The sequence below is a fragment of the Phyllobates terribilis genome, unplaced genomic scaffold, assembly GCF_046119375.1.
Source record: "Phyllobates terribilis strain yellow unplaced genomic scaffold, ASM4611937v1 Scaffold_217__1_contigs__length_3308461, whole genome shotgun sequence".
NCBI lineage: Eukaryota > Metazoa > Chordata > Amphibia > Anura > Dendrobatidae > Phyllobates > Phyllobates terribilis.
Window position 1 is genome coordinate 2,190,937 of NW_027362977.1, and position 556,594 is coordinate 2,747,530.

General features: G+C 45.6%; 208 non-coding genes and 32 pseudogenes across 208 annotated transcripts; 157 read left to right on the top strand and 83 right to left on the bottom strand.

Annotated features, from left to right (window-relative positions):
* Positions 1-128,478: 128,478 nt before the first annotated feature.
* LOC141214343 (U2 spliceosomal RNA) lies at positions 128,479-128,663 on the bottom strand. The gene has a single exon (XR_012283609.1). It is a non-coding gene; the product is annotated as a U2 spliceosomal RNA (small nuclear RNA).
* A 524-nt stretch (positions 128,664-129,187) lies between these two features.
* On the bottom strand, positions 129,188-129,303 carry LOC141214395 (U2 spliceosomal RNA; annotated as a pseudogene).
* Positions 129,304-130,418: 1,115 nt separating this feature from the next.
* On the bottom strand, positions 130,419-130,609 carry LOC141214272 (U2 spliceosomal RNA). Its single transcript, XR_012283539.1, has one exon. It is a non-coding gene; the product is annotated as a U2 spliceosomal RNA (small nuclear RNA).
* A 1,115-nt stretch (positions 130,610-131,724) lies between these two features.
* Positions 131,725-131,905, bottom strand: LOC141214371 (U2 spliceosomal RNA; annotated as a pseudogene).
* Positions 131,906-132,714: 809 nt separating this feature from the next.
* Positions 132,715-132,790, bottom strand: LOC141214411 (U2 spliceosomal RNA; annotated as a pseudogene).
* A 1,115-nt stretch (positions 132,791-133,905) lies between these two features.
* On the bottom strand, positions 133,906-134,096 carry LOC141214284 (U2 spliceosomal RNA). The gene has a single exon (XR_012283550.1). It is a non-coding gene; the product is annotated as a U2 spliceosomal RNA (small nuclear RNA).
* A 1,115-nt stretch (positions 134,097-135,211) lies between these two features.
* Positions 135,212-135,402, bottom strand: LOC141214295 (U2 spliceosomal RNA). Its single transcript, XR_012283561.1, has one exon. It is a non-coding gene; the product is annotated as a U2 spliceosomal RNA (small nuclear RNA).
* A 1,115-nt stretch (positions 135,403-136,517) lies between these two features.
* Positions 136,518-136,708, bottom strand: LOC141214306 (U2 spliceosomal RNA). Its single transcript, XR_012283572.1, has one exon. It is a non-coding gene; the product is annotated as a U2 spliceosomal RNA (small nuclear RNA).
* A 1,115-nt stretch (positions 136,709-137,823) lies between these two features.
* LOC141214418 (U2 spliceosomal RNA) lies at positions 137,824-138,014 on the bottom strand. Its single transcript, XR_012283647.1, has one exon. It is a non-coding gene; the product is annotated as a U2 spliceosomal RNA (small nuclear RNA).
* Positions 138,015-139,129: 1,115 nt separating this feature from the next.
* Positions 139,130-139,320, bottom strand: LOC141214318 (U2 spliceosomal RNA). The gene has a single exon (XR_012283584.1). It is a non-coding gene; the product is annotated as a U2 spliceosomal RNA (small nuclear RNA).
* Positions 139,321-140,435: 1,115 nt separating this feature from the next.
* LOC141214329 (U2 spliceosomal RNA) lies at positions 140,436-140,626 on the bottom strand. Its single transcript, XR_012283595.1, has one exon. It is a non-coding gene; the product is annotated as a U2 spliceosomal RNA (small nuclear RNA).
* A 1,118-nt stretch (positions 140,627-141,744) lies between these two features.
* Positions 141,745-141,935, bottom strand: LOC141214340 (U2 spliceosomal RNA). The gene has a single exon (XR_012283606.1). It is a non-coding gene; the product is annotated as a U2 spliceosomal RNA (small nuclear RNA).
* Positions 141,936-143,050: 1,115 nt separating this feature from the next.
* On the bottom strand, positions 143,051-143,243 carry LOC141214346 (U2 spliceosomal RNA). Its single transcript, XR_012283612.1, has one exon. It is a non-coding gene; the product is annotated as a U2 spliceosomal RNA (small nuclear RNA).
* A 5,562-nt stretch (positions 143,244-148,805) lies between these two features.
* On the bottom strand, positions 148,806-148,885 carry LOC141214390 (U2 spliceosomal RNA; annotated as a pseudogene).
* A 2,767-nt stretch (positions 148,886-151,652) lies between these two features.
* On the bottom strand, positions 151,653-151,843 carry LOC141214351 (U2 spliceosomal RNA). The gene has a single exon (XR_012283617.1). It is a non-coding gene; the product is annotated as a U2 spliceosomal RNA (small nuclear RNA).
* Positions 151,844-152,958: 1,115 nt separating this feature from the next.
* On the bottom strand, positions 152,959-153,149 carry LOC141214363 (U2 spliceosomal RNA). The gene has a single exon (XR_012283628.1). It is a non-coding gene; the product is annotated as a U2 spliceosomal RNA (small nuclear RNA).
* Positions 153,150-154,264: 1,115 nt separating this feature from the next.
* LOC141214296 (U2 spliceosomal RNA) lies at positions 154,265-154,455 on the bottom strand. The gene has a single exon (XR_012283562.1). It is a non-coding gene; the product is annotated as a U2 spliceosomal RNA (small nuclear RNA).
* A 1,115-nt stretch (positions 154,456-155,570) lies between these two features.
* LOC141214374 (U2 spliceosomal RNA) lies at positions 155,571-155,761 on the bottom strand. The gene has a single exon (XR_012283634.1). It is a non-coding gene; the product is annotated as a U2 spliceosomal RNA (small nuclear RNA).
* A 1,115-nt stretch (positions 155,762-156,876) lies between these two features.
* Positions 156,877-157,056, bottom strand: LOC141214379 (U2 spliceosomal RNA; annotated as a pseudogene).
* Positions 157,057-163,173: 6,117 nt separating this feature from the next.
* On the bottom strand, positions 163,174-163,364 carry LOC141214385 (U2 spliceosomal RNA). Its single transcript, XR_012283642.1, has one exon. It is a non-coding gene; the product is annotated as a U2 spliceosomal RNA (small nuclear RNA).
* A 1,115-nt stretch (positions 163,365-164,479) lies between these two features.
* Positions 164,480-164,670, bottom strand: LOC141214397 (U2 spliceosomal RNA). Its single transcript, XR_012283644.1, has one exon. It is a non-coding gene; the product is annotated as a U2 spliceosomal RNA (small nuclear RNA).
* Positions 164,671-165,785: 1,115 nt separating this feature from the next.
* LOC141214321 (U2 spliceosomal RNA) lies at positions 165,786-165,976 on the bottom strand. Its single transcript, XR_012283587.1, has one exon. It is a non-coding gene; the product is annotated as a U2 spliceosomal RNA (small nuclear RNA).
* A 1,115-nt stretch (positions 165,977-167,091) lies between these two features.
* LOC141214410 (U2 spliceosomal RNA) lies at positions 167,092-167,282 on the bottom strand. Its single transcript, XR_012283645.1, has one exon. It is a non-coding gene; the product is annotated as a U2 spliceosomal RNA (small nuclear RNA).
* Positions 167,283-168,397: 1,115 nt separating this feature from the next.
* LOC141214335 (U2 spliceosomal RNA) lies at positions 168,398-168,579 on the bottom strand. The gene has a single exon (XR_012283601.1). It is a non-coding gene; the product is annotated as a U2 spliceosomal RNA (small nuclear RNA).
* Positions 168,580-169,103: 524 nt separating this feature from the next.
* Positions 169,104-169,219, bottom strand: LOC141214405 (U2 spliceosomal RNA; annotated as a pseudogene).
* A 1,112-nt stretch (positions 169,220-170,331) lies between these two features.
* On the bottom strand, positions 170,332-170,522 carry LOC141214320 (U2 spliceosomal RNA). The gene has a single exon (XR_012283586.1). It is a non-coding gene; the product is annotated as a U2 spliceosomal RNA (small nuclear RNA).
* A 1,112-nt stretch (positions 170,523-171,634) lies between these two features.
* On the bottom strand, positions 171,635-171,811 carry LOC141214375 (U2 spliceosomal RNA; annotated as a pseudogene).
* A 795-nt stretch (positions 171,812-172,606) lies between these two features.
* On the bottom strand, positions 172,607-172,698 carry LOC141214414 (U2 spliceosomal RNA; annotated as a pseudogene).
* Positions 172,699-173,813: 1,115 nt separating this feature from the next.
* LOC141214417 (U2 spliceosomal RNA) lies at positions 173,814-174,004 on the bottom strand. The gene has a single exon (XR_012283646.1). It is a non-coding gene; the product is annotated as a U2 spliceosomal RNA (small nuclear RNA).
* A 1,115-nt stretch (positions 174,005-175,119) lies between these two features.
* On the bottom strand, positions 175,120-175,306 carry LOC141214381 (U2 spliceosomal RNA). Its single transcript, XR_012283638.1, has one exon. It is a non-coding gene; the product is annotated as a U2 spliceosomal RNA (small nuclear RNA).
* Positions 175,307-176,100: 794 nt separating this feature from the next.
* Positions 176,101-176,192, bottom strand: LOC141214415 (U2 spliceosomal RNA; annotated as a pseudogene).
* A 1,115-nt stretch (positions 176,193-177,307) lies between these two features.
* LOC141214419 (U2 spliceosomal RNA) lies at positions 177,308-177,498 on the bottom strand. The gene has a single exon (XR_012283648.1). It is a non-coding gene; the product is annotated as a U2 spliceosomal RNA (small nuclear RNA).
* Positions 177,499-178,613: 1,115 nt separating this feature from the next.
* LOC141214382 (U2 spliceosomal RNA) lies at positions 178,614-178,800 on the bottom strand. The gene has a single exon (XR_012283639.1). It is a non-coding gene; the product is annotated as a U2 spliceosomal RNA (small nuclear RNA).
* Positions 178,801-179,594: 794 nt separating this feature from the next.
* LOC141214416 (U2 spliceosomal RNA) lies at positions 179,595-179,686 on the bottom strand (annotated as a pseudogene).
* A 1,115-nt stretch (positions 179,687-180,801) lies between these two features.
* Positions 180,802-180,992, bottom strand: LOC141214421 (U2 spliceosomal RNA). The gene has a single exon (XR_012283649.1). It is a non-coding gene; the product is annotated as a U2 spliceosomal RNA (small nuclear RNA).
* Positions 180,993-182,104: 1,112 nt separating this feature from the next.
* LOC141214422 (U2 spliceosomal RNA) lies at positions 182,105-182,295 on the bottom strand. The gene has a single exon (XR_012283650.1). It is a non-coding gene; the product is annotated as a U2 spliceosomal RNA (small nuclear RNA).
* A 1,109-nt stretch (positions 182,296-183,404) lies between these two features.
* LOC141214357 (U2 spliceosomal RNA) lies at positions 183,405-183,600 on the bottom strand. Its single transcript, XR_012283623.1, has one exon. It is a non-coding gene; the product is annotated as a U2 spliceosomal RNA (small nuclear RNA).
* Positions 183,601-185,759: 2,159 nt separating this feature from the next.
* On the bottom strand, positions 185,760-185,950 carry LOC141214423 (U2 spliceosomal RNA). Its single transcript, XR_012283651.1, has one exon. It is a non-coding gene; the product is annotated as a U2 spliceosomal RNA (small nuclear RNA).
* Positions 185,951-187,065: 1,115 nt separating this feature from the next.
* On the bottom strand, positions 187,066-187,256 carry LOC141214424 (U2 spliceosomal RNA). Its single transcript, XR_012283652.1, has one exon. It is a non-coding gene; the product is annotated as a U2 spliceosomal RNA (small nuclear RNA).
* Positions 187,257-188,371: 1,115 nt separating this feature from the next.
* LOC141214425 (U2 spliceosomal RNA) lies at positions 188,372-188,562 on the bottom strand. The gene has a single exon (XR_012283653.1). It is a non-coding gene; the product is annotated as a U2 spliceosomal RNA (small nuclear RNA).
* A 1,115-nt stretch (positions 188,563-189,677) lies between these two features.
* LOC141214426 (U2 spliceosomal RNA) lies at positions 189,678-189,868 on the bottom strand. Its single transcript, XR_012283654.1, has one exon. It is a non-coding gene; the product is annotated as a U2 spliceosomal RNA (small nuclear RNA).
* A 1,115-nt stretch (positions 189,869-190,983) lies between these two features.
* On the bottom strand, positions 190,984-191,174 carry LOC141214427 (U2 spliceosomal RNA). The gene has a single exon (XR_012283655.1). It is a non-coding gene; the product is annotated as a U2 spliceosomal RNA (small nuclear RNA).
* Positions 191,175-192,289: 1,115 nt separating this feature from the next.
* LOC141214336 (U2 spliceosomal RNA) lies at positions 192,290-192,471 on the bottom strand. The gene has a single exon (XR_012283602.1). It is a non-coding gene; the product is annotated as a U2 spliceosomal RNA (small nuclear RNA).
* A 524-nt stretch (positions 192,472-192,995) lies between these two features.
* Positions 192,996-193,111, bottom strand: LOC141214396 (U2 spliceosomal RNA; annotated as a pseudogene).
* Positions 193,112-197,970: 4,859 nt separating this feature from the next.
* LOC141214301 (U2 spliceosomal RNA) lies at positions 197,971-198,161 on the bottom strand. Its single transcript, XR_012283567.1, has one exon. It is a non-coding gene; the product is annotated as a U2 spliceosomal RNA (small nuclear RNA).
* Positions 198,162-199,276: 1,115 nt separating this feature from the next.
* Positions 199,277-199,467, bottom strand: LOC141214428 (U2 spliceosomal RNA). Its single transcript, XR_012283656.1, has one exon. It is a non-coding gene; the product is annotated as a U2 spliceosomal RNA (small nuclear RNA).
* Positions 199,468-200,582: 1,115 nt separating this feature from the next.
* LOC141214429 (U2 spliceosomal RNA) lies at positions 200,583-200,773 on the bottom strand. The gene has a single exon (XR_012283657.1). It is a non-coding gene; the product is annotated as a U2 spliceosomal RNA (small nuclear RNA).
* A 1,115-nt stretch (positions 200,774-201,888) lies between these two features.
* Positions 201,889-202,079, bottom strand: LOC141214431 (U2 spliceosomal RNA). The gene has a single exon (XR_012283659.1). It is a non-coding gene; the product is annotated as a U2 spliceosomal RNA (small nuclear RNA).
* Positions 202,080-203,194: 1,115 nt separating this feature from the next.
* Positions 203,195-203,385, bottom strand: LOC141214432 (U2 spliceosomal RNA). Its single transcript, XR_012283660.1, has one exon. It is a non-coding gene; the product is annotated as a U2 spliceosomal RNA (small nuclear RNA).
* Positions 203,386-204,500: 1,115 nt separating this feature from the next.
* Positions 204,501-204,691, bottom strand: LOC141214433 (U2 spliceosomal RNA). The gene has a single exon (XR_012283661.1). It is a non-coding gene; the product is annotated as a U2 spliceosomal RNA (small nuclear RNA).
* A 1,115-nt stretch (positions 204,692-205,806) lies between these two features.
* LOC141214434 (U2 spliceosomal RNA) lies at positions 205,807-205,997 on the bottom strand. The gene has a single exon (XR_012283662.1). It is a non-coding gene; the product is annotated as a U2 spliceosomal RNA (small nuclear RNA).
* Positions 205,998-207,112: 1,115 nt separating this feature from the next.
* Positions 207,113-207,303, bottom strand: LOC141214435 (U2 spliceosomal RNA). The gene has a single exon (XR_012283663.1). It is a non-coding gene; the product is annotated as a U2 spliceosomal RNA (small nuclear RNA).
* A 1,115-nt stretch (positions 207,304-208,418) lies between these two features.
* LOC141214355 (U2 spliceosomal RNA) lies at positions 208,419-208,607 on the bottom strand. Its single transcript, XR_012283621.1, has one exon. It is a non-coding gene; the product is annotated as a U2 spliceosomal RNA (small nuclear RNA).
* Positions 208,608-214,997: 6,390 nt separating this feature from the next.
* Positions 214,998-215,188, bottom strand: LOC141214436 (U2 spliceosomal RNA). Its single transcript, XR_012283664.1, has one exon. It is a non-coding gene; the product is annotated as a U2 spliceosomal RNA (small nuclear RNA).
* A 1,112-nt stretch (positions 215,189-216,300) lies between these two features.
* Positions 216,301-216,491, bottom strand: LOC141214314 (U2 spliceosomal RNA). The gene has a single exon (XR_012283580.1). It is a non-coding gene; the product is annotated as a U2 spliceosomal RNA (small nuclear RNA).
* Positions 216,492-217,606: 1,115 nt separating this feature from the next.
* On the bottom strand, positions 217,607-217,797 carry LOC141214315 (U2 spliceosomal RNA). Its single transcript, XR_012283581.1, has one exon. It is a non-coding gene; the product is annotated as a U2 spliceosomal RNA (small nuclear RNA).
* A 1,115-nt stretch (positions 217,798-218,912) lies between these two features.
* On the bottom strand, positions 218,913-219,103 carry LOC141214437 (U2 spliceosomal RNA). The gene has a single exon (XR_012283665.1). It is a non-coding gene; the product is annotated as a U2 spliceosomal RNA (small nuclear RNA).
* Positions 219,104-220,218: 1,115 nt separating this feature from the next.
* LOC141214367 (U2 spliceosomal RNA) lies at positions 220,219-220,427 on the bottom strand (annotated as a pseudogene).
* Positions 220,428-226,534: 6,107 nt separating this feature from the next.
* On the bottom strand, positions 226,535-226,725 carry LOC141214438 (U2 spliceosomal RNA). The gene has a single exon (XR_012283666.1). It is a non-coding gene; the product is annotated as a U2 spliceosomal RNA (small nuclear RNA).
* A 1,115-nt stretch (positions 226,726-227,840) lies between these two features.
* Positions 227,841-228,031, bottom strand: LOC141214439 (U2 spliceosomal RNA). The gene has a single exon (XR_012283667.1). It is a non-coding gene; the product is annotated as a U2 spliceosomal RNA (small nuclear RNA).
* A 1,115-nt stretch (positions 228,032-229,146) lies between these two features.
* Positions 229,147-229,337, bottom strand: LOC141214440 (U2 spliceosomal RNA). The gene has a single exon (XR_012283668.1). It is a non-coding gene; the product is annotated as a U2 spliceosomal RNA (small nuclear RNA).
* A 1,115-nt stretch (positions 229,338-230,452) lies between these two features.
* On the bottom strand, positions 230,453-230,643 carry LOC141214197 (U2 spliceosomal RNA). The gene has a single exon (XR_012283466.1). It is a non-coding gene; the product is annotated as a U2 spliceosomal RNA (small nuclear RNA).
* Positions 230,644-231,755: 1,112 nt separating this feature from the next.
* Positions 231,756-231,946, bottom strand: LOC141214442 (U2 spliceosomal RNA). Its single transcript, XR_012283670.1, has one exon. It is a non-coding gene; the product is annotated as a U2 spliceosomal RNA (small nuclear RNA).
* Positions 231,947-233,058: 1,112 nt separating this feature from the next.
* On the bottom strand, positions 233,059-233,249 carry LOC141214443 (U2 spliceosomal RNA). The gene has a single exon (XR_012283671.1). It is a non-coding gene; the product is annotated as a U2 spliceosomal RNA (small nuclear RNA).
* Positions 233,250-234,364: 1,115 nt separating this feature from the next.
* Positions 234,365-234,547, bottom strand: LOC141214384 (U2 spliceosomal RNA). The gene has a single exon (XR_012283641.1). It is a non-coding gene; the product is annotated as a U2 spliceosomal RNA (small nuclear RNA).
* Positions 234,548-237,500: 2,953 nt separating this feature from the next.
* On the bottom strand, positions 237,501-237,691 carry LOC141214317 (U2 spliceosomal RNA). The gene has a single exon (XR_012283583.1). It is a non-coding gene; the product is annotated as a U2 spliceosomal RNA (small nuclear RNA).
* A 1,112-nt stretch (positions 237,692-238,803) lies between these two features.
* Positions 238,804-238,996, bottom strand: LOC141214347 (U2 spliceosomal RNA). The gene has a single exon (XR_012283613.1). It is a non-coding gene; the product is annotated as a U2 spliceosomal RNA (small nuclear RNA).
* Positions 238,997-244,560: 5,564 nt separating this feature from the next.
* Positions 244,561-244,638, bottom strand: LOC141214392 (U2 spliceosomal RNA; annotated as a pseudogene).
* A 1,115-nt stretch (positions 244,639-245,753) lies between these two features.
* LOC141214299 (U2 spliceosomal RNA) lies at positions 245,754-245,944 on the bottom strand. Its single transcript, XR_012283565.1, has one exon. It is a non-coding gene; the product is annotated as a U2 spliceosomal RNA (small nuclear RNA).
* Positions 245,945-247,059: 1,115 nt separating this feature from the next.
* LOC141214319 (U2 spliceosomal RNA) lies at positions 247,060-247,250 on the bottom strand. The gene has a single exon (XR_012283585.1). It is a non-coding gene; the product is annotated as a U2 spliceosomal RNA (small nuclear RNA).
* A 1,115-nt stretch (positions 247,251-248,365) lies between these two features.
* Positions 248,366-248,542, bottom strand: LOC141214366 (U2 spliceosomal RNA; annotated as a pseudogene).
* Positions 248,543-254,651: 6,109 nt separating this feature from the next.
* LOC141214444 (U2 spliceosomal RNA) lies at positions 254,652-254,842 on the bottom strand. Its single transcript, XR_012283672.1, has one exon. It is a non-coding gene; the product is annotated as a U2 spliceosomal RNA (small nuclear RNA).
* Positions 254,843-255,957: 1,115 nt separating this feature from the next.
* On the bottom strand, positions 255,958-256,148 carry LOC141214445 (U2 spliceosomal RNA). The gene has a single exon (XR_012283673.1). It is a non-coding gene; the product is annotated as a U2 spliceosomal RNA (small nuclear RNA).
* A 1,115-nt stretch (positions 256,149-257,263) lies between these two features.
* On the bottom strand, positions 257,264-257,455 carry LOC141214383 (U2 spliceosomal RNA). The gene has a single exon (XR_012283640.1). It is a non-coding gene; the product is annotated as a U2 spliceosomal RNA (small nuclear RNA).
* A 6,132-nt stretch (positions 257,456-263,587) lies between these two features.
* Positions 263,588-263,778, bottom strand: LOC141214447 (U2 spliceosomal RNA). Its single transcript, XR_012283674.1, has one exon. It is a non-coding gene; the product is annotated as a U2 spliceosomal RNA (small nuclear RNA).
* Positions 263,779-264,893: 1,115 nt separating this feature from the next.
* On the bottom strand, positions 264,894-265,084 carry LOC141214297 (U2 spliceosomal RNA). Its single transcript, XR_012283563.1, has one exon. It is a non-coding gene; the product is annotated as a U2 spliceosomal RNA (small nuclear RNA).
* Positions 265,085-266,202: 1,118 nt separating this feature from the next.
* LOC141214198 (U2 spliceosomal RNA) lies at positions 266,203-266,393 on the bottom strand. The gene has a single exon (XR_012283467.1). It is a non-coding gene; the product is annotated as a U2 spliceosomal RNA (small nuclear RNA).
* A 1,115-nt stretch (positions 266,394-267,508) lies between these two features.
* On the bottom strand, positions 267,509-267,699 carry LOC141214298 (U2 spliceosomal RNA). Its single transcript, XR_012283564.1, has one exon. It is a non-coding gene; the product is annotated as a U2 spliceosomal RNA (small nuclear RNA).
* A 1,115-nt stretch (positions 267,700-268,814) lies between these two features.
* Positions 268,815-269,005, bottom strand: LOC141214199 (U2 spliceosomal RNA). The gene has a single exon (XR_012283468.1). It is a non-coding gene; the product is annotated as a U2 spliceosomal RNA (small nuclear RNA).
* Positions 269,006-270,123: 1,118 nt separating this feature from the next.
* LOC141214200 (U2 spliceosomal RNA) lies at positions 270,124-270,314 on the bottom strand. Its single transcript, XR_012283469.1, has one exon. It is a non-coding gene; the product is annotated as a U2 spliceosomal RNA (small nuclear RNA).
* Positions 270,315-271,432: 1,118 nt separating this feature from the next.
* Positions 271,433-271,623, bottom strand: LOC141214201 (U2 spliceosomal RNA). The gene has a single exon (XR_012283470.1). It is a non-coding gene; the product is annotated as a U2 spliceosomal RNA (small nuclear RNA).
* A 1,115-nt stretch (positions 271,624-272,738) lies between these two features.
* On the bottom strand, positions 272,739-272,929 carry LOC141214202 (U2 spliceosomal RNA). Its single transcript, XR_012283471.1, has one exon. It is a non-coding gene; the product is annotated as a U2 spliceosomal RNA (small nuclear RNA).
* Positions 272,930-274,044: 1,115 nt separating this feature from the next.
* LOC141214204 (U2 spliceosomal RNA) lies at positions 274,045-274,235 on the bottom strand. Its single transcript, XR_012283473.1, has one exon. It is a non-coding gene; the product is annotated as a U2 spliceosomal RNA (small nuclear RNA).
* Positions 274,236-305,074: 30,839 nt separating this feature from the next.
* On the top strand, positions 305,075-305,265 carry LOC141214205 (U2 spliceosomal RNA). The gene has a single exon (XR_012283474.1). It is a non-coding gene; the product is annotated as a U2 spliceosomal RNA (small nuclear RNA).
* A 1,115-nt stretch (positions 305,266-306,380) lies between these two features.
* On the top strand, positions 306,381-306,571 carry LOC141214206 (U2 spliceosomal RNA). Its single transcript, XR_012283475.1, has one exon. It is a non-coding gene; the product is annotated as a U2 spliceosomal RNA (small nuclear RNA).
* Positions 306,572-312,775: 6,204 nt separating this feature from the next.
* Positions 312,776-312,958, top strand: LOC141214354 (U2 spliceosomal RNA). The gene has a single exon (XR_012283620.1). It is a non-coding gene; the product is annotated as a U2 spliceosomal RNA (small nuclear RNA).
* Positions 312,959-314,073: 1,115 nt separating this feature from the next.
* LOC141214207 (U2 spliceosomal RNA) lies at positions 314,074-314,264 on the top strand. The gene has a single exon (XR_012283476.1). It is a non-coding gene; the product is annotated as a U2 spliceosomal RNA (small nuclear RNA).
* A 1,115-nt stretch (positions 314,265-315,379) lies between these two features.
* Positions 315,380-315,532, top strand: LOC141214388 (U2 spliceosomal RNA; annotated as a pseudogene).
* Positions 315,533-316,057: 525 nt separating this feature from the next.
* On the top strand, positions 316,058-316,239 carry LOC141214337 (U2 spliceosomal RNA). The gene has a single exon (XR_012283603.1). It is a non-coding gene; the product is annotated as a U2 spliceosomal RNA (small nuclear RNA).
* Positions 316,240-317,354: 1,115 nt separating this feature from the next.
* LOC141214208 (U2 spliceosomal RNA) lies at positions 317,355-317,545 on the top strand. Its single transcript, XR_012283477.1, has one exon. It is a non-coding gene; the product is annotated as a U2 spliceosomal RNA (small nuclear RNA).
* Positions 317,546-318,660: 1,115 nt separating this feature from the next.
* On the top strand, positions 318,661-318,851 carry LOC141214209 (U2 spliceosomal RNA). The gene has a single exon (XR_012283478.1). It is a non-coding gene; the product is annotated as a U2 spliceosomal RNA (small nuclear RNA).
* A 1,115-nt stretch (positions 318,852-319,966) lies between these two features.
* Positions 319,967-320,157, top strand: LOC141214330 (U2 spliceosomal RNA). Its single transcript, XR_012283596.1, has one exon. It is a non-coding gene; the product is annotated as a U2 spliceosomal RNA (small nuclear RNA).
* A 1,115-nt stretch (positions 320,158-321,272) lies between these two features.
* Positions 321,273-321,463, top strand: LOC141214210 (U2 spliceosomal RNA). The gene has a single exon (XR_012283479.1). It is a non-coding gene; the product is annotated as a U2 spliceosomal RNA (small nuclear RNA).
* Positions 321,464-322,578: 1,115 nt separating this feature from the next.
* Positions 322,579-322,769, top strand: LOC141214309 (U2 spliceosomal RNA). The gene has a single exon (XR_012283575.1). It is a non-coding gene; the product is annotated as a U2 spliceosomal RNA (small nuclear RNA).
* Positions 322,770-323,884: 1,115 nt separating this feature from the next.
* Positions 323,885-324,075, top strand: LOC141214331 (U2 spliceosomal RNA). Its single transcript, XR_012283597.1, has one exon. It is a non-coding gene; the product is annotated as a U2 spliceosomal RNA (small nuclear RNA).
* Positions 324,076-325,190: 1,115 nt separating this feature from the next.
* Positions 325,191-325,381, top strand: LOC141214211 (U2 spliceosomal RNA). Its single transcript, XR_012283480.1, has one exon. It is a non-coding gene; the product is annotated as a U2 spliceosomal RNA (small nuclear RNA).
* A 1,115-nt stretch (positions 325,382-326,496) lies between these two features.
* On the top strand, positions 326,497-326,687 carry LOC141214213 (U2 spliceosomal RNA). Its single transcript, XR_012283481.1, has one exon. It is a non-coding gene; the product is annotated as a U2 spliceosomal RNA (small nuclear RNA).
* A 1,115-nt stretch (positions 326,688-327,802) lies between these two features.
* LOC141214214 (U2 spliceosomal RNA) lies at positions 327,803-327,993 on the top strand. The gene has a single exon (XR_012283482.1). It is a non-coding gene; the product is annotated as a U2 spliceosomal RNA (small nuclear RNA).
* Positions 327,994-329,108: 1,115 nt separating this feature from the next.
* On the top strand, positions 329,109-329,261 carry LOC141214389 (U2 spliceosomal RNA; annotated as a pseudogene).
* Positions 329,262-329,786: 525 nt separating this feature from the next.
* LOC141214338 (U2 spliceosomal RNA) lies at positions 329,787-329,968 on the top strand. Its single transcript, XR_012283604.1, has one exon. It is a non-coding gene; the product is annotated as a U2 spliceosomal RNA (small nuclear RNA).
* A 1,115-nt stretch (positions 329,969-331,083) lies between these two features.
* On the top strand, positions 331,084-331,274 carry LOC141214216 (U2 spliceosomal RNA). The gene has a single exon (XR_012283484.1). It is a non-coding gene; the product is annotated as a U2 spliceosomal RNA (small nuclear RNA).
* Positions 331,275-332,389: 1,115 nt separating this feature from the next.
* LOC141214332 (U2 spliceosomal RNA) lies at positions 332,390-332,580 on the top strand. The gene has a single exon (XR_012283598.1). It is a non-coding gene; the product is annotated as a U2 spliceosomal RNA (small nuclear RNA).
* Positions 332,581-333,695: 1,115 nt separating this feature from the next.
* Positions 333,696-333,886, top strand: LOC141214217 (U2 spliceosomal RNA). The gene has a single exon (XR_012283485.1). It is a non-coding gene; the product is annotated as a U2 spliceosomal RNA (small nuclear RNA).
* Positions 333,887-335,001: 1,115 nt separating this feature from the next.
* LOC141214218 (U2 spliceosomal RNA) lies at positions 335,002-335,192 on the top strand. Its single transcript, XR_012283486.1, has one exon. It is a non-coding gene; the product is annotated as a U2 spliceosomal RNA (small nuclear RNA).
* Positions 335,193-336,307: 1,115 nt separating this feature from the next.
* Positions 336,308-336,498, top strand: LOC141214219 (U2 spliceosomal RNA). Its single transcript, XR_012283487.1, has one exon. It is a non-coding gene; the product is annotated as a U2 spliceosomal RNA (small nuclear RNA).
* Positions 336,499-337,613: 1,115 nt separating this feature from the next.
* On the top strand, positions 337,614-337,804 carry LOC141214327 (U2 spliceosomal RNA). Its single transcript, XR_012283593.1, has one exon. It is a non-coding gene; the product is annotated as a U2 spliceosomal RNA (small nuclear RNA).
* Positions 337,805-338,919: 1,115 nt separating this feature from the next.
* LOC141214220 (U2 spliceosomal RNA) lies at positions 338,920-339,110 on the top strand. Its single transcript, XR_012283488.1, has one exon. It is a non-coding gene; the product is annotated as a U2 spliceosomal RNA (small nuclear RNA).
* A 1,115-nt stretch (positions 339,111-340,225) lies between these two features.
* LOC141214221 (U2 spliceosomal RNA) lies at positions 340,226-340,416 on the top strand. The gene has a single exon (XR_012283489.1). It is a non-coding gene; the product is annotated as a U2 spliceosomal RNA (small nuclear RNA).
* Positions 340,417-341,531: 1,115 nt separating this feature from the next.
* LOC141214222 (U2 spliceosomal RNA) lies at positions 341,532-341,722 on the top strand. The gene has a single exon (XR_012283490.1). It is a non-coding gene; the product is annotated as a U2 spliceosomal RNA (small nuclear RNA).
* Positions 341,723-342,837: 1,115 nt separating this feature from the next.
* Positions 342,838-343,028, top strand: LOC141214223 (U2 spliceosomal RNA). Its single transcript, XR_012283491.1, has one exon. It is a non-coding gene; the product is annotated as a U2 spliceosomal RNA (small nuclear RNA).
* Positions 343,029-344,143: 1,115 nt separating this feature from the next.
* Positions 344,144-344,334, top strand: LOC141214224 (U2 spliceosomal RNA). The gene has a single exon (XR_012283492.1). It is a non-coding gene; the product is annotated as a U2 spliceosomal RNA (small nuclear RNA).
* Positions 344,335-345,449: 1,115 nt separating this feature from the next.
* LOC141214225 (U2 spliceosomal RNA) lies at positions 345,450-345,640 on the top strand. The gene has a single exon (XR_012283493.1). It is a non-coding gene; the product is annotated as a U2 spliceosomal RNA (small nuclear RNA).
* Positions 345,641-346,755: 1,115 nt separating this feature from the next.
* On the top strand, positions 346,756-346,946 carry LOC141214302 (U2 spliceosomal RNA). Its single transcript, XR_012283568.1, has one exon. It is a non-coding gene; the product is annotated as a U2 spliceosomal RNA (small nuclear RNA).
* A 1,112-nt stretch (positions 346,947-348,058) lies between these two features.
* LOC141214300 (U2 spliceosomal RNA) lies at positions 348,059-348,249 on the top strand. The gene has a single exon (XR_012283566.1). It is a non-coding gene; the product is annotated as a U2 spliceosomal RNA (small nuclear RNA).
* A 1,115-nt stretch (positions 348,250-349,364) lies between these two features.
* On the top strand, positions 349,365-349,555 carry LOC141214294 (U2 spliceosomal RNA). Its single transcript, XR_012283560.1, has one exon. It is a non-coding gene; the product is annotated as a U2 spliceosomal RNA (small nuclear RNA).
* A 1,996-nt stretch (positions 349,556-351,551) lies between these two features.
* LOC141214348 (U2 spliceosomal RNA) lies at positions 351,552-351,735 on the top strand. Its single transcript, XR_012283614.1, has one exon. It is a non-coding gene; the product is annotated as a U2 spliceosomal RNA (small nuclear RNA).
* A 1,112-nt stretch (positions 351,736-352,847) lies between these two features.
* On the top strand, positions 352,848-353,038 carry LOC141214227 (U2 spliceosomal RNA). The gene has a single exon (XR_012283495.1). It is a non-coding gene; the product is annotated as a U2 spliceosomal RNA (small nuclear RNA).
* A 1,114-nt stretch (positions 353,039-354,152) lies between these two features.
* On the top strand, positions 354,153-354,343 carry LOC141214228 (U2 spliceosomal RNA). Its single transcript, XR_012283496.1, has one exon. It is a non-coding gene; the product is annotated as a U2 spliceosomal RNA (small nuclear RNA).
* A 1,115-nt stretch (positions 354,344-355,458) lies between these two features.
* LOC141214229 (U2 spliceosomal RNA) lies at positions 355,459-355,649 on the top strand. Its single transcript, XR_012283497.1, has one exon. It is a non-coding gene; the product is annotated as a U2 spliceosomal RNA (small nuclear RNA).
* Positions 355,650-356,764: 1,115 nt separating this feature from the next.
* On the top strand, positions 356,765-356,955 carry LOC141214230 (U2 spliceosomal RNA). The gene has a single exon (XR_012283498.1). It is a non-coding gene; the product is annotated as a U2 spliceosomal RNA (small nuclear RNA).
* A 1,115-nt stretch (positions 356,956-358,070) lies between these two features.
* LOC141214231 (U2 spliceosomal RNA) lies at positions 358,071-358,261 on the top strand. The gene has a single exon (XR_012283499.1). It is a non-coding gene; the product is annotated as a U2 spliceosomal RNA (small nuclear RNA).
* Positions 358,262-359,376: 1,115 nt separating this feature from the next.
* On the top strand, positions 359,377-359,466 carry LOC141214391 (U2 spliceosomal RNA; annotated as a pseudogene).
* A 5,554-nt stretch (positions 359,467-365,020) lies between these two features.
* On the top strand, positions 365,021-365,217 carry LOC141214345 (U2 spliceosomal RNA). The gene has a single exon (XR_012283611.1). It is a non-coding gene; the product is annotated as a U2 spliceosomal RNA (small nuclear RNA).
* Positions 365,218-366,332: 1,115 nt separating this feature from the next.
* Positions 366,333-366,523, top strand: LOC141214324 (U2 spliceosomal RNA). Its single transcript, XR_012283590.1, has one exon. It is a non-coding gene; the product is annotated as a U2 spliceosomal RNA (small nuclear RNA).
* A 1,115-nt stretch (positions 366,524-367,638) lies between these two features.
* Positions 367,639-367,829, top strand: LOC141214232 (U2 spliceosomal RNA). The gene has a single exon (XR_012283500.1). It is a non-coding gene; the product is annotated as a U2 spliceosomal RNA (small nuclear RNA).
* Positions 367,830-368,944: 1,115 nt separating this feature from the next.
* Positions 368,945-369,135, top strand: LOC141214233 (U2 spliceosomal RNA). The gene has a single exon (XR_012283501.1). It is a non-coding gene; the product is annotated as a U2 spliceosomal RNA (small nuclear RNA).
* Positions 369,136-370,250: 1,115 nt separating this feature from the next.
* Positions 370,251-370,441, top strand: LOC141214234 (U2 spliceosomal RNA). Its single transcript, XR_012283502.1, has one exon. It is a non-coding gene; the product is annotated as a U2 spliceosomal RNA (small nuclear RNA).
* Positions 370,442-371,556: 1,115 nt separating this feature from the next.
* LOC141214235 (U2 spliceosomal RNA) lies at positions 371,557-371,747 on the top strand. Its single transcript, XR_012283503.1, has one exon. It is a non-coding gene; the product is annotated as a U2 spliceosomal RNA (small nuclear RNA).
* A 1,115-nt stretch (positions 371,748-372,862) lies between these two features.
* LOC141214236 (U2 spliceosomal RNA) lies at positions 372,863-373,053 on the top strand. The gene has a single exon (XR_012283504.1). It is a non-coding gene; the product is annotated as a U2 spliceosomal RNA (small nuclear RNA).
* A 1,115-nt stretch (positions 373,054-374,168) lies between these two features.
* On the top strand, positions 374,169-374,359 carry LOC141214293 (U2 spliceosomal RNA). Its single transcript, XR_012283559.1, has one exon. It is a non-coding gene; the product is annotated as a U2 spliceosomal RNA (small nuclear RNA).
* Positions 374,360-375,474: 1,115 nt separating this feature from the next.
* Positions 375,475-375,665, top strand: LOC141214333 (U2 spliceosomal RNA). Its single transcript, XR_012283599.1, has one exon. It is a non-coding gene; the product is annotated as a U2 spliceosomal RNA (small nuclear RNA).
* A 1,115-nt stretch (positions 375,666-376,780) lies between these two features.
* LOC141214238 (U2 spliceosomal RNA) lies at positions 376,781-376,971 on the top strand. The gene has a single exon (XR_012283506.1). It is a non-coding gene; the product is annotated as a U2 spliceosomal RNA (small nuclear RNA).
* Positions 376,972-378,089: 1,118 nt separating this feature from the next.
* LOC141214310 (U2 spliceosomal RNA) lies at positions 378,090-378,280 on the top strand. The gene has a single exon (XR_012283576.1). It is a non-coding gene; the product is annotated as a U2 spliceosomal RNA (small nuclear RNA).
* Positions 378,281-379,396: 1,116 nt separating this feature from the next.
* LOC141214312 (U2 spliceosomal RNA) lies at positions 379,397-379,587 on the top strand. Its single transcript, XR_012283578.1, has one exon. It is a non-coding gene; the product is annotated as a U2 spliceosomal RNA (small nuclear RNA).
* Positions 379,588-380,702: 1,115 nt separating this feature from the next.
* On the top strand, positions 380,703-380,893 carry LOC141214239 (U2 spliceosomal RNA). The gene has a single exon (XR_012283507.1). It is a non-coding gene; the product is annotated as a U2 spliceosomal RNA (small nuclear RNA).
* Positions 380,894-382,007: 1,114 nt separating this feature from the next.
* On the top strand, positions 382,008-382,198 carry LOC141214240 (U2 spliceosomal RNA). The gene has a single exon (XR_012283508.1). It is a non-coding gene; the product is annotated as a U2 spliceosomal RNA (small nuclear RNA).
* A 2,853-nt stretch (positions 382,199-385,051) lies between these two features.
* On the top strand, positions 385,052-385,245 carry LOC141214359 (U2 spliceosomal RNA). The gene has a single exon (XR_012283625.1). It is a non-coding gene; the product is annotated as a U2 spliceosomal RNA (small nuclear RNA).
* A 1,115-nt stretch (positions 385,246-386,360) lies between these two features.
* LOC141214430 (U2 spliceosomal RNA) lies at positions 386,361-386,551 on the top strand. Its single transcript, XR_012283658.1, has one exon. It is a non-coding gene; the product is annotated as a U2 spliceosomal RNA (small nuclear RNA).
* Positions 386,552-387,666: 1,115 nt separating this feature from the next.
* On the top strand, positions 387,667-387,857 carry LOC141214441 (U2 spliceosomal RNA). The gene has a single exon (XR_012283669.1). It is a non-coding gene; the product is annotated as a U2 spliceosomal RNA (small nuclear RNA).
* A 1,115-nt stretch (positions 387,858-388,972) lies between these two features.
* On the top strand, positions 388,973-389,088 carry LOC141214399 (U2 spliceosomal RNA; annotated as a pseudogene).
* Positions 389,089-389,612: 524 nt separating this feature from the next.
* Positions 389,613-389,794, top strand: LOC141214349 (U2 spliceosomal RNA). The gene has a single exon (XR_012283615.1). It is a non-coding gene; the product is annotated as a U2 spliceosomal RNA (small nuclear RNA).
* A 1,115-nt stretch (positions 389,795-390,909) lies between these two features.
* On the top strand, positions 390,910-391,100 carry LOC141214241 (U2 spliceosomal RNA). Its single transcript, XR_012283509.1, has one exon. It is a non-coding gene; the product is annotated as a U2 spliceosomal RNA (small nuclear RNA).
* A 1,115-nt stretch (positions 391,101-392,215) lies between these two features.
* Positions 392,216-392,406, top strand: LOC141214242 (U2 spliceosomal RNA). Its single transcript, XR_012283510.1, has one exon. It is a non-coding gene; the product is annotated as a U2 spliceosomal RNA (small nuclear RNA).
* A 2,853-nt stretch (positions 392,407-395,259) lies between these two features.
* LOC141214362 (U2 spliceosomal RNA) lies at positions 395,260-395,454 on the top strand. The gene has a single exon (XR_012283627.1). It is a non-coding gene; the product is annotated as a U2 spliceosomal RNA (small nuclear RNA).
* Positions 395,455-396,569: 1,115 nt separating this feature from the next.
* On the top strand, positions 396,570-396,760 carry LOC141214203 (U2 spliceosomal RNA). Its single transcript, XR_012283472.1, has one exon. It is a non-coding gene; the product is annotated as a U2 spliceosomal RNA (small nuclear RNA).
* A 1,114-nt stretch (positions 396,761-397,874) lies between these two features.
* On the top strand, positions 397,875-398,065 carry LOC141214215 (U2 spliceosomal RNA). The gene has a single exon (XR_012283483.1). It is a non-coding gene; the product is annotated as a U2 spliceosomal RNA (small nuclear RNA).
* Positions 398,066-399,180: 1,115 nt separating this feature from the next.
* On the top strand, positions 399,181-399,296 carry LOC141214400 (U2 spliceosomal RNA; annotated as a pseudogene).
* A 524-nt stretch (positions 399,297-399,820) lies between these two features.
* On the top strand, positions 399,821-400,002 carry LOC141214350 (U2 spliceosomal RNA). Its single transcript, XR_012283616.1, has one exon. It is a non-coding gene; the product is annotated as a U2 spliceosomal RNA (small nuclear RNA).
* Positions 400,003-401,117: 1,115 nt separating this feature from the next.
* Positions 401,118-401,308, top strand: LOC141214243 (U2 spliceosomal RNA). The gene has a single exon (XR_012283511.1). It is a non-coding gene; the product is annotated as a U2 spliceosomal RNA (small nuclear RNA).
* Positions 401,309-402,422: 1,114 nt separating this feature from the next.
* LOC141214244 (U2 spliceosomal RNA) lies at positions 402,423-402,613 on the top strand. The gene has a single exon (XR_012283512.1). It is a non-coding gene; the product is annotated as a U2 spliceosomal RNA (small nuclear RNA).
* A 2,853-nt stretch (positions 402,614-405,466) lies between these two features.
* Positions 405,467-405,652, top strand: LOC141214356 (U2 spliceosomal RNA). The gene has a single exon (XR_012283622.1). It is a non-coding gene; the product is annotated as a U2 spliceosomal RNA (small nuclear RNA).
* Positions 405,653-406,767: 1,115 nt separating this feature from the next.
* LOC141214226 (U2 spliceosomal RNA) lies at positions 406,768-406,958 on the top strand. The gene has a single exon (XR_012283494.1). It is a non-coding gene; the product is annotated as a U2 spliceosomal RNA (small nuclear RNA).
* Positions 406,959-408,072: 1,114 nt separating this feature from the next.
* On the top strand, positions 408,073-408,263 carry LOC141214237 (U2 spliceosomal RNA). The gene has a single exon (XR_012283505.1). It is a non-coding gene; the product is annotated as a U2 spliceosomal RNA (small nuclear RNA).
* Positions 408,264-409,378: 1,115 nt separating this feature from the next.
* LOC141214401 (U2 spliceosomal RNA) lies at positions 409,379-409,494 on the top strand (annotated as a pseudogene).
* A 524-nt stretch (positions 409,495-410,018) lies between these two features.
* Positions 410,019-410,200, top strand: LOC141214352 (U2 spliceosomal RNA). Its single transcript, XR_012283618.1, has one exon. It is a non-coding gene; the product is annotated as a U2 spliceosomal RNA (small nuclear RNA).
* A 1,115-nt stretch (positions 410,201-411,315) lies between these two features.
* LOC141214245 (U2 spliceosomal RNA) lies at positions 411,316-411,506 on the top strand. The gene has a single exon (XR_012283513.1). It is a non-coding gene; the product is annotated as a U2 spliceosomal RNA (small nuclear RNA).
* A 1,115-nt stretch (positions 411,507-412,621) lies between these two features.
* Positions 412,622-412,812, top strand: LOC141214303 (U2 spliceosomal RNA). The gene has a single exon (XR_012283569.1). It is a non-coding gene; the product is annotated as a U2 spliceosomal RNA (small nuclear RNA).
* Positions 412,813-413,927: 1,115 nt separating this feature from the next.
* LOC141214304 (U2 spliceosomal RNA) lies at positions 413,928-414,118 on the top strand. The gene has a single exon (XR_012283570.1). It is a non-coding gene; the product is annotated as a U2 spliceosomal RNA (small nuclear RNA).
* Positions 414,119-415,233: 1,115 nt separating this feature from the next.
* On the top strand, positions 415,234-415,424 carry LOC141214305 (U2 spliceosomal RNA). Its single transcript, XR_012283571.1, has one exon. It is a non-coding gene; the product is annotated as a U2 spliceosomal RNA (small nuclear RNA).
* A 1,115-nt stretch (positions 415,425-416,539) lies between these two features.
* Positions 416,540-416,655, top strand: LOC141214394 (U2 spliceosomal RNA; annotated as a pseudogene).
* Positions 416,656-417,179: 524 nt separating this feature from the next.
* LOC141214342 (U2 spliceosomal RNA) lies at positions 417,180-417,362 on the top strand. Its single transcript, XR_012283608.1, has one exon. It is a non-coding gene; the product is annotated as a U2 spliceosomal RNA (small nuclear RNA).
* Positions 417,363-418,477: 1,115 nt separating this feature from the next.
* On the top strand, positions 418,478-418,668 carry LOC141214307 (U2 spliceosomal RNA). The gene has a single exon (XR_012283573.1). It is a non-coding gene; the product is annotated as a U2 spliceosomal RNA (small nuclear RNA).
* Positions 418,669-419,786: 1,118 nt separating this feature from the next.
* On the top strand, positions 419,787-419,977 carry LOC141214308 (U2 spliceosomal RNA). The gene has a single exon (XR_012283574.1). It is a non-coding gene; the product is annotated as a U2 spliceosomal RNA (small nuclear RNA).
* A 1,115-nt stretch (positions 419,978-421,092) lies between these two features.
* Positions 421,093-421,283, top strand: LOC141214246 (U2 spliceosomal RNA). Its single transcript, XR_012283514.1, has one exon. It is a non-coding gene; the product is annotated as a U2 spliceosomal RNA (small nuclear RNA).
* A 1,115-nt stretch (positions 421,284-422,398) lies between these two features.
* LOC141214325 (U2 spliceosomal RNA) lies at positions 422,399-422,589 on the top strand. Its single transcript, XR_012283591.1, has one exon. It is a non-coding gene; the product is annotated as a U2 spliceosomal RNA (small nuclear RNA).
* A 1,115-nt stretch (positions 422,590-423,704) lies between these two features.
* LOC141214247 (U2 spliceosomal RNA) lies at positions 423,705-423,895 on the top strand. Its single transcript, XR_012283515.1, has one exon. It is a non-coding gene; the product is annotated as a U2 spliceosomal RNA (small nuclear RNA).
* A 1,115-nt stretch (positions 423,896-425,010) lies between these two features.
* On the top strand, positions 425,011-425,201 carry LOC141214250 (U2 spliceosomal RNA). Its single transcript, XR_012283517.1, has one exon. It is a non-coding gene; the product is annotated as a U2 spliceosomal RNA (small nuclear RNA).
* Positions 425,202-426,313: 1,112 nt separating this feature from the next.
* LOC141214311 (U2 spliceosomal RNA) lies at positions 426,314-426,504 on the top strand. Its single transcript, XR_012283577.1, has one exon. It is a non-coding gene; the product is annotated as a U2 spliceosomal RNA (small nuclear RNA).
* Positions 426,505-427,619: 1,115 nt separating this feature from the next.
* LOC141214251 (U2 spliceosomal RNA) lies at positions 427,620-427,810 on the top strand. Its single transcript, XR_012283518.1, has one exon. It is a non-coding gene; the product is annotated as a U2 spliceosomal RNA (small nuclear RNA).
* A 1,115-nt stretch (positions 427,811-428,925) lies between these two features.
* LOC141214313 (U2 spliceosomal RNA) lies at positions 428,926-429,116 on the top strand. Its single transcript, XR_012283579.1, has one exon. It is a non-coding gene; the product is annotated as a U2 spliceosomal RNA (small nuclear RNA).
* Positions 429,117-430,231: 1,115 nt separating this feature from the next.
* Positions 430,232-430,422, top strand: LOC141214252 (U2 spliceosomal RNA). Its single transcript, XR_012283519.1, has one exon. It is a non-coding gene; the product is annotated as a U2 spliceosomal RNA (small nuclear RNA).
* Positions 430,423-431,534: 1,112 nt separating this feature from the next.
* On the top strand, positions 431,535-431,725 carry LOC141214253 (U2 spliceosomal RNA). The gene has a single exon (XR_012283520.1). It is a non-coding gene; the product is annotated as a U2 spliceosomal RNA (small nuclear RNA).
* Positions 431,726-432,840: 1,115 nt separating this feature from the next.
* Positions 432,841-433,031, top strand: LOC141214254 (U2 spliceosomal RNA). The gene has a single exon (XR_012283522.1). It is a non-coding gene; the product is annotated as a U2 spliceosomal RNA (small nuclear RNA).
* Positions 433,032-434,140: 1,109 nt separating this feature from the next.
* LOC141214255 (U2 spliceosomal RNA) lies at positions 434,141-434,331 on the top strand. The gene has a single exon (XR_012283523.1). It is a non-coding gene; the product is annotated as a U2 spliceosomal RNA (small nuclear RNA).
* Positions 434,332-435,446: 1,115 nt separating this feature from the next.
* LOC141214256 (U2 spliceosomal RNA) lies at positions 435,447-435,637 on the top strand. The gene has a single exon (XR_012283524.1). It is a non-coding gene; the product is annotated as a U2 spliceosomal RNA (small nuclear RNA).
* Positions 435,638-441,811: 6,174 nt separating this feature from the next.
* LOC141214364 (U2 spliceosomal RNA) lies at positions 441,812-442,001 on the top strand. Its single transcript, XR_012283629.1, has one exon. It is a non-coding gene; the product is annotated as a U2 spliceosomal RNA (small nuclear RNA).
* A 6,384-nt stretch (positions 442,002-448,385) lies between these two features.
* LOC141214373 (U2 spliceosomal RNA) lies at positions 448,386-448,608 on the top strand (annotated as a pseudogene).
* A 1,113-nt stretch (positions 448,609-449,721) lies between these two features.
* LOC141214257 (U2 spliceosomal RNA) lies at positions 449,722-449,912 on the top strand. Its single transcript, XR_012283525.1, has one exon. It is a non-coding gene; the product is annotated as a U2 spliceosomal RNA (small nuclear RNA).
* A 1,118-nt stretch (positions 449,913-451,030) lies between these two features.
* On the top strand, positions 451,031-451,221 carry LOC141214258 (U2 spliceosomal RNA). Its single transcript, XR_012283526.1, has one exon. It is a non-coding gene; the product is annotated as a U2 spliceosomal RNA (small nuclear RNA).
* A 1,115-nt stretch (positions 451,222-452,336) lies between these two features.
* On the top strand, positions 452,337-452,527 carry LOC141214260 (U2 spliceosomal RNA). The gene has a single exon (XR_012283527.1). It is a non-coding gene; the product is annotated as a U2 spliceosomal RNA (small nuclear RNA).
* A 1,115-nt stretch (positions 452,528-453,642) lies between these two features.
* On the top strand, positions 453,643-453,833 carry LOC141214262 (U2 spliceosomal RNA). The gene has a single exon (XR_012283529.1). It is a non-coding gene; the product is annotated as a U2 spliceosomal RNA (small nuclear RNA).
* A 1,118-nt stretch (positions 453,834-454,951) lies between these two features.
* On the top strand, positions 454,952-455,142 carry LOC141214263 (U2 spliceosomal RNA). The gene has a single exon (XR_012283530.1). It is a non-coding gene; the product is annotated as a U2 spliceosomal RNA (small nuclear RNA).
* Positions 455,143-461,342: 6,200 nt separating this feature from the next.
* LOC141214264 (U2 spliceosomal RNA) lies at positions 461,343-461,533 on the top strand. The gene has a single exon (XR_012283531.1). It is a non-coding gene; the product is annotated as a U2 spliceosomal RNA (small nuclear RNA).
* A 1,115-nt stretch (positions 461,534-462,648) lies between these two features.
* LOC141214265 (U2 spliceosomal RNA) lies at positions 462,649-462,839 on the top strand. The gene has a single exon (XR_012283532.1). It is a non-coding gene; the product is annotated as a U2 spliceosomal RNA (small nuclear RNA).
* A 1,115-nt stretch (positions 462,840-463,954) lies between these two features.
* Positions 463,955-464,145, top strand: LOC141214266 (U2 spliceosomal RNA). Its single transcript, XR_012283533.1, has one exon. It is a non-coding gene; the product is annotated as a U2 spliceosomal RNA (small nuclear RNA).
* A 1,118-nt stretch (positions 464,146-465,263) lies between these two features.
* On the top strand, positions 465,264-465,450 carry LOC141214386 (U2 spliceosomal RNA). Its single transcript, XR_012283643.1, has one exon. It is a non-coding gene; the product is annotated as a U2 spliceosomal RNA (small nuclear RNA).
* A 524-nt stretch (positions 465,451-465,974) lies between these two features.
* Positions 465,975-466,159, top strand: LOC141214344 (U2 spliceosomal RNA). The gene has a single exon (XR_012283610.1). It is a non-coding gene; the product is annotated as a U2 spliceosomal RNA (small nuclear RNA).
* Positions 466,160-467,274: 1,115 nt separating this feature from the next.
* Positions 467,275-467,465, top strand: LOC141214267 (U2 spliceosomal RNA). The gene has a single exon (XR_012283534.1). It is a non-coding gene; the product is annotated as a U2 spliceosomal RNA (small nuclear RNA).
* Positions 467,466-468,580: 1,115 nt separating this feature from the next.
* On the top strand, positions 468,581-468,771 carry LOC141214334 (U2 spliceosomal RNA). The gene has a single exon (XR_012283600.1). It is a non-coding gene; the product is annotated as a U2 spliceosomal RNA (small nuclear RNA).
* Positions 468,772-471,273: 2,502 nt separating this feature from the next.
* On the top strand, positions 471,274-471,471 carry LOC141214369 (U2 spliceosomal RNA). The gene has a single exon (XR_012283632.1). It is a non-coding gene; the product is annotated as a U2 spliceosomal RNA (small nuclear RNA).
* A 2,502-nt stretch (positions 471,472-473,973) lies between these two features.
* Positions 473,974-474,171, top strand: LOC141214370 (U2 spliceosomal RNA). The gene has a single exon (XR_012283633.1). It is a non-coding gene; the product is annotated as a U2 spliceosomal RNA (small nuclear RNA).
* Positions 474,172-480,271: 6,100 nt separating this feature from the next.
* Positions 480,272-480,461, top strand: LOC141214358 (U2 spliceosomal RNA). The gene has a single exon (XR_012283624.1). It is a non-coding gene; the product is annotated as a U2 spliceosomal RNA (small nuclear RNA).
* Positions 480,462-481,576: 1,115 nt separating this feature from the next.
* On the top strand, positions 481,577-481,767 carry LOC141214322 (U2 spliceosomal RNA). Its single transcript, XR_012283588.1, has one exon. It is a non-coding gene; the product is annotated as a U2 spliceosomal RNA (small nuclear RNA).
* A 1,115-nt stretch (positions 481,768-482,882) lies between these two features.
* On the top strand, positions 482,883-483,073 carry LOC141214268 (U2 spliceosomal RNA). The gene has a single exon (XR_012283535.1). It is a non-coding gene; the product is annotated as a U2 spliceosomal RNA (small nuclear RNA).
* A 1,115-nt stretch (positions 483,074-484,188) lies between these two features.
* Positions 484,189-484,379, top strand: LOC141214326 (U2 spliceosomal RNA). The gene has a single exon (XR_012283592.1). It is a non-coding gene; the product is annotated as a U2 spliceosomal RNA (small nuclear RNA).
* A 1,115-nt stretch (positions 484,380-485,494) lies between these two features.
* Positions 485,495-485,685, top strand: LOC141214269 (U2 spliceosomal RNA). The gene has a single exon (XR_012283536.1). It is a non-coding gene; the product is annotated as a U2 spliceosomal RNA (small nuclear RNA).
* A 1,115-nt stretch (positions 485,686-486,800) lies between these two features.
* Positions 486,801-486,991, top strand: LOC141214316 (U2 spliceosomal RNA). The gene has a single exon (XR_012283582.1). It is a non-coding gene; the product is annotated as a U2 spliceosomal RNA (small nuclear RNA).
* A 1,115-nt stretch (positions 486,992-488,106) lies between these two features.
* Positions 488,107-488,297, top strand: LOC141214270 (U2 spliceosomal RNA). Its single transcript, XR_012283537.1, has one exon. It is a non-coding gene; the product is annotated as a U2 spliceosomal RNA (small nuclear RNA).
* Positions 488,298-489,412: 1,115 nt separating this feature from the next.
* LOC141214271 (U2 spliceosomal RNA) lies at positions 489,413-489,603 on the top strand. Its single transcript, XR_012283538.1, has one exon. It is a non-coding gene; the product is annotated as a U2 spliceosomal RNA (small nuclear RNA).
* Positions 489,604-490,718: 1,115 nt separating this feature from the next.
* LOC141214273 (U2 spliceosomal RNA) lies at positions 490,719-490,909 on the top strand. Its single transcript, XR_012283540.1, has one exon. It is a non-coding gene; the product is annotated as a U2 spliceosomal RNA (small nuclear RNA).
* A 1,115-nt stretch (positions 490,910-492,024) lies between these two features.
* LOC141214274 (U2 spliceosomal RNA) lies at positions 492,025-492,215 on the top strand. Its single transcript, XR_012283541.1, has one exon. It is a non-coding gene; the product is annotated as a U2 spliceosomal RNA (small nuclear RNA).
* A 1,115-nt stretch (positions 492,216-493,330) lies between these two features.
* Positions 493,331-493,521, top strand: LOC141214276 (U2 spliceosomal RNA). The gene has a single exon (XR_012283542.1). It is a non-coding gene; the product is annotated as a U2 spliceosomal RNA (small nuclear RNA).
* A 1,115-nt stretch (positions 493,522-494,636) lies between these two features.
* LOC141214277 (U2 spliceosomal RNA) lies at positions 494,637-494,827 on the top strand. Its single transcript, XR_012283543.1, has one exon. It is a non-coding gene; the product is annotated as a U2 spliceosomal RNA (small nuclear RNA).
* Positions 494,828-495,942: 1,115 nt separating this feature from the next.
* On the top strand, positions 495,943-496,133 carry LOC141214278 (U2 spliceosomal RNA). The gene has a single exon (XR_012283544.1). It is a non-coding gene; the product is annotated as a U2 spliceosomal RNA (small nuclear RNA).
* Positions 496,134-497,248: 1,115 nt separating this feature from the next.
* LOC141214279 (U2 spliceosomal RNA) lies at positions 497,249-497,439 on the top strand. The gene has a single exon (XR_012283545.1). It is a non-coding gene; the product is annotated as a U2 spliceosomal RNA (small nuclear RNA).
* Positions 497,440-498,554: 1,115 nt separating this feature from the next.
* LOC141214280 (U2 spliceosomal RNA) lies at positions 498,555-498,745 on the top strand. Its single transcript, XR_012283546.1, has one exon. It is a non-coding gene; the product is annotated as a U2 spliceosomal RNA (small nuclear RNA).
* A 1,112-nt stretch (positions 498,746-499,857) lies between these two features.
* Positions 499,858-500,048, top strand: LOC141214281 (U2 spliceosomal RNA). Its single transcript, XR_012283547.1, has one exon. It is a non-coding gene; the product is annotated as a U2 spliceosomal RNA (small nuclear RNA).
* A 1,112-nt stretch (positions 500,049-501,160) lies between these two features.
* On the top strand, positions 501,161-501,252 carry LOC141214406 (U2 spliceosomal RNA; annotated as a pseudogene).
* Positions 501,253-502,046: 794 nt separating this feature from the next.
* Positions 502,047-502,227, top strand: LOC141214372 (U2 spliceosomal RNA; annotated as a pseudogene).
* A 1,115-nt stretch (positions 502,228-503,342) lies between these two features.
* Positions 503,343-503,533, top strand: LOC141214249 (U2 spliceosomal RNA). Its single transcript, XR_012283516.1, has one exon. It is a non-coding gene; the product is annotated as a U2 spliceosomal RNA (small nuclear RNA).
* Positions 503,534-504,645: 1,112 nt separating this feature from the next.
* On the top strand, positions 504,646-504,836 carry LOC141214261 (U2 spliceosomal RNA). Its single transcript, XR_012283528.1, has one exon. It is a non-coding gene; the product is annotated as a U2 spliceosomal RNA (small nuclear RNA).
* Positions 504,837-505,951: 1,115 nt separating this feature from the next.
* LOC141214282 (U2 spliceosomal RNA) lies at positions 505,952-506,142 on the top strand. The gene has a single exon (XR_012283548.1). It is a non-coding gene; the product is annotated as a U2 spliceosomal RNA (small nuclear RNA).
* Positions 506,143-507,257: 1,115 nt separating this feature from the next.
* On the top strand, positions 507,258-507,373 carry LOC141214402 (U2 spliceosomal RNA; annotated as a pseudogene).
* Positions 507,374-507,897: 524 nt separating this feature from the next.
* Positions 507,898-508,079, top strand: LOC141214339 (U2 spliceosomal RNA). The gene has a single exon (XR_012283605.1). It is a non-coding gene; the product is annotated as a U2 spliceosomal RNA (small nuclear RNA).
* A 1,115-nt stretch (positions 508,080-509,194) lies between these two features.
* LOC141214283 (U2 spliceosomal RNA) lies at positions 509,195-509,385 on the top strand. Its single transcript, XR_012283549.1, has one exon. It is a non-coding gene; the product is annotated as a U2 spliceosomal RNA (small nuclear RNA).
* Positions 509,386-510,500: 1,115 nt separating this feature from the next.
* Positions 510,501-510,691, top strand: LOC141214285 (U2 spliceosomal RNA). Its single transcript, XR_012283551.1, has one exon. It is a non-coding gene; the product is annotated as a U2 spliceosomal RNA (small nuclear RNA).
* Positions 510,692-511,806: 1,115 nt separating this feature from the next.
* Positions 511,807-511,922, top strand: LOC141214403 (U2 spliceosomal RNA; annotated as a pseudogene).
* A 524-nt stretch (positions 511,923-512,446) lies between these two features.
* LOC141214341 (U2 spliceosomal RNA) lies at positions 512,447-512,628 on the top strand. The gene has a single exon (XR_012283607.1). It is a non-coding gene; the product is annotated as a U2 spliceosomal RNA (small nuclear RNA).
* Positions 512,629-513,743: 1,115 nt separating this feature from the next.
* On the top strand, positions 513,744-513,934 carry LOC141214286 (U2 spliceosomal RNA). The gene has a single exon (XR_012283552.1). It is a non-coding gene; the product is annotated as a U2 spliceosomal RNA (small nuclear RNA).
* Positions 513,935-515,049: 1,115 nt separating this feature from the next.
* LOC141214407 (U2 spliceosomal RNA) lies at positions 515,050-515,141 on the top strand (annotated as a pseudogene).
* A 789-nt stretch (positions 515,142-515,930) lies between these two features.
* On the top strand, positions 515,931-516,115 carry LOC141214360 (U2 spliceosomal RNA). Its single transcript, XR_012283626.1, has one exon. It is a non-coding gene; the product is annotated as a U2 spliceosomal RNA (small nuclear RNA).
* Positions 516,116-517,230: 1,115 nt separating this feature from the next.
* On the top strand, positions 517,231-517,421 carry LOC141214287 (U2 spliceosomal RNA). The gene has a single exon (XR_012283553.1). It is a non-coding gene; the product is annotated as a U2 spliceosomal RNA (small nuclear RNA).
* Positions 517,422-518,536: 1,115 nt separating this feature from the next.
* On the top strand, positions 518,537-518,727 carry LOC141214288 (U2 spliceosomal RNA). The gene has a single exon (XR_012283554.1). It is a non-coding gene; the product is annotated as a U2 spliceosomal RNA (small nuclear RNA).
* Positions 518,728-519,842: 1,115 nt separating this feature from the next.
* Positions 519,843-519,934, top strand: LOC141214408 (U2 spliceosomal RNA; annotated as a pseudogene).
* A 789-nt stretch (positions 519,935-520,723) lies between these two features.
* LOC141214353 (U2 spliceosomal RNA) lies at positions 520,724-520,905 on the top strand. The gene has a single exon (XR_012283619.1). It is a non-coding gene; the product is annotated as a U2 spliceosomal RNA (small nuclear RNA).
* A 1,115-nt stretch (positions 520,906-522,020) lies between these two features.
* On the top strand, positions 522,021-522,211 carry LOC141214323 (U2 spliceosomal RNA). The gene has a single exon (XR_012283589.1). It is a non-coding gene; the product is annotated as a U2 spliceosomal RNA (small nuclear RNA).
* A 6,103-nt stretch (positions 522,212-528,314) lies between these two features.
* On the top strand, positions 528,315-528,506 carry LOC141214376 (U2 spliceosomal RNA). The gene has a single exon (XR_012283635.1). It is a non-coding gene; the product is annotated as a U2 spliceosomal RNA (small nuclear RNA).
* Positions 528,507-529,621: 1,115 nt separating this feature from the next.
* LOC141214412 (U2 spliceosomal RNA) lies at positions 529,622-529,713 on the top strand (annotated as a pseudogene).
* A 797-nt stretch (positions 529,714-530,510) lies between these two features.
* On the top strand, positions 530,511-530,707 carry LOC141214380 (U2 spliceosomal RNA). The gene has a single exon (XR_012283637.1). It is a non-coding gene; the product is annotated as a U2 spliceosomal RNA (small nuclear RNA).
* A 1,115-nt stretch (positions 530,708-531,822) lies between these two features.
* LOC141214289 (U2 spliceosomal RNA) lies at positions 531,823-532,013 on the top strand. Its single transcript, XR_012283555.1, has one exon. It is a non-coding gene; the product is annotated as a U2 spliceosomal RNA (small nuclear RNA).
* A 1,115-nt stretch (positions 532,014-533,128) lies between these two features.
* Positions 533,129-533,220, top strand: LOC141214413 (U2 spliceosomal RNA; annotated as a pseudogene).
* Positions 533,221-534,017: 797 nt separating this feature from the next.
* LOC141214378 (U2 spliceosomal RNA) lies at positions 534,018-534,207 on the top strand. The gene has a single exon (XR_012283636.1). It is a non-coding gene; the product is annotated as a U2 spliceosomal RNA (small nuclear RNA).
* A 1,115-nt stretch (positions 534,208-535,322) lies between these two features.
* On the top strand, positions 535,323-535,513 carry LOC141214290 (U2 spliceosomal RNA). Its single transcript, XR_012283556.1, has one exon. It is a non-coding gene; the product is annotated as a U2 spliceosomal RNA (small nuclear RNA).
* Positions 535,514-536,628: 1,115 nt separating this feature from the next.
* Positions 536,629-536,819, top strand: LOC141214291 (U2 spliceosomal RNA). Its single transcript, XR_012283557.1, has one exon. It is a non-coding gene; the product is annotated as a U2 spliceosomal RNA (small nuclear RNA).
* Positions 536,820-537,934: 1,115 nt separating this feature from the next.
* Positions 537,935-538,125, top strand: LOC141214292 (U2 spliceosomal RNA). The gene has a single exon (XR_012283558.1). It is a non-coding gene; the product is annotated as a U2 spliceosomal RNA (small nuclear RNA).
* Positions 538,126-544,339: 6,214 nt separating this feature from the next.
* Positions 544,340-544,534, top strand: LOC141214365 (U2 spliceosomal RNA). The gene has a single exon (XR_012283630.1). It is a non-coding gene; the product is annotated as a U2 spliceosomal RNA (small nuclear RNA).
* A 1,115-nt stretch (positions 544,535-545,649) lies between these two features.
* LOC141214328 (U2 spliceosomal RNA) lies at positions 545,650-545,840 on the top strand. Its single transcript, XR_012283594.1, has one exon. It is a non-coding gene; the product is annotated as a U2 spliceosomal RNA (small nuclear RNA).
* A 1,115-nt stretch (positions 545,841-546,955) lies between these two features.
* Positions 546,956-547,047, top strand: LOC141214409 (U2 spliceosomal RNA; annotated as a pseudogene).
* Positions 547,048-547,807: 760 nt separating this feature from the next.
* Positions 547,808-548,036, top strand: LOC141214377 (U2 spliceosomal RNA; annotated as a pseudogene).
* A 1,115-nt stretch (positions 548,037-549,151) lies between these two features.
* Positions 549,152-549,343, top strand: LOC141214368 (U2 spliceosomal RNA). Its single transcript, XR_012283631.1, has one exon. It is a non-coding gene; the product is annotated as a U2 spliceosomal RNA (small nuclear RNA).
* The last annotated feature ends 7,251 nt before the right edge of the window (positions 549,344-556,594 follow it).

Here is a 556,594-nt window from a genome sequence, read left to right on the forward strand (position 1 = left end):
ATGTGGATGGTTGCCTCCGTATCCGCCATTACCTGGACTGCTAGCTTTACCTGGACACTCTGGATCAGCTCCTCCGTCTTGTCGAGACCTCTAAGGGCCTGTTCACACAAGCAGATAAAATATCATTCAGAGTTTCATCCAGAAAAGTGGGAGAATTCTTTCCTCACTTGTCGTCCATGTGCAGTCCAGATCTAATCTGGCTTTTTAACCATTTACAGTTTCCAGGGCTACAGGATTGCAATGTATCTGTAAAAAGCAGATTTTTTTCTGTACCCATAGACTTGAATGGGTGAATCTTGTCTGACGGATGAAACGAGGACATGCTGCCATTTTCTTTCTTTATTTTTTGCTCACACACAGATTCGATCAGTGACAAAAAAGAAAAATGACTCCTCTGCACTTTCCCATTGAATCCCATTGGTCTGAGTGCCGTCCATTTGTTCCACAGACAACTTTCCTACTGAAAATACATTTGTGTGAACGAGTCCTAAGAAAGACATTGGAATTGCTTATTAGATGTTCACTGAAGTTTGGCTCTGAAAATGCAGGGCTCTTAAAGACGTTCTCTAATACTTTAATGCAGATGATTTATGCATAAAATAGGTGGTCTATATCAGATCGTTGTAGGTCCGACTCTTGGCTCCCCACCAATAAGCTGTTTATAGCTCTGGCAACGGCCGGATGTAACTTGTGAACAGAGCGCACCCCAGTGGCCACTGCCTGGTGCTGCAGATCACCTCCGGTACTCCTCAATAGCTGGTCTGCACCCGGCAGCGGCCGCAGTGTACGGAGCGGTTTTGTTCCACTTTGAACATTGCCTGCATCTTGCCAGAGGTGATGACAGCTGATCATCGGGGGGCCGATGGTTGGACCCCCACCTATCTTATATTAATGACCTATCCAGTGGAGTATAAAAGTGTTTGATAACTCCTTTTAAAATCTTGTTTCCATCCCATTGTCTTATACAGCGTGTATCTGTGTTCTTTCTGTAACCAGATGGGCCTGACCTCTGATGGTTCTTCTAGGCTTCTATTACAGCTCTTACAGCCCCAGCATACATCATTTGTGCTGGAGAGGAATATGAAGACGCAGGAGCAAATAGAAGAACAATTAGGAAAGCTTGGATTATTAGAAGAGCAAAAAATGCTCATAGTGGAGGTGAGACTATTATTATTTTTTTGTAACTTTCATTTTTATATTTTTGAATTTTTAGGACATTTGCTTCCTCTCCTCAGAAAATAACAGTAGATAAGATTGATTAAAGCTTCTGGAAAGGTGTTCAATAACGTCTGATCAGGTGGCTGGTTTGTAATGGTTGTCCCATCTTACCAATCCCTCTCTTCTACCATGAATGTGACATTGTGGGATGAATATATATATATACAGGGGCGTACATAGGAATCAGGGGGCCCCATAGCAGAAGCTCTGATTGGGCCCTCCCCCCCCAAAAAAAAAATAAATAAAATAATTGTCGGGGTCACCAAAGATCAGATCTCACAACTTTCCATCTTTTACATAGTAATTTTCCTCCTGCTGACGTCCTAGATCTCTTTCATTGCCCCATAAAGTGTGATGCCAATAAAAGGGCCCCCCAAACAGTATGATACCCCCATGGTGAATTCCTCCATATGCGCAGCATAATGACCCTACTGTACCCCACCTCAACTCCCAGGGTAAAGTATGCTGACCCCAACACAGTATGATCCCCCAACTGTGAGCCCCTAGAGCTAGAGATGATGGTACATAATAAGGGAGGGTGTTATACATAATAAAAGAGGAAACTATATAACTAAGGATGGCGCTATACATAATAAGTGAGTACACCATATACTAAGGGACTGTGCTATACATAATAAGGCTACATTCCTGCATCTGTGTGCAGTGTCGGTGTGCTGCCCTGCATTGAGCATGTCCTATTCTAATCCTCAATATCGGATCAGAACAGGACATTCTCTGACCCTCTTAGATCTCATTCTCAGATCCGTGATTTTCATGGATGTGTGAATGGATCTATAAAACTCTACGAGTCCGTGGACCATCCGACAAAAAGATCTGGCAGCACACGGACATTTCACACAAATGTGAGAATGCAGCCTAAGGGATTTTACAGATAACATTATCCCTCCAAGTCACACAGTGCAGATACAGAATAATATTTACATCCAGGCACTTACCGCTGACGTCTCATCTGATCAGAGTCGGTTTCTGCTGCTTCTTCTCCATCTGGTCAGACCTTCATGTCGACATCTCCCAGCCACGACTCGTCTTGTCACGATGATCTCCAGCCTAGAAAATAACAAGGTCACATATTGTATGTATACATGTGTCTCCCCCGCTCTGCATCCTCGAATACAGATATGTAACCCCCCCATTAATATACTATTAACCACCTAGTAATCAAAATATAAAGTGATAAGCAGCACTGTGCCCCCCACTAACTATAATCTGCACCGGCCAATAATATAAATTATTCAGTCTCTGTGACTCTCCCCAATTAACTGTAAGGCTATGTGCACACAGAAAATATGCAAGGCTTCACAGTACAAGCAAAGAGACCCACATCATTGCTCTCTCCTAGCACCCCCATCATTGCTCTCTCCCAGCACCCCAATCATTGCTCTCTCCCAGCACCCTCATCATTGCTCTCTCCCAGCACCCTCATCATTGCTCTCTCCCAGCACCCCGATCATTGCTCTCTCCCAGCACCCTCATCATTGCTCTCTCCCAGCACCCTCATCATTGCTCTCTCCCAGCACCCCAATCATTGCTCTCTCCCAGCACCCTCATCATTGCTCTCTCCCAGCACCCTCATCATTGCTCTCTCCCAGCACCCCGATCATTGCTCTCTCCCAGCACCCCCATCATTGCTCTCTCCCAGCACCCCCGTCATTGCTCTCTCCCAGTACCCCCGTCATTGCTCTGTCCCAGCACCCCCGTCATTGCTCTGTCGCAGCACCCCCGTCATTGCTCTGTCCCAGCACCCCCGTCATTGCTCTGTCCCAGCACCCCCGTCATTGCTCTCTCCCAGCACCCTCATCATTGCTCTCTCCCAGCACCCCAATCATTGCTCTCTCCCAGCACCCTCATCATTGCTCTCTCCCAGCACCCTCATCATTGCTCTCTCCCAGCACCCCGATCATTGCTCTCTCCCAGCACCCCCATCATTGCTCTCTCCCAGCACCCCCGTCATTGCTCTCTCCCAGTACCCCCGTCATTGCTCTGTCCCAGCACCCCCGTCATTGCTCTGTCGCAGCACCCCCGTCATTGCTCTGTCCCAGCACCCCCGTCATTGCTCTGTCCCAGCACCCCCGTCATTGCTCTGTCCCAGCACCCCCGTCATTGCTCTGTCCCAGCACCCCCGTCATTGCTCTGTCCCAGCGCCTCCATATTGCTCTGACCCAGCGCCCCCGTCATTGCTCTGTCCCAGCGCCTCCATATTGCTCTGTCCCAGCGCCTCCATATTGCTCTGTCCCAGCGCCACCATATTGCTCTCTCCCAGCACCACCATATTGCTCTGTCCCAGCGCCTCCATATTGCTCTGTCCCAGCGCCTCCATATTGCTCTCTCCTAGCGCCTCCATATTGCTCTGTCCCAGCGCCTCCATATTGCTCTGTCCCAGCGCCTCCATATTGCTCTGTCCCAGCGCCTCCATATTGCTCTGTCCCAGCGCCTCCATATTGCTCTGTCCCAGCGCCTCCATATTGCTCTGTCCCAGCGCCACCATATTGCTCTCTCCCAGCACCACCATATTGCTCTCTCCCAGCACCACCATATTGCTCTGTCCCAGCGCCTCCATATTGCTCTGTCCCAGCGCCTCCATATTGCTCTCTCCTAGCGCCTCCATATTGCTCTGTCCCAGCGCCTCCATATTGCTCTGTCCCAGCGCCTCCATATTGCTCTGTCCCAGCGCCTCCATATTGCTCTGTCCCAGCGCCTCCATATTGCTCTCTCCTAGCGCCTCCATATTGCTCTGTCCCAGCGCCTCCATATTGCTCTGTCCCAGCGCCTCCATATTGCTCTGTCCCAGCGTCTCCATATTGCTCTGTCCCAGCGCCTCCATATTGCTCTGTCCCAGCACCTCCATATTGCTCTGTCCCAGCGCCACCATATTGCTCTGTCCCAGCGCCACCATATTGCTCTGTCCCAGCGCCTCCATATTGCTCTGCCCCAGCGCCTCCATATTGCTCTGCCCCAGCGCCTCCATATTGCTCTGTCCCAGCGCCTCCATATTGCTCTGCCCCAGCGCCTCCATATTGCTCTGTCCCAGCGCCTCCATATTGCTCTGTCCCAGCGCCTCCATATTGCTCTGTCCCAGCGCCTCCATATTGCTCTGTCCCAGCGCCACCATATTGCTCTGTCCCAGCGCCTCCATATTGCTCTGTCTCAGCGCCTCCATATTGCCCTGTCCCAGCGCCTCCATATTGCTCTCTCCCAGCACCACCATATTGCTCTGTCCCAGCGCCTCCATATTGCTCTGTCCCAGCGCCTCCATATTGCTCTCTCCTAGTGCCTCCATATTGCTCTGTCCCAGCGCCTCCATATTGCTCTGTCCCAGCGCCTCCATATTGCTCTCTCCTAGCGACTCCATATTGCTCTGTCCCAGCGCCTCCATATTGCTCTGTCCCAGCGCCTCCCCTCCCCAGCGTTTCAGTAAAAAAAATAAATAAAATAAAAACTTACCTGAGCAGCTCAACTCGCTCCCCTGCAGCATTCCCCTGGTTGCCGGCAGCTTTCTTCCTGACCCCAGGCACGCGCTGGATGATGACGTCATGAAGCTGCGCGCGCCTGGGTCAGGGAGGAAGCAGAGGACGATCCCTGCAACTCCGCTGCTATTCTTCTCCTGACAGCAGTGGAGCTGCAGGGATCGCTCCCTGCGCGCTGCGTGCAGGGAGCAGCTGCACCTTGCGGGCCTCTTGGTGCAGCTCCATGGTGGGGACACGGCACAGCTGCACCGGCGTCGGTATGTCCGCCCTTGGACTGCTATGGGGCCCTCTCGGCTCACGGGCCCCATAGCAGTCGCGTGGTCTGCCGCCATTGTCGGTACGCCACTGTATATATATGTATATGTATATGTTAGAAAAGTTGTTTGACCCTTCCTGATTTCTCATTCTTTTGCATGTTTGTCATACTTAAATATTTCAGATCTCAAAACAAATTTTAATATTAGACAAAGATAACACAAGTAAACACAAAATGCAGTTTTTAAATGAAGATCCTAATTATTAAGGGAAAAAGAAATCCAAACCTACAGGGCCCTGTGTGAAAAAGTGATTGCCCTCTAAACCTAATAACTGGTTGAAGCACCCTCAGCAACAACAACTACAATCAAGTGTTTGGGATAATTGGCAATGAGTCTTTTACAACACTCTGGAGGAATTTTTGCCCACTCATCTTTGCAAAATTGTTGTAATTTAGCCACATTGGAGGGTTTCCGAGCATGAACCGCTTTCTTAAGGTCAGGACTTTGACTAAGCCACTGCAAAGTCTTAATTTTGTTTTCCTTAAGCCATTCAGAGGTGGACTTAATGGTGTGTTTTGGATCATTGTCCTGCTGCATAACCCAAGTGCACTTCAGCTTGAGGTCATGAACAGATGGCTGGACATTCTCTTTCAGGATTTTTTGGTTAACCAGCAGAATTCATGGTTCCATTTACCACAGCAAGTCTTCCAGGTCCTGAAGCAGCATAACAGTCCCAGACCATCACGCTACCGCCACCATATTTTACTGTTGGTATGATGTTCCTTTTTTGAAATGCAGTGTTACTTCTACGCCAGATGTAATGGGACATACACCTTCCAAAAAGTTCAACTTTTGTCTTGTCAGTCCACAGAGTATTCTCCCAAAAGTCTTTGGCGATCATCAAGATGTTTTCTGCCAAAACTGAGATGAGCCTTTGTTCTTATTGCTCAGCAGTGGTTTTTGTCTTGGAACTCTGCTATGCGTGTCATTTTTGCCCAGTCTCTTTCTTATGGTGTAGTCATGAACACTGTCCTTAACTGAGGCAAGTGAGACCTGCAGTTCTCTGGATGTTGTTGTGGGGTCTTTTCTGACCTCTTGGATGAGTCGTTGCTGCGCTCTTGGGGTAATTTTGATCAGCCGGCCACGCCTAGGAAAGTTCACCATTGTTCCATATTTTCGCCTATTGTGGATAATGACTCCCACTGTGGTTCGCTGGAGTCCCAAATCTTTAGAAATGGCTTTAGAACTTTTTCCAGACTGATAGATCTCAATTACTTTGTTTCTCATTTGGTCCTGAATTTCTTTGGATCGCAGCATGATGTCTAGCTTTAGAGGATCTTTTGTTCTAGGGTTAAGATAATTGTGTAAATTCGCGCTAATGGTAGTGGGTTTGGAGAAAGAAAACCAGAGGTGGATAACTTAATTTGCTTGAAGCTTTTATTAAGAAGATATAAAATATAAAATATATGGGGGTGGGGAAAAAAAATGTTTTAAAAGGGTGATATGTATCACCAGGATTAGTGTACAAATTTCTTTAAAAATGCTCCAGGCTAATATGATAAAAACATAAAACATAGAAAGAAATTTGATGATTGAAATTAATCTTCCTTCTCAGGTGCGACGGGTAGGTTAGATCGGCTGGGCCTGTTGTTGAGTACTTGTAGAATGTGGATAGGGACTCTCGTAGGAGAGGATTAGATACACAGCTCAGCAGACAGTATCACACAGGAGAGGATTAGATACACAGTTCATCAGACAGTATCACACAGGAGAGGATTAGATACACTGCTCAGCAGACAGTATCACACAGGAGAGGATTAGATACACAGCTCAGCAGACAGTATCACACTGGAGAGGATTAGATACACAGCTCAGCAAACAGTATCACACTGGAGAGGATTAGATACACGGCTCAGCAGACAGTATCACACAGGAGAGGATTAGATACACGGCTCAGCAGACAGTATCACACAGGAGAGGATTAGATACACAGCTCAGCAGACAGTATCACACAGGAGAGGATTAGATACACGGCTCAGCAGACAGTATCACACAGGAGAGGATTAGATACACGGCTCAGCAGACAGTATCACACAGGAGAGGATTAGATACACAGCTCAGCAGACAGTATCACACAGGAGAGGATTAGATACACGGCTCAGCAGACAGTATCACACAGGAGAGGATTAGATACACAGCTCAGCAGACAGTATCACACTGGAGAGGATTAGATACACGGCTCAGCAGACAGTATCACACAGGAGAGGATTAGATACACAGCACAGCAGACAGTATCACACAGGATAGGATTAGATACACGGCTCAGCAGACAGTATCACACAGGAGAGGATTAGATACACGGCTCAGCAGAGAGTATCACACAGGAGAGGATTAGATACACAGCTCAGCAGACAGTATCACACTGGAGAGGATTAGATACACGGCTCAGCAGACAGTATCACACAGGAGAGGATTAGATACACAGCACAGCAGACAGTATCACACAGGATAGGATTAGATACACAGCTCAGCAGACAGTATCACACAGGAAAGGATTAGATACACGGCTCAGCAGAGAGTATCACACAGGAGAGGATTAGATACACGGCTCAGCAGAGAGTATCACACAGGAGAGGATTAGATACACAGTTCATCAGACAGTATCACATAGGAGAGGATTAGATACACGGCTCAGCAGACAGTATCACACAGCATAGGATTAGATACACAGCTCAGCAGACAGTATCACACAGCATAGGATTAGATACACAGCTCAGCAGACAGTATCACACAGGAGTGGATTAGATACACAGCTCAGCAGACAGTATCACACAGGAGTGGATTAGATACACAGCTCAGCAGACAGTATCACACAGGAGAGGATTAGATACACAACTCAGCAGATGGTATCACACAGGATAGGATTAGATACACGGCTCAGTAGGCAGTATCACACAGGATAGGATTAGATACACCCCTCAGCAGACAGTATCACACAGGATAGGATTAGATACACAGCTCAGCAGATGGTATCACACAGGATAGGATTAGATACACTGCTCAGCAGATGGTATCACACAGGATAGGATTAGATACATAGCTCAGCAGACAGTACCACACAGGAGAGGATTAGATACACAGCTCAGCAGACAGTATCACACAGGAGACGATTAAATACACAGCTCAGCAGATAGTATCACACAGGAGAGGATTAGATACACGGCTCAGTAGACAGTATCACACAGGAGAGGATTAGATACACAGCTCAGCAGACAGTATCACACAGGATATGATTAGATACACAGCTCAGCAGACAGTATCACACAGGATATGATTAGATACACAGCTCAGCAGACAGTGTCACACAGGAGTGGATTAGATACACAGCTCAGCAGACAGTATCACACAGGAGAGGATTAGATACACAACTCAGCAGATGGTATCACACAGGATAGGATTAGATACACTGCTCAGCAGATGGTATCACACAGGATAGGATTAGATACACGGCTCAGTAGGCAGTATCACACAGGATAGGATTAGATACACAGCTCAGCAGATGGTATCACACAGGATAGGATTATATACACTGCTCAGCAGATGGTATCACACAGGATAGGATTAGATACACAGCTCAGCAGACAGTATCACACAGGAGAGGATTAGATACACAGCTCAGCAGACTATCACACAGGAGAGGATTAAATACACAGCTCAGCAGATGGTATCACACAGGATAGGATTAGATACACGGCTCAGCAGATGGTATCACACAGGAGAGGATTAGATACACGGCTCAGCAGACAGTATCACACAGGAGAGGATTAGATACACAGCTCAGCAGACAGTATCACACAGGAGAGGATTAGATACACAGCTCAGCAGATAGTATCACACAGGAGAGGATTAGATACATGGCTCAGTAGACAGTATCACACAGGAGAGGATTAGATACACAGCTCAGCAGACAGTATAACACGGGATAGGTTTAGATACACTGCTCAGCAGATGGTATCACACAGGATAGGATTAGATACACTGCTCAGCAGACAGTATCACACAGGATAGGATTAGATACACAGCTCAGTAGACAGTATCACACAGGAGAGGATTAGATACACAGCTCAGCAGACAGTATCACACAGAACAGGATTAGATACACTGCTCAGCAGACAGTATCACACAGGATAGGATTAGATACACAGCTCAGTAGACAGTATCACACAGGAGAGGATTAGATACACGGCTCAGCAGACATTATCACACAGGAGAGGATTAGATACACAGCATAGGATTAGATACACAGCTCAGCAGACAGTATCACACAGCATAGGATTAGATACACGGCTCAGCAGACAGTATCACACAGGAGGTGATTAGATACACAGCTCAGCAGACAGTATCACACAGGAGAGGATTAGATGCACAGCTCAGCAGACAGTATCACACAGGACAGGATTAGATACACAGCTCAGCAAACAGTATCACACAGGAGAGGATTAGATACACAGCTCAGGAGACAGTATCACACAGGAGAGGATTAGATACACAGCTCAGCAGAAGGTGTCACACAGGAGAGGATTAGATACGCAGCTCAGAAGACAGTATCACACAGGAGAGGATTAGATACACAGCTCAGCACACAGTATCTCACAGGAGAGGATTAGATACACAGCTCAGCAGACAGTATCACACAGGATAGGATTAGATACAAGGTTCAGCAGACAGTATCACACAGGAGGGGATTAGATACACAGCTCAGCAGACAGTTTCTCACAGGAGAGGATTAGATACACAGCTCAGCAGACAGTATCACACAGGAGGTGATTAGATACACAGCTCAGCAGACAGTATCACACAGGAGAGGATTAGATACACAGCTCAGGAGACAGTATCACACAGGAGAGGATTAGATACACAGCTCAGCAGAAGGTGTCACACAGGAGAGGATTAGATACGCAGCTCAGAAGACAGTATCACACAGGAGAGGATTAGATACACAGCTCAGCACACAGTATCTCACAGGAGAGGATTAGATACACAGCTCAGCAGACAGTATCACACAGGATAGGATTAGATACAAGGTTCAGCAGACAGTATCACACAGGAGGGGATTAGATACACAGCTCAGCAGACAGTTTCTCACAGGAGAGGATTAGATACACAGCTCAGCAGACAGTATCACACAGGAGAGGATTAGATACACAGCTCAGCAGACAGTATCACACAGGAGAGTATTAGATACAAGGCTCAACAGACAGTATCACACAGCAGAGGATTAGATACACAGCTCAGCAGACAGTATCACACAGGACAGGATTAGATACACTGCTCAGCAGACAGTATCACACAGGACAGGATTAGATACAAGGCTCAGCAGACAGTATCACACAGGATAGGATTAGATACACGGCTCAGCACACAGTTTCTCACAGGAGAGGATTAGATACACGGCTCAGCAGACAGTATCATACAGGAGAGGATTAGATACACAGCTCAGCAGACAGTATCACACAGGAGAGGATTAGATACACAGCTCAGCTGACAGTATCACACAGGAGGGGATTAGATACACAGCTCAGCAGACAGTATCACGCAGGAGAGGATTAGATACACAGCTCAGCAGACAGTACCACAAAGGAGAGGATTAGCTACACGGCTCAGCAGACAGTATCACACAGGAGAGGATTAAATAAACGGCTCAGCAGACAGTATCACACAGGAGAGGATTAGATACATAGTTCAGCAGACAGTATCACACAGGAGAGGATTAGATACACAGCTCAGCAGACAGTATCACACAGGAGAGGATTAGATACACAGCTCAGCAGACAGTGTCACAGGGTAGGATTAGAGATACAGCTCAGCAGACAGTATCACACAGCATAGGATTAGATACACGGCTCAGCACACAGTATCACACAGGAGAGGATTAGATACACGGCTCAGCAGACAGTATCACACAGGAGGATTAGATACACAGCTCAGCAGACAGTGTCACAGGGTAGGATTAGAGATACAGCTCAGCAGACAGTATCACACAGCATAGGATTAGATACATAGCTCAGCAGACAGTATCACACAGGAGGATTAGATACACAGCTCAGCTGACAGTATCACATAGGAGAGGATTAGATACACAGCTCAGCAGACAGTATCACACAGGAGATGAATAGATACACGGCTGAGCAGACAGTATCACACAGGAGAGGATTAGATACACAGCTCTGCAGAGAGTATCACACAGGAGATGATTAGATACACAGTTCATCAGACAGTATCACACAGGAGAGGATTAGATACACAGCTCAGCAGACAGTATCACACAGCATAGGATTAGATACATAGCTCAGCAGACAGGATCACACAGGAGTGGATTAGATACACGGCTCAGCAGACAGTATCGCACAGGACGGGATTAGATACACGGGTCAGCAGACAGTATCACACAGGAGAGGATTAGATACACAGTTCATCAGACAGTATCACACAGGAGAGGATTAGATACACAGCTCAGCAGACAGTATCACACAGGAGAGGATTAGATACACAGCTCATCAGACAGTATCACACAGGAGAGGATTAGATGCACAGCTCAGTAGACAGTATCACACAGGAAAGGATTAGATACACAGCTCAGCAGACAGTATCGCACAGGATAGGATTAGATACACAGCTCAGCAGCCGGTATGACACAGGAGAGGATTAGATACACTGCTCAGCAGACAGTATCACATAGCATAGAATTAGATACACAGCATAGGATTAGATACACCGCACAGCAGTCAGTATCACACAGGAGAGGAATAGATACACTGCTCAGCAGACGGTATCACACAGCAGAGGATTAGATACACAGCTCAGCAGACAGTATCACACAGGGTAGGATTAGATACACAGCTCAGCAGACAGTATCACACAGGAAAAGATTAGATACACGGCTCAGCAGACAGTATCACACAGGAGAGGATTAGATACACGGCTCAGCAGACAGTATCACACAGGAGAGGATTAGATACACAGCTCAGCAGACAGTATCACACAGGATAGGATTAGATACACGGCTCAGCAGACAGTATCACACAGGAGAGTATTAGATACACAGCTCAGTAGACAGTATCGCACAGAACAGGATTAGATACACTGCTCAGCAGACAGTATCACACAGGAGAGTATTAGATACAAGGCTCAGCAGACAGTTTCTCACAGGAGAGGATTAGATACACGGCTCAGCAGACAGTACCACACAGGAGAGGATTAGATACACAGCTCAGCAGACAGTATCACACAGGAGAGTATTAGATACAAGGCTCAAAAGACAGTATCACACAGCAGAGGATTAGATACACAGCTCAGCAGACAGTATCACACAGAACAGGATTAGATACACTGCTCAGCAGACAGTATCACACAGGAGAGTATTAGATACAAGGCTCAGCAGACAGTATCACACAGGAGAGGATTAGATACACGGCTCAGCACACAGTTTCTCACAGGAGAGGATTAGATACACGGCTCAGCAGACAGTACCACACAGGAGAGGATTAGATACACAGCTCAGCTGACAGTATCACACAGGAGAGGATTAGATACACGGCTCAGCACACAGTTTCTCACAGGAGAGGATTAGATACACAGCTCAGCAGACAGTATCACACAGGAGAGTATTAGATACAAGGCTCAACAGACAGTATCACACAGCAGAGGATTAGATACACAGCTCAGCAGACAGTATCACACAGAACAGGATTAGATACACTGCTCAGCAGACAGTATCACACAGCAGAGGATTAGATACACGGCTCAGCAGACAGTACCACACAGGAGAGGATTAGATACACAGCTCAGCAGACAGTACCACACAGGAGAGGATTAGATACACAGCTCAGCAGACAGTATCACACAGGAGAGGATTAGATACACAGCTCAGCTGACAGTATCACACAGGAGAGGATTAGATACACAGCTCAGCAGACAGTATCACACAGGAGAGGATTAGATACACAGCTCAGCAGACAGTACCACAAAGGAGAGGATTAGATACACGGATCATCAGACAGTATCACACAGGAGAGGATTAGATACACAGCTCAGCAGACAGTATCACACAGGAGAGGATTAGATACACAGCTCAGCAGACAGTATCACACAGGAGAGGATTAGATACACAGCTCAGCAGACAGTATCACACAGGAGAGGATTAGATACATACACAGCTCAGCAGACAGTATCACACAGGAGAGGATTAGATACACAGCTCAGCAGACAGTATCACACAGGAGAGGATTAGATACATACACAGCTCAGCAGACAGTATCACACAGGATAGTATTACATACACAGCTCAGTAGACAGTATCACACAGGAGAGGATTAGATACACAGCTCAGCAGACAGTATCACACAGAACAGGATTAGATACACTGCTCAGCAGACAGTATCACACAGGATAGGATTAGATACACAGCTCAGTAGACAGTATCACACAGGAGAGGATTAGATACACAGCTCAGCAGACATTATCACACAGGAGAGGATTAGATACACAGCATAGGATTAGATACACAGCTCAGCAGACAGTATCACACAGCATAGGATTAGATACACGGCTCAGCAGACAGTATCACACAGGAGGGGATTAGATACACAGCTCAGCAGACAGTATCACACAGGAGGTGATTAGATACACAGCTCAGCAGACAGTATTACACAGTATAAGATTAGATACACTGCTCTGCAGACAGTATCACATAGGAGAGGATTAGATGCACAGCTCAGCAGACAGTATCACACAGGACAGGATTAGATACATAGCTCAGCAGAAGGTGTCACACAGGAGAGGATTAGATACACAGCTCAGAAGACAGTATCACACAGGAGAGGATTAGATACACAGCTCAGCACACAGTATCTCACAGGAGAGGATTAGATACACTGCTCAGCACACAGTATCTCACAGGAGAGGATTAGATACACTGCTCAGCACACAGTATCTCACAGGAGAGGATTAGACACACAGCTCAGCAGACGGTATCACACAGGGAAGGATTAAAGATACAGCTCAGCAGACAGTATCACATAGGAGAGTATTAGATACACTGCTCAGCAGACAGTATCACACAGGATAGGATTAGATACAAGGTTCAGCAGACAGTATCACACAGGAGAGGATTAGATACACTGCTCAGCAGACACTATCACACAGGAGAGGATTAGATACATGGCTCAGCAGACAGTTTCTCACAGGAGAGGATTAGATACAAGGATCAGCAGACAGTATCACACAGGAGAGGATTAGATACACTGCTCAGCAGACACTATCACACAGGAGAGGATTAGATACATGGCTCAGCAGACAGTTTCTCACAGGAGAGGATTAGATACAAGGATCAGCAGACAGTATCACACAGGAGAGGATTAGATACACTGCTCAGCAGACACTATCACACAGGAGAGGATTAGATACATGGCTCAGCAGACAGTTTCTCACAGGAGAGGATTAGATACAAGGATCAGCAGACAGTATCACACAGGAGAGGATTAGATACATGGCTCAGCAGACAGTATCACACAGGAGAGTATTAGATACAAGGATCAGCAGACAGTATCACACAGGAGAGGATTAGATACACGGCTCAGCAGACAGTATGACACAGGAGAGGATTAGATACACGGCTCAGCAGACAGTATCACACAGCAGAGGATTAGATACACAGCTCAGCAGACAGTATCACACAGGAGAGGATTAGATACACAGCTCAGCAGACAGTATCACACAGGAGAGGATTAGATACAAGGCTCAGCAGACAGTATCACACAGCAGAGGATTAGATACACAGCTCAGCAGACAGTATCACACAGGAGAGGATTAGATACAAGGCTCAGCAGACAGTATCACACAGCAGAGGATTAGATACACAGCTCAGCAGACAGTATCACACAGGAGAGTATTAGATACAAGGCTCAGCAGACAGTATCACACAGGATAGGATTAGATAAACAGCTCAGCAGACAGTATCACACAGGAGAGGATTAGATACACGGCTCAGCACACAGTTTCTCACAGGAGAGGATTAGATACACGGCTCAGCAGACAGTATCATACAGGAGAGGATTAGATACACAGCTCAGCAGACAGTATCACACAGGAGAGGATTAGATACACAGCTCAGCTGACAGTATCACACAGGAGAGGATTAGATACACAGCTCAGCAGACAGTATCACAAAGGAGAGGATTAGATACACAGCTCAGCAGACAGTACCACAAAGGAGAGGATTAGATACACGGCTCAGCAGACAGTATCACACAGGAGAGGATTAGATACACTGCTCAGCAGACAGTATCACACAGGAGAGGATTAGATACACAGCTCAGCAGACAGTATCACACAGGATAGGATTAGATACACAGCTCAGTAGACAGTATCACACAGGAGAGGATTAGATACACAGCTCAGCAGACAGTATCACACAGGAGAGGATTAGATACACTGCTCAGCAGACAGTATCACACAGGATAGGATTAGATACACAGCTCAGTAGACAGTATCACACAGGATAGGATTAGATACACAGCTCAGCAGACAGTATCACACAGGAGAGGATTAGATACACGGCTCAGCACACAGTTTCTCACAGGAGAGGATTAGATACACGGCTCAGCAGACAGTATCATACAGGAGTGGATTAGATACACAGCTCAGCAGACAGTATCACACAGGAGAGGATTAGATACACAGCTCAGCTGACAGTATCACACAGGAGAGGATTAGATACACAGTTCAGCAGACAGTATCACATGGTAGGATTAGAGATACAGCTCAGCAGACAGTATCACACAGGAGAGGATTAGATACACAGCTCAGCTGACAGTATCACATAGGAGAGGATTAGATACACAGCTCAGCTGACAGTATCACACAGGAGATGATTAGATACACAGCTCAGCAGACAGTATCACACAGGAGAGGAGCAGATACACAGCTCTGCAGAGAGTATCACACAGGAGATGATTAGATACACAGTTCATCAGACAGTATCACACAGGAGAGGATTAGATACACAGCTCAGCAGACAGTATCACACAGCATAGGATTAGATACATAGCTCAGCAGACAGGATCACACAGGAGTGGATTAGATACACGGCTCAGCAGACAGTATCGCACAGGGCGGGATTAGATACACGGCTCAGCAGACAGTATCACACAGAATAGGATTAGATACACAGTTCATCAGACAGTATCACACAGGAGAGGATTAGATACACAGCTCAGCAGACAGTATCACACAGGAGAGGATTAGATACACAGCTCATCAGACAGTATCACACAGGAGAGGATTAGATGCACAGCTCAGCAGACAGTATCGCACAGGATAGGATTAGATACACAGCTCAGCAGCCGGTATGACACAGGAGAGGATTAGATACACTGCTCAGCAGACAGTATTACATAGCATAGAATTAGATACACAGCATAGGATTAGATACATAACACAGCAGTCAGTATCACACAGGAGAGGAATAGATACACAGCTCATCAGACAGTATCACACAGGAGAGTATTAGATACAAGGCTCAGCAGACAGTATCACACAGGAGAGGATTAGATACACAGCTCAGCAGACAGTATCACACAGGAGAGTATTAGATACAAGGCTCAACAGACAGTATCACACAGCAGAGGATTAGATACACAGCTCAGCAGACAGTATCACACAGAACAGGATTAGATACACAGCTCAGCAGACAGTATCACACAGGATAGGATTAGATACACAGCTCAGCAGACATTATCACACAGGAGAGGATTAGATACACGGCTCAGCAGACAGTATCACACAGGAGAGGATTAGATACACGGCTCAGCACACAGTTTCTCACAGGAGAGGATTAGATACACAGCTCAGCAGACAGTATCACACAGGAGAGTATTAGATACAAGGCTCAACAGACAGTATCACACAGCAGAGGATTAGATACACAGCTCAGCAGACAGTATCACACAGAACAGGATTAGATACACTGCTCAGCAGACAGTATCACACAGGAGAGGATTAGATACACGGCTCAGCAGACAATACCACACAGGAGAGGATTAGATACACAGCTCAGCAGACAGTACCACACAGGAGAGGATTAGATACACTGCTCAGCAGACAGTATCACACAGGATAGGATTACATACACAGCTCAGTAGACAGTATCACACAGGAGAGGATTAGATACACAGCTCAGCAGACAGTATCACACAGAACAGGATTAGATACACTGCTCAGCAGACAGTATCACACAGGATAGGATTAGATACACAGCTCAGTAGACAGTATCACACAGGAGAGGATTAGATACACAGCTCAGCAGACATTATCACACAGGAGAGGATTAGATACACAGCATAGGATTAGATACACAGCTCAGCAGACAGTATCACACAGCATAGGATTAGATACACGGCTCAGCAGACAGTATCACACAGGAGGGGATTAGATACACAGCTCAGCAGACAGTATCACACAGGAGGTGATTAGATACACAGCTCAGCAGACAGTATTACACAGTATAAGATTAGATACACTGCTCTGCAGACAGTATCACATAGGAGAGGATTAGATACACGGCGCAGAAGACAGTATCACACAGGAGAGTATTAGATACACAGCTCAGCAGACAGTATCACACAGGACAGGATTAGATACATAGCTCAGCAGAAGGTGTCACACAGGAGAGGATTAGATACACAGCTCAGCAGACAGTATCACACAGGAGAGGATTAGATCCATAGCTCAACAGACAGTATCACACAGGAGAGGATTAGATACACAGCTCAGCAGACAGTATCACATAGGAGAGTATTAGATACACTGCTCAGCAGACAGTATCACACAGGATAGGATTAGATACAAGGTTCAGCAGACAGTATCACACAGGAGAGGATTAGATACACAGCTCAGCAGACAGTATCACACAGGAGAGGATTAGATACACTGCTCAGCAGACAGTATTACACAGGATAGGATTAGATACACAGCTTAGTAGACAGTATCACACAGGATAGGATTAGATACACAGCTCAGCAGACAGTATCACACAGGAGAGGATTAGATACACGGCTCAGCACACAGTTTCTCACAGGAGAGGATTAGATACACGGCTCAGCAGACAGTATCATACAGGAGAGGATTAGATACACAGCTCAGCAGACAGTATCACACAGGGGAGGATTAGATACACAGCTCAGCTGACAGTATCACACAGGAGAGGATTAGATACACAGCTCAGCTGACAGTATCACACAGGAGAGGATTAGATACACAGCTCAGCAGACAGTATCACACAGGAGAGGATTAGATACATACACAGCTCAGCAGATAGTATCGCACAGGAGAGGATTAGATACACAGCTCAGCAGACAGTATCACACAGGAGACGATTAGATACACAGCTCAGCAGACAGTATCACACAGGAGAGGATTAGATACACAGCTCAGCAGACAGTATCACACAGGAGAGGATTAGATACACAGCTCAGCAGACAGTATCACACAGGAGAGGATTAGATACACAGCTCAGCAGACAGTATCACACAGGAGAGGATTAGATACACTGCTCAGCAGACAGTATCACACAGCATAGGATTAGATACACGGCTCAGCAGACAGTATCACACAGTATAAGATTACATACACAGCTCAGCAGACAGTATCACACAGGAGAGGATTAGATACACTGCTCAGCAGACAGTATCACACAGGATAGGATTACATACACAGCTCAGTAGACAGTATCACACAGGAGAGGATTAGATACACAGCTCAGCAGACAGTATCACACAGAACAGGATTAGATACACTGCTCAGCAGACAGTATCACACAGGATAGGATTAGATACACAGCTCAGTAGACAGTATCACACAGGAGAGGATTAGATACACAGCTCAGCAGACATTATCACACAGGAGAGGATTAGATACACAGCATAGGATTAGATACACAGCTCAGCAGACAGTATCACACAGCATAGGATTAGATACACGGCTCAGCAGACAGTATCACACAGGAGGGGATTAGATACACAGCTCAGCAGACAGTATCACACAGGAGGTGATTAGATACACAGCTCAGCAGACAGTATTACACAGTATAAGATTAGATACACTGCTCTGCAGACAGTATCACACAGGAGAGGATTAGATACACGGCGCAGAAGACAGTATCACACAGGAGAGTATTAGATACACAGCTCAGCAGACAGTATCACACAGGACAGGATTAGATACATAGCTCAGCAGAAGGTGTCACACAGGAGAGGATTAGATACACAGCTCAGAAGACAGTATCACACAGGAGAGGATTAGATACACAGCTCAGCACACAGTATCTCACAGGAGAGGATTAGATACACGGCTCAGCAGACAGTATCTCACAGGAGAGGATTAGATACATGGCTCAGCAGACAGTTTCACACAGGAGAGGATTAGATCCATAGCTCAACAGACAGTATCACACAGGAGAGGATTAGATACACAGCTCAGCAGACGGTATCACACAGGGAAGGATTAAAGATACAGCTCAGCAGACAGTATCACATAGGAGAGTATTAGATACACTGCTCAGCAGACAGTATCACACAGGATAGGATTAGATACAAGGTTCAGCAGACAGTATCACACAGGAGAGGATTAGATACACAGCTCAGCAGACAGTATCACACAGGAGAGGATTAGATACACTGCTCAGCAGACAGTATTACACAGGATAGGATTAGATACACAGCTCAGTAGACAGTATCACACAGGAGAGGATTAGATACACGGCTCAGCAGATGGTATCACACAGGAGAGGATTAGATACACAGCTCAGCAGACAGTATCACACAGGAGAGGATTAGATACACGGCTCAGCACACAGTTTCTCACAGGAGAGGATTAGATACACGGCTCAGTAGACAGTATCATACAGGAGAGGATTAGATACACAGCTCAGCAGACAGTATCACACAGGGGAGGATTAGATACACAGCTCAGCTGACAGTATCACACAGGAGAGGATTAGATACACAGCTCAGGAGACAGTATCACACAGGAGAGGATTAGATACACAGCTCAGCTGACAGTATCACACAGGAGAGGATTAGATACACAGCTCAGCAGACAGTATCACACAGGAGAGGATTAGATACATACACAGCTCAGCAGACAGTATCACACAGTATAAGATTACATACACAGCTCAGCAGACAGTATCACACAGAACAGGATTAGATACACTGCTCAGCAGACAGTATCACACAGGATAGGATTAGATACACAGCTCAGTAGACAGTATCACACAGGAGAGGATTAGATACACAGCTCAGCAGACATTATCACACAGGAGAGGATTAGATACACAGCATAGGATTAGATACACAGCTCAGCAGACAGTATCACACAGCATAGGATTAGATACACGGCTCAGCAGACAGTATCACACAGGAGGGGATTAGATACACAGCTCAGCAGACAGTATCACACAGGAGGTGATTAGATACACAGCTCAGCAGACAGTATTACACAGTATAAGATCAGATACACTGCTCTGCAGACAGTATCACATAGGAGAGGATTAGATACACGGAGCAGAAGACAGTATCACACAGGAGAGTATTAGATACACAGCTCAGCAGACAGTATCACACAGGAGAGGATTAGATACATAGCTCAGCAGAAGGTGTCACACAGGGGAGGATTAGATACACAGCTCAGAAGACAGTATCACACAGGAGAGGATTAGATACACAGCTCAGCACACAGTATCTCACAGGAGAGGATTAGATACACGGCTCAGCAGACAGTATCTCACAGGAGAGGATTAGATACATGGCTCAGCAGACAGTTTCACACAGGAGAGGATTAGATCCATAGCTCAACAGACAGTATCGCACAGGAGAGGATTAGATACACAGCTCAGCAGACGGTATCACACAGGAGAGTATTAGATATACTGCTCAGCAGACAGTATCACACAGGATAGGATTAGATACACTGCTCAGCAGAGAGTATCACACAGGAGAGGATTAGATACACAGCTCAGCAGACAGTATCACACAGGAGAGGATTAGATACACTGCTCAGCAGACAGTATCACACAGGATAGGATTAGATACACAGCTCAGTAGACAGTATCACACAGGATAGGATTAGATACACAGCTCAGCAGACAGTATCACACAGGAGAGGATTAGATACACGGCTCAGCACACAGTTTCTCACAGGAGAGGATTAGATACACGGCTCAGCAGACAGTATCACACAGGAGAGGATTAGATACACAGCTCAGCAGACAGTATCACACAGGAGAGGATTAGATACACTGCTCAGCAGACGGTATCATACAGGAGAGGATTAAATACACAGCTCAGCAGACAGTATCACACAGGAGAGGATTAGATACACAGCTCAGCTGACAGTATCACACAGGAGAGGATTAGATACACAGCTCAGCAGACAGTATCACACAGGAGAGGATTAGATACACTGCTCAGCAGACGGTATCACACAGGAGAGGATTAGATACACGGCTCAGCAGACAGTATCACAGGGTAGGATTAGAGATACAGCTCAGCAGACAGTATCACACAGGAGAGGATTAGATACACAGCTCAGCAGACAGTATCACACAGCATAGGATTAGATACACGGCTCAGCACACAGTATCACACAGGAGAGGATTAGATACACGGCTCATCAGACAGTATCACACAGGAGGATTAGATACACAGCTCAGCAGACAGTATCACACAGGAGATGATTAGATACACAGCTCAGCAGACAGTATCACACAGGAGAGGATTAGATACACAGCTCAGCAGACAGTATCACACAGGAGAGGAGCAGATACACAGCTCAGCAGACAGTATCACACAGGAGAGGACTAGATACACAGCTCAGCAGACAGTATCACACAGGAGAGGATTAGATACACAGCTCAGCAGACAGTATCACACAGGAGAGGATTAGATACATACACTGCTCAGCAGACAGTATCACACAGGAGAGGATTAGATAAACAGCTCAGCAGACAGTATCACACAGGAGAGGATTAGATACACAGCTCAGTAGACAGTATCACACAGGAGAGGATTAGATACACAGCTCAGCAGACAGTATCACACAGAACAGGATTAGATACACGGCTCAGCAGACAGTATCACACAGGAGAGGATTAGATACACAGCTCAGCAGACAGTATCACACAGGATAGGATTAGATACACAGCTCAGTAGACAGTATCACACAGGAGAGGATTAGATACACAGCTCAGCAGACATTATCACACAGGAGAGGATTAGATACACAGCATAGGATTAGATACACAGCTCAGCAGACAGTATCACACAGCATAGGATTAGATACACGGCTCAGCAGACAGTATCACACAGGAGGGGATTAGATACACAGCTCAGCAGACAGTATCACACAGGAGGTGATTAGATACACAGCTCAGCAGACAGTATTACACAGTATAAGATTAGATACACTGCTCTGCAGACAGTATCACATAGGAGAGGATTAGATACACGGCGCAGAAGACAGTATCACACAGGAGAGTATTAGATACACAGCTCAGCAGACAGTATCACACAGGACAGGATTAGATACATAGCTCAGCAGAAGGTGTCACACAGGAGAGGATTAGATACACAGCTCAAAAGACAGTATCACACAGGAGAGGATTAGATACACAGCTCAGCACACAGTATCTCACAGGAGAGGATTAGATACACGGCTCAGCAGACAGTATCTCACAGGAGAGGATTAGATACATGGCTCAGCAGACAGTTTCACACAGGAGAGGATTAGATACACAGCTCAGCAGACAGTATCACACAGGAGAGGATTAGATACACAGCTCAGCAGACAGTATCACACAGGAGAGGATTAGATACATACACAGCTCAGCAGATAGTATCGCACAGGAGAGGATTAGATACACAGCTCAGCAGACAGTATCACACAGGAGAGGATTAGATACACAGCTCAGCAGACAGTATCACACAGGAGGTGATTAGATACACAGCTCAGCAGACAGTATTACACAGTATAAGATTAGATACACTGCTCTGCAGACAGTATCACATAGGAGAGGATTAGATACACGGAGCAGAAGACAGTATCACACAGGAGAGTATTAGATACACAGCTCAGCAGACAGTATCACACAGGAGAGGATTAGATACATAGCTCAGCAGAAGGTGTCACACAGGGGAGGATTAGATACACAGCTCAGAAGACAGTATCACACAGGAGAGGATTAGATACACAGCTCAGCACACAGTATCTCACAGGAGAGGATTAGATACACGGCTCAGCAGACGGTATCACACAGGGAAGGATTAAAGATACAGCTCAGCAGACAGTATCACATAGGAGAGTATTAGATACACTGCTCAGCAGACAGTATCACACAGGATAGGATTAGATACACAGCTCAGCAGACAGTATTACACAGGAGAGGATTAGATACACAGCTCAGCAGACAGTGTCACACAGGAGAGGATTAGATACACTGCTCAGCAGACAGTATCACACAAGATAGGATTAGATACACAGCTCAGTAGACAGTATCACACAGGATAGGATTAGATACACAGCTCAGCAGACAGTATCACACAGGAGAGGATTAGATACATGGCTCAGCACACAGTTTCTCACAGGAGAGGATTAGATACACGGCTCAGCAGACAGTATCATACAGGAGAGGATTAGATACACAGCTCAGCAGACAGTATCACACAGGAGAGGATTAGATACACAGCTCAGCTGACAGTATCACACAGGAGAGGATTAGATACACGGCTCAGCAGACAGTATCACACAGGAGAGGATGAGATACACTGCTCAGCAGACAGTATCACACAGGAGAGGATTAGATACACGGCTCAGCAGACAGTATCACAGGGTAGGATTAGAGATACAGCTCAGCAGACAGCATCACACAGCATAGGATTAGATACACGGCTCAGCACACAGTATCACACAGGAGAGGATTAGATACACGGCTCAGCAGACAGTATCACACAGGAGGATTAGATACACAGCTCAGCAGACAGTTTCACACAGGAGAGGATTAGATACACAGCTCAGCAGACAGTATCACACAGGAGAGGATTAGATACACAGCTCAGCTGACAGTATCACATAGGAGAGGATTAGATACACAGCTCAGCTGACAGTATCACAAAGGAGATGATTAGATACACAGCTCAGCAGACAGTATCACACAGGAGAGGAGCAGATACACAGCTCAGCAGACAGTATCACACAGGAGAGGACTACATACACAGCTCAGCAGACAGTATCACACAGGAGAGGACTAGATACACAGCTCAGCAGACAGTATCACACAGGAGAGAATTAGATACACAGCTCAGCAGACAGTATCACACAGGAGAGGACTAGATACACAGCTCAGCAGACAGTATCACACAGGAGAGGATTAGATACACAGCTCAGCAGACAGTATCACACAGGAGAGGATTAGATACACAGCTCAGCAGACAGTATCACACAGGAGAGGATTAGATACACAGCTCAGCAGATAGTATCGCACAGGAGAGGATTAGATACACAGCTCAGCAGACAGTATCACACAGGAGAGGATTAGATAAACAGCTCAGCAGACAGTATCACACAGGAGAGGATTAGATACACAGCTCAGCAGACAGTATCACACAGGAGAGGATTAGATACATACACAGCTCAGCAGACAGTATCACACAGGAGAGGATTAGATACACTGCTCAGCAGACAGTATCACACAGGATAGGATTACATACACAGCTCAGTAGACAGTATCACACAGGAGAGGATTAGATACACAGCTCAGCAGACAGTATCACACAGAACAGGATTAGATACACGGCTCAGCAGACAGTATCACACAGGAGAGGATTAGATACACAGCTCAGCAGACCGTATCACACAGGATAGGATTAGATACACAGCTCAGTAGACAGTATCACACAGGAGAGGATTAGATACACAGCTCAGCAGACATTATCACACAGGAGAGGATTAGATACACAGCATAGGATTAGATACACAGCTCAGCAGACAGTATCACACAGCATAGGATTAGATACACGGCTCAGCAGACAGTATCACACAGGAGGTGATTAGATACACAGCTCAGCAGACAGTATTACACAGTATAAGATTAGATACACTGCTCTGCAGACAGTATCACATAGGAGAGGATTAGATACACGGCGCAGAAGACAGTATCACACAGGAGAGTATTAGATACACAGCTCAGCAGACAGTATCACACAGGACAGGATTAGATACATAGCTCAGCAGAAGGTGTCACACAGGAGAGGATTAGATACACAGCTCAAAAGACAGTATCACACAGGAGAGGATTAGATACACAGCTCAGCACACAGTATCTCACAGGAGAGGATTAGATACACGGCTCAGCAGACAGTATCTCACAGGAGAGGATTAGATACATGGCTCAGCAGACAGTATCTCACAGGAGAGTATTAGATACACGGCTCAGCAGACAGTTTCACACAGGAGAGGATTAGATACACAGCTCAGCAGACAGTTTCACACAGGAGAGGATTAGATACACAGCTCAGCAGACAGTATCACACAGGAGAGGATTAGATACACAGCTCAGCAGACAGTATCACACAGGAGAGGATTAGATACACGGCTCAGCAGACAGTATCTCACAGGAGAGTATTAGATACACGGCTCAGCAGACAGTTTCACACAGGAGAGGATTAGATACACAGCTCAGCAGACAGTTTCACACAGGAGAGGATTAGATACACAGCTCAGCAGACAGTATCACACAGGAGAGGATTAGATACACAGCTCAGCAGACAGTATCACACAGGAGAGGATTAGATACACGGCTCAGCAGACAGTATCACACAGGAGAGGATTAGATACACGGCTCAGCAGACAGTATCACACAGGAGGATTAGATACACAGCTCAGCAGACAGTATCACACAGGAGAGGATTAGATACACTGCTCAGCAGACAGTATCACACAGGAGAGGATTAGATACACAGCTCAGCTGACAGTATCACATAGGAGAGGATTAGATACACAGCTCAGCTGACAGTATCACACAGGAGATGATTAGATACACAGCTCAGCAGACAGTATCACACAGGAGAGGAGCAGATACACAGCTCTGCAGAGAGTATCACACAGGATAGGATTAGATACACAGCTCAGCAGACAGTATCACACAGGAGAGGATTAGATACACAGCTCAGCAGACAGTACCACAAAGGAGAGGATTAGATACACGGATCAGCAGACAGTATCACACAGGACAGGATTAGATACACGGCTCAGCAGACAGTATCACACAGGAGAGGATTAGATACACAGCTCAGCAGACAGTATCACACAGGAGAGGATTAGATAAACGGCTCAGCAGACAGTATCACACAGGAGAGGATTAGATACACAGCTCAGCAGACAGTATCACACAGGAGAGGATTAGATACACAGCTCAGCAGACAGTATCACACAGGAGAGGATTAGATACACAGCTCAGCAGACAGTATCACACAGGAGAGGATTAGATACACTGCTCAGCAGACAGTATCACACAGGATAGGATTAGAAACAAGGTTCAGCAGACAGTATCACACAGGAGAGGATTAGATACACAGCTCAGCAGACAGTATCACACAGGAGAGGATTAGATACACAGCTCAGCAGAGAGTATCACACAGGAGAGGATTAGATACACAGCTCAGCAGACAGTATCACACAGGAGAGGATTAGATACACTGCTCAGCAGACAGTATCACACAGGATAGGATTAGATACACAGCTCAGTAGACAGTATCACACAGGAGAGGATTAGATACACAGCTCAGCAGACAGTATCACACAGGATAGGATTAGATACACAGTTCAGCAGACAGTATCACACAGGAGAGGATTAGATACACGGCTCAGCAGACAGTATCACACAGGAGAGGATTAGATACACAGCTCAGCAGACAGTATCACACAGGAGAGGATTAGATACACAGCTCAGCAGACAGTATCACACAGGAGAGGATTAGATACACAGCTCAGCAGACAGTATCACACAGGAGAGGATTAGATACATACACAGCTCAGCAGACAGTATCACACAGGAGAGGATTAGATACACAGCTCAGCAGACAGTATCACACAGAACAGGATTAGATACACTGCTCAGCAGACAGTATCACACAGGGTAGGATTAGATACACAGCTCAGTAGACAGTATCACACAGGAGAGGATTAGATACACAGCTCAGCAGACATTATCACACAGGAGAGGATTAGATACACAGCATAGGATTAGATACACAGCTCAGCAGACAGTATCACACAGCATAGGATTAGATACACGGTTCAGCAGACAGTATCACACAGGAGGGGATTAGATACACAGCTCAGCAGACAGTATCACACAGGAGGTGATTGGATACACAGCTCAGCAGACAGTATTACACAGTATAAGATTAGATACACTGCTCTGCAGACAGTATCACATAGGAGAGGATTAGATACACGGCGCAGAAGACAGTATCACACAGGAGAGTATTAGATACACAGCTCAGCAGACAGTATCACACAGGACAGGATTAGATACATAGCTCAGCAGAAGGTGTCACACAGGAGAGGATTAGATACACAGCTCAGAAGACAGTATCACACAGGAGAGGATTAGATACACAGCTCAGAAGACAGTATCACACAGGAGAGGATTAGATACACAGCTCAGCACACAGTATCTCACAGGAGAGGATTAGATACACAGCTCAGCACACAGTATCTCACAGGAGAGGATTAGATACACGGCTCAGCAGACAGTATCTCACAGGAGAGGATTAGATACATGGCTCAGCAGACAGTTTCACACAGGAGAGGATTAGATACACAGCTCAGAAGACAGTATCACACAGGAGAGGATTAGATACACAGCTCAGAAGACAGTATCACACAGGAGAGGATTAGATACACAGCTCAGCATACAGTATCTCACAGGAGAGGATTAGATACACGGCTCAGCAGACAGTATCACACAGGAGAGGATTAGATACACGGCTCAGCAGACAGTATCTCACAGGAGAGGATTAGATACACAGCTCAACAGACAGTATCGCACAGGAGAGGATTAGATACATGGCTCAGCAGACAGTATCACATAGGAGAGTATTAGATACACTGTTCAGCAGACAGTATCACACAGGATAGGATTAGATACAAGGTTCAGCAGACAGTATCACACAGGAGAGGATTAGATACACAGCTCAGCAGACAGTATCACACAGGAGAGGATTAGATACACTGCTCAGCAGACAGTATCACACAGGATAGGATTAGATACACAGCTCAGTAGACAGTATCACACAGGATAGGATTAGATACACAGCGCAGCAGACAGTATCACACAGGAGAGGATTAGATACACAGCTCAGCAGACAGTATCACACAGGAGAGGATTAGATACACAGCTCAGCTGACAGTATCACACAGGAGAGGATTAGATACACAGCTCAGCAGACAGTATCACACAGGAGAGGATTAGATACACTGCTCAGCAGACGGTATCACACAGGAGAGGATTAGATACACGGCTCAGCAGACAGTATCATACAGGAGAGGATTAGATACACAGCTCAGCAGACAGTATCACACAGGAGAGGATTAGATACACAGCTCAGCTGACAGTATCACACAGGAGAGGATTAGATACACAGCTCAGCAGACAGTATCACACAGGAGAGGATTAGATACACTGCTCAGCAGACAGTATCACACAGGAGAGGATTAGATACACAGCTCAGCTGACAGTATCACACAGGAGAGGATTAGATACACAGCTCAGCAGACAGTATCACACAGGAGAGGATTAGATACACTGCTCAGCAGACGGTATCACACAGGAGAGGATTAGATACACGGCTCAGCAGACAGTATCACAGGGTAGGATTAGAGATACAGCTCAGCAGACAGCATCACACAGGAGAGGATTAGATACACGGCTCAGCACACAGTATCACACAGGAGAGGATTAGATACACGGCTCAGCAGACAGTATCACACAGGAGAGGATTAGATACACGGCTCAGCACACAGTATCACACAGGAGAGGATTAGATACACGGCTCAGCAGACAGTATCACACAGGAGGATTAGATACACAGCTCAGCAGACAGTATCACACAGGAGAGGATTAGATACACTGCTCAGCAGACAGTATCACACAGGAGAGGATTAGATACACAGCTCAGCTGACAGTATCACATAGGAGAGGATTAGATACACAGCTCAGCTGACAGTATCACACAGGAGATGATTAGATACACAGCTCAGCAGACAGTATCACACAGGAGAGGAGCAGATACACAGCTCTGCAGAGAGTATCACACAGGATAGGATTAGATACACAGCTCAGCAGACAGTATCACACAGGAGAGGATTAGATACACAGCTCAGCAGACAGTACCACAAAGGAGAGGATTAGATACACAGCTCAGCAGACAGTATCACATAGGAGAGGATTAGATACACAGCTCAGCAGACAGTATCACACAGGAGAGGATTAGATACACAGCTCAGCAGACAGTATCACACAGGAGAGGATTAGATACACAGCTCAGCAGACAGTATCACACAGGAGAGGATTAGATACACAGCTCAGCAGACAGTATCACACAGGATAGGATTAGATACACAGTTCATCAGACAGTATCACACCGGATAGGATTAGATACATGGCTCAGCAGACAGTTTCACACAGGAGAGGATTAGATACACTGCTCAACAGACAGTATCGCACAGGAGAGGATTAGATACACAGCTCAGCAGACGGTATCACACAGGGAAGGATTAAAGATACAGCTCAGCAGACAGTATCACATAGGAGATTATTAGATACACTGCTCAGCAGACAGTATCACACAGGAGAGGACTAGATACACAGCTCAGCAGACAGTATCACACAGGAGAGGACTAGATACACAGCTCAGCAGACAGTATCACACAGGAGAGGATTAGATACACAGCTCAGCAGACAGTATCACACAGGATAGGATTAGATACACAGTTCATCAGACAGTATCACACCGGATAGGATTAGATACATGGCTCAGCAGACAGTTTCACACAGGAGAGGATTAGATACACAGCTCAACAGACAGTATCGCACAGGAGAGGATTAGATACACAGCTCAGCAGACGGTATCACACAGGGAAGGATTAAAGATACAGCTCAGCAGACAGTATCACATAGGAGATTATTAGATACACTGCTCAGCAGACAGTATCACACAGGAGAGGATTAGATACACAGCTCAGCAGACAGTATCACACAGGAGAGGATTAGATACACAGCTCAGCAGAGAGTATCACACAGGAGAGGATTAGATACACAGCTCAGCAGACAGTATCACACAGGAGAGGATTAGATACACTGGTCAGCAGACAGTATCACACAGGATAGGATTAGATACACAGCTCAGTAGACAGTATCACACAGGAGAGGATTAGATACACAGCTCAGCAGACAGTATCACACAGGATAGGATTAGATACACAGTTCAGCAGACAGTATCACACAGGAGAGGATTAGATACACGGCTCAGCACACAGTTTCTCACAGGAGAGGATTAGATACACGGCTCAGCAGACAGTATCATACAGGAGAGGATTAGATACACAGCTCAGCAGACAGTATCACACAGGAGAGGATTAGATACACAGCTCAGCTGACAGTATCACACAGGAGAGGATTAGATACACTGCTCAGCAGACGGTATCACACAGGAGAGGATTAGATACACGGCTCAGCAGACAGTATCACAGGATAGGATTAGATACACAGCTCAGTAGACAGTATCACACAGGATAGGATTAGATACACAGCTCAGCAGACAGTATCACATAGGAGATTATTAGATACACTGCTCAGCAGACAGTATCACACAGGATAGGATTAGAAACAAGGTTCAGCAGACAGTATCACACAGGAGAGGATTAGATACACAGCTCAGCAGACAGTATCACACAGGAGAGGATTAGATACACAGCTCAGCAGAGAGTATCACACAGGAGAGGATTAGATACACAGCTCAGCAGACAGTATCACACAGGAGAGGATTAGATACACTGCTCAGCAGACAGTATCACACAGGATAGGATTAGATACACAGCTCAGTAGACAGTATCACACAGGAGAGGATTAGATACACAGCTCAGCAGACAGTATCACACAGGAGAGGATTAGATACACTGCTCAGCAGACAGTATCACACAGGATAGGATTAGATACACAGCTCAGTAGACAGTATCACACAGGAGAGGATTAGATACACAGCTCCGCAGACAGTATCACACAGGATAGGATTAGATACACAGTTCAGCAGACAGTATCACACAGGAGAGGATTAGATACACGGCTCAGCACACAGTTTCTCACAGGAGAGGATTAGATACACGGCTCAGCAGACAGTATCATACAGGAGAGGATTAGATACACAGCTCAGCAGACAGTATCACACAGGAGAGGATTAGATACACAGCTCAGCTGACAGTATCACACAGGAGAGGATTAGATACACTGCTCAGCAGACGGTATCACACAGGAGAGGATTAGATACACGGCTCAGCAGACAGTATCACAGGATAGGATTAGATACACAGCTCAGCAGACAGTATCACACAGGAGGATTAGATACACAGCTCAGCAGACAGTATCACACAGGAGAGGATTAGATACACAGCTCAGCAGACAGTATCACACAGGAGAGGATTAGATACATAGCTCAGCAGACATTATCACACAGGAGAGGATTAGATACACAGCATAGGATTAGATACACAGCTCAGCAGACAGTATCACACAGCATAGGATTAGATACACAGCTCAGCAGACAGTATCACACAGGAGAGGATTAGATACACGGATCAGCAGACAGTATCACACAGGAGAGGATTAGATAAACGGCTCAGCAGACAGTATCACACAGGATAGGATTAGATACACAGCTCAGCAGACATTATCACACAGGAGAGGATTAGATACACAGCATAGGATTAGATACACAGCTCAGCAGACAGTATCACACAGCATAGGATTAGATACACGGCTCAGCAGACAGTATCACACAGGAGGGGATTAGATGCACAGCTCAGCAGACAGCATCACACAGGAGAGGATTAGATACACAGCATAGGATTAGATACACAGCTCAGCAGACAGTATCACACAGCATAGGATTAGATACACGGCTCAGCACACAGTATCACACAGGAGGTGATTAGATACACAGCATAGGATTAGATACACAGCTCAGCAGACAGTATCACACAGCATAGGATTAGATGCACAGCTCAGCAGACAGTATCACACAGGAGGGGATTAGATGCACAGCTCAGCAGACATTATCACACAGGAGAGGATTAGATACACAGCATAGGATTAGATACACAGCTCAGCAGACAGTATCACACAGCATAGGATTAGATACACGGCTCAGCACACAGTATCACACAGGAGGTGATTAGATACACAGCTCAGCAGACAGTATTACACAGTATAAGATTAGATACACTGCTCTGCAGACAGTATCACATAGGAGAGGATTAGATACACTGCTCAGCAGACAATATCACACAGGAGAAGATTAGATACACAGCTCAGCAGACAGTATCACACAGGACAGGATTAGATACATAGCTCAGCAGAAGGTGTCACACAGGAGAGGATTAGATACACAGCTCAGAAGACAGTATCACACAGGAGAGGATTAGATACACAGCTCAGCACACAGTATCTCACAGGAGAGGATTAGATACACGGCTCAGCAGACAGTATCACACAGGATAGGATTAGAAACAAGGTTCAGCAGACAGTATCACACAGGAGAGGATTAGATACACAGCTCAGCAGACAGTATCACACAGGAGAGGATTAGATACACAGCTCAGCAGAGAGTATCACACAGGAGAGGATTAGATACACAGCTCAGCAGACAGTATCACACAGGAGAGGATTAGATACACTGCTCAGCAGACAGTATCACACAGGATAGGATTAGATACACAGCTCAGTAGACAGTATCACACAGGAGAGGATTAGATACACAGCTCAGCAGACAGTATCACACAGGATAGGATTAGATACACAGTTCAGCAGACAGTATCACACAGGAGAGGATAAGATACACGGCTCAGCACACAGTTTCTCACAGGAGAGGATTAGATACACGGCTCAGCAGACAGTATCATACAGGAGAGGATTAGATACACAGCTCAGCAGACAGTATCACACAGGAGAGGATTAGATACACAGCTCAGCTGACAGTATCACACAGGAGAGGATTAGATACACTGCTCAGCAGACGGTATCACACAGGAGAGGATTAGATACACGGCTCAGCAGACAGTATCACAGGATAGGATTAGATACACAGCTCAGCAGACAGTATCACACAGGAGGATTAGATACACAGCTCAGCAGACAGTATCACACAGGAGAGGATTAGATACATAGCTCAGCAGACATTATCACACAGGAGAGGATTAGATACACAGCATAGGATTAGATACACAGCTCAGCAGACAGTATCACACAGCATAGGATTAGATACACAGCTCAGCAGACAGTATCACACAGGAGAGGATTAGATACACGGCTCAGCACACAGTTTCTCACAGGAGATGATTAGATACACGGCTCAGCAGACAGTACCACACAGGAGAGGATTAGATACACAGCTCAGCTGACAGTTTCTCACAGGAGAGGATTAGATACACAGCATAGGATTAGATACACGGCTCAGCAGACAGTATCACACAGGAGAGGATTAGATACACGGCTCAGCAGACAGTTTCTCACAGGAGAGGATTAGATACACAGCTCAGCAGACAGTATCACACAGGAGAGGATTAGATACACGGCTCAGCAGACAGTTTCTCACAGGAGAGGATTAGAAACAAGGTTCAGCAGACAGTATCACACAGGAGAGGATTAGATACACAGCTCAGCAGACAGTATCACACAGGAGAGGATTAGATACACAGCTCAGCAGAGAGTATCACACAGGAGAGGATTAGATACACAGCTCAGCAGACAGTATCACACAGGAGAGGATTAGATACACTGCTCAGCAGACAGTATCACACAGGATAGGATTAGATACACAGCTCAGTAGACAGTATCACACAGGATAGGATTAGATACACAGCTCAGCAGACAGTATCACACAGGAGAGGATTAGATACACGGCTCAGCACACAGTTTCTCACAGGAGAGGATTAGATACACGGCTCAGCAGACAGTATCATACAGGAGAGGATTAGATACACAGCTCAGCAGACAGTATCACACAGGAGAGGATTAGATACACAGCTCAGCTGACAGTATCACACAGGAGAGGATTAGATACACTGCTCAGCAGACGGTATCACACAGGAGAGGATTAGATACACGGCTCAGCAGACAGTATCACAGGATAGGATTAGATACACAGCTCAGTAGACAGTATCACACAGGATAGGATTAGATACACAGCTCAGCAGACAGTATCACACAGGAGAGGATTAGATACACGGCTCAGCACACAGTTTCTCACAGGAGAGGATTAGATACACGGCTCAGCAGACAGTATCATACAGGAGAGGATTAGATACACAGCTCAGCAGACAGTATCACACAGGAGAGGATTAGATACACAGCTCAGCAGACAGCATCACACAGCATAGGATTAGATACACGGCTCAGCACACAGTATCACACAGGAGAGGATTAGATACACGGCTCAGCAGACAGTATCACACAGGAGGATTAGATACACAGCTCAGCAGACAGTATCACACAGGAGAGGATTAGATACACAGCTCAGCAGACAGTATCACACAGGAGAGGATTAGATACATAGCTCAGCAGACATTATCACACAGGAGAGGATTAGATACACAGCATAGGATTAGATACACAGCTCAGCAGACAGTATCACACAGCATAGGATTAGATACACAGCTCAGCAGACAGTATCACACAGGAGAGGATTAGATACACGGCTCAGCACACAGTTTCTCACAGGAGATGATTAGATACACGGCTCAGCAGACAGTACCACACAGGAGAGGATTAGATACACAGCTCAGCTGACAGTTTCTCACAGGAGAGGATTAGATACACAGCATAGGATTAGATACACGGCTCAGCAGACAGTATCACACAGGAGAGGATTAGATACACGGCTCAGCAGACAGTTTCTCACAGGAGAGGATTAGATACACAGCTCAGCAGACAGTATCACACAGGAGAGTATTAGATACAAGGCTCAACAGACAGTATCACACAGCAGAGGATTAGATACACAGCTCAGCAGACAGTATCACACAGAACAGGATTAGATACACTGCTCAGCAGACAGTATCACACAGGAGAGGATTAGATACACGGCTCAGCAGACAGTACCACACAGGAGAGGATTAGATACACAGCTCAGCAGGCAGTACCACACAGGAGAGGATTAGATACACAGCTCAGCAGACAGTATCACACAGGAGAGGATTAGATACACAGCTCAGCTGACAGTATCACACAGGAGAGGATTAGATACACAGCTCAGCAGACAGTATCACACAGGAGAGGATTAGATACACAGCTCAGCAGACAGTATCACACAGGAGAGGATTAGATACATACACAGCTCAGCAGATAGTATCGCACAGGAGAGGATTAGATACACAGCTCAGCAGACAGTATCACACAGGAGAGGATTAGATACACAGCTCAGCAGACAGTATCACACAGAAGAGGATTAGATACATACACAGCTCAGCAGACAGTATCACACAGGAGAGGATTAGATACACAGCTCAGCAGACAGTGTCACACAGAACAGGATTAGATACACTGCTCAGCAGACAGTATCACACAGGAGAGGATTAGATACACTGCTCAGCAGACAGTATCACACAGGATAGGATTACATACACAGCTCAGTAGACAGTATCACACAGGAGAGGATTAGATACACAGCTCAGCAGACAGTATCACACAGAACAGGATTAGATACACTGCTCAGCAGACAGTATCACACAGGATAGGATTAGATACACAGCTCAGTAGACAGTATCACACAGGAGAGGATTAGATACACAGCTCAGCAGTCATTATCACACAGGAGAGGATTAGATACACAGCATAGGATTAGATACACAGCTCAGCAGACAGTATCACACAGCATAGGATTAGATACACGGCTCAGCAGACAGTATCACACAGGAGGGGATTAGATGCACAGCTCAGCAGACAGCATCACACAGGAGAGGATTAGATACACAGCTCAGCAGACATTATCACACAGGAGAGGATTAGATACACAGCATAGGATTAGATACACAGCTCAGCAGACAGTATCACACAGCATAGGATTAGATACACGGCTCAGCAGACAGTATCACACAGGAGGGGATTAGATGCACAGCTCAGCAGACAGCATCACACAGGAGAGGATTAGATACACAGCATAGGATTAGATACACAGCTCAGCAGACAGTATCACACAGCATAGGATTAGATACACGGCTCAGCACACAGTATCACACAGGAGGTGATTAGATACACAGCATAGGATTAGATACACAGCTCAGCAGACAGTATCACACAGCATAGGATTAGATGCACAGCTCAGCAGACAGTATCACACAGGAGGGGATTAGATGCACAGCTCAGCAGACATTATCACACAGGAGAGGATTAGATACACAGCATAGGATTAGATACACAGCTCAGCAGACAGTATCACACAGCATAGGATTAGATACACGGCTCAGCACACAGTATCACACAGGAGGTGATTAGATACACAGCTCTGCAGACAGTATCACATAGGAGAGGATTAGATACACTGCTCAGCAGACAATATCACACAGGAGAAGATTAGATACACAGCTCAGCAGACAGTATCACACAGGACAGGATTAGATACATAGCTCAGCAGAAGGTGTCACACAGGAGAGGATTAGATACACAGCTCAGAAGACAGTATCACACAGGAGAGGATTAGATACACAGCTCAGCACACAGTATCTCACAGGAGAGGATTAGATACACGGCTCAGCAGACAGTATCTCACAGGAGAGGATTAGATACATGGCTCAGCAGACAGTATCGCACAGGAGAGGATTAGATACATGGCTCAGCAGACAGTATCACACAGGAGAGGATTAGATACACGGCTCAGCAGACAGTATCACACAGGAGAGGATTAGATACACAGCTCAGCAGACAGTATCACACAGGAGAGGATTAGATACACAGCTCAGCAGACAGTATCACACAGGGAAGGATTAAAGATACAGCTCAGCAGACAGTATCACACAGGATAGGATTAGATACAAGGTTCAGCAGACAGTATCACACAGTATAAGATTACATACACTGCTCAGCAGAAAGTATCACACAGGAGAGGATTAGATACACAGCTCAGCAGACAGTATCACACAGGAGAGGATTAGATACACTGCTCAGCAGCCGGTATCACACAGGAGAGGAATAGATACATACACAGCTCAGCAGACAGTATCACACAGGATAGGATTAGATACACAGCTCAGTAGACCGTATCACACAGGATAGGATTAGATACACAGCTCAGCAGACAGTATCACACAGGAGAGGATTAGATACACGGCTCAGCACACAGTTTCTCACAGGAGAGGATTAGATACACGGCTCAGCAGACAGTATCATACAGGAGAGGATTAGATACACAGCTCAGCAGACAGTATCACACAGGAGAGGATTAGATACACAGCTCAGCTGACAGTATCACACAGGAGAGGATTAGATACACAGCTCAGCAGACAGTATCACACAGGAGAGGATTAGATACACTGCTCAGCAGACGGTATCATACAGGAGAGGATTAGATACACAGCTCAGCAGACAGCATCACACAGCATAGGATTAGATACACGGCTCAGCACACAGTATCACACAGGAGAGGATTAGATACACGGCTCAGCAGACAGTATCACACAGGAGGATTAGATACACAGCTCAGCAGACAGTATCACACAGGATAGGATTAGATACACAGCTCAGCAGACAGTATCACACAGGAGAGGATTAGATACACAGCACAGCAGACAGTATCACACAGGAGAGGATTAGATACACAGCTCAGCAGACAGTATCACACAGGAGAGGATTAGATACACAGCTCAGCTGACAGTATCACATAGGAGAGGATTAGATACACAGCTCAGCTGACAGTATCACACAGGAGATGATTAGATACACAGCTCAGCAGACAGTATCACACAGGAGAGGAGCAGATACACAGCTCTGCAGAGAGTATCACACAGGAGATGATTAGATACACAGTTCATCAGACAGTATCACACAGGAGAGGATTAGATACACAGCTCAGCAGACAGTATCACACAGCATAGGATTAGATACATAGCTCAGCAGACAGGATCACACAGGAGTGGATTAGATACACGGCTCAGCAGACAGTATCGCACAGGGCGGGATTAGATACACGGCTCAGCAGACAGTATCACACAGAATAGGATTAGATACACAGTTCATCAGACAGTATCACACAGGAGAGGATTAGATACACAGCTCAGCAGACAGTATCACACAGGAGAGGATTAGATACACAGCTCATCAGACAGTATCACACAGGAGAGGATTAGATGCACAGCTCAGCAGACAGTATCACACAGGAAAGGATTACATACACAGCTCAGCAGACAGTATCACACAGGATAGGATTAGATACACAGCTCAGCAGCCGGTATGACACAGGAGAGGATTAGATACACTGCTCAGCAGACAGTATCGCATAGCATAGAATTAGATACACAGCATAGGATTAGATACACAGCACAGCAGTCAGTATCACACAGGAGAGGATTAGATACACGGCTCAGCAGACAGTATCACACAGGAAAAGATTAGATATACGGCTCAGCAGACAGTATCACACAGCAGAGGATTAGATACACAGCTCAGCAGACAGTATCACACAGGAGAGTATTAGATACACGGCTCAGCAGACAGTATCACACAGGAAAAGATTAGATATACGGCTCAGCAGACAGTATCACACAGCAGAGGATTAGATACACAGCTCAGCAGACAGTATCACACAGAACAGGATTAGATACACTGCTCAGCAGACAGTATCACACAGGAGAGTATTAGATACAAGGCTCAGCAGACAGTATCACACAGGATAGGATTAGATACACGGCTCAGCAGACAGTACCACACAGGAGAGGATTAGATACACAGCTCAGCAGACAGTACCACACAGGAGAGGATTAGATACAAGGCTCAACAGACAGTATCACACAGCAGAGGATTAGATACACAGCTCAGCAGACAGTATCACACAGAACAGGATTAGATACACTGCTCAGCAGACAGTATCACACAGGAGAGGATTAGATACACGGCTCAGCAGACAGTACCACACAGGAGAGGATTAGATACACAGCTCAGCAGACAGTACCACAAAGGAGAGGATTAGATACACGGATCAGCAGACAGTATCACACAGGAGAGGATTAGATAAACGGCTCAGCAGACAGTATCACACAGGAGAGGATTAGATACACAGCTCAGCAGACAGTATCACACAGGAGAGGATTAGATACACAGCTCAGCAGACAGTATCACACAGGAGAGGATTAGATACACAGCTCAGCAGACAGTATCACACAGGAGAGGATTAGATACATACACAGCTCAGCAGACAGTATCACACAGGAGAGGATTAGATACACAGCTCAGCAGACAGTATCACACAGGAGAGGATTAGATACATACAAAGCTCAGCAGACAGTATCACACAGTATAAGATTACATACACAGCTCAGCAGACAGTATCACACAGGAGAGGATTAGATACACAGCTCAGCAGACAGTATCACACAGAACAGGATTAGATACACTGCTCAGCAGACAGTATCACACAGGATAGGATTAGATACACAGCTCAGTAGACAGTATCACACAGGAGAGGATTAGATACACAGCTCAGCAGACAGTATCACACAGCATAGGATTAGATACACGGCTCAGCAGACAGTATCACACAGGAGGGGATTAGATACACAGCTCAGCAGACAGTATCACACAGGAGGTGATTAGATACACAGCTCAGCAGACAGTATTACACAGTATAAGATTAGATACACTGCTCTGCAGACAGTATCACATAGGAGAGGATTAGATACACGGCGCAGAAGACAGTATCACACAGGAGAGTATTAGATACACAGCTCAGCAGACAGTATCACACAGGACAGGATTAGATACATAGCTCAGCAGAAGGTGTCACACAGGAGAGGATTAGATACACAGCTCAGAAGACAGTATCACACAGGAGAGGATTAGATACACAGCTCAGCACACAGTATCTCACAGGAGAGGATTAGATACACGGCTCAGCAGACAGTATCTCACAGGAGAGGATTAGATACACGGCTCAGCAGACAGTTTCACACAGGAGAGGATTAGATCCATAGCTCAACAGACAGTATCGCACAGGAGAGGATTAGATACACAGCTCAGCAGACAGTATCACATAGGAGAGTATTAGATACACTGCTCAGCAGACAGTATCACACAGGATAGGATTAGATACAAGGTTCAGCAGACAGTATCACACAGGAGAGGATTAGATACACAGCTCAGCAGACACTATCACACAGGAGAGGATTAGATACACGGCTCAGCAGACAGTTTCTCACAGGAGAGGATTAGATACACAGCTCAGCAGACAGTATCACACAGGAGAGTATTAGATACAAGGATCAGCAGACGGTATCACACAGGATAGGATTAGATACACGGCTCAGCAGACAGTATCACACAGGAGAGGATTAGATACAAGGCTCAACAGACAGTATCACACAGCAGAGGATTAGATACACAGCTCAGCAGACAGTATCACACAGAACAGGATTAGATACACTGCTCAGCAGACAGTATCACACAGGAGAGTATTAGATACACAGCTCAGCAGACAGTATCACACAGGAGAGGATTAGATACACAGCTCAGCAGACAGTATCATACAGGAGAGGATTAGATACACAGCTCAGCAGACAGTATCACACAGGAGAGGATTAGATACACAGCTCAGCAGACATTATCACACAGGAGATGATTAGATACACGGCTCAGCAGACAGTATCACACAGGAGAGGATTAGATACACTGCTCAGCAGACAGTATCACACAGGATAGGATTAGATACACAGCTCAGCAGACAGTATCACACAGGAGAGGATTAGATACACGGCTCAGCAGACAGTATCATACAGGAGAGGATTAGATACACAGCTCAGCAGACAGTATCACACAGGAGAGGATTAGATACACAGCTCAGCTGACAGTATCACACAGGAGAGGATTAGATACACAGCTCAGCAGACAGTATCACACAGGAGAGGATTAGATACACAGCTCAGCAGACAGTACCACAAAGGAGAGGATTAGATACACAGCTCAGCAGACAGTATCACACAGGACAGGATTAGATACACAGCTCAGCAGACAGTATCAAACAGGAGAGGATTAGATAAACGGCTCAGCAGACAGTATCACACAGGAGAGGATTAGATACACAGCTCAGCAGACAGTATCACACAGGAGAGGATTAGATACACTGCTCAGCAGACAGTATCAAACAGGATAGGATTAGATACACAGCTCAGTAGACAGTATCACACAGGAGAGGATTAGATACACAGCTCAGCAGACAGTATCACACAGAACAGGATTAGATACACTGCTCAGCTGACAGTATCACACAGGAGAGGATTAGATACACAGCTCAGCAGACAGTATCTCACAGGAGAGGATTAGATACATGGCGCAGCAGACAGTATCACACAGGAGAGGATTAGATACACAGCTCAGCAGACAGTATCACACAGGACAGGATTAGATACATAGCTCAGCAGAAGGTGTCACACAGGAGAGGATTAGATACACAGCTCAGCAGACATTATCTCACAGGAGAGGATTAGATACATGGCTCAGTAGACAGTTTCACACAGGAGAGGATTAGATACATAGCTCAAAAGACAGTATCGCACAGGATAGGATTAGATACATGGCTCAGCAGACAGTATCACACAGGAGAGGATTAGATACACGGCTCAGCAGACAGTTTCTCACAGGAGAGGATTAGATACACAGCTCAGCAGACAGCATCACACAGGAGAGTATTAGATACACAGCTCATCAGACAGTATCACACAGGAGAGTATTAGATACAAGGCTGAGCAGACAGTATCACACAGGAAAAGATTAGATATACGGCTCAGCAGACAGTATCACACAGGAGAGGATTAGAAACACAGCTCAGCTGACAGTATCACACAGGAGAGGATTAGATACACAGCTCAGCAGACAGTATCACACAGGATAGGATTAGATACACAGCTCAGCAGACAGTACCACAAAGGAGAGGATTAGATACACGGCTCAGCAGACAGTATCACACAGGATAGGATTAGATACACGGCTCAGCACACAGTTTCTCACAGGAGAGGATTAGATACACAGCTCAGCAGACAATATCACACAGGAGAGTATTAGATACACGGCTCAGCAGACAGTATCACACAGGAGAGGATTAGATACACAGCTCAGCACACAGTTTCTCACAGGAGAGGATTAGATACACGGCTCAGCAGACAGTATCACACAGGAGAGGATTAGATACACAGCTCAGCTGACAGTATCACACAGGAGAGGATTAGATACACAGCTCAGCAGACAGTATCACACAGGAGAGGATTAGATACACAGCTCAGCAGACAGTACCACAAAGGAGAGGATTAGATACACGGCTCAGCAGACAGTATCACACAGGAGAGGATTAGATACACAGCTCAGCAGACAGTATCACACAGGAGAGGATTAGATACACAGCTCAGCAGACAGTACCACAAAGGAGAGGATTAGATACACGGCTCAGCAGACAGTATCACACAGGAGAGGATTAGATAAACGGCTCAGCAGACAGTATCACACAGGAGAGGATTAGATACACAGCTCAGCAGACAGTATCACACAGGAGAGGATTAGATACACAGCTCAGCAGACAGTATCACACAGGAGACGATTAGATACACAGCTCAGCAGACAGTATCACACAGGAGAGGATTAGATACACTGCTCAGCAGACGGTATCACACAGGAGAGGATTAGATACACGGCTCAGCAGACAGTATCATAGGGTAGGATTAGAGATACAGCTCAGCAGACAGCATCACACAGCATAGGATTAGATACACGGCTCAGCACACAGTATCACACAGGAGAGGATTAGATACACGGCTCAGCAGACAGTATCACACAGGAGGATTAGATACACAGCTCAGCAGACAGTATCACACAGGAGAGGATTAGATACACAGCTCAGCAGACAGTATCACACAGGAGAGGATTAGATACACAGCTCAGCTGACAGTATCACATAGGAGAGGATTAGATACACAGCTCAGCAGACAGTATCACACAGGAGAGGATTAGATACACAGCTCAGCAGACAGTATCACACAGGAGAGGATTAGATACACGGCTCAGCAGACAGTATCACACAGGAGAGGATTAGATACACAGCTCAGCAGACAGTATCACACAGCATAGGATTAGATACACAGCTCAGCAGACAGTATCACACAGGAGTGGATTAGATACACGGCTCAGCAGACAGTATCGCACAGGGCGGGATTAGATACACGGCTCAGCAGACAGTATCACACAGAATAGGATTAGATACACAGTTCATCAGACAGTATCACACAGGAGAGGATTAGATACACAGCTCAGCAGACAGTATCACACAGGAGAGGATTAGATACACAGCTCATCAGACAGTATCACACAGGAGAGGATTAGATGCACAGCTCAGTAGACAGTATCACACAGGAAAGGATTAGATACACAGCTCAGCAGACAGTATCGCACAGGATAGGATTAGATACACAACTCAGCAGCCGGTATCACACAGCATAGAATTAGATACACAGCATAGGATTAGATACACAGCACAGCAGTCAGTATCACACAGGAGAGGAATAGATAGACTGCTCAGCAGACGGTATCACACAGCAGAGGATTAGATACACAGCTCAGCAGACAGTATCACACAGGAGAGTATTAGATACACAGCTCAGCAGACAGTATCATACAGGAGAGGATTAGATACACAGCTCAGCAGACATTATCACACAGGAGATGATTAGATACACGGCTCAGCAGACAGTATCACACAGGAGAGGATTAGATACACTGCTCAGCAGACAGTATCACACAGGATAGGATTAGATACACAGCTCAGCAGACAGTATCACACAGGAGAGGATTAGATACACGGCTCAGCAGACAGTATCATACAGGAGAGGATTAGATACACAGCTCAGCAGACAGTATCACACAGGAGAGGATTAGATACACAGCTCAGCTGACAGTATCACACAGGAGAGGATTAGATACACAGCTCAGCAGACAGTATCACACAGGAGAGGATTAGATACACAGCTCAGCAGACAGTACCACAAAGGAGAGGATTAGATACACAGCTCAGCAGACAGTATCACACAGGACAGGATTAGATACACAGCTCAGCAGACAGTATCAAACAGGAGAGGATTAGATAAACGGCTCAGCAGACAGTATCACACAGGAGAGGATTAGATACACAGCTCAGCAGAGAGTATCACACAGGAGAGGATTAGATACACAGCTCAGCAGACAGTATCACACAGGAGAGGATTAGATACACTGCTCAGCAGACAGTATCAAACAGGATAGGATTAGATACACAGCTCAGTAGACAGTATCACACAGGAGAGGATTAGATACACAGCTCAGCAGACAGTATCACACAGAACAGGATTAGATACACTGCTCAGCTGACAGTATCACACAGGAGAGGATTAGATACACAGCTCAGCAGACAGTATCTCACAGGAGAGGATTAGATACATGGCTCAGCAGACAGTATCACACAGGAGAGGATTAGATACACAGCTCAGCAGACAGTATCACACAGGACAGGATTAGATACATAGCTCAGCAGAAGGTGTCACACAGGAGAGGATTAGATACACAGCTCAGCAGACATTATCTCACAGGAGAGGATTAGATACATGGCTCAGCAGACAGTTTCACACAGGAGAGGATTAGATACATAGCTCAAAAGACAGTATCGCACAGGATAGGATTAGATACAAGGTTCAGCAGACAGTATCACACAGGAGAGTATTAGATACACTGCTCAGCAGACAGTATCACACAGGAGAGGATTAGATACACGGCTCAGCAGACAGTTTCTCACAGGAGAGGATTAGATACACAGCTCAGCAGACAGCATCACACAGGAGAGTATTAGATACACAGCTCATCAGACAGTATCACACAGGAGAGTATTAGATACACAGCTCAGCAGACAGTATCACACAGGAGAGGATTAGAAACACAGCTCAGCTGACAGTATCACACAGGAGAGGATTAGATACACAGCTCAGCAGACAGTATCACACAGGATAGGATTAGATACACAGCTCAGCAGACAGTACCACAAAGGAGAGGATTAGATACACGGCTCAGCAGACAGTATCACACAGGATAGGATTAGATACACGGCTCAGCACACAGTTTCTCACAGGAGAGGATTAGATACACAGCTCAGCAGACAGTATCACACAGGATAGGATTAGATGCACAGCTCAGCAGACAGTATCACACAGGAGAGGATTAGATACACAGCTCAGCTTACAGTATCACATAGGACAGGATTAGATACACAGTTCATCAGACAGTATCACACAGGAGACGATTAGATACACGGCTCAGCAGACAGTATCACACAGGAGAGGATTAGATACACAGCTCAGCAGACAGTATCACACAGGATGGGATTAGATACACGGCTCAGCAGACAGTATCACACAGGAGAGGATTAGATACACAGCTCAGCAGACAGTAACGCACAGGAGAGGATTAGATACACAGCTCAGCACACAGTATCACACAGGAGAGGATTAGATACACGGCTCAGCAGACAGTATCACACAGGAGAGGATTAGATACACAGCTCAGCAGACAGTATCACACAGGAGGGGATTAGATACACAGCTCAGGAGACAGTATCACACAGTATAAGATTAGATACACTGCTCAGCAGACAGTATCACACAGGAGAGGATTAGATACACGGCTCAGCAGACAGTATCACACCGGATAGGATTAGATACACAGCTCAGCAGACAGTATCACACCGGATAGGATTAGATACACAGCTCAGCAGACAGTATCACACCGGATAGGATTAGATACACAGCTCAGCAGACAGTATCACACCGGATAGGATTAGATACACAGCTCAGCAGACAGTATCACACCGGATAGGATTAGATACACAGCTCAGCAGACAGTATCACACCGAATAGGATTAGATACACAGCTCAGCAGACAGTATCACACCGAATAGGATTAGATACACAGCTCAGCAGACAGTATCACACATGAGAAGATTAGATACACAGCTCAGCAGACAGTATCACACCGGATAGGATTAGATACACAGCTCAGCAGACAGTATCACACCGGATAGGATTAGATACACAGCTCAGCAGACAGTATCACACCGGATAGGATTAGATACACAGCTCAGCAGTCAGTATCACACAGGAGAAGATTAGATACACAGCTCAGCAGACAGTATCACACAGGAGAGGATTAGATACACGGCTCAGCAGACAGTATCACACAGGGTAGGATTAGAGATACAGCTCAGCAGACAGTATCACACAGGACAGGATTAGATACACAGCTCAGAAGACAGTATCACACCGGATAGGATTAGATACACAGCTCAGCAGACAGTATCACACAGGAGAGGATTACATACACAGCTCAGCAGACAGTATCACACAGGAGAGGATTAGATACATAGCTCAGCAGACAGTATCACACAGGAGAGGATTAGATACACGGCTCAGCAGACAGTATGACACAGGAGAGGATTAGATACACGGCTCAGCAGACAGTATCATACAGGGTAGGATTAGATACACAACTCAGCAGACAGTATCACACAGGAGAGGATTAGATACACGGCTCAGCAGATAGTATCACACAGGATAGGATTAGATACACAGCTCAGCAGACAGTATCACACAGGAGAGGATTAGATACACAGCTCAGCAGACATTATCACACAGGAGGGGATTAGATACATACACAGCTCAGCAGACAGTATCACACAGGACAGGATTAGATACATAGCTCAGCAGACGGTATCACACAGGAGAGGATTAGATACACGGCTCAGCAGACAGTATCACACAGGAGGGGATTAGATACACAGCTCAGCAGACAGTACCACACAGTATAAGACTAGATACACTGCTCAGCAGACAGTATCACACAGGAGAGGATTAGATACACAGCTCAGCAGACAGTATCAAACAGGAGGGGATTAGATACACAGCTCAGAAGACAGTATCACACAGTATAAGATTAGATACACTGCTCAGCAGATTATCACAGCATAGGATTAGATACACGGCTCAGCAGACAGTATCACACAGGAGAGGATTAGATACACAGCTCAGCAGACAGTATCACACAGGAGAGGATTAGATACACAGCTCAGCAGACAGTATCACACAGGAGTGGATTAGATACACAGCTCAGCAGACAGTATCGCAGAGGAGAGGATTAGATACACAGCTCAGCAGACGGTATCGCACAGGAGAGGATTAGATACACGGCTCCACAGACAGTATCACACAGGAGAGGATTAGATACACAGCTCAGGAGATGGTATCACACAGGAAAGGATTAGATACATAGCTCAGCAGATGGTATCACACAGGAAAGGATTAGATACACGTCTCAGCAGACAGTATCACACAGGATAGGATTAGATGCACAGCTCAGCAGACAGTATCACACAGGAGAGGATTAGATACACAGCTCAGCTTACAGTATCACATAGGACAGGATTAGATACACAGTTCATCAGACAGTATCACACAGGAGACGATTAGATACACGGCTCAGCAGACAGTATCACACAGGAGAGGATTAGATACACAGCTCAGCAGACAGTATCACACAGGATGGGATTAGATACACAGCTCAGCAGACAGTATCACACAGGGTAGGATTAGATACACGGCTCAGCAGACAGTATCACACAGGAGAGGATTAGATACACAGCTCAGCAGACAGTATCACACAGGGTAGGATTAGATACACGGCTCAGCAGACAGTATCACACAGGAGAGGATTAGATACACAGCTCAGCAGACAGTAACGCACAGGAGAGGATTAGATACACAGCTCAGCACACAGTATCACACAGGAGAGGATTAGATACACGGCTCAGCAGACAGTATCACACAGGAGAGGATTAGATACACAGCTCAGCAGACAGTATCACACAGGAGGGGATTAGATACACAGCTCAGGAGACAGTATCACACAGTATAAGATTAGATACACTGCTCAGCAGACAGTATCACACAGGAGAGGATTAGATACACGGCTCAGCAGACAGTATCACACCGGATAGGATTAGATACACAGCTCAGCAGACAGTATCACACCGGATAGGATTAGATACACAGCTCAGCAGACAGTATCACACCGGATAGGATTAGATACACAGCTCAGCAGACAGTATCACACCGGATAGGATTAGATACACAGCTCAGCAGACAGTATCACACCGGATAGGATTAGATACACAGCTCAGCAGACAGTATCACACCGAATAGGATTAGATACACAGCTCAGCAGACAGTATCACACCGAATAGGATTAGATACACAGCTCAGCAGACAGTATCACACATGAGAAGATTAGATACACAGCTCAGCAGACAGTATCACACCGGATAGGATTAGATACACAGCTCAGCAGACAGTATCACACCGGATAGGATTAGATACACAGCTCAGCAGACAGTATCACACCGGATAGGATTAGATACACAGCTCAGCAGTCAGTATCACACAGGAGAAGATTAGATACACAGCTCAGCAGACAGTATCACACAGGAGAGGATTAGATACACGGCTCAGCAGACAGTATCACACAGGGTAGGATTAGAGATACAGCTCAGCAGACAGTATCACACAGGACAGGATTAGATACACAGCTCAGAAGACAGTATCACACCGGATAGGATTAGATACACAGCTCAGCAGACAGTATCACACAGGAGAGGATTAGATACACAGCTCAGCAGACAGTATCACACAGGAGAGGATTAGATACACAGCTCAGCAGACAGTATCACACAGCGTAGGATTAGATACACAGCTCAGCAGACAGTATTACACAGGAGAGGATTAGATACACAGCTCAGCAGACAGTATCACACCGGATAGGATTAGATAAACAGCTCAGCAGACAGTATCACACCGGATAGGATTAGATACACAGCTCAGCAGACAGTATCACACCGGAGAAGATTAGATACACAGCTCAGCAGACAGTATCACACAGGAGAAGATTAGAGATACAGCTCAGCAGACAGTATGACACAGGAGAGGATTAGATACACGGCTCAGCAGATGGTATCACACAGGAGAGGATTAGAGATACAGCTCAGCAGACTGTATGACACAGGAGAGGATTAGATACACGGCTCAGCAGACAGTATGACACAGGAGAGGATTAGATACACGGCTCAGCAGACAGTATCACACAGGAGAGGATTAGATACATAGCTCAGCAGACAGTATCACACAGGAGAGGATTAGATACACGGCTCAGCAGACAGTATGACACAGGAGAGGATTAGATACACGGCTCAGCAGACAGTATCATACAGGGTAGGATTAGATACACAACTCAGCAGACAGTATCACACAGGAGAGGATTAGATACACGGCTCAGCAGATAGTATCACACAGGATAGGATTAGATACACAGCTCAGCAGACAGTATCACACAGGACAGGATTAGATACACAGCTCAGCAGACATTATCACACAGGAGAGGATTAGATACACAGCTCAGCAGACATTATCACACAGGAGGGGATTAGATACATACACAGCTCAGCAGACAGTATCACACAGGACAGGATTAGATACATAGCTCAGCAGACGGTATCACACAGGAGAGGATTAGATACACGGCTCAGCAGACAGTATCACACAGGAGGGGATTAGATACACAGCTCAGCAGACAGTACCACACAGTATAAGATTAGATACACTGCTCAGCAGACAGTATCACACAGGAGAGGATTAGATACACAGCTCAGCAGACAGTATCAAACAGGAGGGGATTAGATACACAGCTCAGAAGACAGTATCACACAGTATAAGATTAGATACACTGCTCAGCAGATTATCACAGCATAGGATTAGATACACGGCTCAGCAGACAGTATCACACAGGAGAGGATTAGATACACAGCTCAGCAGACAGTATCACACAGGAGAGGATTACATACACAGCTCAGCAGACAGTATCACACATTGTAAGATTAGATACACTGCTCAGCAGACAGTATCGCAGAGGAGAGGATTAGATACACGGCTCCACAGACAGTATCACACAGGAGAGGATTAGATACACAGCTCAGCAGATGGTATCACACAGGAAAGGATTAGATACATAGCTCAGCAGATGGTATCACACAGGAAAGGATTAGATACACGTCTCAGCAGACAGTATCACACAGGATAGGATTAGATGCACAGCTCAGCAGACAGTATCACACAGGAGAGGATTAGATACACAGCTCAGCTTACAGTATCACATAGGACAGGATTAGATACACAGTTCATCAGACAGTATCACACAGGAGTGGATTAGATACACGGCTCAGCAGACAGTATCACGAAAGATAGGATTAGATACACAGTTCATCAGACAGTATCACACAGGAGACGATTAGATACACGGCTCAGCAGACAGTATCACACAGGAGAGGATTAGATACACAGCTCAGCAGACAGTATCACACAGGAGAGGATTAGATACACGGCTCAGCAGACAGTATCACACATTACATGATTAGATACACAGCTCAGCAGACAGTATCACACAGGATGGGATTAGATACACGGCTCAGCAGACAGTATCACACAGGAGAGGATTAGATACACAGCTCAGCAGACAGTAACGCACAGGAGAGGATTAGATACACAGCTCAGCACACAGTATCACACAGGAGAGGATTAGATACACGGCTCAGCAGACAGTATCACACAGGAGAGGATTAGATACACAGCTCAGCAGACAGTATCACACAGGAGGGGATTAGATACACAGCTCAGGAGACAGTATCACACAGTATAAGATTAGATACACTGCTCAGCAGACAGTATCACACAGGAGAGGATTAGATACACAGCTCAGCAGACAGTATCACACAGGAGGGGATTAGATACACAGCTCAGGAGACAGTATCACACAGTATAAGATTAGATACACAGCTCAGCAGACAGTATCTCACAGGATAGGATTAGATACACAGCTCAGCAGACAGTATCACACCGGATAGGATTAGATACACAGCTCAGCAGACAGTATCACACCGGATAGGATTAGATACACAGCTCAGCAGACAGTATCACACCGGATAGGATTAGATACACAGCTCAGCAGACAGTATCACACCGGATAGGATTAGATACACAGCTCAGCAGACAGTATCACACAGTATAAGATTAGATACACTGCTCAGCAGATTATCACAGCATAGGATTAGATACACGGCTCAGCAGACAGTATCACACAGGAGAGGATTAGATACACAGCTCAGCAGACAGTATCACACAGGATAGGATTAGATGCACAGCTCAGCAGACAGTATCACACAGGAGAGGATTAGATACACAGCTCAGCTTACAGTATCACATAGGACAGGATTAGATACACAGTTCATCAGACAGTATCACACAGGAGACGATTAGATACACGGCTCAGCAGACAGTATCACACAGGAGAGGATTAGATACACAGCTCAGCAGACAGTATCACACAGGATGGGATTAGATACACGGCTCAGCAGACAGTATCACACAGGAGAGGATTAGATACACAGCTCAGCAGACAGTAACGCACAGGAGAGGATTAGATACACAGCTCAGCACACAGTATCACACAGGAGAGGATTAGATACACGGCTCAGCAGACAGTATCACACAGGAGAGGATTAGATACACAGCTCAGCAGACAGTATCACACAGGAGGGGATTAGATACACAGCTCAGGAGACAGTATCACACAGTATAAGATTAGATACACTGCTCAGCAGACAGTATCACACAGGAGAGGATTAGATACACGGCTCAGCAGACAGTATCACACCGGATAGGATTAGATACACAGCTCAGCAGACAGTATCACACCGGATAGGATTAGATACACAGCTCAGCAGACAGTATCACACCGGATAGGATTAGATACACAGCTCAGCAGACAGTATCACACCGGATAGGATTAGATACACAGCTCAGCAGACAGTATCACACCGGATAGGATTAGATACACAGCTCAGCAGACAGTATCACACCGAATAGGATTAGATACACATCTCAGCAGACAGTATCACACCGAATAGGATTAGATACACAGCTCAGCAGACAGTATCACACATGAGAAGATTAGATACACAGCTCAGCAGACAGTATCACACCGGATAGGATTAGATACACAGCTCAGCAGACAGTATCACACCGGATAGGATTAGATACACAGCTCAGCAGACAGTATCACACCGGATAGGATTAGATACACAGCTCAGCAGTCAGTATCACACAGGAGAAGATTAGATACACAGCTCAGCAGACAGTATCACACAGGAGAGGATTAGATACACGGCTCAGCAGACAGTATCACACAGGGTAGGATTAGAGATACAGCTCAGCAGACAGTATCACACAGGACAGGATTAGATACACAGCTCAGAAGACAGTATCACACCGGATAGGATTAGATACACAGCTCAGCAGACAGTATCACACAGGAGAGGATTACATACACAGCTCAGCAGACAGTATCACACAGGAGAGGATTAGATACATAGCTCAGCAGACAGTATCACACAGGAGAGGATTAGATACACGGCTCAGCAGACAGTATGACACAGGAGAGGATTAGATACACGGCTCAGCAGACAGTATCACACAGGAGAGGATTAGATACACAGCTCAGCAGACAGTATCACACAGGAGAGGATTAGATACACGGCTCAGCAGATAGTATCACACAGGATAGGATTAGATACACAGCTCAGCAGACAGTATCACACAGGAGAGGATTAGATACACAGCTCAGCAGACATTATCACACAGGAGGGGATTAGATACATACACAGCTCAGCAGACAGTATCACACAGGACAGGATTAGATACATAGCTCAGCAGACGGTATCACACAGGAGAGGATTAGATACACGGCTCAGCAGACAGTATCACACAGGAGGGGATTAGATACACAGCTCAGCAGACAGTACCACACAGTATAAGATTAGATACACTGCTCAGCAGACAGTATCACACAGGAGAGGATTAGATACACAGCTCAGCAGACAGTATCAAACAGGAGGGGATTAGATACACAGCTCAGAAGACAGTATCACACAGTATAAGATTAGATACACTGCTCAGCAGATTATCACAGCATAGGATTAGATACACGGCTCAGCAGACAGTATCACACAGGAGAGGATTAGATACACAGCTCAGCAGACAGTATCACACAGGAGAGGATTACATACACAGCTCAGCAGACAGTATCACACAGGAGTGGATTAGATACACAGCTCAGCAGACAGTATCGCAGAGGAGAGGATTAGATACACAGCTCAGCAGACGGTATCGCACAGGAGAGGATTAGATACACGGCTCCACAGACAGTATCACACAGGAGAGGATTAGATACACAGCTCAGGAGATGGTATCACACAGGAAAGGATTAGATACATAGCTCAGCAGATGGTATCACACAGGAAAGGATTAGATACACGTCTCAGCAGACAGTATCACACAGGATAGGATTAGATGCACAGCTCAGCAGACAGTATCACACAGGAGAGGATTAGATACACAGCTCAGCTTACAGTATCACATAGGACAGGATTAGATACACAGTTCATCAGACAGTATCACACAGGAGACGATTAGATACACGGCTCAGCAGACAGTATCACACAGGAGAGGATTAGATACACAGCTCAGCAGACAGTATCACACAGGATGGGATTAGATACACGGCTCAGCAGACAGTATCACACAGGAGAGGATTAGATACACAGCTCAGCAGACAGTAACGCACAGGAGAGGATTAGATACACAGCTCAGCACACAGTGTCACACAGGAGAGGATTAGATACACGGCTCAGCAGACAGTATCACACAGGAGAGGATTAGATACACAGCTCAGCAGACAGTATCACACAGGAGGGGATTAGATACACAGCTCAGGAGACAGTATCACACAGTATAAGATTAGATACACTGCTCAGCAGACAGTATCACACAGGAGAGGATTAGATACACGGCTCAGCAGACAGTATCACACCGGATAGGATTAGATACACAGCTCAGCAGACAGTATCACACCGGATAGGATTAGATACACAGCTCAGCAGACAGTATCACACCGGATAGGATTAGATACACAGCTCAGCAGACAGTATCACACCGGATAGGATTAGATACACAGCTCAGCAGACAGTATCACACCGGATAGGATTAGATACACAGCTCAGCAGACAGTATCACACCGAATAGGATTAGATACACAGCTCAGCAGACAGTATCACACCGAATAGGATTAGATACACAGCTCAGCAGACAGTATCACACATGAGAAGATTAGATACACAGCTCAGCAGACAGTATCACACCGGATAGGATTAGATACACAGCTCAGCAGACAGTATCACACCGGATAGGATTAGATACACAGCTCAGCAGACAGTATCACACCGGATAGGATTAGATACACAGCTCAGCAGTCAGTATCACACAGGAGAAGATTAGATACACAGCTCAGCAGACAGTATCACACAGGAGAGGATTAGATACACGGCTCAGCAGACAGTATCACACAGGGTAGGATTAGAGATACAGCTCAGCAGACAGTATCACACAGGACAGGATTAGATACACAGCTCAGAAGACAGTATCACACCGGATAGGATTAGATACACAGCTCAGCAGACAGTATCACACAGGAGAGGATTAGATACACAGCTCAGCAGACAGTATCACACAGGAGAGGATTAGATACACAGCTCAGCAGACAGTATCACACAGCGTAGGATTAGATACACAGCTCAGCAGACAGTATTACACAGGAGAGGATTAGATACACAGCTCAGCAGACAGTATCACACCGGATAGGATTAGATAAACAGCTCAGCAGACAGTATCACACCGGATAGGATTAGATACACAGCTCAGCAGACAGTATCACACCGGAGAAGATTAGATACACAGCTCAGCAGACAGTATCACACAGGAGAAGATTAGAGATACAGCTCAGCAGACAGTATGACACAGGAGAGGATTAGATACACGGCTCAGCAGATGGTATCACACAGGAGAGGATTAGAGATACAGCTCAGCAGACTGTATGACACAGGAGAGGATTAGATACACGGCTCAGCAGACAGTATGACACAGGAGAGGATTAGATACACGGCTCAGCAGACAGTATCACACAGGAGAGGATTAGATACATAGCTCAGCAGACAGTATCACACAGGAGAGGATTAGATACACGGCTCAGCAGACAGTATGACACAGGAGAGGATTAGATACACGGCTCAGCAGACAGTATCATACAGGGTAGGATTAGATACACAACTCAGCAGACAGTATCACACAGGAGAGGATTAGATACACGGCTCAGCAGATAGTATCACACAGGATAGGATTAGATACACAGCTCAGCAGACAGTATCACACAGGACAGGATTAGATACACAGCTCAGCAGACATTATCACACAGGAGAGGATTAGATACACAGCTCAGCAGACATTATCACACAGGAGGGGATTAGATACATACACAGCTCAGCAGACAGTATCACACAGGACAGGATTAGATACATAGCTCAGCAGACGGTATCACACAGGAGAGGATTAGATACACGGCTCAGCAGACAGTATCACACAGGAGGGGATTAGATACACAGCTCAGCAGACAGTACCACACAGTATAAGATTAGATACACTGCTCAGCAGACAGTATCACACAGGAGAGGATTAGATACACAGCTCAGCAGACAGTATCAAACAGGAGGGGATTAGATACACAGCTCAGAAGACAGTATCACACAGTATAAGATTAGATACACTGCTCAGCAGATTATCACAGCATAGGATTAGATACACGGCTCAGCAGACAGTATCACACAGGAGAGGATTAGATACACAGCTCAGCAGACAGTATCACACAGGAGAGGATTACATACACAGCTCAGCAGACAGTATCACACATTGTAAGATTAGATACACTGCTCAGCAGACAGTATCGCAGAGGAGAGGATTAGATACACGGCTCCACAGACAGTATCACACAGGAGAGGATTAGATACACAGCTCAGCAGATGGTATCACACAGGAAAGGATTAGATACATAGCTCAGCAGATGGTATCACACAGGAAAGGATTAGATACACGTCTCAGCAGACAGTATCACACAGGATAGGATTAGATGCACAGCTCAGCAGACAGTATCACACAGGAGAGGATTAGATACACAGCTCAGCTTACAGTATCACATAGGACAGGATTAGATACACAGTTCATCAGACAGTATCACACAGGAGTGGATTAGATACACGGCTCAGCAGACAGTATCACGAAAGATAGGATTAGATACACAGTTCATCAGACAGTATCACACAGGAGACGATTAGATACACGGCTCAGCAGACAGTATCACACAGGAGAGGATTAGATACACAGCTCAGCAGACAGTATCACACAGGAGAGGATTAGATACACGGCTCAGCAGACAGTATCACACATTACATGATTAGATACACAGCTCAGCAGACAGTATCACACAGGATGGGATTAGATACACGGCTCAGCAGACAGTATCACACAGGAGAGGATTAGATACACAGCTCAGCAGACAGTAACGCACAGGAGAGGATTAGATACACAGCTCAGCACACAGTATCACACAGGAGAGGATTAGATACACGGCTCAGCAGACAGTATCACACAGGAGAGGATTAGATACACAGCTCAGCAGACAGTATCACACAGGAGGGGATTAGATACACAGCTCAGGAGACAGTATCACACAGTATAAGATTAGATACACTGCTCAGCAGACAGTATCACACAGGAGAGGATTAGATACACAGCTCAGCAGACAGTATCACACAGGAGGGGATTAGATACACAGCTCAGGAGACAGTATCACACAGTATAAGATTAGATACACAGCTCAGCAGACAGTATCTCACAGGATAGGATTAGATACACAGCTCAGCAGACAGTATCACACCGGATAGGATTAGATACACAGCTCAGCAGACAGTATCACACCGGATAGGATTAGATACACAGCTCAGCAGACAGTATCACACCGGATAGGATTAGATACACAGCTCAGCAGACAGTATCACACCGGATAGGATTAGATACACAGCTCAGCAGACAGTATCACACCGGATAGGATTAGATACACAGCTCAGCAGACAGTATCACACCAAATAGGATTAGATACACAGCTCAGCAGACAGTATCACACCGAATAGGATTAGATACACAGCTCAGCAGACAGTATCACACAGGAGAAGATTAGATACACAGCTCAGCAGACAGTATCACACCGGATAGGATTAGATACACAGCTCAGCAGACAGTATCACACAGGAGAGGATTAGTTACAAGGCTCAGCAGATGGTATCACACAGGAGAGGATTAGATACACGGCTCAGCAGACAGTATCACACAGGAGAGGATTAGATACACGGCTCAGCAGATGGTATCACACAGGAGAGGATTAAAGGTACAGCTCAGCAGACAGTATCACACAGGAGAGGATTAGATACACGGCTCAGCAGACAGTATGACACAGGAGAAGATTAGATACACGGCTCAGCAGACAGTATCACACAGGAGAGGATTAGATACACAGCTCAGCAGACAGTATCACACAGGAGAGGATTAGATACACGGCTCAGCAGACAGTATCACACAGGAGAGGATTAGATACACAGCTCAGCAGACAGTATCACACAGGAGAGGATTAGATACACGGCTCAGCAGACAGTATCACACAGGAGAGGATTAGATACACGGCTCAGCAGACAGTATCATACAGGGTAGAATTAGATACACAGCTCAGCAGACAGTATCACACCGGATAGGATTAGATACACAGCTCAGCAGACAGTATCACACTGGATAGGATTAGATACACAGCTCAGCAGACAGTATCACACGGAATAGGATTAGATACACAGCTCAGCAGACAGTATCACACCGAATAGGATTAGATACACAGCTCAGCAGACAGTATCACACAGGAGAAGATTAGATACACGGCTCAGCAGACAGTATCACACAGGAGAGGATTAGATACACAGCTCAGCAGACAGTATCACACAGGAGAGGATTAGATACAGGGCTCAGCAGACAGTATGACACAGGAGAGGATTAGATACACGGCTCAGCAGACAGTATCATACAGGGTAGGATTAGATACACAGCTCAGCAGACAGTATCACACAGGAGTGGATTAGATACACGGCTCAGCAGATAGTATCACACCGGATAGGATTAGATACACAGCTCAGCAGACAGTATCACACCGGATAGGATTAGATACACAGCTCAGCAGACAGTATCACACCGAATAGGATTAGATACACAGCTCAGCAGACAGTATCACACCGAATAGGATTAGATACACAGCTCAGCAGACAGTATCACACAGGAGAAGATTAGATACACAGCTCAGCAGACAGTATCACACAGGAGAAGATTAGATACACAGCTCAGCAGACAGTATCACACAGGAGAGGATTAGATACACGGCTCAGCACACAGTATCACACAGGAGGGGATTAGATACACAGCTCAGCAGACAGTATCACACCGAATAGGATTAGATACACAGCTCAGCAGACAGTATCACACAGGAGAAGATTAGATACACAGCTCAGCAGACAGTATCACACAGGAGAAGATTAGATACACAGCTCAGCAGACAGTATCACACAGGAGAGGATTAGATACACGGCTCAGCACACAGTATCACACAGGAGGGGATTAGATACACAGCTCAGCACACAGTATCACACAGGAGAGGATTAGATACACGGCTCAGCACACAGTATCACACAGGATAGGATTAGAAACACTGCTCAGCAGACAGTATCACACAGGAGAGGATTAGATACAATGCTCAGTAGACAGTATCACACAGGAGAGGATTAGATACACGGCTCAGCAGACAGTATCACACAGGAGAGGATTAGATACACGGCTCAGCAGACAGTATCACACAGGAGAGGATTAGATACACGGCTCAGCAGATGGTATCACACAGGAGAGGATTAGAGACACAGCTCAGCAGACAGTATCACACAGGAGAGGATTAGATACACAGCTCAGCAGACAGTATCACACAGGAGAAGATTAGATACACAGCTCAGCAGACAGTATCACACAGGAGAAGATTAGATACACAGCTCAGCAGACAGTATCACACAGGAGAAGATTAGATACACAGCTCAGCAGACAGTATCACACAGGAGAGGATTAGATACACGGCTCAGCACACAGTATCACACAGGAGGGGATTAGATACACAGCTCAGCAGACAGTATCACACCGAATAGGATTAGATACACAGCTCAGCAGACAGTATCACACAGGAGAAGATTAGATACACAGCTCAGCAGACAGTATCACACAGGAGAAGATTAGATACACAGCTCAGCAGACAGTATCACACAGGAGAGGATTAGATACACGGCTCAGCACACAGTATCACACAGGAGGGGATTAGATACACAGCTCAGCACACAGTATCACACAGGAGAGGATTAGATACACGGCTCAGCACACAGTATCACACAGGATAGGATTAGAAACACTGCTCAGCAGACAGTATCACACAGGAGAGGATTAGATACAATGCTCAGTAGACAGTATCACACAGGAGAGGATTAGATACACGGCTCAGCAGACAGTATCACACAGGAGAGGATTAGATACACGGCTCAGCAGACAGTATCACACAGGAGAGGATTAGATACACGGCTCAGCAGACAGTATCACACAGGAGAGGATTAGATACACAGCTCAGCACACAGTTTCTCACAGGAGAGGATTAGATACACGGCTCAGCAGACAGTATCACACAGGAGAGGATTAGATACACAGCTCAGCTGACAGTATCACACAGGAGAGGATTAGATACACAGCTCAGCAGACAGTATCACACAGGAGAGGATTAGATACACAGCTCAGCAGACAGTACCACAAAGGAGAGGATTAGATACACGGCTCAGCAGACAGTATCACACAGGAGAGGATTAGATACACAGCTCAGCAGACAGTATCACACAGGAGAGGATTAGATACACAGCTCAGCAGACAGTACCACAAAGGAGAGGATTAGATACACGGCTCAGCAGACAGTATCACACAGGAGAGGATTAGATAAACGGCTCAGCAGACAGTATCACACAGGAGAGGATTAGATACACAGCTCAGCAGACAGTATCACACAGGAGAGGATTAGATACACAGCTCAGCAGACAGTATCACACAGGAGACGATTAGATACACAGCTCAGCAGACAGTATCACACAGGAGAGGATTAGATACACTGCTCAGCAGACGGTATCACACAGGAGAGGATTAGATACACGGCTCAGCAGACAGTATCATAGGGTAGGATTAGAGATACAGCTCAGCAGACAGTATCACACAGGAGAGGATTAGATACACAGCTCAGCAGACAGTATCACACAGGAGAGGATTAGATACACGGCTCAGCAGACAGTATCACACAGGAGAGGATTAGATACACGGCTCAGCAGACAGTATCACACAGGAGGATTAGATACACAGCTCAGCAGACAGTATCACACAGGAGAGGATTAGATACACAGCTCAGCAGACAGTATCACACAGGAGAGGATTAGATACACAGCTCAGCTGACAGTATCACATAGGAGAGGATTAGATACACAGCTCAGCAGACAGTATCACACAGGAGAGGATTAGATACACAGCTCAGCAGACAGTATCACACAGGAGAGGATTAGATACACGGCTCAGCAGACAGTATCACACAGGAGAGGATTAGATACACAGCTCAGCAGACAGTATCACACAGCATAGGATTAGATACACAGCTCAGCAGACAGTATCACACAGGAGTGGATTAGATACACGGCTCAGCAGACAGTATCGCACAGGGCGGGATTAGATACACGGCTCAGCAGACAGTATCACACAGAATAGGATTAGATACACAGTTCATCAGACAGTATCACACAGGAGAGGATTAGATACACAGCTCAGCAGACAGTATCACACAGGAGAGGATTAGATACACAGCTCATCAGACAGTATCACACAGGAGAGGATTAGATGCACAGCTCAGTAGACAGTATCACACAGGAAAGGATTAGATACACAGCTCAGCAGACAGTATCGCACAGGATAGGATTAGATACACAACTCAGCAGCCGGTATCACACAGCATAGAATTAGATACACAGCATAGGATTAGATACACAGCACAGCAGTCAGTATCACACAGGAGAGGAATAGATAGACTGCTCAGCAGACGGTATCACACAGCAGAGGATTAGATACACAGCTCAGCAGACAGTATCACACAGGAGAGTATTAGATACAAGGCTCAGCAGACAGTATCACACAGGAGAGGATTAGATACAAGGCTCAACAGACAGTATCACACAGCAGAGGATTAGATACACAGCTCAGCAGACAGTATCACACAGGACAGGATTAGATACACTGCTCAGCAGACAGTATCACACAGGAGAGTATTAGATACACAGCTCAGCAGACAGTATCACACAGGAGAGGATTAGATACACGGCTCAGCACACAGTTTCTCACAGGAGAGGATTAGATACACGGCTCAGCAGACAGTATCACACAGGAGAGGATTAGATACACAGCTCAGCAGACAGTATCACACAGGAGAGGATTAGATACACAGCTCAGCAGACAGTATCACACAGGAGAGGATTAGATACACAGCTCAGCAGACAGTATCACACAGGAGAGGATTAGATACACAGCTCAGCAGACAGTATCACACAGGAGAGGATTAGATACACAGCTCAGCAGACAGTACCACAAAGGAGAGTATGAGATACACGGCTCAGCAGACAGTATCACACAGGAGAGGATTAGATACACAGCTCAGCTGACAGTATCACACAGGAGAGGATTAGATACACAGCTCAGCAGACAGTATCACACAGGAGAGGATTAGATACACAGCTCAGCAGACATTATCTCACAGGAGAGGATTAGATACATGGCTCAGCAGACAGTTTCACACAGGAGAGGATTAGATACATAGCTCAAAAGACAGTATCGCACAGGATAGGATTAGATACAAGGTTCAGCAGACAGTATCACACAGGAGAGTATTAGATACACTGCTCAGCAGACAGTATCACACAGGAGAGGATTAGATACACGGCTCAGCAGACAGTTTCTCACAGGAGAGGATTAGATACACGGCTCAGCAGACAGCATCACACAGGAGAGTATTAGATACACAGCTCATCAGACAGTATCACACAGGAGAGTATTAGATACAAGGCTGAGCAGACAGTATCACACAGGAAAAGATTAGATATACGGCTCAGCAGACAGTATCACACAGGAGAGGATTAGATACACAGCTCAGCACACAGTATCACACCGGATAGGATTAGATACACAGCTCAACAGACAGTATCACACAGGATAGGATTAGATACACAGCTCAGCAGACAGTACCACAAAGGAGAGGATTAGATACACGGCTCAGCAGACAGTATCACACAGGATAGGATTAGATACACAGCTCAGCAGACAGTACCACAAAGGAGAGGATTAGATACACGGCTCAGCAGACAGTATCACACAGGATAGGATTAGATACACGGCTCAGCACACAGTTTCTCACAGGAGAGGATTAGATACACAGCTCAGCAGACAATATCACACAGGAGAGTATTAGATACACGGCTCAGCAGACAGTATCACACAGGATAGGATTAGATACACAGCTCAGCACACAGTTTCTCACAGGAGAGGATTAGATACACGGCTCAGCAGACAGTATCACACAGGAGAGGATTAGATACACAGCTCAGCTGACAGTATCACACAGGAGAGGATTAGATACACAGCTCAGCAGACAGTATCACACAGGATAGGATTAGATACACGGCTCAGCACACAGTTTCTCACAGGAGAGGATTAGATACACAGCTCAGCAGACAGTATCACACAGGAAAAGATTAGATATACGGCTCAGCAGACAGTATCACACAGGGTAGGATTAGATACACAGCTCAGCAGACAGTATCACACAGGAGAGGATTAGATACACAGCTCAGCAGACAGTATCACACAGGATAGGATTAGATACACAGCTCAGCAGACAGTACCACAAAGGAGAGGATTAGATACACGGCTCAGCAGACAGTATCACACAGGATAGGATTAGATACACGGCTCAGCAGATAGTATGACACAGGATAGGATTAGATACACAGCTCAGCACACAGTTTCTCACAGGAGAGGATTAGATACACGGCTCAGCAGACAGTATCACACAGGAGAGGATTAGATACACAGCTCAGCTGACAGTATCACACAGGAGAGGATTAGATACACAGCTCAGCAGACAATATCACACAGGAGAGTATTAGATACACGGCTCAGCAGACAGTATCACACAGGATAGGATTAGATACACAGCTCAGCACACAGTTTCTCACAGGAGAGGATTAGATACACGGCTCAGCAGACAGTATCACACAGGAGAGGATTAGATACACAGCTCAGCTGACAGTATCACACAGGAGAGGATTAGATACACAGCTCAGCAGACAGTATCACACAGGAGAGGATTAGATACACAGCTCAGCAGACAGTACCACAAAGGAGAGGATTAGATACACGGCTCAGCAGACAGTATCACACAGGAGAGGATTAGATACACAGCTCAGCAGACAGTATCACACAGGAGAGGATTAGATACACAGCTCAGCAGACAGTACCACAAAGGAGAGGATTAGATACACGGCTCAGCAGACAGTATCACACAGGAGAGGATTAGATAAACGGCTCAGCAGACAGTATCACACAGGAGAGGATTAGATACACAGCTCAGCAGACAGTATCACACAGGAGAGGATTAGATACACAGCTCAGCAGACAGTATCACACAGGAGACGATTAGATACACAGCTCAGCAGACAGTATCACACAGGAGAGGATTAGATACACTGCTCAGCAGACGGTATCACACAGGAGAGGATTAGATACACGGCTCAGCAGACAGTATCATAGGGTAGGATTAGAGATACAGCTCAGCAGACAGCATCACACAGCATAGGATTAGATACACGGCTCAGCACACAGTATCACACAGGAGAGGATTAGATACACGGCTCAGCAGACAGTATCACACAGGAGGATTAGATACACAGCTCAGCAGACAGTATCACACAGGAGAGGATTAGATACACAGCTCAGCAGACAGTATCACACAGGAGAGGATTAGATACACAGCTCAGCTGACAGTATCACATAGGAGAGGATTAGATACACAGTTCATCAGACAGTATCACACAGGAGAGGATTAGATACACAGCTCAGCAGACAGTATCACACAGGAGTGGATTAGATACACGGCTCAGCAGACAGTATCGCACAGGGCGGGATTAGATACACGGCTCAGCAGACAGTATCACACAGAATAGGATTAGATACACAGTTCATCAGACAGTATCACACAGGAGAGGATTAGATACACAGATCAGCAGACAGTATCACACAGGAGAGGATTAGATACACAGCTCAGTAGACAGTATCACACAGGAAAGGATTAGATACACAGCTCAGCAGACAGTATCGCACAGGATAGGATTAGATACACAACTCAGCAGCCGGTATCACACAGCATAGAATTAGATACACAGCATAGGATTAGATACACAGCACAGCAGTCAGTATCACACAGGAGAGGAATAGATAGACTGCTCAGCAGACGGTATCACACAGCAGAGGATTAGATACACAGCTCAGCAGACAGTATCACACAGGAGAGTATTAGATACAAGGCTCAGCAGACAGTATCACACAGGAGAGGATTAGATACAAGGCTCAACAGACAGTATCACACAGGACAGGATTAGATACACTGCTCAGCAGACAGTATCACACAGGAGAGTATTAGATACACAGCTCAGCAGACAGTATCACACAGGAGAGGATTAGATACACGGCTCAGCACACAGTTTCTCACAGGAGAGGATTAGATACACGGCTCAGCAGACAGTATCACACAGGAGAGGATTAGATACACAGCTCAGCAGACAGTATCACACAGGAGAGGATTAGATACACAGCTCAGCAGACAGTATCACACAGGAGAGGATTAGATACACAGCTCAGCAGACAGTATCACACAGGAGAGGATTAGATACACAGCTCAGCAGACAGTATCACACAGGAGAGGATTAGATACACAGCTCAGCAGACAGTACCACAAAGGAGAGTATGAGATACACGGCTCAGCAGACAGTATCACACAGGAGAGGATTAGATACACAGCTCAGCTGACAGTATCACACAGGAGAGGATTAGATACACAGCTCAGCAGACAGTATCACACAGGAGAGGATTAGATACACAGCTCAGCAGACAGTACCACAAAGGAGAGGATTAGATACACAGCTCAGCAGACAGTACCACAAAGGAGAGGATTCGATACACGGCTCAGCAGACAGTATCACACAGGAGAGGATTAGATACACAGCTCAGCAGACAGTATCACACCGGATAGGATTAGATAAACGGCTCAGCAGACAGGATCACACAGGAGAGGATTAGATACACAGCTCAGCAGACAGTATCACACAGGAGAGGATTAGATACACAGCTCAGCAGACAGTATCACACAGGAGAGGATTAGATACACAGCTCAGCAGACAGTATCACACAGGAGAGGATTAGATACACAGCTCAGCAGACAGTATCACACAGGAGAGGATTAGATACAAGGTTCAGCAGACAGTATCACACAGGAGAGGATTAGATACACAGCTCAGCTGACAGTATCACACAGGAGAGGATTAGATACACAGCTCAGCAGACAGTATCACACAGGAGAGGATTAGATACACAGCTCAGCAGACAGTACCACAAAGGAGAGGATTAGATACACGGCTCAGCAGACAGTATCACACAGGAGAGGATTAGATACACAGCTCAGCAGACAGTATCACACAGGAGAGGATTAGATACACAGCTCAGCAGACAGTATCACACAGGAGAGGATTAGATACATACACTGCTCAGCAGAGAGTATCACACAGGAGAGGATTAGATACACAGCTCAGCAGACAGTATCACACAGGAGAGGATTAGATACACTGCTCAGCAGACGGTATCACACAGGAGAGGATTAGATACACGGCTCAACAGACAGTATCACACAGGAGAGGATTAGATACACGGCTCAGCAGACAGTATCACACAGGAGGATTAGATACACAGCTCAGCAGACAGTATCACACATGAGAGGATTAGATACACAGCTCAGCAGACAGTATCACACATGAGAGGATTAGATACACAGCTCAGCACACAGTATCACACAGGAGAGGATTAGATACACGGCTCAGCACACAGTATCACACAGGAGAGGATTAGATACACGGCTCAGCAGACAGTATCACACAGGAGGATTAGATACACAGCTCAGCAGACAGTATCACACAGGAGAGGATTAGATACACAGCTCAGTAGACAGTATCAGACAGGAGAGGATTAGATACACGGCTCAGCAGACAGTATCACACAGGAGAGGATTAGATACACGGCTCAGCAGACAGTATCACACAAGAGAGGATTAGATACACAGTTCATCAGACAGTATCACACAGGGCAGGATTAGATACACTGCTCAGCAGACAGTCCCACACAGGAGAGGATTAGATACACAGCTCAGCAGACAGTATCATACAGGGTAGGATTAGATACACAGCTCAGCAGACAGTATCATACAGGAGAGGATTAGATACATGGCTCAGCAGACAGTATCAGACAGGAGAGGATTAGATACACGGCTCAGCAGACAGTATCACACAGGATAGGATTAGATACACGGTTCAGCAGAGATTATCACACAGGAGAGGATTAGATACACAGTTCATCAGACAGTATCACATAGGAGAGGATTAGATACACGGCTCAGCAGACAGTATCACACAGCATAGGATTAGATACACAGCTCAGCAGACAGTATCACACAGCATAGGATTAGATACACAGCTCAGCAGACAGTATCACACAGGAGTGGATTAGATACACAGCTCAGCAGACAGTATCACACAGGAGAGGATTAGATACACAACTCAGCAGATGGTATCACACAGGATAGGATTAGATACACTGCTCAGCAGACAGTATCACACAGGAGAGGATTAGAGATACAGCTCAGCAGACAGTATCACACAGGAGAGGATTAGATACAAGGTTCAGCAGACAGTATCACACAGGAGAGTATTAGATACACTGCTCAGCAGACAGTATCACACAGGATAGGATTAGATACAAGGTTCAGCAGACAGTATCACACAGGAGAGGATTAGATACACGGCTCAGCAGACAGTTTCTCACAGGAGAGGATTAGATACACAGCTCAGCAGACAGTATCACACAGGAGAGGATTAGATACAAGGCTCAGCAGACAGTATCACACAGGAAAAGATTAGATATACGGCTCAGCAGACAGTATCACACAGGAGAGGATTAGATACAGAGCTCAGCAGACGGTATCACACAGGAGAGTATTAGATACAAGGCTCAACAGACAGTATCACACAGCAGAGGATTAGATACACGGCTCAGCAGACAGTATCACACAGAACAGGATTAGATACACTGCTCAGCAGACAGTATCACACAGGAGAGTATTAGATACAAGGCTCAGCAGACAGTATCACACAGGATAGGATTAGATACACAGCTCAGCAGACAGTATCACACAGGAGAGGATTAGATACACGGCTCAGCACACAGTTTCTCACAGGAGAGGATTAGATACACGGCTCAGCAGACAGTACCACACAGGAGAGGATTAGATACACAGCTCAGCAGACAGTACCACACAGGAGAGGATTAGATACACGGCTCAGCAGACAGTACCACACAGGAGAGGATTAGATACACAGCTCAGCAGACAGTACCACACAGGAGAGGATTAGATACACAGCTCAGCAGACAGTATCACACAGGAGAGGATTAGATACACAGCTCAGCTGACAGTATCACACAGGAGAGGATTAGATACAAGGTTCAGCAGACAGTATCACACAGGAGAGTATTAGATACACTGCTCAGCAGACAGTATCACACAGGATAGGATTAGATACAAGGTTCAGCAGACAGCATCACACAGCAGAGGATTAGATACACGGCTCAGCAGACAGTTTCTCACAGGAGAGGATTAGATACACAGCTCAGCAGACAGTATCACACAGGAGAGGATTAGATACACAGCTCAGCAGACAGTATCACACAGGAGAGGATTAGATACAGAGCTCAGCAGACGGTATCACACAGGAGAGTATTAGATACAAGGCTCAACAGACAGTATCACACAGCAGAGGATTAGATACACAGCTCAGCAGACAGTATCACACAGAACAGGATTAGATACACTGCTCAGCAGACAGTATCACACAGGAGAGTATTAGATACACAGTTCAGCAGACAGTATCACACAGGAGAGGATTAGATACACAGCTCAGCAGACAGTATCACACAGGAGAGGATTAGATACACGGCTCAGCAGACAGTATCACACAGGATAGGATTAGATACACAGCTCAGCAGACAGTATCACACAGGAGAGGATTAGATACACGGCTCAGCACACAGTTTCTCACAGGAGAGGATTAGATACACAGCTCAGCAGAGAGTATCACACAGGAGAGTATTAGATACAAGGATCAGCAGACAGTATCACACAGCAGAGGATTAGATACACAGCTCAGCAGACAGTATCACACAGAACAGGATTAGATACACTGCTCAGCAGACAGTATCACACAGGAGAGTATTAGATACAAGGCTCAGCAGACAGTATCACACAGGATAGGATTAGATACACAGCTCAGCAGACAGTATCACACAGGAGAGGATTAGATACACGGCTCAGCACACAGTTTCTCACAGGAGAGGATTAGATACACGGCTCAGCAGACAGTACCACACAGGAGAGGATTAGATACACAGCTCAGCAGACAGTACCACACAGGAGAGGATTAGATACACAGCTCAGCAGACAGTATCACACAGGAGAGGATTAGATACACAGCTCAGCTGACAGTATCACACAGTAGAGGATTAGATACACAGCTCAGCAGACAGTATCACACAGGAGAGGATTAGATACACAGCTCAGCAGACAGTACCACAAAGGAGAGGATTAGATACACGGCTCAGCAGACAGTATCACACAGGATAGGATTAGATACACAGCTCAGCAGACAGTATCACACAGGAGAGGATTAGATACACAGCTCAGCAGACAGTATCACACAGGAGTGGATTAGATACACAGCTCAGCAGACAGTATCACACAGGAGAGGATTAGATACACAACTCAGCAGATGGTATCACACAGGATAGGATTAGATACACTGCTCAGCAGACAGTATCACACAGGAGAGGATTAGATACAAGGTTCAGCAGACAGTATCACACAGGAGAGGATTAGATACACGGCTCAGCAGACAGTTTCTCACAGGAGAGGATTAGATACACAGCTCAGCAGAGAGTATCACACAGGAGAGTATTAGATACAAGGATCAGCAGACAGCATCACACAGCAGAGGATTAGATACACGGCTCAGCAGACAGTATCACACAGGAGAGGATTAGATACAAGGCTCAGCAGACAGTATCACACAGGAAAAGATTAGATATACGGCTCAGCAGACAGTATCACACAGGAGAGGATTAGATACAGAGCTCAGCAGACGGTATCACACAGGAGAGTATTAGATACAAGGCTCAACAGACAGTATCACACAGGAGAGGATTAGATACACATCTCAGCAGACAGTATCACACAGCAGAGGATTAGATACACAGCTCAGCAGACAGTATCACACAGAACAGGATTAGATACACTGCTCAGCAGACAGTATCACACAGGAGAGTATTAGATACAAGGCTCAGCAGACAGTATCACACAGGATAGGATTAGATACACAGCTCAGCAGACATTATCACACAGGAGATGATTAGATACACGGCTCAGCACACAGTTTCTCACAGGAGAGGATTAGATACACGGCTCAGCAGACAGTACCACACAGGAGAGGATTAGATACACAGCTCAGCAGACAGTACCACACAGGAGAGGATTAGATACACGGCTCAGCAGACGGTATCACACGGGAGAGGATTAGATACACGGTTCAGCAGACAGTACCACACAGGAGAGGATTAGATGCACAGCTCAGCACACAGTTTCTCACAGGAGAGGATTAGATACACGGCTCAGCAGACAGTACCACACAGGAGAGGATTAGATACACAGCTCAGCAGACAGTACCACACAGGAGAGGATTAGATACACAGCTCAGCAGACAGTATCACACAGGAGAGGATTAGATACACAGCTCAGCTGACAGTATCACACAGGAGAGGATTAGATACAAGGTTCAGCAGACAGTATCACACAGGAGAGTATTAGATACACAGCTCAGCAGACAGTATCACACAGGATAGGATTAGATACAAGGTTCAGCAGACAGTATCACACAGGAGAGGATTAGATATACGGCTCAGCAGACAGTATCACATAGGAGAGTATTAGATACACAGCTCAGCAGACAGTATCACACAGGAGAGGATTAGATATACGGCTCAGCAGACAGTTTCTCACAGGAGAGGATTAGATACACAGCTCAGCAGAGAGTATCACACAGGAGAGTATTAGATACAAGGATCAGCAGACAGTATCACACAGCAGAGGATTAGATACACGGCTCAGCAGACAGTTTCTCACAGGAGAGGATTAGATACACAGCTCATCAGACAGTATCACACAGGAGAGGATTAGATACAAGGCTCAGCAGACAGTATCACACAGGAAAAGATTAGATATACGGCTCAGCAGACAGTATCACACAGGAGAGGATTAGATACAGAGCTCAGCAGACGGTATCACACAGGAGAGTATTAGATACAAGGCTCAACAGACAGTACCACACAGGATAGGATTAGATACACAGCTCAGCAGACAGTATCACACAGGAGAGGATTAGATATACGGCTCAGCAGACAGTATCACACAGCAGAGGATTAGATACACAGCTCAGCAGACAGTATCACACAGAACAGGATTAGATACACTGCTCAGCAGACAGTATCACACAGGAGAGTATTAGATACAAGGCTCAGCAGACAGTATCACACAGGATAGGATTAGATACACAGCTCAGCAGACAGTATCACACAGGAGAGGATTAGATACACAGCTCAGCAGACAGTATCACACAGGAGAGGATTAGATACACAGCTCAGCTGACAGTATCACACAGGAGAGGATTAGATACACAGCTCAGCAGACAGTACCACAAAGGAGAGGATTAGATACACGGCTCAGCAGACAGTATCACACAGGATAGGATTAGATACACAGCTCAGCAGACAGTATCACACAGGAGAGGATTAGATACACAGCTCAGCAGACAGTATCACACAGGAGAGGATTAGATACACAGCTCAGCAGACAGTATCACACAGGAGAGGATTAGATACACAGCTCAGCTGACAGTATCACACAGGAGAGGATTAGATACACAGCTCAGCTGACAGTATCACACAGGAGAGGATTAGATACACAGCTCAGCAGACAGTACCACAAAGGAGAGGATTAGATACACGGCTCAGCAGACAGTATCACACAGGATAGGATTAGATACACAGCTCAGCAGATAGTATCACACAGGATAGGATTAGATACACAGTTCATCAGACAGTATCACACAGGAGAGGATTAGATACACAGCTCAGCAGACAGTATCACACAGGATAGGATTAGATACACAGCTCAGCAGACAGTATCACACAGGAAAGGATTAGATACACGGCTCAGCAGACAGTATCACACAGGAGAGGTTTAGATACACGGCTCAGCAGACAGTATCACACAGGGTAGGATTAGATACACAGCTCAGCAGAAAGTATCGCAAAGGAGAGGATTAGATACACTGCTCAGCAGCCGGTATCACACAGGAGAGGATTAGATACACAGCTCAGCAGAAAGTATCACACAGGAGAGGATTAGATACACTGCTCAGCAGCCGGTATCACACAGGAGAGGATTAGATACACAGCTCAGCAGACAGTATCACACAGGAGAGGATTAGATACACAGCTCAGCAGACAGTATCACACAGGAGAGGATTAGAGATACAGCTCAGGAGACAGTATCACACAGGAGAGGATTAGATACACTGCTCTGCAGATAGTATCATACAGGACTGGATTAGATACACAGCTCAGCAAACAGTATCACACAGGAGAGGATTAGATACACAGCTCAGCAGACAGTATCACACAGTATACGATTACATACTCTCTGCTGAGCAGTGTATCACACAGGAGAGGATTAGATACACTGCTCAGCAGACGGTATCACACAGGAGAGGATTAGATACACGGCTCAGCAGACAGTATCACACAGGGTAGGATTAGAGATACAGCTCAGCAGTAGTGTTCGAGTTCGGTTCGGTTCGTCGAACACCTTCGAACACCGTTAAAACCAATGGCAGGCAAACAAAAACACATAGAAACACATAGAAAACACCTTTAAAGGTGTCCAAAAGCTGACAAACTGCTCAGAAGACACAACTAACACATGGAAAAGTGACAAGTACATATAGTCATGAGAAAATAAAAGAGGTGGAGGAGTAAAAGGAGGGGGAGACACAGATATAGGCATGTCATGCCCTTCTAAAATCCAAAAAGTGAGAAGCCGACACGTTCAGTCCGCTCCTGCCCGTGCCACCTCCGCGTCGCCGGGTTTGTGCCAGAGCCGCGGTGAACCCTGACGGCCAGCCCCCCTCTCCCAATACTGGTGCCTGTCCCCTGGTGGGTCGAGCGAGCCCCCCTGTGGTGGAGGCAGCTCTAAGCTTTTTAATTTAAATTGTCTCTCTAATTTGAATGAATACACTTTAAATCCATTTACAAGGATCTATTGGAGGGCAAGTCTCATGCCAGCAGCCGCGTAATTCCAGCTCCAGTAGCGTCCACTAAAGCTGCTGCAGTTAAAAAGCTTTTATAAGGATCGAGCTCGGCTGTCCACCGCAAGGCATCCTACTGCCAGTCCCAGCCCCTATGCCTTGGGGTGCCTCCTGATGCTCTTCACTGAGTATCCCGTGGTCCCGAAGCATTTCCTTTGAAAAAATGAAGTGTCCAAACTACAGGTGGTGTAGCTTGCTTAACAGCCGGGATAATCCGCTGACTAGCAGACACTGCTACTAGGCACAAAGTATTTCCTGGGCTAGATGCAGTTAAAAATTTGTAATTAGATACTCTCGTTGGATGCTGAGAAAGCATTCCATAGAGTCTCCTGGCACGCCATATATGATTCTCTTAAAAAGCTTGGGGTAGGGGTCTAGGGGACCCTTTTATAGCCAAAATCACGGCCCTGTATCACAATACGTCACCTAGGCTGAAGATAAATGGAACTGTAGCACCCTGAGGGCTCGGTTGCTACAGAGGTATTGCACCTCACCCAGAGGTGTGATATCTCACTCTCAGGTAAGGATGGAGTGTGGATCAGGACCCGACACCTGCATGCATTACACCACATTGCCGTGGGGCAGGGCGACCAATATGCCCCTGAGATGGGCACGACAGTCCCTGTCTCTGGCTGGAGTGGGGGGAGGGAACACTGAGGAAGGGGAACCCTGTAGTTCAGGAGCAGGGAGGAAGCAGTTCCTGGGTGCATTGAGAAGGGAGTATAAAAGGTGGGCACCATCTTAGTTCAGTGCAGAGAAGTCTGAGCAGAAGTGGCAGGGAGCAGGGGCTCTGCATGAGCTCTGCTCCGGAGGCGGGCCTAGTAACAGAGGCCCAGGCCTGGAAGAGGGAGAAGGAAGGAAGAGGAGCGGAGAAGGCTCCAGGAACGAGGAATGAAGGGATCCCAGGGGTGCGGACGGGCGAGTCGCCACCGCACGCCCGAATCCACCTGCGTGGACGGGTCAGGCCAAAGGGGGAGACCGGTCCCCGAAACTAGTGGAGGCAGGAAACGACCCTCAGCTAGAAACCGGAGGCTGTGACATTTTATGTGGCGCAGCCCCTCGCTACACCCGCTAGGAAGGCACCACATAGGGTCAGGGAAACTGGCGCCAAGTTTACCAAGAGGAGGCCCGAGGCAGCCGGACAGAAGGGTTGGTAAGAAAGGCCAGAGAAAGGACACACAAAGGGGGTCCTGTGAAGCGCTCCAAAGTTATCTGGGAGTTGTCTGAGCCCCTCACCTGGTGAGCACAGTACGACGTGGGCAGCCGTTACCTGCAGACGTGGTCGGGATAATAAGAACTGTGAGAAAAGGCCCTGGACTGCATCACTGACTCCGTGTCGTTACTGCTGCTGCCCTGCACCATCACCCCCATCCTCCGCATACACTGCCCTGAGGCTATACTCCTCCCGTGGGGAGTTATGCTACGCTCTGCTGCACCCACAACACCAGCCTCAGCGGTCTGCCCTGCAGCGGCGGTTCACTCTGACCGCAATCCACGGGTGGCGTAGTCGGACATTTAAACATCAAAACCACATAAATAGTTCCGCCACTGGTTTGACCACCCTGAGCCACGGAACCGGGTCGCCGCCACGGAGACTACAACCACCAGCATCCACCAAAAAGGGTCCGGCTCCGGGTGTCCCAAGGCCCAGGGGGTGCATCAGAACATTTTCATCACCTTTCACGATCACCAATGGGACAAGGCAGGGATGTCCTCTGTCCCCTCTCTTATACATCCTAGTGACGGAGCACCTGCTCTCATCAATTCGCCATAACCCCAATATTAGGTGGATTGAGGTGGGAGGCACCGAGTACAAGTGCTCTCTATTTGCTGATGATGTCCTAGTATATATCACTCAATCACATATATCCATCCATGCTGTTATGGCTGAAATAGATCACTTTGTTACATGGTCAAATTTTAAAATCAATGCAGCGAAGTCTGAGGCCCTCGATGTCTCCCTCCCCAAATCCATATAGGATTCCATCCAGTCCAACTTTCCCTTTGCCTGGCCCTCACAGGGTATCAAATACTTAGGAATTCCTATTCATAGAGACCTCTCCCATCTATGTTATCTTAATTTTGGGCCCTTTATTGAACAACTCCATACAGACCACGGTTGGCAAGTTAGAACTGTAAGATTCACTACGTGAACCACTGGTGTTTTGTGGAAAAGCACATGTACACTGCGTTCCAAATTATTATGCAAAAAGTGTTTAGGAGTGATAAGGGAAGAATTTGTTTGTTTGTCAGTTAAACTCATTGATGGTGATGTGTGTCAGGGCTCTTTATATCACTGTAAGCAATTGCAGACACCTGTGCTAATTAGTTTGGCAGGTGTGTCCAATGAAAGGCAAGACTACTTAAGAAGGCTGTCTCACATTATTAAGCAGCCTACATTTTCTGCCAAAATGGGAAAGAAAAAGGATGTGTCGGCTGCTGAGAAGCAACAAATTGTGGAGTGTTTAGGTCAAGGCATGACTACAATCAACATTGTGCGATGATCGGGATGAAGTGTCTTGGCAATCAAGAAGTATGTAGCTGATTCACAGTACACACGTGTGCGTGCTGATAAGGGCAAATTGAGGACTCTTTCCTACAGGCAATTACGTCAGGTTAAAAGAGCAGCGGCAAAAAAGCCTTGTCATAGCAGCAGACAAGTTTTTGAAGCTGCTGGTGCCTCCAACGTCCCCCGAACAACAAGATGCAGGGTCCTTCAGAGGTTTGCAGCTGTGCATACGCCATCCTGTCGACCTCCTCTATCCACTTCACACAAGCAGAAACGGCTCCAGTGGGCCAAACATTACATGAAGACTGATTTCAAAACTGTTTTGTTCATGGATGAGTGCCGTGCAGCGCTCGATGGTCCAGATGGATGGAGTGGAGGATGGCTGGTTGATGGACACCCCACGCAAACACGGCTACAGCGCCAACAAGGAGGAGGTGGAGTAATGTTTTGGGCTGGAATCATGGGGAGAGAGATTGTCGGCCCCTTTAGGATCCCTGAAGGCGCTAAAGATGAACTCCATAATGTATGTGGATTTTCTCAAACAGCACTTCCTGCCATGGTTCAAGAAGAAGAACCGTGTATTTCACAGCAAGATCATTTTTTTGCATGATAATGCACCATCTCATGCTGCACATAAAACATCTGCATCTCTGGCTGATATCGGCATAAAAGGGGACAAACTTATGGTGTGACCCCCATGCTCCCCTGACCTCTACCCCATTCAGAACCTCTGGGGCATCATCAAAAGGAGTGTCTATGATGGCGGGAGGCAGTTCACATCTAAGCAACAGCTCTGGGAGGGTATTCTGTCCTCATGCAAAACAATTGAAGCAGAAACCATCCAAAACCTGACAAATTCAATGGACGAGAGAGTTCAGAAGCTCCTTTCGAACAAGGGGTCCTATGTGAAAATGTAACATCACCTAGAATAAAGTTTTGAGTTGAAAACTGTTTGATTTCAGTTTCTAATAACCTGCTAATGCTTATAATTTCAAAAATGACCATTTTTTTGGTCTTTATTAAAATGAAAAGGTTGATCGAAAAGTTTGGGGGATCTAAGAGTGTGGCAACCCAGTAGTCATGATTACTTCGAATTCTGACAATATGAGGGTCATGTTGCAGGTAGTGCAGCAAGAAGGCACTTATGTGTCTTGCGCATCTCGGAGCCCCAAAATTATTTTCCGGGCTAGATGCAACTAAAAATTATTATTAATTTTAAATCTGGTGGAGCTTAGTATAGATGGCCTAATAGGATCAGTGCTGCACACTGCTACAAAGCCCAAATTATTTTCCAGTCAAGATACAGATAAACATGATTAGTAATTTTAAATCTGGTGAAGCTTATTATAGATGGCCTAATAGAATCAGTGCTGCACACTGCTACAAAGCCCAAATTATTTTCTAGCCAAGATACAGATAAACATGATTAGTAATTTGAAAGCTTAAAACGGTTGGTAGGGTGATTTTAACCAATCATCAAGCTTTTACTCTCCCCAGGATGACACAGGGGTAAAAAAGTCGTTTCGGATCCATGATTTGTTCATCTTTATGAACGTGAGTCTGTCTACATTATCAGTGGAGAGCCGCGTGCGCTTATCTGTCAGCACACCACCAGCAGCGCTGAACACACGTTCAGACAGAGCGCTGGCTGCGGGGCATGACAAGATCTCCAAGGCGTAAGTGGCTAGCTCCGGCCATTTATCCAGATTGGAAGCCCAAAAAGAGCAAGGTTCCAGTGACACAGTCATGGCTTCAATGTTTACTTGGAGATACTCCTGTACCATCGTCTCTAGGCGTTGACTATGTGTCAGACTTCTTGTCTCCTGTGGCCTTGCAAAGGATGGGCTAAAAAAGTGGTGAAATGATTCCGCAAAATTGATGTTACCAGCAGATACTGTGGTTCTGTTACGGTTTGAGTGCTGAACACTTGACGCTCCCACGGTTGGCAAGTTGGAACTGTGAGATTCACTACGTGCACCACTGGTGTTTTGTGGAAAAGCACATGTAAGATTCTGCAACAGTCTCTGCTGATACTCCTGCATGCGTGCATCCCTTTCTATGGCAGGAATAATTTCTGCAAATTTACTTTTGTATCGGGGTTCTAACAGTGTGGCAACCCAGTAGTCAGGATTATTTCTAATTCTCACAATTCGAGGGTCATGTTGCAGGTAGTGCAGCAAGAAGGCACTCATGTGTGTTGCGCATCCAGGAGCACCAAGTCCCTGTTGTGTTGGTGGCGAGGTAACAATCATGCTTCCTTCCTCTGTCCTCTCCCCCCAACCTCGCACAACAGAAATGTGATCAAGGTCTCCCTCATCTGATGAGTCTTCCATCAGTTCGTCCTCCACTTCTTCCTGGGCTCCTGCACCTTCCTCACTAGTTTGGCTGCTACCATGCGCCCTGGTAAAACCATCTCCCCCACCCTCACATGCCTGCCGCCTTGGTGCTGCCGACCGTCTGGACCTTGCAGATGTTAGCCCTTCCGCATACAACTCCTCCTCCTCTACTTCCTCCACCTCCTCTTGTGCCACCACCTGACTCCGAATTCTGTTTAACATGTGCTCCAGCATGTAAATCACCGGAATAGTCATGCTGATAATGGCATCGTCAGCACTAAACATCTTCGTCGCCATTTCAAAACTGTGCAGAAGGGTGCATAGGTCCCTGATCTGAGACCACTCCTCCAGCATGATTTGCCCCACCTCTGGATCTCGTTGGCCCAGGCTATACGTCAGAACGTATTGCACCAGGGCTTGTCGGTGCTGCCACAGTCACTGCAACATGTGCAGAGTTGAATTCCACCGGGTAGGCACATCGCATTTTAGCCGGTGAAGTGGCAGGCCCAACGACTTCTGTAGAGATGTAAGTCGCTGAGCTGCGGGATGCGAACGGCGGAAGTGAGCACACAGCGACCGTGCCCTCTGCAGAAGGCCATCTAGTCTGGGATAGTGGGCTAAAAATTGCTGGACAACCAGGTTCAACACGTGAGCCATACAAGGCACGTGTGTGACATTGCCCCGGCGAAGGGCCGCACCCAGGTTTGCAGCATTGTCGCACACGGCCTTCCCTGGTTTCAGGTCCAGTGGAGACAACCATTCATGAAATTGGTTCTCCAGAGCTGACCACAACTCCTCAGCTGTGTGACTCACATTTCCCAGACATTTCAAAGTAAAAACCGCCTGATGACGTTGAGCCCTACTGCCAGCATAGTAAGGAGGTGTGCAGGATCCCTTCTGCGCAGTTAGAAAGCTTGTGGCATGACCAGACAGGCTTTGGGTGCAGGTGGAAGACCGAGAGGAGGTTGAGGAGGCAGAAGCAGTGGAGGAACTTTGACATAAAGAGGATTGACGCACAACTCGTGGGGACGGCAAGACTTGGACAGCAGCCCCTTGTCCTGCTGTCACCATAGTTACCCAGTGCCCAGTCAGCGACATGTAACGCCCCTGTCCATGCCTACTCGTCCAAGTGTCTGTGGTGAAATGCACCCTGTCACACACAGAGTTTCTCAAAGAAGCGGTGATGTTGTGTGCGACATGCTGGTGGAGCGCAGGCACACCTTTCTTTGAGAAGTAGTGCCGACTGGGCATCTGGTACTGGGGCACTGCGACGGACATAAGGTCTCGAAAATCCTCTGTGTCCACCAGGCGGAAAGGCAGCATTTCTGTAGCCAAGAGCTTGCAGATGGTGAAATTCAACCTCTTAGCTTTCTCATGGCTAGGAGGAAATGGTCTTTTACTTGTCCACATCTGAGGGACCGAGGGCTGGCTATTGTGCTTAGACGGGGTTGATAAGGGTGTCCCCGGCAAACTGCCGGTCTGTGAGGAAGATGCAGGCGGACATGTTAGGTTGCCTTGATCCAAAGGTGGTGCTATCGATGTCGGACAGCGCTCAACTGTTATGTTCTGCTACCAAAGCTAAGGAAAGAGAGGAGATCTGTCCCTACTATGAGACTCAGCTGAATCCCTACGATGTAACAGGGAACCTGATCCTGCGATCAGACCTGCTAAAGTCCTAATCTAGTCTGTACGAAGACCTATAGATGTGGGGAGGGAATCCCTACAAGTACTAAGGACTGGGAGGAATATGGGACACCTCCTAACAGAAATAGTAGCAGACAGACGAACAAACAAAATAGATAGAACATAGAGGTCCGTAGACCAAGCAAACTAACAGAGTTAGATACAGAGCACAGGCTAGCTAGAAAGTAGATATACAATGAAGTCCAGCAAAGCCAGAAGGGCGGAGCAGGACTAAATAGGCCAACAAGGTCATGTGACCAGCAAAGGAAAAAAAACCTAACAGCAAGGTTCTAACAGTACCCCCCCTTCTAAGAGGATCCTCCGGATCCCCTAGGACCAGGCTTATCAGGAAATCTCCTGTGAAACGCTCTGATAAGTCTGGACGCGGAAACATCATCTGACCTCACCCAAGAGTTATCCTCGGGTCCGAAACCTTTCCAGGCCACAAGATACTGCAAACTACCTCTATACCGTCTAGAGTCAAGGATGCAAGAAATTTCATATTCCCCGTCCTCCACCACCGGAGGAACAGAGGCAGAGGCGTCACCATCCGACACAACAGCTTTTTTTAACAGAGAGACATGAAAGACCGGATTAATTCTCCAGGAGGTAGGAACCTCCAACCTAACAGCAGATTGGTTGACAACCTGAAGCACCTTAAAGGGCCCTACAAACTTGGGACCCAATTTCTTAGAAGGAATCCTCAACCGCAGATTCCTAGAGGACAACCAAACCATGTCACCAACAGCGAACAAAACCTCCTGTCGTTTCCTATCAAAGTAGTCTTTAGATTTTCTGTTGGCCTCCTGAAGATTACCACGCACATCCGTCCAAACTCTTTCCAAATCACCGGAAAAATTCTCCTCCTCAGGCACGGCAGATCCCAACTTGGAGAACGACCCAAACGACGGATGTCTCCCAGAACAACAAAAAAAAGGCGAACAACCAGCAGAAGAAGATGTATGATTGTTCAGAGCAAATTCGGCAAGTGGCAGAAACTCAGACCACCCCTCTTGATTGTCTGCCACAAAACAACGCAAGAACTGCTCAACATCCTGGTTTTTCCTTTCTGTCTGGCCATTAGATTCAGGATGATATCCGGACGAAAACGACAAATGAATTCCCAACCTGTCACAAAAGGCACGCCAAAAACGAGCCACAAACTGAGGACCCCTATCAGAAACAATGTCAGTAGGAACGCCATGAAGTCTGACAATTTCCTTGACAAAGGCCTTAGCGAGAGTTTTAGCGCAGGGCAGTTTGACGAAGGGAACCAAGTGACACATCTTGCTAAAGCGGTCCACGACCACCCAGATGACAGTAAAACCCTCAGAGGGGGGAAGGTCAGTTATAAAGTCCATAGCCAAATGTGTCCAAGGAGCACTGGGGACCTCCAAAGGACAAAGCAACCCCGCAGCAGGAGTATGTGAGGACTTAGATCTAGCACATATAGTACATTGGCGCACCCACTTAATGACTTCCTTCTGCCATCCAGGCCACCAAAAACTGCGACCCACCAGTCTCTTGGTCTCAGAGATTCCGGGATGACCTGCCAACCGAGATTCGTGACACTCAACAAACAAATCTCTCCTAAAGGTCTCAGGCACAAACAACCTCCCATGAGGAGTGTTAGATGGGGCATTCTCCTGAGCTTTAAGAATCTCATCTTCCAAAACGGAGTCTAAAGCAGCTATCACAACACCTTCTTGTAAAATGTTTTCCTCTTTCTCAGCACCGACTATGGGAGAAAAACTGCGAGACAAGGCATCCGCCTTAACATTCTTAGTACCAGGGATGTAAGTAACGGAGAAATTAAACCGCGAGAAAAACAGTGCCCACCTAGCCTGACGGGCATTCAGGCGCTTGGCAGCATCAAGATATACCAGATTTTTATGATCCGTAAGAACCTGAACGGGAAATTCCGCACCTTCCAAGAAGTGGCGCCAGTGTTCAAATGCGAGTTTAATAGCCAATAATTCCCGATTACCAATATCGTAATTCAATTCAGTCTCCGAAAATTTTTTTGAAAAAAAGGCACAGGGATGTAATCCATCCCCGTTATCCTGAGACAATACTGCGCCAACCCCCACAGAGGAAGCATCAACCTCAACCAAAAACGGCCTAGTAACATCAGGCTGCATAAGGATGGGAGCAGAGGTGAACCTCTCCTTGAGATACACAAAAGCTTCAATGGCCTCAGAAGACCACTGAACCGCATCAGCACCTTTCCTGGTGAGATCAGTCAGAGGTTTGACAATACTAGAAAAATTTTTTATGAACTTTCTATAGTAATTGGCGAAACCCAAAAACCTCTGTATCGATTTCAAACCAATAGGCCTAGGCCATTCCTGCACAGCCTGAACCTTAACCGGATCCATCTCAAAACCTTTGCTGGAGATAATGTAGCCCAAAAAACTAATTCTCTGTACAGCGAACTCACATTTCTCCAGCTTAGCAAAAAGCGAATTGTCCATTAATAACTGTAATACCTCACGCACGCTCCGCCAATGAGACTCCAGATCTGGCGAATAAATCAAAATGTCATCCAAATACACAACCACATTTTTACCGATCAAAGGTCTAAGGATGTCATTAATCAGATTCTGAAAAAATGCAGGAGCATTAGTGAGACCAAAAGGCATAACCAGATTCTCAAAATGACCCACAGGAGTGTTAAAAGCAGTCTTCCATTCATCACCCTCCTTCATGCGCAACAGATTGTATGCCCCCTTAAGGTCAATTTTAGAGAACCACTTGGCCCCCAATAACTGGTTAAACAGATCAGGAATCAATGGCAGTGGGTAAGGATTGCGTACCGTAATTTTGTTAATCTCACGAAAATCCAGACAAGGACGTAAACCGCCGTCCTTTTTTTTTACAAAAAAAAATCCAACCGCCACAGGAGACTTAGAGGGCCTAATGTGACCGGCGGCCAAACTTGTCTGTATGTATTCCTCCAAAGCCTTCCTCTCAGGAATAGTAAGGTTAAATAAACGACTCTTAGGAACAGTCGCTCCAGGGACAAATTCAATAGAACAATCATAGTCTCTATGGGGAGGCAAAACCTGCGATTCCTTCTCAGAAAAAACTCTCCAAAAATCCTGAATAGGAACAGGCAATTCTCCCCTATCCAAAGCTGCAATACGCCCGTTACAACACTTGTCATAACATTTATGGCTCCAGGATTTAATTTCACTGGTAGACCAATCCAGTACAGGATTGTGAAATTTTAACCAGGGCAAACCCAATATTACTGGAGAAGGCAAGTTATTCAACACTACCAAATCCAATTTCTCATGGTGAACACCATTAATAGTGAGAGGAAATTCACTGACCTTGAGAGTAATATTCTTCAAAGGGGAGCCATCCACAGAAACCACAGCAATGGGGGATGACAAAGGTTCAGGTTTTAAATTGAGTTTTTCCACGAATCCCCCATCAATTACATTCAGTGTAGACCCGCAATCAACAAATACCCGAAATTCCATTAATTTTTCCTGAGCAATCGTGGAAGCAGCTAAAAATATACCCTTGGAATTTAAACAGGCAATACGGGCGTGACTGACCATTTTTTTTTCTTTCTTCATACGAAGCTCACAGCCTTTAATCAAATGACCAGATTTTCCGCAGTAGAAACACAAGCCTTGCGAAAAACGACGGTCTTTTTCTTGAGAGCGAGGTGCCACCGATCCAATCTCCATCGGTTCACCACTGTTAGTACACACATTATCATAACCAGAAACTGACATAGCAGAGGATTTGCTCTCATTAACCCTAGCACGCAGTCTTCTATCCACCCGTATAGCTAATTGCATAGCCTGTTGCAAATCTTCAGGTGTAGGATAAGCAATTAGCAGGTCTTTAACCCTTTCACTGAGCCCAGCAAGAAATAGACTTTTCAGAGCAGAATCGTTCCACCCTGTTTGAGTGGACCAACGACGAAAATGTGTACAATATTTTTCCACATTACCCGATCCTTGTTTTAGACGTCTCAACTCAGTCTCAGCTGATGCGACACGGTCAGGATCATCATATAATAGTCCCAAAGCAGAAAAAAAACTATCCACTGATCAGAAGCATGAATCACTAGGTTGCAAAGAAAAGGCCCACTCCTGAGGCTCTTTGCGCAAAAGTGACATTATGAACCCTACGCGCTGGGATTCATCCCCAGAGGACTTAGGTCTCAAACGAAAATACAATAAGCAAGCATTTTTAAATGAAAAAAATTCTCGGTGTTCACCAAAAAACAAATCCGGCAAACATACCTTAGGCTCCAAGAAATGTGCTCCAGGACAGTTACTCACGTGCTGACGGAGCTCGGCCACCTCCAGAGAGAGTCCCTGCAGGCGATGAGCCAAATCCTGAACCGACACCATGATGGAACAGAAAAATCTTTCCTTAGAGAATTTGCGGGCTGGACTTACTGTTATGTTCTGCTACCAAAGCTAAGGAAAGAGAGGAGATCTGTCCCTACTATGAGACTCAGCTGAATCCCTACGATGTAACAGGGAACCTGATCCTGCGATCAGACCTGCTAAAGTCCTAATCTAGTCTGTACGAAGACCTATAGATGTGGGGAGGGAATCCCTACAAGTACTAAGGACTGGGAGGAATATGGGACACCTCCTAACAGAAATAGTAGCAGACAGACGAACAAACAAAATAGATAGAACATAGAGGTCCGTAGACCAAGCAAACTAACAGAGTTAGATACAGAGCACAGGCTAGCTAGAAAGTAGATATACAATGAAGTCCAGCAAAGCCAGAAGGGCGGAGCAGGACTAAATAGGCCAACAAGGTCATGTGACCAGCAAAGGAAAAAAAACCTAACAGCAAGGATCTAACATCAACACCAGCTGGTGTTACCACCTCCAAAGAAAATGATGACCTGCCAATCACGCTGGCTGTTGCGGGTAAAGAGGTGGCAGGTCTGCGCCCCAAAACAGGTGTGACTGCTGTCCCCCCAGTCACAGAGGATGAAGAGGCCGCGGATGCACAAGATATGGCAGACGACGGTTGGCCCGGCCGGCTAGGCCGCATTGTAGCACACTGAGCTTCCCACTGCAACTTATGCTTCATGTCCATGTGCCGGTTCATGCATGAAGTACTCAAACTATGTATTTTTTGGCCTCTACTTAGCTTTTGCTGACAAATGTTACAGATAACACGAGTTGGGTCATCTTTATCAATCTGAAAAAATGCCCAGGCTATGCAAGGCGTAGCACCCATGCGACCTGAAGAGCCACCACGACTTGTGGTGAGAGGCAGAGTTGTGTTTGAGGATGCAGTTGTTGACGTGCTTCCAGTACTACGTCTCTGTCCAGGAAGGCGCAACCTGACCTCGTCGTCACTAGCATCTTCCTCCACCTCCTCTGCTGACCTCATCTCTTGGCTGACTGTGGGTTGACAGTAAGTGGGATCTCCAACCTCATCATCATCACCCTGTGCGTTATCACACCCGTCGTCCTCAGAGCCAACCTGTTCCTGCCCTGACAAAAAACTAAAGTTGTCGCTCCAATCAGGTATTTGAGTCTCATCATCGTCTTCCTCATTGTCTCCACCAACAGGAGTTACAGTTTGGGAATGAGGGTCTACATTATGGTCAGAACCTTCTGCGTCTGGTCCTGGATCCGACTCATAAAGATTCTGGGCATCAGTGCAGATCATTTCCTCGTCTGGATTCACAGAAGCGCTGGAGTCGACCTCTGATTCCCAGGCTATAGTATGAGTAAACAGCTCTGCAGACTCAACCATCTGTTCTACCTCATACTCAGACGGGCAGCTGGAGATTTGGGAGATGTGAGGAAGCAAGTGCGATTGGGGTGACACCTTTGAGGACTGGAGTATTTGTGATGTTGAAGTTGATGTGGAGGAGAGCCCACTTAAAGGAGCACTTGATATCCGTTGAAGCACCTGCTGTTTTTGTGCCTCATCTGGAATTTGTAGCGATTGGCGTGGCCGTAAGAAAGGGATCTTATCACATTGTCCGCTAAAAGAAGTAGACATTTTAGTTTGGCTGGAAGATGGTCTTTCTTCTGCAGATGTTACTGTTGCTTTAACACCTACCCCACGGACACAACCTTTTTTCCCCTTCCCAACACGCCTATTCCCCTTTCCACCAGCAGCAGGCCTTTTTCCACTCATTTTGGTGGTTAACTAATTCACAACTCTGGAGTTGTTTGCACAAAAAAACAATGGATGGGAACCGAACAGAGCTGAGTGGCCAAACTGTGGTATTAGGCCAAAACTATTGGCTGGGTTAGATGCAGAAAAAAATTATATTCAATTTGCAACCTGATGGAGGTCAGTATAGATGGACTAATAGAACAAGTCCCACACACAGCTAGAAGCCCAAATATTTTTTCAGAGGTAGATGCAGAAAAATTTTTTATTCAGTTTGCAACCTGATGGAGGTCAGTATAGATGGACTAATAGAGAAAGTCCCACACACTGCTAGAAGGCCAAATATTTTTTCAGAGCTAGATGCAGATATAAATTATTTTTAATTTGCAACCTGATGGAGGTCAGTATAGATGGACTAATAGAGAAAGTCCCACACACTGCTAGAAGGCCAAATATTTTTTCAAAGCTAGATGCAGACAAAAAATTATTTTTAATTTGCAACCTGATGGAGGTCAGTATAGATGGACTAATAGAGAAAGTCCCACACACTGCTAGAAGGCCAAATATTTTTTCAGAGCTAGATGCAGATATAAATTATTTTTAATTTGCAACCTGATGGAGGTCAGTATAGATGGACTAATAGAGAAAGTCCCACACACTGCTAGAAGGCCAAATATTTTTTCAGAGCTAGATGCAGACAAAAAATTATTTTTAATTTGCAACCTGATGGAGGTCAGTATAGATGGACTAATAGAGAAAGTCCCACACACTGCTAGAAGGCCAAATATTTTTTCAGAGCTAGATGCAGATATAAATTATATTTAATTTGCAACCTGATGGAGGTCAGTATAGATGGACTAATAGAGAAAGTCCCACACACTGCTAGAAGGCCAAATATTTTTTCAGAGCTAGATGCAGAAAAAAATTATATTCAGTTTGCAACCTGATGGAGGTCAGTATAGATGGACTAATAGAACAAGTCCCACACACAGCTAGAAGGCCAAATATTTTTTCAGAGGTAGATGCAGATAAAAATTATTTTTAATTTGCAGCCTGATGGAGGTCAGTATAGATGGAGTAATAGAGAAAGTCCCACACACTGCTAGAAGGCCAAATATTTTTTCAGAGCTAGATGCAGACAAAAAATTATTTTGAATTTGCAACCTGATGGAGGTCAGTATAGATGGACTAATAGAGAAAGTCCCACACACTGCTAGAAGGCCAAATATTTTTTCAGAGCTAGATGCAGATAAAAATTATTTTTAATTTGCAACCTGATGGAGGTCAGTATAGATGGACTAATAGAGAAAGTCCCACACACTGCTAGAAGGCCAAATATTTTTTCAGAGCTAGATGCAGATAAAAATTATTTTTAATTTGCAACCTGATGGAGGTCAGTAATGATGGACTAATAGAGAAAGTCCCACACACTGCTAGAAGGCCAAATATTTTTTCAGAGCTAGATGCAGAAAAAAATTATATTCAGTTTGCAACCTGATGGAGGTCAGTATAGATGGACTAATAGAGAAAGTCCCACACACTGCTAGAAGGCCAAATATTTTTTCAGAGCTAGATGCAGATAAAAATTATTTTTAATTTGCAACCTGATGGAGGTCAGTATAGATGGACTAATAGAGAAAGTCCCACACACTGCTAGAAGGCCAAATATTTTTTCAGAGCTAGATGCAGACAAAAAATTATTTTGAATTTGCAGCGTGATGGAGGTCAGTATAGATGGACTAATAGAGAAAGTCCCACACACTGCTAGAAGGCCAAATATTTTTTCAGAGCTAGATGCAGAAAAAAATTATATTCAGTTTGCAACCTGATGGAGGTCAGTATAGATGGACTAATAGAGGAAGTCCCACACACTGCTAGAAGGCCAAATATTTTTTCAGAGCTAGATGCAGAAAAAAATTATATTCAATTTGCAACCTGATGGAGGTCAGTATAGATGGACTAATAGAATGATGCTATGCCCAAAAGATTTTACTTCACTAGGTGCAGTAAAAAAATTGGTATTCTATACACAGGTGTTATATCTTGCAACACAGATAGGCTACTCCACTGACTAACACACTCTGCAATAGGCCAAAAAGGATTAGCTTTGCTAGATTCAGCCAAATGCTGTGAAAAAAACTTGCACAGCACTGGCACAGACCTGCCTGGCAAAAACTGATAGGAACTGATGTAACCTAGTCCTGAAAAGGACTCCAATTACAATTAGTCTTTACTCCCACAATCTATCTATTTAAGAGCACAGACCTGCCTGATAAAAGTCGTAGGAAATGCTGTAACCTAGTCCTTAAAAGGACTGCAATCACAACTATTCCCTACTCCCAAGCTATCTGTATATTTGTGCGAAAATTGGCTTGAAATTAACAAGGTATAGCGCACACAGCAACAGCGGTGCCGTCTAACACGCAGCTGCAGCAGTGAGAAAATGGTGGCGACGGGGAAAATGGCTTGGTCTTATAGGGCAAGGACATGTGACATACACTGCCAATGACACATGCCCTTGCTTGTGTGAAAAAAAGCAGTTCGCTCCGTGTGTGCGCTGCTGATAGGCTGACAGATTGCACCTCCCCACTGTAAATGCGGGAAAGAGAAAAAAAAATGGAGATCTTCATTATTCCTGCAGAGATCCATCCCCTGCCCCTCCCCCCACCCCGCTGTACACTCAAACTGCGTATTAACATTAATTTTCATCATTACTGAGAAAAAATCCAGTTATGATTTTGGTGCACGAACAGTTATCGAACATAACCTCGAACAGCCGAATTTTTCTCAAATCGTTCGTGTTCGCCGAACGGCTCGAACACCGCCCAAAACAGCTCGAATTTGAGATTGGCGAACAGTTCGAGTCGAACAACGCTCATCTCTACTGGGATAACAGCAGGCTTGAAAGGATTGTTAAGAAAAGCCCATTCAAAAATTTGGGGGAGATTCGTAAGGAGTGGACTGCTGCTGGAGTCATTGCTTCAAGAGCCACCACACACAGACGTGTCGCATTCCCTGTGTCAAGCCACTCATGACCAATAGACAACGTCAGAAGCGTCTTACCTGGGCCAAGGAGAAAAAGACCTGGACTGATGCTCAGTGGTCCAAGGTGTTGTTTTCCGATGAAAGTAAATTTTGCATTTAATTTGGAAATCAATGTCCCAGAGTCTGGAGGAAGAGTGGAGAGGCCACAATCCAAGCTGCTTGAGGTCTAGTGTGAAGTTTCCACAATCAGTGATGGCTTTGGGAGCCATGTCATCTGCTGGTGTAGGTCCACTGTGTTTTATCAAGACCAAAGTCAGAACAGCCATCTACGTGGAAATTTTAGAGCACTTCATGCTTCCCTCTGCCGACAAGTTTTTTGGAGATGGAAATGTCATTCTCCAGCAGGACTTGGCCCCTGTCCACACGGCCAAAAGTACCAATACCTGGTGTAAAAACAACAGTATCACTGTGCTTGATTGGCCAGTAAACTCGCCTGACCTTAACCCCATAGAGAATCTATTATAGAGAATCTATGGGGTATTGTCAAGAGGAAGATGAGAGACACCAGACCCAACAATGCAGACGAGCTATTGGCTGCTATCAAAGCCACCTGGGCTTCCATAACACCTCAGCAGTGCCACAGGCTGATCGCCTCCATGCCACATTGCCGCATTGATGCAGTAATTGATGCAAAAGGAGCCCCGACCAAGTACTGAGTGCATTTACTGAACATACATTTCGTAGGCCAACATTTCGGATTTTAATAACATTTTTCAAGCTGTTGTTGTAAAGTATTCTAATTTACTGAGATAATGACTGCTGTGTTTTCATTGGCTGTAAGCCATAATCATCAACATTAACAGAAATAAACACGTGAAATAGATCACTCTGTGTGTAATGACTCTATATAATATAGGAGTTTCACTTTTTGTATTGAAGAACTCAAATTAACAGTTTGATGATATTCTAATTTAGTGAGAAGCACTTGTACCTTAAATAAATAGCAGTGTGATTTGTGTTAACACTGAGGACCAGGAATCACTGCAATATACTGCAGATAATGAAAAGCAGATGAGAAATGAACTCACCATTTACTGTGCGTCACGTGTCAGCCATAGGTTTATGTAGAGTTCTGACGATGTAATATGCAGCTGCACCATTTCTGCAAACACTGTGGCCTGTAATATAATCAGCAGCTTGTAATAAGTAGCAATGTGATTCCTAGAAACATTGAGGACTGGGATAACACCGGACACTAATATGCTACAGACAGAAAACTTGTAAGAAATGAACTCGCCATTTAATGTGCTCCGTGTGTTTTCCATAAATAATAAGTACAGATACAGCCCTGAAAACTGTACTGTACATCTGCATGGTTTACATACACACTGTGGACTGTAATATAAGAAGCAGCCTGTAATAAGCAGCAATGTCATTTGTAGAAACAATGAAGACCAGGAATACAGTGGCTTTGAAAGTATTCAACCCCTCGACTTTTTACTTATTTTGTTACATTACAACCTGTGCTTAAATACTTTTGTAATCCGATTTGTGTGTGATACATCCGCACTAAATAGTCTAAATTAATGAAGTGAGAAAAATATAGGCATACATTTAAATTTATGGGATCAAATAAACAAAAATTGGCATGTGCATATGTATTCCCCCTTTTGCTATGTAGTCTCTTAAAACGTCTGGTGCAAGCAATTACTTTCATAGGTCACATGCTTAGTAAAAGGAAGTCCGCCTGTGTGCAATGTAAGTGTCACATGGTCTGTCAGTATATACTTTACCTTTTCTGAAAAGTAACAGAGGCTTCAACACCATTAAGCAAGAGGCACCGCTAACCAAACAACACCATGAAGACCAAGGAGATCCCCAAACATGTCAGGGACAAAGTTGTTGAGAAGTACAAGTCAGGGTTGGGTTATAGAAAAAATATCCCAATCTCCAAGGATTACCCGGAGCACCATCTAATCCATTATAATCAAATGGAAAAAACCTGGTACCACAACAAACCTGCCAAGAGAGGGTCACCCACCAAAACTCTCAGCCCGGACAAGGAGGGCATTAATCCGAGAGGCAGCACAGAGGCCGAATGTAACCCTGAAGGAGCTGCAGAGTTCCCAAGCAGAGACTGGAGTATCTGTGCATATGACCACAATAAGCCGTACGCTCCATAAAGTAGGCCTTTATGAAAGAGTGAGCAGAAAAAAATCTTTACAAACATACAAAAATTGTAATGCTCAGTTGAGTTTGCTTAAAGACATGTCGGAGGCTCCCCGAATGAATGGAGGAAGGTGCTGTGGTCAGATGAGACCAAAATTTAACTTTTTGGCCACCAAGGCAAACGCTATGTGTGGCACCAAACCAACAAAGGTCATCACCCCAAGACCATCAACCATGTTTTTTGGCAGCAAGGACAGGGAAAATGTTCTGAGTCGAGGGGAAAGATGGATGGTGAGAAATACAGGGAGATTCTTTAGCAAAACCTGTTTCAGTCTGTCAGTAATTTGAAACTAGGACGGAGGTTCACTTTCCAACAAGACAATGACCTAAAGCATACTGGTAAAGTAACACTCGAGTGGTTTAAGGGGAAACGTGTAAATGTTTTGGAGTGGCCTAGTCAAAGCCCAGACCTTAATCCAATTGAGAATCTATGGTCAGACTTGAAGATTGCTGTTCACCAGAGGAAACCATCTAACTTGAAGGAGCTGAAGCCGTTTTGCCTTAAGGAATAGGCAACAATCCAGTGGCAAGATGTGGAAAGCTCATAGAGACGTATCCAAAGCAACTTGCAGCTATAATTGCCGCAAAAGGAGGCTCTACAAAGTACTGACTTTAGGGGGGTGAATAGTTATGCACGCTGAAGTTTTCAGTTATTTTGTTCTATTTGTTTGCTTCACAATAAAAAGAACACCAAATGTTCACAATTGTAGTCATGTTCTTTACATGAACTGATGTAAACCCTCAGAAAAAAAAAAGAGATTCCCGGTGGTGAGGTAGTAAAACATGAAAAATGCCGGGGAGGAGGGGGGCCGTTGAATACATTTGCAAGCCACTGTAACTACGGACACAGTAATATGCTGCAGAACAACAAAAACGCAAGAGAAAATGAACTCACCATTTAGTGTACTGCATGTTTTCTCCATAACTCTATGTACAGGGACAGCCGTGATACTGTAATTTACATGCAATGTGCAGCAGCGTGATTTCCATACACACTACGGACTGTAATTTAAGCAGCAGCATTTAATGAGCAGCAATGTAATTTACATATGCACTGAGGACCAGGATCACTCCCGACACTGGAAAATGCTTCAGACAAGAAAAGGCACATGGATAATGCCCTCACTATTTAATATGTTGCACGTTTTCCACCAGCACTGAACAGCCTTGACATTGCAAAATACATGTAATAACATCAGCATGATTTCCATACATTATGCATAGGGCGCCCCCCCTGCCACAGTAATATACATGTAATGCACAGTGAAACTTCCTTACTCTGTAGACAAGGCACCCCCTTGGCAGTGTGATATACGTGTAGTATGCAGGAATGGGATTTAAATGCATTGTCCACAGGGCACCCACCCCCTGCTCTGTGTAATATGCTAAAGACATCAAAAAGCAAATGGTAAAATGAATATCCCATTTTACTTGCTGCAGTGTATTATCTATAGCTGCTGTGAAGTGGGAAACACTCATATAATACATATATACTCGATAAGACAACAAAGGAACACTCCACTTTGAAAAATGGACCATACAATGGGGAAAAAAAGTATTTTGTCAGCCACCAATTGTGCAAGTTCTCCCACTTTAAAAGATGAGCGAGGCCTGTAATTGACATCATAGGTCGACCTCAACTATGAGACACAAAATGAGAAAACAAATCCTGAAAATCACATTGTCTGATTTGGAAAGAAATTGTTTTCAAATTTTGGTGGAAAATAAGTATTTGGTCAATAACAAACAAGCAAGATTTCTGGCTCTCACAGACCTGTAACTTCTTTAAGAGGCTCCTCTGTCCTCCACTCATTACCTGTAGTACTGGCTCCTCTTTCCTCCACTCATTACCTGTAGTACTGGCTCCTCTGTCCTCCACTCATTACCTGTAGTACTGGCTCCTCTGTCCTCCACTCATTACCTGTAGTACTGGCTCCTCTGTCCTCCACTCATTACCTGTAGTACTGGCTCCTCTGTCCTCCACTCATTACCTGTAGTACTGGCTCCTCTGTCCTCCACTCATTACCTGTAGTACTGGCTCCTCTGTCCTCCACTCATTACCTGTAGTACTGGCTCCTCTGTCCTCCACTCATTACCTGTAGTACTGGCTCCTCTGTCCTCCACTCATTACCTGTAGTACTGGCTCCTCTTTCCTCCACTCATTACCTGTAGTACTGGCTCCTCTGTCCTCCACTCATTACCTGTAGTACTGGCTCCTCTGTCCTCCACTCATTACCTGTAGTACTGGCACCTGTTTGAACTTGTTATCAGTATAAAAGACGCCTGTCCGCAACCTCAAACAGTCACACTCCAAACTCCACTATGGTGAAGACCAAAGAGCTGTCGAATGACACCAGAAACAAAATTGTAGCCCTGCACCAGGCTGAGAAGACTTAATCTGCAATAGGCAAGCAGCTTGGTGTGAAGAAATCAACTGTGGGAGCAATAATTAGAAAATGGGACAATCTCCCTCGATCTGGGGCTCCACACAAGACCTCACCCCGTGGGGTCAAAATGATCTCAAGAACAGTGAGCAAAAATCCCATAACCACACATGGGACCTAGTGAATGACCTGCAGAGAGCCGGAACCAACATTACACAGGCTCAGATCCTGCAGTGCCAGACGTGTCCACCTGCTTAAGCCATTACATGTCCGGGCACGTCTGAAGTTTGCTAGAGAGGATTTGGATGATCCAGAAGAGTATTGGGAGAATGTCATATGGTCAGATGAAACCAAAGTAGAACTGTTTGGTAAAAACACAACTCGTCGTGTTTGGAGGAGAAAGAATGCTGAGTTGCATCCAAAGAACACCATACCTACTGTGAAGCATGGGGGTGGCAACATCATGCTTTGGGGCTATTTCTGTGCCAAGGAACCAGGACGACTGATCCATGTACATGAAAGAATGAATGGGGCCATGTATCGTGAGATTTTGAGTGCAAACCTCCTTCCATCAGCAAGGGCATTGAAGATGAAATGTGGCTGGGTCTTTCAGCATGACAATGATGCCAAGTACACCGCCAAGGCAACGAAGGACTAGCTTCGAAAGAAGCATTTCAAGGCCCTGGAGTGGCCTAGCCAGTGTCCAGATCTATACCCTATAGAAAACTTTGGAGGGAGTTGAAAGTCTGTGTTGCCCAGCGACAGCCCCAAAACATCACTGCTCTAGAGGAGATCTGCATAGACGAATGGGCCAACATACCAGCAACAGTGTGTGCCAACCTTGTGAAGACTTACAGAAAACGTTTGACCTCTGTCATTGCCAACAAAGGATATATAACAAAGTATTGAGATGAACTTTTGTAATTGACCAAATACTTATTTTCCACCAAAATTTGAAAAAAAATTCTTTCCAAATCAGACAATGTGATTTTCAGGATTTTTTCTCTCATTTTGTCTCATAGTTGAGGTCGACCTATGTCAATTACAGGCCTCGCTCATCTTTTTAAGTGGGAGAACTTGCACAATTGGTGGCTGACTAAATACTTTTTTCCCCACTGTAGCTTGTAAATGCAAGATGCACCCTCCTGAAATAGCTACACGTCCTAGTCCACACCACCATATAAAGAACCACGCTGAGTAAAATGTAAAGAAAACAAGAATGCAATGCTCTAAAACTCTCTTATAGCCATATCTTATTCAAAACATACAACACAGATCAGAAGTTGAAAATGTTTCCATTTTAGCTGTAAAAATTTAATTATTTAGAAATTGATGGCAACAACACATCCCTAAAAGTTGGGACAGGTCCATGTCTACCATTGTGTAGCATGCACTCACTCTTCTTTTTACAACAGTCTGTAAACATCTGGGAAGTGAGGAGAACAATTGCTGGAGATTTGAGAAAGGAATGTCGTCTTATTCTTGTCTGTTGTAGGATTCTATTCCACAGTCCTGGGTCATCTCTGCTGGATTTTTCATTTCATAATGCCCTGGACTGCAGGCAGGTAAGTTCATCATCTGAACTCTTTTTCTGTGAAGAGTCCAGATGGATGCAGTATGGGATTTAGCATTGTCTTGCTGAATTATATGTTGCTTGGATGGTAGCATATGTTGTACTAAAACCTTTATATAATACTCAACATTGATGGTACCTATCAAGATGTGACACCTGTGCATGCCATAGGCACTAATGCAATCCCATACCATAAGAATGCAGTGGCAAACCTATGGTAAGCAGTGCCCTCCTGGTGGGCACGAGCGTCATTTCCCCAGCACTGCTGCCGTCACCACTTTCCTCAGCCCGCGCGCCATCCCTCTTTCATTAGCGCACAGCCTGATGGGAGGGCACACGGCCTGATGGGAAGGCACGCGTACAGAGGAGAGTGGCAGCGGCACTAATTCTGCGGTAACGTGCGCGCTGGAGAGATGGTGTGTAGGCCCACAGTCAGGACTGCGCTATATGAAGAGACCAGATAGTGTTGTGAGGGGCAGAGGTATTTAATCTGGGGCCTTTAAACAGTATGGAGAATCATGTGGGGCCATTGTACAGTATGGAGCATCATGTGGGGCCATTATACAGTATGGAGCATAATGTGGGGCCATTGTACAGCATGGAGCATCATGTGGGGCCATTATACAGTATGGAGCATCATTAGGGGCTTTTATACAGTATGGAGCACTATGTGGGGCCATTATACAGTATGGAGCATCATGTGGGGCCATTATACTGTATGGAGCATCATGTGGGGCTGTTATACAGTATGGAGCATCATATGGGGCCATTATACAGAATGGAGCATCATGAGGGGCCATTATACAGTACGGAGCATCTTGTGGGGCCATTATACTGTATGGAGCATCATGTGGGGCCGTTATACAGTATGGAGCATCATGTGTGGCCATTATACAGTATGGAGCATCATTAGGGGCTTTTATACAGTATAGAGCACTATGTGGGGCCATTATACAGTATGGAGCATCATGTGGGGCCATTATACAGTATGGAGCATCATGTGAGGCCATTATACAGTATGGAGCATCATGCGGGGCCGTTATACACTATGGAGCATCATGTGGGGCCATTATACAGTATGGAGCATCATTAGGGGCTTTTATACAGTATGGAGCACTATGTGGGGCCATTATACAGTATGGAGCATCATGTGGGGCCATTATACTGTATTGAGCATCATGTGGGGCCGTTATACAGTATGGAGCATCATGTGGGGCCATTATAAAGTATGGAGCATCATGTGGGGCCTTTATAAAGTATGGAGCACTATATGGGGCTATTATACAGTATGGAGCATCATATGGGGTCATTATACAGTATGGAACATCATGTAAGGCCATTATACAGTATGGAGTATCATGTGGGGCCATTATACTGTATGGAGCATCATATGGGGCCGTTATACAGTATGGAGCATCATGTGGGGCCATTATACTGTATGGAGCATCATGATGGGCCATTATACTGTATGGAGCATCATGTGGGGCAGTTATAAAGTATGGATCATCATGTGGGGCCATTATACAGTATGGAGCATCATTAAGGGCTTTTATACAGTATAGAGCACTATGTGGGGCCATTACACAGTATGGAGCATCATGTGGGGCCATTATACTGTATGGAGCATCATGTGGGGCCGTTATACAGTATGGAGCATCATGTGGGGCCATTATACAGTATGGAGCATCATTTGGGGCCATTATAAAGTATGGAGCATCATGTGGGGTCGTTATACAGTATGGAGCATCATGTGGGGCAATTATACAGTATGGAGCATCATGAGGGGCCATTATACAGTATGGAGCATCATGTGGGGCCATTATACAGTATGGAGCATCATGTGGGGCAATTATACAGTATGGAGCATCATCTGGGATCATTATACAGTATGGAGCATCATGTGGGGCCATTATACAGTATGGAGCATCATGTGGGGCCATTATACAGTATAGAGCATCATGTGGGGCCATTATACAGTATGGAACACTATGTGGGACCATTATACAGTATGGAGCATCATGTGGGGCCTTTATAAAGTATGGAGCACTATATGGGGCTATTATACAGTATGGAGCATCATATGGGGTCATTATACAGTATGGAACATCATGTAGGGCCATTATACAGTATGGAGCATCATGTGGGGCCATTATACAGTATGGAGCATGATGAGGGGCCATTATACAGTATGGAGCATCATGTGGGGCCATTATAAAGTATGGAGCATCATGTGGGGCCTTTATAAAGTATGGAGCACTATATGGGGCTATTATACAGTATGGAGCATCATAAGGGGTCATTATACAGTATGGAACATCATGTAGGGCCATTATACAGTATGGAGCATCATGTGGGGCCATTTTATAGTATGGAGCACTATATGGGACTATTATACTGTATAGAGCATCATCTGGGGTCATTATACAGCATGGAGCATCATGTGGGGCCATTATACTGTATGGAGCATCATGTGGTGCCATTATACAGTATGGAGCATCATATGGGGCCATTATACTGTATGGAGCATCATCTGGGGTCATTATATAGTATGGAGCATCATGTGGGGCCATTATACAGTATGGAGCATCATGAGGGGCCATTATACAGTATGGAGCATCATGTGGGGCCATTATAAAGTATGGAGCATCATGTGGGGCCGTTATACACTATGGAGCATCATGTGGGGCCATTATACAGTATGGAGCATCATTAAGGGCTTTTATACAGTATGGAGCACTATGTGGGGCCATTATACAGTATGGAGCATCATGTGGGGCCATTATACTGTATTGAGCATCATGTGGGGCCGTTATACAGTATGGAGCATCATGTGGGGCCATTATACAGTATGGAGAATGATGAGGGGCCATTATACAGTATGGAGCATCATGTGGGGCCATTATAAAGTATGGAGCATCATGTGGGGCCTTTATAAAGTATGGAGCACTATATGGGGCTATTATACAGTATGGAGCATCATATGGGGTCATTATACAGTATGGAACATCATGCAGGGCCATTATACAGTATGGAGCATCATGTGGGGCCATTATATAGTATGGAGCACTATATGGGGCTATTATACTGTATGGAGCATCATCTGGGGTCATTATATAGCATGGAGCATCATGTGGGGCCATTATACTGTATGGAGCATCATGTGGGGCCATTATACAGTATGGAGCATCGTATGGGGCCATTATACTGTATGGAGCATCATCTGGGGTCATTATACAGTATGGAGCATCATGTGGGGCCATTATACAGTATGGAGCATCATGTGGGGCCCATTATTCTGTATGGAGGACTATGTGAGGCCATTAAACTGTATGGAGGACTACGTGGGGCCCATTACACTGTATGGAGTACTATGTGGGGCCCATTATACTGTATGGAGGACTATGTGGGGCCATTACACTGTATGAAGCACGTTTTGTGGCAATTATACTGTATGGAAGACTATGTGGGGCCCATTTGTATGGAGCACTATGTGAGGTCCATTATACTCTTTGGAGCATCATGTGGGGCCCATTACACTGTATGGAGGACTGTGTGGGGCCATTATACTGTATGGAGCACTATGTGGGGCCATTATACAATATGGAACATCATGTGGGGCTTTTATACAGTATGGAGCACTATGTGGGGCCATTATACAGTATGGAGTATCATGTGGGGCCATTATACTGTATGGAGCATCATGTGGGGCCGTTATACAGTATGTAGCATCATGTGGGGCCATTATACTGTATGGAGTATCATGATGGGCCATTATACAGTATGGAGCATCATGTGGGGCCATTATACTGTATGAAGCATCATGTGGGGCAGTTATAAAGTATGGATCATCATGTGGGGCCATTATACAGTATGGAGCATCATTAAGGGCTTTTATACAGTATAGAGCACTATGTGGGGCCATTATACAGTATGGAGCATCATGTGGGGCCATTATACTGTATGGAGCATCATGTGGGGCCGTTATACAGTATGGAGCATCATGTGGGGCCATTATACAGTATGGAGCATCATTTGGGGCCATTATAAAGTATGGAGCATTATGTGGGGTCGTTATACAGTATGGAGCATCATGTGGGGCAATTATACAGTATGGAGCATCATGAGGGGCCATTATACAGTATGGAGCATCATGTGGGGCCATTATAAAGTATGGAGCATCATGTGGGGCCATTTTATAGTATGGAGCACTATATGGGGCTATTATACTGTATGGAGCATCATCTGGGATCATTATACAGTATGGAGCATCATGTGGGGCCATTATACAGTATGGAGCATCATGTGGGGCCATTATACAGTATGGAGCATCATGTGGGGCCATTATACAGTATGGAACACTATGTGGGACCATTATACAGTATGGAGCATCATGTGGGGCCCATTATTCTGTATGGAGGACTATGTGAGGCCATTATACTGTATGGAGGACTATGTGGGGCCCATTATACTGTATGGAGGACTATGTGGGGCCATTACACTGTATGAAGCACTTTTTGTGGCAATTATACTGTATGGAGGACTATGTGGGGCCCATTTGTATGGAGCACTATGTGAGGTCCATTTTGCTGTATGGAGGACTATGTGGGGCCCATTACACTGTATGGAGGACTGTGTGGGGCCATTATACTGTATGGAGCACTATGTGGGGCCATTATACAACATGGAACATCATGTGGGGCCATTACACTATATGACAGACTATGTGGGGCCATTATACTGTATGGAGCACTATGTGGGGCCCATTACACTGTATGGAGGACTATGTGAGGCCCATTACACTATATGGAGGACTATGTGGGGCCATTAGACTGTATGGAGGACTATGTGGGGCCATTACACTTGTATGAAGCACTTTTGTGGCAATTATACTGTATGGAGCACTATGTGGGGCCAATACAGTGTATGGAGGACTATGTGGGGCCATTACACTATATGGAGCACTGTGTGGGGAAATTACTGTATGGAGCACTTTTTGTGGCCATTATACTGTATGGCGGACTATGTGGGGCCATTATACTGTATTGAGCACTATGTGGGGCCCATTATACTGTATGGAGGACTATGTGGGGCCATTATACTGTATGGAGGACTATGTGGGGCCCATTATACTGTATGGAGGACTTTTTGTGCCCATTATACTGTATGGAGGACTATGTCGGGCCCATTATATTGTATGGAGGACTATGTGGGGTCCATTATACTGTATGGAGGACTATGTGGGGCCATTATACTGTATGGAGGACTTTTTGTGCCCATTATACTGTATGGAGGACTATGTGGGGTCCTTATACCATATGGAGGACTATGTGAGGCCATTATACTGTATGGAGGACTGTGTGGGGATTACAGTTGGAGAATAATACTGTGATGGGGGTCACCATTAGAGTCGTTGTCAAGGGTTCCTGCTGAAAGCTCCCTAGTCATCCTAGTCATCAATTAGGGCTAGGGGAATGCTGTGAGCAGCACGCTCTACCGTGTTGGTTCACCGGTTGGTGTCCACGCCACGGAGGCGTCCTTGCTACCGATCCAGCATCCCAGGGTCCGCCATTGTATGTGTGGTCACACTGCCACTTTTACACCCATGTGTTGGGTGCTGCCGAGATCCTCCTCCTCTTTAGGCCTGCAGCTATCTGCAGCTCTATACGCCGCCACCTAGTGCTCAGACATTTCATGCTGCCAAATCCTTCCTGCTCTGCACAGCGGTATCTTGCAGTGCAGAAGTTTATTAGTTTCATTTTTGGAGTGTTGCTAACTCCCAGCATTGTACCTTGTTAGTTACTACTTGTGTGTGCACTTAACACACTAGTTCATTTCTTTCTCTGTGCTTAGCTGAACATTCCTCCGGGACTCAGCTGCTGCAGCTCCTCTGCAGTCCGATGGACCCCCGATGTGTCCTTTAAGTTTTATTTTATTAAAGGACACGCCAGCATAACATTAGACTAGGCCAGGGTCTGGCTGAGTGTGACGGCTACTGCACAGAGTCAGAACGGCTCATCCTCGATGCAACGCCATATCCAGCAGCTGGAGTCTCGGTTGCAACGAGTAGAACAATGTCCGCCGACTCTGGACATTCCGACTCTGACCGCTCAGGCTGTGGGCCAGACGGTACCCGCCCTAATACCCTCCCCTGTCCCATCTCCTCGCCTAGCGCTTCCAAGTAAGTTTTCTGGGAGCGCTCGGACCTGTCAGGGGTTTCTCAATCAATGTGCGGTGCACTTCGAGTTACAACCGCAGGTGTACCCCACTGATAGGTCTAGGGTGGGATTTATATTTTCCTTGCTTTCTGAGCGGGCGCTGGAGTGGGCTACTCCACTCTGGGAATGGTCGGATCCAGTTGTGTAGACTGTAGCCGGTTTCGCAACAGCCCTCAAACAGGTTTTCTTGGGTCCTGAGGTCACCAATGACACTGCCATGCGTATTCTCGTTATTAGTCAGGCTACGTCGTCCGTAAGCGACTATGCGGTGAGTTTCCGCACCCTAGCAGCTGAGTTGGATTGGCCAGACAAAGCTCTGATTCTCATTTTCTAGAGAGGTCTGGCCTCCCATGTAAAAGATGCATTGGCTACCCGAGAGCTGCCAGTAACGACTGAGGCATTGATTAATCTCGCTACCAGAATTGACCTTCAGTTTGCCGAGAGACGACTGGAGGTGACTGCTGAGAAGCTACAGAAGCGTTCTGCTCTAACCTTCTCAGAGCCTCTGAGTGAGGGTTCGGGCAATTTCGACCCTTCTGTGCCCATGGAGGTGTCACGCACGGAGGGTCTTTGTCTTCCCAAACAGTCAATAAAATCCAGTCTATTGTCCCACACCCCTCGGGTGTCTGGGCGATGCGCCAGTCGCTCTCCGCATGTTAAACGGGGAGTTCTAGTGTCTGTTGGAGGCGAGTCACAAGAAAATGAATTTGTTTCCTCCAAAATTCTGTTGCCTTCCTCAGTCATTCTTGATCAGAAGACTGTGGAGATAGGAGCTTGTGTGGACTCGGGAGCAGAGGCAAACTTTATGTCCGCGTCTTTCGCTCAGAGCCACTGTGGGTGTGTGGGGGTGCATTGCTGGTGACACTGTTGGGGATTTATTCAAAATTGAAGGCATACTGAACCAGCATGGCTACCACAGCATCTTGCAGCAGCATGCTATTCCTTCCGGTTTGCGTTTTGTTGGCCCATCATTTATTTATCAACAGGACAATGACCCCTAACACACCTCCAGGCTGTGTAAGGGTTATTTGACCAAGAAGGAGAGTGATGGGGTGCTACGCCAGATGACCGGGCCTCCACAGTCACCAGACCTGAACCCAATCGAGATGGTTTGGGGTGAGCTGCACCGCAGAGTGAAGGCAAAAGGGCCAACAAGTGCTAAGCATCTCTGGGAACTCCTTCGAGATTGTTGGGAGACCATTTCCTGTGACTACCTCTTGAAGCTCATCAAGAGAATGCCAAGAGTGTGCAAAGCAGTCATCAAAGCAAAAGGTGGCTACTTTGAAGAACCTAGAATATAAGACATATTTTCAGTTGTTTCACACTTTTTTGTTAAGTATATAATTCCACATGTGTTAATTCATAGTTTTGATGCCTTCAGTGTGAATGTCCAATTTTCATAGTCAAGAAAATACAGAAAAATCTTTAAATGAGAAGGTGTGTCCAAAATTTTTGTCTGTACTGTATGTATATATATATATATATATATATATATATATATATATATATATATATATCTCTATATATATCTATATATATATACATATATATATATATAGAATGTCAGCTCTTTTGTCACAAAATGTAATGGATAAACATCACTGTAATCTAAACAATATAAATAAAATCAAAAGCCTACAATGAAGATGATACACAAAGGTGGCCTTTCGCTGTAGTAGTGTGACTTGAATGGACGGTCTCCAGCTTCATGTGCCCCTCTTGACTGCAGTGAAGCTTCCAGGCTGCAGGTGACTGGTGTTACCCTCTATAATTCCAGATTTACATGTCACAGATTCTCATTTTACCTCTCGTTTCATTTCTGGTTAGACCTATTGGTGGAGGCTTCTGAATACCTGATTTTTGGTATTTTTATTTTTAGGTTTTTAACTATCCTTCTTGCAATGAGGTTTCTAAAAGAAAGATGGAGTTGCAGTTACATACGGTCACACACAGGAGTAACGCCTTATACGTTTAGCGACAGTATATCATGTCATGCTATACAATGCAGTCACATAGGGAAGCTGTACATTTTTTGTGAACAGCTGGACAACTCCTTGAACTATTACAGGAATCACATGTAAGTTGCTATTGTTGTGTTTGTCCGTTGAGAATGATATCTATTGCTAAGATAGTTCTAAGCATTTCTTCTTTGATTATCTTTTATGCATTATTATATATCATGCCCTTTGGAAGTGCATTGAGCTGTGGGTTGAATTGCTGCAAAAAGGGAAAAAAAAAACTCTTTAAATCTTCTTCTTTAGCGAGTGTAAACAAGCTGAGTGTGACCGGAGCGTAAGTGCAAACGGAAGTAAGTGCGTGACTTGTTTTTCAGTGAAGAGGTATTTGGGAATCCTGCAGAAAATACCTGTGTGAATTGCTGTGAGTTGTTGAATTGTGACCTGCTGAGTGCTTTTCTACCTGTTTAGTTTTATTGGGCTTTTTAAAACCTATTTTCTCTCTACAGTTTTACAGTCTCCTATTTTACTACCTGTGTATTTAAGGGTTAACTAAATTGCACTTAAATCCTGACTTGTAGCTATACTCACAAGGTGTTACTTAAGGGTGAGGGGTCATAATTAAGGGTTTATAAGGAGCAGCTGGTTGGGGCATCCAGTCCTTTGGAAGTGCATTGAGCTGTGGGTTGAATTGCTGCTAAAAGGGGAAAAAAAAAACCTCTTTAAATCTTCTTCCTTAGCCAGTATGAAGGAGCTGAGTGTGACTGGAGTGTAAGTGCAAACGGAAGTAAGTGAGTGACTTGTTTTTCAGTGACTTGGATTCAGGGAGTTTGGAAGGGAGGAATTTGGACTGAATGGCTGTCTGTATTTTATTAATTCTTTACATTTCTTTTTACTTAACATTTCTATCTAGTGCAATCCCCATTAGGAAATGAGCTCCATTATTGACAATGCTATCCAGTGTACATCTTGCCACATATATGTGTGGCACCCCAGGGGTCTGGTTTCCACAGTAATAGCAGTATTACGTCTGTGAGCAGGTGGGAGGTCTCCTGGGCAGGAATCCTAAGCATGCCACACCTCCTGCCCAGTCCTGGGAGGGGAAGAACTTCCCCTACATAAACTGGGGCTGAGGCAGGGTTAGAGAGAGGAGTTCCAGACAGAGACGGAGTCTGGTCTGGACACGCAGAAACAGGGACAGATAGACATCAGGAGCTCTGTAGGAGCCAAGGAGAAGCGCCAGGGGCTGGAGCTGTGCAGAGCTCGCCCTGGGAGAAGGTACTAAAACCGGACACAGGAGTCCGAGGCTGTGGGGACTAAGATATACCCAGCAGCAGAATCCATCCGGCAGGGGATTCCAGGTCCTCTGGCCATAAAAGCCCGGAGGCTCAGTCACAACGAAGGGACCAGCACCACCATCCCGGAGCGGAGGCTAACAGGAGGCCCCAGGTCACCAGCCATACGGGTGAGCACCACACGGTATACCCAGGGACGTGGGCTACTTGTAACCGCCGAAAGCAGGGTAGCCAGGAAGGGTACAGACTAATGGGAAGGCCTACAACTCCACCTGGACAGGGGAACTCCGGCTTACTCGCAGACTAACCAGGCCCCAACTACTAGCCAGTACTCCCGGGGGAATTTGCCTTGTACCATCAGTAAAGGCCCTGAACTGTACCCTCGCGTCTCCGTGCTTCCTTGTCGCACCGTTAGTGCTGGGACATCCACACCATCACTCCCAACATCACCCACATCCGCTGCCCTGAGGCCATACCTCTCCCGTTGGGGGTTATATCAACATTGCTGCACACCTATACCACCGGCCTCAGCGGTCTGCCCTGCAGCGGCGGTTTCATAACCGCATTCAACGGGTGGCGTAGTCGGACACTAATACCATCATACCAATAACTGCCACTTAGTTTGACCACCCTGGGCACGGACCGGGTCACCGCCACACGAAGACTACTACCCCCATCGGATCCGGCTCCGGGTATCCCCCGCGTGCACGCGCGCCGCACTACAGCACTGGCCCAGGGGGTGAGTCAACTTTGGCGTAGTCGGCAGGATTACGTGCCCGCAACCACCGGGTACTGCGTGCCTGAAAAAAAGAGACTTTTATACTTACCTGTGGTGAAGTTTCCCGCCGTCCGGAGTCGTTTCCCGCCATCTGGAGCCGATTCCCGCCATCCGACGCCATCTTCTGCCTTCTTCCTGCCATCCGTGGAGTTTTCCCGCCATTGGACGCCATCCTGAGGGCGCCGCGCGGGAAGAAGAGGGGCGTGGACTCCGAAAGCCCGCGAGAACTGAAGCCCCGCCTCACGTCCAGACGTTGCGTAAGGTCCTGGAAGGAGCCCAGCAGACGCCGACGTCACAGGAGCGCGACGGAAGGTCCTCAACCCTGACGATCCACTGCGGAGCCGCGGCCTACGGAAGAGGATCATCGCAAGGTAGGCCACGGTCCACTAGGGGGGAGGAGGATGTCGGATACGGAGGAGAGCTTCACCGCCACAGCCGCCGCCAGCGCCACCGCTGCTGCGGTCATGCCTTTCACCATGCCCTATATCCCGGGGGCAGCCTGGCTACCCCAGTACTCAGGGGAGTCACATACCCTAAATGACTTCAGAGAAAGGCTGGATAGCCTCTTCCAGGTGTATCCCCTCACGGAGGCGCAAAAAGTGAGCATCCTGGTGGCCCAATTAATCGGGGCAGCCCAAAGGGAGGTAAAGTCCTGGCCACCTGGGAGGAAGAGTACTGTCAGAGACATACTAACCCGGCTGAAAGACACATTTGACACCCGCACCTCAGCCGAAATAAAACTAAGATTTTATGGGTGCAAACAACGGGCACATGAGAGTATAAGAGACTATGCTCTAAACCTACAAGAGGCCCTGAGAGCCATTAAGCAGGCAGACCCTGACAGCGTGGGAAATGAAGATAAGCTGTTGACTGAACAATTCATTGAGGGTCTACTGTGCAATGCCCACCGAACCCAGTTGCGGGCGATGGCCTTACAGGACCCTGACCTGGACTTTGCACAGTTCAAGGACAGAGCCATCCGGGTGCTCCGAGAACCGGCACCAGGTGGTGCTGTGACCCACAGGCGCCCTGCTATCACTTATCACCAGGAGACGGCGCCCTTGTCTGCAGGGCCTGTGGGAGCTGATGCGCAGGCTTTAAACAGTGACCCGGCTACAGACCTGCACCATCAGGTCCAAGAGCTAACTAAAAGCGTTGCCGCGCTAACCCGAACTGTGCAGTCTTTACAGGTTTCTACTGCAGGGAAGATCGAGCTGGCATCCGGACCGGAGGACATCCCGTGGCGCCGACCAAGGAGGACCCCACCGGCCAGAGGAAGACCCAGCGATCGATACAACGAGGACGGACGACTTATTTGCCGCCGCTGCAATCAACCCGGACATGTGGCAAGGTACTGTCATTTAAACGGGCACAACCTGGGGTAGAGGGCCAACCCCCAGGCATAAGACCATCAGGCCCATCAAACTGGCGTGATAAATACGTAGGGGGACGTCCAATCTTGCCTGTGGTACTGGATGGCATTCCTATGAGTGCCCTACTAGACACTGGGTCACAGGTCACCACCATCCCGTACGTGCTCTTCAAGCAGTACTGGAATGATTCGGACATAACCCACTACCCAGACGACGACCTGAGTATCATCGCCAGCAATGGTCAGCCCGTGCCGCAGGTGGGATTCAAGGAGGTGACCATTAAAATCGGTAAAGTCGAACTGGCGGCACAAGGACTGATTATAGTGGACATAGACCGTCATGAGAGTCACCCTAGAATCACCCTGGGAACCAATGTAATTGAAAATTGTCTTGCAGAGGTGATTCTCATTTTACAGCAGGTTGCCAAGAACGCCAGTTCCGGCCAGCAGCGTGTGCTCCAAAAAGAGATCCGGGCACTGATGAAGCGGCAACAGGTGGAACTATCTGGTGGTGAGATAGGTAGCGTGAGAATGTGTGACCCGTTCCCTATTGCCATGCCCCCAAAAAGTGAGATGATGATTTGGTGCCGGGCAGCTATTGGTCTAAGAGGTAGAGACTACCAAGCAATGGTAGAACCCGTCTACTCAGACAGTAGGCCCACCATTTTGACAGCACGGGGGGTGGTCGATGTACGCCATGGGAGGGTGCCCGTTCGCATCATAAATATCGGTGAGAGAGAAGTACACCTGCCCCGGTATGCCACGCTAGCTAAATTGTTCACCATAAACCAGAATTCTGTACAGGCCGTGGAACCCTTGCCTCCATCTCAACCAGAGGAAGGTAACGGCTCTAAGAAACCAGTGGAGGAGTGGTGTCAGCAACTACATCTGGGTACTGACTCCACTCCCTCACACCAGAAACAAGGAGTCTATCGGGTGGTTCAAGAGTACGAGAGAGTGTTTAGTAAACACCCGTTAGACTTCGGGCGAGTAAAGGGGGTAGAACACCACATCCCCACGGGAGACCATCCTCCCATAAAGGAGAGATACCGACCCGTACCCCCTGCACACTACCAACACGCCAAGGGGATGCTTAGAGACATGAAGGAGGCTGGGGTAATCAGGGACAGCTGTAGCCCCTGGGCAGCTCCACTAGTCTTAGTGAAAAAGAAGGACAACACTATGAGAATGTGTGTAGACTACAGGAAGGTCAACCGTATCACACACAAAGATGCGTACCCGTTACCAAGGATAGAAGAGTCCTTAGCTGCATTAAAATCTGCTAACTTCTTCTCTACTTTGGATCTCACTAGCGGGTACTGGCAGGTTCCTGTAGCAGAGGCAGACCGAGAGAAGACCGCATTCACCACCCCGATGGGTCTCAGCAAATTTAACTGTATGCCGTTCGGGCTCTGCAACGCACCAGGAACCTTCCAACGGTTGATGGAATGCTATCTGGGACACCGGAACTTCGAGACGGTCCTGTTATACCTGGACGATGTCATCGTCTATTCCAAGACCTACGAGGACCACCTGAAACACCTGGCAGAAGTGTTCGAAGCTCTGGCAAACTACGGCCTAAAGGTGAAACCCTCCAAGTGTCACCTCCTGAAACCAAAGGTGCAATACCTGGGACACGTGGTGAGTGCTGACGGAGTGGCTCCTGACCCTGATAAGATCACCGTGATTAAGGACTGGCCAAGACCCTCCAGCATAAAGGAAGTGCGGCAGTTCCTCGGGTTGGTAGGCTACTACCGAAGATTCATTCCCGGTTTCACCAAAATGGCAGCTCCTATGCAGGACCTCCTGATAGGTCAATCTCGAAAAGCCAAAAACCAGAAGCCGCCCTTCAGGTGGGAAAAGCTGGAAGAGGAGTCCTTTTGCCAGCTGAAGATGGCCCTCACGGGGGATGAAATCCTGGCATATCCAGACTACAGCCAGCCCTTTATCCTCCACACAGACGCAAGTAACATCGGGCTAGGAGCCGTGCTGTCCCAGATCCAGCAAGGAAAAGAACGAGTAATCGCTTACGCTAGCCGAAAGCTACGACCCACCGAGAGGAACCCTGAGAATTATAGCTCATTCAAGCTGGAGTTCCTGGCAGTAGTGTGGGCAGTGACCGAACGTTTCAAGCATTACCTTGCCTCCTCCAAATTCATCGTGTACACGGATAACAACCCGTTGACACACCTGGACACTGCAAGGCTCGGTGCTCTGGAACAGAGATGGATGGCTCGCCTGTCCAACTTTGAATTCACCATCAAATACCGGGCAGGACGCTCAAATGCCAACACGGATGCCCTGTCTAGAATGCCGAACTTACCGGACGTAGGGGAAGATCCAGAAGATCTGGAAGAAGTTGAGCTCCCTGCGTTCCACCGTCATGGGATTACCCTGTATTCCCACCGTGTGAAGGACAGACGCTCCGCGACGTTCAATCCCTTGCCCCACTACAACTGGGCGGAGACGCAAGATAGTGATCCTGCAGTCCGTCTGGTGAAGGAAATGCTGACCCAAGCCGATGCCAGTCTGGACCCAGACGCCCCAGAGGAGACTAAGCAACTGTGGAAGGAGAAAAGTAGGCTGTTCCTCTACAGGGAGAAGTTGTGCCGGAGAATGGTTAACTCTCGAACACATGAGTTGACCTGGCAGGTAGTGGTCCCCAGACGAGACGCGGCTATGATTCTGGAGGCGTACCACAACGGAGCAGGACATTTCGGGTGGAAGAAGCTGGAGTTCTTATTGCGTGAATGGTTCTACTGGGTAGGCATGAGAGGAGCCATCGAGAGGTGGTGCAGAGACTGTGGACCGTGCCACCTAAGAAGGAAGGACCGTGCCAGCCAGAAGACTCCCTTGCAGCCCATCATCACCCGACAGCCACTGGAACTGGCAGCCCTGGACCATGTGAAACTGGCTCCAAGCAGATCTGGGTATGTCTACGCCCTCACAATCGTAGATCATTACTCCCGGTTCCTGGTGGTGGTCCCGGTCAAGGACTTAACGGCTCAAACAGCAGCTAGAGCCTTCCAGCAGCACTTCTGCCGTCCACACGGGTACCCGGACCAAGTGCTGACAGACCAAGGGCCAGCCTTCGAAGCGGAAGTCTTCCAGGAGTTCTTCAACCTGTATGGCTGCACGAAGATAAGAACAACGCCCTATCACCCACAGACTAATGGACTCTGCGAGAAGATGAACCAGGTGGTGATAGACCTCCTGAAAACATTGCCCCTGGAAGAACGCAGTCTGTGGCCTGAGAAGCTGCCTGATCTGGTGGACCTATACAACCACATCCCTGTAGGTTCTACCAACTGTACCCCGGCTTACCTAATGAGAGCGAGGCCTGGTAAGCTGCCTATCGACCTGGATATGGGAGTCCTGACGCCCGAGGACACCTCGCCAGAGGCAGACTGGGATACAGGACGGCAGCAGCAGTATCGGAAAGTGCAGGAGAGCGTGGAGCGAAGTCTGTCTCAAGCTAGAGAAAGGCAAGAGAGGGCTTATAATCAGTATGCTCCCGCTGTTCCCCTGGTACCTGGAGAGCAGGTCTTGAAGAGGAAAAGACGGCTCCACAAGTTGGACGACCAGTGGGAGAAGGACCCGTACACCGTACTGCCATCAAGCCATGAGAACCCAAAGATTTGCGTGATCAGTAAGGATGGAGGAGAAACCACAGCCGTTGTCTCCAGAGACCACCTGAAGAAGTGTCCCGAGCAGCTGCAAAACCCTGAAGAGGAAGATCAAGAAAACCCTCGACCCGCAGAGGAAAGGGAAGAAATGATCAGGACTGTACTCGGAGACTTCCCCCGGTCTTGGACACAAGTAAACGGTGCTGTCGTGGTACCCGTCCTCACCTTTCTCCAGCCGGTCCCGCAAGTGCCTACAGAGGAACCAGTAGAGCTGGAAGAGCAGCCGACCCAAGAGGCAGAAGAGTCCACGCCAGCAGTACAGGAGGATCAACCCTCTGCTAGTAGTGAGCCTGCCGTGCCCCTAGTGAGCCAAAGAGTGCGCAGAAAGCTGCCCAGCCTGCCCATAACACCTCCTACACCCTGTAGTGCAGGACCAGTTAGTGAGCTCCGTAGGTCCACTAGGGTTACCAGAGGCCAGATGCCCGTACGTTGGAGAATCTAAGTTGGCTAGTTGCTTTAACTATTTTATGTTTACCTGTTTTGTTGTAGCCGTTGCTAATTATGTTTTTCAGTTACAGATTTCTTTATATGGACTGACAGGTTATGGACAGTGAGTAACCGGAACTCTGTTGTAAATATGTTTGGAGTGTAACCCAGGAATGGACTAAAGACTGTTAAAGACTCGGGGCAGGACAGACCCCTACCTGGTTACGGCTCCCTGTTCTTTGGTGAAATGGACACCCTTATTGCTTCCCGGTTACGGACACGCCGTGACCATCTCATGTATTTAATTGTTATTGTTTATACCCTGTTATGTTTTGAAAAAAAAAAAATATGTTTAGTCCGGGAGTACTAAATTTCACTAGGGGGGAATGTGGCACCCCAGGGGTCTGGTTTCCACAGTAATAGCAGTATTACGTCTGTGAGCAGGTGGGAGGTCTCCTGGGCAGGAATCCTAAGCATGCCACACCTCCTGCCCAGTCCTGGGAGGGGAAGAACTTCCCCTACATAAACTGGGGCTGAGGCAGGGTTAGAGAGAGGAGTTCCAGACAGAGACGGAGTCTGGTCTGGACACGCAGAAACAGGGACAGATAGACATCAGGAGCTCTGTAGGAGCCAAGGAGAAGCGCCAGGGGCTGGAGCTGTGCAGAGCTCGCCCTGGGAGAAGGTACTAAAACCGGACACAGGAGTCCGAGGCTGTGGGGACTAAGATATACCCAGCAGCAGAATCCATCCGGCAGGGGATTCCAGGTCCTCTGGCCATAAAAGCCCGGAGGCTCAGTCACAACGAAGGGACCAGCACCGCCATCCCGGAGCGGAGGCTAACAGGAGGCCCCAGGTCACCAGCCATACGGGTGAGCACCACACGGTATACCCAGGGACGTGGGCTACTTGTAACCGCCGAAAGCAGGGTAGCCAGGAAGGGTACAGACTAACGGGAAGGCCTACAACTCCACCTGGCCAGGGGAACTCCGGCTTACTCGCAGACTAACCAGGCCCCAACTACTAGCCAGTACTCCCGGGGGAATTTGCCTTGTACCATCAGTAAAGGCCCTGAACTGTACCCTCGCGTCTCCGTGCTTCCTTGTCGCACCGTTAGTGCTGGGACATCCACACCATCACTCCCAACATCACCCACATCCGCTGCCCTGAGGCCATACCTCTCCCGTTGGGGGTTATATCAACATTGCTGCACACCTATACCACCGGCCTCAGCGGTCTGCCCTGCAGCGGCGGTTTCATAGCCGCATTCAACGGGTGGCGTAGTCGGACACTAATACCATCATACCAATAACTGCCACTTAGTTTGACCACCCTGGGCGCGGACCGGGTCACCGCCACACGAAGACTACTACCCCCATCGGATCCGGCTCCGGGTATCCCCCGCGCGCACGCGCGCCGCACTGCAGCACTGGCCCAGGGGGTGAGTCATATGAAATCCTTGAAAGGCCGGTCGTGGATGCATACTGCTGTGCTAGATGTGTGCACATTGTGCATTTGGAAGCCCAGGTACTGGATCTAAATGAGCAGCTGGCAACACTGAGATCCATTGACAATATGGAAAGGAGTCTGCTGCTCACTGAGGAGCTGCTCACTGGGGTAGATGTGGGGGAGGGTGGTAGTAGGGAGCTGCAGGACAGTGAGGCAGCTAGCTGGGTGACAGTTAGAAGGTGGGGTAGAGGGAAGAGTGCCAGGGAGGCTAGTCCTGATCTGGCACACCCCAATAAGTTTGCAAAGTTGGCAGATGAGGGGGGTGTCAGTACAGGGGTAGTACTGCTGCAGCAAGGCATGTCCTCTGAAAGCCGGAGGAGTGTTAGCTCCAGTAAGGGGGGAGATAAGAGAGCAGGGCAAGCAAGGCAGGTGCTGGTAGTGGGGGACTCAATTATTAGGGGAACAGATAGGGCAATCTGTCACAAAGACAGGGATCGTCGAACAGTGTGCTGCCTACCTGGCGCTCGAGTCCGGCACATCGCTGATCGGGTTGACAGATTAATGGGAGGGGCTGGTGAGGACCCAGCGGTCATGGTGCACATTGGCACAAATGACAAAGTTAGAGGTAGGTGGAAGGTCCTTAAAGATAATTTCAGGGAATTAGGCTGCAAGCTTAAAGCTAGGACCTCCAAGGTGGTATTCTCTGAAATACTACCTGTACCACGTGCCACGCCAGAGAGGCAATGGGAGATTAGGGAGATAAATAAGTGGCTCAAGAACTGGTGTAGGAAGGAGGGGTTTGGGTTCCTGGAGAACTAGGCTGACTTCTCAGTTGGCTACAGATTCTACGCTAGAGACGAGCTGCACCTCAATGGGGAGGGTGCAGCTTCGCTGGGGGAGAAAGGTTGGAGGAGTGTTTAAACTAGTGATTGGGGAGGAGGGTATTCATTTTATAGGTGGGGAAGATAGTGTAGATAGTGACCTGGGCACATATAAAGACATTGGGGGTGGGGTTAGAACAGTCAATATAGTAAGAAGGAATAGAGGTACAGAGAGATGCATAAAATACATGTACACTAATGCCAGAAGCCTCGCCAACAAAATGGAGGAATTAGAATTAATTTTGTTGGAAAATAATTATGACATGGTGGGGATATCTGAGACATGGCTGGACGAGAGCCATGACTGGTCAGTTAATTTACAGGGCTATAGTCTGTTCAGAAATGACCATACAAACAAGCGAGGGGGGTGTGTGTTTATATGTAAAATCATCCTTAAAACCCATCTTGCGTGAGAATATATGTGAATCTAATGAAAACGTAGAGTCCCTGTGGGTGTAGATAAGGGGAGGGGGGAAAAATAATAAATTACTGATAGAGGTTTGCTATAAGTCTCCAAAAATAATGGAAGCAGCGGAGAATATCCTCATAAAGCAAATAGATGAAGCAGCGACTCAAGGAGAAATCATTATTCTGGGGGACTTCAACTACCCTGAAATACATTGGGGAACGGAAACCTGTAGTGCAAGCAAAGGTAATAGGTTTTTGACAACTATGAGAGACTTTCACAACTGGTGCAGGACCCAACAAGAAGGGGGGCACTGCTAGACCTAATATTAAACAACAGGCCAGACTGCATATCAAATATACGAGTTGAGGGTCACTTGGGTAATATTGATCACAAAATAATAAGTTTTCATGTATCCTTTAATAAGATGTGTAGTAGAGGGGTTACAAGGACACTAAACTTCAGGAAGGCAAATTTCCAATGGTTGAGAGATGATCTTAGTGCAATAAACTGGGACGATATCCTGAGACATAAAACTACACAAAGCAAATGGGAGACATTTATTAGCATCCTGAATAGGACCTGTGCACAATATATACCCTATGGGAATAAACATGCTAGAAATAGGAGGAAACCACTATGGCTAAATAGAGCTGTAAGGGGTGAAATAAGTGACAAAAATAAAGCATTTAGAGAACTAAAGCAAGTAGGTGTTAGAACTATCCTGTTTGTTTTTTCCATCTTGTGTTTTGCGCTCATGTGACCATCTGCCTTTATATTCCAGCTCTGCCCTTTTGGCTGTGCTGGACTTCAGTGTTTGACTGTTTGTCTAGTCAGGTGCTTCTGTGCCTTTCTCTGTCAGTTTGTTTGGTCCTTCTGGGACCTCTTGCACTTTCTTGTCTGTTTGTCTTTTTGTGTTCTGCAACAACTTCTCTATTTAGGAGGTGTCCCATTTTTTGTCCCAGTCCTTAGTTCTTTTAGGGACCCCTCCCCTTATGCTATAGGTCTTCATTCAGACTAGCCAAGGACTTAGGCGGGTCTGTTCGCTAGGAACAGGCAGCCCGCTACATCGTAAGGATTCAGCTTAGTTTTACTGTAGGGACAATTTTCCGTTAGCTTTCCTTAGTACATGTTGCAGATCATAACAGTAAGTTCAGCCCAAAAAAACTAAAAGGAAAGAAATTCGGGGATCAGTATAGTTTCCGTCCAGGATTTGGCTCAACGCCTGCAGAGATTGTCTCTGGAGGTGGCCAAGCTCCAGCAACACGTGAGTGGCTGTTCTGAAGCGCATTTTGTGGAACCCAAGGTAGGACTGCCTGATGTTTTTTATGGTAAACAGCAAGATTTTTTTTCCTTTAAAAATGCTTGTTTGTTATATTTTCGTTTGAGAGCAAGGTCCTCTGGGAATGAATCACAGCGCATTGGTTTTATTATGTCACTTTTGCGCAAAGAAACAACAGGGGTGGGCCTGTTCTCTCCAACCTAATGATCCATGTTTAAGGTCTGTAGAAGAATTTTTTTCTGCTATGGGGCTATTATATGACGATCCTGATCGAATCTCATCTGCTGAGGCAGACCTCAGGTGTTTGAATCAGGTGTCAGGTGATGTTGAAAATTATTGCACACACTTCAGAAGATTGGCCTCAGAAGTTAAATGGAATGATCCAGCTCTGAAATGTCTATTTCTTGCTGGTCTGAGTGAAAGGGTTAAGGATTTGCTAATTGCATTCCCCGCACCTGAGACTTGGCAGGATGCCATGTAATTAGCTGTTCGTGTGGATAGAGACTGAGATTTAGACGGAATGAGGTAAAGACTCCTGTAATGCCAGGTCCTAGTCCCCAGAAAATCTGCTCCTCTCAGGAAAGAGATCGGAGGTTTGCTGAGGGATTGTGTCTTTATTGTGGTAAAGCTGACCATTTGATTAAGTATTCTGAGCTTCGTTTAAGTAAAGAAAAAAAAAAGTTCAGTTACGCCCATATAGCTTGTTTATGCTCTGCAGGAGTATTTCTTTCTGGGAGTACTACTTTATAGGAAAATTTGATTGAATTTCAGGTATTTGTGGATTGTGGTTCAACACTTAATGTGATTGATAAAGGGTTTTTGGAAAACCTTAAATTGAAATCCAAACTTTTGTCATCACCTATTTCTGTGATTGCAATTTATAACACTCCCTTGAAATGTATTACTCACAAGGTTGCTGCATTTCCCCTCACTATCAATGGAGTTCACCAAGAAATTTTGGACTTGGTGTATTAGATACTTTACCCTCTCCGGTCATTCTAGGATTGCCTTGGTTAAAACTGCACAATCCTTTGCTGGACTGGTCTACTAATGTGATTAAGTCTTGGAGTCTGAAGTGCTATGATAAATGTTGTAATGGTCGCATTGCGGCTGTGGAAAAAGGGAAATTACCTGTACCTATTCAAGATTTTTGGAGGGTTTTTTCAGAGTAGGAATCGCAAGTTTTACCTCCTCATAGGGATTATGATTGCACCATTGAGTTTGTTCCTGGAACTACTCTTCCCAAGAGTCGCTTGTTTAATCTGACTATCCCTGAAAGAAAGGCCTTGGAGGAGTACATACAGACTAGCCTGGCTGCAGGTCACATTAGACCTTCTAAGTCGCCTGTGGCAGTTGGATTTTTCTTTGTTAAAAAAAAGGACAGGGGTTTACATCCATGTCTGGATTTTCGGGAAATTAATAAGATTACCGTACGCAATTCCTACCCATTCCCGTTAATTCCTGACTTGTTTAACCAGTTGGTGGGGCCAAGTGGTTCTCTAAAATTGATCTCCAGGGTGCAAACAATTTGTTACGAGTGAAGGAGGGTGATGAATGGAAAACTGCTTTCAACACTCTGGTAGGTCATTTTGAGAATCTGGTGATGCCTTTTGGTCTTACCAATGCACCTGCATTTTTTCAGAACCTTATTAATGACATCCTGAGACCTTTGATTGGTAAGGATGTGGTTGTGTATTTGGATGACATTTTGATTTATTCACCAGATCTAGAGTCCCATTGGCAGAGTGTACGTGAAGTTTTGCAGTTATTGAGTGATAATTCACTCCTTGCTAAGCTGGAGAAATGTGAGTTCGCTGTGCAGAAAATTCGTTTTTTGGGCTACATTGTCTCCAGTGAGGGCTTTGAGATGGACCCGGTGAAGGTTCAGGCTGTGCAGGAACGGCTTAGGCCTATTGGTTTGAAATCTATACAGAGATTTTTGGGTTTTGCCAATTATTATAGGAATTTCATTAAGAATTTTTCTGCAATTGTTAAGCCTCTGACCAATCTCACCAGGAAAGGAGCGAATACAGTCCAGTGGACTACTGAGGCCATTGAAGCGTTTGAGTATCTCAAAGAGAGGTTCAGTTCTGCCCCTATCCTTATGCAGCCTGATGAGACTAAGCCTTTTTTGGTCGAGGTCGATGCTTAATCGGTGGAGGTCGGAGCAGTTTTGTCTCAGGAGAACAAAGATGGAGTACATCCTTGTGCCTTCTTTTCGAAAAAAATTTCGGAAACCAAACTGAATTATGATGTTGGAAATCGGGAGTTGCTGGCTATTAAACTTGCGTTTGAACATTGGTGTCATTTTTTGCAAGGTGCTGGATTTCATATTCAGGTTTTCACAGATCATAAGAATTTGATCTATCTGGATGCTGCCAATCGCTTGAATGCCCGTCAAGCTAGGTGGGCACTTTTTTTTTCTCGGTTTCATTTTTCTGTTACCTATTTCCCTGGTACTAAGAACGTTAAAGCTGATGCTTTATCTCGCAGCTTCTCTCCTATGGTCGGTGCCGAGGAGGAGGAGAGCATTTTACAGAAAGGAGTTGTGGTGGCGGCATTGGACTCCGTTTTGGAGAATGGGATTCTGAAAGCTCAAGATGATTCTCCATCTAACACTCCCCATGGGAGGTTGTTCGTGCCCAGAGCCTTTAGGAGAGATTTGTTTGTGGAGTGTCATGAGTCTCGGTTGGCAGGTCATCCAGGAATTTCGGAGACTAAGAGACTTGCCTAGAGCCTTTAGGAGAGATTTGTTTGTGGAGTGTCATGAGTCTTGGCTGGCAGATCATCCAGGAATTTCGGAGACTAAGAGACTTATCAGTCACAGTTTTTGGTGGCCTGGATGGCAGAAGGAAGTCATCTAGTGGGTGCCTCAATGTACTGTGTGTGCTAGGTCAAAGGCTTCACATACTCCTGCTGCGGGGTTGCTTTGCCATCTGGAGGTTCCTAGTGTGCCTTGGACGCATCTCACAATGGATTTTATTACTGATCTTCCTGTGTCCGAGGGTTTTACTGTCATCTGGGTGGTCGTGGACCGTTTTAGTAATATGTGTCATTTGGTTCCATTCATTAAGTTGCCCTGTTCCAAGACACTCGCTAAGGCATTTGTTAAGGAGATTGTCAAGCTCCATGGCGTTCCCACGGATATTGTTTCTGATAGAGAGTCCATTTGTCATTTTCGTCTGGGTATCATCCTGAGTCTAATGGACAGACTGAAACAAAGAACCAGGATGTTGAACAGTTTTTGCGTGGTTTTGTGGCGGACAATCAAGAGGGGTGGTCTGAGTTTCTGCCTCTCGCAGAATTTGCTCTTAACAATCATGCATCCTCCTCTGCAGGGTGTTCTCCTTTTTCTTGTAGTACTGGGAGACATCCGTCTTTTGGTTCGTTCTCCAAATTGGGGTCGGCGGTGCCGGAGGAGGAGAATTTTTCCGGTGATTTGGAGAGAGTTTGGACTAATGTACGTTGCAACCTTCAAGAGGCTAACAAAGTCCAAGAAGTATTTTGACAGGAAACGTAAGGAGGTTTTGTTTACGGTGGGTGACATGGTTTGGTTGTCCTCAAAGAACCTGCGGTTGAGGATTCCCTCTAAAAAACTGGGTCCTAAGTTTGTGGGTCCATTTAAAGTGCTTCAGATTGTTAACCCGTCTGCTGTTAGGTTGGATGTCCCTACTTACTGGAAGATTAATCCTTTGTTTCATGTTTCCTTGTTGAAAAAGGCTGATGTATCAGATAGGGATGCCACTGTCTCAGTTCCTCCTGTGGTGGAAGACGGCGAATATGAAATTTCTCGTATCTTGAATTCTAGATGGCATAGAGGGATATTACAGTATCTTATCTCCTGGAAGGGTTTCGGTCCCGAAGACAACTCCTGGGTAAGGACGGATGAGGTCTCTGCTCCTAGGCTTGTTAAAGCTTTCCACAGGAGGCCTGGGCCAGGAGGATCCGGAGGATCCTCATAAAAGAGGGGGTACTGTTAGAACCCTCCTGTTTGTTTTTTCCTTCTTGTGTTTTGTGGTCACGTGACCATCGGCCTTTATATTCCAGCTCCGCCCTTTTGGCTGTGCTGGACTTCAGTGTTTGACTGTTTTTCTAGCCAGGTGCTTCTGTGCCTTTCTCTGTCAGTTCGTTTGGTCCTTCTGGGACCTCTAGTACTTTTTTGTCTGTTTGTCTTTTTGTGTTCTGTAACAATTTCTCTGTTTAGGAGGTGTCCCATTTTTTGTCCCAGTCATTAGTTCTTTTAGGGACCCCTCCCCTTATGCTATAGGTCCTCGTTCAGACTAGCCGAGGACTTAGGCGGGTCTGTTCGCTAGGAACAGGCAGTCCGCTACATCGTAGGGATTCAGCTTAGTTTTACTGTAGGGACAGTTTTCCCTTATCTTTCCTTAGTACATGTTGCAGATCATAACAGTCGGTAGTGATGAGGCATTAATTCAATACAGAAAATTAAATAAATTCTGTAAAAACCAAATCAAGGCAGCAAAGATTGAGACAGAGAGACTCATTGCCAGAGAAAGTAAAAATAATCTCAAAATATTCTTTAACTACATAAATAGTAAAAAACTAAAAAATGATAGCGTTGGCCCCCTTAAAAATAGTCTGGGTGAAATGGTGGATGAGGATGAGGAAAAAGCCAATATGCTAAATGATTTTTTTTCAACAGTATTTACACAAGAAAATCGCATGACAGAAAACATGATTAGTGATGACAAAAATTCTCCATTAAATGTCACTTGCTTAACCCAGCAGGAAGTCTGGCGGCATCTAAAAATCACTAAAGTTGACAAATCCCCGGGCCCGGATGGGATATACCCACGAGTACTGCAGGAATTAAGTAACGTCATAGATAGACCATTATTTTTAATCTTTAAAGATTCCATAATAACAGGGTCTGTACCACAGGACTGGTCTATTCGGGTGCTCTGAAGAAAAGAGTAATCTCAATAGCAAAAAGAACTTCGGCACTCCATACATGAAAATATAAGAAATATTGTATCTAGACTAATGTCACTTTGAAAAAATGAAGGTTTTTTGCGCATAATTTGGCCAATTTATGTGTGCCCATCAACCACGACAAGGTCACCTTCGTATGATGGGAAACTACGCTACGCTACCACTGGATATGCCACTCTTGGGCTGTAAGCCTGTATGGACAATATGTCTCTGCTTGGGCTTTTAACCTACAATGTATGGGCTGGTAGAGCTAGTTAAAACCACCTGTGACTGAATGGGAGGGACACATGGTCAGAAAAAAGGCTGTCAAACTTCTAATAGTGTGAACACGTACCTGCTGCAATGCTCCAGGAGCGGGATCCCAAAAATGATTAATAGAAAAAAGAGAGGGGTCGCTCACTGGTCTATTCGGGTGCTCTGAAGAAAAGAGTAATCTCAATAGCAAAAAGAACTTCGGCACTCCATACATGAAAATATAAGAAATATTGTATCTAGACTAATGTCACTTTGAAAAATGAAGGTTTTTTGCGCATAATTTGGCCAATTTATGTGTGCCCATCAACCACGACAAGGTCACCTTCGTATGATGGGAAACTACGCTATGCTACCACTGGATATGCCACTCTTGGGCTGTAAGCCTATATGGACAATATGTCTCTGCTTGGGCTTTTAACCTACAATGTATGGGCTGGTAGAGCTAGTTAAAACCACCTGTGACTGAATGGGAGGGACACATGGTCAGAAAAAAGGCTGTCAAACTTCTAATAGTGTGAACACGTACCTGCTGCAATGCTCCAGGAGCGGGATCCCAAAAATGATTAATAGAAAAAAGAGAGGGGTCGCTCACTGGTCTATTCGGGTGCTCTGAAGAAAAGAGTAATCTCAATAGCAAAAAGAACTTCGGCACTCCATACATGAAAATATAAGAAATATTGTATCTAGACTAATGTCACTTTGAAAAATGAAGGTTTTTTACGCATAATTTGGCCAATTTATGTGTGCCCATCAACCATGACAAGGTCACCTTCGTATGATGGGAAACTACGCTATGCTACCACTGGATATGCCACTCTTGGGCTGTAAGCCTGTATGGACAATATGTCTCTGCTTGGGCTTTTAACCTACAATGTATGGGCTGGTAGAGCTAGTTAAAACCACCTGTGACTGAATGGGAGGGACACATGGTCAGAAAAAAGGCTGTCAAACTTCTAATAGTGTGAACACGTACCTGCTGCAATGCTCCAGGAGCGGGATCCCAAAAATATTTCTTATATTTTCATGTATGGAGTGCCGAAGTTCTTTTTGCTATTGAGATTACTCTTTTCTTCAGAGCACCCGAATAGACCAGTGAGCGACCCCTCTCTTTTTTCTATTAATCATTTTTGGGATCCCGCTCCTGGAGCATTGCAGCAGGTACGTGTTCACACTATTAGAAGTTTGACAGCCTTTTTTCTGACCATGTGTCCCTCCCATTCAGTCACAGGTGGTTTTAACTAGCTCTACCAGCCCATACATTGTAGGTTAAAAGCCCAAGCAGAGACATATTGTCCATATAGGCTTACAGCCCAAGAGTGGCATATCCAGTGGTAGCATAGCGTAGTTTCCCATCATACGAAGGTGACCTTGTCGTGGTTGATGGGCACACATAAATTGGCCAAATTATGCGCAAAAAACCTTCATTTTTCAAAGTGACAATAGTCTAGATACAATATTTCTTATATTTTCATGTATGGAGTGCCGAAGTTCTTTTTGCTATTGAGATTACTCTTTTCTTCAGAGCACCCGAATAGACCAGTGAGCGACCCCTCTCTTTTTTCTATTAATCATTTTTGGGATCCCGCTCCTGGAGCATTGCAGCAGGTACGTGTTCACACTATTAGAAGTTTGACAGCCTTTTTTCTGACCATGTGTCCCTCCCATTCAGTCACAGGTGGTTTTAACTAGCTCTACCAGCCCATACATTGTAGGTTAAAAGCCCAAGCAGAGACATATTGTCCATACAGGCTTACAGCCCAAGAGTGGCATATCCAGTGGTAGCATAGCGTAGTTTCCCATCATACGAAGGTGACCTTGTCGTGGTTGATGGGCACACATAAATTGGCCAAATTATGCGCAAAAAACCTTCATTTTTCAAAGTGACATTAGTCTAGATACAATATTTCTTATATTTTCATGTATGGAGTGCCGAAGTTCTTTTTGCTATTGTACCACAGGACTGGCGTATAGCAAATGTGGTGCCAATGTTCAAAAAGGGGACAAAAACTGAACTTGGAAATTGTAGGCCAGTAAGCGTAACCTCTACTGTGGGTAAAATCCTGGAGGGTTTCCTAACAGATGCTATACTAGAGTATCTGAAGAAGAATAACCTCACGACCCAATATCAACATGGGTTTACGAGGGACCGTTCCTGTCAGACTAATCTGATCAGTTTTTATGAGGAGGCAAGTTCGGGACTGGACCAAGGAAATGCAGTGGATGTTGTGTATATGGACTTTTCAAAAGCTTTTGATACGGTTCCACACAAAAGGTTGATACATAAAATGAGAACAATGGGGATAGGGGAAAATATATGTATGTGGGTTAAGAACTGGCTTAGTGATAGGAAACTGTGGCGCCCTGCTACGCACTGGTGCTAAAGAACCCAGAAGGGTGCATGGATGGACTTCTCCACAAGAGGCCCTCACACATTCACACACCTCCACCCTACCACCTCAGACCAGCAGAGGGATCCCGTCAGGGATATACATAGGGAGGGTGGAGCTAGGCAGCTCAGATTAGAGTTCTAGTTTCAGATTAGTGTTCAGATACAGAGCGGAACACAGCTCAGAATTGAGCAGAGAGTGTGCTGATGCTCAGAGAGCAGAGAAGAGGCAGCGAGCTGGCTGCTTTGCTTAGGCGAGCCAAGGCCTACAGCACGTTTGAAAGCCTAGTGAGGGCCTTGGGTGGGCCGAAGGCAGAGAGAAGAAGGAAGAAGTAGCAAGGGGGCAGAGGAGCATACCAGGCTCACCCCGATATATATACCGGACACCGGGTCTGCACCTACAGGGACCCTTTATTCCCAGTAGGAACCACCGGAACCCCTGGAGGACTACAGGTCCCAGGTTCACCAAACGCTGACTACAGTACCAGGGCTAGGAGTCACGGAGGTCCCAGCGTCCAGGGAGAGTGATCTCCAAAGAGAAGGCCCTATCTGTTATGTTCTGCTACCAAAGCTAAGGAAAGAGAGGAGATCTGTCCCTACTATAGGACTCAGCTGAATCCCTACGATGTAACAGGGAACCTGATCCTGCGATCAGACCTGCTAAAGTCCTAATCTAGTCTGTACGGAGACCTATAGATGTGGGGAGGGAATCCCTACAAGTACTAAGGACTGGGAGGAATATGGGACACCTCCTAACAGAAATAGTAGCAGACAGACGAACAAACAAAATATATAGAACATAGAGGTCCGTAGACCAAGCAAACTAACAGAGTTAGATACAGAGCACAGGCTAGCTAGAAAGTAGATATACAATGAAGTCCAGCAAAGCCAGAAGGGCGGAGCAGGATTAAATAGGCCAACAAGGTCATGTGACCAGCAAAGGAAAAAAACCTAACAGCAAGGTTCTAACAGTACCCCCCCTTCTAAGAGGATCCTCCGGATCCCCTAGGACCAGGCTTATCAGGAAATCTCCTGTGAAACGCTCTGATAAGTCTGGACGCGGAAACATCATCTGACCTCACCCAAGAGTTATCCTCGGGTCCGAAACCTTTCCAGGCCACAAGATACTGCAAACTACCTCTATACCGTCTAGAGTCAAGGATGCGAGAAATTTCATATTCCCCGTCCTCCACCACCGGAGGAACAGAGGCAGAGGCGTCACCATCCGACACAACAGCTTTTTTTAACAGAGAGACATGAAAGACCGGATTAATTCTCCAGGAGGTAGGAACCTCCAACCTAACAGCAGATTGGTTGACAACCTGAAGCACCTTAAAGGGCCCTACAAACTTGGGACCCAATTTCTTAGAAGGAATCCTCAACCGCAGATTCCTAGAGGACAACCAAACCATGTCACCAACAGCGAACAAAACCTCCTGTCGTTTCCTATCAAAGTAGTCTTTAGATTTTCTGTTGGCCTCCTGAAGATTACCACGCACATCCGTCCAAACTCTTTCCAAATCACCGGAAAAATTCTCCTCCTCAGGCACGGCAGATCCCAACTTGGAGAACGACCCAAACGACGGATGTCTCCCAGAACAACAAAAAAAAGGCGAACAACCAGCAGAAGAAAGATACACAGCTCAGCAGACAGTATCACACAGTATAAGATTAGATACACTGCTCAGCAGACTATCACACAGCATAGGATTAGATACACGGCTCAACAGACAGTATCACACAGGAGAGGATTAGATACACAGCTCAGCAGACAGTATCACACAGGAGGGGATTAGATACACAGCTCAGGAGACAGTATCACACAGTATAAGATTAGACACACTGCTCAGCAGACAGTATCACACAGGAGAGGATTAGATACACAGCTCAGCAGACAGTATCGCACAGGAAAGGATTAGACACACTACTCAGCAGACGGTATCGCACAGGAGAGGATTAGATACACGGCTCAGCAGACAGTACCGCACAGGAGAGGATTAGATACACAGCTCAGCAGACAGTATCACACAGGAAAGGATTAGATACATAGCTCAGCAGACGGTATCACACAGGACAGGATTAGATGCACAGCTCAGCAGACAGTATCACACAGGAGAGGATTAGATACACGGCTCATCAGATGGTATCACACAGGAGAGGATTAGATACACAGCTCAGCAGACAGTATCACACAGGAGAGGATTAGATGCACAGCTCAGCAGATGGTATCACACAGGAGAGGATTAGATACACAGCTCAGCAGACAGTATCACACAGGAGAGGATTAGATGCACAGCTCAGCAGATGGTATCACACAGGATAGGATTAGATACACAGCTCAGCTGACAGTATCACATAGGACAGGATTAGATACACAGTTCATCAGACAGTATCACACAGGAGTGGATTAGATACACGGCTCAGCAGACAGTATCGCACAGGGCGGGATTAGATATATGACACAGCAGACAGTATCACACCGGAGAGGATTAGATACACAGCTCAGCTGACAGTATCACATAGGACAGGATTAGATACACAGTTCATCAGACATTATCACACAGGAGAGGATTAGATACACAGCTCAGCAGAGAGTAACGCACAGGAGAGGATTAGATACACAGCTCAGCACACAGTATCACACAGGAGAGGATTAGATACACGGCTCAGCAGACAGTATCACACAGGAGAGGATTAGATACACAGGTCAGCAGACAGTATCACACAGGATAGGATTAGATACACAGCTCAGCTGACAGTATCACACAGGATAGGATTAGATACACGGCTCAGCAGACATTATCACACAGGAGATGATTAGATACACAGCATAGGATTAGATACACAGCTCAGCAGACAGTATGACACAGCATAGGATTAGATACACTTCTCAGCAGACAGAATCACACAGGAGGGGATTAGATACACAGCTCAGCAGACAGTATCACAGGATAAGATTAGATACACTGCTCAGCAGACGGTATCACACAGGACAGGTTTAGATATACAGCTCATCAAACAGTATCACACAGGATAGGATAAGATACACATCTCATCACACAGTATCACACAGGAGAGGATTAGATACACGGCTCCGCAGACAGAGTCACACAGGAGAGGATTAGATACACAGCTCATCAGACAGTATCACACAGGAGAGGATTAGATACACAGCTCAGCAGACAGTATCACACAGGAGAGGATTAGATACACAGCTCAGCAGACAGTATCACACAGGAGAGGATTAGATACACAGTTCAGCTGACAGTATCACACAGGATAGGATTAGATACACAGCTCAGCAGACTGTATCACACAGGAGAGGATTAGAAACACAGTTCATCAGACAGTATCACACAGGAGAGGATTAGATACACAGCTCAGCAGACAGTATCACACAGGAGAGGATTAGATACACAGCTCAGCAGACAGTATCACACAGCATAGGATTAGATACACAGCTCAGCAGACTGTATCACACGGGTGGATTAGATACATGGCTCAGCAGACAGTATCGCACAGGGCGGGATTAGATACACGGCTCAGCAGACAGTATCACACAGGAGAGGATTAGATACACAGCTCAGCAGACAGTATCACACAGGAGAGGATTAGAAACACAGTTCATCACACAGTATCACACAGGAGAGGATTAGATACACAGCTCAGCAGACAGTATCACACAGCATAGGATTAGATACACAGCTCAGCAGACTGTATCACACGGGTGGATTAGATACATGGCTCAGCAGACAGTATCGCACAGGGCGGGATTAGATACACGGCTCAGCAGACAGTATCACACAGGAGAGGATTAGATACACAGTTCATCAGACAGTATCACAGGAGAGGATTAGATACACAGCTCAGCAGACAGTATCACACAGGAGAGGATTAGATACACTGCTCAGCAGACAGTATCACACAGGATAGGATTAGATACACAGTTCATCAGACAGTATCACACAGGAGAGGATTAGATACACAGCTCAGCAGACAGTATCACACAGGAGAGGATTAGATACACAGCTCATCAGACAGTATCACACAGGAGAGGATTAGATACACAGCTCAGCACACAGTATCACACAGGAAAGGATTAGATACACAGCTCAGCAGAGAGTATCGCACAGGAGAGGATTAGATACACAGCTTAGCAGCCGGTATCACACAGGAGAGGATTAGATACACTGCTCAGCAGATGGTATCACACAGGAGAGGATTAGATACACGGTTGAGCAGACAGTATCACACAGGGTAGGATTAGAGATACAGCTCAGCAGACAGTATCACACAGCATAGGATTAGATACACAGCTCAGCAGACAGTATCACACAGCATAGGATTAGATACACAGCACAGCAGTCAGTATCACACAGGAGAGTATTAGATACACGGATCAGCAGATGGTATCAAACAGGATGGAATTAGATACACTGCTCAGCAGACAGTATCACACAGTAGAGGATTATATACATGGCTCAGCAGACAGTATCACACAGGAGAGGATTAGATACACGGCTCAGCAGACGGTATCACACAGGATAGGATTAGATACACAGTTCAGCAGGCAGTATCTCACAGGAAATAATTAGATACACAGCTCAGCAAACATTATCACACAGGAGAGGATTAGATACATAGCTCAGCAGACAGTATCACACAGGAGAGGATTAGATACACGGCTCAGCAGACGGTATCACACAGGAGAGGATTAGATACACAGCTCAGCAGACAGTATCACACAGGATAGGATTAGATACACAACTCAGCTGACAGTATCACACAGCACAGGATTAGATACAAAGTTCAGCAGATAGTATCACACAGGAGTGGATTAGATACACGGCTCAGCAGACAGTATCACACAGGGCGGGATTAGATACACGGCTCAGCAGACAGTATCACACAGGATAGGATTAGATACACAGTTCATCAGACAGTATCACACAGGAGTGGATTAGATACACGGCTCAGCAGACAGTATCGCACAGGGCGGGATTAGATACACGGCTCAGCAGACAGTATCACACAGCATAGGATTAGATACACTGCTCAGCAGACAGTATCACACAGGAGAGGATTAGATACACAGCTCAGCAGACAATATCGCACAGGGGAGGATTAGATACATAGCTCAGCGGACTGTATCACACAGGACAGGATTAGATACACAGCTCAGCAGACAGTATCACACAGGAGAGCATTAGATACACAGCTCAGCAGACGGTATCACACAGGAGAGGATTAGATACACGGCTCGGCAGATGGTATCACACAAGATAGAAATTTTAAGCGCAGCAGAGTAACCAGCGCACATACCTGTTAGCTCAGGTGAGTTTAAAAGGCTGCTGTTGATAACAAGGGCATTTGCTAAATAGATGGTGTGTGTGCAACAATATACTGAAAGGTCAATTATATTGTGCAGCTTATCTCACCACCTGTAGTTATTTAGGTGAAAGCTCCAAAATGCTTGCCTAATATGTCTGTTTATCCAAAAGGAAGTAAAAAGGGAGAGCTAGAAAGATAGCATTGCATCACATTACATGGCAATGCAATGCACAGTTGCTGAAGTTGAACCAAAATGAGCTTGTAATCTGGCTTCTGCAACTTTGAACATGAAAAATCCAATGAGGAGAAGAAAAGCAAAGCCAAAGAGTCCATCCCAAAATCCGACAAACAAGCAAAATGAACAAAAAACATTGAATTCAATTCTTTCTGATTTTAGAAACTGCATTAAAGAAGGGGTGCACCGGTCCTGGAGATACTGCAATACCAGGTCAATGCGTGGAGTGGACAGAGCAAGCTCTTTTTCCATCTCCCTGTTCTAAAAATCCATTTAATATATGGTCCCCAGATAGGGGACGTATCAGATATTAAACTGATAAGAACAGATTTTTTTTTGATTGAAGCTGCATCCAAGGCACTGAAAAATGTGACCGAAGTCACACCAAAACAGCGCACGAGGCGAGGATTCATGTGGACCCTTCCCGGAGGAAAGGGTCCCCAATAAACCATCCCCATCCCTCCGAGCCAGAAGGCCACAGCGAGGGTCAGGGATCTCCGATGCTCTCCCTAGCCGAAGCCGGAGAAGAGCCGTTTTCGTGCTCCCAGCTTCCATCTAGGCTGCCACCCTAGTGGAGCTGGAGCCTGTGTTGGTTTCTCAGCCCAAAGCTGACCGGACCTCCGACCGGGTTTATAAAAATTCCCCTTCCTAGCCCGGAGGCCAGGAATAGGGGGGGTTGCTCAGAAAGTATGATTGGCAAAGGTGCGGCGTGCTACGAAGCCAAGTCTTTCTGGGGTTCCCAGTCCCAGTAAGCTTGGACTCCCACCAGGGCGCCTACTCCTGGGGCACATTGCTCCAAAGCCCTCACACTTACCCAGCCTAGTGACTTCGATCCTGGAGGGCCATGTTTTCCATCAGATAACTCTATGAGCCACCTGGCGTACTAACAAGTGCACCAAACCAGTGTGTAATATGCATCAATTTACTAGGGCAGCCCAAGGACAAAACTGCCTTTTCAAAAGATACTACACTTGATCTTAGCCAAAAGGCCGAGAAGCGATAACCAGAATTGGTTTCAAACTACGGAGCCACCCAAGGATCCTGAAAAGTCCATTTGTGGAGATGAGCTCCTGGACTCCCGTTAAGAAGACATGTTGTCAATCTCTAGATCCCTTACATGCCTGCACTTTTCGGCTTGCTGCTGCTGCAATCCACGCGTTTTAGATCTGCATAACTCCACCTCTTTAAACACAGCACCTTCACCCCCTGCTGTTCCCACCCGCCTCAACACCGTTGGAAGGGAGGAGAACCAATTAAGGCGGGGGGTGGGGTGGAACGAGCAGCTGTCTACCCTTAGCAGGAGGGCTCCTGATTACATACCTCTCCTGCTGCTGCTGCTGCTGGCTGTCCAGCAGCAGACTGAAGGTGGCTGCTGCTGTGCACAGGTATATAAAGGCTCAGAGCCTATTATGACACGCGCAGCCAGCGTTCCATTGCCACATTCCATCTACTGCAGGCAGGATACCTGGCTGGCTGAATGTCGCTGAGAAGCTCACAGAGACCGCCATAAGCAACAGTTTAACAGAATGCCACAGACTAATCAACCAAACTTTTTGGGTTGGGTTCTCTTTTATAGTCTGCAGGCATTAAATGAAAGAAGTCAGTGTTCCAGCAGAAGGAGACAACGTTTCAGAAAAGGCATTGTAGCAAACCAAAAAAGAAATTTTAAGCGCAGCAGAGTAACCAGCGCACATACCTGTTAGCTCAGGTGAGTTTAAAAGGCTGCTGTTGATAACAAGGGCATTTGCTAAATAGATGGTGTGTGTGCAACAATATACTGAAAGGTCAATTATATTGTGCAGCTTATCTCACCACCTGTAGTTATTTAGGTGAAAGCTCCAAAATGCTTGCCTAATATGTCTGTTTATCCAAAAGGAAGTAAAAAGGGAGAGCTAGAAAGATAGCATTGCATCACATTACATGGCAATGCAATGCACAGTTGCTGAAGTTGAACCAAAATGAGCTTGTAATCTGGCTTCTGCAACTTTGAACATGAAAAATCCAATGAGGAGAAGAAAAGCAAAGCCAAAGAGTCCATCCCAAAATCCGACAAACAAGCAAAATGAACAAAAAACATTGAATTCAATTCTTTCTGATTTTAGAAACTGCATTAAAGAAGGGGTGCACCGGTCCTGGAGATACTGCAATACCAGGTCAATGCGTGGAGTGGACAGAGCAAGCTCTTTTTCCATCTCCCTGTTCTAAAAATCCATTTAATATATGGTCCCCAGATAGGGGACGTATCAGATATTAAACTGATAAGAACAGATACTACACTTGATCTTAGCCAAAAGGCCGAGAAGCGATAACCAGAATTGGTTTCAAACTACGGAGCCACCCAAGGATCCTGAAAAGTCCATTTGTGGAGATGAGCTCCTGGACTCCCGTTAAGAAGACATGTTGTCAACCTCTAGATCCCTTACATGCCTGCACTTTTCGGCTTGCTGCTGCTGCAATCCACGCGTTTTAGATCTGCATAACTCCACCTCTTTAAACACAGCACCTTCACCCCCTGCTGTTCCCACCCGCCTCAACACCGTTGGAAGGGAGGAGAACCAATTAAGGCGGGGGGTGGGGTGGAACGAGCAGCTGTCTACCCTTAGCAGGAGGGCTCCTGATTACATACCTCTCCTGCTGCTGCTGCTGCTGGCTGTCCAGCAGCAGACTGAAGGTGGCTGCTGCTGTGCACAGGTATATAAAGGCTCAGAGCCTATTATGACACGCGCAGCCAGCGTTCCATTGCCACATTCCATCTACTGCAGGCAGGATACCTGGCTGGCTGAATGTCGCTGAGAAGCTCACAGAGACCGCCATAAGCAACAGTTTAACAGAATGCCACAGACTAATCAACCAAACTTTTTGGGTTGGGTTCTCTTTTATAGTCTGCAGGCATTAAATGAAAGAAGTCAGTGTTCCAGCAGAAGGAGACAACGTTTCAGAAAAGGCATTGTAGCAAACCAAAAAAGAAATTTTAAGCGCAGCAGAGTAACCAGCGCACATACCTGTTAGCTCAGGTGAGTTTAAAAGGCTGCTGTTGATAACAAGGGCATTTGCTAAATAGATGGTGTGTGTGCAACAATATACTGAAAGGTCAATTATATTGTGCAGCTTATCTCACCACCTGTAGTTATTTAGGTGAAAGCTCCAAAATGCTTGCCTAATATGTCTGTTTATCCAAAAGGAAGTAAAAAGGGAGAGCTAGAAAGATAGCATTGCATCACATTACATGGCAATGCAATGCACAGTTGCTGAAGTTGAACCAAAATGAGCTTGTAATCTGGCTTCTGCAACTTTGAACATGAAAAATCCAATGAGGAGAAGAAAAGCAAAGCCAAAGAGTCCATCCCAAAATCCGACAAACAAGCAAAATGAACAAAAAACATTGAATTCAATTCTTTCTGATTTTAGAAACTGCATTAAAGAAGGGGTGCACCGGTCCTGGAGATACTGCAATACCAGGTCAATGCGTGGAGTGGACAGAGCAAGCTCTTTTTCCATCTCCCTGTTCTAAAAATCCATTTAATATATGGTCCCCAGATAGGGGACGTATCAGATATTAAACTGATAAGAACAGATTTTTTTTTTTTTTTTTGAAAGCCCGAATTCGTGTACAAAACCCGAGTGCGCTTAAAAAAGTGACAAGTGCCACAAAAAAAGTGCACTAGGATGCTGGTCTTCTTGAAACCCTCTCCAAAAGGAGAAGGGTCCCCCAAACCATTCCCCGTCCCTCCGAGCCAAAAGGCCACAGCGAGGAACAGGGACAAAAAGCCACCTCCAGCCGAAGCCAGAGGCGACCCAATCTTACCCCCAGCAACTGCCCGAGTTCTCACCCGAGCAAGGCACTGGGAGCCAAAGACTGTGCTCCCCTCCCGGAAGAGGGGAGCCAACAACGCTCTCCTCCCGAAAGAGGAGAGCCAGGGGGTTCAGGGGGGAGCGGAACCTGATGGCCACACACTCCCCCCCTAGACCTGCCAAGAGAGGAACCCGTAAGGGAACCGCATCCCGACAAAATCCTAGTAGGACGTGACACACGTGAATAAGTGGACACACAGTGACAAAGAAATTAAATAAATAGTGAAGGTTTCACAGTATAATACTGCCCGGACCTTCGACCGGGAATTGAAAAATTCCCCATCCTAAGGCCAGAAGGCCCGGAATAAGGGTGTGTGCGAAGAAAGAAAATTTGAAGTGCTTGTGCAAATGTACCATAAACTCAAGTGGGGTTCCCAATCCCAGTGAGTTAAGGCACCCCAGGGTCACCACTCCTGGGGCACTTCACACTTCGGGCTTTCGATCTTCCCCGGCCCAATGGCGTCGATCCAGGGGGGCCATGCTTTCCACCAGATGACTATATTAGCCACCTGGCGTACTAACAAGCGCCTAAACCCCAGTGTGCATAATGTATCAATCTACTAGGGTGGCCAACATCCAAAACCGCCTTTTCGAAAGATACTACACTTGATCTTAGCCAAAAGGCCGAGAAGCGATAACCAGAATTGGTTTCAAACTACGGAGCCACCCAAGGATCCTGAAAAGTCCATTTGTGGAGATGAGCTCCTGGACTCCCGTTAAGAAGACATGTTGTCAACCTCTAGATCCCTTACATGCCTGCACTTTTCGGCTTTTTGCTGCTGCAATCCACGCGTTTTAGATCTGCATAACTCCACCTCTTTAAACACAGCACCTTCACCCCCTGCTGTTCCCACCCGCCTCAACACCGTTGGAAGGGAGGAGAACCAATTAAGGCGGGGGGTGGGGTGGAACGAGCAGCTGTCTACCCTTAGCAGGAGGGCTCCTGATTACATACCTCTCCTGCTGCTGCTGCTGCTGGCTGTCCAGCAGCAGACTGAAGGTGGCTGCTGCTGTGCACAGGTATATAAAGGCTCAGAGCCTATTATGACACGCGCAGCCAGCGTTCCATTGCCACATTCCATCTACTGCAGGCAGGATACCTGGCTGGCTGAATGTCGCTGAGAAGCTCACAGAGACCGCCATAAGCAACAGTTTAACAGAATGCCACAGACTAATCAACCAAACTTTTTGGGTTGGGTTCTCTTTTATAGTCTGCAGGCATTAAATGAAAGAAGTCAGTGTTCCAGCAGAAGGAGACAACGTTTCAGAAAAGGCATTGTAGCAAACCAAAAAAGAAATTTTAAGCGCAGCAGAGTAACCAGCGCACATACCTGTTAGCTCAGGTGAGTTTAAAAGGCTGCTGTTGATAACAAGGGCATTTGCTAAATAGATGGTGTGTGTGCAACAATATACTGAAAGGTCAATTATATTGTGCAGCTTTTCTCACCACCTGTAGTTATTTAGGTGAAAGCTCCAAAATGCTTGCCTAATATGTCTGTTTATCCAAAAGGAAGTAAAAAGGGAGAGCTAGAAAGATAGCATTGCATCACATTACATGGCAATGCAATGCACAGTTGCTGAAGTTGAACCAAAATGAGCTTGTAATCTGGCTTCTGCAACTTTGAACATGAAAAATCCAATGAGGAGAAGAAAAGCAAAGCCAAAGAGTCCATCCCAAAATCCGACAAACAAGCAAAATGAACAAAAAACATTGAATTCAATTCTTTCTGATTTTAGAAACTGCATTAAAGAAGGGGTGCACCGGTCCTGGAGATACTGCAATACCAGGTCAATGCGTGGAGTGGACAGAGCAAGCTCTTTTTCCATCTCCCTGTTCTAAAAATCCATTTAATATATGGTCCCCAGATAGGGGACGTATCAGATATTAAACTGATAAGAACAGATACTACACTTGATCTTAGCCAAAAGGCCGAGAAGCGATAACCAGAATTGGTTTCAAACTACGGAGCCACCCAAGGATCCTGAAAAGTCCATTTGTGGAGATGAGCTCCTGGACTCCCGTTAAGAAGACATGTTGTCAACCTCTAGATCCCTTACATGCCTGCACTTTTCGGCTTGCTGCTGCTGCAATCCACGCGTTTTAGATCTGCATAACTCCACCTCTTTAAACACAGCACCTTCACCCCCTGCTGTTCCCACCCGCCTCAACACCGTTGGAAGGGAGGAGAACCAATTAAGGCGGGGGGTGGGGTGGAACGAGCAGCTGTCTACCCTTAGCAGGAGGGCTCCTGATTACATACCTCTCCTGCTGCTGCTGCTGCTGGCTGTCCAGCAGCAGACTGAAGGTGGCTGCTGCTGTGCACAGGTATATAAAGGCTCAGAGCCTATTATGACACGCGCAGCCAGCGTTCCATTGCCACATTCCATCTACTGCAGGCAGGATACCTGGCTGGCTGAATGTCGCTGAGAAGCTCACAGAGACCGCCATAAGCAACAGTTTAACAGAATGCCACAGACTAATCAACCAAACTTTTTGGGTTGGGTTCTCTTTTATAGTCTGCAGGCATTAAATGAAAGAAGTCAGTGTTCCAGCAGAAGGAGACAACGTTTCAGAAAAGGCATTGTAGCAAACCAAAAAAGAAATTTTAAGCGCAGCAGAGTAACCAGCGCACATACCTGTTAGCTCAGGTGAGTTTAAAAGGCTGCTGTTGATAACAAGGGCATTTGCTAAATAGATGGTGTGTGTGCAACAATATACTGAAAGGTCAATTATATTGTGCAGCTTATCTCACCACCTGTAGTTATTTAGGTGAAAGCTCCAAAATGCTTGCCTAATATGTCTGTTTATCCAAAAGGAAGTAAAAAGGGAGAGCTAGAAAGATAGCATTGCATCACATTACATGGCAATGCAATGCACAGTTGCTGAAGTTGAACCAAAATGAGCTTGTAATCTGGCTTCTGCAACTTTGAACATGAAAAATCCAATGAGGAGAAGAAAAGCAAAGCCAAAGAGTCCATCCCAAAATCCGACAAACAAGCAAAATGAACAAAAAACATTGAATTCAATTCTTTCTGATTTTAGAAACTGCATTAAAGAAGGGGTGCACCGGTCCTGGAGATACTGCAATACCAGGTCAATGCGTGGAGTGGACAGAGCAAGCTCTTTTTCCATCTCCCTGTTCTAAAAATCCATTTAATATATGGTCCCCAGATAGGGGACGTATCAGATATTAAACTGATAAGAACAGATACTACACTTGATCTTAGCCAAAAGGCCGAGAAGCGATAACCAGAATTGGTTTCAAACTACGGAGCCACCCAAGGATCCTGAAAAGTCCATTTGTGGAGATGAGCTCCTGGACTCCCGTTAAGAAGACATGTTGTCAACCTCTAGATCCCTTACATGCCTGCACTTTTCGGCTTGCTGCTGCTGCAATCCACGCGTTTTAGATCTGCATAACTCCACCTCTTTAAACACAGCACCTTCACCCCCTGCTGTTCCCACCCGCCTCAACACCGTTGGAAGGGAGGAGAACCAATTAAGGCGGGGGGTGGGGTGGAACGAGCAGCTGTCTACCCTTAGCAGGAGGGCTCCTGATTACATACCTCTCCTGCTGCTGCTGCTGCTGGCTGTCCAGCAGCAGACTGAAGGTGGCTGCTGCTGTGCACAGGTATATAAAGGCTCAGAGCCTATTATGACACGCGCAGCCAGCGTTCCATTGCCACATTCCATCTACTGCAGGCAGGATACCTGGCTGGCTGAATGTCGCTGAGAAGCTCACAGAGACCGCCATAAGCAACAGTTTAACAGAATGCCACAGACTAATCAACCAAACTTTTTGGGTTGGGTTCTCTTTTATAGTCTGCAGGCATTAAATGAAAGAAGTCAGTGTTCCAGCAGAAGGAGACAACGTTTCAGAAAAGGCATTGTAGCAAACCAAAAAAGAAATTTTAAGCGCAGCAGAGTAACCAGCGCACATACCTGTTAGCTCAGGTGAGTTTAAAAGGCTGCTGTTGATAACAAGGGCATTTGCTAAATAGATGGTGTGTGTGCAACAATATACTGAAAGGTCAATTATATTGTGCAGCTTATCTCACCACCTGTAGTTATTTAGGTGAAAGCTCCAAAATGCTTGCCTAATATGTCTGTTTATCCAAAAGGAAGTAAAAAGGGAGAGCTAGAAAGATAGCATTGCATCACATTACATGGCAATGCAATGCACAGTTGCTGAAGTTGAACCAAAATGAGCTTGTAATCTGGCTTCTGCAACTTTGAACATGAAAAATCCAATGAGGAGAAGAAAAGCAAAGCCAAAGAGTCCATCCCAAAATCCGACAAACAAGCAAAATGAACAAAAAACATTGAATTCAATTCTTTCTGATTTTAGAAACTGCATTAAAGAAGGGGTGCACCGGTCCTGGAGATACTGCAATACCAGGTCAATGCGTGGAGTGGACAGAGCAAGCTCTTTTTCCATCTCCCTGTTCTAAAAATCCATTTAATATATGGTCCCCAGATAGGGGACGTATCAGATATTAAACTGATAAGAACAGATACTACACTTGATCTTAGCCAAAAGGCCGAGAAGCGATAACCAGAATTGGTTTCAAACTACGGAGCCACCCAAGGATCCTGAAAAGTCCATTTGTGGAGATGAGCTCCTGGACTCCCGTTAAGAAGACATGTTGTCAACCTCTAGATCCCTTACATGCCTGCACTTTTCGGCTTGCTGCTGCTGCAATCCACGCGTTTTAGATCTGCATAACTCCACCTCTTTAAACACAGCACCTTCACCCCCTGCTGTTCCCACCCGCCTCAACACCGTTGGAAGGGAGGAGAACCAATTAAGGCGGGGGGTGGGGTGGAACGAGCAGCTGTCTACCCTTAGCAGGAGGGCTCCTGATTACATACCTCTCCTGCTGCTGCTGCTGCTGGCTGTCCAGCAGCAGACTGAAGGTGGCTGCTGCTGTGCACAGGTATATAAAGGCTCAGAGCCTATTATGACACGCGCAGCCAGCGTTCCATTGCCACATTCCATCTACTGCAGGCAGGATACCTGGCTGGCTGAATGTCGCTGAGAAGCTCACAGAGACCGCCATAAGCAACAGTTTAACAGAATGCCACAGACTAATCAACCAAACTTTTTGGGTTGGGATCTCTTTTATAGTCTGCAGGCATTAAATGAAAGAAGTCAGTGTTCCAGCAGAAGGAGACAACGTTTCAGAAAAGGCATTGTAGCAAACCAAAAAAGAAATTTTAAGCGCAGCAGAGTAACCAGCGCACATACCTGTTAGCTCAGGTGAGTTTAAAAGGCTGCTGTTGATAACAAGGGCATTTGCTAAATAGATGGTGTGTGTGCAACAATATACTGAAAGGTCAATTATATTGTGCAGCTTATCTCACCACCTGTAGTTATTTAGGTGAAAGCTCCAAAATGCTTGCCTAATATGTCTGTTTATCCAAAAGGAAGTAAAAAGGGAGAGCTAGAAAGATAGCATTGCGTCACATTACATGGCAATGCAATGCACAGTTGCTGAAGTTGAACCAAAATGAGCTTGTAATCTGGCTTCTGCAACTTTGAACATGAAAAATCCAATGAGGAGAAGAAAAGCAAAGCCAAAGAGTCCATCCCAAAATCCGACAAACAAGCAAAATGAACAAAAAACATTGAATTCAATTCTTTCTGATTTTAGAAACTGCATTAAAGAAGGGGTGCACCGGTCCTGGAGATACTGCAATACCAGGTCAATGCGTGGAGTGGACAGAGCAAGCTCTTTTTCCATCTCCCTGTTCTAAAAATCCATTTAATATATGGTCCCCAGATAGGGGACATATCAGATATTAAACTGATAAGAACAGATACTACACTTGATCTTAGCCAAAAGGCCGAGAAGCGATAACCAGAATTGGTTTCAAACTACGGAGCCACCCAAGGATCCTGAAAAGTCCATTTGTGGAGATGAGCTCCTGGACTCCCGTTAAGAAGACATGTTGTCAACCTCTAGATCCCTTACATGCCTGCACTTTTCGGCTTGCTGCTGCTGCAATCCACGCGTTTTAGATCTGCATAACTCCACCTCTTTAAACACAGCACCTTCACCCCCTGCTGTTCCCACCCGCCTCAACACCGTTGGAAGGGAGGAGAACCAATTAAGGCGGGGGGTGGGGTAGAACGAGCAGCTGTCTACCCTTAGCAGGAGGGCTCCTGATTACATACCTCTCCTGCTGCTGCTGCTGCTGGCTGTCCAGCAGCAGACTGAAGGTGGCTGCTGCTGTGCACAGGTATATAAAGGCTCAGAGCCTATTATGACACGCGCAGCCAGCGTTCCATTGCCACATTCCATCTACTGCAGGCAGGATACCTGGCTGGCTGAATGTCGCTGAGAAGCTCACAGAGACCGCCATAAGCAACAGTTTAACAGAATGCCACAGACTAATCAACCAAACTTTTTGGGTTGGGTTCTCTTTTATAGTCTGCAGGCATTAAATGAAAGAAGTCAGTGTTCCAGCAGAAGGAGACAACGTTTCAGAAAAGGCATTGTAGCAAACCAAAAAAGAAATTTTAAGCGCAGTAGAGTAACCAGCGCACATACCTGTTAGCTCAGGTGAGTTTAAAAGGCTGCTGTTGATAACAAGGGCATTTGCTAAATAGATGGTGTGTGTGCAACAATATACTGAAAGGTCAATTATATTGTGCAGCTTATCTCACCACCTGTAGTTATTTAGGTGAAAGCTCCAAAATGCTTGCCTAATATGTCTGTTTATCCAAAAGGAAGTAAAAAGGGAGAGCTAGAAAGATAGCATTGCATCACATTACATGGCAATGCAATGCACAGTTGCTGAAGTTGAACCAAAATGAGCTTGTAATCTGGCTTCTGCAACTTTGAACATGAAAAATCCAATGAGGAGAAGAAAAGCAAAGCCAAAGAGTCCATCCCAAAATCCGACAAACAAGCAAAATGAACAAAAAACATTGAATTCAATTCTTTCTGATTTTAGAAACTGCATTAAAGAAGGGGTGCACCGGTCCTGGAGATACTGCAATACCAGGTCAATGCGTGGAGTGGACAGAGCAAGCTCTTTTTCCATCTCCCTGTTCTAAAAATCCATTTAATATATGGTCCCCAGATAGGGGACGTATCAGATATTAAACTGATAAGAACAGATACTACACTTGATCTTAGCCAAAAGGCCGAGAAGCGATAACCAGAATTGGTTTCAAACTACGGAGCCACCCAAGGATCCTGAAAAGTCCATTTGTGGAGATGAGCTCCTGGACTCCCGTTAAGAAGACATGTTGTCAACCTCTAGATCCCTTACATGCCTGCACTTTTCGGCTTGCTGCTGCTGCAATCCACGCGTTTTAGATCTGCATAACTCCACCTCTTTAAACACAGCACCTTCACCCCCTGCTGTTCCCACCCGCCTCAACACCGTTGGAAGGGAGGAGAACCAATTAAGGCGGGGGGTGGGGTGGAACGAGCAGCTGTCTACCCTTAGCAGGAGGGCTCCTGATTACATACCTCTCCTGCTGCTGCTGCTGCTGGCTGTCCAGCAGCAGACTGAAGGTGGCTGCTGCTGTGCACAGGTATATAAAGGCTCAGAGCCTATTATGACACGCGCAGCCAGCGTTCCATTGCCACATTCCATCTACTGCAGGCAGGATACCTGGCTGGCTGAATGTCGCTGAGAAGCTCACAGAGACCGCCATAAGCAACAGTTTAACAGAATGCCACAGACTAATCAACCAAACTTTTTGGGTTGGGTTCTCTTTTATAGTCTGCAGGCATTAAATGAAAGAAGTCAGTGTTCCAGCAGAAGGAGACAACGTTTCAGAAAAGGCATTGTAGCAAACCAAAAAAGAAATTTTAAGCGCAGCAGAGTAACCAGCGCACATACCTGTTAGCTCAGGTGAGTTTAAAAGGCTGCTGTTGATAACAAGGGCATTTGCTAAATAGATGGTGTGTGTGCAACAATATACTGAAAGGTCAATTATATTGTGCAGCTTATCTCACCACCTGTAGTTATTTAGGTGAAAGCTCCAAAATGCTTGCCTAATATGTCTGTTTATCCAAAAGGAAGTAAAAAGGGAGAGCTAGAAAGATAGCATTGCATCACATTACATGGCAATGCAATGCACAGTTGCTGAAGTTGAACCAAAATGAGCTTGTAATCTGGCTTCTGCAACTTTGAACATGAAAAATCCAATGAGGAGAAGAAAAGCAAAGCCAAAGAGTCCATCCCAAAATCCGACAAACAAGCAAAATGAACAAAAAACATTGAATTCAATTCTTTCTGATTTTAGAAACTGCATTAAAGAAGGGGTGCACCGGTCCTGGAGATACTGCAATACCAGGTCAATGCGTGGAGTGGACAGAGCAAGCTCTTTTTCCATCTCCCTGTTCTAAAAATCCATTTAATATATGGTCCCCAGATAGGGGACGTATCAGATATTAAACTGATAAGAACAGATACTACACTTGATCTTAGCCAAAAGGCCGAGAAGCGATAACCAGAATTGGTTTCAAACTACGGAGCCACCCAAGGATCCTGAAAAGTCCATTTGTGGAGATGAGCTCCTGGACTCCCGTTAAGAAGACATGTTGTCAACCTCTAGATCCCTTACATGCCTGCACTTTTCGGCTTGCTGCTGCTGCTGCAATCCACGCGTTTTAGATCTGCATAACTCCACCTCTTTAAACACAGCACCTTCACCCCCTGCTGTTCCCACCCGCCTCAACACCGTTGGAAGGGAGGAGAACCAATTAAGGCGGGGGGTGGGGTGGAACGAGCAGCTGTCTACCCTTAGCAGGAGGGCTCCTGATTACATACCTCTCCTGCTGCTGCTGCTGCTGGCTGTCCAGCAGCAGACTGAAGGTGGCTGCTGCTGTGCACAGGTATATAAAGGCTCAGAGCCTATTATGACACGCGCAGCCAGCGTTCCATTGCCACATTCCATCTACTGCAGGCAGGATACCTGGCTGGCTGAATGTCGCTGAGAAGCTCACAGAGACCGCCATAAGCAACAGTTTAACAGAATGCCACAGACTAATCAACCAAACTTTTTGGGTTGGGTTCTCTTTTATAGTCTGCAGGCATTAAATGAAAGAAGTCAGTGTTCCAGCAGAAGGAGACAACGTTTCAGAAAAGGCATTGTAGCAAACCAAAAAAGAAATTTTAAGCGCAGCAGAGTAACCAGCGCACATACCTGTTAGCTCAGGTGAGTTTAAAAGGCTGCTGTTGATAACAAGGGCATTTGCTAAATAGATGGTGTGTGTGCAACAATATACTGAAAGGTCAATTATATTGTGCAGCTTATCTCACCACCTGTAGTTATTTAGGTGAAAGCTCCAAAATGCTTGCCTAATATGTCTGTTTATCCAAAAGGAAGTAAAAAGGGAGAGCTAGAAAGATAGCATTGCATCACATTACATGGCAATGCAATGCACAGTTGCTGAAGTTGAACCAAAATGAGCTTGTAATCTGGCTTCTGCAACTTTGAACATGAAAAATCCAATGAGGAGAAGAAAAGCAAAGCCAAAGAGTCCATCCCAAAATCCGACAAACAAGCAAAATGAACAAAAAACATTGAATTCAATTCTTTCTGATTTTAGAAACTGCATTAAAGAAGGGGTGCACCGGTCCTGGAGATACTGCAATACCAGGTCAATGCGTGGAGTGGACAGAGCAAGCTCTTTTTCCATCTCCCTGTTCTAAAAATCCATTTAATATATGGTCCCCAGATAGGGGACGTATCAGATATTAAACTGATAAGAACAGATACTACACTTGATCTTAGCCAAAAGGCCGAGAAGCGATAATCAGAATTGGTTTCAAACTACGGAGCCACCCAAGGATCCTGAAAAGTCCATTTGTGGAGATGAGCTCCTGGACTCCCGTTAAGAAGACATGTTGTCAACCTCTAGATCCCTTACATGCCTGCACTTTTCGGCTTGCTGCTGCTGCAATCCACGCGTTTTAGATCTGCATAACTCCACCTCTTTAGACACAGCACCTTCACCCCCTGCTGTTCCCACCCGCCTCAACACCGTTGGAAGGGAGGAGAACCAATTAAGGCGGGGGGTGGGGTGGAACGAGCAGCTGTCTACCCTTAGCAGGAGGGCTCCTGATTACATACCTCTCCTGCTGCTGCTGCTGCTGGCTGTCCAGCAGCAGACTGAAGGTGGCTGCTGCTGTGCACAGGTATATAAAGGCTCAGAGCCTATTATGACACGCGCAGCCAGCGTTCCATTGCCACATTCCATCTACTGCAGGCAGGATGCCTGGCTGGCTGAATGTCGCTGAGAAGCTCACAGAGACCGCCATAAGCAACAGTTTAACAGAATGCCACAGACTAATCAACCAAACTTTTTGGGTTGGGTTCTCTTTTATAGTCTGCAGGCATTAAATGAAAGAAGTCAGTGTTCCAGCAGAAGGAGACAACGTTTCAGAAAAGGCATTGTAGCAAACCAAAAAAGAAATTTTAAGCGCAGCAGAGTAACCAGCGCACATACCTGTTAGCTCAGGTGAGTTTAAAAGGCTGCTGTTGATAACAAGGGCATTTGCTAAATAGATGGTGTGTGTGCAACAATATACTGAAAGGTCAATTATATTGTGCAGCTTATCTCACCACCTGTAGTTATTTAGGTGAAAGCTCCAAAATGCTTGCCTAATATGTCTGTTTATCCAAAAGGAAGTAAAAAGGGAGAGCTAGAAAGATAGCATTGCATCACATTACATGGCAATGCAATGCACAGTTGCTGAAGTTGAACCAAAATGAGCTTGTAATCTGGCTTCTGCAACTTTGAACATGAAAAATCCAATGAGGAGAAGAAAAGCAAAGCCAAAGAGTCCATCCCAAAATCCGACAAACAAGCAAAATGAACAAAAAACATTGAATTCAATTCTTTCTGATTTTAGAAACTGCATTAAAGAAGGGGTGCACCGGTCCTGGAGATACTGCAATACCAGGTCAATGCGTGGAGTGGACAGAGCAAGCTCTTTTTCCATCTCCCTGTTCTAAAAATCCATTTAATATATGGTCCCCAGATAGGGGACGTATCAGATATTAAACTGATAAGAACAGATTTTTTGATTGAATATATCTTTTATTAGCACAAAAAATAAGTTAACAGACAGTGTACAGTGCCGCAGCCCAGTACACACAGAATTCTACATCATATTTACATAGCATGAGGATACGACGCACTAACTAGACACATCACACCCCTATGCTACACAAAACACTCAATCTGAAAGAAAAAGCATGTCAATCAATACAGTACGACGAACCGTGATAAGGGATGGGGATTGGGAAAAAGTGGATGGGGAGGGGAAAATCACAGGCCCGAAGCTTTATTGAAAGACAAGACACATAAGGGGAGAGGGGGAGGAGGGGTTTAGTCCTCGTCCTCGTCCTCCGGACCGTCCATGATGGAATAGTCTCTGAGCAGGCTGTGGATCAGCCTGCGGCAGTCCTGGATGGACATCCTCTCCCTCCTCAAGATGAGCCGGTTCCTGGCGACCCAAACGGCATCCTTGAAGCAGTTCATAAGGCGCCAAGCCTCCTGGATGGCTCCGACGGTATGAACCCCAGGGAAGAGTCCGTAAAGCACAGAATGGTGCGATAGGCTCGCCCTGGGGACAGAGTTCCTCAGGTCGTCCTCAAGTGCAGTCAATAGGCGCTGTGCAAATCCGCAGTCCCAAAAAGTGTGCAAAGATGTTTCCTCCACGAAGGGGCACCTTGGGCAGTACCGGGTCTTGCACAGGTTCCGGGCATGCATGAATGACCGGACGGGCAGTCCGCCCTGAATCGCCATCCACGACAAGTCCTTGTGCCCGTTGGTCAGCCTGTCAGACGACACATTTGTCCACACAGTCTCCAGCGTGTCCTGGTGAAGTCCTGTGATGTTCTCCACGTCATCCTTGGCTCTGATTAGCTTGTGGATAGTTTTGGGCTTCCACAAGTCGGGCTTGAGTCCCTCCAGTTGATGCTCCCCCACAAATCGAACGACGTCTCCGTAGAACCATGGCGTCGTCCAGTTGTAGGGGAAGGAGCTGTCCCACTTGTCCCAGCCGAGTCGCCTCCAAAGAGGAAGCAGGAAGAAGCGAGACATGGACCTGCCCGCGGAGCCATTCTTGACTTGCAAAGTCCGGCGGACACAATCACACACAAAAGAGGATCGCAGGAGGGTGGGGATATCTGGAACGCCCTTCCCACCCTTGCGAGGCTCCTTGTACATGACGGCCCGCCTGACTCTGTCCATCTTGGATCCCCAGACAAAGTGAAACACTGTCCTGGTAATGGCCCTGCACACAGTGACGTGTGGGGGCCAGGCCTGCGCCGTGTACTGCAAGACGGGCAGGACCTCATTACGCAGGACGAGTACCTTACCCTCACAAGTGAGGTGTCTGAGGCTCCAGAGTCCGATCCGTTGCTTCACCTTGGCCAAGCGTTCTTGCCAGGACTTGAGGGCCGCTCCTTCCTTCCCGAACCAGACTCCCAGCACCTTGAGGAAATCCGGTTGAATGTTGAAGGGGAAGGGGGCGGAGGAGGCCGGCTGCCAATCCCCGAAGAGCATGGCTTCCGACTTCCTGCAGTTGACTTTGGCCCCTGAAGCCCGGCCGAACCTCTCACACGTCTGGACGAGGGCGTCGACTGAACCACGATCAGCGCAGAAGACGGTGACGTCGTCCATGTAGAGCGAGCACTTGACCTCGTGTCGTCCCGGACCCGGTGCGGTGATCCCTCTGATCTCTCCATTCTGCCGGATAGCCTCTGCGAAGAGTTCTATAACACAAACAAAAAGAAGAGGTGATAGAGGGCAGCCTTGTCTGACCCCAGAGAGGACAGGGAAGGGGTCAGTCTTCCAGCCGTTCACCAACACCGAGCTGTGGATATCAAAATACATCAGACGGACATACGAACAAAACATGTTACCCAAACCTAACCGGTGCAGAGCTCGGCCCATGAACTCGTGGGAAACCCGGTCGAAGGCCTTCTCCTGATCCAAGGAGACCAGGGCCGCGTGTGCGCGGCGGACCTTGATGTACTCGACCGTGTCCCGCACGAGAGCGAGGCTGTCTGCGATGCGACGTCCAGGGATGCCGCAGGTCTGGTCCGGGTGGATGATCCGTCCGATGACCGTCTTAAGTCGTGTCGCCATCGTCTTGGCCAGGATCTTGTAGTCCACGTTGAGCAGAGTGATGGGACGCCAATTCCTCAGGTCGCACCTCTCTCCCTTCCGCTTGTACAGGATCGTGACCATTCCTTCCCTCAAAGATGGAGGCATTCTACCCTCCACCACCATCTCCTCGTACAGGTCCAACAGGTCCGGACAGATGAGGTCTCCCAGCGCTACATAGAGCTCCGCTGGAAGACCATCACTGCCCGGGGTCCTGCCGGTCCTAAAGGATTTAGCGGCAGAGAGCAATTCGCCCACCATCAGAGGTTTGTCCAAGGCTGCCGTGCCTGCAGGATCAAGATGGTTAGTGATACCTGACAGGAACTTATCAGCAGCGTCGGGGTCGGTAGTCTTGTGGGAGTAGAGTTCGCTGTAGAAGTCGCTGACGACCCTCATCACGTCCTCCTTCCCACGTCGCATGTTTCCGCTCTCGTCTCGCAGCTCGTTCAGGGGCGTGTGACCGGCATGAAGTTTCCTGAAAAAGAATGAGTTACATTTCTCACCCTTCTCCAGATTCTCCACTTTGGAACGGAAGATGATTCGCTTGGACTCCTCCTCAAAGTGCCTTTTCAGGCTCTTCTTGGTCTCCTCCAGCTCCTCCCTCACGTCCCAGCCGCAGTGAAGAAGGTCCTGCAGCGACCGCAGCTCGCACTGCAGCCCTCTGAAGTCCCTCCTCTTCTCACACTCCTGTTGTCGACCCTTGGCCTGAAAGAAACAGCGAAACTCAAGTTTAACATATTCCCACCAATCAGAGACTGTTTGGAAGCTACCCTTGTAGGACTGCCACATTGCGTAGGCTGCTCTCAGCTCCTCCACGACTTCATCCTGAGCCAGCAGAGCACAATTCAGCTTCCAGGAGCCGGGGCCGGACGGAAAACCGTCGCCGAGGACACCTTGTAAGTGAATGGCTCTGTGGTCGGAGAAGAAGCAGGAGACCATCGAGTGCCTACTCTGCCTGACTGCCCGAGAGGTGAACACAAAGTCAATCCTGGAGCGGAGTGAGCCATCGGGTCGGCTCCACGAATAGTTCGTGGAGCCTCTCCCCATGGAGCCCACCACGTCCTGAAGAGAGGCCTCGGTTACCATCTCGATGAGCAGCTTGGACGTGATGTCCAACTTGGCAGATGTGCCAGAACTACGACCGTCCTCCTCGATGGGGCAGTTGAAATCCCCGGCCATCACTAAGGTCCTGGTGGTGGCAAGCTGAAGCCGCAGGGTCTGGAAAAGCTCCAAACGCTCATTCTTCAGTGGGGACGCATACACGTTGATGAACCTGACAGGTTCCCCCGCCCAGTTGCCATCTACAACAAGAGCCCTGCCGCAGATGAGCTCCTGGACGGACTCAAGCGTGAATGCGCCCCCCCTGATCAGAATTGCGACCCCCGCAGACTTGCAGTCACCCCCACCGGACCAGTAGGATGGACCGTGGGACCACTCCCTGGCCAGATGTTTGAAGGACCTAGAGGAGGGAAGGGAACATTCCTGCAACATATAAACATCACACAACTGGGAAGTAAGGAAGGCATAAATAGTCTGACATCTGAACTTGTCCTTGATGCTCCTGACATTAATGGAAAATAAGTTAATATTAGCCATCATGTAGGGAAAAAAGAAAAAGTTAGCGCAGGCAATACACCTTAGTTACCACTCCGGTCGGGTGGTCCCTCGTCGGTGTTGACTGCTGGTGACGGGATCACCAGCAGGCCCTCTTCCTCCATCTGGTCAAGCAGCGCGGCCTCAATCTCGGCGACCACCAGTTCCTCCTCTTCTGGCTCGGCCACCAGGGTCTCAACCATGTGCTCCATCTCTTCTGGCTCAGGGAGGGTATCCTCCTTTTCGCCTACGAAATCCAGAATCTTCTTTTTGGAGGATTCAGTAGCAGGGCTGTCCTCCACCTTCCTCTTTCCCCGGGTTGGAACTGGGGAGACAAGAAGGGGAAAATCCTCCTCGGAATAGATAGCGGCGGGTGGAGGAAAGGTTAATTCCACCGCTACCATGGTCTGGGGAGGGAGAGTGGCTGCCGGGGCAGGGGAAAGGACACCTGCTGAGGAGTAGGGGAAGGAGGAAGAGGAAGTGGAATCCTCAGCAGGGGTGGCCGGGGTGGGGGGGGATTGGACGGGGGTGGCAGGGGGAGGGATCGAGAGAGGGGTGACAGAACTCTTACCCTCCTTTGACTTTTTCTTCTGCTTCGGAGCTGCTGGGACCGTCGCTGGGGCTTTGGCCACCGACTCCTTGACCGCTTTGGCCTTGGTCGTCTCGGCCTTGGCCGCTGGGGCCTTGGTCGTCGCGTCCTTGACCTTCACAGGCCTGGTCGTCGGGGCCTTGTCCTCCGTAGCTGGGGTCGTCGCAACCACCGATGCCCAGGATCTCTCACGCCTGGGGCAATCCTTGTACAGATGAGCCGCCAGCCCACACAGGTTGCAGGACGTCTTCTTCGGGCAGTCCTTCGAGCTGTGTCCCGTCACTCGACAAATCCTGCAGGCATCCTCCTTGCAGTCCTTCATCTCGTGGCCGTTCTTGCCGCATCTCCTGCAGTTCCGCGGCATGTCCGGGTAATAGATGAGGCCGTAGGAGTTGCCCAGGGAGAATGTCGGGGGCAGGTGCCGAAGTCCGTCTGAGTACGCCAGGTCCCTGTGAAGTCTAACGGTCACCGACCACTTACCTGTCCAGAAGCCGAGTCCATTCAGGATGTGAGAGGGTTCCTTCACAACCAAACAGAAGCGTCTCAGGAAGGTACAGATGTCTTGGCCTGGGGTGTGCGGGTTGCGCATGGAGACCGTGTTCCTCCTTTCATCCCTCTGGATAGGGCAGCTACCTGTAAAGGCAGAGAAAGAATTATCCGGTCCTTTTGCGCTTACCATTTCCCAGAACCTCCTGCAGGTGTTCACAGTGGCGAAGGTGACGAAGAAGATCCCCGTCAAGAAGGTCTGGATGCTGAGGGTGTCCGACCTGGAGAAGCCTCGATCCAGCAGCATCTTCTGGCAGAACACGTCCGAGGACATGTCCGGCACCCTCCCATCCACTTCCTTCAGCTTCAGGGCCACCGTCTGCCGCATCCATGGCTCCAGGGCTGGAGCTTCGTGGCGGGGCTTCTGGGGTCCCTTCTGCTGGCCAGTCGTGGAGGCAGAGTCCTTGGGGTCAGAATCGGCTCCTGGCTGGGCCCTCCTGGCTGTCCCCAGCTCCAGGCTCTTCTTTTCGGCCTTCCTCGCAGCGCTTGCCATGGCTTTCCTCCTGCAGTTACTTCTTGGAGCTGGATCTGGAACTCTTCCCGGAATGGGTGGAGCTATGGAGATTCTTCTCCCGTCGTGTTCTGGACAAATTCCCCGAAAGGTCTTTGTCTCGATGATTTTCTTCCTCGAAGATTCCACAGGACAGCCCGATTCTTCTCCGAGTCTTCGTCTTCTTCTGGATTCTTTAGAGCTTCTTCCTCCCACCGATATCCGCCTTCGTTCTCTGATGTCAGCTGGGCTCCGAAGCTCTTCTCCTTCCGAGTTCGATCGCTCTCATCAAGTGTAGATCGTAGCTCTTGTGTTCTTAAAAGAACAGATACTACACTTGATCTTAGCCAAAAGGCCGAGAAGCGATAACCAGAATTGGTTTCAAACTACGGAGCCACCCAAGGATCCTGAAAAGTCCATTTGTGGAGATGAGCTCCTGGACTCCCGTTAAGAAGACATGTTGTCAACCTCTAGATCCCTTACATGCCTGCACTTTTCGGCTTGCTGCTGCTGCAATCCACGCGTTTTAGATCTGCATAACTCCACCTCTTTAAACACAGCACCTTCACCCCCTGCTGTTCCCACCCGCCTCAACACCGTTGGAAGGGAGGAGAACCAATTAAGGCGGGGGGTGGGGTGGAACGAGCAGCTGTCTACCCTTAGCAGGAGGGCTCCTGATTACATACCTCTCCTGCTGCTGCTGCTGCTGGCTGTCCAGCAGCAGACTGAAGGTGGCTGCTGCTGTGCACAGGTATATAAAGGCTCAGAGCCTATTATGACACGCGCAGCCAGCGTTCCATTGCCACATTCCATCTACTGCAGGCAGGATACCTGGCTGGCTGAATGTCGCTGAGAAGCTCACAGAGACCGCCATAAGCAACAGTTTAACAGAATGCCACAGACTAATCAACCAAACTTTTTGGGTTGGGTTCTCTTTTATAGTCTGCAGGCATTAAATGAAAGAAGTCAGTGTTCCAGCAGAAGGAGACAACGTTTCAGAAAAGGCATTGTAGCAAACCAAAAAAGAAATTTTAAGCGCAGCAGAGTAACCAGCGCACATACCTGTTAGCTCAGGTGAGTTTAAAAGGCTGCTGTTGATAACAAGGGCATTTGCTAAATAGATGGTGTGTGTGCAACAATACAGTTATATGAAAAAGTTTGGGCACCCCTATTAATCTTAAGCTTAATGTTTTATAAAAATTGGTGTTTTTGCAACAGCTATTTCAGTTTGATATATGTAATAACTGTTGGACACAGTAATGTTTCTGCCTTGAAATGAGGTTTATTGTACTAACAGAAAATGTGCACTCTGCATTCAAACAAAATTTGACAGGTGCATAAGTATGGGCACCTCACCAGAAAAGTGACATTAATATTTAGTAGATCCTCCTTTTGCAAAAATAACAGCCTCTCGTCGCTTCCTGTAGCTTTTAATGAGTTCCTGGATCCTGGATGAAGGTATTTTTGACCATTCCTCTTTACAAAACAATTCCAGTTCAGTTAAGTTTGATGGTCGCCGAGCATGGACAGCCCTCTTCAAATGATCCCCCAGATGTTCAATGATATTCATGTCTGGGGACTGGGATGGCGATTCCAGAACATTGTAATTGCTCCTCTACATGAATGCCTGAGTAGATTTGGAGCGGTGTTTTGGATCATTGTCTCGCTGAAAGATCCATCCCCTGCGTAACTTCAACTTTATCACTGATTCTTGAACATTATTGTCAAGAATCTGCTGATACTGAGTGGAATCCATGCGTCCCTCAACTTTAACAAGATTCCCGGTGCCGGCATTGGCCACACAGCCCCAAAGCATGATGGAACCTCCACAAAATTTTACTGTGGGTAGCAAGTGTTTTTCTTGGAATGCTGTGTTTTTTTGCCGCCATGCATAACGCCTTTTTGTATGACCAAACAACTCAATCTTGGTTTCATCAGTCCACAGGACCTTCTTCCAAAAAGAAATTGGCTTCTCCAAATGTGCTTTTGCATACCTCAGCCGACTCTGTTTGTGGCATGCTTGCAGAAACGGCTTCTTTCGCATCACTCTCCCATACAGCTTCTCCTTGTGCAAAGTGCGTTGTATAGTTGACCGATGCACAGTGACACCATCTGCAGCAAGTTGATGCTGCAGCTCTCTGGAGGTGGTCTGAGGATTGTCCTTGACTGATCTCACCATTCTTCTTCTCTGCCTTTCTGATGTTTTTCTTGGCCTGCCACTTCTGGCCTTAACAAGAACTTTCCCTGTGTTCTTCCATTTCCTTACTATGTTCCTCACAGTGGAAACTGACAGGTTAAATCTCTGAGACAGCTTTTTGTATCCTTCCCCTGAACAACTATGTTGAATAATCTTTGTTTTCAGATCATTTGACAGTCGTTTTGAGGAGCCCATGATGCCACTCTTCAGAGGAGATTCAAACAGGAGAAAAACTTGCAAGTGGCCACTTTAAGTAGCTTTTCTCATGATTGCATACACCTGGCTATGAAGTTCAAAGCTCAATGAGGTTACAAAACCCAAAAAAGTGCTTTAGTAAGTCAGTAAAAAGTAGGTAGGAGTACTTAAAACAAGAAAATGATAAGGGTGCCCATACTTATGCACCTGTCAAATTTTGTTTGAATGCAGATTGCACATTTTCTGTTAGTACAATAAACCTCATTTCAAGGCAGAAACATTACTGTTTCCAACAGTTATTACATATATCAAACTGAAATAGCTGTTGCAAAAACACCAATTTTTATAAAACATTAAGCTTAAGATTAATAGGGGTGACCAAACTTTTTCATATAACTGTATACTGAAAGGTCAATTATATTGTGCAGCTTATCTCACCACCTATAGTTATTTAGGTGAAAGCTCCAAAATGCTTGCCTAATATGTCTGTTTATCCAAAAGGAAGTAAAAAGGGAGAGCTAGAAAGATAGCATTGCATCACATTACATGGCAATGCAATGCACAGTTGCTGAAGTTGAACCAAAATGAGCTTGTAATCTGGCTTCTGCAACTTTGAACATGAAAAATCCAATGAGGAGAAGAAAAGCAAAGCCAAAGAGTCCATCCCAAAATCCGACAAACAAGCAAAATGAACAAAAAACATTGAATTCAATTCTTTCTGATTTTAGAAACTGCATTAAAGAAGGGGTGCACCGGTCCTGGAGATACTGCAATACCAGGTCAATGCGTGGAGTGGACAGAGCAAGCTCTTTTTCCATCTCCCTGTTCTAAAAATCCATTTAATATATGGTCCCCAGATAGGGGACGTATCAGATATTAAACTGATAAGAACAGATACTACACTTGATCTTAGCCAAAAGGCCGAGAAGCGATAACCAGAATTGGTTTCAAACTACGGAGCCACCCAAGGATCCTGAAAAGTCCATTTGTGGAGATGAGCTCCTGGACTCCCGTTAAGAAGACATGTTGTCAACCTCTAGATCCCTTACATGCCTGCACTTTTCGGCTTGCTGCTGCTGCAATCCACGCGTTTTAGATCTGCATAACTCCACCTCTTTAAACACAGCACCTTCACCCCCTGCTGTTCCCACCCGCCTCAACACCGTTGGAAGGGAGGAGAACCAATTAAGGCGGGGGGTGGGGTGGAACGAGCAGCTGTCTACCCTTAGCAGGAGGGCTCCTGATTACATACCTCTCCTGCTGCTGCTGCTGCTGGCTGTCCAGCAGCAGACTGAAGGTGGCTGCTGCTGTGCACAGGTATATAAAGGCTCAGAGCCTATTATGACACGCGCAGCCAGCGTTCCATTGCCACATTCCATCTACTGCAGGCAGGATACCTGGCTGGCTGAATGTCGCTGAGAAGCTCACAGAGACCGCCATAAGCAACAGTTTAACAGAATGCCACAGACTAATCAACCAAACTTTTTGGGTTGGGTTCTCTTTTATAGTCTGCAGGCATTAAATGAAAGAAGTCAGTGTTCCAGCAGAAGGAGACAACGTTTCAGAAAAGGCATTGTAGCAAACCAAAAAAGAAATTTTAAGCGCAGCAGAGTAACCAGCGCACATACCTGTTAGCTCAGGTGAGTTTAAAAGGCTGCTGTTGATAACAAGGGCATTTGCTAAATAGATGGTGTGTGTGCAACAATATACTGAAAGGTCAATTATATTGTGCAGCTTATCTCACCACCTGTAGTTATTTAGGTGAAAGCTCCAAAATGCTTGCCTAATATGTCTGTTTATCCAAAAGGAAGTAAAAAGGGAGAGCTAGAAAGATAGCATTGCATCACATTACATGGCAATGCAATGCACAGTTGCTGAAGTTGAACCAAAATGAGCTTGTAATCTGGCTTCTGCAACTTTGAACATGAAAAATCCAATGAGGAGAAGAAAAGCAAAGCCAAAGAGTCCATCCCAAAATCCGACAAACAAGCAAAATGAACAAAAAACATTGAATTCAATTCTTTCTGATTTTAGAAACTGCATTAAAGAAGGGGTGCACCGGTCCTGGAGATACTGCAATACCAGGTCAATGCGTGGAGTGGACAGAGCAAGCTCTTTTTCCATCTCCCTGTTCTAAAAATCCATTTAATATATGGTCCCCAGATAGGGGACGTATCAGATATTAAACTGATAAGAACAGATACTACACTTGATCTTAGCCAAAAGGCCGAGAAGCGATAACCAGAATTGGTTTCAAACTACGGAGCCACCCAAGGATCCTGAAAAGTCCATTTGTGGAGATGAGCTCCTGGACTCCCGTTAAGAAGACATGTTGTCAACCTCTAGATCCCTTACATGCCTGCACTTTTCGGCTTGCTGCTGCTGCAATCCACGCGTTTTAGATCTGCATAACTCCACCTCTTTAAACACAGCACCTTCACCCCCTGCTGTTCCCACCCGCCTCAACACCGTTGGAAGGGAGGAGAACCAATTAAGGCGGGGGGTGGGGTGGAACGAGCAGCTGTCTACCCTTAGCAGGAGGGCTCCTGATTACATACCTCTCCTGCTGCTGCTGCTGCTGGCTGTCCAGCAGCAGACTGAAGGTGGCTGCTGCTGTGCACAGGTATATAAAGGCTCAGAGCCTATTATGACACGCGCAGCCAGCGTTCCATTGCCACATTCCATCTACTGCAGGCAGGATACCTGGCTGGCTGAATGTCGCTGAGAAGCTCACAGAGACCGCCATAAGCAACAGTTTAACAGAATGCCACAGACTAATCAACCAAACTTTTTGGGTTGGGTTCTCTTTTATAGTCTGCAGGCATTAAATGAAAGAAGTCAGTGTTCCAGCAGAAGGAGACAACGTTTCAGAAAAGGCATTGTAGCAAACCAAAAAAGAAATTTTAAGCGCAGCAGAGTAACCAGCGCACATACCTGTTAGCTCAGGTGAGTTTAAAAGGCTGCTGTTGATAACAAGGGCATTTGCTAAATAGATGGTGTGTGTGCAACAATATACTGAAAGGTCAATTATATTGTGCAGCTTATCTCACCACCTGTAGTTATTTAGGTGAAAGCTCCAAAATGCTTGCCTAATATGTCTGTTTATCCAAAAGGAAGTAAAAAGGGAGAGCTAGAAAGATAGCATTGCATCACATTACATGGCAATGCAATGCACAGTTGCTGAAGTTGAACCAAAATGAGCTTGTAATCTGGCTTCTGCAACTTTGAACATGAAAAATCCAATGAGGAGAAGAAAAGCAAAGCCAAAGAGTCCATCCCAAAATCCGACAAACAAGCAAAATGAACAAAAAACATTGAATTCAATTCTTTCTGATTTTAGAAACTGCATTAAAGAAGGGGTGCACCGGTCCTGGAGATACTGCAATACCAGGTCAATGCATGGAGTGGACAGAGCAAGCTCTTTTTCCATCTCCCTGTTCTAAAAATCCATTTAATATATGGTCCCCAGATAGGGGACGTATCAGATATTAAACTGATAAGAACAGATACTACACTTGATCTTAGCCAAAAGGCCGAGAAGCGATAACCAGAATTGGTTTCAAACTACGGAGCCACCCAAGGATCCTGAAAAGTCCATTTGTGGAGATGAGCTCCTGGACTCCCGTTAAGAAGACATGTTGTCAACCTCTAGATCCCTTACATGCCTGCACTTTTCGGCTTGCTGCTGCTGCAATCCACGCGTTTTAGATCTGCATAACTCCACCTCTTTAAACACAGCACCTTCACCCCCTGCTGTTCCCACCCGCCTCAACACCGTTGGAAGGGAGGAGAACCAATTAAGGCGGGGGGTGGGGTGGAACGAGCAGCTGTCTACCCTTAGCAGGAGGGCTCCTGATTACATACCTCTCCTGCTGCTGCTGCTGCTGGCTGTCCAGCAGCAGACTGAAGGTGGCTGCTGCTGTGCACAGGTATATAAAGGCTCAGAGCCTATTATGACACGCGCAGCCAGCGTTCCATTGTTACATTCCATCTACTGCAGGCAGGATACCTGGCTGGCTGAATGTCGCTGAGAAGCTCATAGAGACCGCCATAAGCAACAGTTTAACAGAATGCCACAGACTAATCAACCAAACTTTTTGGGTTGGGTTCTCTTTTATAGTCTGCAGGCATTAAATGAAAGAAGTCAGTGTTCCAGCAGAAGGAGACAACGTTTCAGAAAAGGCATTGTAGCAAACCAAAAAAGAAATTTTAAGCGCAGCAGAGTAACCAGCGCACATACCTGTTAGCTCAGGTGAGTTTAAAAGGCTGCTGTTGATAACAAGGGCATTTGCTAAATAGATGGTGTGTGTGCAACAATATACTGAAAGGTCAATTATATTGTGCAGCTTATCTCACCACCTGTAGTTATTTAGGTGAAAGCTCCAAAATGCTTGCCTAATATGTCTGTTTATCCAAAAGGAAGTAAAAAGGGAGAGCTAGAAAGATAGCATTGCATCACATTACATGGCAATGCAATGCACAGTTGCTGAAGTTGAACCAAAATGAGCTTGTAATCTGGCTTCTGCAACTTTGAACATGAAAAATCCAATGAGGAGAAGAAAAGCAAAGCCAAAGAGTCCATCCCAAAATCCGACAAACAAGCAAAATGAACAAAAAACATTGAATTCAATTCTTTCTGATTTTAGAAACTGCATTAAAGAAGGGGTGCACCGGTCCTGGAGATACTGCAATACCAGGTCAATGCGTGGAGTGGACAGAGCAAGCTCTTTTTCCATCTCCCTGTTCTAAAAATCCATTTAATATATGGTCCCCAGATAGGGGACGTATCAGATATTAAACTGATAAGAACAGATACTACACTTGATCTTAGCCAAAAGGCCGAGAAGCGATAACCAGAATTGGTTTCAAACTACGGAGCCACCCAAGGATCCTGAAAAGTCCATTTGTGGAGATGAGCTCCTGGACTCCCGTTAAGAAGACATGTTGTCAACCTCTAGATCCCTTACATGCCTGCACTTTTCGGCTTGCTGCTGCTGCAATCCACGCGTTTTAGATCTGCATAACTCCACCTCTTTAAACACAGCACCTTCACCCCCTGCTGTTCCCACCCGCCTCAACACCGTTGGAAGGGAGGAGAACCAATTAAGGCGGGGGGTGGGGTGGAACGAGCAGCTGTCTACCCTTAGCAGGAGGGCTCCTGATTACATACCTCTCCTGCTGCTGCTGCTGCTGGCTGTCCAGCAGCAGACTGAAGGTGGCTGCTGCTGTGCACAGGTATATAAAGGCTCAGAGCCTATTATGACATGCGCAGCCAGCGTTCCATTGCCACATTCCATCTACTGCAGGCAGGATACCTGGCTGGCTGAATGTCGCTGAGAAGCTCACAGAGACCGCCATAAGCAACAGTTTAACAGAATGCCACAGACTAATCAACCAAACTTTTTGGGTTGGGTTCTCTTTTATAGTCTGCAGGCATTAAATGAAAGAAGTCAGTGTTCCAGCAGAAGGAGACAACGTTTCAGAAAAGGCATTAAAGCAAACCAAAAAAGAAATTTTAAGCGCAGCAGAGTAACCAGCGCACATACCTGTTAGCTCAGGTGAGTTTAAAAGGCTGCTGTTGATAACAAGGGCATTTGCTAAATAGATGGTGTGTGTGCAACAATATACTGAAAGGTCAATTATATTGTGCAGCTTATCTCACCACCTGTAGTTATTTAGGTGAAAGCTCCAAAATGCTTGCCTAATATGTCTGTTTATCCAAAAGGAAGTAAAAAGGGAGAGCTAGAAAGATAGCATTGCATCACATTACATGGCAATGCAATGCACAGTTGCTGAAGTTGAACCAAAATGAGCTTGTAATCTGGCTTCTGCAACTTTGAACATGAAAAATCCAATGAGGAGAAGAAAAGCAAAGCCAAAGAGTCCATCCCAAAATCCGACAAACAAGCAAAATGAACAAAAAACATTGAATTCAATTCTTTCTGATTTTAGAAACTGCATTAAAGAAGGGGTGCACCGGTCCTGGAGATACTGCAATACCAGGTCAATGCGTGGAGTGGACAGAGCAAGCTCTTTTTCCATCTCCCTGTTCTAAAAATCCATTTAATATATGGTCCCCAGATAGGGGACGTATCAGATATTAAACTGATAAGAACAGATTTTTTTTTTTTTTTTTTTTTCCATATTTCAGTTTATTTTCATTTTAACTTTAGAATTTCCATTTTTTACAGGGGGGTACATATGGTGCAACAAGAACATCACAAGATAAGTACATTCCAATCTTTTTGCTTCCAAATTTCATTAGCTTTTTTATCACCAAACAACACCTTATCTCTCCAGAAATATAAAAACATATAACTTAGGCATAACTTAATACATTCTTGTACCGATACTTCCTTATGTTTAAAAATCAAAATATTCCGAGTTTTCCAAAGCGCCATTTTCACACAAGATAAAATTATCCATACAACCTTGAACACTTCATCCTTGACACCCAACCCGTAAAAAATTCTATTAAAATCTAGAAAATTAACACCACTTAGAGCTTTAACTAAATTACTAATCTTTCTCCATACTAATTGCGCATAACAACAGTTCCAAAAAATGTGCATAGCTGTTTCGCCAGCAGCACATTTACGTCTTGGGCATTTTTCAAACCGTACCAATCCTCTTCTATATTGGAAATCTCGAGTTGGCAGACAGTCTTTAATACTACACCATATTAAGTCCTTGTGTTCATTAGTCAAACACTTAAAATTTGCATTAATCCAAATTTTATCTACAACATTATCGGAAAATCGCTCTACCGGACTAGCTATCACCCTGCTTTCTAAGACTTTTAAAATGTTCTTATGATTTCCAAGTATTTTAAGATCCATATTCATTAATTTAAAATCCCTCAGAATTCTTTCTAAAATAATATAATTCCCAGATGGCATAAACTTATATGGCCGATCCAAATGCATTTGTAACCATTTGTATTTGCTAATAAAAAAACCCAAATTGTATGTTAAAAAGGTTTTCAGCCTAGAAACTGGTCCTAATAAAGTGCATATGCAATTAGCTAAATACTTGGCATAAATGAAGGTTCTGATGTCTGGGAAGCCTTTCCCTCCTTTCCCTTTAATTTTGTACAACTCTTCCCTTTTTACCCTTTCCATTTTTGACTTCCATAGGAAATTAAAACATAACTTAATTATCTTTTTCATTACATTAATAGGAGGTATAAAAACAGTTGAAATGTATAAAATTATCGGAAGTAAGACCTGCTTTATTATCAAGATTTTGCCTTCCATTGTTAAACTTCTCAAGTTCCAAAAATCAATCTTTTTCCTTACCCTTTCAAGCAGGGACTCCCAATTCCTCACATTCCCACATGTCTCTGTAAAAAATACCCCTAAAACTTTAATTTCCATTACTCTCATCAGCTTGCAATCCGAATTTAAAAGAAATTTACCCATAGTTAAAACACCTGATTTTTCTAAATTTATTTTAAAACCAGATGCTCCACCAAACCACACAACTGTCCTTAAAACTCTATGAAGACTCTTAATGTCCCGCACTAAAACTGACACATCATCCATATAAGCTAAAACCTTCACTTGGTCATTCCTACTGCCAGGAATAAAAAAGCCATTAATAACTTTATCTTTCCTAAAAGCAGTTAAAAGGGGTTCTATTGCACAAATGAAAAGTATAGGCGACAGGGGGCACCCCTGCTTAACCCCACAATTAATATTAATATTTTCCGATAAAAAACCATTAATAGAAATCTTACTAAAACATAACTTATACAGACATTTAATACGTTCAATAAAAACACCAGGACATCCTATTTTTTTTAAAACGGCAAATAAAAACTCATGAGCAACCCTATCATATGCCTCCTCAAAATCAAGGGAAACAAGGGCCAAGTCCTGCTTCCTATCAGCCACATCCCATATTATATCTCTCAGTAAGATTAGCGTGTCGGTAATCTTACGATTCGGGACTGCACAAGACTGATCCACCTCAATAACCGACCCTATCACACTCTTTAATCTATTGGCCAATAGTTTTGCATATACTTTATAGTCTGTATTTAGCAGCGTAATAGGCCTCCAATTTTTAATCAGTTCTTTTCCTCCTTTTTTATATAATAAAACAATAAGGCCTTCTGCCCATGACTTGGGAATATTAAAAGAGGACTCCACTTCTGAAAACAACTCATAAAAATCTTCCCCTATAATATCCCACACAACCCTGTAAAACTCCACAGGGAGGCCATCCACACCTGGTGTCTTCTGATTTTGTAAAGTGCAAATAGTATTAAATATCTCCTCCTTAGTAAACTCCCTAGATAAAAGTAATTTTTCTTCCTCACTAAGAGCTTTATCCAGAACCTCTAAAAAATGGTTTTTCAATGATTCATCAATCTTTTTTCGAGAAAACAGATCATCATAAAACATTTTGGCCTGCAATGCTTTCCCTTCTGGGCTCACCTCACCCTCTAAGACCTCAATAAAATCCTTTTTTCCACATATTTTTTTAAAGAAAAACTTAGTGCATTTCTCATCCTCATCCAGGACCTTTACCCTAGAGTTGAAGATGATTTCTTTTCCCTTCTCTTTTAGTGCATTCTGAATTTTCTCCTTTACCTCACTAATACTGCTGTCCATATTAACTCCATTGTTTTGAAAATAATAATAACACTGCAAATTAGCATTTAACGCATCATAAAACTGCCTTTTCTCATACGCTTTCCTCTTTCCCAATTTAACAAAGAAGGTTCTGATCTTACCCTTCATAAAATCCCACCAGTCTAAAATACACTTAAAACCCTTTTTGTTAAGTTTTAATTCATTATAAAAAACCTTAAAGTCTTCTTTAAAATTCTCCCCCTGTAATAAAGAAACATTCAGTTTCCAATGCGAAGGTTTTTTCTTACCGCAAGGGTCTATTGCTAAAGTGCATCCCAATAACTTATGATCCGAAAAAGGATTAATACTTGTCTTAAAAGAGGAACATTTAAAAGAATCAGACATAAAAAAGTGATCAATCCTAGACGTAAAACCTCTGTTTGACCACGTAACTTCAAATTCTTTTTTACTACCATCCATAGCCCATGCATCCTTTAAACTGAAGGCAGAAATTATGTTCTTAAGGCAGGTTACCGACCCATCCCGTACATTATTTAACTGGCAGTTAAAATCCCCACCAATTAAAATCGGATCTGCACCTGATAAAAAAAGCTGTAAAATCTCGAATAAATGTAATCTTTGATTTTTCTCAGTATGAGCATAAATATTAAAACAACGCACCCTTTTACCCTCCCTCATTACTTCTACACATAGAATACGACCAGGGTAAATTTCCTCATACTTCACCACCTCCCACTCACTAGAGCACAAAAAACCCACCCCATCACTTTTCAATTCATTCCCACCAGAAAAAACCATGTTACCCTTCCATATTCCACGTAAATATTCATAGCTCATTTTCCTTTCTAAATTACATTCTTGTAAAAAAATAAAATCGCATTTCTCATTATTCAAAAAATCATATAATGCAGTGCGTTTGTATAAATTGTTCAACCCCTGAACATTCAGGGATACAACAGTAATCATCTTCTAGTAATAGGCCCAGGGCTAATCCCTCCGCCCTCATCTACCAAAGGTGATTTCACATCCACAATTAAGGATTCTTGATCAGAAGAACTTGAGGGAGATACATCCCCAAACAAAGAAGACGCGTCACCACGAGATTTTTTCCCACCCAAGTCCTCCATGATCTCCTGTTGCTCTTCTTCCCATGTACTCCTTTTCAAAGATTTTGAACTTAAGTCCATATTTTCCTGGGCACAAGGAATCCCTGACGACATCTCTGATAATACCGCCAGAGCAGCAACTGTATCCACAATACCTTGTTGCCCCTCCTTTTCCTCTTCCAATGTTCCTTCCTCTCTTCCATCTTCTTTCCTCTCTCCTTCTTTCTTTTTATCTTCTTTCTTCTTGTCTTCCTTCTTCTTGTCTTCCTTCTTCTTTTCTTCCTTCTTCTTTACTTCCTTCTTCTTTTCTTCCTTCTTCCTTTCTTCTTTCTTCTTTTCTTCAGCTTTCTTCCTCTCTTCTCTTTTTTCTCTATTACTTAGAGGTGCCAGAACCTCTACTTCCTGCGCCACATTAGAAGAACTTTCTGATCCTCCATCCTCCATCTGCCCACCATCCCCTTGTTTATCTTCAGCATCAGCCTCAGATGTTTGCCTGGCTTGCATTGGGCACTCTCTCGCCTGATGAACCGGGCCAGAACATACTTCACAAGGGGCGCAATTTTCATCCATATGGCCATATTTCCGACATCGTTTACAATATGGTGGCATATTAGAAAAAAACAAAAAGCCTCTATCTCTATTTATGAACACGACTGGTGGGGGTCTTAAGACACCCCCCTCCACTGACGGGTCCTTTTTAAAAACGACCTGATACAGTCTCTTGCCGTTCCAGGCCCCAAAACCAGTCGTACAACGTTTTTTCATAATTAATACGGAGCAAAACCTTCTTAAGTATGAAGTCACTTGCTCATCAGATATGAAAGGGTTATACATATGTATTGTTAGCATCCTTTGATCAAATTGAAAGCGAGGCGTGGCTGAAATTCCTTCCAATACCTCACTATGCTCACAGGCTGCAGCATATCTAAAACTGGAAAAAACCCTCTCACATACACCAGCACCTCTCAAAGTCACATCGTGTACTCCTCTGTTAGAAAATGACTGAACACAAAAGTAATCATCCTTGCTGATATGCAAGATAGGAGTAAAGACTTTCCTGTACAAAAAGTCCAAGTTTTTAACTTGCCTAAATTCCACACTCACCACAAACCGGATGGTGTCCTTCATGTAGGCATCGTCCTGATCCAAATTCATCTCCATTTCCACACAGAGAAAATTCAAAAGAAAGCCCGATGACGTCCAAAAATAACAGCACCAGACTCGATCCCTTCTGTTCAGCAGCGTCCAGAACTCCAGTCCTGAAGAAATCCTCCTCCACGATCCAGAATTCCTTCCACGCCGAAAGGTACGAGAAACACCTTCCTTCCTTCCCAATAGCAGCAGTTATAATCGGAAAAGGCCGAGAAAGAATTCCAGTGATCACGAACCTGCCTCCTGACACCAATCACAAGGATCGTGCCAAAAGGCCGAGAAGCGATAACCAGAATTGGTTTCAAACTACGGAGCCACCCAAGGATCCTGAAAAGTCCATTTGTGGAGATGAGCTCCTGGACTCCCGTTAAGAAGACATGTTGTCAACCTCTAGATCCCTTACATGCCTGCACTTTTCGGCTTGCTGCTGCTGCAATCCACGCGTTTTAGATCTGCATAACTCCACCTCTTTAAACAGAGCACCTTCACCCCCTGCTGTTCCCACCCGCCTCAACACCATTGGAAGGGAGGAGAACCAATTAAGGCGGGGGGTGGGGTGGAACGAGCAGCTGTCTACCCTTAGCAGGAGGGCTCCTGATTACATACCTCTCCTGCTGCTGCTGCTGCTGCTGGCTGTCCAGCAGCAGACTGAAGGTGGCTGCTGCTGTGCACAGGTATATAAAGGCTCAGAGCCTATTATGACACGCGCAGCCAGCGTTCCATTGCCACATTCCATCTACTGCAGGCAGGATACCTGGCTGGCTGAATGTCGCTGAGAAGCTCACAGAGACCGCCATAAGCAACAGTTTAACAGAATGCCACAGACTAATCAACCAAACTTTTTGGGTTGGGTTCTCTTTTATAGTCTGCAGGCATTAAATGAAAGAAGTCAGTGTTCCAGCAGAAGGAGACAACGTTTCAGAAAAGGCATTGTAGCAAACCAAAAAAGAAATTTTAAGCGCAGCAGAGTAACCAGCGCACATACCTGTTAGCTCAGGTGAGTTTAAAAGGCTGCTGTTGATAACAAGGGCATTTGCTAAATAGATGGTGTGTGTGCAACAATATACTGAAAGGTCAATTATATTGTGCAGCTTATCTCACCACCTGTAGTTATTTAGGTGAAAGCTCCAAAATGCTTGCCTAATATGTCTGTTTATCCAAAAGGAAGTAAAAAGGGAGAGCTAGAAAGATAGCATTGCATCACATTACATGGCAATGCAATGCACAGTTGCTGAAGTTGAACCAAAATGAGCTTGTAATCTGGCTTCTGCAACTTTGAACATGAAAAATCCAATGAGGAGAAGAAAAGCAAAGCCAAAGAGTCCATCCCAAAATCCGACAAACAAGCAAAATGAACAAAAAACATTGAATTCAATTCTTTCTGATTTTAGAAACTGCATTAAAGAAGGGGTGCACCGGTCCTGGAGATACTGCAATACCAGGTCAATGCGTGGAGTGGACAGAGCAAGCTCTTTTTCCATCTCCCTGTTCTAAAAATCCATTTAATATATGGTCCCCAGATAGGGGACGTATCAGATATTAAACTGATAAGAACAGATACTACACTTGATCTTAGCCAAAAGGCCGAGAAGCGATAACCAGAATTGGTTTCAAACTACGGAGCCACCCAAGGATCCTGAAAAGTCCATTTGTGGAGATGAGCTCCTGGACTCCCGTTAAGAAGACATGTTGTCAACCTCTAGATCCCTTACATGCCTGCACTTTTCGGCTTGCTGCTGCTGCAATCCACGCGTTTTAGATCTGCATAACTCCACCTCTTTAAACACAGCACCTTCACCCCCTGCTGTTCCCACCCGCCTCAACACCGTTGGAAGGGAGGAGAACCAATTAAGGCGGGGGGTGGGGTGGAACGAGCAGCTGTCTACCCTTAGCAGGAGGGCTCCTGATTACATACCTCTCCTGCTGCTGCTGCTGCTGGCTGTCCAGCAGCAGACTGAAGGTGGCTGCTGCTGTGCACAGGTATATAAAGGCTCAGAGCCTATTATGACACGCGCAGCCAGCGTTCCATTGCCACATTCCATCTACTGCAGGCAGGATACCTGGCTGGCTGAATGTCGCTGAGAAGCTCACAGAGACCGCCATAAGCAACAGTTTAACAGAATGCCACAGACTAATCAACCAAACTTTTTGGGTTGGGTTCTCTTTTATAGTCTGCAGGCATTAAATGAAAGAAGTCAGTGTTCCAGCAGAAGGAGACAACGTTTCAGAAAAGGCATTGTAGCAAACCAAAAAAGAAATTTTAAGCGCAGCAGAGTAACCAGCGCACATACCTGTTAGCTCAGGTGAGTTTAAAAGGCTGCTGTTGATAACAAGGGCATTTGCTAAATAGATGGTGTGTGTGCAACAATATACTGAAAGGTCAATTATATTGTGCAGCTTATCTCACCACCTGTAGTTATTTAGGTGAAAGCTCCAAAATGCTTGCCTAATATGTCTGTTTATCCAAAAGGAAGTAAAAAGGGAGAGCTAGAAAGATAGCATTGCATCACATTACATGGCAATGCAATGCACAGTTGCTGAAGTTGAACCAAAATGAGCTTGTAATCTGGCTTCTGCAACTTTGAACATGAAAAATCCAATGAGGAGAAGAAAAGCAAAGCCAAAGAGTCCATCCCAAAATCCGACAAACAAGCAAAATGAACAAAAAACATTGAATTCAATTCTTTCTGATTTTAGAAACTGCATTAAAGAAGGGGTGCACCGGTCCTGGAGATACTGCAATACCAGGTCAATGCGTGGAGTGGACAGAGCAAGCTCTTTTTCCATCTCCCTGTTCTAAAAATCCATTTAATATATGGTCCCCAGATAGGGGACGTATCAGATATTAAACTGATAAGAACAGATACTACACTTGATCTTAGCCAAAAGGCCGAGAAGCGATAACCAGAATTGGTTTCAAACTACGGAGCCACCCAAGGATCCTGAAAAGTCCATTTGTGGAGATGAGCTCCTGGACTCCCGTTAAGAAGACATGTTGTCAACCTCTAGATCCCTTACATGCCTGCACTTTTCGGCTTGCTGCTGCTGCAATCCACGCGTTTTAGATCTGCATAACTCCACCTCTTTAAACACAGCACCTTCACCCCCTGCTGTTCCCACCCGCCTCAACACCGTTGGAAGGGAGGAGAACCAATTAAGGCGGGGGGTGGGGTGGAACGAGCAGCTGTCTACCCTTAGCAGGAGGGCTCCTGATTACATACCTCTCCTGCTGCTGCTGCTGCTGGCTGTCCAGCAGCAGACTGAAGGTGGCTGCTGCTGTGCACAGGTATATAAAGGCTCAGAGCCTATTATGACACGCGCAGCCAGCGTTCCATTGCCACATTCCATCTACTGCAGGCAGGATACCTGGCTGGCTGAATGTCGCTGAGAAGCTCACAGAGACCGCCATAAGCAACAGTTTAACAGAATGCCACAGACTAATCAACCAAACTTTTTGGGTTGGGTTCTCTTTTATAGTCTGCAGGCATTAAATGAAAGAAGTCAGTGTTCCAGCAGAAGGAGACAACGTTTCAGAAAAGGCATTGTAGCAAACCAAAAAAGAAATTTTAAGCGCAGCAGAGTAACCAGCGCACATACCTGTTAGCTCAGGTGAGTTTAAAAGGCTGCTGTTGATAACAAGGGCATTTGCTAAATAGATGGTGTGTGTGCAACAATATACTGAAAGGTCAATTATATTGTGCAGCTTATCTCACCACCTGTAGTTATTTAGGTGAAAGCTCCAAAATGCTTGCCTAATATGTCTGTTTATCCAAAAGGAAGTAAAAAGGGAGAGCTAGAAAGATAGCATTGCATCACATTACATGGCAATGCAATGCACAGTTGCTGAAGTTGAACCAAAATGAGCTTGTAATCTGGCTTCTGCAACTTTGAACATGAAAAATCCAATGAGGAGAAGAAAAGCAAAGCCAAAGAGTCCATCCCAAAATCCGACAAACAAGCAAAATGAACAAAAAACATTGAATTCAATTCTTTCTGATTTTAGAAACTGCATTAAAGAAGGGGTGCACCGGTCCTGGAGATACTGCAATACCAGGTCAATGTGTGGAGTGGACAGAGCAAGCTCTTTTTCCATCTCCCTGTTCTAAAAATCCATTTAATATATGGTCCCCAGATAGGGGACGTATCAGATATTAAACTGATAAGAACAGATACTACACTTGATCTTAGCCAAAAGGCCGAGAAGCGATAACCAGAATTGGTTTCAAACTACGGAGCCACCCAAGGATCCTGAAAAGTCCATTTGTGGAGATGAGCTCCTGGACTCCCGTTAAGAAGACATGTTGTCAACCTCTAGATCCCTTACATGCCTGCACTTTTCGGCTTGCTGCTGCTGCAATCCACGCGTTTTAGATCTGCATAACTCCACCTCTTTAAACACAGCACCTTCACCCCCTGCTGTTCCCACCCGCCTCAACACCGTTGGAAGGGAGGAGAACCAATTAAGGCGGGGGGTGGGGTGGAACGAGCAGCTGTCTACCCTTAGCAGGAGGGCTCCTGATTACATACCTCTCCTGCTGCTGCTGCTGCTGGCTGTCCAGCAGCAGACTGAAGGTGGCTGCTGCTGTGCACAGGTATATAAAGGCTCAGAGCCTATTATGACACGCGCAGCCAGCGTTCCATTGCCACATTCCATCTACTGCAGGCAGGATACCTGGCTGGCTGAATGTCGCTGAGAAGCTCACAGAGACCGCCATAAGCAACAGTTTAACAGAATGCCACAGACTAATCAACCAAACTTTTTGGGTTGGGTTCTCTTTTATAGTCTGCAGGCATTAAATGAAAGAAGTCAGTGTTCCAGCAGAAGGAGACAACGTTTCAGAAAAGGCATTGTAGCAAACCAAAAAAGAAATTTTAAGCGCAGCAGAGTAACCAGCGCACATACCTGTTAGCTCAGGTGAGTTTAAAAGGCTGCTGTTGATAACAAGGGCATTTGCTAAATAGATGGTGTGTGTGCAACAATATACTGAAAGGTCAATTATATTGTGCAGCTTATCTCACCACCTGTAGTTATTTAGGTGAAAGCTCCAAAATGCTTGCCTAATATGTCTGTTTATCCAAAAGGAAGTAAAAAGGGAGAGCTAGAAAGATAGCATTGCATCACATTACATGGCAATGCAATGCACAGTTGCTGAAGTTGAACCAAAATGAGCTTGTAATCTGGCTTCTGCAACTTTGAACATGAAAAATCCAATGAGGAGAAGAAAAGCAAAGCCAAAGAGTCCATCCCAAAATCCGACAAACAAGCAAAATGAACAAAAAACATTGAATTCAATTCTTTCTGATTTTAGAAACTGCATTAAAGAAGGGGTGCACCGGTCCTGGAGATACTGCAATACCAGGTCAATGCGTGGAGTGGACAGAGCAAGCTCTTTTTCCATCTCCCTGTTCTAAAAATCCATTTAATATATGGTCCCCAGATAGGGGACGTATCAGATATTAAACTGATAAGAACAGATACTACACTTGATCTTAGCCAAAAGGCCGAGAAGCGATAACCAGAATTGGTTTCAAACTACGGAGCCACCCAAGGATCCTGAAAAGTCCATTTGTGGAGATGAGCTCCTGGACTCCCGTTAAGAAGACATGTTGTCAACCTCTAGATCCCTTACATGCCTGCACTTTTCGGCTTGCTGCTGCTGCAATCCACGCGTTTTAGATCTGCATAACTCCACCTCTTTAAACACAGCACCTTCACCCCCTGCTGTTCCCACCCGCCTCAACACCGTTGGAAGGGAGGAGAACCAATTAAGGCGGGGGGTGGGGTGGAACGAGCAGCTGTCTACCCTTAGCAGGAGGGCTCCTGATTACATACCTCTCCTGCTGCTGCTGCTGCTGGCTGTCCAGCAGCAGACTGAAGGTGGCTGCTGCTGTGCACAGGTATATAAAGGCTCAGAGCCTATTATGACACGCGCAGCCAGCGTTCCATTGCCACATTCCATCTACTGCAGGCAGGATACCTGGCTGGCTGAATGTCGCTGAGAAGCTCACAGAGACCGCCATAAGCAACAGTTTAACAGAATGCCACAGACTAATCAACCAAACTTTTTGGGTTGGGTTCTCTTTTATAGTCTGCAGGCATTAAATGAAAGAAGTCAGTGTTCCAGCAGAAGGAGACAACGTTTCAGAAAAGGCATTGTAGCAAACCAAAAAAGAAATTTTAAGCGCAGCAGAGTAACCAGCGCACATACCTGTTAGCTCAGGTGAGTTTAAAAGGCTGCTGTTGATAACAAGGGCATTTGCTAAATAGATGGTGTGTGTGCAACAATATACTGAAAGGTCAATTATATTGTGCAGCTTATCTCACCACCTGTAGTTATTTAGGTGAAAGCTCCAAAATGCTTGCCTAATATGTCTGTTTATCCAAAAGGAAGTAAAAAGGGAGAGCTAGAAAGATAGCATTGCATCACATTACATGGCAATGCAATGCACAGTTGCTGAAGTTGAACCAAAATGAGCTTGTAATCTGGCTTCTGCAACTTTGAACATGAAAAATCCAATGAGGAGAAGAAAAGCAAAGCCAAAGAGTCCATCCCAAAATCCGACAAACAAGCAAAATGAACAAAAAACATTGAATTCAATTCTTTCTGATTTTAGAAACTGCATTAAAGAAGGGGTGCACCGGTCCTGGAGATACTGCAATACCAGGTCAATGCGTGGAGTGGACAGAGCAAGCTCTTTTTCCATCTCCCTGTTCTAAAAATCCATTTAATATATGGTCCCCAGATAGGGGACATATCAGATATTAAACTGATAAGAACAGATTTTTTGATTGAAGCTGCATCCAAGGCACTGAAAAATGTGACCGAAGTCACACCAAAACAGCGCACGAGGCGAGGATTCATGTGGACCCTTCCCGGAGGAGAGGGTCCCCAATAAACCATCCCCATCCCTCCGAGCCAGAAGGCCACAGCGAGGGTCAGGGATCTCCGATGCTCTCCCTAGCCGAAGCCGGAGAAGAGCCGTTTTCGTGCTCCCAGCTTCCATCTAGGCTGCCACCCTAGTGGAGCTGGAGCCTGTGTTGGTTTCTCAGCCCAAAGCTGACCGGACCTCCGACCGGGTTTATAAAAATTCCCCTTCCTAGCCCGGAGGCCAGGAATAGGGGGGGTTGCTCAGAAAGTATGATTGGCAAAGGTGCGGCGTGCTACGAAGCCAAGTCTTTCTGGGGTTCCCAGTCACAGTAAGCTTGGACTCCCACCAGGGCGCCTACTCCTGAAGCACATTGCTCCAAAGCCCTCACACTTACCCAGCCTAGTGACTTCGATCCTGGAGGGCCATGTTTTCCATCAGATAACTCTATGAGCCACCTGGCGTACTAACTAGTGCACCAAACCAGTGTGTAATATGCATCAATTTACTAGGGCAGCCCAAGGACAAAACTGCCTTTTCAAAAGATACTACACTTGATCTTAGCCAAAAGGCCGAGAAGCGATAACCAGAATTGGTTTCAAACTACGGAGCCACCCAAGGATCCTGAAAAGTCCATTTGTGGAGATGAGCTCCTGGACTCCCGTTAAGAAGACATGTTGTCAACCTCTAGATCCCTTACATGCCTGCACTTTTCGGCTTGCTGCTGCTGCAATCCACGCGTTTTAGATCTGCATAACTCCACCTCTTTAAACACAGCACCTTCACCCCCTGCTGTTCCCACCCGCCTCAACATCGTTGGAAGGGAGGAGAACCAATTAAGGCGGGGGGTGGGGTGGAACGAGCAGCTGTCTACCCTTAGCAGGAGGGCTCCTGATTACATACCTCTCCTGCTGCTGCTGCTGGCTGTCCAGCAGCAGACTGAAGGTGGCTGCTGCTGTGCACAGGTATATAAAGGCTCAGAGCCTATTATGACACGCGCAGCCAGCGTTACATTGCCACATTCCATCTACTGCAGGCAGGATACCTGGCTGGCTGAATGTCGCTGAGAAGCTCACAGAGACCGCCATAAGCAACAGTTTAACAGAATGCCACAGACTAATCAACCAAACTTTTTGGGTTGGGTTCTCTTTTATAGTCTGCAGGCATTAAATGAAAGAAGTCAGTGTTCCAGCAGAAGGAGACAACGTTTCAGAAAAGGCATTGTAGCAAACCAAAAAAGAAATTTTAAGCGCAGCAGAGTAACCAGCGCACATACCTGTTAGCTCAGGTGAGTTTAAAAGGCTGCTGTTGATAACAAGGGCATTTGCTAAATAGATGGTGTGTGTGCAACAATATACTGAAAGGTCAATTATATTGTGCAGCTTATCTCACCACCTGTAGTTATTTAGGTGAAAGCTCCAAAATGCTTGCCTAATATGTCTGTTTATCCAAAAGGAAGTAAAAAGGGAGAGCTAGAAAGATAGCATTGCATCACATTACATGGCAATGCAATGCACAGTTGCTGAAGTTGAACCAAAATGAGCTTGTAATCTGGCTTCTGCAACTTTGAACATGAAAAATCCAATGAGGAGAAGAAAAGCAAAGCCAAAGAGTCCATCCCAAAATCCGACAAACAAGCAAAATGAACAAAAAACATTGAATTCAATTCTTTCTGATTTTAGAAACTGCATTAAAGAAGGGGTGCGCCGGTCCTGGAGATACTGCAATACCAGGTCAATGCGTGGAGTGGACAGAGCAAGCTCTTTTTCCATCTCCCTGTTCTAAAAATCCATTTAATATATGGTCCCCAGATAGGGGACGTATCAGATATTAAACTGATAAGAACAGATACTACACTTGATCTTAGCCAAAAGGCCGAGAAGCGATAACCAGAATTGGTTTCAAACTACGGAGCCACCCAAGGATCCTGAAAAGTCCATTTGTGGAGATGAGCTCCTGGACTCCCGTTAAGAAGACATGTTGTCAACCTCTAGATCCCTTACATGCCTGCACTTTTCGGCTTGCTGCTGCTGCAATCCACGCGTTTTAGATCTGCATAACTCCACCTCTTTAAACACAGCACCTTCACCCCCTGCTGTTCCCACCCGCCTCAACACCGTTGGAAGGGAGGAGAACCAATTAAGGCGGGGGGTGGGGTGGAACGAGCAGCTGTCTACCCTTAGCAGGAGGGCTCCTGATTACATACCTCTCCTGCTGCTGCTGCTGGCTGTCCAGCAGCAGACTGAAGGTGGCTGCTGCTGTGCACAGGTATATAAAGGCTCAGAGCCTATTATGACACGCGCAGCCAGCGTTCCATTGCCACATTCCATCTACTGCAGGCAGGATACCTGGCTGGCTGAATGTCGCTGAGAAGCTCACAGAGACCGCCATAAGCAACAGTTTAACAGAATGCCACAGACTAATCAACCAAACTTTTTGGGTTGGGTTCTCTTTTATAGTCTGCAGGCATTAAATGAAAGAAGTCAGTGTTCCAGCAGAAGGAGACAACGTTTCAGAAAAGGCATTGTAGCAAACCAAAAAAGAAATTTTAAGCGCAGCAGAGTAACCAGCGCACATACCTGTTAGCTCAGGTGAGTTTAAAAGGCTGCTGTTGATAACAAGGGCATTTGCTAAATAGATGGTGTGTGTGCAACAATATACTGAAAGGTCAATTATATTGTGCAGCTTATCTCACCACCTGTAGTTATTTAGGTGAAAGCTCCAAAATGCTTGCCTAATATGTCTGTTTATCCAAAAGGAAGTAAAAAGGGAGAGCTAGAAAGATAGCATTGCATCACATTACATGGCAATGCAATGCACAGTTGCTGAAGTTGAACCAAAATGAGCTTGTAATCTGGCTTCTGCAACTTTGAACATGAAAAATCCAATGAGGAGAAGAAAAGCAAAGCCAAAGAGTCCATCCCAAAATCCGAGAAACAAGCAAAATGAACAAAAAACATTGAATTCAATTCTTTCTGATTTTAGAAACTGCATTAAAGAAGGGGTGCACCGGTCCTGGAGATACTGCAATACCAGGTCAATGCGTGGAGTGGACAGAGCAAGCTCTTTTTCCATCTCCCTGTTCTAAAAATCCATTTAATATATGGTCCCCAGATAGGGGACGTATCAGATATTAAACTGATAAGAACAGATTTTTTTTTTTTTGAAAGCCCGAATTCGTGTACAAAACCCGAGTGCGCTTAAAAAAGTGACAAGTGCCACAAAAAAAGTGCACTAGGATGCTGGTCTTCTTGAAACCCTCTCCAAAAGGAGAAGGGTCCCCCAAACCATTCCCCGTCCCTCCGAGCCAAAAGGCCACAGCGAGGAATAGGGACAAAAAGCCACCTCCAGCCGAAGCCAGAGGCGACCCAATCTTACCCCCAGCACCTGCCCGAGTTCTCACCCGAGCAAGGCACTGGGAGCCAAAGACTGTGCTCCCCTCCCGGAAGAGGGGAGCCAACAACGCTCTCCTCCCGAAAGAGGAGAGCCAGGGGGGGTTCAGGGGGGAGCGGAACCTGATGGCCACACACTCCCCCCCTAGACCTGCCAAGAGAGGAACCCGTAAGGGAACCGCATCCCGACAAAATCCTAGTAGGACGTGACACACGTGAATAAGTGGACACACAGTGACAAAGAAATTAAATAAATAGTGAAGGTTTCACAGTATAATACTGCCCGGACCTTCGACCGGGAATTGAAAAATTCCCCATCCTAAGGCCAGAAGGCCCGGAATAAGGGTGTGTGCGAAGAAAGAAAATTTGAAGTGCTTGTGCAAATGTGCCATAAACTCAAGTGGGGTTCCCAATCCCAGTGAGTTAAGGCACCCCAGGGTCACCACTCCTGGGGCACTTCACACTTCGGGCTTTCGATCTTCCCCGGCCCAATGGCGTCGATCCTGGGGGGCCATGCTTTCCACCAGATGACTATATTAGCCACCTGGCGTACTAACAAGCGCCTAAACCCCAGTGTGCATAATGTATCAATCTACTAGGGCGGCCAACATCCAAAACCGCCTTTTCGAAAGATACTACACTTGATCTTAGCCAAAAGGCCGAGAAGCGATAACCAGAATTGGTTTCAAACTACGGAGCCACCCAAGGATCCTGAAAAGTCCATTTGTGGAGATGAGCTCCTGGACTCCCGTTAAGAAGACATGTTGTCAACCTCTAGATCCCTTACATGCCTGCACTTTTCGGCTTGCTGCTGCTGCAATCCACGCGTTTTAGATCTGCATAACTCCACCTCTTTAAACACAGCACCTTCACCCCCTGCTGTTCCCACCCGCCTCAACACCGTTGGAAGGGAGGAGAACCAATTAAGGCGGGGGGTGGGGTGGAACGAGCAGCTGTCTACCCTTAGCAGGAGGGCTCCTGATTACATACCTCTCCTGCTGCTGCTGCTGCTGGCTGTCCAGCAGCAGACTGAAGGTGGCTGCTGCTGTGCACAGGTATATAAAGGCTCAGAGCCTATTATGACACGCGCAGCCAGCGTTCCATTGCCACATTCCATCTACTGCAGGCAGGATACCTGGCTGGCTGAATGTCGCTGAGAAGCTCACAGAGACCGCCATAAGCAACAGTTTAACAGAATGCCACAGACTAATCAACCAAACTTTTTGGGTTGGGTTCTCTTTTATAGTCTGCAGGCATTAAATGAAAGAAGTCAGTGTTCCAGCAGAAGGAGACAACGTTTCAGAAAAGGCATTGTAGCAAACCAAAAAAGAAATTTTAAGCGCAGCAGAGTAACCAGCGCACATACCTGTTAGCTCAGGTGAGTTTAAAAGGCTGCTGTTGATAACAAGGGCATTTGCTAAATAGATGGTGTGTGTGCAACAATATACTGAAAGGTCAATTATATTGTGCAGCTTATCTCACCACCTGTAGTTATTTAGGTGAAAGCTCCAAAATGCTTGCCTAATATGTCTGTTTATCCAAAAGGAAGTAAAAAGGGAGAGCTAGAAAGATAGCATTGCATCACATTACATGGCAATGCAATGCACAGTTGCTGAAGTTGAACCAAAATGAGCTTGTAATCTGGCTTCTGCAACTTTGAACATGAAAAATCCAATGAGGAGAAGAAAAGCAAAGCCAAAGAGTCCATCCCAAAATCCGACAAACAAGCAAAATGAACAAAAATCATTGAATTCAATTCTTTCTGATTTTAGAAACTGCATTAAAGAAGGGGTGCACCGGTCCTGGAGATACTGCAATACCAGGTCAATGCGTGGAGTGGACAGAGCAAGCTCTTTTTCCATCTCCCTGTTCTAAAAATCCATTTAATATATGGTCCCCAGATAGGGGACGTATCAGATATTAAACTGATAAGAACAGATACTACACTTGATCTTAGCCAAAAGGCCGAGAAGCGATAACCAGAATTGGTTTCAAACTACGGAGCCACCCAAGGATCCTGAAAAGTCCATTTGTGGAGATGAGCTCCTGGACTCCCGTTAAGAAGACATGTTGTCAACCTCTAGATCCCTTACATGCCTGCACTTTTCGGCTTGCTGCTGCTGCAATCCACGCGTTTTAGATCTGCATAACTCCACCTCTTTAAACACAGCACCTTCACCCCCTGCTGTTCCCACCCGCCTCAACACCGTTGGAAGGGAGGAGAACCAATTAAGGCGGGGGGTGGGGTGGAACGAGCAGCTGTCTACCCTTAGCAGGAGGGCTCCTGATTACATACCTCTCCTGCTGCTGCTGCTGCTGGCTGTCCAGCAGCAGACTGAAGGTGGCTGCTGCTGTGCACAGGTATATAAAGGCTCAGAGCCTATTATGACACGCACAGCCAGCGTTCCATTGCCACATTCCATCTACTGCAGGCAGGATACCTGGCTGGCTGAATGTCGCTGAGAAGCTCACAGAGACCGCCATAAGCAACAGTTTAACAGAATGCCACAGACTAATCAACCAAACTTTTTGGGTTGGGTTCTCTTTTATAGTCTGCAGGCATTAAATGAAAGAAGTCAGTGTTCCAGCAGAAGGAGACAACGTTTCAGAAAAGGCATTGTAGCAAACCAAAAAAGAAATTTTAAGCGCAGCAGAGTAACCAGCGCACATACCTGTTAGCTCAGGTGAGTTTAAAAGGCTGCTGTTGATAACAAGGGCATTTGCTAAATAGATGGTGTGTGTGCAACAATATACTGAAAGGTCAATTATATTGTGCAGCTTATCTCACCACCTGTAGTTATTTAGGTGAAAGCTCCAAAATGCTTGCCTAATATGTCTGTTTATCCAAAAGGAAGTAAAAAGGGAGAGCTAGAAAGATAGCATTGCATCACATTACATGGCAATGCAATGCACAGTTGCTGAAGTTGAACCAAAATGAGCTTGTAATCTGGCTTCTGCAACTTTGAACATGAAAAATCCAATGAGGAGAAGAAAAGCAAAGCCAAAGAGTCCATCCCAAAATCCGACAAACAAGCAAAATGAACAAAAAACATTGAATTCAATTCTTTCTGATTTTAGAAACTGCATTAAAGAAGGGGTGCACCGGTCCTGGAGATACTGCAATACCAGGTCAATGCGTGGAGTGGACAGAGCAAGCTCTTTTTCCATCTCCCTGTTCTAAAAATCCATTTATTATATGGTCCCCAGATAGGGGACGTATCAGATATTAAACTGATAAGAACAGATTTTTTTTTTTTTTTATCGAAAGCCCGAATTCGTGTACAAAACCCGAGTGCGCTTAAAAAAGTGACAAGTGCCACAAAAAAAAGTGCACTAGGATGCTGGTCTTCTTGAAACCCTCTCCAAAAGGAGAAGGGTCCCCCAAACCATTCCCCGTCCCTCCGAGCCAGAAGGCCACAGCGAGGAACAGGGACAAATAGCCACCTCCAGCCGGAGCCAGAGGCGACCCAATCTTAACCCCAATACCTGCCCGAGTTCTCACCCGAGCAAGGCACTGGGAGCCAAAGACTGTGCTCCCCTCCCGGAAGAGGGGAGCCAACAACGCTCTCCTCCCGAAAGAGGAGAGCCAGTGGGGTTCAGGGGGGAGCGGAACCTGATGGCCACACACTCCCCCCCTAGACCTGCCAAGAGAGGAACCCGTAAGGGAACCGCATCCCGACAAAATCCTAGTAAGGACGTGGACACACGTGAAAAAGTGGACACACAGTGACAAAAAAAAATTAAATAAATAGTGAAGGTTTCACAGTATAATACTGCCCGGACCTTCGACCGGGAATTGAAAAATTCCCCATCCTAAGGCCAGAAGGCCCGGAATAAGGGTGTGTGTGAAGAAAGAAATATTGAAGTGCTAGTGCAAATGTGCCATAAACTCAAGTGGGGTTCCCAATCCCAGTGAGTTAAGGCACCCCAGGGTCACCACTCCTGGGGCACTTCACACTTCGGGCTTTCGATCTTCCCCGGCCCAATGGCGTCGATCCTGGGGGGCCATGCTTTCCACCAGATGACTATATTAGCCACCTGGCGTACTAACAAGCGCCTAAACCCCAGTGTGCATAATGTATCAATCTACTAGGGCGGCCAACATCCAAAACCGCCTTTTCGAAAGATACTACACTTGATCTTAGCCAAAAGGCCGAGAAGCGATAACCAGAATTGGTTTCAAACTACGGAGCCACCCAAGGATCCTGAAAAGTCCATTTGTGGAGATGAGCTCCTGGACTCCCGTTAAGAAGACATGTTGTCAACCTCTAGATCCCTTACATGCCTGCACTTTTCGGCTTGCTGCTGCTGCAATCCACGCGTTTTAGATCTGCATAACTCCACCTCTTTAAACACAGCACCTTCACCCCCTGCTGTTCCCACCCGCCTCAACACCGTTGGAAGGGAGGAGAACCAATTAAGGCGGGGGGTGGGGTGGAACGAGCAGCTGTCTACCCTTAGCAGGAGGGCTCCTGATTACATACCTCTCCTGCTGCTGCTGCTGCTGGCTGTCCAGCAGCAGACTGAAGGTGGCTGCTGCTGTGCACAGGTATATAAAGGCTCAGAGCCTATTATGACACGCGCAGCCAGCGTTCCATTGCCACATTCCATCTACTGCAGGCAGGATACCTGGCTGGCTGAATGTCGCTGAGAAGCTCACAGAGACCGCCATAAGCAACAGTTTAACAGAATGCCACAGACTAATCAACCAAACTTTTTGGGTTGGGTTCTCTTTTATAGTCTGCAGGCATTAAATGAAAGAAGTCAGTGTTCCAGCAGAAGGAGACAACGTTTCAGAAAAGGCATTGTAGCAAACCAAAAAAGAAATTTTAAGCGCAGCAGAGTAACCAGCGCACATACCTGTTAGCTCAGGTGAGTTTAAAAGGCTGCTGTTGATAACAAGGGCATTTGCTAAATAGATGGTGTGTGTGCAACAATATACTGAAAGGTCAATTATATTGTGCAGCTTATCTCACCACCTGTAGTTATTTAGGTGAAAGCTCCAAAATGCTTGCCTAATATGTCTGTTTATCCAAAAGGAAGTAAAAAGGGAGAGCTAGAAAGATAGCATTGCATCACATTACATGGCAATGCAATGCACAGTTGCTGAAGTTGAACCAAAATGAGCTTGTAATCTGGCTTCTGCAACTTTGAACATGAAAAATCCAATGAGGAGAAGAAAAGCAAAGCCAAAGAGTCCATCCCAAAATCCGACAAACAAGCAAAATGAACAAAAAACATTGAATTCAATTCTTTCTGATTTTAGAAACTGCATTAAAGAAGGGGTGCACCGGTCCTGGAGATACTGCAATACCAGGTCAATGCGTGGAGTGGACAGAGCAAGCTCTTTTTCCATCTCCCTGTTCTAAAAATCCATTTAATATATGGTCCCCAGATAGGGGACGTATCAGATATTAAACTGATAAGAACAGATACTACACTTGATCTTAGCCAAAAGGCCGAGAAGCGATAACCAGAATTGGTTTCAAACTACGGAGCCACCCAAGGATCCTGAAAAGTCCATTTGTGGAGATGAGCTCCTGGACTCCCGTTAAGAAGACATGTTGTCAACCTCTAGATCCCTTACATGCCTGCACTTTTCGGCTTGCTGCTGCTGCAATCCACGCGTTTTAGATCTGCATAACTCCACCTCTTTAAACACAGCACCTTCACCCCCTGCTGTTCCCACCCGCCTCAACACCGTTGGAAGGGAGGAGAACCAATTAAGGCGGGGGGTGGGGTGGAACGAGCAGCTGTCTACCCTTAGCAGGAGGGCTCCTGATTACATACCTCTCCTGCTGCTGCTGCTGCTGGCTGTCCAGCAGCAGACTGAAGGTGGCTGCTGCTGTGCACAGGTATATAAAGGCTCAGAGCCTATTATGACACGCGCAGCCAGCGTTCCATTGCCACATTCCATCTACTGCAGGCAGGATACCTGGCTGGCTGAATGTCGCTGAGAAGCTCACAGAGACCGCCATAAGCAACAGTTTAACAGAATGCCACAGACTAATCAACCAAACTTTTTGGGTTGGGTTCTCTTTTATAGTCTGCAGGCATTAAATGAAAGAAGTCAGTGTTCCAGCAGAAGGAGACAACGTTTCAGAAAAGGCATTGTAGCAAACCAAAAAAGAAATTTTAAGCGCAGCAGAGTAACCAGCGCACATACCTGTTAGCTCAGGTGAGTTTAAAAGGCTGCTGTTGATAACAAGGGCATTTGCTAAATAGATGGTGTGTGTGCAACAATATACTGAAAGGTCAATTATATTGTGCAGCTTATCTCACCACCTGTAGTTATTTAGGTGAAAGCTCCAAAATGCTTGCCTAATATGTCTGTTTATCCAAAAGGAAGTAAAAAGGGAGAGCTAGAAAGATAGCATTGCATCACATTACATGGCAATGCAATGCACAGTTGCTGAAGTTGAACCAAAATGAGCTTGTAATCTGGCTTCTGCAGCTTTGAACATGAAAAATCCAATGAGGAGAAGAAAAGCAAAGCCAAAGAGTCCATCCCAAAATCCGACAAACAAGCAAAATGAACAAAAAACATTGAATTCAATTCTTTCTGATTTTAGAAACTGCATTAAAGAAGGGGTGCACCGGTCCTGGAGATACTGCAATACCAGGTCAATGCGTGGAGTGGACAGAGCAAGCTCTTTTTCCATCTCCCTGTTCTAAAAATCCATTTATTATATGGTCCCCAGATAGGGGACGTATCAGATATTAAACTGATAAGAACAGATTTTTTTTTTTTTTTATCGAAAGCCCGAATTCGTGTACAAAACCCGAGTGCGCTTAAAAAAGTGACAAGTGCCACAAAAAAAAGTGCACTAGGATGCTGGTCTTCTTGAAACCCTCTCCAAAAGGAGAAGGGTCCCCCAAACCATTCCCCGTCCCTCCGAGCCAGAAGGCCACAGCGAGGAACAGGGACAAATAGCCACCTCCAGCCGGAGCCAGAGGCGACCCAATCTTACCCCCAATACCTGCCCGAGTTCTCACCCGAGCAAGGCACTGGGAGCCAAAGACTGTGCTCCCCTCCCGGAAGAGGGGAGCCAACAACGCTCTCCTCCCGAAAGAGGAGAGCCAGTGGGGTTCAGGGGGGAGCGGAACCTGATGGCCACACACTCCCCCCCTAGACCTGCCAAGAGAGGAACCCGTAAGGGAACCGCATCCCGACAAAATCCTAGTAAGGACGTGGACACACGTGAAAAAGTGGACACACAGTGACAAAAAAAAATTAAATAAATAGTGAAGGTTTCACAGTATAATACTGCCCGGACCTTCGACCGGGAATTGAAAAATTCCCCATCCTAAGGCCAGAAGGCCCGGAATAAGGGTGTGTGTGAAGAAAGAAATATTGAAGTGCTAGTGCAAATGTGCCATAAACTCAAGTGGGGTTCCCAATCCCAGTGAGTTAAGGCACCCCAGGGTCACCACTCCTGGGGCACTTCACACTTCGGGCTTTCGATCTTCCCCGGCCCAATGGCGTCGATCCTGGGGGGCCATGCTTTCCACCAGATGACTATATTAGCCACCTGGCGTACTAACAAGCGCCTAAACCCCAGTGTGCATAATGTATCAATCTACTAGGGCGGCCAACATCCAAAACCGCCTTTTCGAAAGATACTACACTTGATCTTAGCCAAAAGGCCGAGAAGCGATAACCAGAATTGGTTTCAAACTACGGAGCCACCCAAGGATCCTGAAAAGTCCATTTGTGGAGATGAGCTCCTGGACTCCCGTTAAGAAGACATGTTGTCAACCTCTAGATCCCTTACATGCCTGCACTTTTCGGCTTGCTGCTGCTGCAATCCACGCGTTTTAGATCTGCATAACTCCACCTCTTTAAACACAGCACCTTCACCCCCTGCTGTTCCCACCCGCCTCAACACCGTTGGAAGGGAGGAGAACCAATTAAGGCGGGGGGTGGGGTGGAACGAGCAGCTGTCTACCCTTAGCAGGAGGGCTCCTGATTACATACCTCTCCTGCTGCTGCTGCTGCTGGCTGTCCAGCAGCAGACTGAAGGTGGCTGCTGCTGTGCACAGGTATATAAAGGCTCAGAGCCTATTATGACACGCGCAGCCAGCGTTCCATTGCCACATTCCATCTACTGCAGGCAGGATACCTGGCTGGCTGAATGTCGCTGAGAAGCTCACAGAGACCGCCATAAGCAACAGTTTAACAGAATGCCACAGACTAATCAACCAAACTTTTTGGGTTGGGTTCTCTTTTATAGTCTGCAGGCATTAAATGAAAGAAGTCAGTGTTCCAGCAGAAGGAGACAACGTTTCAGAAAAGGCATTGTAGCAAACCAAAAAAGAAATTTTAAGCGCAGCTGAGTAACCAGCGCACATACCTGTTAGCTCAGGTGAGTTTAAAAGGCTGCTGTTGATAACAAGGGCATTTGCTAAATAGATGGTGTGTGTGCAACAATATGCTGAAAGGTCAATTATATTGTGCAGCTTATCTCACCACCTGTAGTTATTTAGGTGAAAGCTCCAAAATGCTTGCCTAATATGTCTGTTTATCCAAAAGGAAGTAAAAAGGGAGAGCTAGAAAGATAGCATTGCATCACATTACATGGCAATGCAATGCAAAGTTGCTGAAGTTGAACCAAAATGAGCTTGTAATCTGGCTTCTGCAACTTTGAACATGAAAAATCCAATGAGGAGAAGAAAAGCAAAGCCAAAGAGTCCATCCCAAAATCCGACAAACAAGCAAAATGAACAAAAATCATTGAATTCAATTCTTTCTGATTTTAGAAACTGCATTAAAGAAGGGGTGCACCGGTCCTGGAGATACTGCAATACCAGGTCAATGCGTGGAGTGGACAGAGCAAGCTCTTTTTCCATCTCCCTGTTCTAAAAATCCATTTAATATATGGTCCCCAGATAGGGGACGTATCAGATATTAAACTGATAAGAACAGATACTACACTTGATCTTAGCCAAAAGGCCGAGAAGCGATAACCAGAATTGGTTTCAAACTACGGAGCCACCCAAGGATCCTGAAAAGTCCATTTGTGGAGATGAGCTCCTGGACTCCCGTTAAGAAGACATGTTGTCAACCTCTAGATCCCTTACATGCCTGCACTTTTCGGCTTGCTGCTGCTGCAATCCACGCGTTTTAGATCTGCATAACTCCACCTCTTTAAACACAGCACCTTCACCCCCTGCTGTTCCCACCCGCCTCAACACCGTTGGAAGGGAGGAGAACCAATTAAGGCGGGGGGTGGGGTGGAACGAGCAGCTGTCTACCCTTAGCAGGAGGGCTCCTGATTACATACCTCTCCTGCTGCTGCTGCTGGCTGTCCAGCAGCAGACTGAAGGTGGCTGCTGCTGTGCACAGGTATATAAAGGCTCAGAGCCTATTATGACACGCGCAGCCAGCGTTCCATTGCCACATTCCATCTACTGCAGGCAGGATACCTGGCTGGCTGAATGTCGCTGAGAAGCTCACAGAGACCGCCATAAGCAACAGTTTAACAGAATGCCACAGACTAATCAACCAAACTTTTTGGGTTGGGTTCTCTTTTATAGTCTGCAGGCATTAAATGAAAGAAGTCAGTGTTCCAGCAGAAGGAGACAACGTTTCAGAAAAGGCATTGTAGCAAACCAAAAAAGAAATTTTAAGCGCAGCAGAGTAACCAGCGCACATACCTGTTAGCTCAGGTGAGTTTAAAAGGCTGCTGTTGATAACAAGGGCATTTGCTAAATAGATGGTGTGTGTGCAACAATATACTGAAAGGTCAATTATATTGTGCAGCTTATCTCACCACCTGTAGTTATTTAGGTGAAAGCTCCAAAATGCTTGCCTAATATGTCTGTTTATCCAAAAGGAAGTAAAAAGGGAGAGCTAGAAAGATAGCATTGCATCACATTACATGGCAATGCAATGCACAGTTGCTGAAGTTGAACCAAAATGAGCTTGTAATCTGGCTTCTGCAACTTTGAACATGAAAAATCCAATGAGGAGAAGAAAAGCAAAGCCAAAGAGTCCATCCCAAAATCCGACAAACAAGCAAAATGAACAAAAAACATTGAATTCTATTCTTTCTGATTTTAGAAACTGCATTAAAGAAGGGGTGCACCGGTCCTGGAGATACTGCAATACCAGGTCAATGCGTGGAGTGGACAGAGCAAGCTCTTTTTCCATCTCCCTGTTCTAAAAATCCATTTAATATATGGTCCCCAGATAGGGGACGTATCAGATATTAAACTGATAAGAACAGATACTACACTTGATCTTAGCCAAAAGGCCGAGAAGCGATAACCAGAATTGGTTTCAAACTACGGAGCCACCCAAGGATCCTGAAAAGTCCATTTGTGGAGATGAGCTCCTGGACTCCCGTTAAGAAGACATGTTGTCAACCTCTAGATCCCTTACATGCCTGCACTTTTCGGCTTGCTGCTGCTGCAATCCACGCGTTTTAGATCTGCATAACTCCACCTCTTTAAACACAGCACCTTCACCCCCTGCTGTTCCCACCCGCCTCAACACCGTTGGAAGGGAGGAGAACCAATTAAGGCGGGGGGTGGGGTGGAACGAGCAGCTGTCTACCCTTAGCAGGAGGGCTCCTGATTACATACCTCTCCTGCTGCTGCTGGCTGTCCAGCAGCAGACTGAAGGTGGCTGCTGCTGTGCACAGGTATATAAAGGCTCAGAGCCTATTATGACACGCGCAGCCAGCGTTCCATTGCCACATTCCATCTACTGCAGGCAGGATACCTGGCTGGCTGAATGTCGCTGAGAAGCTCACAGAGACCGCCATAAGCAACAGTTTAACAGAATGCCACAGACTAATCAACCAAACTTTTTGGGTTGGGTTCTCTTTTATAGTCTGCAGGCATTAAATGAAAGAAGTCAGTGTTCCAGCAGAAGGAGACAACGTTTCAGAAAAGGCATTGTAGCAAACCAAAAAAGAAATTTTAAGCGCAGCAGAGTAACCAGCGCACATACCTGTTAGCTCAGGTGAGTTTAAAAGGCTGCTGTTGATAACAAGGGCATTTGCTAAATAGATGGTGTGTGTGCAACAATATACTGAAAGGTCAATTATATTGTGCAGCTTATCTCACCACCTGTAGTTATTTAGGTGAAAGCTCCAAAATGCTTGCCTAATATGTCTGTTTATCCAAAAGGAAGTAAAAAGGGAGAGCTAGAAAGATAGCATTGCATCACATTACATGGCAATGCAATGCACAGTTGCTGAAGTTGAACCAAAATGAGCTTGTAATCTGGCTTCTGCAACTTTGAACATGAAAAATCCAATGAGGAGAAGAAAAGCAAAGCCAAAGAGTCCATCCCAAAATCCGACAAACAAGCAAAATGAACAAAAAACATTGAATTCAATTCTTTCTGATTTTAGAAACTGCATTAAAGAAGGGGTGCACCGGTCCTGGAGATACTGCAATACCAGGTCAATGCGTGGAGTGGACAGAGCAAGCTCTTTTTCCATCTCCCTGTTCTAAAAATCCATTTAATATATGGTCCCCAGATAGGGGACGTATCAGATATTAAACTGATAAGAACAGATTTTTTTTTGGTTGAATATATCTTTTATTAGCACAAAAAATAAGTTAACAGACAGTGTACAGTGCCGCAGCCCAGTACACACAGAATTCTACATCATATTTACATAGCATGAGGATACGACGCACTAACTAGACACATCACACCCCTATGCTACACAAAACACTCAATCTGAAAGAAAAAGCATGTCAATCAATACAGTACAACGAACCGTGATAAGGGATGGGGATTGGGAAAAAGGGGATGGGGAGGGGAAAATCACAGGCCCGAAGCTTTATTGAAAGACAAGACACATAAGGGGAGAGGGGGAGGAGGGGTTTAGTCCTCATCCTCGTCCTCCGGACCGTCCACGATGGAATAGTCTCTGAGCAGGCTGTGGATCAGCCTGCGGCAGTCCTGGATGGACATCCTCTCCCTCCTCAAGATGAGCCGGTTCCTGGCGACCCAAACGGCATCCTTGAAGCAGTTCATAAAGCGCCAAGCCTCCTGGATGGCTCCGACGGTATGAACCCCAGGGAAGAGTCCGTAAAGCACAGAATGGTGCGATAGGCTCGCCCTGGGGACAGAGTTCCTCAGGTCGTCCTCAAGGTCAGTCAACAGGCGCTGTGCAAATCCGCAGTCCCAAAAAGTGTGCAAAGATGTTTCCTCCACGAAGGGGCACCTTGGGCAGTACCGGGTCTTGCACAGGTTCCGGGCATGCATGAATGACCGGACGGGCAGTCCGCCCTGAATCGCCATCCACGACAAGTCCTTGTGCCCGTTGGTCAGCCTGTCAGACGACACATTTGTCCACACAGTCCCCAGCGTGTCCTGGTGAAGTCCTGTGATGTTCTCCACGTCATCCTTGGCTCTGATGAGCTTGTGGATAGTTTTGGGCTTCCACAAGTCGGGCTTGAGTCCCTCCAGTTGATGTTCCCCCACAAATCGAACGACGTCTCCGTAGAACCATGGCGTCGTCCAGTTGTAGGGGAAGGAGCTGTCCCACTTGTCCCAGCCGAGTCGCCTCCAAAGAGGAAGCAGGAAGAAGCGAGACATGGACCTGCCCGCGGAGCCACTACACTTGATCTTAGCCAAAAGGCCGAGAAGCGATAACCAGAATTGGTTTCAAACTACGGAGCCACCCAAGGATCCTGAAAAGTCCATTTGTGGAGATGAGCTCCTGGACTCCCGTTAAGAAGACATGTTGTCAACCTCTAGATCCCTTACATGCCTGCACTTTTCGGCTTGCTGCTGCTGCAATCCACGCGTTTTAGATCTGCATAACTCCACCTCTTTAAACACAGCACCTTCAACCCCTGCTGTTCCCACCCGCCTCAACACCGTTGGAAGGGAGGAGAACCAATTAAGGCGGGGGGTGGGGTGGAACGAGCAGCTGTCTACCCTTAGCAGGAGGGCTCCTGATTACATACCTCTCCTGCTGCTGCTGCTGCTGGCTGTCCAGCAGTAGACTGAAGGTGGCTGCTGCTGTGCACAGGTATATAAAGGCTCAGAGCCTATTATGACACGCGCAGCCAGCGTTCCATTGCCACATTCCATCTACTGCAGGCAGGATACCTGGCTGGCTGAATGTCGCTGAGAAGCTCACAGAGACCGCCATAAGCAACAGTTTAACAGAATGCCACAGACTAATCAACCAAACTTTTTGGGTTGGGTTCTCTTTTATAGTCTGCAGGCATTAAATGAAAGAAGTCAGTGTTCCAGCAGAAGGAGGCAACGTTTCAGAAAAGGCATTGTAGCAAACCAAAAAAGAAATTTTAAGCGCAGCAGAGTAACCAGCGCACATACCTGTTAGCTCAGGTGAGTTTAAAAGGCTGCTGTTGATAACAAGGGCATTTGCTAAATAGATGGTGTGTGTGCAACAATATACTGAAAGGTCAATTATATTGTGCAGCTTATCTCACCACCTGTAGTTATTTAGGTAAAAGCTCCAAAATGCTTGCCTAATATGTCTGTTTATCCAAAAGGAAGTAAAAAGGGAGAGCTAGAAATATAGCATTGCATCACATTACATGGCAATGCAATGCACAGTTGCTGAAGTTGAACCAAAATGAGCTTGTAATCTGGCTTCTGCAACTTTGAACATGAAAAATCCAATGAGGAGAAGAAAAGCAAAGCCAAAGAGTCCATCCCAAAATCCGACAAACAAGCAAAATGAACAAAAAACATTGAATTCAATTCTTTCTGATTTTAGAAACTGCATTAAAGAAGGGGTGCACCGGTCCTGGAGATACTGCAATACCAGGTCAATGCGTGGAGTGGACAGAGCAAGCTCTTTTTCCATCTCCCTGTTCTAAAAATCCATTTAATATATGGTCCCCAGATAGGGGACGTATCAGATATTAAACTGATAAGAACAGATACTACACTTGATCTTAGCCAAAAGGCCGAGAAGCGATAACCAGAATTGGTTTCAAACTACGGAGCCACCCAAGGATCCTGAAAAGTCCATTTGTGGAGATGAGCTCCTGGACTCCCGTTAAGAAGACATGTTGTCAACCTCTAGATCCCTTACATGCCTGCACTTTTCGGCTTGCTGCTGCTGCAATCCACGCGTTTTAGATCTGCATAACTCCACCTCTTTAAACACAGCACCTTCACCCCCTGCTGTTCCCACCCGCCTCAACACCGTTGGAAGGGAGGAGAACCAATTAAGGCGGGGGGTGGGGTGGAACGAGCAGCTGTCTACCCTTAGCAGGAGGGCTCCTGATTACATACCTCTCCTGCTGCTGCTGCTGCTGGCTGTCCAGCAGCAGACTGAAGGTGGCTGCTGCTGTGCACAGGTATATAAAGGCTCAGAGCCTATTATGACACGCGCAGCCAGCGTTCCATTGCCACATTCCATCTACTGCAGGCAGGATACCTGGCTGGCTGAATGTCGCTGAGAAGCTCACAGAGACCGCCATAAGCAACAGTTTAACAGAATGCCACAGACTAATCAACCAAACTTTTTGGGTTGGGTTCTCTTTTATAGTCTGCAGGCATTAAATGAAAGAAGTCAGTGTTCCAGCAGAAGGAGACAACGTTTCAGAAAAGGCATTGTAGCAAACCAAAAAAGAAATTTTAAGCGCAGCAGAGTAACCAGCGCACATACCTGTTAGCTCAGGTGAGTTTAAAAGGCTGCTGTTGATAACAAGGGCATTTGCTAAATAGATGGTGTGTGTGCAACAATATACTGAAAGGTCAATTATATTGTGCAGCTTATCTCACCACCTGTAGTTATTTAGGTGAAAGCTCCAAAATGCTTGCCTAATATGTCTGTTTATCCAAAAGGAAGTAAAAAGGGAGAGCTAGAAAGATAGCATTGCATCACATTACATGGCAATGCAATGCACAGTTGCTGAAGTTGAACCAAAATGAGCTTGTAATTTGGCTTCTGCAACTTTGAACATGAAAAATCCAATGAGGAGAAGAAAAGCAAAGCCAAAGAGTCCATCCCAAAATCCGACAAACAAGCAAAATGAACAAAAAACATTGAATTCAATTCTTTCTGATTTTAGAAACTGCATTAAAGAAGGGGTGCACCGGTCCTGGAGATACTGCAATACCAGGTCAATGCGTGGAGTGGACAGAGCAAGCTCTTTTTCCATCTCCCTGTTCTAAAAATCCATTTAATATATGGTCCCCAGATAGGGGACGTATCAGATATTAAACTGATAAGAACAGATACTACACTTGATCTTAGCCAAAAGGCCGAGAAGCGATAACCAGAATTGGTTTCAAACTACGGAGCCACCCAAGGATCCTGAAAAGTCCATTTGTGGAGATGAGCTCCTGGACTCCCGTTAAGAAGACATGTTGTCAACCTCTAGATCCCTTACATGCCTGCACTTTTCGGCTTGCTGCTGCTGCAATCCACGCGTTTTAGATCTGCATAACTCCACCTCTTTAAACACAGCACCTTCACCCCCTGCTGTTCCCACCCGCCTCAACACCGTTGGAAGGGAGGAGAACCAATTAAGGCGGGGGGTGGGGTGGAACGAGCAGCTGTCTACCCTTAGCAGGAGGGCTCCTGATTACATACCTCTCCTGCTGCTGCTGCTGCTGGCTGTCCAGCAGCAGACTGAAGGTGGCTGCTGCTGTGCACAGGTATATAAAGGCTCAGAGCCTATTATGACACGCGCAGCCAGCGTTCCATTGCCACATTCCATCTACTGCAGGCAGGATACCTGGCTGGCTGAATGTCGCTGAGAAGCTCACAGAGACCGCCATAAGCAACAGTTTAACAGAATGCCACAGACTAATCAACCAAACTTTTTGGGTTGGGTTCTCTTTTATAGTCTGCAGGCATTAAATGAAAGAAGTCAGTGTTCCAGCAGAAGGAGACAACGTTTCAGAAAAGGCATTGTAGCAAACCAAAAAAGAAATTTTAAGCGCAGCAGAGTAACCAGCGCACATACCTGTTAGCTCAGGTGAGTTTAAAAGGCTGCTGTTGATAACAAGGGCATTTGCTAAATAGATGGTGTGTGTGCAACAATATACTGAAAGGTCAATTATATTGTGCAGCTTATCTCACCACCTGTAGTTATTTAGGTGAAAGCTCCAAAATGCTTGCCTAATATGTCTGTTTATCCAAAAGGAAGTAAAAAGGGAGAGCTAGAAAGATAGCATTGCATCACATTACATGGCAATGCAATGCACAGTTGCTGAAGTTGAACCAAAATGAGCTTGTAATCTGGCTTCTGCAACTTTGAACATGAAAAATCCAATGAGGAGAAGAAAAGCAAAGCCAAAGAGTCCATCCCAAAATCCGACAAACAAGCAAAATGAACAAAAAACATTGAATTCAATTCTTTCTGATTTTAGAAACTGCATTAAAGAAGGGGTGCACCGGTCCTGGAGATACTGCAATACCAGGTCAATGCGTGGAGTGGACAGAGCAAGCTCTTTTTCCATCTCCCTGTTCTAAAAATCCATTTAATATATGGTCCCCAGATAGGGGACGTATCAGATATTAAACTGATAAGAACAGATACTACACTTGATCTTAGCCAAAAGGCCGAGAAGCGATAACCAGAATTGGTTTCAAACTACGGAGCCACCCAAGGATCCTGAAAAGTCCATTTGTGGAGATGAGCTCCTGGACTCCCGTTAAGAAGACATGTTGTCAACCTCTAGATCCCTTACATGCCTGCACTTTTCGGCTTGCTGCTGCTGCAATCCACGCGTTTTAGATCTGCATAACTCCACCTCTTTAAACACAGCACCTTCACCCCCTGCTGTTCCCACCCGCCTCAACACCGTTGGAAGGGAGGAGAACCAATTAAGGCGGGGGGTGGGGTGGAACGAGCAGCTGTCTACCCTTAGCAGGAGGGCTCCTGATTACATACCTCTCCTGCTGCTGCTGCTGCTGGCTGTCCAGCAGCAGACTGAAGGTGGCTGCTGCTGTGCACAGGTATATAAAGGCTCAGAGCCTATTATGACACGCGCAGCCAGCGTTCCATTGCCACATTCCATCTACTGCAGGCAGGATACCTGGCTGGCTGAATGTCGCTGAGAAGCTCACAGAGACCGCCATAAGCAACAGTTTAACAGAATGCCACAGACTAATCAACCAAACTTTTTGGGTTGGGTTCTCTTTTATAGTCTGCAGGCATTAAATGAAAGAAGTCAGTGTTCCAGCAGAAGGAGACAACGTTTCAGAAAAGGCATTGTAGCAAACCAAAAAAGAAATTTTAAGCGCAGCAGAGTAACCAGCGCACATACCTGTTAGCTCAGGTGAGTTTAAAAGGCTGCTGTTGATAACAAGGGCATTTGCTAAATAGATGGTGTGTGTGCAACAATATACTGAAAGGTCAATTATATTGTGCAGCTTATCTCACCACCTGTAGTTATTTAGGTGAAAGCTCCAAAATGCTTGCCTAATATGTCTGTTTATCCAAAAGGAAGTAAAAAGGGAGAGCTAGAAAGATAGCATTGCATCACATTACATGGCAATGCAATGCACAGTTGCTGAAGTTGAACCAAAATGAGCTTGTAATCTGGCTTCTGCAACTTTGAACATGAAAAATCCAATGAGGAGAAGAAAAGCAAAGCCAAAGAGTCCATCCCAAAATCCGACAAACAAGCAAAATGAACAAAAAACATTGAATTCAATTCTTTCTGATTTTAGAAACTGCATTAAAGAAGGGGTGCACCGGTCCTGGAGATACTGCAATACCAGGTCAATGCGTGGAGTGGACAGAGCAAGCTCTTTTTCCATCTCCCTGTTCTAAAAATCCATTTAATATATGGTCCCCAGATAGGGGACGTATCAGATATTAAACTGATAAGAACAGATACTACACTTGATCTTAGCCAAAAGGCCGAGAAGCGATAACCAGAATTGGTTTCAAACTACGGAGCCACCCAAGGATCCTGAAAAGTCCATTTGTGGAGATGAGCTCCTGGACTCCCGTTAAGAAGACATGTTGTCAACCTCTAGATCCCTTACATGCCTGCACTTTTCGGCTTGCTGCTGCTGCAATCCACGCGTTTTAGATCTGCATAACTCCACCTCTTTAAACACAGCACCTTCACCCCCTGCTGTTCCCACCCGCCTCAACACCGTTGGAAGGGAGGAGAACCAATTAAGGCGGGGGGTGGGGTGGAACGAGCAGCTGTCTACCCTTAGCAGGAGGGCTCCTGATTACATACCTCTCCTGCTGCTGCTGCTGCTGGCTGTCCAGCAGCAGACTGAAGGTGGCTGCTGCTGTGCACAGGTATATAAAGGCTCAGAGCCTATTATGACACGCGCAGCCAGCGTTCCATTGCCACATTCCATCTACTGCAGGCAGGATACCTGGCTGGCTGAATGTCGCTGAGAAGCTCACAGAGACCGCCATAAGCAACAGTTTAACAGAATGCCACAGACTAATCAACCAAACTTTTTGGGTTGGGTTCTCTTTTATAGTCTGCAGGCATTAAATGAAAGAAGTCAGTGTTCCAGCAGAAGGAGACAACGTTTCAGAAAAGGCATTGTAGCAAACCAAAAAAGAAATTTTAAGCGCAGCAGAGTAACCAGCGCACATACCTGTTAGCTCAGGTGAGTTTAAAAGGCTGCTGTTGATAACAAGGGCATTTGCTAAATAGATGGTGTGTGTGCAACAATATACTGAAAGGTCAATTATATTGTGCAGCTTATCTCACCACCTGTAGTTATTTAGGTGAAAGCTCCAAAATGCTTGCCTAATATGTCTGTTTATCCAAAAGGAAGTAAAAAGGGAGAGCTAGAAAGATAGCATTGCATCACATTACATGGCAATGCAATGCACAGTTGCTGAAGTTGAACCAAAATGAGCTTGTAATCTGGCTTCTGCAACTTTGAACATGAAAAATCCAATGAGGAGAAGAAAAGCAAAGCCAAAGAGTCCATCCCAAAATCCGACAAACAAGCAAAATGAACAAAAAACATTGAATTCAATTCTTTCTGATTTTAGAAACTGCATTAAAGAAGGGGTGCACCGGTCCTGGAGATACTGCAATACCAGGTCAATGCGTGGAGTGGACAGAGCAAGCTCTTTTTCCATCTCCCTGTTCTAAAAATCCATTTAATATATGGTCCCCAGATAGGGGACGTATCAGATATTAAACTGATAAGAACAGATACTACACTTGATCTTAGCCAAAAGGCCGAGAAGCGATAACCAGAATTGGTTTCAAACTACGGAGCCACCCAAGGATCCTGAAAAGTCCATTTGTGGAGATGAGCTCCTGGACTCCCGCTAAGAAGACATGTTGTCAACCTCTAGATCCCTTACATGCCTGCACTTTTCGGCTTGCTGCTGCTGCAATCCACGCGTTTTAGATCTGCATAACTCCACCTCTTTAAACACAGCACCTTCACCCCCTGCTGTTCCCACCCGCCTCAACACCGTTGGAAGGGAGGAGAACCAATTAAGGCGGGGGGTGGGGTGGAACGAGCAGCTGTCTACCCTTAGCAGGAGGGCTCCTGATTACATACCTCTCCTGCTGCTGCTGCTGCTGGCTGTCCAGCAGCAGACTGAAGGTGGCTGCTGCTGTGCACAGGTATATAAAGGCTCAGAGCCTATTATGACACGCGCAGCCAGCGTTCCATTGCCACATTCCATCTACTGCAGGCAGGATACCTGGCTGGCTGAATGTCGCTGAGAAGCTCACAGAGACCGCCATAAGCAACAGTTTAACAGAATGCCACAGACTAATCAACCAAACTTTTTGGGTTGGGTTCTCTTTTATAGTCTGCAGGCATTAAATGAAAGAAGTCAGTGTTCCAGCAGAAGGAGACAACGTTTCAGAAAAGGCATTGTAGCAAACCAAAAAAGAAATTTTAAGCGCAGCAGAGTAACCAGCGCACATACCTGTTAGCTCAGGTGAGTTTAAAAGGCTGCTGTTGATAACAAGGGCATTTGCTAAATAGATGGTGTGTGTGCAACAATATACTGAAAGGTCAATTATATTGTGCAGCTTATCTCACCACCTGTAGTTATTTAGGTGAAAGCTCCAAAATGCTTGCCTAATATGTCTGTTTATCCAAAAGGAAGTAAAAAGGGAGAGCTAGAAAGATAGCATTGCATCACATTACATGGCAATGCAATGCACAGTTGCTGAAGTTGAACCAAAATGAGCTTGTAATCTGGCTTCTGCAACTTTGAACATGAAAAATCCAATGAGGAGAAGAAAAGCAAAGCCAAAGAGTCCATCCCAAAATCCGACAAACAAGCAAAATGAACAAAAAACATTGAATTCAATTCTTTCTGATTTTAGAAACTGCATTAAAGAAGGGGTGCACCGGTCCTGGAGATACTGCAATACCAGGTCAATGCGTGGAGTGGACAGAGCAAGCTCTTTTTCCATCTCCCTGTTCTAAAAATCCATTTAATATATGGTCCCCAGATAGGGGACGTATCAGATATTAAACTGATAAGAACAGATTTTTTGATTGAAGCTGCATCCAAGGCACTGAAAAATGTGACCGAAGTCACACCAAAACAGCGCACGAGGCGAGGATTCATGTGGACCCTTCCCGGAGGAGAGGGTCCCCAATAAACCATCCCCATCCCTCCGAGCCAGAAGGCCACAGCGAGGGTCAGGGATCTCCGATGCTCTCCCTAGCCGAAGCCGGAGAAGAGCCGTTTTCGTGCTCCCAGCTTCCATCTAGGCTGCCACCCTAGTGGAGCTGGAGCCTGTGTTGGTTTCTCAGCCCAAAGCTGACCGGACCTCCGACCGGGTTTATAAAAATTCCCCTTCCTAGCCCGGAGGCCAGGAATAGGGGGGGTTGCTCAGAAAGTATGATTGGCAAAGGTGCGGCGTGCAACGAAGCCAAGTCTTTCTAGGGTTCCCAGTCCCAGTAAGCTTGGACTCCCACCAGGGCGCCTACTCCTGGGGCACATTGCTCCAAAGCCCTCACACTTACCCAGCCTAGTGACTTCGATCCTGGAGGGCCATGTTTTCCATCAGATAACTCTATGAGCCACCTGGCGTACTAACAAGTGCACCAAACCAGTGTGTAATATGCATCAATTTACTAGGGCAGCCCAAGGACAAAACTGCCTTTTCAAAAGATACTACACTTGATCTTAGCCAAAAGGCCGAGAAGCGATAACCAGAATTGGTTTCAAACTACGGAGCCACCCAAGGATCCTGAAAAGTCCATTTGTGGAGATGAGCTCCTGGACTCCCGTTAAGAAGACATGTTGTCAACCTCTAGATCCCTTACATGCCTGCACTTTTCGGCTTGCTGCTGCTGCAATCCACGCGTTTTAGATCTGCATAACTCCACCTCTTTAAACACAGCACCTTCACCCCCTGCTGTTCCCACCCGCCTCAACACCGTTGGAAGGGAGGAGAACCAATTAAGGCGGGGGGTGGGGTGGAACGAGCAGCTGTCTACCCTTAGCAGGAGGGCTCCTGATTACATACCTCTCCTGCTGCTGCTGCTGCTGGCTGTCCAGCAGCAGACTGAAGGTGGCTGCTGCTGTGCACAGGTATATAAAGGCTCAGAGCCTATTATGACACGCGCAGCCAGCGTTCCATTGCCACATTCCATCTACTGCAGGCAGGATACCTGGCTGGCTGAATGTCGCTGAGAAGCTCACAGAGACCTCCATAAGCAACAGTTTAACAGAATGCCACAGACTAATCAACCAAACTTTTTGGGTTGGGTTCTCTTTTATAGTCTGCAGGCATTAAATGAAAGAAGTCAGTGTTCCAGCAGAAGGAGACAACGTTTCAGAAAAGGCATTGTAGCAAACCAAAAAAGAAATTTTAAGCGCAGCAGAGTAACCAGCGCACATACCTGTTAGCTCAGGTGAGTTTAAAAGGCTGCTGTTGATAACAAGGGCATTTGCTAAATAGATGGTGTGTGTGCAACTGTGACACCCCAGGGGTCTGGTTGCCACAGTGATAGAGATATTACGTCTGAGAGCAGGTGGGAGGTCCTTTGGTCAGGGATCCTGTGCATGCCACACCTCCTGCCCAGTCTTGGGAGGGGAAGGACTTCCCCTAGATAAACCTGGGGCTGAGGCAGGGTAGGGAGTTCTGTGAGGAGAAGACAGGGAGCAGAGCTGCTCTATGGGCTCTGCTCCACAGGCAGGCCCTGTCCTGGGGCCTGAGCCTGGAGTCAAGGAGTGAGAAAGAAGACAGAACAAGAGTAGAGAAGAGAAGCAGCATAGCAAGAAACATCAGGAGCTCTGTGGGGAGCAGTGTTACAACGAGTCAGGGGCTGGCAGCTACAGAGCTCGCCCTGACTGAGAAGATTTCTAACCGGACCCGGAGTCCGAGGCTGTGGGGACTAACTCCTACCCAGCAGCAGAAACCGTCCGGCAGAGGATTTCAGGTCCTCTGGCCCAGAAGCCCGAAGGCACGGTCACACGCGTGGGACCAGCACCGCCATCGTGGAGCGGAAGCCATTAGAAGGCCCCGAGTCACCGGCCATACGGGTGAGCACCACACGGTACACTCAGGGACGTGGGCTACTTATTCCCGCCTCTAGCAAGGTAGCCAGAAGAGTACAGTTAGTTGGGAAGGCCTACAACTCCGCCTGGCCAGGGGAGATCCCATCTGCTCAAGGACTGACCAGGCCCCTATCACTAGCAAGTACTCCGGGAGGGTCTATCTTTGTCACCAGTAAAGACCCTGAACTACACCGCACCGTCTCTGAGTGGTTCCTGCTACCCCCATCATCCACGTCGGCTGCCCTGAGGCCATACCCCTCCCGTTGGGGGTTATACCATCCACGCTGCACCATCCTTCCACCGGCCTCAGCGGTCTGCCCTGCAGCGGCAGCTCCATAGCTGCATTCAACGGGTGGCGTAGTCATCAACCATCTACTGCTAGTACATCGCCGCTCAGTTTGACTCCCTGGGCACGGACCGGGTCGCCGCCACGAGACTACAACCCTCAAGAGATCCGGCTCCGGGTAAGCTCCCGCGTGCACAACGCAGCGCGACACAGGCCCAGGGGCGCGTCAACTTTGGCGTAGTCGGCAGGATTTCGTGCCCGCAACCACCGGGTACTGCGTGCCTGAAAAAGACTGTTCAAACTTACCAGTGGTGAAGATTCCCGCCATCTGTGAAGATTCCCGCCATCCGTGGAGTTTTCCCGCCATCCGGCGCCATCTTCTGCCTTCTTCCCGCCATCCGAGGAGTTTTCCCGCCATCCGGCGCCATCTTCTGCCTTCTTCCCGCCATCCGAGGAGTTTTCCCGCCATCCGGCGCCATCTTGGAGACGCCGCGCGGGAAGAAGAAGAAGAGGGGCGTGGACTTCGAAAGCACGCGAGAACTGAAGCCCCGCCTCACGTCCGGACGTTGCGCAAGGTCCTGGAAGGGAGGAAGAGCGACGCTGACGTCATCGGAGCGCGACGCCAGGTCCTCTACCCCGACGATTGACTGCGGAGCCGCGGCCTACGGAAGAGGATCTCCGGAAGGTAGGCCACGGTCCACTAGGGGGGAGGAGGACACCAGGAACGGACAGCAAGATGGCGGACCGGCAGCAGACTAAGCTGCCCAGCATCGGCAGTGCCCCAGTCGTCGCCGGCCCCGACCAGCGCCGGGAGAAGACGCGTGACGCAGGAGCGGTCGCGGGAGCAGGTAAGAGGAGTCTCCCTGTCCCGGACGCTGCCAGCGTCAGCCTGCTCCCGGGCCCCCTGGTGGAGCCGCCGATTCCGGGCGCTGCAGACACCGACCTGCTCCAGCCCCCGCAACAAGCCCTGCGGCCAAGCCCTCCAGCCCTGGGCACTACCACCACCAGCCCGCGCCCAGGCCCAAAGTTGCACCCTCTGACCCCGGGCGTCATCAGCGGCGACCCTCTCCACGCCTGGTCGCAAGGCCTGAACTCCCCAGGTGCAAAAGGACTGTACGCCCTCCACGTTCACCGGCTAACCGAGGAGGAGCTGCAGTATTACCAATACGAGGAAAGCCAAGAGGACCCGGACGGGTCTGAAGCCTACACACAAGAAGGAGCAGGAGGATGCCGTTACTGAAGTACGGTAAAGTGGAACTGTACATAGTTACCCGTAGGGGTACTTGTGTTGCTAATTAAAATATGGTCCCCGTTGGGACAAGTGTGAACTGTTCCCGTGTGTCCCCTATCCTTAACCAGGCTGAGGACTGTGAGCAGCCATCCCATCTCCCCACAGGCTGAGGACTGTGAGCAGCCAATCCTTATCCCCACTGGCCGAGGACTGAGAGCGGCCATATCTTGTAAATATTATGTGTTTCCAGTTATTTATAGGAGTCCTTGGTGGATTTACCGGGAATCCTTTGTACAGTTAGTGGAGCGTAACCCAGGATGGACTAAAAGACTGTTGAGGACTCGGGGTAGGACAGACCCCTACCTGGTTACGTCTCCCTGTTTTGGTGAAATGGACACCTTGCTTTCTTCAAAGACTGCACCCGGTTATGGACACGCCGTGACCAGCTTTATGCGTTTCCTTATTGTAATGTTATTGTTTATACTTTGTTATGTTACAAAAATATGTTTAGTCCCGGAGTACTAAATTTCACTAGGGGGGAATGTGACACCCCAGGGGTCTGGTTGCCACAGTGATAGAGATATTACGTCTGAGAGCAGGTGGGAGGTCCTTTGGTCAGGGATCCTGTGCATGCCACACCTCCTGCCCAGTCTTGGGAGGGGAAGGACTTCCCCTAGATAAACCTGGGGCTGAGGCAGGGTAGGGAGTTCTGTGAGGAGAAGACAGGGAGCAGAGCTGCTCTATGGGCTCTGCTCCACAGGCAGGCCCTGTCCTGGGGCCTGAGCCTGGAGTCAAGGAGTGAGAAAGAAGACAGAACAAGAGTAGAGAAGAGAAGCAGCATAGCAAGAAACATCAGGAGCTCTGTGGGGAGCAGTGTTACAACGAGTCAGGGGCTGGCAGCTACAGAGCTCGCCCTGACTGAGAAGATTTCTAACCGGACCCGGAGTCCGAGGCTGTGGGGACTAACTCCTACCCAGCAGCAGAAACCGTCCGGCAGAGGATTTCAGGTCCTCTGGCCCAGAAGCCCGAAGGCACGGTCACACGCGTGGGACCAGCACCGCCATCGTGGAGCGGAAGCCATTAGAAGGCCCCGAGTCACCGGCCATACGGGTGAGCACCACACGGTACACTCAGGGACGTGGGCTACTTATTCCCGCCTCTAGCAAGGTAGCCAGAAGAGTACAGTTAGTTGGGAAGGCCTACAACTCCGCCTGGCCAGGGGAGATCCCATCTGCTCAAGGACTGACCAGGCCCCTATCACTAGCAAGTACTCCGGGAGGGTCTATCTTTGTCACCAGTAAAGACCCTGAACTACACCGCACCGTCTCTGAGTGGTTCCTGCTACCCCCATCATCCACGTCGGCTGCCCTGAGGCCATACCCCTCCCGTTGGGGGTTATACCATCCACGCTGCACCATCCTTCCACCGGCCTCAGCGGTCTGCCCTGCAGCGGCAGCTCCATAGCTGCATTCAACGGGTGGCGTAGTCATCAACCATCTACTGCTAGTACATCGCCGCTCAGTTTGACTCCCTGGGCACGGACCGGGTCGCCGCCACGAGACTACAACCCTCAAGAGATCCGGCTCCGGGTAAGCTCCCGCGTGCGCAACGCAGCGCGACACAGGCCCAGGGGCGCGTCACAACAATATACTGAAAGGTCAATTATATTGTGCAGCTTATCTCACCACCTGTAGTTATTTAGGTGAAAGCTCCAAAATGCTTGCCTAATATGTCTGTTTATCCAAAAGGAAGTAAAAAGGGAGAGCTAGAAAGATAGCATTGCATCACATTACATGGCAATGCAATGCACAGTTGCTGAAGTTGAACCAAAATGAGCTTGTAATCTGGCTTCTGCAACTTTGAACATGAAAAATCCAATGAGGAGAAGAAAAGCAAAGCCAAAGAGTCCATCCCAAAATCCGACAAACAAGCAAAATGAACAAAAAACATTGAATTCAATTCTTTCTGATTTTAGAAACTGCATTAAAGAAGGGCTGCACCGGTCCTGGAGATACTGCAATACCAGGTCAATGCGTGGAGTGGACAGAGCAAGCTCTTTTTCCATCTCCCTGTTCTAAAAATCCATTTAATATATGGTCCCCAGATAGGGGACGTATCAGATATTAAACTGATAAGAACAGATACTACACTTGATCTTAGCCAAAAGGCCGAGAAGCGATAACCAGAATTGGTTTCAAACTACGGAGCCACCCAAGGATCCTGAAAAGTCCATTTGTGGAGATGAGCTCCTGGACTCCCGTTAAGAAGACATGTTGTCAACCTCTAGATCCCTTACATGCCTGCACTTTTCGGCTTGCTGCTGCTGCAATCCACGCGTTTTAGATCTGCATAACTCCACCTCTTTAAACACAGCACCTTCACCCCCTGCTGTTCCCACCCGCCTCAACACCGTTGGAAGGGAGGAGAACCAATTAAGGCGGGGGGTGGGGTGGAACGAGCAGCTGTCTACCCTTAGCAGGAGGGCTCCTGATTACATACCTCTCCTGCTGCTGCTGCTGCTGGCTGTCCAGCAGCAGACTGAAGGTGGCTGCTGCTGTGCACAGGTATATAAAGGCTCAGAGCCTATTATGACACGCGCAGCCAGCGTTCCATTGCCACATTCCATCTACTGCAGGCAGGATACCTGGCTGGCTGAATGTCGCTGAGAAGCTCACAGAGACCGCCATAAGCAACAGTTTAACAGAATGCCACAGACTAATCAACCAAACTTTTTGGGTTGGGTTCTCTTTTATAGTCTGCAGGCATTAAATGAAAGAAGTCAGTGTTCCAGCAGAAGGAGACAACGTTTCAGAAAAGGCATTGTAGCAAACCAAAAAAGAAATTTTAAGCGCAGCAGAGTAACCAGCGCACATACCTGTTAGCTCAGGTGAGTTTAAAAGGCTGCTGTTGATAACAAGGGCATTTGCTAAATAGATGGTGTGTGTGCAACAATATACTGAAAGGTCAATTATATTGTGCAGCTTATCTCACCACCTGTAGTTATTTAGGTGAAAGCTCCAAAATGCTTGCCTAATATGTCTGTTTATCCAAAAGGAAGTAAAAAGGGAGAGCTAGAAAGATAGCATTGCATCACATTACATGGCAATGCAATGCACAGTTGCTGAAGTTGAACCAAAATGAGCTTGTAATCTGGCTTCTGCAACTTTTAACATGAAAAATCCAATGAGGAGAAGAAAAGCAAAGCCAAAGAGTCCATCCCAAAATCCGACAAACAAGCAAAATGAACAAAAAACATTGAATTCAATTCTTTCTGATTTTAGAAACTGCATTAAAGAAGGGGTGCACCGGTCCTGGAGATACTGCAATACCAGGTCAATGCGTGGAGTGGACAGAGCAAGCTCTTTTTCCATCTCCCTGTTCTAAAAATCCATTTAATATATGGTCCCCAGATAGGGGACGTATCAGATATTAAACTGATAAGAACAGATACTACACTTGATCTTAGCCAAAAGGCCGAGAAGCGATAACCAGAATTGGTTTCAAACTACGGAGCCACCCAAGGATCCTGAAAAGTCCATTTGTGGAGATGAGCTCCTGGACTCCCGTTAAGAAGACATGTTGTCAACCTCTAGATCCCTTACATGCCTGCACTTTTCGGCTTGCTGCTGCTGCAATCCACGCGTTTTAGATCTGCATAACTCCACCTCTTTAAACACAGCACCTTCACCCCCTGCTGTTCCCACCCGCCTCAACACCGTTGGAAGGGAGGAGAACCAATTAAGGCGGGGGGTGGGGTGGAACGAGCAGCTGTCTACCCTTAGCAGGAGGGCTCCTGATTACATACCTCTCCTGCTGCTGCTGCTGCTGGCTGTCCAGCAGCAGACTGAAGGTGGCTGCTGCTGTGCACAGGTATATAAAGGCTCAGAGCCTATTATGACACGCGCAGCCAGCGTTTCATTGCCACATTCCATCTACTGCAGGCAGGATACCTGGCTGGCTGAATGTCGCTGAGAAGCTCACAGAGACCGCCATAAGCAACAGTTTAACAGAATGCCACAGACTAATCAACCAAACTTTTTGGGTTGGGTTCTCTTTTATAGTCTGCAGGCATTAAATGAAAGAAGTCAGTGTTCCAGCAGAAGGAGACAACGTTTCAGAAAAGGCATTGTAGCAAACCAAAAAAGAAATTTTAAGCGCAGCAGAGTAACCAGCGCACATACCTGTTAGCTCAGGTGAGTTTAAAAGGCTGCTGTTGATAACAAGGGCATTTGCTAAATAGATGGTGTGTGTGCAACAATATACTGAAAGGTCAATTATATTGTGCAGCTTATCTCACCACCTGTAGTTATTTAGGTGAAAGCTCCAAAATGCTTGCCTAATATGTCTGTTTATCCAAAAGGAAGTAAAAAGGGAGAGCTAGAAAGATAGCATTGCATCACATTACATGGCAATGCAATGCACAGTTGCTGAAGTTGAACCAAAATGAGCTTGTAATCTGGCTTCTGCAACTTTGAACATGAAAAATCCAATGAGGAGAAGAAAAGCAAAGCCAAAGAGTCCATCCCAAAATCCGACAAACAAGCAAAATGAACAAAAAACATTGAATTCAATTCTTTCTGATTTTAGAAACTGCATTAAAGAAGGGGTGCACCGGTCCTGGAGATACTGCAATACCAGGTCAATGCGTGGAGTGGACAGAGCAAGCTCTTTTTCCATCTCCCTGTTCTAAAAATCCATTTAATATATGGTCCCCAGATAGGGGACGTATCAGATATTAAACTGATAAGAACAGATACTACACTTGATCTTAGCCAAAAGGCCGAGAAGCGATAACCAGAATTGGTTTCAAACTACGGAGCCACCCAAGGATCCTGAAAAGTCCATTTGTGGAGATGAGCTCCTGGACTCCCGTTAAGAAGACATGTTGTCAACCTCTAGATCCCTTACATGCCTGCACTTTTCGGCTTGCTGCTGCTGCAATCCACGCGTTTTAGATCTGCATAACTCCACCTCTTTAAACACAGCACCTTCACCCCCTGCTGTTCCCACCCGCCTCAACACCGTTGGAAGGGAGGAGAACCAATTAAGGCGGGGGGTGGGGTGGAACGAGCAGCTGTCTACCCTTAGCAGGAGGGCTCCTGATTACATACCTCTCCTGCTGCTGCTGCTGCTGGCTGTCCAGCAGCAGACTGAAGGTGGCTGCTGCTGTGCACAGGTATATAAAGGCTCAGAGCCTATTATGACATGCGCAGCCAGCGTTCCATTGCCACATTCCATCTACTGCAGGCAGGATACCTGGCTGGCTGAATGTCGCTGAGAAGCTCACAGAGACCGCCATAAGCAACAGTTTAACAGAATGCCACAGACTAATCAACCAAACTTTTTGGGTTGGGTTCTCTTTTATAGTCTGCAGGCATTAAATGAAAGAAGTCAGTGTTCCAGCAGAAGGAGACAACGTTTCAGAAAAGGCATTGTAGCAAACCAAAAAAGAAATTTTAAGCGCAGCAGAGTAACCAGCGCACATACCTGTTAGCTCAGGTGAGTTTAAAAGGCTGCTGTTGATAACAAGGGCATTTGCTAAATAGATGGTGTGTGTGCAACAATATACTGAAAGGTCAATTATATTGTGCAGCTTATCTCACCACCTGTAGTTATTTAGGTGAAAGCTCCAAAATGCTTGCCTAATATGTCTGTTTATCCAAAAGGAAGTAAAAAGGGAGAGCTAGAAAGATAGCATTGCATCACATTACATGGCAATGCAATGCACAGTTGCTGAAGTTGAACCAAAATGAGCTTGTAATCTGGCTTCTGCAACTTTGAACATGAAAAATCCAATGAGGAGAAGAAAAGCAAAGCCAAAGAGTCCATCCCAAAATCCGACAAACAAGCAAAATGAACAAAAAACATTGAATTCAATTCTTTCTGATTTTAGAAACTGCATTAAAGAAGGGGTGCACCGGTCCTGGAGATACTGCAATACCAGGTCAATGCGTGGAGTGGACAGAGCAAGCTCTTTTTCCATCTCCCTGTTCTAAAAATCCATTTAATATATGGTCCCCAGATAGGGGACGTATCAGATATTAAACTGATAAGAACAGATACTACACTTGATCTTAGCCAAAAGGCCGAGAAGCGATAACCAGAATTGGTTTCAAACTACGGAGCCACCCAAGGATCCTGAAAAGTCCATTTGTGGAGATGAGCTCCTGGACTCCCGTTAAGAAGACATGTTGTCAACCTCTAGATCCCTTACATGCCTGCACTTTTCGGCTTGCTGCTGCTGCAATCCACGCGTTTTAGATCTGCATAACTCCACCTCTTTAAACACAGCACCTTCACCCCCTGCTGTTCCCACCCGCCTCAACACCGTTGGAAGGGAGGAGAACCAATTAAGGCGGGGGGTGGGGTGGAACGAGCAGCTGTCTACCCTTAGCAGGAGGGCTCCTGATTACATACCTCTCCTGCTGCTGCTGCTGCTGGCTGTCCAGCAGCAGACTGAAGGTGGCTGCTGCTGTGCACAGGTATATAAAGGCTCAGAGCCTATTATGACACGCGCAGCCAGCGTTCCATTGCCACATTCCATCTACTGCAGGCAGGATACCTGGCTGGCTGAATGTCGCTGAGAAGCTCACAGAGACCGCCATAAGCAACAGTTTAACAGAATGCCACAGACTAATCAACCAAACTTTTTGGGTTGGGATCTCTTTTATAGTCTGCAGGCATTAAATGAAAGAAGTCAGTGTTCCAGCAGAAGGAGACAACGTTTCAGAAAAGGCATTGTAGCAAACCAAAAAAGAAATTTTAAGCGCAGCAGAGTAACCAGCGCACATACCTGTTAGCTCAGGTGAGTTTAAAAGGCTGCTGTTGATAACAAGGGCATTTGCTAAATAGATGGTGTGTGTGCAACAATATACTGAAAGGTCAATTATATTGTGCAGCTTATCTCACCACCTGTAGTTATTTAGGTGAAAGCTCCAAAATGCTTGCCTAATATGTCTGTTTATCCAAAAGGAAGTAAAAAGGGAGAGCTAGAAAGATAGCATTGCGTCACATTACATGGCAATGCAATGCACAGTTGCTGAAGTTGAACCAAAATGAGCTTGTAATCTGGCTTCTGCAACTTTGAACATGAAAAATCCAATGAGGAGAAGAAAAGCAAAGCCAAAGAGTCCATCCCAAAATCCGACAAACAAGCAAAATGAACAAAAAACATTGAATTCAATTCTTTCTGATTTTAGAAACTGCATTAAAGAAGGGGTGCACCGGTCCTGGAGATACTGCAATACCAGGTCAATGCGTGGAGTGGACAGAGCAAGCTCTTTTTCCATCTCCCTGTTCTAAAAATCCATTTAATATATGGTCCCCAGATAGGGGACGTATCAGATATTAAACTGATAAGAACAGATACTACACTTGATCTTAGCCAAAAGGCCGAGAAGCGATAACCAGAATTGGTTTCAAACTACGGAGCCACCCAAGGATCCTGAAAAGTCCATTTGTGGAGATGAGCTCCTGGACTCCCGTTAAGAAGACATGTTGTCAACCTCTAGATCCCTTACATGCCTGCACTTTTCGGCTTGCTGCTGCTGCAATCCACGCGTTTTAGATCTGCATAACTCCACCTCTTTAAACACAGCACCTTCACCCCCTGCTGTTCCCACCCGCCTCAACACCGTTGGAAGGGAGGAGAACCAATTAAGGCGGGGGGTGGGGTGGAACGAGCAGCTGTCTACCCTTAGCAGGAGGGCTCCTGATTACATACCTCTCCTGCTGCTGCTGCTGCTGGCTGTCCAGCAGCAGACTGAAGGTGGCTGCTGCTGTGCACAGGTATATAAAGGCTCAGAGCCTATTATGACACGCGCAGCCAGCGTTCCATTGCCACATTCCATCTACTGCAGGCAGGATACCTGGCTGGCTGAATGTCGCTGAGAAGCTCACAGAGACCGCCATAAGCAACAGTTTAACAGAATGCCACAGACTAATCAACCAAACTTTTTGGGTTGGGTTCTCTTTTATAGTCTGCAGGCATTAAATGAAAGAAGTCAGTGTTCCAGCAGAAGGAGACAACGTTTCAGAAAAGGCATTGTAGCAAACCAAAAAAGAAATTTTAAGCGCAGCAGAGTAACCAGCGCACATACCTGTTAGCTCAGGTGAGTTTAAAAGGCTGCTGTTGATAACAAGGGCATTTGCTAAATAGATGGTGTGTGTGCAACAATATACTGAAAGGTCAATTATATTGTGCAGCTTATCTCACCACCTGTAGTTATTTAGGTGAAAGCTCCAAAATGCTTGCCTAATATGTCTGTTTATCCAAAAGGAAGTAAAAAGGGAGAGCTAGAAAGATAGCATTGCATCACATTACATGGCAATGCAATGCACAGTTGCTGAAGTTGAACCAAAATGAGCTTGTAATCTGGCTTCTGCAACTTTGAACATGAAAAATCCAATGAGGAGAAGAAAAGCAAAGCCAAAGAGTCCATCCCAAAATCCGACAAACAAGCAAAATGAACAAAAAACATTGAATTCAATTCTTTCTGATTTTAGAAACTGCATTAAAGAAGGGGTGCACCGGTCCTGGAGATACTGCAATACCAGGTCAATGCGTGGAGTGGACAGAGCAAGCTCTTTTTCCATCTCCCTGTTCTAAAAATCCATTTAATATATGGTCCCCAGATAGGGGACGTATCAGATATTAAACTGATAAGAACAGATACTACACTTGATCTTAGCCAAAAGGCCGAGAAGCGATAACCAGAATTGGTTTCAAACTACGGAGCCACCCAAGGATCCTGAAAAGTCCATTTGTGGAGATGAGCTCCTGGACTCCCGTTAAGAAGACATGTTGTCAACCTCTAGATCCCTTACATGCCTGCACTTTTCGGCTTGCTGCTGCTGCAATCCACGCGTTTTAGATCTGCATAACTCCACCTCTTTAAACACAGCACCTTCACCCCCTGCTGTTCCCACCCGCCTCAACACCGTTGGAAGGGAGGAGAACCAATTAAGGCGGGGGGTGGGGTGGAACGAGCAGCTGTCTACCCTTAGCAGGAGGGCTCCTGATTACATACCTCTCCTGCTGCTGCTGCTGCTGGCTGTCCAGCAGCAGACTGAAGGTGGCTGCTGCTGTGCACAGGTATATAAAGGCTCAGAGCCTATTATGACACGCGCAGCCAGCGTTCCATTGCCACATTCCATCTACTGCAGGCAGGATACCTGGCTGGCTGAATGTCGCTGAGAAGCTCACAGAGACCGCCATAAGCAACAGTTTAACAGAATGCCACAGACTAATCAACCAAACTTTTTGGGTTGGGTTCTCTTTTATAGTCTGCAGGCATTAAATGAAAGAAGTCAGTGTTCCAGCAGAAGGAGACAACGTTTCAGAAAAGGCATTGTAGCAAACCAAAAAAGAAATTTTAAGCGCAGCAGAGTAACCAGCGCACATACCTGTTAGCTCAGGTGAGTTTAAAAGGCTGCTGTTGATAACAAGGGCATTTGCTAAATAGATGGTGTGTGTGCAACAATATACTGAAAGGTCAATTATATTGTGCAGCTTATCTCACCACCTGTAGTTATTTAGGTGAAAGCTCCAAAATGCTTGCCTAATATGTCTGTTTATCCAAAAGGAAGTAAAAAGGGAGAGCTAGAAAGATAGCATTGCATCACATTACATGGCAATGCAATGCACAGTTGCTGAAGTTGAACCAAAATGAGCTTGTAATCTGGCTTCTGCAACTTTGAACATGAAAAATCCAATGAGGAGAAGAAAAGCAAAGCCAAAGAGTCCATCCCAAAATCCGACAAACAAGCAAAATGAACAAAAAACATTGAATTCAATTCTTTCTGATTTTAGAAACTGCATTAAAGAAGGGGTGCACCGGTCCTGGAGATACTGCAATACCAGGTCAATGCGTGGAGTGGACAGAGCAAGCTCTTTTTCCATCTCCCTGTTCTAAAAATCCATTTAATATATGGTCCCCAGATAGGGGACGTATCAGATATTAAACTGATAAGAACAGATACTACACTTGATCTTAGCCAAAAGGCCGAGAAGCGATAACCAGAATTGGTTTCAAACTACGGAGCCACCCAAGGATCCTGAAAAGTCCATTTGTGGAGATGAGCTCCTGGACTCCCGTTAAGAAGACATGTTGTCAACCTCTAGATCCCTTACATGCCTGCACTTTTCGGCTTGCTGCTGCTGCAATCCACGCGTTTTAGATCTGCATAACTCCACCTCTTTAAACACAGCACCTTCACCCCCTGCTGTTCCCACCCGCCTCAACACCGTTGGAAGGGAGGAGAACCAATTAAGGCGGGGGGTGGGGTGGAACGAGCAGCTGTCTACCCTTAGCAGGAGGGCTCCTGATTACATACCTCTCCTGCTGCTGCTGCTGCTGGCTGTCCAGCAGCAGACTGAAGGTGGCTGCTGCTGTGCACAGGTATATAAAGGCTCAGAGCCTATTATGACACGCGCAGCCAGCGTTCCATTGCCACATTCCATCTACTGCAGGCAGGATACCTGGCTGGCTGAATGTCGCTGAGAAGCTCACAGAGACCGCCATAAGCAACAGTTTAACAGAATGCCACAGACTAATCAACCAAACTTTTTGGGTTGGGTTCTCTTTTATAGTCTGCAGGCATTAAATGAAAGAAGTCAGTGTTCCAGCAGAAGGAGACAACGTTTCAGAAAAGGCATTGTAGCAAACCAAAAAAGAAATTTTAAGCGCAGCAGAGTAACCAGCGCACATACCTGTTAGCTCAGGTGAGTTTAAAAGGCTGCTGTTGATAACAAGGGCATTTGCTAAATAGATGGTGTGTGTGCAACAATATACTGAAAGGTCAATTATATTGTGCAGCTTATCTCACCACCTGTAGTTATTTAGGTGAAAGCTCCAAAATGCTTGCCTAATATGTCTGTTTATCCAAAAGGAAGTAAAAAGGGAGAGCTAGAAAGATAGCATTGCATCACATTACATGGCAATGCAATGCACAGTTGCTGAAGTTGAACCAAAATGAGCTTGTAATCTGGCTTCTGCAACTTTGAACATGAAAAATCCAATGAGGAGAAGAAAAGCAAAGCCAAAGAGTCCATCCCAAAATCCGACAAACAAGCACAATGAACAAAAAACATTGAATTCAATTCTTTCTGATTTTAGAAACTGCATTAAAGAAGGGGTGCACCGGTCCTGGAGATACTGCAATACCAGGTCAATGCGTGGAGTGGACAGAGCAAGCTCTTTTTCCATCTCCCTGTTCTAAAAATCCATTTAATATATGGTCCCCAGATAGGGGACGTATCAGATATTAAACTGATAAGAACAGATACTACACTTGATCTTAGCCAAAAGGCCGAGAAGCGATAACCAGAATTGGTTTCAAACTACGGAGCCACCCAAGGATCCTGAAAAGTCCATTTGTGGAGATGAGCTCCTGGACTCCCGTTAAGAAGACATGTTGTCAACCTCTAGATCCCTTACATGCCTGCACTTTTCGGCTTGCTGCTGCTGCAATCCACGCGTTTTAGATCTGCATAACTCCACCTCTTTAAACACAGCACCTTCACCCCCTGCTGTTCCCACCCGCCTCAACACCGTGGGAAGGGAGGAGAACCAATTAAGGCGGGGGGTGGGGTGGAACGAGCAGCTGTCTACCCTTAGCAGGAGGGCTCCTGATTACATACCTCTCCTGCTGCTGCTGCTGCTGGCTGTCCAGCAGCAGACTGAAGGTGGCTGCTGCTGTGCACAGGTATATAAAGGCTCAGAGCCTATTATGACACGCGCAGCCAGCGTTCCATTGCCACATTCCATCTACTGCAGGCAGGATACCTGGCTGGCTGAATGTCGCTGAGAAGCTCACAGAGACCGCCATAAGCAACAGTTTAACAGAATGCCACAGACTAATCAACCAAACTTTTTGGGTTGGGTTCTCTTTTATAGTCTGCAGGCATTAAATGAAAGAAGTCAGTGTTCCAGCAGAAGGAGACAACGTTTCAGAAAAGGCATTGTAGCAAACCAAAAAAGAAATTTTAAGCGCAGCAGAGTAACCAGCGCACATACCTGTTAGCTCAGGTGAGTTTAAAAGGCTGCTGTTGATAACAAGGGCATTTGCTAAATAGATGGTGTGTGTGCAACAATATACTGAAAGGTCAATTATATTGTGCAGCTTATCTCACCACCTGTAGTTATTTAGGTGAAAGCTCCAAAATGCTTGCCTAATATGTCTGTTTATCCAAAAGGAAGTAAAAAGGGAGAGCTAGAAAGATAGCATTGCATCACATTACATGGCAATGCAATGCACAGTTGCTGAAGTTGAACCAAAATGAGCTTGTAATCTGGCTTCTGCAACTTTGAACATGAAAAATCCAATGAGGAGAAGAAAAGCAAAGCCAAAGAGTCCATCCCAAAATCCGACAAACAAGCAAAATGAACAAAAAACATTGAATTCAATACTTTCTGATTTTAGAAACTGCATTAAAGAAGGGGTGCACCGGTCCTGGAGATACTGCAATACCAGGTCAATGCGTGGAGTGGACAGAGCAAGCTCTTTTTCCATCTCCCTGTTCTAAAAATCCATTTAATATATGGTCCCCAGATAGGGGACGTATCAGATATTAAACTGATAAGAACAGATTTTTTTTTTTATTTGGCTATCCCCTGCAGAGGGATAAAACCGTTTATTAAAATTTTAACAAATTACAAGCATAATTACACAAATACCAAACGTTAAAAGACAAATGAAATTTACAAAACAAAAAAATACAAAGATTTTAAATAATTAGGTTCCATTGGTGAACAAGCCATTTTTTGGAAATATGTATATTCTTCTTTTTGTCAATTAAATAATAAGTATACATTTCACATAAACATAAACTTAAAACATCATTCACTGATAAAACATCTTGTTTAAAAATAGCAATGTTGCGCGCTTTCCAGAGAGATGACTTGGCGCAGTTCACTGTCTTCCAAGCCATTGTGTACTGGTCCATTGTGGGGCATTCCATAAATCCGTATAGCACAGTTTTATATGTAAAGTCCTTGAGGTCTGCCACCCTTTCCAGTAGGGGGAGCAGTCTTCTCCAGAAATCCTTTGCAAAATTACATGTCCATAATAGATGTTCCACCGTTTCCTCGTCTTGGCATCCGGCTCTTGGGCAGATGGCAGACCTCACAAATCCTCTTCTGTATTGGAATGCCCGGCAAGGAAGACAGCGGTGCATGCAACTCCAAGCCAGATCTCTCTGTTCATTAAAAAGATAAAAAACGTTAATCATTTTCCAGATAGACATAGATTTGTCATCATCATATCTGTCAACATTACATATTTCCTCACTTTTACGTATTTCTTTAATTAGTTTCTTACTATTTCTTAATTCCTCTATTTTCTTAGTCCCTAAATTAAAATCGGACACTATTTTCCTTAAAATCTCATAATGCGTCGACAAATTAAAAGCATGGGGCACAGATATATTAACTTCATACCATCCAAACTTTCTCATAAAAAATCCTGTATTAAAACGCATAAAAAAGGACCAATAGTGATTCTTAAAAAGGGCATTAAAACAGTAAACGAACAGATGGATTAAAAGAAACCTATTAAAATCTGGAAAATCTTTACCACCTTTTACTTTTGATTTCATCACGATTTCTCTTTTCAGCTTTTCCATTTTTGAGTTCCAAAAGAAGGTAAAACAGGTTTTGGTTATCTTTTTTAAAACATTAACAGGCGGGGGGAAAACCATGCTAAGATACAATAAAAGAGGTAAAATCACCATCTTTAAAACCAATACTTTACCCTCCATTGTAAGTCTCCTCATGTTCCACATACATATTTTCGTATTTACTTTCTGTGTAACTGTTTCCCAACTATTATAACCATCATTATTTTCAGTGAATGATATACCTAAAATGGAAATGGATTCGGAGACATTAATTGGTACATCACGTAAAATCATCCCCCCAACACTTAAAATGTTACACTTATTAAAATTGATTTTAAAACCAGAAGCTAGGCAAAAGGATTGCACTTGATGGAGAGTGGCCGTAAGTGATGGTGCATCTGTACACAAGACCGCCACGTCATCCATGTAGCCTACAACCTTGGCCTCCAAACCACCGCTTCCAGGCAGAGGGACACCGCATATCTGTTTATTTTGGCGTATTGCACATAACATTGGTTCCAGTGCACAGATAAACAGTAGGGGGGACAGAGGGCATCCCTGTTTCACCCCTGACCGTAAAAATACCTCTTGTGTCTTAAAACCATTCACTAAAATCTTACTTGTACAATCCTTGTAAAATGCTTTAAGCGATAGTAAAAACCCTTCTGGTATGCCCATTTTCTCTAAAACTTTAAAAAGATAAAAGTGTGAGACACGGTCAAATGCTTTTTCAAAATCAATAGATAAAATCGCCATTTTCCCCTTTCTGTCTTTCACATCCTCAATACAGTCTTTCACTAAATTCAGATTGTCCCATATACTGCGCCCCGGCACCCCACACACTTGATTAGAATGAATAACTTTGCTGATGACTTCTTTTAGACGATTTGCACAAATTTTAGCCATTATTTTATAGTCACAATTTAAAAGTGTTATTGGTCTCCAGTTTTCTAATTTTGATTTATCGCCTTTTTTGTATAGGAGGGAGACTTCACCTTTCTTCCAGGAATTTAATAAAACCTTATTATTAAAAACCTCAGTAAACAAATAAAACAAATCATCTTTTAAAATATCATAAAAACATACATAAAATTCTATTGGGATGCCATCAGGACCAGGGACCTTTCCAGTTTTAAAACTTTTAATAGTTTTTAACACTTCTTGTTCCGTTAAAACTTGGGATAAAAACTCTTGGGATGCGGGATCTAAAACAGCTGTTAGTCCTTGCAGCGAATCATCCATTAATTTATTATCTATATTTTTTCCATTAAAAAGATTAGAAAAAAAACCCTCAACTTTACCCAGCATATTTTTTATATTATTCTCACCATCTATATGGTCAATTATCACTTTTTCTTTTTTATTTTTCCTAAAAAAATATCTGGAACACTTTTCATTTTCTTCTATATGTTGTACTCTAGAACGAAAAATGATCTCTTTTCCTTTTTGTTCTAGCCATTTTGAAATCTCTTCTTTTAAGTTTGAAATATCAAGTTGTACATCTATCCCATTGTCTCTGAGCTTAAATAATGTTTGTAGGCGGGTATTTAAAATTCTATATTCTTCATATTTTTCTTTGGCTCTACATATACTCTTTTTAATAAAAAAGTCTTTTATTTTTACTTTCATTCTATCCCACCATACACTCATAGTCTCATTTGTTTTTTTCCCTTTTCTACATTTCCTATAAAACTCAATAAAATCTGATAAAATCTGCGGGTCGGTTAAAAGGGATACGTTCATTTTCCAGCTTTTCTTACCACATTTTTTGTTGTCATTTACTTTTATGGTAAAGGATAAAAGTTTATGGTCTGAAAATATATTAGTTAAAACTTCACATTTGGCAGGTATTGTTTTATCTGAACCAAAAATAAAATCAATCCTAGAGCTACAATTAGCATTGCTCCAAGTGAAACCGGCGTCCTCTGGGCTATCACTATGACACTCTTTATATATGTCTATCAATTTAGCATCTTTGACTATATCATGTAGCATACCTGAGGTTTTATCGTAGTTCCTGCTTACAGAGCTGGAGCGCCGGTTTTCACCTTTTAAAACACAATTAAAATCCCCTGCTAAGATAAAAGGTTCAGAGTTATTAATAAATAATGGTAAAAGATCAAGCATTTCGGCTCTTTCATTTTTCTCTGTTGATCCATAAAAATTTAAAAACTGCCATCTAATACCATCAATAAAAGCTTTCACTAATAAAATACGACCTGGTAAAATTTCCTGAATAAAATCAATTAAAACGTTCCCTTTAAAAAGTATGGCTACACCCGCTGATCCTGCAGCATTCGATCCGGACCAGACAGATGGCCCACACTTCCACTCATCTTTATATTTTTGATATGACATTTCATGTGGGATATTACATTCTTGCAGAAAAAATACAGATGCAGTAAAACACGTAAAAAAATTAAAAAGAGCAGTTCTTCTCGTGTTAGATTTTATGCCTCTCACGTTGAGGGAAATACCTTTGAGTTCAGCCATCATTAGAAAATGTAGAAATTTTACTTAGGTAACTAAGAGCAACGGATTTACCTGTCCGATGAACCTGATCAGACCACTGGGCTTGCGCCTCCCTCCTCATCTGATAGTATCGTCACGAGAGTCTCCGTGGAGGAGGAAAGATTACCACATTTATATAAACCCGACGCTACACTGGCATAGCTCGGAGGGCTGGCTGGCAGAACCCGCTGGGTCTCCATTGGCTGGCCATGCAGTTCCTCATCAGGTGGGTCTCCGAGGGGTTCCGCCGCCCCTGTTTGACCTGTAGAAGGTCGTCCTATAGGAGGAGGTTGCGCACAAGGCAGAGCCTCTGACTCTTCAGAGGCAGCAAGATCCCGGTCCCCACCTGTAGCAGCGGAGACCGAAACCCCTGAGGGTCCAGCGTCCACGTCCCCTTCAGGAGAAGTGTCCATCTGTTCACCTCCTGCTGCCTCCTCCGAACCACCCTTTTTCTTTTTCTTAGGACCCACCTTTATCCACTCAGCGCCCTCAGCACTAGGAGACCCAGACTGGGCATGGGCTTCTGTGTCGGCCTTTTGCCGGTCCCTTTTGACCTTACCAGTAGTGCCCTTCTGCTCCTTCTCAGCCCTCCTTTTGGACTCCCGCAGGTCCTGCAGCCAGGTTTTGGGATTTGGTATTTTACCTGTCATAGACTCTGGAGACACTTCACTATTTGGTACGCCCTTATTGTCTCCAGAGGCTCCAGGTTGTTGTTCCTCCTCCTGAGGGGTGGTCTGATCTTTTGGTCCTTGGTCGGACGTCTTGGACTTCCCATTTTGCTCATCTTCCCGAAATCTGTGAGGGCAAGAAAAATAAAAGTGACCTGGAGTCTGGCAAAAACTGCATTTCTTTTCCTTAGGGCATTCTTTTGTCTCATGTTCTTCACTAGCACAATTTCTACATGATACATGACAGTTTTCTTTTGAATGACCATAGCGCCCACAATTTCTGCAATATACTGGCATCCCAGAAAAGAAGAAATCCCCATTTGTTTGCCCAATTTTGAAACGGGCAGGGGGGAGCCGTATACCACCTGATGTATTTGGATCTCTTGTACACTTCACAAGGAATTTCCACTTAGATGTCCATATGTTATATTCGTTTAATATCTTCCCAATACATTTAACACTTTTAAAATAAATTGCTAGAAATGACATTACTTCTGGAGCAGAAACAAAGGGCGAAAATATTTTTACAATAACCAGTCTTACCTCATCCAGGACGTGCTCAACAATTTGTATCCCTTTCAAAACAGGACTATTTTCAACTTTTTTTAACTTTTCTAGTACATCTCTAAAAATACCTTCTCCGGTGAATGTGATGTCATAGTCACCTCTTCTGGGATAATCCTGGATGGAGAGAATTTCATTCCTTTGTACGCCAAGAAGGTTCCTGAGCACGTCCTGGACTACATACCCTAATTTCCTCATATCCGAGCCACCCGCCGTGAAGTGAACTCGGATAGAGTTTTTTAGCCTCGCATAAAGAGGCACGAGGTTAGGGTCAACCTCCATGGAAAAACGCAACAAGGTTGCAAATTGCAGCCGCTTGCAATCTGCGCTCCCAGTGTTCTTGCAACGAAAAACACCTGGAAGCTGGGGGATCGCAACTCGTTACCCTGGGACTAAGCCCTCTCCCTAATAGCAGCAAGCAGGTTAAGTCCACCAAAGTGGACGATCCTGCCAGGCCAAGGAGAGGGGTACCCGAGTGCCCTTCAACCACAATCTCCTGCAATAAAGCACTTGATCTTAGCCAAAAGGCCGAGAAGCGATAACCAGAATTGGTTTCAAACTACGGAGCCACCCAAGGATCCTGAAAAGTCCATTTGTGGAGATGAGCTCCTGGACTCCCGTTAAGAAGACATGTTGTCAACCTCTAGATCCCTTACATGCCTGCACTTTTCGGCTTGCTGCTGCTGCAATCCACGCGTTTTAGATCTGCATAACTCCACCTCTTTAAACACAGCACCTTCACCCCCTGCTGTTCCCACCCGCCTCAACACCGTTGGAAGGGAGGAGAACCAATTAAGGCGGGGGGTGGGGTGGAACGAGCAGCTGTCTACCCTTAGCAGGAGGGCTCCTGATTACATACCTCTCCTGCTGCTGCTGCTGCTGGCTGTCCAGCAGCAGACTGAAGGTGGCTGCTGCTGTGCACAGGTATATAAAGGCTCAGAGCCTATTATGACACGCGCAGCCAGCGTTCCATTGCCACATTCCATCTACTGCAGGCAGGATACCTGGCTGGCTGAATGTCGCTGAGAAGCTCACAGAGACCGCCATAAGCAACAGTTTAACAGAATGCCACAGACTAATCAACCAAACTTTTTGGGTTGGGTTCTCTTTTATAGTCTGCAGGCATTAAATGAAAGAAGTCAGTGTTCCAGCAGAAGGAGACAACGTTTCAGAAAAGGCATTGTAGCAAACCAAAAAAGAAATTTTAAGCGCAGCAGAGTAACCAGCGCACATACCTGTTAGCTCAGGTGAGTTTAAAAGGCTGCTGTTGATAACAAGGGCATTTGCTAAATAGATGGTGTGTGTGCAACAATATACTGAAAGGTCAATTATATTGTGCAGCTTATCTCACCACCTGTAGTTATTTAGGTGAAAGCTCCAAAATGCTTGCCTAATATGTCTGTTTATCCAAAAGGAAGTAAAAAGGGAGAGCTAGAAAGATAGCATTGCATCACATTACATGGCAATGCAATGCACAGTTGCTGAAGTTGAACCAAAATGAGCTTGTAATCTGGCTTCTGCAACTTTGAACATGAAAAATCCAATGAGGAGAAGAAAAGCAAAGCCAAAGAGTCCATCCCAAAATCCGACAAACAAGCAAAATGAACAAAAAACATTGAATTCAATTCTTTCTGATTTTAGAAACTGCATTAAAGAAGGGGTGCACCGGTCCTGGAGATACTGCAATACCAGGTCAATGCGTGGAGTGGACAGAGCAAGCTCTTTTTCCATCTCCCTGTTCTAAAAATCCATTTAATATATGGTCCCCAGATAGGGGACGTATCAGATATTAAACTGATAAGAACAGATACTACACTTGATCTTAGCCAAAAGGCCGAGAAGCGATAACCAGAATTGGTTTCAAACTACGGAGCCACCCAAGGATCCTGAAAAGTCCATTTGTGGAGATGAGCTCCTGGACTCCCGTTAAGAAGACATGTTGTCAACCTCTAGATCCCTTACATGCCTGCACTTTTCGGCTTGCTGCTGCTGCAATCCACGCGTTTTAGATCTGCATAACTCCACCTCTTTAAACACAGCACCTTCACCCCCTGCTGTTCCCACCCGCCTCAACACCGTTGGAAGGGAGGAGAACCAATTAAGGCGGGGGGTGGGGTGGAACGAGCAGCTGTCTACCCTTAGCAGGAGGGCTCCTGATTACATACCTCTCCTGCTGCTGCTGCTGGCTGTCCAGCAGCAGACTGAAGGTGGCTGCTGCTGTGCACAGGTATATAAAGGCTCAGAGCCTATTATGACACGCGCAGCCAGCGTTCCATTGCCACATTCCATCTACTGCAGGCAGGATACCTGGCTGGCTGAATGTCGCTGAGAAGCTCACAGAGACCGCCATAAGCAACAGTTTAACAGAATGCCACAGACTAATCAACCAAACTTTTTGGGTTGGGTTCTCTTTTATAGTCTGCAGGCATTAAATGAAAGAAGTCAGTGTTCCAGCAGAAGGAGACAACGTTTCAGAAAAGGCATTGTAGCAAACCAAAAAAGAAATTTTAAGCGCAGCAGAGTAACCAGCGCACATACCTGTTAGCTCAGGTGAGTTTAAAAGGCTGCTGTTGATAACAAGGGCATTTGCTAAATAGATGGTGTGTGTGCAACAATATACTGAAAGGTCAATTATATTGTGCAGCTTATCTCACCACCTGTAGTTATTTAGGTGAAAGCTCCAAAATGCTTGCCTAATATGTCTGTTTATCCAAAAGGAAGTAAAAAGGGAGAGCTAGAAAGATAGCATTGCATCACATTACATGGCAATGCAATGCACAGTTGCTGAAGTTGAACCAAAATGAGCTTGTAATCTGGCTTCTGCAACTTTGAACATGAAAAATCCAATGAGGAGAAGAAAAGCAAAGCCAAAGAGTCCATCCCAAAATCCGACAAACAAGCAAAATGAACAAAAAACATTGAATTCAATTCTTTCTGATTTTAGAAACTGCATTAAAGAAGGGGTGCACCGGTCCTGGAGATACTGCAATACCAGGTCAATGCGTGGAGTGGACAGAGCAAGCTCTTTTTCCATCTCCCTGTTCTTAAAATCCATTTAATATATGGTCCCCAGATAGGGGACGTATCAGATATTAAACTGATAAGAACAGATACTACACTTGATCTTAGCCAAAAGGCCGAGAAGCGATAACCAGAATTGGTTTCAAACTACGGAGCCACCCAAGGATCCTGAAAAGTCCATTTGTGGAGATGAGCTCCTGGACTCCCGTTAAGAAGACATGTTGTCAACCTCTAGATCCCTTACATGCCTGCACTTTTCGGCTTGCTGCTGCTGCAATCCACGCGTTTTAGATCTGCATAACTCCACCTCTTTAAACACAGCACCTTCACCCCCTGCTGTTCCCACCCGCCTCAACACCGTTGGAAGGGAGGAGAACCAATTAAGGCGGGGGGTGGGGTGGAACGAGCAGCTGTCTACCCTTAGCAGGAGGGCTCCTGATTACATACCTCTCCTGCTGCTGCTGCTGCTGGCTGTCCAGCAGCAGACTGAAGGTGGCTGCTGCTGTGCACAGGTATATAAAGGCTCAGAGCCTATTATGACACGCGCAGCCAGCGTTCCATTGCCACATTCCATCTACTGCAGGCAGGATACCTGGCTGGCTGAATGTCGCTGAGAAGCTCACAGAGACCGCCATAAGCAACAGTTTAACAGAATGCCACAGACTAATCAACCAAACTTTTTGGGTTGGGTTCTCTTTTATAGTCTGCAGGCATTAAATGAAAGAAGTCAGTGTTCCAGCAGAAGGAGACAACGTTTCAGAAAAGGCATTGTAGCAAACCAAAAAAGAAATTTTAAGCGCAGCAGAGTAACCAGCGCACATACCTGTTAGCTCAGGTGAGTTTAAAAGGCTGCTGTTGATAACAAGGGCATTTGCTAAATAGATGGTGTGTGTGCAACAATATACTGAAAGGTCAATTATATTGTGCAGCTTATCTCACCACCTGTAGTTATTTAGGTGAAAGCTCCAAAATGCTTGCCTAATATGTCTGTTTATCCAAAAGGAAGTAAAAAGGGAGAGCTAGAAAGATAGCATTGCATCACATTACATGGCAATGCAATGCACAGTTGCTGAAGTTGAACCAAAATGAGCTTGTAATCTGGCTTCTGCAACTTTGAACATGAAAAATCCAATGAGGAGAAGAAAAGCAAAGCCAAAGAGTCCATCCCAAAATCCGACAAACAAGCAAAATGAACAAAAAACATTGAATTCAATTCTTTCTGATTTTAGAAACTGCATTAAAGAAGGGGTGCACCGGTCCTGGAGATACTGCAATACCAGGTCAATGCGTGGAGTGGACAGAGCAAGCTCTTTTTCCATCTCCCTGTTCTTAAAATCCATTTAATATATGGTCCCCAGATAGGGGACGTATCAGATATTAAACTGATAAGAACAGATACTACACTTGATCTTAGCCAAAAGGCCGAGAAGCGATAACCAGAATTGGTTTCAAACTACGGAGCCACCCAAGGATCCTGAAAAGTCCATTTGTGGAGATGAGCTCCTGGACTCCCGTTAAGAAGACATGTTGTCAACCTCTAGATCCCTTACATGCCTGCACTTTTCGGCTTGCTGCTGCTGCAATCCACGCGTTTTAGATCTGCATAACTCCACCTCTTTAAACACAGCACCTTCACCCCCTGCTGTTCCCACCCGCCTCAACACCGTTGGAAGGGAGGAGAACCAATTAAGGCGGGGGGTGGGGTGGAACGAGCAGCTGTCTACCCTTAGCAGGAGGGCTCCTGATTACATACCTCTCCTGCTGCTGCTGCTGCTGGCTGTCCAGCAGCAGACTGAAGGTGGCTGCTGCTGTGCACAGGTATATAAAGGCTCAGAGCCTATTATGACACGCGCAGCCAGCGTTCCATTGCCACATTCCATCTACTGCAGGCAGGATACCTGGCTGGCTGAATGTCGCTGAGAAGCTCACAGAGACCGCCATAAGCAACAGTTTAACAGAATGCCACAGACTAATCAACCAAACTTTTTGGGTTGGGTTCTCTTTTATAGTCTGCAGGCATTAAATGAAAGAAGTCAGTGTTCCAGCAGAAGGAGACAACGTTTCAGAAAAGGCATTGTAGCAAACCAAAAAAGAAATTTTAAGCGCAGCAGAGTAACCAGCGCACATACCTGTTAGCTCAGGTGAGTTTAAAAGGCTGCTGTTGATAACAAGGGCATTTGCTAAATAGATGGTGTGTGTGCAACAATATACTGAAAGGTCAATTATATTGTGCAGCTTATCTCACCACCTGTAGTTATTTAGGTGAAAGCTCCAAAATGCTTGCCTAATATGTCTGTTTATCCAAAAGGAAGTAAAAAGGGAGAGCTAGAAAGATAGCATTGCATCACATTACATGGCAATGCAATGCACAGTTGCTGAAGTTGAACCAAAATGAGCTTGTAATCTGGCTTCTGCAACTTTGAACATGAAAAATCCAATGAGGAGAAGAAAAGCAAAGCCAAAGAGTCCATCCCAAAATCCGACAAACAAGCAAAATGAACAAAAAACATTGAATTCAATTCTTTCTGATTTTAGAAACTGCATTAAAGAAGGGGTGCACCGGTCCTGGAGATACTGCAATACCAGGTCAATGCGTGGAGTGGACAGAGCAAGCTCTTTTTCCATCTCCCTGTTCTAAAAATCCATTTAATATATGGTCCCCAGATAGGGGACGTATCAGATATTAAACTGATAAGAACAGATACTACACTTGATCTTAGCCAAAAGGCCGAGAAGCGATAACCAGAATTGGTTTCAAACTACGGAGCCACCCAAGAATCCTGAAAAGTCCATTTGTGGAGATGAGCTCCTGGACTCCCGTTAAGAAGACATGTTGTCAACCTCTAGATCCCTTACATGCCTGCACTTTTCGGCTTGCTGCTGCTGCAATCCACGCGTTTTAGATCTGCATAACTCCACCTCTTTAAACACAGCACCTTCACCCCCTGCTGTTCCCACCCGCCTCAACACCGTTGGAAGGGAGGAGAACCAATTAAGGCGGGGGGTGGGGTGGAACGAGCAGCTGTCTACCCTTAGCAGGAGGGCTCCTGATTACATACCTCTCCTGCTGCTGCTGCTGCTGGCTGTCCAGCAGCAGACTGAAGGTGGCTGCTGCTGTGCACAGGTATATAAAGGCTCAGAGCCTATTATGACACGCGCAGCCAGCGTTCCATTGCCACATTCCATCTACTGCAGGCAGGATACCTGGCTGGCTGAATGTCGCTGAGAAGCTCACAGAGACCGCCATAAGCAACAGTTTAACAGAATGCCACAGACTAATCAACCAAACTTTTTGGGTTGGGTTCTCTTTTATAGTCTGCAGGCATTAAATGAAAGAAGTCAGTGTTCCAGCAGAAGGAGACAACGTTTCAGAAAAGGCATTGTAGCAAACCAAAAAAGAAATTTTAAGCGCAGCAGAGTAACCAGCTCACATACCTGTTAGCTCAGGTGAGTTTAAAAGGCTGCTGTTGATAACAAGGGCATTTGCTAAATAGATGGTGTGTGTGCAACAATATACTGAAAGGTCAATTATATTGTGCAGCTTATCTCACCACCTGTAGTTATTTAGGTGAAAGCTCCAAAATGCTTGCCTAATATGTCTGTTTATCCAAAAGGAAGTAAAAAGGGAGAGCTAGAAAGATAGCATTGCATCACATTACATGGCAATGCAATGCACAGTTGCTGAAGTTGAACCAAAATGAGCTTGTAATCTGGCTTCTGCAACTTTGAACATGAAAAATCCAATGAGGAGAAGAAAAGCAAAGCCAAAGAGTCCATCCCAAAATCCGACAAACAAGCAAAATGAACAAAAAACATTGAATTCAATTCTTTCTGATTTTAGAAACTGCTTTAAAGAAGGGGTGCACCGGTCCTGGAGATACTGCAATACCAGGTCAATGCGTGGAGTGGACAGAGCAAGCTCTTTTTCCATCTCCCTGTTCTAAAAATCCATTTAATATATGGTCCCCAGATAGGGGACGTATCAGATATTAAACTGATAAGAACAGATTTTTTTTTTTTTTTTTTTTTTAAACCATTCAGTTTAGTTTTTTAGCAAACAGTATGAATTTCTCCAAAATTTGCTACTTAAAACTTCTCATCATCATGGTTCTATTTATTTAGCAGTAGTATAAGACGAAATATAATCACAAGGGAACATCCTTTACGTAACACAAATGCAGAAACTTCAAGGAATCACAAAGAAAAAAAATCACTGGTATTTGATAAGGTAATGCCACTTTTTAAATTTCCAAATCCCTTCGGCATCTGTGCCACCACCGCCTCTGCTGTCCAACTTATATATCAGGTATAGTCTTGAAAGAATAAGTCTAACACATTCATTCACTGATAAAGATTTCCTCTTGAAAAGTCCAAGGTTCCTTGCATCCCACAAACTCTCCATCACACAAGCCATTATCAACCATAAAATTCTATCTTTAGACCGACTACACGCACCAATTCCAAACATCGCCACACGCCAATCCACAAAATTCACGCCTGCTAAACCCTTACACAATCCACCTACACACTTCCACACACTGTACGCGTACTCACAATCCCACATAACATGCCTCACAGTCTCACAACCACCACATCCCACTCTCGGACACACATCTGTTCTTATCAACTCTCTTTTCTTCTGCACTTCTCTCACAGGTAAAATATTATGTAAAGTCATCCACACAACATCCTTCTGTTTGTTTGACATCCCATACGTATCTAACTTCTTCCATGCATCTGAAACCTCATTCCCTCTCAGCCCAACAATATTACACTCTACCTCATTTGCACTCATTCTTTTCACCACATTCTTGGTCATTCTAAAATCATTCATTCCCACACTCAACAAATCATGCTTTCTCACAAATTTCTCAATCACCTCATACCAAACAGGACACTTAAAGGCCACAGGCACACTCGCATCTCTCTTCCTCCAGCATAACCCATACAACATCCATCCAGCAGAATAATTAGCCATAAAAGCACCTTTATTGCCTTTACCCAGCAAAATAACCACAGTCTTAATATAATTAAGACCTAAAAAAACTTCAATATTGGGAAAGGCCAGCCCACCATGCTGACAAGCCTTCAAAAGGCTCTCCCGCTTCAACTTCTCCATCTTACTACACCACAGGAATGTGAATACCAACTTCTCTATTCTCTTAATTTTCCTGTAAGGAGAAGGAAAAACAGTCGCCACATAAAGCAGGATAGGGAGAATCACTGCTTTGATAATTAATACCTTACCACGCAGAGTCAATTCTCTCATTCGCCAAAAATTCAATTTACGTTCAACCCGCATACCACACTCTTCCCAACTTTCATTCCCTTTTAAGTCATCATTAAATAATACACCCAAAATCTTGATTGCACCCACTTCACACTTTACACCATCCATACGAATACTACTATCTCCAAAACATTTAAAACTACATTTATTCCAATTTACCCTAAAACCAGACGCACCAACAAAAAAATCCAAAAGCAATTTAATTCTACTCAAAGAAGCCATACTTTCACTCACAACCACAACATCATCCATATAACCTAACACTTTCACATGCTTACCACCACTACCAGGCACCAACAAACCTCTCATCATTTTATCCCGTCTAATCAAACATAACAATGGTTCTATTACACATACAAATAAGACGGGGGACATAGGACACCCCTGCCTTACTCCTGACCTAATCTTCACTTTGTCACACAGCCACCCATTAACCAAGAACTCACTTGACACACAATCATACAATGATTTTACACAATTCACAAATTCTCTAGGAAACCCCATTCTTTCCAGTACTTTAAACAAAAACACATGCGAAACCCTGTCAAACGCCTTCTCAAAATCAATAGCTAAAGTCATACATTTCTGCTTTCTATCCTTGCAATCCCCAATCATATCTCTCAACAATAACAAGTTATCACTCATACTTCTTCCAGGCACTGCACATACTTGGTCCTCCTCCACAACACTACCAATCACTTCACGCATACGATTTGCCAGTAACTTACTGTAGACCTTATAATCCGAATTCAGCAGTGTTATTGGTCTCCAGTTTTCCAAACGTTTCCTCTCACCCTTTTTATACACAAGCACAACCACTCCTTCTTTCATTGATTCACACAACCTACCATTCACCCACATATACTTACATACCTCAGTCAAATCTGTTCCCAAAACTTCCCATGCTTTCACATACAACTCTACAGGTATACCATCTTTCCCAGGAGTCTTACTCTTTTTAGCACTCCACACCACATTCTTCACTTCATCCAGAACTACATCCTCACACAACAGATCACGCTCCTCAGAATCAAGTTTTTTCTCCACACCATTCAGAACATATGACACAAGCCCAGAGTCAATCCATTTCTCATCATACAACTTGCTATAAAACCTATTCACTTCTTTCAGCACATCCTCACCCATACAGTTGGTTCCACTTTCATTCACAACTTCATTCATATCAGTCTTCCTACCATTCATTTTTTTAAAAAAGAACCTCGTACACTTCTCATTTTTCTCCAGGTGCTCAATTTTAGTACGATATATAATTTCCTTTCCTTTCTCATCCAACACACGCTTCAATTCATTCTTAGCCTCAGTAAGTTGATCAGACATCTCCAAACCACTTGCAACACACTTTCTCAACCAGTCAATCCGTCTATTAAGGTCATTAAACCTATTCCTATATCTGGCAGCTTTTCTATAGCCCCACTTTTTGAAGAAAGTTTTAAATTGCACTTTCACCCAGTCCCACCAGTCAAGAACACACACAAAATCCTTCTTACGCATTCTCCATCTTTCATACTTTACATTAAACTCATTCATCACCTCATCATCCTCTAACAGCCTTGCATTCAACTTCCATACCCCACCGCCATACACTTGGTCACCATTCGCACAAAACACGCCTCTCAAACATTCATGGTCCGAAAAAGGTACCTTTTGTTGAGAAAAATCCAAACATACCATATTTTTAGAAAATAACATTAAATCAATTCTGGAATGAATCTCACCACGGTCAGCATGGTATGTCGGCGGTGGTGGCATGCCAAGAACAACAACTGCTGCATCTAAAAAGGAAAAATCACAAATTAAATGGGACAATTTCTTTCCTGTTATGTCACACTTTCCTTCTGTGACACAATTAACGTCCCCAACAAAAATAGTGGGAGATTTCCCTGGAAGAAAAAAACTTAATTTTTCAAGAAGAGCAAGCCGCTCTTCCTTCCCTGTAGGGCAATATAAATTAATAATTCTGACCCGCCACCCTCTATAACTCAAAAATGCAATTAAACATCGGCCCACCTCCACCACAATATAACTATCAATAGAGATTTCTTTATTCCCAACTAATATCCCCACCCCATCATTTTTATTATGATTAGACCCTGACCAGATATGCTGTCCGTAAGGCCAGTCTTTGTCACAAGGAGCATCCTGAATCCCACACTCCTGAAGGCAAAAAACATCAGCACCTAAATGTTTCAGGTAGTCCAGAACAGTTGTTCTTCTGATTTTAGATCTGATCTGCCTTACATTTAGGGACACTACATCCCAACCAGATTGGCAAGACATTAATTAAAGAAAAGAAATACATGACTCAATGTTGATCACACCATACTCATCCATTATCATCAGACTGGGAAAGCACCCCAAAGGTGTTGATGCTCTCAGGGATGCCAAGGTAAGGAGCATCAGGGGAGAAGACATCCTGCGGGTAAATGCGGTCACTTGCAGGACTGTCGCACCCTCCGCTGGCAGGTGAGTACTCTCGTCTGGGTTTTTTATTGGCCAGTTCAGGAGTATCATCATCATCAAAAGACCTCCCAGAAGTAAAGTCTCCTTGGCCACCATCCCTGGCCATCTCTTCGTCTGTAGCACCCCAGGACAATGCAGGGGTTCGAGCAAGAGACACATCCATGTCACCCTCACCACATATTTCGGACTGATGAGGGAGGTCCACATCCAACTCGGAGATCTCCATACTTGGCCCAGCAGGGGCTGGAGGGTCCAACAGGATCTGGGCCTCACCCACCAGATCTTCAACCTCAGGGGGCTCCGTCTCCTCATTGATCTCTGCAGTAGTCACCTGTGGGGTAACAGCAGGGACAGTAGGCTTACCTTTGGTCACTTCGGAGAAGGACCTAGGCTTGACTTTAGCCTTACAATCCCGAATCACATGTCCTTCCTCCCCGCAGGCATCACATACCACCGGGTTGGAACAATCCTTCGCCAGATGACCGTACTTGTTGCACTTTCTACAGTTTGGCAATTGTTTGCAGAAATCCTGGATATGCCCGAACATGTTGCATCTCCTGCAGAACAATGGCGCCTCGGGAAAAAACAGATATCCAGAGTCTCTTCCAATTGTAAAGTTCAGGGGAGGATAGTGAATACCTCCAGGACCATGAGGGTCTATCCCAAACCTCACAAAGTATTTATACTTCCCAGTCCACAGCCCTTCTCCATTTAAGATTTTATGGGAGAATTGCACAAAAATGCAGTGTCTTCTCAGGAATGCAGTGATATCATCCCGGGAGATAAAGGGGTTGTGCATGAATACTACCACCGGGATATCCCCCTTAGAGTAGAGTACAGTGAAGATAAGTCCATCCAGCTGAGGGTGCTCTGAAAGGACTTGAAGAGTTTTGAAAAGGTTTTGGCAAGCCGCCATAGAAGAAAGCACCAAGACGTACCTATGCTCCCTTCTGAACTCCTGCAAACAGATGATCTCCGACTTCTGGATCTTCAGGATTTCATAGAAAATGGCGTTGACCAGGTATGACAACGAGAAATGGTCCTTCTTCTCCTCAGAGACCTCGATACGGAAAGCATTCTTGACCCGGGGATCCCCGGTCCCAGCAAAGCGAAGCTTGACACCCATGGTCGCTTCAGGAATCGCCTTCTCGTTTCCTCCTCACTCTCCCCCTATAGCAGCATCCAGCTTAAGCCACCGAAGTGGCGATGCTGGAAGGCCGAGGGCTAGTACACAAGGAACCTCTTGTCCAAACACTAGGTCTGAGCCAAAAGGCCGAGAAGCGATAACCAGAATTGGTTTCAAACTACGGAGCCACCCAAGGATCCTGAAAAGTCCATTTGTGGAGATGAGCTCCTGGACTCCCGTTAAGAAGACATGTTGTCAACCTCTAGATCCCTTACATGCCTGCACTTTTCGGCTTGCTGCTGCTGCAATCCACGCGTTTTAGATCTGCATAACTCCACCTCTTTAAACACAGCACCTTCACCCCCTGCTGTTCCCACCCGCCTCAACACCGTTGGAAGGGAGGAGAACCAATTAAGGCGGGGGGTGGGGTGGAACGAGCAGCTGTCTACCCTTAGCAGGAGGGCTCCTGATTACATACCTCTCCTGCTGCTGCTGCTGCTGGCTGTCCAGCAGCAGACTGAAGGTGGCTGCTGCTGTGCACAGGTATATAAAGGCTCAGAGCCTATTATGACATGCGCAGCCAGCGTTCCATTGCCACATTCCATCTACTGCAGGCAGGATACCTGGCTGGCTGAATGTCGCTGAGAAGCTCACAGAGACCGCCATAAGCAACAGTTTAACAGAATGCCACAGACTAATCAACCAAACTTTTTGGGTTGGGTTCTCTTTTATAGTCTGCAGGCATTAAATGAAAGAAGTCAGTGTTCCAGCAGAAGGAGACAACGTTTCAGAAAAGGCATTGTAGCAAACCAAAAAAGAAATTTTAAGCGCAGCAGAGTAACCAGCGCACATACCTGTTAGCTCAGGTGAGTTTAAAAGGCTGCTGTTGATAACAAGGGCATTTGCTAAATAGATGGTGTGTGTGCAACAATATACTGAAAGGTCAATTATATTGTGCAGCTTATCTCACCACCTGTAGTTATTTAGGTGAAAGCTCCAAAATGCTTGCCTAATATGTCTGTTTATCCAAAAGGAAGTAAAAAGGGAGAGCTAGAAAGATAGCATTGCATCACATTACATGGCAATGCAATGCACAGTTGCTGAAGTTGAACCAAAATGAGCTTGTAATCTGGCTTCTGCAACTTTGAACATGAAAAATCCAATGAGGAGAAGAAAAGCAAAGCCAAAGAGTCCATCCCAAAATCCGACAAACAAGCAAAATGAACAAAAAACATTGAATTCAATTCTTTCTGATTTTAGAAACTGCTTTAAAGAAGGGGTGCACCGGTCCTGGAGATACTGCAATACCAGGTCAATGCGTGGAGTGGACAGAGCAAGCTCTTTTTCCATCTCCCTGTTCTAAAAATCCATTTAATATATGGTCCCCAGATAGGGGACGTATCAGATATTAAACTGATAAGAACAGATACTACACTTGATCTTAGCCAAAAGGCCGAGAAGCGATAACCAGAATTGGTTTCAAACTACGGAGCCACCCAAGGATCCTGAAAAGTCCATTTGTGGAGATGAGCTCCTGGACTCCCGTTAAGAAGACATGTTGTCAACCTCTAGACCCCTTACATGCCTGCACTTTTCGGCTTGCTGCTGCTGCAATCCACGCGTTTTAGATCTGCATAACTCCACCTCTTTAAACACAGCACCTTCACCCCCTGCTGTTCCCACCCGCCTCAACACCGTTGGAAGGGAGGAGAACCAATTAAGGCGGGGGGTGGGGTGTAACGAGCAGCTGTCTACCCTTAGCAGGAGGGCTCCTGATTACATACCTCTCCTGCTGCTGCTGCTGCTGGCTGTCCAGCAGCAGACTGAAGGTGGCTGCTGCTGTGCACAGGTATATAAAGGCTCAGAGCCTATTATGACACGCGCAGCCAGCGTTCCATTGCCACATTCCATCTACTGCAGGCAGGATACCTGGCTGGCTGAATGTCGCTGAGAAGCTCACAGAGACCGCCATAAGCAACAGTTTAACAGAATGCCACAGACTAATCAACCAAACTTTTTGGGTTGGGTTCTCTTTTATAGTCTGCAGGCATTAAATGAAAGAAGTCAGTGTTCCAGCAGAAGGAGACAACGTTTCAGAAAAGGCATTGTAGCAAACCAAAAAAGAAATTTTAAGCGCAGCAGAGTAACCAGCGCACATACCTGTTAGCTCAGGTGAGTTTAAAAGGCTGCTGTTGATAACAAGGGCATTTGCTAAATAGATGGTGTGTGTGCAACAATATACTGAAAGGTCAATTATATTGTGCAGCTTATCTCACCACCTGTAGTTATTTAGGTGAAAGCTCCAAAATGCTTGCCTAATATGTCTGTTTATCCAAAAGGAAGTAAAAAGGGAGAGCTAGAAAGATAGCATTGCATCACATTACATGGCAATGCAATGCACAGTTGCTGAAGTTGAACCAAAATGAGCTTGTAATCTGGCTTCTGCAACTTTGAACATGAAAAATCCAATGAGGAGAAGAAAAGCAAAGCCAAAGAGTCCATCCCAAAATCCGACAAACAAGCAAAATGAACAAAAAACATTGAATTCAATTCTTTCTGATTTTAGAAACTGCATTAAAGAAGGGGTGCACCGGTCCTGGAGATACTGCAATACCAGGTCAATGCGTGGAGTGGACAGAGCAAGCTCTTTTTCCATCTCCCTGTTCTAAAAATCCATTTAATATATGGTCCCCAGATAGGGGACGTATCAGATATTAAACTGATAAGAACAGATACTACACTTGATCTTAGCCAAAAGGCCGAGAAGCGATAACCAGAATTGGTTTCAAACTACGGAGCCACCCAAGGATCCTGAAAAGTCCATTTGTGGAGATGAGCTCCTGGACTCCCGTTAAGAAGACATGTTGTCAACCTCTAGATCCCTTACATGCCTGCACTTTTCGGCTTGCTGCTGCTGCAATCCACGCGTTTTAGATCTGCATAACTCCACCTCTTTAAACACAGCACCTTCACCCCCTGCTGTTCCCACCCGCCTCAACACCGTTGGAAGGGAGGAGAACCAATTAAGGCGGGGGGTGGGGTGGAACGAGCAGCTGTCTACCCTTAGCAGGAGGGCTCCTGATTACATACCTCTCCTGCTGCTGCTGCTGCTGGCTGTCCAGCAGCAGACTGAAGGTGGCTGCTGCTGTGCACAGGTATATAAAGGCTCAGAGCCTATTATGACACGCGCAGCCAGCGTTCCATTGCCACATTCCATCTACTGCAGGCAGGATACCTGGCTGGCTGAATGTCGCTGAGAAGCTCACAGAGACCGCCATAAGCAACAGTTTAACAGAATGCCACAGACTAATCAACCAAACTTTTTGGGTTGGGTTCTCTTTTATAGTCTGCAGGCATTAAATGAAAGAAGTCAGTGTTCCAGCAGAAGGAGACAACGTTTCAGAAAAGGCATTGTAGCAAACCAAAAAAGAAATTTTAAGCGCAGCAGAGTAACCAGCGCACATACCTGTTAGCTCAGGTGAGTTTAAAAGGCTGCTGTTGATAACAAGGGCATTTGCTAAATAGATGGTGTGTGTGCAACAATATACTGAAAGGTCAATTATATTGTGCAGCTTATCTCACCACCTGTAGTTATTTAGGTGAAAGCTCCAAAATGCTTGCCTAATATGTCTGTTTATCCAAAAGGAAGTAAAAAGGGAGAGCTAGAAAGATAGCATTGCATCACATTACATGGCAATGCAATGCACAGTTGCTGAAGTTGAACCAAAATGAGCTTGTAATCTGGCTTCTGCAACTTTGAACATGAAAAATCCAATGAGGAGAAGAAAAGCAAAGCCAAAGAGTCCATCCCAAAATCCGACAAACAAGCAAAATGAACAAAAAACATTGAATTCAATTCTTTCTGATTTTAGAAACTGCATTAAAGAAGGGGTGCACCGGTCCTGGAGATACTGCAATACCAGGTCAATGCGTGGAGTGGACAGAGCAAGCTCTTTTTCCATCTCCCTGTTCTAAAAATCCATTTAATATATGGTCCCCAGATAGGGGACGTATCAGATATTAAACTGATAAGAACAGATACTACACTTGATCTTAGCCAAAAGGCCGAGAAGCGATAACCAGAATTGGTTTCAAACTACGGAGCCACCCAAGGATCCTGAAAAGTCCATTTGTGGAGATGAGCTCCTGGACTCCCGTTAAGAAGACATGTTGTCAACCTCTAGATCCCTTACATGCCTGCACTTTTCGGCTTGCTGCTGCTGCAATCCACGCGTTTTAGATCTGCATAACTCCACCTCTTTAAACACAGCACCTTCACCCCCTGCTGTTCCCACCCGCCTCAACACCGTTGGAAGGGAGGAGAACCAATTAAGGCGGGGGGTGGGGTGGAACGAGCAGCTGTCTACCCTTAGCAGGAGGGCTCCTGATTACATACCTCTCCTGCTGCTGCTGCTGCTGGCTGTCCAGCAGCAGACTGAAGGTGGCTGCTGCTGTGCACAGGTATATAAAGGCTCAGAGCCTATTATGACACGCGCAGCCAGCGTTCCATTGCCACATTCCATCTACTGCAGGCAGGATACCTGGCTGGCTGAATGTCGCTGAGAAGCTCACAGAGACCGCCATAAGCAACAGTTTAACAGAATGCCACAGACTAATCAACCAAACTTTTTGGGTTGTGTTCTCTTTTATAGTCTGCAGGCATTAAATGAAAGAAGTCAGTGTTCCAGCAGAGGGAGACAACGTTTCAGAAAAGGCATTGTAGCAAACCAAAAAAGAAATTTTAAGCGCAGCAGAGTAACCAGCGCACATACCTGTTAGCTCAGGTGAGTTTAAAAGGCTGCTGTTGATAACAATGGCATTTGCTAAATAGATGGTGTGTGTGCAACAATATACTAAAAGGTCAATTATATTGTGCAGCTTATCTCACCACCTGTAGTTATTTAGGTGAAAGCTCCAAAATGCTTGCCTAATATGTCTGTTTATCCAAAAGGAAGTAAAAAGGGAGAGCTAGAAAGATAGCATTGCATCACATTACATGGCAATGCAATGTACAGTTGCTGAAGTTGAACCAAAATGAGCTTGTAATCTGGCTTCTGCAACTTTGAACATGAAAAATCCAATGAGGAGAAGAAAAGCAAAGCCAAAGAGTCCATCCCAAAATCCGACAAACAAGCAAAATGAACAAAAAACATTGAATTCAATTCTTTCTGATTTTAGAAACTGCATTAAAGAAGGGGTGCACTGGTCCTGGAGATACTGCAATACCAGGTCAATGCGTGGAGTGGACAGAGCAAGCTCTTTTTCCATCTCCCTGTTCTAAAAATCCATTTAATATATGGTCCCCAGATAGGGGACATATCAGATATTAAACTGATAAGAACAGATACTACACTTGATCTTAGCCAAAAGGCCGAGAAGCGATAACCAGAATTGGTTTCAAACTACGGAGCCACCCAAGGATCCTGAAAAGTCCATTTGTGGAGATGAGCTCCTGGACTCCCGTTAAGAAGACATGTTGTCAACCTCTAGATCCCTTACATGCCTGCACTTTTCGGCTTGCTGCTGCTGCAATCCACGCGTTTTAGATCTGCATAACTCCACCTCTTTAAACACAGCACCTTCACCCCCTGCTGTTCCCACCCGCCTCAACACCGTTGGAAGGGAGGAGAACCAATTAAGGCGGGGGGTGGGGTGGATAGAGCAGCTGTCTACCCTTAGCAGGAGGGCTCCTGATTACATACCTCTCCTGCTGCTGCTGCTGGCTGTCCAGCAGCAGACTGAAGGTGGCTGCTGCTGTGCACAGGTATATAAAGGCTCAGAGCCTATTATGACACGCGCAGCCAGCGTTCCATTGCCACAATCCATCTACTGCAGGCAGGATACCTGGCTGGCTGAATGTCGCTGAGAAGCTCACAGAGACCGCCATAAGCAACAGTTTAACAGAATGCCACAGACTAATCAACCAAACTTTTTGGGTTGGGTTCTCTTTTATAGTCTGCAGGCATTAAATGAAAGAAGTCAGTGTTCCAGCAGAGGGAGACAACATTTCAGAAAAGGCATTGTAGCAAACCAAAAAAGAAATTTTAAGCGCAGCAGAGTAACCAGCGCACATACCTGTTAGCTCAGGTGAGTTTAAAAGGCTGCTGTTGATAACAAGGGCATTTGCTAAATAGATGGTGTGTGTGCAACAATATACTGAAAGGTCAATTATATTGTGCAGCTTATCTCACCACCTGTAGTTATTTAGGTGAAAGCTCCAAAATGCTTGCCTAATATGTCTGTTTATCCAAAAGGAAGTAAAAAGGGAGAGCTAGAAAGATAGCATTGCATCACATTACATGGCAATGCAATGCACAGTTGCTGAAGTTGAACCAAAATGAGCTTGTAATCTGGCTTCTGCAACTTTGAACATGAAAAATCCAATGAGGAGAAGAAAAGCAAAGCCAAAGAGTCCATCCCAAAATCCGTCAAACAAGCAAAATGAACAAAAAACATTGAATTCAATTCTTTCTGATTTTAGAAACTGCATTAAAGAAGGGGTGCACCGGTCCTGGAGATACTGCAATACCAGGTCAATGCGTGGAGTGGACAGAGCAAGCTCTTTTTCCATCTCCCTGTTCTAAAAATCCATTTAATATATGGTCCCCAGATAGGGGACGTATCAGATATTAAACTGATAAGAACAGATACTACACTTGATCTTAGCCAAAAGGCCGAGAAGCGATAACCAGAATTGGTTTCAAACTACGGAGCCACCCAAGGATCCTGAAAAGTCCATTTGTGGAGATGAGCTCCTGGACTCCCGTTAAGAAGACATGTTGTCAACCTCTAGATCCCTTACATGCCTGCACTTTTCGGCTTGCTGCTGCTGCAATCCACGCGTTTTAGATCTGCATAACTCCACCTCTTTAAACACAGCACCTTCACCCCCTGCTGTTCCCACCCGCCTCAACACCGTTGGAAGGGAGGAGAACCAATTAAGGCGGGGGGTGGGGTGGAACGAGCAGCTGTCTACCCTTAGCAGGAGGGCTCCTGATTACATACCTCTCCTGCTGCTGCTGCTGGCTGTCCAGCAGCAGACTGAAGGTGGCTGCTGCTGTGCACAGGTATATAAAGGCTCAGAGCCTATTATGACACCCGCAGCCAGCGTTCCATTGCCACATTCCATCTACTGCAGGCAGGATACCTGGCTGGCTGAATGTCGCTGAGAAGCTCACAGAGACCGCCATAAGCAACAGTTTAACAGAATGCCACAGACTAATCAATCAAACTTTTTGGGTTGGGTTCTCTTTTATAGTCTGCAGGCATTAAATGAAAGAAGTCAGTGTTCCAGCAGAAGGAGACAACGTTTCAGAAAAGGCATTGTAGCATACCAAAAAAGAAATTTTAAGCGCAGCAGAGTAACCAGCGCACATACCTGTTAGCTCAGGTGAGTTTAAAAGGCTGCTGTTGATAACAAGGGCATTTGCTAAATAGATGGTGTGTGTGCAACAATATACTGAAAGGTCAATTATATTGTGCAGCTTATCTCACCACCTGTAGTTATTTAGGTGAAAGCTCCAAAATGCTTGCCTAATATGTCTGTTTATCCAAAAGGAAGTAAAAAGGGAGAGCTAGAAAGATAGCATTGCATCACATTACATGGCAATGCAATGCACAGTTGCTGAAGTTGAACCAAAATGAGCTTGTAATCTGGCTTCTGCAACTTTGAACATGAAAAATCCAATGAGGAGAAGAAAAGCAAAGCCAAAGAGTCCATCCCAAAATCCGACAAACAAGCAAAATGAACAAAAAACATTGAATTCAATTCTTTCTGATTTTAGAAACTGCATTAAAGAAGGGGTGCACCGGTCCTGGAGATACTGCAATACCAGGTCAATGCGTGGAGTGGACAGAGCAAGCTCTTTTTCCATCTCCCTGTTCTAAAAATCCATTTAATATATGGTCCCCAGATAGGGGACGTATCAGATATTAAACTGATAAGAACAGATACTACACTTGATCTTAGCCAAAAGGCCGAGAAGCGATAACCAGAATTGGTTTCAAACTACGGAGCCACCCAAGGATCCTGAAAAGTCCATTTGTGGAGATGAGCTCCTGGACTCCCGTTAAGAAGACATGTTGTCAACCTCTAGATCCCTTACATGCCTGCACTTTTCGGCTTGCTGCTGCTGCAATCCACGCGTTTTAGATCTGCATAACTCCACCTCTTTAAACACAGCACCTTCACCCCCTGCTGTTCCCACCCGCCTCAACACCGTTGGAAGGGAGGAGAACCAATTAAGGCGGGGGGTGGGGTGGAACGAGCAGCTGTCTACCCTTAGCAGGAGGGCTCCTGATTACATACCTCTCCTGCTGCTGCTGCTGCTGGCTGTCCAGCAGCAGACTGAAGGTGGCTGCTGCTGTGCACAGGTATATAAAGGCTCAGAGCCTATTATGACACGCGCAGCCAGCGTTCCATTGCCACATTCCATCTACTGCAGGCAGGATACCTGGCTGGCTGAATGTCGCTGAGAAGCTCACAGAGACCGCCATAAGCAACAGTTTAACAGAATGCCACAGACTAATCAACCAAACTTTTTGGGTTGGGTTCTCTTTTATAGTCTGCAGGCATTAAATGAAAGAAGTCAGTGTTCCAGCAGAAGGAGACAACGTTTCAGAAAAGGCATTGTAGCAAACCAAAAAAGAAATTTTAAGCGCAGCAGAGTAACCAGCGCACATACCTGTTAGCTCAGGTGAGTTTAAAAGGCTGCTGTTGATAACAAGGGCATTTGCTAAATAGATGGTGTGTGTGCAACAATATACTGAAAGGTCAATTATATTGTGCAGCTTATCTCACCACCTGTAGTTATTTAGGTGAAAGCTCCAAAATGCTTGCCTAATATGTCTGTTTATCCAAAAGGAAGTAAAAAGGGAGAGCTAGAAAGATAGCATTGCATCACATTACATGGCAATGCAATGCACAGTTGCTGAAGTTGAACCAAAATGAGCTTGTAATCTGGCTTCTGCAACTTTGAACATGAAAAATCCAATGAGGAGAAGAAAAGCAAAGCCAAAGAGTCCATCCCAAAATCCGACAAACAAGCAAAATGAACAAAAAACATTGAATTCAATTCTTTCTGATTTTAGAAACTGCATTAAAGAAGGGGTGCACCGGTCCTGGAGATACTGCAATACCAGGTCAATGCGTGGAGTGGACAGAGCAAGCTCTTTTTCCATCTCCCTGTTCTAAAAATCCATTTAATATATGGTCTCCAGATAGGGGACGTATCAGATATTAAACTGATAAGAACAGATTTTTTTTTTTTTTTTTTTTCCACTCAGATTACAAGTCCCATATTTACCATTTCATGCTTTGCAATGATTTCCAAATGGTATTAGGTTGTTATCCATCATTGTGGGTCATATATCCATTTTTCCAATCTTATTTTATATATATACGTTTATATTATCACAATACAGTTATTCCATATTCTTTACATCACAACATTACAATCTTTACCATTACGATTTAAGGCAACATTCCTCTCTTCAGGCCATATGCTGCCAAGGCATTCAAAAGCCTTCCATCCAGAAACCGACCATCCCAAGCTTCTTCTACCTCTTTAGCCAACGACTGAGGTATTCTGTAAGTTGAAAAAAAACGATGCATATCGCTATAAATGTTATTCCACACTTTGCGCCTTAGACTAGCCTGAGTCCCCCCTTCACAACTCTCTAGCATTTTCAACACTTCTTGTCTCTCCTCCATCTCCCTCATATTTTTTTCTGAAACATCCTTTGCTTCACTAGAGTCCTTCCCAGATGACAAAACTCCTTCAATTTCTTCTCTGGCTTCACATGCGACATCCTCTCTTTCTTCTTCACTAGTTTCTTCACCCTCCTCCTCCTCTTCCATATTACTTACAGCACCTTCCTTTTCATCCTGACTGGAGGACTCACTTTCCTCCTGATCTTCTGACTCCCTATCCACCTCCACTTCTTCTTCCAAGCTAGTATTTTCAATCTCAACGCCTGTGATATCACTCTCAGTATCTTCTTCCATATGATCACCTTCTTTTCTTATATCTCTTATTTGTTCCTCCTTCTTTTGAGATATGTTCTCTTCCGTTTCATCATGGGGGGCAGCTTCAGACTCTTCTTCATTTCCATCTTCCTTGTCAACTGACTTCTCCTCCCTTTTATTGACAGGACAGCAATCATATAAATGACCACTGCCACCACATAGATTACATTTCTTACTTTTTTCACAATTCTCTGCCTTATGTCCCACTTCTTCACACTTGGCACACCACTGTAATGTACAGGAATCCTTTTCATGGCCATACTGTTTACAACGCCTACAAAACTTCGGCATACCTGTAAAGAACATATCTCCATTAACTGTCCCGATTTTGAATCTACTTGGTGGGAGTACCACAACACCATCCGAACTTTCCTTGAACTTGACCAGGAACCTCCACCTCGTGGTCCAAAAACCATATCGGTTAAACATTTTGCCAGCAGAACTCACTTTCTCACAGTACCGGGATAAAAAGGTCATGATCTCTTCTTCCAATATGAAAGGACTATACATCCTTATTACTATTAGCCTTTCCTTCCTAGGAAAATGCGACACAAAAAAAACACCTTCAAGTATCGAATCTTCCTTCACTAGATCCATTCTCTTCCAAAAGTCAGAAAAGATATCTTCTGAACAAAAAATAACATCATATATCCCTCTCTTCGGGAACTCCAACATAGACAAAACTTGTTCCATTTGAACTTCCAATAGTCCAAACAAAATCTTCTCTACCAAAAAAAACAAGCCAGACTTCTTCTTCTCTGGATCCAAAAAAATAAACCGCACTGCATTCTTCAGTCTTGCAAAAACTGGGACCTCTTCACAGGTCAGCATATTTGGGCTTCTCCCGTCCATATCTTCACACCAAACGTGGCAAAAATCCTCCTCGCCTACTTAAAAAAAGCAGGCAGGCTGATCGCCCCTCGTTGCCCAGGGACTAATCCGGCTCCCCAAAAGCAGCAAGGGGGTGAAGCCGCACTGCTACATGCAGCGATCCCCCGAGGCCAAGGAGCCGGGTACCCAAGGCACCTCTCAGCCAAGACCAAGGCAGCAACCGGTAGATCACTGCACTTGATCTTAGCCAAAAGGCCGAGAAGCGATAACCAGAATTGGTTTCAAACTATGGAGCCACCCAAGGATCCTGAAAAGTCCATTTGTGGAGATGAGCTCCTGGACTCCCGTTAAAAAGACATGTTGTCAACCTCTAGATCCCTTACATGCCTGCACTTTTCGGCTTGCTGCTGCTGCAATCCACGCGTTTTAGATCTGCATAACTCCACCTCTTTAAACACAGCACCTTCACCCCCTGCTGTTCCCACCCGCCTCAACACCGTTGGAAGGGAGGAGAACCAATTAAGGCGGGGGGTGGGGTGGAACGAGCAGCTGTCTACCCTTAGCAGGAGGGCTCCTGATTACATACCTCTCCTGCTGCTGCTGCTGCTGGCTGTCCAGCAGCAGACTGAAGGTGGCTGCTGCTGTGCACAGGTATATAAAGGCTCAGAGCCTATTATGACACGCGCAGCCAGCGTTCCATTGCCACATTCCATCTACTGCAGGCAGGATACCTGGCTGGCTGAATGTCGCTGAGAAGCTCACAGAGACCGCCATAAGCAACAGTTTAACAGAATGCCACAGACTAATCAACCAAACTTTTTGGGTTGGGTTCTCTTTTATAGTCTGCAGGCATTAAATGAAAGAAGTCAGTGTTCCAGCAGAAGGAGACAACGTTTCAGAAAAGGCATTGTAGCAAACCAAAAAAGAAATTTTAAGCGCAGCAGAGTAACCAGCGCACATACCTGTTAGCTCAGGTGAGTTTAAAAGGCTGCTGTTGATAACAAGGGCATTTGCTAAATAGATGGTGTGTGTGCAACAATATACTGAAAGGTCAATTATATTGTGCAGCTTATCTCACCACCTGTAGTTATTTAGGTGAAAGCTCCAAAATGCTTGCCTAATATGTCTGTTTATCCAAAAGGAAGTAAAAAGGGAGAGCTAGAAAGATAGCATTGCATCACATTACATGGCAATGCAATGCACAGTTGCTGAAGTTGAACCAAAATGAGCTTGTAATCTGGCTTCTGCAACTTTGAACATGAAAAATCCAATGAGGAGAAGAAAAGCAAAGCCAAAGAGTCCATCCCAAAATCCGACAAACAAGCAAAATGAACAAAAAACATTGAATTCAATTCTTTCTGATTTTAGAAACTGCATTAAAGAAGGGGTGCACCGGTCCTGGAGATACTGCAATACCAGGTCAATGCGTGGAGTGGACAGAGCAAGCTCTTTTTCCATCTCCCTGTTCTAAAAATCCATTTAATATATGGTCCCCAGATAGGGGATGTATCAGATATTAAACTGATAAGAACAGATACTACACTTGATCTTAGCCAAAAGGCCGAGAAGCGATAACCAGAATTGGTTTCAAACTACGGAGCCACCCAAGGATCCTGAAAAGTCCATTTGTGGAGATGAGCTCCTGGACTCCCGTTAAGAAGACATGTTGTCAACCTCTAGATCCCTTACATGCCTGCACTTTTCGGCTTGCTGCTGCTGCAATCCACGCGTTTTAGATCTGCATAACTCCACCTCTTTAAACACAGCACCTTCACCCCCTGCTGTTCCCACCCGCCTCAACACCGTTGGAAGGGAGGAGAACCAATTAAGGCGGGGGGTGGGGTGGAACGAGCAGCTGTCTACCCTTAGCAGGAGGGCTCCTGATTACATACCTCTCCTGCTGCTGCTGCTGGCTGTCCAGCAGCAGACTGAAGGTGGCTGCTGCTGTGCACAGGTATATAAAGGTTCAGAGCCTATTATGACACGCGCAGCCAGCGTTCCATTGCCACATTCCATCTACTGCAGGCAGGATACCTGGCTGGCTGAATGTCGCTGAGAAGCTCACAGAGACCGCCATAAGCAACAGTTTAACAGAATGCCACAGACTAATCAACCAAACTTTTTGGGTTGGGTTCTCTTTTATAGTCTGCAGGCATTAAATGAAAGAAGTCAGTGTTCCAGCAGAAGGAGACAACGTTTCAGAAAAGGCATTGTAGCAAACCAAAAAAGAAATTTTAAGCGCAGCAGAGTAACCAGCGCACATACCTGTTAGCTCAGGTGAGTTTAAAAGGCTGCTGTTGATAACAAGGGCATTTGCTAAATAGATGGTGTGTGTGCAACAATATACTGAAAGGTCAATTATATTGTGCAGCTTATCTCACCACCTGTAGTTATTTAGGTGAAAGCTCCAAAATGCTTGCCTAATATGTCTGTTTATCCAAAAGGAAGTAAAAAGGGAGAGCTAGAAAGATAGCATTGCATCACATTACATGGCAATGCAATGCACAGTTGCTGAAGTTGAACCAAAATGAGCTTGTAATCTGGCTTCTGCAACTTTGAACATGAAAAATCCAATGAGGAGAAGAAAAGCAAAGCCAAAGAGTCCATCCCAAAATCCGACAAACAAGCAAAATGAACAAAAAACATTGAATTCAATTCTTTCTGATTTTAGAAACTGCATTAAAGAAGGGGTGCACCGGTCCTGGAGATACTGCAATACCAGGTCAATGCGTGGAGTGGACAGAGCAAGCTCTTTTTCCATCTCCCTGTTCTAAAAATCCATTTAATATATGGTCCCCAGATAGGGGACGTATCAGATATTAAACTGATAAGAACAGATTTTTTGATTGAATATATCTTTTATTAGCACAAAAAATAAGTTAACAGACAGTGTACAGTGCCGCAGCCCAGTACACACAGAATTCTACATCATATTTACATAGCATGAGGATACGACGCACTAACTAGACACATCACACCCCTATGCTACACAAAACACTCAATCTGAAAGAAAAAGCATGTCAATCAATACAGTACGATGAACCGTGATAAGGGATGGGGATTGGGAAAAAGGGGATGGGGAGGGGAAAATCACAGGCCCGAAGCTTTATTGAAAGACAAGACACATAAGGGGAGAGGGGGAGGAGGGGTTTAGTCCTCATCCTCGTTCTCCGGACCGTCCATGATGGAATAGTCTCTGAGCAGGCTGTGGATCAGCCTGCGGCAGTCCTGGATGGACATCCTCTCCCTCCTCAAGATGAGCCGGTTCCTGGCGACCCAAACGGCATCCTTGAAGCAGTTCATAAGGCGCCAAGCCTCCTGGATGGCTCCGACGGTATGAACCCCAGGGAAGAGTCCGTAAAGCACAGAATGGTGCGATAGGCTCGCCCTGGGGACAGAGTTCCTCAGGTCGTCCTCAAGTGCAGTCAATAGGCGCTGTGCAAATCCGCAGTCCCAAAAAGTGTGCAAAGATGTTTCCTCCACGAAGGGGCACCTTGGGCAGTACCGGGTCTTGCACAGGTTCCGGGCATGCATGAATGACCGGACGGGCAGTCCGCCCTGAATCGCCATCCACGACAAGTCCTTGTGCCCGTTGGTCAGCCTGTCAGACGACACATTTGTCCACACAGTCTCCAGCGTGTCCTGGTGAAGTCCTGTGATGTTCTCCACGTCATCCTTGGCTCTGATTAGCTTGTGGATAGTTTTGGGCTTCCACAAGTCGGGCTTGAGTCCCTCCAGTTGATGCTCCCCCACAAATCGAACGACGTCTCCGTAGAACCATGGCGTCGTCCAGTTGTAGGGGAAGGAGCTGTCCCACTTGTCCCAGCCGAGTCGCCTCCAAAGAGGAAGCAGGAAGAAGCGAGACATGGACCTGCCCGCGGAGCCATTCTTGACTTGCAAAGTCCGGCGGACACAATCACACACAAAAGAGGATCGCAGGAGGGTGGGGATATCTGGAACGCCCTTCCCACCCTTGCGAGGCTCCTTGTACATGACGGCCCGCCTGACTCTGTCCATCTTGGATCCCCAGACAAAGTGAAACACTGTCCTGGTAATGGCCCTGCACACAGTGACGTGTGGGGGCCAGGCCTGCGCCGTGTACTGCAAGATGGGCAGGACCTCATTACGCAGGACGAGTGCCTTACCCTCACAAGTGAGGTGTCTGAGGCTCCAGAGTCCGATGCGTTGCTTCACCTTGGCCAAGCGTTCTTGCCAGGACTTGAGGGCCGCTCCTTCCTTCCCGAACCAGACTCCCAGCACCTTGAGGAAATCCGGTTGAATGTTGAAGGGGAAGGGGGCGGAGGAGGCCGGCTGCCAATCCCCGAAGAGCATGGCTTCCGACTTCCTGCAGTTGACTTTGGCCCCTGAAGCCCGGCCGAACCTCTCACACGTCTGGACGAGGGCGTCGACTGAACCACGATCAGCGCAGAAGACGGTGACGTCGTCCATGTAGAGCGAGCACTTGAACTCGTGTCGTCCCGGACCCGGTGCGGTGATCCCTCTGATCTCTCCATTCTGCCGGATAGCCTCTGCGAAGAGTTCTATAACACAAACAAAAAGAAGAGGTGATAGAGGGCAGCCTTGTCTGACCCCAGAGAGGACAGGGAAGGGGTCAGTCTTCCAGCCGTTCACCAACACCGAGCTGTGGATATCAAAATACATCAGACGGACATACGAACAAAACATGTTACCCAAACCTAACCGGTGCAGAGCTCGGCCCATGAACTCGTGGGAAACCCGGTCGAAGGCCTTCTCCTGATCCAAGGAGACCAGGGCCGCGTGTGCGCGGCGGACCTTGATGTACTCGACCGTGTCCCGCACGAGAGCGAGGCTGTCTGCGATGCGACGTCCAGGGATGCCGCAGGTCTGGTCCAGGTGGATGATCCGTCCGATGACCGTCTTAAGTCGTGTCGCCATCGTCTTGGCCAGGATCTTGTAGTCCACGTTGAGCAGAGTGATGGGACGCCAATTCCTCAGGTCGCACCTCTCTCCCTTCCGCTTGTACAGGATCGTGACCATTCCTTCCCTCAAAGATGGAGGCATTCTACCCTCCACCACCATCTCCTCGTACAGGTCCAACAGGTCCGGACAGATGAGGTCTCCCAGCGCTACATAGAGCTCCGCTGGAAGACCATCACTGCCCGGGGTCCTGCCGGTCCTAAAGGATTTAGCGGCAGAGAGCAATTCGCCCACCATCAGAGGTTTGTCCAAGGCTGCCGTGCCTGCAGGATCAAGATGGTTAGTGATACCTGACAGGAACTTATCAGCAGCGTCGGGGTCGGTAGTCTTGTAGGAGTAGAGTTCGCTGTAGAAGTCGCTGACGACCCTCATCACGTCCTCCTTCCCACGTCGCATGTTTCCGCTCTCGTCTCGCAGCTCGTTCAGGGGCGTGTGACCGGCATGAAGTTTTCTGAAAAAGAATGAGTTACATTTCTCACCCTTCTCCAGATTCTCCACTTTGGAACGGAAGACGATTCGCTTGGACTCCTCTTCAAAGTGCCTTTTCAGGCTCTTCTTGGTCTCCTCCAGCTCCTCCCTCACGTCCCAGCCGCAGTGAAGAAGGTCCTGCAGCGACCGCAGCTCGCGCTGCAGCCCTCTGAAGTCCCTCCTCTTCTCACACGCCTGTTGTCGACCCTTGGCCTGAAAGAAACAGCGAAACTCAAGTTTAACATATTCCCACCAATCAGAGACTGTTTGGAAGCTACCCTTGTAGGACTGCCACATTGCGTAGGCTGCTCTCAGCTCCTCCACGACTTCATCCTGAGCCAGCAGAGCACAATTCAGCTTCCAGGAGCCGGGGCCGGACGGAAAACCGTCGCCGAGGACACCTTGTAAGTGAATGGCTCTGTGGTCGGAGAAGAAGCAGGAGACCATCGAGTGCCTACTCTGCCTGACTGCCCGAGAGGTGAACACAGAGTCAATCCTGGAGCGGAGTGAGCCATCGGGTCGGCTCCACGAATAGTTCGTGGAGCCTCTCCCCATGGAGCCCACCACGTCCTGAAGAGAGGCCTCGGTTACCATCTCGATGAGCAGCTTGGACGTGATGTCCAACTTGGCAGATGTGCCAGAACTACGACCATCCTCCTCGATGGGGCAGTTGAAATCCCCGGCCATCACTAAGGTCCTGGTGGTGGCAAGCTGAAGCCGCAGGGTCTGGAAAAGCTCCAAACGCTCATTCTTCAGTGGGGACGCATACACGTTGATGAACCTGACAGGTTCTCCCGCCCAGTTGCCATCTACAACAAGAGCCCTGCCGCAGATGAGCTCCTGGACGGACTCAAGCGTGAATGCGCCCCCCCTGATCAGAATTGCGACCCCCGCAGACTTGCAGTCACCCCCACCGGACCAGTAGGATGGACCGTGGGACCACTCCCTGGCCAGATGTTTGAAGGACCTAGAGGAGGGAAGGGAACATTCCTGCAACATATAAACATCACACAACTGGGAAGTAAGGAAGGCATAAATAGTCTGACGTCTGAACTTGTCCTTGATGCTCCTGACATTAATGGAAAATAAGTTAATATTAGCCATCATGTAGGGAAAAAAGAAAAAGTTAGCGCAGGCAATACACCTTAGTTACCACTCCGGTCGGGTGGTCCCTCGTCGGTGTTGACTGCTGGTGACGGGATCACCAGCAGGCCCTCTTCCTCCATCTGGTCAAGCAGCGCGGCCTCGATCTCGGCGACCACCAGTTCCTCCTCTTCTGGCTCGGCCACCAGGGTCTCAACCATGTGCTCCATCTCTTCTGGCTCAGGGAGGGTATCCTCCTTTTCGCCTACGAAATCCAGAATCTTCTTTTTGGAGGATTCAGTAGCAGGGCTGTCCTCCACCTTCCTCTTTCCCCGGGTTGGAACTGGGGAGACAAGAAGGGGAAAATCCTCCTCGGAATAGATAGCGGCGGGTGGAGGAAAGGTTAATTCCACCGCTACCATGGTCTGGGGAGGGAGAGTGGCTGCCGGGGCAGGGGAAAGGACACCTGCTGAGGAGTAGGGGAAGGAGGAAGAGGAAGTGGAATCCTCAGCAGGGGTGGCCGGGGTGGGGGGGAATTGGACGGGGGTGGCAGGGGGAGGGATCGAGAGAGGGGTGACAGAACTCTTACCCTCCTTTGACTTTTTCTTCTGCTTCGGAGCTGCTGGGACCGTCGCTGGGGCTTTGGCCACCGACTCCTTGACCGCTTTGGCCTTGGTCGTCTCGGCCTTGGCCGCTGGGGCCTTGGTCGTCGCGTCCTTGACCTTCACAGGCCTGGTCGTCGGGGCCTTGTCCTCCGTAGCTGGGGTCGTCGCAACCACCGATGCCCAGGATCTCTCACGCTTGGGGCAATCCTTGTACAGATGAGCTGCCAGCCCACACAGGTTGCAGGATGTCTTCTTCGGGCAGTCCTTCGAGCTGTGTCCCGTCACTCGACAAATCCTGCAGGCATCCTCCTTGCAGTCCTTCATCTCGTGGCCGTTCTTGCCGCATCTCCTGCAGTTCCGCGGCATGTCCGGGTAATAGATGAGGCCGTAGGAGTTGCCCAGGGAGAATGTCGGGGGAAGGTGCCGAAGTCCGTCTGAGTACGCCAGGTCCCTGTGAAGTCTAACGGTCACCGACCACTTACCTGTCCAGAAGCCGAGTCCATTCAGGATGTGAGAGGGTTCCTTCACAACCAAACAGAAGCGTCTCAGGAAGGTACAGATGTCTTGGCCTGGGGTGTGCGGGTTGCGCATGGAGACCGTGATCCTCCTTTCGTCCCTCTGGATAGGGCAGCTACCTGTAAAGGCAGAGAAAGAATTATCCGGTCCTTTTGCGCTTACCATTTCCCAGAACCTCCTGCAGGTGTTCACAGTGGCGAAGGTGACGAAGAAGATCCCCGTCAAGAAGGTCTGGATGCTGAGGGTGTCTGACCTGGAGAAGCCTCGATCCAGCAGCATCTTCTGGCAGAACACGTCCGAGGACATGTCCGGCACCCTCCCATCCACTTCCTTCAGCTTCAGGGCCACCGTCTGCCGCATCCATGGCTCCAGGGCTGGAGCTTCGTGGCGGGGCTTCTGGGGTCCCTTCTGCTGGCCAGTCGTGGAGGCAGAGTCCTTGGGGTCAGAATCGGCTCCTGGCTGGGCCCTCCTGGCTGTCCCCTGCTCCAGGCTCTTCTTTTCGGCCTTCCTCGCAGCGCTTGCCATGGCTTTCCTCCTGCAGTTACTTCTTGGAGCTGGATCTGGAACTCTTCCTGGAATGGGTGGAGCTATGCAGATTCTTCTCCCGTCGTGTTCTGGACAAATTCCCCGAAAGGTCTTTGTCTCGATGATTTTCTTCCTCGAAGATTCCACAGGACAGCCCGATTCTTCTCCGAGTCTTCGTCTTCTTCTGGATTCTTTAGAGCTTCTTCCTCCCACCGATATCCGCCTTCCTTCTCCGATGTCAGCTGGGCTCCGAAGCTCTTCTCCTTCCGAGTTCGATCGCTCTCGTCAAGTGTAGATCGTAGCTCTTGTGTTCTTAAAAGAACAGATACTACACTTGATCTTAGCCAAAAGGCCGAGAAGCGATAACCAGAATTGGTTTCAAACTACGGAGCCACCCAAGGATCCTGAAAAGTCCATTTGTGGAGATGAGCTCCTGGACTCCCATTAAGAAGACATGTTGTCAACCTCTAGATCCCTTACATGCCTGCACTTTTCGGCTTGCTGCTGCTGCAATCCACGCGTTTTAGATCTGCATAACTCCACCTCTTTAAACACAGCACCTTCACCCCCTGCTGTTCCCACCCGCCTCAACACCGTTGGAAGGGAGGAGAACCAATTAAGGCGGGGGGTGGGGTGGAACGAGCAGCTGTCTACCCTTAGCAGGAGGGCTCCTGATTACATACCTCTCCTGCTGCTGCTGCTGCTGGCTGTCCAGCAGCAGACTGAAGGTGGCTGCTGCTGTGCACAGGTATATAAAGGCTCAGAGCCTATTATGACACGCGCAGCCAGCGTTCCATTGCCACATTCCATCTACTGCAGGCAGGATACCTGGCTGGCTGAATGTCGCTGAGAAGCTCACAGAGACCGCCATAAGCAACAGTTTAACAGAATGCCACAGACTAATCAACCAAACTTTTTGGGTTGGGTTCTCTTTTATAGTCTGCAGGCATTAAATGAAAGAAGTCAGTGTTCCAGCAGAAGGAGACAACGTTTCAGAAAAGGCATTGTAGCAAACCAAAAAAGAAATTTTAAGCGCAGCAGAGTAACCAGCGCACATACCTGTTAGCTCAGGTGAGTTTAAAAGGCTGCTGTTGATAACAAGGGCATTTGCTAAATAGATGGTGTGTGTGCAACAATATACTGAAAGGTCAATTATATTGTGCAGCTTATCTCACCACCTGTAGTTATTTAGGTGAAAGCTCCAAAATGCTTGCCTAATATGTCTGTTTATCCAAAAGGAAGTAAAAAGGGAGAGCTAGAAAGATAGCATTGCATCACATTACATGGCAATGCAATGCACAGTTGCTGAAGTTGAACCAAAATGAGCTTGTAATCTGGCTTCTGCAACTTTGAACATGAAAAATCCAATGAGGAGAAGAAAAGCAAAGCCAAAGAGTCCATCCCAAAATCCGACAAACAAGCAAAATGAACAAAAAACATTGAATTCAATTCTTTCTGATTTTAGAAACTGCATTAAAGAAGGGGTGCACCGGTCCTGGAGATACTGCAATACCAGGTCAATGCGTGGAGTGGACAGAGCAAGCTCTTTTTCCATCTCCCTGTTTTAAAAATCCATTTAATATATGGTCCCCAGATAGGGGACGTATCAGATATTAAACTGATAAGAACAGATACTACACTTGATCTTAGCCAAAAGGCCGAGAAGCGATAACCAGAATTGGTTTCAATCTACGGAGCCACCCAAGGATCCTGAAAAGTCCATTTGTGGAGATGAGCTCCTGGACTCCCGTTAAGAAGACATGTTGTCAACCTCTAGATCCCTTACATGCCTGCACTTTTCGGCTTGCTGCTGCTGCAATCCACGCGTTTTAGATCTGCATAACTCCACCTCTTTAAACACAGCACCTTCACCCCCTGCTGTTCCCACCCGCCTCAACACCGTTGGAAGGGAGGAGAACCAATTAAGGCGGGGGGTGGGGTGGAACGAGCAGCTGTCTACCCTTAGCAGGAGGGCTCCTGATTACATACCTCTCCTGCTGCTGCTGCTGCTGGCTGTCCAGCAGCAGACTGAAGGTGGCTGCTGCTGTGCACAGGTATATAAAGGCTCAGAGCCTATTATGACACGCGCAGCCAGCGTTCCATTGCCACATTCCATCTACTGCAGGCAGGATACCTGGCTGGCTGAATGTCGCTGAGAAGCTCACAGAGACCGCCATAAGCAACAGTTTAACAGAATGCCACAGACTAATCAACCAAACTTTTTGGGTTGGGTTCTCTTTTATAGTCTGCAGGCATTAAATGAAAGAAGTCAGTGTTCCAGCAGAAGGAGACAACGTTTCAGAAAAGGCATTGTAGCAAACCAAAAAAGAAATTTTAAGCGCAGCAGAGTAACCAGCGCACATACCTGTTAGCTCAGGTGAGTTTAAAAGGCTGCTGTTGATAACAAGGGCATTTGCTAAATAGATGGTGTGTGTGCAACAATATACTGAAAGGTCAATTATATTGTGCAGCTTATCTCACCACCTGTAGTTATTTAGGTGAAAGCTCCAAAATGCTTGCCTAATATGTCTGTTTATCCAAAAGGAAGTAAAAAGGGAGAGCTAGAAAGATAGCATTGCATCACATTACATGGCAATGCAATGCACAGTTGCTGAAGTTGAACCAAAATGAGCTTGTAATCTGGCTTCTGCAACTTTGAACATGAAAAATCCAATGAGGAGAAGAAAAGCAAAGCCAAAGAGTCCATCCCAAAATCCGACAAACAAGCAAAATGAACAAAAAACATTGAATTCAATTCTTTCTGATTTTAGAAACTGCATTAAAGAAGGGGTGCACCGGTCCTGGAGATACTGCAATACCAGGTCAATGTGTGGAGTGGACAGAGCAAGCTCTTTTTCCATCTCCCTGTTCTAAAAATCTATTTAATATATGGTCCCCAGATAGGGGACGTATCAGATATTAAACTGATAAGAACAGATACTACACTTGATCTTAGCCAAAAGGCCGAGAAGCGATAACCAGAATTGGTTTCAAACTACGGAGCCACCCAAGGATCCTGAAAAGTCCATTTGTGGAGATGAGCTCCTGGACTCCCGTTAAGAAGACATGTTGTCAACCTCTAGATCCCTTACATGCCTGCACTTTTCGGCTTGCTGCTGCTGCAATCCACGCGTTTTAGATCTGCATAACTCCACCTCTTTAAACACAGCACCTTCACCCCCTGCTGTTCCCACCCGCCTCAACACCGTTGGAAGGGAGGAGAACCAATTAAGGCGGGGGGTGGGGTGGAACGAGCAGCTGTCTACCCTTAGCAGGAGGGCTCCTGATTACATACCTCTCCTGCTGCTGCTGCTGCTGGCTGTCCAGCAGCAGACTGAAGGTGGCTGCTGCTGTGCACAGGTATATAAAGGCTCAGAGCCTATTATGACACGCGCAGCCAGCGTTCCATTGCCACATTCCATCTACTGCAGGCAGGATACCTGGCTGGCTGAATGTCGCTGAGAAGCTCACAGAGACCGCCATAAGCAACAGTTTAACAGAATGCCACAGACTAATCAACCAAACTTTTTGGGTTGGGTTCTCTTTTATAGTCTGCAGGCATTAAATGAAAGAAGTCAGTGTTCCAGCAGAAGGAGACAACGTTTCAGAAAAGGCATTGTAGCAAACCAAAAAAGAAATTTTAAGCGCAGCAGAGTAACCAGCGCACATACCTGTTAGCTCAGGTGAGTTTAAAAGGCTGCTGTTGATAACAAGGGCATTTGCTAAATAGATGGTGTGTGTGCAACAATATACTGAAAGGTCAATTATATTGTGCAGCTTATCTCACCACCTGTAGTTATTTAGGTGAAAGCTCCAAAATGCTTGCCTAATATGTCTGTTTATCCAAAAGGAAGTAAAAAGGGAGAGCTAGAAAGATAGCATTGCATCACATTACATGGCAATGCAATGCACAGTTGCTGAAGTTGAACCAAAATGAGCTTGTAATCTGGCTTCTGCAACTTTGAACATGAAAAATCCAATGAGGAGAAGAAAAGCAAAGCCAAAGAGTCCATCCCAAAATCCGACAAACAAGCAAAATGAACAAAAAACATTGAATTCAATTCTTTCTGATTTTAGAAACTGCATTAAAGAAGGGGTGCACCGGTCCTGGAGATACTGCAATACCAGGTCAATGCGTGGAGTGGACAGAGCAAGCTCTTTTTCCATCTCCCTGTTCTAAAAATCCATTTAATATATGGTCCCCAGATAGGGGACGTATCAGATATTAAACTGATAAGAACAGATTTTTTTTTTTTTTTTTAAACCATTCAGGTTAGTTTTATAGCAAATCAGTAGGATATACCAAAACTGTTGCAAAAAAAACTTCTCATCATCATGGCCATATTTATTAAGCATAAAGTAACCTAATATTACAGAAAGAAGAACATCTTATTAATATAAACCAAAAGATCACTGAAATTTTACAATATGCCTCCACTTTTTAAATTTCCATATTCCCTCGGCATCTGTTCCACCACCGCTACTACTATCCATCTTGTAAATCAAAAATAGCCTAGAAAGAATAATCCTAATACATTCATTTACTGTAATTGATTTCCTTTTAAATACACAAAGATTCCTCACATCCCACAAACTTTCTAACACACAAGCCATAATTAACCACAAAACTCTCTCCTTTACACGTCCACTTGCACCAATACCAAACATAACCACACGCCAATCCACAAAAGTCACTCCTGCCAAACTCCTACACAACCCCCCTACACATTTCCACACGTCTTGCGCAAAATCACAATTCCACATCAGATGCATAACCGTCTCACAACCATTACATCCATCTCTTGGACAAACATCCGACCTAATCAAACCTCTCTTCTTTTGAACGTCTCTCACTGGAAGAATATTGTGAAACGCCATCCACACTACATCCTTCTGTTTGTTGGACATCCCATACATACCCAACTTTCTCCAAGCATCCGCAACCTCATTCCCTCTCAAACCAACAATATTAGACTCGACCTCATTTGCACACAATTTCCTATACACCCTCTTAGTCATTCTAAACTCATCCACCGGCACACTCAGCAAATCATACTTCTTGACAAACTTCTCAATCACCTCATACCACACCGGACACTTAAAAGACACAGGCACTCTCGCATCCCTCTTTCTCCAACCTAACCCATACAACATCCATCCTGCAGAATAACTTGCCATACATGCACCCTTATTACCTTTACCCAACAATACCACAATCGTCTTAATATAATGGAGCCCTAAAAAAACCTCAACATTAGGAAATCCCAAACCACCATGCTGGCAGGCCTTATAAAGGCTTTCCCTCTTCAGCTTCTCCATCTTGCTGCACCAGAAAAAGGAAAAAATCATTTTCTCAACTCTCTTCACTTTCCTAAAAGGGGATGGAAAAATTATGGCCACAAAAAGCAGAATGGGTAAGATCACTGCTTTGATAACTAGAACTTTGCCCCGCAAAGAAAGATCTCTCATTCTCCAAAAATTCAATTTTCGCTCAACACGCATACCACACTCGTCCCAACTCTCATTTCCTTTCAGATCATCATTGAAAAATACCCCTAAAACCTTAATTGCACTCTCCTCATACTTAACACCTTCCATACGAATACTGTCATCTCCAAAGCATTTGAAACTACACTTAGTCCAGTTAACTCTAAAACCTGATGCACCACAGAAAAAATCCAAAAGCAACCTCACCCTACTCATTGAAGCCATACTTTCACTCACCATCACAACATCATCCATGTAACCTAACACCTTCACATGCTTACCACCACTCCCAGGCACTAAGAATCCTCTCATCATTTTCTCACGTCTCACTAAACACAGCAAAGGCTCAATCACACATACAAACAAGACAGGGGACATAGGGCACCCCTGTCTTACACCAGACCTAATCATCACTTTGTCAGACAACCATCCATTCACTAAAAACTCACTTGACACATAATCATATAAAGACTTAACTCCATTCAGAAAAACCCTAGGGAAACCCATCCTCTCCAATACTTTAAACAGAAACACATGCGAAACTCTATCAAAAGCCTTTTCGAAATCAATTGCTAACACCATACACTTCTGCTTTCTAGTCTTACAATCCCCAAGCATATCCCTTAACAATAACAAATTATCACTTATACTCCGACCAGGCACGGCACACACTTGGTCATCCTCCACAACCCTACCAATCACCTCACGCATACGATTTGCTAACAATTTACTGTAGACCTTATAATCAGCGTTAAGCAATGATATGGGTCTCCAGTTCTCCAAACGCTTTTTCTCACCCTTCTTAAACACAAGAACCACTATACCCTCTTTCATACTGTCACACAAAACACCATTCATCCACATATACCTACAAACCTCAGTCAAGTCCTTACCCAAAAACTCCCAAGCTTTCACATACAGCTCCACAGGCAACCCATCCTTCCCAGGCGTCTTATTCTTTTTAGCACTCATAACAACATTCCTCACCTCATCCAAAATAACATCCTCACACAAAGCATCACATTCATCCGAACCAAGTCTCTTCTCCATACCACTCAATACATGCGACACAAGTCCAGGATCAATCCATTTCTCATCGTACAACTTACTATAGAAGCCATTCACCTCATTCAACACATTCTTCCCAACCACACTAGATCCATCTTCACCTACCACTTCACTCAAATCCAACTTCCTTCCATTCATTTTTTTAAAAAAGTACCTGGTGCACTTTTCATTCTTTTCCAAATGCTCTAACTTGGTACGGTAAATAATCTCTTTACCTTTTTCATCCAGAAGACATTTTAACTCATTCTTAGCAACCTCAAGCTGATCAGACATATCCATTCCTTTCCTAACACACCCACGCAACCAATCAATCCGTCTACTTAAGTCATTAAATCTATTACGATATCTGGCAGCTTTTTTGTAGCCCCATTTTTTAAAGAAAGTTTTTAACTGTAATTTCACCCAATCCCACCATTCAAGCACACTACCAAAATCACGCTTACGCCACCTCCAACTTGCATACCTTTTCTCCAACTCACTCATCACCTCCTCATCCTCCAACAACCTCGTATTCAATTTCCAAACCCCACCCCCAAACACCATGTCCCCATTCGCACTAAAAACTCCACGCAAACACTCATGATCAGAAAAAGGTACCTTATGTTGAACATAACTTGAACAAACCATATTTTTGGAAAATAACATCCTATCTATCCTCGATGAAATATTACCACGGTCAGCATAATATGTAGGCGGTGGTGGAATGCCATACTCAAGTATTGCAGCGTCTAAGAAAGAAAAATCAGAAATAAGTTGAGATAACTTTTTTCCCGTAATGTCCACATTACCTTCTGTGACACAATTACAGTCACCAACAAAAACTGTAGGAATTTTTCCAGGGAGAAAAAAACTCAATTTCTCAAGAAGAGCAAGCCGCTCCTCTTTTTTAGTAGGACAATATAAATTAATCATTCTAACCTTCCACCCCCTATAACTCAAAAAAACAATAATGCAGCGACCCACCTCCACAACCGTGTAACTATCAATAGTAATATTCTTATTACCAACTAAAATCCCCACACCATCATTTTTGTTAAAGCTGGACCCCGACCAAACATACTGGCCATAAGGCCAGTCCTTATCCCCTGGAGATTCAGTAATCCCACACTCTTGTAGACAATAGACATCTGCACTCAAACCCTTTAGATAATCCAGAACTGTTGTTCTTCGGGTAACAGATCTAATTTGCCTAACATTAAGGGACACAATGTCCCATCCAGAATGATGCGGCATAACTAAAGGGGATCACACATAACCTGAAAAAAAAAGAAAGAAAACATCAACTCAAACTTCATCAAGCAAAGCAAAGCTATTACCATCTGGCTGAATGCCAAATGTAACAATGTCAGGAGAAAATACATCTGACGGGTAAGCACGAGAGTCCACCGGGCTATCACACACGGCAGCAATGGATGAACACTCAGTCCTTGGCTTCTTCTTGACCACATCAGGATCCTCCTCATCAGAGAAACGGACAGCAGACAAGTCCCCTTGGCCACCGCCCCCGATCTCCTCTGAAGCAGTATTGCACCAAGGTATGACAGGAGAATTGGACAAGTCCATTTCCCCCTCACCACGGACACCAAACTGGGGAGGGAAAGGTGACATCACCTCTGGAATCACCATGTCAAAGCCTCCTGACGCAGGAGGCTGAAGCTGGGCATCTTCAAATATGTCGTCCATCTGAGTGCCATCCTCTTCCTCTTGGGGAGCAGTTGCCTCCCCGACATCCGGAAGGGGACCTTGTGGAACCCTAGTAGAAGTCGAAGGAACAGCAGGCCCCTCCGCGACCACTTGAGCAAAAGACTTAGGAGTGGTTCTAGCTTGACACTGCCTAAGAACATGCCCCTCCTCACCACAAGCATCACACTTTACCTGGTTCTTGCAGTCTTTCGCCATATGACCAGACGTGTTACACCTCCTGCAGGTTGGCGGATACCTGCAGGACTCCTGGACATGACCATACTTGTTACATCTTCTGCAGAAAAAAGGAGCATCAGGAAAGTACAAGAAACCAGTGTCTCTCCCAATAGAGAAACTCATAGGAGGATAATGTATGCCCCCTGGCCCCTCGGGGTCTGTAGCAAAACGAACAAAGTACTTGTATTTGCCAGTCCACAAGCCTTCTTCATTCGAGATCTTGTGGGAAAAATGCACATAAGTACAATGCCTCCTCAAGAATACAGTAATGTCCTCCTGGGGGATAAAGGGATTGTGCATAAACACAACAACAGGAACATCCCCCTTTGAATAGAGGACAGTAAAAGTGAGTCCATCTAGGAGGGAGTTCTCAGTATGGCCTTTCAAGGTTCTATAAAGATTTTGGCAAGCAGCCATAGTAGAAAGAACCAGCACATACCTTCCATGACTTCTAAATTCCTGCAGGCAAAGAATGTCCGACTTCTTAATCTTCAATGCTTCATAGAAGATGGCATTCACCAGGTAGGACATGGAAAAATGTCCCTTCTTCTCCTCGGAAATCTCAATGCGAAATCCATTCTTGACCCGGGGGTCCCCGGTCCCAGCAAATTTCAGCTTGACTCCCATAGTCAGCCACGGAAATCGCCTTCCCGTTTCCTCCTCACTCTCCCCCTATAGCAGCATCCAGCTTAAGCCACCGGAGTGGCGATGCTGGAAGGCCGAGGGCTAGCACTCAAGGAACCTGATGTCCAGACACTTGATCTGAGCCAAAAGGCCGAGAAGCGATAACCAGAATTGGTTTCAAACTACGGAGCCACCCAAGGATCCTGAAAAGTCCATTTGTGGAGATGAGCTCCTGGACTCCCGTTAAGAAGACATGTTGTCAACCTCTAGATCCCTTACATGCCTGCACTTTTCGGCTTGCTGCTGCTGCAATCCACGCGTTTTAGATCTGCATAACTCCACCTCTTTAAACACAGCACCTTCACCCCCTGCTGTTCCCACCCGCCTCAACACCGTTGGAAGGGAGGAGAACCAATTAAGGCGGGGGGTGGGGTGGAACGAGCAGCTGTCTACCCTTAGCAGGAGGGCTCCTGATTACATACCTCTCCTGCTGCTGCTGCTGCTGGCTGTCCAGCAGCAGACTGAAGGTGGCTGCTGCTGTGCACAGGTATATAAAGGCTCAGAGCCTATTATGACACGCGCAGCCAGCGTTCCATTGCCACATTCCATCTACTGCAGGCAGGATACCTGGCTGGCTGAATGTCGCTGAGAAGCTCACAGAGACCGCCATAAGCAACAGTTTAACAGAATGCCACAGACTAATCAACCAAACTTTTTGGGTTGGGTTCTCTTTTATAGTCTGCAGGCATTAAATGAAAGAAGTCAGTGTTCCAGCAGAGGGAGACAACGTTTCAGAAAAGGCATTGTAGCAAACCAAAAAAGAAATTTTAAGCGCAGCAGAGTAACCAGCGCACATACCTGTTAGCTCAGGTGAGTTTAAAAGGCTGCTGTTGATAACAAGGGCATTTGCTAAATAGATGGTGTGTGTGCAACAATATACTGAAAGGTCAATTATATTGTGCAGCTTATCTCACCACCTGTAGTTATTTAGGTGAAAGCTCCAAAATGCTTGCCTAATATGTCTGTTTATCCAAAAGGAAGTAAAAAGGGAGAGCTAGAAAGATAGCATTGCATCACATTACATGGCAATGCAATGCACAGTTGCTGAAGTTGAACCAAAATGAGCTTGTAATCTGGCTTCTGCAACTTTGAACATGAAAAATCCAATGAGGAGAAGAAAAGCAAAGCCAAAGAGTCCATCCCAAAATCCGACAAACAAGCAAAATGAACAAAAAACATTGAATTCAATTCTTTCTGATTTTAGAAACTGCATTAAAGAAGGGGTGCACCGGTCCTGGAGATACTGCAATACCAGGTCAATGCGTGGAGTGGACAGAGCAAGCTCTTTTTCCATCTCCCTGTTCTAAAAATCCATTTAATATATGGTCCCCAGATAGGGGACGTATCAGATATTAAACTGATAAGAACAGATACTACACTTGATCTTAGCCAAAAGGCCGAGAAGCGATAACCAGAATTGGTTTCAAACTACGGAGCCACCCAAGGATCCTGAAAAGTCCATTTGTGGAGATGAGCTCCTGGACTCCCGTTAAGAAGACATGTTGTCAACCTCTAGATCCCTTACATGCCTGCACTTTTCGGCTTGCTGCTGCTGCAATCCACGCGTTTTAGATCTGCATAACTCCACCTCTTTAAACACAGCACCTTCACCCCCTGCTGTTCCCACCCGCCTCAACACCGTTGGAAGGGAGGAGAACCAATTAAGGCGGGGGGTGGGGTGGAACGAGCAGCTGTCTACCCTTAGCAGGAGGGATCCTGATTACATACCTCTCCTGCTGCTGCTGCTGCTGGCTGTCCAGCAGCAGACTGAAGGTGGCTGCTGCTGTGCACAGGTATATAAAGGCTCAGAGCCTATTATGACACGCGCAGCCAGCGTTCCATTGCCACATTCCATCTACTGCAGGCAGGATACCTGGCTGGCTGAATGTCGCTGAGAAGCTCACAGAGACCGCCATAAGCAACAGTTTAACAGAATGCCACAGACTAATCAACCAAACTTTTTGGGTTGGGTTCTCTTTTATAGTCTGCAGGCATTAAATGAAAGAAGTCAGTGTTCCAGCAGAGGGAGACAACGTTTCAGAAAAGGCATTGTAGCAAACCAAAAAAGAAATTTTAAGCGCAGCAGAGTAACCAGCGCACATACCTGTTAGCTCAGGTGAGTTTAAAAGGCTGCTGTTGATAACAAGGGCATTTGCTAAATAGATGGTGTGTGTGCAACAATATACTGAAAGGTCAATTATATTGTGCAGCTTATCTCACCACCTGTAGTTATTTAGGTGAAAGCTCCAAAATGCTTGCCTAATATGTCTGTTTATCCAAAAGGAAGTAAAAAGGGAGAGCTAGAAAGATAGCATTGCATCACATTACATGGCAATGCAATGCACAGTTGCTGAAGTTGAACCAAAATGAGCTTGTAATCTGGCTTCTGCAACTTTGAACATGAAAAATCCAATGAGGAGAAGAAAAGCAAAGCCAAAGAGTCCATCCCAAAATCCGACAAACAAGCAAAATGAACAAAAAACATTGAATTCAATTCTTTCTGATTTTAGAAACTGCATTAAAGAAGGGGTGCACCGGTCCTGGAGATACTGCAATACCAGGTCAATGCGTGGAGTGGACAGAGCAAGCTCTTTTTCCATCTCCCTGTTCTAAAAATCCATTTAATATATGGTCCCCAGATAGGGGACGTATCAGATATTAAACTGATAAGAACAGATACTACACTTGATCTTAGCCAAAAGGCCGAGAAGCGATAACCAGAATTGGTTTCAAACTACGGAGCCACCCAAGGATCCTGAAAAGTCCATTTGTGGAGATGAGCTCCTGGACTCCCGTTAAGAAGACATGTTGTCAACCTCTAGATCCCTTACATGCCTGCACTTTTCGGCTTGCTGCTGCTGCAATCCACGCGTTTTAGATCTGCATAACTCCACCTCTTTAAACACAGCACCTTCACCCCCTGCTGTTCCCACCCGCCTCAACACCGTTGGAAGGGAGGAGAACCAATTAAGGCGGGGGGTGGGGTGGAACGAGCAGCTGTCTACCCTTAGCAGGAGGGCTCCTGATTACATACCTCTCCTGCTGCTGCTGCTGCTGGCTGTCCAGCAGCAGACTGAAGGTGGCTGCTGCTGTGCACAGGTATATAAAGGCTCAGAGCCTATTATGACACGCGCAGCCAGCGTTCCATTGCCACATTCCATCTACTGCAGGCAGGATACCTGGCTGGCTGAATGTCGCTGAGAAGCTCACAGAGACCGCCATAAGCAACAGTTTAACAGAATGCCACAGACTAATCAACCAAACTTTTTGGGTTGGGTTCTCTTTTATAGTCTGCAGGCGTTAAATGAAAGAAGTCAGTGTTCCAGCAGAGGGAGACAACGTTTCAGAAAAGGCATTGTAGCAAACCAAAAAAGAAATTTTAAGCGCAGCAGAGTAACCAGCGCACATACCTGTTAGCTCAGGTGAGTTTAAAAGGCTGCTGTTGATAACAAGGGCATTTGCTAAATAGATGGTGTGTGTGCAACAATATACTGAAAGGTCAATTATATTGTGCAGCTTATCTCACCACCTGTAGTTATTTAGGTGAAAGCTCCAAAATGCTTGCCTAATATGTCTGTTTATCCAAAAGGAAGTAAAAAGGGAGAGCTAGAAAGATAGCATTGCATCACATTACATGGCAATGCAATGCACAGTTGCTGAAGTTGAACCAAAATGAGCTTGTAATCTGGCTTCTGCAACTTTGAACATGAAAAATCCAATGAGGAGAAGAAAAGCAAAGCCAAAGAGTCCATCCCAAAATCCGACAAACAAGCAAAATGAACAAAAAACATTGAATTCAATTCTTTCTGATTTTAGAAACTGCATTAAAGAAGGGGTGCACCGGTCCTGGAGATGCTGCAATACCAGGTCAATGCGTGGAGTGGACAGAGCAAGCTCTTTTTCCATCTCCCTGTTCTAAAAATCCATTTAATATATGGTCCCCAGATAGGGGACGTATCAGATATTAAACTGATAAGAACAGATTTTTTTTTTTTTTTTTTTTTTTTTTTTTTTTAAACCATTCAGTTTAGTTTTTTAGCAAACAGTATGAATTTCTCCAAAATTTGCTACTTAAAACTTCTCATCATCATGGTTCTATTTATTTAGCAGTAGTATAAGACAAAATATAATCACAAGGGAACATCCTTTACGTAACACAAATGCAGAAACTTCAAGGAATCACAAAGAAAAAAATCACTGGTATTTGATAAGGTAATGCCACTTTTTAAATTTCCAAATCCCTTCGGCATCTGTGCCACCACCGCCTCTGCTGTCCAACTTATATATCAGGTATAGTCTTGAAAGAATAAGTCTAACACATTCATTCACTGATAAAGATTTCCTTTTGAAAAGTCCAAGGTTCCTTGCATCCCACAAACTCTCCATCACACAAGCCATTATCAACCATAAAATTCTATCTTTAGACCGACTACACGCACCAATTCCAAACATCGCCACACGCCAATCCACAAAATTCACGCCTGCTAAACCCTTACACAATCCACCTACACACTTCCACACACTGTACGCGTACTCACAATCCCACATAACATGCCTGACAGTCTCACAACCACCACATCCCACTCTCGGACACACATCTGTTCTTATCAACTCTCTTTTCTTCTGCACTTCTCTCACAGGTAAAATATTATGTAAAGTCATCCACACAACATCCTTCTGTTTGTTTGACATCCCATACGTATCTAACTTCTTCCATGCATCTGAAACCTCATTCCCTCTCAGCCCAACAATATTACACTCTACCTCATTTGCACTCATTCTTTTCACCACATTCTTGGTCATTCTAAAATCATTCATTCCCACACTCAACAAATCATGCTTTCTCACAAATTTCTCAATCACCTCATACCAAACAGGACACTTAAAGGCCACAGGCACACTCGCATCTCTCTTCCTCCAGCATAACCCATACAACATCCATCCAGCAGAATAATTAGCCATAAAAGCACCTTTATTGCCTTTACCCAGCAAAATAACCACAGTCTTAATATAATTAAGGCCTAAAAAAACTTCAATATTGGGAAAGGCCAGCCCACCATGCTGACAAGCCTTAAAAAGGCTCTCCCGCTTCAACTTCTCCATCTTACTACACCACAGGAATGTGAATACCAACTTCTCTATTCTCTTAATTTTCCTGTAAGGAGAAGGAAAAACAGTCGCCACATAAAGCAGGATAGGGAGAATCACTGCTTTGATAATTAACACCTTACCACGCAGAGTCAATTCTCTCATTCGCCAAAAATTCAATTTACGTTCAACCCGCATACCACACTCTTCCCAACTTTCATTCCCTTTTAAGTCATCATTAAATAATACGCCCAAAATCTTGATTGCACCCTCTTCACACTTTACACCATCCATACGAATACTACTATCTCCAAAACATTTAAAACTACATTTATTCCAATTTACCCTAAAACCAGACGCACCAACAAAAAAATCCAAAAGCAATTTAATTCTACTCAAAGAAGCCATACTTTCACTCACAACCACAACATCATCCATATAACCTAACACTTTCACATGCTTACCACCACTACCAGGCACCAACAAACCTCTCATCATTTTATCCCGTCTAATCAAACATAACAATGGTTCTATTACACATACAAATAAGACGGGGGACATAGGACACCCCTGCCTTACTCCTGACCTAATCTTCACTTTGTCACACAGCCACCCATTAACCAAGAACTCACTTGACACACAATCATACAATGATTTTACACAATTCACAAATTCTCTAGGAAACCCCATTCTTTCCAGTACTTTAAACAAAAACACATGCGAAACCCTGTCAAACGCCTTCTCAAAATCAATAGCTAAAGTCATACATTTCTGCTTTCTATCCTTGCAATCCCCAATCATATCTCTCAACAATAACAAGTTATCACTCATACTTCTTCCAGGCACTGCACATACTTGGTCCTCCTCCACAACACTACCAATCACTTCACGCATACGATTTGCCAGTAACTTACTGTAGACCTTATAATCCGAATTCAGCAGTGTTATTGGTCTCCAGTTTTCCAAACGTTTCCTCTCACCCTTTTTATACACAAGCACAACCACTCCTTCTTTCATTGATTCACACAACCTACCATTCACCCACATATACTTACATACCTCAGTCAAATCTGTTCCCAAAACTTCCCATGCTTTCACATACAACTCTACAGGTATACCATCTTTCCCAGGAGTCTTACTCTTTTTAGCACTCCACACCACATTCTTCACTTCATCCAGAACTACATCCTCACACAATAGATCACGCTCCTCAGAATCAAGTTTTTTCTCCACACCATTCAGAACATATGACACAAGCCCAGAGTCAATCCATTTCTCATCATACAACTTGCTATAAAACCTATTCACTTCTTTCAGCACATCCTCACCCATACAGTTGGTTCCACTTTCATTCACAACTTCATTCATATCAGTCTTCCTACCATTCATTTTTTTAAAAAAGAACCTCGTACACTTCTCATTTTTCTCCAGGTGCTCAATTTTAGTACGATATATAATTTCCTTTCCTTTCTCATCCAACACACGCTTCAATTCATTCTTAGCCTCAGTAAGTTGATCAGACATCTCCAAACCACTTGCAACACACTTTCTCAACCAGTCAATCCGTCTATTAAGGTCATTAAACCTATTCCTATATCTGGCAGCTTTTCTATAGCCCCACTTTTTGAAGAAAGTTTTAAATTGCACTTTCACCCAGTCCCACCAGTCAAGAACACACACAAAATCCTTCTTACGCATTCTCCATCTTTCATACTTTACATTAAACTCATTCATCACCTCATCATCCTCTAACAGCCTTGCATTCAACTTCCATACCCCACCGCCATACACTTGGTCACCATTCGCACAAAACACGCCTCTCAAACATTCATGGTCCGAAAAAGGTACCTTTTGTTGAGAAAAATCCAAACATACCATATTTTTAGAAAATAACATTAAATCAATTCTGGAATGAATCTCACCACGGTCAGCATGGTATGTCGGCGGTGGTGGCATGCCAAGAACAACAACTGCTGCATCTAAAAAGGAAAAATCACAAATTAAATGGGACAATTTCTTTCCTGTTATGTCACACTTTCCTTCTGTGACACAATTAACGTCCCCAACAAAAATAGTGGGAGATTTCCCTGGAAGAAAAAAACTTAATTTTTCAAGAAGAGCAAGCCGCTCTTCCTTCCCTGTAGGGCAATATAAATTAATAATTCTGACCCGCCACCCTCTATAACTCAAAAATGCAATTAAACATCGGCCCACCTCCACCACAATATAACTATCAATAGAGATTTCTTTATTCCCAACTAATATCCCCACCCCATCATTTTTATTATGATTAGACCCTGACCAGATATGCTGTCCGTAAGGCCAGTCTTTGTCACAAGGAGCATCCTGAATCCCACACTCCTGAAGGCAAAAAACATCAGCACCTAAATGTTTCAGGTAGTCCAGAACAGTTGTTCTTCTGATTTTAGATCTGATCTGCCTTACATTTAGGGACACTACATCCCAACCAGATTGGCAAGACATTAATTAATGAAAAGAAATACATGACTCAATGTTGATCACACCATACTCATCCATTATCATCAGACTGGGAAAGCACCCCAAAGGTGTTGATGCTCTCAGGGATGCCAAGGTAAGGAGCATCAGGGGAGAAGACATCCTGCGGGTAAATGCGGTCACTTGCAGGACTGTCGCACCCTCCGCTGGCAGGTGAGTACTCTCGTCTGGGTTTTTTATTGGCCAGTTCAGGAGTATCATCATCATCAAAAGACCTCCCAGAAGTAAAGTCTCCTTGGCCACCATCCCTGGCCACCTCTTCGTCTGTAGCACCCCAGGACAATGCAGGGGTTCGAGCTAGAGACACATCCATGTCACCCTCACCACATATTTCGGACTGATGAGGGAGGTCCACATCCAACTCGGAGATCTCCATACCTGGCCCAGCAGGGGCCAGAGGGTCCAACAGGTTCTGGGCCTCACCCACCAGATCTTCAACCTCAGGGGGCTCCGTCTCAGCATTGATCTCTGCAGTAGTCACCTGTGGGGTAACAGCAGGGACAGTAGGCTTACCTTTGGTCACTTCGGAGAAGGACCTAGGCTTGACTTTAGCCTTACAATCCCGAATCACATGTCCTTCCTCCCCGCAGGCATCACATACCACCGGGTTGGAACAATCCTTCGCCAGATGACCGTACTTGTTGCACTTTCTACAGTTTGGCAATTGCTTGCAGAAATCCTGGATATGCCCGAACATGTTGCATCTCCTGCAGAACAATGGCGCCTCGGGAAAAAACAGATATCCAGAGTCTCTTCCAATTATAAAGTTCAGGGGAGGATAGTGAATACCTCCAGGACCATGAGGGTCTATCCCAAACCTCACAAAGTATTTATACTTCCCAGTCCACAGCCCTTCTCCATTTAAGATTTTATGGGAGAATTGCACAAAAATGCAGTGTCTTCTCAGGAATGCAGTGATATCATCCCGGGAGATAAAGGGGTTGTGCATGAATATTACCACCGGGATATCCCCCTTAGAGTAGAGTACAGTGAAGATAAGTCCATCCAGCTGAGGGTGCTCTGAAAGGACTTGAAGAGTTTTGAAAAGGTTTTGGCAAGCCGCCATAGAAGAAAGCACCAAGACGTACCTATGCTCCCTTCTGAACTCCTGCAAACAGATGATCTCCGACTTCTGGATCTTCAGGATTTCATAGAAAATGGCGTTGACCAGGTATGACAACGAGAAATGGTCCTTCTTCTCCTCAGAGACCTCGATACGGAAAGCATTCTTGACCCGGGGATCCCCGGTCCCAGCAAAACGAAGCTTGACACCCATGGTCGCTTCAGGAATCGCCTTCTCGTTTCCTCCTCACTCTCCCCCTATAGCAGCATCCAGCTTAAGCCACCGAAGTGGCGATGCTGGAAGGCCGAGGGCTAGTACACAAGGAACCTCTTGTCCAAACACTAGGTCTGAGCCAAAAGGCCGAGAAGCGATAACCAGAATTGGTTTCAAACTACGGAGCCACCCAAGGATCCTGAAAAGTCCATTTGTGGAGATGAGCTCCTGGACTCCCGTTAAGAAGACATGTTGTCAACCTCTAGATCCCTTACATGCCTGCACTTTTCGGCTTGCTGCTGCTGCAATCCACGCGTTTTAGATCTGCATAACTCCACCTCTTTAAACACAGCACCTTCACCCCTGCTGTTCCCACCCGCCTCAACACCGTTGGAAGGGAGGAGAACCAATTAAGGCGGGGGGTGGGGTGGAACGAGCAGCTGTCTACCCTTAGCAGGAGGGCTCCTGATTACATACCTCTCCTGCTGCTGCTGCTGCTGGCTGTCCAGCAGCAGACTGAAGGTGGCTGCTGCTGTGCACAGGTATATAAAGGCTCAGAGCCTATTATGACACGCGCAGCCAGCGTTCCATTGCCACATTCCATCTACTGCAGGCAGGATACCTGGCTGGCTGAATGTCGCTGAGAAGCTCACAGAGACCGCCATAAGCAACAGTTTAACAGAATGCCACAGACTAATCAACCAAACTTTTTGGGTTGGGTTTTCTTTTATAGTCTGCAGGCATTAAATGAAAGAAGTCAGTGTTCCAGCAGAGGGAGACAACGTTTCAGAAAAGGCATTGTAGCAAACCAAAAAAGAAATTTTAAGCGCAGCAGAGTAACCAGCGCACATACCTGTTAGCTCAGGTGAGTTTAAAAGGCTGCTGTTGATAACAAGGGCATTTGCTAAATAGATGGTGTGTGTGCAACAATATACTGAAAGGTCAATTATATTGTGCAGCTTATCTCACCACCTGTAGTTATTTAGGTGAAAGCTCCAAAATGCTTGCCTAATATGTCTGTTTATCCAAAAGGAAGTAAAAAGGGAGAGCTAGAAAGATAGCATTGCATCACATTACATGGCAATGCAATGCACAGTTGCTGAAGTTGAACCAAAATGAGCTTGTAATCTGGCTTCTGCAACTTTGAACATGAAAAATCCAATGAGGAGAAGAAAAGCAAAGCCAAAGAGTCCATCCCAAAATCCGACAAACAAGCAAAATGAACAAAAAACATTGAATTCAATTCTTTCTGATTTTAGACACTGCATTAAAGAAGGGGTGCACCGGTCCTGGAGATACTGCAATACCAGGTCAATGCGTGGAGTGGACAGAGCAAGCTCTTTTTCCATCTCCCTGTTCTAAAAATCCATTTAATATATGGTCCCCAGATAGGGGACGTATCAGATATTAAACTGATAAGAACAGATACTACACTTGATCTTAGCCAAAAGGCCGAGAAGCGATAACCAGAATTGGTTTCAAACTACGGAGCCACCCAAGGATCCTGAAAAGTCCATTTGTGGAGATGAGCTCCTGGACTCCCGTTAAGAAGACATGTTGTCAACCTCTAGATCCCTTACATGCCTGCACTTTTCGGCTTGCTGCTGCTGCAATCCACGCGTTTTAGATCTGCATAACTCCACCTCTTTAAACACAGCACCTTCACCCCCTGCTGTTCCCACCCGCCTCAACACCGTTGGAAGGGAGGAGAACCAATTAAGGCGGGGGGTGGGGTGGAACGAGCAGCTGTCTACCCTTAGCAGGAGGGCTCCTGATTACATACCTCTCCTGCTGCTGCTGCTGCTGGCTGTCCAGCAGCAGACTGAAGGTGGCTGCTGCTGTGCACAGGTATATAAAGGCTCAGAGCCTATTATGACACGCGCAGCCAGCGTTCCATTGCCACATTCCATCTACTGCAGGCAGGATACCTGGCTGGCTGAATGTCGCTGAGAAGCTCACAGAGACCGCCATAAGCAACAGTTTAACAGAATGCCACAGACTAATCAACCAAACTTTTTGGGTTGGGTTCTCTTTTATAGTCTGCAGGCATTAAATGAAAGAAGTCAGTGTTCCAGCAGAGGGAGACAACGTTTCAGAAAAGGCATTGTAGCAAACCAAAAAAGAAATTTTAAGCGCAGCAGAGTAACCAGCGCACATACCTGTTAGCTCAGGTGAGTTTAAAAGGCTGCTGTTGATAACAAGGGCATTTGCTAAATAGATGGTGTGTGTGCAACAATATACTGAAAGGTCAATTATATTGTGCAGCTTATCTCACCACCTGTAGTTATTTAGGTGAAAGCTCCAAAATGCTTGCCTAATATGTCTGTTTATCCAAAAGGAAGTAAAAAGGGAGAGCTAGAAAGATAGCATTGCATCACATTACATGGCAATGCAATGCACAGTTGCTGAAGTTGAACCAAAATGAGCTTGTAATCTGGCTTCTGCAACTTTGAACATGAAAAATCCAATGAGGAGAAGAAAAGCAAAGCCAAAGAGTCCATCCCAAAATCCGACAAACAAGCAAAATGAACAAAAAACATTGAATTCAATTCTTTCTGATTTTAGAAACTGCATTAAAGAAGGGGTGCACCGGTCCTGGAGATACTGCAATACCAGGTCAATGCATGGAGTGGACAGAGCAAGCTCTTTTTCCATCTCCCTGTTCTAAAAATCCATTTAATATATGGTCCCCAGATAGGGGACGTATCAGATATTAAACTGATAAGAACAGATACTACACTTGATCTTAGCCAAAAGGCCGAGAAGCGATAACCAGAATTGGTTTCAAACTACGGAGCCACCCAAGGATCCTGAAAAGTCCATTTGTGGAGATGAGCTCCTGGACTCCCGTTAAGAAGACATGTTGTCAACCTCTAGATCCCTTACATGCCTGCACTTTTCGGCTTGCTGCTGCTGCAATCCACGCGTTTTAGATCTGCATAACTCCACCTCTTTAAACACAGCACCTTCACCCCCTGCTGTTCCCACCCGCCTCAACACCGTTGGAAGGGAGGAGAACCAATTAAGGCGGGGGGTGGGGTGGAACGAGCAGCTGTCTACCCTTAGCAGGAGGGCTCCTGATTACATACCTCTCCTGCTGCTGCTGCTGCTGCTGGCTGTCCAGCAGCAGACTGAAGGTGGCTGCTGCTGTGCACAGGTATATAAAGGCTCAGAGCCTATTATGACACGCGCAGCCAGCGTTCCATTGCCACATTCCATCTACTGCAGGCAGGATACCTGGCTGGCTGAATGTCGCTGAGAAGCTCACAGAGACCGCCATAAGCAACAGTTTAACAGAATGCCACAGACTAATCAACCAAACTTTTTGGGTTGGGTTCTCTTTTATAGTCTGCAGGCATTAAATGAAAGAAGTCAGTGTTCCAGCAGAGGGAGACAACGTTTCAGAAAAGGCATTGTAGCAAACCAAAAAAGAAATTTTAAGCGCAGCAGAGTAACCAGCGCACATACCTGTTAGCTCAGGTGAGTTTAAAAGGCTGCTGTTGATAACAAGGGCATTTGCTAAATAGATGGTGTGTGTGCAACAATATACTGAAAGGTCAATTATATTGTGCAGCTTATCTCACCACCTGTAGTTATTTAGGTGAAAGCTCCAAAATGCTTGCCTAATATGTCTGTTTATCCAAAAGGAAGTAAAAAGGGAGAGCTAGAAAGATAGCATTGCATCACATTACATGGCAATGCAATGCACAGTTGCTGAAGTTGAACCAAAATGAGCTTGTAATCTGGCTTCTGCAACTTTGAACATGAAAAATCCAATGAGGAGAAGAAAAGCAAAGCCAAAGAGTCCATCCCAAAATCCGACAAACAAGCAAAATGAACAAAAAACATTGAATTCAATTCTTTCTGATTTTAGACACTGCATTAAAGAAGGGGTGCACCGGTCCTGGAGATACTGCAATACCAGGTCAATGCGTGGAGTGGACAGAGCAAGCTCTTTTTCCATCTCCCTGTTCTAAAAATCCATTTAATATATGGTCCCCAGATAGGGGACGTATCAGATATTAAACTGATAAGAACAGATACTACACTTGATCTTAGCCAAAAGGCCGAGAAGCGATAACCAGAATTGGTTTCAAACTACGGAGCCACCCAAGGATCCTGAAAAGTCCATTTGTGGAGATGAGCTCCTGGACTCCCGTTAAGAAGACATGTTGTCAACCTCTAGATCCCTTACATGCCTGCACTTTTCGGCTTGCTGCTGCTGCAATCCACGCGTTTTAGATCTGCATAACTCCACCTCTTTAAACACAGCACCTTCACCCCCTGCTGTTCCCACCCGCCTCAACACCGTTGGAAGGGAGGAGAACCAATTAAGGCGGGGGGTGGGGTGGAACGAGCAGCTGTCTACCCTTAGCAGGAGGGCTCCTGATTACATACCTCTCCTGCTGCTGCTGCTGCTGGCTGTCCAGCAGCAGACTGAAGGTGGCTGCTGCTGTGCACAGGTATATAAAGGCTCAGAGCCTATTATGACACGCGCAGCCAGCGTTCCATTGCCACATTCCATCTACTGCAGGCAGGATACCTGGCTGGCTGAATGTCGCTGAGAAGCTCACAGAGACCGCCATAAGCAACAGTTTAACAGAATGCCACAGACTAATCAACCAAACTTTTTGGGTTGGGTTCTCTTTTATAGTCTGCAGGCATTAAATGAAAGAAGTCAGTGTTCCAGCAGAGGGAGACAACGTTTCAGAAAAGGCATTGTAGCAAACCAAAAAAGAAATTTTAAGCGCAGCAGAGTAACCAGCGCACATACCTGTTAGCTCAGGTGAGTTTAAAAGGCTGCTGTTGATAACAAGGGCATTTGCTAAATAGATGGTGTGTGTGCAACAATATACTGAAAGGTCAATTATATTGTGCAGCTTATCTCACCACCTGTAGTTATTTAGGTGAAAGCTCCAAAATGCTTGCCTAATATGTCTGTTTATCCAAAAGGAAGTAAAAAGGGAGAGCTAGAAAGATAGCATTGCATCACATTACATGGCAATGCAATGCACAGTTGCTGAAGTTGAACCAAAATGAGCTTGTAATCTGGCTTCTGCAACTTTGAACATGAAAAATCCAATGAGGAGAAGAAAAGCAAAGCCAAAGAGTCCATCCCAAAATCCGACAAACAAGCAAAATGAACAAAAAACATTGAATTCAATTCTTTCTGATTTTAGAAACTGCATTAAAGAAGGGGTGCACCGGTCCTGGAGATACTGCAATACCAGGTCAATGCATGGAGTGGACAGAGCAAGCTCTTTTTCCATCTCCCTGTTCTAAAAATCCATTTAATATATGGTCCCCAGATAGGGGACGTATCAGATATTAAACTGATAAGAACAGATACTACACTTGATCTTAGCCAAAAGGCCGAGAAGCGATAACCAGAATTGGTTTCAAACTACGGAGCCACCCAAGGATCCTGAAAAGTCCATTTGTGGAGATGAGCTCCTGGACTCCCGTTAAGAAGACATGTTGTCAACCTCTAGATCCCTTACATGCCTGCACTTTTCGGCTTGCTGCTGCTGCAATCCACGCGTTTTAGATCTGCATAACTCCACCTCTTTAAACACAGCACCTTCACCCCCTGCTGTTCCCACCCGCCTCAACACCGTTGGAAGGGAGGAGAACCAATTAAGGCGGGGGGTGGGGTGGAACGAGCAGCTGTCTACCCTTAGCAGGAGGGCTCCTGATTACATACCTCTCCTGCTGCTGCTGCTGCTGGCTGTCCAGCAGCAGACTGAAGGTGGCTGCTGCTGTGCACAGGTATATAAAGGCTCAGAGCCTATTATGACACGCGCAGCCAGCGTTCCATTGCCACATTCCATCTACTGCAGGCAGGATACCTGGCTGGCTGAATGTCGCTGAGAAGCTCACAGAGACCGCCATAAGCAACAGTTTAACAGAATGCCACAGACTAATCAACCAAACTTTTTGGGTTGGGTTCTCTTTTATAGTCTGCAGGCGTTAAATGAAAGAAGTCAGTGTTCCAGCAGAGGGAGACAACGTTTCAGAAAAGGCATTGTAGCAAACCAAAAAAGAAATTTTAAGCGCAGCAGAGTAACCAGCGCACATACCTGTTAGCTCAGGTGAGTTTAAAAGGCTGCTGTTGATAACAAGGGCATTTGCTAAATAGATGGTGTGTGTGCAACAATATACTGAAAGGTCAATTATATTGTGCAGCTTATCTCACCACCTGTAGTTATTTAGGTGAAAGCTCCAAAATGCTTGCCTAATATGTCTGTTTATCCAAAAGGAAGTAAAAAGGGAGAGCTAGAAAGATAGCATTGCATCACATTACATGGCAATGCAATGCACAGTTGCTGAAGTTGAACCAAAATGAGCTTGTAATCTGGCTTCTGCAACTTTGAACATGAAAAATCCAATGAGGAGAAGAAAAGCAAAGCCAAAGAGTCCATCCCAAAATCCGACAAACAAGCAAAATGAACAAAAAACATTGAATTCAATTCTTTCTGATTTTAGAAACTGCATTAAAGAAGGGGTGCACCGGTCCTGGAGATACTGCAATACCAGGTCAATGCGTGGAGTGGACAGAGCAAGCTCTTTTTCCATCTCCCTGTTCTAAAAATCCATTTAATATATGGTCCCCAGATAGGGGACGTATCAGATATTAAACTGATAAGAACAGATACTACACTTGATCTTAGCCAAAAGGCCGAGAAGCGATAACCAGAATTGGTTTCAAACTACGGAGCCACCCAAGGATCCTGAAAAGTCCATTTGTGGAGATGAGCTCCTGGACTCCCGTTAAGAAGACATGTTGTCAACCTCTAGATCCCTTACATGCCTGCACTTTTCGGCTTGCTGCTGCTGCAATCCACGCGTTTTAGATCTGCATAACTCCACCTCTTTAAACACAGCACCTTCACCCCCTGCTGTTCCCACCCGCCTCAACACCGTTGGAAGGGAGGAGAACCAATTAAGGCGGGGGGTGGGGTGGAACGAGCAGCTGTCTACCCTTAGCAGGAGGGCTCCTGATTACATACCTCTCCTGCTGCTGCTGCTGCTGCTGGCTGTCCAGCAGCAGACTGAAGGTGGCTGCTGCTGTGCACAGGTATATAAAGGCTCAGAGCCTATTATGACACGCGCAGCCAGCGTTCCATTGCCACATTCCATCTACTGCAGGCAGGATACCTGGCTGGCTGAATGTCGCTGAGAAGCTCACAGAGACCGCCATAAGCAACAGTTTAACAGAATGCCACAGACTAATCAACCAAACTTTTTGGGTTGGGTTCTCTTTTATAGTCTGCAGGCATTAAATGAAAGAAGTCAGTGTTCCAGCAGAGGGAGACAACGTTTCAGAAAAGGCATTGTAGCAAACCAAAAAAGAAATTTTAAGCGCAGCAGAGTAACCAGCGCACATACCTGTTAGCTCAGGTGAGTTTAAAAGGCTGCTGTTGATAACAAGGGCATTTGCTAAATAGATGGTGTGTGTGCAACAATATACTGAAAGGTCAATTATATTGTGCAGCTTATCTCACCACCTGTAGTTATTTAGGTGAAAGCTCCAAAATGCTTGCCTAATATGTCTGTTTATCCAAAAGGAAGTAAAAAGGGAGAGCTAGAAAGATAGCATTGCATCACATTACATGGCAATGCAATGCACAGTTGCTGAAGTTGAACCAAAATGAGCTTGTAATCTGGCTTCTGCAACTTTGAACATGAAAAATCCAATGAGGAGAAGAAAAGCAAAGCCAAAGAGTCCATCCCAAAATCCGACAAACAAGCAAAATGAACAAAAAACATTGAATTCAATTCTTTCTGATTTTAGAAACTGCATTAAAGAAGGGGTGCACCGGTCCTGGAGATACTGCAATACCAGGTCAATGCGTGGAGTGGACAGAGCAAGCTCTTTTTCCATCTCCCTGTTCTAAAAATCCATTTAATATATGGTCCCCAGATAGGGGACGTATCAGATATTAAACTGATAAGAACAGATACTACACTTGATCTTAGCCAAAAGGCCGAGAAGCGATAACCAGAATTGGTTTCAAACTACGGAGCCACCCAAGGATCCTGAAAAGTCCATTTGTGGAGATGAGCTCCTGGACTCCCGTTAAGAAGACATGTTGTCAACCTCTAGATCCCTTACATGCCTGCACTTTTCGGCTTGCTGCTGCTGCAATCCACGCGTTTTAGATCTGCATAACTCCACCTCTTTAAACACAGCACCTTCACCCCCTGCTGTTCCCACCCGCCTCAACACCGTTGGAAGGGAGGAGAACCAATTAAGGCGGGGGGTGGGGTGGAACGAGCAGCTGTCTACCCTTAGCAGGAGGGCTCCTGATTACATACCTCTCCTGCTGCTGCTGCTGCTGCTGGCTGTCCAGCAGCAGACTGAAGGTGGCTGCTGCTGTGCACAGGTATATAAAGGCTCAGAGCCTATTATGACACGCGCAGCCAGCGTTCCATTGCCACATTCCATCTACTGCAGGCAGGATACCTGGCTGGCTGAATGTCGCTGAGAAGCTCACAGAGACCGCCATAAGCAACAGTTTAACAGAATGCCACAGACTAATCAACCAAACTTTTTGGGTTGGGTTCTCTTTTATAGTCTGCAGGCATTAAATGAAAGAAGTCAGTGTTCCAGCAGAGGGAGACAACGTTTCAGAAAAGGCATTGTAGCAAACCAAAAAAGAAATTTTAAGCGCAGCAGAGTAACCAGCGCACATACCTGTTAGCTCAGGTGAGTTTAAAAGGCTGCTGTTGATAACAAGGGCATTTGCTAAATAGATGGTGTGTGTGCAACAATATACTGAAAGGTCAATTATATTGTGCAGCTTATCTCACCACCTGTAGTTATTTAGGTGAAAGCTCCAAAATGCTTGCCTAATATGTCTGTTTATCCAAATGGAAGTAAAAAGGGAGAGCTAGAAAGATAGCATTGCATCACATTACATGGCAATGCAATGCACAGTTGCTGAAGTTGAACCAAAATGAGCTTTTAATCTGGCTTCTGCAACTTTGAACATGAAAAATCCAATGAGGAGAAGAAAAGCAAAGCCAAAGAGTCCATCCCAAAATCCGACAAACAAGCAAAATGAACAAAAAACATTGAATTCAATTCTTTCTGATTTTAGAAACTGCATTAAAGAAGGGGTGCACCGGTCCTGGAGATACTGCAATACCAGGTCAATGCGTGGAGTGGACAGAGCAAGCTCTTTTTCCATCTCCCTGTTCTAAAAATCCATTTAATATATGGTCCCCAGATAGGGGACGTATCAGATATTAAACTGATAAGAACAGATACTACACTTGATCTTAGCCAAAAGGCCGAGAAGCGATAACCAGAATTGGTTTCAAACTACGGAGCCACCCAAGGATCCTGAAAAGTCCATTTGTGGAGATGAGCTCCTGGACTCCCGTTAAGAAGACATGTTGTCAACCTCTAGATCCCTTACATGCCTGCACTTTTCGGCTTGCTGCTGCTGCAATCCACGCGTTTTAGATCTGCATAACTCCACCTCTTTAAACACAGCACCTTCACCCCCTGCTGTTCCCACCCGCCTCAACACCGTTGGAAGGGAGGAGAACCAATTAAGGCGGGGGGTGGGGTGGAACGAGCAGCTGTCTACCCTTAGCAGGAGGGCTCCTGATTACATACCTCTCCTGCTGCTGCTGCTGCTGGCTGTCCAGCAGCAGACTGAAGGTGACTGCTGCTGTGCACAGGTATATAAAGGCTCAGAGCCTATTATGACACGCGCAGCCAGCGTTCCATTGCCACATTCCATCTACTGCAGGCAGGATACCTGGCTGGCTGAATGTCGCTGAGAAGCTCACAGAGACCGCCATAAGCAACAGTTTAACAGAATGCCACAGACTAATCAACCAAACTTTTTGGGTTGGGTTCTCTTTTATAGTCTGCAGGCATTAAATGAAAGAAGTCAGTGTTCCAGCAGAGGGAGACAACGTTTCAGAAAAGGCATTGTAGCAAACCAAAAAAGAAATTTTAAGCGCAGCAGAGTAACCAGCGCACATACCTGTTAGCTCAGGTGAGTTTAAAAGGCTGCTGTTGATAACAAGGGCATTTGCTAAATAGATGGTGTGTGTGCAACAATATACTGAAAGGTCAATTATATTGTGCAGCTTATCTCACCACCTGTAGTTATTTAGGTGAAAGCTCCAAAATGCTTGCCTAATATGTCTGTTTATCCAAAAGGAAGTAAAAAGGGAGAGCTAGAAAGATAGCATTGCATCACATTACATGGCAATGCAATGCACAGTTGCTGAAGTTGAACCAAAATGAGCTTGTAATCTGGCTTCTGCAACTTTGAACATGAAAAATCCAATGAGGAGAAGAAAAGCAAAGCCAAAGAGTCCATCCCAAAATCCGACAAACAAGCAAAATGAACAAAAAACATTGAATTCAATTCTTTCTGATTTTAGAAACTGCATTAAAGAAGGGGTGCACCGGTCCTGGAGATACTGCAATACCAGGTCAATGCGTGGAGTGGACAGAGCAAGCTCTTTTTCCATCTCCCTGTTCTAAAAATCCATTTAATATATGGTCCCCAGATAGGGGACGTATCAGATATTAAACTGATAAGAACAGATACTACACTTGATCTTAGCCAAAAGGCCGAGAAGCGATAACCAGAATTGGTTTCAAACTACGGAGCCACCCAAGGATCCTGAAAAGTCCATTTGTGGAGATGAGCTCCTGGACTCCCGTTAAGAAGACATGTTGTCAACCTCTAGATCCCTTACATGCCTGCACTTTTCGGCTTGCTGCTGCTGCAATCCACGCGTTTTAGATCTGCATAACTCCACCTCTTTAAGCACAGCACCTTCACCCCCTGCTGTTCCCACCCGCCTCAACACCGTTGGAAGGGAGGAGAACCAATTAAGGCGGGGGGTGGGGTGGAACGAGCAGCTGTCTACCCTTAGCAGGAGGGCTCCTGATTACATACCTCTCCTGCTGCTGCTGCTGCTGGCTGTCCAGCAGCAGACTGAAGGTGGCTGCTGCTGTGCACAGGTATATAAAGGCTCAGAGCCTATTATGACACGCGCAGCCAGCGTTCCATTGCCACATTCCATCTACTGCAGGCAGGATACCTGGCTGGCTGAATGTCGCTGAGAAGCTCACAGAGACCGCCATAAGCAACAGTTTAACAGAATGCCACAGACTAATCAACCAAACTTTTTGGGTTGGGTTCTCTTTTATAGTCTGCAGGCATTAAATGAAAGAAGTCAGTGTTCCAGCAGAGGGAGACAACGTTTCAGAAAAGGCATTGTAGCAAACCAAAAAAGAAATTTTAAGCGCAGCAGAGTAACCAGCGCACATACCTGTTAGCTCAGGTGAGTTTAAAAGGCTGCTGTTGATAACAAGGGCATTTGCTAAATAGATGGTGTGTGTGCAACAATATACTGAAAGGTCAATTATATTGTGCAGCTTATCTCACCACCTGTAGTTATTTAGGTGAAAGCTCCAAAATGCTTGCCTAATATGTCTGTTTATCCAAAAGGAAGTAAAAAGGGAGAGCTAGAAAGATAGCATTGCATCACATTACATGGCAATGCAATGCACAGTTGCTGAAGTTGAACCAAAATGAGCTTGTAATCTGGCTTCTGCAACTTTGAACATGAAAAATCCAATGAGGAGAAGAAAAGCAAAGCCAAAGAGTCCATCCCAAAATCCGACAAACAAGCAAAATGAACAAAAAACATTGAATTCAATTCTTTCTGATTTTAGACACTGCATTAAAGAAGGGGTGCACCGGTCCTGGAGATACTGCAATACCAGGTCAATGCGTGGAGTGGACAGAGCAAGCTCTTTTTCCATCTCCCTGTTCTAAAAATCCATTTAATATATGGTCCCCAGATAGGGGACGTATCAGATATTAAACTGATAAGAACAGATACTACACTTGATCTTAGCCAAAAGGCCGAGAAGCGATAACCAGAATTGGTTTCAAACTACGGAGCCACCCAAGGATCCTGAAAAGTCCATTTGTGGCTAAGTGCCCGAATTGGCGCATCCTATGAATGCGCCATTTCTGGGGCGGCTGACGGCTGGTGTTTCTAGCCTGGGAGGGGGCCAATATTCATGGCTCCCTTCCTGGGCTATTAATATCAGCCCCCAGCTGTCTGCCTAGCCTTTGCTAGCTATTAAATTAGGGGGGACCCCACGTCATTTTTTTTGGGGGGTCCCCCATTTTAATAGCTAGTAAAGGCTATGTATTCAGCTGGGGGCTGATATTAGTAGCCTGGGAAGCTCCGTGGGTATTACCCCCTTCCCAGGCTTCAAACATCTGCCCCAGCCGTCTGCTTAACCTCCGCTAGAGCCTAAAATTAAGGGGAACCCCACGCCAATTTTTTTAATAATAAATCCTTTATTTTAATACTAAATGACAAGTACAGTAACCAACACTATCACTGTACTTCATATATATGTGACTGACATGTTTCTATCTATCTAATCTATGTGTGATGCTCTATCTTTCTGTTCTAAATTGTCGGGTACCGCTGCTGAATTGCCGGCCGGCTTTTTTAAAGAGACAGTGCATGAAAACACTATTATTTTTTTAAATAAATCCTTTACACTAAATGACAAGTACAGTAAGCAACACTATCACTGTACTTATTATATATGTGACTGACATGTTTCTATCTATCTAATCTATGTGTGAAGCTCTATTCTTTCTGTTCTAAATTGTCGGGTACAGATGCTGAATTGCCGGCCGGCTTTTTTAAAGAGACGGTGCATGAAAACACTAATATTTTTTTTAATAAATCCTTTACACTAAATGACAAGTGCAGTAACCAACACTGTCACTGTGTTTCTTATATGTGTGACTGACATGTTTCTATCTATCTAATCTATGTGTGATGCTCTATTCCTTCTTGTCTAAATTGTCGGGTACCGGTGTATGTCGCTGCTGAATTTGCCGGCCGGCTTTTTTAAAGAGAGTGTCTTCTGAGCAGTTTGTCAGCTTTTGGACACCTTTGCAGGTGTTTTCTATGTGTTTCTATGTGTTTTTGTTTGCCTGCCATTGGTTTTAACGGTGTTCGACGGTGTTCTAAGGTGTTCGACGAACAGTTCGACGAACAGTTCCTCGAACATCCCGGTGTTCGACGAACCGAACCGAACCCGAACACTACGGGGGTGGCTCAACACTAGTGGTGATATCTGAGATGGAGGCTGAACTTGAGGAGGAGGAGGAGGAGGAGGAGGATGCGCAGGAGCTGTACACTGTGGGGGCAACTCTGACTGACATAGGGCCCGCAATCCTCGGTGTGGGGAGGATGTGTTCCGTCCCAAGGTCCGACTAGGTCCCGGCTTCCACTATGTTTACCCAGTGTGCCGTCAGAGAGATGTACCGTCCCTGGCCACAAGCACTTGTCCACGTGTCCGTTGTCAGGTGGACTCTCCCAGTAACTGCATTGTTGAGGGCACGGCAGATGCTTTGGGACACGTGCTTGTGTAGTGCGGGGATGGCACACCGGGCAAAATAGTGTCGGCAGGGGACCGAGTACCGAGGGACGGCCACCGCCATAAGATTGCGGAAGGATTCCGTCTCCACCAGCCTAAAAGGCAGCATTTCCAATGCAAGCAGTCGTGAAATGTGCGAATTTAGGACTGTGGCCTGTGGGGCATTAGCTGCGAATTTCCGCTTTCGTTCAAAGGTCTGGGATATGGACAATTGAACGCTGCGGTGGGACGTGGACGTGGACGTTGATGCTGTTTCTTGAGAAACTGCCATAACAAGTGAAGACTAGTGTTGAGCCACCCCCGTAGTGTTCGAGTTCGGTTCGGTTCGTCGAACACCCGTGTGTTCGCCAAACTGTTCGTCGAACTGTTCGTCGAACACCTTCGAACACCGTTAAAACCAATGGCAGGCAAACAAAAACACATAGAAACACATAGAAAACACCTTCAAAGGTGTCCAAAAGCTGACAAACTGCTCAGAAGACATAACTAACACATGGAAAAATGACAAGTACATATAGTCATGCGAAAATAAAAGAGGTGGAGGAGTAAAAGGAGGGGGAGACACAGATATAGGCATGTCATGCCCTTCTAAAATCCAAAAAGTGAGAAGCCGACACGGCCAGTCCGTTCCTGCCCGTGCCACCTCCGTGTCGACGGGTTTGTGCCAGAGCCGCGGTGGACCCTGACGGCCAGCCCCCCTCTCCTAATACTGGTGCCTGTCCGCTGGTGGGTCGAGCCCCCCGCGGTGGGGGGGGAGTAACATCTGCAGAGGAAAGACCATCTTCCAGCCAAACTAACATGTCGACTTCTTTTCGTGGACAATGTGATACGATCCCTTTGTTACGGACACGCCCATCGCTACAAATTCCAGATGAGGCACAAAAACAGCAGGTGCTTCAGCGGATATCAAGTGCTCCTTCAAGTGGGCTCTCCTCCACCTCAACTTCAACATCACAAATACTCCAGTCCTCAGAGGTGTCACCCCAATCGCACTTGCTTCCTCACAGCTCCCAAGTCTCCAGCTGCCCGTCTGAGTATGGGGTAACACAGATGGTTGAGTCTGCACAGCTGTTTACTCATACTATAGCCTGGGAAACGGAGGTCTGCTCCAGAGCTTCTGTTAATCCAGACGAGGAAATGATCTGCACTGATGCCCAGAATCTTTATAAGTCGGATCCAGGACCAGATGAAGAAGGTTCTGAGCATAATGTAGACCCTCGTTCCCAAACTGTAACTCCTGTTGGTGGAGACAATGATGAAGACGATGATGAGACTCAAATACCTGATTGGAGCGACAACTTGATTTTTCGGTCAGGGCAGGAAGAGGTTGGCTTTGAGGACGACGGGTGTGATAACACACAGGGTGATGATGACAAGGTTGGAGATCCCACTTACTGTCAACCCACAGTCAGCCAGTCGATGAGGTCACCCTTGCCTTTGCCTGGCCTTTGGGATGTCGCGGTGGTCGGCTCCCTGGCCCGTACCCTGGGGTCACTCTTTAAAAGGGTGGATAATTGTTAATTTTATAAGAGTTTGTGACACCACCTGTGGTATCTGGTGAGAAGCACCAGCGCTGCAGCAGTCCACTGAGGCCCGTGATAAGGCAGCTCGATGGTATAGCTCCCCACAGGTGGAGCTAGGTCTCAGGGCAGCGTATGCAGGGGGAATGCAGGACAGGCGAGACCCAGCTGGGTCAGAGCAAGAACGGAAACGGACACGGTAGTCACTTCAGTACCTTTTACTGGAGGAAATTCAGGCACATCCTGGAGCACTGTAGGGTGAAGGGTGCATATCAGGATCCTCCCCAATGAGCGGGTGTAGGGCCTCCTGTTTCTTGCCTCTGCGCAGTAAGTTTCTGACCTGCCTGGAGCTAGGCCTAACTTTGTCTCTGTCCTGCGCTGGCTGACCTTGTGGTAGGGCCTTCTCTTGAAGTTCACGCTCCCAGTATGCGGGGCCTAAGCGTCTCCTGGCTCTGTTACGTATCAGCACCTTAGCGATCCTGGGACTTGTAGTTCTCCAGGGATTCCGGTTATGCCTTACTGGGTCATAGAGATCCCGGTAAGCTCGGATCCGGTGTCCGGTAAATGCTTCGGGGTGAGCTGGTTAAGCTCCTCTGCCCCTTATGTACTAACTCGCCACTCGCCTTCGGCCTACTCGGGCCCTCAATAGGCTATTCACACTAACGGCAGCTTGCCGCGCTTCACCGATCTTATGACGCCGGCACACCTTAAGCTCTATCTGGGCTCCCTGAATCTAGCTAGCAGGAGCCTCGTGCTCCACTGCTGAACTATTAACTGAGTTCTCTAGACTAGACTGAGCTCCACTGCAGACTGACCTCTCTTAGGCTTCTCTACTGCAGGAACTCTTCAGAGGAACTGAACTGCCTAGCTCCACCTTCCCTATTTATATCCCTAACGGGCTCCCTCTGCTGGTCTGAGGTGGAAGGTGGAGATGTGTGAATGTTTATGGGGGCCTCTTGTGGAGGATTCCATCAATACACTCTTCTAGGATCTGTGATACCAAGCGCAGCGGGGCGTCACAGATGCTATTGACGACGAGGTTAGGTTGCGCCTTCCTGGACAGAGACGGAGTACTGGAAGCACGTCAACAACTGCATCCTCAACCACAACTCCGCCTCTGACCACAAGTCGTAGTGGCTCTTCAGGTCGCATGGGCTCTAAGCCTTGCATAGCCTGGGCATTTATTCAGATCGATAAGGATGACCCAACTCGTGTTATCTGTAATATTTGTCACCAAAAGCTAAGTAGAGGCCAAAAAATCCATAGTTTGAGTACTTCATGCATGTACCGTCACATGGATATGAAGCATAAGTTGCAGTGGGAAGCTCACTGTGCTACAATGCGGCCTAGCAGGCTGGGCCAACCACCGTCTGCCCCGTCTTGTGCATCCGCGGCCTCTTCATCCTCTGTGACTGGGGGGACAGCAGTCACACATGTTTTTGGACGCAGACCTGCCACCTCTTTACCTGCAACAGTCAGTGTGATTGGCAGGTCGTCAGTTCATTGGGAAGTGGAAACACCTGCTGGTGTTGAGAGCTCTCTGACATCGAGAGCACCACCTTTGGATCAAGGCAACCTAACATGTCCGCCTGCATCTTCCTCACAGACCGGCAGTTTGCCAGGGACACCCTACTCAACCCCGTCAAAGCACAACAGCCAGCCCTCGGTCCCTCAGATGTGGACAAGTAAAAGACCATTTCCTCCTAGCCATGAGAAAGCTAAGAGGTTGAATTTCACCATCTGCAAGCTGTTGGCTACAGAAATGCTGCCTTTCCGCCTGGAGGACACAGTGGATTTTTGAGACCTTATGTCCGTCGCAGTGCCCCAGTACCAGATGCCCAGTCGGCACTACTTCTCAAAGAAAGGTGTGCCTGCGCTCCACCAGCATGTCGCACACAACATCACCGCTTCTTTGAGAAACTCTGTGTGTGACAGGGTGCATTTCACCACAGACACTTGGACGAGTAGGCATGGACAGGGGCGTTACATGTCGCTGACAGGGCACTGGGTAACTATGGTGACAGCAGGACAAGGGGCTGCTGTCCAAGTCTTGCCGTCCCCGCGAGTTGTACGTCAATCCTCTTTATCTAGAAGTTCCTCCACTGCTTCTGCCTCCTCAACCTCCTCTCGGTCCTCCACCTGCACCCAAAGCCTGTCTGGTAATGCCACCTGCTTTCTAACTGCGCACCTCCTTACTATGCTGGCAGCAGGGCTCAACGGCATCAGTGTTTACTTTGAAATGTCTGGGAAATGTGAGTCACACAGCTGAGGACTTGTGGTCAGCTCTGGAGACCCAGTTTCATGAATGGTTGTCTCCACTGGACCTGCAACCAGGGAAGGCCGTGTGCGACAATGCTGCAAACCTGGGTGCGGCCCTTCGCCGGGGCAATGTTACACACGTGCCTTGTATGGCTCACGTGTTGAACCTGGTTGTCCATAAATTTTTAGCCCACTATCCCGGACTAGATGGCCTTCTGCAGAGGGCACGGTCGCTGTGTGCTCACTTCCGCCGTTCGCATCCCACAGCTCAACGACTTACATCTCTACAGAAGTCGTTGGGCCTGCCAGTTCACCGGCTGAAATGCGATGTGCCGACACGGTGGAATTCAACTCTGCACATGTTGCAGCGACTGTGGCAGCACCGACAAGCCCTGGTGCAATAGTTTCTGACGTATAGCCTGGGCCAACGAGATCCAGAGGTGGGGCAAATCACACAGCAGGAGTGGTCTCAGATCAGGGACCTATGAAGTTGACGCGCCCCCTGGGCCGTGGGGTACCCGGAGCCGGGCCGGTAGACGCTGGGGGTTGTAGTCACTGTGGCGGTGACCCGGTCCGTGACCCAGGGCGGTCAATCCAACGGTAATTTGTATATATGGATTTTATAATGTCCGACTACGCCACCTGTGGAGTGCGGCCAAAGGGGCCGCCGCTGCGGAACAGTACTCTGAAGCTGGTGGTTTTGCTGCAATGGTATTATTACTCACCACAGGAAGAGTGTAGCTTCAGGGCAGTGTGGGTGGATGATGGTGGTTGTAGTGCAGGGAGTCAGTAATGAACACAGAGTCCGTGTGATGCAGTCCCAAGATCTTTACTCACAGTTGTTGCAGTCCAGATTACAGGTACCAGAGCTATCTCACCCGTCGTGCTGTGCGTACTCAGTGAGGGGCTCAATCCACCCCCAGATAGCTCCGGAGTACTTAGCAGGACCCCCTTCTGTGTGTCCTTTCTCTGGCCTTCTCCCTGCACCTCACACCCAGTGACACTTCTATCCGGTATCCTCGGGCCTTGGCGGGCAACTTGTGTTCTGTCCCCTGGGTCCTATGTGGCTACCTTCTTAGTGAGACTGGTGTGGACTTTTGCCTGCAGTACATGAAATGCTGCAGCCTCCGGTTTCTAGTTGAGCCTTGCTGTTTCTCCTCTAGTTGAGGGACCGGTTCCCCTTATCTGGCCTGACCCCTCTACCTCCTGGTAGCAGCGGGAGTACAGGTGGCCTTCTGCACGGCCCGTAGCCCTAGGGTCCCTTCGGTTCCTGGAGCCTTCCTGCTCCCACTCCTCTCTTCTCTCCTTCAGTCCTGGGCCTCCCAGGCTAGGCCCGCCTCCGGAGCAGAGCTCATGCCGAGCCTCTGCTCCTGTCACTTTTCCTCCTCTGACTGGCTTGCTCTTTCTAAGATGGCTTCCTATTTATACTCTCCCTGTCATGTGCTCCCCTAAGCTGCTCCCCTAAGCACCCACTACATAGGATCCTCCCACCAGCTAGGGACCTGGGACTGTGCTCTCCCTTAGGAGCAATCTCGCCCTAACCCCACTGCGGGTATGTGTTGGATGCAGGTGTTAGGGTCCCGAGCCATACGCCTTCCTTACCTGAGGGTGAGATACCACACCTCTGGGTGAGATGCAGTAACTCTGTGGTGACTGCACCCTCAGGGGCGCCACACACCTTTCTGCACAGTTTTGAAATGGCGACGAAGATGTTTAGTGCTGACGACGATGCCATTATCAGCATAACTATTCCGGTGATTTACATGCTGGAGCACACATTAAACAGAATTCAGAGTCAGGTGGTCGGACAAGAGGAGGTGGAGGAAGTAGAGGAGGAGTCGTATGCGGAAGGGATAACATCTCCAAGGTCCAGACGGTTGGCAGCACCAAGGAGGCAGGCATGGGAGGGTGGGGGAGAGGGATTAAACAGGGCGCATGGTAGCAGCCAAACTGTTGAGGAAGGTGCAGGAGCCGAGGAAGAAGTGGAGGATGAACTGGCGATGGGCATGGAAGACTCAGATGAGGGAGACCTTGATCACATTTCTGTTGTGCGAGGTTGGGGGGAGAGGGCTGAGGAAAGAAGCATGATTCTTACCTCGCTACCAACACAACAAGGACTTGGTCCTCCTGGATGCGCAAGACACATGAGTGCCTTCTTGCTGCACTACCTGCAACATGACCCTCAGATTGCAGAATTCGAAGTAATCTCGACTACTGGGTTGCCACACTCTTAGATCCCCGGTACAAAAGTAAATTTGCCGAAATAATTCCTGCCATAAAAAGGGATTGACGCATGCAGGAGTATCTGCAGACGCTGTTGCAGAATCTTACATGTGCTTTTCCACAAAACACCAGTGATGCACGAAGTGAATCTCACAGTTCTAACTTGCCAACCGCGGGACTGTCGAGTCTTCATCACTCAAACCGTAACAGTAACACAGTATCTGCTGGTAACAGCAATTTTGTGAAATCGTTTCACCACTTTTTTAGACCATCCTTTGCAAGGCCACAGGAGACAAGAAGTCTGACACATAGTCAATGCCTAGAGAGGATGGTGCAGGAGTATCTCCAAGTGAACATCGAAGCCATGACTGTGTCACTGGACCCTTGCTCATTTTGGTATTCCAATCTGGAAAAATGGCCGGAGCTCGCCACTCACGCCTTGGAGATCTTGTCATGCCCTGCAGCCAGTGTTCTCTCTGAACGTGTGTTCAGCGCTGCTGATGGTGTGCTGACAGATAAGCGCACGCGGCTGTCCACTGAGAATGTAGACAGACTCACGTTCATAAAGATGAACAAATCATGGATTCGCAAGGACTTTTCTAATCCTGTGTTATCCTTGGGAGGCTAAAAGCTTGAGGATTTGGTAATATCACCTCACCAACCGTTTTAAGCAACTGTGGGGCAATTGATGCCACTTAACCCTAGAACGCATGACCATAAAAATCTACACTTTCATATACCTGGGGCCTTTTAGGCCCGTGTGCAAATAACATTGAATAAGTCAAACTCAAATGACAAACAACTATATACATGAAGAATACCTAGAGTTTCAAAATTCTAACTAAAGTAATCTTGCAGAAAATAGAAAACAATTAACAGGGCGGGACTGCGAGGCCCCAGGTATGCGTTCTAGGGTTAAGTGGTGTCTGTGCCACAATTTTGGGAAAAAATGGAAACTCTTTTTGGAGTCCCCTTGCTGTGTCTTACGTGACGTTGGCATCGTCAATTCCAGGTGGGTTGGGTCGCTCCCCCCCCCCTTTTAACTGTAAGAAACTACATACACTATGGCTTGGGGTAACACAGATGATTGAGATGATTGAGTCTGAAGAGCTGTTTACTCAGAAGTCTGCTCCAAATCTTCAGTGTCTGCTAGTCAGCGTAGAATTTTTAACTGCATCTAGCCTAGGCAATACTTTGGGCGTAGTAGCCCAGCTGCGAAGCAAGCTGCACCGCCTGTGTATCTAATAAGAATTTTTAAATGCATCTAGCCTAGGCAGACTGTGGGGACTCCCAACCAAACCCAGACGCTCAGCCCCCCTACAGCCCCCCTTTCCTTGACAATACAATAATGTAACTCTTACAACTGGATGGGTGAGGATCGGTCACAGCTTTATTAACTCTTTATACTCATTCCATTAGAAAGACATTTTATTTCTAAAATAATTCAGCTTGTTGCAGCATGCCCTGGGTCTCCACTCCGGCAACTTGGCCAACAAGTGTAACTCTCCAACATGTCCTTTCTATTTCCAGGCCACGGAGGATCCTGCGTACTCGTATGCAGGACTCTGACCCCCACCCATCACTCTTAACACTTGTTCCACTCCGTCCTGGAGTCCTGACAGGAATATGTCCAGTCCAATATCCATTAAGTGAACACCGTCGGGCCGTATGAGGCCTGCTTTATCTCCTTCCAGTTGTCGGTGTCGTACCACTACACCGCCTCTGTCTCTTCTAAATTTTGCCATCCGAATATTTATTACCCGCCTTGTCCGTTCGATGGCCGTGATGTCTCGCGCACCTTGCCATACCGCTATCGGCACAATCTCTGACCATACTATAGCTAGTTTTGTGAAAAATTCTCTGAAGCGCTCAGTGTCTAGTTTCATTATTGCCATTAGTTATGCGCTCTTGTGATGACCTAGGTTGTTTCCCCCGGCCTGTATAACTAAGATGACCAGACATCTTGCCTCTCTCCCTACCTTGATTACCTCCATTAGTACCTGTGGCCATAGCAGGCCTCTAATACCTCTCCAGTTGAAACATGTGTTATGAAACTCTAATTTCCTCCCGCCTGGGCGAACTTTCGCCCTTTAATCTGCCCAATATATATACGAGTGGCCTATCACCCACACTGTTGGCTTAGCGTCACCTGTAAAAGAAACAAACCACGTTAGGATAACAAGTCCGGTCTTATGTATCTTGCCAAACACGTGGATCACCATCTCTCTATCCTCTGAACTTCCGTTTCTGACAGTCCTGCTCTTGCTGCTTCTGTGGCCGCGTCTATGCGGAATGAGTGTGTCCCGTAATCTTTGGGGTGGTTCCCTGCCGATGTTATGCATTTATTAAATATAGCTTGGAACTGGTATCTTGATAATGGCGTCCCATCAATGTGTGATAGGAACAAATTACTTTGTGATCTGATGGTTAGATATGGTTTTACTATTGTTACCCGACTCAGTGTACCGCTTGTGGGTTGTAGAAGTACCCAAGTGCCCCTGCCCGCTGGAACCATTTTCGATTTGTGTATGCGTAGACGTATTGCATTATTGCCTATGACTACGTCCTGGTGTAATAAGCCTCCACTGGTGCTAATTTTGGATTGAGGGACTAATTCGCTTATGCATAGCGCCCCGAAGAAGGCGATCACAAATGCAGTAGACAGTAGTGTTGCTTCAAATTGTGAGTGTCATGTTAATGGTGTTAGGGATATGATGTGAGAAATCAGTTTTAGTGACACGGGACGGGACGTCTACACTCCTGACTTGGCTGACCCCTTTTCCACCCTTTTATGGATTGTCTGATGATGAATCTTTGTCACATCTCCCCAATTCAGTAGTTGGAAGTGAAATGCTACTCCGGTCAGACACCGCTGCGCTGACGCCCCTGATATGCCCCTCATCATTAGCTGGTGGAGAAATTCTATGGTGACTTGTGATCTGGCTTGTTCACATTGGTCAACCCGTCTGCCTGCTACTAGTCGTGTCCACTCTTCCCATGCCTTACCGTATGCTTGCCACGTCGACGGGGCAACTGACGCTCTGATTAATGGCATCAACTATTCGCCACTAGATCCCATAGGGAAGGTGGGCAACTGTTGTCCCGATGGGTGGGCCTTGTGGAAGAGCTCTGTGAAAATCTGCCAATTGAATTGTTATAAAGCGTTAGCAGCAGCTTTAAACCCCTCAGCATAGTGGCTAGCGCGGACCCATACATTGTGTTTTAGGCACAGGAATGCTAGCCTGGGTAGTAGGCCTAGCACTGGGAGAGACGATGATGCCATCTTATTAATGCAGTGCGCTAAGCTGGTGTTTTTTGTTATGAAGCGTATATTTTTGTAAGCCAGGAGCGCGCCCCATATTTCTATTGCTACCACTATTGGGAAGAAAAATTATTTTCAGGGCTAGATGCAGCGAAAAATTATTTTTAATTGAAAAGCTGGTGGAGCTTGGTAGAGATGGCCTAACACAATGAGACCCACACACTGCTAGAAGGCCAAATATTTTTTCAGAGTTAGATGCAGAAAAAAATTATATTCAGTTTGCAACCTGATGGAGGTCAGTATAGATGGATTAATAGAACAAGTCCCACACACTGCTAGAAGGCCAAATATTTTTTCAGAGGTAGGTGCAGACAAAAAATTATTTTGAATTTGCAACCTGATGGAGGTCAGTATAGATGACTAATAGAACAAGTCCCACACACTGCTAGAAGGCCAAATATTTTTTCAGTGCTAGATGCAGAAAAAAATTATATTCAGTTTGCAACCTTATGGAGGTCAGTATAGATGGACTAATAGAACAAGTCCCACACACAGCTAGAAGCCCAAATATTTTTTCAGAGGTAGATGCAGAAAAAAATTATATTCAGTTTGCAACCTGATGGAGGTCTGTATAGATGGATTAATAGAACAAGTCCCACACAGAGCTAGAAGCCCAATATTTTTTCAGAGGTAGATGCAGAAAAAAATATATTCAGTTTGCAACCTGATGGAGGTCTGTATAGATGGATTAATAGAACAAGTCCCACACACAGCTAGAAGCCCAATATTTTTTCAGAGGTAGATGCAGAAAAAAATATATTCAGTTTGCAACCTGATGGAGGTCAGTATAGATGGACTAATAGAACAAGTCCCACATACTGCTAGAAGGCCAAACATTTTTTCAGAGCTAGATGCAGAAAAATATTATATTCAATTTGCAACCTGATGGAGGTCAGTATAGATGGACTGATAGAACAAGTCCCACACACAGCTAGAAGGCCAAATATTTTTTCAGAGGTAGATGCAGAAAAAAATTATATTCAGTTTGCAACCTGATGGAGGTCAGTATAGATGGACTAATAGAACAAGTCCCACACACTGCTAGAAGGCCAAACATTTTTTCAGAGCTAGATGCAGAAAAAAATTATATTCAATTTGCAACCTGATGGAGGTCAGTATAGATGGACTAATAGAACAAGTCCCACACACAGCTAGAAGGCCAAATATTTTTTCAGAGGTAGATGCAGAAAAAAATTATATTCAGTTTGCAACCTTATGGAGGTCACTATAGATGGACTAATAGAACAAGTCCCACACACAGCTAGAAGCCCAAATATTTTTTCAGAGGTAGATGCAGAAAAAAATTATATTCAGTTTGCAACCTGATGGAGGTCAGTATAGATGGACTAATAGAACAAGTCCCACACACTGCTAGAAGGCCAAACATTTTTTCAGAGCTAGATGCAGAAAAATATTATATTCAATTTGCAACCTGATGGAGGTCAGTATAGATGGATTAATAGAACAAGTCCCACACACAGCTAGAAGCCCAATATTTTTTCAGAGGTAGATGCAGAAAAAAATATATTCAGTTTGCAACCTGATGGAGGTCTGTATAGATGGATTAATAGAACAAGTCCCACACACAGCTAGAAGCCCAATATTTTTTCAGAGGTAGATGCAGAAAAAAATATATTCAGTTTGCAACCTGATGGAGGTCAGTATGGATGGACTAATAGAGCAAGTCCCAGAACACTGCTAGAAGGCCAAACATTTTTTCAGAGCTAGATGCAGAAAAATATTATATTCAATTTGCAACCTGATGGAGGTCAGTATAGATGGACTAATAGAACAAGTCCCACACACAGCTAGAAGGCCAAATATTTTTTCAGAGGTAGATGCAGAAAAAAATTATATTCAGTTTGCAACCTTATGGAGGTCAGTATAGATGGACTAATAGAACAAGTCCCACACACAGCTAGAAGCCCAAATATTTTTTCAGAGCTAGATGCAGAAAAAAATTATATTCAGTTTGCAACCTGATGGAGGTCAGTATAGATGGACTAATAGAACAAGTCCCACACACAGCTAGAAGGCCAAATATTTTTTCAGAGGTAGATGCAGAAAAAAATTATATTCAGTTTGCAACCTTATGGAGGTCAGTATAGATGGACTAATAGAACAAGTCCCACATACAGCTAGAAGCCCAAATATTTTTTCAGAGGTAGATGCAGAAAAAAATTATATTCAGTTTGCAACCTGATGGAGGTCAGTATAGATGGACTAATAGAACAAGTCCCACACACTGCTAGAAGGCCAAACATTTTTTTCAGAGCTAGATGCAGAAAAAAATTATATTCAGTTTGCAACCTTATGGAGGTCAGTATAGATGGACTAATAGAACAAGTCCCACACACAGCTAGAAGCCCAAATATTTTTTCAGAGGTAGATGCAGAAAAAAATTATATTCAGTTTGCAACCTGATGGAGGTCAGTATAGATGGACTAATAGAACAAGTCCCACACACTGCTAGAAGGCCAAACATTTTTTCAGAGCTAGATGCAGAAAAATATTATATTCAATTTGCAACCTGATGGAGGTCAGTATAGATGGACTAATAGAACAAGTCCCACACACAGCTAGAAGGCCAAATATTTTTTCAGAGGTAGATGCAGAAAAAAATTATATTCAGTTTGAAACCTTATGGAGGTCAGTATAGATGGACTAATAGAACAAGTCCCACACACTGCTAGAAGGCCAAACATTTTTTCAGAGCTAGATGCAGAAAAATATTATATTCAATTTGCAACCTGATGGAGGTCAGTATAGATGGACTAATAGAACAAGTCCCACACAGAGCTAGAAGCCCAATATTTTTTCAGAGGTAGATGCAGAAAAAAATATATTCAGTTTGCAACCTGATGGAGGTCTGTATAGATGGATTAATAGAACAATTCCCACACACAGCTAGAAGCCCAATATTTTTTCAGAGGTAGATGCAGAAAAAAATATATTCAGTTTGCAACCTGATGGAGGTCTGTATAGATGGATTAATAGAACAAGTCCCACACACAGCTAGAAGCCCAATATTTTTTCAGAGGTAGATGCAGAAAAAAATATATTCAGTTTGCAACCTGATGGAGGTCAGTATAGATGGACTAATACAACAAGTCCCACACACAGCTAGAAGCCCAATATTTTTTCAGAGGTAGATGCAGAAAAAAAGATATTCAGTTTGCAACCTGATGGAGGTCTGTATAGATGGATTAATAGAACAAGTCCCACACACTGCTAGAAGCCGAATATTTTTTCAGAGGTAGATGCAGAAAAATATATATTCAGTTTGCAACCTGATGGAGGTCTGTATAGATGGATTAATAGAACAAGTCCCACACACAGCTAGAAGCCCAATATTTTTTCAGAGGTAGATGCAGAAAAAAATATATTCAGTTTGCAACCTGATGGAGGTCTGTATAGATGGATTAATAGAACAAGTCCCACACACAGCTAGAAGCCCAATATTTTTTCAGAGCTAGATGCAGAAAAAAATTATATTCAATTTGCAACCTGATGGAGGTCAGTATAGATGGACTAATAGAATGATGCTATGCCCAAAAGATTTTACTTCACTAGGTGCAGTAAAAAAATTGGTATTCTATACACAGGTGGTATATCTTGCAACACAGATAGGCTACTCCACTGACTAACACACTCTGCAATAGGCCAAAAAGGATTAGCTTTGCTAGATTCAGCCAAATGCTGTGAAAAAAACTTGCACAGCACTGGCACAGACCTGCCTGGCAAAAACTGATAGGAACTGATGTAACCTAGTCCTGAAAAGGACTCCAATTACAATTAGTCTTTACTCCCACAACCTATCTATTTAAGAGCACAGACCTGCCTGATAAAAGTCGTAGGAAATGCTGTAACCTAGTCCTTAAAAGGACTGCAATCACAACTATTCCCTACTCCCAAGCTATCTGTAGATTTGTGCGAAAATTGGCTTGAAATTAACAAGGTATAGCGCACACAGCAACAGCGGTGCCGTCTAACACGCAGCTGCAGCAGTGAGAAAATGGTGGCGACGGGGAAAATGGCTTGGTCTTATAGGGCAAGGACATGTGACATACACTGCCAATGACACATGCCCTTGCTTGTGTGAAAAAAAGCACTTCGCTCCGTGTGTGCGCTGCTGATAGGCTGACAGATTGCACCTCCCCACTGCAAATGCGGGAAAGAGAAAAAAAATGGAGATCTTCATTTTTCCTGCAGAGATCCATCCCCTGCCCCTCCCCCCACCCCGCTGTACACTCAAACTGCGTATTAACATTAATTTTCATCATTACTGAGCAAAAATCCAGTTATGATTTTGGTGCACGAACAGTTATCGAACATAACCTCGAACAGCCGAATTTTTCTCAAATTGTTCGTGTTCGCCGAACGGCTCGAACACCGCCCAAAACAGCTCGAATTTGAGATTGGTGAACAGTTCGAGTAGAACAACGCTCATCTCTAGTGAAGACTGAGAGGAGGGGGCATCTTTATATGCAGTATGGACAGGGGATTGCCTTGCACACACAACAGGGGGTTCTATTGCACGCACAACAGTGGAAGAAGCAGTGGTGACACCCGCTGACACTGGTCGTGGACCCTGGGTTTCGCCCCACAAAGTCGGGTGCTTTGCTGCCATGTGCCTGATCATGCTGGTGGTGGTCAGGCTGGTAGTTTTGTCACCCCTGCTGATGCTGGCATGGCAGGTGGAACATATGGCCTTTTTGGGGTTATCAGCAGAGTCTTTAAAAAAATTCCAGACTCTGGAAGACCTACCGCTTGTACTGGCAACGTCCCTCGTGTTGGTGTTACGGGGAACGGTTGCCTGCCTTCTGTCTGCGGCCACCACACTGCTTCTTCCTGCCTGTTGGGGTACTCTGCCTCCCTCCCCCTGTGTGCTGCTGGCCTCACTCTGCATGTCCTCCTTCCACGTTGGGTCAGTTACTAGATCATCCACCACCTCCTCATCTTCCACTTGCGCACCACGATCCTCCTCCTCACTTCCTGGCAATTGTGTCTCGTCATCGTCCACCTCTTGTGACAGATTGCCAACGTCGACTTCCTGTGGCCGTGGCTGTTCAAATATTTGGGCATCGCAACATGGGATCTCCTCTTCCACCACTTCAAGCGTATCAGGCGAGGGGCCCAAATATGGAAATGGACCAGTGAACAGCTCTTCAGAGTGTCCAAGTGTGGGATCACTTGCTGTCTGACTACACTCGGCATGGTGGGATGAAGGAGCATCAGGGTGAGGTGGAGTATGCGGTCGAGACTCACGGCTACTAAGAGTTGACCGTGTGGAAGACAGACCGGAGGTGGTGGTGCCCAGGTAACTGGAAGTATTGTCTGCTATCCAATTAATAACCTGTTCACACTGATCAGTTCTCAATACTGGTGTTGTTCTGTGCTTCCCTAGTAATTCGGTCAAGAAGTGGGAGCGAGAAGATGTGGCTGTTGGTTGTGGCACATTTTCACCTTGGCCACGGCCCCGTCCTCTGCTCGAACCATCACCAAAACGTCCACTTCCACGTCCCTTGCCACGCACCTTGCCCATTGTAAATGAAGTAAAATAGCTTACACTTGCACTATCAATGGAAAAAGGGTAATAAAGAGTAGATTAGAACCGTGGAAGAGGAAAACCACAGTTATTGTTTACTGGAGTATACCACACTTTTTTAAATAGAGATATTTGCGGCTCAACAGTGAGCGACACACTCAAACTGCTTTTTTTTAGATACCAAAGGCCCAAAACTGGATAGTACAGCGATTTGACCCGTGGAACTGCGAAACCACACTGGGATGTCGGGCCTACACAAGACTATTTTCAACAGATATATTTTTGTGTCACAACAGTCAGGAGACACTACTGTTTTTCTTTACGGAAAAAACTACCAAAACCTGAATAATAGAGATTTTTTACCGTGGGATGGCAAAACCACAATTATAATTTACTGGTGTATACCAGGCTTTTTAAAATATATATATATTTGCGGCTGAACAGTGAGCGACACACTCAAACTGTTTTTTTTAGATACAAATGGCCCAAAAGTGGATAATACAGAGGTTTGAACCGTGGAACTGCAAAACCACACTTGTATTTCTCGGGCCTACACCAGACTATTTTCAACAGATATATTTGTGTCTGAAAAATCAGGGAGACACTATTATTTTTTTTTTACAGCAAAAAATGCAAAAAGCAGGATAATAGAGATTTTTTACCGTGGAACAGCAAAAGCACACTTCTGTCTCTCTGGCCTACACCAGACTATTTTCAACAGATATATTTGTGTCTGAAAAATCAGGGAGACACTATTATTATTTTTATACAGCAAAAAATGCCAAAAACAGGATAATAGAGATGTTTTACTGTGGAACATCAAAACCACAGTAATAATTTACTGGTGTATACCAGACTTTTTTAAATATATATATTTGCGGCTGAACAGTGAGCGACACACTCAAACTGTTTTTTTTAGATACAAATGGCCCATAGAACTGCAAAACCACACTTCTATTTCTCTGGCCTACACCAGACTATTTTCAACAGATATATTTGTGTCTGAAAAATCAGAGGCACACTTTTTTTTTTTGGGGGGGGGGGACACCAAAAGGTTAATAAGATGGGTATTTGTACATTGTGAAGGAGGGAAAAAAAAAGAGGATTTAGATAAAAAAAAGGATTTTTCCTGGCCCCCGGGACCTGGAGCTAAGTCCAGCAATTTCAGCAACAGGAGCAGCACACAGGACTGTAATGCAGTGTTTGCTGGTATAACCACTGCGTCTCCTATACAGCCTGCCTGCCTGCCTGATATACCTGGGATGGATATTAGTCCTGAGAAGGACTGTTTATTTGATCTGGCAGCCTTTACAGACCCTACACTAACTATTTTGCAGCATATATCTCTCCCTAAATCAGCAGCGCTGTCCCTACACTGTCTGATCCGGAGCGACTGTGTCCAAGATGGCGGCGCCCGGTTTTAAATACTCAAGGTGACGCTGTGCGGCCAGCCAATCACTGTAATGCCCACAAACAACATGGCTGCGGCATTACAGTGACTGGCTGGCAATCCCTGCATGTTCATTGGCTCTGTAAAGAGCGCCAAACATGTAGGGCGGAGACCCGAGCTCCCGCCCGAGTAACCCGGAAATGCTCGGAGCTCGCCGAACATCCCGAGTAGCGTGATGCTCGGGCGAGTACCGAGCAGTGTCGAGCATGTTCGCTCAACACTAATAATGTTGTATTGGAAGGTGCAGGAGAACTCAGCGATGTCACTCTGCGGGGTGATGTTGCTGAGGATCCCCTAGCAGGAGCAAATGTCAGTGCCAAGGGTAATGGGGAGAGGCACGAAGACCATGAAGCAGGTGGTGCTGTGCCAGTGACCAGTGTCACAACTAGAGATGAGCGTTGTTCTACTCGAACTGTTCGCCAATCTCAAATTCGAGCTGTTTTGGGCGGTGTTCGAGCCGGTCGGCGAACACGAACAATTTGAGAAAAATTCGGCTGTTCGAGGTTATGTTCGATAACTGTTCGTGCACCAAAATCATAACTGGATTTTTTCTCAGTAATGATGAAAATTAATGTTAATACGCAGTTTGAGTGAACAGCGGGGCGGGGGGAGGGGCAGGGGATGGATCTCTGCAGGAACAATGAAGATCTCCATTTTTTTTTCTCTTTCCCGCATTTGCAGTGGGGAGGTGCAATCTGTCAGCCTATCAGCAGCGCACACACGGAGCAAAGTGCTTTTTTTCACACAAGCAAGGGCATGTGTGATTGGCAGTGTATGTCACATGTCCTTGCCCTATAAGACCAAGCCATTTTCCCCGTCGCCACCATTTTCTCACTGCTGCAGCTGCGTGTTAGACGGCACCGCTGTTGCTGTGTGCGCTATACCTTGTTAATTTCAAGCCAATTTTCGCACAAATATACAGATAGCTTGGGAGTAGGGAATAGTTGTGATTGCAGTCCTTTTAAGGACTAGGTTACAGCATTTCCTACGACTTTTATCAAGCAGGTCTGTGCTCTTAAATAGATAGATTGTGGGAGTAAAGACTAATTGTAATTGGAGTCCTTTTCAGGACTAGGTTACATCAGTTCCTATCAGTTTTTGCCAGGCAGGTCTGTGCCAGTGCTGTGCAAGTTTTTTTCACAGCATTTGGCTGAATCTAGCAAAGCTAATCCTTTTTGGCCTATTGCAGAGTGTGTTAGTCAGTGGAGTAGCCTATCTGTGTTGCAAGATATACCACCTGTGTATAGAATACCAATTTTTTTACTGCACCTAGTGAAGTAAAATCTTTTGGGCATAGCATCATTCTATTAGTCCATCTATACTGACCTCCATCAGGTTGCAAATTAAAAATAATTTTTTTCTGCATCTAGCTCTGAAAAAATATTTGGGCTTCTAGCAGTGTGTGGGACTTGGTCTATTAGTCCATCTATACTGACCTCCATCAGGTTGCAAATTAAAAATAATTTTTTTCTTCATTTATCTCTGAAAAAATATTTGGGCTTCTAGCAGCGTGTGGGACTTGTTCTATTAGTCCATCTATACTGACCTCCATCAGGTTGCAAATTAAAAATAATTTTTTTCTGCATCTAGCTCTGAAAAAATATTTGGGCTTCTAGCAGTGTGTGGGACTTGGTCTATTAGTCCATCTATACTGACCTCCATCAGGTTGCAAATTAAAAATAATTTTTTTCTGCATCTAGCTCTGAAAAAATATTTGGGCTTCTAGCAGTGTGTGGGACTTGGTCTATTAGTCCATCTATACTGACCTCCATCAGGTTGCAAATTAAAAATAATTTTTTTCTTCATTTATCTCTGAAAAAATATTTGGGCTTCTAGCAGCGTGTGGGACTTGTTCTATTAGTCCATCTATACTGACCTCCATCAGGTTGCAAATTAAAAATAATTTTTTTCTGCATCTAGCTCTGAAAAACTATTTGGGCTTCTAGCAGTGTGTGGGACTTGGTCTATTAGTCCATCTATACTGACCTCCATCAGGTTGCAAATTAAAAATAATTTTTTTCTTCATTTAGCTCTGAAAAAATATTTGGGCTTCTAGCAGTGTGTGGGACTTGTTCTATTAGTCCTTCTATACTGACCTCCAGCAGGTTGCAAACTGAATATAATTTTTTTCTGCATCTAGCTCTGAAAAAATATTTGGGCTTCTAGCGGTGTGTGGGACTTGGTCTATTAGTCCATCTATACTGACCTCCATCAGGTTGCAAATTAAAAATAATTTTTTTCTGCATCTAGCTCTGAAAAAATATTTGGGCTTCTAGCAGTGTGTGGGACTTGGTCTATTAGTCCATCTATACTGACCTCCATCAGGTTGCAAATTGAATAAAAAAAATTTCTGCATCTAGCTCTGAAAAAATATTTGGGCTTCTAGCGGTGTGTGGGACTTGGTCTATTAGTCCATCTATACTGACCTCCATCAGGTTGCAAATTAAAAATAATTTTTTTCAGCATCTAACCCAGCCAATAGTTTTGGCCTAATACCACAGTTTGGCCACTCAGCTCTGCTCGGTTACCATCCATTGTTTTTTTGTGCAAACAACTCCAGAGTTGTGAATTAGTTAACCACCAAAATGAGTGGAAAAAGGCCTGCTGCTGGTGGAAAGGGGAATAGGCGTGTTGGGAAGGGGAAAAAAGGTTGTGTCCGTGGGGTAGGTGCAGAAGAAAGACCATCTTCCAGCCAAACTAAAATGTCTACTTCTTTTAGCGGACAATGTGATAAGATCCCTTTCTTACGGCCACGCCAATCGCTACAAATTCCAGATGAGGCACAAAAACAGCAGGTGCTTCAACGGATATCAAGTGCTCCTTTAAGTGGGCTCTCCTCCACATCAACTTCAACATCACAAATACTCCAGTCCTCAAAGGTGTCACCCAAATCGCACTTGCTTCCTCACAGCTCCCAAATCTCCAGCTGCCCGTCTGAGTATGAGGTAGAACAGATGGTTGAGTCTGCAGAGCTGTTTACTCATACTATAGCCTGGGAATCAGAGGTCGACTCCAGCGCTTCTGTGAATCCAGACGAGGAAATGATCTGCACTGATGCCCAGAATCTTTATGAGTCGGATCCAGGACCAGACGCAGAAGGTTCTGACCATAATGTAGACCCTCATTCCCAAACTGTAACTCCTGTTGGTGGAGACAATGAGGAAGACGATGATAAGACTCAAATACCTGATTGGAGCGACAACTTTAGTTTTTTGTCAGGGCAGGAACAGGTTGGCTTTGAGGACGACGGGTGTGATAACGCACAGGGTGATGATGATGAGGTCGGAGATCCCACTTACTGTCAACCCACAGTCAGCCAAGAGATGAGGTCAGCAGAGGAGGTGGAGGAAGATGCTAGTGACGACGAGGTCAGGTTGCGCCTTCCTGGACAGAGACGTAGTACTGGAAGCACGTCAACAACTGCATCCTCAAACACAACTCTGCCTCTCACCACAAGTCGTGGTGGCTCTTCAGGTCGCATGGGTGCTAAGCCTTGCATAGCCTGGGCATTTTTTCAGATCGATAAAGATGACCCAACTCGTGTTATCTGTAACATTTGTCAGCAAAAGCTAAGTAGAGGCCAAAAAATACATAGTTTGAGTACTTCATGCATGAACCGGCACATGGACATGAAGCATAAGTTGCAGTGGGAAGCTCAGTGTGCTACAATGCGGCCTAGCCGGCCGGGCCAACCACCGTCTGCCATATCTTGTGCATCCGCGGCCTCTTCATCCTCTGTGACTGGGGGGACAGCAGTCACACCTGTTTTGGGGCGCAGACCTGCCACCTCTTTACCCGCAACAGCCAGCGTGATTGGCAGGTCATCATTTTCTTTGGAGGTGGTAACACCAGCTGGTCTTGAGCGCTGTCCGACATCGATAGCACCACCTTTGGATCAAGGCAACCTAACATGTCCGCCTGCATCTTCCTCACAGACCGGCAGTTTGCCGGGGACACCCTTATCAACCCCGTCTAAGCACAATAGCCAGCCCTCGGTCCCTCAGATGTGGACAAGTAAAAGACCATTTCCTCCTAGCCATGAGAAAGCTAAGAGGTTGAATTTCACCATCTGCAAGCTCTTGGCTACAGAAATGCTGCCTTTCCGCCTGGTGGACACAGAGGATTTTCGAGACCTTATGTCCGTCGCAGTGCCCCAGTACCAGATGCCCAGTCGGCACTACTTCTCAAAGAAAGGTGTGCCTGCGCTCCACCAGCATGTCGCACACAACATCACCGCTTCTTTGAGAAACTCTGTGTGTGACAGGGTGCATTTCACCACAGACACTTGGACGAGTAGGCATGAACAGGGGCGTTACATGTCGCTGACTGGGCACTGGGTAACTATGGTGATAGCAGGACAAGGGGCTGCTGTCCAAGTCTTGCCGTCCCCACGAGTTGTGCGTCAATCCTCTTTATGTCAAAGTTCCTCCACTGCTTCTGCCTCCTCAACCTCCTCTCGGTCTTCCACCTGCACCCAAAGCCTGTCTGGTCATGCCACAAGCTTTCTAACTGCGCAGAAGGGATCCTGCACACCTCCTTACTATGCTGGCAGTAGGGCTCAACGTTTTTACATTGAAATGTCTGGGAAATGTGAGTCACACAGCTGAGGAGTTGTGGTCAGCTCTGGAGAACCAATTTCATGAATGGTTGTCTCCACTGGACCTGAAACCAGGGAAGGCCGTGTGCGACAATGCTGCAAACCTGGGTGCGGCCCTTCGCCGGGGCAATGTCACACACGTGCCTTGTATGGCTCACGTGTTGAACCTGGTTGTCCAGCAATTTTTAGCCCACTATCCCAGACTAGATGGCCTTCTGCAGAGGGCACGGTCGCTGTGTGCTCACTTCCGCCGTTCACATCCCGCAGCTCAGCGACTTACATCTCTACAGAAGTCGTTGGGCCTGCCACTTCACCGGCTAAAATGCGATGTGCCTACCCGGTGGAATTCAACTCTGCACATGTTGCAGCGACTGTGGCAGCACCGACAAGCCCTGGTGCAATACGTTCTGACGTATAGCCTGGGCCAACGAGATTCAGAGGTGGGGCAAATCACGCTGGAGGAGTGGTCTCAGATCAGGGACCTATGCACCCTTCTGCACAGTTTTGAAATGGCGACGAAGATGTTTAGTGCTGACGATGCCATTATCAGCATGACTATTCCGGTGATTTACATGCTGGAGCACATGTTAAACAGAATTCGGAGTCAGGTGGTGGCACAAGAGGAGGTGGAGGAAGTAGAGGAGGAGGAGTTGTATGCGGAAGGGCTAACATCTGCAAGGTCCAGACGGTCGGCAGCACCAAGGCGGCAGGCATGTGAGGGTGGGGGAGATGATTTTACCAGGGCGCATGGTAGCAGCCAAACTAGTGAGGAAGGTGCAGGAGCCCAGGAAGAAGTGGAGGACGAACTGATGGAAGACTCATCAGATGAGGGAGACCTTGATCACATTTCTGTTGTGCGAGGTTGGGGGGAGAGGACAGAGGAAGGAAGCATGATTGTTACCTCGCCACCAACACAACAGGGACTTGGTGCTCCTGGATGCGCAACACACATGAGTGCCTTCTTGCTGCACTACCTGCAACATGACCCTCGAATTGTGAGAATTAGAAATAATCCTGACTACTGGGTTGCCACACTGTTAGATCCCCGGTACAAAAGTAAATTTGCAGAAATTATTCCTGCCATAGAAAGGGATGCACGCATGCAGGAGTATCAGCAGAGACTGTTGCAGAATCTTACATGTGCTTTTCCACAAAATACCAGTGGTGCACGTAGTGAATCTCACAGTTCCAACTTGCCAACCGTGGGACCGTCAAGTGTTCAGCACTCAAACCGTAACAGAACCACAGTATCTGCTGGTAACATCAATTTTGCGGAATCATTTCACCACTTTTTTAGCCCATCCTTTGCAAGGCCACAGGAGACAAGAAGTCTGACACATAGTCAACGCCTAGAGACGATGGTACAGGAGTATCTCCAAGTAAACATTGAAGCCATGACTGTGTCACTGGACCCTTGCTCTTTTTGGGCTTCCAATCTGGATAAATGGCCGGAGCTAGCCACTTACGCCTTGGAGATCTTGTCATGCCCCGCAGCCAGCGTTCTGTCTGAACGTGTGTTCAGCGCTGCTGGTGGTGTGCTGACAGATAAGCGCACGCGGCTCTCCACTGATAATGTAGACAGACTCACGTTCATAAAGATGAACAAATCATGGATCCGAAATGACTTTTCTACCCCTGTGTCATCCTGGGGAGAGTAAAAGCTAGATGATTGGTTAAAATCACCCTACCAACCGTTTTAAGCTTTCAAATTACTAATCATGTTTATCTGTATCTTGACTGGAAAATAATTTGGGCTTTGTAGCAGTGTGCAGCACTGATCCTATTAGGCCATCTATAATAAGCTTCACCAGATTTAAAATTAAAAATAATCTTTAGCTGCATCTAGCCCGGAAAATAATTTTGGGGCTCCGAGATGCGCAAGACACATAAGTGCCTTCTTGCTGCACTACCTGCAGCATGACCCTCATATTGTCAGAATTCGAAGTAATCATGACTACTGGGTTGCCACACTCTTAGATCCCCCAAACTTTTCGATCAACCTTTTCATTTTAATAAAGACCAAAAAAATGGTCATTTTTGAAATTATAAGCATTAGCAGGTTGTTAGAAACTGAAATCAAACAGTTTTCAACTCAAAACTTTATTCTAGGTGATGTTACATTTTCACATAGGACCCCTTGTTCGAAAGGAGCTTCTGAACTCTCTCGTCCATTGAATTTGTCAGGTTTTGGATGGTTTCTGCTTCAATTGTTTTGCATGAGGACAGAATACCCTCCCAGAGCTGTTGCTTAGATGTGAACTGCCTCCCGCCATCATAGACACTCCTTTTAATGATGCTCCAAAGGTTCTGAATGGGGTAGAGGTCAGGGGAGCATGGGGGTCACACCATAAGTTTGTCCCCTTTTATGCCCATATCAGCCAGAGATGCAGATGTTTTATGTGCAGCATGAGATGGTGCATTATCATGCAGAAAAATGATCTTGCTGTGAAATACACGGTTCTTCTTCTTGAACCATGGCAGGAAGTGCTGTTTGAGAAAATCCACATACATTATGGAGTTCATCTTTAGCGCCTTCAGGGATCCTAAAGGGGCCGACAATCTCTCTCCCCATGATTCCAGCCCAAAACATTACTCCACCTCCTCCTTGTTGGCGCTGTAGCCGTGTTTGCGTGGGGTGTCCATCAACCAGCCATCCTCCACTCCATTCATCTGGACCATCGAGCGCTGCACGGCACTCATCCGTGAACAAAACAGTTTTGAAATCAGTCTTCATGTAATGTTTGGCCCACTGGAGCCGTTTCTGCTTGTGTGAAGTGGATAGAGGAGGTCGACAGGATGGCGTATGCACAGCTGCAAACCTCTGAAGGACCCTGCATCTTGTTGTTCGGGGGACGTTGGAGGCACAAGCAGCTTCAAAAACTTGTCTGCTGCTATGACAAGGCTTTTTTGCCGCTGCTCTTTCAACCTGACGTAATTGCCTGTAGGAAAGAGTCCTCAATTTGCCCTTATCAGCACGCACACGTGTGTACTGTGAATCAGCTACATACTTCTTGATTGCCAAGACACTTCATCCTGATCATCGCACAATGTTGATTGTAGTCATGCCTTGACCTAAACACTCCACAATTTGTTGCTTCTCAGCAGCCGACACATCCTTTTTCTTTCCCATTTTGGCAGAAAATGTAGGCTGCTTAATAATGTGAGAGAGCCTTCTTAAGTAGTCTTGCCTTTCATTGGACACACCTGCCAAACTAATTAGCACAGGTGTCTGCAATTGCTTACAGTGATATAAAGAGCCCTGACACACATCACCATCAATGAGTTTAACTGACAAACAAACAAATTCTTCCCTTATCGCTCCTAAACACTTTTTGCATAATAATTTGGAACGCGGTGTACATGTGCTTTTCCACAAAACACCAGTGGTTCACGTAGTGAATCTTACAGTTCTAACTTGCCAACCGTGGTCTGTATGGAATTGTTCAATAAAGGGCCCAAAATTAAGATAACATAGATGGGAGAGGTCTCTATGAATAGGAATTCCTAAGTATTTGATACCCTGTGAGGGCCAGGCAAAGGGAAAGTTGGACTGGATGGAATCCTATATGGATTTAGGGAGGGAGACATCGAGGGCCTCAGACTTCGCTGCATTGATTTTAAAATTTTACCATGTAACAAAGTGATCTATTTCAGCCATAACAGCAGGGATGGATATATGTGATTGAGTGATATATACTAGGACATCATCAGCAAATAGAGAGCACTTGTACTCGGTGCCTCCCACCTCAATCCACCTAATATTGGGGTTATGGCGAATTGATGAGAGCAGGTGCTCCGTCACTAGGATGTATAAGAGAGGGGACAGAGGACATCCCTGCCTTGTCCCATTGGTGATTGTGAAAGGTGATGAAAATGTTCTGACGCAGCCCCTGGGCCTTGGGACACCCGGAGCCGGACCCTTTTTGGTGGATGCTGGTGGTTGTAGTCTTCGTGGCGGCGATCCGGTTCCGTGGCTCAGGGCGGTCAAACCAGTGGCGGAACTATTTATGTGGTTTTGATGTTTAAATGTCCGACTACGCCACCCGTGGATTGCGGTCAGAGTGAACCGCCGCTACAGGGCAGACCGCTAAGGCTGGTGTTGTGGGTGCAGCAGAGCGTAGCATAACTCCCCACGGTAGGAGTATAGCCTCAGGGCAGTGTATGTGGAGGATGGGGGTGATGGTGCAGGGCAGCAGCAGTAACGACACGGAGTCAGTGATGCAGTTCAGGGCCTTTACTCACAGTTCTTATTATCCAGACCACGTCTGCAGGTAACGGCTGCCCACGTCGTACTGTGCTCACCAGGTGAGGGGCTCAGACAACTCCCAGATAACTTTGGAGCGCTTCACAGGACCCCCTTTGTGTGTCCTTTGTCTGGCCTTTCTTACCAACACTTCTGTCCGGCTGCCTCGGGCCTCCTCTTGGTAAACTTGGCGCCAGTTTCCCTGACCCTATGTGGTGCCTTCCTAGCGGGTGGAGCAAGGGGCTGCGCCACATAAAATGTCAGAGCCTCCGGTTTCTAGCTGAGGGTCTTTCCTGCCTCCACTAGTTCGGGGACCGGTCTCCCCCTTTGGCCTGACCCCTCCACGCAGGTGGATTCGGGCGTGCGGTGGCGACTCGCCCGTCCGCACCCCTGGGATCCCTTCATTCCTCGTTCCTGGAGCCTTCTCCGCTCCTCTTCCTTCCTTCTCCCTCTTGCAGGCCTGGGCCTCTGTTACTAGGCCCGCCTCCGGAGCAGAGCTCATGCAGAGCCCCTGCTCCCTGCCACTTCTGCTCAGACTTCTCTGCACTGAACTAAGATGGTGCCCACCTTTTATACTCCCTTCTCAATGCACCCAGGAACTGCTTCCTCCCTGCTCCTGCACTGCAGGGTTCCCCTTCCTCAGTGTTCCCTCCCCCACTCCAGCCAGGGACAGGGACTGTCGTGCCCATCTCAGGGGCATATTGGTCGCCCTGCCCCACGGCAATGTGGTGTAATGCATGCAGGTGTCGGGTCCTGATCCACACTCCATCCTTATCTGAGAGTGAGATATCACACCTCTGGGTGAGGTGCAATACGTCTGTAGCAACCGAGCCCTCGGTGCTACAGTTCCATTTATCTTCAGCCTAGGTGACGTATTGTGATACAGGGCCGTGATTTTGGCTATAAAAGGGTCCCCTAGACCCCTACCCCAAGCTTTTTAAGAGAATCATATATGGCGTGCCAGGAGACTCTATGGAATGCTTTCTCAGCATCCAACGAGAGTATCTACTTACAAATTTTTAACTGCATCTAGCCCAGGAAATACTTTGTGCCTAGTAGCAGTGTCTGCTAGTCAGCGGATTATCCCGGCTGTTAAGCAAGCTACACCACCTGTAGTTTGGACACTTAATTTTTTCAAAGGAAATGCTTTGGGACCACGGGATACTCAGTGAAGAGCATCAGGAGGCACCCCAAGGCATAGGGGCTGGGACTGGCACTAGGATGCCTTGCGGTGGACAGCCGAGCTCGATCCTTATAAAAGCTTTTTAACTGCAGCAGCTTTAGTGGACGCTACTGGAGCTGGAATTACGCGGCTGCTGGCATGAGACTTGCCCTCCAATAGATCCTTGTAAATGGATTTAAAGTGTATTCATTCAAATTAGAGGGACAATTTAAATTAAAAAGCTTAGAGCTGCCTCCACCACAGGGGGGCTCTCTCGACCCACCAGCGGACAGGCACCAGTATTGGGAGAGGGGGGCTGGCCGTCAGGGTTCACCGCGGCTCTGGCACAAACCCGGCGACACGGAGGTGTCACGGGCAGGAGCGGACTGGCCGTCTCGGCTTCTCACTTTTTGGATTTTAGAAGGGCATGACATGCCTATATCTGTGTCTCCCCCTCCTTTTACTCCTCCACCTCTTTTCTTTTCGCATGACTATATGTACTTGTCACTTTTCCATGTGTTAGTTGTGTCTTCTGAGCAGTTTGTCAGCTTTTGGACACCTTTGAAGGTGTTTTCTATGTGTTTCTATGTGTTTTTGTTTGCCTGCCATTGGTTTTAACGGTGTTCGAAGGTGTTCGACGAACAGTTCGACGAACAGTTCGGCGAACACACGGGTGTTCGACGAACCGAACCGAACTCGAACACTACGGGGGTGGCTCAACACTAGTCACAACAGAAGGTGACCTGGCTGATAGTCGCTGCCCCATACGTAGCACTGTGCCTGAGGTAATGGAGGATGATGGAGAAGTAGTTCTCATGGCCTCGCAGGCTAATGAGACGGTGTTATTCCCCGGGGAGACGTCCTATATAGCCGCTGTTACCTGCAGTCAGAGTGCCCAGAATGCAAGTAACGCCCTGCCTTCTGGACCCTTCTCGAGCAGAGGAATAACAGGATCATGTATGGACCCAGGGCCGGTCCCAGAGGGTCCCAGTGAGGATGTGGCCTTAACCTCATTTCTGGTTTCCTCCAGCCAGGAGTTTCAGGCAGCTCTGCACTCAGATGCTAGCCTGGAGACGTTAAGGAGCCTCGCTGAGGAACCCACCTCCGAGTCGGATAAGGAGAGGGTATTCTGGGACCAAGGGAGGTTGTACCGGTAGACAGTTCCCTGTACACCCCAACAGGAGTGGCTGAGGGAAAGACACCTGGTCGTCCCCTACCAATTCAGGGATGAGTTGTTGCGGATCGCCCATGAAATTCTACTCGCTGGACACTTGGGGGTCAGCAAAACCAAGGCCCGGCTGTCTCATCACTTTTATTGGCCCAAAATGAGGACAGATGTGGTGAACTACTGTCGCTCCTGTACCACATGTCAAAGAGTGGGAAAGTCAGGGCCGGCCCCCAAAGCCCCCCTGATCTCCTTGCCAGTGATAGAGGAGCCTTTCCAGAGGATTGCTGTGGACATTGTGGGACCACTGGCCATACCCAGCAGCTCTGGAAAATGTTTCATCCTTACCGTGGTAGACTATGCTACCCGGTATCCGGAGGCAGTAGCCCTGTCCTCAATTAGGGTGGATAAGGTGGCGGATGCCCTCTTGGCCATCTTTTCGCGAGTAGGATTTCCCAGGGAGATGCTTACCAACTAGGGGACCCAGTTCATGTCACACTTAATGGAGGCCCTATGTAAGAAAATGCAGGAGCAGCATTTGGTATCGAGCGCGTATCACCCACAGACCAATGGTTTGTGTGAGCGATTCAACGGTACCCTCAAACAGATGTTAAAAATGCTGGTTGAAACCCAGGGTCGCGACTGGGAGTGTTACCTCCCACACCTGCTATTTGCTTACAGAGAGGTTCCACAGGCCCTTCTTTAATGCAGTTTCTAAAATCAGAAAGAATTGAATTCAATGTTTTTTGTTCATTTTGCTTGTTTGTCGGATTTTGGGATGGACTCTTTGGCTTTGCTTTTCTTCTCCTCATTGGATTTTTCATGTTCAAAGTTGCAGAAGCCAGATTACAAGCTCATTTTGGTTCAACTTCAGCAACTGTGCATTGCATTGCCATGTAATGTGATGCAATGCTATCTTTCTAGCTCTCCCTTTTTACTTCCTTTTGGATAAACAGACATATTAGGCAAGCATTTTGGAGCTTTCACCTAAATAACTACAGGTGGTGAGATAAGCTGCACAATATAATTGACCTTTCAGTATATTGTTGCACACACACCATCTATTTAGCAAATGCCCTTGTTATCAACAGCAGCCTTTTAAACTCACCTGAGCTAACAGGTATGTGCGCTGGTTACTCTGCTGCGCTTAAAATTTCTTTTTTGGTTTGCTACAATGCCTTTTCTGAAACGTTGTCTCCCTCTGCTGGAACACTGACTTCTTTCATTTAATGCCTGCAGACTATAAAAGAGAACCCAACCCAAAAAGTTTGGTTGATTAGTCTGTGGCATTCTGTTAAACTGTTGCTTATGGCGGTCTCTGTGAGCTTCTCAGCGACATTCAGCCAGCCAGGTATCCTGCCTGCAGTAGATGGAATGTGGCAATGGAACGCTGGCTGCGCGTGTCATAATAGGCTCTGAGCCTTTATATACCTGTGCACAGCAGCAGCCACCTTCAGTCTGCTGCTGGACAGCCAGCAGCAGCAGCAGCAGGAGAGGTATGTAATCAGGAGCCCTCCTGCTAAGGGTAGACAGCTGCTCGTTCCACCCCACCCCCCGCCTTAATTGGTTCTCCTCCCTTCCAACGGTGTTGAGGCGGGTGGGAACAGCAGGGGGTGAAGGTGCTGTGTTTAAAGAGGTGGAGTTATGCAGATCTAAAACGCGTGGATTGCAGCAGCAGCAAGCCGAAAAGTGCAGGCATGTAAGGGATCTAGAGGTTGACAACATGTCTTCTTAACGGGAGTCCAGGAGCTCATCTCCACAAATGGACTTTTCAGGATCCTTGGGTGGCTCCGTAGTTTGAAACCAATTCTGGTTATCGCTTCTCGGCCTTTTGGCTAAGATCAAGTGTAGTATCTGTTCTTATCAGTTTAATATCTGATACGTCCCCTATCTGGGGACCATATATTAAATGGATTTTTAGAACAGGGAGATGGAAAAAGAGCTTGCTCTGTCCACTCCACGCATTGACCTGGTATTGCAGTATCTCCAGGACCGGTGCACCCCTTCTTTAATGCAGTTTCTAAAATCAGAAAGAATTGAATTCAATGTTTTTTGTTCATTTTGCTTGTTTGTCGGATTTTGGGATGGACTCTTTGGCTTTGCTTTTCTTCTCCTCATTGGATTTTTCATGTTCAAAGTTGCAGAAGCCAGATTACAAGCTCATTTTGGTTCAACTTCAGCAACTGTGCATTGCATTGCCATGTAATGTGATGCAATGCTATCTTTCTAGCTCTCCCTTTTTACTTCCTTTTGGATAAACAGACATATTAGGCAAGCATTTTGGAGCTTTCACCTAAATAACTACAGGTGGTGAGATAAGCTGCACAATATAATTGACCTTTCAGTATATTGTTGCACACACACCATCTATTTAGCAAATGCCCTTGTTATCAACAGCAGCCTTTTAAACTCACCTGAGCTAACAGGTATGTGCGCTGGTTACTCTGCTGCGCTTAAAATTTCTTTTTTGGTTTGCTACAATGCCTTTTCTGAAACGTTGTCTCCCTCTGCTGGAACACTGACTTCTTTCATTTAATGCCTGCAGACTATAAAAGAGAACCCAACCCAAAAAGTTTGGTTGATTAGTCTGTGGCATTCTGTTAAACTGTTGCTTATGGCGGTCTCTGTGAGCTTCTCAGCGACATTCAGCCAGCCAGGTATCCTGCCTGCAGTAGATGGAATGTGGCAATGGAACGCTGGCTGCGCGTGTCATAATAGGCTCTGAGCCTTTATATACCTGTGCACAGCAGCAGCCACCTTCAGTCTGCTGCTGGACAGCCAGCAGCAGCAGCAGCAGGAGAGGTATGTAATCAGGAGCCCTCCTGCTAAGGGTAGACAGCTGCTCGTTCCACTCCACCCCCCGCCTTAATTGGTTCTCCTCCCTTCCAACGGTGTTGAGGCGGGTGGGAACAGCACGGGGTGAAGGTGCTGTGTTTAAAGAGGTGGAGTTATGCAGATCTAAAACGCGTGGATTGCAGCAGCAGCAAGCCGAAAAGTGCAGGCATGTAAGGGATCTAGAGGTTGACAACATGTCTTCTTAACGGGAGTCCAGGAGCTCATCTCCACAAATGGACTTTTCAGGATCCTTGGGTGGCTCCGTAGTTTGAAACCAATTCTGGTTATCGCTTCTCGGCCTTTTGGCTAAGATCAAGTGTAGTATCTGTTCTTATCAGTTTAATATCTGATACGTCCCCTATCTGGGGACCATATATTAAATGGATTTTTAGAACAGGGAGATGGAAAAAGAGCTTGCTCTGTCCACTCCACGCATTGACCTGGTATTGCAGTATCTCCAGGACCGGTGCACCCCTTCTTTAATGCAGTTTCTAAAATCAGAAAGAATTGAATTCAATGTTTTTTGTTCATTTTGCTTGTTTGTCGGATTTTGGGATGGACTCTTTGGCTTTGCTTTTCTTCTCCTCATTGGATTTTTCATGTTCAAAGTTGCAGAAGCCAGATTACAAGCTCATTTTGGTTCAACTTCAGCAACTGTGCATTGCATTGCCATGTAATGTGATGCAATGCTATCTTTCTAGCTCTCCCTTTTTACTTCCTTTTGGATAAACAGACATATTAGGCAAGCATTTTGGAGCTTTCACCTAAATAACTACAGGTGGTGAGATAAGCTGCACAATATAATTGACCTTTCAGTATATTGTTGCACACACACCATCTATTTAGCAAATGCCCTTGTTATCAACAGCAGCCTTTTAAACTCACCTGAGCTAACAGGTATGTGCGCTGGTTACTCTGCTGCGCTTAAAATTTCTTTTTTGGTTTGCTACAATGCCTTTTCTGAAACGTTGTCTCCCTCTGCTGGAACACTGACTTCTTTCATTTAATGCCTGCAGACTATAAAAGAGAACCCAACCCAAAAAGTTTGGTTGATTAGTCTGTGGCATTCTGTTAAACTGTTGCTTATGGCGGTCTCTGTAAGCTTCTCAGCGACATTCAGCCAGCCAGGTATCCTGCCTGCAGTAGATGGAATGTGGCAATGGAACGCTGGCTGCGCGTGTCATAATAGGCTCTGAGCCTTTATATACCTGTGCACAGCAGCAGCCACCTTCAGTCTGCTGCTGGACAGCCAGCAGCAGCAGCAGCAGGAGAGGTATGTAATCAGGAGCCCTCCTGCTAAGGGTAGACAGCTGCTCGTTCCACCCCACCCCCCGCCTTAATTGGTTCTCCTCCCTTCCAACGGTGTTGAGGCGGGTGGGAACAGCAGGGGGTGAAGGTGCTGTGTTTAAAGAGGTGGAGTTATGCAGATCTAAAACGCGTGGATTGCAGCAGCAGCAAGCCGAAAAGTGCAGGCATGTAAGGGATCTAGAGGTTGACAACATGTCTTCTTAACGGGAGTCCAGGAGCTCAGCTCCACAAATGGACTTTTCAGGATCCTTGGGTGGCTCCGTAGTTTGAAACCAATTCTGGTTATCGCTTCTCGGCCTTTTGGCTTCGATCTTACAGCTTGTCTGTTTGGTTGTTGTCTATCTGGGTGCTTCCGGTACCCTCTCTCTCGGCCTGGGGGGATCGTTCCTCTTCGGAGGGACTTCACCCCCCTGCTGCTATAGGGAGAGAGGCTTAGTCCGGGAGCAACGGGAAGTGATCCCCTAAAAAGGCATATGCCTTTTTTTTCTTTCCGTAGTTGGCGTACTTTTTTTGGAAGAGATGCCGGCTGTGCTGTCATATGCATCGGGTGAACCCCGGATGAGAAATACAGTGCGAATTGACGTTTTGGAGAAGTTTCGCTGTGAGAAAAACATCCAGTATGTTTGCAACATCATCCTTCTTGGACTTCTGGGATTTAGTAGAGAGGACATCTTCTGCTTCCAGGACAACGAATCGAAAGGTACCTACACCATCACTTTTAGGAGTCAAGGGTGCTGCCAACAACTGGTCCAGAAAGTGAACGAAAATAGCCACATGGACGAAATGGAAGGTTTGATTTTTTCCTTATTATTTGTTTATGAAGAAGTCCAGATTGTGGTTCACTTCCCTAACCCTTTTGTGGAAGTGCTGGATATTTTGACTTTCTTGCGTCGCTATTGCGATGACGTGTCCTTTTTAGGAAAAATTAAAAATGCAGTTAATTTTTGGTGTGGGAAGCGGAGGTTCCTGGCACGATTAAAGAAGGATCCAACGGGAGTCGGAGGAACACAGCACCCTCCCTCCACCTTCACAATCGGGAAGAGCCGAGGATACCTCTTCTATCAAGGTATGCCCTTGTATTGTAGGAATTGTGGCACAATGGGGCATACCCAAGACGCTTGCCAGGAGAGGAGGGCTGCCCGTTGTAATAATTGCAGCCAGTATGGACACTTGACGAAAGACTGTCCTCACAAGAAACAGTGTAATCTGTGCGGGGAGGATGGACATGTATTCCGGAGTTGCCCCCAGAGAACCAAGGTACGGACATATGCAGAGGCAACTGGGGGTCCCTGGCGAAGACAATCTCTAGCTCGCCCCTCAGTGTCCGTCGGGGAGGATCCCCTTGACAGGACTGAGCTAAGCTCTACTGGCCCCTCTGTAGTGGAGGTGGCAAAGAAGAAGCCCCCGCAAAAAGGGGACTATGGGCGGTCCGTCCAGGGACCGGAGCAGGGATGCTCTTCTGTTCGGGAGGGTGTCTCTGTGTCGATGGCCCCTGAAGATGTGTGTGTTTCTGGTGTGCTGGAGCAGGGTGCCCCCAGTATGTTGGCACTGGTGGACCCTGCTGCGAAGGCCCCAGATGCTATTCAAGTGTCGAGCCAGCAGGACGCAGTGTGTTTTTCCCTAGGTGACGACCTCGAGAAGAGAGACCATGAGGCAGTAGTGGGAGAAGATTGCACTAGTGACCTACCTGAACCCAGCGGGAAAAAGATGCGTGCGGATGTCTGTCCGGATTCACCGGATGTTTCCTTGGGTGTCGGTGATTTGTGGCTGCAGGGAGCAGGAGCTGGATACCCGGTCACTGCCTCGGATCCAATGAACATTTCCTTTTCCCCGGAGTCAGGGATCTTGGAGGCACTGTTGGATCATAGTCCTGAACAGGTCAAGATGATTCTGGATGACTCCCTCCCACCTTGACTTTAATGCCGTCCATAAAATGCCTCTCACTGAATGTGAGATCTTTAAAGAGCCCTGTTCGCAGGGCTGCTCTTTTTCAATATTTAGAGACTTTAGACTTTGATGTGTGTTTATTGCAGGAATGTGGACTACAACACTCAATTAATTATGACGAGCTTAAAAAGGATTGGAAGTCGGGACCGTCAGTGTGGTCCGGCTCAAATGTGAATAGGTCTGCTGGAGTGGGTTTGCTCTGTCGTGGTAATAACATCGTGTTTTCCTCTGTTACAGAGATTACACCAGGCAGGGCAATGTTAGTACATTTGCATATTAATAATTTTAGTTTTCGCATAATTAATGTGTATGCTCCTCCCGACAAGCAAGAGCGCATCCAATTGTTTGAAATTTTGCCTGTATTTTGTGTTGGGTCTTCTCCCCTCCTGATAGGTGGGGATTTCAACTGCCTTAGTGTCGGCGAACAACGAGTAGGAGGGGACCCTCTCCGTAAGTTGGATAAGTCATGTTTTCTGCTAAAAAATTTTCAAACTGATTTTAAGCTATGCGATGCCTGGAGGTCTCTTTCACCGACGGACCCTGGATTTACATGGTCCGGTCGGGGAGTGGCCTCTAGGATCGATTTTATGTTTTTATCTGTGGATTTTAAGCCGGTGATGTTTGATCTAATGTCTAATTTATTTTCCGATCACAAAATGTTAAAATTACAGTTAGAATACCAAGGAGAGCAGAGAATAAACAAAGGACTGTGGCGTTTGGGGACACATCTGCTGGAGGATCCTCAGATAAGGTCGGATTTTTGTACAGCCTACCAGGAATGGAGACAACATAGGCCTCCTTATATAAAAATGTTGTCTTGGTGGGAAAAGATTAAAAATAAAATTAGGCTTTTTTTTATCACGGCAGGGAGGAAGAAATCAAGACAGAAAAAACAATTTTTCTCAAATCTAAATACTAGGCTGCAGACACTTTATAAATTTAAAGAGATTGGGTTGGAGGTGGAGGAAGACATTGTCAGCCTAAAAGCAGAAATACATACACTTTTGGAGCAGAAGGGGAGAGAGGTTATTTTTAATTCAAAGGTAAAGCAGTTAGAAGAAGATGAAAAATGTACACGCTTCTTTTTTAAAAAAGCAATGGAGAGGAAAGATGCGATTACTTGTTTAGGTGAAGAATCCACTATACAGGGCATGAAGAACGTGGCTTTTGATTTTTACCGACTCCTTTTTAGTGAGAAAAGTGTGGATGATTCCTTTTTACAAGATGCTCTTAATGTCCTAGATTTTAAGTTGAATCAGTCAGATCAGGAGTTTTTAATACGGGATTTTAGCTTAGAGGAACTTTTTAACATTTTTAAAAGTTTTTCAAAGGGCAAAGCTCCGGGAGCAGACGGTCTCCCCGTCGAATTTTATCTGACTTTCTGGGATATTTTAAAGGATGATCTTTTAGCACTTTTTAAGGAGGTTTTTAAGTGTAAACGGTTGCCCAAGGGATGGAGGAGGGGAATAGTGTCCTTGATCTTTAAAAAGAAAGGGGCTCGTGAGGACCTTGCAAATTGGAGGCCTATCACCCTCCTCAACATGGATTATAAAGTATTAGCCAAATTTATTGCATGCCGGCTTAAAATGATAATTGATAAGTTGATACAACCAGAACAAGTTTGTGGTGTACCGGGAAGGAGTATTGCGGAGGTGTTAAATGTCATAAGAGATGCAATATGGTATACTAGGGATCGTGGTCAGAATTTAGCCCTGTTGGCGCTGGACTTTGAGAAGGCGTTCGACAGGGTATCGCACAAGTATCTTTTTAGTGTTTTAAAGAAGATGGCGATCCCGGATTTTATCATGTCTCTAATTAAGATTTTGTATAAAGATTCATATTGTCAAATCTCTGTTAATGGCTTCTTAACAGGTGAAATACCGCTGGAATCCGGAGTGAAGCAGGGCTGCCCTTTGTCCCCGATCCTGTTTATTTGTGCTATGGAGCCTTTATTATGCCAAATTAGGAAAGATAAAGTGATCCGTGGGGTCCCTGTTCCGGGTGGAGGGGGGGCCCAAATTAAAGTCTTCGGGTATATGGACGATGTTACTGCCATCTGCACGGATCCTGCTTCCCTCCGGAGGGTGGTGAGGTGTACCAGTTTTTTTAGTCAGGCTTCAGGTTTTAAGTTGAATTTTAATAAAACTGAGTGTTTGACAATTGGTTCCTGGGATACAGTGGACCTACCAGCAGTCAAAATGAAGTGTGATAAAGTTAAAATTTTGGGCATTACTTTTAATAAAGAAAATGACGGGGTTGTGAGTTGGGGGGAGGTCCAGGAGAAAATGGTGAAGAAACTATCCTTTTGGAATTTGCGTAGTTTGTCAATCGAAGGGAAAGTTCTAATTATTAAGTCTGTATTATTGCCAATGATGTTATATGTTGCAATTGTGTACCCTCCCTCCGACTTAATGCTCAAAAAGCTGACTCGCTGCATGTTTATATTTATTTGGGGCTCGAAGATGGAAAAAGTAAAACGCACAGAAATGTATAAAAGGCATCAAAATGGTGGAAAGGATGTCCCGGATTTGAGCATGTTTTTGTATATAAATTTCTTCTGTTTCTGTTTTAAGCTTCTTAATTCTAACAGTGTTTTTAGTCTGTTTTTAAAATATACTTGTGGTTATGTTTTTAAGAGATGGCTACGGCCATCCTTATCTTCGCCTGTTTTATTATGTCCCCCAAAGCATCTTATCATCTTAGAGAAAGTATGTAGAAATTATAAATTAAGAGACTTGGATACTGATATTCTTCAAGACCGAAGGAAATTGATAACTCATCTGAGAAGGGAAGAAAGAGTATCTGAAGTAATCAACTTTTCCTGGAGCAGATCCAAGCGAGTCTGGAGGAATGTGTTTGGAAAGTTTCTCGCAAATATTCATAAAGACCTTGCCTGGATGTCCGTCCACCAGTGCCTCCCAACTAGAGACTTTCAGCACAGGAGAGGCCTGGCGGCGCGGGCAAAATGTCCTAGAGACTCGTGTGGAAGTGATGAGACGGTTTTACATCTGTTTTGGAACTGTTTTTATGCGCAAGAACTTTGGCGGAGACTGGGGGTGCTTTTGAAATGGGTTTGTGGTCTGAAAGACTTTTGTCACGAATATGTTTTATACGGACTTTTTAATTGCCCAACTTTACATCAAACCAAAATATGCTGGTGTATAATAAATTGTGCAAAAAGTGCTATGTGGAAAGTGAGGAATATTTTGTTGTTCAAACGTGACTGTATTTCCATCAATGATTGTATTAGAATGGTTTTTAGCGAAATGTATATTTATTATTTGAAAGATGTCAAAGATGTGGGTAAACACGAAGCGAATAGAAGATGGTGTTTTTACATGTGGAATACTATTTTGTACTAATAATGTCTGTGGAAAGAGCTCTATTAACGCTGTAAATAAGAATAATGTGTTTTTGTACTTTTTTATATCTGAATAAATTTATGTTGAAACCTTATCTGTTCTTATCAGTTTAATATCTGATACGTCCCCTATCTGGGGACCATATATTAAATGGATTTTTAGAACAGGGAGATGGAAAAAGAGCTTGCTCTGTCCACTCCACGCATTGACCTGGTATTGCAGTATCTCCAGGACCGGTGCACCCCTTCTTTAATGCAGTTTCTAAAATCAGAAAGAATTGAATTCAATGTTTTTTGTTCATTTTGCTTGTTTGTCGGATTTTGGGATGGACTCTTTGGCTTTGCTTTTCTTCTCCTCATTGGATTTTTCATGTTCAAAGTTGCAGAAGCCAGATTACAAGCTCATTTTGGTTCAACTTCAGCAACTGTGCATTGCATTGCCATGTAATGTGATGCAATGCTATCTTTCTAGCTCTCCCTTTTTACTTCCTTTTGGATAAACAGACATATTAGGCAAGCATTTTGGAGCTTTCACCTAAATAACTACAGGTGGTGAGATAAGCTGCACAATATAATTGACCTTTCAGTATATTGTTGCACACACACCATCTATTTAGCAAATGCCCTTGTTATCAACAGCAGCCTTTTAAACTCACCTGAGCTAACAGGTATGTGCGCTGGTTACTCTGCTGCGCTTAAAATTTCTTTTTTGGTTTGCTACAATGCCTTTTCTGAAACGTTGTCTCCCTCTGCTGGAACACTGACTTCTTTCATTTAATGCCTGCAGACTATAAAAGAGAACCCAACCCAAAAAGTTTGGTTGATTAGTCTGTGGCATTCTGTTAAACTGTTGCTTATGGCGGTCTCTGTGAGCTTCTCAGCGACATTCAGCCAGCCAGGTATCCTGCCTGCAGTAGATGGAATGTGGCAATGGAACGCTGGCTGCGCGTGTCATAATAGGCTCTGAGCCTTTATATACCTGTGCACAGCAGCAGCCACCTTCAGTCTGCTGCTGGACAGCCAGCAGCAGCAGCAGCAGGAGAGGTATGTAATCAGGAGCCCTCCTGCTAAGGGTAGACAGCTGCTCGTTCCACCCCACCCCCCGCCTTAATTGGTTCTCCTCCCTTCCAACGGTGTTGAGGCGGGTGGGAACAGCAGGGGGTGAAGGTGCTGTGTTTAAAGAGGTGGAGTTATGCAGATCTAAAACGCGTGGATTGCAGCAGCAGCAAGCCGAAAAGTGCAGGCATGTAAGGGATCTAGAGGTTGACAACATGTCTTCTTAACGGGAGTCCAGGAGCTCATCTCCACAAATGGACTTTTCAGGATCCTTGGGTGGCTCCGTAGTTTGAAACCAATTCTGGTTATCGCTTCTCGGCCTTTTGGCTAAGATCAAGTGTAGTATCTGTTCTTATCAGTTTAATATCTGATACGTCCCCTATCTGGGGACCATATATTAAATGGATTTTTAGAACAGGGAGATGGAAAAAGAGCTTGCTCTGTCCACTCCACGCATTGACCTGGTATTGCAGTATCTCCAGGACCGGTGCACCCCTTCTTTAATGCAGTTTCTAAAATCAGAAAGAATTGAATTCAATGTTTTTTGTTCATTTTGCTTGTTTGTCGGATTTTGGGATGGACTCTTTGGCTTTGCTTTTCTTCTCCTCATTGGATTTTTCATGTTCAAAGTTGCAGAAGCCAGATTACAAGCTCATTTTGGTTCAACTTCAGCAACTGTGCATTGCATTGCCATGTAATGTGATGCAATGCTATCTTTCTAGCTCTCCCTTTTTACTTCCTTTTGGATAAACAGACATATTAGGCAAGCATTTTGGAGCTTTCACCTAAATAACTACAGGTGGTGAGATAAGCTGCACAATATAATTGACCTTTCAGTATATTGTTGCACACACACCATCTATTTAGCAAAAGCCCTTGTTATCAACAGCAGCCTTTTAAACTCACCTGAGCTAACAGGTATGTGCGCTGGTTACTCTGCTGCGCTTAAAATTTCTTTTTTGGTTTGCTACAATGCCTTTTCTGAAACGTTGTCTCCCTCTGCTGGAACACTGACTTCTTTCATTTAATGCCTGCAGACTATAAAAGAGAACCCAACCCAAAAAGTTTGGTTGATTAGTCTGTGGCATTCTGTTAAACTGTTGCTTATGGCGGTCTCTGTGAGCTTCTCAGCGACATTCAGCCAGCCAGGTATCCTGCCTGCAGTAGATGGAATGTGGCAATGGAACGCTGGCTGCGCGTGTCATAATAGGCTCTGAGCCTTTATATACCTGTGCACAGCAGCAGCCACCTTCAGTCTGCTGCTGGACAGCCAGCAGCAGCAGCAGCAGGAGAGGTATGTAATCAGGAGCCCTCCTGCTAAGGGTAGACAGCTGCTCGTTCCACCCCACCCCCCGCCTTAATTGGTTCTCCTCCCTTCCAACGGTGTTGAGGCGGGTGGGAACAGCAGGGGGTGAAGGTGCTGTGTTTAAAGAGGTGGAGTTATGCAGATCTAAAACGCGTGGATTGCAGCAGCAGCAAGCCGAAAAGTGCAGGCATGTAAGGGATCTAGAGGTTGACAACATGTCTTCTTAACGGGAGTCCAGGAGCTCATCTCCACAAATGGACTTTTCAGGATCCTTGGGTGGCTCCGTAGTTTGAAACCAATTCTGGTTATCGCTTCTCGGCCTTTTGGCTAAGATCAAGTGTAGTATCGCTTCTCGGCCTTTTGGCTAAGATCAAGTGTAGTATCTTTTGAAAAGGCAGTTTTGTCCTTGGGCTGCCCTAGTAAATTGATGCATATTACACACTTGTTTGGTGCACTTGTTAGTACGCCAGGTGGCTCATAGAGTTATCTGATGGAAAACATGGCCCTCCAGGATCGAAGTCACTAGGCTGGGTAAGTGTGAGGGCTTTGGAGCAATGTGCCCCAGGAGTAGGCGCCCTGGTGGGAGTCCAAGCTTACTGGGACTGGGAACCCCAGAAAGACTTGGCTTCGTAGCACGCCGCACCTTTGCCAATCATACTTTCTGAGCAACCCCCCCCTATTCCTGGCCTCCGGGCTAGGAAGGGGAATTTTTATAAACCCGGTCGGAGGTCCGGTCAGCTTTGGGCTGAGAAACCAACACAGGCTCCAGCTCCACTAGGGTGGCAGCCTAGATGGAAGCTGGGAGCACGAAAACGGCTCTTCTCCGGCTTCGGCTAGGGAGAGCATCGGAGATCCCTGACCCTCGCTGTGGCCTTCTGGCTCGGAGGGATGGGGATGGTTTATTGGGGACCCTCTCCTCCGGGAAGGGTCCACATGAATCCTCGCCTCGTGCGCTGTTTTGGTGTGACTTCGGTCACATTTTTCAGTGCCTTGGATGCAGCTTCAATCAAAAAATCTGTTCTTATCAGTTTAATATCTGATACGTCCCCTATCTGGGGACCATATATTAAATGGATTTTTAGAACAGGGAGATGGAAAAAGAGCTTGCTCTGTCCACTCCACGCATTGACCTGGTATTGCAGTATCTCCAGGACCGGTGCACCCCTTCTTTAATGCAGTTTCTAAAATCAGAAAGAATTGAATTCAATGTTTTTTGTTCATTTTGCTTGTTTGTCGGATTTTGGGATGGACTCTTTGGCTTTGCTTTTCTTCTCCTCATTGGATTTTTCATGTTCAAAGTTGCAGAAGCCAGATTACAAGCTCATTTTGGTTCAACTTCAGCAACTGTGCATTGCATTGCCATGTAATGTGATGCAATGCTATCTTTCTAGCTCTCCCTTTTTACTTCCTTTTGGATAAACAGACATATTAGGCAAGCATTTTGGAGCTTTCACCTAAATAACTACAGGTGGTGAGATAAGCTGCACAATATAATTGACCTTTCAGTATATTGTTGCACACACACCATCTATTTAGCAAATGCCCTTGTTATCAACAGCAGCCTTTTAAACTCACCTGAGCTAACAGGTATGTGCGCTGGTTACTCTGCTGCGCTTAAAATTTCTTTTTTGGTTTGCTACAATGCCTTTTCTGAAACGTTGTCTCCCTCTGCTGGAACACTGACTTCTTTCATTTAATGCCTGCAGACTATAAAAGAGAACCCAACCCAAAAAGTTTGGTTGATTAGTCTGTGGCATTCTGTTAAACTGTTGCTTATGGCGGTCTCTGTGAGCTTCTCAGCGACATTCAGCCAGCCAGGTATCCTGCCTGCAGTAGATGGAATGTGGCAATGGAACGCTGGCTGCGCGTGTCATAATAGGCTCTGAGCCTTTATATACCTGTGCACAGCAGCAGCCACCTTCAGTCTGCTGCTGGACAGCCAGCAGCAGCAGCAGCAGGAGAGGTATGTAATCAGGAGCCCTCCTGCTAAGGGTAGACAGCTGCTCGTTCCACCCCACCCCCCGCCTTAATTGGTTCTCCTCCCTTCCAACGGTGTTGAGGCGGGTGGGAACAGCAGGGGGTGAAGGTGCTGTGTTTAAAGAGGTGGAGTTATGCAGATCTAAAACGCGTGGATTGCAGCAGCAGCAAGCCGAAAAGTGCAGGCATGTAAGGGATCTAGAGGTTGACAACATGTCTTCTTAACGGGAGTCCAGGAGCTCATCTCCACAAATGGACTTTTCAGGATCCTTGGGTGGCTCCGTAGTTTGAAACCAATTCTGGTTATCGCTTCTCGGCCTTTTGGCTAAGATCAAGTGTAGTATCTGTTCTTATCAGTTTAATATCTGATACGTCCCCTATCTGGGGACCATATATTAAATGGATTTTTAGAACAGGGAGATGGAAAAAGAGCTTGCTCTGTCCACTCCACGCATTGACCTGGTATTGCAGTATCTCCAGGACCGGTGCACCCCTTCTTTAATGCAGTTTCTAAAATCAGAAAGAATTGAATTCAATGTTTTTTGTTCATTTTGCTTGTTTGTCAGATTTTGGGATGGACTCTTTGGCTTTGCTTTTCTTCTCCTCATTGGATTTTTCATGTTCAAAGTTGCAGAAGCCAGATTACAAGCTCATTTTGGTTCAACTTCAGCAACTGTGCATTGCATTGCCATGTAATGTGATGCAATGCTATCTTTCTAGCTCTCCCTTTTTATTTCCTTTTGGATAAACAGACATATTAGGCAAGCATTTTGGAGCTTTCACCTAAATAACTACAGGTGGTGAGATAAGCTGCACAATATAATTGACCTTTCAGTATATTGTTGCACACACACCATCTATTTAGCAAATGCCCTTGTTATCAACAGCAGCCTTTTAAACTCACCTGAGCTAACAGGTATGTGCGCTGGTTACTCTGCTGCGCTTAAAATTTCTTTTTTGGTTTGCTACAATGCCTTTTCTGAAACGTTGTCTCCCTCTGCTGGAACACTGACTTCTTTCATTTAATGCCTGCAGACTATAAAAGAGAACCCAACCCAAAAAGTTTGGTTGATTAGTCTGTGGCATTCTGTTAAACTGTTGCTTATGGCGGTCTCTGTGAGCTTCTCAGCGACATTCAGCCAGCCAGGTATCCTGCCTGCAGTAGATGGAATGTGGCAATGGAACGCTGGCTGCGCGTGTCATAATAGGCTCTGAGCCTTTATATACCTGTGCACAGCAGCAGCCACCTTCAGTCTGCTGCTGGACAGCCAGCAGCAGCAGCAGCAGGAGAGGTATGTAATCAGGAGCCCTCCTGCTAAGGGTAGACAGCTGCTCGTTCCACCCCACCCCCCGCCTTAATTGGTTCTCCTCCCTTCCAACGGTGTTGAGGCGGGTGGGAACAGCAGGGGGTGAAGGTGCTGTGTTTAAAGAGGTGGAGTTATGCAGATCTAAAACGCGTGGATTGCAGCAGCAGCAAGCCGAAAAGTGCAGGCATGTAAGGGATCTAGAGGTTGACAACATGTCTTCTTAACGGGAGTCCAGGAGCTCATCTCCACAAATGGACTTTTCAGGATCCTTGGGTGGCTCCGTAGTTTGAAACCAATTCTGGTTATCGCTTCTCGGCCTTTTGGCTAAGATCAAGTGTAGTATCTGTTCTTATCAGTTTAATATCTGATACGTCCCCTATCTGGGGACCATATATTAAATGGATTTTTAGAACAGGGAGATGGAAAAAGAGCTTGCTCTGTCCACTCCACGCATTGACCTGGTATTGCAGTATCTCCAGGACCGGTGCACCCCTTCTTTAATGCAGTTTCTAAAATCAGAAAGAATTGAATTCAATGTTTTTTGTTCATTTTGCTTGTTTGTCAGATTTTGGGATGGACTCTTTGGCTTTGCTTTTCTTCTCCTCATTGGATTTTTCATGTTCAAAGTTGCAGAAGCCAGATTACAAGCTCATTTTGGTTCAACTTCAGCAACTGTGCATTGCATTGCCATGTAATGTGATGCAATGCTATCTTTCTAGCTCTCCCTTTTTATTTCCTTTTGGATAAACAGACATATTAGGCAAGCATTTTGGAGCTTTCACCTAAATAACTACAGGTGGTGAGATAAGCTGCACAATATAATTGACCTTTCAGTATATTGTTGCACACACACCATCTATTTAGCAAATGCCCTTGTTATCAACAGCAGCCTTTTAAACTCACCTGAGCTAACAGGTATGTGCGCTGGTTACTCTGCTGCGCTTAAAATTTCTTTTTTGGTTTGCTACAATGCCTTTTCTGAAACGTTGTCTCCCTCTGCTGGAACACTGACTTCTTTCATTTAATGCCTGCAGACTATAAAAGAGAACCCAACCCAAAAAGTTTGGTTGATTAGTCTGTGGCATTCTGTTAAACTGTTGCTTATGGCGGTCTCTGTGAGCTTCTCAGCGACATTCAGCCAGCCAGGTATCCTGCCTGCAGTAGATGGAATGTGGCAATGGAACGCTGGCTGCGCGTGTCATAATAGGCTCTGAGCCTTTATATACCTGTGCACAGCAGCAGCCACCTTCAGTCTGCTGCTGGACAGCCAGCAGCAGCAGCAGCAGGAGAGGTATGTAATCAGGAGCCCTCCTGCTAAGGGTAGACAGCTGCTCGTTCCACCCCACCCCCCGCCTTAATTGGTTCTCCTCCCTTCCAACGGTGTTGAGGCGGGTGGGAACAGCAGGGGGTGAAGGTGCTGTGTTTAAAGAGGTGGAGTTATGCAGATCTAAAACGCGTGGATTGCAGCAGCAGCAAGCCGAAAAGTGCAGGCATGTAAGGGATCTAGAGGTTGACAACATGTCTTCTTAACGGGAGTCCAGGAGCTCATCTCCACAAATGGACTTTTCAGGATCCTTGGGTGGCTTCGTAGTTTGAAACCAATTCTGGTTATCGCTTCTCGGCCTTTTGGCTAAGATCAAGTGTAGTATCTGTTCTTATCAGTTTACTATCTGATACGTCCCCTATCTGGGGACCATATATTAAATGGATTTTTAGAACAGGGAGATGGAAAAAGAGCTTGCTCTGTCCACTCCACGCATTGACCTGGTATTGCAGTATCTCCAGGACCGGTGCACCCCTTCTTTAATGCAGTTTCTAAAATCAGAAAGAATTGAATTCAATGTTTTTTGTTCATTTTGCTTGTTTGTCGGATTTTGGGATGGACTCTTTGGCTTTGCTTTTCTTCTCCTCATTGGATTTTTCATGTTCAAAGTTGCAGAAGCCAGATTACAAGCTCATTTTGGTTCAACTTCAGCAACTGTGCATTGCATTGCCATGTAATGTGATGCAATGCTATCTTTCTAGCTCTCCCTTTTTACTTCCTTTTGGATAAACAGACATATTAGGCAAGCATTTTGGAGCTTTCACCTAAATAACTACAGGTGGTGAGATAAGCTGCACAATATAATTGACCTTTCAGTATATTGTTGCACACACACCATCTATTTAGCAAATGCCCTTGTTATCAACAGCAGCCTTTTAAACTCACCTGAGCTAACAGGTATGTGCGCTGGTTACTCTGCTGCGCTTAAAATTTCTTTTTTGGTTTGCTACAATGCCTCTTCTGAAACGTTGTCTCCCTCTGCTGGAACACTGACTTCTTTCATTTAATGCCTGCAGACTATAAAAGAGAACCCAACCCAAAAAGTTTGGTTGATTAGTCTGTGGCATTCTGTTAAACTGTTGCTTATGGCGGTCTCTGTGAGCTTCTCAGCGACATTCAGCCAGCCAGGTATCCTGCCTGCAGTAGATGGAATGTGGCAATGGAACGCTGGCTGCGCGTGTCATAATAGGCTCTGAGCCTTTATATACCTGTGCACAGCAGCAGCCACCTTCAGTCTGCTGCTGGACAGCCAGCAGCAGCAGCAGCAGGAGAGGTATGTAATCAGGAGCCCTCCTGCTAAGGGTAGACAGCTGCTCGTTCCACCCCACCCCCCGCCTTAATTGGTTCTCCTCCCTTCCAACGGTGTTGAGGCGGGTGGGAACAGCAGGGGGTGAAGGTGCTGTGTTTAAAGAGGTGGAGTTATGCAGATCTAAAACGCGTGGATTGCAGCAGCAGCAAGCCGAAAAGTGCAGGCATGTAAGGGATCTAGAGGTTGACAACATGTCTTCTTAACGGGAGTCCAGGAGCTCATCTCCACAAATGGACTTTTCAGGATCCTTGGGTGGCTCCGTAGTTTGAAACCAATTCTGGTTATCGCTTCTCGGCCTTTTGGCTAAGATCAAGTGTAGTATCTGTTCTTATCAGTTTAATATCTGATACGTCCCCTATCTGGGGACCATATATTAAATGGATTTTTAGAACAGGGAGATGGAAAAAGAGCTTGCTCTGTCCACTCCACGCATTGACCTGGTATTGCAGTATCTCCAGGACCGGTGCACCCCTTCTTTAATGCAGTTTCTAAAATCAGAAAGAATTGAATTCAATGTTTTTTGTTCATTTTGCTTGTTTGTCGGATTTTGGGATGGACTCTTTGGCTTTGCTTTTCTTCTCCTCATTGGATTTTTCATGTTCAAAGTTGCAGAAGCCAGATTACAAGCTCATTTTGGTTCAACTTCAGCAACTGTGCATTGCATTGCCATGTAATGTGATGCAATGCTATCTTTCTAGCTCTCCCTTTTTACTTCCTTTTGGATAAACAGACATATTAGGCAAGCATTTTGGAGCTTTCACCTAAATAACTACAGGTGGTGAGATAAGCTGCACAATATAATTGACCTTTCAGTATATTGTTGCACACACACCATCTATTTAGCAAATGCCCTTGTTATCAACAGCAGCCTTTTAAACTCACCTGAGCTAACAGGTATGTGCGCTGGTTACTCTGCTGCGCTTAAAATTTCTTTTTTGGTTTGCTACAATGCCTTTTCTGAAACGTTGTCTCCCTCTGCTGGAACACTGACTTCTTTCATTTAATGCCTGCAGACTATAAAAGAGAACCCAACCCAAAAAGTTTGGTTGATTAGTCTGTGGCATTCTGTTAAACTGTTGCTTATGGCGGTCTCTGTGAGCTTCTCAGCGACATTCAGCCAGCCAGGTATCCTGCCTGCAGTAGATGGAATGTGGCAATGGAACGCTGGCTGCGCGTGTCATAATAGGCTCTGAGCCTTTATATACCTGTGCACAGCAGCAGCCACCTTCAGTCTGCTGCTGGACAGCCAGCAGCAGCAGCAGCAGGAGAGGTATGTAATCAGGAGCCCTCCTGCTAAGGGTAGACAGCTGCTCGTTCCACCCCACCCCCCGCCTTAATTGGTTCTCCTCCCTTCCAACGGTGTTGAGGCGGGTGGGAACAGCAGGGGGTGAAGGTGCTGTGTTTAAAGAGGTGGAGTTATGCAGATCTAAAACGCGTGGATTGCAGCAGCAGCAAGCCGAAAAGTGCAGGCATGTAAGGGATCTAGAGGTTGACAACATGTCTTCTTAACGGGAGTCCAGGAGCTCATCTCCACAAATGGACTTTTCAGGATCCTTGGGTGGCTCCGTAGTTTGAAACCAATTCTGGTTATCGCTTCTCGGCCTTTTGGCTAAGATCAAGTGTAGTATCTGTTCTTATCAGTTTAATATCTGGTACGTCCCCTATCTGGGGACCATATATTAAATGGATTTTTAGAACAGGGAGATGGAAAAAGAGCTTGCTCTGTCCACTCCACGCATTGACCTGGTATTGCAGTATCTCCAGGACCGGTGCACCCCTTCTTTAATGCAGTTTCTAAAATCAGAAAGAATTGAATTCAATGTTTTTTGTTCATTTTGCTTGTTTGTCAGATTTTGGGATGGACTCTTTGGCTTTGCTTTTCTTCTCCTCATTGGATTTTTCATGTTCAAAGTTGCAGAAGCCAGATTACAAGCTCATTTTGGTTCAACTTCAGCAACTGTGCATTGCATTGCCATGTAATGTGATGCAATGCTATCTTTCTAGCTCTCCCTTTTTATTTCCTTTTGGATAAACAGACATATTAGGCAAGCATTTTGGAGCTTTCACCTAAATAACTACAGGTGGTGAGATAAGCTGCACAATATAATTGACCTTTCAGTATATTGTTGCACACACACCATCTATTTAGCAAATGCCCTTGTTATCAACAGCAGCCTTTTAAACTCACCTGAGCTAACAGGTATGTGCGCTGGTTACTCTGCTGCGCTTAAAATTTCTTTTTTGGTTTGCTACAATGCCTTTTCTGAAACGTTGTCTCCCTCTGCTGGAACACTGACTTCTTTCATTTAATGCCTGCAGACTATAAAAGAGAACCCAACCCAAAAAGTTTGGTTGATTAGTCTGTGGCATTCTGTTAAACTGTTGCTTATGGCGGTCTCTGTGAGCTTCTCAGCGACATTCAGCCAGCCAGGTATCCTGCCTGCAGTAGATGGAATGTGGCAATGGAACGCTGGCTGCGCGTGTCATAATAGGCTCTGAGCCTTTATATACCTGTGCACAGCAGCAGCCACCTTCAGTCTGCTGCTGGACAGCCAGCAGCAGCAGCAGCAGGAGAGGTATGTAATCAGGAGCCCTCCTGCTAAGGGTAGACAGCTGCTCGTTCCACCCCACCCCCCGCCTTAATTGGTTCTCCTCCCTTCCAACGGTGTTGAGGCGGGTGGGAACAGCAGGGGGTGAAGGTGCTGTGTTTAAAGAGGTGGAGTTATGCAGATCTAAAACGCGTGGATTGCAGCAGCAGCAAGCCGAAAAGTGCAGGCATGTAAGGGATCTAGAGGTTGACAACATGTCTTCTTAACGGGAGTCCAGGAGCTCATCTCCACAAATGGACTTTTCAGGATCCTTGGGTGGCTTCGTAGTTTGAAACCAATTCTGGTTATCGCTTCTCGGCCTTTTGGCTAAGATCAAGTGTAGTATCTGTTCTTATCAGTTTACTATCTGATACGTCCCCTATCTGGGGACCATATATTAAATGGATTTTTAGAACAGGGAGATGGAAAAAGAGCTTGCTCTGTCCACTCCACGCATTGACCTGGTATTGCAGTATCTCCAGGACCGGTGCACCCCTTCTTTAATGCAGTTTCTAAAATCAGAAAGAATTGAATTCAATGTTTTTTGTTCATTTTGCTTGTTTGTCGGATTTTGGGATGGACTCTTTGGCTTTGCTTTTCTTCTCCTCATTGGATTTTTCATGTTCAAAGTTGCAGAAGCCAGATTACAAGCTCATTTTGGTTCAACTTCAGCAACTGTGCATTGCATTGCCATGTAATGTGATGCAATGCTATCTTTCTAGCTCTCCCTTTTTACTTCCTTTTGGATAAACAGACATATTAGGCAAGCATTTTGGAGCTTTCACCTAAATAACTACAGGTGGTGAGATAAGCTGCACAATATAATTGACCTTTCAGTATATTGTTGCACACACACCATCTATTTAGCAAATGCCCTTGTTATCAACAGCAGCCTTTTAAACTCACCTGAGCTAACAGGTATGTGCGCTGGTTACTCTGCTGCGCTTAAAATTTCTTTTTTGGTTTGCTACAATGCCTCTTCTGAAACGTTGTCTCCCTCTGCTGGAACACTGACTTCTTTCATTTAATGCCTGCAGACTATAAAAGAGAACCCAACCCAAAAAGTTTGGTTGATTAGTCTGTGGCATTCTGTTAAACTGTTGCTTATGGCGGTCTCTGTGAGCTTCTCAGCGACATTCAGCCAGCCAGGTATCCTGCCTGCAGTAGATGGAATGTGGCAATGGAACGCTGGCTGCGCGTGTCATAATAGGCTCTGAGCCTTTATATACCTGTGCACAGCAGCAGCCACCTTCAGTCTGCTGCTGGACAGCCAGCAGCAGCAGCAGCAGGAGAGGTATGTAATCAGGAGCCCTCCTGCTAAGGGTAGACAGCTGCTCGTTCCACCCCACCCCCCGCCTTAATTGGTTCTCCTCCCTTCCAACGGTGTTGAGGCGGGTGGGAACAGCAGGGGGTGAAGGTGCTGTGTTTAAAGAGGTGGAGTTATGCAGATCTAAAACGCGTGGATTGCAGCAGCAGCAAGCCGAAAAGTGCAGGCATGTAAGGGATCTAGAGGTTGACAACATGTCTTCTTAACGGGAGTCCAGGAGCTCATCTCCACAAATGGACTTTTCAGGATCCTTGGGTGGCTCCGTAGTTTGAAACCAATTCTGGTTATCGCTTCTCGGCCTTTTGGCTAAGATCAAGTGTAGTATCTGTTCTTATCAGTTTAATATCTGATACGTCCCCTATCTGGGGACCATATATTAAATGGATTTTTAGAACAGGGAGATGGAAAAAGAGCTTGCTCTGTCCACTCCACGCATTGACCTGGTATTGCAGTATCTCCAGGACCGGTGCACCCCTTCTTTAATGCAGTTTCTAAAATCAGAAAGAATTGAATTCAATGTTTTTTGTTCATTTTGCTTGTTTGTCGGATTTTGGGATGGACTCTTTGGCTTTGCTTTTCTTCTCCTCATTGGATTTTTCATGTTCAAAGTTGCAGAAGCCAGATTACAAGCTCATTTTGGTTCAACTTCAGCAACTGTGCATTGCATTGCCATGTAATGTGATGCAATGCTATCTTTCTAGCTCTCCCTTTTTACTTCCTTTTGGATAAACAGACATATTAGGGAAGCATTTTGGAGCTTTCACCTAAATAACTACAGGTGGTGAGATAAGCTGCACAATATAATTGACCTTTCAGTATATTGTTGCACACACACCATCTATTTAGCAAATGCCCTTGTTATCAACAGCAGCCTTTTAAACTCACCTGAGCTAACAGGTATGTGCGCTGGTTACTCTGCTGCGCTTAAAATTTCTTTTTTGGTTTGCTACAATGCCTTTTCTGAAACGTTGTCTCCCTCTGCTGGAACACTGACTTCTTTCATTTAATGCCTGCAGACTATAAAAGAGAACCCAACCCAAAAAGTTTGGTTGATTAGTCTGTGGCATTCTGTTAAACTGTTGCTTATGGCGGTCTCTGTGAGCTTCTCAGCGACATTCAGCCAGCCAGGTATCCTGCCTGCAGTAGATGGAATGTGGCAATGGAACGCTGGCTGCGCGTGTCATAATAGGCTCTGAGCCTTTATATACCTGTGCACAGCAGCAGCCACCTTCAGTCTGCTGCTGGACAGCCAGCAGCAGCAGCAGCAGGAGAGGTATGTAATCAGGAGCCCTCCTGCTAAGGGTAGACAGCTGCTCGTTCCACCCCACCCCCCGCCTTAATTGGTTCTCCTCCCTTCCAACGGTGTTGAGGCGGGTGGGAACAGCAGGGGGTGAAGGTGCTGTGTTTAAAGAGGTGGAGTTATGCAGATCTAAAACGCGTGGATTGCAGCAGCAGCAAGCCGAAAAGTGCAGGCATGTAAGGGATCTAGAGGTTGACAACATGTCTTCTTAACGGGAGTCCAGGAGCTCATCTCCACAAATGGACTTTTCAGGATCCTTGGGTGGCTCCGTAGTTTGAAACCAATTCTGGTTATCGCTTCTCGGCCTTTTGGCTAAGATCAAGTGTAGTATCTGTTCTTATCAGTTTAATATCTGATACGTCCCCTATCTGGGGACCATATATTAAATGGATTTTTAGAACAGGGAGATGGAAAAAGAGCTTGCTCTGTCCACTCCACGCATTGACCTGGTATTGCAGTATCTCCAGGACCGGTGCACCCCTTCTTTAATGCAGTTTCTAAAATCAGAAAGAATTGAATTCAATGTTTTTTGTTCATTTTGCTTGTTTGTCGGATTTTGGGATGGACTCTTTGGCTTTGCTTTTCTTCTCCTCAATGGATTTTTCATGTTCAAAGTTGCAGAAGCCAGATTACAAGCTCATTTTGGTTCAACTTCAGCAACTGTGCATTGCATTGCCATGTAATGTGATGCAATGCTATCTTTCTAGCTCTCCCTTTTTACTTCCTTTTGGATAAACAGACATATTAGGCAAGCATTTTGGAGCTTTCACCTAAATAACTACAGGTGGTGAGATAAGCTGCACAATATAATTGACCTTTCAGTATATTGTTGCACACACACCATCTATTTAGCAAATGCCCTTGTTATCAACAGCAGCCTTTTAAACTCACCTGAGCTAACAGGTATGTGCGCTGGTTACTCTGCTGCGCTTAAAATTTCTTTTTTGGTTTGCTACAATGCCTTTTCTGAAACGTTGTCTCCCTCTGCTGGAACACTGACTTCTTTCATTTAATGCCTGCAGACTATAAAAGAGAACCCAACCCAAAAAGTTTGGTTGATTAGTCTGTGGCATTCTGTTAAACTGTTGCTTATGGCGGTCTCTGTGAGCTTCTCAGCGACATTCAGCCAGCCAGGTATCCTGCCTGCAGTAGATGGAATGTGGCAATGGAACGCTGGCTGCGCGTGTCATAATAGGCTCTGAGCCTTTATATACCTGTGCACAGCAGCAGCCACCTTCAGTCTGCTGCTGGACAGCCAGCAGCAGCAGCAGCAGGAGAGGTATGTAATCAGGAGCCCTCCTGCTAAGGGTAGACAGCTGCTCGTTCCACCCCACCCCCCGCCTTAATTGGTTCTCCTCCCTTCCAACGGTGTTGAGGCGGGTGGGAACAGCAGGGGGTGAAGGTGCTGTGTTTAAAGAGGTGGAGTTATGCAGATCTAAAACGCGTGGATTGCAGCAGCAGCAAGCCGAAAAGTGCAGGCATGTAAGGGATCTAGAGGTTGACAACATGTCTTCTTAACGGGAGTCCAGGAGCTCATCTCCACAAATGGACTTTTCAGGATCCTTGGGTGGCTCCGTAGTTTGAAACCAATTCTGGTTATCGCTTCTCGGCCTTTTGGCTAAGATCAAGTGTAGTATCTGTTCTTATCAGTTTAATATCTGATACGTCCCCTATCTGGGGACCATATATTAAATGGATTTTTAGAACAGGGAGATGGAAAAAGAGCTTGCTCTGTCCACTCCACGCATTGACCTGGTATTGCAGTATCTCCAGGACCGGTGCACCCCTTCTTTAATGCAGTTTCTAAAATCAGAAAGAATTGAATTCAATGTTTTTTGTTCATTTTGCTTGTTTGTCGGATTTTGGGATGGACTCTTTGGCTTTGCTTTTCTTCTCCTCATTGGATTTTTCATGTTCAAAGTTGCAGAAGCCAGATTACAAGCTCATTTTGGTTCAACTTCAGCAACTGTGCATTGCATTGCCATGTAATGTGATGCAATGCTATCTTTCTAGCTCTCCCTTTTTACTTCCTTTTGGATAAACAGACATATTAGGCAAGCATTTTGGAGCTTTCACCTAAATAACTACAGGTGGTGAGATAAGCTGCACAATATAATTGACCTTTCAGTATATTGTTGCACACACACCATCTATTTAGCAAATGCCCTTGTTATCAACAGCAGCCTTTTAAACTCACCTGAGCTAACAGGTATGTGCGCTGGTTACTCTGCTGCGCTTAAAATTTCTTTTTTGGTTTGCTACAATGCCTTTTCTGAAACGTTGTCTCCCTCTGCTGGAACACTGACTTCTTTCATTTAATGCCTGCAGACTATAAAAGAGAACCCAACCCAAAAAGTTTGGTTGATTAGTCTGTGGCATTCTGTTAAACTGTTGCTTATGGCGGTCTCTGTGAGCTTCTCAGCGACATTCAGCCAGCCAGGTATCCTGCCTGCAGTAGATGGAATGTGGCAATGGAACGCTGGCTGCGCGTGTCATAATAGGCTCTGAGCCTTTATATACCTGTGCACAGCAGCAGCCACCTTCAGTCTGCTGCTGGACAGCCAGCAGCAGCAGCAGCAGGAGAGGTATGTAATCAGGAGCCCTCCTGCTAAGGGTAGACAGCTGCTCGTTCCACCCCACCCCCCGCCTTAATTGGTTCTCCTCCCTTCCAACGGTGTTGAGGCGGGTGGGAACAGCAGGGGGTGAAGGTGCTGTGTTTAAAGAGGTGGAGTTATGCAGATCTAAAACGCGTGGATTGCAGCAGCAGCAAGCCGAAAAGTGCAGGCATGTAAGGGATCTAGAGGTTGACAACATGTCTTCTTAACGGGAGTCCAGGAGCTCATCTCCACAAATGGACTTTTCAGGATCCTTGGGTGGCTCCGTAGTTTGAAACCAATTCTGGTTATCGCTTCTCGGCCTTTTGGCTAAGATCAAGTGTAGTATCGCTTCTCGGCCTTTTGGCTAAGATCAAGTGTAGTATCTTTTGAAAAGGCAGTTTTGTCCTTGGGCTGCCCTAGTAAATTGATGCATATTACACACTGGTTTGGTGCACTTGTTAGTACGCCAGGTGGCTCATAGAGTTATCTGATGGAAAACATGGCCCTCCAGGATCGAAGTCACTAGGCTGGGTAAGTGTGAGGGCTTTTTAGCAATGTGCCCCAGGAGTAGGCGCCCTGGTGGGAGTCCAAGCTTACTGGGACTGGGAACCCCAGAAAGACTTGGCTTCGTAGCACGCCGCACCTTTGCCAATCATACTTTCTGAGCAACCCCCCCCTATTCCTGGCCTCCGGGCTAGGAAGGGGAATTTTTATAAACCCGGTCGGAGGTCCGGTCAGCTTTGGGCTGAGAAACCAACACAGGCTCCAGCTCCACTAGGGTGGCAGCCTAGATGGAAGCTGGGAGCACGAAAACGGCTCTTCTCCGGCTTCGGCTAGGGAGAGCATCGGAGATCCCTGACCCTCGCTGTGGCCTTCTGGCTCGGAGGGATGGGGATGGTTTATTGGGGACCCTCTCCTCCGGGAAGGGTCCACATGAATCCTCGCCTCGTGCGCTGTTTTGGTGTGACTTCGGTCACATTTTTCAGTGCCTTGGATGCAGCTTCAATCAAAAAATCTGTTCTTATCAGTTTAATATCTGATACGTCCCCTATCTGGGGACCATATATTAAATGGATTTTTAGAACAGGGAGATGGAAAAAGAGCTTGCTCTGTCCACTCCACGCATTGACCTGGTATTGCAGTATCTCCAGGACCGGTGCACCCCTTCTTTAATGCAGTTTCTAAAATCAGAAAGAATTGAATTCAATGTTTTTTGTTCATTTTGCTTGTTTGTCGGATTTTGGGATGGACTCTTTGGCTTTGCTTTTCTTCTCCTCATTGGATTTTTCATGTTCAAAGTTGCAGAAGCCAGATTACAAGCTCATTTTGGTTCAACTTCAGCAACTGTGCATTGCATTGCCATGTAATGTGATGCAATGCTATCTTTCTAGCTCTCCCTTTTTACTTCCTTTTGGATAAACAGACATATTAGGCAAGCATTTTGGAGCTTTCACCTAAATAACTACAGGTGGTGAGATAAGCTGCACAATATAATTGACCTTTCAGTATATTGTTGCACACACACCATCTATTTAGCAAATGCCCTTGTTATCAACAGCAGCCTTTTAAACTCACCTGAGCTAACAGGTATGTGCGCTGGTTACTCTGCTGCGCTTAAAATTTCTTTTTTGGTTTGCTACAATGCCTTTTCTGAAACGTTGTCTCCCTCTGCTGGAACACTGACTTCTTTCATTTAATGCCTGCAGACTATAAAAGAGAACCCAACCCAAAAAGTTTGGTTGATTAGTCTGTGGCATTCTGTTAAACTGTTGCTTATGGCGGTCTCTGTGAGCTTCTCAGCGACATTCAGCCAGCCAGGTATCCTGCCTGCAGTAGATGGAATGTGGCAATGGAACGCTGGCTGCGCGTGTCATAATAGGCTCTGAGCCTTTATATACCTGTGCACAGCAGCAGCCACCTTCAGTCTGCTGCTGGACAGCCAGCAGCAGCAGCAGCAGGAGAGGTATGTAATCAGGAGCCCTCCTGCTAAGGGTAGACAGCTGCTCGTTCCACCCCACCCCCCGCCTTAATTGGTTCTCCTCCCTTCCAACGGTGTTGAGGCGGGTGGGAACAGCAGGGGGTGAAGGTGCTGTGTTTAAAGAGGTGGAGTTATGCAGATCTAAAACGCGTGGATTGCAGCAGCAGCAAGCCGAAAAGTGCAGGCATGTAAGGGATCTAGAGGTTGACAACATGTCTTCTTAACGGGAGTCCAGGAGCTCATCTCCACAAATGGACTTTTCAGGATCCTTGGGTGGCTCCGTAGTTTGAAACCAATTCTGGTTATCGCTTCTCGGCCTTTTGGCTAAGATCAAGTGTAGTATCTGTTCTTATCAGTTTAATATCTGATACGTCCCCTATCTGGGGACCATATATTAAATGGATTTTTAGAACAGGGAGATGGAAAAAGAGCTTGCTCTGTCCACTCCACGCATTGACCTGGTATTGCAGTATCTCCAGGACCGGTGCACCCCTTCTTTAATGCAGTTTCTAAAATCAGAAAGAATTGAATTCAATGTTTTTTGTTCATTTTGCTTGTTTGTCAGATTTTGGGATGGACTCTTTGGCTTTGCTTTTCTTCTCCTCATTGGATTTTTCATGTTCAAAGTTGCAGAAGCCAGATTACAAGCTCATTTTGGTTCAACTTCAGCAACTGTGCATTGCATTGCCATGTAATGTGATGCAATGCTATCTTTCTAGCTCTCCCTTTTTATTTCCTTTTGGATAAACAGACATATTAGGCAAGCATTTTGGAGCTTTCACCTAAATAACTACAGGTGGTGAGATAAGCTGCACAATATAATTGACCTTTCAGTATATTGTTGCACACACACCATCTATTTAGCAAATGCCCTTGTTATCAACAGCAGCCTTTTAAACTCACCTGAGCTAACAGGTATGTGCGCTGGTTACTCTGCTGCGCTTAAAATTTCTTTTTTGGTTTGCTACAATGCCTTTTCTGAAACGTTGTCTCCCTCTGCTGGAACACTGACTTCTTTCATTTAATGCCTGCAGACTATAAAAGAGAACCCAACCCAAAAAGTTTGGTTGATTAGTCTGTGGCATTCTGTTAAACTGTTGCTTATGGCGGTCTCTGTGAGCTTCTCAGCGACATTCAGCCAGCCAGGTATCCTGCCTGCAGTAGATGGAATGTGGCAATGGAACGCTGGCTGCGCGTGTCATAATAGGCTCTGAGCCTTTATATACCTGTGCACAGCAGCAGCCACCTTCAGTCTGCTGCTGGACAGCCAGCAGCAGCAGCAGCAGGAGAGGTATGTAATCAGGAGCCCTCCTGCTAAGGGTAGACAGCTGCTCGTTCCACCCCACCCCCCGCCTTAATTGGTTCTCCTCCCTTCCAACGGTGTTGAGGCGGGTGGGAACAGCAGGGGGTGAAGGTGCTGTGTTTAAAGAGGTGGAGTTATGCAGATCTAAAACGCGTGGATTGCAGCAGCAGCAAGCCGAAAAGTGCAGGCATGTAAGGGATCTAGAGGTTGACAACATGTCTTCTTAACGGGAGTCCAGGAGCTCATCTCCACAAATGGACTTTTCAGGATCCTTGGGTGGCTTCGTAGTTTGAAACCAATTCTGGTTATCGCTTCTCGGCCTTTTGGCTAAGATCAAGTGTAGTATCTGTTCTTATCAGTTTACTATCTGATACGTCCCCTATCTGGGGACCATATATTAAATGGATTTTTAGAACAGGGAGATGGAAAAAGAGCTTGCTCTGTCCACTCCACGCATTGACCTGGTATTGCAGTATCTCCAGGACCGGTGCACCCCTTCTTTAATGCAGTTTCTAAAATCAGAAAGAATTGAATTCAATGTTTTTTGTTCATTTTGCTTGTTTGTCGGATTTTGGGATGGACTCTTTGGCTTTGCTTTTCTTCTCCTCATTGGATTTTTCATGTTCAAAGTTGCAGAAGCCAGATTACAAGCTCATTTTGGTTCAACTTCAGCAACTGTGCATTGCATTGCCATGTAATGTGATGCAATGCTATCTTTCTAGCTCTCCCTTTTTACTTCCTTTTGGATAAACAGACATATTAGGCAAGCATTTTGGAGCTTTCACCTAAATAACTACAGGTGGTGAGATAAGCTGCACAATATAATTGACCTTTCAGTATATTGTTGCACACACACCATCTATTTAGCAAATGCCCTTGTTATCAACAGCAGCCTTTTAAACTCACCTGAGCTAACAGGTATGTGCGCTGGTTACTCTGCTGCGCTTAAAATTTCTTTTTTGGTTTGCTACAATGCCTTTTCTGAAACGTTGTCTCCCTCTGCTGGAACACTGACTTCTTTCATTTAATGCCTGCAGACTATAAAAGAGAACCCAACCCAAAAAGTTTGGTTGATTAGTCTGTGGCATTCTGTTAAACTGTTGCTTATGGCGGTCTCTGTGAGCTTCTCAGCGACATTCAGCCAGCCAGGTATCCTGCCTGCAGTAGATGGAATGTGGCAATGGAACGCTGGCTGCGCGTGTCATAATAGGCTCTGAGCCTTTATATACCTGTGCACAGCAGCAGCCACCTTCAGTCTGCTGCTGGACAGCCAGCAGCAGCAGCAGCAGGAGAGGTATGTAATCAGGAGCCCTCCTGCTAAGGGTAGACAGCTGCTCGTTCCACCCCACCCCCCGCCTTAATTGGTTCTCCTCCCTTCCAACGGTGTTGAGGCGGGTGGGAACAGCAGGGGGTGAAGGTGCTGTGTTTAAAGAGGTGGAGTTATGCAGATCTAAAACGCGTGGATTGCAGCAGCAGCAAGCCGAAAAGTGCAGGCATGTAAGGGATCTAGAGGTTGACAACATGTCTTCTTAACGGGAGTCCAGGAGCTCATCTCCACAAATGGACTTTTCAGGATCCTTGGGTGGCTCCGTAGTTTGAAACCAATTCTGGTTATCGCTTCTCGGCCTTTTGGCTAAGATCAAGTGTAGTATCTGTTCTTATCAGTTTAATATCTGATACGTCCCCTATCTGGGGACCATATATTAAATGGATTTTTAGAACAGGGAGATGGAAAAAGAGCTTGCTCTGTCCACTCCACGCATTGACCTGGTATTGCAGTATCTCCAGGACCGGTGCACCCCTTCTTTAATGCAGTTTCTAAAATCAGAAAGAATTGAATTCAATGTTTTTTGTTCATTTTGCTTGTTTGTCGGATTTTGGGATGGACTCTTTGGCTTTGCTTTTCTTCTCCTCATTGGATTTTTCATGTTCAAAGTTGCAGAAGCCAGATTACAAGCTCATTTTGGTTCAACTTCAGCAACTGTACATTGCATTGCCATGTAATGTGATGCAATGCTATCTTTCTAGCTCTCCCTTTTTACTTCCTTTTGGATAAACAGACATATTAGGCAAGCATTTTGGAGCTTTCACCTAAATAACTACAGGTGGTGAGATAAGCTGCACAATATAATTGACCTTTCAGTATATTGTTGCACACACACCATCTATTTAGCAAATGCCCTTGTTATCAACAGCAGCCTTTTAAACTCACCTGAGCTAACAGGTATGTGCGCTGGTTACTCTGCTGCGCTTAAAATTTCTTTTTTGGTTTGCTACAATGCCTTTTCTGAAACGTTGTCTCCCTCTGCTGGAACACTGACTTCTTTCATTTAATGCCTGCAGACTATAAAAGAGAACCCAACCCAAAAAGTTTGGTTGATTAGTCTGTGGCATTCTGTTAAACTGTTGCTTATGGCGGTCTCTGTGAGCTTCTCAGCGACATTCAGCCAGCCAGGTATCCTGCCTGCAGTAGATGGAATGTGGCAATGGAACGCTGGCTGCGCGTGTCATAATAGGCTCTGAGCCTTTATATACCTGTGCACAGCAGCAGCCACCTTCAGTCTGCTGCTGGACAGCCAGCAGCAGCAGCAGCAGGAGAGGTATGTAATCAGGAGCCCTCCTGCTAAGGGTAGACAGCTGCTCGTTCCACCCCACCCCCCGCCTTAATTGGTTCTCCTCCCTTCCAACGGTGTTGAGGCGGGTGGGAACAGCAGGGGGTGAAGGTGCTGTGTTTAAAGAGGTGGAGTTATGCAGATCTAAAACGCGTGGATTGCAGCAGCAGCAAGCCGAAAAGTGCAGGCATGTAAGGGATCTAGAGGTTGACAACATGTCTTCTTAACGGGAGTCCAGGAGCTCATCTCCACAAATGGACTTTTCAGGATCCTTGGGTGGCTCCGTAGTTTGAAACCAATTCTGGTTATCGCTTCTCGGCCTTTTGGCTAAGATCAAGTGTAGTATCTGTTCTTATCAGTTTAATATCTGATACGTCCCCTATCTGGGGACCATATATTAAATGGATTTTTAGAACAGGGAGATGGAAAAAGAGCTTGCTCTGTCCACTCCACGCATTGACCTGGTATTGCAGTATCTCCAGGACCGGTGCACCCCTTCTTTAATGCAGTTTCTAAAATCAGAAAGAATTGAATTCAATGTTTTTTGTTCATTTTGCTTGTTTGTCGGATTTTGGGATGGACTCTTTGGCTTTGCTTTTCTTCTCCTCATTGGATTTTTCATGTTCAAAGTTGCAGAAGCCAGATTACAAGCTCATTTTGGTTCAACTTCAGCAACTGTGCATTGCATTGCCATGTAATGTGATGCAATGCTATCTTTCTAGCTCTCCCTTTTTACTTCCTTTTGGATAAACAGACATATTAGGCAAGCATTTTGGAGCTTTCACCTAAATAACTACAGGTGGTGAGATAAGCTGCACAATATAATTGACCTTTCAGTATATTGTTGCACACACACCATCTATTTAGCAAATGCCCTTGTTATCAACAGCAGCCTTTTAAACTCACCTGAGCTAACAGGTATGTGCGCTGGTTACTCTGCTGCGCTTAAAATTTCTTTTTTGGTTTGCTACAATGCCTTTTCTGAAACGTTGTCTCCCTCTGCTGGAACACTGACTTCTTTCATTTAATGCCTGCAGACTATAAAAGAGAACCCAACCCAAAAAGTTTGGTTGATTAGTCTGTGGCATTCTGTTAAACTGTTGCTTATGGCGGTCTCTGTGAGCTTCTCAGCGACATTCAGCCAGCCAGGTATCCTGCCTGCAGTAGATGGAATGTGGCAATGGAACGCTGGCTGCGCGTGTCATAATAGGCTCTGAGCCTTTATATACCTGTGCACAGCAGCAGCCACCTTCAGTCTGCTGCTGGACAGCCAGCAGCAGCAGCAGCAGGAGAGGTATGTAATCAGGAGCCCTCCTGCTAAGGGTAGACAGCTGCTCGTTCCACCCCACCCCCCGCCTTAATTGGTTCTCCTCCCTTCCAACGGTGTTGAGGCGGGTGGGAACAGCAGGGGGTGAAGGTGCTGTGTTTAAAGAGGTGGAGTTATGCAGATCTAAAACGCGTGGATTGAAGCAGCAGCAAGCCGAAAAGTGCAGGCATGTAAGGGATCTAGAGGTTGACAACATGTCTTCTTAACGGGAGTCCAGGAGCTCATCTCCACAAATGGACTTTTCAGGATCCTTGGGTGGCTCCGTAGTTTGAAACCAATTCTGGTTATCGCTTCTCGGCCTTTTGGCTAAGATCAAGTGTAGTATCTGTTCTTATCAGTTTAATATCTGATACGTCCCCTATCTGGGGACCATATATTAAATGGATTTTTAGAACAGGGAGATGGAAAAAGAGCTTGCTCTGTCCACTCCACGCATTGACCTGGTATTGCAGTATCTCCAGGACCGGTGCACCCCTTCTTTAATGCAGTTTCTAAAATCAGAAAGAATTGAATTCAATGTTTTTTGTTCATTTTGCTTGTTTGTCGGATTTTGGGATGGACTCTTTGGCTTTGCTTTTCTTCTCCTCATTGGATTTTTCATGTTCAAAGTTGCAGAAGCCAGATTACAAGCTCATTTTGGTTCAACTTCAGCAACTGTGCATTGCATTGCCATGTAATGTGATGCAATGCTATCTTTCTAGCTCTCCCTTTTTACTTCCTTTTGGATAAACAGACATATTAGGCAAGCATTTTGGAGCTTTCACCTAAATAACTACAGGTGGTGAGATAAGCTGCACAATATAATTGACCTTTCAGTATATTGTTGCACACACACCATCTATTTAGCAAATGCCCTTGTTATCAACAGCAGCCTTTTAAACTCACCTGAGCTAACAGGTATGTGCGCTGGTTACTCTGCTGCGCTTAAAATTTCTTTTTTGGTTTGCTACAATGCCTTTTCTGAAACGTTGTCTCCCTCTGCTGGAACACTGACTTCTTTCATTTAATGCCTGCAGACTATAAAAGAGAACCCAACCCAAAAAGTTTGGTTGATTAGTCTGTGGCATTCTGTTAAACTGTTGCTTATGGCGGTCTCTGTGAGCTTCTCAGCGACATTCAGCCAGCCAGGTATCCTGCCTGCAGTAGATGGAATGTGGCAATGGAACGCTGGCTGCGCGTGTCATAATAGGCTCTGAGCCTTTATATACCTGTGCACAGCAGCAGCCACCTTCAGTCTGCTGCTGGACAGCCAGCAGCAGCAGCAGCAGGAGAGGTATGTAATCAGGAGCCCTCCTGCTAAGGGTAGACAGCTGCTCGTTCCACCCCACCCCCCGCCTTAATTGGTTCTCCTCCCTTCCAACGGTGTTGAGGCGGGTGGGAACAGCAGGGGGTGAAGGTGCTGTGTTTAAAGAGGTGGAGTTATGCAGATCTAAAACGCGTGGATTGCAGCAGCAGCAAGCCGAAAAGTGCAGGCATGTAAGGGATCTAGAGGTTGACAACATGTCTTCTTAACGGGAGTCCAGGAGCTCATCTCCACAAATGGACTTTTCAGGATCCTTGGGTGGCTCCGTAGTTTGAAACCAATTCTGGTTATCGCTTCTCGGCCTTTTGGCTAAGATCAAGTGTAGTATCTGTTCTTATCAGTTGAATATCTGATACGTCCCCTATCTGGGGACCATATATTAAATGGATTTTTAGAACAGGGAGATGGAAAAAGAGCTTGCTCTGTCCACTCCACGCATTGACCTGGTATTGCAGTATCTCCAGGACCGGTGCACCCCTTCTTTAATGCAGTTTCTAAAATCAGAAAGAATTGAATTCAATGTTTTTTGTTCATTTTGCTTGTTTGTCGGATTTTGGGATGGACTCTTTGGCTTTGCTTTTCTTCTCCTCATTGGATTTTTCATGTTCAAAGTTGCAGAAGCCAGATTACAAGCTCATTTTGGTTCAACTTCAGCAACTGTGCATTGCATTGCCATGTAATGTGATGCAATGCTATCTTTCTAGCTCTCCCTTTTTACTTCCTTTTGGATAAACAGACATATTAGGCAAGCATTTTGGAGCTTTCACCTAAATAACTACAGGTGGTGAGATAAGCTGCACAATATAATTGACCTTTCAGTATATTGTTGCACACACACCATCTATTTAGCAAATGCCCTTGTTATCAACAGCAGCCTTTTAAACTCACCTGAGCTAACAGGTATGTGCGCTGGTTACTCTGCTGCGCTTAAAATTTCTTTTTTGGTTTGCTACAATGCCTTTTCTGAAACGTTGTCTCCCTCTGCTGGAACACTGACTTCTTTCATTTAATGCCTGCAGACTATAAAAGAGAACCCAACCCAAAAAGTTTGGTTGATTAGTCTGTGGCATTCTGTTAAACTGTTGCTTATGGCGGTCTCTGTGAGCTTCTCAGCGACATTCAGGCAGCCAGGTATCCTGCCTGCAGTAGATGGAATGTGGCAATGGAACGCTGGCTGCGCGTGTCATAATAGGCTCTGAGCCTTTATATACCTGTGCACAGCAGCAGCCACCTTCAGTCTGCTGCTGGACAGCCAGCAGCAGCAGCAGCAGGAGAGGTATGTAATCAGGAGCCCTCCTGCTAAGGGTAGACAGCTGCTCGTTCCACCCCACCCCCCGCCTTAATTGGTTCTCCTCCCTTCCAACGGTGTTGAGGCGGGTGGGAACAGCAGGGGGTGAAGGTGCTGTGTTTAAAGAGGTGGAGTTATGCAGATCTAAAACGCGTGGATTGCAGCAGCAGCAAGCCGAAAAGTGCAGGCATGTAAGGGATCTAGAGGTTGACAACATGTCTTCTTAACGGGAGTCCAGGAGCTCATCTCCACAAATGGACTTTTCAGGATCCTTGGGTGGCTCCGTAGTTTGAAACCAATTCTGGTTATCGCTTCTCGGCCTTTTGGCTAAGATCAAGTGTAGTATCTGTTCTTATCAGTTTAATATCTGATACGTCCCCTATCTGGGGACCATATATTAAATGGATTTTTAGAACAGGGAGATGGAAAAAGAGCTTGCTCTGTCCACTCCACGCATTGACCTGGTATTGCAGTATCTCCAGGACCGGTGCACCCCTTCTTTAATGCAGTTTCTAAAATCAGAAAGAATTGAATTCAATGTTTTTTGTTCATTTTGCTTGTTTGTCGGATTTTGGGATGGACTCTTTGGCTTTGCTTTTCTTCTCCTCATTGGATTTTTCATGTTCAAAGTTGCAGAAGCCAGATTACAAGCTCATTTTGGTTCAACTTCAGCAACTGTGCATTGCATTGCCATGTAATGTGATGCAATGCTATCTTTCTAGCTCTCCCTTTTTACTTCCTTTTGGATAAACAGACATATTAGGCAAGCATTTTGGAGCTTTCACCTAAATAACTACAGGTGGTGAGATAAGCTGCACAATATAATTGACCTTTCAGTATATTGTTGCACACACACCATCTATTTAGCAAATGCCCTTGTTATCAACAGCAGCCTTTTAAACTCACCTGAGCTAACAGGTATGTGCGCTGGTTACTCTGCTGCGCTTAAAATTTCTTTTTTGGTTTGCTACAATGCCTTTTCTGAAACGTTGTCTCCCTCTGCTGGAACAGTGACTTCTTTCATTTAATGCCTGCAGACTATAAAAGAGAACCCAACCCAAAAAGTTTGGTTGATTAGTCTGTGGCATTCTGTTAAACTGTTGCTTATGGCGGTCTCTGTGAGCTTCTCAGCGACATTCAGCCAGCCAGGTATCCTGCCTGCAGTAGATGGAATGTGGCAATGGAACGCTGGCTGCGCATGTCATAATAGGCTCTGAGCCTTTATATACCTGTGCACAGCAGCAGCCACCTTCAGTCTGCTGCTGGACAGCCAGCAGCAGCAGCAGCAGGAGAGGTATGTAATCAGGAGCCCTCCTGCTAAGGGTAGACAGCTGCTCGTTCCACCCCACCCCCCGCCTTAATTGGTTCTCCTCCCTTCCAACGGTGTTGAGGCGGGTGGGAACAGCAGGGGGTGAAGGTGCTGTGTTTAAAGAGGTGGAGTTATGCAGATCTAAAACGCGTGGATTGCAGCAGCAGCAAGCCGAAAAGTGCAGGCATGTAAGGGATCTAGAGGTTGACAACATGTCTTCTTAACGGGAGTCCAGGAGCTCATCTCCACAAATGGACTTTTCAGGATCCTTGGGTGGCTCCGTAGTTTGAAACCAATTCTGGTTATCGCTTCTCGGCCTTTTGGCTAAGATCAAGTGTAGTATCTGTTCTTATCAGTTTAATATCTGATACGTCCCCTATCTGGGGACCATATATTAAATGGATTTTTAGAACAGGGAGATGGAAAAAGAGCTTGCTCTGTCCACTCCACGCATTGACCTGGTATTGCAGTATCTCCAGGACCGGTGCACCCCTTCTTTAATGCAGTTTCTAAAATCAGAAAGAATTGAATTCAATGTTTTTTGTTCATTTTGCTTGTTTGTCGGATTTTGGGATGGACTCTTTGGCTTTGCTTTTCTTCTCCTCATTGGATTTTTCATGTTCAAAGTTGCAGAAGCCAGATTACAAGCTCATTTTGGTTCAACTTCAGCAACTGTGCATTGCATTGCCATGTAATGTGATGCAATGCTATCTTTCTAGCTCTCCCTTTTTACTTCCTTTTGGATAAACAGACATATTAGGCAAGCATTTTGGAGCTTTCACCTAAATAACTACAGGTGGTGAGATAAGCTGCACAATATAATTGACCTTTCAGTATATTGTTGCACACACACCATCTATTTAGCAAATGCCCTTGTTATCAACAGCAGCCTTTTAAACTCACCTGAGCTAACAGGTATGTGCGCTGGTTACTCTGCTGCGCTTAAAATTTCTTTTTTGGTTTGCTACAATGCCTTTTCTGAAACGTTGTCTCCCTCTGCTGGAACACTGACTTCTTTCATTTAATGCCTGCAGACTATAAAAGAGAACCCAACCCAAAAAGTTTGGTTGATTAGTCTGTGGCATTCTGTTAAACTGTTGCTTATGGCGGTCTCTGTGAGCTTCTCAGCGACATTCAGCCAGCCAGGTATCCTGCCTGCAGTAGATGGAATGTGGCAATGGAACGCTGGCTGCGCGTGTCATAATAGGCTCTGAGCCTTTATATACCTGTGCACAGCAGCAGCCACCTTCAGTCTGCTGCTGGACAGCCAGCAGCAGCAGCAGCAGGAGAGGTATGTAATCAGGAGCCCTCCTGCTAAGGGTAGACAGCTGCTCGTTCCACCCCACCCCCCGCCTTAATTGGTTCTCCTCCCTTCCAACGGTGTTGAGGCGGGTGGGAACAGCAGGGGGTGAAGGTGCTGTGTTTAAAGAGGTGGAGTTATGCAGATCTAAAACGCGTGGATTGCAGCAGCAGCAAGCCGAAAAGTGCAGGCATGTAAGGGATCTAGAGGTTGACAACATGTCTTCTTAACGGGAGTCCAGGAGCTCATCTCCACAAATGGACTTTTCAGGATCCTTGGGTGGCTCCGTAGTTTGAAACCAATTCTGGTTATCGCTTCTCGGCCTTTTGGCTAAGATCAAGTGTAGTATCTGTTCTTATCAGTTTAATATCTGATACGTCCCCTATCTGGGGACCATATATTAAATGGATTTTTAGAACAGGGAGATGGAAAAAGAGCTTGCTCTGTCCACTCCACGCATTGACCTGGTATTGCAGTATCTCCAGGACCGGTGCACCCCTTCTTTAATGCAGTTTCTAAAATCAGAAAGAATTGAATTCAATGTTTTTTGTTCATTTTGCTTGTTTGTCGGATTTTGGGATGGACTCTTTGGCTTTGCTTTTCTTCTCCTCATTGGATTTTTCATGTTCAAAGTTGCAGAAGCCAGATTACAAGCTCATTTTGGTTCAACTTCAGCAACTGTGCATTGCATTGCCATGTAATGTGATGCAATGCTATCTTTCTAGCTCTCCCTTTTTACTTCCTTTTGGATAAACAGACATATTAGGCAAGCATTTTGGAGCTTTCACCTAAATAACTACAGGTGGTGAGATAAGCTGCACAATATAATTGACCTTTCAGTATATTGTTGCACACACACCATCTATTTAGCAAATGCCCTTGTTATCAACAGCAGCCTTTTAAACTCACCTGAGCTAACAGGTATGTGCGCTGGTTACTCTGCTGCGCTTAAAATTTCTTTTTTGGTTTTCTACAATGCCTTTTCTGAAACGTTGTCTCCCTCTGCTGGAACACTGACTTCTTTCATTTAATGCCTGCAGACTATAAAAGAGAACCCAACCCAAAAAGTTTGGTTGATTAGTCTGTGGCATTCTGTTAAACTGTTGCTTATGGCGGTCTCTGTGAGCTTCTCAGCGACATTCAGCCAGCCAGGTATCCTGCCTGCAGTAGATGGAATGTGGCAATGGAACGCTGGCTGCGCGTGTCATAATAGGCTCTGAGCCTTTATATACCTGTGCACAGCAGCAGCCACCTTCAGTCTGCTGCTGGACAGCCAGCAGCAGCAGCAGCAGGAGAGGTATGTAATCAGGAGCCCTCCTGCTAAGGGTAGACAGCTGCTCGTTCCACCCCACCCCCCGCCTTAATTGGTTCTCCTCCCTTCCAACGGTGTTGAGGCGGGTGGGAACAGCAGGGGGTGAAGGTGCTGTGTTTAAAGAGGTGGAGTTATGCAGATCTAAAACGCGTGGATTGCAGCAGCAGCAAGCCGAAAAGTGCAGGCATGTAAGGGATCTAGAGGTTGACAACATGTCTTCTTAACGGGAGTCCAGGAGCTCATCTCCACAAATGGACTTTTCAGGATCCTTGGGTGGCTCCGTAGTTTGAAACCAATTCTGGTTATCGCTTCTCGGCCTTTTGGCTAAGATCAAGTGTAGTATCTGTTCTTATCAGTTTAATATCTGATACGTCCCCTATCTGGGGACCATATATTAAATGGATTTTTAGAACAGGGAGATGGAAAAAGAGCTTGCTCTGTCCACTCCACGCATTGACCTGGTATTGCAGTATCTCCAGGACCGGTGCACCCCTTCTTTAATGCAGTTTCTAAAATCAGAAAGAATTGAATTCAATGTTTTTTGTTCATTTTGCTTGTTTGTCGGATTTTGGGATGGACTCTTTGGCTTTGCTTTTCTTCTCCTCATTGGATTTTTCATGTTCAAAGTTGCAGAAGCCAGATTACAAGCTCATTTTGGTTCAACTTCAGCAACTGTGCATTGCATTGCCATGTAATGTGATGCAATGCTATCTTTCTAGCTCTCCCTTTTTACTTCCTTTTGGATAAACAGACATATTAGGCAAGCATTTTGGAGCTTTCACCTAAATAACTACAGGTGGTGAGATAAGCTGCACAATATAATTGACCTTTCAGTATATTGTTGCACACACACCATCTATTTAGCAAATGCCCTTGTTATCAACAGCAGCCTTTTAAACTCACCTGAGCTAACAGGTATGTGCGCTGGTTACTCTGCTGCGCTTAAAATTTCTTTTTTGGTTTTCTACAATGCCTTTTCTGAAACGTTGTCTCCCTCTGCTGGAACACTGACTTCTTTCATTTAATGCCTGCAGACTATAAAAGAGAACCCAACCCAAAAAGTTTGGTTGATTAGTCTGTGGCATTCTGTTAAACTGTTGCTTATGGCGGTCTCTGTGAGCTTCTCAGCGACATTCAGCCAGCCAGGTATCCTGCCTGCAGTAGATGGAATGTGGCAATGGAACGCTGGCTGCGCGTGTCATAATAGGCTCTGAGCCTTTATATACCTGTGCACAGCAGCAGCCACCTTCAGTCTGCTGCTGGACAGCCAGCAGCAGCAGCAGCAGGAGAGGTATGTAATCAGGAGCCCTCCTGCTAAGGGTAGACAGCTGCTCGTTCCACCCCACCCCCCGCCTTAATTGGTTCTCCTCCCTTCCAACGGTGTTGAGGCGGGTGGGAACAGCAGGGGGTGAAGGTGCTGTGTTTAAAGAGGTGGAGTTATGCAGATCTAAAACGCGTGGATTGCAGCAGCAGCAAGCCGAAAAGTGCAGGCATGTAAGGGATCTAGAGGTTGACAACATGTCTTCTTAACGGGAGTCCAGGAGCTCATCTCCACAAATGGACTTTTCAGGATCCTTGGGTGGCTCCGTAGTTTGAAACCAATTCTGGTTATCGCTTCTCGGCCTTTTGGCTAAGATCAAGTGTAGTATCTGTTCTTATCAGTTTAATATCTGATACGTCCCCTATCTGGGGACCATATATTAAATGGATTTTTAGAACAGGGAGATGGAAAAAGAGCTTGCTCTGTCCACTCCACGCATTGACCTGGTATTGCAGTATCTCCAGGACCGGTGCACCCCTTCTTTAATGCAGTTTCTAAAATCAGAAAGAATTGAATTCAATGTTTTTTGTTCATTTTGCTTGTTTGTCGGATTTTGGGATGGACTCTTTGGCTTTGCTTTTCTTCTCCTCATTGGATTTTTCATGTTCAAAGTTGCAGAAGCCAGATTACAAGCTCATTTTGGTTCAACTTCAGCAACTGTGCATTGCATTGCCATGTAATGTGATGCAATGCTATCTTTCTAGCTCTCCCTTTTTACTTCCTTTTGGATAAACAGACATATTAGGCAAGCATTTTGGAGCTTTCACCTAAATAACTACAGGTGGTGAGATAAGCTGCACAATATAATTGACCTTTCAGTATATTGTTGCACACACACCATCTATTTAGCAAATGCCCTTGTTATCAACAGCAGCCTTTTAAACTCACCTGAGCTAACAGGTATGTGCGCTGGTTACTCTGCTGCGCTTAAAATTTCTTTTTTGGTTTGCTACAATGCCTTTTCTGAAACGTTGTCTCCCTCTGCTGGAACACTGACTTCTTTCATTTAATGCCTGCAGACTATAAAAGAGAACCCAACCCAAAAAGTTTGGTTGATTAGTCTGTGGCATTCTGTTAAACTGTTGCTTATGGCGGTCTCTGTGAGCTTCTCAGCGACATTCAGCCAGCCAGGTATCCTGCCTGCAGTAGATGGAATGTGGCAATGGAACGCTGGCTGCGCGTGTCATAATAGGCTCTGAGCCTTTATATACCTGTGCACAGCAGCAGCCACCTTCAGTCTGCTGCTGGACAGCCAGCAGCAGCAGCAGCAGGAGAGGTATGTAATCAGGAGCCCTCCTGCTAAGGGTAGACAGCTGCTCGTTCCACCCCACCCCCCGCCTTAATTGGTTCTCCTCCCTTCCAACGGTGTTGAGGCGGGTGGGAACAGCAGGGGGTGAAGGTGCTGTGTTTAAAGAGGTGGAGTTATGCAGATCTAAAACGCGTGGATTGCAGCAGCAGCAAGCCGAAAAGTGCAGGCATGTAAGGGATCTAGAGGTTGACAACATGTCTTCTTAACGGGAGTCCAGGAGCTCATCTCCACAAATGGACTTTTCAGGATCCTTGGGTGGCTCCGTAGTTTGAAACCAATTCTGGTTATCGCTTCTCGGCCTTTTGGCTAAGATCAAGTGTAGTATCTGTTCTTATCAGTTTAATATCTGATACGTCCCCTATCTGGGGACCATATATTAAATGGATTTTTAGAACAGGGAGATGGAAAAAGAGCTTGCTCTGTCCACTCCACGCATTGACCTGGTATTGCAGTATCTCCAGGACCGGTGCACCCCTTCTTTAATGCAGTTTCTAAAATCAGAAAGAATTGAATTCAATGTTTTTTGTTCATTTTACTTGTTTGTCGGATTTTGGGATGGACTCTTTGGCTTTGCTTTTCTTCTCCTCATTGGATTTTTCATGTTCAAAGTTGCAGAAGCCAGATTACAAGCTCATTTTGGTTCAACTTCAGCAACTGTGCATTGCATTGCCATGTAATGTGATGCAATGCTATCTTTCTAGCTCTCCCTTTTTACTTCCTTTTGGATAAACAGACATATTAGGCAAGCATTTTGGAGCTTTCACCTAAATAACTACAGGTGGTGAGATAAGCTGCACAATATAATTGACCTTTCAGTATATTGTTGCACACACACCATCTATTTAGCAAATGCCCTTGTTATCAACAGCAGCCTTTTAAACTCACCTGAGCTAACAGGTATGTGCGCTGGTTACTCTGCTGCGCTTAAAATTTCTTTTTTGGTTTGCTACAATGCCTTTTCTGAAACGTTGTCTCCCTCTGCTGGAACACTGACTTCTTTCATTTAATGCCTGCAGACTATAAAAGAGAACCCAACCCAAAAAGTTTGGTTGATTAGTCTGTGGCATTCTGTTAAACTGTTGCTTATGGCGGTCTCTGTGAGCTTCTCAGCGACATTCAGCCAGCCAGGTATCCTGCCTGCAGTAGATGGAATGTGGCAATGGAACGCTGGCTGCGCGTGTCATAATAGGCTCTGAGCCTTTATATACCTGTGCACAGCAGCAGCCACCTTCAGTCTGCTGCTGGACAGCCAGCAGCAGCAGCAGCAGGAGAGGTATGTAATCAGGAGCCCTCCTGCTAAGGGTAGACAGCTGCTCGTTCCACCCCACCCCCCACCTTAATTGGTTCTCCTCCCTTCCAACGGTGTTGAGGCGGGTGGGAACAGCAGGGGGTGAAGGTGCTGTGTTTAAAGAGGTGGAGTTATGCAGATCTAAAACGCGTGGATTGCAGCAGCAGCAAGCCGAAAAGTGCAGGCATGTAAGGGATCTAGAGGTTGACAACATGTCTTCTTAACGGGAGTCCAGGAGCTCATCTCCACAAATGGACTTTTCAGGATCCTTGGGTGGCTCCGTAGTTTGAAACCAATTCTGGTTATCGCTTCTCGGCCTTTTGGCTAAGATCAAGTGTAGTATCTGTTCTTATCAGTTTAATATCTGATACGTCCCCTATCTGGGGACCATATATTAAATGGATTTTTAGAACAGGGAGATGGAAAAAGAGCTTGCTCTGTCCACTCCACGCATTGACCTGGTATTGCAGTATCTCCAGGACTGGTGCACCCCTTCTTTAATGCAGTTTCTAAAATCAGAAAGAATTGAATTCAATGTTTTTTGTTCATTTTGCTTGTTTGTCGGATTTTGGGATGGACTCTTTGGCTTTGCTTTTCTTCTCCTCATTGGATTTTTCATGTTCAAAGTTGCAGAAGCCAGATTACAAGCTCATTTTGGTTCAACTTCAGCAACTGTGCATTGCATTGCCATGTAATGTGATGCAATGCTATCTTTCTAGCTCTCCCTTTTTACTTCCTTTTGGATAAACAGACATATTAGGCAAGCATTTTGGAGCTTTCACCTAAATAACTACAGGTGGTGAGATAAGCTGCACAATATAATTGACCTTTCAGTATATTGTTGCACACACACCATCTATTTAGCAAATGCCCTTGTTATCAACAGCAGCCTTTTAAACTCACCTGAGCTAACAGGTATGTGCGCTGGTTACTCTGCTGCGCTTAAAATTTCTTTTTTGGTTTGCTACAATGCCTTTTCTGAAACGTTGTCTCCCTCTGCTGGAACACTGACTTCTTTCATTTAATGCCTGCAGACTATAAAAGAGAACCCAACCCAAAAAGTTTGGTTGATTAGTCTGTGGCATTCTGTTAAACTGTTGCTTATGGCGGTCTCTGTGAGCTTCTCAGCGACATTCAGCCAGCCAGGTATCCTGCCTGCAGTAGATGGAATGTGGCAATGGAACGCTGGCTGCGCGTGTCATAATAGGCTCTGAGCCTTTATATACCTGTGCACAGCAGCAGCCACCTTCAGTCTGCTGCTGGACAGCCAGCAGCAGCAGCAGGAGAGGTATGTAATCAGGAGCCCTCCTGCTAAGGGTAGACAGCTGCTCGTTCCACCCCACCCCCCGCCTTAATTGGTTCTCCTCCCTTCCAACGGTGTTGAGGCGGGTGGGAACAGCAGGGGGTGAAGGTGCTGTGTTTAAAGAGGTGGAGTTATGCAGATCTAAAACGCGTGGATTGCAGCAGCAGCAAGCCGAAAAGTGCAGGCATGTAAGGGATCTAGAGGTTGACAACATGTCTTCTTAACGGGAGTCCAGGAGCTCATCTCCACAAATGGACTTTTCAGGATCCTTGGGTGGCTCCGTAGTTTGAAACCAATTCTGGTTATCGCTTCTCGGCCTTTTGGCTAAGATCAAGTGTAGTATCTGTTCTTATCAGTTTAATATCTGATACGTCCCCTATCTGGGGACCATATATTAAATGGATTTTTAGAACAGGGAGATGGAAAAAGAGCTTGCTCTGTCCCCTCCACGCATTGACCTGGTATTGCAGTATCTCCAGGACCGGTGCACCCCTTCTTTAATGCAGTTTCTAAAATCAGAAAGAATTGAATTCAATGTTTTTTGTTCATTTTGCTTGTTTGTCGGATTTTGGGATGGACTCTTTGGCTTTGCTTTTCTTCTCCTCATTGGATTTTTCATGTTCAAAGTTGCAGAAGCCAGATTACAAGCTCATTTTGGTTCAACTTCAGGAACTGTGCATTGCATTGCCATGTAATGTGATGCAATGCTATCTTTCTAGCTCTCCCTTTTTACTTCCTTTTGGATAAACAGACATATTAGGCAAGCATTTTGGAGCTTTCACCTAAATAACTACAGGTGGTGAGATAAGCTGCACAATATAATTGACCTTTCAGTATATTGTTGCACACACACCATCTATTTAGCAAATGCCCTTGTTATCAACAGCAGCCTTTTAAACTCACCTGAGCTAACAGGTATGTGCGCTGGTTACTCTGCTGCGCTTAAAATTTCTTTTTTGGTTTGCTACAATGCCTTTTCTGAAACGTTGTCTCCCTCTGCTGGAACACTGACTTCTTTCATTTAATGCCTGCAGACTATAAAAGAGAACCCAACCCAAAAAGTTTGGTTGATTAGTCTGTGGCATTCTGTTAAACTGTTGCTTATGGCGGTCTCTGTGAGCTTCTCAGCGACATTCAGCCAGCCAGGTATCCTGCCTGCAGTAGATGGAATGTGGCAATGGAACGCTGGCTGCGCGTGTCATAATAGGCTCTGAGCCTTTATATACCTGTGCACAGCAGCAGCCACCTTCAGTCTGCTGCTGGACAGCCAGCAGCAGCAGCAGCAGGAGAGGTATGTAATCAGGAGCCCTCCTGCTAAGGGTAGACAGCTGCTCGTTCCACCCCACCCCCCGCCTTAATTGGTTCTCCTCCCTTCCAACGGTGTTGAGGCGGGTGGGAACAGCAGGGGGTGAAGGTGCTGTGTTTAAAGAGGTGGAGTTATGCAGATCTAAAACGCGTGGATTGCAGCAGCAGCAAGCCGAAAAGTGCAGGCATGTAAGGGATCTAGAGGTTGACAACATGTCTTCTTAACGGGAGTCCAGGAGCTCATCTCCACAAATGGACTTTTCAGGATCCTTGGGTGGCTCCGTAGTTTGAAACCAATTCTGGTTATCGCTTCTCGGCCTTTTGGCTAAGATCAAGTGTAGTATCTGTTCTTATCAGTTTAATATCTGATACGTCCCCTATCTGGGGACCATATATTAAATGGATTTTTAGAACAGGGAGATGGAAAAAGAGCTTGCTCTGTCCACTCCACGCATTGACCTGGTATTGCAATATCTCCAGGACCGGTGCACCCCTTCTTTAATGCAGTTTCTAAAATCAGAAAGAATTGAATTCAATGTTTTTTGTTCATTTTGCTTGTTTGTCGGATTTTGGGATGGACTCTTTGGCTTTGCTTTTCTTCTCCTCATTGGATTTTTCATGTTCAAAGTTGCAGAAGCCAGATTACAAGCTCATTTTGGTTCAACTTCAGCAACTGTGCATTGCATTGCCATGTAATGTGATGCAATGCTATCTTTCTAGCTCTCCCTTTTTACTTCCTTTTGGATAAACAGACATATTAGGCAAGCATTTTGGAGCTTTCACCTAAATAACTACAGGTGGTGAGATAAGCTGCACAATATAATTGACCTTTCAGTATATTGTTGCACACACACCATCTATTTAGCAAATGCCCTTGTTATCAACAGCAGCCTTTTAAACTCACCTGAGCTAACAGGTATGTGCGCTGGTTACTCTGCTGTGCTTAAAATTTCTTTTTTGGTTTGCTACAATGCCTTTTCTGAAACGTTGTCTCCCTCTGCTGGAACACTGACTTCTTTCATTTAATGCCTGCAGACTATAAAAGAGAACCCAACCCAAAAAGTTTGGTTGATTAGTCTGTGGCATTCTGTTAAACTGTTGCTTATGGCGGTCTCTGTGAGCTTCTCAGCAACATTCAGCCAGCCAGGTATCCTGCCTGCAGTAGATGGAATGTGGCAATGGAACGCTGGCTGTGCGTGTCATAATAGGCTCTGAGCCTTTATATACCTGTGCACAGCAGCAGCCACCTTCAGTCTGCTGCTGGACAGCCAGCAGCAGCAGCAGCAGGAGAGGTATGTAATCAGGAGCCCTCCTGCTAAGGGTAGACAGCTGCTCGTTCCACCCCACCCCCCGCCTTAATTGGTTCTCCTCCCTTCCAACGGTGTTGAGGCGGGTGGGAACAGCAGGGGGTGAAGGTGCTGTGTTTAAAGAGGTGGAGTTATGCAGATCTAAAACGCGTGGATTGCAGCAGCAGCAAGCCGAAAAGTGCAGGCATGTAAGGGATCTAGAGGTTGACAACATGTCTTCTTAACGGGAGTCCAGGAGCTCATCTCCACAAATGGACTTTTCAGGATCCTTGGGTGGCTCCGTAGTTTGAAACCAATTCTGGTTATCGCTTCTCGGCCTTTTGGCTAAGATCAAGTGTACTATCTTTCGAAAAGGCGGTTTTGGATGTTGGCCGCCCTAGTAGATTGATACATTATGCACACTGGGGTTTAGGCGCTTGTTAGTACGCCAGGTGGCTAATATAGTCATCTGGTGGAAAGCATGGCCCCCCAGGATCGACGCCATTGGGCCGGGGAAGATCGAAAGCCCGAAGTGTGAAGTGCCCCAGGAGTGGTGACCCTGGGGTGCCTTAACTCACTGGGATTGGGAACCCCACTTGAGTTTATGGCACATTTGCACAAGCACTTCAAATTTTCTTTCTTCGCACACACCCTTATTCCGGGCCTTCTGGCCTTAGGATGGGGAATTTTTCAATTCCCGGTCGAAGGTCCGGGCAGTATTATACTGTGAAACCTTCACTATTTATTTAATTTCTTTGTCACTGTGTGTCCACTTATTCACGTGTGTCACGTCCTACTAGGATTTTGTCGGGATGCGGTTCCCTTACGGGTTCCTCTCTTGGCAGGTCTAGGGGGGGAGTGTGTGGCCATCAGGTTCCGCTCCCCCCTGAACCCCCCTGGCTCTCCTCTTTCGGGAGGACAGCGTTGTTGGCTCCCCTCTTCCGGGAGGGGAGCACAGTCTTTGGCTCCCAGTGCCTTGCTCGGGTGAGAACTCGGGCAGGTGCTGGGGGTAAGATTGGGTCGCCTCTGGCTTCGGCTGGAGGTGGCTTTTTGTCCCTGTTCCTCGCTGTGGCCTTTTGGCTCGGAGGGACGGGGAATGGTTTGGGGGACCCTTCTCCTTTTGGAGAGGGTTTCAAGAAGACCAGCATCCTAGTGCACTTTTTTTGTGGCACTTGTCACTTTTTTAAGCGCACTCGGGTTTTGTACACGAATTCGGGCTTTCGATTAAAATAAAAAATCTGTTCTTATCAGTTTAATATCTGATACGTCCCCTATCTGGGGACCATATATTAAATGGATTTTTAGAACAGGGAGATGGAAAAAGAGCTTGCTCTGTCCATTCCACGCATTGACCTGGTATTGCAGTATCTCCAGGACCGGTGCACCCCTTCTTTAATGCAGTTTCTAAAATCAGAAAGAATTGAATTCAATGTTTTTTGTTCATTTTGCTTGTTTGTCGGATTTTGGGATGGACTCTTTGGCTTTGCTTTTCTTCTCCTCATTGGATTTTTCATGTTCAAAGTTGCAGAAGCCAGATTACAAGCTCATTTTGGTTCAACTTCAGCAACTGTGCATTGCATTGCCATGTAATGTGATGCAATGCTATCTTTCTAGCTCTCCCTTTTTACTTCCTTTTGGATAAACAGACATATTAGGCAAGCATTTTGGAGCTTTCACCTAAATAACTACAGGTGGTGAGATAAGCTGCACAATATAATTGACCTTTCAGTATATTGTTGCACACACACCATCTATTTAGCAAATGCCCTTGTTATCAACAGCAGCCTTTTAAACTCACCTGAGCTAACAGGTATGTGCGCTGGTTACTCTGCTGCGCTTAAAATTTCTTTTTTGGTTTGCTACAATGCCTTTTCTGAAACGTTGTCTCCCTCTGCTGGAACACTGACTTCTTTCATTTAATGCCTGCAGACTATAAAAGAGAACCCAACCCAAAAAGTTTGGTTGATTAGTCTGTGGCATTCTGTTAAACTGTTGCTTATGGCGGTCTCTGTGAGCTTCTCAGCGACATTCAGCCAGCCAGGTATCCTGCCTGCAGTAGATGGAATGTGGCAATGGAACGCTGGCTGCGCGTGTCATAATAGGCTCTGAGCCTTTATATATCTGTGCACAGCAGCAGCCACCTTCAGTCTGCTGCTGGACAGCCAGCAGCAGCAGCAGGAGAGGTATGTAATCAGGAGCCCTCCTGCTAAGGGTAGACAGCTGCTCGTTCCACCCCACCCCCCGCCTTAATTGGTTCTCCTCCCTTCCAACGGTGTTGAGGCGGGTGGGAACAGCAGGGGGTGAAGGTGCTGTGTTTAAAGAGGTGGAGTTATGCAGATCTAAAACGCGTGGATTGCAGCAGCAGCAAGCCGAAAAGTGCAGGCATGTAAGGGATCTAGAGGTTGACAACATGTCTTCTTAACGGGAGTCCAGGAGCTCATCTCCACAAATGGACTTTTCAGGATCCTTGGGTGGCTCCGTAGTTTGAAACCAATTCTGGTTATCGCTTCTCGGCCTTTTGGCTAAGATCAAGTGTAGTATCTGTTCTTATCAGTTTAATATCTGATACGTCCCCTATCTGGGGACCATATATTAAATGGATTTTTAGAACAGGGAGATGGAAAAAGAGCTTGCTCTGTCCACTCCACGCATTGACCTGGTATTGCAGTATCTCCAGGACCGGTGCACCCCTTCTTTAATGCAGTTTCTAAAATCAGAAAGAATTGAATTCAATGTTTTTTGTTCATTTTGCTTGTTTGTCGGATTTTGGGATGGACTCTTTGGCTTTGCTTTTCTTCTCCTCATTGGATTTTTCATGTTCAAAGTTGCAGAAGTCAGATTACAAGCTCATTTTGGTTCAACTTCAGCAACTGTGCATTGCATTGCCATGTAATGTGATGCAATGCTATCTTTCTAGCTCTCCCTTTTTACTTCCTTTTGGATAAACAGACATATTAGGCAAGCATTTTGGAGCTTTCACCTAAATAACTACAGGTGGTGAGATAAGCTGCACAATATAATTGACCTTTCAGTATATTGTTGCACACACACCATCTATTTAGCAAATGCCCTTGTTATCAACAGCAGCCTTTTAAACTCACCTGAGCTAACAGGTATGTGCGCTGGTTACTCTGCTGCGCTTAAAATTTCTTTTTTGGTTTGCTACAATGCCTTTTCTGAAACGTTGTCTCCCTCTGCTGGAACACTGACTTCTTTCATTTAATGCCTGCAGACTATAAAAGAGAACCCAACCCAAAAAGTTTGGTTGATTAGTCTGTGGCATTCTGTTAAACTGTTGCTTATGGCGGTCTCTGTGAGCTTCTCAGCGACATTCAGCCAGCCAGGTATCCTGCCTGCAGTAGATGGAATGTGGCAATGGAACGCTGGCTGCGCGTGTCATAATAGGCTCTGAGCCTTTATATACCTGTGCACAGCAGCAGCCACCTTCAGTCTGCTGCTGGACAGCCAGCAGCAGCAGCAGCAGGAGAGGTATGTAATCAGGAGCCCTCCTGCTAAGGGTAGACAGCTGCTCGTTCCACCTCACCCCCGCCTTAATTGGTTCTCCTCCCTTCCAACGGTGTTGAGGCGGGTGGGAACAGCAGGGGGTGAAGGTGCTGTGTTTAAAGAGGTGGAGTTATGCAGATCTAAAACGCGTGGATTGCAGCAGCAGCAAGCCGAAAAGTGCAGGCATGTAAGGGATCTAGAGGTTGACAACATGTCTTCTTAACGGGAGTCCAGGAGCTCATCTCCACAAATGGACTTTTCAGGATCCTTGGGTGGCTCCGTAGTTTGAAACCAATTCTGGCTATCGCTTCTCGGCCTTTTGGCTAAGATCAAGTGTAGTATCTGTTCTTATCAGTTTAATATCTGATACGTCCCCTATCTGGGGACCATATATTAAATGGATTTTTAGAACAGGGAGATGGAAAAAGAGCTTGCTCTGTCCACTCCACGCATTGACCTGGTATTGCAGTATCTCCAGGACCGGTGCACCCCTTCTTTAATGCAGTTTATAAAATCAGAAAGAATTGAATTCAATGTTTTTTGTTCATTTTGCTTGTTTGTCGGATTTTGGGATGGACTCTTTGGCTTTGCTTTTCTTCTCCTCATTGGATTTTTCATGTTCAAAGTTGCAGAAGCCAGATTACAAGCTCATTTTGGTTCAACTTCAGCAACTGTGCATTGCATTGCCATGTAATGTGATGCAATGCTATCTTTCTAGCTCTCCCTTTTTACTTCCTTTTGGATAAACAGACATATTAGGCAAGCATTTTGGAGCTTTCACATAAATAACTACAGGTGGTGAGATAAGCTGCACAATATAATTGACCTTTCAGTATATTGTTGCACACACACCATCTATTTAGCAAATGCCCTTGTTATCAACAGCAGCCTTTTAAACTCACCTGAGCTAACAGGTATGTGCGCTGGTTACTCTGCTGCGCTTAAAATTTCTTTTTTGGTTTGCTACAATGCCTTTTCTGAAACGTTGTCTCCCTCTGCTGGAACACTGACTTCTTTCATTTAATGCCTGCAGACTATAAAAGAGAACCCAACCCAAAAAGTTTGGTTGATTAGTCTGTGGCATTCTGTTAAACTGTTGCTTATGGCGGTCTCTGTGAGCTTCTCAGTGACATTCAGCCAGCCAGGTATCCTGCCTGCAGTAGATGGAATGTGGCAATGGAACGCTGGCTGCGCGTGTCATAATAGGCTCTGAGCCTTTATATACCTGTGCACAGCAGCAGCCACCTTCAGTCTGCTGCTGGACAGCCAGCAGCAGCAGCAGCAGGAGAGGTATGTAATCAGGAGCCCTCCTGCTAAGGGTAGACAGCTGCTCGTTCCACCCCACCCCCCGCCTTAATTGGTTCTCCTCCCTTCCAACGGTGTTGAGGCGGGTGGGAACAGCAGGGGGTGAAGGTGCTGTGTTTAAAGAGGTGGAGTTATGCAGATCTAAAACGCGTGGATTGCAGCAGCAGCAAGCCGAAAAGTGCAGGCATGTAAGGGATCTAGAGGTTGACAACATGTCTTCTTAACGGGAGTCCAGGAGCTCATCTCCACAAATGGACTTTTCAGGATCCTTGGGTGGCTCCGTAGTTTGAAACCAATTCTGGTTATCGCTTCTCGGCCTTTTGGCTAAGATCAAGTGTAGTATCTGTTCTTATCAGTTTAATATCTGATACGTCCCCTATCTGGGGACCATATATTAAATGGATTTTTAGAACAGGGAGATGGAAAAAGAGCTTGCTCTGTCCACTCCACGCATTGACCTGGTATTGCAGTATCTCCAGGACCGGTGCACCCCTTCTTTAATGCAGTTTCTAAAATCAGAAAGAATTGAATTCAATGTTTTTTGTTCATTTTGCTTGTTTGTCGGATTTTGGGATGGACTCTTTGGCTTTGCTTTTCTTCTCCTCATTGGATTTTTCATGTTCAAAGTTGCAGAAGCCAGATTACAAGCTCATTTTGGTTCAACTTCAGCAACTGTGCATTGCATTGCCATGTAATGTGATGCAATGCTATCTTTCTAGCTCTCCCTTTTTACTTCCTTTTGGATAAACAGACATATTAGGCAAGCATTTTGGAGCTTTCACCTAAATAACTACAGGTGGTGAGATAAGCTGCACAATATAATTGACCTTTCAGTATATTGTTGCACACACACCATCTATTTAGCAAATGCCCTTGTTATCAACAGCAGCCTTTTAAACTCACCTGAGCTAACAGGTATGTGCGCTGGTTACTCTGCTGCGCTTAAAATTTCTTTTTTGGTTTGCTACAATGCCTTTTCTGAAACGTTGTCTCCCTCTGCTGGAACACTGACTTCTTTCATTTAATGCCTGCAGACTATAAAAGAGAACCCAACCCAAAAAGTTTGGTTGATTAGTCTGTGGCATTCTGTTAAACTGTTGCTTATGGCGGTCTCTGTGAGCTTCTCAGCGACATTCAGCCAGCCAGGTATCCTGCCTGCAGTAGATGGAATGTGGCAATGGAACGCTGGCTGCGCGTGTCATAATAGGCTCTGAGCCTTTATATACCTGTGCACAGCAGCAGCCACCTTCAGTCTGCTGCTGGACAGCCAGCAGCAGCAGCAGCAGGAGAGGTATGTAATCAGGAGCCCTCCTGCTAAGGGTAGACAGCTGCTCGTTCCACCCCACCCCCCGCCTTAATTGGTTCTCCTCCCTTCCAACGGTGTTGAGGCGGGTGGGAACAGCAGGGGGTGAAGGTGCTGTGTTTAAAGAGGTGGAGTTATGCAGATCTAAAACGCGTGGATTGCAGCAGCAGCAAGCCGAAAAGTGCAGGCATGTAAGGGATCTAGAGGTTGACAACATGTCTTCTTAACGGGAGTCCAGGAGCTCATCTCCACAAATGGACTTTTCAGGATCCTTGGGTGGCTCCGTAGTTTGAAACCAATTCTGGTTATCGCTTCTCGGCCTTTTGGCTAAGATCAAGTGTAGTATCTGTTCTTATCAGTTTAATATCTGATACGTCCCCTATCTGGGGACCATATATTAAATGGATTTTTAGAACAGGGAGATGGAAAAAGAGCTTGCTCTGTCCACTCCACGCATTGACCTGGTATTGCAGTATCTCCAGGACCGGTGCACCCCTTCTTTAATGCAGTTTCTAAAATCAGAAAGAATTGAATTCAATGTTTTTTGTTCATTTTGCTTGTTTGTCGGATTTTGGGATGGACTCTTTGGCTTTGCTTTTCTTCTCCTCATTGGATTTTTCATGTTCAAAGTTGCAGAAGCCAGATTACAAGCTCATTTTGGTTCAACTTCAGCAACTGTGCATTGCATTGCCATGTAATGTGATGCAATGCTATCTTTCTAGCTCTCCCTTTTTACTTCCTTTTGGATAAACAGACATATTAGGCAAGCATTTTGGAGCTTTCACCTAAATAACTACAGGTGGTGAGATAAGCTGCACAATATAATTGACCTTTCAGTATATTGTTGCACACACACCATCTATTTAGCAAATGCCCTTGTTATCAACAGCAGCCTTTTAAACTCACCTGAGCTAACAGGTATGTGCGCTGGTTACTCTGCTGCGCTTAAAATTTCTTTTTTGGTTTGCTACAATGCCTTTTCTGAAACGTTGTCTCCCTCTGCTGGAACACTGACTTCTTTCATTTAATGCCTGCAGACTATAAAAGAGAACCCAACCCAAAAAGTTTGGTTGATTAGTCTGTGGCATTCTGTTAAACTGTTGCTTATGGCGGTCTCTGTGAGCTTCTCAGCGACATTCAGCCAGCCAGGTATCCTGCCTGCAGTAGATGGAATGTGGCAATGGAACGCTGGCTGCGCGTGTCATAATAGGCTCTGAGCCTTTATATACCTGTGCACAGCAGCAGCCACCTTCAGTCTGCTGCTGGACAGCCAGCAGCAGCAGCAGCAGGAGAGGTATGTAATCAGGAGCCCTCCTGCTAAGGGTAGACAGCTGCTCGTTCCACCCCACCCCCCGCCTTAATTGGTTCTCCTCCCTTCCAACGGTGTTGAGGCGGGTGGGAACAGCAGGGGGTGAAGGTGCTGTGTTTAAAGAGGTGGAGTTATGCAGATCTAAAACGCGTGGATTGCAGCAGCAGCAAGCCGAAAAGTGCAGGCATGTAAGGGATCTAGAGGTTGACAACATGTCTTCTTAACGGGAGTCCAGGAGCTCATCTCCACAAATGGACTTTTCAGGATCCTTGGGTGGCTCCGTAGTTTGAAACCAATTCTGGTTATCGCTTCTCGGCCTTTTGGCTAAGATCAAGTGTAGTATCTGTTCTTATCAGTTTAATATCTGATACGTCCCCTATCTGGGGACCATATATTAAATGGATTTTTAGAACAGGGAGATGGAAAAAGAGCTTGCTCTGTCCACTCCACGCATTGACCTGGTATTGCAGTATCTCCAGGACCGGTGCACCCCTTCTTTAATGCAGTTTCTAAAATCAGAAAGAATTGAATTCAATGTTTTTTGTTCATTTTGCTTGTTTGTCGGATTTTGGGATGGACTCTTTGGCTTTGCTTTTCTTCTCCTCATTGGATTTTTCATGTTCAAAGTTGTAGAAGCCAGATTACAAGCTCATTTTGGTTCAACTTCAGCAACTGTGCATTGCATTGCCATGTAATGTGATGCAATGCTATCTTTCTAGCTCTCCCTTTTTACTTCCTTTTGGATAAACAGACATATTAGGCAAGCATTTTGGAGCTTTCACCTAAATAACTACAGGTGGTGAGATAAGCTGCACAATATAATTGACCTTTCAGTATATTGTTGCACACACACCATCTATTTAGCAAATGCCCTTGTTATCAACAGCAGCCTTTTAAACTCACCTGAGCTAACAGGTATGTGCGCTGGTTACTCTGCTGCGCTTAAAATTTCTTTTTTGGTTTGCTACAATGCCTTTTCTGAAACGTTGTCTCCCTCTGCTGGAACACTGACTTCTTTCATTTAATGCCTGCAGACTATAAAAGAGAACCCAACCCAAAAAGTTTGGTTGATTAGTCTGTGGCATTCTGTTAAACTGTTGCTTATGGCGGTCTCTGTGAGCTTCTCAGCGACATTCAGCCAGCCAGGTATCCTGCCTGCAGTAGATGGAATGTGGCAATGGAACGCTGGCTGCGCGTGTCATAATAGGCTCTGAGCCTTTATATACCTGTGCACAGCAGCAGCCACCTTCAGTCTGCTGCTGGACAGCCAGCAGCAGCAGCAGCAGGAGAGGTATGTAATCAGGAGCCCTCCTGCTAAGGGTAGACAGCTGCTCGTTCCACCCCACCCCCCGCCTTAATTGGTTCTCCTCCCTTCCAACGGTGTTGAGGCGGGTGGGAACAGCACGGGGTGAAGGTGCTGTGTTTAAAGAGGTGGAGTTATGCAGATCTAAAACGCGTGGATTGCAGCAGCAGCAAGCCGAAAAGTGCAGGCATGTAAGGGATCTAGAGGTTGACAACATGTCTTCTTAACGGGAGTCCAGGAGCTCATCTCCACAAATGGACTTTTCAGGATCCTTGGGTGGCTCCGTAGTTTGAAACCAATTCTGGTTATCGCTTCTCGGCCTTTTGGCTAAGATCAAGTGTAGTATCTGTTCTTTTAAGAAGACAAGAGCTACGATCTACACTTGACGAGAGCGATCGAACTCGGAAGGAGAAGAGCTTCGGAGCCCAGCTGACATCGGAGAAGGAAGGCGGATATCGGTGGGAGGAAGAAGCTCTAAAGAATCCAGAAGAAGACGAAGACTCGGAGAAGAATCGGGCTGTCCTGTGGAATCTTCGAGGAAGAAAATCATCGAGACAAAGACCTTTCGGGGAATTTGTCCAGAACACGACGGGAGAAGAATCTGCATAGCTCCACCCATTCCGGGAAGAGTTCCAGATCCAGCTCCAAGAAGTAACTGCAGGAGGAAAGCCATGGCAAGCGCTGCGAGGAAGGCCGAAAAGAAGAGCCTGGAGCAGGAGACAGCCAGGAGGGCCCAGCCAGGAGCCGATTCTGACCCCAAGGACTCTGCCTCCACGACTGGCCAGCAGAAGGGACCCCAGAAGCCCCGCCACGAAGCTCCAGCCCTGGAGCCATGGATGCGGCAGACGGTGGCCCTGAAGCTGAAGGAAGTGGATGGGAGGGTGCCGGACATGTCCTCGGACGTGTTCTGCCAGAAGATGCTGCTGGATCGAGGCTTCTCCAGGTCGGACACCCTCAGCATCCAGACCTTCTTGACGGGGATCTTCTTCGTCACCTTCGCCACTGTGAACACCTGCAGGAGGTTCTGGGAAATGGTAAGCGCAAAAGGACCGGATAATTCTTTCTCTGCCTTTACAGGTAGCTGCCCTATCCAGAGGGACGAAAGGAGGATCACAGTCTCCATGCGCAACCCGCACACCCCAGGCCAAGACATCTGTACCTTCCTGAGACGCTTCTGTTTGGTTGTGAAGGAACCCTCTCACATCCTGAATGGACTCGGCTTCTGGACAGGTAAGTGGTCGGTGACCGTTAGACTTCACAGGGACCTGGCGTACTCAGACGGACTTCGGCACCTGCCCCCGACATTCTCCCTGGGCAACTCCTACGGCCTCATCTATTACCCGGACATGCCGCGGAACTGCAGGAGATGCGGCAAGAACGGCCACGAGATGAAGGACTGCAAGGAGGATGCCTGCAGGATTTGTCGAGTGACGGGACACAGCTCGAAGGACTGCCCGAAGAAGACGTCCTGCAACCTGTGTGGGCTGGCGGCTCATCTGTACAAGGATTGCCCCAAGCGTGAGAGATCCTGGGCATCGGTGGTTGTGACGACCCCAGCTACGGAGGACAAGGCCCCGACGACCAGGCCTGTGAAGGTCAAGGACGCGACGACCAAGGCCCCAGCGGCCAAGGCCGAGACGACCAAGGCCAAAGCGGTCAAGGAGTCGGTGGCCAAAGCCCCAGCGACGGTCCCAGCAGCTCCGAAGCAGAAGAAAAAGTCAAAGGAGGGTAAGAGTTCTGTCACCCCTCTCTCGATCCCTCCCCCTGCCACCCCCGTCCAATCCCCCCCCACCCCGGCCACCCCTGCTGAGGATTCCACTTCCTCTTCCTCCTTCCCCTACTCCTCAGCAGGTGTCCTTTCCCCTGCCCCGGCAGCCACTCTCCCTCCCCAGACCATGGTAGCGGTGGAATTAACCTTTCCTCCACCCACCGCTATCTATTCCGAGGAGGATTTTCCCCTTCTTGTCTCCCAAGTTCCAACCCGGGGAAAGAGGAAGGTGGAGGACAGCCCTGCTACTGAATCCTCCAAAAAGAAGATTCTGGATTTCGTAGGCGAAAAGGAGGATACCCTCCCTGAGCCAGAAGAGATGGAGCACATGGTTGAGACCCTGGTGGCCGAGCCAGAAGAGGAGGAACTGGTGGTCGCCGAGATCGAGGCCGCGCTGCTTGACCAGATGGAGGAAGAGGGCCTGCTGGTGATCCCGTCACCAGCAGTCAACACCGACGAGGGACCACCCGACCGGAGTGGTAACTAAGGTGTATTGCCTGCGCTAACTTTTTCTTTCTTCCCTACATGATGGCTAATATTAACTTATTTTCCATTAATGTCAGGAGCATCAAGGACAAGTTCAGACGTCAGACTATTTATGCCTTCCTTACTTCCCAATTGTGTGATGTTTATATGTTGCAGGAATGTTCCCTTCCCTCCTCTAGGTCCTTCAAACATCTGGCCAGGGAGTGGTCCCACGGTCCATCCTACTGGTCCGGTGGGGGTGACTGCAAGTCTGCGGGGGTCGCAATTCTGATCAGGGGGGGCGCATTCACGCTTGAGTCCGTCCAGGAGCTCATCTGCGGCAGGGCTCTTGTTGTAGATGGCAACTGGGCGGGAGAACCTGTCAGGTTCATCAACGTGTATGCGTCCCCACTGAAAAATGAGCGTTTGGAGCTTTTCCAGACCCTGCGGCTTCAGCTTGCCACCACCAGGACCTTAGTGATGGCCGGGGATTTCAACTGCCCCATCGAGGAGGATGGTCGTAGTTCTGGCACATCTACCAAGTTGGACATCACGTCCAAGCTGCTCATCGAGATGGTAACCGAGGCCTCTCTTCAGGACGTGGTGGGCTCCATGGGGAGAGGCTCCATGAACTATTCGTGGAGCCGACCCGATGGCTCACTCCGCTCCAGAATTGACTTTGTGTTCACCTCTCGGGCAGTCAGGCAGAGTAGGCACTCGATGGTCTCCTGCTTCTTCTCCGACCACAGAGCCATTCACTTACAAGGTGTCCTCGGCGACGGTTTTCCGTCCGGCCCCGGCTCCTGGAAGCTGAATTGTGCTCTGCTGGCTCAGGATGAAGTCGTGGAGGAGCTGAGAGCAGCCTACGCAATGTGGCAGTCCTACAAGGGTAGCTTCCAAACAGTCTCTGATTGGTGGGAATATGTTAAACTTGAGTTTCGCTGTTTCTTTCAGGCCAAGGGTCGACAACAGGCGTGTGAGAAGAGGAGGGACTTCAGAGGGCTGCAGCGCGAGCTGCGGTCGCTGCAGGACCTTCTTCACTGCGGCTGGGACGTGAGGGAGGAGCTGGAGGAGACCAAGAAGAGCCTGAAAAGGCACTTTGAGGAGGAGTCCAAGCGAATCGTCTTCCGTTCCAAAGTGGAGAATCTGGAGAAGGGTGAGAAATGTAACTCATTCTTTTTCAGGAAACTTCATGCCGGTCACACGCCCCTGAACGAGCTGCGAGACGAGAGCGGAAACATGCGACGTGGGAAGGAGGACGTGATGAGGGTCGTCAGCGACTTCTACAGCGAACTCTACTCCCACAAGACTATCGACCCCGACGCTGCTGATAAGTTCCTGTCAGGTATCACTAACCATCTTGATCCTGCAGGCACGGCAGCCTTGGACAAACCTCTGATGGTGGGCGAATTGCTCTCTGCCGCTAAATCCTTTAGGACCGGCAGGACCCCGGGCAGTGATGGTCTTCCAGCGGAGCTCTATGTAGCGCTGGGAGACCTCATCTGTCCGGACCTGTTGGACCTGTACGAGGAGATGGTGGTGGAGGGTAGAATGCCTCCATCTTTGAGGGAAGGAATGGTCACGATCCTGTACAAGCGGAAGGGAGAGAGGTGCGACCTGAGGAATTGGCGTCCCATCACTCTGCTCAACGTGGACTACAAGATCCTGGCCAAGACGATGGCGACACGACTTAAGACGGTCATCGGACGGATCATCCACCCGGACCAGACCTGCGGCATCCCTGGACGTCGCATCGCAGACAGCCTCGCTCTCGTGCGGGACACGGTCGAGTACATCAAGGTCCGCCGCGCACACGCGGCCCTGGTCTCCTTGGATCAGGAGAAGGCCTTTGACCGGGTTTCCCACGAGTTCATGGGCCGAGCTCTGCACCGGTTAGGTTTGGGTAACATGTTTTGTTCGTATGTCCGTCTGATGTATTTTGATATCCACAGCTCGGTGTTGGTGAACGGCTGGAAGACTGACCCCTTCCCTGTCCTCTCTGGGGTCAGACAAGGCTGCCCTCTATCACCTCTTCTTTTTGTTTGTGTTATAGAACTCTTCGCAGAGGCTATCCGGCAGAATGGAGAGATCAGAGGGATCACCGCACCGGGTCCGGGACGACACGAGGTCAAGTGCTCGCTCTACATGGACGACGTCACCGTCTTCTGCGCTGATCGTGGTTCAGTCGACGCCCTCGTCCAGACGTGTGAGAGGTTCGGCCGGGCTTCAGGGGCCAAAGTCAACTGCAGGAAGTCGGAAGCCATGCTCTTCGGGGATTGGCAGCCGGCCTCCTCCGCCCCCTTCCCCTTCAACATTCAACCGGATTTCCTCAAGGTGCTGGGAGTCTGGTTCGGGAAGGAAGGAGCGGCCCTCAAGTCCTGGCAAGAACGCTTGGCCAAGGTGAAGCAACGGATCGGACTCTGGAGCCTCAGACACCTCACTTGTGAGGGTAAGGCACTCGTCCTGCGTAATGAGGTCCTGCCCGTCTTGCAGTACACGGCGCAGGCCTGGCCCCCACACGTCACTGTGTGCAGGGCCATTACCAGGACAGTGTTTCACTTTGTCTGGGGATCCAAGATGGACAGAGTCAGGCGGGCCGTCATGTACAAGGAGCCTCGCAAGGGTGGGAAGGGCGTTCCAGATATCCCCACCCTCCTGCGATCCTCTTTTGTGTGTGATTGTGTCCGCCGGACTTTGCAAGTCAAGAATGGCTCCGCGGGCAGGTCCATGTCTCGCTTCTTCCTGCTTCCTCTTTGGAGGCGACTCGGCTGGGACAAGTGGGACAGCTCCTTCCCCTACAACTGGACGACGCCATGGTTCTATGGAGACGTCGTTCGATTTGTGGGGGAGCATCAACTGGAGGGACTCAAGCCCGACTTGTGGAAGCCCAAAACTATCCACAAGCTAATCAGAGCCAAGGATGACGTGGAGAACATCACAGGACTTCACCAGGATACGCTGGAGACTGTGTGGACAAATGTGTCGTCTGACAGGCTGACCAACGGGCACAAGGACTTGACGTGGATGGCGATTCAGGGCGGACTGCCCGTCCGGTCATTCATGCATGCCCGGAACCTGTGCAAGACCCGGTACTGCCCAAGGTGCCCCTTCGTGGAGGAAACATCTTTGCACACTTTTTGGGACTGCGGATTTGCACAGCGCCTATTGACTGCACTTGAGGACGACCTGAGGAACTCTGTCCCCAGGGCGAGCCTATCGCACCATTCTGTGCTTTACGGACTCTTCCCTGGGGTTCATACCGTCGGAGCCATCCAGGAGGCTTGGCGCCTTATGAACTGCTTCAAGGATGCCGTTTGGGTCGCCAGGAACCGGCTCATCTTGAGGAGGGAGAGGATGTCCATCCAGGACTGCCGCAGGCTGATCCACAGCCTGCTCAGAGACTATTCCATCATGGACGGTCCGGAGGACGAGGATGAGGACTAAACCCCTCCTCCCCCTCTCCCCTTATGTGTCTTGTCTTTCAATAAAGCTTCGGGCCTGTGATTTTCCCCTCCCCATCCCCTTTTTCCCAATCCCCATCCCTTATCACGGTTCGTCGTACTGTATTGATTGACATACTTTTTCTTTCAGATTGAGTGTTTTTTGTGTAGCATAGGGGTGTGATGTGTCTAGTTAGTGCGTCGTATCCTCATGCTATGTAAGTATGATGTAGAATTCTGTGTGTACTGGGCTGCGGCACTGTACACTGTCTGTTAACTTATTTTTTGTGCTAATAAAAGATATATTCAATCAAAAAAAAAATCTGTTCTTATCAGTTTAATATCTGATACGTCCCCTATCTGGGGACCATATATTAAATGGATTTTTAGAACAGGGAGATGGAAAAAGAGCTTGCTCTGTCCACTCCACGCATTGACCTGGTATTGCAGTATCTCCAGGACCGGTGCACCCCTTCTTTAATGCAGTTTCTAAAATCAGAAAGAATTGAATTCAATGTTTTTTGTTCATTTTGCTTGTTTGTCGGATTTTGGGATGGACTCTTTGGCTTTGCTTTTCTTCTCCTCATTGGATTTTTCATGTTCAAAGTTGCAGAAGCCAGATTACAAGCTCATTTTGGTTCAACTTCAGCAACTGTGCATTGCATTGCCATGTAATGTGATGCAATGCTATCTTTCTAGCTCTCCCTTTTTACTTCCTTTTGGATAAACAGACATATTAGGCAAGCATTTTGGAGCTTTCACCTAAATAACTACAGGTGGTGAGATAAGCTGCACAATATAATTGACCTTTCAGTATATTGTTGCACACACACCATCTATTTAGCAAATGCCCTTGTTATCAACAGCAGCCTTTTAAATTCACCTGAGCTAACAGGTATGTGCGCTGGTTACTCTGCTGCGCTTAAAATTTCTTTTTTGGTTTGCTACAATGCCTTTTCTGAAACGTTGTCTCCCTCTGCTGGAACACTGACTTCTTTCATTTAATGCCTGCAGACTATAAAAGAGAACCCAACCCAAAAAGTTTGGTTGATTAGTCTGTGGCATTCTGTTAAACTGTTGTTTATGGCGGTCTCTGTGAGCTTCTCAGCGACATTCAGCCAGCCAGGTATCCTGCCTGCAGTAGATGGAATGTGGCAATGGAACGCTGGCTGCGCGTGTCATAATAGGCTCTGAGCCTTTATATACCTGTGCACAGCAGCAGCCACCTTCAGTCTGCTGCTGGACAGCCAGCAGCAGCAGCAGCAGGAGAGGTATGTAATCAGGAGCCCTCCTGCTAAGGGTAGACAGCTGCTCGTTCCACCCCACCCCCCGCCTTAATTGGTTCTCCTCCCTTCCAACGGTGTTGAGGCGGGTGGGAACAGCAGGGGGTGAAGGTGCTGTGTTTAAAGAGGTGGAGTTATGCAGATCTAAAACGCGTGGATTGCAGCAGCAGCAAGCCGAAAAGTGCAGGCATGTAAGGGATCTAGAGGTTGACAACATGTCTTCTTAACGGGAGTCCAGGAGCTCATCTCCACAAATGGACTTTTCAGGATCCTTGGGTGGCTCCGTAGTTTGAAACCAATTCTGGTTATCGCTTCTCGGCCTTTTGGCTAAGATCAAGTGTAGTATCTGTTCTTATCAGTTTAATATCTGATACGTTCCCTATCTGGGGACCATATATTAAATGGAATTTTAGAACAGGGAGATGGAAAAAGAGCTTGCTCTGTCCACTCCACGCATTGACCTGGTATTGCAGTATCTCCAGGACCGGTGCACCCCTTCTTTAATGCAGTTTCTAAAATCAGAAAGAATTGAATTCAATGTTTTTTGTTCATTTTGCTTGTTTGTCGGATTTTGGGATGGACTCTTTGGCTTTGCTTTTCTTCTCCTCATTGGATTTTTCATGTTCAAAGTTGCAGAAGCCAGATTACAAGCTCATTTTGGTTCAACTTCAGCAACTGTGCATTGCATTGCCATGTAATGTGATGCAATGCTATCTTTCTAGCTCTCCCTTTTTACTTCCTTTTGGATAAACAGACATATTAGGCAAGCATTTTGGAGCTTTCACCTAAATAACTACAGGTGGTGAGATAAGCTGCACAATATAATTGACCTTTCAGTATATTGTTGCACACACACCATCTATTTAGCACATGCCCTTGTTATCAACAGCAGCCTTTTAAACTCACCTGAGCTAACAGGTATGTGCGCTGGTTACTCTGCTGCGCTTAAAATTTCTTTTTTGGTTTGCTACAATGCCTTTTCTGAAACGTTGTCTCCCTCTGCTGGAACACTGACTTCTTTCATTTAATGCCTGCAGACTATAAAAGAGAACCCAACCCAAAAAGTTTGGTTGATTAGTCTGTGGCATTCTGTTAAACTGTTGCTTATGGCGGTCTCTGTGAGCTTCTCAGCGACATTCAGCCAGCCAGGTATCCTGCCTGCAGTAGATGGAATGTGGCAATGGAACGCTGGCTGCGCGTGTCATAATAGGCTCTGAGCCTTTATATACCTGTGCACAGCAGCAGCCACCTTCAGTCTGCTGCTGGACAGCCAGCAGCAGCAGCAGCAGGAGAGGTATGTAATCAGGAGCCCTCCTGCTAAGGGTAGACAGCTGCTCGTTCCACCCCACCCCCCGCCTTAATTGGTTCTCCTCCCTTCCAACGGTGTTGAGGCGGGTGGGAACAGCAGGGGGTGAAGGTGCTGTGTTTAAAGAGGTGGAGTTATGCAGATCTAAAACGCGTGGATTGCAGCAGCAGCAAGCCGAAAAGTGCAGGCATGTAAGGGATCTAGAGGTTGACAACATGTCTTCTTAACGGGAGTCCAGGAGCTCATCTCCACAAATGGACTTTTCAGGATCCTTGGGTGGCTCCGTAGTTTGAAACCAATTCTGGTTATCGCTTCTCGGCCTTTTGGCTAAGATCAAGTGTAGTATCTGTTCTTATCAGTTTAATATCTGATACGTCCCCTATCTGGGGACCATATATTAAATGGATTTTTAGAACAGGGAGATGGAAAAAGAGCTTGCTCTGTCCACTCCACGCATTGACCTGGTATTGCAGTATCTCCAGGACCGGTGCACCCCTTCTTTAATGCAGTTTCTAAAATCAGAAAGAATTGAATTCAATGTTTTTTGTTCATTTTGCTTGTTTGTCGGATTTTGGGATGGACTCTTTGGCTTTGCTTTTCTTCTCCTCATTGGATTTTTCATGTTCAAAGTTGCAGAAGCCAGATTACAAGCTCATTTTGGTTCAACTTCAGCAACTGTGCATTGCATTGCCATGTAATGTGATGCAATGCTATCTTTCTAGCTCTCCCTTTTTACTTCCTTTTGGATAAACAGACATATTAGGCAAGCATTTTGGAGCTTTCACCTAAATAACTACAGGTGGTGAGATAAGCTGCACAATATAATTGACCTTTCAGTATATTGTTGCACACACACCATCTATTTAGCAAATGCCCTTGTTATCAACAGCAGCCTTTTAAACTCACCTGAGCTAACAGGTATGTGCGCTGGTTACTCTGCTGCGCTTAAAATTTCTTTTTTGGTTTGCTACAATGCCTTTTCTGAAACGTTGTCTCCCTCTGCTGGAACACTGACTTCTTTCATTTAATGCCTGCAGACTATAAAAGAGAACCCAACCCAAAAAGTTTGGTTGATTAGTCTGTGGCATTCTGTTAAACTGTTGCTTATGGCGGTCTCTGTGAGCTTCTCAGCGACATTCAGCCAGCCAGGTATCCTGCCTGCAGTAGATGGAATGTGGCAATGGAACGCTGGCTGCGCGTGTCATAATAGGCTCTGAGCCTTTATATACCTGTGCACAGCAGCAGCCACCTTCAGTCTGCTGCTGGACAGCCAGCAGCAGCAGCAGCAGGAGAGGTATGTAATCAGGAGCCCTCCTGCTAAGGGTAGACAGCTGCTCGTTCCACCCCACCCCCCGCCTTAATTGGTTCTCCTCCCTTCCAACGGTGTTGAGGCGGGTGGGAACAGCAGGGGGTGAAGGTGCTGTGTTTAAAGAGGTGGAGTTATGCAGATCTAAAACGCGTGGATTGCAGCAGCAGCAAGCCGAAAAGTGCAGGCATGTAAGGGATCTAGAGGTTGACAACATGTCTTCTTAACGGGAGTCCAGGAGCTCATCTCCACAAATGGACTTTTCAGGATCCTTGGGTGGCTCCGTAGTTTGAAACCAATTCTGGTAATCGCTTCTCGGCCTTTTGGCTAAGATCAAGTGTAGTATCTGTTCTTATCAGTTTAATATCTGATACGTCCCCTATCTGGGGACCATATATTAAATGGATTTTTAGAACAGGGAGATGGAAAAAGAGCTTGCTCTGTCCACTCCACGCATTGACCTGGTATTGCAGTATCTCCAGGACCGGTGCACCCCTTCTTTAATGCAGTTTCTAAAATCAGAAAGAATTGAATTCAATGTTTTTTGTTCATTTTGCTTGTTTGTCGGATTTTGGGATGGACTCTTTGGCTTTGCTTTTCTTCTCCTCATTGGATTTTTCATGTTCAAAGTTGCAGAAGCCAGATTACAAGCTCATTTTGGTTCAACTTCAGCAACTGTGCATTGCATTGCCATGTAATGTGATGCAATGCTATCTTTCTAGCTCTCCCTTTTTACTTCCTTTTGGATAAACAGACATATTAGGCAAGCATTTTGGAGCTTTCACCTAAATAACTACAGGTGGTGAGATAAGCTGCACAATATAATTGACCTTTCAGTATATTGTTGCACACACACCATCTATTTAGCAAATGCCCTTGTTATCAACAGCAGCCTTTTAAACTCACCTGAGCTAACAGGTATGTGCGCTGGTTACTCTGCTGCGCTTAAAATTTCTTTTTTGGTTTGCTACAATGCCTTTTCTGAAACGTTGTCTCCCTCTGCTGGAACACTGACTTCTTTCATTTAATGCCTGCAGACTATAAAAGAGAACCCAACCCAAAAAGTTTGGTTGATTAGTCTGTGGCATTCTCTTAAACTGTTGCTTATGGCGGTCTCTGTGAGCTTCTCAGCGACATTCAGCCAGCCAGGTATCCTGCCTGCAGTAGATGGAATGTGGCAATGGAACGCTGGCTGCGCGTGTCATAATAGGCTCTGAGCCTTTATATACCTGTGCACAGCAGCAGCCACCTTCAGTCTGCTGCTGGACAGCCAGCAGCAGCAGCAGCAGGAGAGGTATGTAATCAGGAGCCCTCCTGCTAAGGGTAGACAGCTGCTCGTTCCACCCCACCCCCCGCCTTAATTGGTTCTCCTCCCTTCCAACGGTGTTGAGGCGGGTGGGAACAGCAGGGGGTGAAGGTGCTGTGTTTAAAGAGGTGGAGTTATGCAGATCTAAAGCGCGTGGATTGCAGCAGCAGCAAGCCGAAAAGTGCAGGCATGTAAGGGATCTAGAGGTTGACAACATGTCTTCTTAACGGGAGTCCAGGAGCTCATCTCCACAAATGGACTTTTCAGGATCCTTGGGTGGCTCCGTAGTTTGAAACCAATTCTGGTTATCGCTTCTCGGCCTTTTGGCTAAGATCAAGTGTAGTATCTGTTCTTATCAGTTTAATATCTGATACGTCCCCTATCTGGGGACCATATATTAAATGGATTTTTAGAACAGGGAGATGGAAAAAGAGCTTGCTCTGTCCACTCCACGCATTGACCTGGTATTGCAGTATCTCCAGGACCGGTGCACCCCTTCTTTAATGCAGTTTCTAAAATCAGAAAGAATTGAATTCAATGTTTTTTGTTCATTTTGCTTGTTTGTCGGATTTTGGGATGGACTCTTTGGCTTTGCTTTTCTTCTCCTCATTGGATTTTTCATGTTCAAAGTTGCAGAAGCCAGATTACAAGCTCATTTTGGTTCAACTTCAGCAACTGTGCATTGCATTGCCATGTAATGTGATGCAATGCTATCTTTCTAGCTCTCCCTTTTTACTTCCTTTTGGATAAACAGACATATTAGGCAAGCATTTTGGAGCTTTCACCTAAATAACTACAGGTGGTGAGATAAGCTGCACAATATAATTGACCTTTCAGTATATTGTTGCACACACACCATCTATTTAGCAAATGCCCTTGTTATCAACAGCAGCCTTTTAAACTCACCTGAGCTAACAGGTATGTGCGCTGGTTACTCTGCTGCGCTTAAAATTTCTTTTTTGGTTTGCTACAATGCCTTTTCTGAAACGTTGTCTCCCTCTGCTGGAACACTGACTTCTTTCATTTAATGCCTGCAGACTATAAAAGAGAACCCAACCCAAAAAGTTTGGTTGATTAGTCTGTGGCATTCTGTTAAACTGTTGCTTATGGCGGTCTCTGTGAGCTTCTCAGCGACATTCAGCCAGCCAGGTATCCTGCCTGCAGTAGATGGAATGTGGCAATGGAACGCTGGCTGCGCGTGTCATAATAGGCTCTGAGCCTTTATATACCTGTGCACAGCAGCAGCCACCTTCAGTCTGCTGCTGGACAGCCAGCAGCAGCAGCAGCAGGAGAGGTATGTAATCAGGAGCCCTCCTGCTAAGGGTAGACAGCTGCTCGTTCCACCCCACCCCCCGACTTAATTGGTTCTCCTCCCTTCCAACGGTGTTGAGGCGGGTGGGAACAGCAGGGGGTGAAGGTGCTGTGTTTAAAGAGGTGGAGTTATGCAGATCTAAAACGCGTGGATTGCAGCAGCAGCAAGCCGAAAAGTGCAGGCATGTAAGGGATCTAGAGGTTGACAACATGTCTTCTTAACGGGAGTCCAGGAGCTCATCTCCACAAATGGACTTTTCAGGATCCTTGGGTGGCTCCGTAGTTTGAAACCAATTCTGGTTATCGCTTCTCGGCCTTTTGGCTAAGATCAAGTGTAGTATCTGTTCTTATCAGTTTAATATCTGATACGTCCCCTATCTGGGGACCATATATTAAATGGATTTTTAGAACAGGGAGATGGAAAAAGAGCTTGCTCTGTCCACTCCACGCATTGACCTGGTATTGCAGTATCTCCAGGACCGGTGCACCCCTTCTTTAATGCAGTTTCTAAAATCAGAAAGAATTGAATTCAATGTTTTTTGTTCATTTTGCTTGTTTGTCGGATTTTGGGATGGACTCTTTGGCTTTGCTTTTCTTCTCCTCATTGGATTTTTCATGTTCAAAGTTGCAGAAGCCAGATTACAAGCTCATTTTGGTTCAACTTCAGCAACTGTGCATTGCATTGCCATGTAATGTGATGCAATGCTATCTTTCTAGCTCTCCCTTTTTACTTCCTTTTGGATAAACAGACATATTAGGCAAGCATTTTGGAGCTTTCACCTAAATAACTACAGGTGGTGAGATAAGCTGCACAATATAATTGACCTTTCAGTATATTGTTGCACACACACCATCTATTTAGCAAATGCCCTTGTTATCAACAGCAGCCTTTTAAACTCACCTGAGCTAACAGGTATGTGCGCTGGTTACTCTGCTGCGCTTAAAATTTCTTTTTTGGTTTGCTACAATGCCTTTTCTGAAACGTTGTCTCCCTCTGCTGGAACACTGACTTCTTTCATTTAATGCCTGCAGACTATAAAAGAGAACCCAACCCAAAAAGTTTGGTTGATTAGTCTGTGGCATTCTGTTAAACTGTTGCTTATGGCGGTCTCTGTGAGCTTCTCAGCGACATTCAGCCAGCCAGGTATCCTGCCTGCAGTAGATGGAATGTGGCAATGGAACGCTGGCTGCGCGTGTCATAATAGGCTCTGAGCCTTTATATACCTGTGCACAGCAGCAGCCACCTTCAGTCTGCTGCTGGACAGCCAGCAGCAGCAGCAGCAGGAGAGGTATGTAATCAGGAGCCCTCCTGCTAAGGGTAGACAGCTGCTCGTTCCACCCCACCCCCCGCCTTAATTGGTTCTCCTCCCTTCCAACGGTGTTGAGGCGGGTGGGAACAGCAGGGGGTGAAGGTGCTGTGTTTAAAGAGGTGGAGTTATGCAGATCTAAAACGCGTGGATTGCAGCAGCAGCAAGCCGAAAAGTGCAGGCATGTAAGGGATCTAGAGGTTGACAACATGTCTTCTTAACGGGAGTCCAGGAGCTCATCTCCACAAATGGACTTTTCAGGATCCTTGGGTGGCTCCGTAGTTTGAAACCAATTCTGGTTATCGCTTCTCGGCCTTTTGGCTAAGATCAAGTGTAGTATCTGTTCTTATCAGTTTAATATCTGATACGTCCCCTATCTGGGGACCATATATTAAATGGATTTTTAGAACAGGGAGATGGAAAAAGAGCTTGCTCTGTCCACTCCACGCATTGACCTGGTATTGCAGTATCTCCAGGACCGGTGCACCCCTTCTTTAATGCAGTTTCTAAAATCAGAAAGAATTGAATTCAATGTTTTTTGTTCATTTTGCTTGTTTGTCGGATTTTGGGATGGACTCTTTGGCTTTGCTTTTCTTCTCCTCATTGGATTTTTCATGTTCAAAGTTGCAGAAGCCAGATTACAAGCTCATTTTGGTTCAACTTCAGCAACTGTGCATTGCATTGCCATGTAATGTGATGCAATGCTATCTTTCTAGCTCTCCCTTTTTACTTCCTTTTGGATAAACAGACATATTAGGCAAGCATTTTGGAGCTTTCACCTAAATAACTACAGGTGGTGAGATAAGCTGCACAATATAATTGACCTTTCAGTATATTGTTGCACACACACCATCTATTTAGCAAATGCCCTTGTTATCAACAGCAGCCTTTTAAACTCACCTGAGCTAACAGGTATGTGCGCTGGTTACTCTGCTGCGCTTAAAATTTCTTTTTTGGTTTGCTACAATGCCTTTTCTGAAACGTTGTCTCCCTCTGCTGGAACACTGACTTCTTTCATTTAATGCCTGCAGACTATAAAAGAGAACCCAACCCAAAAAGTTTGGTTGATTAGTCTGTGGCATTCTGTTAAACTGTTGCTTATGGCGGTCTCTGTGAGCTTCTCAGCGACATTCAGCCAGCCAGGTATCCTGCCTGCAGTAGATGGAATGTGGCAATGGAACGCTGGCTGCGCGTGTCATAATAGGCTCTGAGCCTTTATATACCTGTGCACAGCAGCAGCCACCTTCAGTCTGCTGCTGGACAGCCAGCAGCAGCAGCAGCAGGAGAGGTATGTAATCAGGAGCCCTCCTGCTAAGGGTAGACAGCTGCTCGTTCCACCCCACCCCCCGCCTTAATTGGTTCTCCTCCCTTCCAACGGTGTTGAGGCGGGTGGGAACAGCAGGGGGTGAAGGTGCTGTGTTTAAAGAGGTGGAGTTATGCAGATCTAAAACGCGTGGATTGCAGCAGCAGCAAGCCGAAAAGTGCAGGCATGTAAGGGATCTAGAGGTTGACAACATGTCTTCTTAACGGGAGTCCAGGAGCTCATCTCCACAAATGGACTTTTCAGGATCCTTGGGTGGCTCCGTAGTTTGAAACCAATTCTGGTTATCGCTTCTTGGCCTTTTGGCTAAGATCAAGTGTAGTATCTGTTCTTATCAGTTTAATATCTGATACGTCCCCTATCTGGGGACCATATATTAAATGGATTTTTAGAACAGGGAGATGGAAAAAGAGCTTGCTCTGTCCACTCCACGCATTGACCTGGTATTGCAGTATCTCCAGGACCGGTGCACCCCTTCTTTAATGCAGTTTCTAAAATCAGAAAGAATTGAATTCAATGTTTTTTGTTCATTTTGCTTGTTTGTCGGATTTTGGGATGGACTCTTTGGCTTTGCTTTTCTTCTCCTCATTGGATTTTTCATGTTCAAAGTTGCAGAAGCCAGATTACAAGCTCATTTTGGTTCAACTTCAGCAACTGTGCATTGCATTGCCATGTAATGTGATGCAATGCTATCTTTCTAGCTCTCCCTTTTTACTTCCTTTTGGATAAACAGACATATTAGGCAAGCATTTTGGAGCTTTCACCTAAATAACTACAGGTGGTGAGATAAGCTGCACAATATAATTGACCTTTCAGTATATTGTTGCACACACACCATCTATTTAGCAAATGCCCTTGTTATCAACAGCAGCCTTTTAAACTCACCTGAGCTAACAGGTATGTGCGCTGGTTACTCTGCTGCGCTTAAAATTTCTTTTTTGGTTTGCTACAATGCCTTTTCTGAAACGTTGTCTCCCTCTGCTGGAACACTGACTTCTTTCATTTAATGCCTGCAGACTATAAAAGAGAACCCAACCCAAAAAGTTTGGTTGATTAGTCTGTGGCATTCTGTTAAACTGTTGCTTATGGCGGTCTCTGTGAGCTTCTCAGCGACATTCAGCCAGCCAGGTATCCTGCCTGCAGTAGATGGAATGTGGCAATGGAACGCTGGCTGCGCGTGTCATAATAGGCTCTGAGCCTTTATATACCTGTGCACAGCAGCAGCCACCTTCAGTCTGCTGCTGGACAGCCAGCAGCAGCAGCAGCAGGAGAGGTATGTAATCAGGAGCCCTCCTGCTAAGGGTAGACAGCTGCTCGTTCCACCCCACCCCCCGCCTTAATTGGTTCTCCTCCCTTCCAACGGTGTTGAGGCGGGTGGGAACAGCAGGGGGTGAAGGTGCTGTGTTTAAAGAGGTGGAGTTATGCAGATCTAAAACGCGTGGATTGCAGCAGCAGCAAGCCGAAAAGTGCAGGCATGTAAGGGATCTAGAGGTTGACAACATGTCTTCTTAACGGGAGTCCAGGAGCTCATCTCCACAAATGGACTTTTCAGGATCCTTGGGTGGCTCCGTAGTTTGAAACCAATTCTGGTTATCGCTTCTCGGCCTTTTGGCTAAGATCAAGTGTAGTATCTGTTCTTATCAGTTTAATATCTGATACGTCCCCTATCTGGGGACCATATATTAAATGGATTTTTAGAACAGGGAGATGGAAAAAGAGCTTCCTCTGTCCACTCCACGCATTGACCTGGTATTGCAGTATCTCCAGGACCGGTGCACCCCTTCTTTAATGCAGTTTCTAAAATCAGAAAGAATTGAATTCAATGTTTTTTGTTCATTTTGCTTGTTTGTCGGATTTTGGGATGGACTCTTTGGCTTTGCTTTTCTTCTCCTCATTGGATTTTTCATGTTCAAAGTTGCAGAAGCCAGATTACAAGCTCACTTTGGTTCAACTTCAGCAACTGTGCATTGCATTGCCATGTAATGTGATGCAATGCTATCTTTCTAGCTCTCCCTTTTTACTTCCTTTTGGATAAACAGACATATTAGGCAAGCATTTTGGAGCTTTCACCTAAATAACTACAGGTGGTGAGATAAGCTGCACAATATAATTGACCTTTCAGTATATTGTTGCACACACACCATCTATTTAGCAAATGCCCTTGTTATCAACAGCAGCCTTTTAAACTCACCTGAGCTAACAGGTATGTGCGCTGGTTACTCTGCTGCGCTTAAAATTTCTTTTTTGGTTTGCTACAATGCCTTTTCTGAAACGTTGTCTCCCTCTGCTGGAACACTGACTTCTTTCATTTAATGCCTGCAGACTATAAAAGAGAACCCAACCCAAAAAGTTTGGTTGATTAGTCTGTGGCATTCTGTTAAACTGTTGCTTATGGCGGTCTCTGTGAGCTTCTCAGCGACATTCAGCCAGCCAGGTATCCTGCCTGCAGTAGATGGAATGTGGCAATGGAACGCTGGCTGCGCGTGTCATAATAGGCTCTGAGCCTTTATATACCTGTGCACAGCAGCAGCCACCTTCAGTCTGCTGCTGGACAGCCAGCAGCAGCAGCAGCAGGAGAGGTATGTAATCAGGAGCCCTCCTGCTAAGGGTAGACAGCTGCTCGTTCCACCCCACCCCCCGCCTTAATTGGTTCTCCTCCCTTCCAACGGTGTTGAGGCGGGTGGGAACAGCAGGGGGTGAAGGTGCTGTGTTTAAAGAGGTGGAGTTATGCAGATCTAAAACGCGTGGATTGCAGCAGCAGCAAGCCGAAAAGTGCAGGCATGTAAGGGATCTAGAGGTTGACAACATGTCTTCTTAACGGGAGTCCAGGAGCTCATCTCCACAAATGGACTTTTCAGGATCCTTGGGTGGCTCCGTAGTTTGAAACCAATTCTGGTTATCGCTTCTCGGCCTTTTGGCTAAGATCAAGTGTAGTATCTGTTCTTATCAGTTTAATATCTGATACGTCCCCTATCTGGGGACCATATATTAAATGGATTTTTAGAACAGGGAGATGGAAAAAGAGCTTGCTCTGTCCACTCCACGCATTGACCTGGTATTGCAGTATCTCCAGGACCGGTGCACCCCTTCTTTAATGCAGTTTCTAAAATCAGAAAGAATTGAATTCAATGTTTTTTGTTCATTTTGCTTGTTTGTCGGATTTTGGGATGGACTCTTTGGCTTTGCTTTTCTTCTCCTCATTGGATTTTTCATGTTCAAAGTTGCAGAAGCCAGATTACAAGCTCATTTTGGTTCAACTTCAGCAACTGTGCATTGCATTGCCATGTAATGTGATGCAATGCTATCTTTCTAGCTCTCCCTTTTTACTTCCTTTTGGATAAACAGACATATTAGGCAAGCATTTTGGAGCTTTCACCTAAATAACTACAGGTGGTGAGATAAGCTGCACAATATAATTGACCTTTCAGTATATTGTTGCACACACACCATCTATTTAGCAAATGCCCTTGTTATCAACAGCAGCCTTTTAAACTCACCTGAGCTAACAGGTATGTGCGCTGGTTACTCTGCTGCGCTTAAAATTTCTTTTTTGGTTTGCTACAATGCCTTTTCTGAAACGTTGTCTCCCTCTGCTGGAACACTGACTTCTTTCATTTAATGCCTGCAGACTATAAAAGAGAACCCAACCCAAAAAGTTTGGTTGATTAGTCTGTGGCATTCTGTTAAACTGTTGCTTATGGCGGTCTCTGTGAGCTTCTCAGCGACATTCAGCCAGCCAGGTATCCTGCCTGCAGTAGATGGAATGTGGCAATGGAACGCTGGCTGCGCGTGTCATAATAGGCTCTGAGCCTTTATATACCTGTGCACAGCAGCAGCCACCTTCAGTCTGCTGCTGGACAGCCAGCAGCAGCAGCAGCAGCAGGAGAGGTATGTAATCAGGAGCCCTCCTGCTAAGGGTAGACAGCTGCTCGTTCCACCCCACCCCCCGCCTTAATTGGTTCTCCTCCCTTCCAACGGTGTTGAGGCGGGTGGGAACAGCAGGGGGTGAAGGTGCTGTGTTTAAAGAGGTGGAGTTATGCAGATCTAAAACGCGTGGATTGCAGCAGCAGCAAGCCGAAAAGTGCAGGCATGTAAGGGATCTAGAGGTTGACAACATGTCTTCTTAACGGGAGTCCAGGAGCTCATCTCCACAAATGGACTTTTCAGGATCCTTGGGTGGCTCCGTAGTTTGAAACCAATTCTGGTTATCGCTTCTCGGCCTTTTGGCTAAGATCAAGTGTAGTATTTGTTCTTATCAGTTTAATATCTGATACGTCCCCTATCTGGGGACCATATATTAAATGGATTTTTAGAACAGGGAGATGGAAAAAGAGCTTGCTCTGTCCACTCCACGCATTGACCTGGTATTGCAGTATCTCCAGGACCAGTGCACCCCTTCTTTAATGCAGTTTCTAAAATCAGAAAGAATTGAATTCAATGTTTTTTGTTCATTTTGCTTGTTTGTCGGATTTTGGGATGGACTCTTTGGCTTTGCTTTTCTTCTCCTCATTGGATTTTTCATGTTCAAAGTTGCAGAAGCCAGATTACAAGCTCATTTTGGTTCAACTTCAGCAACTGTGCATTGCATTGCCATGTAATGTGATGCAATGCTATCTTTCTAGCTCTCCCTTTTTACTTCCTTTTGGATAAACAGACATATTAGGCAAGCATTTTGGAGCTTTCACCTAAATAACTACAGGTGGTGAGATAAGCTGCACAATATAATTGACCTTTCAGTATATTGTTGCACACACACCATCTATTTAGCAAATGCCCTTGTTATCAACAGCAGCCTTTTAAACTCACCTGAGCTAACAGGTATGTGCGCTGGTTACTCTGCTGCGCTTAAAATTCCTTTTTTGGTTTGCTACAATGCCTTTTCTGAAACGTTGTCTCCCTCTGCTGGAACACTGACTTCTTTCATTTAATGCCTGCAGACTATAAAAGAGAACCCAACCCAAAAAGTTTGGTTGATTAGTCTGTGGCATTCTGTTAAACTGTTGCTTATGGCGGTCTCTGTGAGCTTCTCAGCGACATTCAGCCAGCCAGGTATCCTGCCTGCAGTAGATGGTGTGGCAATGGAACGCTGGCTGCGCGTGTCATAATAGGCTCTGAGCCTTTATATACCTGTGCACAGCAGCAGCCACCTTCAGTCTGCTGCTGGACAGCCAGCAGCAGCAGCAGCAGCAGGAGAGGTATGTAATCAGGAGCCCTCCTGCTAAGGGTAGACAGCTGCTCGTTCCACCCCACCCCCCGCCTTAATTGTTTCTCCTCCCTTCCAACGGTGTTGAGGCGGGTGGGAACAGCAGGGGGTGAAGGTGCTGTGTTTAAAGAGGTGGAGTTATGCAGATCTAAAACGCGTGGATTGCAGCAGCAGCAAGCCGAAAAGTGCAGGCATGTAAGGGATCTAGAGGTTGACAACATGTCTTCTTAACGGGAGTCCAGGAGCTCATCTCCACAAATGGACTTTTCAGGATCCTTGGGTGGCTCCGTAGTTTGAAACCAATTCTGGTTATCGCTTCTCGGCCTTTTGGCTAAGATCAAGTGTAGTATCTGTTCTTATCAGTTTAATATCTGATACGTCCCCTATCTGGGGACCATATATTAAATGGATTTTTAGAACAGGGAGATGGAAAAAGAGCTTGCTCTGTCCACTCCACGCATTGACCTGGTATTGCAGTATCTCCAGGACCAGTGCACCCCTTCTTTAATGCAGTTTCTAAAATCAGAAAGAATTGAATTCAATGTTTTTTGTTCATTTTGCTTGTTTGTCGGATTTTGGGATGGACTCTTTGGCTTTGCTTTTCTTCTCCTCATTGGATTTTTCATGTTCAAAGTTGCAGAAGCCAGATTACAAGCTCATTTTGGTTCAACTTCAGCAACTGTGCATTGCATTGCCATGTAATGTGATGCAATGCTATCTTTCTAGCTCTCCCTTTTTACTTCCTTTTGGATAAACAGACATATTAGGCAAGCATTTTGGAGCTTTCACCTAAATAACTACAGGTGGTGAGATAAGCTGCACAATATAATTGACCTTTCAGTATATTGTTGCACACACACCATCTATTTAGCAAATGCCCTTGTTATCAACAGCAGCCTTTTAAACTCACCTGAGCTAACAGGTATGTGCGCTGGATACTCTGCTGCACTTAAAATTTCTTTTTTGGTTTGCTACAATGCCTTTTCTGAAACGTTGTCTCCCTCTGCTGGAACACTGACTTCTTTCATTTAATGCCTGCAGACTATAAAAGAGAACCCAACCCAAAAAGTTTGGTTGATTAGTCTGTGGCATTCTGTTAAACTGTTGCTTATGGCGGTCTCTGTGAGCTTCTCAGCGACATTCAGCCAGCCAGGTATCCTGCCTGCAGTAGATGGAATGTGGCAATGGAACGCTGGCTGCGCGTGTCATAATAGGCTCTGAGCCTTTATATACCTGTGCACAGCAGCAGCCATCTTCAGTCTGCTGCTGGACAGCCAGCAGCAGCAGCAGCAGGAGAGGTATGTAATCAGGAGCCCTCCTGCTAAGGGTAGACAGCTGCTCGTTCCACCCCACCCCCCGCCTTAATTGGTTCTCATCCCTTCCAACGGTGTTGAGGCGGGTGGGAACAGCAGGGGGTGAAGGTGCTGTGTTTAAAGAGGTGGAGTTATGCAGATCTAAAACGCGTGGATTGCAGCAGCAGCAAGCCGAAAAGTGCAGGCATGTAAGGGTTCTAGAGGTTGACAACATGTCTTCTTAACGGGAGTCCAGGAGCTCATCTCCACAAATGGACTTTTCAGGATCCTTGGGTGGCTCCGTAGTTTGAAACCAATTCTGGTTATCGCTTCTCGGCCTTTTGGCTAAGATCAAGTGTAGTATCTGTTCTTATCAGTTTAATATCTGATACGTCCCCTATCTGGGGACCATATATTAAATGGATTTTTAGAACAGGGAGATGGAAAAAGAGCTTGCTCTGTCCACTCCACGCATTGACCTGGTATTGCAGTATCTCCAGGACCGGTGCACCCCTTCTTTAATGCAGTTTCTAAAATCAGAAAGAATTGAATTCAATGTTTTTTGTTCATTTTGCTTGTTTGTCGGATTTTGGGATGGACTCTTTGGCTTTGCTTTTCTTCTCCTCATTGGATTTTTCATGTTCAAAGTTGCAGAAGCCAGATTACAAGCTCATTTTGGTTCAACTTCAGCAACTGTGCATTGCATTGCCATGTAATGTGATGCAATGCTATCTTTCTAGCTCTCCCTTTTTACTTCCTTTTGGATAAACAGACATATTAGGCAAGCATTTTGGAGCTTTCACCTAAATAACTACAGGTGGTGAGATAAGCTGCACAATATAATTGACCTTTCAGTATATTGTTGCACACACACCATCTATTTAGCAAATGCCCTTGTTATCAACAGCAGCCTTTTAAACTCACCTGAGCTAACAGGTATGTGCGCTGGTTACTCTGCTGCGCTTAAAATTTCTTTTTTGGTTTGCTACAATGCCTTTTCTGAAACGTTGTCTCCCTCTGCTGGAACACTGACTTCTTTCATTTAATGCCTGCAGACTATAAAAGAGAACCCAACCCAAAAAGTTTGGTTGATTAGTCTGTGGCATTCTGTTAAACTGTTGCTTATGGCGGTCTCTGTGAGCTTCTCAGCGACATTCAGCCAGCCAGGTATCCTGCCTGCAGTAGATGGAATGTGGCAATGGAACGCTGGCTGCGCGTGTCATAATAGGCTCTGAGCCTTTATATACCTGTGCACAGCAGCAGCCACCTTCAGTCTGCTGCTGGACAGCCAGCAGCAGCAGCAGCAGGAGAGGTATGTAATCAGGAGCCCTCCTGCTAAGGGTAGACAGCTGCTCGTTCCACCCCACCCCCCGCCTTAATTGGTTCTCCTCCCTTCCAACGGTGTTGAGGCGGGTGGGAACAGCAGGGGTGAAGGTGCTGTGTTTAAAGAGGTGGAGTTATGCAGATCTAAAACGCGTGGATTGCAGCAGCAGCAAGCCGAAAAGTGCAGGCATGTAAGGGATCTAGAGGTTGACAACATGTCTTCTTAACGGGAGTCCATGAGCTCATCTCCACAAATGGACTTTTCAGGATCCTTGGGTGGCTCCGTAGTTTGAAACCAATTCTGGTTATCGCTTCTCGGCCTTTTGGCTAAGATCAAGTGTAGTATCTGTTCTTATCAGTTTAATATCTGATACGTCCCCTATCTGGGGACCATATATTAAATGGATTTTTAGAACAGGGAGATGGAAAAAGAGCTTGCTCTGTCCACTCCACGCATTGACCTGGTATTGCAGTATCTCCAGGACCGGTGCACCCCTTCTTTAATGCAGTTTCTAAAATCAGAAAGAATTGAATTCAATGTTTTTTGTTCATTTTGCTTGTTTGTCGGATTTTGGGATGGACTCTTTGGCTTTGCTTTTCTTCTCCTCATTGGATTTTTCATGTTCAAAGTTGCAGAAGCCAGATTACAAGCTCATTTTGGTTCAACTTCAGCAACTGTGCATTGCATTGCCATGTAATGTGATGCAATGCTATCTTTCTAGCTCTCCCTTTTTACTTCCTTTTGGATAAACAGACATATTAGGCAAGCATTTTGGAGCTTTCACCTAAATAACTACAGGTGGTGAGATAAGCTGCACAATATAATTGACCTTTCAGTATATTGTTGCACACACACCATCTATTTAGAAAATGCCCTTGTTATCAACAGCAGCCTTTTAAACTCACCTGAGCTAACAGGTATGTGCGCTGGTTACTCTGCTGCGCTTAAAATTTCTTTTTTGGTTTGCTACAATGCCTTTTCTGAAACGTTGTCTCCCTCTGCTGGAACACTGACTTCTTTCATTTAATGCCTGCAGACTATAAAAGAGAACCCAACCCAAAAAGTTTGGTTGATTAGTCTGTGGCATTCTGTTAAACTGTTGCTTATGGCGGTCTCTGTGAGCTTCTCAGCGACATTCAGCCAGCCAGGTATCCTGCCTGCAGTAGATGGAATGTGGCAATGGAACGCTGGCTGCGCGTGTCATAATAGGCTCTGAGCCTTTATATACCTGTGCACAGCAGCAGCCACCTTCAGTCTGCTGCTGGACAGCCAGCAGCAGCAGCAGCAGGAGAGGTATGTAATCAGGAGCCCTCCTGCTAAGGGTAGACAGCTGCTCGTTCCACCCCACCCCCCGCCTTAATTGGTTCTCCTCCCTTCCAACGGTGTTGAGGCGGGTGGGAACAGCAGGGGGTGAAGGTGCTGTGTTTAAAGAGGTGGAGTTATGCAGATCTAAAACGCGTGGATTGCAGCAGCAGCAAGCCGAAAAGTGCAGGCATGTAAGGGATCTAGAGGTTGACAACATGTCTTCTTAACGGGAGTCCAGGAGCTCATCTCCACAAATGGACTTTTCAGGATCCTTGGGTGGCTCCGTAGTTTGAAACCAATTCTGGTTATCGCTTCTCGGCCTTTTGGCTAAGATCAAGTGCAGTGATCTAGCGGCTGCTGCCTTGGTCTTGGCTGAGAGGTGCTCGGGGTACCCGGCTCCTTGGCCTGGGGGGATCGCTCTGTTTTTCAGCAGGGCTTCACCTCCCTGCTGCTATTAGGGAGTCGGATTAGTCCCCGGGCAACGGGAGGCGATCATCTACCTGGCACTTCGGTGTTGAAGGTTTCTATTGAGAAGAGGAGAACCTGTTTGTGAAGAAGATGTCTGCAGCATCACATGAAGGAGAGGAAGATCATGTGCCTGAATTCGCTAAGGTGCAGAATTCTATTCGTTTGGTTGTTCAGGAGAACTTTCGAGATCAAAAGGATTTTAGGTATGTGATGAGTCAAGTTCTTGTGAATCTTTTTGGTTTGAAGACAGAAGAAGTGTTGGCGATAATGGACTACCCCAGGAGGGGTGTTTATGATATAGTTTTTGTTGACAAAGTTTTTTTTGAAGGATATCTAAGGAAAATGACTGCAAGCCAGGATAAAAGAATGGAGGGGATAAGTGTAATGCCACACTTCCCCGTTAGAGATAAATGGATCATTGTTAAAATGTACTCTCCATTGGTGGACGAAGAGGATGTTCTTACATTTTTGGAGTTTTTTTGTTTGTCAGTAACACCAAAAGGGAAGATTTATAATGAATTTGGTTTTTGGACTTCGAAGTGGAAATTTTTGGTCCGTTTCAAAGAAGATGAGCAGGGGACTGTGTTGCTTCCCCCAGCTAGGTTTAAGTTGGGTAATATAAATGGTGATATTTTTTTCAGTGGTATACCCACTTTTTGTCGAGTTTGTCGTCAATACGGGCATGGAAAGGAAAATTGTTCGGGTGGTGTATGTGGTTTTTGCAAAAAAGGTGATCATGAGTCAAAGGATTGTAAAGATCGGAGGAAGTGCAACTTATGTCAGGAAGATATGCATGTTTTTAAGAATTGCCCAAAGAGGAAAAGAAATAAAGAGAAGGAGGTAGTGGTTAAAAAGGTTTTGGTAGAGAGAAAGGAGGAAAGTGTAGAAAAGGTGTTGGTGGTAAAGGGAAAAGAAAGCAAACCTGTAGGAGTGCAGAGGGAGATGGAGAAAACAAGAGTAGATTGGGGGGATAGGGTAGAGAGTGAAATGGGAGGTGTAAGTCAGGGAACTGGCCGTGGTAAGGTTAAAAAGCAAGAAAAGAGAAAGGAACAGGAAGTGGAGGTGGCAATGGAAGAAAATATAGTTGTTTTTCAACAACCTATGTTTATAAAGAATGCAGAATATTTTAACCGGTTGTACCGTAAGTTGTATGATGAGAAACGTTTGGACTATCTTATAGAGAATGTTAGGAAAGAACTAATAAGAGATAAAAATGTTTTTTGTGTGAAATATAGAATACCAGATGGTGTATCGAAACAAGTTTTTTCAGCATCAAGGGTTGAAGATTTGTCCCTTAAGGTTCTGAGTTGGGTTGGGGTTCATGCTTTTGATAATGGTTACAAGTATTTTACTTGATGTTATTACTGTTGTTAATACAGTTATAATTTAATTTTTATTTTTTTGGTATCCATTCAGGTTCTGAAACATTTCTTTCTTTGTAAGTATTGTTGTATTTTTGTAATTTTTTTTTCTGACATTAAAAGTACCAAAACCTGATGATGATTTAAGTTGGAGTCCACGTCTTGTCTCCCTTTGGGGAGAAGAGGACTGTGGAGTGGACTTTAATTTTAACCTGAATAGGTTTTAAAAAAAAAAAAAAAAAAAAAAAAAAAAAAAATCTGTTCTTATCAGTTTAATATCTGATACGTCCCCTATCTGGGGACCATATATTAAATGGATTTTTAGAACAGGGAGATGGAAAAAGAGCTTGCTCTGTCCACTCCACGCATTGACCTGGTATTGCAGTATCTCCAGGACCGGTGCACTCCTTCTTTAATGCAGTTTCTAAAATCAGAAAGAATTGAATTCAATGTTTTTTGTTCATTTTGCTTGTTTGTCGGATTTTGGGATGGACTCTTTGGCTTTGCTTTTCTTCTCCTCATTGGATTTTTCATGTTCAAAGTTGCAGAAGCCAGATTACAAGCTCATTTTGGTTCAACTTCAGCAACTGTGCATTGCATTGCCATGTAATGTGATGCAATGCTATCTTTCTAGCTCTCCCTTTTTACTTCCTTTTGGATAAACAGACATATTAGGCAAGCATTTTGGAGCTTTCACCTAAATAACTACAGGTGGTGAGATAAGCTGCACAATATAATTGACCTTTCAGTATATTGTTGCACACACACCATCTATTTAGCAAATGCCCTTGTTATCAACAGCAGCCTTTTAAACTCACCTGAGCTAACAGGTATGTGCGCTGGTTACTCTGCTGCGCTTAAAATTTCTTTTTTGGTTTGCTACAATGCCTTTTCTGAAACGTTGTCTCCCTCTGCTGGAACACTGACTTCTTTCATTTAATGCCTGCAGACTATAAAAGAGAACCCAACCCAAAAAGTTTGGTTGATTAGTCTGTGGCATTCTGTTAAACTGTTGCTTATGGCGGTCTCTGTGAGCTTCTCAGCGACATTCAGCCAGCCAGGTATCCTGCCTGCAGTAGATGGAATGTGGCAATGGAACGCTGGCTGCGCGTGTCATAATAGGCTCTGAGCCTTTATATACCTGTGCACAGCAGCAGCCACCTTCAGTCTGCTGCTGGACAGCCAGCAGCAGCAGCAGCAGGAGAGGTATGTAATCAGGAGCCCTCCTGCTAAGGGTAGACAGCTGCTCGTTCCACCCCACCCCCCGCCTTAACTGGTTCTCCTCCCTTCCAACGGTGTTGAGGCGGGTGGGAACAGCAGGGGGTGAAGGTGCTATGTTTAAAGAGGTGGAGTTATGCAGATCTAAAACGCGTGGATTGCAGCAGCAGCAAGCCGAAAAGTGCAGGCATGTAAGGGATCTAGAGGTTGACAACATGTCTTCTTAACGGGAGTCCAGGAGCTCATCTCCACAAATGGACTTTTCAGGATCCTTGGGTGGCTCCGTAGTTTGAAACCAATTCTGGTTATCGCTTCTCGGCCTTTTGGCTAAGATCAAGTGTAGTATCTGTTCTTATCAGTTTAATATCTGATATGTCCCCTATCTGGGGACCATATATTAAATGGATTTTTAGAACAGGGAGATGGAAAAAGAGCTTGCTCTGTCCACTCCACGCATTGACCTGGTATTGCAGTATCTCCAGGACCGGTGCACCCCTTCTTTAATGCAGTTTCTAAAATCAGAAAGAATTGAATTCAATGTTTTTTGTTCATTTTGCTTGTTTGTCGGATTTTGGGATGGACTCTTTGGCTTTGCTTTTCTTCTCCTCATTGGATTTTTCATGTTCAAAGTTGCAGAAGCCAGATTACAAGCTCATTTTGGTTCAACTTCAGCAACTGTGCATTGCATTGCCATGTAATGTGATGCAATGCTATCTTTCTAGCTCTCCCTTTTTACTTCCTTTTGGATAAACAGACATATTAGGCAAGCATTTTGGAGCTTTCACCTAAATAACTACAGGTGGTGAGATAAGCTGCACAATATAATTGACCTTTCAGTATATTGTTGCACACACACCATCTATTTAGCAAATGCCCTTGTTATCAACAGCAGCCTTTTAAACTCACCTGAGCTAACAGGTATGTGCGCTGGTTACTCTGCTGCGCTTAAAATTTCTTTTTTGGTTTGCTACAATGCCTTTTCTGAAACGTTGTCTCCCTCTGCTGGAACACTGACTTCTTTCATTTAATGCCTGCAGACTATAAAAGAGAACCCAACCCAAAAAGTTTGGTTGATTAGTCTGTGGCATTCTGTTAAACTGTTGCTTATGGCGGTCTCTGTGAGCTTCTCAGCGACATTCAGCCAGCCAGGTATCCTGCCTGCAGTAGATGGAATGTGGCAATGGAACGCTGGCTGCGCGTGTCATAATAGGCTCTGAGCCTTTATATACCTGTGCACAGCAGCAACCACCTTCAGTCTGCTGCTGGACAGCCAGCAGCAGCAGCAGCAGGAGAGGTATGTAATCAGGAGCCCTCCTGCTAAGGGTAGACAGCTGCTCGTTCCACCCCACCCCCCGCCTTAATTGGTTCTCCTCCCTTCCAACGGTGTTGAGGCGGGTGGGAACAGCAGGGGGTGAAGGTGCTGTGTTTAAAGAGGTGGAGTTATGCAGATCTAAAACGCGTGGATTGCAGCAGCAGCAAGCCGAAAAGTGCAGGCATGTAAGGGATCTAGAGGTTGACAACATGTCTTCTTAACGGGAGTCCAGGAGCTCATCTCCACAAATGGACTTTTCAGGATCCTTGGGTGGCTCCGTAGTTTGAAACCAATTCTGGTTATCGCTTCTCGGCCTTTTGGCTAAGATCAAGTGTAGTATCTGTTCTTATCAGTTTAATATCTGATATGTCCCCTATCTGGGGACCATATATTAAATGGATTTTTAGAACAGGGAGATGGAAAAAGAGCTTGCTCTGTCCACTCCACGCATTGACCTGGTATTGCAGTATCTCCAGGACCGGTGCACCCCTTCTTTAATGCAGTTTCTAAAATCAGAAAGAATTGAATTCAATGTTTTTTGTTCATTTTGCTTGTTTGTCGGATTTTGGGATGGACTCTTTGGCTTTGCTTTTCTTCTCCTCATTGGATTTTTCATGTTCAAAGTTGCAGAAGCCAGATTACAAGCTCATTTTGGTTCAACTTCAGCAACTGTGCATTGCATTGCCATGTAATGTGATGCAATGCTATCTTTCTAGCTCTCCCTTTTTACTTCCTTTTGGATAAACAGACATATTAGGCAAGCATTTTGGAGCTTTCACCTAAATAACTACAGGTGGTGAGATAAGCTGCACAATATAATTGACCTTTCAGTATATTGTTGCACACACACCATCTATTTAGCAAATGCCCTTGTTGTCAACAGCAGCCTTTTAAACTCACCTGAGCTAACAGGTATGTGCGCTGGTTACTCTGCTGCGCTTAAAATTTCTTTTTTGGTTTGCTACAATGCCTTTTCTGAAACGTTGTCTCCCTCTGCTGGAACACTGACTTCTTTCATTTAATGCCTGCAGACTATAAAAGAGAACCCAACCCAAAAAGTTTGGTTGATTAGTCTGTGGCATTCTGTTAAACTGTTGCTTATGGCGGTCTCTGTGAGCTTCTCAGCGACATTCAGCCAGCCAGGTATCCTGCCTGCAGTAGATGGAATGTGGCAATGGAACGCTGGCTGCGCGTGTCATAATAGGCTCTGAGCCTTTATATACCTGTGCACAGCAGCAGCCACCTTCAGTCTGCTGCTGGACAGCCAGCAGCAGCAGCAGCAGGAGAGGTATGTAATCAGGAGCCCTCCTGCTAAGGGTAGACAGCTGCTCGTTCCACCCCACCCCCCGCCTTAATTGGTTCTCCTCCCTTCCAACGGTGTTGAGGCGGGTGGGAACAGCAGGGGGTGAAGGTGCTGTGTTTAAAGAGGTGGAGTTATGCAGATCTAAAACGCGTGGATTGCAGCAGCAGCAAGCCGAAAAGTGCAGGCATGTAAGGGATCTAGAGGTTGACAACATGTCTTCTTAACGGGAGTCCAGGAGCTCATCTCCACAAATGGACTTTTCAGGATCCTTGGGTGGCTCCGTAGTTTGAAACCAATTCTGGTTATCGCTTCTCGGCCTTTTGGCTAAGATCAAGTGTAGTATCTTTTGAAAAGGCAGTTTTGTCCTTGGGCTGCCCTAGTAAATTGATGCATATTACACACTGGTTTGGTGCACTTGTTAGTACGCCAGGTGGCTCATAGAGTTATCTGATGGAAAACATGGCCCTCCAGGATCGAAGTCACTAGGCTGGGTAAGTGTGAGGGCTTTGGAGCAATGTGCCCCAGGAGTAGGCGCCCTGGTGGGAGTCCAAGCTTACTGGGACTGGGAAACCCAGAAAGACTTGGCTTCGTAGCACGCCGCACCTTTGCCAATCATACTTTCTGAGCAACCCCCCCTATTCCTGGCCTCCGGGATAGGAAGGGGAATTTTTATAAACCCGGTCGGAGGTCCGGTCAGCTTTGGGCTGAGAAACCAACACAGGCTCCAGCTCCACTAGGGTGGCAGCCTAGATGGAAGCTGGGAGCACGAAAACGGCTCTTCTCCGGCTTCGGCTAGGGAGAGCATCGGAGATCCCTGACCCTCGCTGTGGCCTTCTGGCTCGGAGGGATGGGGATGGTTTATTGGGGACCCTCTCCTCCGGGAAGGGTCCACATGAATCCTCGCCTCGTGCGCTGTTTTGGTGTGACTTCGGTCACATTTTTCAGTGCCTTGGATGCAGCTTCAATCAAAAAATCTGTTCTTATCAGTTTAATATCTGATACGTCCCCTATCTGGGGACCATATATTAAATGGATTTTTAGAACAGGGAGATGGAAAAAGAGCTTGCTCTGTCCACTCCACGCATTGACCTGCTATTGCAGTATCTCCAGGACCGGTGCACCCCTTCTTTAATGCAGTTTCTAAAATCAGAAAGAATTGAATTCAATGTTTTTTGTTCATTTTGCTTGTTTGTCGGATTTTGGGATGGACTCTTTGGCTTTGCTTTTCTTCTCCTCATTGGATTTTTCATGTTCAAAGTTGCAGAAGCCAGATTACAAGCTCATTTTGGTTCAACTTCAGCAACTGTGCATTGCATTGCCATGTAATGTGATGCAATGCTATCTTTCTAGCTCTCCCTTTTTACTTCCTTTTGGATAAACAGACATATTAGGCAAGCATTTTGGAGCTTTCACCTAAATAACTACAGGTGGTGAGATAAGCTGCACAATATAATTGACCTTTCAGTATATTGTTGCACACACACCATCTATTTAGCAAATGCCCTTGTTATCAACAGCAGCCTTTTAAACTCACCTGAGCTAACAGGTATGTGCGCTGGTTTCTCTGCTGCGCTTAAAATTTCTTTTTTGGTTTGCTACAATGCCTTTTCTGAAACGTTGTCTCCCTCTGCTGGAACACTGACTTCTTTCATTTAATGCCTGCAGACTATAAAAGAGAACCCAACCCAAAAAGTTTGGTTGATTAGTCTGTGGCATTCTGTTAAACTGTTGCTTATGGCGGTCTCTGTGAGCTTCTCAGCGACATTCAGCCAGCCAGGTATCCTGCCTGCAGTAGATGGAATGTGGCAATGGAACGCTGGCTGCGCGTGTCATAATAGGCTCTGAGCCTTTATATACCTGTGCACAGCAGCAGCCACCTTCAGTCTGCTGCTGGACAGCCAGCAGCAGCAGCAGCAGGAGAGGTATGTAATCAGGAGCCCTCCTGCTAAGGGTAGACAGCTGCTCGTTCCACCCCACCCCCCGCCTTAATTGGTTCTCCTCCCTTCCAACGGTGTTGAGGCGGGTGGGAACAGCAGGGGGTGAAGGTGCTGTGTTTAAAGAGGTGGAGTTATGCAGATCTAAAACGCGTGGATTGCAGCAGCAGCAAGCCGAAAAGTGCAGGCATGTAAGGGATCTAGAGGTTGACAACATGTCTTCTTAACGGGAGTCCAGGAGCTCATCTCCACAAATGGACTTTTCAGGATCCTTGGGTGGCTCCGTAGTTTGAAACCAATTCTGGTTATCGCTTCTCGGCCTTTTGGCTAAGATCAAGTGTAGTATCTGTTCTTATCAGTTTAATATCTGATACGTCCCCTATCTGGGGACCATATATTAAATGGATTTTTAGAACAGGGAGATGGAAAAAGAGCTTGCTCTGTCCACTCCACGCATTGACCTGGTATTGCAGTATCTCCAGGACCGGTGCACCCCTTCTTTAATGCAGTTTCTAAAATCAGAAAGAATTGAATTCAATGTTTTTTGTTCATTTTGCTTGTTTGTCGGATTTTGGGATGGACTCTTTGGCTTTGCTTTTCTTCTCCTCATTGGATTTTTCATGTTCAAAGTTGCAGAAGCCAGATTACAAGCTCATTTTGGTTCAACTTCAGCAACTGTGCATTGCATTGCCATGTAATGTGATGCAATGCTATCTTTCTAGCTCTCCCTTTTTACTTCCTTTTGGATAAACAGACATATTAGGCAAGCATTTTGGAGCTTTCACCTAAATAACTACAGGTGGTGAGATAAGCTGCACAATATAATTGACCTTTCAGTATATTGTTGCACACACACCATCTATTTAGCAAATGCCCTTGTTATCAACAGCAGCCTTTTAAACTCACCTGAGCTAACAGGTATGTGCGCTGGTTACTCTGCTGCGCTTAAAATTTCTTTTTTGGTTTGCTACAATGCCTTTTCTGAAACGTTGTCTCCCTCTGCTGGAACACTGACTTCTTTCATTTAATGCCTGCAGACTATAAAAGAGAACCCAACCCAAAAAGTTTGGTTGATTAGTCTGTGGCATTCTGTTAAACTGTTGCTTATGGCGGTCTCTGTGAGCTTCTCAGCGACATTCAGCCAGCCAGGTATCCTGCCTGCAGTAGATGGAATGTGGCAATGGAACGCTGGCTGCGCGTGTCATAATAGGCTCTGAGCCTTTATATACCTGTGCACAGCAGCAGCCACCTTCAGTCTGCTGCTGGACAGCCAGCAGCAGCAGCAGCAGGAGAGGTATGTAATCAGGAGCCCTCCTGCTAAGGGTAGACAGCTGCTCGTTCCACCCCACCCCCCGCCTTAATTGGTTCTCCTCCCTTCCAACGGTGTTGAGGCGGGTGGGAACAGCAGGGGGTGAAGGTGCTGTGTTTAAAGAGGTGGAGTTATGCAGATCTAAAACGCGTGGATTGCAGCAGCAGCAAGCCGAAAAGTGCAGGCATGTAAGGGATCTAGAGGTTGACAACATGTCTTCTTAACGGGAGTCCATGAGCTCATCTCCACAAATGGACTTTTCAGGATCCTTGGGTGGCTCCGTAGTTTGAAACCAATTCTGGTTATCGCTTCTCGGCCTTTTGGCTAAGATCAAGTGTAGTATCTGTTCTTATCAGTTTAATATCTGATACGTCCCCTATCTGGGGACCATATATTAAATGGATTTTTAGAACAGGGAGATGGAAAAAGAGCTTGCTCTGTCCACTCCACGCATTGACCTGGTATTGCAGTATCTCCAGGACCGGTGCACCCCTTCTTTAATGCAGTTTCTAAAATCAGAAAGAATTGAATTCAATGTTTTTTGTTCATTTTGCTTGTTTGTCGGATTTTGGGATGGACTCTTTGGCTTTGCTTTTCTTCTCCTCATTGGATTTTTCATGTTCAAAGTTGCAGAAGCCAGATTACAAGCTCATTTTGGTTCAACTTCAGCAACTGTGCATTGCATTGCCATGTAATGTGATGCAATGCTATCTTTCTAGCTCTCCCTTTTTACTTCCTTTTGGATAAACAGACATATTAGGCAAGCATTTTGGAGCTTTCACCTAAATAACTACAGGTGGTGAGATAAGCTGCACAATATAATTGACCTTTCAGTATATTGTTGCACACACACCATCTATTTAGAAAATGCCCTTGTTATCAACAGCAGCCTTTTAAACTCACCTGAGCTAACAGGTATGTGCGCTGGTTACTCTGCTGCGCTTAAAATTTCTTTTTTGGTTTGCTACAATGCCTTTTCTGAAACGTTGTCTCCCTCTGCTGGAACACTGACTTCTTTCATTTAATGCCTGCAGACTATAAAAGAGAACCCAACCCAAAAAGTTTGGTTGATTAGTCTGTGGCATTCTGTTAAACTGTTGCTTATGGCGGTCTCTGTGAGCTTCTCAGCGACATTCAGCCAGCCAGGTATCCTGCCTGCAGTAGATGGAATGTGGCAATGGAACGCTGGCTGCGCGTGTCATAATAGGCTCTGAGCCTTTATATACCTGTGCACAGCAGCAGCCACCTTCAGTCTGCTGCTGGACAGCCAGCAGCAGCAGCAGCAGGAGAGGTATGTAATCAGGAGCCCTCCTGCTAAGGGTAGACAGCTGCTCGTTCCACCCCACCCCCCGCCTTAATTGGTTCTCCTCCCTTCCAACGGTGTTGAGGCGGGTGGGAACAGCAGGGGGTGAAGGTGCTGTGTTTAAAGAGGTGGAGTTATGCAGATCTAAAACGCGTGGATTGCAGCAGCAGCAAGCCGAAAAGTGCAGGCATGTAAGGGATCTAGAGGTTGACAACATGTCTTCTTAACGGGAGTCCAGGAGCTCATCTCCACAAATGGACTTTTCAGGATCCTTGGGTGGCTCCGTAGTTTGAAACCAATTCTGGTTATCGCTTCTCGGCCTTTTGGCTAAGATCAAGTGCAGTGATCTAGCGGCTGCTGCCTTGGTCTTGGCTGAGAGGTGCTCGGGGTACCCGGCTCCTTGGCCTGGGGGGATCGCTCTGTTTTTCAGCAGGGCTTCACCTCCCTGCTGCTATTAGGGAGTCGGATTAGTCCCCGGGCAACGGGAGGCGATCATCTACCTGGCACTTCGGTGTTGAAGGTTTCTATTGAGAAGAGGAGAACCTGTTTGTGAAGAAGATGTCTGCAGCATCACATGAAGGAGAGGAAGATCATGTGCCTGAATTCGCTAAGGTGCAGAATTCTATTCGTTTGGTTGTTCAGGAGAACTTTCGAGATCAAAAGGATTTTAGGTATGTGATGAGTCAAGTTCTTGTGAATCTTTTTGGTTTGAAGACAGAAGAAGTGTTGGCGATAATGGACTACCCCAGGAGGGGTGTTTATGATATAGTTTTTGTTGACAAAGTTTTTTTTGAAGGATATCTAAGGAAAATGACTGCAAGCCAGGATAAAAGAATGGAGGGGATAAGTGTAATGCCACACTTCCCCGTTAGAGATAAATGGATCATTGTTAAAATGTACTCTCCATTGGTGGACGAAGAGGATGTTCTTACATTTTTGGAGTTTTTTTGTTTGTCAGTAACACCAAAAGGGAAGATTTATAATGAATTTGGTTTTTGGACTTCGAAGTGGAAATTTTTGGTCCGTTTCAAAGAAGATGAGCAGGGGACTGTGTTGCTTCCCCCAGCTAGGTTTAAGTTGGGTAATATAAATGGTGATATTTTTTTCAGTGGTATACCCACTTTTTGTCGAGTTTGTCGTCAATACGGGCATGGAAAGGAAAATTGTTCGGGTGGTGTATGTGGTTTTTGCAAAAAAGGTGATCATGAGTCAAAGGATTGTAAAGATCGGAGGAAGTGCAACTTATGTCAGGAAGATACGCATGTTTTTAAGAATTGCCCAAAGAGGAAAAGAAATAAAGAGAAGGAGGTAGTGGTTAAAAAGGTTTTGGTAGAGAGAAAGGAGGAAAGTGTAGAAAAGGTGTTGGTGGTAAAGGGAAAAGAAAGCAAACCTGTAGGAGTGCAGAGGGAGATGGAGAAAACAAGAGTAGATTGGGGGGATAGGGTAGAGAGTGAAATGGGAGGTGTAAGTCAGGGAACTGGCCGTGGTAAGGTTAAAAAGCAAGAAAAGAGAAAGGAACAGGAAGTGGAGGTGGCAATGGAAGAAAATATAGTTGTTTTTCAACAACCTATGTTTATAAAGAATGCAGAATATTTTAACCGGTTGTACCGTAAGTTGTATGATGAGAAACGTTTGGACTATCTTATAGAGAATGTTAGGAAAGAACTAATAAGAGATAAAAATGTTTTTTGTGTGAAATATAGAATACCAGATGGTGTATCGAAACAAGTTTTTTCAGCATCAAGGGTTGAAGATTTGTCCCTTAAGGTTCTGAGTTGGGTTGGGGTTCATGCTTTTGATAATGGTTACAAGTATTTTACTTGATGTTATTACTGTTGTTAATACAGTTATAATTTAATTTTTATTTTTTTGGTATCCATTCAGGTTCTGAAACATTTCTTTCTTTGTAAGTATTGTTGTATTTTTGTAATTTTTTTTTCTGACATTAAAAGTACCAAAACCTGATGATGATTTAAGTTGGAGTCCACGTCTTGTCTCCCTTTGGGGAGAAGAGGACTGTGGAGTGGACTTTAATTTTAACCTGAATAGGTTTTAAAAAAAAAAAAAAAAAAAAAAAAAAAAAAAAATCTGTTCTTATCAGTTTAATATCTGATACGTCCCCTATCTGGGGACCATATATTAAATGGATTTTTAGAACAGGGAGATGGAAAAAGAGCTTGCTCTGTCCACTCCACGCATTGACCTGGTATTGCAGTATCTCCAGGACCGGTGCACTCCTTCTTTAATGCAGTTTCTAAAATCAGAAAGAATTGAATTCAATGTTTTTTGTTCATTTTGCTTGTTTGTCGGATTTTGGGATGGACTCTTTGGCTTTGCTTTTCTTCTCCTCATTGGATTTTTCATGTTCAAAGTTGCAGAAGCCAGATTACAAGCTCATTTTGGTTCAACTTCAGCAACTGTGCATTGCATTGCCATGTAATGTGATGCAATGCTATCTTTCTAGCTCTCCCTTTTTACTTCCTTTTGGATAAACAGACATATTAGGCAAGCATTTTGGAGCTTTCACCTAAATAACTACAGGTGGTGAGATAAGCTGCACAATATAATTGACCTTTCAGTATATTGTTGCACACACACCATCTATTTAGCAAATGCCCTTGTTATCAACAGCAGCCTTTTAAACTCACCTGAGCTAACAGGTATGTGCGCTGGTTACTCTGCTGCGCTTAAAATTTCTTTTTTGGTTTGCTACAATGCCTTTTCTGAAACGTTGTCTCCCTCTGCTGGAACACTGACTTCTTTCATTTAATGCCTGCAGACTATAAAAGAGAACCCAACCCAAAAAGTTTGGTTGATTAGTCTGTGGCATTCTGTTAAACTGTTGCTTATGGCGGTCTCTGTGAGCTTCTCAGCGACATTCAGCCAGCCAGGTATCCTGCCTGCAGTAGATGGAATGTGGCAATGGAACGCTGGCTGCGCGTGTCATAATAGGCTCTGAGCCTTTATATACCTGTGCACAGCAGCAGCCACCTTCAGTCTGCTGCTGGACAGCCAGCAGCAGCAGCAGCAGGAGAGGTATGTAATCAGGAGCCCTCCTGCTAAGGGTAGACAGCTGCTCGTTCCACCCCACCCCCCGCCTTAACTGGTTCTCCTCCCTTCCAACGGTGTTGAGGCGGGTGGGAACAGCAGGGGGTGAAGGTGCTATGTTTAAAGAGGTGGAGTTATGCAGATCTAAAACGCGTGGATTGCAGCAGCAGCAAGCCGAAAAGTGCAGGCATGTAAGGGATCTAGAGGTTGACAACATGTCTTCTTAACGGGAGTCCAGGAGCTCATCTCCACAAATGGACTTTTCAGGATCCTTGGGTGGCTCCGTAGTTTGAAACCAATTCTGGTTATCGCTTCTCGGCCTTTTGGCTAAGATCAAGTGTAGTATCTGTTCTTATCAGTTTAATATCTGATATGTCCCCTATCTGGGGACCATATATTAAATGGATTTTTAGAACAGGGAGATGGAAAAAGAGCTTGCTCTGTCCACTCCACGCATTGACCTGGTATTGCAGTATCTCCAGGACCGGTGCACCCCTTCTTTAATGCAGTTTCTAAAATCAGAAAGAATTGAATTCAATGTTTTTGTTCATTTTGCTTGTTTGTCGGATTTTGGGATGGACTCTTTGGCTTTGCTTTTCTTCTCCTCATTGGATTTTTCATGTTCAAAGTTGCAGAAGCCAGATTACAAGCTCATTTTGGTTCAACTTCAGCAACTGTGCATTGCATTGCCATGTAATGTGATGCAATGCTATCTTTCTAGCTCTCCCTTTTTACTTCCTTTTGGATAAACAGACATATTAGGCAAGCATTTTGGAGCTTTCACCTAAATAACTACAGGTGGTGAGATAAGCTGCACAATATAATTGACCTTTCAGTATATTGTTGCACACACACCATCTATTTAGCAAATGCCCTTGTTATCAACAGCAGCCTTTTAAACTCACCTGAGCTAACAGGTATGTGCGCTGGTTACTCTGCTGCGCTTAAAATTTCTTTTTTGGTTTGCTACAATGCCTTTTCTGAAACGTTGTCTCCCTCTGCTGGAACACTGACTTCTTTCATTTAATGCCTGCAGACTATAAAAGAGAACCCAACCCAAAAAGTTTGGTTGATTAGTCTGTGGCATTCTGTTAAACTGTTGCTTATGGCGGTCTCTGTGAGCTTCTCAGCGACATTCAGCCAGCCAGGTATCCTGCCTGCAGTAGATGGAATGTGGCAATGGAACGCTGGCTGCGCGTGTCATAATAGGCTCTGAGCCTTTATATACCTGTGCACAGCAGCAACCACCTTCAGTCTGCTGCTGGACAGCCAGCAGCAGCAGCAGCAGGAGAGGTATGTAATCAGGAGCCCTCCTGCTAAGGGTAGACAGCTGCTCGTTCCACCCCACCCCCCGCCTTAATTGGTTCTCCTCCCTTCCAACGGTGTTGAGGCGGGTGGGAACAGCAGGGGGTGAAGGTGCTGTGTTTAAAGAGGTGGAGTTATGCAGATCTAAAACGCGTGGATTGCAGCAGCAGCAAGCCGAAAAGTGCAGGCATGTAAGGGATCTAGAGGTTGACAACATGTCTTCTTAACGGGAGTCCAGGAGCTCATCTCCACAAATGGACTTTTCAGGATCCTTGGGTGGCTCCGTAGTTTGAAACCAATTCTGGTTATCGCTTCTCGGCCTTTTGGCTAAGATCAAGTGTAGTATCTGTTCTTATCAGTTTAATATCTGATATGTCCCCTATCTGGGGACCATATATTAAATGGATTTTTAGAACAGGGAGATGGAAAAAGAGCTTGCTCTGTCCACTCCACGCATTGACCTGGTATTGCAGTATCTCCAGGACCGGTGCACCCCTTCTTTAATGCAGTTTCTAAAATCAGAAAGAATTGAATTCAATGTTTTTTGTTCATTTTGCTTGTTTGTCGGATTTTGGGATGGACTCTTTGGCTTTGCTTTTCTTCTCCTCATTGGATTTTTCATGTTCAAAGTTGCAGAAGCCAGATTACAAGCTCATTTTGGTTCAACTTCAGCAACTGTGCATTGCATTGCCATGTAATGTGATGCAATGCTATCTTTCTAGCTCTCCCTTTTTACTTCCTTTTGGATAAACAGACATATTAGGCAAGCATTTTGGAGCTTTCACCTAAATAACTACAGGTGGTGAGATAAGCTGCACAATATAATTGACCTTTCAGTATATTGTTGCACACACACCATCTATTTAGCAAATGCCCTTGTTGTCAACAGCAGCCTTTTAAACTCACCTGAGCTAACAGGTATGTGCGCTGGTTACTCTGCTGCGCTTAAAATTTCTTTTTTGGTTTGCTACAATGCCTTTTCTGAAACGTTGTCTCCCTCTGCTGGAACACTGACTTCTTTCATTTAATGCCTGCAGACTATAAAAGAGAACCCAACCCAAAAAGTTTGGTTGATTAGTCTGTGGCATTCTGTTAAACTGTTGCTTATGGCGGTCTCTGTGAGCTTCTCAGCGACATTCAGCCAGCCAGGTATCCTGCCTGCAGTAGATGGAATGTGGCAATGGAACGCTGGCTGCGCGTGTCATAATAGGCTCTGAGCCTTTATATACCTGTGCACAGCAGCAGCCACCTTCAGTCTGCTGCTGGACAGCCAGCAGCAGCAGCAGCAGGAGAGGTATGTAATCAGGAGCCCTCCTGCTAAGGGTAGACAGCTGCTCGTTCCACCCCACCCCCCGCCTTAATTGGTTCTCCTCCCTTCCAACGGTGTTGAGGCGGGTGGGAACAGCAGGGGGTGAAGGTGCTGTGTTTAAAGAGGTGGAGTTATGCAGATCTAAAACGCGTGGATTGCAGCAGCAGCAAGCCGAAAAGTGCAGGCATGTAAGGGATCTAGAGGTTGACAACATGTCTTCTTAACGGGAGTCCAGGAGCTCATCTCCACAAATGGACTTTTCAGGATCCTTGGGTGGCTCCGTAGTTTGAAACCAATTCTGGTTATCGCTTCTCGGCCTTTTGGCTAAGATCAAGTGTAGTATCTTTTGAAAAGGCAGTTTTGTCCTTGGGCTGCCCTAGTAAATTGATGCATATTACACACTGGTTTGGTGCACTTGTTAGTACGCCAGGTGGCTCATAGAGTTATCTGATGGAAAACATGGCCCTCCAGGATCGAAGTCACTAGGCTGGGTAAGTGTGAGGGCTTTGGAGCAATGTGCCCCAGGAGTAGGCGCCCTGGTGGGAGTCCAAGCTTACTGGGACTGGGAAACCCAGAAAGACTTGGCTTCGTAGCACGCCGCACCTTTGCCAATCATACTTTCTGAGCAACCCCCCCTATTCCTGGCCTCCGGGCTAGGAAGGGGAATTTTTATAAACCCGGTCGGAGGTCCGGTCAGCTTTGGGCTGAGAAACCAACACAGGCTCCAGCTCCACTAGGGTGGCAGCCTAGATGGAAGCTGGGAGCACGAAAACGGCTTTTCTCCGGCTTCGGCTAGGGAGAGCATCGGAGATCCCTGACCCTCGCTGTGGCCTTCTGGCTCGGAGGGATGGGGATGGTTTATTGGGGACCCTCTCCTCCGGGAAGGGTCCACATGAATCCTCGCCTCGTGCGCTGTTTTGGTGTGACTTCGGTCACATTTTTCAGTGCCTTGGATGCAGCTTCAATCAAAAAATCTGTTCTTATCAGTTTAATATCTGATACGTCCCCTATCTGGGGACCATATATTAAATGGATTTTTAGAACAGGGAGATGGAAAAAGAGCTTGCTCTGTCCACTCCACGCATTGACCTGCTATTGCAGTATCTCCAGGACCGGTGCACCCCTTCTTTAATGCAGTTTCTAAAATCAGAAAGAATTGAATTCAATGTTTTTTGTTCATTTTGCTTGTTTGTCGGATTTTGGGATGGACTCTTTGGCTTTGCTTTTCTTCTCCTCATTGGATTTTTCATGTTCAAAGTTGCAGAAGCCAGATTACAAGCTCATTTTGGTTCAACTTCAGCAACTGTGCATTGCATTGCCATGTAATGTGATGCAATGCTATCTTTCTAGCTCTCCCTTTTTACTTCCTTTTGGATAAACAGACATATTAGGCAAGCATTTTGGAGCTTTCACCTAAATAACTACAGGTGGTGAGATAAGCTGCACAATATAATTGACCTTTCAGTATATTGTTGCACACACACCATCTATTTAGCAAATGCCCTTGTTATCAACAGCAGCCTTTTAAACTCACCTGAGCTAACAGGTATGTGCGCTGGTTTCTCTGCTGCGCTTAAAATTTCTTTTTTGGTTTGCTACAATGCCTTTTCTGAAACGTTGTCTCCCTCTGCTGGAACACTGACTTCTTTCATTTAATGCCTGCAGACTATAAAAGAGAACCCAACCCAAAAAGTTTGGTTGATTAGTCTGTGGCATTCTGTTAAACTGTTGCTTATGGCGGTCTCTGTGAGCTTCTCAGCGACATTCAGCCAGCCAGGTATCCTGCCTGCAGTAGATGGAATGTGGCAATGGAACGCTGGCTGCGCGTGTCATAATAGGCTCTGAGCCTTTATATACCTGTGCACAGCAGCAGCCACCTTCAGTCTGCTGCTGGACAGCCAGCAGCAGCAGCAGCAGGAGAGGTATGTAATCAGGAGCCCTCCTGCTAAGGGTAGACAGCTGCTCGTTCCACCCCACCCCCCGCCTTAATTGGTTCTCCTCCCTTCCAACGGTGTTGAGGCGGGTGGGAACAGCAGGGGGTGAAGGTGCTGTGTTTAAAGAGGTGGAGTTATGCAGATCTAAAACGCGTGGATTGCAGCAGCAGCAAGCCGAAAAGTGCAGGCATGTAAGGGATCTAGAGGTTGACAACATGTCTTCTTAACGGGAGTCCAGGAGCTCATCTCCACAAATGGACTTTTCAGGATCCTTGGGTGGCTCCGTAGTTTGAAACCAATTCTGGTTATCGCTTCTCGGCCTTTTGGCTAAGATCAAGTGTAGTATCTGTTCTTATCAGTTTAATATCTGATACGTCCCCTATCTGGGGACCATATATTAAATGGATTTTTAGAACAGGGAGATGGAAAAAGAGCTTGCTCTGTCCACTCCACGCATTGACCTGGTATTGCAGTATCTCCAGGACCGGTGCACCCCTTCTTTAATGCAGTTTCTAAAATCAGAAAGAATTGAATTCAATGTTTTTTGTTCATTTTGCTTGTTTGTCGGATTTTGGGATGGACTCTTTGGCTTTGCTTTTCTTCTCCTCATTGGATTTTTCATGTTCAAAGTTGCAGAAGCCAGATTACAAGCTCATTTTGGTTCAACTTCAGCAACTGTGCATTGCATTGCCATGTAATGTGATGCAATGCTATCTTTCTAGCTCTCCCTTTTTACTTCCTTTTGGATAAACAGACATATTAGGCAAGCATTTTGGAGCTTTCACCTAAATAACTACAGGTGGTGAGATAAGCTGCACAATATAATTGACCTTTCAGTATATTGTTGCACACACACCATCTATTTAGCAAATGCCCTTGTTATCAACAGCAGCCTTTTAAACTCACCTGAGCTAACAGGTATGTGCGCTGGTTACTCTGCTGCGCTTAAAATTTCTTTTTTGGTTTGCTACAATGCCTTTTCTGAAACGTTGTCTCCCTCTGCTGGAACACTGACTTCTTTCATTTAATGCCTGCAGACTATAAAAGAGAACCCAACCCAAAAAGTTTGGTTGATTAGTCTGTGGCATTCTGTTAAACTGTTGCTTATGGCGGTCTCTGTGAGCTTCTCAGCGACATTCAGCCAGCCAGGTATCCTGCCTGCAGTAGATGGAATGTGGCAATGGAACGCTGGCTGCGCGTGTCATAATAGGCTCTGAGCCTTTATATACCTGTGCACAGCAGCAGCCACCTTCAGTCTGCTGCTGGACAGCCAGCAGCAGCAGCAGCAGGAGAGGTATGTAATCAGGAGCCCTCCTGCTAAGGGTAGACAGCTGCTCGTTCCACCCCACCCCCCGCCTTAATTGGTTCTCCTCCCTTCCAACGGTGTTGAGGCGGGTGGGAACAGCAGGGGTGAAGGTGCTGTGTTTAAAGAGGTGGAGTTATGCAGATCTAAAACGCGTGGATTGCAGCAGCAGCAAGCCGAAAAGTGCAGGCATGTAAGGGATCTAGAGGTTGACAACATGTCTTCTTAACGGGAGTCCATGAGCTCATCTCCACAAATGGACTTTTCAGGATCCTTGGGTGGCTCCGTAGTTTGAAACCAATTCTGGTTATCGCTTCTCGGCCTTTTGGCTAAGATCAAGTGTAGTATCTGTTCTTATCAGTTTAATATCTGATACGTCCCCTATCTGGGGACCATATATTAAATGGATTTTTAGAACAGGGAGATGGAAAAAGAGCTTGCTCTGTCCACTCCACGCATTGACCTGGTATTGCAGTATCTCCAGGACCGGTGCACCCCTTCTTTAATGCAGTTTCTAAAATCAGAAAGAATTGAATTCAATGTTTTTTGTTCATTTTGCTTGTTTGTCGGATTTTGGGATGGACTCTTTGGCTTTGCTTTTCTTCTCCTCATTGGATTTTTCATGTTCAAAGTTGCAGAAGCCAGATTACAAGCTCATTTTGGTTCAACTTCAGCAACTGTGCATTGCATTGCCATGTAATGTGATGCAATGCTATCTTTCTAGCTCTCCCTTTTTACTTCCTTTTGGATAAACAGACATATTAGGCAAGCATTTTGGAGCTTTCACCTAAATAACTACAGGTGGTGAGATAAGCTGCACAATATAATTGACCTTTCAGTATATTGTTGCACACACACCATCTATTTAGAAAATGCCCTTGTTATCAACAGCAGCCTTTTAAACTCACCTGAGCTAACAGGTATGTGCGCTGGTTACTCTGCTGCGCTTAAAATTTCTTTTTTGGTTTGCTACAATGCCTTTTCTGAAACGTTGTCTCCCTCTGCTGGAACACTGACTTCTTTCATTTAATGCCTGCAGACTATAAAAGAGAACCCAACCCAAAAAGTTTGGTTGATTAGTCTGTGGCATTCTGTTAAACTGTTGCTTATGGCGGTCTCTGTGAGCTTCTCAGCGACATTCAGCCAGCCAGGTATCCTGCCTGCAGTAGATGGAATGTGGCAATGGAACGCTGGCTGCGCGTGTCATAATAGGCTCTGAGCCTTTATATACCTGTGCACAGCAGCAGCCACCTTCAGTCTGCTGCTGGACAGCCAGCAGCAGCAGCAGCAGGAGAGGTATGTAATCAGGAGCCCTCCTGCTAAGGGTAGACAGCTGCTCGTTCCACCCCACCCCCCGCCTTAATTGGTTCTCCTCCCTTCCAACGGTGTTGAGGCGGGTGGGAACAGCAGGGGGTGAAGGTGCTGTGTTTAAAGAGGTGGAGTTATGCAGATCTAAAACGCGTGGATTGCAGCAGCAGCAAGCCGAAAAGTGCAGGCATGTAAGGGATCTAGAGGTTGACAACATGTCTTCTTAACGGGAGTCCAGGAGCTCATCTCCACAAATGGACTTTTCAGGATCCTTGGGTGGCTCCGTAGTTTGAAACCAATTCTGGTTATCGCTTCTCGGCCTTTTGGCTAAGATCAAGTGCAGTGATCTAGCGGCTGCTGCCTTGGTCTTGGCTGAGAGGTGCTCGGGGTACCCGGCTCCTTGGCCTGGGGGGATCGCTCTGTTTTTCAGCAGGGCTTCACCTCCCTGCTGCTATTAGGGAGTCGGATTAGTCCCCGGGCAACGGGAGGCGATCATCTACCTGGCACTTCGGTGTTGAAGGTTTCTATTGAGAAGAGGAGAACCTGTTTGTGAAGAAGATGTCTGCAGCATCACATGAAGGAGAGGAAGATCATGTGCCTGAATTCGCTAAGGTGCAGAATTCTATTCGTTTGGTTGTTCAGGAGAACTTTCGAGATCAAAAGGATTTTAGGTATGTGATGAGTCAAGTTCTTGTGAATCTTTTTGGTTTGAAGACAGAAGAAGTGTTGGCGATAATGGACTACCCCAGGAGGGGTGTTTATGATATAGTTTTTGTTGACAAAGTTTTTTTTGAAGGATATCTAAGGAAAATGACTGCAAGCCAGGATAAAAGAATGGAGGGGATAAGTGTAATGCCACACTTCCCCGTTAGAGATAAATGGATCATTGTTAAAATGTACTCTCCATTGGTGGACGAAGAGGATGTTCTTACATTTTTGGAGTTTTTTTGTTTGTCAGTAACACCAAAAGGGAAGATTTATAATGAATTTGGTTTTTGGACTTCGAAGTGGAAATTTTTGGTCCGTTTCAAAGAAGATGAGCAGGGGACTGTGTTGCTTCCCCCAGCTAGGTTTAAGTTGGGTAATATAAATGGTGATATTTTTTTCAGTGGTATACCCACTTTTTGTCGAGTTTGTCGTCAATACGGGCATGGAAAGGAAAATTGTTCGGGTGGTGTATGTGGTTTTTGCAAAAAAGGTGATCATGAGTCAAAGGATTGTAAAGATCGGAGGAAGTGCAACTTATGTCAGGAAGATACGCATGTTTTTAAGAATTGCCCAAAGAGGAAAAGAAATAAAGAGAAGGAGGTAGTGGTTAAAAAGGTTTTGGTAGAGAGAAAGGAGGAAAGTGTAGAAAAGGTGTTGGTGGTAAAGGGAAAAGAAAGCAAACCTGTAGGAGTGCAGAGGGAGATGGAGAAAACAAGAGTAGATTGGGGGGATAGGGTAGAGAGTGAAATGGGAGGTGTAAGTCAGGGAACTGGCCGTGGTAAGGTTAAAAAGCAAGAAAAGAGAAAGGAACAGGAAGTGGAGGTGGCAATGGAAGAAAATATAGTTGTTTTTCAACAACCTATGTTTATAAAGAATGCAGAATATTTTAACCGGTTGTACCGTAAGTTGTATGATGAGAAACGTTTGGACTATCTTATAGAGAATGTTAGGAAAGAACTAATAAGAGATAAAAATGTTTTTTGTGTGAAATATAGAATACCAGATGGTGTATCGAAACAAGTTTTTTCAGCATCAAGGGTTGAAGATTTGTCCCTTAAGGTTCTGAGTTGGGTTGGGGTTCATGCTTTTGATAATGGTTACAAGTATTTTACTTGATGTTATTACTGTTGTTAATACAGTTATAATTTAATTTTTATTTTTTTGGTATCCATTCAGGTTCTGAAACATTTCTTTCTTTGTAAGTATTGTTGTATTTTTGTAATTTTTTTTTCTGACATTAAAAGTACCAAAACCTGATGATGATTTAAGTTGGAGTCCACGTCTTGTCTCCCTTTGGGGAGAAGAGGACTGTGGAGTGGACTTTAATTTTAACCTGAATAGGTTTTAAAAAAAAAAAAAAAAAAAAAAAATCTGTTCTTATCAGTTTAATATCTGATACGTCCCCTATCTGGGGACCATATATTAAATGGATTTTTAGAACAGGGAGATGGAAAAAGAGCTTGCTCTGTCCACTCCACGCATTGACCTGGTATTGCAGTATCTCCAGGACCGGTGCACTCCTTCTTTAATGCAGTTTCTAAAATCAGAAAGAATTGAATTCAATGTTTTTTGTTCATTTTGCTTGTTTGTCGGATTTTGGGATGGACTCTTTGGCTTTGCTTTTCTTCTCCTCATTGGATTTTTCATGTTCAAAGTTGCAGAAGCCAGATTACAAGCTCATTTTGGTTCAACTTCAGCAACTGTGCATTGCATTGCCATGTAATGTGATGCAATGCTATCTTTCTAGCTCTCCCTTTTTACTTCCTTTTGGATAAACAGACATATTAGGCAAGCATTTTGGAGCTTTCACCTAAATAACTACAGGTGGTGAGATAAGCTGCACAATATAATTGACCTTTCAGTATATTGTTGCACACACACCATCTATTTAGCAAATGCCCTTGTTATCAACAGCAGCCTTTTAAACTCACCTGAGCTAACAGGTATGTGCGCTGGTTACTCTGCTGCGCTTAAAATTTCTTTTTTGGTTTGCTACAATGCCTTTTCTGAAACGTTGTCTCCCTCTGCTGGAACACTGACTTCTTTCATTTAATGCCTGCAGACTATAAAAGAGAACCCAACCCAAAAAGTTTGGTTGATTAGTCTGTGGCATTCTGTTAAACTGTTGCTTATGGCGGTCTCTGTGAGCTTCTCAGCGACATTCAGCCAGCCAGGTATCCTGCCTGCAGTAGATGGAATGTGGCAATGGAACGCTGGCTGCGCGTGTCATAATAGGCTCTGAGCCTTTATATACCTGTGCACAGCAGCAGCCACCTTCAGTCTGCTGCTGGACAGCCAGCAGCAGCAGCAGCAGGAGAGGTATGTAATCAGGAGCCCTCCTGCTAAGGGTAGACAGCTGCTCGTTCCACCCCACCCCCCGCCTTAACTGGTTCTCCTCCCTTCCAACGGTGTTGAGGCGGGTGGGAACAGCAGGGGGTGAAGGTGCTATGTTTAAAGAGGTGGAGTTATGCAGATCTAAAACGCGTGGATTGCAGCAGCAGCAAGCCGAAAAGTGCAGGCATGTAAGGGATCTAGAGGTTGACAACATGTCTTCTTAACGGGAGTCCAGGAGCTCATCTCCACAAATGGACTTTTCAGGATCCTTGGGTGGCTCCGTAGTTTGAAACCAATTCTGGTTATCGCTTCTCGGCCTTTTGGCTAAGATCAAGTGTAGTATCTGTTCTTATCAGTTTAATATCTGATATGTCCCCTATCTGGGGACCATATATTAAATGGATTTTTAGAACAGGGAGATGGAAAAAGAGCTTGCTCTGTCCACTCCACGCATTGACCTGGTATTGCAGTATCTCCAGGACCGGTGCACCCCTTCTTTAATGCAGTTTCTAAAATCAGAAAGAATTGAATTCAATGTTTTTGTTCATTTTGCTTGTTTGTCGGATTTTGGGATGGACTCTTTGGCTTTGCTTTTCTTCTCCTCATTGGATTTTTCATGTTCAAAGTTGCAGAAGCCAGATTACAAGCTCATTTTGGTTCAACTTCAGCAACTGTGCATTGCATTGCCATGTAATGTGATGCAATGCTATCTTTCTAGCTCTCCCTTTTTACTTCCTTTTGGATAAACAGACATATTAGGCAAGCATTTTGGAGCTTTCACCTAAATAACTACAGGTGGTGAGATAAGCTGCACAATATAATTGACCTTTCAGTATATTGTTGCACACACACCATCTATTTAGCAAATGCCCTTGTTATCAACAGCAGCCTTTTAAACTCACCTGAGCTAACAGGTATGTGCGCTGGTTACTCTGCTGCGCTTAAAATTTCTTTTTTGGTTTGCTACAATGCCTTTTCTGAAACGTTGTCTCCCTCTGCTGGAACACTGACTTCTTTCATTTAATGCCTGCAGACTATAAAAGAGAACCCAACCCAAAAAGTTTGGTTGATTAGTCTGTGGCATTCTGTTAAACTGTTGCTTATGGCGGTCTCTGTGAGCTTCTCAGCGACATTCAGCCAGCCAGGTATCCTGCCTGCAGTAGATGGAATGTGGCAATGGAACGCTGGCTGCGCGTGTCATAATAGGCTCTGAGCCTTTATATACCTGTGCACAGCAGCAACCACCTTCAGTCTGCTGCTGGACAGCCAGCAGCAGCAGCAGCAGGAGAGGTATGTAATCAGGAGCCCTCCTGCTAAGGGTAGACAGCTGCTCGTTCCACCCCACCCCCCGCCTTAATTGGTTCTCCTCCCTTCCAACGGTGTTGAGGCGGGTGGGAACAGCAGGGGGTGAAGGTGCTGTGTTTAAAGAGGTGGAGTTATGCAGATCTAAAACGCGTGGATTGCAGCAGCAGCAAGCCGAAAAGTGCAGGCATGTAAGGGATCTAGAGGTTGACAACATGTCTTCTTAACGGGAGTCCAGGAGCTCATCTCCACAAATGGACTTTTCAGGATCCTTGGGTGGCTCCGTAGTTTGAAACCAATTCTGGTTATCGCTTCTCGGCCTTTTGGCTAAGATCAAGTGTAGTATCTGTTCTTATCAGTTTAATATCTGATATGTCCCCTATCTGGGGACCATATATTAAATGGATTTTTAGAACAGGGAGATGGAAAAAGAGCTTGCTCTGTCCACTCCACGCATTGACCTGGTATTGCAGTATCTCCAGGACCGGTGCACCCCTTCTTTAATGCAGTTTCTAAAATCAGAAAGAATTGAATTCAATGTTTTTTGTTCATTTTGCTTGTTTGTCGGATTTTGGGATGGACTCTTTGGCTTTGCTTTTCTTCTCCTCATTGGATTTTTCATGTTCAAAGTTGCAGAAGCCAGATTACAAGCTCATTTTGGTTCAACTTCAGCAACTGTGCATTGCATTGCCATGTAATGTGATGCAATGCTATCTTTCTAGCTCTCCCTTTTTACTTCCTTTTGGATAAACAGACATATTAGGCAAGCATTTTGGAGCTTTCACCTAAATAACTACAGGTGGTGAGATAAGCTGCACAATATAATTGACCTTTCAGTATATTGTTGCACACACACCATCTATTTAGCAAATGCCCTTGTTGTCAACAGCAGCCTTTTAAACTCACCTGAGCTAACAGGTATGTGCGCTGGTTACTCTGCTGCGCTTAAAATTTCTTTTTTGGTTTGCTACAATGCCTTTTCTGAAACGTTGTCTCCCTCTGCTGGAACACTGACTTCTTTCATTTAATGCCTGCAGACTATAAAAGAGAACCCAACCCAAAAAGTTTGGTTGATTAGTCTGTGGCATTCTGTTAAACTGTTGCTTATGGCGGTCTCTGTGAGCTTCTCAGCGACATTCAGCCAGCCAGGTATCCTGCCTGCAGTAGATGGAATGTGGCAATGGAACGCTGGCTGCGCGTGTCATAATAGGCTCTGAGCCTTTATATACCTGTGCACAGCAGCAGCCACCTTCAGTCTGCTGCTGGACAGCCAGCAGCAGCAGCAGCAGGAGAGGTATGTAATCAGGAGCCCTCCTGCTAAGGGTAGACAGCTGCTCGTTCCACCCCACCCCCCGCCTTAATTGGTTCTCCTCCCTTCCAACGGTGTTGAGGCGGGTGGGAACAGCAGGGGGTGAAGGTGCTGTGTTTAAAGAGGTGGAGTTATGCAGATCTAAAACGCGTGGATTGCAGCAGCAGCAAGCCGAAAAGTGCAGGCATGTAAGGGATCTAGAGGTTGACAACATGTCTTCTTAACGGGAGTCCAGGAGCTCATCTCCACAAATGGACTTTTCAGGATCCTTGGGTGGCTCCGTAGTTTGAAACCAATTCTGGTTATCGCTTCTCGGCCTTTTGGCTAAGATCAAGTGTAGTATCTTTTGAAAAGGCAGTTTTGTCCTTGGGCTGCCCTAGTAAATTGATGCATATTACACACTGGTTTGGTGCACTTGTTAGTACGCCAGGTGGCTCATAGAGTTATCTGATGGAAAACATGGCCCTCCAGGATCGAAGTCACTAGGCTGGGTAAGTGTGAGGGCTTTGGAGCAATGTGCCCCAGGAGTAGGCGCCCTGGTGGGAGTCCAAGCTTACTGGGACTGGGAAACCCAGAAAGACTTGGCTTCGTAGCACGCCGCACCTTTGCCAATCATACTTTCTGAGCAACCCCCCCTATTCCTGGCCTCCGGGCTAGGAAGGGGAATTTTTATAAACCCGGTCGGAGGTCCGGTCAGCTTTGGGCTGAGAAACCAACACAGGCTCCAGCTCCACTAGGGTGGCAGCCTAGATGGAAGCTGGGAGCACGAAAACGGCTCTTCTCCGGCTTCGGCTAGGGAGAGCATCGGAGATCCCTGACCCTCGCTGTGGCCTTCTGGCTCGGAGGGATGGGGATGGTTTATTGGGGACCCTCTCCTCCGGGAAGGGTCCACATGAATCCTCGCCTCGTGCGCTGTTTTGGTGTGACTTCGGTCACATTTTTCAGTGCCTTGGATGCAGCTTCAATCAAAAAATCTGTTCTTATCAGTTTAATATCTGATACGTCCCCTATCTGGGGACCATATATTAAATGGATTTTTAGAACAGGGAGATGGAAAAAGAGCTTGCTCTGTCCACTCCACGCATTGACCTGCTATTGCAGTATCTCCAGGACCGGTGCACCCCTTCTTTAATGCAGTTTCTAAAATCAGAAAGAATTGAATTCAATGTTTTTTGTTCATTTTGCTTGTTTGTCGGATTTTGGGATGGACTCTTTGGCTTTGCTTTTCTTCTCCTCATTGGATTTTTCATGTTCAAAGTTGCAGAAGCCAGATTACAAGCTCATTTTGGTTCAACTTCAGCAACTGTGCATTGCATTGCCATGTAATGTGATGCAATGCTATCTTTCTAGCTCTCCCTTTTTACTTCCTTTTGGATAAACAGACATATTAGGCAAGCATTTTGGAGCTTTCACCTAAATAACTACAGGTGGTGAGATAAGCTGCACAATATAATTGACCTTTCAGTATATTGTTGCACACACACCATCTATTTAGCAAATGCCCTTGTTATCAACAGCAGCCTTTTAAACTCACCTGAGCTAACAGGTATGTGCGCTGGTTTCTCTGCTGCGCTTAAAATTTCTTTTTTGGTTTGCTACAATGCCTTTTCTGAAACGTTGTCTCCCTCTGCTGGAACACTGACTTCTTTCATTTAATGCCTGCAGACTATAAAAGAGAACCCAACCCAAAAAGTTTGGTTGATTAGTCTGTGGCATTCTGTTAAACTGTTGCTTATGGCGGTCTCTGTGAGCTTCTCAGCGACATTCAGCCAGCCAGGTATCCTGCCTGCAGTAGATGGAATGTGGCAATGGAACGCTGGCTGCGCGTGTCATAATAGGCTCTGAGCCTTTATATACCTGTGCACAGCAGCAGCCACCTTCAGTCTGCTGCTGGACAGCCAGCAGCAGCAGCAGCAGGAGAGGTATGTAATCAGGAGCCCTCCTGCTAAGGGTAGACAGCTGCTCGTTCCACCCCACCCCCCGCCTTAATTGGTTCTCCTCCCTTCCAACGGTGTTGAGGCGGGTGGGAACAGCAGGGGGTGAAGGTGCTGTGTTTAAAGAGGTGGAGTTATGCAGATCTAAAACGCGTGGATTGCAGCAGCAGCAAGCCGAAAAGTGCAGGCATGTAAGGGATCTAGAGGTTGACAACATGTCTTCTTAACGGGAGTCCAGGAGCTCATCTCCACAAATGGACTTTTCAGGATCCTTGGGTGGCTCCGTAGTTTGAAACCAATTCTGGTTATCGCTTCTCGGCCTTTTGGCTAAGATCAAGTGTAGTATCTGTTCTTATCAGTTTAATATCTGATACGTCCCCTATCTGGGGACCATATATTAAATGGATTTTTAGAACAGGGAGATGGAAAAAGAGCTTGCTCTGTCCACTCCACGCATTGACCTGGTATTGCAGTATCTCCAGGACCGGTGCACCCCTTCTTTAATGCAGTTTCTAAAATCAGAAAGAATTGAATTCAATGTTTTTTGTTCATTTTGCTTGTTTGTCGGATTTTGGGATGGACTCTTTGGCTTTGCTTTTCTTCTCCTCATTGGATTTTTCATGTTCAAAGTTGCAGAAGCCAGATTACAAGCTCATTTTGGTTCAACTTCAGCAACTGTGCATTGCATTGCCATGTAATGTGATGCAATGCTATCTTTCTAGCTCTCCCTTTTTACTTCCTTTTGGATAAACAGACATATTAGGCAAGCATTTTGGAGCTTTCACCTAAATAACTACAGGTGGTGAGATAAGCTGCACAATATAATTGACCTTTCAGTATATTGTTGCACACACACCATCTATTTAGCAAATGCCCTTGTTATCAACAGCAGCCTTTTAAACTCACCTGAGCTAACAGGTATGTGCGCTGGTTTCTCTGCTGCGCTTAAAATTTCTTTTTTGGTTTGCTACAATGCCTTTTCTGAAACGTTGTCTCCCTCTGCTGGAACACTGACTTCTTTCATTTAATGCCTGCAGACTATAAAAGAGAACCCAACCCAAAAAGTTTGGTTGATTAGTCTGTGGCATTCTGTTAAACTGTTGCTTATGGCGGTCTCTGTGAGCTTCTCAGCGACATTCAGCCAGCCAGGTATCCTGCCTGCAGTAGATGGAATGTGGCAATGGAACGCTGGCTGCGCATGTCATAATAGGCTCTGAGCCTTTATATACCTGTGCACAGCAGCAGCCACCTTCAGTCTGCTGCTGGACAGCCAGCAGCAGCAGCAGCAGGAGAGGTATGTAATCAGGAGCCCTCCTGCTAAGGGTAGACAGCTGCTCGTTCCACCCCACCCCCCGCCTTAATTGGTTCTCCTCCCTTCCAACGGTGTTGAGGCGGGTGGGAACAGCAGGGGGTGAAGGTGCTGTGTTTAAAGAGGTGGAGTTATGCAGATCTAAAACGCGTGGATTGCAGCAGCAGCAAGCCGAAAAGTGCAGGCATGTAAGGGATCTAGAGGTTGACAACATGTCTTCTTAACGGGAGTCCAGGAGCTCATCTCCACAAATGGACTTTTCAGGATCCTTGGGTGGCTCCGTAGTTTGAAACCAATTCTGGTTATCGCTTCTCGGCCTTTTGGCTAAGATCAAGTGTAGTATCTGTTCTTATCAGTTTAATATCTGATACGTCCCCTATCTGGGGACCATATATCAAATGGATTTTTAGAACAGGGAGATGGAAAAAGAGCTTGCTCTGTCCACTCCACGCATTGACCTGGTATTGCAGTATCTCCAGGACCGGTGCACCCCTTCTTTAATGCAGTTTCTAAAATCAGAAAGAATTGAATTCAATGTTTTTTGTTCATTTTGCTTGTTTGTCGGATTTTGGGATGGACTCTTTGGCTTTGCTTTTCTTCTCCTCATTGGATTTTTCATGTTCAAAGTTGCAGAAGCCAGATTACAAGCTCATTTTGGTTCAACTTCAGCAACTGTGCATTGCATTGCCATGTAATGTGATGCAATGCTATCTTTCTAGCTCTCCCTTTTTACTTCCTTTTGGATAAACAGACATATTAGGCAAGCATTTTGGAGCTTTCACCTAAATAACTACAGGTGGTGAGATAAGCTGCACAATATAATTGACCTTTCAGTATATTGTTGCACACACACCATCTATTTAGCAAATGCCCTTGTTATCAACAGCAGCCTTTTAAACTCACCTGAGCTAACAGGTATGTGCGCTGGTTTCTCTGCTGCGCTTAAAATTTCTTTTTTGGGTTGCTACAATGCCTTTTCTGAAACGTTGTCTCCCTCTGCTGGAACACTGACTTCTTTCATTTAATGCCTGCAGACTATAAAAGAGAACCCAACCCAAAAAGTTTGGTTGATTAGTCTGTGGCATTCTGTTAAACTGTTGCTTATGGCGGTCTCTGTGAGCTTCTCAGCGACATTCAGCCAGCCAGGTATCCTGCCTGCAGTAGATGGAATGTGGCAATGGAACGCTGGCTGCGCGTGTCATAATAGGCTCTGAGCCTTTATATACCTGTGCACAGCAGCAGCCACCTTCAGTCTGCTGCTGGACAGCCAGCAGCAGCAGCAGCAGGAGAGGTATGTAATCAGGAGCCCTCCTGCTAAGGGTAGACAGCTGCTCGTTCCACCCCACCCCCCGCCTTAATTGGTTCTCCTCCCTTCCAACGGTGTTGAGGCGGGTGGGAACAGCAGGGGGTGAAGGTGCTGTGTTTAAAGAGGTGGAGTTATGCAGATCTAAAACGCGTGGATTGCAGCAGCAGCAAGCCGAAAAGTGCAGGCATGTAAGGGATCTAGAGGTTGACAACATGTCTTCTTAACGGGAGTCCAGGAGCTCATCTCCACAAATGGACTTTTCAGGATCCTTGGGTGGCTCCGTAGTTTGAAACCAATTCTGGTTATCGCTTCTCGGCCTTTTGGCTAAGATCAAGTGTAGTATCTGTTCTTATCAGTTTAATATCTGATACGTCCCCTATCTGGGGACCATATATCAAATGGATTTTTAGAACAGGGAGATGGAAAAAGAGCTTGCTCTGTCCACTCCACGCATTGACCTGGTATTGCAGTATCTCCAGGACCGGTGCACCCCTTCTTTAATGCAGTTTCTAAAATCAGAAAGAATTGAATTCAATGTTTTTTGTTCATTTTGCTTGTTTGTCGGATTTTGGGATGGACTCTTTGGCTTTGCTTTTCTTCTCCTCATTGGATTTTTCATGTTCAAAGTTGCAGAAGCCAGATTACAAGCTCATTTTGGTTCAACTTCAGCAACTGTGCATTGCATTGCCATGTAATGTGATGCAATGCTATCTTTCTAGCTCTCCCTTTTTACTTCCTTTTGGATAAACAGACATATTAGGCAAGCATTTTGGAGCTTTCACCTAAATAACTACAGGTGGTGAGATAAGCTGCACAATATAATTGACCTTTCAGTATATTGTTGCACACACACCATCTATTTAGCAAATGCCCTTGTTATCAACAGCAGCCTTTTAAACTCACCTGAGCTAACAGGTATGTGCGCTGGTTACTCTGCTGCGCTTAAAATTTCTTTTTTGGTTTGCTACAATGCCTTTTCTGAAACGTTGTCTCCCTCTGCTGGAACACTGACTTCTTTCATTTAATGCCTGCAGACTATAAAAGAGAACCCAACCCAAAAAGTTTGGTTGATTAGTCTGTGGCATTCTGTTAAACTGTTGCTTATGGCGGTCTCTGTGAGCTTCTCAGCGACATTCAGCCAGCCAGGTATCCTGCCTGCAGTAGATGGAATGTGGCAATGGAACGCTGGCTGCGCGTGTCATAATAGGCTCTGAGCCTTTATATACCTGTGCACAGCAGCAGCCACCTTCAGTCTGCTGCTGGACAGCCAGCAGCAGCAGCAGCAGGAGAGGTATGTAATCAGGAGCCCTCCTGCTAAGGGTAGACAGCTGCTCGTTCCACCCCACCCCCCGCCTTAATTGGTTCTCCTCCCTTCCAACGGTGTTGAGGCGGGTGGGAACAGCAGGGGGTGAAGGTGCTGTGTTTAAAGAGGTGGAGTTATGCAGATCTAAAACGCGTGGATTGCAGCAGCAGCAAGCCGAAAAGTGCAGGCATGTAAGGGATCTAGAGGTTGACAACATGTCTTCTTAACGGGAGTCCAGGAGCTCATCTCCACAAATGGACTTTTCAGGATCCTTGGGTGGCTCCGTAGTTTGAAACCAATTCTGGTTATCGCTTCTCGGCCTTTTGGCTAAGATCAAGTGTAGTATCTGTTCTTATCAGTTTAATATCTGATACGTCCCCTATCTGGGGACCATATATCAAATGGATTTTTAGAACAGGGAGATGGAAAAAGAGCTTGCTCTGTCCACTCCACGCATTGACCTGGTATTGCAGTATCTCCAGGACCGGTGCACCCCTTCTTTAATGCAGTTTCTAAAATCAGAAAGAATTGAATTCAATGTTTTTTGTTCATTTTGCTTGTTTGTCGGATTTTGGGATGGACTCTTTGGCTTTGCTTTTCTTCTCCTCATTGGATTTTTCATGTTCAAAGTTGCAGAAGCCAGATTACAAGCTCATTTTGGTTCAACTTCAGCAACTGTGCATTGCATTGCCATGTAATGTGATGCAATGCTATCTTTCTAGCTCTCCCTTTTTACTTCCTTTTGGATAAACAGACATATTAGGCAAGCATTTTGGAGCTTTCACCTAAATAACTACAGGTGGTGAGATAAGCTGCACAATATAATTGACCTTTCAGTATATTGTTGCACACACACCATCTATTTAGCAAATGCCCTTGTTATCAACAGCAGCCTTTTAAACTCACCTGAGCTAACAGGTATGTGCGCTGGTTACTCTGCTGCGCTTAAAATTTCTTTTTTGGTTTGCTACAATGCCTTTTCTGAAACGTTGTCTCCCTCTGCTGGAACACTGACTTCTTTCATTTAATGCCTGCAGACTATAAAAGAGAACCCAACCCAAAAAGTTTGGTTGATTAGTCTGTGGCATTCTGTTAAACTGTTGCTTATGGCGGTCTCTGTGAGCTTCTCAGCGACATTCAGCCAGCCAGGTATCCTGCCTGCAGTAGATGGAATGTGGCAATGGAACGCTGGCTGCGCGTGTCATAATAGGCTCTGAGCCTTTATATACCTGTGCACAGCAGCAGCCACCTTCAGTCTGCTGCTGGACAGCCAGCAGCAGCAGCAGCAGGAGAGGTATGTAATCAGGAGCCCTCCTGCTAAGGGTAGACAGCTGCTCGTTCCACCCCACCCCCCGCCTTAATTGGTTCTCCTCCCTTCCAACGGTGTTGAGGCGGGTGGGAACAGCAGGGGGTGAAGGTGCTGTGTTTAAAGAGGTGGAGTTATGCAGATCTAAAACGCGTGGATTGCAGCAGCAGCAAGCCGAAAAGTGCAGGCATGTAAGGGATCTAGAGGTTGACAACATGTCTTCTTAACGGGAGTCCAGGAGCTCATCTCCACAAATGGACTTTTCAGGATCCTTGGGTGGCTCCGTAGTTTGAAACCAATTCTGGTTATCGCTTCTCGGCCTTTTGGCTAAGATCAAGTGTAGTATCTTTTGAAAAGGCAGTTTTGTCCTTGGGCTGCCCTAGTAAATTGATGCATATTACACACTGGTTTGGTGCACTTGTTAGTACGCCAGGTGGCTCATAGAGTTATATGATGGAAAACATGGCCCTCCAGGATCGAAGTCACTAGGCTGGGTAAGTGTGAGGGCTTTGGAGCAATGTGCCCCAGGAGTAGGCGCCCTGGTGGGAGTCCAAGCTTACTGGGACTGGGAACCCCAGAAAGACTTGGCTTCGTAGCACGCCGCACCTTTGCCAATCATACTTTCTGAGCAACCCCCCCTATTCCTGGCCTCCGGGCTAGGAAGGGGAATTTTTATAAACCCGGTCGGAGGTCCGTTCAGCTTTGGGCTGAGAAACCAACACAGGCTCCAGCTCCACTAGGGTGGCAGCCTAGATGGAAGCTGGGAGCACGAAAACGGCTCTTCTCCGGCTTCGGCTAGGGAGAGCATCGGAGATCCCTGACCCTCGCTGTGGCCTTCTGGCTCGGAGGGATGGGGATGGTTTATTGGGGACCCTCTCCTCCGGGAAGGGTCCACATGAATCCTCGCCTCGTGCGCTGTTTTGGTGTGACTTCGGTCACATTTTTCAGTGCCTTGGATGCAGCTTCAATCAAAAAAATCTGTTCTTATCAGTTTAATATCTGATACGTCCCCTATCTGGGGACCATATATTAAATGGATTTTTAGAACAGGGAGATGGAAAAAGAGCTTGCTCTGTCCACTCCACGCATTGACCTGGTATTGCAGTATCTCCAGGACCGGTGCACCCCTTCTTTAATGCAGTTTCTAAAATCAGAAAGAATTGAATTCAATGTTTTTTGTTCATTTTGCTTGTTTGTCGGATTTTGGGATGGACTCTTTGGCTTTGCTTTTCTTCTCCTCATTGGATTTTTCATGTTCAAAGTTGCAGAAGCCAGATTACAAGCTCATTTTGGTTCAACTTCAGCAACTGTGCATTGCATTGCCATGTAATGTGATGCAATGCTATCTTTCTAGCTCTCCCTTTTTACTTCCTTTTGGATAAACAGACATATTAGGCAAGCATTTTGGAGCTTTCACCTAAATAACTACAGGTGGTGAGATAAGCTGCACAATATAATTGACCTTTCAGTATATTGTTGCACACACACCATCTATTTAGCAAATGCCCTTGTTATCAACAGCAGCCTTTTAAACTCACCTGAGCTAACAGGTATGTGCGCTGGTTACTCTGCTGCGCTTAAAATTTCTTTTTTGGTTTGCTACAATGCCTTTTCTGAAACGTTGTCTCCCTCTGCTGGAACACTGACTTCTTTCATTTAATGCCTGCAGACTATAAAAGAGAACCCAACCCAAAAAGTTTGGTTGATTAGTCTGTGGCATTCTGTTAAACTGTTGCTTATGGCGGTCTCTGTGAGCTTCTCAGCGACATTCAGCCAGCCAGGTATCCTGCCTGCAGTAGATGGAATGTGGCAATGGAACGCTGGCTGCGCGTGTCATAATAGGCTCTGAGCCTTTATATACCTGTGCACAGCAGCAGCCACCTTCAGTCTGCTGCTGGACAGCCAGCAGCAGCAGCAGCAGGAGAGGTATGTAATCAGGAGCCCTCCTGCTAAGGGTAGACAGCTGCTCGTTCCACCCCACCCCCCGCCTTAATTGGTTCTCCTCCCTTCCAACGGTGTTGAGGCGGGTGGGAACAGCAGGGGGTGAAGGTGCTGTGTTTAAAGAGGTGGAGTTATGCAGATCTAAAACGCGTGGATTGCAGCAGCAGCAAGCCGAAAAGTGCAGGCATGTAAGGGATCTAGAGGTTGACAACATGTCTTCTTAACGGGAGTCCAGGAGCTCATCTCCACAAATGGACTTTTCAGGATCCTTGGGTGGCTCCGTAGTTTGAAACCAATTCTGGTTATCGCTTCTCGGCCTTTTGGCTAAGATCAAGTGTAGTATCTGTTCTTATCAGTTTAATATCTGATACGTCCCCTATCTGGGGACCATATATCAAATGGATTTTTAGAACAGGGAGATGGAAAAAGAGCTTGCTCTGTCCACTCCACGCATTGACCTGGTATTGCAGTATCTCCAGGACCGGTGCACCCCTTCTTTAATGCAGTTTCTAAAATCAGAAAGAATTGAATTCAATGTTTTTTGTTCATTTTGCTTGTTTGTCGGATTTTGGGATGGACTCTTTGGCTTTGCTTTTCTTCTCCTCATTGGATTTTTCATGTTCAAAGTTGCAGAAGCCAGATTACAAGCTCATTTTGGTTCAACTTCAGCAACTGTGCATTGCATTGCCATGTAATGTGATGCAATGCTATCTTTCTAGCTCTCCCTTTTTACTTCCTTTTGGATAAACAGACATATTAGGCAAGCATTTTGGAGCTTTCACCTAAATAACTACAGGTGGTGAGATAAGCTGCACAATATAATTGACCTTTCAGTATATTGTTGCACACACACCATCTATTTAGCAAATGCCCTTGTTATCAACAGCAGCCTTTTAAACTCACCTGAGCTAACAGGTATGTGCGCTGGTTACTCTGCTGCGCTTAAAATTTCTTTTTTGGTTTGCTACAATGCCTTTTCTGAAACGTTGTCTCCCTCTGCTGGAACACTGACTTCTTTCATTTAATGCCTGCAGACTATAAAAGAGAACCCAACCCAAAAAGTTTGGTTGATTAGTCTGTGGCATTCTGTTAAACTGTTGCTTATGGCGGTCTCTGTGAGCTTCTCAGCGACATTCAGCCAGCCAGGTATCCTGCCTGCAGTAGATGGAATGTGGCAATGGAACGCTGGCTGCGCGTGTCATAATAGGCTCTGAGCCTTTATATACCTGTGCACAGCAGCAGCCACCTTCAGTCTGCTGCTGGACAGCCAGCAGCAGCAGCAGCAGCAGGAGAGGTATGTAATCAGGAGCCCTCCTGCTAAGGGTAGACAGCTGCTCGTTCCACCCCACCCCCCGCCTTAATTGGTTCTCCTCCCTTCCAACGGTGTTGAGGCGGGTGGGAACAGCAGGGGGTGAAGGTGCTGTGTTTAAAGAGGTGGAGTTATGCAGATCTAAAACGCGTGGATTGCAGCAGCAGCAAGCCGAAAAGTGCAGGCATGTAAGGGATCTAGAGGTTGACAACATGTCTTCTTAACGGGAGTCCAGGAGCTCATCTCCACAAATGGACTTTTCAGGATCCTTGGGTGGCTCCGTAGTTTGAAACCAATTCTGGTTATCGCTTCTCGGCCTTTTGGCTAAGATCAAGTGTAGTATCTGTTCTTATCAGTTTAATATCTGATACGTCCCCTATCTGGGGACCATATATCAAATGGATTTTTAGAACAGGGAGATGGAAAAAGAGCTTGCTCTGTCCACTCCACGCATTGACCTGGTATTGCAGTATCTCCAGGACCGGTGCACCCCTTCTTTAATGCAGTTTCTAAAATCAGAAAGAATTGAATTCAATGTTTTTTGTTCATTTTGCTTGTTTGTCGGATTTTGGGATGGACTCTTTGGCTTTGCTTTTCTTCTCCTCATTGGATTTTTCATGTTCAAAGTTGCAGAAGCCAGATTACAAGCTCATTTTGGTTCAACTTCAGCAACTGTGCATTGCATTGCCATGTAATGTGATGCAATGCTATCTTTCTAGCTCTCCCTTTTTACTTCCTTTTGGATAAACAGACATATTAGGCAAGCATTTTGGAGCTTTCACCTAAATAACTACAGGTGGTGAGATAAGCTGCACAATATAATTGACCTTTCAGTATATTGTTGCACACACACCATCTATTTAGCAAATGCCCTTGTTATCAACAGCAGCCTTTTAAACTCACCTGAGCTAACAGGTATGTGCGCTGGTTACTCTGCTGCGCTTAAAATTTCTTTTTTGGTTTGCTACAATGCCTTTTCTGAAACGTTGTCTCCCTCTGCTGGAACACTGACTTCTTTCATTTAATGCCTGCAGACTATAAAAGAGAACCCAACCCAAAAAGTTTGGTTGATTAGTCTGTGGCATTCTGTTAAACTGTTGCTTATGGCGGTCTCTGTGAGCTTCTCAGCGACATTCAGCCAGCCAGGTATCCTGCCTGCAGTAGATGGAATGTGGCAATGGAACGCTGGCTGCGCGTGTCATAATAGGCTCTGAGCCTTTATATACCTGTGCACAGCAGCAGCCACCTTCAGTCTGCTGCTGGACAGCCAGCAGCAGCAGCAGCAGGAGAGGTATGTAATCAGGAGCCCTCCTGCTAAGGGTAGACAGCTGCTCGTTCCACCCCACCCCCCGCCTTAATTGGTTCTCCTCCCTTCCAACGGTGTTGAGGCGGGTGGGAACAGCAGGGGGTGAAGGTGCTGTGTTTAAAGAGGTGGAGTTATGCAGATCTAAAACGCGTGGATTGCAGCAGCAGCAAGCCGAAAAGTGCAGGCATGTAAGGGATCTAGAGGTTGACAACATGTCTTCTTAACGGGAGTCCAGGAGCTCATCTCCACAAATGGACTTTTCAGGATCCTTGGGTGGCTCCGTAGTTTGAAACCAATTCTGGTTATCGCTTCTCGGCCTTTTGGCTAAGATCAAGTGTAGTATCTGTTCTTATCAGTTTAATATCTGATACGTCCCCTATCTGGGGACCATATATTAAATGGATTTTTAGAACAGGGAGATGGAAAAAGAGCTTGCTCTGTCCACTCCACGCATTGACCTGGTATTGCAGTATCTCCAGGACCGGTGCACCCCTTCTTTAATGCAGTTTCTAAAATCAGAAAGAATTGAATTCAATGTTTTTTGTTCATTTTGCTTGTTTGTCGGATTTTGGGATGGACTCTTTGGCTTTGCTTTTCTTCTCCTCATTGGATTTTTCATGTTCAAAGTTGCAGAAGCCAGATTACAAGCTCATTTTGGTTCAACTTCAGCAACTGTGCATTGCATTGCCATGTAATGTGATGCAATGCTATCTTTCTAGCTCTCCCTTTTTACTTCCTTTTGGATAAACAGACATATTAGGCAAGCATTTTGGAGCTTTCACCTAAATAACTACAGGTGGTGAGATAAGCTGCACAATATAATTGACCTTTCAGTATATTGTTGCACACACACCATCTATTTAGCAAATGCCCTTGTTATCAACAGCAGCCTTTTAAACTCACCTGAGCTAACAGGTATGTGCGCTGGTTACTCTGCTGCGCTTAAAATTTCTTTTTTGGTTTGCTACAATGCCTTTTCTGAAACGTTGTCTCCCTCTGCTGGAACACTGACTTCTTTCATTTAATGCCTGCAGACTATAAAAGAGAACCCAACCCAAAAAGTTTGGTTGATTAGTCTGTGGCATTCTGTTAAACTGTTGCTTATGGCGGTCTCTGTGAGCTTCTCAGCGACATTCAGCCAGCCAGGTATCCTGCCTGCAGTAGATGGAATGTGGCAATGAAACGCTGGCTGCGCGTGTCATAATAGGCTCTGAGCCTTTATATACCTGTGCACAGCAGCAGCCACCTTCAGTCTGCTGCTGGACAGCCAGCAGCAGCAGCAGCAGGAGAGGTATGTAATCAGGAGCCCTCCTGCTAAGGGTAGACAGCTGCTCGTTCCACCCCACCCCCCGCCTTAATTGGTTCTCCTCCCTTCCAACGGTGTTGAGGCGGGTGGGAACAGCAGGGGGTGAAGGTGCTGTGTTTAAAGAGGTGGAGTTATGCAGATCTAAAACGCGTGGATTGCAGCAGCAGCAAGCCGAAAAGTGCAGGCATGTAAGGGATCTAGAGGTTGACAACATGTCTTCTTAACGGGAGTCCAGGAGCTCATCTCCACAAATGGACTTTTCAGGATCCTTGGGTGGCTCCGTAGTTTGAAACCAATTCTGGTTATCGCTTCTCGGCCTTTTGGCTAAGATCAAGTGTAGTATCTGTTCTTATCAGTTTAATATCTGATACGTCCCCTATCTGGGGACCATATATTAAATGGATTTTTAGAACAGGCAGATGGAAAAAGAGCTTGCTCTGTCCACTCCACGCATTGACCTGGTATTGCAGTATCTCCAGGACCGGTGCACCCCTTCTTTAATGCAGTTTCTAAAATCAGAAAGAATTGAATTCAATGTTTTTTGTTCATTTTGCTTGTTTGTCGGATTTTGGGATGGACTCTTTGGCTTTGCTTTTCTTCTCCTCATTGGATTTTTCATGTTCAAAGTTGCAGAAGCCAGATTACAAGCTCATTTTGGTTCAACTTCAGCAACTGTGCATTGCATTGCCATGTAATGTGATGCAATGCTATCTTTCTAGCTCTCCCTTTTTACTTCCTTTTGGATAAACAGACATATTAGGCAAGCATTTTGGAGCTTTCACCTAAATAACTACAGGTGGTGAGATAAGCTGCACAATATAATTGACCTTTCAGTATATTGTTGCACACACACCATCTATTTAGCAAATGCCCTTGTTATCAACAGCAGCCTTTTAAACTCACCTGAGCTAACAGGTATGTGCGCTGGTTACTCTGCTGCGCTTAAAATTTCTTTTTTGGTTTGCTACAATGCCTTTTCTGAAACGTTGTCTCCCTCTGCTGGAACACTGACTTCTTTCATTTAATGCCTGCAGACTATAAAAGAGAACCCAACCCAAAAAGTTTGGTTGATTAGTCTGTGGCATTCTGTTAAACTGTTGCTTATGGCGGTCTCTGTGAGCTTCTCAGCGACATTCAGCCAGCCAGGTATCCTGCCTGCAGTAGATGGAATGTGGCAATGGAACGCTGGCTGCGCGTGTCATAATAGGCTCTGAGCCTTTATATACCTGTGCACAGCAGCAGCCACCTTCAGTCTGCTGCTGGACAGCCAGCAGCAGCAGCAGCAGGAGAGGTATGTAATCAGGAGCCCTCCTGCTAAGGGTAGACAGCTGCTCGTTCCACCCCACCCCCCGCCTTAATTGGTTCTCCTCCCTTCCAACGGTGTTGAGGCGGGTGGGAACAGCAGGGGGTGAAGGTGCTGTGTTTAAAGAGGTGGAGTTATGCAGATCTAAAACGCGTGGATTGCAGCAGCAGCAAGCCGAAAAGTGCAGGCATGTAAGGGATCTAGAGGTTGACAACATGTCTTCTTAACGGGAGTCCAGGAGCTCATCTCCACAAATGGACTTTTCAGGATCCTTGGGTGGCTCCGTAGTTTGAAACCAATTCTGGTTATCGCTTCTCGGCCTTTTGGCTAAGATCAAGTGTAGTATCTGTTCTTATCAGTTTAATATCTGATACGTCCCCTATCTGGGGACCATATATTAAATGGATTTTTAGAACAGGGAGATGGAAAAAGAGCTTGCTCTGTCCACTCCACGCATTGACCTGGTATTGCAGTATCTCCAGGACCGGTGCACCCCTTCTTTAATGCAGTTTCTAAAATCAGAAAGAATTGAATTCAATGTTTTTTGTTCATTTTGCTTGTTTGTCGGATTTTGGGATGGACTCTTTGGCTTTGCTTTTCTTCTCCTCATTGGATTTTTCATGTTCAAAGTTGCAGAAGCCAGATTACAAGCTCATTTTGGTTCAACTTCAGCAACTGTGCATTGCATTGCCATGTAATGTGATGCAATGCTATCTTTCTAGCTCTCCCTTTTTTCTTCCTTTTGGATAAACAGACATATTAGGCAAGCATTTTGGAGCTTTCACCTAAATAACTACAGGTGGTGAGATAAGCTGCACAATATAATTGACCTTTCAGTATATTGTTGCACACACACCATCTATTTAGCAAATGCCCTTGTTATCAACAGCAGCCTTTTAAACTCACCTGAGCTAACAGGTATGTGCGCTGGTTACTCTGCTGCGCTTAAAATTTCTTTTTTGGTTTGCTACAATGCCTTTTCTGAAACGTTGTCTCCCTCTGCTGGAACACTGACTTCTTTCATTTAATGCCTGCAGACTATAAAAGAGAACCCAACCCAAAAAGTTTGGTTGATTAGTCTGTGGCATTCTGTTAAACTGTTGCTTATGGCGGTCTCTGTGAGCTTCTCAGCGACATTCAGCCAGCCAGGTATCCTGCCTGCAGTAGATGGAATGTGGCAATGGAACGCTGGCTGCGCGTGTCATAATAGGCTCTGAGCCTTTATATACCTGTGCACAGCAGCAGCCACCTTCAGTCTGCTGCTGGACAGCCAGCAGCAGCAGCAGCAGGAGAGGTATGTAATCAGGAGCCCTCCTGCTAAGGGTAGACAGCTGCTCGTTCCACCCCACCCCCCGCCTTAATTGGTTCTCCTCCCTTCCAACGGTGTTGAGGCGGGTGGGAACAGCAGGGGGTGAAGGTGCTGTGTTTAAAGAGGTGGAGTTATGCAGATCTAAAACGCGTGGATTGCAGCAGCAGCAAGCCGAAAAGTGCAGGCATGTAAGGGATCTAGAGGTTGACAACATGTCTTCTTAACGGGAGTCCAGGAGCTCATCTCCACAAATGGACTTTTCAGGATCCTTGGGTGGCTCCGTAGTTTGAAACCAATTCTGGTTATCGCTTCTCGGCCTTTTGGCTAAGATCAAGTGTAGTATCTGTTCTTATCAGTTTAATATCTGATACGTCCCCTATCTGGGGACCATATATTAAATGGATTTTTAGAACAGGGAGATGGAAAAAGAGCTTGCTCTGTCCACTCCACGCATTGACCTGGTATTGCAGTATCTCCAGGACCGGTGCACCCCTTCTTTAATGCAGTTTCTAAAATCAGAAAGAATTGAATTCAATGTTTTTTGTTCATTTTGCTTGTTTGTCGGATTTTGGGATGGACTCTTTGGCTTTGCTTTTCTTCTCCTCATTGGATTTTTCATGTTCAAAGTTGCAGAAGCCAGATTACAAGCTCATTTTGGTTCAACTTCAGCAACTGTGCATTGCATTGCCATGTAATGTGATGCAATGCTATCTTTCTAGCTCTCCCTTTTTACTTCCTTTTGGATAAACAGACATATTAGGCAAGCATTTTGGAGCTTTCACCTAAATAACTACAGGTGGTGAGATAAGCTGCACAATATAATTGACCTTTCAGTATATTGTTGCACACACACCATCTATTTAGCAAATGCCCTTGTTATCAACAGCAGCCTTTTAAACTCACCTGAGCTAACAGGTATGTGCGCTGGTTACTCTGCTGCGCTTAAAATTTCTTTTTTGGTTTGCTACAATGCCTTTTCTGAAACGTTGTCTCCCTCTGCTGGAACACTGACTTCTTTCATTTAATGCCTGCAGACTATAAAAGAGAACCCAACCCAAAAAGTTTGGTTGATTAGTCTGTGGCATTCTGTTAAACTGTTGCTTATGGCGGTCTCTGTGAGCTTCTCAGCGACATTCAGCCAGCCAGGTATCCTGCCTGCAGTAGATGGAATGTGGCAATGGAACGCTGGCTGCGCGTGTCATAATAGGCTCTGAGCCTTTATATACCTGTGCACAGCAGCAGCCACCTTCAGTCTGCTGCTGGACAGCCAGCAGCAGCAGCAGGAGAGGTATGTAATCAGGAGCCCTCCTGCTAAGGGTAGACAGCTGCTCGTTCCACCCCACCCCCCGCCTTAATTGGTTCTCCTCCCTTCCAACGGTGTTGAGGCGGGTGGGAACAGCAGGGGGTGAAGGTGCTGTGTTTAAAGAGGTGGAGTTATGCAGATCTAAAACGCGTGGATTGCAGCAGCAGCAAGCCGAAAAGTGCAGGCATGTAAGGGATCTAGAGGTTGACAACATGTCTTCTTAACGGGAGTCCAGGAGCTCATCTCCACAAATGGACTTTTCAGGATCCTTGGGTGGCTCCGTAGTTTGAAACCAATTCTGGTTATCGCTTCTCGGCCTTTTGGCTAAGATCAAGTGTAGTATCTGTTCTTATCAGTTTAATATCTGATACGTCCCCTATCTGGGGACCATATATTAAATGGATTTTCAGAACAGGGAGATGGAAAAAGAGCTTGCTCTGTCCACTCCACGCATTGACCTGGTATTGCAGTATCTCCAGGACCGGTGCACCCCTTCTTTAATGCAGTTTCTAAAATCAGAAAGAATTGAATTCAATGTTTTTTGTTCATTTTGCTTGTTTGTCGGATTTTGGGATGGACTCTTTGGCTTTGCTTTTCTTCTCCTCATTGGATTTTTCATGTTCAAAGTTGCAGAAGCCAGATTACAAGCTCATTTTGGTTCAACTTCAGCAACTGTGCATTGCATTGCCATGTAATGTGATGCAATGCTATCTTTCTAGCTCTCCCTTTTTACTTCCTTTTGGATAAACAGACATATTAGGCAAGCATTTTGGAGCTTTCACCTAAATAACTACAGGTGGTGAGATAAGCTGCACAATATAATTGACCTTTCAGTATATTGTTGCACACACACCATCTATTTAGCAAATGCCCTTGTTATCAACAGCAGCCTTTTAAACTCACCTGAGCTAACAGGTATGTGCGCTGGTTACTCTGCTGCGCTTAAAATTTCTTTTTTGGTTTGCTACAATGCCTTTTCTGAAACGTTGTCTCCCTCTGCTGGAACACTGACTTCTTTCATTTAATGCCTGCAGACTATAAAAGAGAACCCAACCCAAAAAGTTTGGTTGATTAGTCTGTGGCATTCTGTTAAACTGTTGCTTATGGCGGTCTCTGTGAGCTTCTCAGCGACATTCAGCCAGCCAGGTATCCTGCCTGCAGTAGATGGAATGTGGCAATGGAACGCTGGCTGCGCGTGTCATAATAGGCTCTGAGCCTTTATATACCTGTGCACAGCAGCAGCCACCTTCAGTCTGCTGCTGGACAGCCAGCAGCAGCAGCAGCAGGAGAGGTATGTAATCAGGAGCCCTCCTGCTAAGGGTAGACAGCTGCTCGTTCCACCCCACCCCCCGCCTTAATTGGTTCTCCTCCCTTCCAACGGTGTTGAGGCGGGTGGGAACAGCAGGGGGTGAAGGTGCTGTGTTTAAAGAGGTGGAGTTATGCAGATCTAAAACGCGTGGATTGCAGCAGCAGCAAGCTGAAAAGTGCAGGCATGTAAGGGATCTAGAGGTTGACAACATGTCTTCTTAACGGGAGTCCAGGAGCTCATCTCCACAAATGGACTTTTCAGGATCCCTGGGTGGCTCCGTAGTTTGAAACCAATTCTGGTTATCGCTTCTCGGCCTTTTGGCTAAGATCAAGTGTAGTATCTGTTCTTATCAGTTTAATATCTGATACGTCCCCTATCTGGGGACCATATATTAAATGGATTTTTAGAACAGGGAGATGGAAAAAGAGCTTGCTCTGTCCACTCCACGCATTGACCTGGTATTGCAGTATCTCCAGGACCGGTGCACCCCTTCTTTAATGCAGTTTCTAAAATCAGAAAGAATTGAATTCAATGTTTTTTGTTCATTTTGCTTGTTTGTCGGATTTTGGGATGGACTCTTTGGCTTTGCTTTTCTTCTCCTCATTGGATTTTTCATGTTCAAAGTTGCAGAAGCCAGGTTACAAGCTCATTTTGGTTCAACTTCAGCAACTGTGCATTGCATTGCCATGTAATGTGATGCAATGCTATCTTTCTAGCTCTCCCTTTTTACTTCCTTTTGGATAAACAGACATATTAGGCAAGCATTTTGGAGCTTTCACCTAAATAACTACAGGTGGTGAGATAAGCTGCACAATATAATTGACCTTTCAGTATATTGTTGCACACACACCATCTATTTAGCAAATGCCCTTGTTATCAACAGCAGCCTTTTAAACTCACCTGAGCTAACAGGTATGTGCGCTGGTTACTCTGCTGCGCTTAAAATTTCTTTTTTGGTTTGCTACAATGCCTTTTCTGAAACGTTGTCTCCCTCTGCTGGAACACTGACTTCTTTCATTTAATGCCTGCAGACTATAAAAGAGAACCCAACCCAAAAAGTTTGGTTGATTAGTCTGTGGCATTCTGTTAAACTGTTGCTTATGGCGGTCTCTGTGAGCTTCTCAGCGACATTCAGCCAGCCAGGTATCCTGCCTGCAGTAGATGGAATGTGGCAATGGAACGCTGGCTGCGCGTGTCATAATAGGCTCTGAGCCTTTATATACCTGTGCACAGCAGCAGCCACCTTCAGTCTGCTGCTGGACAGCCAGCAGCAGCAGCAGCAGGAGAGGTATGTAATCAGGAGCCCTCCTGCTAAGGGTAGACAGCTGCTCATTCCACCCCACCCCCCGCCTTAATTGGTTCTCCTCCCTTCCAACCGTGTTGAGGCGGGTGGGAACAGCAGGGGGTGAAGGTGCTGTGTTTAAAGAGGTGGAGTTATGCAGATCTAAAACGCGTGGATTGCAGCAGCAGCAAGCCGAAAAGTGCAGGCATGTAAGGGATCTAGAGGTTGACAACATGTCTTCTTAACGGGAGTCCAGGAGCTCATCTCCACAAATGGACTTTTCAGGATCCTTGGGTGGCTCCGTAGTTTGAAACCAATTCTGGTTATCGCTTCTCGGCCTTTTGGCTAAGATCAAGTGTAGTATCTGTTCTTATCAGTTTAATATCTGATACGTCCCCTATCTGGGGACCATATATTAAATGGATTTTCAGAACAGGGAGATGGAAAAAGAGCTTGCTCTGTCCACTCCACGCATTGACCTGGTATTGCAGTATCTCCAGGACCGGTGCACCCCTTCTTTAATGCAGTTTCTAAAATCAGAAAGAATTGAATTCAATGTTTTTTGTTCATTTTGCTTGTTTGTCGGATTTTGGGATGGACTCTTTGGCTTTGCTTTTCTTCTCCTCATTGGATTTTTCATGTTCAAAGTTGCAGAAGCCAGATTACAAGCTCATTTTGGTTCAACTTCAGCAACTGTGCATTGCATTGCCATGTAATGTGATGCAATGCTATCTTTCTAGCTCTCCCTTTTTACTTCCTTTTGGATAAACAGACATATTAGGCAAGCATTTTGGAGCTTTCACCTAAATAACTACAGGTGGTGAGATAAGCTGCACAATATAATTGACCTTTCAGTATATTGTTGCACACACACCATCTATTTAGCAAATGCCCTTGTTATCAACAGCAGCCTTTTAAACTCACCTGAGCTAACAGGTATGTGCGCTGGTTACTCTGCTGCGCTTAAAATTTCTTTTTTGGTTTGCTACAATGCCTTTTCTGAAACGTTGTCTCCCTCTGCTGGAACACTGACTTCTTTCATTTAATGCCTGCAGACTATAAAAGAGAACCCAACCCAAAAAGTTTGGTTGATTAGTCTGTGGCATTCTGTTAAACTGTTGCTTATGGCGGTCTCTGTGAGCTTCTCAGCGACATTCAGCCAGCCAGGTATCCTGCCTGCAGTAGATGGAATGTGGCAATGGAACGCTGGCTGCGCGTGTCATAATAGGCTCTGAGCCTTTATATACCTGTGCACAGCAGCAGCCACCTTCAGTCTGCTGCTGGACAGCCAGCAGCAGCAGCAGCAGGAGAGGTATGTAATCAGGAGCCCTCCTGCTAAGGGTAGACAGCTGCTCGTTCCACCCCACCCCCCGCCTTAATTGGTTCTCCTCCCTTCCAACGGTGTTGAGGCGGGTGGGAACAGCAGGGGGTGAAGGTGCTGTGTTTAAAGAGGTGGAGTTATGCAGATCTAAAACGCGTGGATTGCAGCAGCAGCAAGCTGAAAAGTGCAGGCATGTAAGAGATCTAGAGGTTGACAACATGTCTTCTTAACGGGAGTCCAGGAGCTCATCTCCACAAATGGACTTTTCAGGATCCTTGGGTGGCTCCGTAGTTTGAAACCAATTCTGGTTATCGCTTCTCGGCCTTTTGGCTAAGATCAAGTGTAGTATCTGTTCTTATCAGTTTAATATCTGATACGTCCCCTATCTGGGGACCATATATTAAATGGATTTTTAGAACAGGGAGATGGAAAAAGAGCTTGCTCTGTCCACTCCACGCATTGACCTGGTATTGCAGTATCTCCAGGACCGGTGCACCCCTTCTTTAATGCAGTTTCTAAAATCAGAAAGAATTGAATTCAATGTTTTTTGTTCATTTTGCTTGTTTGTCGGATTTTGGGATGGACTCTTTGGCTTTGCTTTTCTTCTCCTCATTGGATTTTTCATGTTCAAAGTTGCAGAAGCCAGGTTACAAGCTCATTTTGGTTCAACTTCAGCAACTGTGCATTGCATTGCCATGTAATGTGATGCAATGCTATCTTTCTAGCTCTCCCTTTTTACTTCCTTTTGGATAAACAGACATATTAGGCAAGCATTTTGGAGCTTTCACCTAAATAACTACAGGTGGTGAGATAAGCTGCACAATATAATTGACCTTTCAGTATATTGTTGCACACACACCATCTATTTAGCAAATGCCCTTGTTATCAACAGCAGCCTTTTAAACTCACCTGAGCTAACAGGTATGTGCGCTGGTTACTCTGCTGCGCTTAAAATTTCTTTTTTGGTTTGCTACAATGCCTTTTCTGAAACGTTGTCTCCCTCTGCTGGAACACTGACTTCTTTCATTTAATGCCTGCAGACTATAAAAGAGAACCCAACCCAAAAAGTTTGGTTGATTAGTCTGTGGCATTCTGTTAAACTGTTGCTTATGGCGGTCTCTGTGAGCTTCTCAGCGACATTCAGCCAGCCAGGTATCCTGCCTGCAGTAGATGGAATGTGGCAATGGAACGCTGGCTGCGCGTGTCATAATAGGCTCTGAGCCTTTATATACCTGTGCACAGCAGCAGCCACCTTCAGTCTGCTGCTGGACAGCCAGCAGCAGCAGCAGGAGAGGTATGTAATCAGGAGCCCTCCTGCTAAGGGTAGACAGCTGCTCGTTCCACCCCACCCCCCGCCTTAATTGGTTCTCCTCCCTTCCAACGGTGTTGAGGCGGGTGGGAACAGCAGGGGGTGAAGGTGCTGTGTTTAAAGAGGTGGAGTTATGCAGATCTAAAACGCGTGGATTGCAGCAGCAGCAAGCCGAAAAGTGCAGGCATGTAAGGGATCTAGAGGTTGACAACATGTCTTCTTAACGGGAGTCCAGGAGCTCATCTCCACAAATGGACTTTTCAGGATCCTTGGGTGGCTCCGTAGTTTGAAACCAATTCTGGTTATCGCTTCTCGGCCTTTTGGCTAAGATCAAGTGTAGTATCTGTTCTTATCAGTTTAATATCTGATACGTCCCCTATCTGGGGACCATATATTAAATGGATTTTTAGAACAGGGAGATGGAAAAAGAGCTTGCTCTGTCCACTCCACGCATTGACCTGGTATTGCAGTATCTCCAGGACCGGTGCACCCCTTCTTTAATGCAGTTTCTAAAATCAGAAAGAATTGAATTCAATGTTTTTTGTTCATTTTGCTTGTTTGTCGGATTTTGGGATGGACTCTTTGGCTTTGCTTTTCTTCTCCTCATTGGATTTTTCATGTTCAAAGTTGCAGAAGCCAGATTACAAGCTCATTTTGGTTCAACTTCAGCAACTGTGCATTGCATTGCCATGTAATGTGATGCAATGCTATCTTTCTAGCTCTCCCTTTTTACTTCCTTTTGGATAAACAGACATATTAGGCAAGCATTTTGGAGCTTTCACCTAAATAACTACAGGTGGTGAGATAAGCTGCACAATATAATTGACCTTTCAGTATATTGTTGCACACACACCATCTATTTAGCAAATGCCCTTGTTATCAACAGCAGCCTTTTAAACTCACCTGAGCTAACAGGTATGTGCGCTGGTTACTCTGCTGCGCTTAAAATTTCTTTTTTGGTTTGCTACAATGCCTTTTCTGAAACGTTGTCTCCCTCTGCTGGAACACTGACTTCTTTCATTTAATGCCTGCAGACTATAAAAGAGAACCCAACCCAAAAAGTTTGGTTGATTAGTCTGTGGCATTCTGTTAAACTGTTGCTTATGGCGGTCTCTGTGAGCTTCTCAGCGACATTCAGCCAGCCAGGTATCCTGCCTGCAGTAGATGGAATGTGGCAATGGAACGCTGGCTGCGCGTGTCATAATAGGCTCTGAGCCTTTATATACCTGTGCACAGCAGCAGCCACCTTCAGTCTGCTGCTGGACAGCCAGCAGCAGCAGCAGCAGGAGAGGTATGTAATCAGGAGCCCTCCTGCTAAGGGTAGACAGCTGCTCATTCCACCCCACCCCCCGCCTTAATTGGTTCTCCTCCCTTCCAACGGTGTTGAGGCGGGTGGGAACAGCAGGGGGTGAAGGTGCTGTGTTTAAAGAGGTGGAGTTATGCAGATCTAAAACGCGTGGATTGCAGCAGCAGCAAGCCGAAAAGTGCAGGCATGTAAGGGATCTAGAGGTTGACAACATGTCTTCTTAACGGGAGTCCAGGAGCTCATCTCCACAAATGGACTTTTCAGGATCCTTGGGTGGCTCCGTAGTTTGAAACCAATTCTGGTTATCGCTTCTCGGCCTTTTGGCTAAGATCAAGTGTAGTATCTGTTCTTATCAGTTTAATATCTGATACGTCCCCTATCTGGGGACCATATATTAAATGGATTTTTAGAACAGGGAGATGGAAAAAGAGCTTGCTCTGTCCACTCCACGCATTGACCTGGTATTGCAGTATCTCCAGGACCGGTGCACCCCTTCTTTAATGCAGTTTCTAAAATCAGAAAGAATTGAATTCAATGTTTTTTGTTCATTTTGCTTGTTTGTCGGATTTTGGGATGGACTCTTTGGCTTTGCTTTTCTTCTCCTCATTGGATTTTTCATGTTCAAAGTTGCAGAAGCCAGGTTACAAGCTCATTTTGGTTCAAGTTCAGCAACTGTGCATTGCATTGCCATGTAATGTGATGCAATGCTATCTTTCTAGCTCTCCCTTTTTACTTCCTTTTGGATAAACAGACATATTAGGCAAGCATTTTGGAGCTTTCACCTAAATAACTACAGGTGGTGAGATAAGCTGCACAATATAATTGACCTTTCAGTATATTGTTGCACACACACCATCTATTTAGCAAATGCCCTTGTTATCAACAGCAGCCTTTTAAACTCACCTGAGCTAACAGGTATGTGCGCTGGTTACTCTGCTGCGCTTAAAATTTCTTTTTTGGTTTGCTACAATGCCTTTTCTGAAACGTCTCCCTCTGCTGGAACACTGACTTCTTTCATTTAATGCCTGCAGACTATAAAAGAGAACCCAACCCAAAAAGTTTGGTTGATTAGTCTGTGGCATTCTGTTAAACTGTTGCTTATGGCGGTCTCTGTGAGCTTCTCAGCGACATTCAGCCAGCCAGGTATCCTGCCTGCAGTAGATGGAATGTGGCAATGGAACGCTGGCTGCGCGTGTCATAATAGGCTCTGAGCCTTTATATACCTGTGCACAGCAGCAGCCACCTTCAGTCTGCTGCTGGACAGCCAGCAGCAGCAGCAGGAGAGGTATGTAATCAGGAGCCCTCCTGCTAAGGGTAGACAGCTGCTCGTTCCACCCCACCCCCCGCCTTAATTGGTTCTCCTCCCTTCCAACGGTGTTGAGGCGGGTGGGAACAGCAGGGGGTGAAGGTGCTGTGTTTAAAGAGGTGGAGTTATGCAGATCTAAAACGCGTGGATTGCAGCAGCAGCAAGCCGAAAAGTGCAGGCATGTAAGGGATCTAGAGGTTGACAACATGTCTTCTTAACGGGAGTCCAGGAGCTCATCTCCACAAATGGACTTTTCAGGATCCTTGGGTGGCTCCGTAGTTTGAAACCAATTCTGGTTATCGCTTCTCGGCCTTTTGGCTAAGATCAAGTGTAGTATCTGTTCTTATCAGTTTAATATCTGATACGTCCCCTATCTGGGGACCATATATTAAATGGATTTTTAGAACAGGGAGATGGAAAAAGAGCTTGCTCTGTCCACTCCACGCATTGACCTGGTATTGCAGTATCTCCAGGACCGGTGCACCCCTTCTTTAATGCAGTTTCTAAAATCAGAAAGAATTGAATTCAATGTTTTTTGTTCATTTTGCTTGTTTGTCGGATTTTGGGATGGACTCTTTGGCTTTGCTTTTCTTCTCCTCATTGGATTTTTCATGTTCAAAGTTGCAGAAGCCAGATTACAAGCTCATTTTGGTTCAACTTCAGCAACTGTGCATTGCATTGCCATGTAATGTGATGCAATGCTATCTTTCTAGCTCTCCCTTTTTACTTCCTTTTGGATAAACAGACATATTAGGCAAGCATTTTGGAGTTTTCACCTAAATAACTACAGGTGGTGAGATAAGCTGCACAATATAATTGACCTTTCAGTATATTGTTGCACACACACCATCTATTTAGCAAATGCCCTTGTTATCAACAGCAGCCTTTTAAACTCACCTGAGCTAACAGGTATGTGCGCTGGTTACTCTGCTGCGCTTAAAATTTCTTTTTTGGTTTGCTACAATGCCTTTTCTGAAACGTTGTCTCCCTCTGCTGGAACACTGACTTCTTTCATTTAATGCCTGCAGACTATAAAAGAGAACCCAACCCAAAAAGTTTGGTTGATTAGTCTGTGGCATTCTGTTAAACTGTTGCTTATGGCGGTCTCTGTGAGCTTCTCAGCGACATTCAGCCAGCCAGGTACCCTGCCTGCAGTAGATGGAATGTGGCAATGGAACGCTGGCTGCGCGTGTCATAATAGGCTCTGAGCCTTTATATACCTGTGCACAGCAGCAGCCACCTTCAGTCTGCTGCTGGACAGCCAGCAGCAGCAGCAGCAGGAGAGGTATGTAATCAGGAGCCCTCCTGCTAAGGGTAGACAGCTGCTCGTTCCACCCCACCCCCCGCCTTAATTGGTTCTCCTCCCTTCCAACGGTGTTGAGGCGGGTGGGAACAGCAGGGGGTGAAGGTGCTGTGTTTAAAGAGGTGGAGTTATGCAGATCTAAAACGCGTGGATTGCAGCAGCAGCAAGCCGAAAAGTGCAGGCATGTAAGGGATCTAGAGGTTGACAACATGTCTTCTTAACGGGAGTCCAGGAGCTCATCTCCACAAATGGACTTTTCAGGATCCTTGGGTGGCTCCGTAGTTTGAAACCAATTCTGGTTATCGCTTCTCGGCCTTTTGGCTAAGATCAAGTGTAGTATCTGTTCTTATCAGTTTAATATCTGATACGTCCCCTATCTGGGGACCATATATTAAATGGATTTTTAGAACAGGGAGATGGAAAAAGAGCTTGCTCTGTCCACTCCACGCATTGACCTGGTATTGCAGTATCTCCAGGACCGGTGCACCCCTTCTTTAATGCAGTTTCTAAAATCAGAAAGAATTGAATTCAATGTTTTTTGTTCATTTTGCTTGTTTGTCGGATTTTGGGATGGACTCTTTGGCTTTGCTTTTCTTCTCCTCATTGGATTTTTCATGTTCAAAGTTGCAGAAGCCAGATTACAAGCTCATTTTGGTTCAACTTCAGCAACTGTGCATTGCATTGCCATGTAATGTGATGCAATGCTATCTTTCTAGCTCTCCCTTTTTACTTCCTTTTGGATAAACAGACATATTAGGCAAGCATTTTGGAGCTTTCACCTAAATAACTACAGGTGGTGAGATCAGCTGCACAATATAATTGACCTTTCAGTATATTGTTGCACACACACCATCTATTTAGCAAATGCCCTTGTTATCAACAGCAGCCTTTTAAACTCACCTGAGCTAACAGGTATGTGCGCTGGTTTCTCTGCTGCGCTTAAAATTTCTTTTTTGGTTTGCTACAATGCCTTTTCTGAAACGTTGTCTCCCTCTGCTGGAACACTGACTTCTTTCATTTAATGCCTGCAGACTATAAAAGAGAACCCAACCCAAAAAGTTTGGTTGATTAGTCTGTGGCATTCTGTTAAACTGTTGCTTATGGCGGTCTCTGTGAGCTTCTCAGCGACATTCAGCCAGCCAGGTATCCTGCCTGCAGTAGATGGAATGTGGCAATGGAACGCTGGCTGCGCGTGTCATAATAGGCTCTGAGCCTTTATATACCTGTGCACAGCAGCAGCCACCTTCAGTCTGCTGCTGGACAGCCAGCAGCAGCAGCAGCAGGAGAGGTATGTAATCAGGAGCCCTCCTGCTAAGGGTAGACAGCTGCTCGTTCCACCCCACCCCCGCCTTAATTGGTTCTCCTCCCTTCCAACGGTGTTGAGGCGGGTGGGAACAGCAGGGGGTGAAGGTGCTGTGTTTAAAGAGGTGGAGTTATGCAGATCTAAAACGCGTGGATTGCAGCAGCAGCAAGCCGAAAAGTGCAGGCATGTAAGGGATCTAGAGGTTGACAACATGTCTTCTTAACGGGAGTCCAGGAGCTCATCTCCACAAATGGACTTTTCAGGATCCTTGGGTGGCTCCGTAGTTTGAAACCAATTCTGGTTATCGCTTCTCGGCCTTTTGGCACGATCTATCAGGTTTACCTGTGTGGTCTTGCCTGTGAGGTGCTCTTGGTACCCTTTCTCTCGGCCTGGGGGGATCGTTCCTCTTCGGAGGGACTTAACCCCCCTGCTGCTATTGGGAGGAAGGATTAGTCCGGGAGCAACGGGAAGGGATCCCATGAAGGGTTGCGCCTTTCATAGAGAAGAGTCGGTACGTTCCTGAGTGAAGGATGCCGGCAACGCTCACATATTCATCGGGTGATGCCCGGATGCGGAACACCGTGAGGATTGAAGTTGGAGCAGCATCGAGGATGGAGAAGAATTTGGACTACATCTGCCATAGGATTCTTCTTGGAGTTCTGGAGTTTCGGCGGGAAGACATATTCTGCTTCCAGGACAATGAGTACAAAGGGACATACACCATCACCTTCAAGAGCCAGGGATGCTGTCAGCAACTCGTACAAAAGGTAAACGAGAAAAACTACTTAGATGAATTGGATGGACTAACCTTTTGTCTCTTGTATGCTTATGACGAGATCCCCATCGTGGTGCATTTCCCGAACCCCTTTGTGGAAGCTGCAGACATCTCGACCTACCTTACCCGCTATTGTGATGATCTGAGATGCCTGGGTACTGTGAAGAACGCGGTAGGCTTCTGGTGCGGCAAGAGAAGGTATATGGCCCGTCTAAAGAGGGACCTTAGTGGAGTGGGAGGAATGCTACACCCTCCCTCCACCTTCGTAATCGGTAAGAGCAGAGGCTACTTATTTTATCCTGGAATGCCAGTATGTTGCAGGAACTGTGGACAAATGGGTCATACCCAAACGTCCTGCACGGGCAGGAAAGTAGACCGCTGCAATAATTGCAGCTGTTACGGACATTTAATGAAGGACTGTCCCGCTGGGAGGAAATGTAATCTCTGCGGTGAGGCGGGGCACATGTTCCGAGGATGCCCCAACAGGACCAGGACCAGGACCTACGCAGAAGCTGCATCTTCTGAAGCTGAGCCGATGCGCCCACCGGTCTTCACTGGCAGGCCGGCGTCGGAGGGCGGTTCGAAGGGCGAGAAGGCTGGGATGGAGCAGGGAGCCGGAGGCCCCTCTGGGGCGGCACCTGCATCGAAGTCCCTTAACGATGGGCGGACCTCGCATGGACCGGAGCGGGGGGGTCCTCCTTCTGGGAGGGTATCCTCCGTATCGATGGTTCCCGATACCGATCCTGTTGGGCTGGAGGGTGGTGCCCCTGTGCGGTTGGCTACAGGGGACCACGCAGCGATGGCCTCAGGATCTTCCAGGGCGATTAGCCAGCCAGATGAGGGGGCTTTGCTTCTAGGTGGCGAACATCAGGAAATCTGTGTTGCTGATCTTGTCCTGATGGACCAGTCTCCCCCCCTGGAGGAGGTGGAGGAAGAGGAGGACTGCACCAGTGACCTAGTGGAGTCTGCCCCGAAAAAGAGACGGAATGTCGAAGCCCCAGCGTCTCCTGGAATGTGGCTGGGAACCGTGACCTACGAGGGGGCAACCGCCGGCTCACAGAATATCGAGTCATTTGGGTCCTCTAGCCCGGATGTCCTGGAGCAATTTGATATACAGGGCTTTGAGTCAGGTGTTCTCATGGAAGATCCACCACCCTGACCTATGAATGCCCACATTAAGACTTGTCTCACTGAATGTGAGGTCATTAAAGAGCCCAGTTCGTAGGGCTGCTCTATTCAAGTATTTAGAAACCACTGACTTTGACATATATTTATTACAGGAATGCGGGATACAACATGCACTAAATTATAATGATATCAAGACAGATTGGAGACTGGGGCCCTCCATCTGGTCTGGCTCCAATGACAACAAGTCAGCGGGGGTGGGCTTCCTCTGTCGTGGGAGAAATATTACTATAAATGCTGTCACAGAAATAGTACCAGGCAGAGTGGTTTTAGTGCATTTTAAATTTAATGGTTTTACCCTACGTGTAATGAATATTTATGCTCCCCCTGATAAGCAAGAGAGAATTAATTTATTTGGGATATTGCCATTGTACTGTACTGGGTCATCTCCCCTAATCGTAGGGGGTGATTTTAATTGTCTTTGTGCTAGTGAACAACGAGCGGGGGGTGACCCTTTACGCAAATTGGATAAGTCATGTCATCTATTGAATGATTTTATAACTGATTTTAAATTATGCGATGCGTGGAGGTCACTCCTGCCGACGGACCCTGGTTATACGTGGTCCGGAAGAGGGGTGTCCTCCAGGATCGATTTTATTTTCCTATCAGATGATTTTAACCCTGTTAAATGTGTTTTAACATCAAATATATTTTCTGACCATAAGGGCTTGGAGGTGCACCTAGAATACCGGGATGAACAGAGGGTCAACAGGGGCCTCTGGCGTCTAAGTACTTACCTGCTGGAGGACCCTCTGATTCGACAAGACTTTGGTAAAGCCTATCAAGCCTGGCGGCGACAAAAACCTTCTGATGCCCCTATGGTAACCTGGTGGGAAAATTTGAAAAAAAAAGTCAGAATGTTTTTTATAAAAGCAGGGAGACGTAAAGCTAGAGAGAAAAAAAGATGTTTTAGTGATCTTAACACCAAACTACAAACACTTTTTAAATTCAAAGAGCTAGGGGTGGAGGTGGGAGATGATATTGCTAGCCTAAAAACTGAAATTCAGAACTGCATAGACACAAAGGGGAAAGAGATTATTTTTAACTCTAGAGTGCAGCACTTGGAGGAGGGGGAGAAGTGCTCTCGCTTCTTCTTCAAAAAAGTCATGGATAAAAGAGAAGTGATCACAAATCTAGAGGGTGAAACATCTATGCAGGGAATGTTGAATGCTACTTTTAACTTTTATAAGCATCTTTTTAGTAAAAAGTGTATAGATGAGTCCTTTTTATCTGATGCTCTTAATGATCTCGATTTTAAGTTAAATTTTACAGACCAGGAGTTTTTAGAACGCGATATTGTTTTAGAGGAATTATTTTATGTTTTTAAAAGTTTCTCTAAGGGTAAAGCACCTGGGTGTGACGGACTACCTGTAGAATTTTACCTTACTTTTTGGGACATTTTAAAAGAGGACCTTTTTATGCTTTTTAAAGAAGTTTTTATTTCTGAACAGTTGCCATTTTCGTGGAGGAGAGGAGTGGTGTCTTTGATATATAAAAAAGGTGACCGCAGTACTCTAGCGAATTGGAGACCCATAACTCTCCTAAATGTTGATTACAAGGTACTTGCTAAGGTGGTTGCTGACCGGCTCAGGAGTGTCATTGCCAAACTGATCCGGCCTGAGCAGGTATGTAGTGTACCAGGCAGAAGTATTTCAGAGGTTTTAAACGTATTAAGGGATGTAATTTGGTATTCCAGAGACCGGGGTCAAAATGTAGCTCTTTTAGCCCTAGATTTTGAAAAAGCTTTCGATAGAGTCTCTCATAGATTTCTTTTTAGAGTTTTAAAAAGAATGGGTATCCCTAATATGCTTTTAAATTGTATTAAGATTTTATATAAAAATTGTTTTAGTCAAATTTCTCTTAATGGCTTTTTAACAGATGGAGTTCCCCTTGAGTCCGGAGTGAAGCAGGGATGCCCCTTGTCGCCCATCCTGTTCATCTGCGCCATGGAGCCCCTGCTGAGCGCAATAAGAAAAGACAAAGTGATTAGAGGGGTTCCTGTTCCTGGCGGAGGTGGCAGTGATGTGAGAGTCTTTGGCTACATGGATGACGTGACGGTTGTGTGCGTGGACCCTGCTTCCCTCCGGAGGGCGGTGTTGCGCATTGATTTTTTTTCCCAGGCATCCGGTTTGAAACTTAATTTAAATAAATCTGAATGTCTGACTTTGGGATCCTGGGACACCGCCCAACTCCCGCAGCTCACTATAAAACGAGACAATGTAAAAATTCTTGGAGTTGTTTTTAACGAGGAGAATGTGGGAACTCAAAGCTGGGAGAATGTCATAGAAAAAATGTCAAAGAAAATATCATTTTGGGGTTTGAGGTCCCTAACAATGGAGGGGAAAATTTTAATTATAAAATCAGTGTTGTTACCCCTCATACTGTATATAGCTATGGTGTACCCCCCCTCTGATGTTTTAATTAAAAAAATGACTAGGATGATCTTTATGTTTTTATGGAACTCCAAAATGGAAAAATTAAGGCGAGAAATAATGAGGAAGAATAAAATGAACGGCGGAAGGGATGTCCCCGACTTACATATTTATTTGTATTTAAATTATTTCTGCTTTTGTTTCAAACATTTTAATGGTAATAGTGCGCTAAGTTATTTTTTAAAATATACTTGTGGGATGATTTTTAAAAGATGGTTTAAGTTGTCGTTGAATTCCCCTGTTTTACTATGCCCCCCCAAACACCAAGCAATCTTAGAAAAGACTTTTCGATTTTATAGCCTTGGTGATTTTAATATGGACATTTTTAAAGACCGCAAGAAGCTTTTATCTTTTTTGAGGAGGAATGAAGATGTGACCCCCATAGTAAATTTCTCAGAAGAGAGATCGAAGCAAGTTTGGAAGAATGTCTTCGGGAAATTCTTAGCAAATGGACATAAGGACATCGCATGGATGGTGGTCCACCAGTGCCTCCCCACCAGAGAGTTTCAACACAGGAGAGGCCTGGTGGCCAGAGCAAAATGCCCCAGAGACTCATGTGTTTATGACGAAACCACCTTGCACCTTATGTGGAATTGCCCATTTGCACAGGAACTTTGGCACAAAGTTGGGATTCTTTTAAAATGGACTTGCGGTTTAAGAGATTTTAACCATGAATATGTTTTATATGGCCTTTTTAAATGTCCGACCCCTCAACAGTATTGTATATGTTGGTGTATGATTAACTGTTTTAAAGACGCCCTTTGGAAGGCACGCAATATTTTACTTTTTAAACGTGATGCTATTTCTGTGAAGGATTGTCTTAAAATTGCTTTTAGCCAGATGTATATTTATTACTTGAGGGATGTCAAATGTATTGGGAGAAGGGATGCCAATCGTATATGGGGTTTTTATGGGTGGAATTCTGTGTTTTAATAATGTACTGTTTGTGTTGTTGTTTTTGATTGTAAACCATCTTTTACGCACTTAATAAAATATGTTGAAACCTGATCTGTTCTTATCAGTTTAATATCTGATACGTCCCCTATCTGGGGACCATATATTAAATGGATTTTTAGAACAGGGAGATGGAAAAAGAGCTTGCTCTGTCCACTCCACGCATTGACCTGGTATTGCAGTATCTCCAGGACCGGTGCACCCCTTCTTTAATGCAGTTTCTAAAATCAGAAAGAATTGAATTCAATGTTTTTTGTTCATTTTGCTTGTTTGTCGGATTTTGGGATGGACTCTTTGGCTTTGCTTTTCTTCTCCTCATTGGATTTTTCATGTTCAAAGTTGCAGAAGCCAGATTACAAGCTCATTTTGGTTCAACTTCAGCAACTGTGCATTGCATTGCCATGTAATGTGATGCAATGCTATCTTTCTAGCTCTCCCTTTTTACTTCCTTTTGGATAAACAGACATATTAGGCAAGCATTTTGGAGCTTTCACCTAAATAACTACAGGTGGTGAGATAAGCTGCACAATATAACTGAACTTTCAGTATATTGTTGCACACACACCATCTATTTAGCAAATGCCCTTGTTATCAACAGCAGCCTTTTAAACTCACCTGAGCTAACAGGTATGTGCGCTGGTTACTCTGCTGCGCTTAAAATTTCTTTTTTGGTTTGCTACAATGCCTTTTCTGAAACGTTGTCTCCTTCTGCTGGAACACTGACTTCTTTCATTTAATGCCTGCAGACTATAAAAGAGAACCCAACCCAAAAAGTTTGGTTGATTAGTCTGTGGCATTCTGTTAAACTGTTGCTTATGGCGGTCTCTGTGAGCTTCTCAGCGACATTCAGCCAGCCAGGTATCCTGCCTGCAGTAGATGGAATGTGGCAATGGAACGCTGGCTGCGCGTGTCATAATAGGCTCTGAGCCTTTATATACCTGTGCACAGCAGCAGCCACCTTCAGTCTGCTGCTGGACAGCCAGCAGCAGCAGCAGCAGGAGAGGTATGTAATCAGGAGCCCTCCTGCTAAGGGTAGACAGCTGCTCGTTCCACCCCACCCCCCGCCTTAATTGGTTCTCCTCCCTTCCAACGGTGTTGAGGCGGGTGGGAACAGCAGGGGGTGAAGGTGCTGTGTTTAAAGAGGTGGAGTTATGCAGATCTAAAACGCGTGGATTGCAGCAGCAGCAAGCCGAAAAGTGCAGGCATGTAAGGGATCTAGAGGTTGACAACATGTCTTCTTAACGGGAGTCCAGGAGCTCATCTCCACAAATGGACTTTTCAGGATCCTTGGGTGGCTCCGTAGTTTGAAACCAATTCTGGTTATCGCTTCTCGGCCTTTTGGCACGATCTGTAGTGGGTTGTGACATTGGGCTGAAGGTTACTGTGGTGGCAGAACCGATTCTTGGCCTTTGGAGATATCCAGTGCTGCTTTTGGGAATCGGTGCTAAAGCTGCAGTGCCTTTTCTTTACGGAGGACGGTGTGTTGGAGGGAGGACGAACTTCGTGGAGGCTGCGATCCGTGTGTGATATTTTCCTTGGTATCTGGAAAAGAAGAGGAAAATCATGGAGACAAGGAGAAACCCTGGAGGAAGGAAGGAGAATCAAGCAAGCAACCCGAATGATTATTTCTCGGAGGAGCATTCGCTGAAGGACACCATCAGGTTCGTGGTTGCTCCTGACCACCGGCAGGTGAAAGATTCTCAATTTATTTTCAATGTTATTTGTAAGCTCTTGAAGATCGACAAGGAGCATCTTTTTTGCTTTCAATCTTTTTTTTCTCGAGGACTTTATGATGTTACGCTTAATAAAGCCTCGCAGTGTGAAAGTGCCTACGCTCTTTATGAAGTAAATAAAGAGAAGGTAGAGCTGGAGGGGGTGAAAGTAATCCCCTCTTTTCAGTTTTCAATGAAAGTACTGACGATTCATTTGTTTAGTCCATTTATTACAGACTCTGAGGTTGAAAGTTACCTATCAATGTATTGTGACAAAATCATCCCTAAGAGACGCGGGGAAACACAGTTTGGAGTGTGGAACGGGAAACGTGTGTATGTGGTATCATTTAGGAAGAACCCGAATGAGGAGGGGGGCGTGTCCAGACCTCCGCCGCAGGTTTATATCAACCATAGCCGCGGTTATTTATTCTTCCCAGGGATGCCACACTACTGCCGTGTGTGTAAAAAATATGGACATCTGGATGCAGAATGTAACAAGTGTTTTAGTTGCATGGGTACTCCTCACCAGATGGATGAGTGCCCTAAAAATAAGAAAAAGGATGTAGAGGAGATGGACACATCGCCTGAAGAACAGCAACAAGAAGCTAAAGACGATGTGGAAGCAGGCATTGCTGCTGAAGAGGAAAAAGGGGAAGAGGAGAAAGAAAGGAGTGAGAAGGAGGAGACAGAAAGAAAGAGAAAAGAGGAAGAGGAGGGACGGGCAATGAAGGAGAAGAAGAAGGAGGAACGGGTTAAAAAATCACAAGAAGAAGAGGAAAGGAAGTTGGAAGAAAGGAAGAGAAAGAAGGAAGAGGAAAAACAGAAGAGGATAGAGGACATAGAAAAAAGGGCCATGGAGATAAAGAAACAGATGGAAAGGAAAAAGAGAGAAGAGCAGAAGAAAGAAGATAAGAAGAAAGAAGATAAGAATGAAAAGAAGAAGATAGAAGAACAGAAGAAAGAAGATCAGAAGAGAGAAGAGAAGAGTCAAATGTTGCAAGAAATTTCTCCACTAAGTAAAGGGAGTAGTTGTGGAGGGGAAAGTGATATTCCAGAAGTAGTGGAGTCCACTCCTACTAATTCCCTGTCGCAGAGCTTACCTTGCGCGCAGGTACAAATGGACTGCACAGAAAAATCTCTAAAAAGAAGTGTGGATAGAAGTGATAATGAAGGAATACCATGTGGTGGGAAAGTAAAGGCATTAGAAGCAACAAGTCTGCTGGGGAGTGTGTCATCTTCGGATGTATCAGATCTGGAGGTAGACCCATCTTCTCCGGCAGTAGAGAATGAGGGCGGAGGGAAGAGCCCTGCACTAAATGTTAGAAGATGATCCGCTCAATGTCCCTGAATGTTCAGGGGTTTAACGACCTATATAAGAGAACTGCTTTATATGATTTTTTAAATAATGAAAATATTGATTTTATCTTTCTACAAGAATGTAATTTGACAAAAAAAATAAGCTATGAATATTTACAGGGTATATGGAAGGGTAACTTATGCTTTTCTGGTGGGAACGAGTCAAAAAGTGATGGTGTGGGGTTTTTATGCTCTAAAGATTGGGAGATTGTAAATTATGAAGAGATATACCCTGGGAGGATTTTAAGAATTGATGTGCAGAAAAATGGGAAGAAAGTGAGGTGTTTTAATGTGTATGCAAATGCAGAAAAAGCCTTGAGATTACATTTGTTTGAACTGTTGCAGCTGTTTTTACCTGGAGTAGATCCATTAGTTTTAGGTGGGGATTTTAATTGTCATTTAAAAAATGTAAAAGATGGGTCAGCTTCATGTCTTAGAAATATTTTAGCAGCTTTTAATCTTAAAGATACATGGGCATTAGATGGACAAAAAAAGGAGCATGAAGTCACTTGGGTGGGGAGAGGTGTTTCATCCAGAATAGATTATATTTTTATATCTCAAGCCCTAACATGCTCAGGTTTTAAAACGCATTCAACACCTTTTTCAGATCATAAAATAATAGAATGTAGTTTTAAAATAGAATCAGATGTGGATAAAAGACCGTCACACTGGAAATTTAATGTATCCCTACTACAAGACGAGGTGGTTATGGAAGGTTTTAAAAAGCTGTATGAAAAACTGAAGCTAAAAAAAACGTTTTTTAAATCTATTTTTAATTGGTGGGATTTTGTCAAGAAGGAGGTAAAAATATTTTTTATTAAAGAAGGAAAGAAGAAAGCTGCTGCAAAACGTATTTTTTATAATGATCTTAATGCTAAACTGCAATGTTTTTTTCACCTCGAAAATAACGGATGTGATCTGCAGGAGGCGATCCGAACAACAAAAGAAAAGATCCAAAACTGCCTGAAAGAAAAAGGTAAAGAAATTATTTTTAATTCCCGAGTAAAAGTTTTAGACGAGGATGAAAAATGCACAAAATTCTTTTTTAAAAAAATATGTGACAAGAAGGATTATATGAAGGTTTTGGAAGGAGAAACAAGTTTGGAGGGGAAGAAGATGAAAGCAAAAGAATTTTATGATGATTTATTTTCTGTTAAAAACACGGATGTGTCTCTAAAAAAACATTTTTTAGAAGGACTGGAAAAAAATTTTAATGCGGAAGATAAATCTTTTTTAATAGGGAATTTTACTAAAGAGGAAGTTTTTAATACAATTAATACGCTACAAAATAACAAAACGCCGGGAGCAGATGGACTACCTGTTGAATTTTACAAGTGTTTATGGGAGATCATGGGTGAGGATTTTTATGAAGTAATTTTAGAAGCAGAAGCATCTTTTAGTGTCCCAGAGTCGTGGTGGGAGGGTCTTATTGTTTTATTATTTAAGAAAGGAAATAAAGAACTGATTAAAAATTGGAGACCAATAACCCTTTTAAATACGGACTGTAAGGTATATGCAAAGTTACTAGCAAATAGATTAAAAAAGGTAATCGGCTCAGTAATAGAAGTGGATCAGACGTGTGCAGTGCCAAATCGGAGAATCAGCGACTCATTGATTTTAATCAGGGATGTTTTATGGGATGTTTTAGACAGAAAACAAAAGCTTGCTCTAATTACTTTGGATTTTGAAAAAGCGTACGATAGAGCTGCCCATGATTTTTTATTTGCAGTTTTAGAGAAAATGGGATGCCCGGATGTTTTTAGCAAACGTATTAAATCTCTTTACAAATCATGTTTTAGCAAAATATCTATTAATGGTTTTTTATCTGATAATGTAAAAATAAACTGTGGCGTTAAACAGGGGTGTCCCTTATCCCCTATTCTTTTTATTTGTGCAATTGAACCACTTTTAGCAGCTTTTAGGAGAGATAAGGTAATCAATGTTTTTTTTATTCCCGGGAGTTGCAATGAACAAGTTAAAGTGGTGGCATATATGGATGATGTGACGGTTTTAGTTAAAGACACTAGAAGCATGAACAGAGCCATAAGAACAGTGGATTGGTTTGGGGGCGCATCGGGTTTTAAAATTAACATGGAAAAATCTGGTATTTTAACTGTTGGTGATTTTATTGTAGATTCTGAGTGTAAATTAACAAGAATGAATGAAGTAAAAATTTTAGGTATTTATTTCTCAGAGTCAGGTGGTAATGTAAGAAATTGGGAGTCTCTGCTGGAAAGAGTTAAGAAAAAGATTACTTTCTGGCAGTTGAGAGATCTTACCCTGGAAGGAAAAATTTTAATTATTAGACAGGTTTTACTCCCAATGTTTTTATATGTCTCAACAGTTTTTATCCCCCACAATAATATCATGAAGAGAGTTATTAAGGTATGTTTTAATTTTTTATGGAGATCCAAGATGGAAAGAGTAAAGAGAGAGGAGATATATAAATCAAAGAAAAAAGGTGGGAAAGGTTTTCCGGATATTAGGTCCTTTTTATATGCAAAGTATGTAGCGAACTGTGTATGCACTTTATTAGGACCAGGCTCTAAGCTAAAGTTGTTTTCTATATATAATTTAGGTTTCTATATTAGAAATTATAAATGGTTGGAGATGTCTCTAAATAGGCCTTATAGGTTTTTACCTCCAGGAAATTATATTGTTTTAGAAAAAATTTTAAGAGATTTTAAACTTAAGATGGTCGAAATAAATGTTCTTAAATGCCATAAAAAAATCCTAAAAATCCTGGAAGAGAGAATAGGTATCAGTCCTGTGGAACATTTTTCATTCAAAATTGTGGAAAGAATCTGGATGAATGTAAATTATAGTGTGTTATCTAATGAACACAGGGATTTACTCTGGTGTATAGTAAAAGACTGCCTGCCAACCCGTGAGTTCCAACACAGGCGTGGGTTGGTAAGATCTGAAGTGTGCCCAAGATCCAGGTGTGGGAATAGTGAAACACCCATGCACATCTTCTGGAATTGTAATTTTGCACAGACAATATGGAGGAAAGTGTGCAATATAGTGAGAGCTGTGAGTACTGTTAATTTTTTGGATTTTTACAGAGTATTTTATGGGATGGGGATAAGAGAGGAGGATTTTAAAATTGTATGGATTATTATTGCATGTGTGAAGGCGGCATTGTGGAAAGCAAGGAACATTTTAGTGTTTAAACATAAGGAAGTAACAGTCGACCAGTGTATTAAATTATGTCTAAGTTATTTGTACATGTATTTCTGGAGTGACAAAATGACGCTTGGCAAGGTGAAAGCAAATGAGAAATGGAAACAATGTAAATGGAATGAACTTACCTTGTAAGCTTTGATTTTTTGAAAACCTGTGGAAAAACAAAAAAACAAAAACAAAAACAAACAAAAAAAAATAGCCAAAACTATATAATTTTTTAAAAAAAAAAAAAAGAGGGAAAAAATAAATAAATATATATATATAAAAGAAAAAGAAAATAAAAGATTTGGAGAAGTATTAAAATTGGTAGAATGCACGATGATGGATTTGAGTCTTCTTATCTTTTTGTTGATTCCAAGACTTTGTAATCTGAGTCTAAAAAAAAAAAAAAAAAAAAAAAAAAAAAATCTGTTCTTATCAGTTTAATATCTGATACGTCCCCTATCTGGGGACCATATATTAAATGGATTTTTAGAACAGGGAGATGGAAAAAGAGCTTGCTCTGTCCACACCACGCATTGACCTGGTATTGCAGTATCTCCAGGACCGGTGCACCCCTTCTTTAATGCAGTTTCTAAAATCAGAAAGAATTGAATTCAATGTTTTTTGTTCATTTTGCTTGTTTGTCGGATTTTGGGATGGACTCTTTGGCTTTGCTTTTCTTCTCCTCATTGGATTTTTCATGTTCAAAGTTGCAGAAGCCAGATTACAAGCTCATTTTGGTTCAACTTCAGCAACTGTGCATTGCATTGCCATGTAATGTGATGCAATGCTATCTTTCTAGCTCTCCCTTTTTACTTCCTTTTGGATAAACAGACATATTAGGCAAGCATTTTGGAGCTTTCACCTAAATAACTACAGGTGGTGAGATAAGCTGCACAATATAATTGACCTTTCAGTATATTGTTGCACACACCATCTATTTAGCAAATGCCCTTGTTATCAACAGCAGCCTTTTAAACTCACCTGAGCTAACAGGTATGTGCGCTGGTTACTCTGCTGCGCTTAAAATTTCTTTTTTGGTTTGCTACAATGCCTTTTCTGAAACGTTGTCTCCTTCTGCTGGAACACTGACTTCTTTCATTTAATGCCTGCAGACTATAAAAGAGAACCCAACCCAAAAAGTTTGGTTGATTAGTCTGTGGCATTCTGTTAAACTGTTGCTTATGGCGGTCTCTGTGAGCTTCTCAGCGACATTCAGCCAGCCAGGTATCCTGCCTGCAGTAGATGGAATGTGGCAATGGAACGCTGGCTGCGCGTGTCATAATAGGCTCTGAGCCTTTATATACCTGTGCACAGCAGCAGCCACCTTCAGTCTGCTGCTGGACAGCCAGCAGCAGCAGCAGCAGGAGAGGTATGTAATCAGGAGCCCTCCTGCTAAGGGTAGACAGCTGCTCGTTCCACCCCACCCCCCGCCTTAATTGGTTCTCCTCCCTTCCAACGGTGTTGAGGCGGGTGGGAACAGCAGGGGGTGAAGGTGCTGTGTTTAAAGAGGTGGAGTTATGCAGATCTAAAACGCGTGGATTGCAGCAGCAGCAAGCCGAAAAGTGCAGGCATGTAAGGGATCTAGAGGTTGACAACATGTCTTCTTAACGGGAGTCCAGGAGCTCATCTCCACAAATGGACTTTTCAGGATCCTTGGGTGGCTCCGTAGTTTGAAACCAATTCTGGTTATCGCTTCTCGGCCTTTTGGCTAAGATCAAGTGTAGTATCTGTTCTTATCAGTTTAATATCTGATACGTCCCCTATCTGGGGACCATATATTAAATGGATTTTTAGAACAGGGAGATGGAAAAAGAGCTTGCTCTGTCCACTCCACGCATTGACCTGGTATTGCAGTATCTCCAGGACCGGTGCACCCCTTCTTTAATGCAGTTTCTAAAATCAGAAAGAATTGAATTCAATGTTTTTTGTTCATTTTGCTTGTTTGTCGGATTTTGGGATGGACTCTTTGGCTTTGCTTTTCTTCTCCTCATTGGATTTTTCATGTTCAAAGTTGCAGAAGCCAGATTACAAGCTCATTTTGGTTCAACTTCAGCAACTGTGCATTGCATTGCCATGTAATGTGATGCAATGCTATCTTTCTAGCTCTCCCTTTTTACTTCCTTTTGGATAAACAGACATATTAGGCAAGCATTTTGGAGCTTTCACCTAAATAACTACAGGTGGTGAGATAAGCTGCACAATATAATTGACCTTTCAGTATATTGTTGCACACACACCATCTATTTAGCAAATGCCCTTGTTATCAACAGCAGCCTTTTAAACTCACCTGAGCTAACAGGTATGTGCGCTGGTTACTCTGCTGCGCTTAAAATTTCTTTTTTGGTTTGCTACAATGCCTTTTCTGAAACGTTGTCTCCTTCTGCTGGAACACTGACTTCTTTCATTTAATGCCTGCAGACTATAAAAGAGAACCCAACCCAAAAAGTTTGGTTGATTAGTCTGTGGCATTCTGTTAAACTGTTGCTTATGGCGGTCTCTGTGAGCTTCTCAGCGACATTCAGCCAGCCAGGTATCCTGCCTGCAGTAGATGGAATGTGGCAATGGAACGCTGGCTGCGCGTGTCATAATAGGCTCTGAGCCTTTATATACCTGTGCACAGCAGCAGCCACCTTCAGTCTGCTGCTGGACAGCCAGCAGCAGCAGCAGCAGCAGGAGAGGTATGTAATCAGGAGCCCTCCTGCTAAGGGTAGACAGCTGCTCGTTCCACCCCACCCCCCGCCTTAATTGGTTCTCCTCCCTTCCAACGGTGTTGAGGCGGGTGGGAACAGCAGGGGGTGAAGGTGCTGTGTTTAAAGAGGTGGAGTTATGCAGATCTAAAACGCGTGGATTGCAGCAGCAGCAAGCCGAAAAGTGCAGGCATGTAAGGGATCTAGAGGTTGACAACATGTCTTCTTAACGGGAGTCCAGGAGCTCATCTCCACAAATGGACTTTTCAGGATCCTTGGGTGGCTCCGTAGTTTGAAACCAATTCTGGTTATCGCTTCTCGGCCTTTTGGCTAAGATCAAGTGTAGTATCTGTTCTTATCAGTTTAATATCTGATACGTCCCCTATCTGGGGACCATATATTAAATGGATTTTTAGAACAGGGAGATGGAAAAAGAGCTTGCTCTGTCCACTCCACGCATTGACCTGGTATTGCAGTATCTCCAGGACCGGTGCACCCCTTCTTTAATGCAGTTTCTAAAATCAGAAAGAATTGAATTCAATGTTTTTTGTTCATTTTGCTTGTTTGTCGGATTTTGGGATGGACTCTTTGGCTTTGCTTTTCTTCTCCTCATTGGATTTTTCATGTTCAAAGTTGCAGAAGCCAGATTACAAGCTCATTTTGGTTCAACTTCAGCAACTGTGCATTGCATTGCCATGTAATGTGATGCAATGCTATCTTTCTAGCTCTCCCTTTTTACTTCCTTTTGGATAAACAGACATATTAGGCAAGCATTTTGGAGCTTTCACCTAAATAACTACAGGTGGTGAGATAAGCTGCACAATATAATTGACCTTTCAGTATATTGTTGCACACACACCATCTATTTAGCAAATGCCCTTGTTATCAACAGCAGCCTTTTAAACTCACCTGAGCTAACAGGTATGTGCGCTGGTTACTCTGCTGCGCTTAAAATTTCTTTTTTGGTTTGCTACAATGCCTTTTCTGAAACGTTGTCTCCTTCTGCTGGAACACTGACTTCTTTCATTTAATGCCTGCAGACTATAAAAGAGAACCCAACCCAAAAAGTTTGGTTGATTAGTCTGTGGCATTCTGTTAAACTGTTGCTTATGGCGGTCTCTGTGAGCTTCTCAGCGACATTCAGCCAGCCAGGTATCCTGCCTGCAGTAGATGGAATGTGGCAATGGAACGCTGGCTGCGCGTGTCATAATAGGCTCTGAGCCTTTATATACCTGTGCACAGCAGCAGCCACCTTCAGTCTGCTGCTGGACAGCCAGCAGCAGCAGCAGCAGGAGAGGTATGTAATCAGGAGCCCTCCTGCTAAGGGTAGACAGCTGCTCGTTCCACCCCACCCCCCGCCTTAATTGGTTCTCCTCCCTTCCAACGGTGTTGAGGCGGGTGGGAACAGCAGGGGGTGAAGGTGCTGTGTTTAAAGAGGTGGAGTTATGCAGATCTAAAACGCGTGGATTGCAGCAGCAGCAAGCCGAAAAGTGCAGGCATGTAAGGGATCTAGAGGTTGACAACATGTCTTCTTAACGGGAGTCCAGGAGCTCATCTCCACAAATGGACTTTTCAGGATCCTTGGGTGGCTCCGTAGTTTGAAACCAATTCTGGTTATCGCTTCTCGGCCTTTTGGCTAAGATCAAGTGTAGTATCTGTTCTTATCAGTTTAATATCTGATACGTCCCCTATCTGGGGACCATATATTAAATGGATTTTTAGAACAGGGAGATGGAAAAAGAGCTTGCTCTGTCCACTCCACGCATTGACCTGGTATTGCAGTATCTCCAGGACCGGTGCACCCCTTCTTTAATGCAGTTTCTAAAATCAGAAAGAATTGAATTCAATGTTTTTTGTTCATTTTGCTTGTTTGTCGGATTTTGGGATGGACTCTTTGGCTTTGCTTTTCTTCTCCTCATTGGATTTTTCATGTTCAAAGTTGCAGAAGCCAGATTACAAGCTCATTTTGGTTCAACTTCAGCAACTGTGCATTGCATTGCCATGTAATGTGATGCAATGCTATCTTTCTAGCTCTCCCTTTTTACTTCCTTTTGGATAAACAGACATATTAGGCAAGCATTTTGGAGCTTTCACCTAAATAACTACAGGTGGTGAGATAAGCTGCACAATATAATTGACCTTTCAGTATATTGTTGCACACACACCATCTATTTAGCAAATGCCCTTGTTATCAACAGCAGCCTTTTAAACTCACCTGAGCTAACAGGTATGTGCGCTGGTTACTCTGCTGCGCTTAAAATTTCTTTTTTGGTTTGCTACAATGCCTTTTCTGAAACGTTGTCTCCTTCTGCTGGAACACTGACTTCTTTCATTTAATGCCTGCAGACTATAAAAGAGAACCCAACCCAAAAAGTTTGGTTGATTAGTCTGTGGCATTCTGTTAAACTGTTGCTTATGGCGGTCTCTGTGAGCTTCTCAGCGACATTCAGCCAGCCAGGTATCCTGCCTGCAGTAGATGGAATGTGGCAATGGAACGCTGGCTGCGCGTGTCATAATAGGCTCCGAGCCTTTATATACCTGTGCACAGCAGCAGCCACCTTCAGTCTGCTGCTGGACAGCCAGCAGCAGCAGCAGCAGGAGAGGTATGTAATCAGGAGCCCTCCTGCTAAGGGTAGACAGCTGCTCGTTCCACCCCACCCCCCGCCTTAATTGGTTCTCCTCCCTTCCAACTGTGTTGAGGCGGGTGGGAACAGCAGGGGGTGAAGGTGCTGTGTTTAAAGAGGTGGAGTTATGCAGATCTAAAACGCGTGGATTGCAGCAGCAGCAAGCCGAAAAGTGCAGGCATGTAAGGGATCTAGAGGTTGACAACATGTCTTCTTAACGGGAGTCCAGGAGCTCATCTCCACAAATGGACTTTTCAGGATCCTTGGGTGGCTCCGTAGTTTGAAACCAATTCTGGTTATCGCTTCTCGGCCTTTTGGCTAAGATCAAGTGTAGTATCTGTTCTTATCAGTTTAATATCTGATACGTCCCCTATCTGGGGACCATATATTAAATGGATTTTTAGAACAGGGAGATGGAAAAAGAGCTTGCTCTGTCCACTCCACGCATTGACCTGGTATTGCAGTATCTCCAGGACCGGTGCACCCCTTCTTTAATGCAGTTTCTAAAATCAGAAAGAATTGAATTCAATGTTTTTTGTTCATTTTGCTTGTTTGTCGGATTTTGGGATGGACTCTTTGGCTTTGCTTTTCTTCTCCTCATTGGATTTTTCATGTTCAAAGTTGCAGAAGCCAGATTACAAGCTCATTTTGGTTCAACTTCAGCAACTGTGCATTGCATTGCCATGTAATGTGATGCAATGCTATCTTTCTAGCTCTCCCTTTTTACTTCCTTTTGGATAAACAGACATATTAGGCAAGCATTTTGGAGCTTTCACCTAAATAACTACAGGTGGTGAGATAAGCTGCACAATATAATTGACCTTTCAGTATATTGTTGCACACACACCATCTATTTAGCAAATGCCCTTGTTATCAACAGCAGCCTTTTAAACTCACCTGAGCTAACAGGTATGTGCGCTGGTTACTCTGCTGCGCTTAAAATTTCTTTTTTGGTTTGCTACAATGCCTTTTCTGAAACGTTGTCTCCCTCTGCTGGAACACTGACTTCTTTCATTTAATGCCTGCAGACTATAAAAGAGAACCCAACCCAAAAAGTTTGGTTGATTAGTCTGTGGCATTCTGTTAAACTGTTGCTTATGGCGGTCTCTGTGAGCTTCTCAGCGACATTCAGCCAGCCAGGTATCCTGCCTGCAGTAGATGGAATGTGGCAATGGAACGCTGGCTGCGCGTGTCATAATAGGCTCTGAGCCTTTATATACCTGTGCACAGCAGCAGCCACCTTCAGTCTGCTGCTGGACAGCCAGCAGCAGCAGCAGCAGCAGGAGAGGTATGTAATCAGGAGCCCTCCTGCTAAGGGTAGACAGCTGCTCGTTCCACCCCACCCCCCGCCTTAATTGGTTCTCCTCCCTTCCAACGGTGTTGAGGCGGGTGGGAACAGCAGGGGGTGAAGGTGCTGTGTTTAAAGAGGTGGAGTTATGCAGATCTAAAACGCGTGGATTGCAGCAGCAGCAAGCCGAAAAGTGCAGGCATGTAAGGGATCTAGAGGTTGACAACATGTCTTCTTAACGGGAGTCCAGGAGCTCATCTCCACAAATGGACTTTTCAGGATCCTTGGGTGGCTCCGTAGTTTGAAACCAATTCTGGTTATCGCTTCTCGGCCTTTTGGCTAAGATCAAGTGTAGTATCTGTTCTTATCAGTTTAATATCTGATACGTCCCCTATCTGGGGACCATATATTAAATGGATTTTTAGAACAGGGAGATGGAAAAAGAGCTTGCTCTGTCCACTCCACGCATTGACCTGGTATTGCAGTATCTCCAGGACCGGTGCACCCCTTCTTTAATGCAGTTTCTAAAATCAGAAAGAATTGAATTCAATGTTTTTTGTTCATTTTGCTTGTTTGTCGGATTTTGGGATGGACTCTTTGGCTTTGCTTTTCTTCTCCTCATTGGATTTTTCATGTTCAAAGTTGCAGAAGCCAGATTACAAGCTCATTTTGGTTCAACTTCAGCAACTGTGCATTGCATTGCCATGTAATGTGATGCAATGCTATCTTTCTAGCTCTCCCTTTTTACTTCCTTTTGGATAAACAGACATATTAGGCAAGCATTTTGGAGCTTTCACCTAAATAACTACAGGTGGTGAGATAAGCTGCACAATATAATTGACCTTTCAGTATATTGTTGCACACACACCATCTATTTAGCAAATGCCCTTGTTATCAACAGCAGCCTTTTAAACTCACCTGAGCTAACAGGTATGTGCGCTGGTTACTCTGCTGCGCTTAAAATTTCTTTTTTGGTTTGCTACAATGCCTTTTCTGAAACGTTGTCTCCTTCTGCTGGAACACTGACTTCTTTCATTTAATGCCTGCAGACTATAAAAGAGAACCCAACCCAAAAAGTTTGGTTGATTAGTCTGTGGCATTCTGTTAAACTGTTGCTTATGGCGGTCTCTGTGAGCTTCTCAGCGACATTCAGCCAGCCAGGTATCCTGCCTGCAGTAGATGGAATGTGGCAATGGAACGCTGGCTGCGCGTGTTGACGCGCCCCCTGGGACATATTCCTATTTGAGGGGAATACCCGGCACCGGATCAGATGGGGGGTTGTAGTCTCCGAGCGGCTGTGACCCGGCCCGTGCCCAGGGCGTCAAGCTCAGTGTTATGTGGCAGTCCTACAGATGTTATTAAGAGTTCTTTTGTGTCGACTACGCCACCCGTTGTGATGCGGTCACTGTGGCCGCCGCTGCAACAGGGTCCGCTGAGGCTGATGGTGGATGCGCAGCTTGGTGGGATAACCCCCAACGGGAGGGGTATAGCCTCAGAGGGGACAGGCGCAGAGGATGGGGGTTGTGGTGGTGTAGTGCAGACGGCAGTGAAGACAGAGTCGGGTTGTGCAGTTAAGGGTGTTTACTTACTGCAGATGTTGTACTGGTCACTCCAGCTGCTAGTGACCACCCGAGCCGTGCTGCGTCCACCAGGTCCTGGATCCAGCCAACCCCCAAACAAGTCCGGAGCGTGGCCCTGAGCTCTCTTTCTGTCCCGTTCTCTGGCCGTCCCCACCAGTAATCCACCTAGGTCCAGCTCCCTCGGGCCTTCTGTTGGGACACCCTTGGCCCTGGGTTCCCTGACCCTTCATGTGGTGTGCCTTCGGGGTGGATGTGATGGGTGACCGTGGCAGACGCTGCCCACGGTCTCCGGTCTCTGGCTGGGGAATGTTTTTACCCCCACCAGCTTGGGTTCCGGTACCCTGATGCCGACTCTTCACCCGGTGCTTTTAGTTGGGATCTCAGAGTCCTTCTCTTCTGTGCTCTGGGTCTCTCTCTTTTCTCCTCTCTCACTCTGGGTCTTTGTCTTTCTTCTCTCCTCTGCTCCTGACTTGTTCTCTGCAGCTGACTGACTCTCTGCATCTGATCCTCTGCATCTGACTTGTTCTCTGCAGCTGACTGACTCTCTGCATCTGATCCTCTGCATCTGACCCTGTTCTTAGTTGGTGCCCACCTTATATACACCCTCTATGTGTGAGCTCAGGTGACCAGCACCCAATGAGCTCCTAACTTTACCCAGGCTGCTCCCCCTATCTGCCCCTACACTACTTGGGATGTACCACCTCCCTCCCACTCCAGCCAGGAACAGACTCGGTCGTACCTGCACATTTCTAAGTGGGAGTACCGTCGGTCTGTTCCCCGGAAATGGGATGTGTGTAGTGCATGCAGCCTACCGAGCTCAGTTCCACTCTCCATCCTTGCCCGGGAGTGGAATATCACACCTCTGGGTTGAGGTGCAATACTCCTGTAGCAGCCGAATCCTCAGGGTGCTACATTCCCCCCTGGTAAACCACAGCACGTCCTCGGGCTGTAAAGACAAAAACACCAAAACATACAAATTTTTTTTTTTTCATATAAACATAATAAAACATATAAAACATTATATATATAAAACTTTTCATATAAACATTCTCGTCGTCTCTTGTTTCAGGTTCCTCCTCCGGACACTGTGCAACGTGTGTCCGGGAAAAGTGCGACAGTCTCTTAGAAAAACTGGTTTTACTATAAAACCGGTAGGGGGCGCTTTAGGACGCGCAACTATATACAGGGGAAGTTGGCCGCTCTCAGTCCTCGGCCAGGTAGAGGGAAGGGAATGGCTGCTCACAGTCCTCAGCCTGTGGGATTAAGGGGTTAACGGGTAAACAGTTCACTCAGCTGGTCCCAACGGGGACTATATATAAGTATCAACAGTTTCTTTGGTACCCGGTCGGGTAACTATTTACATCACTTCTCTGCCGCACTCAACGGCGTCTTCCTCCTGCTCTTTGCTTACAGCTGGTTGTTACTTCAGACCCGTCCGGGTCCTCTTGCTCCTCCTCCTCGCACCGCAACTCCTCCTCCGTCAGGCGGTGTACGTGGAGGGCGTAAGGTCCTTTGGCACACTTGTGCCGGGTGAAGGTGACCTCGTCTCCGATGTAGAGGTCACGACCTCTGTGCCCCTCCGGCAGATGGGACTCCACGTCTCTGCGCGTGACAAAGACGTCGCCGGGGGTGTTGTTGTCTCTGATGAAGCCCCACCCGTGCTGCTGGTTAAACTTGATTACAGTCCCGGTGGTACGGGGACTGTGCGCTGCACGGGGGTCCCTCCTGGTCCGGCTCTTTTGCTCGGCGCTCCTTATTTGGGCCTGTTGTTCCCGGACCCGCCTCTCTCTCCGCTCCCTCGCAAACTCCTCGAGCTGTTGGCGGCAGCACTCCGCAAGCTCTGCTGCAGCTGCCCTAGTTTCCTGAGTGAACCCCATTAGATCTTCTCCGGTGGGGTCCCACTCAAACTGTGCTTCCGCTAGCGGGGGCGAGATCCTTATTACGGGCTTCGGAGCCGGAATCAGGGGTGCACACATGGCCCCAACCCTCCTCTGGTGCTCCAGTTCGTAATACTTCTGGGGCCAGATGAAAGGCTGCCCGTCCGGCCACGTGTGCTGGGCAAACAAGTCCTCTCCCAGACGCGGCACCCTTGGTTTTACGGGTGCGGGCGCGGTGGTGGTGGCGCCCGGGTTGCCCAGGCCTTGCGGCCAGGCCTGGGGCACCTGGAAGGTGAAGGGCACCGTTAATACGGCGGCGCCCTGGGCTACCTGGCCTTGTGACCAGGCCGGAGGCTCCGCAGAGGTAGGGGGCGCTGTTGGTGTTGCGGCGCCCGGGAATTCTAGGCCCTGCGACCAGGCTGGTGGTACTTCCTGCTTGGTCACGCTCGGGGTCGAGGCGTGTGACGTCACAGGGGTCGCGGCGGCGGCTTCCGGTTGGGGCCTAGTCTGCGTCGGTGACATGGCGTTTTCGGGCACAGCAGGGGGACTTTCGGGCTCTGCGACGGGGAGCTGGGGCAGGTAAGCGGTGTCACGGCTTGGGGTATAGGCGTCCCCTTTACCTGCCTCCACTCGTTCGGCTCCCTCCTCGGCGCCGTCTCCGGCCTTGGGTCCTCCCGCGCCATCCTCAGAGGCGGTCTCCTTCCTCATCTCGGCTGGCGTGCTCCGGGTCTTGGTTTCAGCTTGCGTCTTGGTTTCAGCTTGCTGGGCCATCTCCCGGCTCCATTCCGCCAATATCTCGCGCTGTACCCGGGCCATCCTCCGTGCGAGGCCCTCCAGGGCAGTCTGCGCACACTCCCGGTCTCGGGGGAGCTGTGCAAGGACCTCCACTAGGCCTAGTGGGGTCGTGGTGTCCAGCAGGCTCCTGACCAACGGGTCGGTGCTGCTCTGCTCTTCTTCCAGCAGGCTCCTGGCCAGCGGGCCGGTGCTGCTCTGCTCTCTGGACATCTCCGGGTGAGCTTCTCTGCTACTCCTCTCCAGACTTCCTGCCTCCGGGTGCGCTCGCTCCAGACTGCTCCAGGCGGCACCCATCTTCGTTCTTTTCTTTCGTCTCCTCCCACTTCGAGGGCGGTCCCGGGGCAACTCGGTGACTGTCAGCTCCAGGGGTAGTTCTTTCACGCTGACAGACACCTCCAGCATCACAGTCTCTGTTGGTGGGGGCGGTTTCCACTTTTGGCGCCATTTTCTGTCCTGGCCCACGATGGGAGGTGGCCTCTTGCCCTCCTTTGGCACGCCCATAATGGCGTCACCTGCTCTTCCAAGGCGGGAAATCTGCGGTTTTGGCGGGAAGCGTCGCCCAGTGGCGGGAAACTCTGCAGATGGCGGGAACAAGTTGGAAATGGCGGACAATCGGCGGGAAACGACTGGTGATGGAGTCCGATGGCGTGGACCCTCCGGAACCGGCGGGAGACTTCTTTCTGAGGTAAACTTGCACTTTTCTTCAGGCACGCAGTACCCGGGTGCTGCGGGCACGTAATCCTGCCGACTACGCCAAAGTTGACGCGCCCCCTGGGACATATTCCTATTTGAGGGGAATACCCGGCACCGGATCAGATGGGGGGTTGTAGTCTCCGAGCGGCTGTGACCCGGCCCGTGCCCAGGGCGTCAAGCTCAGTGTTATGTGGCAGTCCTACAGATGTTATTAAGAGTTCTTTTGTGTCGACTACGCCACCCGTTGTGATGCGGTCACTGTGGCCGCCGCTGCAGCAGGGTCCGCTGAGGCTGATGGTGGATGCGCAGCTTGGTGGGATAACCCCCAACGGGAGGGGTATAGCCTCAGAGGGGACAAGCGCAGAGGATGGGGGTTGTGGTGGTGTAGTGCAGACGGCAGTGAAGACAGAGTCGGGTTGTGCAGTTAAGGGTGTTTACTTACTGCAGATGTTGTACTGGTCACTCCAGCTGCTAGTGACCACCCGAGCCGTGCTGCGTCCACCAGGTCCTGGATCCAGCCAACCCCCAAACAAGTCCGGAGCGTGGCCCTGAGCTCTCTTTCTGTCCCGTTCTCTGGCCGTCCCCACCAGTAATCCACCTAGGTCCAGCTCCCTCGGGCCTTCTGTTGGGACACCCTTGGCCCTGGGTTCCCTGACCCTTCATGTGGTGTGCCTTCGGGGTGGATGTGATGGGTGACCGTGGCAGACGCTGCCCACGGTCTCCGGTCTCTGGCTGGGGAATGTTTTTACCCCCACCAGCTTGGGTTCCGGTACCCTAATGCCGACTCTTCACCCGGTGCTTTTAGTTGGGATCTCAGAGTCCTTCTCTTCTGTGCTCTGGGTCTCTCTCTTTTCTCCTCTCTCACTCTGGGTCTTTGTCTTTCTTCTCTCCTCTGCTCCTGACTTGTTCTCTGCAGCTGACTGACTCTCTGCATCTGATCCTCTGCATCTGACTTGTTCTCTGCAGCTGACTGACTCTCTGCATCTGATCCTCTGCATCTGACCCTGTTCTTAGTTGGTGCCCACCTTATATACACCCTCTATGTGTGAGCTCAGGTGACCAGCACCCAATGAGCTCCTAACTTTACCCAGGCTGCTCCCCCTATCTGCCCCTACACTACTTGGGATGTACCACCTCCCTCCCACTCCAGCCAGGAACAGACTCGGTCGTACCTGCACATTTCTAAGTGGGAGTACCGTCGGTCTGTTCCCCGGAAATGGGATGTGTGTAGTGCATGCAGCCTACCGAGCTCAGTTCCACTCTCCATCCTTGCCCGGGAGTGGAATATCACACCTCTGGGTTGAGGTGCAATACTCCTGTAGCAGCCGAATCCTCAGGGTGCTACACGTGTCATAATAGGCTCTGAGCCTTTATATACCTGTGCACAGCAGCAGCCACCTTCAGTCTGCTGCTGGACAGCCAGCAGCAGCAGCAGCAGCAGGAGAGGTATGTAATCAGGAGCCCTCCTGCTAAGGGTAGACAGCTGCTCGTTCCACCCCACCCCCCGCCTTAATTGGTTCTCCTCCCTTCCAACGGTGTTGAGGCGGGTGGGAACAGCAGGGGGTGAAGGTGCTGTGTTTAAAGAGGTGGAGTTATGCAGATCTAAAACGCGTGGATTGCAGCAGCAGCAAGCCGAAAAGTGCAGGCATGTAAGGGATCTAGAGGTTGACAACATGTCTTCTTAACGGGAGTCCAGGAGCTCATCTCCACAAATGGACTTTTCAGGATCCTTGGGTGGCTCCGTAGTTTGAAACCAATTCTGGTTATCGCTTCTCGGCCTTTTGGCTAAGATCAAGTGTAGTATCTGTTCTTATCAGTTTAATATCTGATACGTCCCCTATCTGGGGACCATATATTAAATGGATTTTTAGAACAGGGAGATGGAAAAAGAGCTTGCTCTGTCCACTCCACGCATTGACCTGGTATTGCAGTATCTCCAGGACCGGTGCACCCCTTCTTTAATGCAGTTTCTAAAATCAGAAAGAATTGAATTCAATGTTTTTTGTTCATTTTGCTTGTTTGTCGGATTTTGGGATGGACTCTTTGGCTTTGCTTTTCTTCTCCTCATTGGATTTTTCATGTTCAAAGTTGCAGAAGCCAGATTACAAGCTCATTTTGGTTCAACTTCAGCAACTGTGCATTGCATTGCCATGTAATGTGATGCAATGCTATCTTTCTAGCTCTCCCTTTTTACTTCCTTTTGGATAAACAGACATATTAGGCAAGCATTTTGGAGCTTTCACCTAAATAACTACAGGTGGTGAGATAAGCTGCACAATATAATTGACCTTTCAGTATATTGTTGCACACACACCATCTATTTAGCAAATGCCCTTGTTATCAACAGCAGCCTTTTAAACTCACCTGAGCTAACAGGTATGTGCGCTGGTTACTCTGCTGCGCTTAAAATTTCTTTTTTGGTTTGCTACAATGCCTTTTCTGAAACGTTGTCTCCTTCTGCTGGAACACTGACTTCTTTCATTTAATGCCTGCAGACTATAAAAGAGAACCCAACCCAAAAAGTTTGGTTGATTAGTCTGTGGCATTCTGTTAAACTGTTGCTTATGGCGGTCTCTGTGAGCTTCTCAGCGACATTCAGCCAGCCAGGTATCCTGCCTGCAGTAGATGGAATGTGGCAATGGAACGCTGGCTGCGCGTGTCATAATAGGCTCTGAGCCTTTATATACCTGTGCACAGCAGCAGCCACCTTCAGTCTGCTGCTGGACAGCCAGCAGCAGCAGCAGCAGGAGAGGTATGTAATCAGGAGCCCTCCTGCTAAGGGTAGACAGCTGCTCGTTCCACCCCACCCCCCGCCTTAATTGGTTCTCCTCCCTTCCAACGGTGTTGAGGCGGGTGGGAACAGCAGGGGGTGAAGGTGCTGTGTTTAAAGAGGTGGAGTTATGCAGATCTAAAACGCGTGGATTGCAGCAGCAGCAAGCCGAAAAGTGCAGGCATGTAAGGGATCTAGAGGTTGACAACATGTCTTCTTAACGGGAGTCCAGGAGCTCATCTCCACAAATGGACTTTTCAGGATCCTTGGGTGGCTCCGTAGTTTGAAACCAATTCTGGTTATCGCTTCTCGGCCTTTTGGCTAAGATCAAGTGTAGTATCTGTTCTTATCAGTTTAATATCTGATACGTCCCCTATCTGGGGACCATATATTAAATGGATTTTTAGAACAGGGAGATGGAAAAAGAGCTTGCTCTGTCCACTCCACGCATTGACCTGGTATTGCAGTATCTCCAGGACCGGTGCACCCCTTCTTTAATGCAGTTTCTAAAATCAGAAAGAATTGAATTCAATGTTTTTTGTTCATTTTGCTTGTTTGTCGGATTTTGGGATGGACTCTTTGGCTTTGCTTTTCTTCTCCTCATTGGATTTTTCATGTTCAAAGTTGCAGAAGCCAGATTACAAGCTCATTTTGGTTCAACTTCAGCAACTGTGCATTGCATTGCCATGTAATGTGATGCAATGCTATCTTTCTAGCTCTCCTTTTTTACTTCCTTTTGGATAAACAGACATATTAGGCAAGCATTTTGGAGCTTTCACCTAAATAACTACAGGTGGTGAGATAAGCTGCACAATATAATTGACCTTTCAGTATATTGTTGCACACACACCATCTATTTAGCAAATGCCCTTGTTATCAACAGCAGCCTTTTAAACTCACCTGAGCTAACAGGTATGTGCGCTGGTTACTCTGCTGCGCTTAAAATTTCTTTTTTGGTTTGCTACAATGCCTTTTCTGAAACGTTGTCTCCTTCTGCTGGAACACTGACTTCTTTCATTTAATGCCTGCAGACTATAAAAGAGAACCCAACCCAAAAAGTTTGGTTGATTAGTCTGTGGCATTCTGTTAAACTGTTGCTTATGGCGGTCTCTGTGAGCTTCTCAGCGACATTCAGCCAGCCAGGTATCCTGCCTGCAGTAGATGGAATGTGGCAATGGAACGCTGGCTGCGCGTGTCATAATAGGCTCTGAGCCTTTATATACCTGTGCACAGCAGCAGCCACCTTCAGTCTGCTGCTGGACAGCCAGCAGCAGCAGCAGCAGGAGAGGTATGTAATCAGGAGCCCTCCTGCTAAGGGTAGACAGCTGCTCGTTCCACCCCACCCCCCGCCTTAATTGGTTCTCCTCCCTTCCAACGGTGTTGAGGCGGGTGGGAACAGCAGGGGGTGAAGGTGCTGTGTTTAAAGAGGTGGAGTTATGCAGATCTAAAACGCGTGGATTGCAGCAGCAGCAAGCCGAAAAGTGCAGGCATGTAAGGGATCTAGAGGTTGACAACATGTCTTCTTAACGGGAGTCCAGGAGCTCATCTCCACAAATGGACTTTTCAGGATCCTTGGGTGGCTCCGTAGTTTGAAACCAATTCTGGTTATCGCTTCTCGGCCTTTTGGCTAAGATCAAGTGTAGTATCTGTTCTTATCAGTTTAATATCTGATACGTCCCCTATCTGGGGACCATATATTAAATGGATTTTTAGAACAGGGAGATGGAAAAAGAGCTTGCTCTGTCCACTCCACGCATTGACCTGGTATTGCAGTATCTCCAGGACCGGTGCACCCCTTCTTTAATGCAGTTTCTAAAATCAGAAAGAATTGAATTCAATGTTTTTTGTTCATTTTGCTTGTTTGTCGGATTTTGGGATGGACTCTTTGGCTTTGCTTTTCTTCTCCTCATTGGATTTTTCATGTTCAAAGTTGCAGAAGCCAGATTACAAGCTCATTTTGGTTCAACTTCAGCAACTGTGCATTGCATTGCCATGTAATGTGATGCAATGCTATCTTTCTAGCTCTCCCTTTTTACTTCCTTTTGGATAAACAGACATATTAGGCAAGCATTTTGGAGCTTTCACCTAAATAACTACAGGTGGTGAGATAAGCTGCACAATATAATTGACCTTTCAGTATATTGTTGCACACACACCATCTATTTAGCAAATGCCCTTGTTATCAACAGCAGCCTTTTAAACTCACCTGAGCTAACAGGTATGTGCGCTGGTTACTCTGCTGCGCTTAAAATTTCTTTTTTGGTTTGCTACAATGCCTTTTCTGAAACGTTGTCTCCTTCTGCTGGAACACTGACTTCTTTCATTTAATGCCTGCAGACTATAAAAGAGAACCCAACCCAAAAAGTTTGGTTGATTAGTCTGTGGCATTCTGTTAAACTGTTGCTTATGGCGGTCTCTGTGAGCTTCTCAGCGACATTCAGCCAGCCAGGTATCCTGCCTGCAGTAGATGGAATGTGGCAATGGAACGCTGGCTGCGCGTGTCATAATAGGCTCTGAGCCTTTATATACCTGTGCACAGCAGCAGCCACCTTCAGTCTGCTGCTGGACAGCCAGCAGCAGCAGCAGCAGCAGGAGAGGTATGTAATCAGGAGCCCTCCTGCTAAGGGTAGACAGCTGCTCGTTCCACCCCACCCCCCGCCTTAATTGGTTCTCCTCCCTTCCAACGGTGTTGAGGCGGGTGGGAACAGCAGGGGGTGAAGGTGCTGTGTTTAAAGAGGTGGAGTTATGCAGATCTAAAACGCGTGGATTGCAGCAGCAGCAAGCCGAAAAGTGCAGGCATGTAAGGGATCTAGAGGTTGACAACATGTCTTCTTAACGGGAGTCCAGGAGCTCATCTCCACAAATGGACTTTTCAGGATCCTTGGGTGGCTCCGTAGTTTGAAACCAATTCTGGTTATCGCTTCTCGGCCTTTTGGCTAAGATCAAGTGTAGTATCTGTTCTTATCAGTGTAGTATCTGTTCTGGTTATCGCTTCTCGGCCTTTTGGCTAAGATCAAGTGTAGTATCTTTTGAAAAGGCAGTTTTGTCCTTGGGCTGCCCTAGTAAATTGATGCATATTACACACTGGTTTGGTGCACTTGTTAGTACGCCAGGTGGCTCATAGAGTTATCTGATGGAAAACATGGCCCTCCAGGATCGAAGTCACTAGGCTGGGTAAGTGTGAGGGCTTTGGAGCAATGTGCCCCAGGAGTAGGCGCCCTGGTGGGAGTCCAAGCTTACTGGGACTGGGAACCCCAGAAAGACTTGGCTTCATAGCACGCCGCACCTTTGCCAATCATACTTTCTGAGCAACCCCCCCTATTCCTGGTCTCCGGGCTAGGAAGGGGAATTTTTATAAACCCGGTCGGAGGTCCGGTCAGCTTTGGGCTGAGAAACCAACACAGGCTCCAGCTCCACTAGGGTGGCAGCCTAGATGGAAGCTGGGAGCACGAAAACGGCTCTTCTCCGGCTTCGGCTAGGGAGAGCATCGGAGATCCCTGACCCTCGCTGTGGCCTTCTGGCTCGGAGGGATGGGGATGGTTTATTGGGGACCCTCTCCTCCGGGAAGGGTCCACATGAATCCTCGCCTCGTGCGCTGTTTTGGTGTGACTTCGGTCACATTTTTCAGTGCCTTGGATGCAGCTTCAATCAAAAAAAAATCTGTTCTTATCAGTTTAATATCTGATACGTCCCCTATCTGGGGACCATATATTAAATGGATTTTTAGAACAGGGAGATGGAAAAAGAGCTTGCTCTGTCCACTCCACGCATTGACCTGGTATTGCAGTATCTCCAGGACCGGTGCACCCCTTCTTTAATGCAGTTTCTAAAATCAGAAAGAATTGAATTCAATGTTTTTTGTTCATTTTGCTTGTTTGTCGGATTTTGGGATGGACTCTTTGGCTTTGCTTTTCTTCTCCTCATTGGATTTTTCATGTTCAAAGTTGCAGAAGCCAGATTACAAGCTCATTTTGGTTCAACTTCAGCAACTGTGCATTGCATTGCCATGTAATGTGATGCAATGCTATCTTTCTAGCTCTCCCTTTTTACTTCCTTTTGGATAAACAGACATATTAGGCAAGCATTTTGGAGCTTTCACCTAAATAACTACAGGTGGTGAGATAAGCTGCACAATATAATTGACCTTTCAGTATATTGTTGCACACACACCATCTATTTAGCAAATGCCCTTGTTATCAACAGCAGCCTTTTAAACTCACCTGAGCTAACAGGTATGTGCGCTGGTTACTCTGCTGCGCTTAAAATTTCTTTTTTGGTTTGCTACAATGCCTTTTCTGAAACGTTGTCTCCTTCTGCTGGAACACTGACTTCTTTCATTTAATGCCTGCAGACTATAAAAGAGAACCCAACCCAAAAAGTTTGGTTGATTAGTCTGTGGCATTCTGTTAAACTGTTGCTTATGGCGGTCTCTGTGAGCTTCTCAGCGACATTCAGCCAGCCAGGTATCCTGCCTGCAGTAGATGGAATGTGGCAATGGAACGCTGGCTGCGCGTGTCATAATAGGCTCTGAGCCTTTATATACCTGTGCACAGCAGCAGCCACCTTCAGTCTGCTGCTGGACAGCCAGCAGCAGCAGCAGCAGGAGAGGTATGTAATCAGGAGCCCTCCTGCTAAGGGTAGACAGCTGCTCGTTCCACCCCACCCCCCGCCTTAATTGGTTCTCCTCCCTTCCAACGGTGTTGAGGCGGGTGGGAACAGCAGGGGGTGAAGGTGCTGTGTTTAAAGAGGTGGAGTTATGCAGATCTAAAACGCGTGGATTGCAGCAGCAGCAAGCCGAAAAGTGCAGGCATGTAAGGGATCTAGAGGTTGACAACATGTCTTCTTAACGGGAGTCCAGGAGCTCATCTCCACAAATGGACTTTTCAGGATCCTTGGGTGGCTCCGTAGTTTGAAACCAATTCTGGTTATCGCTTCTCGGCCTTTTGGCTAAGATCAAGTGTAGTATCTGTTCTTATCAGTTTAATATCTGATACGTCCCCTATCTGGGGACCATATATTAAATGGATTTTTAGAACAGGGAGATGGAAAAAGAGCTTGCTCTGTCCACTCCACGCATTGACCTGGTATTGCAGTATCTCCAGGACCGGTGCACCCCTTCTTTAATGCAGTTTCTAAAATCAGAAAGAATTGAATTCAATGTTTTTTGTTCATTTTGCTTGTTTGTCGGATTTTGGGATGGACTCTTTGGCTTTGCTTTTCTTCTCCTCATTGGATTTTTCATGTTCAAAGTTGCAGAAGCCAGATTACAAGCTCATTTTGGTTCAACTTCAGCAACTGTGCATTGCATTGCCATGTAATGTGATGCAATGCTATCTTTCTAGCTCTCCCTTTTTACTTCCTTTTGGATAAACAGACATATTAGGCAAGCATTTTGGAGCTTTCACCTAAATAACTACAGGTGGTGAGATAAGCTGCACAATATAATTGACCTTTCAGTATATTGTTGCACACACACCATCTATTTAGCAAATGCCCTTGTTATCAACAGCAGCCTTTTAAACTCACCTGAGCTAACAGGTATGTGCGCTGGTTACTCTGCTGCGCTTAAAATTTCTTTTTTGGTTTGCTACAATGCCTTTTCTGAAACGTTGTCTCCTTCTGCTGGAACACTGACTTCTTTCATTTAATGCCTGCAGACTATAAAAGAGAACCCAACCCAAAAAGTTTGGTTGATTAGTCTGTGGCATTCTGTTAAACTGTTGCTTATGGCGGTCTCTGTGAGCTTCTCAGCGACATTCAGCCAGCCAGGTATCCTGCCTGCAGTAGATGGAATGTGGCAATGGAACGCTGGCTGCGCGTGTCATAATAGGCTCTGAGCCTTTATATACCTGTGCACAGCAGCAGCCACCTTCAGTCTGCTGCTGGACAGCCAGCAGCAGCAGCAGCAGGAGAGGTATGTAATCAGGAGCCCTCCTGCTAAGGGTAGACAGCTGCTCGTTCCACCCCACCCCCCGCCTTAATTGGTTCTCCTCCCTTCCAACGGTGTTGAGGCGGGTGGGAACAGCAGGGGGTGAAGGTGCTGTGTTTAAAGAGGTGGAGTTATGCAGATCTAAAACGCGTGGATTGCAGCAGCAGCAAGCCGAAAAGTGCAGGCATGTAAGGGATCTAGAGGTTGACAACATGTCTTCTTAACGGGAGTCCAGGAGCTCATCTCCACAAATGGACTTTTCAGGATCCTTGGGTGGCTCCGTAGTTTGAAACCAATTCTGGTTATCGCTTCTCGGCCTTTTGGCTAAGATCAAGTGTAGTATCTGTTCTTATCACTTTAATATCTGATACGTCCCCTATCTGGGGACCATATATTAAATGGATTTTTAGAACAGGGAGATGGAAAAAGAGCTTGCTCTGTCCACTCCACGCATTGACCTGGTATTGCAGTATCTCCAGGACCGGTGCACCCCTTCTTTAATGCAGTTTCTAAAATCAGAAAGAATTGAATTCAATGTTTTTTGTTCATTTTGCTTGTTTGTCGGATTTTGGGATGGACTCTTTGGCTTTGCTTTTCTTCTCCTCATTGGATTTTTCATGTTCAAAGTTGCAGAAGCCAGATTACAAGCTCATTTTGGTTCAACTTCAGCAACTGTGCATTGCATTGCCATGTAATGTGATGCAATGCTATCTTTCTAGCTCTCCCTTTTTACTTCCTTTTGGATAAACAGACATATTAGGCAAGCATTTTGGAGCTTTCACCTAAATAACTACAGGTGGTGAGATAAGCTGCACAATATAATTGACCTTTCAGTATATTGTTGCACACACACCATCTATTTAGCAAATGCCCTTGTTATCAACAGCAGCCTTTTAAACTCACCTGAGCTAACAGGTATGTGCGCTGGTTACTCTGCTGCGCTTAAAATTTCTTTTTTGGTTTGCTACAATGCCTTTTCTGAAACGTTGTCTCCTTCTGCTGGAACACTGACTTCTTTCATTTAATGCCTGCAGACTATAAAAGAGAACCCAACCCAAAAAGTTTGGTTGATTAGTCTGTGGCATTCTGTTAAACTGTTGCTTATGGCGGTCTCTGTGAGCTTCTCAGCGACATTCAGCCAGCCAGGTATCCTGCCTGCAGTAGATGGAATGTGGCAATGGAACGCTGGCTGCGCGTGTCATAATAGGCTCTGAGCCTTTATATACCTGTGCACAGCAGCAGCCACCTTCAGTCTGCTGCTGGACAGCCAGCAGCAGCAGCAGCAGGAGAGGTATGTAATCAGGAGCCCTCCTGCTAAGGGTAGACAGCTGCTCGTTCCACCCCACCCCCCGCCTTAATTGGTTCTCCTCCCTTCCAACGGTGTTGAGGCGGGTGGGAACAGCAGGGGGTGAAGGTGCTGTGTTTAAAGAGGTGGAGTTATGCAGATCTAAAACGCGTGGATTGCAGCAGCAGCAAGCCGAAAAGTGCAGGCATGTAAGGGATCTAGAGGTTGACAACATGTCTTCTTAACGGGAGTCCAGGAGCTCATCTCCACAAATGGACTTTTCAGGATCCTTGGGTGGCTCCGTAGTTTGAAACCAATTCTGGTTATCGCTTCTCGGCCTTTTGGCTAAGATCAAGTGCAGTGATCTAGCGGTTTCTGCCTTGGTCTTGGCTGGGAGGCGCTTGGGGTACCCGGCTCCTTGGCCTGGGGGGATCGCTACACTTATCGGTGGAGCTAAACCCCCCTGCTGCTATTAGGGAGTCGGATTAGTCCCTGGGCAACGAGAGGCGATCACCTTGTCACCACACATAGCTGTGGGGGTCAACTGTCGCCACACATAGCTGTGGGGGTCAACTGTCGCCACACATAGCTGTGGGGGTCAACTGTCGCCACACATAGCTGTGGTGGCAACATTTGGAGGATTAAAAGGAAAAAACGGAAGGAAAACGGATCGTTGAGATGGAGTTTTGGAAAAAGAAGAGATGCTTACGTTTTTTTGTGAAACGGGAGACGGAAGAAACTTTTTTGGAAGAAAAATGGATTCTGGAAATTTTGAGGAAATATGAAGTTTTGGAGAAGGATATCTACTGTATGCAAGAAATAAAGCAAGGTAAAGTTTGTGATGTGACTCTAGTTTCTGAGGAAAAGTGCATTCATTTTTTCAAAGGCTGGAGTGAAGAGGATTCTGGGAAAATTGGAGTAAGTGCATCATTCATGGGGAAACCGAAGAGTGTGATAATTTACATGGACAATCCGTTTGTGGAAATAGAGGAGATAATGGTTTTTTTGGAATCTAAATGTAAGATGGTAAAGTTTCAGAAATTATACAGGAACAAAGTTGGTATTTGGAACGAAAGAGACGTTTTTTGGTGTGGACAACAGGAGAAGAAAATTTGCATAATGGGAGGATTATGGTAAACGGGAGTTCTGGGTATTGTTACATGGAAAGCAGCAAAGGAACTTTTGAAAAGAACTTTGGAGGACAAAAGGAAGATATTGGTGATAAAATGAAGAAGGAAGTTGATGCCATAATTATAGAGGAGAATAAGCAGGGAAAAGAAGTTGAAAGTTTAAAGGTGAAATTGAAGAAAAAGGTAACGGTACAGGAAAATTGTGGATCAAGGAAAGTATCTGGTGAAAAGAAAGAAGTAAAAGAGGAAAAGGGTAAAGTGTTGGAGAAGGTGGTGACTTTCAGAGATGATGAGGAAGAGTATGATAGGGAACAGATGCGGTTAGAGCATGAGGAGGAAGAAAAGAAGTTAAGGGGTTTTGTTGGGAGGAAAGTAAAAGAGAAAAAGGGGATATTTAGTTTGGGAAACCGGGTGAAGTAATGTCAGTGGTGATTTGTTTGGAAACTGTTGAAACTGCAAAGGAATTGTTATGTTTAACTTTATATATATTAATTCAAATGAAAAAATATAAATATAATATCTAAACACGATGATGGAACTAAAATCTTGAGTTTGGTGATATACGATTTAAGATTATAAAACTTAATTTCTGAGTGTTTGGAAAAAAAAAAAAAAAAAAAAAAAAAATCTGTTCTTATCAGTTTAATATCTGATACGTCCCCTATCTGGGGACCATATATTAAATGGATTTTTAGAACAGGGAGATGGAAAAAGAGCTTGCTCTGTCCACTCCACGCATTGACCTGGTATTGCAGTATCTCCAGGACCGGTGCACCCCTTCTTTAATGCAGTTTCTAAAATCAGAAAGAATTGAATTCAATGTTTTTTGTTCATTTTGCTTGTTTGTCGGATTTTGGGATGGACTCTTTGGCTTTGCTTTTCTTCTCCTCATTGGATTTTTCATGTTCAAAGTTGCAGAAGCCAGATTACAAGCTCATTTTGGTTCAACTTCAGCAACTGTGCATTGCATTGCCATGTAATGTGATGCAATGCTATCTTTCTAGCTCTCCCTTTTTACTTCCTTTTGGATAAACAGACATATTAGGCAAGCATTTTGGAGCTTTCACCTAAATAACTACAGGTGGTGAGATAAGCTGCACAATATAATTGACCTTTCAGTATATTGTTGCACACACACCATCTATTTAGCAAATGCCCTTGTTATCAACAGCAGCCTTTTAAACTCACCTGAGCTAACAGGTATGTGCGCTGGTTACTCTGCTGCGCTTAAAATTTCTTTTTTGGTTTGCTACAATGCCTTTTCTGAAACGTTGTCTCCTTCTGCTGGAACACTGACTTCTTTCATTTAATGCCTGCAGACTATAAAAGAGAACCCAACCCAAAAAGTTTGGTTGATTAGTCTGTGGCATTCTGTTAAACTGTTGCTTATGGCGGTCTCTGTGAGCTTCTCAGCGACATTCAGCCAGCCAGGTATCCTGCCTGCAGTAGATGGAATGTGGCAATGGAACGCTGGCTGCGCGTGTCATAATAGGCTCTGAGCCTTTATATACCTGTGCACAGCAGCAGCCACCTTCAGTCTGCTGCTGGACAGCCAGCAGCAGCAGCAGCAGGAGAGGTATGTAATCAGGAGCCCTCCTGCTAAGGGTAGACAGCTGCTCGTTCCACCCCACCCCCCGCCTTAATTGGTTCTCCTCCCTTCCAACGGTGTTGAGGCGGGTGGGAACAGCAGGGGGTGAAGGTGCTGTGTTTAAAGAGGTGGAGTTATGCAGATCTAAAACGCGTGGATTGCAGCAGCAGCAAGCCGAAAAGTGCAGGCATGTAAGGGATCTAGAGGTTGACAACATGTCTTCTTAACGGGAGTCCAGGAGCTCATCTCCACAAATGGACTTTTCAGGATCCTTGGGTGGCTCCGTAGTTTGAAACCAATTCTGGTTATCGCTTCTCGGCCTTTTGGCTAAGATCAAGTGCAGTGATCTAGCGGTTTCTGCCTTGGTCTTGGCTGGGAGGCGCTTGGGGTACCCGGCTCCTTGGCCTGGGGGGATCGCTACACTTATCGGTGGAGCTAAACCCCCCTGCTGCTATTAGGGAGTCGGATTAGTCCCTGGGCAACGAGAGGCGATCACCTTGTCACCACACATAGCTGTGGGGGTCAACTGTCGCCACACATAGCTGTGGGGGTCAACTGTCGCCACACATAGCTGTGGGGGTCAACTGTCGCCACACATAGCTGTGGTGGCAACATTTGGAGGATTAAAAGGAAAAAACGGAAGGAAAACGGATCGTTGAGATGGAGTTTTGGAAAAAGAAGAGATGCTTACGTTTTTTTGTGAAACGGGAGACGGAAGAAACTTTTTTGGAAGAAAAATGGATTCTGGAAATTTTGAGGAAATATGAAGTTTTGGAGAAGGATATCTACTGTATGCAAGAAATAAAGCAAGGTAAAGTTTGTGATGTGACTCTAGTTTCTGAGGAAAAGTGCATTCATTTTTTCAAAGGCTGGAGTGAAGAGGATTCTGGGAAAATTGGAGTAAGTGCATCATTCATGGGGAAACCGAAGAGTGTGATAATTTACATGGACAATCCGTTTGTGGAAATAGAGGAGATAATGGTTTTTTTGGAATCTAAATGTAAGATGGTAAAGTTTCAGAAATTATACAGGAACAAAGTTGGTATTTGGAACGAAAGAGACGTTTTTTGGTGTGGACAACAGGAGAAGAAAATTTGCATAATGGGAGGATTATGGTAAACGGGAGTTCTGGGTATTGTTACATGGAAAGCAGCAAAGGAACTTTTGAAAAGAACTTTGGAGGACAAAAGGAAGATATTGGTGATAAAATGAAGAAGGAAGTTGATGCCATAATTATAGAGGAGAATAAGCAGGGAAAAGAAGTTGAAAGTTTAAAGGTGAAATTGAAGAAAAAGGTAACGGTACAGGAAAATTGTGGATCAAGGAAAGTATCTGGTGAAAAGAAAGAAGTAAAAGAGGAAAAGGGTAAAGTGTTGGAGAAGGTGGTGACTTTCAGAGATGATGAGGAAGAGTATGATAGGGAACAGATGCGGTTAGAGCATGAGGAGGAAGAAAAGAAGTTAAGGGGTTTTGTTGGGAGGAAAGTAAAAGAGAAAAAGGGGATATTTAGTTTGGGAAACCGGGTGAAGTAATGTCAGTGGTGATTTGTTTGGAAACTGTTGAAACTGCAAAGGAATTGTTATGTTTAACTTTATATATATTAATTCAAATGAAAAAATATAAATATAATATCTAAACACGATGATGGAACTAAAATCTTGAGTTTGGTGATATACGATTTAAGATTATAAAACTTAATTTCTGAGTGTTTGGAAAAAAAAAAAAAAAAAAAAAAAAAATCTGTTCTTATCAGTTTAATATCTGATACGTCCCCTATCTGGGGACCATATATTAAATGGATTTTTAGAACAGGGAGATGGAAAAAGAGCTTGCTCTGTCCACTCCACGCATTGACCTGGTATTGCAGTATCTCCAGGACCGGTGCACCCCTTCTTTAATGCAGTTTCTAAAATCAGAAAGAATTGAATTCAATGTTTTTTGTTCATTTTGCTTGTTTGTCGGATTTTGGGATGGACTCTTTGGCTTTGCTTTTCTTCTCCTCATTGGATTTTTCATGTTCAAAGTTGCAGAAGCCAGATTACAAGCTCATTTTGGTTCAACTTCAGCAACTGTGCATTGCATTGCCATGTAATGTGATGCAATGCTATCTTTCTAGCTCTCCCTTTTTACTTCCTTTTGGATAAACAGACATATTAGGCAAGCATTTTGGAGCTTTCACCTAAATAACTACAGGTGGTGAGATAAGCTGCACAATATAATTGACCTTTCAGTATATTGTTGCACACACACCATCTATTTAGCAAATGCCCTTGTTATCAACAGCAGCCTTTTAAACTCACCTGAGCTAACAGGTATGTGCGCTGGTTACTCTGCTGCGCTTAAAATTTCTTTTTTGGTTTGCTACAATGCCTTTTCTGAAACGTTGTCTCCTTCTGCTGGAACACTGACTTCTTTCATTTAATGCCTGCAGACTATAAAAGAGAACCCAACCCAAAAAGTTTGGTTGATTAGTCTGTGGCATTCTGTTAAACTGTTGCTTATGGCGGTCTCTGTGAGCTTCTCAGCGACATTCAGCCAGCCAGGTATCCTGCCTGCAGTAGATGGAATGTGGCAATGGAACGCTGGCTGCGCGTGTCATAATAGGCTCTGAGCCTTTATATACCTGTGCACAGCAGCAGCCACCTTCAGTCTGCTGCTGGACAGCCAGCAGCAGCAGCAGCAGGAGAGGTATGTAATCAGGAGCCCTCCTGCTAAGGGTAGACAGCTGCTCGTTCCACCCCACCCCCCGCCTTAATTGGTTCTCCTCCCTTCCAACGGTGTTGAGGCGGGTGGGAACAGCAGGGGGTGAAGGTGCTGTGTTTAAAGAGGTGGAGTTATGCAGATCTAAAACGCGTGGATTGCAGCAGCAGCAAGCCGAAAAGTGCAGGCATGTAAGGGATCTAGAGGTTGACAACATGTCTTCTTAACGGGAGTCCAGGAGCTCATCTCCACAAATGGACTTTTCAGGATCCTTGGGTGGCTCCGTAGTTTGAAACCAATTCTGGTTATCGCTTCTCGGCCTTTTGGCTTAGATCTTGTATCTGGTCAGAAGGATCCTATAGTGTCTCCCCCTCGGCCTTGCAGCATCGCCACTTAGGTGGCTTAAGCTGCCTGCTGCTATTGGGGGGGGTCCAGAGGAAACGAGAGGTGATAATGGGCGTCAAGATTCGCTATGCCGGGACCGATGATATTCGGGTCAAAAATGCTTTTCGCATTGATATTGAGGAGTCGAAGAGGAATTTCTTTAACCTGCGGTTCTTGGTGGAAGTCGTCATCTTCAAGATTTTGAATGTTGGTCGTGGAGACATCATTTGCCTACAGGAGTTCCCAAAGAATGGCCGGTACGTTTTAGTCCTTGATCGTATGGCAGCTTGCCAGAATCTTTTCAAGACTCTAAAGGATCAGCAAGCCTTGGATCATCCGGCTCTTGATGGGCTTACATTCACGGTATTGTATACTAAGGGGGAAGTGCCAGTTGTTGTGTTTATGCACAACCCCCTTGTGGATGTGGAGGACATTACTAGATTCCTGAACCTTCATTGCAGCTATGTGTCCTACTCACACAAGGTGAGGAATGAGGTGGGCTTGTGGACTGGCAAACACAAGTTTTTTGTTCGGTTCCAGGAGGACCCCCAGGGACCTGGGGGTATCCACTACCCTCCCCTCAGTTTTGCCATCGGGAGGGATAGAGGGTATATGTTTTTTCCTGGTGCTCCGCGTTTTTGCAGGAAGTGTAAATCCTTTGGACACTACCAAGAGGACTGCACGGTGGAGAAGTTTTGTGGGAAATGCAATAAAGAGGGTCATCTGGCAATGGAGTGTACTAACTCCATGGTTTGTAATGCATGTGGCGAGGAGGGACACGCTTTCAAGGACTGTCCCCATCGTTCCAGGTCATATGCAGAGGCCGTGTCCCCACGTCCTACTACTGCCGCCACTATTGGTGAGGCGATCGAGGCAGTAAGGGACTTCATGGAAGAGATGGAGCAAGCACCCGATCCTGCTGGTGGAAGCGCTGTTGAGATAGAGCCTGCAGATATGTCAATTCTGCTTGATATGAGTGGTGAGGGAGAAGTGAGCGGTTCACTCTCCACAACGCCGGTGTTGGCTTTGGAAAGCTCAGAGGCAATTCATGAAGGTGGTGGTGGCCAGGGTGACTTCACCGGGGCTGTGGTGAGGCCCCCTGATGAGGACTCTGATGTGTCTTCTGCAAAGAAGTTCCGGCCAGATTTTTCACCTGCCAGTATTGGGAGCATCAGCCCCTTAAGTGATAGGAGCTATCCCGAGAGCTACAGTGCCTCTCCTAGGAGGTCTTTTTTGGAGGAGGGGGCCAGCATTCTCTGCTTAACATCAGGAATCGAGTTTCAAGACGAGAAAGGTTGACTCTTCGGTGGGGGGTATGTTCTTTTTTACCGAATATGGTTAAAAAATGGGCTCCAACATGGGCTGTAGTGTACTGTCAATAAATGTAAGGCTTATAAAATCTAAGCCTAGAAGATTGGCTATACTGGAAGAACTAAAAAATCTTGGAGCAAATATTTACTGTCTGCAAGAGTGCGGAATTGAAGAGTCACCTCCTGAAAAGGACTGGGTATATGGGCATAGTATTTGGTCAGGTTCAATGACAAACAAAAATGATGGTGTGGGGATTTTGTTGGGGAATAGGGATTTAAGTTTTGAAAATTATATGGTGGTGGAGCCAGGTCGTTGTATAATGGCAGTGGTTAAGGGGAGAGGGTGGAGGGTGAAAATTGTTAACGTGTATTGTCCAATTAACAAAGGGGATAGGTTAGCACTATTAGAGAAAATACGTTTATTTTTGCCTGGAAGGATTCCAATATTATTAGTTGGTGATTTCAATTGTGTTTCTGAAGGGGAAATTGATGTCACGGGTAAGGTCCTTAATCAAATTACATCTGATTTTTCTTTTTTAGATGCAGCGGAATTTTTGAGTAAGCCACCACCGGCCACATATAGAGCTGATAGGGGAGGAATAGTGTCCAGGATTGACCGCATGCTGTATACAAATAGAGGTTTGGTGTGTAAATTTTTTAAACAGCATGTTTTTTCTTTCACAGACCATGAATGTTTGTGGGGTATGTTTGAAGGTGATAAAAAAATGGTGCATGGTGTTGGGGTATGGAAGCTAAATGTTAGGTTGTTAGAGGATGTTAGGGTTATGAGAGACTTCGAAAGTAAGTATGAATGGTGGAGGTCTAGGAAAAATAATTTTGTGGATGTGACTGTATGGTGGGATTGGGTGAAAGTGGAAATTAAGAATTTTTTTAGGAGGTGGGGTTATAAAAAAGCAGCAATTGAAAGAGGCAGATTTAAAGATTTAAATATGAGGATTGAGTGGTTACATAAAATGAGTATGAAAGGAATTGATGTTAGTGATCAACTCAGAGGAGCGAGAGATGAGATGAAGCGTGTTTTGGAAAAGCGTGGGAAGGAAATTATTTTTAGGACGAGAGTTGAGCATTTGGATATGGATGAGAAGTGTACGAGGTACTTTTTTAAAAAAATGTGCAGTAAAAAAGATGAGTTGGATGAGGTTGTAAATGATAATGGTATGACTGTGGTTGGAAGGGAAGTGTTGGATGAGGTACATAGTTTCTATAGTAGTTTATTTGAGTCTAAATGGGTGGATGGGGGTTTGAAAGAGCATGTGTTAGGTATGTTGGAGAGTCAGCTTGAATCAGGGGAACGTGAGTGTTTGAGTGAGGATATTGTTTTTGATGAGGTTAAAAAGGCGGTGGATGGTGCGAAAAAGAATAAAACACCTGGGAAAGATGGGTTGCCTGTGGAGTTTTATGTAAAAGCATGGGATGTGATTGGTGTTGATTTTGTGGAGGTATGTCAATATATGTGGATGAATGGTGTACTTTGTAATTCCATGAAAGAAGGAGTAGTTGTTTTACTTTATAAGAAGGGTGAGAAAAAGAATTTGCGTAATTGGAGGCCGATTACATTACTCAATGCAGATTATAAAGTCTTTAGCAAAATTCTGGCTAACCGTATGCGTGGGGTGATTGGAAGTGTGGTTGGTGATGATCAAGTGTGCGCGGTGCCAGGTAGGTGTATGACTGATAACCTCTTGTTGTTGAGAGACGTAATTGGAGATTGTATGTTTAGGAAGGGGAAATGTATGGTTTTTTGTGTGGATTTTGAGAAAGCTTTTGATAGAGTGTCGCATGCGTTTATGTTTGAGGTGTTAGTTAGGATGGGTTTTCCTAGTGTTTTTGTGAATGCCATAAGGTGTTTGTATGATGGTGTGGTGAGTGAAGTGTTAGTGAATGGATGTTTGAGTGAGAAGGTGTGCATAAAATCAGGGGTCAGGCAGGGGTGTCCGTTGTCCCCTGTCCTGTTTATAAGTGTGATTGAGCCCCTGTTGTGCATGATTCGGAAAGAGAAAGTGATGAATGGTCTTCTGATCCCAGGGAGTGGTGGAAAGACTGTAAAGGTAATGGGGTATATGGACGATGTTGTTGTGGTGAGTGATAATATGGCTGCTATGAATCGAGCAAGGTTGCTTTTAGATTTCTTTTGTGGTGCATCTGGTTTTAGGGTGAATTGGGGGAAGTGTAGCTTTAAGTGTTTCGGGGATTCGAGTGTTAGGATGGATGGTGTGATATGTGAAGAAGGTGCTATTAAGGTTTTGGGGGTGTGGTTTAACAAAGATCTGAAAGGGAATGAGAGTTGGGATGAATGCGGTAAGAGGATTGAACAGAAGTTAAATTTTTGGAGGTTACGGGACTTGACATTGTCAGGCAAAGTCCTTATTATTAAGTCAGTGATTCTTCCTATGTTACTTTTTGTGTCAGTGGTTTTTCCAGCCCCTTATAGGGGTTTTAGGCGGATTGAGAAGCTAATTTTTACGTTTTATTGGGGAAGTAAGATGGAAAAACTTAAAAGGGAATATTTGTGTAAGTTACGTGAACATGGGGGAATGGATTTCCCAAATTTTGAATTTTGTCTTGGTTTAAATTATATTAAAACGGTGGTTGTTCTGTTAGGTAGGGATAACAAGACGGCTTTTATGATTAAATATATGGCTGGATGGATGTTGTTTGGGTTGAAATGGATGAGAAGGGATGCAAGAGTGCCTGTTTCGTTTAAATGTCCAGTGTGGTATGAGTTTGTTGAAAAATTTGTTGTCAAGCATGATTTGTTGGATGTTCCTATGGGTGATTTCAAAGTGATAAGGAATGTAAGGAGAAGGATGCGTGTTAGAGAGTTTGAATGTAACATTAGGGGCTTGAGATCGAGTGAAGCGTTGTGTGTATGGAGGAACCTGAGTATAAAAGGAATATCGAATAGGCAGCGTGATATCGTATGGATGAGTTTGCATGAGATTTTGCCTGTGAGAGAGGTACAGAAGAGGAGGGATCTGATTAGAACAGAGGTATGTCCGAGGGATGGATGTGGGGCGAGTGAAACTGTTATGCATTTGGTTTGGAATTGTGATTATGCTCAGAGTGTTTGGAAGGGAGTGGGTGGTTTATGCAAGGAACTAGCGGGCGTGAATTTTATAAATTGGAGAGTGGTAATGTTTGGGATGGGTGCAAGTAGCCGGGTGAAAGAGAGATTGTTGTGGTTGATAATGGCATGTGTAATAGAAAGTCTGTGGGACGTTAGGAATTTGTGTTTATTTAAAAGGAAAATAATCTCAGTTAATAATTGTGTTAGGATGGTTTTGTCAAGGTTATACATAGTTTATTTATGGAACAGCCGTGGCGGTGGTGGCTCTGATTCAGAAGGTTTTTGGAAAGTAAAAAAATGGAGGTCACTGGTAAAGTACCAGTAAGTCCTTGTTTAAGTGTTGTGATCTGTCTTTTTTTATGATAATGGTATGTTTTATAGTTTTTTGTCCATTCAAAAGGTATTACAACTGTTTCAGTATAAAGTTATAAATATGAAATAAAGAAAGTACCATTATGATGTAAGACTGGGCAACGTAGTATGAGTTTTTATACTATTGATTGTTGCTTGAAAAATTTTACTGAATGGTATAAAAAAAAAAAAAAAATCTGTTCTTATCAGTTTAATATCTGATACGTCCCCTATCTGGGGACCATATATTAAATGGATTTTTAGAACAGGGAGATGGAAAAAGAGCTTGCTCTGTCCACTCCACGCATTGACCTGGTATTGCAGTATCTCCAGGACCGGTGCACCCCTTCTTTAATGCAGTTTCTAAAATCAGAAAGAATTGAATTCAATGTTTTTTGTTCATTTTGCTTGTTTGTCGGATTTTGGGATGGACTCTTTGGCTTTGCTTTTCTTCTCCTCATTGGATTTTTCATGTTCAAAGTTGCAGAAGCCAGATTACAAGCTCATTTTGGTTCAACTTCAGCAACTGTGCATTGCATTGCCATGTAATGTGATGCAATGCTATCTTTCTAGCTCTCCCTTTTTACTTCGTTTTGGATAAACAGACATATTAGGCAAGCATTTTGGAGCTTTCACCTAAATAACTACAGGTGGTGAGATAAGCTGCACAATATAATTGACCTTTCAGTATATTGTTGCACACACACCATCTATTTAGCAAATGCCCTTGTTATCAACAGCAGCCTTTTAAACTCACCTGAGCTAACAGGTATGTGCGCTGGTTACTCTGCTGCGCTTAAAATTTCTTTTTTGGTTTGCTACAATGCCTTTTCTGAAACGTTGTCTCCTTCTGCTGGAACACTGACTTCTTTCATTTAATGCCTGCAGACTATAAAAGAGAACCCAACCCAAAAAGTTTGGTTGATTAGTCTGTGGCATTCTGTTAAACTGTTGCTTATGGCGGTCTCTGTGAGCTTCTCAGCGACATTCAGCCAGCCAGGTATCCTGCCTGCAGTAGATGGAATGTGGCAATGGAACGCTGGCTGCGCGTGTCATAATAGGCTCTGAGCCTTTATATACCTGTGCACAGCAGCAGCCACCTTCAGTCTGCTGCTGGACAGCCAGCAGCAGCAGCAGCAGGAGAGGTATGTAATCAGGAGCCCTCCTGCTAAGGGTAGACAGCTGCTCGTTCCACCCCACCCCCCGCCTTAATTGGTTCTCCTCCCTTCCAACGGTGTTGAGGCGGGTGGGAACAGCAGGGGGTGAAGGTGCTGTGTTTAAAGAGGTGGAGTTATGCAGATCTAAAACGCGTGGATTGCAGCAGCAGCAAGCCGAAAAGTGCAGGCATGTAAGGGATCTAGAGGTTGACAACATGTCTTCTTAACGGGAGTCCAGGAGCTCATCTCCACAAATGGACTTTTCAGGATCCTTGGGTGGCTCCGTAGTTTGAAACCAATTCTGGTTATCGCTTCTCGGCCTTTTGGCTAAGATCAAGTGTAGTATCTGTTCTTATCAGTTTAATATCTGATACGTCCCCTATCTGGGGACCATATATTAAATGGATTTTTAGAACAGGGAGATGGAAAAAGAGCTTGCTCTGTCCACACCACGCATTGACCTGGTATTGCAGTATCTCCAGGACCGGTGCACCCCTTCTTTAATGCAGTTTCTAAAATCAGAAAGAATTGAATTCAATGTTTTTTGTTCATTTTGCTTGTTTGTCGGATTTTGGGATGGACTCTTTGGCTTTGCTTTTCTTCTCCTCATTGGATTTTTCATGTTCAAAGTTGCAGAAGCCAGATTACAAGCTCATTTTGGTTCAACTTCAGCAACTGTGCATTGCATTGCCATGTAATGTGATGCAATGCTATCTTTCTAGCTCTCCCTTTTTACTTCCTTTTGGATAAACAGACATATTAGGCAAGCATTTTGGAGCTTTCACCTAAATAACTACAGGTGGTGAGATAAGCTGCACAATATAATTGACCTTTCAGTATATTGTTGCACACACACCATCTATTTAGCAAATGCCCTTGTTATCAACAGCAGCCTTTTAAACTCACCTGAGCTAACAGGTATGTGCGCTGGTTACTCTGCTGCGCTTAAAATTTCTTTTTTGGTTTGCTACAATGCCTTTTCTGAAACGTTGTCTCCTTCTGCTGGAACACTGACTTCTTTCATTTAATGCCTGCAGACTATAAAAGAGAACCCAACCCAAAAAGTTTGGTTGATTAGTCTGTGGCATTCTGTTAAACTGTTGCTTATGGCGGTCTCTGTGAGCTTCTCAGCGACATTCAGCCAGCCAGGTATCCTGCCTGCAGTAGATGGAATGTGGCAATGGAACGCTGGCTGCGCGTGTCATAATAGGCTCTGAGCCTTTATATACCTGTGCACAGCAGCAGCCACCTTCAGTCTGCTGCTGGACAGCCAGCAGCAGCAGCAGCAGGAGAGGTATGTAATCAGGAGCCCTCCTGCTAAGGGTAGACAGCTGCTCGTTCCACCCCACCCCCCGCCTTAATTGGTTCTCCTCCCCTCCAACGGTGTTGAGGCGGGTGGGAACAGCAGGGGGTGAAGGTGCTGTGTTTAAAGAGGTGGAGTTATGTAGATCTAAAACGCGTGGATTGCAGCAGCAGCAAGCCGAAAAGTGCAGGCATGTAAGGGATCTAGAGGTTGACAACATGTCTTCTTAACGGGAGTCCAGGAGCTCATCTCCACAAATGGACTTTTCAGGATCCTTGGGTGGCTCCGTAGTTTGAAACCAATTCTGGTTATCGCTTCTCGGCCTTTTGGCTAAGATCAAGTGTAGTATCTGTTCTTATCAGTTTAATATCTGATACGTCCCCTATCTGGGGACCATATATTAAATGGATTTTTAGAACAGGGAGATGGAAAAAGAGCTTGCTCTGTCCACTCCACGCATTGACCTGGTATTGCAGTATCTCCAGGACCGGTGCACCCCTTCTTTAATGCAGTTTCTAAAATCAGAAAGAATTGAATTCAATGTTTTTTGTTCATTTTGCTTGTTTGTCGGATTTTGGGATGGACTCTTTGGCTTTGATTTTCTTCTCCTCATTGGATTTTTCATGTTCAAAGTTGCAGAAGCCAGATTACAAGCTCATTTTGGTTCAACTTCAGCAACTGTGCATTGCATTGCCATGTAATGTGATGCAATGCTATCTTTCTAGCTCTCCCTTTTTACTTCCTTTTGGATAAACAGACATATTAGGCAAGCATTTTGGAGCTTTCACCTAAATTACTACAGGTGGTGAGATAAGCTGCACAATATAATTGACCTTTCAGTATATTGTTGCACACACACCATCTATTTAGCAAATGCCCTTGTTATCAACAGCAGCCTTTTAAACTCACCTGAGCTAACAGGTATGTGCGCTGGTTACTCTGCTGCGCTTAAAATTTATTTTTTGGTTTGCTACAATGCCTTTTCTGAAACGTTGTCTCCTACTGCTGGAACACTGACTTCTTTCATTTAATGCATGCAGACTATAAAAGAGAACCCAACCCAAAAAGTTTGGTTGATTAGTCTGTGGCATTCTGTTAAACTGTTGCTTATGGCGGTCTCTGTGAGCTTCTCAGCGACATTCAGCCAGCCAGGTATCCTGCCTGCAGTAGATGGAATGTGGCAATGGAACGCTGGCTGCGCGTGTCATAATAGGCTCTGAGCCTTTATATACCTGTGCACAGCAGCAGCCACCTTCAGTCTGCTGCTGGACAGCCAGCAGCAGCAGCAGCAGGAGAGGTATGTAATCAGGAGCCCTCCTGCTAAGGGTAGACAGCTGCTCGTTCCACCCCACCCCCCGCCTTAATTGGTTCTCCTCCCTTCCAACGGTGTTGAGGCGGGTGGGAACAGCAGGGGGTGAAGGTGCTGTGTTTAAAGAGGTGGAGTTATGCAGATCTAAAACGCGTGGATTGCAGCAGCAGCAAGCCGAAAAGTGCAGGCATGTAAGGGATCTAGAGGTTGACAACATGTCTTCTTAACGGGAGTCCAGGAGCTCATCTCCACAAATGGACTTTTCAGGATCCTTGGGTGGCTCCGTAGTTTGAAACCAATTCTGGTTATCGCTTCTCGGCCTTTTGGCTAAGATCAAGTGTAGTATGTGTTCTTATCAGTTTAATATCTGATACGTCCCCTATCTGGGGACCATATATTAAATGGATTTTTAGAACAGGGAGATGGAAAAAGAGCTTGCTCTGTCCACTCCACGCATTGACCTGGTATTGCAGTATCTCCAGGACCGGTGCACCCCTTCTTTAATGCAGTTTCTAAAATCAGAAAGAATTGAATTCAATGTTTTTTGTTCATTTTGCTTGTTTGTCGGATTTTGGGATGGACTCTTTGGCTTTGCTTTTCTTCTCCTCATTGGATTTTTCATGTTCAAAGTTGCAGAAGCCAGATTACAAGCTCATTTTGGTTCAACTTCAGCAACTGTGCATTGCATTGCCATGTAATGTGATGCAATGCTATCTTTCTAGCTCTCCCTTTTTACTTCCTTTTGGATAAACAGACATATTAGGCAAGCATTTTGGAGCTTTCACCTAAATAACTACAGGTGGTGAGATAAGCTGCACAATATAATTGACCTTTCAGTATATTGTTGCACACACACCATCTATTTAGCAAATGCCCTTGTTATCAACAGCAGCCTTTTAAACTCACCTGAGCTAACAGGTATGTGCGCTGGTTACTCTGCTGCGCTTAAAATTTCTTTTTTGGTTTGCTACAATGCCTTTTCTGAAACGTTGTCTCCTTCTGCTGGAACACTGACTTCTTTCATTTAATGCCTGCAGACTATAAAAGAGAACCCAACCCAAAAAGTTTGGTTGATTAGTCTGTGGCATTCTGTTAAACTGTTGCTTATGGCGGTCTCTGTGAGCTTCTCAGCGACATTCAGCCAGCCAGGTATCCTGCCTGCAGTAGATGGAATGTGGCAATGGAACGCTGGCTGCGCGTGTCATAATAGGCTCTGAGCCTTTATATACCTGTGCACAGCAGCAGCCACCTTCAGTCTGCTGCTGGACAGCCAGCAGCAGCAGCAGCAGGAGAGGTATGTAATCAGGAGCCCTCCTGCTAAGGGTAGACAGCTGCTCGTTCCACCCCACCCCCCGCCTTAATTGGTTCTCCTCCCTTCCAACGGTGTTGAGGCGGGTGGGAACAGCAGGGGGTGAAGGTGCTGTGTTTAAAGAGGTGGAGTTATGCAGATCTAAAACGCGTGGATTGCAGCAGCAGCAAGCCGAAAAGTGCAGGCATGTAAGGGATCTAGAGGTTGACAACATGTCTTCTTAACGGGAGTCCAGGAGCTCATCTCCACAAATGGACTTTTCAGGATCCTTGGGTGGCTCCGTAGTTTGAAACCAATTCTGGTTATCGCTTCTCGGCCTTTTGGCTAAGATCAAGTGTAGTATCTGTTCTTATCAGTTTAATATCTGATACGTCCCCTATCTGGGGACCATATATTAAATGGATTTTTAGAACAGGGAGATGGAAAAAGAGCTTGCTCTGTCCACTCCACGCATTGACCTGGTATTGCAGTATCTCCAGGACCGGTGCACCCCTTCTTTAATGCAGTTTCTAAAATCAGAAAGAATTGAATTCAATGTTTTTTGTTCATTTTGCTTGTTTGTCGGATTTTGGGATGGACTCTTTGGCTTTGCTTTTCTTCTCCTCATTGGATTTTTCATGTTCAAAGTTGCAGAAGCCAGATTACAAGCTCATTTTGGTTCAACTTCAGCAACTGTGCATTGCATTGCCATGTAATGTGATGCAATGCTATCTTTCTAGCTCTCCCTTTTTACTTCCTTTTGGATAAACAGACATATTAGGCAAGCATTTTGGAGCTTTCACCTAAATAACTACAGGTGGTGAGATAAGCTGCACAATATAATTGACCTTTCAGTATATTGTTGCACACACACCATCTATTTAGCAAATGCCCTTGTTATCAACAGCAGCCTTTTAAACTCACCTGAGCTAACAGGTATGTGCGCTGGTTACTCTGCTGCGCTTAAAATTTCTTTTTTGGTTTGCTACAATGCCTTTTCTGAAACGTTGTCTCCTTCTGCTGGAACACTGACTTCTTTCATTTAATGCCTGCAGACTATAAAAGAGAACCCAACCCAAAAAGTTTGGTTGATTAGTCTGTGGCATTCTGTTAAACTGTTGCTTATGGCGGTCTCTGTGAGCTTCTCAGCGACATTCAGCCAGCCAGGTATCCTGCCTGCAGTAGATGGAATGTGGCAATGGAACGCTGGCTGCGCGTGTCATAATAGGCTCTGAGCCTTTATATACCTGTGCACAGCAGCAGCCACCTTCAGTCTGCTGCTGGACAGCCAGCAGCAGCAGCAGCAGGAGAGGTATGTAATCAGGAGCCCTCCTGCTAAGGGTAGACAGCTGCTCGTTCCACCCCACCCCCCGCCTTAATTGGTTCTCCTCCCTTCCAACGGTGTTGAGGCGGGTGGGAACAGCAGGGGGTGAAGGTGCTGTGTTTAAAGAGGTGGAGTTATGCAGATCTAAAACGCGTGGATTGCAGCAGCAGCAAGCCGAAAAGTGCAGGCATGTAAGGGATCTAGAGGTTGACAACATGTCTTCTTAACGGGAGTCCAGGAGCTCATCTCCACAAATGGACTTTTCAGGATCCTTGGGTGGCTCCGTAGTTTGAAACCAATTCTGGTTATCGCTTCTCGGCCTTTTGGCTAAGATCAAGTGTAGTATCTGTTCTTATCAGTTTAATATCTGATACGTCCCCTATCTGGGGACCATATATTAAATGGATTATTAGAACAGGGAGATGGAAAAAGAGCTTGCTCTGTCCACTCCACGCATTGACCTGGTATTGCAGTATCTCCAGGACCGGTGCACCCCTTCTTTAATGCAGTTTCTAAAATCAGAAAGAATTGAATTCAATGTTTTTTGTTCATTTTGCTTGTTTGTCGGATTTTGGGATGGACTCTTTGGCTTTGCTTTTCTTCTCCTCATTGGATTTTTCATGTTCAAAGTTGCAGAAGCCAGATTACAAGCTCATTTTGGTTCAACTTCAGCAACTGTGCATTGCATTGCCATGTAATGTGATGCAATGCTATCTTTCTAGCTCTCCCTTTTTACTTCCTTTTGGATAAACAGACATATTAGGCAAGCATTTTGGAGCTTTCACCTAAATAACTACAGGTGGTGAGATAAGCTGCACAATATAATTGACCTTTCAGTATATTGTTGCACACACACCATCTATTTAGCAAATGCCCTTGTTATCAACAGCAGCCTTTTAAACTCACCTGAGCTAACAGGTATGTGCGCTGGTTACTCTGCTGCGCTTAAAATTTCTTTTTTGGTTTGCTACAATGCCTTTTCTGAAACGTTGTCTCCTTCTGCTGGAACACTGACTTCTTTCATTTAATGCCTGCAGACTATAAAAGAGAACCCAACCCAAAAAGTTTGGTTGATTAGTCTGTGGCATTCTGTTAAACTGTTGCTTATGGCGGTCTCTGTGAGCTTCTCAGCGACATTCAGCCAGCCAGGTATCCTGCCTGCAGTAGATGGAATGTGGCAATGGAACGCTGGCTGCGCGTGTCATAATAGGCTCTGAGCCTTTATATACCTGTGCACAGCAGCAGCCACCTTCAGTCTGCTGCTGGACAGCCAGCAGCAGCAGCAGCAGGAGAGGTATGTAATCAGGAGCCCTCCTGCTAAGGGTAGACAGCTGCTCGTTCCACCCCACCCCCCGCCTTAATTGGTTCTCCTCCCTTCCAACGGTGTTGAGGCGGGTGGGAACAGCAGGGGGTGAAGGTGCTGTGTTTAAAGAGGTGGAGTTATGCAGATCTAAAACGCGTGGATTGCAGCAGCAGCAAGCCGAAAAGTGCAGGCATGTAAGGGATCTAGAGGTTGACAACATGTCTTCTTAACGGGAGTCCAGGAGCTCATCTCCACAAATGGACTTTTCAGGATCCTTGGGTGGCTCCGTAGTTTGAAACCAATTCTGGTTATCGCTTCTCGGCCTTTTGGCTAAGATCAAGTGTAGTATCTGTTCTTATCAGTTTAATATCTGATACGTCCCCTATCTGGGGACCATATATTAAATGGATTTTTAGAACAGGGAGATGGAAAAAGAGCTTGCTCTGTCCACTCCACGCATTGACCTGGTATTGCAGTATCTCCAGGACCGGTGCACCCCTTCTTTAATGCAGTTTCTAAAATCAGAAAGAATTGAATTCAATGTTTTTTGTTCATTTTGCTTGTTTGTCGGATTTTGGGATGGACTCTTTGGCTTTGCTTTTCTTCTCCTCATTGGATTTTTCATGTTCAAAGTTGCAGAAGCCAGATTACAAGCTCATTTTGGTTCAACTTCAGCAACTGTGCATTGCATTGCCATGTAATGTGATGCAATGCTATCTTTCTAGCTCTCCCTTTTTACTTCCTTTTGGATAAACAGACATATTAGGCAAGCATTTTGGAGCTTTCACCTAAATAACTACAGGTGGTGAGATAAGCTGCACAATATAATTGACCTTTCAGTATATTGTTGCACACACACATTCTATTTAGCAAATGCCCTTGTTACCAACAGCAGCCTTTTAAACTCACCTGAGCTAACAGGTATGTGCGCTGGTTACTCTGCTGCGCTTAAAATTTCTTTTTTGGTTTGCTACAATGCCTTTTCTGAAACGTTGTCTCCTTCTGCTGGAACACTGACTTCTTTCATTTAATGCCTGCAGACTATAAAAGAGAACCCAACCCAAAAAGTTTGGTTGATTAGTCTGTGGCATTCTGTTAAACTGTTGCTTATGGCGGTCTCTGTGAGCTTCTCAGCGACATTCAGCCAGCCAGGTATCCTGCCTGCAGTAGATGGAATGTGGCAATGGAACGCTGGCTGCGCGTGTCATAATAGGCTCTGAGCCTTTATATACCTGTGCACAGCAGCAGCCACCTTCAGTCTGCTGCTGGACAGCCAGCAGCAGCAGCAGCAGGAGAGGTATGTAATCAGGAGCCCTCCTGCTAAGGGTAGACAGCTGCTCGTTCCACCCCACCCCCCGCCTTAATTGGTTCTCCTCCCTTCCAACGGTGTTGAGGCGGGTGGGAACAGCAGGGGGTGAAGGTGCTGTGTTTAAAGAGGTGGAGTTATGCAGATCTAAAACGCGTGGATTGTAGCAGCAGCAAGCCGAAAAGTGCAGGCATGTAAGGGATCTAGAGGTTGACAACATGTCTTCTTAACGGGAGTCCAGGAGCTCATCTCCACAAATGGACTTTTCAGGATCCTTGGGTGGCTCCGTAGTTTGAAACCAATTCTGGTTATCGCTTCTCGGCCTTTTGGCTAAGATCAAGTGTAGTATCTGTTCTTATCAGTTTAATATCTGATACGTCCCCTATCTGGGGACCATATATTAAATGGATTTTTAGAACAGGGAGATGGAAAAAGAGCTTGCTCTGTCCACTCCACGCATTGACCTGGTATTGCAGTATCTCCAGGACCGGTGCACCCCTTCTTTAATGCAGTTTCTAAAATCAGAAAGAATTGAATTCAATGTTTTTTGTTCATTTTGCTTGTTTGTCGGATTTTGGGATGGACTCTTTGGCTTTGCTTTTCTTCTCCTCATTGGATTTTTCATGTTCAAAGTTGCAGAAGCCAGATTACAAGCTCATTTTGGTTCAACTTCAGCAACTGTGCATTGCATTGCCATGTAATGTGATGCAATGCTATCTTTCTAGCTCTCCCTTTTTACTTCCTTTTGGATAAACAGACATATTAGGCAAGCATTTTGGAGCTTTCACCTAAATAACTACAGGTGGTGAGATAAGCTGCACAATATAATTGACCTTTCAGTATATTGTTGCACACACACCATCTATTTAGCAAATGCCCTTGTTATCAACAGCAGCCTTTTAAACTCACCTGAGCTAACAGGTATGTGCGCTGGTTACTCTGCTGCGCTTAAAATTTCTTTTTTGGTTTGCTACAATGCCTTTTCTGAAACGTTGTCTCCTTCTGCTGGAACACTGACTTCTTTCATTTAATGCCTGCAGACTATAAAAGAGAACCCAACCCAAAAAGTTTGGTTGATTAGTCTGTGGCATTCTGTTAAACTGTTGCTTATGGCGGTCTCTGTGAGCTTCTCAGCGACATTCAGCCAGCCAGGTATCCTGCCTGCAGTAGATGGAATGTGGCAATGGAACGCTGGCTGCGCGTGTCATAATAGGCTCTGAGCCTTTATATACCTGTGCACAGCAGCAGCCACCTTCAGTCTGCTGCTGGACAGCCAGCAGCAGCAGCAGCAGGAGAGGTATGTAATCAGGAGCCCTCCTGCTAAGGGTAGACAGCTGCTCGTTCCACCCCACCCCCCGCCTTAATTGGTTCTCCTCCCTTCCAACGGTGTTGAGGCGGGTGGGAACAGCAGGGGGTGAAGGTGCTGTGTTTAAAGAGGTGGAGTTATGCAGATCTAAAACGCGTGGATTGCAGCAGCAGCAAGCCGAAAAGTGCAGGCATGTAAGGGATCTAGAGGTTGACAACATGTCTTCTTAACGGGAGTCCAGGAGCTCATCTCCACAAATGGACTTTTCAGGATCCTTGGGTGGCTCCGTAGTTTGAAACCAATTCTGGTTATCGCTTCTCGGCCTTTTGGCTAAGATCAAGTGTAGTATCTGTTCTTATCAGTTTAATATCTGATACGTCCCCTATCTGGGGACCATATATTAAATGGATTTTTAGAACAGGGAGATGGAAAAAGAGCTTGCTCTGTCCACTCCACGCATTGACCTGGTATTGCAGTATCTCCAGGACCGGTGCACCCCTTCTTTAATGCAGTTTCTAAAATCAGAAAGAATTGAATTCAATGTTTTTTGTTCATTTTGCTTGTTTGTCGGATTTTGGGATGGACTCTTTGGCTTTGCTTTTCTTCTCCTCATTGGATTTTTCATGTTCAAAGTTGCAGAAGCCAGATTACAAGCTCATTTTGGTTCAACTTCAGCAACTGTGCATTGCATTGCCATGTAATGTGATGCAATGCTATCTTTCTAGCTCTCCCTTTTTACTTCCTTTTGGATAAACAGACATATTAGGCAAGCATTTTGGAGCTTTCACCTAAATAACTACAGGTGGTGAGATAAGCTGCACAATATAATTGACCTTTCAGTATATTGTTGCACACACACCATCTATTTAGCAAATGCCCTTGTTATCAACAGCAGCCTTTTAAACTCACCTGAGCTAACAGGTATGTGCGCTGGTTACTCTGCTGCGCTTAAAATTTCTTTTTTGGTTTGCTACAATGCCTTTTCTGAAACGTTGTCTCCTTCTGCTGGAACACTGACTTCTTTCATTTAATGCCTGCAGACTATAAAAGAGAACCCAACCCAAAAAGTTTGGTTGATTAGTCTGTGGCATTCTGTTAAACTGTTGCTTATGGCGGTCTCTGTGAGCTTCTCAGCGACATTCAGCCAGCCAGGTATCCTGCCTGCAGTAGATGGAATGTGGCAATGGAACGCTGGCTGCGCGTGTCATAATAGGCTCTGAGCCTTTATATACCTGTGCACAGCAGCAGCCACCTTCAGTCTGCTGCTGGACAGCCAGCAGCAGCAGCAGCAGGAGAGGTATGTAATCAGGAGCCCTCCTGCTAAGGGTAGACAGCTGCTCGTTCCACCCCACCCCCCGCCTTAATTGGTTCTCCTCCCTTCCAACGGTGTTGAGGCGGGTGGGAACAGCAGGGGGTGAAGGTGCTGTGTTTAAAGAGGTGGAGTTATGCAGATCTAAAACGCGTGGATTGCAGCAGCAGCAAGCCGAAAAGTGCAGGCATGTAAGGGATCTAGAGGTTGACAACATGTCTTCTTAACGGGAGTCCAGGAGCTCATCTCCACAAATGGACTTTTCAGGATCCTTGGGTGGCTCCGTAGTTTGAAACCAATTCTGGTTATCGCTTCTCGGCCTTTTGGCTAAGATCAAGTGTAGTATCTGTTCTTATCAGTTTAATATCTGATACGTCCCCTATCTGGGGACCATATATTAAATGGATTTTTAGAACAGGGAGATGGAAAAAGAGCTTGCTCTGTCCACTCCACGCATTGACCTGGTATTGCAGTATCTCCAGGACCGGTGCACCCCTTCTTTAATGCAGTTTCTAAAATCAGAAAGAATTGAATTCAATGTTTTTTGTTCATTTTGCTTGTTTGTCGGATTTTGGGATGGACTCTTTGGCTTTGCTTTTCTTCTCCTCATTGGATTTTTCATGTTCAAAGTTGCAGAAGCCAGATTACAAGCTCATTTTGGTTCAACTTCAGCAACTGTGCATTGCATTGCCATGTAATGTGATGCAATGCTATCTTTCTAGCTCTCCCTTTTTACTTCCTTTTGGATAAACAGACATATTAGGCAAGCATTTTGGAGCTTTCACCTAAATAACTACAGGTGGTGAGATAAGCTGCACAATATAATTGACCTTTCAGTATATTGTTGCACACACACCATCTATTTAGCAAATGCCCTTGTTATCAACAGCAGCCTTTTAAACTCACCTGAGCTAACAGGTATGTGCGCTGGTTACTCTGCTGCGCTTAAAATTTCTTTTTTGGTTTGCTACAATGCCTTTTCTGAAACGTTGTCTCCTTCTGCTGGAACACTGACTTCTTTCATTTAATGCCTGCAGACTATAAAAGAGAACCCAACCCAAAAAGTTTGGTTGATTAGTCTGTGGCATTCTGTTAAACTGTTGCTTATGGCGGTCTCTGTGAGCTTCTCAGCGACATTCAGCCAGCCAGGTATCCTGCCTGCAGTAGATGGAATGTGGCAATGGAACGCTGGCTGCGCGTGTCATAATAGGCTCTGAGCCTTTATATACCTGTGCACAGCAGCAGCCACCTTCAGTCTGCTGCTGGACAGCCAGCAGCAGCAGCAGCAGGAGAGGTATGTAATCAGGAGCCCTCCTGCTAAGGGTAGACAGCTGCTCGTTCCACCCCACCCCCCGCCTTAATTGGTTCTCCTCCCTTCCAACGGTGTTGAGGCGGGTGGGAACAGCAGGGGGTGAAGGTGCTGTGTTTAAAGAGGTGGAGTTATGCAGATCTAAAACGCGTGGATTGCAGCAGCAGCAAGCCGAAAAGTGCAGGCATGTAAGGGATCTAGAGGTTGACAACATGTCTTCTTAACGGGAGTCCAGGAGCTCATCTCCACAAATGGACTTTTCAGGATCCTTGGGTGGCTCCGTAGTTTGAAACCAATTCTGGTTATCGCTTCTCGGCCTTTTGGCTAAGATCAAGTGTAGTATCTGTTCTTATCAGTTTAATATCTGATACGTCCCCTATCTGGGGACCATATATTAAATGGATTTTTAGAACAGGGAGATGGAAAAAGAGCTTGCTCTGTCCACTCCACGCATTGACCTGGTATTGCAGTATCTCCAGGACCGGTGCACCCCTTCTTTAATGCAGTTTCTAAAATCAGAAAGAATTGAATTCAATGTTTTTTGTTCATTTTGCTTGTTTGTCGGATTTTGGGATGGACTCTTTGGCTTTGCTTTTCTTCTCCTCATTGGATTTTTCATGTTCAAAGTTGCAGAAGCCAGATTACAAGCTCATTTTGGTTCAACTTCAGCAACTGTGCATTGCATTGCCATGTAATGTGATGCAATGCTATCTTTCTAGCTCTCCCTTTTTACTTCCTTTTGGATAAACAGACATATTAGGCAAGCATTTTGGAGCTTTCACCTAAATAACTACAGGTGGTGAGATAAGCTGCACAATATAATTGACCTTTCAGTATATTGTTGCACACACACCAGCTATTTAGCAAATGCCCTTGTTATCAACAGCAGCCTTTTAAACTCACCTGAGCTAACAGGTATGTGCGCTGGTTACTCTGCTGCGCTTAAAATTTCTTTTTTGGTTTGCTACAATGCCTTTTCTGAAACGTTGTCTCCTTCTGCTAGAACACTGACTTCTTTCATTTAATGCCTGCAGACTATAAAAGAGAACCCAACCCAAAAAGTTTGGTTGATTAGTCTGTGGCATTCTGTTAAACTGTTGCTTATGGCGGTCTCTGTGAGCTTCTCAGCGACATTCAGCCAGCCAGGTATCCTGCCTGCAGTAGATGGAATGTGGCAATGGAACGCTGGCTGCGCGTGTCATAATAGGCTCTGAGCCTTTATATACCTGTGCACAGCAGCAGCCACCTTCAGTCTGCTGCTGGACAGCCAGCAGCAGCAGCAGCAGGAGAGGTATGTAATCAGGAGCCCTCCTGCTAAGGGTAGACAGCTGCTCGTTCCACCCCACCCCCCGCCTTAATTGGTTCTCCTCCCTTCCAACGGTGTTGAGGCGGGTGGGAACAGCAGGGGGTGAAGGTGCTGTGTTTAAAGAGGTGGAGTTATGCAGATCTAAAACGCGTGGATTGCAGCAGCAGCAAGCCGAAAAGTGCAGGCATGTAAGGGATCTAGAGGTTGACAACATGTCTTCTTAACGGGAGTCCAGGAGCTCATCTCCACAAATGGACTTTTCAGGATCCTTGGGTGGCTCCGTAGTTTGAAACCAATTCTGGTTATCGCTTCTCGGCCTTTTGGCTAAGATCAAGTGTAGTATCTGTTCTTATCAGTTTAATATCTGATACGTCCCCTATCTGGGGACCATATATTAAATGGATTTTTAGAACAGGGAGATGGAAAAAGAGCTTGCTCTGTCCACTCCACGCATTGACCTGGTATTGCAGTATCTCCAGGACCGGTGCACCCCTTCTTTAATGCAGTTTCTAAAATCAGAAAGAATTGAATTCAATGTTTTTTGTTCATTTTGCTTGTTTGTCGGATTTTGGGATGGACTCTTTGGCTTTGCTTTTCTTCTCCTCATTGGATTTTTCATGTTCAAAGTTGCAGAAGCCAGATTACAAGCTCATTTTGGTTCAACTTCAGCAACTGTGCATTGCATTGCCATGTAATGTGATGCAATGCTATCTTTCTAGCTCTCCCTTTTTACTTCCTTTTGGATAAACAGACATATTAGGCAAGCATTTTGGAGCTTTCACCTAAATAACTACAGGTGGTGAGATAAGCTGCACAATATAATTGACCTTTCAGTATATTGTTGCACACACACCATCTATTTAGCAAATGCCCTTGTTATCAACAGCAGCCTTTTAAACTCACCTGAGCTAACAGGTATGTGCGCTGGTTACTCTGCTGCGCTTAAAATTTCTTTTTTGGTTTGCTACAATGCCTTTTCTGAAACGTTGTCTCCTTCTGCTGGAACACTGACTTCTTTCATTTAATGCCTGCAGACTATAAAAGAGAACCCAACCAAAAAAGTTTGGTTGATTAGTCTGTGGCATTCTGTTAAACTGTTGCTTATGGCGGTCTCTGTGAGCTTCTCAGCGACATTCAGCCAGCCAGGTATCCTGCCTGCAGTAGATGGAATGTGGCAATGGAACGCTGGCTGCGCGTGTCATAATAGGCTCTGAGCCTTTATATACCTGTGCACAGCAGCAGCCACCTTCAGTCTGCTGCTGGACAGCCAGCAGCAGCAGCAGCAGGAGAGGTATGTAATCAGGAGCCCTCCTGCTAAGGGTAGACAGCTGCTCGTTCCACCCCACCCCCCGCCTTAATTGGTTCTCCTCCCTTCCAACGGTGTTGAGGTGGGTGGGAACAGCAGGGGGTGAAGGTGCTGTGTTTAAAGAGGTGGAGTTATGCAGATCTAAAACGCGTGGATTGCAGCAGCAGCAAGCCGAAAAGTGCAGGCATGTAAGGGATCTAGAGGTTGACAACATGTCTTCTTAACGGGAGTCCAGGAGCTCATCTCCACAAAGGGACTTTTCAGGATCCTTGGGTGGCTCCGTAGTTTGAAACCAATTCTGGTTATCGCTTCTCGGCCTTTTGGCTAAGATCAAGTGTAGTATCTGTTCTTATCAGTTTAATATCTGATACGTCCCCTATCTGGGGACCATATATTAAATGGATTTTTAGAACAGGGAGATGGAAAAAGAGCTTGCTCTGTCCACTCCACGCATTGACCTGGTATTGCAGTATCTCCAGGACCGGTGCACCCCTTCTTTAATGCAGTTTCTAAAATCAGAAAGAATTGAATTCAATGTTTTTTGTTCATTTTGCTTGTTTGTCGGATTTTGGGATGGACTCTTTGGCTTTGCTTTTCTTCTCCTCATTGGATTTTTCATGTTCAAAGTTGCAGAAGCCAGATTACAAGCTCATTTTGGTTCAACTTCAGCAACTGTGCATTGCATTGCCATGTAATGTGATGCAATGCTATCTTTCTAGCTCTCCCTTTTTACTTCCTTTTGGATAAACAGACATATTAGGCAAGCATTTTGGAGCTTTCACCTAAATAACTACAGGTGGTGAGATAAGCTGCACAATATAATTGACCTTTCAGTATATTGTTGCACACACACCAGCTATTTAGCAAATGCCCTTGTTATCAACAGCAGCCTTTTAAACTCACCTGGGATAACAGGTATGTGCGCTGGTTACTCTGCTGCGCTTAAAATTTCTTTTTTGGTTTGCTACAATGCCTTTTCTGAAACGTTGTCTCCTTCTGCTGGAACACTGACTTCTTTCATTTAATGCCTGCAGACTATAAAAGAGAACCCAACCCAAAAAGTTTGGTTGATTAGTCTGTGGCATTCTGTTAAACTGTTGCTTATGGCGGTCTCTGTGAGCTTCTCAGCGACATTCAGCCAGCCAGGTATCCTGCCTGCAGTAGATGGAATGTGGCAATGGAACGCTGGCTGCGCGTGTCATAATAGGCTCTGAGCCTTTATATACCTGTGCACAGCAGCAGCCACCTTCAGTCTGCTGCTGGACAGCCAGCAGCAGCAGCAGCAGGAGAGGTATGTAATCAGGAGCCCTCCTGCTAAGGGTAGACAGCTGCTCGTTCCACCCCACCCCCCGCCTTAATTGGTTCTCCTCCCTTCCAACGGTGTTGAGGCGGGTGGGAACAGCAGGGGGTGAAGGTGCTGTGTTTAAAGAGGTGGAGTTATGCAGATCTAAAACGCGTGGATTGCAGCAGCAGCAAGCCGAAAAGTGCAGGCATGTAAGGGATCTAGAGGTTGACAACATGTCTTCTTAACGGGAGTCCAGGAGCTCATCTCCACAAATGGACTTTTCAGGATCCTTGGGTGGCTCCGTAGTTTGAAACCAATTCTGGTTATCGCTTCTCGGCCTTTTGGCTAAGATCAAGTGTAGTATCTGTTCTTATCAGTTTAATATCTGATACGTCCCCTATCTGGGGACCATATATTAAATGGATTTTTAGAACAGGGAGATGGAAAAAGAGCTTGCTCTGTCCACTCCACGCATTGACCTGGTATTGCAGTATCTCCAGGACCGGTGCACCCCTTCTTTAATGCAGTTTCTAAAATCAGAAAGAATTAAATTCAATGTTTTTTGTTCATTTTGCTTGTTTGTCGGATTTTGGGATGGACTCTTTGGCTTTGCTTTTCTTCTCCTCATTGGATTTTTCATGTTCAAAGTTGCAGAAGCCAGATTACAAGCTCATTTTGGTTCAACTTCAGCAACTGTGCATTGCATTGCCATGTAATGTGATGCAATGCTATCTTTCTAGCTCTCCCTTTTTACTTCCTTTTGGATAAACAGACATATTAGGCAAGCATTTTGGAGCTTTCACCTAAATAACTACAGGTGGTGAGATAAGCTGCACAATATAATTGACCTTTCAGTATATTGTTGCACACACACCATCTATTTAGCAAATGCCCTTGTTATCAACAGCAGCCTTTTAAACTCACCTGAGCTAACAGGTATGTGCGCTGGTTACTCTGCTGCGCTTAAAATTTCTTTTTTGGTTTGCTACAATGCCTTTTCTGAAACGTTGTCTCCTTCTGCTGGAACACTGACTTCTTTCATTTAATGCCTGCAGACTATAAAAGAGAACCCAACCCAAAAAGTTTGGTTGATTAGTCTGTGGCATTCTGTTAAACTGTTGCTTATGGCGGTCTCTGTGAGCTTCTCAGCGACATTCAGCCAGCCAGGTATCCTGCCTGCAGTAGATGGAATGTGGCAATGGAACGCTGGCTGCGCGTGTCATAATAGGCTCTGAGCCTTTATATACCTGTGCACAGCAGCAGCCACCTTCAGTCTGCTGCTGGACAGCCAGCAGCAGCAGCAGCAGGAGAGGTATGTAATCAGGAGCCCTCCTGCTAAGGGTAGACAGCTGCTCGTTCCACCCCACCCCCCGCCTTAATTGGTTCTCCTCCCTTCCAACGGTGTTGAGGCGGGTGGGAACAGCAGGGGGTGAAGGTGCTGTGTTTAAAGAGGTGGAGTTATGCAGATCTAAAACGCGTGGATTGCAGCAGCAGCAAGCCGAAAAGTGCAGGCATGTAAGGGATCTAGAAGTTGACAACATGTCTTCTTAACGGGAGTCCAGGAGCTCATCTCCACAAATGGACTTTTCAGGATCCTTGGGTGGCTCCGTAGTTTGAAACCAATTCTGGTTATCGCTTCTCGGCCTTTTGGCTAAGATCAAGTGTAGTATCTGTTCTTATCAGTTTAATATCTGATACGTCCCCTATCTGGGGACCATATATTAAATGGATTTTTAGAACAGGGAGATGGAAAAAGAGCTTGCTCTGTCCACTCCACGCATTGACCTGGTATTGCAGTATCTCCAGGACCGGTGCACCCCTTCTTTAATGCAGTTTCTAAAATCAGAAAGAATTGAATTCAATGTTTTTTGTTCATTTTGCTTGTTTGTCGGATTTTGGGATGGACTCTTTGGCTTTGCTTTTCTTCTCCTCATTGGATTTTTCATGTTCAAAGTTGCAGAAGCCAGATTACAAGCTCATTTTGGTTCAACTTCAGCAACTGTGCATTGCATTGCCATGTAATGTGATGCAATGCTATGTTTCTAGCTCTCCCTTTTTACTTCCTTTTGGATAAACAGACATATTAGGCAAGCATTTTGGAGCTTTCACCTAAATAACTACAGGTGGTGAGATAAGCTGCACAATATAATTGACCTTTCAGTATATTGTTGCACACACACCATCTATTTAGCAAATGCCCTTGTTATCAACAGCAGCCTTTTAAACTCACCTGAGCTAACAGGTATGTGCGCTGGTTACTCTGCTGCGCTTAAAATTTCTTTTTTGGTTTGCTACAATGCCTTTTCTGAAACGTTGTCTCCTTCTGCTGGAACACTGACTTCTTTCATTTAATGCCTGCAGACTATAAAAGAGAACCCAACCCAAAAAGTTTGGTTGATTAGTCTGTGGCATTCTGTTAAACTGTTGCTTATGGCGGTCTCTGTGAGCTTCTCAGCGACATTCAGCCAGCCAGGTATCCTGCCTGCAGTAGATGGAATGTGGCAATGGAACGCTGGCTGCGCGTGTCATAATAGGCTCTGAGCCTTTATATACCTGTGCACAGCAGCAGCCACCTTCAGTCTGCTGCTGGACAGCCAGCAGCAGCAGCAGGAGAGGTATGTAATCAGGAGCCCTCCTGCTAAGGGTAGACAGCTGCTCGTTCCACCCCACCCCCCGCCTTAATTGGTTCTCCTCCCTTCCAACGGTGTTGAGGCGGGTGGGAACAGCAGGGGGTGAAGGTGCTGTGTTTAAAGAGGTGGAGTTATGCAGATCTAAAACGCGTGGATTGCAGCAGCAGCAAGCCGAAAAGTGCAGGCATGTAAGGGATCTAGAGGTTGACAACATGTCTTCTTAACGGGAGTCCAGGAGCTCATCTCCACAAATGGACTTTTCAGGATCCTTGGGTGGCTCCGTAGTTTGAAACCAATTCTGGTTATCGCTTCTCGGCCTTTTGGCTAAGATCAAGTGTAGTATCTGTTCTTATCAGTTTAATATCTGATACGTCCCCTATCTGGGGACCATATATTAAATGGATTTTTAGAACAGGGAGATGGAAAAAGAGCTTGCTCTGTCCACTCCACGCATTGACCTGGTATTGCAGTATCTCCAGGACCGGTGCACCCCTTCTTTAATGCAGTTTCTAAAATCAGAAAGAATTGAATTCAATGTTTTTTGTTCATTTTGCTTGTTTGTCGGATTTTGGGATGGACTCTTTGGCTTTGCTTTTCTTCTCCTCATTGGAGTTTTCATGTTCAAAGTTGCAGAAGCCAGATTACAAGCTCATTTTGGTTCAACTTCAGCAACTGTGCATTGCATTGCCATGTAATGTGATGCAATGCTATCTTTCTAGCTCTCCCTTTTTACTTCCTTTTGGATAAACAGACATATTAGGCAAGCATTTTGGAGCTTTCACCTAAATAACTACAGGTGGTGAGATAAGCTGCACAATATAATTGACCTTTCAGTATATTGTTGCACACACACCATCTATTTAGCAAATGCCCTTGTTATCAACAGCAGCCTTTTAAACTCACCTGAGCTAACAGGTATGTGCGCTGGTTACTCTGCTGCGCTTAAAATTTCTTTTTTGGTTTGCTACAATGCCTTTTCTGAAACGTTGTCTCCTTCTGCTGGAACACTGACTTCTTTCATTTAATGCCTGCAGACTATAAAAGAGAACCCAACCCAAAAAGTTTGGTTGATTAGTCTGTGGCATTCTGTTAAACTGTTGCTTATGGCGGTCTCTGTGAGCTTCTCAGCGACATTCAGCCAGCCAGGTATCCTGCCTGCAGTAGATGGAATGTGGCAATGGAACGCTGGCTGCGCGTGTCATAATAGGCTCTGAGCCTTTATATACCTGTGCACAGCAGCAGCCACCTTCAGTCTGCTGCTGGACAGCCAGCAGCAGCAGCAGGAGAGGTATGTAATCAGGAGCCCTCCTGCTAAGGGTAGACAGCTGCTCGTTCCACCCCACCCCCCGCCTTAATTCGTTCTCCTCCCTTCCAACGGTGTTGAGGCGGGTGGGAACAGCAGGGGGTGAAGGTGCTGTGTTTAAAGAGGTGGAGTTATGCAGATCTAAAACGCGTGGATTGCAGCAGCAGCAAGCCGAAAAGTGCAGGCATGTAAGGGATCTAGAGGTTGACAACATGTCTTCTTAACGGGAGTCCAGGAGCTCATCTCCACAAATGGACTTTTCAGGATCCTTGGGTGGCTCCGTAGTTTGAAACCAATTCTGGTTATCGCTTCTCGGCCTTTTGGCTAAGATCAAGTGTAGTATCTTTCGAAAAGGCGGTTTTGGATGTTGGCCGCCCTATTAGATTGATACATTATGCACACTGGGGTTTAGGCGCTTGTTAGTACGCCAGGTGGCTAATATAGTCATCTGGTGGAAAGCATGGCCCCCCAGGATCGACGCCATTGGGCCGGGGAAGATCGAAAGCCCGAAGTGTGAAGTGCCCCAGGAGTGGTGACCCTGGGGTGCCTTAACTCACTGGGATTGGGAACCCCACTTGAGTTTATGGCACATTTGCACAAGCACTTCAAATTTTCTTTCTTCGCACACACCCTTATTCCGGGCCTTCTGGCCTTAGGATGGGGAATTTTTCAATTCCCGGTCGAAGGTCCGGGCAGTATTATACTGTGAAACCTTCACTATTTATTTAATTTCTTTGTCACTGTGTGTCCACTTATTCACGTGTGTCACGTCCTACTAGGATTTTGTCGGGATGCGGTTCCCTTACGGGTTCCTCTCTTGGCAGGTCTAGGGGGGGAGTGTGTGGCCATCAGGTTCCGCTCCCCCCTGAACCCCCCTGGCTCTCCTCTTTTGGGAGGAGAGCGTTGTTGGCTCCCCTCTTCCGGGAGGGGAGCACAGTCTTTGGCTCCCAGTGCCTTGCTCGGGTGAGAACTCGGGCAGGTGCTGGGGGTAAGATTGGGTCGCCTCTGGCTTCGGCTGGAGGTGGCTTTTTGTCCCTGTTCCTCGCTGTGGCCTTTTGGCTCGGAGGGACGGGGAATGGTTTGGGGGACCCTTCTCCTTTTGGAGAGGGTTTCAAGAAGACCAGCATCCTAGTGCACTTTTTTTGTGGCACTTGTCACTTTTTTAAGCGCACTCGGGTTTTGTACACGAATTCGGGCTTTCAAAAAAAAAAAAAAAAATCTGTTCTTATCAGTTTAATATCTGATACGTCCCCTATCTGGGGACCATATATTAAATGGATTTTTAGAACAGGGAGATGGAAAAAGAGCTTGCTCTGTCCACTCCACGCATTGACCTGGTATTGCAGTATCTCCAGGACCGGTGCACCCCTTCTTTAATGCAGTTTCTAAAATCAGAAAGAATTGAATTCAATGTTTTTTGTTCATTTTGCTTGTTTGTCGGATTTTGGGATGGACTCTTTGGCTTTGCTTTTCTTCTCCTCATTGGATTTTTCATGTTCAAAGTTGCAGAAGCCAGATTACAAGCTCATTTTGGTTCAACTTCAGCAACTGTGCATTGCATTGCCATGTAATGTGATGCAATGCTATCTTTCTAGCTCTCCCTTTTTACTTCCTTTTGGATAAACAGACATATTAGGCAAGCATTTTGGAGCTTTCACCTAAATAACTACAGGTGGTGAGATAAGCTGCACAATATAATTGACCTTTCAGTATATTGTTGCACACACACCATCTATTTAGCAAATGCCCTTGTTATCAACAGCAGCCTTTTAAACTCACCTGAGCTAACAGGTATGTGCGCTGGTTACTCTGCTGCGCTTAAAATTTCTTTTTTGGTTTGCTACAATGCCTTTTCTGAAACGTTGTCTCCTTCTGCTGGAACACTGACTTCTTTCATTTAATGCCTGCAGACTATAAAAGAGAACCCAACCCAAAAAGTTTGGTTGATTAGTCTGTGGCATTCTGTTAAACTGTTGCTTATGGCGGTCTCTGTGAGCTTCTCAGCGACATTCAGCCAGCCAGGTATCCTGCCTGCAGTAGATGGAATGTGGCAATGGAACGCTGGCTGCGCGTGTCATAATAGGCTCTGAGCCTTTATATACCTGTGCACAGCAGCAGCCACCTTCAGTCTGCTGCTGGACAGCCAGCAGCAGCAGCAGCAGGAGAGGTATGTAATCAGGAGCCCTCCTGCTAAGGGTAGACAGCTGCTCGTTCCACCCCACCCCCCGCCTTAATTGGTTCTCCTCCCTTCCAACGGTGTTGAGGCGGGTGGGAACAGCAGGGGGTGAAGGTGCTGTGTTTAAAGAGGTGGAGTTATGCAGATCTAAAACGCGTGGATTGCAGCAGCAGCAAGCCGAAAAGTGCAGGCATGTAAGGGATCTAGAGGTTGACAACATGTCTTCTTAACGGGAGTCCAGGAGCTCATCTCCACAAATGGACTTTTCAGGATCCTTGGGTGGCTCCGTAGTTTGAAACCAATTCTGGTTATCGCTTCTCGGCCTTTTGGCTAAGATCAAGTGTAGTATCTGTTCTTATCAGTTTAATATCTGATACGTCCCCTATCTGGGGACCATATATTAAATGGATTTTTAGAACAGGGAGATGGAAAAAGAGCTTGCTCTGTCCACTCCACGCATTGACCTGGTATTGCATTATCTCCAGGACCGGTGCACCCCTTCTTTAATGCAGTTTCTAAAATCAGAAAGAATTGAATTCAATGTTTTTTGTTCATTTTGCTTGTTTGTCGGATTTTGGGATGGACTCTTTGGCTTTGCTTTTCTTCTCCTCATTGGATTTTTCATGTTCAAAGTTGCAGAAGCCAGATTACAAGCTCATTTTGGTTCAACTTCAGCAACTGTGCATTGCATTGCCATGTAATGTGATGCAATGCTATCTTTCTAGCTCTCCCTTTTTACTTCCTTTTGGATAAACAGACATATTAGGCAAGCATTTTGGAGCTTTCACCTAAATAACTACAGGTGGTGAGATAAGCTGCACAATATAATTGACCTTTCAGTATATTGTTGCACACACACAATCTATTTAGCAAATGCCCTTGTTATCAACAGCAGCCTTTTAAACTCACCTGAGCTAACAGGTATGTGCGCTGGTTACTCTGCTGCGCTTAAAATTTCTTATTTGGTTTGCTACAATGCCTTTTCTGAAACGTTGTCTCCTTCTGCTGGAACACTGACTTCTTTCATTTAATGCCTGCAGACTATAAAAGAGAACCCAACCCAAAAAGTTTGGTTGATTAGTCTGTGGCATTCTGTTAAACTGTTGCTTATGGCGGTCTCTGTGAGCTTCTCAGCGACATTCAGCCAGCCAGGTATCCTGCCTGCAGTAGATGGAATGTGGCAATGGAACGCTGGCTGCGCGTGTCATAATAGGCTCTGAGCCTTTATATACCTGTGCACAGCAGCAGCCACCTTCAGTCTGCTGCTGGACAGCCAGCAGCAGCAGCAGGAGAGGTATGTAATCAGGAGCCCTCCTGCTAAGGGTAGACAGCTGCTCGTTCCACCCCACCCCCCGCCTTAATTGGTTCTCCTCCCTTCCAACGGTGTTGAGGCGGGTGGGAACAGCAGGGGGTGAAGGTGCTGTGTTTAAAGAGGTGGAGTTATGCAGATCTAAAACGCGTGGATTGCAGCAGCAGCAAGCCGAAAAGTGCAGGCATGTAAGGGATCTAGAGGTTGACAACATGTCTTCTTAACGGGAGTCCAGGAGCTCATCTCCACAAATGGACTTTTCAGGATCCTTGGGTGGCTCCGTAGTTTGAAACCAATTCTGGTTATCGCTTCTCGGCCTTTTGGCTAAGATCAAGTGTAGTATCTGTTCTTATCAGTTTAATATCTGATACGTCCCCTATCTGGGGACCATATATTAAATGGATTTTTAGAACAGGGAGATGGAAAAAGAGCTTGCTCTGTCCACTCCACGCATTGACCTGGTATTGCAGTATCTCCAGGACCGGTGCACCCTTTCTTTAATGCAGTTTCTAAAATCAGAAAGAATTGAATTCAATGTTTTTTGTTCATTTTGCTTGTTTGTCGGATTTTGGGATGGACTCTTTGGCTTTGCTTTTCTTCTCCTCATTGGATTTTTCATGTTCAAAGTTGCAGAAGCCAGATTACAAGCTCATTTTGGTTCAACTTCAGCAACTGTGCATTGCATTGCCATGTAATGTGATGCAATGCTATCTTTCTAGCTCTCCCTTTTTACTTCCTTTTGGATAAACAGACATATTAGGCAAGCATTTTGGAGCTTTCACCTAAATAACTACAGGTGGTGAGATAAGCTGCACAATATAATTGACCTTTCAGTATATTGTTGCACACACACCATCTATTTAGCAAATGCCCTTGTTATCAACAGCAGCCTTTTAAACTCACCTGAGCTAACAGGTATGTGCGCTGGTTACTCTGCTGCGCTTAAAATTTCTTTTTTGGTTTGCTACAATGCCTTTTCTGAAACGTTGTCTCCTTCTGCTGGAACACTGACTTCTTTCATTTAATGCCTGCAGACTATAAAAGAGAACCCAACCCAAAAAGTTTGGTTGATTAGTCTGTGGCATTCTGTTAAACTGTTGCTTATGGCGGTCTCTGTGAGCTTCTCAGCGACATTCAGCCAGCCAGGTATCCTGCCTGCAGTAGATGGAATGTGGCAATGGAACGCTGGCTGCGCGTGTCATAATAGGCTCTGAGCCTTTATATACCTGTGCACAGCAGCAGCCACCTTCAGTCTGCTGCTGGACAGCCAGCAGCAGCAGCAGCAGGAGAGGTATGTAATCAGGAGCCCTCCTGCTAAGGGTAGACAGCTGCTCGTTCCACCCCACCCCCCGCCTTAATTGGTTCTCCTCCCTTCCAACGGTGTTGAGGCGGGTGGGAACAGCAGGGGGTGAAGGTGCTGTGTTTAAAGAGGTGGAGTTATGCAGATCTAAAACGCGTGGATTGCAGCAGCAGCAAGCCGAAAAGTGCAGGCATGTAAGGGATCTAGAGGTTGACAACATGTCTTCTTAACGGGAGTCCAGGAGCTCATCTCCACAAATGGACTTTTCAGGATCCTTGGGTGGCTCCGTAGTTTGAAACCAATTCTGGTTATCGCTTCTCGGCCTTTTGGCTAAGATCAAGTGTAGTATCTGTTCTTATCAGTTTAATATCTGATACGTCCCCTATCTGGGGACCATATATTAAATGGATTTTTAGAACAGGGAGATGGAAAAAGAGCTTGCTCTGTCCACTCCACGCATTGACCTGGTATTGCAGTATCTCCAGGACCGGTGCACCCCTTCTTTAATGCAGTTTCTAAAATCAGAAAGAATTGAATTCAATGTTTTTTGTTCATTTTGCTTGTTTGTCGGATTTTGGGATGGACTCTTTGGCTTTGCTTTTCTTCTCCTCATTGGATTTTTCATGTTCAAAGTTGCAGAAGCCAGATTACAAGCTCATTTTGGTTCAACTTCAGCAACTGTGCATTGCATTGCCATGTAATGTGATGCAATGCTATCTTTCTAGCTCTCCCTTTTTACTTCCTTTTGGATAAACAGACATATTAGGCAAGCATTTTGGAGCTTTCACCTAAATAACTACAGGTGGTGAGATAAGCTGCACAATATAATTGACCTTTCAGTATATTGTTGCACACACACCATCTATTTAGCAAATGCCCTTGTTATCAACAGCAGCCTTTTAAACTCACCTGAGCTAACAGGTATGTGCGCTGGTTACTCTGCTGCGCTTAAAATTTCTTTTTTGGTTTGCTACAATGCCTTTTCTGAAACGTTGTCTCCTTCTGCTGGAACACTGACTTCTTTCATTTAATGCCTGCAGACTATAAAAGAGAACCCAACCCAAAAAGTTTGGTTGATTAGTCTGTGGCATTCTGTTAAACTGTTGCTTATGGCGGTCTCTGTGAGCTTCTCAGCGACATTCAGCCAGCCAGGTATCCTGCCTGCAGTAGATGGAATGTGGCAATGGAACGCTGGCTGCGCGTGTCATAATAGGCTCTGAGCCTTTATATACCTGTGCACAGCAGCAACCACCTTCAGTCTGCTGCTGGACAGCCAGCAGCAGCAGCAGCAGGAGAGGTATGTAATCAGGAGCCCTCCTGCTAAGGGTAGACAGCTGCTCGTTCCACCCCACCCCCCGCCTTAATTGGTTCTCCTCCCTTCCAACGGTGTTGAGGCGGGTGGGAACAGCAGGGGGTGAAGGTGCTGTGTTTAAAGAGGTGGAGTTATGCAGATCTAAAACGCGTGGATTGCAGCAGCAGCAAGCCGAAAAGTGCAGGCATGTAAGGGATCTAGAGGTTGACAACATGTCTTCTTAACGGGAGTCCAGGAGCTCATCTCCACAAATGGACTTTTCAGGATCCTTGGGTGGCTCCGTAGTTTGAAACCAATTCTGGTTATCGCTTCTCGGCCTTTTGGCTAAGATCAAGTGTAGTATCTTTTGAAAAGGCAGTTTTGTCCTTGGGCTGCCCTAGTAAATTGATGCATATTACACACTGGTTTGGTGCACTTGTTAGTACGCCAGGTGGCTCATAGAGTTATCTGATGGAAAACATGGCCCTCCAGGATCGAAGTCACTAGGCTGGGTAAGTGTGAGGGCTTTGGAGCAATGTGCCCCAGGAGTAGGCGCCCTGGTGGGAGTCCAAGCTTACTGGGACTGGGAACCCCAGAAAGACTTGGCTTCGTTGCACGCCGCACCTTTGCCAATCATACTTTCTGAGCAACCCCCCCTATTCCTGGCCTCCGGGCTAGGAAGGGGAATTTTTATAAACCCGGTCGGAGGTCCGGTCAGCTTTGGGCTGAGAAACCAACACAGGCTCCAGCTCCACTAGGGTGGCAGCCTAGATGGAAGCTGGGAGCACGAAAACGGCTCTTCTCCGGCTTCGGCTAGGGAGAGCATCGGAGATCCCTGACCCTCGCTGTGGCCTTCTGGCTCGGAGGGATGGGGATGGTTTATTGGGGACCCTCTCCTCCGGGAAGGGTCCACATGAATCCTCGCCTCGTGCGCTGTTTTGGTGTGACTTCGGTCACATTTTTCAGTGCCTTGGATGCAGCTTCAATCAAAAAATCTGTTCTTATCAGTTTAATATCTGATACGTCCCCTATCTGGGGACCATATATTAAATGGATTTTTAGAACAGGGAGATGGAAAAAGAGCTTGCTCTGTCCACTCCACGCATTGACCTGGTATTGCAGTATCTCCAGGACCGGTGCACCCCTTCTTTAATGCAGTTTCTAAAATCAGAAAGAATTGAATTCAATGTTTTTTGTTCATTTTGCTTGTTTGTCGGATTTTGGGATGGACTCTTTGGCTTTGCTTTTCTTCTCCTCATTGGATTTTTCATGTTCAAAGTTGCAGAAGCCAGATTACAAGCTCATTTTGGTTCAACTTCAGCAACTGTGCATTGCATTGCCATGTAATGTGATGCAATGCTATCTTTCTAGCTCTCCCTTTTTACTTCCTTTTGGATAAACAGACATATTAGGCAAGCATTTTGGAGCTTTCACCTAAATAACTACAGGTGGTGAGATAAGCTGCACAATATAATTGACCTTTCAGTATATTGTTGCACACACACCATCTATTTAGCAAATGCCCTTGTTATCAACAGCAGCCTTTTAAACTCACCTGAGCTAACAGGTATGTGCGCTGGTTACTCTGCTGTGCTTAAAATTTCTTTTTTGGTTTGCTACAATGCCTTTTCTGAAACGTTGTCTCCTTCTGCTGGAACACTGACTTCTTTCATTTAATGCCTGCAGACTATAAAAGAGAACCCAACCCAAAAAGTTTGGTTGATTAGTCTGTGGCATTCTGTTAAACTGTTGCTTATGGCGGTCTCTGTGAGCTTCTCAGCGACATTCAGCCAGCCAGGTATCCTGCCTGCAGTAGATGGAATGTGGCAATGGAACGCTGGCTGCGCGTGTCATAATAGGCTCTGAGCCTTTATATACCTGTGCACAGCAGCAGCCACCTTCAGTCTGCTGCTGGACAGCCAGCAGCAGCAGCAGCAGGAGAGGTATGTAATCAGGAGCCCTCCTGCTAAGGGTAGACAGCTGCTCGTTCCACCCCACCCCCCGCCTTAATTGGTTCTCCTCCTTTCCAACGGTGTTGAGGCGGGTGGGAACAGCAGGGGGTGAAGGTGCTGTGTTTAAAGAGGTGGAGTTATGCAGATCTAAAACGCGTGGATTGCAGCAGCAGCAAGCCGAAAAGTGCAGGCATGTAAGGGATCTAGAGGTTGACAACATGTCTTCTTAACGGGAGTCCAGGAGCTCATCTCCACAAATGGACTTTTCAGGATCCTTGGGTGGCTCCGTAGTTTGAAACCAATTCTGGTTATCGCTTCTCGGCCTTTTGGCTAAGATCAAGTGTAGTATCTGTTCTTATCAGTTTAATATCTGATACGTCCCCTATCTGGGGACCATATATTAAATGGATTTTTAGAACAGGGAGATGGAAAAAGAGCTTGCTCTGTCCACTCCACGCATTGACCTGGTATTGCAGTATCTCCAGGACCGGTGCACCCCTTCTTTAATGCAGTTTCTAAAATCAGAAAGAATTGAATTCAATGTTTTTTGTTCATTTTGCTTGTTTGTTGGATTTTGGGATGGACTCTTTGGCTTTGCTTTTCTTCTCCTCATTGGATTTTTCATGTTCAAAGTTGCAGAAGCCAGATTACAAGCTCATTTTGGTTCAACTTCAGCAACTGTGCATTGCATTGCCATGTAATGTGATGCAATGCTATCTTTCTAGCTCTCCCTTTTTACTTCCTTTTGGATAAACAGACATATTAGGCAAGCATTTTGGAGCTTTCACCTAAATAACTACAGGTGGTGAGATAAGCTGCACAATATAATTGACCTTTCAGTATATTGTTGCACACACACCATCTATTTAGCAAATGCCCTTGTTATCAACAGCAGCCTTTTAAACTCACCTGAGCTAACAGGTATGTGCGCTGGTTACTCTGCTGCGCTTAAAATTTCTTTTTTGGTTTGCTACAATGCCTTTTCTGAAACGTTGTCTCCTTCTGCTGGAACACTGACTTCTTTCATTTAATGCCTGCAGACTATAAAAGAGAACCCAACCCAAAAAGTTTGGTTGATTAGTCTGTGGCATTCTGTTAAACTGTTGCTTATGGCGGTCTCTGTGAGCTTCTCAGCGACATTCAGCCAGCCAGGTATCCTGCCTGCAGTAGATGGAATGTGGCAATGGAACGCTGGCTGCGCGTGTCATAATAGGCTCTGAGCCTTTATATACCTGTGCACAGCAGCAGCCACCTTCAGTCTGCTGCTGGACAGCCAGCAGCAGCAGCAGCAGGAGAGGTATGTAATCAGGAGCCCTCCTGCTAAGGGTAGACAGCTGCTCGTTCCACCCCACCCCCCGCCTTAATTGGTTCTCCTCCCTTCCAACGGTGTTGAGGCGGGTGGGAACAGCAGGGGGTGAAGGTGCTGTGTTTAAAGAGGTGGAGTTATGCAGATCTAAAACGCGTGGATTGCAGCAGCAGCAAGCCGAAAAGTGCAGGCATGTAAGGGATCTAGAGGTTGACAACATGTCTTCTTAACGGGAGTCCAGGAGCTCATCTCCACAAATGGACTTTTCAGGATCCTTGGGTGGCTCCGTAGTTTGAAACCAATTCTGGTTATCGCTTCTCGGCCTTTTGGCTAAGATCAAGTGTAGTATCTGTTCTTATCAGTTTAATATCTGATACGTCCCCTATCTGGGGACCATATATTAAATGGATTTTTAGAACAGGGAGATGGAAAAAGAGCTTGCTCTGTCCACTCCACGCATTGACCTGGTATTGCAGTATCTCCAGGACCGGTGCACCCCTTCTTTAATGCAGTTTCTAAAATCAGAAAGAATTGAATTCAATGTTTTTTGTTCATTTTGCTTGTTTGTCGGATTTTGGGATGGACTGTTTGGCTTTGCTTTTCTTCTCCTCATTGGATTTTTCATGTTCAAAGTTGCAGAAGCCAGATTACAAGCTCATTTTGGTTCAACTTCAGCAACTGTGCATTGCATTGCCATGTAATGTGATGCAATGCTATCTTTCTAGCTCTCCCTTTTTACTTCCTTTTGGATAAACAGACATATTAGGCAAGCATTTTGGAGCTTTCACCTAAATAACTACAGGTGGTGAGATAAGCTGCACAATATAATTGACCTTTCAGTATATTGTTGCACACACACCATCTATTTAGCAAATGCCCTTGTTATCAACAGCAGCCTTTTAAACTCACCTGAGCTAACAGGTATGTGCGCTGGTTACTCTGCTGCGCTTAAAATTTCTTTTTTGGTTTGCTACAATGCCTTTTCTGAAACGTTGTCTCCTTCTGCTGGAACACTGACTTCTTTCATTTAATGCCTGCAGACTATAAAAGAGAACCCAACCCAAAAAGTTTGGTTGATTAGTCTGTGGCATTCTGTTAAACTGTTGCTTATGGCGGTCTCTGTGAGCTTCTCAGCGACATTCAACCAGCCAGGTATCCTGCCTGCAGTAGATGGAATGTGGCAATGGAACGCTGGCTGCGCATGTCATAATAGGCTCTGAGCCTTTATATACCTGTGCACAGCAGCAGCCACCTTCAGTCTGCTGCTGGACAGCCAGCAGCAGCAGCAGCAGGAGAGGTATGTAATCAGGAGCCCTCCTGCTAAGGGTAGACAGCTGCTCGTTCCACCCCACCCCCCGCCTTAATTGGTTCTCCTCCCTTCCAACGGTGTTGAGGCGGGTGGGAACAGCAGGGGGTGAAGGTGCTGTGTTTAAAGAGGTGGAGTTATGCAGATCTAAAACGCGTGGATTGCAGCAGCAGCAAGCCGAAAAGTGCAGGCATGTAAGGGATCTAGAGGTTGACAACATGTCTTCTTAACGGGAGTCCAGGAGCTCATCTCCACAAATGGACTTTTCAGGATCCTTGGGTGGCTCCGTAGTTTGAAACCAATTCTGGTTATCGCTTCTCGGCCTTTTGGCTAAGATCAAGTGTAGTATCTTTTGAAAAGGCAGTTTTGTCCTTGGGCTGCCCTAGTAAATTGATGCATATTACACACTGGTTTGGTGCACTTGTTAGTACGCCAGGTGGCTCATAGAGTTATCTGATGGAAAACATGGCCCTCCAGGATCGAAGTCACTAGGCTGGGTAAGTGTGAGGGCTTTGGAGCAATGTGCCCCAGGAGTAGGCGCCCTGGTGGGAGTCCAAGCTTACTGGGACTGGGAACCCCAGAAAGACTTGGCTTCGTAGCACGCCGCACCTTTGCCAATCATACTTTCTGAGCAACCCCCCCTATTCCTGGCCTCCGGGCTAGGAAGGGGAATTTTTATAAACCCGGTCGGAGGTCCGGTCAGCTTTGGGCTGAGAAACCAACACAGGCTCCAGCTCCACTAGGGTGGCAGCCTAGATGGAAGCTGGGAGCACGAAAACGGCTCTTCTCCGGCTTCGGCTAGGGAGAGCATCGGAGATCCCTGACCCTCGCTGTGGCCTTCTGGCTCGGAGGGATGGGGATGGTTTATTGGGGACCCTCTTCTCCGGGAAGGGTCCACATGAATCCTCGCCTCGTGCGCTGTTTTGGTGTGACTTCGGTCACATTTTTCAGTGCCTTGGATGCAGCTTCAATCAAAAAATCTGTTCTTATCAGTTTAATATCTGATACGTCCCCTATCTGGGGACCATATATTAAATGGATTTTTAGAACAGGGAGATGGAAAAAGAGCTTGCTCTGTCCACTCCACGCATTGACCTGGTATTGCAGTATCTCCAGGACCGGTGCACCCCTTCTTTAATGCAGTTTCTAAAATCAGAAAGAATTGAATTCAATGTTTTTTGTTCATTTTGCTTGTTTTTCGGATTTTGGGATGGACTCTTTGGCTTTGCTTTTCTTCTCCTCATTGGATTTTTCATGTTCAAAGTTGCAGAAGCCAGATTACAAGCTCATTTTGGTTCAACTTCAGCAACTGTGCATTGCATTGCCATGTAATGTGATGCAATGCAATCTTTCTAGCTCTCCCTTTTTACTTCCTTTTGGATAAACAGACATATTAGGCAAGCATTTTGGAGCTTTCACCTAAATAACTACAGGTGGTGAGATAAGCTGCACAATATAATTGACCTTTCAGTATATTGTTGTACACACACCATCTATTTAGCAAATGCCCTTGTTATCAACAGCAGCCTTTTAAACTCACCTGAGCTAACAGGTATGTGCGCTGGTTACTCTGCTGCGCTTAAAATTTCTTTTTTGGTTTGCTACAATGCCTTTTCTGAAACGTTGTCTCCTTCTGCTGGAACACTGACTTCTTTCATTTAATGCCTGCAGACTATAAAAGAGAACCCAACCCAAAAAGTTTGGTTGATTAGTCTGTGGCATTCTGTTAAACTGTTGCTTATGGCGGTCTCTGTGAGCTTCTCAGCGACATTCAGCCAGCCAGGTATCCTGCCTGCAGTAGATGGAATGTGGCAATGGAACGCTGGCTGCGCGTGTCATAATAGGCTCTGAACCTTTATATACCTGTGCACAGCAGCAGCCACCTTCAGTCTGCTGCTGGACAGCCAGCAGCAGTAGCAGCAGGAGAGGTATGTAATCAGGAGCCCTCCTGCTAAGGGTAGACAGCTGCTCGTTCCACCCCACCCCCCGCCTTAATTGGTTCTCCTCCCTTCCAACGGTGTTGAGGCGGGTGGGAACAGCTGGGGGTGAAGGTGCTGTGTTTAAAGAGGTGGAGTTATGCAGATCTAAAACGCGTGGATTGCAGCAGCAGCAAGCCGAAAAGTGCAGGCATGTAAGGGATCTAGAGGTTGACAACATGTCTTCTTAACGGGAGTCCAGGAGCTCATCTCCACAAATGGACTTTTCAGGATCCTTGGGTGGCTCCGTAGTTTGAAACCAATTCTGGTTATCGCTTCTCGGCCTTTTGGCTAAGATCAAGTGTAGTATCTGTTCTTATCAGTTTAATATCTGATACGTCCCCTATCTGGGGACCATATATTAAATGGATTTTTAGAACAGGGAGATGGAAAAAGAGCTTGCTCTGTCCACTCCACGCATTGACCTGGTATTGCAGTATCTCCAGGACCGGTGCACCCCTTCTTTAATGCAGTTTCTAAAATCAGAAAGAATTGAATTCAATGTTTTTTGTTCATTTTGCTTGTTTGTCGGATTTTGGGATGGACTCTTTGGCTTTGCTTTTCTTCTCCTCATTGGATTTTTCATGTTCAAAGTTGCAGAAGCCAGATTACAAGCTCATTTTGGTTCAACTTCAGCAACTGTGCATTGCATTGCCATGTAATGTGATGCAATGCTATCTTTCTAGCTCTCCCTTTTTACTTCCTTTTGGATAAACAGACATATTAGGCAAGCATTTTGGAGCTTTCACCTAAATAACTACAGGTGGTGAGATAAGCTGCACAATATAATTGACCTTTCAGTATATTGTTGCACACACACCATCTATTTAGCAAATGCCCTTGTTATCAACAGCAGCCTTTTAAACTCACCTGAGCTAACAGGTATGTGCGCTGGTTACTCTGCTGCGCTTAAAATTTCTTTTTTGGTTTGCTACAATGCCTTTTCTGAAACGTTGTCTCCTTCTGCTGGAACACTGACTTCTTTCATTTAATGCCTGCAGACTATAAAAGAGAACCCAACCCAAAAAGTTTGGTTGATTAGTCTGTGGCATTCTGTTAAACTGTTGCTTATGGCAGTCTCTGTGAGCTTCTCAGCGACATTCAGCCAGCCAGGTATCCTGCCTGCAGTAGATGGAATGTGGCAATGGAACGCTGGCTGCGCGTGTCATAATAGGCTCTGAGCCTTTATATACCTGTGCACAGCAGCAGCCACCTTCAGTCTGCTGCTGGACAGCCAGCAGCAGCAGCAGCAGGAGAGGTATGTAATCAGGAGCCCTCCTGCTAAGGGTAGACAGCTGCTCGTTCCACCCCACCCCCCGCCTTAATTGGTTCTCCTCCCTTCCAATGGTGTTGAGGCGGGTGGGAACAGCAGGGGGTGAAGGTGCTGTGTTTAAAGAGGTGGAGTTATGCAGATCTAAAACGCGTGGATTGCAGCAGCAGCAAGCCGAAAAGTGCAGGCATGTAAGGGATCTAGAGGTTGACAACATGTCTTCTTAACGGGAGTCCAGGAGCTCATCTCCACAAATGGACTTTTCAGGATCCTTGGGTGGCTCCGTAGTTTGAAACCAATTCTGGTTATCGCTTCTCGGCCTTTTGGCTAAGATCAAGTGTAGTATCTTTTGAAAAGGCGGTTTTGGATGTTGGCCGCCCTAGTAGATTGATACATTATGCACACTGGGGTTTAGGCGCTTGTTAGTACGCCAGGTGGCTAATATAGTCATCTGGTGGAAAGCATGGCCCCCCAGGATCGACGCCATTGGGCCGGGGAAGATCGAAAGCCCGAAGTGTGAAGTGCCCCAGGAGTGGTGACCCTGGGGTGCCTTAACTCACTGGGATTGGGAACCCCACTTGAGTTTATGGCACATTTGCACAAGCACTTCAAATTTTCTTTCTTCGCACACACCCTTATTCCGGGCCTTCTGGCCTTAGGATGGGGAATTTTTCAACTTCCGGTCGAAGGTCCGGGCAGTATTATACTGTGAAACCTTCACTATTTATTTAATTTCTTTGTCACTGTGTGTCCAGTTATTCACGTGTGTCACGTCCTACTAGGATTTTGTCGGGATGCGGTTCCCTTACGGGTTCCTCTCTTGGCAGGTCTAGGGGGGGAGTGTGTGGCCATCAGGTTCCGCTCCCCCCTGAACCCCCCTGGCTCTCCTCTTTCGGGAGGAGAGCGTTGTTGGCTCCCCTCTTCCGGGAGGGGAGCACAGTCTTTGGCTCCCAGTGCCTTGCTCGGGTGAGAACTCGGGCAGGTGCTGGGGGTAAGATTGGGTCGCCTCTGGCTTCGGCTGGAGGTGGCTTTTTGTCCCTGTTCCTCGCTGTGGCCTTTTGGCTCGGAGGGACGGGGAATGGTTTGGGGGACCCTTCTCCTTTTGGAGAGGGTTTCAAGAAGACCAGCATCCTAGTGCACTTTTTTTGTGGCACTTGTCACTTTTTTAAGCGCACTCGGGTTTTGTACACGAATTCGGGCTTTCGATAAAAAAAAAAAAATCTGTTCTTATCAGTTTAATATCTGATACGTCCCCTATCTGGGGACCATATATTAAATGGATTTTTAGAACAGGGAGATGGAAAAAGAGCTTGCTCTGTCCACTCCACGCATTGACCTGGTATTGCAGTATCTCCAGGACCGGTGCACCCCTTCTTTAATGCAGTTTCTAAAATCAGAAAGAATTGAATTCAATGTTTTTTGTTCATTTTGCTTGTTTGTCGGATTTTGGGATGGACTCTTTGGCTTTGCTTTTCTTCTCCTCATTGGATTTTTCATGTTCAAAGTTGCAGAAGCCAGATTACAAGCTCATTTTGGTTCAACTTCAGCAACTGTGCATTGCATTGCCATGTAATGTGATGCAATGCTATCTTTCTAGCTCTCCCTTTTTACTTCCTTTTGGATAAACAGACATATTAGGCAAGCATTTTGGAGCTTTCACCTAAATAACTACAGGTGGTGAGATAAGCTGCACAATATAATTGACCTTTCAGTATATTGTTGCACACACACCATCTATTTAGCAAATGCCCTTGTTATCAACAGCAGCCTTTTAAACTCACCTGAGCTAACAGGTATGTGCGCTGGTTACTCTGCTGCGCTTAAAATTTCTTTTTTGGTTTGCTACAATGCCTTTTCTGAAACGTTGTCTCCTTCTGCTGGAACACTGACTTCTTTCATTTAATGCCTGCAGACTATAAAAGAGAACCCAACCCAAAAAGTTTGGTTGATTAGTCTGTGGCATTCTGTTAAACTGTTGCTTATGGCGGTCTCTGTGAGCTTCTCAGCGACATTCAGCCAGCCAGGTATCCTGCCTGCAGTAGATGGAATGTGGCAATGGAACGCTGGCTGCGCGTGTCATAATAGGCTCTGAGCCTTTATATACCTGTGCACAGCAGCAGCCACCTTCAGTCTGCTGCTGGACAGCCAGCAGCAGCAGCAGCAGGAGAGGTATGTAATCAGGAGCCCTCCTGCTAAGGGTAGACAGCTGCTCGTTCCACCCCACCCCCCGCCTTAATTGGTTCTCCTCCCTTCCAACGGTGTTGAGGCGGGTGGGAACAGCAGGGGGTGAAGGTGCTGTGTTTAAAGAGGTGGAGTTATGCAGATCTAAAACGCGTGGATTGCAGCAGCAGCAAGCCGAAAAGTGCAGGCATGTAAGGGATCTAGAGGTTGACAACATGTCTTCTTAAAGGGAGTCCAGGAGCTCATCTCCACAAATGGACTTTTCAGGATCCTTGGGTGGCTCCGTAGTTTGAAACCAATTCTGGTTATCGCTTCTCGGCCTTTTGGCTAAGATCAAGTGTAGTATCTGTTCTTATCAGTTTAATATCTGATACGTCCCCTATCTGGGGACCATATATTAAATGGATTTTTAGAACAGGGAGATGGAAAAAGAGCTTGCTCTGTCCACTCCACGCATTGACCTGGTATTGCAGTATCTCCAGGACCGGTGCACCCCTTCTTTAATGCAGTTTCTAAAATCAGAAAGAATTGAATTCAATGTTTTTTGTTCATTTTGCTTGTTTGTCGGATTTTGGGATGGACTCTTTGGCTTTGCTTTTCTTCTCCTCATTGGATTTTTCATGTTCAAAGTTGCAGAAGCCAGATTACAAGCTCATTTTGGTTCAACTTCAGCAACTGTGCATTGCATTGCCATGTAATGTGATGCAATGCTATCTTTCTAGCTCTCCTTTTTTACTTCCTTTTGGATAAACAGACATATTAGGCAAGCATTTTGGAGCTTTCACCTAAATAACTACAGGTGGTGAGATAAGCTGCACAATATAATTGACCTTTCAGTATATTGTTGCACACACACCATCTATTTAGCAAATGCCCTTGTTATCAACAGCAGCCTTTTAAACTCACCTGAGCTAACAGGTATGTGCGCTGGTTACTCTGCTGCGCTTAAAATTTCTTTTTTGGTTTAGTACAATGCCTTTTCTGAAACGTTGTCTCCTTCTGCTGGAACACTGACTTCTTTCATTTAATGCCTGCAGACTATAAAAGAGAACCCAACCCAAAAAGTTTGGTTGATTAGTCTGTGGCATTCTGTTAAACTGTTGCTTATGGCGGTCTCTGTGAGCTTCTCAGCGACATTCAGCCGGCCAGGTATCCTGCCTGCAGTAGATGGAATGTGGCAATGGAACGCTGGCTGCGCGTGTCATAATAGGCTCTGAGCCTTTATATACCTGTGCACAGCAGCAGCCACCTTCAGTCTGCTGCTGGACAGCCAGCAGCAGCAGCAGCAGGAGAGGTATGTAATCAGGAGCCCTCCTGCTAAGGGTAGACAGCTGCTCGTTCCACCCCACCCCCCACCTTAATTGGTTCTCCTCCCTTCCAACGGTGTTGAGGCGGGTGGGAACAGCAGGGGGTGAAGGTGCTGTGTTTAAAGAGGTGGAGTTATGCAGATCTAAAACGCGTGGATTGCAGCAGCAGCAAGCCGAAAAGTGCAGGCATGTAAGGGATCTAGAGGTTGACAACATGTCTTCTTAACGGGAGTCCAGGAGCTCATCTCCACAAATGGACTTTTCAGGATCCTTGGGTGGCTCCGTAGTTTGAAACCAATTCTGGTTATCGCTTCTCGGCCTTTTGGCTAAGATCAAGTGTAGTATCTGTTCTTATCAGTTTAATATCTGATACGTCCCCTATCTGGGGACCATATATTAAATGGATTTTTAGAACAGGGAGATGGAAAAAGAGCTTGCTCTGTCCACTCCACGCATTGACCTGGTATTGCAGTATCTCCAGGACCGGTGCACCCCTTCTTTAATGCAGTTTCTAAAATCAGAAAGAATTGAATTCAATGTTTTTTGTTCATTTTGCTTGTTTGTCGGATTTTGGGATGGACTCTTTGGCTTTGCTTTTCTTCTCCTCATTGGATTTTTCATGTTCAAAGTTGCAGAAGCCAGATTACAAGCTCATTTTGGTTCAACTTCAGCAACTGTGCATTGCATTGCCATGTAATGTGATGCAATGCTATCTTTCTAGCTCTCCCTTTTTACTTCCTTTTGGATAAACAGACATATTAGGCAAGCATTTTGGAGCTTTCACCTAAATAACTACAGGTGGTGAGATAAGCTGCACAATATAATTGACCTTTCAGTATATTGTTGCACACACACCATCTATTTAGCAAATGCCCTTGTTATCAACAGCAGCCTTTTAAACTCACCTGAGCTAACAGGTATGTGCGCTGGTTACTCTGCTGCGCTTAAAATTTCTTTTTTGGTTTGCTACAATGCCTTTTCTGAAACGTTGTCTCCTTCTGCTGGAACACTGACTTCTTTCATTTAATGCCTGCAGACTATAAAAGAGAACCCAACCCAAAAAGTTTGGTTGATTAGTCTGTGGCATTCTGTTAAACTGTTGCTTATGGCGGTCTCTGTGAGCTTCTCAGCGACATTCAGCCAGCCAGGTATCCTGCCTGCAGTAGATGGAATGTGGCAATGGAACGCTGGCTGCGCGTGTCATAATAGGCTCTGAGCCTTTATATACCTGTGCACAGCAGCAGCCACCTTCAGTCTGCTGCTGGACAGCCAGCAGCAGCAGCAGCAGGAGAGGTATGTAATCAGGAGCCCTCCTGCTAAGGGTAGACAGCTGCTCGTTCCACCCCACCCCCCGCCTTAATTGGTTCTCCTCCCTTCCAACGGTGTTGAGGCGGGTGGGAACAGCAGGGGGTGAAGGTGCTGTGTTTAAAGAGGTGGAGTTATGCAGATCTAAAACGCGTGGATTGCAGCAGCAGCAAGCCGAAAAGTGCAGGCATGTAAGGGATCTAGAGGTTGACAACATGTCTTCTTAACGGGAGTCCAGGAGCTCATCTCCACAAATGGACTTTTCAGGATCCTTGGGTGGCTCCGTAGTTTGAAACCAATTCTGGTTATCGCTTCTCGGCCTTTTGGCTAAGATCAAGTGTAGTATCTTTTGAAAAGGCGGTTTTGGATGTTGGCCGCCCTAGTAGATTGATACATTATGCACACTGGGGTTTAGGCGCTTGTTAGTACGCCAGGTGGCTAATATAGTCATCTGGTGGAAAGCATGGCCCCCCAGGATCGACGCCATTGGGCCGGGGAAGATCGAAAGCCCGAAGTGTGAAGTGCCCCAGGAGTGGTGACCCTTGGGTGCCTTAACTCACTGGGATTGGGAACCCCACTTGAGTTTATGGCACATTTGCACAAGCACTTCAAATTTTCTTTCTTCGCACACACCCTTATTCCGGGCCTTCTGGCCTTAGGATGGGGAATTTTTCAATTCCCGGTCGAAGGTCCGGGCAGTATTATACTGTGAAACCTTCACTATTTATTTAATTTCTTTGTCACTGTGTGTCCACTTATTCACGTGTGTCACGTCCTACTAGGATTTTGTCGGGATGCGGTTCCCTTACGGGTTCCTCTCTTGGCAGGTCTAGGGGGGGAGTGTGTGGCCATCAGGTTCCGCTCCCCCCTGAACCCCCCTGGCTCTCCTGTTTCGGGAGGAGAGCGTTGTTGGCTCCCCTCTTCCGGGAGGGGAGCACAGTCTTTGGCTCCCAGTGCCTTGCTCGGGTGAGAACTCGGGCAGGTGCTGGGGGTAAGATTGGGTCGCCTCTGGCTTCGGCTGGAGGTGGCTTTTTGTCCCTGTTCCTCGCTGTGGCCTTTTGGCTTGGAGGGACGGGGAATGGTTTGGGGGACCCTTCTCCTTTTGGAGAGGGTTTCAAGAAGACCAGCATCCTAGTGCACTTTTTTTGTGGCACTTGTCACTTTTTTAAGCGCACTCGGGTTTTGTACACGAATTCGGGCTTTCGATAAAAAAAAAATCTGTTCTTATCAGTTTAATATCTGATACGTCCCCTATCTGGGGACCATATATTAAATGGATTTTTAGAACAGGGAGATGGAAAAAGAGCTTGCTCTGTCCACTCCACGCATTGACCTGGTATTGCAGTATCTCCAGGACCGGTGCACCCCTTCTTTAATGCAGTTTCTAAAATCAGAAAGAATTGAATTCAATGTTTTTTGTTCATTTTGCTTGTTTGTCGGATTTTGGGATGGACTCTTTGGCTTTGCTTTTCTTCTCCTCATTGGATTTTTCATGTTCAAAGTTGCAGAAGCCAGATTACAAGCTCATTTTGGTTCAACTTCAGCAACTGTGCATTGCATTGCCATGTAATGTGATGCAATGCTATCTTTCTAGCTCTCCCTTTTTACTTCCTTTTGGATAAACAGACATATTAGGCAAGCATTTTGGAGCTTTCACCTAAATAACTACAGGTGGTGAGATAAGCTGCACAATATAATTGACCTTTCAGTATATTGTTGCACACACACCATCTATTTAGCAAATGCCCTTGTTATCAACAGCAGCCTTTTAAACTCACCTGAGCTAACAGGTATGTGCGCTGGTTACTCTGCTGCGCTTAAAATTTCTTTTTTGGTTTGCTACAATGCCTTTTCTGAAACGTTGTCTCCTTCTGCTGGAACACTGACTTCTTTCATTTAATGCCTGCAGACTATAAAAGAGAACCCAACCCAAAAAGTTTGGTTGATTAGTCTGTGGCATTCTGTTAAACTGTTGCTTATGGCGGTCTCTGTGAGCTTCTCAGCGACATTCAGCCAGCCAGGTATCCTGCCTGCAGTAGATGGAATGTGGCAATGGAACGCTGGCTGCGCGTGTCATAATAGGCTCTGAGCCTTTATATACCTGTGCACAGCAGCAGCCACCTTCAGTCTGCTGCTGGACAGCCAGCAGCAGCAGCAGCAGGAGAGGTATGTAATCAGGAGCCCTCCTGCTAAGGGTAGACAGCTGCTCGTTCCACCCCACCCCCCGCCTTAATTGGTTCTCCTCCCTTCCAACGGTGTTGAGGCGGGTGGGAACAGCAGGGGGTGAAGGTGCTGTGTTTAAAGAGGTGGAGTTATGCAGATCTAAAACGCGTGGATTGCAGCAGCAGCAAGCCGAAAAGTGCAGGCATGTAAGGGATCTAGAGGTTGACAACATGTCTTCTTAACGGGAGTCCAGGAGCTCATCTCCACAAATGGACTTTTCAGGATCCTTGGGTGGCTCCGTAGTTTGAAACCAATTCTGGTTATCGCTTCTCGGCCTTTTGGCTAAGATCAAGTGTAGTATCTGTTCTTATCAGTTTAATATCTGATACGTCCCCTATCTGGGGACCATATATTAAATGGATTTTTAGAACAGGGAGATGGAAAAAGAGCTTGCTCTGTCCACTCCACGCATTGACCTGGTATTGCAGTATCTCCAGAACCGGTGCACCCCTTCTTTAATGCAGTTTCTAAAATCAGAAAGAATTGAATTCAATGTTTTTTGTTCATTTTGCTTGTTTGTCGGATTTTGGGATGGACTCTTTGGCTTTGCTTTTCTTCTCCTCATTGGATTTTTCATGTTCAAAGTTGCAGAAGCCAGATTACAAGCTCATTTTGGTTCAACTTCAGCAACTGTGCATTGCATTGCCATGTAATGTGATGCAATGCTATCTTTCTAGCTCTCCCTTTTTACTTCCTTTTGGATAAACAGACATATTAGGCAAGCATTTTGGAGCTTTCACCTAAATAACTACAGGTGGTGAGATAAGCTGCACAATATAATTGACCTTTCAGTATATTGTTGCACACACACCATCTATTTAGCAAATGCCCTTGTTATCAACAGCAGCCTTTTAAACTCACCTGAGCTAACAGGTATGTGCGCTGGTTACTCTGCTGCGCTTAAAATTTCTTTTTTGGTTTGCTACAATGCCTTTTCTGAAACGTTGTCTCCTTCTGCTGGAACACTGACTTCTTTCATTTAATGCCTGCAGACTATAAAAGAGAACCCAACCCAAAAAGTTTGGTTGATTAGTCTGTGGCATTCTGTTAAACTGTTGCTTATGGCGGTCTCTGTGAGCTTCTCAGCGACATTCAGCCAGCCAGGTATCCTGCCTGCAGTAGATGGAATGTGGCAATGGAACGCTGGCTGCGCGTGTCATAATAGGCTCTGAGCCTTTATATACCTGTGCACAGCAGCAGCCACCTTCAGTCTGCTGCTGGACAGCCAGCAGCAGCAGGAGAGGTATGTAATCAGGAGCCCTCCTGCTAAGGGTAGACAGCTGCTCGTTCCACCCCACCCCCCGCCTTAATTGGTTCTCCTCCCTTCCAACGGTGTTGAGGCGGGTGGGAACAGCAGGGGGTGAAGGTGCTGTGTTTAAAGAGGTGGAGTTATGCAGATCTAAAACGCGTGGATTGCAGCAGCAGCAAGCCGAAAAGTGCAGGCATGTAAGGGATCTAGAGGTTGACAACATGTCTTCTTAACGGGAGTCCAGGAGCTCATCTCCACAAATGGACTTTTCAGGATCCTTGGGTGGCTCCGTAGTTTGAAACCAATTCTGGTTATCGCTTCTCGGCCTTTTGGCTCAGATCAAGTGTCTGGACATCAGGTTCCTTGAGTGCTAGCCCTCGGCCTTCCAGCATCGCCACTCCGGTGGCTTAAGCTGGATGCTGCTATAGGGGGAGAGTGAGGAGGAAACGGGAAGGCGATTTCCGTGGCTGACTATGGGAGTCAAGCTGAAATTTGCTGGGACCGGGGACCCCCGGGTCAAGAATGGATTTCGCATTGAGATTTCCGAGGAGAAGAAGGGACATTTTTCCATGTCCTACCTGGTGAATGCCATCTTCTATGAAGCATTGAAGATTAAGAAGTCGGACATTCTTTGCCTGCAGAAATTTAGAAGTCATGGAAGGTATGTGCTGGTTCTTTCTACTATGGCTGCTTGCCAAAATCTTTATAGAACCTTGAAAGGCCATACTGAGAACTCCCTCCTAGATGGACTCACTTTTACTGTCCTCTATTCAAAGGGGGATGTTCCTGTTGTTGTGTTTATGCACAATCCCTTTATCCCCCAGGAGGACATTACTGTATTCTTGAGGAGGCATTGTACTTATGTGCATTTTTCCCACAAGATCTCGAATGAAGAAGGCTTGTGGACTGGCAAATACAAGTACTTTGTTCGTTTTGCTACAGACCCCGAGGGGCCAGGGGGCATACATTATCCTCCTATGAGTTTCTCTATTGGGAGAGACACTGGTTTCTTGTACTTTCCTGATGCTCCTTTTTTCTGCAGAAGATGTAACAAGTATGGTCATGTCCAGGAGTCCTGCAGGTATCCGCCAACCTGCAGGAGGTGTAACACGTCTGGTCATATGGCGAAAGACTGCAAGAACCAGGTAAAGTGTGATGCTTGTGGTGAGGAGGGGCATGTTCTTAGGCAGTGTCAAGCTGGAACCACTCCTAAGTCTTTTGCTCAAGTGGTCGCGGAGGGGCCTGCTGTTCCTTCGACTTCTACTAGGGTTCCACAAGGTCCCCTTCCGGATGTCGGGGAGGCAACTGCTCCCCAAGAGGAAGAGGATGGCACTCAGATGGACGACATATTTGAAGATGCCCAGCTTCAGCCTCCTGCGTCAGGAGGCTTTGACATGGTGATTCCAGAGGTGATGTCACCTTTCCCTCCCCAGTTTGGTGTCCGTGGTGAGGGGGAAATGGACTTGTCCAATTCTCCTGTCATATCTTGGTGCAATACTGCTTCAGAGGAGATCGGGGGCGGTGGCCAAGGGGACTTGTCTGCTGTCCGTTTCTCTGATGAGGAGGATCCTGATGTGGTCAAGAAGAAGCCAAGGACTGAGTGTTCATCCATTGCTGCCGTGTGTGATAGCCCGGTGGACTCTCGTGCTTACCCGTCAGATGTATTTTCTCCTGACATTGTTACATTTGGCATTCAGCCAGATGGTAATAGCTTTGCTTTGCTTGATGAAGGTTGAGTTGATGTTTTCTTTCTTTTTTTTTCAGGTTATGTGTGATCCCCTTTAGTTATGCCGCATCATTCTGGATGGGACATTGTGTCCCTTAATGTTAGGCAAATTAGATCTGTTACCCGAAGAACAACAGTTCTGGATTATCTAAAGGGTTTGAGTGCAGATGTCTATTGTCTACAAGAGTGTGGGATTACTGAATCTCCAGGAGATAAGGACTGGCCTTATGGCCAGTATGTTTGGTCGGGGTCCAGCTTTAACAAAAATGATGGTGTGGGGATTTTAGTTGGTAATAAGAATATTACTATTGATAGTTACACGGTTGTGGAGGTGGGTCGCTGCATTATTGTTTTTTTGAGTTATAGGGGGTGGAAGGTTAGAATGATTAATTTATATTGTCCTACTAAAAAAGAGGAGCGGCTTGCTCTTCTTGAGAAATTGAGTTTTTTTCTTCCTGGAAAAATTCCTACAGTTTTTGTTGGTGACTGTAATTGTGTCACAGAAGGTAATGTGGACATTACGGGAAAAAAGTTATCTCAACTTATTTCTGATTTTTCTTTCTTAGACGCTGCAATACTTGAGTATGGCATTCCACCACCGCCTACATATTATGCTGACCGTGGTAATATTTCATCGAGGATAGATAGGATGTTATTTTCCAAAAATATGGTTTGTTCAAGTTATGTTCAACATAAGGTACCTTTTTCTGATCATGAGTGTTTGCGTGGAGTTTTTAGTGCGAATGGGGACATGGTGTTTGGGGGTGGGGTTTGGAAATTGAATACGAGGTTGTTGGAGGATGAGGAGGTGATGAGTGAGTTGGAGAAAAGGTATGCAAGTTGGAGGTGGCGTAAGCGTGATTTTGGTAGTGTGCTTGAATGGTGGGATTGGGTGAAATTACAGTTAAAAACTTTCTTTAAAAAATGGGGCTACAAAAAAGCTGCCAGATATCGTAATAGATTTAATGACTTAAGTAGACGGATTGATTGGTTGCGTGGGTGTGTTAGGAAAGGAATGGATATGTCTGATCAGCTTGAGGTTGCTAAGAATGAGTTAAAATGTCTTCTGGATGAAAAAGGTAAAGAGATTATTTACCGTACCAAGTTAGAGCATTTGGAAAAGAATGAAAAGTGCACCAGGTACTTTTTTAAAAAAATGAATGGAAGGAAGTTGGATTTGAGTGAAGTGGTAGGTGAAGATGGATCTAGTGTGGTTGGGAAGAATGTGTTGAATGAGGTGAATGGCTTCTATAGTAAGTTGTACGATGAGAAATGGATTGATCCTGGACTTGTGTCGCATGTATTGAGTGGTATGGAGAAGAGACTTGGTTCGGATGAATGTGATGCTTTGTGTGAGGATGTTATTTTGGATGAGGTGAGGAATGTTGTTATGAGTGCTAAAAAGAATAAGACGCCTGGGAAGGATGGGTTGCCTGTGGAGCTGTATGTGAAAGCTTGGGAGTTTTTGGGTAAGGACTTGACTGAGGTTTGTAGGTATATGTGGATGAATGGTGTTTTGTGTGACAGTATGAAAGAGGGTATAGTGGTTCTTGTGTTTAAGAAGGGTGAGAAAAAGCGTTTGGAGAACTGGAGACCCATATCATTGCTTAACGCTGATTATAAGGTCTACAGTAAATTGTTAGCAAATCGTATGCGTGAGGTGATTGGTAGGGTTGTGGAGGATGACCAAGTGTGTGCCGTGCCTGGTCGGAGTATAAGTGATAATTTGTTATTGTTAAGGGATATGCTTGGGGATTGTAAGACTAGAAAGCAGAAGTGTATGGTGTTAGCAATTGATTTCGAAAAGGCTTTTGATAGAGTTTCGCATGTGTTTCTGTTTAAAGTATTGGAGAGGATGGGTTTCCCTAGGGTTTTTCTGAATGGAGTTAAGTCTTTATATGATTATGTGTCAAGTGAGTTTTTAGTGAATGGATGGTTGTCTGACAAAGTGATGATTAGGTCTGGTGTAAGACAGGGGTGCCCTATGTCCCCTGTCTTGTTTGTATGTGTGATTGAGCCTTTGCTGTGTTTAGTGAGACGTGAGAAAATGATGAGAGGATTGTTAGTGCCTGGGAGTGGTGGTAAGCATGTGAAGGTGTTAGGTTACATGGATGATGTTGTGATGGTGAGTGAAAGTATGGCTTCAATGAGTAGGGTGAGGTTGCTTTTGGATTTTTTCTGTGGTGCATCAGGTTTTAGAGTTAACTGGACTAAGTGTAGTTTCAAATGCTTTGGAGATGACAGTATTCGTATGGAAGGTGTTAAGTATGAGGAGAGTGCAATTAAGGTTTTAGGGGTATTTTTCAATGATGATCTGAAAGGAAATGAGAGTTGGGACGAGTGTGGTATGCGTGTTGAGCGAAAATTGAATTTTTGGAGAATGAGAGATCTTTCTTTGCGGGGCAAAGTTCTAGTTATCAAAGCAGTGATCTTACCCATTCTGCTTTTTGTGGCCATAATTTTTCCATCCCCTTTTAGGAAAGTGAAGAGAGTTGAGAAAATGATTTTTTCCTTTTTCTGGTGCAGCAAGATGGAGAAGCTGAAGAGGGAAAGCCTTTATAAGGCCTGCCAGCATGGTGGTTTGGGATTTCCTAATGTTGAGGTTTTTTTAGGGCTCCATTATATTAAGACGATTGTGGTATTGTTGGGTAAAGGTAATAAGGGTGCATGTATGGCAAGTTATTCTGCAGGATGGATGTTGTATGGGTTAGGTTGGAGAAAGAGGGATGCGAGAGTGCCTGTGTCTTTTAAGTGTCCGGTGTGGTATGAGGTGATTGAGAAGTTTGTCAAGAAGTATGATTTGCTGAGTGTGCCGGTGGATGAGTTTAGAATGACTAAGAGGGTGTATAGGAAATTGTGTGCAAATGAGGTCGAGTCTAATATTGTTGGTTTGAGAGGGAATGAGGTTGCGGATGCTTGGAGAAAGTTGGGTATGTATGGGATGTCCAACAAACAGAAGGATGTAGTGTGGATGGCGTTTCACAATATTCTTCCAGTGAGAGACGTTCAAAAGAAGAGAGGTTTGATTAGGTCGGATGTTTGTCCAAGAGATGGATGTAATGGTTGTGAGACGGTTATGCATCTGATGTGGAATTGTGATTTTGCGCAAGACGTGTGGAAATGTGTAGGGGGGTTGTGTAGGAGTTTGGCAGGAGTGACTTTTGTGGATTGGCGTGTGGTTATGTTTGGTATTGGTGCAAGTGGACGTGTAAAGGAGAGAGTTTTGTGCTTAATTATGGCTTGTGTGTTAGAAAGTTTGTGGGATGTGAGGAATCTTTGTGTATTTAAAAGGAAATCAATTACAGTAAATGAATGTATTAGGATTATTCTTTCTAGGCTATTTTTGATTTACAAGATGGATAGTAGTAGCGGTGGTGGAACAGATGCCGAGGGAATATGGAAATTTAAAAAGTGGAGGCATATTGTAAAATTTCAGTGATCTTTTGGTTTATATTAATAAGATGTTCTTCTTTCTGTAATATTAGGTTACTTTATGCTTAATAAATATGGCCATGATGATGAGAAGTTTTTTTTGCAACAGTTTTGGTATATCCTACTGATTTGCTATAAAACTAACCTGAATGGTTTAAAAAAAAAAAAAAAAAAAAAAAAAAAAAAAATCTGTTCTTATCAGTTTAATATCTGATACGTCCCCTATCTGGGGACCATATATTAAATGGATTTTTAGAACAGGGAGATGGAAAAAGAGCTTGCTCTGTCCACTCCACGCATTGACCTGGTATTGCAGTATCTCCAGGACCGGTGCACCCCTTCTTTAATGCAGTTTCTAAAATCAGAAAGAATTGAATTCAATGTTTTTTGTTCATTTTGCTTGTTTGTCGGATTTTGGGATGGACTCTTTGGCTTTGCTTTTCTTCTCCTCATTGGATTTTTCATGTTCAAAGTTGCAGAAGCCAGATTACAAGCTCATTTTGGTTCAACTTCAGCAACTGTGCATTGCATTGCCATGTAATGTGATGCAATGCTATCTTTCTAGCTCTCCCTTTTTACTTCCTTTTGGATAAACAGACATATTAGGCAAGCATTTTGGAGCTTTCACCTAAATAACTACAGGTGGTGAGATAAGCTGCACAATATAATTGACCTTTCAGTATATTGTTGCACACACACCATCTATTTAGCAAATGCCCTTGTTATCAACAGCAGCCTTTTAAACTCACCTGAGCTAACAGGTATGTGCGCTGGTTACTCTGCTGCGCTTAAAATTTCTTTTTTGGTTTGCTACAATGCCTTTTCTGAAACGTTGTCTCCTTCTGCTGGAACACTGACTTCTTTCATTTAATGCCTGCAGACTATAAAAGAGAACCCAACCCAAAAAGTTTGGTTGATTAGTCTGTGGCATTCTGTTAAACTGTTGCTTATGGCGGTCTCTGTGAGCTTCTCAGCGACATTCAGCCAGCCAGGTATCCTGCCTGCAGTAGATGGAATGTGGCAATGGAACGCTGGCTGCGCGTGTCATAATAGGCTCTGAGCCTTTATATACCTGTGCACAGCAGCAGCCACCTTCAGTCTGCTGCTGGACAGCCAGCAGCAGCAGCAGCAGGAGAGGTATGTAATCAGGAGCCCTCCTGCTAAGGGTAGACAGCTGCTCGTTCCACCCCACCCCCCGCCTTAATTGGTTCTCCTCCCTTCCAACGGTGTTGAGGCGGGTGGGAACAGCAGGGGGTGAAGGTGCTGTGTTTAAAGAGGTGGAGTTATGCAGATCTAAAACGCGTGGATTGCAGCAGCAGCAAGCCGAAAAGTGCAGGCATGTAAGGGATCTAGAGGTTGACAACATGTCTTCTTAACGGGAGTCCAGGAGCTCATCTCCACAAATGGACTTTTCAGGATCCTTGGGTGGCTCCGTAGTTTGAAACCAATTCTGGTTATCGCTTCTCGGCCTTTTGGCTAAGATCAAGTGTAGTATCTTTCGAAAAGGCGGTTTTGGATGTTGGCCGCCCTAGTAGATTGATACATTATGCACACTGGGGCTTAGGCGCTTGTTAGTACGCCAGTTGGCTAATATAGTCATCTGGTGGAAAGCATGGCCCCCCAGGATCGACGCCATTGGGCCGGGGAAGATCGAAAGCCCGAAGTGTGAAGTGCCCCAGGAGTGGTGACCCTGGGGTGCCTTAACTCACTGGGATTGGGAACCCCACTTGAGTTTATGGCATATTTGCACTAGCACTTCAATATTTCTTTCTTCACACACACCCTTATTCCGGGCCTTCTGGCCTTAGGATGGGGAATTTTTCAATTCCCGGTCGAAGGTCCGGGCAGTATTATACTGTGAAACCTTCACTATTTATTTAATTTTTTTTGTCACTGTGTGTCCACTTTTTCACGTGTGTCCACATCCTTACTAGGATTTTGTCGGGATGCGGTTCCCTTACGGGTTCCTCTCTTGGCAGGTCTAGGGGGGGAGTGTGTGGCCATCAGGTTCCGCTCCCCCCTGAACCCCCCTGGCTCTCCTCTTTCGGGAGGAGAGCGTTGTTGGCTCCCCTCTTCCGGGAGGGGAGCACAGTCTTTGGCTCCCAGTGCCTTGCTCGGGTGAGAACTCGGGCAGGTATTGGGGGTAAGATTGGGTCGCCTCTGGCTCCGGCTGGAGGTGGCTATTTGTCCCTGTTCCTCGCTGTGGCCTTCTGGCTCGGAGGGACGGGGAATGGTTTGGGGGACCCTTCTCCTTTTGGAGAGGGTTTCAAGAAGATCAGCATCCTAGTGCACTTTTTTTGTGGCACTTGTCACTTTTTTAAGCGCACTCGGGTTTTGTACACGAATTCGGGCTTTCGATAAAAAGAAAAAAAAAAAAAAAAAAAAAAAATCTGTTCTTATCAGTTTAATATCTGATACGTCCCCTATCTGGGGACCATATATTAAATGGATTTTTAGAACAGGGAGATGGAAAAAGAGCTTGCTCTGTCCACTCCACGCATTGACCTGGTATTGCAGTATCTCCAGGACCGGTGCACCCCTTCTTTAATGCAGTTTCTAAAATCAGAAAGAATTGAATTCAATGTTTTTTGTTCATTTTGCTTGTTTGTCGGATTTTGGGATGGACTCTTTGGCTTTGCTTTTCTTCTCCTCATTGGATTTTTCATGTTCAAAGTTGCAGAAGCCAGATTACAAGCTCATTTTGGTTCAACTTCAGCAACTGTGCATTGCATTGCCATGTAATGTGATGCAATGCTATCTTTCTAGCTCTCCCTTTTTACTTCCTTTTGGATAAACAGACATATTAGGCAAGCATTTTGGAGCTTTCACCTAAATAACTACAGGTGGTGAGATAAGCTGCACAATATAATTGACCTTTCAGTATATTGTTGCACACACACCATCTATTTAGCAAATGCCCTTGTTATCAACAGCAGCCTTTTAAACTCACCTGAGCTAACAGGTATGTGCGCTGGTTACTCTGCTGCGCTTAAAATTTCTTTTTTGGTTTGCTACAATGCCTTTTCTGAAACGTTGTCTCCTTCTGCTGGAACACTGACTTCTTTCATTTAATGCCTGCAGACTATAAAAGAGAACCCAACCCAAAAAGTTTGGTTGATTAGTCTGTGGCATTCTGTTAAACTGTTGCTTATGGCGGTCTCTGTGAGCTTCTCAGCGACATTCAGCCAGCCAGGTATCCTGCCTGCAGTAGATGGAATGTGGCAATGGAACGCTGGCTGCGCGTGTCATAATAGGCTCTGAGCCTTTATATACCTGTGCACAGCAGCAGCCACCTTCAGTCTGCTGCTGGACAGCCAGCAGCAGCAGCAGCAGGAGAGGTATGTAATCAGGAGCCCTCCTGCTAAGGGTAGACAGCTGCTCGTTCCACCCCACCCCCCGCCTTAATTGGTTCTCCTCCCTTCCAACGGTGTTGAGGCGGGTGGGAACAGCAGGGGGTGAAGGTGCTGTGTTTAAAGAGGTGGAGTTATGCAGATCTAAAAAGCGTGGATTGCAGCAGCAGCAAGCCGAAAAGTGCAGGCATGTAAGGGATCTAGAGGTTGACAACATGTCTTCTTAACGGGAGTCCAGGAGCTCATCTCCACAAATGGACTTTTCAGGATCCTTGGGTGGCTCCGTAGTTTGAAACCAATTCTGGTTATCGCTTCTCGGCCTTTTGGCTAAGATCAAGTGTAGTATCTGTTCTTATCAGTTTAATATCTGATACGTCCCCTATCTGGGGACCATATATTAAATGGATTTTTAGAACAGGGAGATGGAAAAAGAGCTTGCTCTGTCCACTCCACGCATTGACCTGGTATTGCAGTATCTCCAGGACCGGTGCACCCCTTCTTTAATGCAGTTTCTAAAATCAGAAAGAATTGAATTCAATGTTTTTTGTTCATTTTGCTTGTTTGTCGGATTTTGGGATGGACTCTTTGGCTTTGCTTTTCTTCTCCTCATTGGATTTTTCATGTTCAAAGTTGCAGAAGCCAGATTACAAGCTCATTTTGGTTCAACTTCAGCAACTGTGCATTGCATTGCCATGTAATGTGATGCAATGCTATCTTTCTAGCTCTCCCTTTTTACTTCCTTTTGGATAAACAGACATATTAGGCAAGCATTTTGGAGCTTTCACCTAAATAACTACAGGTGGTGAGATAAGCTGCACAATATAATTGACCTTTCAGTATATTGTTGCACACACACCATCTATTTAGCAAATGCCCTTGTTATCAACAGCAGCCTTTTAAACTCACCTGAGCTAACAGGTATGTGCGCTGGTTACTCTGCTGCGCTTAAAATTTCTTTTTTGGTTTGCTACAATGCCTTTTCTGAAACGTTGTCTCCTTCTGCTGGAACACTGACTTCTTTCATTTAATGCCTGCAGACTATAAAAGAGAACCCAACCCAAAAAGTTTGGTTGATTAGTCTGTGGCATTCTGTTAAACTGTTGCTTATGGCGGTCTCTGTGAGCTTCTCAGCGACATTCAGCCAGCCAGGTATCCTGCCTGCAGTAGATGGAATGTGGCAATGGAACGCTGGCTGCGCGTGTCATAATAGGCTCTGAGCCTTTATATACCTGTGCACAGCAGCAGCCACCTTCAGTCTGCTGCTGGACAGCCAGCAGCAGCAGCAGCAGGAGAGGTATGTAATCAGGAGCCCTCCTGCTAAGGGTAGACAGCTGCTCGTTCCACCCCACCCCCCGCCTTAATTGGTTCTCCTCCCTTCCAACGGTGTTGAGGCGGGTGGGAACAGCAGGGGGTGAAGGTGCTGTGTTTAAAGAGGTGGAGTTATGCAGATCTAAAACGCGTGGATTGCAGCAGCAGCAAGCCGAAAAGTGCAGGCATGTAAGGGATCTAGAGGTTGACAACATGTCTTCTTAACGGGAGTCCAGGAGCTCATCTCCACAAATGGACTTTTCAGGATCCTTGGGTGGCTCCGTAGTTTGAAACCAATTCTGGTTATCGCTTCTCGGCCTTTTGGCTAAGATCAAGTGTAGTATCTTTCGAAAAGGCGGTTTTGGATGTTGGCCGCCCTAGTAGATTGATACATTATGCACACTGGGGCTTAGGCGCTTGTTAGTACGCCAGTTGGCTAATATAGTCATCTGGTGGAAAGCATGGCCCCCCAGGATCGACGCCATTGGGCCGGGGAAGATCGAAAGCCCGAAGTGTGAAGTGCCCCAGGAGTGGTGACCCTGGGGTGCCTTAACTCACTGGGATTGGGAACCCCACTTGAGTTTATGGCATATTTGCACTAGCACTTCAATATTTCTTTCTTCACACACACCCTTATTCCGGGCCTTCTGGCCTTAGGATGGGGAATTTTTCAATTCCCGGTCGAAGGTCCGGGCAGTATTATACTGTGAAACCTTCACTATTTATTTAATTTTTTTTGTCACTGTGTGTCCACTTTTTCACGTGTGTCCACATCCTTACTAGGATTTTGTCGGGATGCGGTTCCCTTACGGGTTCCTCTCTTGGCAGGTCTAGGGGGGGAGTGTGTGGCCATCAGGTTCCGCTCCCCCCTGAACCCCCCTGGCTCTCCTCTTTCGGGAGGAGAGCGTTGTTGGCTCCCCTCTTCCGGGAGGGGAGCACAGTCTTTGGCTCCCAGTGCCTTGCTCGGGTGAGAACTCGGGCAGGTATTGGGGGTAAGATTGGGTCGCCTCTGGCTCCGGCTGGAGGTGGCTATTTGTCCCTGTTCCTCGCTGTGGCCTTCTGGCTCGGAGGGACGGGGAATGGTTTGGGGGACCCTTCTCCTTTTGGAGAGGGTTTCAAGAAGATCAGCATCCTAGTGCACTTTTTTTGTGGCACTTGTCACTTTTTTAAGCGCACTCGGGTTTTGTACACGAATTCGGGCTTTCGATAAAAAGAAAAAAAAAAAAAAAAATCTGTTCTTATCAGTTTAATATCTGATACGTCCCCTATCTGGGGACCATATATTAAATGGATTTTTAGAACAGGGAGATGGAAAAAGAGCTTGCTCTGTCCACTCCACGCATTGACCTGGTATTGCAGTATCTCCAGGACCGGTGCACCCCTTCTTTAATGCAGTTTCTAAAATCAGAAAGAATTGAATTCAATGTTTTTTGTTCATTTTGCTTGTTTGTCGGATTTTGGGATGGACTCTTTGGCTTTGCTTTTCTTCTCCTCATTGGATTTTTCATGTTCAAAGTTGCAGAAGCCAGATTACAAGCTCATTTTGGTTCAACTTCAGCAACTGTGCATTGCATTGCCATGTAATGTGATGCAATGCTATCTTTCTAGCTCTCCCTTTTTACTTCCTTTTGGATAAACAGACATATTAGGCAAGCATTTTGGAGCTTTCACCTAAATAACTACAGGTGGTGAGATAAGCTGCACAATATAATTGACCTTTCAGTATATTGTTGCACACACACCATCTATTTAGCAAATGCCCTTGTTATCAACAGCAGCCTTTTAAACTCACCTGAGCTAACAGGTATGTGCGCTGGTTACTCTGCTGCGCTTAAAATTTCTTTTTTGGTTTGCTACAATGCCTTTTCTGAAACGTTGTCTCCTTCTGCTGGAACACTGACTTCTTTCATTTAATGCCTGCAGACTATAAAAGAGAACCCAACCCAAAAAGTTTGGTTGATTAGTCTGTGGCATTCTGTTAAACTGTTGCTTATGGCGGTCTCTGTGAGCTTCTCAGCGACATTCAGCCAGCCAGGTATCCTGCCTGCAGTAGATGGAATGTGGCAATGGAACGCTGGCTGCGCGTGTCATAATAGGCTCTGAGCCTTTATATACCTGTGCACAGCAGCAGCCACCTTCAGTCTGCTGCTGGACAGCCAGCAGCAGCAGCAGCAGGAGAGGTATGTAATCAGGAGCCCTCCTGCTAAGGGTAGACAGCTGCTCGTTCCACCCCACCCCCCGCCTTAATTGGTTCTCCTCCCTTCCAACGGTGTTGAGGCGGGTGGGAACAGCAGGGGGTGAAGGTGCTGTGTTTAAAGAGGTGGAGTTATGCAGATCTAAAAAGCGTGGATTGCAGCAGCAGCAAGCCGAAAAGTGCAGGCATGTAAGGGATCTAGAGGTTGACAACATGTCTTCTTAACGGGAGTCCAGGAGCTCATCTCCACAAATGGACTTTTCAGGATCCTTGGGTGGCTCCGTAGTTTGAAACCAATTCTGGTTATCGCTTCTCGGCCTTTTGGCTAAGATCAAGTGTAGTATCTGTTCTTATCAGTTTAATATCTGATACGTCCCCTATCTGGGGACCATATATTAAATGGATTTTTAGAACAGGGAGATGGAAAAAGAGCTTGCTCTGTCCACTCCACGCATTGACCTGGTATTGCAGTATCTCCAGGACCGGTGCACCCCTTCTTTAATGCAGTTTCTAAAATCAGAAAGAATTGAATTCAATGTTTTTTGTTCATTTTGCTTGTTTGTCGGATTTTGGGATGGACTCTTTGGCTTTGCTTTTCTTCTCCTCATTGGATTTTTCATGTTCAAAGTTGCAGAAGCCAGATTACAAGCTCATTTTGGTTCAACTTCAGCAACTGTGCATTGCATTGCCATGTAATGTGATGCAATGCTATCTTTCTAGCTCTCCCTTTTTACTTCCTTTTGGATAAACAGACATATTAGGCAAGCATTTTGGAGCTTTCACCTAAATAACTACAGGTGGTGAGATAAGCTGCACAATATAATTGACCTTTCAGTATATTGTTGCACACACACCATCTATTTAGCAAATGCCCTTGTTATCAACAGCAGCCTTTTAAACTCACCTGAGCTAACAGGTATGTGCGCTGGTTACTCTGCTGCGCTTAAAATTTCTTTTTTGGTTTGCTACAATGCCTTTTCTGAAACGTTGTCTCCTTCTGCTGGAACACTGACTTCTTTCATTTAATGCCTGCAGACTATAAAAGAGAACCCAACCCAAAAAGTTTGGTTGATTAGTCTGTGGCATTCTGTTAAACTGTTGCTTATGGCGGTCTCTGTGAGCTTCTCAGCGACATTCAGCCAGCCAGGTATCCTGCCTGCAGTAGATGGAATGTGGCAATGGAACGCTGGCTGCGCGTGTCATAATAGGCTCTGAGCCTTTATATACCTGTGCACAGCAGCAGCCACCTTCAGTCTGCTGCTGGACAGCCAGCAGCAGCAGCAGCAGGAGAGGTATGTAATCAGGAGCCCTCCTGCTAAGGGTAGACAGCTGCTCGTTCCACCCCACCCCCCGCCTTAATTGGTTCTCCTCCCTTCCAACGGTGTTGAGGCGGGTGGGAACAGCAGGGGGTGAAGGTGCTGTGTTTAAAGAGGTGGAGTTATGCAGATCTAAAACGCGTGGATTGCAGCAGCAGCAAGCCGAAAAGTGCAGGCATGTAAGGGATCTAGAGGTTGACAACATGTCTTCTTAACGGGAGTCCAGGAGCTCATCTCCACAAATGGACTTTTCAGGATCCTTGGGTGGCTCCGTAGTTTGAAACCAATTCTGTTTATCGCTTCTCGGCCTTTTGGCTAAGATCAAGTGTAGTATCTGTTCTTATCAGTTTAATATCTGATACGTCCCCTATCTGGGGACCATATATTAAATGGATTTTTAGAACAGGGAGATGGAAAAAGAGCTTGCTCTGTCCACTCCACGCATTGACCTGGTATTGCAGTATCTCCAGGACCGGTGCACCCCTTCTTTAATGCAGTTTCTAAAATCAGAAAGAATTGAATTCAATGTTTTTTGTTCATTTTGCTTGTTTGTCGGATTTTGGGATGGACTCTTTGGCTTTGCTTTTCTTCTCCTCATTGGATTTTTCATGTTCAAAGTTGCAGAAGCCAGATTACAAGCTCATTTTGGTTCAACTTCAGCAACTGTGCATTGCATTGCCATGTAATGTGATGCAATGCTATCTTTCTAGCTCTCCCTTTTTACTTCCTTTTGGATAAACAGACATATTAGGCAAGCATTTTGGAGCTTTCACCTAAATAACTACAGGTGGTGAGATAAGCTGCACAATATAATTGACCTTTCAGTATATTGTTGCACACACACCATCTATTTAGCAAATGCCCTTGTTATCAACAGCAGCCTTTTAAACTCACCTGAGCTAACAGGTATGTGCGCTGGTTACTCTGCTGCGCTTAAAATTTCTTTTTTGGTTTGCTACAATGCCTTTTCTGAAACGTTGTCTCCTTCTGCTGGAACACTGACTTCTTTCATTTAATGCCTGCAGACTATAAAAGAGAACCCAACCCAAAAAGTTTGGTTGATTAGTCTGTGGCATTCTGTTAAACTGTTGCTTATGGCGGTCTCTGTGAGCTTCTCAGCGACATTCAGCCAGCCAGGTATCCTGCCTGCAATAGATGGAATGTGGCAATGGAACGCTGGCTGCGCGTGTCATAATAGGCTCTGAGCCTTTATATACCTGTGCACAGCAGCAGCCACCTTCAGTCTGCTGCTGGACAGCCAGCAGCAGCAGCAGCAGGAGAGGTATGTAATCAGGAGCCCTCCTGCTAAGGGTAGACAGCTGCTCGTTCCACCCCACCCCCCGCCTTAATTGGTTCTCCTCCCTTCCAACGGTGTTGAGGCGGGTGGGAACAGCAGGGGGTGAAGGTGCTGTGTTTAAAGAGGTGGAGTTATGCAGATCTAAAAAGCGTGGATTGCAGCAGCAGCAAGCCGAAAAGTGCAGGCATGTAAGGGATCTAGAGGTTGACAACATGTCTTCTTAACGGGAGTCCAGGAGCTCATCTCCACAAATGGACTTTTCAGGATCCTTGGGTGGCTCCGTAGTTTGAAACCAATTCTGGTTATCGCTTCTCGGCCTTTTGGCTAAGATCAAGTGTAGTATCTGTTCTTATCAGTTTAATATCTGATACGTCCCCTATCTGGGGACCATATATTAAATGGATTTTTAGAACAGGGAGATGGAAAAAGAGCTTGCTCTGTCCACTCCACGCATTGACCTGGTATTGCAGTATCTCCAGGACCGGTGCACCCCTTCTTTAATGCAGTTTCTAAAATCAGAAAGAATTGAATTCAATGTTTTTTGTTCATTTTGCTTGTTTGTCGGATTTTGGGATGGACTCTTTGGCTTTGCTTTTCTTCTCCTCATTGGATTTTTCATGTTCAAAGTTGCAGAAGCCAGATTACAAGCTCATTTTGGTTCAACTTCAGCAACTGTGCATTGCATTGCCATGTAATGTGATGCAATGCTATCTTTCTAGCTCTCCCTTTTTACTTCCTTTTGGATAAACAGACATATTAGGCAAGCATTTTGGAGCTTTCACCTAAATAACTACAGGTGGTGAGATAAGCTGCACAATATAATTGACCTTTCAGTATATTGTTGCACACACACCATCTATTTAGCAAATGCCCTTGTTATCAACAGCAGCCTTTTAAACTCACCTGAGCTAACAGGTATGTGCGCTGGTTACTCTGCTGCGCTTAAAATTTCTTTTTTGGTTTGCTACAATGCCTTTTCTGAAACGTTGTCTCCTTCTGCTGGAACACTGACTTCTTTCATTTAATGCCTGCAGACTATAAAAGAGAACCCAACCCAAAAAGTTTGGTTGATTAGTCTGTGGCATTCTGTTAAACTGTTGCTTATGGCGGTCTCTGTGAGCTTCTCAGCGACATTCAGCCAGCCAGGTATCCTGCCTGCAGTAGATGGAATGTGGCAATGGAACGCTGGCTGCGCGTGTCATAATGGGCTCTGAGCCTTTATATACCTGTGCACAGCAGCAGCCACCTTCAGTCTGCTGCTGGACAGCCAGCAGCAGCAGCAGCAGGAGAGGTATGTAATCAGGAGCCCTCCTGCTAAGGGTAGACAGCTGCTCGTTCCACCCCACCCCCCGCCTTAATTGGTTCTCCTCCCTTCCAACGGTGTTGAGGCGGGTGGGAACAGCAGGGGGTGAAGGTGCTGTGTTTAAAGAGGTGGAGTTATGCAGATCTAAAACGCGTGGATTGCAGCAGCAGCAAGCCGAAAAGTGCAGGCATGTAAGGGATCTAGAGGTTGACAACATGTCTTCTTAACGGGAGTCCAGGAGCTCATCTCCACAAATGGACTTTTCAGGATCCTTGGGTGGCTCCGTAGTTTGAAACCAATTCTGGTTATCGCTTCTCGGCTTTTTGGCTAAGATCAAGTGCAGTATGCCTGGTCTGGTCATTTAAAGGCTAGTACAGCTATGCTGTACTAAAAGGAGTGGTGGAGAGAGAAGGCGAACCTGGAAAGGATGGGAGTAGTTGTCCACTTCGCAGGGACCGGGGATGCCCGGGTCCGTAATGGTTTCAGGATCGAGGTCGCGCAGGAGAAGAGAATGCATTTTTCACTGGGATACCTGGTCAATATGGTGCTTTATGACATACTGAAGGTAAAGAAGGAGGAGATCGTATGCCTGCAGGAATTCAGGAGAGAGGGACGGTATGTGCTTGTTTTTTCTTCTGTTGGTGCATGCCAGAACCTGTACAGAGCCCTCAGGGAAAATGCTGACAATGACTTGCTTTCAGGACTTACTTTCACAGTCCTTTATTCCAGAGGGGACATACCCTTAGTGGTTTTCATGCATAATCCCTTTGTCCCCCTGGAAGAAATAGCAGATTTCCTTAAAAGACATTGTTCCTATGTACAGTATGCCCACAGAGTAGTTAGCATGGAGTCTGGACTGTGGACTGGGAAGCACAAGTTCTTTGTCCGTTTTGGGATAGACCCTCAGGGCCCTGGGGGTTTCCACTATCCCCCTTTAAATTTCAGCATTGGCAGGAATAATGGATATTTATTTTTCCCTGAAGCCCCCTTTTACTGCCGCAAATGTAACTCCTATGGCCACATGCAGGAGAACTGCCCTGAAGCAATGCTCTGCAGAAAATGTAATCTACCTGGGCACCGTGCAAAGGACTGCCCCAACCCTGTTGTATGTAATGGCTGTGGGGAGTCTGGTCATGTGTACAGGGATTGCAGGGCACGCACTGGTGGAGCCAGGCTGTATGCCCAGGTTGCCTCTGCCAGCCCTGTAATGCCTGGTAGCAATGCTCTGCAGCAGAGCCGACCTCATGGAGCTGACTCCGTTGTCAGCAAAGAGTTACTTGCCTCCTCAGCTGCAGGTAATCAGCTGCCCTCAGGCAATCAGCTGCTGAATCTCACACCTGTGAGTGCTGCCGTCCCTGTGACTCAGAGCGCTCCAGCAGCAGCCTCTGCATCTGCAGTGAGAGTGGGGGGCGGAGCTACGGAGCCGGTGACGTCAGAGGGGGCGGAGCTAGACATGGAGCTCAGCGAGCAGCTCCCAGTACTTGTGTCTGCCTGTGGTGAAGGAGATATGGAGGAGGCACTGAGCAGAACGCCCCATGTCTCCTGGGACAAGCTGCAGGCAGATGATGAGGAGGAGCAGAGTGTCAGTGCCAGTGGCACTAAGTGTGAAATAAAGGAGCAGGGGGATTTCACAGCAGCAGCAAGGTCCTCTGAAGAGACCAGGGGGAATGCTGTGAAGAAACCCCGCCTCGCTTATCATTATGCAGATGAGGGCAGTGAAAGTCCCATGAGTGAGCGGGCTTATCCAGACTTGGTTTTCTCCCCTGATTGCGATTTTTTAGAGGGGGTTCCTGCCCTCACCTGTTACCAGTCCGGCTGCCAGCCCCCAGAAGGACAAGGCTGATACAGAAATGGGGGACATGTAGAAATCTCCATAAGAAAGTTCTGATATGGCTTCCAAAGCTTCACTTAATGTCCTATCCTTAAATGTGAGGCAGATGAAATCTAAAGGACGCAGGTGTACTGTGCTCAGGTATATCAGATCATTGGGAGCAGACATTTACTGCCTGCAGGAGTGCGGATTATCAGAAGTGCCGGACGATCAGGACTGGCCTCATGGACAGCACATCTGGTCTGGGTCTAATGTAAATAAGAACGATGGTGTGGGGATCCTGCTGGGGAACGCAGAGTGCAGCATGGACAGCTACACAGTGGTGGAGGTGGGGAGGTGCATTATTGCCATAGTGAAATATAGGGGGTGGCGGGTAAGAATAGTTAACATCTATAGTCCTACCGGAAAAGAGGAGCGTCTTGCTCTCTTGGAAAAGGTTCAGTTATTTTTGCCAGGAAAGATTCCTACCATTTTTGTTGGTGACTTTAATTGTGTTACGGATGAAACCGGTGATGTAACCGGGAAAAAATTATCCCATTTAATTTCAGATTTTTCTTTTTCAGATGCCGCTACTTTAAGGTCGGACAATCCACCACCTACATATAGGGCGGACAGAGGGGGGATCGAATCACGTATTGACAGGATGCTTTTCTCCAAAAATCTGGAGTGCATTAGTTTTAAGCAGTGTGCGGTCCCCTTCTCGGACCACGAGTGTTTGAGGGGTATGTTCAGACAGAAAGGGAGCTTTGTGCATGGGAGGGGTGTATGGAAGCTGAATGTGAGGTTGCTAGAGGATGAAAGAGTGATGAGTGAGTTTAAAAAGAAGTATGAAAGGTGGGGATACTATAAAAACAGGTTTGCATGTGTGTTAGAATGGTGGGATTGGGTGAAGCAAGAAATCCAAAAATTTTTCAGAAAATGGGGCTACAAGAAAGCCGCCATATATAGAAATAAATTCAAAGAATTAAATATGAGGATTGAATGGTTGAAAAAATGCAGTATGTCTGGGATTGATGTGAGTGATTTGTTAGTGGAAGCAAAGAATGAGTTAAAACGTGTGATTGAGAAAAAGGGGAAAGAAATAATGTACAGAACCAAAATAGAACACCTGGAAAAAAACGAAAAATGTACCAGATACTTTTTCAAAAAAATGAATGGAAAAAAAATGGATATGGATGAATTACTGGATGAGAATGATGTGAGTATAACTGGAGAGGGTGTGATTGAGGAGGTGAATGGTTTCTATAGTAGACTGTATGGGGATAAATGGATTGATTCTGGTTTGATGGGTGAAGTGTTAGGTAGCTTGGAAGATAAATTGGATAATGATGAATGTGAGAACTTGTGTGAGGATGTGATTCTGGATGAAGTGAGAAAGGTGGTGTTCAGTGCTCAGAAAAACAAAACACCAGGTAAAGATGGTATACCAGTAGAGTTGTATGTGAAAGCGTGGGAGTGCATGGGTGCGGATCTGACGGAAGTATGTAAGTATATGTGGGAGAATGGAGAACTGTGTGAATCTATGAAAGAAGGTGTGGTTGTGTTAATCTATAAAAAAGGTGAAAAGAAAAAACTGGGGAATTGGAGGCCAATAACGCTTCTAAATTCCGACTACAAGGTGTATAGCAAGATGTTAGCAAACCGTATGCGTGAAGTGATTGGGAAGGTTGTCAAGGATGATCAAGTGTGTGCTGTGCCTGGGAGATGTATAAGTGATAATCTGTTGTTGTTGAGAGATGTGCTGGGAGACTGTAGAGATAGAAAGCAGAAGTGTATGTTGTTGGCTTTAGATTTTGAGAAGGCGTTTGATAGAGTGTCGCATGTGTTTATGTTTGAAGTGTTAGAAAAAATGGGTTTCCCTAAGAAGTTCCTAGATGGTGTGAGATGTTTGTATGATGATGTGACGAGTGAAGTTTTAGTGAATGGTTGGTTGTGTGATAAATTCCTGATTAAATCAGGTGTTAGACAGGGGTGCCCTCTCTCCCCTGTTTTGTTTGTTAGTGTGATTGAACCTTTGTTATGTATGATTAGGAGAGAGAAAGCGATAAAAGGAATGCTAATACCTGGGAGTAAAGGAATGAATGTCAAGGTGCTGGGATATATGGATGATGTGGTGATTGTGAGTGAGAGTATTGCGTCTATGAGTAGAGTGAAGTTATTATTGGATTTTTTCTGTGGTGCGTCTGCTTTTAGGGTAAACTGGGATAAATGTTGTTTTAAGTGTTTTGGTGATAGTAGGATTAAGATGGATGGTGTGACATGTATGGAAGGGTCGATTAAAGTCTTGGGTATATTGCTGAATGATGATCTGAAGGGTACTGAAAGTTGGGATGAGTGTGGGTTACGGATAGAGAAGAAACTGAATTTTTGGCGAATGCGTGAGTTGACATTGAATGGAAAGGTACTTATAATTAAGGCAGTAATACTTCCAATATTACTTTATGTTGCTGGGGTCTTTCCGTCCCCATACAAAAAAATAAAAAGAGTACAAAAATTAATTTTTACTTTTTTTTGGGGGAGTAAAATGGAAAAATTAAAGAGAGAATATTTATACAAAACATATCAGAATGGTGGTCTGAATTTTCCTGATATTGAAATATTCCTGAGCCTTAATTATATTAAAACGGTGGTAGTGCTAATGGGTAAAAAGAACAAAGGTGCATATATGTTGCGATATATGGCTGGATGGATGTTGTATGGGTTATGCTGGGTGAAAAAAGATGGAAGTGTGCCTGTGGCTTTTAAATGTCCTGTGTGGTATGAGGTGATTGAAAGGTTTGTTAGAAAGAATGATTTGCTGGCTGTGTCTATGTGTGAGTTTGAGAAACCAAAAGCGGTGATGGGAAAAATGAGAGCAAATGAGATTGAATGTAATATTAATGATTTAAGATTTAATGAAGTGGCGGATGCATGGGAAAAATTGGGTACGCATGGTATGTCGAATAAACAGAAGGATGTGGTGTGGATGGCTTTGCATGATATACTGCCTGTGAGAGATGTGCAAAAGAGAAGAGATTTGATCAGAACGAATGTATGTCCAAGAGAAGGGTGTGGAGCGAGTGAGACTGTGAGACATGTGATGTGGGATTGTGATTATGCATATAGTGTGTGGAAAGGTGTGGGTGGTCTATGTAAGGAATTAGCAGGTGTGAGTTATATTAACTGGAGAGTGGCTATGTTTGGTATTGGTGCATGTGGAAAGGTGAATGAAAGGATTTTGTGGTTAATAATGGTGTGTGTCATGGAAAGCCTTTGGGATGTGAGAAACCTGGCTTTGTTCAAAAGAAAAACTGTACCTATTAATGACTGTATTCGGTTAATTCTATCTAGGTTGTACCTTATATATAAATGGGACAAGAGTAGAGGTGGTGGATTGGACGCTGAGGGCATTTGGAAGGTCATGAAATGGCGTCATCTGGTAAAGTACCAGTAATTTTATGTACCTTCATGAGAGTAATATAGCACAAATATACTAACTCTGATTTTGGAAACATAAATTTATAAAAAGAATAAAGATTAACCATGATGATGAGTTATAGTTGAGCAACTATTTGAAGGTTTTGGCGGACTTTCATACTGTTGTTTACAACAACCTGAATGGTTTTAAAAAAAAAAAATCTGTTCTTATCAGTTTAATATCTGATACGTCCCCTATCTGGGGACCATATATTAAATGGATTTTTAGAACAGGGAGATGGAAAAAGAGCTTGCTCTGTCCACTCCACGCATTGACCTGGTATTGCAGTATATCCAGGACCGGTGCACCCCTTCTTTAATGCAGTTTCTAAAATCAGAAAGAATTGAATTCAATGTTTTTTGTTCATTTTGCTTGTTTGTCGGATTTTGGGATGGACTCTTTGGCTTTGCTTTTCTTCTCCTCATTGGATTTTTCATGTTCAAAGTTGCAGAAGCCAGATTACAAGCTCATTTTGGTTCAACTTCAGCAACTGTGCATTGCATTGCCATGTAATGTGATGCAATGCTATCTTTCTAGCTCTCCCTTTTTACTTCCTTTTGGATAAACAGACATATTAGGCAAGCATTTTGGAGCTTTCACCTAAATAACTACAGGTGGTGAGATAAGCTGCACAATATAATTGACCTTTCAGTATATTGTTGCACACACACCATCTATTTAGCAAATGCCCTTGTTATCAACAGCAGCCTTTTAAACTCACCTGAGCTAACAGGTATGTGCGCTGGTTACTCTGCTGCGCTTAAAATTTCTTTTTTGGTTTGCTACAATGCCTTTTCTGAAACGTTGTCTCCTTCTGCTGGAACACTGACTTCTTTCATTTAATGCCTGCAGACTATAAAAGAGAACCCAACCCAAAAAGTTTGGTTGATTAGTCTGTGGCATTCTGTTAAACTGTTGCTTATGGCGGTCTCTGTGAGCTTCTCAGCGACATTCAGCCAGCCAGGTATCCTGCCTGCAGTAGATGGAATGTGGCAATGGAACGCTGGCTGCGCGTGTCATAATAGGCTCTGAGCCTTTATATACCTGTGCACAGCAGCAGCCACCTTCAGTCTGCTGCTGGACAGCCAGCAGCAGCAGCAGCAGGAGAGGTATGTAATCAGGAGCCCTCCTGCTAAGGGTAGACAGCTGCTCGTTCCACCCCACCCCCCGCCTTAATTGGTTCTCCTCCCTTCCAACAGTGTTGAGGCGGGTGGGAACAGCAGGGGGTGAAGGTGCTGTGTTTAAAGAGGTGGAGTTATGCAGATCTAAAACGCGTGGATTGCAGCAGCAGCAAGCCGAAAAGTGCAGGCATGTAAGGGATCTAGAGGTTGACAACATGTCTTCTTAACGGGAGTCCAGGAGCTCATCTCCACAAATGGACTTTTCAGGATCCTTGGGTGGCTCCGTAGTTTGAAACCAATTCTGGTTATCGCTTCTCGGCCTTTTGGCTAAGGTCAAGTGTAGTATCTGTTCTTATCAGTTTAATATCTGATACGTCCCCTATCTGGGGACCATATATTAAATGGATTTTTAGAACAGGGAGATGGAAAAAGAGCTTGCTCTGTCCACTCCACGCATTGACCTGGTATTGCAGTATCTCCAGGACCGGTGCACCCCTTCTTTAATGCAGTTTCTAAAATCAGAAAGAATTGAATTCAATGTTTTTTGTTCATTTTGCTTGTTTGTCGGATTTTGGGATGGACTCTTTGGCTTTGCTTTTCTTCTCCTCATTGGATTTTTCATGTTCAAAGTTGCAGAAGCCAGATTACAAGGTCATTTTGGTTCAACTTCAGCAACTGTGCATTGCATTGCCATGTAATGTGATGCAATGCTATCTTTCTAGCTCTCCCTTTTTACTTCCTTTTGGATAAACAGACATATTAGGCAAGCATTTTGGAGCTTTCACCTAAATAACTACAGGTGGTGAGATAAGCTGCACAATATAATTGACCTTTCAGTATATTGTTGCACACACACCATCTATTTAGCAAATGCCCTTGTTATCAACAGCAGCCTTTTAAACTCACCTGAGCTAACAGGTATGTGCGCTGGTTACTCTGCTGCGCTTAAAATTTCTTTTTTGGTTTGCTACAATGCCTTTTCTGAAACGTTGTCTCCTTCTGCTGGAACACTGACTTCTTTCATTTAATGCCTGCAGACTATAAAAGAGAACCCAACCCAAAAAGTTTGGTTGATTAGTCTGTGGCATTCTGTTAAACTGTTGCTTATGGCGGTCTCTGTGAGCTTCTCAGCGACATTCAGCCAGCCAGGTATCCTGCCTGCAGTAGATGGAATGTGGCAATGGAACGCTGGCTGCGCGTGTCATAATAGGCTCTGAGCCTTTATATACCTGTGCACAGCAGCAGCCACCTTCAGTCTGCTGCTGGACAGCCAGCAGCAGCAGCAGCAGGAGAGGTATGTAATCAGGAGCCCTCCTGCTAAGGGTAGACAGCTGCTCGTTCCACCCCACCCCCCGCCTTAATTGGTTCTCCTCCCTTCCAACGGTGTTGAGGCGGGTGGGAACAGCAGGGGGTGAAGGTGCTGTGTTTAAAGAGGTGGAGTTATGCAGATCTAAAATGCGTGGATTGCAGCAGCAGCAAGCCGAAAAGTGCAGGCATGTAAGGGATCTAGAGGTTGACAACATGTCTTCTTAACGGGAGTCCTGGAGCTCATCTCCACAAATGGACTTTTCAGGATCCTTGGGTGGCTCCGTAGTTTGAAACCAATTCTGGTTATCGCTTCTCGGCCTTTTGGCTAAGATCAAGTGTAGTATCTTTTGAAAAGGCGGTTTTGGATGTTGGCCGCCCTAGTAGATTGATACATTATGCACACTGGGGTTTAGGCGCTTGTTAGTACGCCAGGTGGCTAATATAGTCATCTGGTGGAAAGCATGGCCCCCCAGGATCGACGCCATTGGGCCGGGGAAGATCGAAAGCCCGAAGTGTGAAGTGCCCCAGGAGTGGTGACCCTGGGGTGCCTTAACTCACTGGGATTGGGAACCCCACTTGAGTTTATGGCACATTTGCACAAGCACTTCAAATTTTCTTTCTTCGCACACACCCTTATTCCGGGCCTTCTGGCCTTAGGATGGGGAATTTTTCAATTCCCGGTCGAAGGTCCGGGCAGTATTATACTGTGAAACCTTCACTATTTATTTAATTTCTTTGTCACTGTGTGTCCACTTATTCACGTGTGTCACGTCCTACTAGGATTTTGTCGGGATGCGGTTCCCTTACGGGTTCCTCTCTTGGCAGGTCTAGGGGGGGAGTGTGTGGCCATCAGGTTCCGCTCCCCCCTGAACCCCCCTGGCTCTCCTCTTTCGGGAGGAGAGCGTTGTTGGCTCCCCTCTTCCGGGAGGGGAGCACAGTCTTTGGCTCCCAGTGCCTTGCTCGGGTGAGAACTCGGGCAGGTGCTGGGGGTAAGATTGGGTCACCTCTGGCTTCGGCTGGAGGTGGCTTTTTGTCCCTGTTCCTCGCTGTGGCCTTTTGGCTCGGAGGGACGGGGAATGGTTTGGGGGACCCTTCTCCTTTTGGAGAGGGTTTCAAGAAGACCAGCATCCTAGTGCACTTTTTTTGTGGCACTTGTCACTTTTTTAAGCGCACTCGGGTTTTGTACACGAATTCGGGCTAAAAAAAAAAAAAAGAAAAAAAAAAAAAAAAAAATCTGTTCTTATCAGTTTAATATCTGATACGTCCCCTATCTGGGGACCATATATTAAATGGATTTTTAGAACAGGGAGATGGAAAAAGAGCTTGCTCTGTCCACTCCACGCATTGACCTGGTATTGCAGTATCTCCAGGACCGGTGCACCCCTTCTTTAATGCAGTTTCTAAAATCAGAAAGAATTGAATTCAATGTTTTTTGTTCATTTTGCTTGTTTGTCGGATTTTGGGATGGACTCTTTGGCTTTGCTTTTCTTCTCCTCATTGGATTTTTCATGTTCAAAGTTGCAGAAGCCAGATTACAAGGTCATTTTGGTTCAACTTCAGCAACTGTGCATTGCATTGCCATGTAATGTGATGCAATGCTATCTTTCTAGCTCTCCCTTTTTACTTCCTTTTGGATAAACAGACATATTAGGCAAGCATTTTGGAGCTTTCACCTAAATAACTACAGGTGGTGAGATAAGCTGCACAATATAATTGACCTTTCAGTATATTGTTGCACACACACCATCTATTTAGCAAATGCCCTTGTTATCAACAGCAGCCTTTTAAACTCACCTGAGCTAACAGGTATGTGCGCTGGTTACTCTGCTGCGCTTAAAATTTCTTTTTTGGTTTGCTACAATGCCTTTTCTGAAATGTTGTCTCCTTCTGCTGGAACACTGACTTCTTTCATTTAATGCCTGCAGACTATAAAAGAGAACCCAACCCAAAAAGTTTGGTTGATTAGTCTGTGGCATTCTGTTAAACTGTTGCTTATGGCGGTCTCTGTGAGCTTCTCAGCGACATTCAGCCAGCCAGGTATCCTGCCTGCAGTAGATGGAATGTGGCAATGGAACGCTGGCTGCGCGTGTCATAATAGGCTCTGAGCCTTTATATACCTGTGCACAGCAGCAGCCACCTTCAGTCTGCTGCTGGACAGCCAGCAGCAGCAGCAGCAGGAGAGGTATGTAATCAGGAGCCCTCCTGCTAAGGGTAGACAGCTGCTCGTTCCACCCCACCCCCCGCCTTAATTGGTTCTCCTCCCTTCCAACGGTGTTGAGGCGGGTGGGAACAGCAGGGGGTGAAGGTGCTGTGTTTAAAGAGGTGGAGTTATGCAGATCTAAAACGCGTGGATTGCAGCAGCAGCAAGCCGAAAAGTGCAGGCATGTAAGGGATCTAGAGGTTGACAACATGTCTTCTTAACGGGAGTCCAGGAGCTCATCTCCACAAATGGACTTTTCAGGATCCTTGGGTGGCTCCGTAGTTTGAAACCAATTCTGGTTATCGCTTCTCGGCCTTTTGGCTAAGATCAAGTGTAGTATCTGTTCTTATCAGTTTAATATCTGATACGTCCCCTATCTGGGGACCATATATTAAATGATTGATGTATGATTGTTCAGAGCAAATTCGGCAAGTGGCAGAAACTCAGACCACCCCTCTTGATTGTCTGCCACAAAACAACGCAAGAACTGCTCAACATCCTGGTTTTTCCTTTCTGTCTGGCCATTAGATTCAGGATGATATCCGGACGAAAACGACAAATGAATTCCCAACCTGTCACAAAAGGCACGCCAAAAACGAGCCACGAACTGAAGACCCCTATCAGAAACAATGTCAGTAGGAACGCCATGAAGTCTGACAATTTCCTTGACAAAGGCCTTAGCGAGAGTTTTAGCGCAGGGCAGTTTGACGAAGGGAACCAAGTGACACATCTTGCTAAAACGGTCCACGACCACCCAGATGACAGTAAAACCCTCAGAGGGGGGAAGGTCAGTTATAAAGTCCATAGCCAAATGTGTCCAAGGAGCACTGGGGACCTCCAAAGGACAAAGTAACCCCGCAGCAGGAGTATGTGAGGACTTAGATCTAGCACATATAGTACATTGGCGCACCCACTTAATGACTTCCTTCTGCCATCCAGGCCACCAAAAACTGCGACCCACCAGTCTCTTGGTCTCAGAGATTCCGGGATGACCTGCCAACCGAGATTCGTGACACTCAACAAACAAATCTCTCCTAAAGGTCCCAGGCACAAACAACCTCCCATGAGGAGTGTTAGATGGGGCATTCTCCTGAGCTTTAAGAATCTCATCTTCCAAAACGGAGTCTAAAGCAGCTATCACAACACCTTCTTGTAAAATGTTTTCCTCTTTCTCAGCACCGACTATGGGAGAAAAACTGCGAGACAAGGCATCTGCCTTAACATTCTTAGTACCAGGGATGTAAGTAACGGAGAAATTAAACCGCGAGAAAAACAGTGCCCACCTAGCCTGACGGGCATTCAGGCGCTTGGCAGCATCAAGATATATCAGATTTTTATGATCCGTAAGAACCTGAACGGGAAATTCCGCACCTTCCAAGAAGTGGCGCCAGTGTTCAAATGCGAGTTTAATAGCCAATAATTCCCGATTACCAATATCGTAATTCAATTCAGTCTCCGAAAATTTTTTTTGAAAAAAAGGCACAGGGATGTAATCCATCCCCGTTATCCTGAGACAATACTGCGCCAACCCCCACAGAGGAAGCATCAACCTCAACCAAAAACGGCCTAGTAACATCAGGCTGCATAAGGATGGGAGCAGAGGTGAACCTCTCCTTGAGATACACAAAAGCTTCAATGGCCTCAGAAGACCACTGAACCGCATCAGCACCTTTCCTGGTGAGATCAGTCAGAGGTTTGACAATACTAGAAAAATTTTTTATGAATTTTCTATAGTAATTGGCGAAACCCAAAAACCTCTGTATCGATTTCAAACCAATAGGCCTAGGCCATTCCTGCACAGCCTGAACCTTAACCGGATCCATCTCAAAACCTTTGCTGGAGATAATGTAGCCCAAAAAACTAATTCTCTGTACAGCGAACTCACATTTCTCCAGCTTAGCAAAAAGCGAATTGTCCATTAATAACTGTAATACCTCACGCACGCTCCGCCAATGAGACTCCAGATCTGGCGAATAAATCAAAATGTCATCCAAATACACAACCACATTTTTACCGATCAAAGGTCTAAGGATGTCATTAATCAGATTCTGAAAAAATGCAGGAGCATTAGTAAGACCAAAAGGCATAACCAGATTCTCAAAATGACCCACAGGAGTGTTAAAAGCAGTCTTCCATTCATCACCCTCCTTCATGCGCAACAGATTGTATGCCCCCTTAAGGTCAATTTTAGAGAACCACTTGGCCCCCAATAACTGGTTAAACAGATCAGGAATCAATGGCAGTGGGTAAGGATTGCGTACCGTAATTTTGTTAATCTCACGAAAATCCAGACAAGGACGTAAACCGCCGTCCTTTTTTTTTACAAAAAAAAATCCAACCGCCACAGGAGACTTAGAGGGCCTAATGTGACCGGCGGCCAAACTTGTCTGTATGTATTCCTCCAAAGCCTTCCTCTCAGGAATAGTAAGGTTAAATAAACGACTTTTAGGAAGAATCGCTCCAGGGACAAATTCAATAGAACAATCATAGTCTCTATGGGGAGGCAAAACCTGCGATTCTTTCTCAGAAAAAACTCTCCAAAAATCCTGAATAGGAACAGGCAATTCTCCCCTATCCAAAGCTGCAATACGCCCGTTACAACACTTGTCATAACATTTATGGCTCCAGGATTTAATTTCACTGGTAGACCAATCCAGTACAGGATTGTGAAATTTTAACCAGGGCAAACCCAATATTACTGGAGAAGGCAAGTTATTCAACACTACCAAATCCAATTTCTCATGGTGAACACCATTAATAGTGAGAGGAAATTCACAGACCTTGAGAGTAATATTCTTCAAAGGGGAGCCATCCACAGAAACCACAGCAATGGGGGATGATAAAGGTTCAGGTTTTAAATTGAGTTTTTCCACGAATCCCCCATCAATTACATTCAGTGTAGACCCGCAATCAACAAACACCCGAAATTCCATTAATTTTTCCTGAGCAATCGTGGAAGCAGCTAAAAATATACCCTTGGAATTTAAACAGGCAATACGGGCGTGACTGACCATTTTTTTTTCTTTCTTCATACGAAGCTCACAGCCTTTAATCAAATGACCAGATTTTCCGCAATAGAAACACAAGCCTTCCGAAAAACGACGGTCTTTTTCTTGAGAGCGAGGTGCCACCGATCCAATCTCCATCGGTTCACCACTGTTAGTACACACATTATCATAACCAGAAACTGACATAGCAGAGGATTTGCTCTCATTAACCCTAGCACGCAGTCTTCTATCCACCCGTATAGCTAATTGCATAGCCTGTTGCAAATCCTCAGGTGTAGGATAAGCAATTAGCAGGTCTTTAACCCTTTCACTGAGCCCAGCAAGAAATAGACTTTTCAGAGCAGAATCGTTCCACCCTGTTTGAGTGGACCAACGACGAAAATGAGTACAATATTTTTCCACATTACCTGATCCTTGTTTTAAACGTCTCAACTCAGTCTCAGCTGATGCCACACGGTCAGGATCATCATATAATAATCCTAAAGCAGAAAAAAAACTATCCACTGATCTGAAGCATGTATCACTAGGTTGCAAAGAAAAGGCCCACTCCTGAGGCTCTTTGCGCAAAAGTGACATTATGAACCCTACGCGCTGGGATTCATCCCCAGAGGACTTGGGTCTCAAACGAAAATACAATAAGCAAGCATTTTTAAATGAAAAAAATTCTCGATGTTCACCAAAAAATAAATCCGGCAAACATACCTTAGGCTCCAAGAAATATGCTCCAGGACAGTTACTCAAGTGCTGACGGAGTTCGGCCACTTCCAGAGAGAGTCCCTGCAGGTGTTTAGCCAAATCCTGAACCGACACCATGATGGAACAAAAAAAAAAAATCTTTCCTTAGAGAATTTGCAGGCTGGACTTACTGTTATGTTCTGCTACCAAAGCTAAGGAAAGAGAGGAGATCTGTCCCTACTATAGGACTCAGCTGAATCCCTACGATGTAACAGGGAACCTGATCCTGCGATCAGACCTGCTAAAGTCCTAATCTAGTCTGTACGGAGACCTATAGATGTGGGGAGGGAATCCCTACAAGTACTAAGGACTGGGAGGAATATGGGACACCTCCTAACAGAAATAGTAGCAGACAGACGAACAAACAAAATAGATAGAACATAGAGGTCCGTAGACCAAGCAAACTAACAGAGCTAGATACAGAGCACAGGCTAGCTAGAAAGTAGATATACAATGAAGTCCAGCAAAGCCAGAAGGGCGGAGCAGGATTAAATAGGCCAACAAGGTCATGTGACCAGCAAAGGAAAAAAAACCTAACAGCAAGGTTCTAACACTATCACCAGGTCAGCAGGTGCAAAGAGAGACAGTAACCAAGCTAGGCCTAGCTTCAGGCAGGTCAGAAGCTTAGAGAATAAAGCAACGGATCAGGAGGCCCTATACTCGCTCACTGGGGAGAGTCCAAAAGTGTGCCCTTCACCTGGAGTACCCTGGACCGTGCCTGCAACATCACCAGTAAAGGTACTGAAGCTTACCCCCTTGTGAGTGTCCGTCTTTCCTCCGAGACTGTCCTGCCGTCTCTCCCCTGCACCACCATCCATTACACCCCACGCTGCCCTGGAGCAAGCTCTACCTGTGGAGAGCCACACCATCCCTGCTGCCGTAACACCAGCTCCAGAGGACTGCTCCGCAGCGGCGGCTCCCTCTAGCCGCAATCCACAGGTGGCGTCACGAACACTTTCACAAATCCCCTATATCTCCCCCTTTGACTGACCGCCCTGGGTCACGGACCGGGCCAGCTACCATGATATACCCCAGCAACCAGAGGCCCGGCTGCCGAGTACCCCACGGCCCTGGGGGCGCGTCAGAACAAAGGGTAGTTATTAATGGAACACACTTAGACTGGGTCTCAGTTAACAGTGGGGTACCACAGGAGTAAGTATTGGGCCAGCTTCTTTTTAACATATTTATTAATGACCTTGTAGGGGGCATACAGAGTAGTATTTCAATATTTGCAGATGACACTAAACTCTGCAGGGTAATCAATACAGAGGAGGACAATTTTATATTACAGGAGGATCTATGTAAATTAGAAGCTTGGGCTGATAAATGGCAATTGAGCTTCAATGGGGATAAATGTAAGGTAATGCACTTGGGCAGAGGAAATAAAATGTATAATCATATGCTTAATTGTAAAACACTGGGCAAAACTGTAACTGAAAAAGAACTGGGTGTATTGGTGGACGACAAGCTCACGTTTGGTGGCCAGTGTCAGGCATCTGCTGCAAAGGCAAATAAAATAATGGGATGTATTAAAAGAGGCCTAGATGCTCATGAGGAGAACATAATTTTACCTCTATACAAGTCATTAGTGCGACCACACTTAGAATACTATGTACAGTTCTGGTCTCTGGTGAATAAGAAAGACATAGAGCGGGTGTAGAGAAGAGCGACCAAGGTTATTAGAGGACTGGGGGGTCTGCAATACCAAGACAGGTTATTACACTCGGGGTTATTTACTTTGGAAAAACAAAGGCTTAGGGGTGATCTTATTACTATGTACAAGCATATGAGGGGACAGTACAAAGACCTGTCTACTGATCCTTTTACTCTGAGGCCTGAGACAAGGGGACAAGGGGGCATCTTCTACGTCTGGAGGAAAGAAGGTTTAATCATAATCACAGACAGGGATTTTTTACTGTAAGAGCAGTGAGACTATGGAACTCTCTGCCGCATGATATTGTAATGAGTGATTCACTACTAAAATTTAAGAAGGGCATGGACGTCTTTCTTGAAAAATATAGTATTACAGGTTATATATACTAGATTCCTTGATAGGGCGTTGATCCAGGGAACTAGTCTGATTGTCATATGGAGTCAGGAAGGAATTTTTTTCCCCAATGTGGAGCTTAGTGTTTGCCACATGTGTTTTTTTGCCTTCCTCTGGATCAACATGTTAGGTTATGGGTTGAACTAGATGGACTTAGTCTTCCTTCAACCTTAAAAACTATGTTACTATGTACAGTACAGACAAAAAGTTAAAAAGATTTTTCTGTATGTTCATGACTATGAAAATTGTACATTCACACTGATGGCATCAAAACTATGAATTAACACATGTGGAATTATATACTTAACAAAAAAGTGTGAAACAACTGAAAATATGTCTTATATTCTAGGTTCTTCAAAGTAGCCACCTTTTGCTTTGATGACTGCTTTGCACACTCTTGGCATTCTCTTGATGAGCTTCAAGAGGTAGTCACCGGAAATGGTTTTCACTTCACAGGTGTGCCCTGTCAGGTTTAATAAGTGGGATTTCTTGCCTTATAAATGGGGTTGGGACCATCAGTTGTGTTGTGCAGAAGTCAGGTGGATACACAGCTGATAGTCCTACTGAATAAACTGTTAAAATTTGTATTATGGCAAGAAAAAAGCAGCTAAGTAAAGAAAAACGAGTGGCCATCATTACTTTAAGAAATGAAGGTCAGTCAGTCCGAAAAATTGGGCAAACTTTGAAAGTGTCCCCAAGTGCAGTTGCAAAAACCATCAAGCGCAACAAAGAAACTGGCTCACATGAGGACCGCCCCAGGAAAGGAAGACCAAGAGTCACCTCTGCTTCTGAGAATAACTTTATCCGAGTCACCAGCCTCAGAAATCGCAGGTTAACAGCAGCTCAGATTAGAGACCAGGTCAATGCCACACAGAGTTCTAGCAGCAGACACATCTCTACAACAACTGTTAAAAGGAGACTTTGTGCAGTAGGACTTCATGGTAAAATAGCTGCTAGGAAACCACTGCTAAGGACAGGCAACAAGCAGAAGAGACTTGTTTGGGCTAAAGAATGCAAGGAATGGACATTCGACCAGTGGAATCTGTGCTTTGGTCTGATGAATCCAAATTTGAGATCTTTGGTTCCAACCACCGTGTCTTTGTGCGACGCAGAAAAGGTGAACGGATGGACTCTACATGCCTGGTTCCCACCATGAAGCATGGAGGAGGAGGTGTGATGGTGTGGGGGTGCTTTGCTGGTGACACTGTTGGGGATTTATTCAAAATTGAAGGCATACTGAACCAGCATGGCAACCACCACATCTTGCAGCGGCATCCTATTCCATCCGGTTTGCGTTTATTTGGACCATCATTTATTTTTCAACAGGACAATGACCCCAAACACACCTCCAGGCTGTGTAAGGGCTATTTGACCAAGAAGGAGAGTGATGGGGTGCTACGCCAGATGACCTGGCCTCCACAGTCACCAGACCTGAACCCAATCGAGATGGTTTGGGGTGAGCTGGACCGCAGAGTGAAGGCAAAAGGGCCAACAAGTGCTAAGCATCTCTGGGAAGTCCTTCAAGATTGTTGGAAGACCATTTCCGGTGACTACCTCTTGAAGCTCATCAAGAGAATGCCAAGAGTGTGCAAAGCAGTCATCAAAGCAAAAGGTGGCTACTTTGAAGAACCTAGAATATAAGACATATTTTCAGTTGTTTCACGCTTTTTTGCTAAGTATATAATTCCACATGTGTTAATTCATAGTTTTGATGCCTTCAGTGTGAATGTACAATTTTCATAGTCATGAAAATACAGAAAAATCTTGAAATGAGAAGGTGTGTCCAAACTTTTGGTCTGTACTGTAACTATGTATGGAATAATGGAGGACTCACTACTAGATATTGTGGTGTCTCTGCACAAACCACTTAGTGTAACTCCAGTCAAAGTACCTGTATCCCTGGCCTTACTAATGACTCGCTGTCAGGGTATGTGCACATGGCGTCTTTTAGACC